The 477691-nt window shown below is 46.2% G+C and overlaps 1 protein-coding gene and 1 non-coding gene across 8 annotated transcripts; one reads left to right on the top strand and one right to left on the bottom strand.

Moving 5' to 3' along the window:
* Nucleotides 1-7864: 7864 nt before the first annotated feature.
* LOC100084468 (transforming acidic coiled-coil-containing protein 2) lies at nt 7865-306205 on the top strand. Of its 7 annotated transcripts, XM_029080506.2 has the most exons (26): nt 7865-8133; nt 30709-30805; nt 40856-40938; nt 42827-42886; nt 62725-62891; nt 93800-99181; nt 99718-99828; nt 133737-133859; nt 164188-164328; nt 228399-228538; nt 240462-241782; nt 244168-244203; nt 247697-247757; nt 257806-258007; nt 267900-267961; nt 275157-275272; nt 279060-279231; nt 280291-280431; nt 281260-281349; nt 292227-292370; nt 292669-292745; nt 294214-294257; nt 298001-298161; nt 299486-299592; nt 304686-304806; nt 305658-306205. In XM_029080506.2, the coding sequence occupies exons 3-26, from the start codon at nt 40906-40908 to the stop codon at nt 305721-305723; spliced, it is 9078 nt and encodes a 3025-aa protein (XP_028936339.1). In that variant the 5' UTR covers nt 7865-8133; nt 30709-30805; nt 40856-40905; the 3' UTR covers nt 305724-306205. The 7 variants fall into 7 exon arrangements, with proteins under 7 accessions (XP_028936339.1, XP_028936341.1, XP_028936343.1 ...); XM_029080508.2 differs by lacking the exon at nt 281260-281349 and having other exon boundaries at nt 7868-8133; XM_029080507.2 differs by lacking the exon at nt 244168-244203 and having other exon boundaries at nt 7869-8133.
* On the bottom strand, nt 230189-230326 carry LOC114817558. The gene has a single exon (XR_003765421.1). It is a non-coding gene; the product is annotated as a small nucleolar RNA SNORA7 (small nucleolar RNA).
* Nucleotides 306206-477691: the final 171486 nt, after the last annotated feature.

The raw sequence follows: 477691 nt of genomic DNA, 5'->3' as shown, positions 1-477691 counted from the left end.
TACTACCCTTCCTTTCCAAGCTCCTAGAACAAGTCGTCTACACTCACTGCTTAGAATTCCTTAACTCCCATTCTCTCCTGGACCCCCTCCAATCTGGCTTCCGTCCCCTCCACTCTACCGAGACTTCTCTCCCTAAGGTCACCCGTAACCTCCTTCTTGCCAAATCCAATGGCTCCTACTCTATTCTAATCCTCCTTGACCCCTCAGCTGCCTTTGACACTGTCGACCATCCCCTTCTCCTCCACACCTTATCTCAACTTGGCTTAGCGGACTCCGTCCTCTCCTGATTCTCCTCTTATCTCTCTGACTGGTCATTCTCGGTCTCCTTCGCAGGCCCCTCCTCTCCCTCCCATCCTCTAACTGTTGGAGTTCCTCAAGGGTCAGTTCTTGGCCCAAGGGTCAGTTCTTGGCCCTCTTCTGTTCTCCATGTATTCTCACTCCCTCGGTAAACTCATCCGCTCTCGGCTTCAACTATCATCTCTATGCAGATGACACACAGATCTACATCTCTACCCCTGTCATTTCCCCCTCTCTTCAGGCTCATATCTCCTCCTGCCTCCAAGACGTCTCTACCCGGATGTTTGCCTGCCACCTAAAACTCAACATGTCCAAAACTGAGATCTTTATCTTCCCTCCCAAGCCCCGTCCTCTCCCAGACTTCCCTATCACCATGGATGGTACGACCATCCTTCCCATCTCTCAGGCCCATGACCTCGGTGTCATCTTTGACTTGGCTCTCTCATTCAACCCACACATCCGATCCATTACCAAAACCTGCCGGTCTCACCTTTATATTGCCAAGATCTGCCCTTTCCTCTCCACTCAAACGGCTATCTTACTGCTACAGGCTCTCGTAATATCCCGGCTAGAATACTGTGTCAGCCTGCTCTCTTATCTCATTCAATAATATTTATTGAGCGCTTACTATGTGCAGAGCACTGTACTAAGTGCTTGGAATGTACAAGTCAGCAACAGATAGAGACAGTCCCTGCCCTTTGACGGGCTTACAGTCTAATTGGGGGAGGCAGGCAGACAAGAACAATGGCAATAAATAGAGTAAAGGGGATGAACATCTCATAAAAACAATGGCAACTAAATAGAATCAGGGTGATGTACATCTCATTAAACAAAATAAACAAAATAAATAGGGTGATAAAGATATATACAATTGAGCGGATGAGTACAGTGCTGAGGAGGTGGGACAGGAGAGGGAAAGGGGGGAGAAGAGGGTTTAGCTGAGGAGAGGTGAAGGTGGGATAGAGGGAGCAGAGGGAAAAAGGGGGGAGCTCAGTCTGGGAAGGCCTCTTGGAGGAGGTGAGCTTTAAGTAGGGATTTGAAGAGGGGAAGAGAATTAGATTGACAGAGGTGAGGAAGGAGGGCATTCCAGGACCGCGGGAGGATGTGGCCCAGGGGTCGACGGTGGGATAGGCGAGATCAAGGGACAGTGAGGAGGTTCTTCCTCTCTCTCCCCACTCCAGTCTATTCTTCACTCCGCTGCCTGGCTCATCTTCCTGCAGAAACGCTCTGGGCATGTCACTCCCCTTCTTAAACAACTCCAGTGGTTGCCTATCGACCTCCGCACGAAACAAAATCTTCTCACTCTAGGCTTCAAGGCTCTCCATCACCTTGCCCCTTCCTACCTCTCCTCCCTTCTCTCTTTCTACCGCCCACCCTGCATGCTCCGCTCCCCTGCCGCCCACCTCCTCACCGTCCCCCGTTTCGCCTATCCCACCGTCAGCCCCTGGGCCACGTCCTCCTGCGGTCCTGGAATGCCCTCCCTCCTCACCTCCGCCAAACTAATTCTCTGCCCCTCTTTAAAACCCTACTTAAAGCTCACCTCCTCCAAGAGGCCTTCCCAGACAGAGCTCCCCTTTTCCCTCTGCTCCCTCTACCCCCCCTTCACCTCCCCGCAGGTAAGCCCTCTTTTCCCCCCTTTCCCTCTGCTCCTCCCCTTCTCCTTTCCCCTCCCCTCAGCACTGTGCTCACCCGCTCAATTGTATATATTTTATTACCCTATTTATTTTGTTAATGCGATGTACATCACCTTGATTCTATTTATTTGCTATTGTTTTAATGAGATGTTCTTCCCCTTGATTCTATTTATTGCCATTGTTCTTGTCTGTCTGTCTCCCCCAGTTAGACTCTAAGCCCGTCAAAAGGCAGGGACTGTCTCTATCTGTTACCTATTTGTACATTCCAAGTGCTTAGTACAGTGCTCTGCACATAGTAAGCATTCAATAAATACTATTGAATGAATGAATGAATGAATCTCTTCTGGAGATACTCCTGGGAAGGATGGGCAAGTTGAAGAGGGGGCCAGAAGGGGAAGGGACTGAGGAGGAGGGGCAGGGGTGATTTTAGGGAGCTGCATCTGATGATTTTCATTTTCTTAATAAAGTAGGTCACTGGGGCAAGGAATGAGGGAAGCGGGGGCACAGGGGGGCTGAGGAGGGACAACCTGATTACCTGACAACTCCAGCACTTAGAACAGTGCTTGACACATATAGTAAGCACTTAAGAAATACCATTATTATTATTATTATTAACCAGGTTTTTATCTCTCGCTAGGTCCCAGCTGGGTCTTGAACTGGAGCCCTGGTCCCCAAAACAAGCCCTTTTCGGTTGGTTGGAGTGAACGGAGGGAGTGATCTTCAGGAGAGAGGGCAGGAAACTGGGTAGCCACGGTGGGAGAGGTCCTGGCCCCGAGCTCTCTCTCCGGGCCCACCCATTTCCTCTCCGTGACAGCCAGTCTGCAGAGGAAAGCTGCTGCCTCCCTCCATCACGGCGCACATGTTGAACCTGAGACCGGACTATGAGGTGCAGGTTCTCCCGAGATCCTCGATTCCCAGCCCTGGGCCCCAGATGGAGCAGCGAGGCCCTGGCCTGAGCAGGCCTTTGACTTTTCATTCGTTTCACGGGTTGGTCGACATTTACCTGGAGCCTGCACCTGGACAGATTCAGAGGAACGTGGACTTCTGCTGACACATAAATAAATTGAATTCCGCCCCCACCCCACCCCACCCCTCCTTCTCTGTCTCTCCAGAACTACTTTCCCCTCGTTTGACCGGGCCCAGAGCACCCATTCTTTCAGGCGACCTTGCTTCGCCTGAGAACCCCACAGATACTTCTACAGGGGAAAATGCCTCAGCAGCGAGAGTCCCTCAGATGGACACTGAGGGACAGGTGCAGGTTCACGTTCTCCCTAAGGCAGAATTGGGAGTTTTCACCGAGTTCTTCCATTTGGCATGGGCAGCAGGAAAGACATCTCCGCCAGACTCAGCATCCATAATGAAACATTCCGGGGGACCCACGGAGATATATTATACCCATTTGTTATCCACTGGAAAGTGCTCACCTGTTCTACAGCTTCTCAAATTATCTGCTCTATCACCACAGTGAAGGTACTGATTGATTACCAACTCTTCCTGCCAATTGCCAATCAAGCTATCAATGGTATATATTGAACACTTACTTTAATAATTATAATTATGGTATTTGTTGAACACTTACTGTGTGCCAAGCACTGTTCTAATCCCTGGGGTAGATACCAGGTAATCAGGTTGTCCCACGTGGATTTCAGGTCTTAATCCCCATTTTACAGATGAGATAACAGGCATAGAGAAATTAATAATAATAATAATAATAATGTTGGTATTTGTTAAGCACTTACTATGCGCAGAGTCCTGTTCTAAATGCTGGGGTAGATACAGTGTAATCAGGTTGTCCCACCTGAGGCTTACAGTTAATCCCCATTTTACAGATGAAATAACAGGTCCAGAGAAGTTAAGTGACTTGCCCACAGTCACATAGTTGACCCACAGTCACAGAGCTGACAAGTGGCAGAGCCAGGATTTGAACCCATGACCTCTGACTCCAAAGCCCAGGCTCTTTCCACTGAGCCACGCTACTTTTCTAAGCTAAGTGGCTTGCCCAAGGGCACACAGCAGACAAGTGGCAGAGTCAGGATTAGGAGTCAGTCAGTGCTCTTTCCACTAAGCCACACTGCTTCTCTACTTTGTGCAGAACATTGTAAACCTGGGAGGGTACACTACAGTTAATAGATATGGTCCTTGCCCACAAGTAGCTTACCATTCAGCAGGGTAGACAGACGTAAAATTAAATTATAGGTAAGGGAAACAGCCAAATATACAAATTTGTAAATAACTGCTGTGAGCTTGGGGTTGGCATGAGTACCTAGTTGCTTAGGGGGTGGGACTAAGAGCATGGATGAGACGGGAGGGAAAAGAGGGGGGATATCTTAGTGAGGGAAGTCTTCCTGAAGGAGGTAGTAGGGCTTTGAAGATGGGGAGTATGCTGGCCTGACAGCTATGAAGAGGAGGGAACTCCAGGCCAGAGGCTCACTATTAGCTTTAAAGCTCTCCATCACCTTACCCCTTCCTACCTCACCTCCCTTCTCTCCTTCTACATCCCAACCCACACGTTTCACTCCTTGCCGCTCACCTCCTCAGTGTGCCTCGTTCTCGCCTGTCCCGCTGTCGATCCCTGGCCCACGTCCTACCTCTGGCCTGAAATGCCCTCCCTCCTCACATCTGCCAAACTAGCTCACTTCCCCCCTTCAAAGCCCTACTGAAGGCTCACCTCTTTCAGGAGGCCTTCCAGTCTGCACCCCCCCCCCTTTTCCTCTGCTCCTCCTTCCCTCCCCATCACCCCTATTCCTACCTCTGCTCTACCCTGCTCCCCGCCCTATAGCACTTGTGTATATATGTACATATTTATTATTCTATTTATTTTATTAATGATGTGTATATATCTATAACTCCATTTATTTACATTGATGCTATTGATGTCCATCCACTTACTTTGTTTTGTTTTGTTGTCTGTCTCCCCGATTCTAGACTGTGAGCCCACTGGGTAGAGATTGTCTCTATTTGTTCCCAAATTGTACTTCCCAAGTGCTTAGTACAATGCTCTGCAAAGAATAAGCGCTCAATAAATACAATTGAATGAATGAATTGTCTCACTTTATTGCTGTATTATAATTTCCAAGCACTTAGTAGAGTGCTATGCACACAGTAAGTGCTCAATAAATATGATTAAATGAATGAATGGTCTCTATTGCTGTATTACACTTTCCAAGCACTTAGTAGGGTGCTATGCACACAGTAATCCCTCAATAAATATGAATGAATGAATGAATGAATGAATGAATGAATGAATAGATGGTAGGTGAGAAAAGAGTGAGGGACGGTACATAGATTGGTCACCAGAGGATTCCATTGACAACTAGCAAGAGAACCAACATGTTGTAGTGAAAAGAGCACAGACCTGAGGCTAGGGGACCTGGGTTCTAATTCTGACTCCACCATTTGCCTTCCATGTGACCCTGGGCAAGTCGTTTAACTTCCCTGAGCCTATTTCCTCATCTGTAAAATGGGGATTGAAGCACTTTTCTCCTTCATACTTAGACCATGAGCCTATATGGGATGGGAACTGGATCTGACTGGATGACCTTGTATATTGCTTGGCACATGGTAAGCAACAAATATCTCCTCAGTTTTAAGGAAAAACCACATTTTCCAGGAAGCAAAGGGGCTTACTAACCTGTTTAGATAGAGGGTCATTCTGGGTGGAACCAAATTCTTGCTTGGTCTTAATAAAATTGAAGTTCTACGCTCTCCCAGTCTGCCTGTCTGTCTCTCTCTCTCTGTGTCTTTCTCTCTCTTTCTTCCTGACATGGGATGAGGGAGGAAACTCTTCAGATCTGGCCCAGATGAGTGAGCCCCTATATCCCACCTAGCAAAGCTTGGTTTCCCTGCTAGGAGACTGACTTGATTGTTCATGATCCTGACTTGCCCTCTGAGGCATAAGTGATGCTGATGAAACCGCTCAAGGAGCAGAGTGAGATATCTGTATGGGGGCCAGGTCTCCCTGCCCAAGAGAAGGGTGGACTGATAACACTTCCTTCCAGTTTGGTCTGGAACCTATTGCCTATTGATCAGAGCGCCGTCTCCCCCGCACCTCCACTCTCCTCAGGGGATGGGCTGCCCAACTTAAAAAAAAAATTGTTAAGCACTTACTATCTGGGGTAGATACAAGATTATCAGGCTGGACACAGTCTCTCTCCCACATGGGGCTCACTCCCCACAGTAGGAGGGAGTAGGATTTAATCCACATTTGACAATTGAGAAAACTGAGGCACAGAAATGTTGAGTGACTTCCCCAAGGTCACACAGCAAGCAATTGGCAGAGCAGGATTAGAACCCAGACCTTCTCACTCCCAGGCCGGTGCTCTGCCCGCTAAGCCACACTGCTTCTCTCGATTTGATTTTCTCTTTCTCTGTCAGCGTAAGCAAGGCCACTTAGGACATAACATCAAAATAAAAGCAGAATATGGTCCAGGCTTATGATTTGTGCAAGTGACCACTGAAAGCCCACTATTGGCAGGAAATGAATCTAGCAACTCTGAGGTATTGTACTTTCCCAAGCACTTAGTACTCTGCTCTGAACACCATAAGTGCTCAATAAATACCATTAACGATGATAAGAAGCAGTGTGACCTAGTGGATAGAGCACGGGCCTGGGAGTCAGAAGGACCGGGTTCTACTCCCATCTCCATGACTTTGCTATGTGATCTTGGGCAAATCACTTCACTTCTCAGTGCCTCAGTTACCTCATCTGTAAAGTGGGGATTAAGACCGTGAGACATGCACATAGTAAGCACTTCATATATATGATTGAATGAATGATTGTGTCCAACCCGATTTGCTTGTATCCACCTCAGTGCTTAATACAGTGCCTGACACATAGTAAGCACTAAACAAATACCATAAATTATTATTATTACAGTGATGATTATGATGACCTTTTCAGTCATGAGCTTTTCAGTCATAGGCTTCAGTTGTTCCATTTTGAGAACCTTCCTTTGATTTGCTGCCATGTCGGCCTCCTGGGGAGTGTGTGAGTATTCCGCACTGCTTTCATATTTTTCAAATTTTGTTCGGCTCAGTATTTTCATAGCCATTAAAGATCTTGACTTACAACTTGAAATAGACCCAAAGTGGATGATAATTATATATAATGATATGATGCCAGTTGGAACACAGTGAGAAAAATAAACTTAACAAGGATCACAAATTTCGAGAGTTGTCCAAAACATTTTGAATGCTCCATTCTAGTTGGTCATCAGGCACATTGCATTCCACTAGTCATTATAAGGTGGGATCATGCAACCAAATAAGCTCCTTGTGGGCAGGGAATGTGTCTGTTTATTGTCATATTGTACTCTCCCAAGCTCTTAGTACAGTACACACAGTAAGCACTCAGTAAATATGACTGAATGAACGAAAGTTCTTTTCCTCCCGAATGTCAGGCTTTGTCAGGATGACATGTTTTTTCAAAATGACACTTCGAATCAGGCCTTCTTTCAAGCCGGGCTCCTCTGGGCAGGGAACGTGTTTACCAACTCTGTTGTATTGTACTCTCCCAAGGGCCAAGGTCAGTGTTCTGCGCCCAGCTCAGTGCTCTGCACCCAGTAAGTGCTCAATAAGTATCCTTGATTGATGGATCAACTGGGCTATCACCCCAGCTTTACAAACTCTGAGGGTTTTAGGAAATTCTCCCCACGAAGACAACTGCTGTGGTTGAACAGCTCGCCCCTTGGATGGGGGCCAGAGCTCGTTGGAGTGGTCCTAGTTTCACAGCTTTTTAAAATCTTTGTTGTGCAGCCAAAACACACCATTCCTTCAGCCAAACGAGCCTGCCTAAATAAGGTGCCGCCAAGGCAGCTGATCCTCCCGGAGGCAGACAGAGCTTCCCACCCGGGTGGACCGGATTGCCCCCGATGTACAGTCGAGGGCAATGAGCAGCCCGCAGCCGATCCCACCTCCGAGCCCCCCGTCTACCAGTTTTCCCTGCAGGCGGGACAGAATATTCCTGCCGAGACCTGACGTGGCCCAGCGGCAGAGCTCTGGGGGTCAGATTCCTTGCACCTCCCTGGCCTCGAGCATCGTGTTCTCAACCTTAAGCCAGCTCACATTTATAGCACACTTTCATGTGATCCTGGGGGACAGACGGCCTCCAAGTTGATAAAGAGGAAAGCGGGGCCCGGAGAGCGACCGAGCCGTGAGGAGGACGGCCCCGCCGTTTCAGGGTTTCCTGCTAGAAGGATCCTGGGTAAGTAAACCACGGATTGTGTTGTCTTAGTCCTTGGAGGCTGTGAACTGCTTTGGACTGGCTTGGCAGCAGGCACAAGAAGTTTAAGGGCAAAGGGAGAGGTTGGGGGACAGTATGATTTTTCTCAAATAATGAAATGGCAGGTTCATTGGAACTTCTATTTTGGAACTTCCATTTTCTCTAACAAACATACAACTTTCTGTTTCTAATAAACAGTTGATTCTTTTAAAGGTGAAATAGTAGAACTGTTCTAAGGCAGGTGCTGAGATTTGAAAACTTCGCAATAAACACTCCTCTTTACAAATGTTTTAGTTCAAAGTCATATGTACTGGCCCCGGGGGTGGTTTGTTTTCTCTGGACTTCCACAGACTATGCTCGAGGATGAGGGTTTATTTATTCCCGCTGTTATGGTGTCAGCTCTGAAAAGCGCCCGTTTCCCAGGCTGGGTTTTGCTATGGTTGCTTAGCTGCACCCCCGAGGAGAACTAACCATAAATGGAGTCTGAGCCCAGATGTGACTTTTGGAAGGATTGTACACATTCTTCCCACTACAGCACTGAGGTCCTCTGATACTCAACCAGCCCCATAGAAATTACATAAATATTCCTATATTCGACTATTTCCCCAATCCCTAATCTATTTTATTGTCTATCTGCCTCGGTAGAATTTAAGCTCTTGGTGGTCAGGAATCATGTCTAACAATTCTATTGTATTGTTATTTCCCAAATACTTAGTACCATGCTCTGTACACAGTAAGTGCTCAATCAGTGCCATTGGCTGATCGATTGATTACTGAGCCCCTAATAATACTAATAATTATGGTACTTGTGAAGCACTTACTATGTGCCAAGCATTGTTCTATGCACTGGAGTAGATCAAAGGCAATCAGGTTGGACACAATCCCTATCCCACATGGGTTCACAGTCTCAATTCCCATTTTACAGATGAAGTAACTGAGGTCCAGAGAAGTGAAGTGACTTGCTCAAGGTCACACAGCAGACATGTGGCAGAGTTGAGTTTAGAGCTGCATCTATTCAATAAGACATGCTGCTTCTCTATGAACATAACCCCTATGAACATAACACTGTGCTAACCACTTAGGAAACTACAGTTAAGTTAGAAGATATGATCCCTGCCATCTACTTGATATGCATCCTACTTTCATCTCCACAGCGCTCATAGGGACAGCCATAATCATTTATATTGATGTCCGTCTCCCCCTTGAGACTGTAAACTCCTTGTGGGTAGGGAAAGGTCTACCAACTCTGTTGTGTTGTATGCTCCCAAGCACATAGTATAGGGCTCTACACCCAGGAAGTGCTCAATAAATACCATTGATTATTGATTGACTTTACAATTTAATAGGGGAGAGAGTTATAAAATAAGAGAAATGAAGAAGAGAATGGGGGAGGGGCTTAACTAATAAAGTATGTCAATTGATCTGTACAGAAGGTTTACGGGTGGGTGTGTAATCCATCAATCAATCATCATGTTTGTTGACTGTTTACCGTGTGCAGAGCACTGAATGAAGTGCTTGGAAAAGTACAATACAACAAAGTGGGTAGACAGATTCTCTACCAATAATGAGTTCACAGTCTATAGGGGGAGACAGACATTAATATAAATAAATAAATAAATAAATTACAGCTTTGTACGTAAGTGGTGTGGGGCGGAGGGAGGGGTGAATAATGAGAGCTAATCAGGGAGGCACAGGAGGAAGTTGGGAAAGAGAAGATGAGGTCTTGGTCAGGGAAGGCCTCTCAGAGGGATGTGCCTTCAAAAAGACAATAAAAGTGAGAACAACTGTCTGTCAGAGATGTATAGTGCGCAGTATGTAGTTGTTATGGAACTGTTGAGGTGGGAGTTGGAAGAACATGACCTAAGGAGAAGAAGACTTAATGGTGGAACTATCTCCCTCTTCAAATCTGCCAGATAACAGCTTTTCTCACCCCACCCAAGTTCCACAGCACTTTAAATATCCATAATGTATTTATTTATATTAATATCTGTCTCCCCCTCTAGACTGTAAGCTCCTTTTATTTTTAATGGTGTCTGTTAAGTGCTTACTATGTGTTGGGCACTAGATACTAAGCGCTGGAGTGGATACACGATAATGGGCTTGGACACAGTCCATGTCCCAAATGCGGCTTGCCATAGAAGCAGCCTGGCAGGGTGGATAGAGCACGGGCCTGGGAGTCAGAAAGTCATGGGTTCTAGTCCCGGCTCCACTAGTTGTCTGACGTGTGACCTTGGGTAAGTCACTTCGCTTCCCTGTGCCTCAGTCATCTCATCTGTAAAATGGGGATTGAGACTCTGAGCCCCTCATGGGACAAGAGACTGTGTCCAACCCGCTTTGCTTGTATCCCCCCAGGGTTTAGGTGGGTGCCAGCCACATAGAAAGTGCTTAACAAATTCCTTAATTATTATTATTATCTTAACCACCAGTTCATAGATGAGGTAACTGAGGCACTCTGATTTGCCCAAGGTCTCACAGCAGACAACTGGATAGAGCATGTTTGGAGCATGGACCTGGGAGTCAGAAGGACCTGGGTACTAATCCCAGCTCTGCCACTTGACTGTGTGACCTTGGGCAAGTCATTTCACTTCTCTATACCCCAGTTACCTCATCTGTAAACTGGAGATTAATACTGAGAGCACCATGTGGGACACAGATTGTGTCCGATCTGATTAGCTTGTCTCTACCCCAGCGCTTAGAACCATGTCTGGCACACAGTAGGCCCTTAACAAATACCATTAAAAAAACAAAACAGAACTGGGATTAGAAGCCAGCTCCTCTGACTCCCGGGCCTAAGCTCTTTTTATTAAGCCATGCTGCTCTCTGTGGGCAGCATGTCTACCAATATGTCTACCAATTCTGTTATATTGTACTCTCCCAGTGCTTAGTACATTTTATTCATTCATTCAATCATATTTATTGAGTGCTTACTGTGTGCACAGCCCTGTACTAAGCACTTGGGAGAGTACAATACAGTAATAAACGGACACATTCCCCAACTATAATGCCCTGCACAAGGTAGGTGCTCAGTTCATTTATGTAGTTGTATTTATTAAGAACTTACTGGGTGCAGAGCTCTGTACTAAGCAGTTGCAGAAGTACAATAAATGTGACTGATTGGTTGATTCCAAGAGTAGATGAGTTGAGAAAAAGGTACAGTTAGAAGATGAGGGTGGACAGAACAAAGACTGTGATCTCAACAGGAGTGAGAGAAGAGGGGATAGGTAAGAGGGACAGTGCTTTAAAGCCAATGGTCAGGATTTCTGCCTAATACAGAGAACAATGGGCAACAGTTGAAGATTTTTGAGGAGTGGGGAGTTGTGTGCAGAATGATATTGTAGAAAAATGATCTGGGTATCAGAGTGAAGTAGGTGTGGGGATGGGAGAGAATGGAGGCTGAGAGGTCAGAGAGGTGGATGAAGGAAGGCTAATGGGCATATGACAAGTGCCTAGACCGAGGTGGAGAGGAAGAAGCAGTCCAGGAAATGGACGATATAGCAGCAGACTGAAACTAAGAGTTAAAAGAGAGCCAGAGGTCAAGTATAATACCAAGAGTGTGGACTTTAATAATAATAATAATGTTGGTATTTGTTAAGCGCTTACTATGTGCTGAGCACTGTTCTAAGCGCTGGGGTAGACACAAGGGAATCAGGTTGTCCCCACGTGGGGCTCACAGTCTTAATCCCCATTTTACAGATGAGGTAACTGAGGCACCGAGACTTGCCCAAGTCACAAGTGACTTGCCCAAAGTCACACAGCTGACAAATGGCCGAGCCGGGATTTGAACCCATGACCTCTGACTCCAAAGCCCTTGCTCTTTCCACTGAGCCACACTGCTTCTCTAGAGGATTTTGATATTGTCAAGTGTTGAAAAGCAGCACGACCTAATGGATAGAGAATGGGCCTGGGAGTCAGATGGACTTACGTTCTAATTCTGGCACTGCCACTTGTTTGTTGTGTGAACTTGGGCAAGTCATTTCACTTCTCTATGCTTCAGTTAACTCATCTGTAAAATGGAGAATGAGACCGTGAGCCCCACATGGGACATGGACCGTATCCATTGTGACTAGCTTGTATCTACTCCGGGGCTTAGAATAGTGCCCAGTCTGTAGTAAGCTCTTAAAAAACACCATTAAAACAAAAAAGAGAAAACTGTGATGGAAAATTTCAGAGAAGAAGTATATTTGGGAGGGAACATGATTTAGATCTATTGAGCTAAGGGGCTATATGGGAAAATCCATGTGGAGATGCTTTGTTAGGTAATTCTCTGTTCAGAAGCAGTGTAGTTTAGTGGAAAGAGCACAGGTCTTGGGAGTCAGGAGACCTGGCTCTGCCACTTGCCTGCTGTGTGACCTTGGCTTAATTTCTCTGTCCCTCAGTTGTCTCATCTGTAAAAATGGGGATGAAGACTCTGTTCTCCCTCCCCTTTGACCTTGAGCCTTATGGGACTGTTTCTGGACTGCTTATATCTATTGCAGCACATACAGTTGCTTAGCAAATATGAATATTATTATTACTGTTTTCATCGATTACATCCTGGAAGCAAGAGAAAAGGTACAAATGTAGAGGAAGTGAAAGGTAGGAGCTAGGAAGATAGATTTCAGAGTCATCCACTTAGAGGGGGTCGTTGAAGCCATGGGAGCAGATGGGCTCCCAAAGGGAGTGGATGTTAAATGAGAAAAGAAGGGGGAACAAGACAGAGTCTTGAGGGATGCCCACAATTAGGCAGAAGAGTAGACAATGAAAAAGTCTGAAAAGGAGTAGCCAGAGTGGTAAGAGAGATCCACTTCTTAGTGTATCTTCTTATATATTTTAATCCTTAACTTGAACTCTCGAAAGTAACAGTGGAGAAAGTCATCCTCATCTGGTCCCATCTGTGGGCTAAGAGCTGAATTAGTTAAGCCTTTGGCCTCCCTTACAACCCTGTGATTCTGAATCTTTAGCTAAGAAATTAAAAGCTTCTGATATTTTTCTGCAGCACCTTTCTAAAGCAATCAGATATTTTGGGAAAAATGTCCAATTTCATATTAAAGCAAAAATATGTCTCTCAGTGGACACAGGCTGACAGTGATATTTTGGTTCCATACCGGATAACAATCTCCTAAGGGTCTCCAAAAATCCATTCCTTAATCTGAAAATTCTTAATCGCTTAATGACTCCATTCTGTATTCCCAGAAATGCACTCATATACACAGACACACACACACTGGTTACAGTCATCGTCATCTTCATCATCAGTGGAATTTATTGAACACTTACCGTGTGTGCAGAGCACTTTATTAAGTACCTGGGAGAGTATACTCCAACAGAGTTAGTAGAAACATTCCCTGCCCACAGTAAGCTTATAGTCTAGAGGGCGGTGGGCCTAGAGGGTTGCGGAAGTTTTCGGCTTCTGTGTTGACTCTAGCCTCTGGAGGAGGAGGCTACTAGAGAAGCAGCATAGCATAGTGGCAAGAGAACGGGCTTGGGAGTCAGAGGTCGTGGGTTCTAATCCCAGCTCTGCCACTTGTCTGTGGTGTGACCTTGGGCAAGTCACTTCATTTTTCTGTGCCTCAGTGACCTCATCTGTAAAATGGGGATTGAGACTGTGAGCCCCACATGGGACAACCTGATTACCTTGTATCTACCCCAGCGCTTAGAACAGTGAGCGCTTAACAAATACCATATAATAGTTATTAATTATCTGTGAGGCCTGTCCTTGGCCAGAGTGGGCCGGAGCTGACCCGAAGAAAGACAGGCCAACTGCCCATGGCATTAGGCAAGGAGAAGCTTGTTTGACAAACAAGAGGAAGCTGAGCCTCCTCTGTAATTGTAACTGTAATTTCTCCTTAGTGTGAAAGGAAGAAAGGCAGCCCTTAGAGCCCACGATGTTGGTAGCTTTTTGACCTGGCTCCCTACTCTCCACCCCCTGCTCAAAGATGTGGAAGCCAGGGGGCTCTTGGGCTGGACTGTAGTAGGAGATCAGTGAGGTGAGGTAAGATGGGGAGAGAGGATTGAGTGCTTTAAAGTCAATGGTAAAGAGTTTCTGTTTAATGTGGACAGACAACCACTGGAGGTTCTTGAGGAGTAGGGAGACATGGAGTGTACGTTATTGTTTAAAAATGATCCATACAATAGAGTGAAGTATGGAATGGAGTGGGGAGAGACAGGAGGTCAGTGAGGAGGCAGATGCAGTAATCAAGGCGGAATAATTGATTTGATCAGCATGGGAGTAGTTTGGATGAAGAGGAAAGGGTGGATTTTAGCAATGTTGTGAAAGTAAAACAGACAGGATTTGGTGACAGATTGAATATGTGGATGGAATGAGAGAAATGAGTCGAGGACAACGCCGAGGTTACGGGCTTGTGAGGTAGGGAGGATAGTGGTGTTGTCTACAGTAATGGGTAAGGCAGGGGGAGATAGGGTTTGGGTGGGAAGATAAGGAGTTCAGTTTTGAACATGTTTAATTTGACTTGTTGGCACGGCATCCAGAGAGAGATGTCCTGAGGGCAGGAGGAAATACAAGATTGCAGGGAAGGAGAGAGGTCAGGGCTGGAGATATAGACTTGGGAATCATCTGCCTAGAGATGGTAATTGAAGCCATGGGAGCAAATGAGTTCTCCAAGGAAGTGGGTGTAGATGGAGAATAGAAGGGGACCCTGAACTGATCCTTGAGGGACCCTCACTGTCAGAGGATAGGAAGCAGAGGAGGAGCCAGCAAAAGAGACTGAGAAGGAGTGGTCAGAGTGATAGGAGGAGAACCAAGAGAGGACAATGTCAATGAAGCCGAGGTTGGATATAGTTGCAAGGAGAAGGGGGTGATCCATAGCGTCAAAGACAGATGGGAGGTCAAGGAAAAGGGTTAGGATAGAGTAGAGGCCGTCAGATTTGGGAAGAAGAAGGTCGTTGTTTACCTCAGAGAGGGCTGTTTCTGTGAAGTGATGGGGTGGAAGCCAGATTGGAGGGGATCTAGGAAAAAATTGGAGGAGAGGAATTTACAGTGGGTGTAAACAACTCTCTCAAGAAGAAGTTTGGAGAGAAATGGTAGGAGGGAGATGGGGTGAGGGAGAGCGGAGGGAGTCGTCAGAATGTTTTTTAGGATGGGAAGATATAACCATGTTTGAAAGCAGGGGGAAGATGATGTTGGAAAGTGAACAGTTGAAGATGGCAATAAAGGAGGGAAGATGGGAGGAGGCAAGTGTTTTAAATAGATATGAAGGAAAGGGATCAGCGGCACAGGTGGAGGGGGTAGATTTAAGAAAGAGGCGAGAGTCACTGCAGGGATCATAGGGAGAGTCAAAGAAGGGTGGAGGAGGAGCCAGGGATTGAAGAGGAGCAGGGGAGATTTTAGGGAGATACTAATGTTGGTATTTGTTAAGCGCTTACTATGTGCAGAGCACTGTTCTAAGCGCTGGGGTAGATACAGGGTAATCAGGTTGTCCCACGTGAGGCTCACAGTTAATTTCCATTTTACAGATGAGGTAACTGAGGCACAGAGAAGTGAAGTCACTTGCCCACATTCACCCAGCTTACAAGTGGCAGAGCCGAGATTCGAACCTGATGGTTTCAATTTTGTTGATAAAGTATGTAGCCAGCTTGTTAGGGGAAAGAAATGGTGGGGGTGGGGGACAGGATGTTTGAGGAGGGATTTAAATGCCCAGAACAGCTGCTGGGGGCACAGGGTATGGGAGTGAATTAGGAAGGAGAAGTATTGTTGTGGGCCAGTGGAGAGGGCCAAAGTAAAGCAGATAAAAATGAAGTTTAGATGAACAAGGTCAGAGAAATGTCTAGATTTCCTTCAACAGTGCTCCGCAGGTCAGGCACAGGAGCAGAAGAAGTGTACTCTAGAGGTGATCCAGGGTTGTGGGTTAGTAGTACAAGACTGGGGGAGGGACAGGTGAGAAAAGGAGTTCAGTTGAATGTAGAGGGTGATGTTGAGTGTGTTGATTTGTGTGTCAAGGGGAAGGGAGTTTGGGTATGGAGACTCTAGATTATAATCACATTATGGGGCGGCTAATTTTGTTGTATTGTACTCTCCCAAGCGTTTAGTACAGTGTTCCATACATAGTGACAAATACCTTTGATTGATTGACTGTTATCAGTGAAAGTCTTTGGTCCAGGCTAAGAGACAATCACAATCTTCCTCAGGTTTTTTGGCAGTCCACAGAGCTATGCTGACTGCCTAGTGGTCATCGACAACTCCTCAGGGGATTTCAATAATGGGAGGCAGGATGGCCTACTGGAAACCTGGGTTCTTGTCCTGGCTGGGTGACCATGGGCAAATGTCACTTAACTTTTCTGTGCCTCAGTTTCTTCAAATGTAAAATTGGGATTAAAATACTTATACACCCTTCCTTGTAGAATGAGAGTCACATAAAGGGCAAGTACTGTGTCCAATTTATTTATCTTATATCTACCCAGAACTTAGCACATTGTTTTGGACCACAGTATATGCTTAGTTAATACCACTGCATATGTTTATACTGTTTTGATTTTGTTGATCATTAGTAAGAATGGTTAAGGACCCACAACCCGCACTTGTGTCTCTCCCCCTCTCCTCGGCCCCCCTCTGATTTGGGGCATCTCCAAGATCAGAGGCAGGAGCCAGTGTTTTCCAATTTGCCCCTGGCTCTTCCCACACTTGGGTCTCTACTCTGAATTGGGCAGTCCTTAAACAGGATAAATATGAAGGCTAATTTTCAATTCTAACCTTTTAGAGATGAGTTTGAACTTCCATTTCAGTTCTCGTTAAATATCAAGGAGAGCAATTGGAGATTAGTTTCCCCAGACATCAATTGCTCTAATAGCAGAGTTACTCCTAGAGTAGGGGCAATGAGAGTATTTGTTAAGCACTTAATGTGTGCAGAGCACTGTACTAAGCACTGGGAAAAAATACACAGGTGGGAATTAAACACAGTCCCTGACCACCAGTGGGGCGACGGGGTGAGGGGCTCACAATCTGAGAGTTTTCCTTAAAACCCCAGCGTCGACTTTGTAAGCTCCTTTTGGGCTGGGATCGTGTCTCTCTACTCTACTGTACTGTATTCTCCCAAATGTTTAGTACAGTGCTCTGCGCACAATAAGAATTCAATAAATATCATTAACTGATTGATTAATCATGATACTTGAAATTGATCCAGGGCACACTATGTGATTAGTTCCCTCTGTGTGTAACCCCAAAAGAGGAAAGATCTCCACCTCAGATTCAAGTCAGGGCGTTGCACTTAGAAATCTGGGCCAGGATTTGTTCCAGTGAATTTCAACTACAAATGAAATACGACATTATGCAATATAGTTGTAAATCAGCTCCAAGAGAAAGGCAGCACTCCGCAGTCAAACAGCTAACATCTGTTTGCAATTGGACACTAATGAAAATAGATTGTTTCAAGCACTCAAGGCACGGATGAAGTAGCCAATTCCAGAATGGCTGCTACCCCAAATATAGGTTTTTTGTTTGTTTTGAATGGTATTTGTTAAGCTCTTACTACGTGTCGGGCACTGTTCTAAGAGCCGGGAGAGATACAAGGTTTATCAGGTTGGACAACGTCCATGTTCCACATGGGGCTCACAGTCTTAATCCCCATTCATTCAGTCATATTTATTGAGCACTTATTGTGTGCAGAGCACTCTACTAAGCTCTTGGGAGAGTACATATAACAATAAACAGATAAATCCCCTGCTCTTAAAGGGTGCAGAGAGCATGCTTCACATGTATTAAGCCCCAGGTTCGATCCCGGTACCTCCACCTACTTTTTGTAGAAGCAGCATGGTGTAGTGGATGGAGCATGGGCCTGGGAGTCAGAAGGTCATGAGTTCTAATCTTGGCTTTGCCACTTATCTGCTGTGTGACCTTGGACAAGTCATTTTACTTCTCTGTGCCTCAGTTACCTCATCTGTAAAATGGGGAATGCGACTGTGAGCCCCACATGGGACAGGGGAACTCGATTTGCTTTTATCTATCTCAGTCCTTAGTACAGTGCCTGGCACATAGTAAGCACTTAACAAATACCTTAATTATTACTATTATTATTATTATTACAGTTTAGAGGAGGAGAGACCCATTAATACAGATATATAAATTACATGTATATGTACTTAAGCATTTATATGGACATAAATGCTGTGGGGCTGGGAGGGGCGAATGAATGTAGGGAGCCAGTCTTGGCATCAAGGGAGAAGGAGAAAAGGAAAGAAGGGCTTAGTCAGGGAAGGCCCCATTTTACAGATGAGAGAACTGAGGCACAGGAAAGTGAAATGGCTTGCCCCGGTAACACAGCAGACAGACGGAAGAGCCAGAATTAGAATCCATGATCTATCCACTAGGCCACTGCCTGACCCATGATCTATCCACTAGGCCACACTGAAGTTTCTGGGAGAATGCAGTTCTGGTTTCCTCCAGAAACATTTGACTGTGTACTCCGCTTTATAGAGAAAAATTCTTAATCTGGATGTTTTTTCCTGGGAGTCATCAGTTCTAAGAGTAGCAGAGCTTTTCAGAACATGTCTTAATTTTCTATGCAAATACAACTTTCAGTCAACCAGGATTTAAAAGAGAACGTAAAAAGCCTGGGGCCATCTGCTAGTTCTATGACATTTGATAAACTAAACACGTGAACCCATTTTCCTAAAATTTATCCTAAAGCTCAAGTTAGAACCTGACAAAGTGATTGCTCATCTCAGGTTTCTTAGCAACCGGCTGGAACAACTCACCCTTTGAATTCTAGGCCAGTCACAAGATCATCGTCTCAGATTTTCCAATTCCTTGAAAAGTATTTAGTGATATTAGAATTCGCATGACCGAAAGCCAATAACAAAATAACCACCAAATTTGGAACTGACTAGACTCTTCCCTCCAGGACCCTAAATTGCTTTTCAAACTGTTTCATCCTCAGTTCTCACAGATGGGGAAAACTCTGGTTGAAATAACTTGGCTAGTGTCGGATGGCAAAGTGCTGGCTAGCAGCAACTGGTATATGGGACACTGGGATCCCAAGACTGTATCTAAGTGAGAAACTAAGGGGCTCATCTAGAAAATTCAGGTCCCAAGCTTCAGGTCTTGAGAGTTTTACCTTTGTTCTGTACATATCAAGGGCACAGATGCTGCCATTTGCCCCAGGTGGTACAGAAGTGCTGAATTGGCAGTAGGAAAGATGAGAAATGAAGTGGGGAGGACTTGCAGTAGGGTATGTGATTTCCAAAGGGTATTGAAAATGGACTATTGATCCTTTTTCTATGGTATTTCTTAAGCACTTACAATGTGCCAGGTACTGTACTAAGCCGAGGAGTAGATACAAGTTAATCAGGTTGGACACAGTCCATGTCCCACATTGTACAGATGAAGTAACTGAGGCACAGAGAAGTGAAATGACTTGCCCAGCTCACACAGCAGACAAGTGCCAGAGCTGGAATTAGAAACCAGGACCTTCTAACTCCCGGGCCTGTGTTCTGTCCACTAGGCCATGCTGCTTCTCTATCAAAACTGAAGTGGGAGGGAATTCCAGCCAGGGGTGAGGGTGTGAACAAGAAGTCAGCATTTGGAGAGGTAAGAATGCAGCACAATAAGTAGGTTGGCTTGAGAGGAACAAAGAGTGTAAGCTGGGCTGTGGTGGGAGAGGAGAGAGGATAAGTAGGGCGTGCAGAGATCTGAATGAATGCCTTAAAGCCTATGCTCCGGGGTTTTTGTTTGCTGCAAAGAGGAATGGGAAACCACTGGAGGTTTCTGATGAGTAGAGAGGTGTGTGCAGAATGGGGTTTCAGAAAAATAATCTGGGCAAAATCATGAAGTATAGACTGGAGAAAGGAGAGACTGGAGGCAAAAATGGGTACTGATGAAAAGTCAAACAGGGTGGAACCAGTTCTTGGACCACTTGTTGGCTGTTTGGGTGGAAGGAAGGGGCAGATCCTGGAAACGTTGTGGAGGAAGAGCCAATGGGGTTTGGCAACAGATCGAATCTGATCCCGGACATTAGCAAAGATACCCAAATGGCTGATGGATGATGAGCCCAAAAGGGGCAGGAGAGACATGCAAACTGGGAGGAGAGACCACACCCTAGAGACTCACAGTGGGTGCTGTGCTGTACCAAAAGATGCTGGGAGAAAACAACAGCAAGCAGATCAGCTGGCTTGTAGAAGTCAGGGATGGGGTTGCCTTCCTGAGGTAAGAAATAGCACCAGGTCCTGAAAGTGGCAAATGCATCTGCGTAGCAAAGGCCATGTTTCTGAGCCCATGGGGCAGGAGTTTCATGTGCCATTGCCATCCACGTCTTTGCAGCCCCAACAGCGTAAGTTGGCAGGCTCTCCCCAGGAATTGCTGCATTTTTAAAGCAGATGGCTCCACCATGGCCCAGAAGCTCTGGGGAAAGGAGATTGATCCCTGCCGGTCTAGATCAGTCCCCTCTGGACTGGCCACCGAGGTCCTGAGGTCCAGCGCAGGTGGCTGGGGCAGAATTAGGAATGGGGCTGAAGAGTTTTGGTCTCCTCGAGCACAACCCCAATCCCGGAATCCCCCAGCCCCCACGGTTCTGCCCGACCACAGTTCTCCTACTACACCCACTGGTGCCTGAGAGAATGAAGCCCTCGGAAAGTTGAGAAGCCACATGGCCTTGGAGAAAGGGTATGGTTCTAGGAGTCAAGGAACCTCGGTTCTAGTCTCAATTCTGCCATTGCCTGTTGTGTGATCATGAACAAGTCCCTTAACTTCGGTGTACCTCGGTTTTCTCATCTATAAAATGGGGATAAAATACCTGTTCTTCCTTCTCCTTGACTGTGGGACAGGGACCGTGTCTGACCTCAATCAGTCAGTGGTATTTGTTGAGCATTTACTCTGTGCAGAGCACTGAATTAAGTGCTTGGGAGAGTACAACAAAATAAGCAGACATTTTCTACCCACAAAGAGTTTACAGCCTAGAGGGGGAGATAGACATTAATATAAATACATGAATTAGTACTTCTGGAAGAGGGGCTGTTATGAGCATGAAACTAGGAGAGTGATAAAGAATAGGCAGACCTGAAGCCCATGGCTCAGTGGAAAAGAGCCTGGGCTTCGGAGTCAAAGGTCATGAGTTCGACTCCCGGCTCTGCCACTTGTCAGATGTGTGACTGTGGGCAAGTCACTTCACTTCTCTGTGCCTCAGTTACCTCATCTGTAAAATGGGGATTAACTGTGAGCCTCACGTGGGACAACCTGATTACCCTGTGCTTGGCACGTAGAACATTGTTTAGAACACTTACTTAGAACAGTGCTCAGCACGTAGTAAGCGCTTAACAAATACCAACATTATTATTATATTCTTGTAGAGTGCTAAATACAAAGCCAACCAACCAGTCCTTAACCCAAACAAGTCCACATCAGCTACTACTGCTGTGGTGAGCTGTGGGAGACGAGTTTCTCCAGCCAGCTAGCAAATTAATTCATTCATTTGTATTTACTGAGTGCTGAGTGCAGAGCACTGCATGTTTGGAAACTACAATACAGCAAATGTTAGATGGGCACCCATTACAATCAATCAAGCACTGGCTGCCTAAAAAGGACTCTCTTCTAGTCCACTGGTTTCATTTTTATTTTTGTTTATGATGTACCATGAGGGGAGAGAGAGAGATACGCACACAGACAGGCAGACAGACGGGCAGATGAGAGAGAATTCCTCCCAGCCCTGCCCAATCTCATCCTGCGCCTTGGCCTTGGGAATTCCATCTGACATAGGCTCTAATGGATTCATAGGCTCTAATGGATTTCTAATGGGCAGAAATGGAGCAGCCTGGTGCAGAGTCAGAGTGGGAGGAAGCCTTAGGGATGGGGAGCCAGGTTTGAGGTTGTGGGGATGGGCCATGGGGAAGGCTGGTGACCAGGGATGGGAGGTAGGCAGAGGACAAAGGGTGAGTCCCACTAGACCATAACCTCCTTGAGGGCCGGAGTCATGCCTACCAAATCTGTTATACTGTACTCTTCCCAAGTGCTTAATACAGTGCTCTGCACACGGTAAATGCTCAGTAAGTACTTGATCAATAAATAGACTGAGTAGAAAAATATAAATTACAGTCAATCAAAGGGTGGGGAAGAAATGTGGAAAATAAACTAGGAGGTGCCATCAGAACAGTTGAAGACATCAGGCTGCATAGAAATCTGAGCTCCGATGGGCAGCTTGTGTGGGAATCGGTGCTCAATCTTCGCTCTGATGTGGCTATCGCTTCAGCTTCTTTCATGTTTTTCCCTGTCATCATTTTGTACGGGGTTATACACCATATGCCACAAGACCAAAAAAATGCTGTATTGCACTGTATCTCTACTATGATAGTATGAGGAAATGAAAGTCAATATTTCATCTTCCTAGTGATATACATCCATTCATTCAGTGGCATTTATTGAGAATGTACTGTGTGCAGAGCATTGTATTAAGTGTTTGGGAGAGTACAATACAATATTATCATCCTCATCAATGGTATTTATGGAGCACTTACTATTTTCAGTACTATATTAAGTGCTTGGGAGAGGTTGCTACAACAAAGTTGGCAGATACTTCCCTTCCCACAGTGAACTTAAAGGTTATATGAGTGCACTTGTGTATATATGTACATATTCATAATTATAATTCTATTTATTTTTAGTAATGGTGTGTATGTATCTATAATTCTATTTATTTATATTGGTGTTACTGATGCCTGTTTATTTGTTTTGATGTCTTTCTCCCCCCTTCTAGACTGTGAGCCAGTTGTGGGCAGGGATTGTCTCTATTTGTTGCTGAATTGTACTTCTCAAGCGCTTGGTAAATGATCTGCACACAGTAAGCACTCAGTAAATACGATCGAATGAATGAGTATATATGACATTTATTAGATCACAGCTTAACGTTTGTTTGTAGCTCATTGTGGACAGGGAATGTGTCCACCAACTCTGCTTATTGTACTCTCTCAAGTGCTTCATATAGTGCTCTGCACACAGTAAGCACTCACTAAATACCACTGAATGATTTGTCTGTTTTAAAGGCAAATTTCAGATGAAGCATGGCAAAGCTTAGATCTAGAAAAGAGCCCACTTACTGCCTGCAAATGAGTAGTTTGTTACTGAATTGACTGATTGAACATTTCCTGGGTTGTTGTGCTCAAGATTATGGCAGAGGACAGGATGTTCTGGAGAAAGTATGTCCATGGAGTCGTTATGAATCGGAAGTGACTCGATGGCACTTAATAGTACTGTACTTTCCCAAGCGCTTAGTACAGTGCTCTGTACTCAGAAAGCCCTCAATAAATAGGATTGACTGAGTGATTGACTGAGCGTGTACTCTAGGCAGAGCATTTAGGAGAGTACAATGGAGTTGGTAGACTAATGAAGTAGCGTTTTACTTCCTATACTCACAGTTCACAGTGATAATGAAGAAACTGTTTATTACCTTAATCACTTTTCCACACACTTGAGACTAAAATCAGTGTTTAGTGGTAAAAAACATGTCTATGTTGTGTCTTGTCCTGTGCAGCCAGGGGTAGGGCCTTTTTAACACAGTTTTGACTAGAAAACTCAGTATCTACAAGGCTGATGATAAATACGATCCCAGCTGTATATTCATTTACTGTAACAGGAAACAGTGAAAGCGTATATTGATTTGAACTAAAAAGCCTCTTTCTTTGCTGATAGAACAAATTCTTGGAGAAACTCTCAAACATAAATTTCCTGTTACTCACAGTTTCCATGAAGCCTATAACTACTGTCTGAGGATTAGAAGAAACCAGGACTCTTTATGAAAACAAGCTGCTGAAACCCACAAAAATCTAGGCATTTATGCTGAACCCAAAAACACTGAACTGTGTTGATGTATCTGAATCAAACAACATCAACATTTTTTTTTGATCAGGAGAGGAGCAGGATTTTTTTATGTGTAATTTACAATCCTAACAAGAGAAAAGAGAGTGTGTGTGTGTGTGTGTGCGTGCGTATGTGTGTGTTTTAAGGAGGTAAGAGGTGACCAGAGGCATTATGCCTGAGCAAATAGGCTTGAAAACCCTACACAGTGGGCCCATTTAAGGTATAATTAACAAGCCTTCGAGTGCATTTTGACCACAGGAAATCTAATTTTTTCTCATGCAAAAGAAGATGCAAATGAATTTAGAAACTCTTTTCTCCTGAGACATTATCCTTTAATATATCTTGGCTATAGCATTCCCTCCAAGGGACCAGGAAGCATACAAGTTTAGTATTTTAGTCTGGATTTCAATAGTCTCCCTTCTGTACTGAGTTTTGAAGGAAGGAGCCCATTCACAAATGTCTCTTGTGCACATTATTATTATTATATGCTGTCAATTCATTTCCGATTCATAGTGACTTCATGGATATACTTTCTCCAGAAGGTCCTATTCTCTGCCATAATCTTGAGCACAGCAACCTACCTCACCTTGATAACTCTCCTTCTACAACCCAGCCCACACACTTGGCTCCTGTAATGCCAGCCCTCTCACTGTGCCTCGATCTCACCTATCTCTGAGCTGACCCTTACCCCACATCCTGCCTCTGGTCTGGAACACCCTTCGTCTTCAAATGTGACAATCGCTTTTCCCCCCTTCAAAGCCATATTGAGGGCCCCTCTCCTCCAGACTAAGCCCTTCCTTTCCTCTTCTCCCACTCCCTTCTGCATCACCCTGACTTGCTCCTTTTTGTCTTCCCCTCTCCCAGCCCCACAGCACTAATGTACATGTCTGTAATTTATTTATTTGTATTGATGTCTGTCTCCCCCATCTAGACTGTAAGCTTGTGTGGCCAGCGAATGTGGTTTATTGTTGTCCTCTCCCAAGCACTAAGTATGGTGCTCTGAACACAGGAAACACTCAATAACTCTCTTCCCCTCTTCAAAGCCCTACTGAGAGCTCTCCTCCTCCAAGAGGCCTTCCCAGACTGAGCTTCCCCCCTTCTCCCTCTGCTCCCCCTCCACCCTCTGCTCCTCCCCCTTCCCCCTCCACCTCCCTTCAGTTGAGCCCCCTTCCCCTCTGCTCCCCTTCCCCTTCCCACCCCACCCTCTGCTCCTCCCCCTCCCCTCTTCCCCTCCCCTCAGCACTGTCCTCATTTGTATATATTATTTATTACCCTATTTATTCTGTTAGTGAGATGTACATCCCCTTGATTATATTCATTGTGATAGTGTTGTCTTGTTGTTGTTTTGTTCTGTTTTGCTCTGCTGTCTGTCTCCCCGATTAGACTGTGAGTCCATCACTGGGCAGGGATTGTCTCTTTCTATTGTTGAATTGTACATTCCAAGTGCTTAGTACAGTGCTCTGCACATAGTAAGCGCTCAATAAATACTATTGAATGAATGAATGAATGAATAAATACGATTGAGCAAGTGAATGAATGAATGCTAGGGTAATGACATTTATTGAGCCACTCCTGAGTAAAGTGCACAGTTTTAAGCACTTAGGAGTGACAACAGAAACCCAAACCATTTCCTACTAATCAATCAATTGTATTTATTGAGTGCTTACTGTGTGCAGAGCTCTGTATTAAGTGCTTGGGAGAGTACAACATAACAAAATACCAGGCACATTCCCTGCCCACAATGAGCTTACAGTCTAGAGGGGAAGATGCATGTGAATATAAATAAATAGATTACACATACATGCATAAGTACTGTGGGGCTATATGGGAATGGTGAATGAGGGTAGCAAGTCATGGCTAAGTAGAAGGAAGTGGGAGAAGAAGAAAGGAGAAGGCCTCTTGGAGGAGATGTGCCTTCAGTAAGGCTTTGAAGGTGGGGAGAATAATTGTCTGTCGGATATAAAAAGGGAGGTAGTTTCAGGCCACAAGAGGCTTATGCTCTTAGAGAAGTGGTGTGGCTCAGTGGAAAGAACATGGGCTTGATAGTCAGAGGGCGTGGGTTCTATTCCCGGCTCCGCCACTTGTCTGCTGTGTGGCTTTGGGTAAGTCACTTTTCTTCTCGGTGCCTCAGTTGCCTCATCTGTAAAATGGGGATTGAGACTCTGAGCCCCATGTGTGACAACCTTGTCTCTACTCCAGCTCTTAGAACAGTTCTAGGCACATAGTGAGCACTTAACAGATACATTATTATTGTTACACTCTAATGGTAGAGACATAGAGAAATGTCTAATATGCATGCATATGCAATTGCTGAACATAGACATAAATACAGGCATAAGTAATTAAATGCTTATGTGCAAGAGATGGCCGAAGGTGATAAGAGCACTAAACTGGCATACCCATGCTGTGAGCGTGCTCACAAGTCCTTTTTCCTACATCATGTTGCACTGTGTTGTCAGAAGAACCTTCCCTAATTCCTTAGCAATCTAATAGCCAATATTTGAAAACCTATTTGGTGACAAACCCTGTGTGTACGTTACTGTCTGCTATTTGGTGAAATCAGTCCCGCTAAATTGCCCAGGGGCTTAAAGTACTATTAATACCTGGAACCCATGAAGCCGGGGACCTATTCCCTGGCCTTTCTTCCTCTTCTGATTGAAAGCTAGGATCCCACCTGCTTTAAATGCTGCCCATCCAAACCTCTGATCTGTGTCCCTCCTGAACAGGGAAAGATCCCATGCATAAACGCCAAACATGATTCTATACATGCAGGTGGCAGGTGGTTTGGGAGCCAACTGTGGAGGTTCTGATGGATAAGCAGACAACTTTTGGTGAACCTAACTTAACTTACTCAGTTGGCCAGGCTGCTTAAATGTGTTGAACATATTTTTAAAAGGGGAATTCTTTTGGAAAACTCTTTGTCACCTTATATTGATTAGCAACATTTTTTTAGTAACACTCCCAGATTCTTTATGAACTAAACTGAAAGGGTCATTATCCCACTTGAAAAAGGAGAAAGAGAGGCCCAGAGAAGTTAGATAACTTTCCCAAGGTCACACAACAAGTCGAGAAAAAGGAAGGAGTCAGATTCAGCAGTCCTGATTTCCAGGTTAGTGGGTGGAATATTTAGGTGTGCTAGTTTTTTGTTTTTTGTTTTATAAAGGTATCTGTTAAGACTTACTATGAGCCAAGCACTGTACTAAGCACTGGGGTAGATATAAATTAATCAGGTTGGACAGTCCAGGTCCCACACAGGCTTAATACCCATTTTACAGATGAGGTAATTGAGGCATAGAGAAGTGAAGTAACTTGGTCAAGGTCAACCAGCAGACAAGTGGTGGAGCCGGGATTAGAGACCAGGTCCTTCTGACTCCCAGGCCTGTGCTCTATCCATTAGGCCATGTTGCTTCCCGAAACTAAATAGTATTCTATTTAGAATTACTGTTTAAACTCGATTCACCCAAATCTTTCATCCCTGAGTTAGTTATATGTGGGAACAATGGAAATAAATGATGTGTGGAAAATATTGCGCACACGTTTTCTGGATCAGGTCAAGTAAGACGAGGCAATGAAAGGAGCGGCAAGGGAGGAAGCATTTCTCCCCCAAAACAGAGTGGAAACACTGATGATCCCAGGCCCGGTGTATTTCTCTCAGACCAAGTGGAAAAGTACATCTTTAAATAAAACGAGCTTCTGAAATCTGACACGCTCTAATTGCACAATCATTTGTTTATATTTTTGGGGACAGGATAACAGGCCTATAAATACCCTATCCCAGCTGCCCAAGGTAATGCCCTTAATTCTGGCTTTAGGAGACACCAATTCATCGGTGTCTTATCTGAAGCACGAGGCTTGGCATCCTCTGTTTCAGAGCAGTGCCCGACTTTGGGAACTTTCTCTTGGACAGCCGGTCTCAGCAGCTGTCATGTCCTGGAATAACTAAAACCATCCTTAATCAATCAATCAATCAATCATAGTTATTGAGAGCTTACTGTGTGCAGAGCACTGTACTAAGCATTTGGGAGACTATGGAATAACAGAGTTAGAAGACAGGTTCCCTGCCCATAGGGAGATTCGTCCAGAGAGGAGCTTACTGTCTCGATGCTAGGGCCAACTCACCTTACACAGCTGGCAACCCAAGATGCAGTGTTTTGCCCTGGTAGATCAGTGTGGTGGGCAGGGCAGAGGTGCCATCTTTTGGATTGCCCATTGGCAATCACTGATGAGCCTCAGACCTGGGACTCCAGGACCCCAATCTGCGCGGAGGAAATGACGAGATCACGAGGGGTTTGCGGAACACCCTCGTAGTCTCTCATCCCTGCATTTCCTGGCCTGCTGAAGCACAGGGAGTCCAACAAGCTAATGACCGGGCAGAGGGGCAGCTTGTTGTAAGGTGAATGTGCTGGCTTTACCCACATTAGCCAGCTAGAGGGAGCACCAATCAACAAATGAATCGTATTTACTGAGTACTTGTGTGTGGAACACTGTACTAAGTGCCTGGGAGAGTGCAATCCATCCGAATTGGTATGGAGCACTGGAATTTGAACCCAGGCCTTCAACTTCCAGAGTGGTGCTCTTTCCACTGGGCTCAAAACAAAACTGGTGCTAGAGGCACAGTTAATCTTGCAGTTTGGTGAAAATTCACCAAGGCGCTTTCCTCGGTGACTGGGAAGACTAGGTCTTCAAATCGCTTCAATCCGATAGAGATCACCATCTTCCATTTTTCCTCAAGAGATACAAACAGTGCTTCTTTCCAATCGCCCAGACTTCTCGATGATCTGTGCTTACGGGGAGGAGTCATTCAGTCACCTTATCTGTCAGGTCTCCTTGAGAAGCTGCTTAAAAAACATTACCTGAGAAACTCCCTTGGCTTCCTTGAAAGATTCCGAGCTGCTTCTAAAGGGGATTTCATGAATCCAGAGAACCCCATTTTACAGATGAGGTAACTGAGGCACAGAGATATTAAGTGACTTGTCCAAGGTCACACAGCAGGCAAGTGGCAGAGCCAGGATTAGACCTCCGGTCATCTGACTTCCAGGTCTATGCTCTTTCCACTAGACTGTCCTGCTTCTCTAGAGTTCATTGTAGAGTTTATTGTTATTATTCCGGCTACTTGCCCCACTACATGGGGTATGGGCTAGGTCTAATCTGTTTACTCCATTACCCACTATGCATTTAGCCCAGTGCTTTGCAAAGAAATATCTATACTCATCAATCAGTGGTATTTATGGAATGCTCATTATGTGCAGAGCTCTGTACTAAGCACTTGAGAGTGTTGGTTGTTGTACCCCACCCACAAGGAATTTACAGTCTAGGTGGGGAGGCAGACATTAAGATAAATTACCGATCTGCACATGAGTGGTGTGGGGCTGAGCATGGGGTGAATATCAAATGCTTAAAGGGTTCAAATGCAAGTACGAGGGTGACACAGAAGACAGAGGAAGTAGGAGAAAAGTGGCTTAGTAGGGGGAGACCCCTAGGAGAAGTTGTGATTTTAATAAAACTTTAAAGGAGGGGAGAGTGGAGGTAGGAGAGTACTGGTGTGATATACATGGAGGGGGAGAGAGTTCTAGGCCAGAGGGTGGACATGAGCAAGGGGTCATGGGTGGAATTGATGAGACTGAGGAATGAGAGTAGGTTGGCATTAGAGGAGTGGAATGTATGGAATGGGTTGAAGTAGGACATCAGTGAGGTAAGGGAGAAGGGCGAGAGCTGATTGCCAACTCTTTTGTATTGTGCTTTCCCAAGCCCTAGTAATAATAATAATAATGATGGTATTTGTTAAGTGCTTACTATATACCAAGCACTGTTCTAAGCACTGGGGTAGATACAAGGTAATCAGGTTATCCCACATGGGGCTCGTGAGGTAAGTGAGGCACAGAGAAACCCAAGGTCACACAGCAGACAAGTGGCGGAGCTGGGATTAGAATCCATGCCCTCTGACTTCTAAGCCCGTGCTCTTTCCACTTTCCACTAAGCCACACTGTTACTTTCCCAGGGCTAGTGCAGTGTTCAGCACACAGTAAGTGCAAAATAAAACACCACTGATTGATTGATTGAGCTGCAAGTGAAACATCACTTTCCTGTTTTCTGCCTTGTCCCTCTCATGCCAACCCAGGCATTTCATACTGCCCCTGTCATTCCCCTGCCTCTGCTCGGGTCCAGAGGCTCCTTGGGGCATTGGAGAGTAGGCACTGTTGGCCCTGAAGTTGGGGCAGAGAAGGAACCGAATGAGAAACGCAGAAAAACCCAGATCTGCAGGAAGAGTAGCAGCTCCTGTAAAGCCACCAGGATTACTTTTGAATTATTTTAAATCTACCACTTTCCAGCTCCAGGGGGTGACCCTCATCCTCACGTTGTGAGATTTGATGGACAACAATTCCAGGCTTGTCCTGTCCACATTTCTAAATGTTCTTAAAGTAGCAATCCTGTCCCCATACAGTCTTCATCTTTCCAGGCAAAAGCATCTCAGTCTCTTCTCAAAGCTCAGCCACTGACCTGGTCATTATGGTGGACCTCTTCAATCAAGCAATCCGTCAGTGGTATTTATTGAGTGCTTACTGTGGGCAGATCACTGTGTATAGCTCTTGGGAGAGTACAATACAACAGAATTGGTAGGCATGATTTCAACCTGCTATAATGCCCTTCTTAAATTATAGGGCCAAGAGCAGCAGGCCATATTCCAGGTATGGGAATAACATGGTTTGACACACTTTACCTTTACTTGCTTTCTGTCGTCCTTCTGAGTGCTGCCTGTGTTGACATCTCACCTTATCACTCTCTAGGTCACACGGGACCCTTCCTGCTCAGAGACAATTATCTTGCATCGAGAAAGAGGAGTCCAGCCCGTCAGGAGTCTGTACTCTTGGAATCCATGCAAGTGTAAGAGAAACCTACAAATTATGTCCCAGTGATTGTTTCATTTACAGCCTCCACTTATCAATCAATCGTTTTTATTGAGCACTTATTAGGTGCAGAGCACCGTACTAAGATCTTGGGAGAGCCCAACACAACAAAATTAGCAGTCACGTTCTCTGCCCACAACAAGCTTTCAGTCTGGTTGGGAAGACAGACATTAATATGAATAACTTGGTATCAAATGTGAAGACAAGATCCTGAACAATGAAGTTCTCGAACATCCTCAGTCTCCTAGTGTCAAAGCTATGCTTGCCACAACACAGCAACGCTGGGTGGAAAGTGTGAGGAGAATGAGGGACAGCAGGATACTCAAGCAAGTTACTTTCTTTCAGCAGAAACTTCGTAGGAAAAGAGACCTAATGCTACAAACCTTAACATGTCCATACAGCAAAGGGCAGCCTTCTTGTGTGCACCATATACTGTGAGCCCGTTGTTGGGCAGGGATTGTCTCTATCTGTTGCCAAATTGTACATTCCAAGCACTTAGTACAGTGCTCTGCACATAGTAAGTGCTCAATAAATACGATTGAATGAATGAATAAAGCTGGAACTGGTTCTCAGCCACACACACAATCACAAACCATCTTGGGAAGCAGCATGGCCTAATGGCAAGAGCAAGGGATTGGGAGTCAGACATCATGGGTTCTAATCCCAGCTCTGCCACTTGTCTGCCATGTGACCTGGGGCAAATCATTTCACTTCTCTGTGCCTCAGTTACCTCAAGTATAAAATGAGAATGAAGAGTGTGAACCTCATGAGGGACAGAGACTATAGTCCAACTTGATTATCTTGTACCTATCCCAGGGCTTAGAGCAGTGCTAGACACATAGTAAGTGCTTAACAATAATAATAATAATGGTATTTGTTAAGCACTTACTATGTGCCAAGCACTATTCTGAGCGCTAGAATAATGATGGTATTTGCTAAGCGTTTACTATGTGCCAAGCACTGTTCTAAGTGCTGGGGTAGATACAAGATAATCAGGTTGTCCCACGTGGGGCTCATAGTCTTAATCCCCATTTTCCAGATGAGGTAACTGAGGCACAGACAAGGTAAGTGATTTGCTCAAAGTCACACAGTAGACAAGTGACAGGGCCGGGATTAGAACCCACAACCTCTGTCTCCCAAGCCCGTGCTCTTCCCACAAAGCCATGCTATTAACAAATATCATTATTATTATTATTATTATCTATACCATCAGCACAGCTTCTTTGAATACAAAGGACAGTTCAACATACACACACTCACACACACATGTACACAAATTGTATTCTAAGGGGAAAACATATATATATATACACACACACACACACATATGTATGTAATGCAAAGTAGAGAGGAATTGTCATGTAGGAAGACAGTAGACTGTCGACCATCTATTTCTCCTCCACATTTTATCTCACCTCGGCTTCACGAACTCCATCATCTCCTGGTTCTCCTCTTACATTTCTGGCCGTTCATTCTCGGTCTCCTTCACGGGCTCCTCCTCTCCCTCCCATCCACTAACTGTAGGGGTTCTTCAGAGGTCAATTCTTGACCCTCTTCTGTTCTCCATCTATACTCACTCCCTTGGTGAAGTCATTTGCTCCCACGGCTTCAACTATCATCTCTACGCAGATGACACCCAAATCTACATCTTCTCCCCTATTCTCTCCTTCTACCTCCAGGCTCATATCTCCTCCTGCCTCCAGGACGTCTCCACTTGGATGTCTGCCAGCCACCTAAAGCTCAACATGTCCAAAAATGAGCTCCTTATCTTCCCTCCCAAGCCCTGTCCTCTCCCTGGCTTCCCCGTCACTTTGGACGTCACTACCATCCTTCCCATCCCACAGGTCCGCAACCTTGGTGTCGCCTTGAATCAGCTCTCTCATTCATCCCACACATCCAACCCATCACCAACACCTGCCGGTCTCACTTTCACAATATCGCCAAGATCCACCCTTTCCTCTCCATTGAAACTGCTATTGTGCTGGTACGAGCTCTCATAATATCCCAAATGGATTACTGTGTCAGCCTCCTCTCTGATCTCCCTTCCTCCTGTCTCCTCACACTCCAGTCTATTCTTCATTCCACTGCCCGGCTCATCTTCCTACAGAAACGCTCTGGGCATGTCACTCCCCTTCTCAAAAACCTCCAGTGATTGCCTATCAACCTCTGCACAAAACAAAAACTCCTCATTCTTGGCTTCAAAGCTCTCCATCACTTTGCCCCCTCCTACCTTACTTCCCTTCTCTCTTTCTACTGCCCACCCCATACACTCCACTCCTCTGCCACTCACCTCCTCACGATCCCCTGTTCATGCCTATCCCGCCATCGACCCCTGGCCCACGTCCTACCGCTGTCCTGGAATGCCCTCCAGCTTCACATCCACCAAACTCTCTTCCCCTCTTCAAAGCCCTACTGAGAGCTCACCTCCCCCAGGGGGCCTTCCCAGACTGAGCCCTCCTTTTCCCTCTGCTCTTCCTTCCCTTCCCCCATCCCACTCTCTGTTCTTCCCCCTTCCCTTCCCCTCAGCACTGTGCCCATTTGTACATATTATTTATTACCTTATTTATTTTGTTAATGAGGTGTGTATTTCTTTGATGCTATTTATCTTGATGATGTTGTTTTGTTTTGTTCTGTTTTGCTTTACTGTCTGTCTCCCCCATTTAGACTGTGAGACCATCACTGGGCAGGGATTGTCTCCATCTGATACCAAATTGTACATTCCAAGCGCTTAGTACAGTGCTTTTCACATAGTAAGCACTCAATAAATACTATTGAATGAAAGTAGACTGTAAGCTCCTTGTGGGAAAGGATTGCATCTACCAACTCTGTTAGATTGTACTTTACCAAGCACTTAGTAGTGCACTGTACTCAGTAAGCGTTCAATAAATACCAATGAATGATTGATTAGGAAAAGTGAGATAATCAAACCAATTCTCAGAAATAAAAACAAGAGGAGCCATGCCACAGATCCTTAGTTGGAAGCTGCAGAGAGTGCTTGTTTTCTCTACCCATAGCTTTTTCTCTACGCATTGCATCTCACCATGAACACTTTCCTGGGCACTGGCCATATTGCCCCAGGGTAAGTAGGTGCTTTTCAGCCTTTGACTTTATTACAAAAGTGGTATTGTCTTAATAATGGCTGCCAGTGTTTTCTGCAAGGACACTGTGAGTTCCCTCACTGTTTGTGAGTTCCCATATTGGAACTGAAGCCAGGCCTTAGCAATAGTAATCACTGCTGACATGATCATCACCTTTCAGACTGTTCATGATCTGTCCCCATCTCTTTTACCAGTGTGGGCAGTGAACATTGCAGTTGTCTTTCCCACTCTTTCCAAAAATAAAAATCTGCCCATTTGCTGCTCTAATGTCAGAAAGACAAAGGAAGAATTAATTGTATTCCAAAATTTTCCAGTGTGGAACCTAACTCACCTACGTTGCTAAGGTGTTTTCCTTGTAGTGTCTTTATTAAAATGAATAGCACTATTGCAATAATTGGGGAAATAATTGCTTCTGAAATGCTCATTCCATCTAAATCCGCAACGCTTATTTATGCAGATTGAATCCACTCTTAAGAGGTATGAGGTATAGCTGGTTCTTGTCTGTACTGAGGGTGGAGACAACTGGTTTGTCTGCCTAACTGGTTAAACTTCAATTTCACACAATTCTGAAAGGAGACAGAGGAAGAAGCACTTAGTGCACGATATACAGCTGGAAATCCACAGGTCTGGTTCAGGAGAGTGAGCAGGACTTCCAAAGCCACAAAGCTGGGTCCCACAGTGTAAGTAGAAACAAAGTTCTATTTACTTTTATTACTGGAGAGGGAACAGGGAATCTTAGTTTAATGTCAGCAAGAAGCCTTCAAAGTAAAAGCTGATATTTAGTTAAGATTTGTCTTCTTAAATCCTGCGGCTAGTCTTTCTTGACTATCGATCTGTTGAGAACTATTTTTCAGGTGCAGTGTTTTTTTAAACATCATCCTTAGTTACATTTAATTTATGAGCATATGTCATTCACCTGTGCACATAGCTTGAAGGGAGTTGTGAAAGTGAAATCTTTTGTACCTCGAGTTGTATTTTGAAGAGAAGAAATACTTAGGCCCCTCATTAGACGTCAATGAATTGTAATTACTGATGGAGTACTGTGTGCAGTCACCGTATTATTCACTTGGGAGAGTATAATATAACGGAGTTGGTACACATACCCTACCTACAATAAGCTTACAGTCTAGAGGGGGAGACAGACATTCATTTAAATAAATAAATTACAGATATGTACATATGAGTGGTGGGACTGAGAAAGGGGTGAATAAAGTGTACAAATCCAAGTGCCAGAGTGACGCAGAAGGGAGTGGGAGAAGAAAAAATGAGGGCTTAGGCATGGAAAGCCTCTTTGGAGGATACATTCCTTCAATAAAGTTTTGAAGGTGAGGAGAGTGATTGCCTGTCAATTATGAAGCAGTGAGTATTGTAGGCCTGTGGGAGAGGGGTCAGTGGCGAGATGGATGAGATTGAAGTATAGCGAGTATGTTGGCATTAGAAGAGCAAAGCAGAAGGAAATCAGGAAGATAAGATAGTTGAGTGATGGAGTACTTTCAAGTCAACGTTATGGAGTTTCTGTTTGATGTGGAGATAGATGGGCAACTCACCAGAGGTTCTTGAGGAGTGGGGAAGCATGACTGAATGCTTTTGTAGAAAAATGATCCTAGCAGCAGGGTGAAGTATGGACTGGAGCAGCGAGAGACAGGAGGCAGGGAGGTCAGCATGGAGGCTGATGCAGTAATCAAGGAGGGGTAGGATAAATGCTTGGATTAACATGGTAGCCATTTGGATGGAGAGGAAAGGGCAGATTTTAGCAGTGTTGTGAAGAATGAACTGAAAGTACTTAGTAAGAGATTGAATATGTGTGTTGAATGAGAGAGATGAGTCAAGGATAATGCCAAGATTAGGGACTTGTGTGACAGGGAGGATGGTGGTCCTGTCTACAGTGATGGGGAAGTCAGGGGGAGAACAAGGTTTGGGCGGAAAGATGAGATGTTCTGTTTCGGCCATGTTAAGTTTGAGGTGTCTGTGGGACATAGAAGTAGATATGATCTGAAGGCAGGAGGAAATGTGAAACTGCAGAAGAGGGAGGTCAGGGCTTAAGTTGTAAATTTAGGAATCATCCACACAGAGATGGTAGTTCAAGTCAGAGAGAGTAGTTGAAGCTTTTTTATGTGTTTCTTCACGCATTATGAAATGTATATAAGCTCATTTTCTTTTGATTCCTTAATAATGGTGACTTTCCAGAAAAATAATGAAGAGCTAAAAACTGCTTTCAGAGTAAGTTAGAATAAGAAGATCATGGCTTTGAGAACCATCAGCATTTTAATGATAACAGGGCAAACTTTAATTCCTTAACCCAAGTGCATTTAATACAAAGTGCCACAGTCTAATAGAGCTTGCCTCTTCCGTTCCTTGGATATGGATTAACCCTTCCTGCTGTGCCCCAACAGAAAATACTCTGAGGAAGTGTTGTGGGCTAGGGACATGTCAACCGATTCTGATATATTGTAGTCTAAGTGCTTAACACAGTGCTCTGCACATAGTAAGTGTTCAATGAATCCCATTGATGGCGGTAGCGATGTGGGGTTTGGATATACAATATCTACCTTGAATAGAATATTAAAGGGAGAGTGCAAAATAATTGGTGGACATGTTCTCTACCATCAGAGAGCTTTCAGTTTAGCCAGGGAGACCAAGAGATAGGAGGAAGTAATAGACTATATAGTAATAATAATAATAATAATAATAATAATAATGATAATGTTGGTATATGTTAAGTGCTTACTCTGTGCAGAGCACTGTTCTAAGCGCTGGGGTAGATACAGGGTAATCAGGTTGTCCCACGTGAGGGTCACAGTCAATCCCCATTTTACAGATGAGGTAACTGAGGCCCAGAGAAGTTAAGTGACTTGCCCACAGTCACACAGCTGACAAGTGGCAGAGCTGGGATTCGAACCCATGACCTCTGATTCCCAAGCCCGTGCTCTTTCCACTTAGCCACACTGCTTCTCTATGGATATGTTCATAAGTGCTATGAGAATTTGTTAGTACATATATGCTTAGGTGTTACAGAAGTGTTCAAGTAACAACTGAGCGACAATAAAACAGCATGGCCTAGTGGAAAGAGCATGAGTGTGGTCCCAGCTTTACCACTTGCTTGCTGTGTGACCTTGGGAAAGTCACCTAATTTCTCCATACCTCAGTTACCTCATCTGTAAAAATGGAGATTGAGACTGTGAGCCCAGTGTATGTGTGTATGTGCATATGTGTCCAAGCTGATTATCTTGTGTCTACCCCAGCACTTAGCACAGTGTCTGGCACATAGTAAGCACTTAACAAATGTCATTAAATAATAGTAATGGCAAGGGTTAGAAGTTAATTGGTAAAGGCCTTCAGGAGGAGGTGTGATTTCAGAAGGGAGAGGAGATGGAGGTAGGGAGAGGAGCTGGATGTGAAGGGCCAGGAAGTTCCAGGCAGGAAGGAGGATGTGAGTAAGAGGTTGGTGGTAGGGGAGATGAGAATGAAGCACAGTGAATGTTAGCTTGAAAAGAATGAAGTGTGTAAGCTCTGGTGTAGTGGGAGAATAGAGTGGACAAGTAGAAGGGAGGGAGATAATTGAGTATGGCTAGTTTCTGCTTGTTACAGGAAGAATGGGCAACCATTGGAAGTTTCTAAGGAATGGGGAGATATGGGCAAAATGGCATTGTAGAAAAATGATCCAGGCAACAGAGTAAGATATGGGCCTGAGAAAGAAGAGTCAGGAAGAAGGGAAATCAAGGAGGTGACTGTTGGCGGAGTCGAGCCAAGGTATGATTGCCAGGTTTCCATATTGTGTGAGCCACCTTGCTGAAGTGCCTTGGACGGGAAGCCAAAGAAGCCCTTCACTAATCCAGGTATTTAGAAGGAATAAAGGAGATGTGAAATCTAGCCCAAAACCAATAGGGAAGTCTGCCTGAACCTTTTGAAAAACCATAAAACTTTGATTACACTAATCTCCTAACAAATCATATTTTAATCAGAGATAAAATTAAAAAGGATCCAAGAAACTAAATTGAAAGAGAAATTTAAAAACATAAATTTTTAAACCAGAAAACCACAAAACATATCACCAGCCTTCATTCTCTAGCCTACCATTCCATCAGCATAATTAGATGATAGGGTCTTCTTTCCAGGAGGAACCTGTTTCCGAGAACGGAAGGAAGAAGCCTGCACACTTAACTCCTCTAACACCAACCTACTGCCTGTGCCTTACCCTAATCTCTCTCTCCCTGTGACACCCTGCTCATGACCTCCACCTGACCTTACTTAAAAATCACCTCCTCCAAGAGGCCTTCCCAGACTGAGCTCCTCTTCCCCCTCTACTCCCTCTGCCATCCCCCCTTTACCTCTCCACAGCTAAAGCCTCATTTTCCCCTTTTCCCTCTGCTCCTCCACCTCTCCCTTCCCATCCCCACAGCACTGTACTCGTCCGCTCAACTGTATATATTTTCGTTACCCTATTTATTTTGTTAATGAATTGTACATCGCCTTGATTCTATTTAGTTGCCATTGTTTTTACGAGATGTTCTTCCCCTTGACGCTGTTTAGTGCCATTGTTCTTGTCTGTCCGTCTCCCCCGATTAGACTGTAAGCCCGTCAAACGGCAGGGACTGTCTCTATCTGTTGCCGACTTGTTCATCCCAAGCGCTTAGTACAGTGCTCTGCACATAGTAAGCGCTCAATAAATACTATTGAATGAATGAATGAATAGAACTCTCTCCCCATTCACATTCAACAGACCACCACCCTCCCCATCTTCCAACCCCTCCTAAAATCATATCTCCTCCAGGAAGCCTACCCTGACTAAGGTCTCATCACCCAGCTTTTTGTTCCCTCCCTCCTGCATCATCTCAGCCCTTGAGTATATATCCCCTTAGCACTTAGGTACTCACCCCAATCCCACTCACAGAATTTGTGTACATATCCTTATGCTTTTTTGCTTCTGTTACCTGTAATTGATTTTAATATCTGTGTCCTCTACTAGATTATAAGCTCTATAATGGCAGGGATCATTTCTACTTACTCTATTATACTGAACCACTTGCTTAGTACAGCACCGAGCACACAGTGAGTGATTGATTTTTGCTTTCCATTTCCTGTAATTTATTTTAGTGTCTGTCTCCCCTGCTAGATGGAGGGCAGGGTTCAGTTCTACCAAATCTGTTGTACTGTACTCTCCCAAGCACAATGGAGAGTACAATGTTGTATTGTACTCTCCCAAGAGAGTACAGTTCTCTGCACACAGTAAGTGAAATACCACAGATCCCCCAACTATCATCATCATCAGTCATCATCAATAATATTCACTCAGTGCTTTCTGTGTGTAGAGCACTGTACTGAATCTTGGGAGAGTACAGTACAACAGATATGATAGACATGTTCCCTACCCACAGTGAGCTTACAGTCTAGAGAGGAGTTTGTGGCCTAGAGGGAGCTTACTGTCTAGAGCTACTCAGAATGGCTCAGAATTCAGACTGTAATAACATTTTTGTGTAATTTTCTGACCCATAGAAATAATTTACAGTGAAAATGATGCAACATCAAGGAGTTGTGAAATTTCACTTGATTGTTCCCTTTTATGAGAAAACAAACAGATGAAGACATAGACATAAGTGAAAGTGGGAGATTGAATAAATGTGATGTGATTTATTATTATAAAGTATTACGCTGGTGGGGAGGGGTTGGAAGTGGTCTTTCTGACTTTATTCGAAAAAAAGAGAAAAAACACAAATAAAAATCGCCTCAAAGAACAACAAAAATTAGTTATTTAATTTTAATGGTATTTATTAAGTAATTACTATGTGCAAGACACTGTACTAAACACTGGGGTAGATACAAGGTAATCAGGTTGGCACAGTTCCTTCCCCACAAAGGGCTTACAGTCTTAATCTCTGTTTTACAGACGAAGTAACTGAAACCAAGAGAAGTTATGTGACTTCTCACTCAGCTGACTAGTGACAGAGCCAGGATTATTTTTCTTGTATTTGACTCTCTCTCTCTCTCTCTCTCAAATCTGTTTTATCTTTCTTATCTCTTTCCTTATTCTGGCCTCTTCTCTCTAGTTTCGTTGACTCTGCCCATATGGAGTCCCTTCCTCTAACTCTGATTCCGAAAGGCATTAATATAGTCCTAGTCTCCAATTTCATTACCATGTGCTATTCAGTTTATCCAACAGAGTACCACTCTCCCGGCTTCAAAGTCCTTCTGAAGTCATCTCTCCTCCATGAGGCCTTCCTTGGCTAATGCCTCCTTTCCCTTCCCCTTTCACCCTCTCTTCTGTCACTTATGCATTTGGATCTGTACCCACTTAACACTTTGACACTTATCCCATCCCTATCTGTAATTTATTTTAATGTCTATCTCCTCCACTAGATTATAAACTCCTTGAGGGGAGGGATCATGTCTACCATCTCTATTGCATTGTACTTTCCCAATATACAATGCTCTACATTGAATACCTAATAGATACTAGTGATTGTTTGAAGAAGCAGGGTTTAGGGAAAAGAGCACAGATCTGGGATTCAGAGGATATAACTTCTAATCCCAGCTCTGCCACTTGTCTGCTGTGTAACCTTGGGAAAATAACTTAACTTCTCAGTTTCCCCATCTGTATAATTGGGATTCAATACCTGCTGTCGTTTCTCTTTAAATTGTGACCCCTTCTGGGGATCAGGACAATTATTACTGATTCAATAACAGTGTCTAAAACCCAACTCCCTGTCTTCCCTCCTAAAGCCACTCACTCTCATAAAGTTCCTATTTCTGTCAATAACATTACCCTTCTCCCCATCACAAAGATCTCCCATCTTAGGGTTATCTTTGATGCCTCACTCTCTTTTAACATTCCATTTTAATATGGAAGGAAAATTTGAAGAGATGAGAGAAGATAGAGTAGGTATCTGATTTCTGTTACTTATAGTGCTTTTTCATCCATTTTTTTCTTCCAGTTGCCCCTCTTCATTTCATTATCAAGTGAAACTAGGTCTCATCTGTCATTATGGGCAATGAAAACAGCACCACCCAAAACCAGGTAAGTGCCATCAAATGGTTTTCCTTTCTTTACCCTTTTCTGCTAATCAGGTGAGCTTTCATTTTCTATGATCCACTTATTTCTACAGTTCAAATAGGAAGTGCTACTGTAAGCTGCTTTTGTCCAGAAATATATTTTGCATACTTCATTTCAGTTACAGGTAATTCATTATTTTCTGGAGCATGGCAACTGTTTTTCTTCTTTCAGTCTGAAAATGTAAAATAATATGATAAACAAAGAGGCTTCATATATCCGACATTAAACTGCATCTATTTGTAGTGGAGAGACTTTTCCTGACTAAAAGTTAGAGTCTTTGGAGGTACTTAATTAAATGGAAATATGCTCATCAAGGTGGTATTGTTCTCATGAACAATAGTGCTTTGTAGTGTCATTATCCCAGGAAATGCTTCAAATTGAAGCTGAATTAGACCATACCCTTGGGATGCCTCATTTTCACTTACAAGCTATGGTTTCCAGTTTTAATTCTATGATATTCATTCAGTCGTATTTATTTAGCCCTTGCTGTATGCAGAGCACTGTACTAAGCACTTGGAAAGTGCAATTCAGCAACAAATAGGGACAATTCCTGCCCACAATGGACTCACAGTCTAGAAAAGGGGAGACAGACATCAAACCAAGTAAAGAGGCATCAATAGTATCAATATAAATAAATAGAATTGTAGATATATAGACATCATTAATATAAATGAATATAATTATAAATATATACAAATAAGTGCTGTGTATATTGATATATACACATCATTAATATAAATGAATAGAATTATAAATATGTATTATATATATACACAAGTGCTGTGGGGCCGAGAGGGGATTAAAGCAAAGGGAGAGAGTCAGGGAGATGGAGAGGGGGAGCAGAGGAAAAGGGGGGCCTAGTCTGGGAAGGCCTCCTGGAGGAGGTGAGCCTTCAGTAGGGCTTTGAAGGGGAGAAGTGTGATTGGCGGATTTGAGGCCAGAGGGAGGACAAGTGTTCTGGTTTCCTGATCAAAGGAGAGATTTTCATTTGACTGGTTCATAGAGGAAGTTTAATGCAGATTTTAAGAAAGGAATATACTATTGAGTTTCTCCAATGAAAAAGATGCTTCGAGGACACCTGCTTCTCCTTTATATTAGGATAAATCACTTGTAATAAGAAGTGCAATTTTTTAAAAGGGTCTGATTCTTTCTGAATTTAGATCAGATAAAAATCACCCTGGCTCTAACTGCAGGCTATATATAGGAGCAGGTGGATGGGTCCTTTTGGAGAGAGGAAGTTTAGAAGTCAGTAGATAACTTCATGGTACAGGACTACCGAAGTATTTCACATTAATTGGACCAGAGCATGGACTGAAAAAGCTGACAATCCTCACAGTCCCTAGTTATTCTCAGCTCACACTCACCGAATGCTCAATATTTTCCATCTGGAATGGTCTTTACTTTGGTAGAGAGGATTGTGACATCTTTGGATGCCTAGAGGGAAGTTGGCAGATGGTTGTGGAAAAAAAAAAGTAGAGAGGAAAAGATATGAGAAAGAGAAACCAGAATTCAACTGGAGTAGGGAGGAGATGATTGTCAGGAGTGATTAATAGCCCTCAGACTGTAACAATCTGTCGCTGCATGAGGTCACTGAGAGAAACGATGATTCAGTAGACGTTTTCCAGTGAAGCAGAGCCACTGCCTGCCCTGACTGGTTTTGGTGAAGGCAGGGGAAGGTGTTAGAGAATCTTTTACAGGCCTGTGAGTCTCAGGATGAACTCCCGCTCCTAGTTAGAACTAAACTGTCTTTGGGTAAACAAGCCTTTTTTATTCCATTTGTTGCCTGATGAGGATAACGCTTGGTCAGTTCATATATTGCACACGTTAATCATTAAACTGCATTTGCTTCTAGTCAGAAGGTGCTGGTCCACCTAACATCATCCTGTTGCCTCCAAATCCGGAAACCCCACAGGTACTGGAGAGTGCAAATGATTTGCATGGTTTTGTGTTGCAGGCTTTTGAGCGACTCTGTGGACTGTCTTAGGTGTTTTGTTGGGTAGGGGAATTTGGAGCTTTTTCTAATTCAGAGTGCAGATGGGGAAATGGCTTTTCCTCCAGCAAGTCCTAAAACTGAATCATTCATTCATTTATTCAATAGTATTTATTGAGCGCTTACTATGTGCGGAGCACTCTACTAAGCGCTTGGAATGTACAAGTCGGTAACAGAGACAGTCCCTGCCCTTTGACGGGCTTACGGTCTAATCGGAGAACAAGAACAATAGCAATAAACAATAGCAAATAAATAGAATCAAGTTGATGTACATCTCATTAACAAAATAAATAGGGTAATGAAAATATATACAGTTGAGCCGACGAGTACATAATCAGAATCTGCCCTCTCCTAAATAGAAGGTTACAGTTTCGATAGTGTTATCTGTGCATCCACAAGAAGGTGCTTTATTAATATGAAGCTAGATCCCAGAGGTGATAATATGGTCCCTAGGCCCAAGCATTCACTCTAAGTTTATGCAAATTCCTAATATTTTCTTCCCACTGATTCTTTTCCGAAGAAGTATTGCCACAGTTCCAAACCTTGGTTATGTCTAGATCAAAGATTGTAAGTTCCTTGAGGGCAGGGTTCATATCTATTACTCTATTGTACTCTCCCAAGTGCTTAATACAGTCCTCTGCACACAGTAAACATTCCATAAATACCACTGATTGATTGATCAGCAGCAGCAGGATAAACAATCAAATGCACAAACACTGAATTCCAAATTAGATATCAATTCTATTTTGCAGCATCTAAGCAACTGGAAAAGTACTACTACTACTACTAATAATAATGATAATAATTATGGTATTTGTTAAGCTCTTACTATGTGCAGAGCACTGTTCTAAGTGCTGGGGTAGATACAGGGTAATCAGATTGTCCCACGTGGGGCTCACATTTTTTTAAACCCCATTTTTACAGATGAGGTAACTGAGGCACAGAGAAGTTAAGTAACTTGCCCAAGGTCACACAGCAGACAAGTGACAGATCCGGCATTAGAACCCATGACCCCTGACTCCCAAGTCCGTGCTCTTTCCACTAAGCCACGCTGCTTCTCTACGCATAATGCGAAAAAACGGGAATTATTCCAAGGATTGGCTGACAAGTTTGCATCAGCTTTGTAAATTCAAAAAACCGAAAACAGAATTGTTTCAGTATTTTGACCATGGACTCCACTATGCACTTCATGGGGCACGGCAGAGGGCAAGGTAGAGGGATTTTGAAGAGGGAAGGACACACTAAATCCAAGTCATTAACCGCATACACATAATCACTATCCAGAGTTAGCTTATACACAAGCTCCGAATTGCGGCATTTCAGCTTCTGTCCACACTATGTAGGTGACATGCTCTGCTCTCATGACCTTTCATTAGTACTGTTCTCCCTGCATGTAATTGCACCTAGAAAGGCGGGCAGTGTGTCCCAACTTCTGTGCTGCACAACTACCATGGGCAAACTATGGCCGGGTTTCCGATTCGGTGGCTCCCTGGTGATCCTGTTGCTCTTTGTGGCTCTTGCCCCTTCCCCCTCCCAACCAGTTGAAAGCAGCCAAGTCTGTCTCTGATAACTAGGAAGAGGCCAAGGGGCCAGAAGGGGAATGCTACGGTGGTGTCACGAAGTCGTGGCTTCAGGATGTGATGTGCTCTCCATGCTGGAAAGTGACCCTGCCCTGGGGCTGGGGATGCAGGACTGCCAATGTGGAAACCAGGCCAGTAGAGGGGCTGAGTTCTAGGATTTTAATATTGGTATGATCCTGTTTTGACATTTATCATGGCTCAGGGGTGATGCTCATGCATAGTTTTCAAAAATCCATAAAGGCATGGAAGGAAGCCTTGCAGCAGCAAAAAAAAGGTCTGGAGAAGATGGTCACATTTATGCTATGCTTCTCTGTCATTCTCTCCTCAGATGGGTTGGGTTTCTTGATTTGGTTTCCTATTTTTTTGGTTAGGGAATTGGTGGATGGGAAGCTCATGGGTACTGGCTGTCAGATGAATATCTGAATATGTATTTAGGAATTCCTGGTTGAATGTAGGGTTTCCGTAAGCATATGATGTTGACTATCAGCCAAATTGTTAGGCTGAATGCTGAATAGTCCTCCATAGCCTCGGTATTCAAATATTTCCAGGTGATATATTGAAATCCCTAGATCTCAAAGATTTAAGCCCTGTGGTCTTTTGAATGGGACCAGTTTAATGGTGAACTAACCTTTGGACCCCTAAAGTGTTCTTTGTTTAGATTGAAGTTGTATACACCCATTCAAATGCTGCCAAATTAAAATAAAGAATTAACCTCAAGAACTCAGACTCCTGGGTTTTCAAGCCAGTTAAACCATACCTTCCTTCCTGCAACCTTGAAAACACTTGAAGAAGTTATGTTCAGAGAAGCAGAGTGGCCTAGTTCAAATTCCAGCTCCCCTACTTGCCTGCCATGTGACGTTGGGCAAGTTACTCAACTTCTCTGTGTCAGTTTCCTCATCTGTAAAATGGTGGTTCACTGCCCGTTGTCCCTCCTACTTAGATTGACAGGGGGACAAGAGGACTGTGTCTGATCTGATTAACTTGTATCTACCCCAGCACTTAGAACAGTCCTTGACACATAGTAAGCTCTTAAAAAATATCTCTACTACTAATAATAATAAGAATAACAACAACAATTCATTGCTGCAGAGGAATTACTCAGAAGACTTATTTTCAAGCAGTTTGAGTAGCTGACAATGGAGTTCAGTGTGGAAAACATCCTCTGTTTCTCAGTCCTAATCTCATCATTGTCTGATAAGAGCATGTAGGAACTAGGGCCTTGTATGGGGGCCAGCTAATTAATGTACCCTAAGGTCAACCAGAGTCACTTGGAGTTCAGCAGCATCTTGGTCACCCTAATCAAGGCAGATATATTCAAATATCGGATTGGGTCAGATTGAGCCAGGCTGAGCCCTGGGTTTCTCACCTGGTCAGACCCTGAGGGCCAGAATTGTTAGGGATGCTTCCTAAACAACTTTCTTCACTTGAGGCTTATTGTGTAAGACAGTGTCCAACCTGATTAACTTGTATCTAACCCAGCATTAGAACAGTGCTTGACACATGGTAAGTGCTTAGTAATAATAATAATAATAAGACTGTAAGCTTGTTGTGGTCAAGGTACACACCTATCAAATCTGTTGTATTGGACTCTCCCAAGCACTTAGTACAGTGCTCTGCCCACAGTAAGTGGTCAATAAATACCATTGATTGATTTATTGATTAGATGAAATTCAAAGGAAGTTAATATGCTGCTCTCATGAACAAACTTGGTTAGGAGTGGGGACAGGGGAAGAGAAATTCCAAACATATGTATATATCTAGCATACATAAGTACATACTAAGCAAACTAATCACAATGACTAGTATTGGACATTTTTTCCAAGTTTCCTTCTCGACTTTCCAAGTCCTCTCCCTCAGGGCTGAGCCACAGTTTCATTTCTCCTAAAAACAGCTTCTTTTAGGTTTAGGGAGACATCTGCTTAGATGTCCTGCCAGCACCTCAAATTAAACATGTCCAAAACTGAACTCCTATCTTCCCATCCAAACTCTGTCCTTCCCATCACTTGGGACAACACCACTATCCTCCCTACCTCACAAGTCTGTAACCTTGGCGTTGTCCTTGACTCATCTCTCTCATTCCACTCACATATTCAATCCATCACTAAATCCTGTTGGTCCCCACCTTCACAACATTTCAACCTGTCATCAAACCCTGTCAGTTCTTCCTTCACAACATTGCTAAAATCCACCCTTTCTTCTGCATCCAAACTGCTATCATGCTGATCTAAGCATTTATCTTATCCTGCCTTGACTAAAACATCTGTCTCTTTGCTGATCTACCAGTCTTCTATCTCATCCCAATTCAATTCTTACTTTACTCTGTTTCACAAATCCTTTATCAACAAAAACATTCAGTTCATGTCCCCTCACTCCTCAGAACCTCCAATGAATGCCCATCCAGCTCTTCATCAGACAGAAACTCCTCACCCTTGGGGCAATCAGTTTGCCCCACCAACCTCACTCACTAATCTCCTACTACAGACCAGGCCACACATTCCACTCCTCTAGTGCCAATTAACTCACTCTGCCCCAATCTCACCACCAACCCCTTTCGCACATCATCCCCCGCCTTGAACTCCCTCCCCCTCAATATATGGCAGATCACCACCCTCTCTCCACCTTTAAAGCATTACTAAGGTCACATCTCCTCCAAGAAGTCTTCCCTGATTAAGCCCAGGTTTCCCCATCTCGTTCTCCCTTCTGCATCATCTGTGCACCTCTATCTGTGACCTTTGGACACTTGATATTCTCTGCACCCTCAACTGCACAGCACTTACATATATATCTTTAAATTATATATTATACAGAATTTATTTATTCATAATAATGTCTATCTCCCCCTTTAGACTTAAGCCTGTTATGGGCAGGGAACGTGTTTGCTAATTCTGTTGCATTGTACAGAACTTAGTACAGGGCTCTGCACATAGTAAGCACTTAATAAATATGACTGATTGATCCCTAGCAAGGTTGATACCTCTACATCTGAGTTCTCTAGTCAATCAGTCAATCAGTGATATTTATTGAGCATTTACTACATGCAGAGCAGTGTCCTAAGCGTTTGGGAAAGTACAGTACAATAGAATTGGTAGACATTATCCCTGCCCTCAAGGAGTCCACAGTTTAATGGGGAAGGCAGACATAATGAATTACAGATAGAGGAAGCATCAAAGTGTAAGGATATGTACATAAGTGCTTTGGGGCTGAGGAGAGGTGAATATCAAAGTGCTTAAGGAGAACAGGCACAAGTACTTGGGTGATACAGAAGGAAGGGTGAATAGGGTGGAGAGAAGAGAGGTTAATCAGGGAAGGCTTCTTGGAGGAGGTATGATTTTAGTAGGGCTTCGAAGATGGGGATTGTGGTGATCTGTCAGATATAAATGGGAAGGGAGTTCCAAGTCATAAGGAGTAAGTGAGCAAGCAGTGGATGGGGAGACAAAATTGAGGCACAGTGAGTAGGTTGTTGTTAGATGGATTAGCATGGCCTAATGGATAGAGCAAGGGCCTAGGAGTCAGAGGAGTTGGGTTCTAATCTTGGCTCCACTACTTGTCTGCTTTGTGATCTTAGGTAAGTCATATCACTTCTCTGTGCCTCAGTTTCCTCATCTACAAAATGGGGATTAAGACTGTGAGCCTATGTGGGGGTTGGACACAGTCCATGTCTCTCATAGGGCTCACAGACTTAATCCCAATTAATTTGTATCTACTCCAACGCTTGGTAGAATGAAGAGAAGAGTGTATAGTGAAGTATTTAGCAAATATGGTTCTCCTGCAAAGTTCATCAAGATTTTGAGACTATGGTGGCTAGGCTGACCGGACCGCAGCTGAGCATGCCCTATCTGATCCACTCTTCTGTGGATATGGAATGGGAAAGGTCCTATTGGATTAATTCTATGCAGCCATGCTGGAAGAGGCAACAAGAAATCTAGATGTAGACATTGGAATATGCTTCCTCACCTCTAGAAAATGCAGCCAACTCAACAATCTTTGAACACCATCCAAAAAAATCTAGAAACAGTCATTCAAGAATGGACGAATGCACCCTAGAGGCACACCCTGAAAAAGAGGAGCCAATGTTTGTCAACCACTTCATGGAATCAGCCAGTTGTTATGGGCTGAATAGAAGTCTAAAGAAAACTGAGATCATGTACCAGCCCACACAAGGGAAGTCACACACATATTTACAATGCAGGACTAAATGCTTTCAAAGAATTCTGCTCTCTGGGAAGAGTGCTGTCCATAGTATAATGATAGAGAAGTAGGAAAACCAAATCAAAAAGGCTGGCACATCTTTCGAAAGACTTAATGGATAGAGGGGGCAACTCGGTTTCAGGGTGCAGAGCAAACTAAAGATCTACAAAGCTATGGGGATGCCCGACCTTCTCCATGGCTATGAGATCTAGACCGCACACAAATGCCACAGTTGAGTCCTGGAGCAGTTTCACCAACATCATTTGTGGTCTGCATTAAAAGTCAAATGGGAAGACAGGATTACAACTGATGAAGTTCTAGTCCGAAGTCAGTCTCCTAGCTTTGAAGCTATGCTCACCTCTGGCAGTTGCTCTGGGTGGAACACTTAAAATAGATGAATGACAACAGGACACAGTCCTCTAGACTGTAAGCTCCTTGTGGGCAAGGAAATTTCTACCAACTCTTGTATTGTACTCTCCCAAGCACTTAATACAATGCTTGATAAATACCACTGATTGATTGATACAAAGGAACTGCTGAATGATGAGTTGAAAATAGAAAATCGAAAGCCAGAAGGGTAGAGGAAAACTGCAAAGGATGCCAGACAATGCAGCCCTAGAGAACGCTGCATCCCAGCTGAAAACTAGGTTACTAATGCCATAGACAGACCAGCATCTAACACTGCTGTCAAGGAAGACATGGCTTTTGTTTGAGCAGAAACTTGTAAGGACCGAGGATCAAGAAGGCCAAAGAGAAAATAGTGCCAAGTTCTACAAGCATCAACCATGACAGGACTACAGCTGCTTGGTATTCATAATATGGCAACATTATGCAACCGTTGATAAATTTAACTATCAGTGGCCTCTTCTGTAAGTACAAAGGGCAACTAAATGTATTACAAAGCCATGTCACCGCAAGCCTCCATTTTCCCTCTTCCCTCTCTGGGATGTTGTGGGGCTAAGGTGAGCTAAACGACGTGAAAATATTTTGAGAAAACAAGGACACTTTAAAAATTCAGGATCATATTTTTTTCTCCTGGCCTCTATGCTTTCTGTTTCTTCCATTCTGCTTACATTCAGCTAAATTGGTTATTTTCCTTAAATACTGATTGTTACCAGGGAGGACATCGCACCAGAATCATGGCCCATAATGGATCTTTTTAAAAAAGTGTTCCACTGGCCCCACCTGCCAGGGAGCCCCATTCCAGACTCGCACCTTTTCAGCCATGACTTGAGCCTTTCGTATCCTGAGAAACACCCAAACTTCCAAATGCCTCCCAAACTCCTTGCCTTAGTTTCCAATTCATCACATAATCCGGTGTGATGAATAGGTTCTCTTTCTTTGGATGATGGTATTCGAGAGACCCTTTTCACAGCAAATCCTCTTTAGCTGAGATAACAGTATTAGTTCCTCCTTCTTTAGACAATGGTAGAGAGGAGCCCTTGTGTTGAGAGTTCCTTGTTTGGATGATGGTATGTGGGAAGCCTCGAGAGGAAGCTTCTCTTGTTGGTGATGAGAAGAGTTAGTTTCCAGGGGTCCTGCTTCCAGGAATGAGCAAATCCTCACCTGACCAAAGTGTCCGTCCTGAGCTAATGCAGGCTCACTGGCCTTCCTTGCTGTTCTTATATAATTTTGCAGCTGATATACTGTGTGCTCCCTGGACCACTGGACCACTGTCAGAATCAGAGGACACAGATTCTAATCCCAGTTCCACCACGTGCCTGCTGTGTGACCTTGGGCAAGCCACTTAACTTCTCTCTGCCACAGTTACCTCATCTGTAAAATGTGAATGAAGACTGTGAGCCCATGAGGTACATGGACTGTGTCCAACCTGATTAGCTTGCATCTACTCCAAACTTACCACAGTGCCTGGCACTTAGTAAGGGCTTAAGAAATACCATAAAATAAATTCATTCAGAGTACTGCTTTACCAACACTGACTCCCAATCTCATCTTACATCAACCTCCAGACTTTTATAGTAGGCTGACCTCCTTTTCTGTTATTCTTTTCTATTTCATATCCTTAGCTCTACCTCTGCTTAACCACCCCATTTCCACAGTCAACTCTGGACTTCATGCCATCACTCCCAGGAGTACATCTCCTCTTCTTCTCTGCCAAAGCCTTGCCTTCCTTTGGTCAAACGATAAATTAATCAGGGTTATTTATTGAGCACTTACTGTGTAGTGCCCTAAGTGCTTGGGAGAGTACAGTACAACAGAGTTGGCAGAAACAGTATCTGCCACATTGAACTTACAGTTTAGAGGGGGATATGAACATTTAAATAAATTGCAGATGGGAGAAACGGGAGAGTATAAGGATATGTACATAATTCTGTAGGGCTGGCTGTGGCTTGAACATCAAGTGCCTAAGGAGTAATAAAACCTTACTCCCAGCCTGATGCTTTTCCTGCTTAACCCTCTACTGTCTTGGCTACTCCACATTCTGCAGCTCCCTGAACACTTGTCCAAAACTTACATACGGAATACTTCTGTTTTGTTTGTGTCTGGTTTCTTCTGGTCTCCCTATATCAGACTAAACCATTTCGAAGGCAGGGCCCTTGTCCTGTGTAAAGCATTTTTCCTACATTTCCACGAAGCATCCAATAGAATGAACTCCACTCCTTGGCTTTCTGGCCTTGGCCTTGGTGTGGCCTGGGGGTTGGGAGAGGAGAGGGGAAAGAGTAGAGGGGGATAGCCTGGAAATGCTATACCTGCCCAATGAAGATAGGGATAAGAAGTTTAGTCTTCCAGGCCCCCACCCCATTCCCACAGCTTTGATTCACCATCCTGAGAACTGGGCCTGGAAAGATGCCAGTCAGAGGTAATGGTGAGTCAAGGTGGCCTACTCTTTTAGAAATAAGGAGGTTAATTTTCCACCACTATTTCTCCTTTTAATAAATGTGCTTAATTTTGTTACATTAATGTATATTAGTACATGATACATTATATACACTAGACTGTAAACTGTAAGTTTTATATACACTAGACTGTAAACTGTAAGTTTTACACTGTAAGCTTATTGAGGGCAGAGAATGTGTCTACCAACTCGGGTGAGTTGTACTCTTCTAAACACTTAGTACAAAGCTCAGCACACAGGAAGTGCTCAAAAAGTACCATTGATTGACTTAGACTGTTAACTCCTTGTGGGCAGAGAACATTTCTAACAACTTTGTTATACTGTACACTCCCAAGCACTTAGTACAGTGCTCTGCCTATGATAAATGTTCAATAAATACCATTGATCAATTGATTTATATAGTGTCCTGCCATTTCAATCCTCTGGCTTTAAGGAATGGGCTTACTTGAGTTATGAAAAAAAAGCATCTAATTTAGGACATTCTAGGGCTTGGTATGAAAAAGTTTTTTTCTGAAGCAGTTTGGGATGGGATGGAGAAGCAGTGCTTGAGCTTTATGGAGTTACATCACCGGCTGCCTTCCTGAGTTCATGCTTCATGCATCTCACTTGATAACTGCTTGCTAAGTCACACATGTGTGAGGCATTTGTCTCCCCTTTCCAGAAATGATGTGTGGCCTGCTGTTTCTAACAGCTAACATATGGTCTCCCTCCATATATGGTCAGCTTGGCAGTTGTTTCTGAAATCTGATTCCTAATGGCATGGGGATGACCTTTGGTCTACTTCTCAGTGTTCACCTGCAATCAGATTCCTGGCTGGAAGTTCCTTAAAAAGGAGGTGGCTGGCTTGGAGAGAATGAACTAATCATTTGAACAGACTGGACCATTCCCCTTAATATTAAAAATCAGATTTCTAAGTTTCAGTTCACAAATTGCTGGGGAGGATGTAGAGAAAATGAAAGGTAAGATTGTTGGGGTTTGGGGATGAGACTTGCTTTCTCACTCAACTTTTTCTGTTTTAAATAGAGTTATTAGGATTGGAAACTTGGCCCAACTTCGAGGATTGCTTTTGACTGGAGTCAGAGCTGTGCAGTGTTTCAAATACTTAAACTGCTTGGGTGTCTGATCAGGCAAGGCAGCTGAAAAGACAGAGCTTACAAAAAAAGTTTCAAAATAAGTCGGTCATTTCTGTGGGACCTTTAAAGATGGTGATCTGCTTTTCTGAGGTACAGATGATAGCTTTTGTACTTCAGTCATGCCTAATGGGAGTGGTGTGTTTTGAAACATCAGACTTTATGGCATCTGGTAATCTGAACTGGGGCGGGGGAGTGGATTAGTACATAGTGAAATTTGTTGCAAGACAGAACTGCTATTGTATGAAAGTTTTCCTCCGAGTTGTAGAATTGCCTAAAGGTTCAATTGAAAGTTCACAGAACCAGCTGAAATCATTTTTAGATCATCAGAACTCTTCCTAGAACCTGTTTTTTGAAAAGTAAAAAAGAGATTGTTTTCTCTCCAGGAGTGCCAAGAGAAATTTGATGACTGTTCTGTTCTTGGCAAAGGCCATTTTTGTCTTTATTTCAGGTTTTAGTGCATTTCCTTTACTTGAGAAATTCATTTTGTTCAAAGTTATCTGAAAAGAAAAACAACATTATCTCTTAAACCGTCTGTTGTTTGTATGCATGTAAGATGCAGTGAATATATAAAAATCATTTTAGAATTATTTTCAAGCAAACCAAATTTTAGAGTGCAACTCAAATTCACTTAATGATGTTTATTTGCTCTCACTATATTTTTTTCTTGGTATTTGTTAAGCGCTTACTATGTGCCGAGCACTGTTCTAAGCGCTGGGGTAGACACAGGGGAATTAGGTTGTCCCACGTGGGGTTCACAGTCTTAATCCCCATTTTACAGATGAGGGAACTGAGGCACAGAAAAGTTAAGTGACTTGCCCACAGTCACACAGCCGACAAGTGGCAGAGCTGGGATTCGAACTCATGAGCCCTGACTCCAAAGCCCATGCTCTTTCCACTGAGCCACGCTGTATATTTTCTAACTTTATGATGGGACAGTCTAGGTGGAATACATCGAAAAAGCCATAGTGATAGCTTTATGTTTGGACAGTGATGCTGGTAGCAGATAAAGACTGGGTCTTCTCAGCAAAGTTGGTGTACCTAGGATATCAGGTTATGTTCTAAAATTTAAAAGAGAATGAAAAAACCTTAATATTTTATGTTTATGTGTAAAATTTTTAAATTAGAGTATGATTTTATATCTGGCTATTATGCATATTTTACACTTATAAATCCATCTTTCCATTCTCTTTGTACTCTAATAAGGGTATCTCTAATAAGGGATGAGTAGCTTTCGTAAGGATGGTTTCCTCCCCGCTAGATTTTTAATTCTGTGCATACAAGGGATTGTGTTTTCTCCCAAACACTTAAAACAGTGTTATATCCCAAGTACTCAATAAATACTATTGGTTGATTGATTGATTGATTGGCTTAAATAGTATGCTTTAAAGGAGGGGCCTTGTTCTCAGGCACTATGAACAGCAAGCACACAGTACAGAGCTTTGACCCAGTAGTGCTCAGTATAGCATTCAATATAGCACTCTGCACATAGTAGACACCAAGTCCAGTTCTTTATACCTAAGAGGTGCCCAGTACATTCCCAGGTACCACAAATACCAAATGCCTCAGCGTAGCAAGGATGATACAGTGTGTCACTGCTGCTGAGTATAGAATAGAGCATCACTGCCCTACTTTCTTTCAGCCATACCCAGGCACATGGTCCCAAGCACAGAGACTAGTGATGTGTGATTTTCAGATGTGAAGAGCTTGCTTACCTTGAAATCCGAACCCTGATAGTTAACTTAAAACAAAGAGGAACATAAGCAGTCACATGAAGACATGTTTATCTAGGTATTTTAAGTCCTTTTCAGTGGCTAAAATAAGAGGAACAGAGAGGTGCTGGTCTTTTTAGATAACTGTCTCAATCTGCAGTTATTCAGAGACTGTGGAGTCAGTGACTAAGTTATCTGTATACCTAACAGACTTAAGTGTCTGCAAGAGACCAATAGTGGGCTGGCCATTTGGAAACTTGTGACCACAGAGCTAGTTTCTGGGGATACTTTCAGTCACTGACTGGAGTGAAGGGCAGGGGGACCACAGTCCAGCTTTGAGAAACGCACAGAACACTGTAGACTTTGCTCTTCTCAACAATATTACACGGAACTCTCCCAAGCACGTGCTGGGCACTCATTAAGCTTCCAATAAATACCACTGATTGAGGGATTATACTGGGATTAGGGGAGGAAAAAGTAAGTTAGTTGAATTGTTTCAAAGACAGATTTTTATGTGTTTCAAACTCCTAGAGTGAAAGCTCCTTCTGGGCAGGGACTGTCTTCAATTTATAACTGTTTTGGCTTCGCAGAGTGCAGTGCTCTGCACTAAGTAAGAGCTCAACAAATACTAGTAGGGGTAGTATAGCAGTAATAGTATTTATTAACCCCTTACTGTATACAGACCACTGTAATGATAATGTTGGTATTTGTTAAGCGCTTACTATGTGCCGAGCACTGTTCTAAGCCCTGGGGTAGATACAGGGTAATCAGGTTGTCCCACGTGAGGCTCACAGTTAATCCCCATTTTACAGATGAGGTAACTGAGGCACAGAGAAGTTAAGTGACTTGCCCACAGTCACACAGCTGACAAGTGGCAGAGCCTGGATTCTAACTCATGACCTCTGACTCCCAAGCCCGTGCTCTTTCCACTGAGCCATGCTGCTTCACTTCACTGTACTAAATGCTCAGGTGGGAATTAGGCTTAGTCCCTGTCCCTCAGGAGACTCACAATCTAAGATATTCACTAGTAAAAATCACAATCTAGTGGCACAGTAATAATAATAATATTTGTGATGGCAATGACCATGACAATCATGTACTCCCATTACCGTTAATAATCTACTCATCCCTTATTTTCAGACAATACCTTATCTAACCCTCTGAGGAATACAGATGTCCTTTTTATCCATGGAAGAAAGCCTCCCATCCTCAGCCCCTCCCACGTGACACCTCCTGTCCAGGTTATCCATCTCCTATCTCCTAATTAGTCACAGAGTTCAAACAGATCCTGCACTTCATGGCAGGAAAGGTGTGTGGATAATAGTGCTTCTCCCAGGAACAGAAGAGGTGACTAAACTCTGTTATTGACCTGGACTACCCTCTCAGCCTTCTGGCATCTTCTATTTTTGAAGTTCCTCAAGGAAGGAGTTCCCCCAGCTTCCTTTTACAATCTGTTCTATGGTTCACTGATCCTGTGTGAGAGAAACAATGATTACCTAGGCTTCCCTTTTCACATTCAATCACATCCTGCTTCATGACTTCATTTCCTTTAATAACCATGTTTCACCCAGGTCCTTGGTGCTTGGGGAATGATAATAATTGGGGCAATTGTTAAGTGCTTACTCTGTGTCAAGCACTGTTCTAGGATATAATAGATTCAAGTTAATCAGGAGGCACACAGTCTGTCCCCATATGGGGCTTACAGTCTAAGTAGAAGGGAGAGCAGATATTGAATTCCCCTTTTTACAGATGAGGAAACTGAGGCAGAGAGCAATTAAGTGACTTGCCCAAGGTCATGCAGCAGGCAAGTGGAGGTAGTGGGATTAGAACCCAAGTCCACTAACTCCCAGGGCAGTGTTCTTTCCACTCGGCCAGGCTACTTTCATAAATTGCTATTTCAACTCGAAGTATGAAGATAAGTTACCATAATGTATGAACAGTACAATCAGGTTGAAGTTAACCTTGACCAGAGTAAGGGCCAGAGAGTGAATTTTTCTTTCTTTGCCTGGTCAGGAACTGTATTTCTCTGCATTGGTCAGTTGTTGTGGGCAGGGAATGTGTCTACCAACCCTGTTGTATTGTATTCTCCCAAGCACTTAGTACAGTGCTTTGCACACAGTAAGTGCTCAATAAATGTGATTGATGGATTGCTATGGAATTTGTAATTAAACACGAAGCTTTGTTTTTCCACTGGTTGAAATGCACTAGTTGAGATAAGTAGGAAACAGTTGAGTTGCCATTTTCTTTGGGATTTGGACCTGTGGAGAGTTTGGGGTCTTCTTGGCAAGATTGACCTTTACAGAAACTATGCCTTTGAGTCCCTTGAATGTCTCCAGACTCTAGAGGATGTGAACCCAGCACTCTCCAAACCCAGCATGCTCTGAATCAAACACTCTGGTTCCAGCACTTTGGGCCCAGCATGTTCCTCCCTAAGCAGCCACAAATTCCAGCAAAGCAGCTTAGTATGGTCTTTCTTAAGCTGGCAGAGTGTGGTACTAACATGGCATTGGGATTCAGATGAAATTGAATAGAAACAGGAAATGATCAGACCTAACCAACTTTATAATCAATTGATCAATTGCATTTTATTGAGTGCTCACTGTGAGCAGAGACAGACATTACAAAAATTACAGAGAGCGGACATAGTAGGGAATAAGGATATGTACCTAAGTGCTGTGGGACCGGAGCGAGTATCAAAATGCTTAGGGGATATGTATATGAGTTAGTGATGATAGGATATGTCAGATATTCACATACGTGCTACAGAATACGTGAATTCATAAGAGCTGTGGAAGTACAGAAGTCCTGAAGGACAATTGTGGGGCCTGGAATATAACCTGGAGAAAACATAGACATGCTTCAAAGCTTTGAGATCCATCTTTTGGAGCAGTTTCACCAATTCCACTCACGTGCAGTATATTGCATCAAAAGGCAAGTCAAGTTCACGGACAGTGAGGTTCTGGAACACAACCAGTCTATTGGCATCTTGCAGGGCTAATCATATCACACTTTCACTGGGAGGGCCTATGAGAAGAAGGGGCAACAACAGGACAACTGAACAGCTGCTTTCTAGTGGGCTTAAATTGGGAAACCAACAACAGGGTGGGTGGAAGAAATATTTTAAAGATGCAGTGAAACAAAAATCTCATATGACAGTCACAGAAGACAGGTCAGCTGGGCATGCAGCACTTAGAAGTGCTTAGAAGAGAAGCAGCGTGACTCAGTGGAAAGAGCACAGGCTTAGGAGTCAGAGGTCAAGGGTTCTAATCCCAGCTCTGCCACTTGGCAGCTGTGTGACTTTAGGTAAGTCACTTGACTTCTCTGTGCCTCAGTTTCCTCATCTGTAAAATGGGGTTTAAGACTGTGAATCCGACTTGGGACAACCTGATCACCTTGTACCCACGCCCACCCCCAGTGCTTAGAACAGTGCTTTGCACATAGTGAGCGCTTAACAAATGTCATCATTATTAGAAATGGGAAGACTGTCTTGGAGCAAAGGCTTGAGAAAGCTCTTGACACCAAGAGGGAGTATTAAGCTTCGGGGTCTGTGGGTAACATAGGCAGTAATTCAGTAATTGGTACCTTTCTGGCCCCAATGTGGAATGATTTAAATTAGATTCATACCTGTGTACCTATTTTCATCTTTGAAAAGGAAGGATATACATATATTCACATGTATGTCAATTAGTCATATTCATGGAGCCCTGACTGTGTGCAGTGCATTGTATTAAGCACTTGGGAGAGTGCAGCATAACCGAGTTGATGGACATGTTCCCTGCCCACAAGGAGCTAATACATACAAATACTAATCAATCACTCAGTGGTATGTATTGAGTGCTTACAGTGTGTAGAGCACTGTGCTAAGTGCTTAGGAGAGTAATGATGATGATGATGATGATGATGATGTTGGTATTTGTTAAGCGCTTACTATGTGCCGAGCACTGTTCTAAGCACTGGGGTAGGCACAGGGGAATCAGGTTGTCCCACGTGGGGCTCACAGTCTTCATCCCCATTTTACAGATGAGGGAACTGAGGCACAGAGAAGTGAAGTGACTTGCCGACAGTCACACAGCCGACAAGTGGCAGAGCTGGGATTCGAACTCATGAGCCCTGACTCCAAAGCCCGTGCTCTTTCCACAGAGCCACGCTGCTTCTCCAGTACAGGAGAGTACAGTGCAATGGAGTTGGTAGATATATCTCCTAGCCATAAGGCGCTTACTGCCTACAGGAGGAGACACACATAAAATAAATTATAGCTTTGAATGACCATGGAGCTGAGGGTGGGGTGAATATCCAGTGCTTAAAGGCTAAAGATCCAAGTGTCTAGGTGACACAGAAGGGAGAAGGAGTAAGGTAAAATGAGTGTTTAGTAGTTGGGGAAGCCTTCTTGTAGGAGATGTGCTTTTAATGAAGTTTTGAAGAATAATATTTATGGTACTTGTAAGCACTTACCACTTTTTCTAAGCAGGGTAGATACAAGTTAATCTTACCTCTCTGGCCGGTCATTCTCGGTCTCCTTCGCTGGCGCCTCCTCCCCCTCCCATCCTTTAACTGTTGGAGTTCCTCAAGGGTCAGTTCTTGGCCCTCTTCTGTTCTCCATTTACACTCATTCCCTCGGTGAACTCATTAGCTCTCACGGCTTTGACTACCATCTCTACGCAGATGACACGCAGATCTACATCTCCGCCCCTGTCCTCTCCCCCTCCCTTCAGGCTCACATCTCCTCCTGCCTCCGGGACGTCTCCACCTGGATGTCGGCCCGCCACCTAAAACTCAACATGAGCAAGACTGAGCTCCTCATCTTCCCTCCCAAACCCGGTCCTCTCCCAGACTTCTCTATCACCGTGGATGGCACGACCATCCTTCCCGTCTCTCAGGCCTGCAATCTCGGTGTCATCCTTGACTCATCTCTCTCGTTCACCCCACACATCCTATCCGTTACCAAGACCTGCCGGTTTCACCTCTACAATATCGCCAAGATCCGCCCTTTCCTCTCCACCCAAATGGCTACCTTACTGCTACAGGCTCTCGTTATATCCCGGCTAGACTACTGTGTCAGCCTTCTCTCTGACCTCCCTTCCTCCTCTCTCGCCCCGCTCCAGTCTATTATTCACTCCGCTGCCCGGCTCATCTTCCTGCAGAAACGATCTGGGCATGTCACTCCCCTTCTTAAACAACTCCAGTGGTTGCCTATCGACCTCCGCTCCAAACAAAAACTCCTCACTCTAGGCTTCAAGGCTCTACATCACCTTGCCCCTTCCTACCTCTCCTCCCTTCTCTCTTTCTACCACCCACCCCGCATGCTCCGCTCCTCTGCCGCCCACCTCCTCACCGTCCCTCGGTCTCGGCTATCCCGCCGTCGACCCCTGGGCCATGTCCTCCCGCGGTCCTGGAACGCCCTCCCTCCTCACCTCCGCCAAACTGATTCTCTTCCCCTCTTCAAAACCCTACTTAAAACTCACCTCCTCCAAGAGGCCTTCCCAGACTGAGCTCCTCTTCTCCCTCTACTCCCTCTGCCACCCCCCTTTACCTCTCCGCAGCTAAACCCTCTTTTTCCCCTTTTCCCTCTGCTCCTCCACCTCTCCCTTCCCATCCCCACAGCACTGTACTCGTCCGCTCAACTGTATATATTTCCATTACCCTATTTGTTTTGTTAATGAATTGTACATCGCCTTGATTCTATTTAGTTGCCATTGTTTTTACGAGATGTTCTTCCCCTCGACTCTATTTATTGCCATTGTTCTTATCTGTCCGTCTCCCCTGATTAGACTGTAAGCCCGTCAAACGGCAGGGACTGTCTCTATCTGTTGCCGACTTGTTCATCCCAAGCGCTTAGTACAGTGCTCTGCAGATAGTAAGCGCTCAATAAATACTATTGAATGAATGAATGAATAATCAGGTTGGACGCAGTCCCAATCCCACATGGGGCTCACAGTCTCAATCCCCATTTTACAGACGAGAGAACTGAGGCACAGAGAAGTGAAGTGACTTGCCCAAGGGCACACAATAGAGAAGTGGCAGAGCCAGGGTTAGAACCCATTACTTTCTGATTCCCAGGCCTGTGTTCTATCCACTATACCATACTGCTTCTCTCAAACCATCATTTTCCACTGAAGATGAGGAGAGGGATGATCTGTCACTTATGAAGGGGGAGCGAGTTCTAGGCCAGAGGGAAGATACAGAAAAAGAATTGGTGGTGATATAGATGAGATTTGAGGTGCAGGGAATAAATTGGCATTAGAAGAGCGAAGTGTACAGTTTGGATTGGGAGATAAGGTAAGAGAGCATCAATTGATTTGATGGTTTAAAGCCAATGGTAAGGTGTTTCTGTTTGATGCAGAAGTGGATGGCTAACCACTAGAGGTTCTTGAGGAGAGGGGAAACGTGACTGAATGATTTTGTAGAAAAGTGATTCAGGCAGCGGAGTGAGGTACAAACTGGAGTTGGGAGAGACAGGAGGCGCGGAGGTCAGCAAGGAGGCTGATGCAGTAATCAAGGGGGGATAGTGCTTGGATTAATATGGTAGCACTTTGGAAGAAGAGGAAAGAGTGGATTTTAGCGATGTTGTGAAAGTTGAACCAACAGGATTTTGTGAAAGATTGAATATATGGTTTGAAAGAGAGAGATGAGTCAAGGGTAACACCAGGGTTATGGGACTTTGAGAAAATTACAGTGATAGGAAAATTAGGGGGAGGACAGGATTTGGATGTGAAGATAAGATCTGTTTTGGACAAGTTAAGTTTGAGGTGTCAGCAGGACATCCAAGTAGAAATGTCTTAAAGGCAGGAAGTAATGTGAGATTGCAGAGAAAGAGAGAGATCAGAGCTGGAGATGTAGATTTGGAAGTTGACATTTTTTTGGGAAAAGACAGGCAGCAGAGTGAAGTAAGGACTGGAGTAGGGAGAGGCAGAGGAAAGGGTGGATTTTAGTGATGTGAAGGAAGAAATGGCAGGTTTGGTGACGGTTTGAATACATGGGTGGAAGGGGAGAGCCTTGAAGCAGGGAGGATAGTGGTTTTGTCCTCAGTGATAGGAAAGACATGGGGAGGACAGGATTTGAGTGGGAAGATGAGTATATATAAATATATATACACATGTATATGCATATAGTGTAGGTGTGTGTATAAAACTATTTATATATATATATATGTGTGCATGAGTGTGTCTGTCCACTTATAGCAGTCCCTCATATTGGACGATCACTATGCTAACAGTGAGATCTAGTAGCCCACAGTATAAGACACATCTTGGAGCAGTGATCTCTGAGTCGACGTTGGTCGCATCTATCCCCTCCAGTTTCACAGCCACTTTTAAGGGACCTGCTTGGGGTCGCTGTAGTTGGAGGGGAAAATCCTGTCTCACAGTTTGAAAATAATCCTGGGTAAATTAGTGATGTCCAAAAAACCACCAGCTCCCCTGCTCTCTCCCCACCTATAGTAAAAACACAAAAGACTCACCCAAAACAAGACCAGATGGAAAATACTACTAATAATAATAATGTTGGTATTTGTTAAGTGCTTACTATGTGCCGAGCACTGTTCTAAGCACTGGGGTAGACACAGGGGAATCAGGTTGTCCCACATGGGGCTCACAGTCTTAATCCCCATTTTACAGATGAGGGAACTGAGGCACCGAGAAGTTAAGTGACTTGCCCAAAGTCACACAGCTGACAAGTGGCCGAGCCAGGATTTGAACCCATGACCTCTGACTCCAAAGCCCGCGCTCTTTCCACTGAGCCACGCTGCTTAAATACCGCACAACCCCCATAGCCTGATAATAAATCTAGAAGTCAGGATTCAGAAGCCTTGTTGTTTTGATGTACCTCTCCCCGTTCATTAGTTCTGTGACTGAATTCTGCATGGTGCAGTTCAGTGTGAAGAAGTAGAGCAGTATCTTTCATTAGGAGCTTTCCCTGAGAAGTTGAACCGTGTTAGCCTCCAGAAAACGTGTACTGGGGAATCAACTAATAAGTGGTATTAATTGACTGGTTTCTGCGTTCAGAGCCTGGTACTAAGCACTTGGAAGAGCACAATACAATAGTGTTGGTTCACGCGTCATGCCCAGAAGGAGCTTACAGTTTAGAGGGGGAGACAGATCTTTAAATTAGTTATAGATGTGTACATAAGTGCTAAGATCTGAAGGTGGAGTGAATATCAGTTGCTTAGTAAACGTTACAGATCTAAGTGCATTGACAACTCACTGAGGAAGACATCCTAACTCTAAGCCTCTGATGCTCTTCCTTCCTTCCGAAACTCTTGTCTAATTTCTGCTTGATTTTCTCCTCTCTATCCCAGGCGACAGCGCCAGAATTAGGACAGACACCCAGAAATGCTGCAGACGTACCAAGGAAACAGGGGAAGAAGACCGAAAATATTTGTGGAGGGGATTCAAGAAGCATCTCACCAGGTGCTGCCAGAACACTTGCTGAAAATACCTTCCCATTGCCCCTTCCAACTGACAGGTAAGAGACTTTCTTTTTAAGGTTTGCGGGGCCGGACACCCACTACCTTGGTGGGCACTGCCTCCTCCTGCCCAGTAGCATTTATGTACATGTCTTCAAACTTTGTTGCTTCTGTCATTTGTTTGTCTGTCTTGTCGGCAAGATTGAAAGAGCCTTGAAGGGAGAGTTTGTGTCGACTTACTCTCTTGTACTTTCACAAGTGCTTGGAACAGGACTTAGCACAGAATAAGTGCTCAAGAATTACTATTACCTGGTTAATTATCCAGGAAGTCATTCTCTCTGGGATTTCCTGATGACCTTCTAGGCTCTGTGTCATTTTAAAGTCTTCCGTCACTAATAATAATAATAATGTTGGTATTTGTTAAGCACTTACTATGTGCAGAGCACTGTTCTAAGTGCTGGGGTAGATACAGAGTAATCAGGTTGTCCCACATGAGGCTCACAGCCTTAATCCCCATTTGACAGATGAGGTAACTGAGGCACAGAGAAGTTAAGTGACTTGCCCACAGTCACACAGCTGACAAGTGGCAGAGCTGGAATTCGAACCCATGACTTCTGACTCCCAAGCCCGGGCTCTTTCCACTGAGCCAGAGGCAGAACCTGAAGCAGTGGAGAAAGTCAGTGATTTGGGGCTTCACTATAGTTGTCTCAGAGAGGAACTAGAAAATTGATACCATCCTCTACTTTTAAATTTTGAACTAGTCTTCTCCTTTATGGTTCTGACTCTTAAGTTCTTGAATGAAGTAGTTCAGGGAAAGATTAGCCAGGGTGCCAGGCCTTTCTGTGCTGTCTTATTCCAAGCCAACCCAGGGCAGCCTCGAGGGATCATTCGTCATGGTTTGGAGCCCATCTGCAGGTCTCAGGCCCATCAGTCGAGAAGTGGTATTTATAGGAGAGGTCCTGCACTCTGGGGTTGGAACATGGAACAGGAACACTGTGCATTTGAACATCTCCGAAGAAACTCCATCTCTAAGTTTGCGGGGTGTCTGCATATCTGGAGTTTTGGGTCATTCCGCTGGCCAATCACCCTCCTATTGCCAGTGTTAGCCCACAAGTGAGAGAGCCCAGACCTGACCTTCTTAATCCACGAGAAGACATTCGTAAAGCACAATGTGGGCTGGTTGTACATATGATCGCTATCCAGCTATACCCTAGACAAAAGCCACATTGAACTATGAAATGATGAACAGCAAAGGGGAAACTCAAAATGATTCCAAACTTGGGCCCATAAAGACTCTAAGAGAATTCTGAAAATAGACCAGTATGATGTGCCCCTCCTTCAATTCCTTATTGAAGACACATCTCCTCCAAGAAGCCTTCCCTGACTAAGCTCTCCTTTCCTTTTCTCCCATTCCCTCTGCATCGCCTTGACTTACTCCCTTTATTCATCCCCCCCCCTAGTCCCACAGCATTTATGTACATGTCTGTAATGCTATTTATTTATATTAATATATGTCTCCCCTTCTAGACTGTGAGCTTGTTTTGGGCAGAGAATGTGTCTGTTATATTGTACTCTCCCAAGCTCTTAGTACAACACTCTACACACAGTAAGTGCTCAGTAGATATGATTGTCTAGCTGACTGACTTTGGGCCCATGACTAAGTTTCTCTGTGCCTCAGTTTCCTCCTTTGTAAAATGGAGATTCAATACCTGTTTTCCCTCCTACTTAGACTGTGAGCCCCAAATAGGACAGGGACTGTGTCTGACCCAGTTAATTTGTATCTACCCTAATGCTTAAGACAGTGCATGACATGAGAAGCAGCGTGGCGCAGTGGAAAGAGCACGGGCTTTGGAGTCAGGGCTCATGAGTTCGAATCCCAGCTCTGCCACTTGTCAGCTGTGTGACTGTGGGCAAGTCACTTAACTTCTCTGTGCCTCAGTTCCCTCATCTGTAAAATGGGGATTAAGACTGTGAGCCCCACGTGGGACAACCTGATTCCCCTGTGTTTACCCCAGCGCTTAGAACAGTGCTCTGCACATAGTAAGCGCTTAACAAATACCAACATTATTATTAACTATAATAATAATTATATTTATACTTAGATCTGTAATAATTAATAATAATTATGGTACTTAAGAGCTTGCTATGTGCCAAGCACTGATCTAAGTGCTGGGGCAGATACAAGTAAATCAGGTTGGACAGTCTCTTTCCCACAGGGGGCTCACACCCTTAATCCCCAGTTTTTACAGATGAGGTGACAGAGGCACAGAGAAGTTGAGTGACTTGCCCAAGGTCACACAGCATATACAAGGCAGAGTGGGGATTAGAATTCAGGTTCTTCTGACTCCCAGGTCCATGCTCTGTCCACTAAGCCATGCTGTTTCTCAGTCTGTACCCTTTATTCACCCTATCCTCAGCCCCACAGGACTTATATACATATCTTCTCGATTGTAAGCTCATTATGGGCAGGGAACATGTCTACCAACTCAGTTGTAGTATACTCTCCTAAGTGCTTAGAACGGTGCTCTGCATACAGTAAGCACTCAATCAATACCATTGATTGATTGATTGATTAATTAATATGCCTGGAGCAGGGACCCCAGCAGAGTGCCTAGAGGCAGGGAAACTGACAGAGAGTTTTGAGACAGGCAAATTGGCAGTCATTAGGGCAGGGAGACAGTGAGGCTGTGCGGAGTCAGAGAAATTGCCATGATTAAACCCTCTTTTCTTCTACTCTCTCTCCCTTCTGCATCACCTTTACATTTACAATTGGATCTGTACCCTTTAAGCAGTTGATAACCACCCCATCTTCTGCCCCACAGCACTTAAGTGTACATATCCTCATAACACTATACCTCTAATTTGTTTATATCTGTTTCCCCCTCTAGGCAGTAAACTCCTTGTGGGTATCTATCAAGTAACTCTATTGTTTTGACCCTCCCAAGTACAAGTTCATACAAATATTGTATTGACCCTCCCAAGTACAAGTGCTTAACAAATACCAAGTACAAGTTCAGCACATGTACTTAATAAATAATAATAGTAATAATAATGGTATTTGTTAAGCACTTACTATGTGCCAAGCCCTGTTCTAAGCACTGGAGGAGATAAAAGATAATCAGGTTACCCCATGTGGGGCTCAAAGTCTCAATCCCCATTTTACAGATGAGGTAACTGAGGCACAGAGAAGTGGTAGTTACACATCAGACAAGTGGCGGAGCTCAGATTAGAACCCACATCCTCTGACTCCCAAGCCTGTGTTCTTTCCACTAAGACATGTTGCAAAACCTTGATTGATTGTTGAATTGACTGTTTTCACACACTAGAAGTAAACACACCAGAGAAGCAGTGTGGCTTAGCGGAAAGAGCACGGGCTTAAGAGTCAGAGGTCGTGGGTTCTGATTCTGGCTCCTCCACTAATCAGTTTTGTGACTTTGGGCAAGTCACTTGACTTCTCTGTGCCTCACTTACCTCATCTGCCAAATGGGGCTTAAGACTGTGAGCCCCACGTGGGACAACCTGATTACCTTGTATCTACCCCAGAGCTTAGAACAGTGCTCGGCACATAGTAAGCACATAATAAATGCCATCATAACACATAGTAAGCGCTTAACAAATACCATTATTATTATTATTATTAATAATAACCTCCCAAACCACTCGGCCATAGCTAATCCACGCACACTGTACCTGCTCCTTTTGAATTTTTGTGAAGTAGCGTCAAAAAGGAGTAAACAAATCTGTGTATGGCTGTGTAATTACAAAAATACAGTCATTCTGCATCTTCTAGATTTTTCAATACACTCGTTGTGGGGGAAAGGGGAGGTGAATAAAGGGAGCAAGGCAGGGCAATACAGATGAGAGTAGGAGAAGAAGAAAGTGGGAATTTAGGGAAGGCCTCTTGGAGGAGATGTGCCTTCAATAAGGCTTTGAAGGGGGAGGGGGGAGAGTAGTTGTGTGTCAGATTTAAGGAGGGAGGGCGTTCCAGGCCAGAGGGAGGATGTGGGCAAGGGGTTGGCTGAAACATAGATGAGATCGAAGTACAGTGAGATAGTAAGCACTAGCATTAGAGGAGCAAAGTGTGAGGGCTGAGTTGAAGTAGGAGAATAAAGAGGTGAGGTAGGAGAGGACAAGGTGATTGAGTGTTTTAAAGCTAATGATGAGGAGTTTTGTTTGATTCAGAGGTGGATGGGCAACCACTGGAGTTTCTTGAGTAGTGGGGAAACGTGTCCTGAACTTTTCTGTAGAAAAATAATCCGGGCAACAGAGTGAAGTACAGACTGGAGTGGGGAGAGACAGAAGGCTGGGGAGTCAGCAAGGAAACTGATACAGTAATCAAAATGGGATAGGATGAGTGATTGTCTTAACGTGGTAGCAGTTTGGATGGAGAGGATGGGCAGATGTAAGTGATGTGAAGGTGGAACTGATAGGATTTAGTGATGGATTTAATATGTGGGTTGAATGAGAGAGAGGAGTCAAGGATAATGCCAAGGTTGAGGGCATTTGAGAAAGGAAGGATGATGGTGCCATCTATAGTGATGAGAAAGTCACAAGGCAGACAGGGTTTGGGAGGGAAGATAAGGAGTTCTGTTCTGGACATGCTAAGCTTGAGGTGATGGGAGGACCTCCAAGGAGAGATGTCTTGAAGGCAGGAGGAAATGAAAGACTGCAGAGAGGGAAAGATCAGAACTGGAGTTGTAGAGTTGGGTGTCATCTGCATAGAGGTGGTGGTTGAAGCCATGGGAGTGGATGAGTTCTCCAAGAGAGTGGTTGTAGATGGAGAATAGAAGAAGTTGGGTGGAGATGGAGAATACAACTTGGTTGCACTGTACTCTTCCAAGAACTTAATACACTGTTCTGCACACAGTAAGTGCTCAATGAATACCACTGATGGACTGATTGAGTGATACAGAAGTGTGAGAGATTTGGCTTTGGGGAAGTTGGTATTAGTGCTTGAAGTGGAAACGAACCATTTTTGAGAAAAGCGGAGGAGGGGACATAGTGTGTTGAGCAGGGCAATGGGAGGTTGTCTGAGCAGATTACTATGATAAAAGGGGAAATGGGGATGGAAGTTCAATCAACCAGTGCTATTTACTGAGCACTTACTGTGTCCAGGGCATGTATTCATGTTTGGGAGAGTGCAATACTAAAGAGCTGGTAAGCACATTAAAAAATGTCAAAGTGGAATACTGGATTTAGGAGGTAAATTTAAACACAATTTAATTTAGACCAAATGAAGAAAAACTCAGGAGTAAGAGAGGATTTGAATGATGGGAAAAAAAATAACCCTTCTAGCATGTCAGGAAATTGAGCACAGATAAAAAATTACTGAGAAACTGGCACTTTAAATTCCCAAAGCATTAGTAGTTAAAGAGAATGTCATTGGCAGCGCAGTCAGTAATTCTATCTGTAATGGTTGCCCATTCCAAGGGTACATATTTGTCACTGAGCCTAGTTCCAGCCTCGGCTATTTTTGAGAGGTCACTTAACTAACCTAGTTTGGAGTGGAGAGAAGGCTCCATTTCCTTTCTCTGAGCACGGGGGCCAGGATAAGAATCCGACCAGATTGAGTAGTCCCGGTAAGAGACTTGAGAGGGAATGAGGTGGTGGGATCAGGGTTGAGGGTTTATTTGGATTATTATTATTATCCTAGCTATATTTCTCAAACACTTAAGCACTATTCTAGGCACATAAGAATATTCGAAAGAGATAATTTGAAGGCGGATCCTGCCCCTTGAAATTTTACAATCTAAGGGAGAAAACAGAGAAATAGCCAATTCTGAAATAGCCAAACAGGTCACAACCTTCCCTCCCCTGTCCCCGGTTGAGCACAGCAGAGGTCCTAGAGCATATAAAGGCTTAGTCCCTGCTTCACCCACGCTGTGCTCCTGTGGGTCAGGGGCTGCATGTGGGTATCATCATGGAAGCATGGGGTTATTGGAGTCACAATCCCTGGACAGGAGAGGGAAGCATTTCACCTCCAAATGGCAGTCTGGTTCAACTCGGCAGAGAAAGAATCAATCAATCAATCAGTGGTATTTATTGAGTGCTTACTATGTGCAGAGCACTGTTCTAAGGGCTTGGGAGAGTACACTACAACAGATTTAGTAGATGCGTTCCCTGCCCATAATGAATTTACAGGCTAGAAGATATGGACATACATTCTATGGGGCTGAGCGTGAGGTGAATATCAAGTGCTTAAAGGGTAATAATAATAATAATAACAGTACTTGAAAAGTGCTTATTATGTGCCAAGCACTGTTCTAAACACAGAGGTAAGTACAGGTTAATTAGATGTACACAGTCCCTGTCCCACATGGGGTTCGCACTCCTAATCCCCATTTTACAGATGAGGTAACTGAGACCCAGAGAAGTTAAGTGACTTGTCCAAGGTCACAGAGCATGCTGAACCAGGATTAGAACCCAGATCCTCCTGATTCCCAGGCCTGTGCTCTCTCCACTAAACCAAGCTGCTTTCCAAGTGCATAGGTGACACAGAAGGGAGAAGCAGTAAGGGAAATGAGGGCTTAGCTGGGGAAGCCCTCTTGGAAGAGATATGATTTTAATAAGATTCTGAAGGTGGGGAGTGTGGTGGTCTGTTGTGCATGAGGAAAGGGGGAGGGGAAGAATTCCAGGCTAGGGGAGATCATGGGTAAGGGGTCAGCAATAAGATATACACAAGTTAAGGTACAGTGACTAGGTTGGCTTTAGAAGAATGAAGTGTGCAGGCTAGGTTGTAGTAGGAAATCAGTGAAGTAAGGCAGGAGCAGGGGAGCTGACTGCGTGCTTTAAAGCCTATGGTAAGGAGTTTCAGTTTGATGTGAAGGAAGATGCACAATCACTGGAGGTTTTTGAAGAGTGGGGAGACATGGACTGAACTTTTTTTAGGAAAGTGATCTGGGCAGGAGAGTGAGGTATGGACTAGAGTGGAGGGAGAAAGAGGACAGGGAAGTCAACGAGGAGTCTGATGCAGAAATCAAGGCAGGATATAAGTGCTTGGATAAGCATAGTAGCAGTTTGGGTGAAGAGGAAAGGATGGATTTTAGCAATGTTGTGGAGGTAGACTCTCCTATGAATCAACACCTTATTGAGGCAGGAAAATCTGTGTACGCTGATGAAGCTTAGAGCTACGCCATATAGGGCTATCCATAATGGAAAGTTCTAAGCAGAAGTGTCAGACAAAGTCATTTCACCTGTGCTGGGCGGCTGTGGCATGGGAAAGAGTCAAAGGCAGATGATCAAGTGATCAGAACGTTGATCAAAGACAACAGCAGAGACTCAAGTGTTTACTACATGGAAAAAGGCAATGGTAAACGATTGTTCTGCACACAGTAAGCACTCAATAAGTACAATTGAATGAATAAACCACTTCCATATCTTTACCAAGAAACCTCCCTGGATACACATACCAGAGCAACTTTATGACAGAAGATGGAATGTTCTAAAGAAGATGTGTCAGACAATGGGTCAGAAATGACTCTACGGCATTTGAAGAAGAAGGTAGAACCAACGGGATTTGGTGACATATTCAATATGTGAGTTGAAGGAGAGAGATAATGCTAAGGTTACAGATTTGGGAGACTGGGAGGATATGGTATTGTCTACAGTGGTGAGAAAGTAAATGAAAGGACAGTGTTTCTGCTTTGGACTTGCTAAATTTGAGGTGTCAGTGGAACATCTAAGTAGAGGTGTCCCGAGGCAGGAAGAAATGTGAGACTGCAGAGAGGGAGAGAGATCAGGGCAGTTGCTGATTCTGCTGATATCTGTTGCCGATTTGAACATTCCAAGCACTTAGTACAGTGCTCTGCACATAGTAAGCGCCCACCTCCTCACCGTCCCTCGGTCTCGCCTATCCCGCCGTCGACCCCTGGGCCATGTCCTCCCGCGGTCCTGGAACGCCCTCCCTCCTCACCTCCGCCAAACTGATTCTCTTCCCCTCTTCAAAACCCTACTTAAAACTCACCTTCTCCAAGAGGCCTTCCCAGACTGAGCTCCTCTTCTCCCTCTACTCCCTCTACCACCCCCCCTTCACCTCTCCGCAGCTTAACCCTCTTTTCCCCCCATTTCCCTCTGCTCCTCCTCCTCTCCCTTCCCATCCCCACAGCACTGTACTCGTCTGCTCAACTGTATATATTTATTACCCTATTTATTCTGTTAATGAAATGTACATCGCCTTGATTCTATTTAGTTGCCATTGTTTTTACGAGATGTTCTTCCCCTTGACTCTATTTATTGCCATTGTTCTTGTCTGTCCGTCTCCCCCGATTAGACTGTAAGCCCGTCAAACGGCAGGGACTGTCTCTATCTGTTGCCGACTTGTTCATTCCAAGCGCTTAGTACAGTGCTCTGCAGATAGTAAGCGCTCAATAAATACTATTGAATGAATGAATGAATGAATGAGACGTAGATTTTGGAATCATCCACATGGAGGTGGTAGTTGAAGCCATGTGAATGAATGAATTCTCCAAAGGAGTGGGTGAAGCTGGAAAATGGAAAGGAACCCGGAACTGAACCTTAAGGGACTCCCACCATTAGAGAGTGGGAGGCATAGGAAGAGCCCGTGAAAGAGATTAAGAATGAGCACCTAGAGAGATAGGAGGAGAACCAGGAGAGGGCAGTGTCAGTCCAGTTAAGGTTAGATAATGTTTTAGAAGAAGGGGTGGTCCACAGGGTTGAAAGCAGGTGAGGAGTGAGGAGACAGATTAAGGTTGAGTAGAGGCCATTGGATTTGGCAAGGAGAAGGTCGTTGGTGATTTTAGAGAAGGCAGTTTCTGTGAAGAGTTGGGAGTGGAAGCCAGATTGGAGAGGGTGGAGGGGAGAATTGAAGAAGAAGAAGTAGAAACAGTAGTTGTAAACAATTCACTCCAGGAGTTTGGAGAGGAATGTTAGGAGGGAGATGGGTTGATAAATGAAGGAAGCCATTGGATCAAAAGAGTGTTTTTGTAGAATAGAGAGGTAATACATGAGCATATTTGAAAGCAGTGGAGGAGAAATCATTTGAAAGCGAACCCTTGAAAATGGTGGTCAGGGAGGGAAGAAGGGAAGGGTAAGTGTTGATAAGGTGTGAAGGGATGAGGTAGATTTTCAAAGGAGGTGAGAGATGTCTTGAGCATCTGCTGGGAAAGATGGGAGATTTGGTGAGGGGAGAGGTGCTAGGGCAATTTTAGGAAGATCACACCTGATGGTTTCAGTTTTATCAATCAGTCAATCTTATTTATTAAAGTATGTGGCCACATCACTAGGGACAAGAGATGATAGAGGCAGGAAGAAAGGGGGTTTGTGGAGGGAGTTCAATGTCTGAAACAGCTGTCGCTTTCTTCTGACACCCTGGATCCAAACAGGTTTGTGCTTTGGGGCTAGTATTCCTTAATTCCCTAATGAAATGTGTAGTGGAGACACGTTATGGTAGAATTGAGTGTACTTATGGCCTTTCCTTTAAATGGCCAGCACATGGATGTTCTTTCATTGCTTTTGCTTGCAAGATCGACTCAAATAGGTAGAAGCAATTCCCACTTTTCCGCTTAACTTATTTTTAACTCTCCCACCCATGGTGCTTCTTTAATCACAATTTCCCACTAAACTTAAGAAGGAAAGTCAAACAATACTTCGCAAAGCCTTTTAACATGAACAGACATGAACACCCTGACTGTCATTCCACATCAGGTCTGCACAAAAGTCAATGAATAAAGTAGAAAAGGATGGCCATTTTTTCCTTGCAAGAACCACCCTGCTAAGGAAGTTCACACACTAGATCTTGAATCTCGATTTCTTTTTACAGCAGTGAATATCATCTTAGTATCAATCTTCCCTGCCATTCACTGGAGTGACTGCATTGGGGCTGAGGAATGGACCCAACTAAATCTTTATAGCTGGGACATTTAGTCAGTGCCATTTTCCAATTTGAGTTTGATTTCAGTTTTAAGCTAGGCATTTTGTTTATGCCCAGTATGTCACGATTTTGAATTTCCTATTATGAAATTCCTATATACTGATGAATATGCTTTGAAAGCATCCACATGCAAACACCAGGAAAATACATGTACACACATACACACACTAGGAAGATAAAAGGAAGGTTCTGAACAAGTTCTGAGATCAGTAAAGATTGAGAGTAATAATAATAATAATGATGGCATTTGTTAAGCGCTATGTACCAAGCACTTATCTAAGCACTGAGCACTGTTGATAAGATTGATGACTGGATTAAGGTGGAGTTGTATACCAGTCTGTCCCAGAAAACTCTCTGTATAGTCAAGATTGGACATGAGTGGCACAGATGCTTCTTTTGGTCCTAAATTCTAGAAGCTTTGATGATCTTTTCCACTTCGTGTGTCAGAAAATATGATCAATATTAGCTTAACAGGTATAGGGGACAGAAGAACTGTATCAAGTACAGAATGAAGCAGGGATATCTATGTATCTACAAGATAGATATGCATACAATACTACTAATAATAATGATGCTATTTGTTAAGTGCTTACTGTGTGCCAAGCACTGTTCTAAGCACTAGGGCAGATACAAGATAATCAGGTTGTCGCATTTTACAGATGAGGAACTGAGGCACAGCGAAGTTAAGTGATTTGCCCAAAGTCAAACAGCAGAATAATGGCAAAGTCAGGATATCTAAGCAAAACCTTAGATGGTGTGGTTTGCTGGATTAGGTAGGAGGTGGAGGAGAAGATAGGTCAGCCTCGTGAGCCACAATTAGAATGAAATGACGCTTAAAACAGAGGCTCTGAATAGAACTGTGACGCTGAGAGCCTGAAACAAAAATGACACAGGTCCCTGAGGGTAGCAAAGTGCCTCAGAACAGCCAGGGCCAACTTTTACACTCTCATGTGATAGAGACGTTTGCAGCCTCAGCTTGGGTTTTTAGACCCTCCCCTTCCTCTCCATACTAACTCCGAGAATCAAAAGTCATTTCAGCTGGTCTCACTTATCCATAACACTCTGAAAGGAGAACAGTGGTCTGTGTTTTTGTAAAGTATTCCTAAATGGGAATCTACATTATATATCCACATCTTTTTTTTATCGTTTCTCATTCATTTCCTTAGAGGAGCACTGCATGTCTTCCTGACACAATCTAATACAGTTTGACAGTGACACTTTAAGCTATGTGGTTTTGAGAGTTTCATGAAATGTTTTATTCATCAGACACTTTGAGTAACCTGCTGAATTGTATCACTGATGCAGTAACAAGTGAAATGGATGCTGTGAATTCTTCTAAACTTAACTTCCCCTCGGAATGCTATCAGTTTGGTAGTTCCTTAAACTGGGACAATAGTGCTAAGGTTAATAATTGTGATTTTGTTAGGCATTTAGCACATAGAGGAGCAGCTTGGCCTAGCGAAAATAGTTCAGGCCTGGGAGTTATAGGACCAAGGTCTGCCACTTGCCTGCTGTATATGCTTGGGCCAGTCACAACTTCTGTGTGCCTCAGTTACCTCATTTATAAAATGGGCATTAAGATTTTAAGCCTTATGTGGGATGTGGACTGTGTCCAACCTGATAATTTTGTATCTAACCCAGCACTTAGTACAGTGTCTGGCACATCAATCAATCTGTCCTATTTACTGAGCTCTGTTTGCAGATCATTGTACTAAGTATGTGCTTAACACATACCGTAAAAAAATGCAGCACTATGCACTAGGCAGATACAAGATAATCAAATTGGTCACAGTTCCTGACCCACAGAGGGGGCTCACAGTGTAAGGGGAAGAGGCAGTAAAACAGAACCTCCCAGAACATGGTTCCAGGAAAAAAATGAGCCAGAATAACTGTTTCCATGTAAATTAGGAAGCTCTTCTCTCCCTCGTTCCTGCTCTCTCATCTGACTGCCTACCACCTTTTCTCTCCCTCTTTCCCTCTCTGCTTCTTGTTCTTCTGTCCATCTATTCTACTACTGATATGCTTGCTGTGGGAGCAGAGCAGGGAGAAGGCATTTACAGAGATCCTTGAGGGAAGAAGGTGAGAGGAGGAGGGAATGGGTTCTGAGACCCTTCTGGTTGACAATTAGAGCCCCCAACCTCAGAGAGATGGAGGCAGGCTTTTAATTCAAGTGGGACGCTGTAGGCAAAGACCTGTTCTGGGGCCAGCAGCAGGAAAGGTGGAGAGAGATAGGGGTTTCTGTCCCCTGCCTGACAGATTGGAGGCAGGGGAGAGGCTGAGACCCCTGGCCTCTGCCTTCCATGGCACCTCTCTTCATTTTTAGTTTTGCCCTCTTATTCATCTGGCCCAGTCTGTGAAATCACATTGTATGCCCTGCATAATGTGTATGATGTCATGAGGTCAAGGCAAGACTTATTTAAAGCTTTCACCCTATTACCTTAATAGCAGAGGGTTTTTTTGAGTGGAATGATTTAAAGAAGGTAGTTACTTCTTTTGTAAAGTTAGAATGAGTCACTATTTAGCTCATTCTTCCATCAGGGACTGGGAAAATGAGATTGAAGCTTAATATTCTTTGTAGAGAGGAAATCAGTTTATATCATTTGGAACTGGGGAAGAAGAATGTGAACTTCATCAGCACCTAAAAAGGAAGGAATTGGACATGTCCTTAGTGACACCCTGCTGTCCAACCATTTTTGAAGGATGGATTTTTTGTTTGTTTATTATTTAAGGCAGGAACTGTGATATAGTCAATCTGCGCTTAATAATTTAGGGATTTGTCATCAGCCTATAGTACCTGACTAGTTTGGTAAAGAGGCTTACAATCATTTTACATTATTTTTGAGCCCCAGGATGCAGCCTTCTGTTTATAGCCATTCTTGAATGACTGTTTCTAGGACTATGAATGATGAATGAAGTCTGTTGGGTTGGAAGAGTTTCTCAGATGAGTGGAAGCGTATTTGAACACCTCCATCTAATACAGCTGGGTTATAGAAGGAACCCAGTACACTTAGCTCCTCTAACGCCAACCTCTTCACTTTACCTCATTCTCACTTTTCTCATTGCTGGCCCTTCACCCACCTCCTGTCTCTGGCCTGAAACTCCCTCCCACTTCATATTGGAGAAGCAGTGTGCCTTAGTGGCAAGAGCACAGACTTGGGAGTCAGAGGACATGGGCTCTAATCCCAGCTCCACCACTTGTCTGCTGTATGACCTTGGACAGACCACTTAGCTTCTCTGTGCCTGAGTTACCTCTTCTGTAAAATGGGGATTAAGACTGTAAGCCCCACATGGGACAACCTAATTACCTTGTATCTACCCCAGTGTTTAGAACAGTGTTAGGCACATAATAATCCCTTAACAAATACCATATCATCATTATTATTGTTATTATATAATAATAATAATAATGTTGGTATTTGTTAAGCGCTTACTATGTGCCAAGCACTGTTCTAAGCACTGGGGTAGACACAGGGGAATCAGGTTGTCCCACTTGGGGCTCACAATCTTAATCCCCATTTTACAGATGAGGTAACTGAGGCACCGAGAAGTTAAGTGACTTGCCCAAAGTCACACAGCTGACAAGTGGCCGAGCCGGGATTCGAACCCATGACCTCTGACTCCAAAGCCCGTGCTCTTTCCACTGAGCCATGCTGCTTCTCTATATCTGACAGATAACCACTCTCCCCACCTTATTAAAATTATATCTCCTCAAAGAGGGCTTCCCCATTTAAGTCCTCATTTCCCCTACTCCCTCTCCCTTCTGTATCATGTTTGCAGTTGAATTTGTTCCCTGTATTCACCTCTCCTCAGCCCCACAGCCCTTAGGTACGTATAGGTAATTAATTTTATTCTCTGTCTCCCCCTCAAGACTGTAAACTCCTTGTGGGCAGGAAATGTGTACTAACTCTGTTTTAGTCTACTCTCCCAAACACTTAGTACTGCACTCTGCATGCAGTAAGAACTCAATTAATATGATTGATTGATTGATTGTTTAGAAAAAATTGAACTGGTTCCATTGGCTAGAAAAATGGATTGTACTGGGCTCCTCTGACTCTAATATGGCCCACCATATTGTCATGGGATATTTTCAGAATAGTAATGGATTTTCAGGGAAGCCAAATTCACCCAGCAATTTCCAGAGACCAGATAAACTGATACTGTCAAATACTGTCAACAGTCTGTGAAAATGACTTAGAGATCCTAATGAGGCTCTTGCACTTTTCCTATATCTGACAGGCTGCAGGAAGATCTTGGACTCTTTCTCACCCGGTGATCTGAAGTTGCACTGAGACTCTAGAAACAAATTAGTTCAGTAATTAGTACTTTTAAACAGTAGGGAAATCCAGGGGTCTGGATAGGGTCTTGCTGGTAATTGAGAAGAATGCGGGGCATAATATTAGCTGGACTCTGGTTTTTTTTCTCCCTTTCTTCTTAAAGATGGTGATGATGGAAGCAGCTTTGAAATCCTACCTGTGTGTGCACACTGTAATTCATTCATTCATTCATTCATTCATTCATTCGTATTTATTGAGTGCTTACTATGTGCAGAGCACTGTACTAAGCGCTTGGAATATACAATTCAGCAACAGATAGAGACAATCCCTGCCCACTGACAGGCTTATAGTCTAATCAGGGGAGACAGACGGACAAAAACAAGACAACTTAATCGCAATAAATAGAATCAAGGGGTGTACACCTCATTAACAAAATAAATAGGGTAATAAAAATATATACAAATGAGCACAGTGCTGAGGGGAGGGGAAGGGAGGGAAGAGGAGCAGATGGAAAGGGGAGAAAGGGGGCTTAGCTGAGGGGAGGTGAAGGGGGAGCAAGGAGGGAGCAGAGGGAAAAGGGGAAGCTCAGTCTGGGAAGGCCTCTTAGAGGAGGTGAGCTCTCAGTAGGGCTTTGAAGAGGGGAAGAGAGTTAGTTTGGCCGATGTGGGGAGGGAGGGCATTCCAGGACAGCGGGAAGATGTGGGCCAGGAGTCGACGGCAGGATAGACGTGAACGGGGGGACGGTGAGGTGGTGAGCAGCAGAGGAGTGGAGCGTGCAGGATGGGCAGTAGAAAGAGAGAAGGGAGGAGAGATAAGAGGGGGCAAGGTGATGGAGAGCCTTGAAGCCCAGAGTAAGAAGTTTTTGTTTCATGTGGAGGTTGATAGGCAACCACTGGAGGATTTTAAGGAGAGGAGTAACATGCCCAGAGCGTTTCTGCAGGAAGATGATCTGGGCAACGGAATGAAGAATAGACTGGAGCGGGGAGAGACAGGAGGAAGGGAGATCAGAGAGAAGGCTGACACAATAATACATCTGGGATATTATGAGACCCTGTACCAATAAGATAGCTGTTTGGATGGAGAGGAAAGGGCGGATCTTGGCGATATTGTAAAGGTGAGACCGGCAGCCATTGGTGATGGATTGGATGTGTGGGGTGAATGAGAGAACTGAGTCAAGGATGACACCAAGGTTGAGGGCTTGAGAGAGAGATGGGAAGGATGCTCATACCATCCACAGTGAGAGGGAAGACAGGAAGAGGACAGAGCTTGGGAGGGAAGATAAGGAGCTCAGTTTTGGACCTGTTGAGTTTTAGGAGGCGGGCAGACATCCAGGTGGAGACATCCTGAAGGCAGGAAGAGATATGAGACTGAAGGGAGGGGGAGAGAACAGGGGCAGAGATGTAGATTTGTGTGTCATCTGCATAGAGATGATAGTTGAAGCCGTGGGAACGAATGAGTTCACCAAGAGAGTGAGTGTAGATGGAGAACAGAAGACTGAGGGTTCTGCATTGGCCTTTAGCATCACACATTCACCCACAGATGAATTTCACAGTCAGTGGTGGCTTCTTTGCATAAGTAGGACAGCTGTCACTGATAATAATTATTCTGGGATGGAGTACTTAATCTGTAGATTATCTAGTCCTCCCTTCTTCTTCTTGGATCATTTCAATGCCAACAGTATGATGACAAAGACATTTATCATCATCATCATCATCCTCAACAATGGTATTTATTGAGCACTTATTGCGTTATTGAGCACTTATTGAGCACTTATCTAACTGTACTAAGCAGTTAGAAGAGGAGCAGCATGGCTTAGTGGAAAGAGCACAGGTTTAGGAGTCACAGGACATGGGTTCTAATTGCCGCTCCACTCCCCGCTCCACCACTTGTCTGATGTGTGACCTTGAGCAAGTTGCTTAACTTCTCAGTGCCTCAGTTACCTCATCTCTAAAATGGGGATTAAGACTGTGAGGCCCACGTGGGACAACCTGATTCCCTGGTATCTATCCCAGAGCTTAAAACAGTGCTTGGCATATAGTAAGAGCTTAACAAATAGCATAATTATTACTACTATTAATATAATACAACAGAGTTGGTAGACGCAAGCTTTTCAGTCTACAGGGGGAGACAGACATTAATATAAATTCAAAGCAAGGAAAATTTCATTTTAATGTATGTTAGAAATTGTGGTAAAAGATGCAAGAACAGAAAAAGAAACTATTGTTGAAATGATGATTTAATATAATATGAGGATTATCCTCCAAGAGGCCTTCCCTAACTAAGCCATCCTTTCCTCTCCTCCCACTCCCTTTGGCATCACCTTGACTTTCTCCCTTTATTCATCCCCCTTCCCAGCCCCAGGGCACTTATGTACATATGTGTAATTTATTTATTCATACTAATGTCTGTCTCCCCCTGTAGATTGTAAACTCGTTGTGGGCAGGGAATGTGCCTGTTTATTCTTATATTGTACTCTCCCAAGCACTTCATACAGTGTTTTGCAAACAGTAGGTGCTCAATATATATGATTGAATGAATTAATTTTTAATTTCCTTGTCACACTATTTCCCCAGCTAATGATGATGATGATGGAGCCCTTAGGTAATTCTGGATTGATGACTGGGTTTAATCATCCACCCGATTCCTATTTTGGCAGTATTTAAAGTGACAGAGAAAGAGGCATACCGGCACACCACTTTGATTCCAAAGAAACTGAAACATCTCCCTACTTTGCAGGGGTTAAATCTCTGTAGCATTGGAGCACTTCAAGTAAACTCTGGAAGTTTATCTGAGAGGGGGAGGGCAGGAGGGGATTCCAGCGAGGATATAGGACACATGGCCAAATAAGGGACAAACCCTGGTAATACCTAAAAATATTCTATCCTCAACTCTTAGCTCCAAGGAAGCTGATCCATAAAATTCTGTCATGCTTATATAGTAGGCAACTCATGCTGCATCCATTTTCAGCCATACAGTACTTATTTGTCTGATTTGTCTGTCTGATTTGTTTGTCTCAATAAATACGATTGACTTGATTCTTTTTAAAAAGTGAAGCAGCGGGGCCTAGAGGAAAGAGCATGGGCCTGGTAGTCAGGCAGTTTGGGTTCGTATCCCAGCCCTGCCCACTTATCTTCTGTGCGGCCTCGGCAAGTCACTTCACTTCTCTGTGCCTCAATTTTCTCATCTGTAAAATGGGGATGAAATAGCTGTTCTCTCTCTTCTTTAGACTGGAAGCCCCATGTGGGACAGGGACTATGTCTGATCTGATTGTGCTGTATCTACCTCAACACTTAGTTCAGTGCTTAATATGTAGTAAACACTTAAAAATACCATAAGTAGTATCAAGCTAGTGAACCTTGGATCTGTTACCCCTGGAGGAAGTCCATTTCTTGGGTTAATTCAGATCCCAAACTGGCAGTTCAACTCTTGGTTTTGCAGTGGAGCCATCTTTGATGGGGTGGAATTCCACCTCTGATTGCAATTTGAACACAAATCGCCCTTCCTGAGGGTGTGGATATCACTGTGCATATTATTTGTGACTCCAGGATGGGAAGATGGTCAGCATGACTCAGTCCTTACATAGATAAAACTCAAGATCCAAAAGGTAAAAGTCTGTAAGGAGAGCAGAGCCATTTATAAAAACCCTCCTATGACACTGTATACTGGGCTGCACTAGTTATCCACTTTCTGTGTAAAATTATTTGAACTACTGTTTGGCTCTTCATCTTTTGATGCACTCTTTTCTAATGTCTCTCTTCTGCTACCCCACCAGGTCAGACTCTTTGAACCTCCAAACCATGCTAATTAAGAAGTAGTGAGGCCTTGTGGAAAAAGCATGGGCCTGAGAGTCAGAGGACCTGGGTTCTCTCTAATCCCGGTTTTGGCACTTGTCTGCTGTGTGACCTAGGGCAAGTCACTTACCTTCTCTGCACCTCAGTTTCCTCCTCTGTTAAATACGGATTCAAATACCTAGTCTCCTTCCTACTTGAACTATGAGGCCCTTGTAGCACAAGGACTGCATCCGATCTGACTTACTTGTATGTATGTAATACTGAAATGAATGAGCTATTCCAAAAATGCCTATTATCTTCCCCATTAAATGATGAGCTTCTTGAGGGCAGAGTCGTGTGTTTTAATTCTTTTGGATGACCCCAAAAGTCAAGTCCAGTTCTTGTTAAGCTCTGCTGTCTATTGATCCAGTGGATAGAGCACTGCTCTCGAGGTCAGGAGATCTGGGTCGTAGTTTTCAACCTGTCTGCTGGGCTATGCCATCAGTGGTGAAGATTTCTAATCCAAAAATCCCATAGCACATTCTCCGAGTGGCTGAGCCCAGTCAGAATATTCTGAAAAACAGATTTACGTGGGCGGCAAAGAGTGCAGCCATTCCCAAGACTACTTAGATTACTACAGCAACTTAGACTGTGAGCCCCACGTGGGATAGGGAATGTGTTCAACCTGATTATCTTGGATCCATCCTAGGGCCTAGAACAGTGTTTGGCACAGAGTAAGTGCTTAACAAGTACCATAATTAATTAACCATCTGCAGGGTCATTGGGGCTAGAGCATAGCATCAACTCTATAAAATCCATCAATCCATGGTATTTATTGAGCACTTATTGGGAGGAGAGCACTGTACTAAGCACTTGGGGAAGTACTTGTCTGTTGTGTGACCTCGGGCAAGTCAAATAACTTCTCTGTGCCTCAGTTACCTCATCTGTAAAATGGGGATTAAAATTATGAGCCCCACGTTGGACAAGCTGATTACCCTGTATCCACCCCAGTGCTTAAAAGAGTGCAGCGTGGCTCAGTGGAAAGAGCATGGGCTTTGGAGTCAGGGCTCATGAGTTTGAATCCCAGCTCTGCCACTTGTCGGCTGTGTGACTGTGGGCAAGTCACTTAACTTCTCTGTGCCTCAGTTCCCTCATCTGTAAAATGGGGATTAAGACTGTGAGCCCCATGTGGGACAACCTGATTCCCTTATGTCTACCCCAGTGCTTAGAACAGTGCTCGGCACATAGTAAGCACTTAACAAATACCAACATTATTATTATTATTATTATTGCTTGGCACATAATAAGTGCTTAACAAATACCACAATTATTATTATTATTATTATTATTATTACAATAAATAGACAAAAACCTTGCCCACAGAGGAGCTTACAGTCTGGTGGAGGAGGTGAACATTTAAATGAATTACAGGTAGGGGTTACAAACAAGTATAAGGATTTAGGATGTGGTATGGTCTAGTGAAAAGGGCATGAGCTCCTGTATTCTAAACCTGGCTCCACCCCTTGCCTACTGTTTAATTTTGGGCATGTCACTTAATTTCTCTGTGTCTCTGTTTCCTCACGTGTATAATGGAATACAAAACCAGTTCTTCCTCCTATTTAGACAGTGAGCCCTATGTGGGGTAGGGACTGTGTCAGACCTGAATATCGTGTATCTGCCCCAGTGCTTAGTACAGGGTGTCAGTCAGTCAGTCATTTATAATAATAATAATGATGGTATTTGTTAAGTGCTTACTATATATCAAGCACTGTTCTAAGCGCTGGGGTAGATACAGGTTGTCCCACATGGGGCTCACAGTCTTAATCCCCATTTTACAGATGAGGAAACTGAGGCACAGAGAAATTAAGTGATTTGCCCAAAGTTATATAGCTGACGAGTGGCGGAGCTGGGATTAGAACCCACAACCTCTGACTCGCAAGCCCATGCTCTTTCCACTAAGCCACACTGCTTCTGAGCAGTTTATTGAGCAGTTACTGTGTGCAGAGCACTGTACTAATTCTTTGAGGAGAGTATAATATAATAATAATCAGACATATTCCTTGCCCACAGTAAGCTTACACTCTAGAGGGGGAGACCAACATTAATATGTAATGAATAAATTGCAGATATGTACATAAGTGCCCTGGGGCTGGAAGAGGCTTAACAAAGTGCAATACAACAATAGACACATTCCTTGCCCACTGTGGGCTCACAGTCTAGAAGTGGGGAGACAAATAAATTACAGGTATGTACATAAGTGCTGTGGGGCTGGGAGAGGGGAAGAACAAAGGGAGTGAGTCAAGGCAAAACAGAAGGGAGTGGGAGAAGAGGAAAGGGGAAGCCTAGTCTGGGAAGGCCTCAGGGAGGAGAAGTGCCTTCAATAAGGCTTTGAAGGAGGGAAGAGTCTGTCAGATTTGAGGAGGGAGGGCATTCCAGGCCCAAGGGAGGATGTGATGAGGTTGTTGGCTGTGAGATAAACGAGATCAAGGTACAGTGAGAAGGTTAGCGCTAGAGGAGCGAAGCGTGTGGGCTGGGCTGTAGAAGGAGAGTAGTGAGGTGAGGTAGGAGGGACAAGGTGGTGGAGTGCTGAAAAGCAAGTGGTGAGGAGTTTTTCTTTGATGAGGAGGTAGATGGGAGGAGCAGGGAGACAAAATGATCCAGGCAGCAGAGTGAAGTATGGACTAAAGAGAGGGGAGGCAAGAGGCTGGGAGGTCAGCAAGGAGGCTGATGCAGTAATCAGGTGGGATAGAATAAGTGATTGTATTCACATGATAGCAGTTTGAATGGAGAGGAAAGGGTGGATATTAGGAATGCTGGGAAGGTGGGACCGACAGGATTTAATGATAGAATGAATATGTGGGTTGAATGAGAGAGAGGAGGATAACGTCAAGGTTGAGATCTCGTGAGATAGGAAGGATAGTGATGTCGTCTCCAAATGATGGAAAAGTCAGGGGGAGAACAGGGTTTGGGTGGGAAGATAAAGGTCTAGACACGTTAAACTGGAGATGAAAGGTTTGGAGATGAAAGATGTAAAGATATCTTGAAGGCAAGAGGAAATGTGAGACTGCAGAAAGGGAGAGAGATCAGGACTGAAGATGGAGATTTGGGTATCAACTGCTTAGAAGTGGTAGTTGAAGCCATCAGAGTGAATGAGTTCTCCAAGGGAGTGGGTGTGGATGGAGAATAGAAGGGGACCCAGAACTGAACCTTGAGAGACCCCCCCCACAGTTAGGGGATGGGAGGCAGAAGAGGAGCCCGTGAAGGAGACTAAGAATGAATAAGCCAGAAAGATATGAGGAGAACCAGGAGAGGACAGAATCAGTGAAGCCAAGGTTGTACAAGTTTTCTAGGAGAAGGAGATAGTCCACAGTAGCAAAGGCAGCTGAGAGGTCAAGGAGGATTAGGATGGAGTAGAGGCCAGTGGATTTGGCAAGAATGAGATCATTGTTGACCTTTGAGGGGGTGGTTTCTGTAGAGTTATGGGGATGGAAGCCAGATCGGAGGGAGTTAAGGAGAGAATTAGAGGAGAGGAGTTTGAAACACCAAGTGTAGACAAATACAATAATAATTATTATTATGGTCATAAGTGCAGTGGATAGGAGTCATAAAACTTCAGCTATTACAAGGTCCTTTGCATAAAGAACTTTTATTTAAACTTTGTAGTGTGTCACTCCCTCCCACTGTATTCACATTGCAATCCATATCCTAGAGGAAACAGTTGAGAATGCAACATGGTCTAGCAGAAACAACACAGTCCTGGGAGCCAGAGGACCTGGGTTCTAATCCTGACTCTGACACTTGTGTGCCATGTGACCTTAGGCAAGTTACTTCACTTTGTCTCCATTCCCTCATCTGAAAAATGTGGATTAAGATTCTAAACTCCATGTGGGACACGGACCGCGACCAACCTGATCATCATGTATCAGTACTTAATACAGAGCTTGGCACATAGTAAGCGCTTAAGAAAAACCATATAAAAAATGTAAGTGGTTCTGTGCCAACTAATAGCACAATAATCGTTTTGCCACTGCAGGTTCTCAGTTCTGAAATCTCAGCAGCAGGGTTTGTCCAGCAAGAATCCATCAGTACACTCAGCACCTGGAAAGTGTCCGGTATAACACTCTGAAACCAATAAGTGCTTCGTAAACATGGTCAACACTATTCGTAACAGTACCCCATTCCAATGTTATTATTATTATTATCATCCTCTTGGGCAAGTATTTCAGTCAGTAGGTTGAGAGTTTCAACAAAAGGTCTTGAATCATTCATACTCTTGATGAGAATGAAAACTAAGTAGATTCAGCTCCTAATTGCTGTTGGCTGTGGTCTGGAAGCACACGCACAAGAAAACATGCAGATGATTATGAAACACTTCACTGAATCAACACAGCACTATAGATCTACAATTAATCTGAAGAAGATTGAGGTTATGTTCCAGCCTGCACCTGGCAAAGCCTAAATAATGCAAAGGAATAACATCAGTTTCAGAGCTGAATGACATCACTCAATTTTGTTACTTAGGCAGTCACCATGCTGTGATTCAAGGACAGACAGAGGTGAAATTTTGAATTCAAAAGATCGGTATGTGTTTAGAGAGATAGAATGAAATATTAACATGGCATCAAGATTTATGCCAAATTCAGAATCTGGAAGTGGTAATAATTATCAATCATCAGTGGCATTTACTAAGTCCTTAGTCTGTGCAAAGTATTACACTGAACCCTTGAGGAAGTACAGTCCAATAGAGTAGGTCGATATGATCCCTGCTTAAAGGGTGTTTACAGATTAGAGGGGGAAAGAGACACCACAATAAATTACAGATAGATATGGGCATAACTGTTGTGGGGCTGAGGGTGAAATGAATATCAGAGCACTTACAGGGGTAGAGACAATACAGCAGACAGGGCAAAGAAGGGGAAGTGAGGATATAGGGAAAACATCTGGAAGAGATGTGACTTTAGGACTGCTTTGAAGACTGGGGGAGAGGTGGTCTGTTGCACATGAAGGGGGAGGGAGTTCCAGGCCTGAGAGAGGAGAAGGGCAAGCAGTCTGACTTCCAAGCCTATGTTTTTCCCACTAGACCATGCTGCTTCCCTATAAAATGGCACACTCCCTGTCCACAAGGAGTTTACATTCTTATGGGGGAGACGAACATAAAAATATTTACAACTATAATCACCAAAATAAACAGATTTACATGCATGAATGCTAAGGAGAATATAAGTCCCTAAGTGCTAGAGTTGGCTGAAGGTTATGATATAGCTCACTGGGGAAAGTTGGTTGGAAGAGGTGGAGTTTTAGATTTGAATGGGGGGAGAGCTGTGGTCTGTCTAATGTGGGAAGAAGAAAGGGAGTTCCAAGTCAGAGGAAAAACACGAGTGAGGGAACAGAGGCAAGGAAGATACCCTTGTGTGGAATGAAAACAGCGAGTTGGGGAATAGCGGGAGAAAAGAACAGGAAGGTAACATGGGGCCAGAATGTGGAGGTACTCAAAGCCGACTGTGAGAGCTTTTGTTGGACAAGGATCATGTCTGCTAATTCCACTGTATTGTACTTTCCCAAGTGTTTAGTGCAGTTCTCTGCACATAGTAAGCACTCGATAAATATCATTGTTTGATTGGATGAAAAGGAAAGTAAGGAGTCAGAAGAAGATTATGAGGAGAGGAGAGATGTGGGCTGAGTAGCAAGGAGGCAGTAGTCTACCAGAGAAAGATGAGAGCTTGTACCAGGGTGGTAGCAGTTTGGGTGGAGAGGAATGGGCAAGACCAGGTGATGTTAGTAGGACATAATGGCAGGATTTGATAGTTGACTGAGTGTGACAGTTGAAGGACAGCAAAGAGTTGAAGATGACACTAAGGTTATAGACTTCTGGCACTGAAAGATGGTGGTGCTGGTAGTAACAGCAGCAGTGGAAATAACAGATCTTCTAGACTGTAAGATCATTATGGGCAGGGAGCATGTCCATTAATTCTATTGTACTCCCCCAAGCAATTAATTCTGTGCTCTGCATATTGTAAGCACTCAATAAATACCATTGATTGACTGACTGATTAGTAGCTTTTACTGAGTGCGTGTTTGGTGTGGTACACCGTACTACTAATGTACACTACTGTCCCTTGACCCCACAGCCCTCTCCAGTTATCATCCCATATCCCTCTTACCCTTACTCTCCAAACTCCTTAAGCTAGTATACACTCGGTGCCTCCAATTCCTCTCCTCCAACTCTCTCCTGGATACCTTCCAATCTGGCTTCCTTCCCCTTCCCTCCACTGAAACCTCCTTCTCAAAGGTCATCCATGACATCCTTCTTGCCAAATCCAAAGGCTCCTACTCCATCCTAATCCTCCTCAACCTCTTAGCTGCCTTTGAAACTGTCAACCATCCCCTTCTCCTCAATATGTTATCTAATCCTGACTTCACTGATTCTGCCCTTTCCTGGTTCTCCTCTTATCTCTCTGGCCATTCATTCTCAGTCTCCTTTGTGGGCTTCTCCTCTCCCTCCCATCCCCTAAGTGTAAGGGTTCCTCAAGGTTCAATTCTTCGTCCCCTTCCATTCTCCATCTACACTCACTCCCTTGGAGAACTCATTCACTCCCATGGCTTCAACTATCATCTTTATGTGGATGACACCCAAATCTATATCTCCTCCCCTGTTCTCTCTCTCTCCTTCCATGCTCACATCTCCTCTTGCCTCCAGGACATCTCTACATGGATGTCTTCCCACCAGCTCAAACTCAACATGTCCAGCACAGAGCTTCTTATCTTCCCTTCTAAACCCTGTCCTCTTCCAAACTTTCCCATCACCGTAGACGATGCAACCATCCTTCCCATCTCACAAGCCCATAACCTTGGTGTCATCATTGACGCCGTTCTATCATTCACCGCACATATCCAATCCATCACCAAATCCTGTTGGTCTCACCTTCATAACATCACCAAGATCTGCCTTTTCCTCTCGATCCAAACCTCTACCATGTTAGTACAGTCACTCAATCTAATCGGGCTGGATTACTGGTTCAGCCTCCTCACTGACTTCCCAACCTCCTGCCTCTCCCCACTTCAGTCCATACATCACTCCACTGCCCGGATTATCTTTACGGAAATATTCAGGGCATGTCACCTCCCTCCTCAAAAATCTCCAGTAGTTGTCTAGCAACCTCTGTATCAAACAAAAATTCCTCACTATTGGCTTTAAAGTTCTCCATCACCTTGCCCCTTCCAACTCACCTCCCTTCTCTCCTTCTACATCCCAGCCCACATACCCCACTTCTCTGGTGCCGCTAACCTCACTGTGCCTCGATCTCACCTCTCTCGCCACCAACCCCTGGCTCACATCCTATCTCTCGCCTGGAATGCCCTCCCTCCTCAGATCAGTCCATCACTCTTCTCTCCTTCAAAGCCTACTGAAGGCGTACCTCCTACAAGAGGCTTTCCCAGACTAAGCTCCCTTTTCCTCAGCTCACCCTCCCTTCCACGTCACCTCAACTCGCTCCCTTTGTTCTTCCCTCATCTTCCCACTCCACACCAATTATGTACATATGTATATATATCTATAATTCTTTTTATTTATTTTAATGCCTGTTTACTTGTTTTGATGGCTGTCTCCCTCCCCCTAAACTGTAAGCCCGTGGTGTACGGGGTTGTCTCTATTGCTGTATTGCACTGCCCAAAGTACAGGGCTTTGCACACAGAGCACAGGCTTTGGAGTCAGAGTGTAAGCCCCATGTGGGACCTGACTATCCTGTATGTACCCCAGTGCTTAGTGAAGTGCTTGGCACATAGTAAGCACCTAAATGCCACAATTATTATTATGCTTAGTGTGACCCATAGCACAGCTTGTGTTAATGGAAATGCTCTAAAAATTAGATCTAGCCTTTTTTGGGCCCCAGGTCTCCCAGTCATAAAGGGGACAGACACAACCTTTGCCTCACCACCATCCCAAGTACCTATTCATTCATTCAATCATATTTATAATAATAATAATAATAATGGCATTTGTTAAGCGCTTGCTATGTTCCAAGCACTGTTCTAAGCACTGGGGTAGGATACAACATAATCAGGTTGACCTATGTGGGGCTCATGGTCTTAGTCTCCATTTTCCAGATGAGGTAACTGAGGCAAAGAGAAGTTAAGTGACTTGCCCAAAATCACACAGCTGATAAGTGGCAGAGCTGAGATTAGAACCCAGTTCAGCTGACTCCTGGGCCCTTCCTCTTTCGACTACACCAAGCTACTCCTCAACTAAGCAGGGTTTGCTTCAGTGTGTCCTTAAACTGCCCCATTTGACCATCCTGTTTATTTTTTTTCCATTCCAGTTCAGTGAAGTTCAGTACATATCTGTTCTCTCTCCTACAGCCTCTGAGACCCATAAGGGACAGGGACTGCGTCCAGTGTGATTAACTTGTATCTACCCCAGTGCTTAGAACAGTCTTTGATACATACTAAGAGCTTGACAAATACCATTATTATCATTCTTATTAGTTACAGATAGTTGTGAAACAGAAGTAGAAAGCAGACCAGCCTGACATAAAGCATGTAGAAATAGGGCAGTACAGGCTTTGGGAAGATTATTACGTGGAGGGAAAAGCAAAAATGGTGCCAGGCAGTGTGGGTGACAAATGCAACAGGGAAGCAAGGGAAGATCTCTTCACACTAACACACACATACAAACACATGCACACAAACACACACCACTTGCACAGCATGGAAGAGATTGTCAGTCACCCATCAGTCACAGCATTCTCACTTACATATTGCAAAAACTCAGCTGTCAGTTGCATCATCACTGAAACCAATATAAAGCTTTATGTAAGTGTGCATGCCTTCTACTAACTTTTTTGCTCAAATAACTATTATGTACTCATTAAACTGTAATTTCATGGTCATGGGTTTGAATCCTGTCTCTGCCACTTGTCAGCTGTGTGACTGTAGGCAAGTCACTTAACTTCTCTGTGCCTCAGTTACCTCATCTGTAAAATGGGGATTAAGACAGTGAGCCTCATGTGGGACAATCTGATTACCCTGTATCTACCCCAGTTCTTAGAACAGTGCTCTGCACATAGTAAGTGCTTAACAAATACCAGCATTATTATTATTTAATTTATCCAACCTCTTGAAACTACTGATACTGTCTGCCTTATATTTTCACACTTTTTGGTGGGGTTAAGGAGCCTATGACAAGAATATTCAAAGAGTTCTAGGTATTTCAGAACAAATCCTCATATTAATATTTCTTGTCTGGAATGTTGTGTGGTTCTATTTCCATGAGGGCGGTTATTGTTTCTACCAACCATGTCATACTCTCCCAATTGCTTAGTACAATGCTTTACATCAAGTAAAAGCTCAGTAAATGTTACTGATTGATCAAATATTCATTCATTCATTCAATCATATTTATTGAGCACTTACCTTTTGCAGATCACTGTACTAAGCGCTTGGGAAATATCTCAATCCCCTCCAAAATCCCGTGACTTCAGGCCATGGGTTTGAGACAAAAGGTGATGGAAGCAATATGGGTGCAGGGAATTAGGGTGTGCTTGCCCAGGATCCCCAAACCTGCCTGTCTCAGGAGGGTAATGGGGATCCAGCTGCTGCCAGAGGTTCGTGGGGAGATATTTTGGCTGAGATTTGGGGCTGAGACATACCCCCACCCGGTAATGTCATGTTAGTTGTCCTTCATGTTTTAAGAAACAAAAATGCTGACATTGAAATTCACTTTTGGGAGTGTGTGTGACTGAAAAACTCTTTGGAGGATCCTCAGTCTTGGACACAGCATGCACCCAGAAAGACTGTCCCTTATTGGGTTATGCTTAATGTTTGCAGTGATGGGTGCCGTTCTCTCTTTCCTCTCTCCTTTTTTAATGGTACAAGTGTTGGGGTAGATACAAACTGATCAGATTGGACAAGTCTGAGTCCCACATGGGGCTTACAATTTTTAACCTCACTTTCCAAATGAGGAAATTGAATCACATTCAATCTCATTCTTTAAGGAGCTTGTGCTCAAAAAGAGCACTCCTTTCTTGATATTCTGCTAAAGAATCATTAAGCAAGTAGTTTTCATGTAAATGGGGTTCCAGCCAACTGTCTTTGGCCATCCAGCCAACTGTCTTTGGCTGCTTTGAGAAGCAGCATGGCTCAGTGGAAAGAGCACGGGCTTTGGAGTCAGAGGTCACGGGTTCAAATCCCGGCTCGGTCATTTGTCAGCTGTGTGACTATGGGCAAGTCACTTAACTTCTCGGTGCCTCAGTTACCTCATCTGTAAAATGGGGATTAAGACTGTGAGCCCCACGTGGGACAACCTGATTCCCCTGTGTCTACCCCAGCGCTTAGAACAGTGCTCGGCACATAGTAAGCACTTAACAAATACCAACATTATTATTATTATTATTATCCCATAAATAGCCATTGACTTGCATCCATGCTTTGGCTGAAATAGTAGCTTTTCCTGGTCCACTTTTTCCTCAGGAATTGCCCCAGGACTAGGAGGAGTTAATTCATTCATTCATTCAATAGTATTTATTGAGCGCTTACTATGTGCAGAGCACTGTACTAAGCGCTTGGGATGAACAAGTCGGCAACAGATAGAGACAGTCCCTGCCGTTTGACGGGCTTACAGTCTAATCGGGGGGAGATGGACAGACAAGAACAATGGCAATAAATAGAGTCAAGGGGAAGAACATCTCGTAAAAACAATGGCAACTAAATAGAATCAAGGCGATGTACAATTCATTAACAAAATAAATAGGGTAATGGAAATATATACAGTTGAGCGGATGCCGTGGGGAGGGGAAGGGAGAGGTGGAGGAGCAGAGGGAAAGGGGGAAAAGAGGGTTTAGCTGCGGTTAAGCCATTTTGGTACCTAATTAATTGTTGTATTTAATAATGTTGATATTTGTTAAGGACTTACTACATGCAGAGCACTGTTCTAAGCGCTGGGGTAGATACAGGGAAATGAGGTTGTCCCACGTGAGGCTCACAGTCTTCATCCCCATTTTACAGATGAGGGAACTGAGGCCCAGAGAAGTGAAGCGACTTACCCACAGTCACACAGCTGACAAGTGGCAGATCCAGGATTCGAACCCATGACCTCTGACTCCCAAGCCTGGGCTCTTTCCACTGAGCCACGCTGCTTCTCTATTTGTTAAGTGCTTACTATGTGCCAGGCACTATACTAAGTGCTGGGGTGGACACAAGTAAATCCAGCTGGACACAGTCCCTGTCCCACATGGGGCTCACAGTTTCAATCCCCATTTTATAGATGAGGGAACTGAGGCCCAGAGAAGTTAAGTGATTTCCCAAGGTGACATAGCAGACAAGTGGCAGAGCTGGGATTAGAACTCATGACCTTCTGACTCCCAAGCCCAGACTCTCTCCACTACACAAAGTGCGCCTCATGTTGTCACAGCGATGTCCCCCCTTGGCTAGTAGAAAGGTATTTTGAAGGTTTTAGTTTAATAATTATGGTACTTGTTAAGTGCTTACTATATGCTGCACACTGTACTAAGTTCTGGGGTACACACAAGTATATACATGTCTAAATCGAAGGGAGTAGGATTTAATCCCCATTTTACAGATGAGGAAACTGAGGGACAGAGAAGTTAAATGACTTGTCCAGAGTCACACAACAGGAAAATGGCAGAGTCACTGTTAGAATCCAGGTCCTCTGACTCCCAGGCTTGTGTTCTTTCCTCTAGGCCATGCTGCTTCCCATCATCAAATCCTACTAGGTTAGTCAATTCTGATTCAGGGATTGTGTCTCTTGTACTCTCTTAAGCACTTAACATGATGCTCTGCACATAGAAAGTGCTCAATAAATACCATTAATTGATTGATTTCACATCTGAATGATTTATTTTTTACACCAAAAAAATAACCAATATTGAGGAGATAGTTAACATGAACAGTTTTCCAAATTGAAAGGAACACTTACAAAACTGAAAGAATTGTATTGTGGGAGAGTATGTCATGTTATGTAAACTATATCAGAAGGATGACCGAATGGTATTTATACCCACTAGATTGCAAGATTGAGGGTAAGGATGGTGTCTGCTAACACTATCATATTAACCCAAAGACTTAGTCCAGTGTTCCACAGGGAGTAAATGCTCAGTGAATACTATCGACTGATTGATCCTGCCTGCTTCTAGTGCATAGGCGAATCATCTTAATGTATACCTGCAATTGTTTTTTCTATACAGTACACTACTATGTGTCAGCATCTATTAAAGCAGTACTATGACTTCAAAAATGCTTGCGTTGACTCTGTAAACCTACATGTGAGGCCACTGGGAATTCAGTGGAGGTGACTGCTGCCTACCTCCTGTTCCCCATTGAAACAAGAGTTGGCAAAGCTGACTTTTGTCATAGTACACTCACTCAAGAGCCCACCTGGAGGTAGGGCAGTGGCCAGAGGAAAAGGCACCCCAAGGGAGCGAATCAATCAGCGTATGATATTTATAAAGCACTTACTCTGTGCAGAGCACTGTACTATGCACATGGGAGAATACTACAATAGAGTTAGTTGGCACGATCCCTGCCCACAAGCTTACAGTTAGAGGGGGAGACAGGCATTAAAATAAATTACAGATGGAGGAAATGACAGTTTGACTACTTAGGCCCATTACCCTGCACCTGTCTATTCTGGTCTTGACTGAATTTTTTTCTCCACTGCCCAACACTGCTCAGATCAGACACCCTCCAGTTCTGTGCACCCTGAATGGTTCCCATGTTACCTTTCCTGAATGATGGCCCTTATTGGTAGACATGGGGAAAGGTGTAGGCATAGGGATAGATTACCGGAAAAGCCACTCACAAATTGGACAGTAATATGTCCAGCTTTCTGATACTATCTTAGTGAGAGGAAGAGAGGCTCATATTACACAGTTTGACAAGTGGACCCCCCACATTGAGTCTGATGGGTTTTATGTGAAGCATGGCTTTGGCGAGTGGGGTAGTCTTGGTTTTGTTTTCCTCTGCTTCTCTTGCCCTTTGTGATAATAAACCAATGAAACATTAAATATTTCCATTGTTGGCAGCATCTGGGGCCACGCTGCTGAAGATCCAGCCAGCACTAACCCCGCCAAGGGGCCTCCAGACCTGACAATTCAAGGACACGTGACAGAGGAATGCAGAGGACTGTTTCGCACTGATTGCCTCTCCCAGGCTGGAGAAGTAAATGAGCACCACATGCCTGCCTCCCTGCCTTTTGAGGAATTAGTTCAGGGCGACATCCACGCAAGTCAAAAAGCTGACGATGGAGAGTGGCTGCCTCCCCACAGAAATGTAGAGGAGTTTCTATCAGAAGCCCAAGAGAACAAGGAAGCAAAGTTGACTGCAGCTGGGGATTCAGACCACACTACTGTTGTAGTCTTGCCTGTCACCGGGGACCAGAGGGAGGCAAGCATGGATACTGGTTCTTCAGAGTGCCCTTCCTTGATGCAAGAAATGTTGCCAGCATGTTCAAGTGAACCAGAAATTATGCAACTTAGCAAACAGCTGAGTGAGAAGAGTGATCCAAATCCTTGCTTGGTCTCCCAGGGGAAAGAGGCCGGAGATGATTTTACCCCATCAGAATCCCCAAAGGATTCAGGGTTTCCTCAAGCAATCCATAAGGAACCAGCTGCAACCCAGATCAGTAAGGGGGACCCAGATGGCGAAGATGGACTCACAGTGAAACATGAAACCCTAATCCCAAATGATTTTGCCTCAGGAGGCTGCAACAGAGAGGAATGCAGAGCAAATGGGGAGGCTCAGAATTTGATCGATAACTCTGAAGCCAGTGATCCCAGGGATATCAGAGAAGCCAATCCAAATGTAATTCCACAGACAAAAGGCCAAGAGCATGCTGACACTCAGCTTCTAGTGTTGGATTCACCTTTTGTTGCCCAGAGCCTTTCCTCAACTCTTTCACCCAAAGGCCCTTCGAAGGAACCCCTGTCCCCAGGAGACTATTCTGGATCCATTCAAAGCACAGTGCAAGAAGCGCCCTCTGAAAAATGCATCCATGTTGATAAAACAGGCCACATTAAAGAGGATTTGTTTGTCTACATCAAGCCTTTGTGCGAGCATGGGCTTTCCCAGACAGAGAAAATGCATCCAACTTCAAGTTTTCCTTCGGAAAACACTCAAGCTCCAGGCGCTGTTTCTGATATAGAATCCAGTTGTTTGGCTGGAGAGTCTATTCTTGCCTCTGCTACTGAATGTATTTCAACCCTGGACAAGAGACAGCCCATTGCAGATGGAAAGTCAGTCCTGGAAAAGTGTTCACTGGATTCTGCTGGTGAAAGTAAGCTTTCAGAAATAAGCCCAAAGTGCCTAAAGCTTGTTCAGGTGTCTGAGGGAGATACAGAGGTTCTCATGGGTGAGGAGACAGTGGATTTAACACAAGTTCCTGTGCCTAACACACCTTTAGGTGAGTTAAATGAAAGAGCCGGAAGTTTACTGGACCCAATTGAGGAAAACAAACGGCATATCAACCTTGAAATTCAAAGTGATGTCAAAAGAGAAAATGAGTTAAATGGACATCTAGAAAAAGAATGTGCCACAAAGGACATTAACTCAGCAAATCATGTGAATTTCTCTGAAGAAGCTCCATGTGAATTCAGCTACAGAAGTGAACAGGAAATGAGTGAAGAGACAGCCACAGACAGCCCTGATTTGGGGTTTAAATTAGTTCAGCCTGAAGACACGGTACAGTGCCCCCAGGAGAGCTTCTGGAACTTAGATGAGCCTGATCCTAACTCCAAAGACTCAGTTCTGTGCTCCCCAGCTACTGAAATGCCCCAGGAAAGCTGCATTGGGGTCTTGCATGAATCACTGCATGGGCAATGGGAAGAGACCGAGATTCAGCCAGTGAAACAGGATGGAGATTTGTCCCCCAGTGTACCTAGAGAAACTAGTTTGGAGATGGAACAACTCAATCCTGCCCTCCCAGAAACCGTCCTGAGTGGAAAGGGTTTGGAAAGAGCTGAGTCTGCTTCTGTTGGTGAGAAGGAGAAACCCCATTTAAGGGGATCCCAAAGAACTGACAAAAAAATCCAGGAGGCTGAAAGTATTTCTGATAATGACGGGAAGAGGCAGCAAATGAAAGTGTTTGATAGTGGTGATTTGGAGGACGGGGCTATAACCGGTGAGGGACAAAATGCCTCTCTGGAGACTGCCATTGAGGAGGTCTTAAACTCAGACCTGGACAGTCAGGTGGCCGGAGAAGCCTTGGGGTTAGAAGGTGGAGTCCAAACTCTTATTTTGCTGCAGGCTCCACAGCAAGGGGTTCACTCTCCAAGTCCCACTCTCTTAATAGGTTCTGTAGGGCCCAATCTCTTGGAATCCCAACCCAGTACCAAAGTAGCAGTCTCAAATAACTTTGAAGAGAGTGCCCAGTCAACCGAGAGGGGAGAAGGGATTGCTTCATTTGACTCTTCACAGGCGTGTGTTCCCAGTCCAGGGGTGGAAAGCAAGCTGCACGAAAGTAATCTGAATCCCATCACCTCTTCTGCTGCAGCCAATCCTAGAGGGTTAACTCCAGGCTATCCTCCGCTGGAGCCATCTGGGCAAATGGTGGAGCCACTAGGTTTCACAGGAGAGAATTTGCAGAAAGTGGCTGGCCTCAAGCAAGAGACTATGTGCAAAGATGTTCACCTTATGAATCTTCCAGCCCAAAATGAGATTCCCTTGCAGAGCTGTAATAAACCCAGCATAAGAGCTAAAGAATATGGTTGTCCTGAACAAATGCTTAACAAGCCCAAACAAGTGCAGCATGATTTGTTGATCTCTGACATTCAGCATGAAGGAGCATGTCAAATTAATGTATTTCCTAAAGAAACTGACACAAATCAACAACCCATCAGCCACTCTAAGTCAGAGGAGGATATAAACAGTCATAGTGAGCCAGCTCTGTTCCAGAGCCCAGGTTCAGGGTCTTCTGCCAGTTCTTGCCACAGCCTCACAGCCCAGCACCCCGATGACCCAGGGAAAAGGGTGCTTGATGCGACGACGGGTGGCGGCCCATCCCTGATCCTGGCCCCAGGCCCAGGAGTGCAGGAGGAGGCAGAGCAGTTGGCCGCCTGCTCATGTCAGGAGTCTTCCAACAACATAGGCACCCAAATGGAGCGTGATGAAGACAGCTTTTGGAGCTTCTCCCCCACCCTGGAAAGGAGTGGTTTGAAGACAGATGACAAGATGCTGAAAGAGCCTGGGAAGGCAGCTGAGAACATTGCTTTTGATGAAACAGGATCCACAGGTAGTGCAGATGACGCTGGGCAGTGTTCTGGGATCAGGGAGAGAGAACTGCCCAGTCCAGTCGGGTCCAACTTGGCATTGGATCACCCTGACCACTCCTGGCAGCAGTCAACCTCCTCCAAGACTGAAGCATGGCAGTCCAGAACAGAGCCTGGAATCATCACTGGCCTCATGTCACTGCCAGGGGGCCCAACGGTTTCAGTGGCTCAGCCTAATTTGCAGACTACTGCTCTGGGGGTGCATGGCCAGGTGGGCAAGGAGCCACCTGTAAGTGAAAGCCTCAGACTGAAGAGCATGGAGATAACAGCAATGACAAGCAGAACACCGGAGCTAGCTTCGGCCACAGAGACTGGGCCTGGAAGTATAGGCAATGATCCCAAAGCAGAGAATGTGCCAACCCTGGAGGCATCATCTGCTGTGCTATTGCCCGAGGACAGCCTTTTGTCACTGATCCCTGAAATTGCCAGGGAGGAAACCACTACAACCGAATCCCAAGGCTCCCTGAACAAAGAAAACAGCAGCAGAGAACAACCCAGTATCTTTGCCATCCAACCCGTCCCCTGCCTTGGTCAGACGTCGCTTTCATCCAAGAGCCAGCAGGAGATGTTTGATGAGAAAAAAGTGGCAGCAAATCTCTGCCTAGAGGACAAGCCTGATTGTAATGTGCTCGGCCCCGCATGTCCAGAGAATGTTGGGCATGTTCCAACAGAGGATGCAGAAAGCAGCAATGAGAAGAAAACTGATGTTTCCCACAAGCCCATGGAAGTCCCAGGATGTGTTGAGCAGGGTCCGAGGCAGGCTTGCATCACTACTGGATTGCCTGATTTCAGGGAGCATATCAACAAGATTATTGAGAAGTCATTATGGAGCACTTTGAATATAGAACATCCCCAGCTTTCTTTGGAAGAAAGAAAAGAAAAGGTTTTGGTCTTGAGTCGAGAAGATGAGCCCTCCTTCTGGCACACCTCCCCTCCAGGACAAAAAGCGGAGCCAAAAAGAGATGGAGAAGAAGTGGCTTTGACTCCTGAGGTTTCTTGCAGAGTTCCTGAGGACATGTTGTCTCCTCAAGGGAATACCACCACTGAGAAACAGCTGGGCGGGATGATGGGCCTGCCCAGTACCCAGGCAAATGATGTTTCCGCATCCGAAGATGGCCCGTCTCTCTTTCCCCAGACAGCTGATCAGATGGAGAGATCGGAGGCAGTGGGGGTGAGGGTAGAACAGAAGGTGGGTGCCAGTGTTGAAGATAACACGTGCCTGAAAAGAGGAGAGCTGGACCGTACTTCATGTCTCCCGTCGGACCCACCCAGACAGCAGCCTCCTCTGGAAAACCACGAAGACTTCAAAGGGGAGGACTATTATCTAACTGCCCAGGAAAATTCAGGGGCAACTTTCTCTAACATGGATCTAATCCACCCCAGCAACCAGAGCTGGGAGGTGGTACCAAATGAAAAGAAGCAGAGAGAAGGCAGTCCCTCTAGCATGATAGATGTTGAAGGCACCAGCCACCAGTCAGGACCACGGTGTGCTCCAGGAAACTCTCCTCCTTTGGGAGATGTTGAATCATTAGCAGGAGACGGCTATGAGAAATTTGGCATCAGCAACCTTGGGAATGAAAGCAAGCCTCAGGGTACTGGTGGGCTGGAAGAGTTAGAAACCACAGGCCGCCTTCCCACAGGAACTGCCCCAAAGTCCCTGGAGAAACAGGAGCCCCTGAGTGAAACAGTGGAGGAGAGCTTGAAAAAGGGCCAGAACTTTAAGGAGTCCCAAAATGACTTGGAAACAACAGTTGGGGAAGCAGAATGTGATATAATTTTGAGCAAGATAGAGACTGAGGCACGTGCTTGCTGTGATAAACCATGCAGAAACAGTCCTGAAACAGGTACTACGAGAGCATTATTCACTCCTACCAGTGACTCAGCTCTGCAAGCAAACTGCCAAGATCAGGGAACTGAGACACTGTATGGCTCCTTGAAGACGACTGTAGAGATGGAGAAGGATGCTGCTGCTGCTGAATATTTTGTGAGCATGGATATTGATGTGCCTCTTGCAGAGCCAGAATGTGAAATTTCTCCTCATATGATTGGCAGGAAGTCGTCTCTCGCCTCATCTCCTGAGCCTGGGAAACTTCAAGTTCATAACCCTCAAGCCCTGGTTTCAGAAGAATTTCCTTCTAAAAGGTACTTTAAAGAAATGCTTCTAGGGAAATTTAGTTGTCACGAATCAGACTCATTTGAGCCCCTAAATTCTGATTAGAAAAGCTGAGGTCCAATGTACAGATTTTTAGGTAGCTGTGACTGACATATTCAATGGATTGATTTTAGTTAGTTTCTGAATTTGCTCTAAAGAAAGGATAGATAGGTAAAGTTTAAAAACTGGAAGAAAAAAATTCAGAAATTAGCAACATATTGATTGTCATTCTCTGCTTCCTTATCTTTAGTTCTTCATCAATGTTTTATTGCTTTTCAAGAGAGGAGATTATTTATTTTTTGTTCCATATATCACCACATCAAGGATTTACAAAGTAAAGTCTATTTTGTCTCTTGAGTTTGGAGTTCAGATCTGTCTGCTTTTTCAATTGGAGTTTAGTTTTTAATGTACATTATGCCATCATGCACATACAGTTCTAGTGTGGAAAATGAGCACCGAAGAATGTGGAAATTAGAATCACTTTCTAACTACCCATGATGTTGTTTTTTCCTCTTCACATTTTCAGAAACTTTTCTGAATCCTGTCATCCTCCTCTCCAATCTTCACGAGAGGACGCTGTAGCTGAAATAGGTCAGACCACTTCGGATGAAGTGAGAGATGATGTCAGCGTAGCAAGGTCAGTGAAATCTGGACTTCCTTAGAGGACAGTATATGCTCATGAAATACAGTCACTCTAGAGACCATTTTAAACAAAAAAAACCCAGATAATATAAGATAGGATTTAAACTGTGTTTAACCATTCCCTAATCTCTTAAATTTTTCTTGGCTCCTGTTCAAAGGAGTATTGTTTTGTCTTTTTCTAAATGAAATGATATCTATTCCTGCTTCAAATTTCAGCGTGATAGAGTCTCTCTGTGATTTTTTTTAGAGTGAAGGAAAGGTTTTCGTGGGATAGCACTCAAAGTGAAACATAATGTGAACAAGCTCTAAAGCACTCAAAGGCTTTAGTTTTGTTGTGGTTGAGTATGACTTTATAACTGGGGCTGTACCCAGCTCTAAATTGGTAGCTGTGGCAGGCAAAATGGGTGTGCTAAACAGCTGTAGGCATTTAATAAATTAGTTGATTAATATTTGCACATGGTGAAAGAATGTATGACCACCTGTTTTTCAAGTCTGAGCACTTATACCAAGAAGCAGCTAAGGCTGTTGCTAACTACAATAGCAACTTTGTGTACAGATGAATGGCAACATAATTCAAGCATATAGAATAGGGCTGCCTTTCTGCTACTAATTGGATTCATTTGGATTCCTCTTTTATCTGAGATTATTCCAATTTTCTATTTTCTTACATACAGGTGCCTGACAATAGTTTCCCAATAAGGAAAGAAAAGTTCATCTCTCTCTGCATGCAAAATACCGAATTGCCCCTTTCCTGAGATATTTGATTTTCTTTCTATATCAAATTTACACAACTTCAGTTATCTTAATTTGTCAAAATAGGCATTTTGCCAGGTTTAGATAACTGAGAGAACAGTAGGGCTGGAAGTTTCTGAATGGACACAATGTAAATAAAAGTTGCAAGAGCCTTTACTCTGTGTGCAGCTTCAAAGAGATCAAATCACATCTACAGTTGTAAAACAGGCTCTTTGGACTCGCTTGACATTGTTTCCTTTGTTTCACTATATTTCAACGAATTAATCCATCAATCAATCATATTTTTGGAGCATTTCCTGTGTGCAGAGCATTGTACTAAGAGCTTGGGAAAGTAGAATACAACATATACCCTGCCCACAGGAGATTATAATCTAGAGGGGTAGACAGGCAATAAAATAAATTATGGTTATGTACATAAGTGCCGAGGGGCTGACAATGGGGTGAATAAAGGGTACAAATTCAAATTTGCAATACTAAGAGTAATGCAGAATGGAGAGGGAGTAGGGAAATTGTGGGTTTAGTTAGGAAGGCCTCTCGGAGGAGAAGTGATTTGAATAATACTTTGAAGGTAGGGACAGTGGTGTTCTGTCATGTATGGAGGCTGGAGGGAGTTCCAAGCCAGAGGCAGGACATGATCAAGGGGTAGCCAGCTAGATAGGTGAGATAGAGGTACAGTGAGTAAGTTGGCATTAGAGGAGTAAAGTGTGGGGACTGAGTTGTAGTAGGAAATCAGGGAGGTAAGGTAGGAGGGACCAAGATGATTGATTGCTTTAAAGCCAATGGTAAGGAGTTTCTGTATTTCTATCAGACCACAATTATTGCCGGGTTTCTCAGATTCTTCGGGAAGTTCTTGAGTATTAGCATTTCAAATACCTGTTCTGGAAGTTCAGTACTTTCCTTGTTTTTCTGCAGTTTATCTGGTCGTAGCTGTTATGCCTCTTTTGGCTCTCATGTACATGAATTTACTTCAGCTTCATTTTATTGCAGACATCTTTTATTAGCCTCCAGAAATTTTTTCTGAGATTTTATGTCATCATATTCCACAAAACCTGCTCTGCGCTCTCAGGTTTACATATTTTGGGGGGTTTATACTACTGAATTCTTTGGCTTATTGCTAAATAATTTCTTTTAGATGTCAGTTTTTGTTGATTGCTTGAATTGCTGCTCAAGATAGATTTCATTGTCTCCATTAGGTCTGGCAAGAAGCATCCTCTCTAAGAGATTAATGAAGTGATGGGAGAGAGAGAGAGAGAGTGATCTGTGTGTGTGATCTGAGTTTAGGGCTCTAAAATGAAGTTTCTGACTCAGAATTTAGCCATTTTTATGGGAGAAATGGTGCTGAAAAGACTGATATGGGACTGATGATACCTTTCTCAGAATGTATGTGACAAGAGTAGCTTTCTGTTGTAGCCTTCAGTAGGTATTGCCTTTCTGAGTATGTCAGTATCTACTATCGTTAGATAATGAACTCCATGTGGGACAGGGACTGTGTCTGTTCTGATTGTACTGTAACTTTCCCGGTACTTAGCACTTAGCAAATACCACCATTATCAACCAGTGGTATTTACTGAGTGCTTACTGTGTGCAAAATGTTTCTTTTAATTTGACTGATTGGTTGTAATACAACCTGATTGCCATTAGAGAAGTAGTAACACCTTGATAGGTACCCCAGTCCTTGATAAGTACCCCAGTACCACAAAAATGAATTAATCAATAGTATTTATTTTTTAACGGTATTTGTGAAGTGCTTACTAAGTGTCAAACACTGTTATAGGTGCTGGGGTAGACAAATTAGATTGGACGCAGTCCTTGTCCTGCATGGAGTTTACAGTCTAAATAGGAGGGAGAACGGGAAAACTGAGGTACAGAGAAGTTAAGTGACTTGCCCAAGGTCACACAGCAAGCAATTGGCAGAGCTGGGATTAGAATCCAGGTCCTCTGATTCCCAGGCCCTTACTCTTTCCACTAGGCTATGGTACATCTCTATTATGCATTCATGTATTATGTATTTATTATAAATAAATAATTTATAATTATGTTGGGTGCTTATCATTTACCAAGCACTGTTCTAAGTGCTGGGGTAGATTTAAGTCATTCAGGTTGGACACAGTCCCTGTCCTACATGAGGCTCACCCTCTTAATCCCCATTTTACAGATGAGGTAACTGAGGCCCAGAGAATAATCATAATAGTAATTATGATATTTGATAAGCACTTACTATGTGCCAGGAACAGTTCTAAGTACTGGGGAAGATACAAGGTAATCAGGTTGTCCCACATGGGGCTCATAATCTTAATTCTCATTTTACAGACGAGGTACCTTAAGCACAAAGTTGAAGTGACTTGCCCACGGTCACACAGCAGACATGTGGTGGAGCCGGAAGTAGAACCCGCATCCTTCTGACTTCCAGGCCCATGCTCTATCCACTAAGCCATACCGCTGCAGAACACTGTACTAAATGCTTGGGGGAGTACAATATAGTAGAGTTGGTAGATATGTTCCGGGCATCAACAATCTATTCTTACATTCTATTTCCTCAATCCCTAATCTAATTTAATATCTGTCTCTCCCTATAGGTAGTAAGCTCCCTGTGAGTAGGAATCATGTCAACCAACTCTGTTGAATTGTACTTTCCCAAGTGCTTAGTACAGAGCTCTGCACACAATAAGCACTCAATAAATATTGTTTGGTTGCAGAGCACTGTACCAAGTGAAGATTCTGTACACCTATTAAAGCTGAAAAAAGGTAATAGCAGAGGCTTCCTAGTTGTATTTAGCAGAGATAAAATGCTCATTAAGGATAATGGCTTCCTGTCCAGCCAGACTCCCATTGTCTTCAAAGGGGGCTGAATGTTTGCATATGTATCCACCCCAGAGCTTAGAACAGTGCCTGGCACATAGTAAGCGATTAACAAATACCATACTCATTTGCATTTGGCAAGGGTTATTTAATCCAATAACGTCCATCTGGAATATTGAAGGACTTGTGTTTGGCCTTGTTGACTTTCATAGCCAAAGTGAATTTGTCTTCCAGCACATGTGCAAACAGCAAACTCTTAGATGGTAGTGGAATTTTTAAACTTCAAAGTAACTTGAGTGAACTCAAGTGTTAATGTCACTGAAACGTCGGCCTGGATAAGATTCCAAATGTGGGCAAAGGCAGAAGAGGTTGGTACAATAGTAATGTGTATTTACCTTGTTTATAGTCTGGTTTGGACTCTGAAAACACATCTCTTAACTTCTCTCTCATTTTCTCTTTTTCTTTTTCTCTCTCTCCCTCTTCTCCATCATGTTTGAAAGATTGAAAATAAAGTTTCAGGATATGGTCACTGTCATGTAGATGAAAAGAATATACTTGAAATCCAGTACATTCAATAGAGAAATCCAAGAAGCTAGAACCCCTCCACCTGTGCCTCTGATCCTATTCCTTCTCACTTTATCAAAACAATTCCCCCCTCCCTTCTTCCCTCTCTGATCACCATCTTCAGTTGCTCACTTTCCAATGGCTCCTTCCCCACTGCTTTCAAGTATGTCAAAGTATCCTCTATCCTAAAAAAAAAACAAGCTTCCTTGATCTCATGGCTCCCTCCAGTTGTGGTCCCATCTCCCTTTTATAATTCCGTGTCCAATTTTGTGAATGGGCTGTCTACACTTGCTGCCTCCACTTCTCCTCCAACTCTCATCTCAAACCTCTCCAATCTGGTTTCTAGCCCCTTCACTCCACAGAAACTACTCTCCCTAAGGTCACTAATGAAAAGCATGAGAAGCAGCATGGCCTAGTGAATAGAGCATGGTCCTGGGTGTCAGAAGGATCTGGGTTCTAATCCCAGCTCTGCCACTTGTCTGGTGTGTGAACTTGGGCAAATCAATTCTCTTCTCTGTGCCTCAGTTCCCTCATCTGTAAAATAAGAATTAAGACAGTGAGCCCCATATGGGACATGGATTGCCTCCAACCTGATTAGCTTGTACATATCCCAACATTTAGTACAATGCTTGGTAGAGAAGCAGCATGGCTCAGTGGAAAGACCATGGGCTTGGGAGTCAGAGGTCATGAGTTTGATTCCCAGCTCTGCCACTTGTCAGCTGTGTGATTGTGGGCAAGTCACTTCACTTCTCTGTGCCTCAGTTACCTCATCTGTAAAATGGGGATTAAGACTGTGAGCCTCATGTGGGACAACCTGATTACCCTGTATCTCCCCCAGTGCTTAGAACAGTGATCTGCACATAGTAAGCACTTAACAAATACCAACATAGTAAGCCCTTAACAATTACCATAAAAAAAAAACCCTACTCCATCTTAATCCTTCTTGACCTCTCAACTCCCTTCTTCTGGAAACATTATCCAACCTCGGCTTCACTAACACTGTCCCTTCCTGGTTCTCCTAGCTCTCTGGCCTCCCCTTCTTGATCTCTTTCATAAGTTCCTCCTCTGCTTCCTACCCTCTAACTGTGCAAATCCCTCGAGGTTCAGTTCTAGATCCACTTCTATTCCCCATCTACACCCATTCCCTCAGCTAATTTATCCCATGGCTTTTACACAGATTATTCCCAAATCTACCTCTCCAGCCCTGACCTCTCTTCTTCTCTTCAGTTTCACAATTCCACCTGCCTTCAGGATATCTCTCCTTGGCCTCAAACTTAACATGGCCAAAACAGAACCTCTCATCTTCCCACCAAACCCTGCCCTTCCCATGACTTTCCTAACACTGTAGGATAGGATAGGATCACCATCCTCTGTCTCAAAAGCTCATTATCCCATTATACCCTCTACTCATCTCTCTCTTTCAACCCACACACTCACTCTCTCATAAAATCCTGTCAGTTCTACCTTCAGAACATCTCTAGAATCTGACCTTTTCTCTCCATCCAAACTGCTACAATGTTGATCCAAGCACTCATCATTTCTCTTCTTTTTTGTGTGGTATTTGTTAAGTGCTTACTATGCACCCAGACACTGTACTAAGTGCTGGGGTGGATACAAGCTACTTCTTGACTACTGCTTCAGCCTCCTGCTGACTTACCTGTCTCTTGTTTCTCCCTTTTCCAGTCCATACTTCATTCTACTGCCTGGTTCATTTTTCTGGAATAAAGTTCAATCCACCTGCCTTTCCGTCATCTTCCATAACATGGGTGTCACCACCTCCCTTCACAACTGCCCTCTCCTCATCTCTAGGCCCAAGCACTATGGGGGAACTGAGACTGTTAAAGGAGACCCTGTCCATGTATCCCTCCTTGTGCAGTGGGACTTTCAATCCATTCAGTTGAGGGCAGTGCTGCAAGTGAAATGCATATGACTCCAGCAGTACAACTAGGCAAATATATGCCCAGTCCTCAAAAACCTCTTATGGTTGCCCATCCACCAAGAAGACTCTCCTAACATAAGCTTTAAGGCACTAAGTCATCTCTCCTACATTAACTGGCTGATCTACTGCGATCCAACTTGCATACTCTGCTCCTCTTACACCATCCATTTTTGTACCTTGATCTCATCTATCCTGCCACTGCCCCCTTGCCCACATTCTTCCTTGGGCCTGGTACTCCCTCTTCTTTGATATCTGACAGTCCACCGCTCTCCCATCCTTCAAAACTCACCTAAAATCACATCTCTTCTGAGAGAAGGCTTCCCAGACAATGCCTTTTATTTCCTCCATCTTCCTTCCTCTCTTGTCCACTCTGCACTTGGCTGTGTACCCTTAAAACACTTTAATACTCACCCTAGCCCCACAGCACTTACATACATATCCTTAGACTTTATTTCCCCTATCCCTGATCTTCAGACTATCCCGAATCTATTTTAATGTCTATCTCCCCCATACTACTAAGCTACTTATGGGCAGGGATTGTGTCTATAAATAAATAAATAAATAAAACTTTGTTTTATTGTACTTTCCCAAGCACTTAGTACAGTGCTCTGCAATCAGCAAGTACTCAGTCAATACCGTTGGTTGGCTGATTGATTGATTATTCCTTTAGAGTCTTGTGCCATTTAGGGAAGCACTTACTTTTCACCAAGTACTGGCCTAAATGTTGGGATAGATACGAGATAATCAGGTTGGACCCAGTCCCTGTCCTGTATGGGGCTCACAGTTGAAGTAAGAGTGAGAATGAGGTTTGAATTGCCATTTTAGAGAGGAGGAAACTAGTATAGAAAGAAATTATGTGAATTCCCAGTGTCACACAGAAGGAAAGTGGCAGAGCCAGGGCTAGAACTCTGGTCCTCTGACTTCCAGTTCCATGCTCTTTCCACTAGGCTACTCTGTTTCTTCTCTCTGTTTCAATTTTAAGGTGGAATTCATTTATCAAGTTATCTTCTGAGTAGATATGGGAGGCGACAGGTATTTTCCAGGATAGAGGTATTTTCCTCCCACAAAATCTACTTGTATACATGGACCCTGGCCGGGGGTCGGGGTTTGGGGGGGAGGATTTAACAATTTTAGGCCTAGTACTAGGCTAATTACTGCTTTTAATCAATCAATCAGTCATACGGATTAAGTGTTTACTGTGAACAGAGCACTGTACTAAACACTTGAGAGAATACAGCAGAATTGGAAAGAACGTTCCCTGTCTGCAGTGAATTTACAATCTAAAAAACTACAGTCTAGGTTTTTTTATTATAAATTTTAAGTTGTTACTTATTATTCAGTGATTGTTATATAATGGATTTACATTGTAAGATAACCTGCCCAGTCCCTTTCAGCAAAGGAATTATTGCTGTTGTAGGAAACCAGTGTCAGGAATTCAGTGACAGCATTTCTCTCTCTGCTGTTGACTTTACATTACTTCATACTGAGCTCCATTCAACCTTCCCCTCCCTACCATTAGTATAATAAAAAAGATTCTGTGTTACATATGTGCCTGGGCCACTCCTTAGAGGAACTCAATGTGGTTAGATTTGGAACATTAGTTATTTGGAACATTAGTGATTGATACAGAGTAACATTAGTTACTCTGTGTCAATAAAGCCATATTGTCTATAGGGTGCCAGGAGCAATTGAAAAACAAAAAATGGACAGAGACCTTGAAGTAGTAATGGAAAAGTTTTTAATTAATAGCATTTTTTAAGGAATAATTCTCCTTCCCCTCCCGATTGCAAAATTGGCCTGTTTCTGTGGGATTTACACAATCTGTAGTCTGCAGGAAACAATGCCATTCACTGTCACCACACTACTGCTCTCTGCTCTCGTCACCCAGAGGAGCCCCTTTGCTCTCTGCTCCCCACCCCCTCACCCCAGAGGAGCTCCTCTGCTCTCTGCTCCCCACCTCACCCCAGAGGAGCTCCTCACCTCTCAGCTCTCTGCTTCCCCACCTCTCACGGAGGTCTTGAACGATAGAAATTTGCTGTGCCTGTTGGAAAGAAGGAGTTGGACCCAGTTTTATGGTCTCAAAATTAGGGACTAGGAAGGAATATCTAAGAGCGAATGCCTTGTGGCCAATGAAAAGTCTGAGAATCTTAGAGAAGTGGTATCCTGGAGACCCTTAATGACTCAAGCATGCTTGGATACTGGAACATCTGAATTAGAAATAGGCTTATTTCACAGCTACAAGATTTTGGGAAATTAAATAATAATTTATGATATATGAGAGAAATGGGCCTGGGAGTCAGAAGGACTTAAAGTTCCAAGTGCAGTTCTGCCACTTGTCTGCTGTGTGACATTGGGCAAGTCACTTAACTTCTCTGTGCCTTAGTTCCCTCACCTGTAAAATGGGGATTAATACTGTGAGTCCCATATAGGACATGGACTGTGTCCAAACTGATTGGCTTATGTCTGTATTTAGTACAGTGCCTGACACATAGTAAACACTTAACAAATACTATTAATAAAATGGGTTCTTATTTAGCAGTGAGGCTGTTTTTGTTTTTGGAGATGATGCCAGTGACAGTGAGAACTTATCCTGTTGTACTTCTATGGTGAAAATCAGCCTTTCAACCAGTATTTGTTTATTGAACCTGTACTGTGAGGGAGAAAAACACAGAAGCAAAAGACCCAATCTTCTTCCTCAAGGAACCCTCTTATTTAGAATGTGAGCCCTATGTAACAATGTTGGTATTTGTTAAGTGCTTACTATGTGCGAGCAGTGCTTGGTAAATAGTAAGCATATAACAACTACCCCAATATTATTATTGTTGTTATTATTATTAATTGCTATTATTTTATTAATTATTAATAAAACCCACAGTTGTTCATTACCATATAGTCATCATCACTGGAAAACTGGTTTTCCAGTCATAGACATACTTGGTCTTAAAGTTGGACATATTTCTGTAACCTCAAGAGACAAAATATCATCAATGGAGTGATTTGCAGTGAAAGCACTAGTTCTGAATGTCACCTCCGAGCTGTGCTCACACCTTGCTTGAGTGGGGGTTGCGCTTCACAAATAAATGTCCACTGCAAATTTTATGGTTTTGAAAATGTTATGATTGTGCACTACTTTGCACTGAGAAACAAGGAGAGAAGGAGCTTATACAAGCATTTATGTGAGAAGTTCAGAAATGCTCTAAAACGACAGGGTTGTTGTTTTCCTTTGTTGAATGCAGTAAATTATACAGCATTGAATATTTTAAGAGGTTTGCTGACTCAGGTGTAGATTTCAGTTCTTCTCCTATTCTAGGTGTGACACTGGAGCAGCCTCTGTGTACTGTTACTTAGGGCTTTATTAGCTCTTTTCCATTTGAAAAGGTTGAATTTAGAGAAAACAAACTTCCTGTTTGGACAGGATAGCTCATCTATCGCCATGTAAAATAATAATAAGCACATATAAAGAAATCAGTGGCAGACTGACCACAGAGCTGCAGAATCAAAATCCTTTAAGAAGTGAACAAGAAAAATTAAATGAGAAGCAGTGGGGTTATCCCCCATCGTGCAGGGTCGGGTTTGAGGATCATCGCAGCAAGAGTGAGAGACCAGGGTCAGAAAGGCTGAGCTGTGCAAGATTTATTATGTATGGCTAACCAAACTTCCCTTTTGGTAGAAATATATTTATTAATTACTCGCAGTTAGTGAAGCACTTAGCTCCAGCCCCATGAATGCTTCCCACTCTAGAGGAATACACTTATGTGACCAGCAAGGTCTTTTCCTTCTTCCCATGGGCTGCTATCTGCCAGGTGGCAAACACTTCCACCAAGTTAGGTGAGTCGCTCCAATGTCAGTTGACCCAGTTGTTGGAGCCTCACCTAAGTGAGTCCCACCCCTGGTCCTTCAGGAAAAGAGTCAGGGTATCCATTCCAGTTGCCTCCAATCCCACTTCTGACAGTTTATGTCACCAGGCAGAACCAGCCGCCGGGTAACTCGTAAGCTCGTGGATTGGGGGGGGCTGGAATCCATTTCACAGAATTGAGAGTTATGGGTAATAGAAGCAGATTTTATTAAGATTATAGGACAAGGAATTTCAAGGGGTAATCTGTGGAGGTCCAAGCTATTCCTAGACTAATGAGTACAATGGTCAGCATGGTACCGACTTCTAGCAGCTGGTAAAACTGAGAAGCTGGTAAAAATAGAGAAGCAGTGTGGCTCAGTGGAAAGAGCACGGGCTTTGGAGTCAGGGCTCATGAGTTCGAATCCCAGCTCTGCCACTTGGCTGTGTGACTGTGGGCAAGTCACTTAACTTCTCTGTGCCTCAGTTCCCTCATCTGTAAAATGGGGATTAAGACTGTGAGCCCCACGTGGGATAACCTGATTCCCCTATGTCTACCCCAGCGCTTAGAACAGTGCTCGGCACATAGTAAGCGCTTAACAAATACCAACATTATTATTAAAACCTGGAAGGAGTCACCGGTTGTCTCCTTGGGCTATTTTTCAAACCACCCCAAATGGGCTTCCTATCAAATAACCCCTAATGAACTACCTTTCAAGTAATCCTAAAGGGCTGTCTTTCACAATCACCCAGGAGTCAAGTTTCCAAGGAGGGATACCCACTTCTCCTAGCATCACACAAAGCCTGACAGAGTGGGCGTTCCTGACTCTGGATAGAGGCGATTTGCCACATCAGTGTGACAAGTTCCAACCTACTGCCAAGAGTTCGTGGACACCCTTCCCCAGATAGACCTTGCTACTTCCCAATCCTCTTCCTTTCCCTTGGCTGTATTTGGGGCAGAAAAGGATTGTGTGACAAGACCCTTTGCAATTTTCTCATTCCAGGTCTAATTGTTCGGCCTTATTGCCCACCGAGCCTCTCTGGGGTTGGTAGTGTTGGGAGATATGGGAAACATTAATGCTATTTATCTCTCAGTGCCAGCCCCACCGGTGCTGATAAGCTAAACTTGTTAGCTTGGCCAAGATTTGACCAGTCACAGCAGTCTAGTGGAAAGAGCACGGGCCTAGGAGTAAGAAGGACCCGAGTTCTAATCCTAGTTCTGCCACTTGTCTGCTGGGTGATCTTGAGCAAAGTCACTGAACTTCTTTGTGCCTCAGTGGTCTGTAAAATGGGGGTTAAGCCTGTGGATCCCATGTGGAACATGGACTGTGTCCAACCTGATTAGCTTGTATCTACCCCAGCGCTTAATACAGTGCTTGACACATAGTAAGTGCTTCACAAATACCTTTTATAAAAATGGTATCATAGTAAAACCAGGGTTGGGGAAAAGGACTTTGTGAAAGAATGTTTTCTGTATTGTACTCTCCCAGGCACTTAGCACAGTGCTATGTGCACAGTAAGTGCTCATTAAATACCATTGATTGATTGCAGAGAGACCCCTCAACTCCATATATAGAGCTCTTAAATTGTCCAAAGCTTCTTCTCCTCCCAGAGATTATTCAGCAGGCAATTTGTATCTCGTTGTCTGGGCCAGTCTAATTCCAATCATGTGAAGCAAAGTCTGTTTGTCTCCACCCTAAATTGCCTGTAGTCTGTAACAAGCCACTCCTCCCACCAACCATGATGTCTGACACTTTGGCTTTTGGGAAGCGATGTCATTCTTGTTACAAGTACAGTCCTGTTACTGAGGACTGGTGCTCTTTTCCACTTAACCATCATCATCATCATCAATCATATTTATTGAGCACTTACTCGGCACAGAACACTGCACTAAGCACTTAGGATAATACAATGGAACAGAGTTATAATCAGGATATTATAATTATATTATATTATAGTATTATATTATCTTGTAATTATAATTAGGATATAATTGTGATTAGGATAAAAGTTATCCTAATCCTCCTCGACCTCTCAGGTGCCTTTGACACTTTCGACCATCCTTGGGCCCCTTCTCTTCTCCATCTTTATTCACTCCCTTGGTGAACTCATTCACTTGCATGGCTTCAACTATCATCTCTACTCAGATGATACCCAACTCTACAACTCCTCCCCTGTTCTCTCTCCCTCCTTTCAGGCTGGTATCTCCTCCTACCTTCAGGACATCTCCATCTGGATATCCTCCTGCCACCTAAAACTCAACATGTCTAAGACTGAGCTCCTTATCTTCTCTCCCAAACCCTGTCCTCTCCCTGATTTTTCTATCACTGCGGGCAGCACTAGCACCCTCCCTGTCCTGTCTCACAAGCCCACAACCTTGGTATCATCCTTTACCCCACTCTCTCATGCACCCCATATATCCAATCTGTCACCGAAACTCGCCAGCCTCACCTTCATAACATCACCAAGATCACCCTTTCCTCTCCATCCAAACCGCTACCTTGTTGGTACAATCTCACATCATATCCTAACTGGATTACTGCATCAACATCCTTGATGATCTCCCAACCTCCTGTCTCTCCCCACTTCAGTCTCTATTTCACTCTGCTGCCTGGATTATCTTTCTACAGAAACACTTTGGTCATGCCACCCCTCTCCTCAAAAATCTCCAGTGGTTGCCTGTCAACCTTTGTATGAAGGAAAAACTTCTCACTATTGGCTTCAAAGCTCTCCATCACATTGCCCCTCCTACCTCACCTCCCTTCTCTCCTTCTACAGTCCAGCCTATACACTCTGGTCCTTGGCTACTAACCTCCTCACTCTCATTCTCACGTCCTACCTCTGGCCTGGAATGCCCTCCCCCTTCACATCTGTCAAACTAGCTCACTTTCACCCTTCAAAGTCCTATTGAAAGCTCACCTCCTCCAGGAGGCCTTCCCAGGCTGAACCCCCTCTTTTCCTCTGCTCCTCTTCCCTTCTCCATTGCCCCTACTCCCTCCCTCATCTCTACCCTCCTCCCTGTCCCACAGCACTTGTGTATATACGTACATATTTGCTATTCTATTTATTTTATTAATGATGTGTATATATCTATAATTCCACCTCTTTATTTTGATGCTACTGATGCCTGTCTACTTGTTTTCTTGTCTTTCTCCCCCTTCTAGACTGTTAGCCCGTTGTTAGGTAGGGATTGTCTCTATCTGTTGCTGAATTGTACTTTCCAAGTTCTTAGTACAGCGTCTGCACAAGTAAGCACTCAGTAAATACGATTGAATGAATGAATGAATCAATGAATGAATGAGTTAGCAGACAGATTTCCCTGTCCACAAGAGCTTACAGTCTAGATGGAGGCAACTCATTCTTCTAGATCAGGAAAGACATTATATTTTAGTTTAGATCTTAAATGGTTGTTGGTGAAATGTAAAAGCCTGATTTGTGGTGTGGGAGAGAGCAAAAAGTGTTTTACAGCTAATTTATCTGGTTACCTTGAGCCACAAGCTCTAATTCCATTTTCCTGACCGAACTACTAGCTCCTACAGGAGAGCAGTGTCCTGAAGTCTATCACTACTTTGAAACATCCTGACAACGAATGTTAAACTACAAAGGGGAGAGAGCATGAACAATGCATCTACATGAAGCCAAGGTTGGATAATGTGTTGAGGAGAAGGGGATGGTCGACAGTGTCAAAGGCAGCTGAGAGGTTGAGGAGATTTAGGATAGCTCTGTTATCCTAATTATAATTATATCCTAATTACCAATGGTAATTAGGATATAATTATAACACCTGATTATAACTGTTATATTGTACATGTTACTTTTCAAAAGTAAGAGAAAGATTTTGAGGAAGAGATCTGCCTAGGAAAATAACCAAGTGACTGCAGGTTAAGCAAGCCTCACCTTGGGCTTCAAAGCACTCATTCACCTTTCTCCTCCTATCTCATCTCACTGCTCTTCCACTACAACCCAGTCTGCACACTTCGGTCCTCTAATGCTAACCTTCTCACTGTACTTCAACCTTGTCTTTGTCACCGATGACCTCTTGCCCACATCCTGCTTCTGGCCTGGATCGCTCTCCCTCTTCAAGTCTGACAGACAACTAATCTCTCTGCCTTCAAAGCCTTATTGAAGGCACAATTCCTCCAAGAAGCCTTCCCTGACTAAGCCCTCCTTCTTTCCTTTTCTCCCACTCTCTTCTGTGTCGCCTTGATATTCTCCCTGTATTCATCCTCCCTCCCAGCCTCACAGCACTTTTGTACATATCTGTAATTTATTTATTTCTATTAATGTCTGTCTTCCCCTCTATACTGAAAGTTCATTGTGGGCAGGGAATTTGTCTGCTTATTGTTATAGTTTACTCTCCCAAGCACTTAGTACAGTGCTCTGCAAACAGTAAGTACTCTATAAATACCACTGAGTGAATGAATGAATGATTGTCAGAAAGATGAGATTTTCCAAAAGGGGGTCAAATTAGGATTGAACCTGCCAGTTCTCTAACTATAGTCATGTGCTACCTCTAAAGGATTGATAATCTCTATGGGATGCTCATATTTTGTACAACCCTCCCCATCCCCACCACCAATACTAATTGCTCATTGAAGTCTGGGTGTGTATATTGAATCCTTCCCTTTTGATCAATCAATCAATCATATTTATTGAGCATTTACATGTATAGATCACTGTACTAACTGCTTAGGAGAATACAATATAACAGAGTTGGTAGAAAAATTTCCTGCCTAAAGGGGCTTGCAGTCTAGTCAGGGAGACAGACATTAAAATAAATTACTAATTGGCTCTGGCGCTGAGGGTGGGGTGAAAAAAGGGTAAAGATCCAGTGCAAGGCAATTCAGAAGAGAGAGGGAGTAAGAAAATGAGGGCTTAGTTTGGGAAGGCCTCTTGGAGGAAATGTGATTTTGATAATGTGATCCTGGGTTTCTTCCTACTACACTGGTGGCATGGCAAGCAGTCAGCAGGATTATAGAATGTCAGCAATGCTTTCCATGAGTCAAAAATCATTTTGTCACTGCTAGTGCCTGATGGGCTGCTGATATCTAAATGGAAGCTCCTCGAGCTTGTGGGAAATTAAGTCAACCCTCCATAGTCTGTGCAGGATTTGTAACGCTATGTTTCCATAAAAGCCTGGACCTGGATCTCCCAAGGCCCTCAGTTTCAGGGTCTATTTTTGTGGGTAGGGCACTAATGAGGGGACTGAAATGCACTTGGGTGGTTGGAAAAGAAGGCAACTCCTTTGCTAAGCACTGAAGTCCCGCTCTGTTCGAATCAACAGACAGATTAGTCCTTCTGATTTTAAGGTGATTGTAGTCTTGATTAAATTCCTTCATTCAATAGTGTATATTGAATAGCTGCTCTCTGTCTTCCACTGAGCAAGGTATGAACTTCCCTGACCAAGGAAAATGGGTTAGATTGTAAAGGTTTCTGAAACTTATTTAGAGCCATGTCCTCATCAGTAGAGGGCCAGTAAATCTTTTTCATTCCTATTTGGAATTGTATTATTTAAATCTCATCAGTGGCATGTTTCCAGTGGGGAAGGATGAGAAGCTGAGATGCAGCATGGCCTACTGGAAAGAGCACAGGACTGGAAGTCAGAGAACCTGGGTTTTTGTCCCACTTGTCCTCTGCTTGTCTGTTGTAAGACCTTGGGCAAGTCACTTGACTTCCCTGGGCCTCAGTTTCCTGATCTGTAAAATGGGGATTCAATACCTGTTATCCTTCCTGCATAGACTGTGAGCCCCGTTTCGGTAAGGGACTGAATTCAACTTGATTATCTTAAGCGTGTCTCAGTGGGAAGCAGTGTGGCTCAGTGGAAAGAGCGCAGGCTTGGGAGTAAGAGGTCATGGGTTCGAATCCCAGCTCTGCCACTTGTCAGCTGTGTGACTGGGGGCAAGTCACTTAACTTCTCTGTGCCTCAGTTCCCTCATCTGTAAAATGGGGATGAAGACTGTGAGCCTCAAATGGGACAACCTGATTACCCTGTATCTAACCCAGCGCTTAGAACAGTGCTCTGCACATAGTAAGCGCTTAACAAATACAAACATTATTATTTATCCCAGTGCTTAATATAGTGCTTGGCACAAAGTAAGAGCTTAACAAGTACCATAAAAAAGCATGACTGTAAAGACACTCAAAAGTTTAATATAGAGATGTCCATCATGCTTGAAGTTGCCACCGATGACGAAATTCTCCATTGGCTAAAAGGCCAATGTAAGACGCACAGTTATGATTCGTCTGTGCACCTACAAAGATTGTCCTTGGCTGTGCTGTTGTGTTTATTGTTTGCAGCACGTGGGATTGTTTTCACTTCTACCTCCTTGTCTCACAATTCTCATGAAGCTTCTGCTCAAAAAGACCCAATTCTCTCTCGAGTGCAGTGTGACATACTGGTCCAAATGGGCAGTTTTGAGGCTTCATTAACTGATATTATTGGCTGATTGATATGTTGTCTGTAAAGATATTTTTAGGAAAAAAAAAGATTTTTCCTCATGAAAAAATTTTCACTATGGGCAAATCTGAAGCTCACACCTCAAGAGTGGATTTGTGAGAAAATTTACTAGATACATATGTGGACTTACCTTCTACATTCTCATCTCTGGGCAAAGACAATTTTATCCAGTAGGACACAAGAAGTAGCATGGCCTAGTGGTTTTAGCACGGGCCTGGGAGTCAGAAGGACCTGGGTTTTAGTTCCTGCTCCACCACTTGTCTGGGCTGTGTGACCTTGGTCAAGTCACTCAACTTCTCTGTGCTTCGGTTATCTCATCTGTAAAATGGGGATTAAGACTGTAAGCCCCATATGTAACATGGACTGGGTCCTACCTGATTAGTTTGTATCTACCCCAGTGTTTAGGACAGTGACTGGCACATAGTAAGAACTTAACAAACACTAAAAAAAATGGAAAAATCAGGTTGATGCCTTACAAAGACACAATTTAAAAGGCATTAAAGTCAAGTCCAGCGCGAGATGGAGGCTAATCATTCTCTTACACCTCCCTGGAGATTATTCTGTTAGACTGTGTAAACACATTCCCTCACCCAGTCACCATGTGGGCAGTAGAATACGGATCAGATATTTGGGTACTCTTTCGCAAACCCTCCCACAGCCTTTCCAGACCTGTACTTCCTACTGTGTGTGTGTGTGTGTGTGTGTGTGGCTGGGGGCGGGAATAGCAACCTAGCTAATGTTACAAAGTGTCTTTGTCCTTCTTCATTCTTCACTGACCAAAAAACTCCCAAAAAACTTAAGTGCAATTTAGGCTGTTCCCAGAGGGATGGATATGCACAGTTGGCCTGTCCCTTTAAAAGCTCCAGGCTCATTCCTTTGCTGGGCTGGAAAATCTGGGCGTGGCCAAATATGAAGAGCTGCTGCACATTTTTCAGCATGTAATTTCTGCCCACACTGAATGCGAATTCTGGCCCTGGAAAGGATGATGATTTCATTTTTAGAGGAGTCTTGACGGTTGCTTTTGAATTATTTCATCCAAGTACAATAGGATCTGTTCCTTCGAGTGAGACCATCCTGGAAGGGCCAGAAGCCGGGGCTTCTCCGACAGTCAGGGACTGTCTCTTCCAGCTTCTTTGTGGGGGTACACGTTACAGGTGTCAATTACTGAAGGTACGTTTGATTAGATTACATGTGTTTCTGGGTGCCTGTAGCTGTCTGTCCTCTACCCACTTGAAAGGACTGATTCATAACACCCTACTGAATAAAGCCTTCTGATTGGCTCCTGCAGACAGGATCTGATTGATTGGAAAAGTTGCAAATCTTTGGACTCAATGAAACCAGAGTTGGCCATAGAGGCCGAGAGAGAGGCAGCGAGAATGTTTCTGAAGAATTAAAACCAGTATCTTCTCCAGGCAGCCTAATAATGCCATGTCTGGCTCCTTGGGGTGGGGGGGGGGGGTCGCGCCCACTGCTGCGCTCATGAATGACTTCTTCTGTGGGGGTGATGCCCATCACTACCCTGGAAAGGGAGGATGTGGAAGAAAAGCTGAAGTGGCTCTGTCCTAGCTCCTCGGGAGGGTCATGCCCACCTGGGTCATTCCCCTCCATTACTCCCAACCCCCATGGCTGCTGCCTCGCTAGGGAACAGAGAGAAGGCAGAGGACGGCTCCAAAAGGGGTGGTATCTCGCCTGTCCCACTGTCGACCCCTCGCCCACATCCTACCTCTGGCCTGGAATGCCCTCCCTCCTCAAATCAGCAAATCACTCTTTCTCCCTTCAAAGCTCTACTAAAGGCTCACCTCCTCCAAGAGACCTTCCCAAACTAAGCCCTCCTTTTCTTCAGCTCCCCCTCCCTTCCGTCTCACCTTGACTCACTCCCTTTGCTCTTCCCCACCCTCCCTGCCCTGCAGCAATTATGTATATATGTATATTTATAATTCTGTTTATTTGTATTGATGCCTGTTTACTTCTTTGATGTCTGTCTCCCCCCTTCTAGACTAAGCTTGTTGGCAGGGAATGTGTCTTTATTGTTATATCGTACTTTCCCAAGTGCTTAGTATAGTGTTTTGCACACAGTAAGCACTCAGTAAATACGAATGATTGAATGAATGAACAATGGATGAGGTGGCGAGAAACTACGAGTTGTCTTATCCAATCATCTTGAAGAGTTTTGCCAGATCAACAGGTCATAGTTCAAAATGACCCTAATCCTTTGTGGAACAGCTGAACCAGGAGCCATTGTTTCTGGAACTGACTGGGGTCTGCTCTGGCTTGACTTCTTGGTTGGAAGAGGGAAGCAGGGGGTGCCTATAGGATACTGGGCATGCAAGATTGCCCCAATTCAACGCACCCATGGGCTGACCCTGCCTGCTACCAAGTATCTTTTCCATTCCCTAATAATAACAATAACAATTATAATAAATATGGTATTTGTTAAGCGCTTACTACGTGCCAAGCACTGTTCTAAATGCTGGGGTAACTACAAGGCAATCAGGTTGTCCCACATGGGACTCACTGTCTTAATCCCCATTTTACAGATGAGGTAACAGGCACAGAGAAGTGAAGTGACTTGTCAAAGGTCACTCAGCAGACAAGTGGTGGAGCCAGGATTAGAACGCAGGTCCTCTGACTCCCTGGTCCATGGCCACAGGGCGTCTCCCTGTGGCTGGATGGATGAATTCAGAGCTTCTGCTGGGTAGCATAGGACTTGGAAAACAGTTATCCTAAATGGTTGTGGATCGAGGCTAAGAATGGGGGAATGAATCCAATATGGAAGACTAATTGACTTGTAAGACTATTTTTTATAGAGATGCTGTAAAAATAGGTGTTTAGGAGACTTACTTCTATCCACAATATAGATAAATGTGATGCAGATAATCTAGAAGTCAGGTTCAGTTCTCTTCCATCACCTTCTGTAAATCCATCAGTCAATCAATCAAATTTATTGAGTGCTTACTATGAGCAGAACACTGTACTAAGTGCTTAGGAGAGTACAATATAACAAAGTTGGCAGACATATTCTCTGCCCTCCATGAGTTTACAGTCTAGAGGGGTAGACATATTAATAGAAATAAATAAATTAAATTATGGATTTGTATATAAGTGCTCTAGGGCTGAGGGAGGGGTGAATATTGCATGCAAATCGTAGTGTAAGCGCAATGCAGAAGGGAGTGAAAGAAGAGGTAATGAGGATTTAGCCAGAAAAGGCCTCTTGGAGGAGATGGGTTTTTAAATAAGGCTTTGAAGGTGGAGAGAGTTATTAAAGTTGAACTTTCCTCCCAGAGAGGGTCTTTAAAATCAAGAAAGGACCTATCAGTGTGGTGGGCTTAGGAGTTGTCCAGCCTAAATACAGAGGGTGACCTTTGGGGGGAGTCCCTTCAGTCCCCAAGAGTCCATGAAAGCTGTTGTTTGGGGCCGTGTGGGGTGAGATGTTTTTGTGGAGAAGCATGTTTTAGGGTAAAGTCTTCCAGTGATCCAGTGAACTGGAGAACGATGAATGCTTGACACTGACAAAGCATTAATGGAGAGAGGTCAGTGCAGCCAGGATTATAACTATGGAGCCAGGTCCTGGCCCTGAGCCCCAATTTACCATCTGATTTACCGACATTTCAGACCATTCTAGGCCCTGGGTCTCCTCTCCCGGACTGCTGCATTCTGATGAGCCTCTGGGCAGCCTCTAGGGAGGTAAACTGGCATGAGAAGGGGGAGCAACCCAGAGTGCCCAGGACCTTTAGGCATTTCCCATTAATCAAAGACTCTTGGACAGACTACGAAGTGTTAACATGGTTGGTCACACCACTGGTAGTTTTGCTGCTCACGTGTATCCAGGCTATTCATGGAATAGTACACCAAAGTGCGCTGCTCCACACCCCTTTAATCAAGCCTGAAATGGGAAGTGAACCTAGTTATTCCTTTCAACCTTGTGGGTTTTACTACCCTTTGAAAGAAATACTCTTTTTCTCTGATTTTGGCCAATTTTGTAGATTGGGAGCTATTCTTTCTACAGGTGGAAAGAATATAGAAGCAGTTCCTAAGAACACTATTTTAGCCAAGGGCTGGAGACTTTGAGTGCTGATTGGCTGCAAGAGGGCCTTTTTTAAACTATGTTGCTTGTACCTTGCTAGTAATAATAGCAACAGTATTTATTAAGAGCTTATTTTGTATAGATGATTGTACAAAGACCAGGGAAAGAGTGGGAATTGTGGGGCAGGTAGTAACATGGCCCTGTCCCATGAGGGGCTTACAGTCTATGACTTGTTTAGCTCTCCCTTTCTTTTGCATAGCTCTGTCAGCTCATCTGTTTGCAAGATAAACCCGGGCAACCTTTCTAAATTCAGTTTTCTGTTTTTACTATCTTTTTTCCACTCTAGTAAGGTTTCTTTCTGTCCTTGGTGGGCACCCACCTTTTATTTGATCCAGTACCCTCCCAACAAATCTCTTGGTTTAAAGACCTTTTTTAAAAAATGTTATTCATTAAATGCTTACCATGTGTCAGGCACTCCACTAAGCACTGGGATATTCATTCATTCATTCATTCGTATTTATTGAGCACTTACTGTGTGCAGAGCACTGTACAAAGCACTTGGAATGTACAATTGGGCAATAGATAGAGACAATCCCTGCCCAACAGTGGGCTTACAGTCTAAATGAAAATAGATAGGAGCTAATCAGTTTGGACATAATCCATGTCCCATATGGGGCTCACAATCTTAATTCCCATTTTACCGATGGCCAAGGTCACGCAGCAGACAAGTGGAGGAGCTGGGACTAGAACCTGGGACCTTGGGACTGCCGGGCCCATGCTCTATCCACGAGGCCATGCTGCTTCTCAAAGCAGTGGCAGTTTCAATATAACACATTTTCAGTTTAGCACAACAAATTTGGGGTTCCCTGAGGTTCATTGAATCATATTAATTCTACTGCCTCCCTGGAAGATCACTCCCAATGGAAGTGGGATGACCTTTTCCTTAATTTAATTTTGTTCGTCAGTCTTCGCCTTCTTCAGTTAAGAGCATATAGTTACTGGTGTCTTTTAATTTCTACTTTTAATCACCACCAAATCCCTTCAATATCATCAACTATCATTAGCATTATACTGAATCCCCACTGGGTGGAGAGCCCTATATCGGCTTTTGCGAACATATGAGAGAAGTAAATTACATGATCCCAGATCTAAAGGAGTTCACGGTCTAATAAGGGAGAGAAGCAGATGTAAATTGCACACTGTAATAGCTGCAAGAGCCTGAGCACAGACACAAATAATGGCATCTGAGAGGGAGGGGTCTGGGATGGAGTTAGCAGAAAACCAGGAGGGGGTATTAAAGGTATTTGGAAAGTTCTGTCTCTAGAAAAGGAGCAACTAATGTGACGATGACTTTTCAGGATTAAACTGCTGAATAAACAAATTAAATTCAGTATTTACATCATTTATCCAGACTTGCCAGAAAAGTTCCAATGCCGTAAATCCACCTCCTTCAGACTATAGAGGGCAGCATAACCTAATACATTCAATTGTATTTATTGAGTGCTTACTATGTGCAGAGCACTGTACTAAGCGCTTGGAAGAGCACAGGACTAGGAGTCAGGAGACCTGGGTTCTAGTTCCGTCCCCTCCACTTGTCTGCTGCATGACTTTGGGTAAGTCATTTTACTTCTCTGTGCCTTAGTTTCCTTGATGGTAAAATGGGGATAAACCACCTGTTCTTCCTTTCTCTTAGACTGTGAGATTGGATGAGACATTCTCATTATCTTGTATCTACTTTATTGCTAAGCTTGGCACGTAGTCAGCACTTAATGTTATCATCATCATCATCACCTGTGCCTCACCCCCTCCCTGCAACCCCAGAAGTGGCTGGAGGGTGGGGCCCAGGCCTGGGATGCCACACCATAATGCTCAATAGAAAAGGATGTGTGTGGATGCAGTTATGGGCCAACCAGATTTGGCATTTCCATGGGGCCCAGCACAACCAGGGACAGGCAGGCTGAAGCACAGATACTAAATGGCAGAGGCAGGGAGCTCCTCCCGCTTCCAGGCAGAGTTGCCTCTCTGGAAGAATCCCTGAAGCTTCTGTTCTCCAGGGTGGCTTGCTCTGAGCCAGCTGTGATTTCGCTCTTGTCTGCTGGGGCCGCTGCCCTAATTTACCTTCGAGTGTCAGCTCCTTTGTAAACTTTAAAGAAATGGAAGCGGGCTCAGGCACTTGGCATACCTCACCTTTAAACAGTCATTGCCTCCTGACTAGTCATTTATTCATTTCTCTAGCTTAGGACCCTTGACTCACATCCTCGCTTTGGCCTGGGACTTCCTCCCCATTTCTATCCTACACACCACCACTCTTCTGATTTTCACACTTCTGTTAGATTTCTTAATAATAATAATAATAATAATGATGATGGCATTTGTTAAGTGCTTACTATGTGCCCAGCACTGTTCTAAGTGATGGGGAAGATACAAGGTAATCAAGCTGTCCCACGTGGGGCTCACAGTCTTAATCCCCATTTTACAGATGAGGTAACAGGCAAATGGAGAAGTTAAGTGGCTTGCCCAACATCACACAGCAGACAAGTGGTGGAGCTGGGATTAGAACACACATCCTCTCCCAAGCCTGTGCTCTTTCCACTAAGCCACGTGTTTCTAGCTATCTTCACACTTTCAAAATGCTCAGGGTGGACCAGTTAATAATCAAAAATGTGTCATTGAATAAGCACACGTGCCAATCAGTGTACTAAGTGCAGGGATAGATACTAGATAATCAGATTGGACACAATCTTTGTTTCACATGTTGGGCTCACAGGCTAAGTAGGAGGGAGGAGGAATATTGACTTTATTTTACAGAGGAGGAAATTGAAGCACAGAGAAGTCAGTTGACTTAGCCAAAGTAACACAGCAGTTAAGTGGCAGAGTTAGGATTAGAACTCAAGTCCTCTGACACCCAGGCCTGTGCTCTTTTCACTAGGCCAGAGTTCTTCTCCATTTGGGGCAGCAACCCTGACCTCTGTTCCTCCTGCCTGAGTGGAAGTGGACCACCAAGAAGTGGTAACCTGGCCATTCCAGCAGTTCTGGCCTATCTTGGTCATTTGGAAATGGATATCTACAGTTGGGCCAGACAGCCCCATCATACATCAGCCTCAGGATGAACCAGAACTGCCATGATGACAGTGGAGAAACAGTGTGGTCTAATGGGAAGAGCCCCAGCCCCAGAATCAGTGTTCTAATTCCAGCTCCATAACTTGTCTCCCAGATGATCTTAGTCAAGTTTTTTAGCTTATCTGGGCCTCTATTTCCTCACCTATAAAATGGGGATCAGATTCCTGCTCTCCCTCCTCACCAGACTGTGAGCCCCATGTCGGGCAGGGCCCGTGTCTGACCTGATTATATTCTATCTACTCAGGTTTTAGTTTACTGCTTGGTATATACTAAGTGTTTAACAAATACTACAATTATTTATTACTAGTTTTACAGTGGTGGCCTGCTGCCATACTCTTGACTGATTTAACACAGTTGTGGTTCATGGGTTTCTCTCTCTCCATTCCAACTAACTCTGGGACCCTAACATGTCCTTTCCAGGGTTTGGGGTGGCTGTTTCCAATGTCCTGACCTTCCCACTTGGTGCAGAACACCACCCTTGGTGAGGTGCTGGGCGGGTCAGGAACCTATACAAAGGTGGATTCTTTATTACTATTATCATCATTATGATTAATGTGTCCGTGGAAAGCAGGACAACTCCTTGTTTGACATCAGAGAGAATGAGTGTAGGGAAACTTTTCAGCTTGTGCTCTCCCAAGCGCTGACAGCACGGTATAAGAGCCTTAACTAATATTGTGCTGAGGGCCTGTTGCTTTAATGGGAAGACTAAAAGTTTACTCATCGAGAAGCAGCGTGGCTTAGTGGAAAGAGCATGGGCTTTGGAGTCAGGGCTCATGAGTTCGAATCCCAGCTCTGCCACTTGTCGGCTGTGTGACTGTGGGCAAGTCACTTAACTTCTCTTAACTTCTCTGTGCCTCAGTTCCCTCATCTGTAAAATGGGGATTAAGACTGTGAGCCCCACGTGGGACAACCTAATTCCCCTATGTCTACCCCAGCGCTTAGAACAGTGCTCGGCACATAGTAAGTGCTTAACAAATACCAACATTATTATTATTGATCCCTCTTTGCTCCTATGCCTCAAAATTAAATGGAAACAGGGATACTGTATATCTACAGGGCCTTGTGGATATTTTGCTGTTCGTTTAGCTCCCTGAAAAAAAATGTTTAAAATGCTTATTAGTCATGGTGGATGGAAATCCTTTGTCTAGGAGGCATGGATAGGGTTAATCAGGTGGTACGGAAACATTCCTAAGCTCCCCTCCCCCCTTTTTTTTCTGCTGGAGGACTGCTTCAGTTCATTGTTTTGGAAGTGGGGAATTTAATAGTGTGGGAATGTTTAATAGTGTGAGAAAGAAAAGGCCGGATATCATTTTACGCGAGTAAACAAGTACGGTAGTTCTTCCCTCTCTTCAGAGCACATTGTTTGTTAAAGCTGGGCTGAACTCTCCCCTGAACAAATGGGAAGGTTCCCACTCCGCAGTTTTCCAGATCACCCCGGCCCCCTCCTTGAATCATTTTGTACGCCTGGGTCTTCCCGGCCATGTGCAGGGGAGATTTCGGTGGAAAAAAACAGACCAGCCATGACTCAGAAAATCTTGGAAGAAAGTCGGCAAAACACTCCGGAGGAGAAGAATGAGAACCACGTGGCTCCCTAGTTGGCAAACACACTGACACACAAACCCTCTATTCCTATGGATCGTGTGTGTGTTCATTTGGTTAGAAGGAGTTGCACCCCGACTGGGAACTTCTGGAGTTTCGGTCCGTGGCATTGGTGTCCAAATGCAGCCGGGGATCGGACCCTGCCGGAGAGACTGTCTCAGGACTAGAGCAGGCCTTTTCCTCCGGGAGTCCCAGGGGAGGAGCCTCCCGCCAGACGGCTGCAGTTTTAAAGCCATTAGCCTTTTGTGTGTTTTCCACTCTCTCCAGCAGCCCCGACACTTGGGAGGGAGCAGAGTTCCCAAACAGAGCCCAGCGGAGCTTGTCCGCTGCTCCGGGAAGAGTTTTTTCCTCGCAGTGGGATCAGCAGGGACCAGGAGGCTTCCCTGTGGCTCTTTGACTTGGACGTCCCAATGGAAACGGTGGATGTTTAAGAAATTACTCCCCTAAAGGAATGTGGGCTGGATTTTTATGATTATTATGATCGCCTTCGGAGCGTGTGGCCTTTAAAGCCGGTGATGATCCCAAACTTCAACGCTGGGTATTATCGTTTCTTGATGTTGGTGAGTACACTGAACTGGAGACAGGGAAGTTGCATTAAGTAGATGGTGGTATTTGTTAAGCGCTTACTATGTGCAAAGCACTGTTCTAAGAGCTGGGGTATACAAGGTGATCAGGTTGTCCCACGTGGGGCTCACAGTTTTAATCCCCATTTGACAGATGAGGTAACTGAGGCACAGAAAAGTTAAGTGACTTGCCCAAAGTCACACAGCTGGCAAGTGGCGGAGCCGTGATTCGAACCCATGAACTCTTACTCTCAAGCCCAGGCTCTTTCCACTGTGCCACAGTGCTTCTCTAAGTATTAAGTAAATAGCCCCCCTGAAAATTTGGAAAAAGATAACCACTTGGACTTGGCGCGGTGGGTGGGGGGAGTAGGGGAAGAAAAACAAAATGCTGATTTTGTTTGGCCTGTAAACTAAGGTCACTTTATCTCTCCCAAGCAAGTGACACTTTTTTCAGCCTAAACTGAACTGAAAGTGTTAATTTAAGAGGAGCATGTTCAATGGAAATCTGTCTTTGCTCAGTGTTTTTCAGGGAGTCTTTCATCAGCTGCAGATTCCCCAGATTTAGTTACAATTAGCTGGAAAGGTTTACATTTTTACTAGAAGGGAATGAAGTCTCTCAGTAGCTCCGCCACCTTCAAAATATATTGTGTGCTGACAGCCGCTTGGTAGAGTTAACTCTAACATTTTCAAATGGATGGCCTGGGTGTTTGAAACTTTAAAATTAGGTAAATTCTTTTCCGAGGCAGTGGAGGACACTTGGTAACTTTGTGGGACAAAACAGCAATGTGATCTACTGTAGCTTTCTTGATAAAGTCAAACGCTGTCAGTGTTAATATCTGAACCTGTGAGTTGATAAGTTGATTTGAAACATTAATGAAAGTGATAAGTATCAACTGTTTTAATTTGCAAAAAAGAGTAAGGCCTTGGTTGGAGGAAAATTTGCTCCTATTCTGGATCTTCATTTTGTCGTTTTAACATCCTCATCTTCACTGGTTTTCATAAATTTTAGCTCTCATTTCTGTCCAGGATTTTATTCTCCATTAGGGATTAGAATTAGGATTGTTAGAATGAGAAATGATAACCCTAAAATGGCAAGTAGGGGACAAAAGACCATTTGTCAGGTTTTTCTTCTTCTTCTTTTATTTTTTTAATGGTATTTAAGCGCTTACTCTGTGCGAGGCTGGGGTAGATATAAGATAATCAGGTTGCACCCAGTGCATGTCCCACATGGGGCTCACAGTCTTATCCCCATTTTTCAGATGAGATAACAGAGGCACAGAGAAATTTAGTGACTTGTCCAAAATCACACAGCAGGCAAGTAGCAGAGTCAGAATTAGAACGCAGGTCCTCTGACTCCCAGACTGTCTCCACTGGGCCTTGCTGTTTCTGTTATTTATTAAAGGTTTACTGTGCTAAATGCTGGATCAGCTACAAATTGATCACATTGGATACAGTCCCTTCCCACATAAAACTCACACTCTAGGAGGTAATAATGATAATAATGTTGGTATTTGTTAAGCGCTTACTATGTGCAGAGCACTGTTCTAAGCGCTGGGGTAGATACAGGGGAATGTGGTTGTCCCACGTGAGGCTCACAGTCTTCATCCCCATTTTACAGATGAGGGAACTGAGGCCCAGAGAAGTGAAGTGACTTGCCCACAGTCACACAGCTGACAAGGGGCAGAGCTGGGATTCGAACCCATGACCTCTGACTCCCAAGCCCAGGCTCTTTCCACTGAGCCACGCTGTAGGCAGTGCAGGTTTCTCCTCCATTTTACAGGTGAGGAAACTGAGGTCCAGACAGGATAAATGATTTGCTTAAGGTCACACAGCAAGACAGTGAAAGGGCTGGGACTGAAAGTCTATGTCCTCTGGCTCTCAATCCCATGGTCTAACCACTAGGTCACACTGTCTTCCTCTTACTAATTTCTGGTTTCTACCATTTCCAAGACCCCCTCTGGGCATCTTGAGGGTCAGACACCACTTGTGGAAGACCCTTTCTCTGCCTGTCACTGGGTTCTTCTCTTTCATGTCTGGGGTGGGCGTGGGGTGGAGGGGGCCCTGCAGAAGGTTACAATATGTCACCCGCACTACCGGACCATTCAAGTGTGTTTACGCCTTGGGGCTTACTTACCTGATGTTTGCAGACTAAATTGAATTTTTCGCTATGTTAGCATGAAGAGAGGATTGCTATTTTGGTGGATCTCTAATCAAAATATTGATCCCTTGAGGCAATTAAAAATGTATGCATACTCTGTGTAGAAATTGTTCTGTTTGTAAGCCATCATTTTTGGCTTCGTTTTCTCCCTTTCCTCAATGCCATGATTTTCTTCCATCAGCTCAATAGGGATGAATATGAGGCCAAATTAATCAGCGGGTTTCCAAGGACTAATATCTACCACATGTTTGACCAGGGTCTGCTAGTCTGTCCTCTGACTATCCTCTTTTACTGTTGGAGAAGCTGAGGTTGCCAGCTGGAGTGAAGCCACTTACCCTAAGGCCTGCAAGAGAGTCACTGACCCAGGATTTGATCTCACAAGCCTAATGTGACCAGCAGCTTCCCCCTAATAATGGACTTAAACTTGACTTTGGGCAAGTTACTTAACTTCTGTGCCTCAGTATCCTCATCTATAAAATGGGGAGTAAATCATGCCCCCTCCTAGCAGTCAGACTCTGCAGGACAGGGAATGTGTCCAACCTGATTAACCTTGTATCTACCCCACATCTTAGAACTTGTTGGCACATAGTAAATGCTGGCACATAGTAAATGCTTAACAAATGCCATAAAAAAAGAATTGTGTCTTCTAACTCTTTAGTGCTCTCCCAAACAGTACGGTGCTCAACACATAGTAAGATGCTCCGTCAATACTACTGATTGATCATTCTACCCTCCCCAGCTTTTTGTTTAAAGTACTTTAAAATTGTTAATCTATTGCCACTGGGCCGAAAAGAATTAAACTCATAAAGTATTCATGGCATAATATCTTGTTTTTATATCATCACACTCATTTCTGCCTGAGAACTGAGGACCATTTTGCATATTTATAGTTTTATCTTCCCTGTGAAGTGGGGAGGGACAGATAACCCTATGCCGATTTTAAAGAAAGGGAAACTTGAGGAACAGAGCAGTGAAATGGCTTGCCCCAGATCACATTCAGCGCCTTCCACCCCAGTATGTGCTTTGCCCTCCCCCTCCTCCCCCCCCCCCCCACCATGTGTGTGCTTCCCCTAAGGCAGGCTATGTGTCCATATTTAGTTCTGTCTCATCGTGGAGACACTTAGAATCTTTTTCTGCAGATGGGGAAGTTTCAAGTCCTGGGAGAATTGATAGATTGGGAGATTTGCCTGAGGTTGGAGGACAAATTAAGGCAGATGTTGACAGAGATCAACTGTAAAGTACTCCCCTTCCCACCCCAGCCTTTTCTCCTAAACAGGAATCGTAGATTGCTCACACTCTATCTGCTCCTGAGAGACTCTGGTGAAGCCAGAATCAGTCCTTTCTATTTGTGGCCATAGTCCTGTGTTTATAATGCCAAGAAACATTTCCAGAGCAACTGATTATGACACAAAACATCCCGGGGATTATGAAATCTAATAGAGGAGTTGGTTGAAAAATAAAGTTTTCAGGGAAATACTCTTCCAAATAAAAAGTGCAGGAAGATAACTGCAGGTATGATTTGAAATCTAAAAATTATTGTTTTAAGTGGAAATTTTATTTTAATTACTGTATCAGGTAGATCTCTTTCCTTAAAGCACAGAGTGACATGGTTTTATGCTGTCTTCCATTTCAATGTATACTTCATTTTGATTTGATTTCACATAGGTGAACTGCAAATGAAAATGAATAGAGTATTAGACAGCCGATGATACCATGCTGTACCCTTGCCTTTTCCACTCAAGGCGGCCACTTTTTGAAAGATAACTTCAAGGAGTGTCCACTAGCCCTCAGACCCAACTCCACTTCTTGACAAGCAAATCAACTCCTAATAATTCAGGGGCTCATCATTTGTCAGTCAATTGTATTTATTGAGCACTTACTTTATGCAGAGCACTGTACTAAGTGCTTGGGGGAGTGTGATACAACAATAAACATTCAAACTCCTTGCCCACAATGAGCTTACAGTCTAGAACATTCTTTGTTTTTTCCTCCTTTTGCTGCCTGAGTTTCAGACTTTTGACTGCGCTTTCATTCATTCATTCAATAGTATTTTTTGAGCGCTTACTATGTGCAGAGCACTGTACTAAGCGCTTGGCATGAGCAAGTCGGCAACAGATAAACTCAATAAATACTCAAAAACTCTGCGCTCAATAAATGCTTCTAGACTGATGTAAAAGCAGATGAAATAGGTCCATTTTGCTGGTTGGCCAAGCTCTGATAAGGTTGTTGAGAAAGCGGGTGGTGGGATTTTACTTGTTTCCTTCCATCACAGAAAATGGGGATTTGGCAGAACCAGTCAATCAACCAGTCATATTTATTGAGCACTTACTGTGTGCAGAGCACTGTACTAAGCACTAGGGAGAATACAGTATAACAGAGTTGGTGTAGACGTGTTTCCTGCATACAGAGGAGTTTACAGTCTAGAACCAATAACGTTTGCTTTCAGGTCATGAAATCATCCAATTTGCCCAACTGCACACGAGGTAATCAAAATATGGGTTCTTCTGCTAAAATCTCCAATGCACAAATCATAGAATAATAATAATAATAGCGGCATTTGTTAAGCACTTACTATGTGCCAAGTACTGTTCTAAGCGCTGGGGTAGATACAAGATAATCAAGTTGTCCCATGTGGGGCTCACAGTCTTCATCCCCATTTGACAGATGAGGTAACTGAGGCACAGAGAAGTTAGCGGAGCCAGGATTAGAACGCATGACCTCTGACTCCCAAGCCCATGCTCTTTCCATTGGGCTATGCTGCTTCTCTGTCAAATATGTATAGCATGAAAGCCTCATGTGTTTTATGAGTGTTGCTTACCACTGAAGATGGGGAATCTCAAAGGTACCAACCAAGTTTCTGTCCACTTCGAGGATGGAAAAAGACAAGGTCATAGGGTTGGAAGAGTACAATCTTTGATTATTGGGGAGGAGGATGGGTCTGGAGGAGCCCCAATCTGTTGCCACCTTCCTGAAATTCATTAAAAAAAGAACTCAATGAAGTCTACTCTAGAAGTGTAACTACAGGGATAACTTGGCCATGTTGACCCAGATTACAGAGTGACTGGCTGGAAATTAGGAGGCTCAGGTATCGTCATGAGGCTCCCCAGGCCAGACTGACGTGGGTTTAGTAGGTCCATGTTTTGCTTTTCTGGGCAGTGGTAATGGCAATTGATAATGGCATTTGTGGTATTTGTTTAGCACTTACTATGTCCCAGGCACTGTTCAAAGTACTGGGGTGGATACTAGCAAATCGGGTTAGATGCAGTCCCTGTCCCACATGGGGCTCACAGTCTTATTCCCCACTTTGCAGATGAGGTAACTGAGGCCCATAGAAGTGAAGTGATTTGCCCAAAGTCACAGAGCAGACACATGGTTGATCCGGGATTAGAACCCAGTTGCTTCTGACTCCCAGGCCCATGCTCTGTCCACCAGATGATGCTGCTTCACTAGGCACTAGGTAGTGCTGTGTCTCCAGAGGTTGACTGGGCCCATGAGTATTTCTGACAATAATAATAATAATGATTATGGTATTAAGTGCTTACTATATGCCAAGCACTGTTCTAAGTGCTGGGGTAGATACAAGGTAATCAGATTGTCTTACGTGGGGCTCACAGTCTTAGTCCCCATTTTACAAATGAGGTAACTGAGGCACAGAGAAGTTAAGTGACTTGCCCAAAGTCACACAGCTGATAAGTGGAGGAGCCGGGATTAGAACCCATAACCTCAGACTTCAAAGCCCGTGCTCTTTCCACTAAGCCACACTGCTTCTCTATCTTTCCACAGAAAAGTCACTCAGAAATGCATTTGAATATGTGGATTCAACCAATCTGTTCATTTGTTCTTTTTTGTTCTTAAAAAAAGGTATTTGTTTATACTTTTCTGTTTTCATTCACTCATTCTATTATTTATTTAGCATTTACTGTGTGAAGAGCGCTTGGGAAAGTATAATACCACAATAACAGTGATATTCCTGAAAAGAGGTCCTCATCTCAGAAATAAAATACAAACTTGAGAGGAGTGGAGACCTCTTACGAGTCCCCCTGAAGGTGTGGACAGTTTAGCCGAGCCAGTTGGATCAGAGCCATTTCCCCACTGGCATTTGTGAGACGAGACTGAGACCCCCGATGGAATACCGGTTGAACTTTTCCTTCAAGCTAGTCTGAAAGTGTCTGGCCAAATGTTGCTGTATTGGACTTTCCAAGCGCTTAGTACAGTGTTCTAAACACAGTAAGCACTCAATAAATACAATTGAATGAATGAATGAATGTTATACCTCACATTTCCAATCGTGGGGTCTTTAAAGAAGATGCTTAGAGTCTTTCTCAGAGATCAGTCAATCAATCATTAGTATTAATTGAACATTTACTGGGTGTAGACTACTCTGTACGAAGCACTCAGGAGAGTACAGAGTTGGTAGATAAATTCCCTGCCCACAAGGAGCTTACAGTGTAAAGGGGCAGTCATTAATTATGAACAAATAAATTAATGATATGTACATAAGTGCTGTGGGGCTGAGGGTGGGGTGAATATTAAATGCTCAAAAAGTATTATTTAAGGAGCTTTTGGATTTTTCTTCTTTCTTCATCATTTTCCATCAAATTCAGACTGAGCCCATATCAGGAACTGCAAACGACTTACAAAGATGTGTGATGCGACACAGAACATCTCCATTTGTTTAATGGATTTGAACAGATATTTCCAGACTCAATAGTTGAAACTTCTCTACCTCACAGTAAACCAACAAACATTTCTCTTTAAAGAGCCCTGTGAAATAAATGCTAGTGCCTCAGGACAAGAGGAACCCTGTGAAATAAATGCTAGTGCCTCAGGCTGCAGGCTACACATTTGCTGAAGACAGTTTTTCCCCAGGAACATTCCAAGACCAAATATCAGGCTCACCCTTTGCTCATTTGACTAAACTTATAGTATGCTGCCTGCAGCTGTTAGGCAGCAGCTGGTGGCTAAACTCTGCATGATTTTTTTGATAGATGACTTCTAAGTATCTGATATTTTTGCAGTCCCACTACCCTGCCTAATGTGAGAGTAGTGGCATGAGCACGGGCTTGGGACTCAGAGGACCTGGGTTCTAATCCTGGCAGTGCCACATTCCTGCTCTGAGGCCTTAGGCAAGTCACTTAACTTCTCTGTGCCTCAGCTCATTTGTAAAATGTTCTGCCTTCTACTTAGACTGTGAGCCCTATATGTGAAACAGGGATTGTGTCTAACCTGTTTATCTTGAGTCTTTCCCAGCACTTAAAACAGTGATTGACACATAATTAGCACTTGATAAATACCACAATTATTATTGTTATGTGAATGCCTTCAGTTGGACCACTAGGAATGGAAAACAGTTTACTTTTTTCAGGCATCAAATACAAGTAAACAGGGCTTGTGCCATGAGGAATATGGATACCTTTTCCCCTCAAATGTTATGCAAAAATTTCTTTGTTTAGCATGCTTAAATTATCCCAAATGTTTCTGATATCTTATTAACAGTAATAATAATAACAACGATGGTATTTGTTAAGTGCTTACTTTGTGCCAAGCACTGTACTAAGCACTGGGGTAGATACAAGGTAATCAGGTTATGCAACGTGGGGCTCATAGTCTTAATCCCCATTTTACAGATGAAGTAACAGAGGCACAGAGAAGTTAAGTGATTTGCCCAAAGTCACACATCTGATAAATGGCAGCATCCTCGACCTCTGACTACGAAGCCCTTGCTCTTTCTACTAAGCCATGATGCTTCTCTGTTTATCTTAGAAGAGTAGATTGGGATTTTTCTCATAAGTATGAGATTAGTCTTCTCCCTTCTCCCCACTAGCTTGTAAACTCCTCGAGGGCAGGGATTGCGTCTGCTTACTCTAGAAGTATTCTCCCAAGCATTCTGCACTCAGTAAGCACTAAATAAATACCACGGATTGGTCATTGGGGAAGGGAGGTGTTGGCCCACAGAGTCTGGGATTCTCCTGGAGGAGATCAGTATGGTCCTGGGGTAAAGTATTCATGTAAAAAATATCTGTTCGAGCAACATTATGCCTAGATGGTTCCTAATCAATAGCTAATCATTGCTATTATTCTATCTTCTTTTCCAGTTGTCCTGTAGCAGTGGATGCCACTCAGTTGGCTTCTGCAGATTTAGATAACCGGTCCTCAGATGCTCCTCCTCTTTGCGGTGACACTGTTGTCCAGAACTCCTCGGGGCTGATCACTCCTGGGTAAGTCAGGTTCTTATTTATTGAGTTCTTACTGTGTGCAGAGCACTTGGAAAAGTACACTACAGCAATAAAGAGAGACAATAGCCCATACTGAGCTCACAGATTTGATTAGGTAGTGGATATTTTTTAAATGGTACTTGTTAAGTGCCTATTATATATCAGGCACTGTTCTAAGCATTGATGTAGATACAAGTTAATCAGGCCGATTCAATCCATGGCCCACATGGGGCTCACAATCAAATAGGAGGGAGAATAGGTATTGACTCCTTATTTTGCAGTAGAGGAAATTGAGGAACGGAGAAGTGAAGTGATTTGCCCAAGGTCACACAGCAGTAAGATGGTGAAGGTTGAATTAGAACCCAGGTGCCTGGCTCCCAGGTCCATGTTTTATTCATTCATTCATTCATTCAATCGTATTTATTGAGTGCTTACTGTGTGCAAAGCACTAAACCAAGCTCTTGGAAAGTACAGTTTGGCAGCAGATAGAGACAATCCCTACCCAACATCGGCTCACAGTCTAGAAGGGGGAGACAAACAACAAAACAAAGCAAGTAGACAGGCATCAATACAGTCAAAATAGATAAATAGAATCATAGATATATACACATCATTAATAAAAAGAGTAATAAATATATACAAATATACACAAGAGCTGTGGGGAGGGGAAAAGGTTAGAGCAGAGGGAGGGAGTAGGGGTGATGGGGAGGGGAGGAGGAGCAGAGGAGAAGGGGGAGCTCAGTCAGGGAAGGTCTCCTGGAGGTGGTGAACTTTCAGTAGGGCTTTGAAGAGGGCAAGAGAGCTAGTTTGGTGGATGTGAGGAGAGCGGTCATTCCAGGCCAGAGATAGGGGTCGACGACGGACAGGCGAGACCGAGGCACACTGAGGAGGTTAGCGGCAGAGGAGCAGAGTGTGCGGGCTGAGCTGTAGAAGGAGAAGGGGGAGGTGAGGTAGGAGGGGGCAAGGTGATGGAGAGCTTTGAAGCCAATAGTGAGGAATTTTTGCTTCATGTGAAGGTTGACAGGTAACCACTGGAGATTTTTGAGGAGGGGAGTGACATGCCCAGAGCATTTCTGTAGAAAGATAATCCGGGCAGCAGAGGGAAGTATGGAGTGAAGTGAGGAGAGACAGGTGAATGTGAGAACAGAAAGGATGCTGATGCAGTAATCCAGTTGGGGTATGATGAGAGATTGTACCAACAAGGTAGCGGTTTAAATGGAGAGGAAAGGGCGGATCTTGGCGATGTTGTGAAGGTGAGACCGGCAGGTTTTGGTGACGGATTGGATGCGTGGAGTGAATGTGACAGCGGAGTCGAGGATGACACTAAGGTTGCAGGCTTGTGAGACGGGAAGGATGGTAGTGCCGTCCACAGTGATGGGAAAGTCCGGGAGAGGACAGGGTTTGGGAGGGAAGTTAAGGAGCTCAGTCTTAGACATGTTGAGTTTTAGGTGGCAGGCGGACATCCAAGTGGAGATGTCCTTAAAGCAGGAGGAGTTACAAGTAGGCCACACTACTTCCTTTTCCTGAGCTACCTTAGCTCACTGTGATTTTTCTTTCAATTTTCAATCCTCCAAAATCTATTGTCTCCCACATACACTGCTTTAGAGACATGATCATGTCCCAAACCCCAGGCTCAACTGAACAAGGTCCTAGCCCTGCCTGGCTGAAGCAGAGCCCCAGTCATTCAATAGTATTTATTGATCACTTACTATGTGCAGAGCACTGTACTAACTGCTTGGAATGCAATTCAGCAGCAGATAGAGACAATCCCTGCCCATTGACGGGTTTACTGCCTTACAATAAGTGGCTCATGAGTCCATTGGCTCAAACCAGGAGTAGCCTAGGTCTCACACTGAGAGGAGTGGGAAAAAAGATCCTACTTTGCATGCTCAGGTGAGAAGCAGTGTGGCCTAGGGGAAAGAGCTTGGTCCAAGAGTCAGAGGACCTGGGTTCTAATCCCAGTTTCGTCACTTGCCTGGTGTGTGACCTTGGGCAAGTTACTTAGCTTTCTTCTACCTCAGTTTCCTCATCTGTAAAATGGGGATTCAATTCCTGTTCTCCCTCCTACTTAGGATGTGAGCACCGTGTGGGACAGGGACAGTGTATCTTCCCCAGTGCTTAGTACAGTGCTCTGCACATAGTAAGCACTCAATAAATACTATTGAATGAATAGCGCTTAATAAATACTATTTTCATTATTAGTTGTAGGTTTTTGGCAGTTACATTTTCAGCTCACTGAGGTGAGCTCCGCATGTCGGAAACCCTGACTCATGAGGATCAGCTCCCTCCAGAAACAAAGTCTGCACCATTTCCAATTCAGCCTTGTCAGGATGTGCAGTGGTCTTCCTTAGCCCAGAAGAGTCTGAAAAAAGGGTGGAGAGGGCATTGGAGGGAGAATCTGAACCTCCCTGAAATGTCCAATTTGACTTGGTGCCAGTTTTATTACAACTCCTAGGACCCCTCAGGGGGCCCTGTATAAGACTATAAATTGTTGTCATAAAAAAAAATCAATGAAGCTCTAAGCACTCATTTTGCAGGTGATTTGCTTAATGCTAAAGAATGGACCAAGTCACTTCATTGCAGGAAACAAAAATAATCACAACAATCCAGAGAACACTATCATTATTCTGAATGCTTTTTTTTATATCATTCAGAAATGGTGAAACTATTGAGTTCAAGTCTTTCCCCATTTTAGAGGGCATGGGAGTCTAACTCTGCATGATTGCATGGGACGGCTATCCTGAACCCAGAAAACCCCATTATGTACTCCTAGTACATGACACCTTTGCCTCACGCAAAGGTCTTCCTCGTGAGTACTGTGGAAGGAGAATCTACCTCAGGGATTACTAAAAGGGAAACTATTAGTTAATAATGGAGACTTGGACCATTCTCAAAACATTCAGAAGACTCCTGGCAAAATCTGTGCTGCCGCATCTGTGGATAGCCTTGCTTCTCTTCCTAGTGATACTGTGGTATTGACTAAGTGCTTATTATGTGCTGAACACTGAGCTGAGACCTGGAGTAGATACAGGATGATCAGGCTAGATACAGTCCCTTTTCCACATGGGGCTCACAGTCTAAGGGAGGGAGGAAAGGGAGGGAGAACACTTATTTACAGATGGCAGAGCTGAGGCACAGAGCAGTAAAGTGTCTTGCCCAAATTCTCACAGCAGACAAGTTGCAGAGCTGCTACTAGAATCCATGTCTCCTGACTTGAAGCCTGGAGCTTTTCCACTAGCCTTGCATTCCCTCACCCATTGGTCACGTGTCTGTCCACTCAGAAAAGAGCGGCTTCTCCAATGTGAGGGTGAAACACGGCTGTAGCCAAATGACCCTTCAATAAATCAATTTCCAGAATTATAGTTGCCTTTTCATTAGAAAGTTTTAATTCCCCTTGAATGGAAAAACAGATTAATAGAATGTTTGCCCACAGCCAATCTCCAACGAAGCCCCGATGGAATTACATTGGTTGAAGTGGTTTGTAAACACTTACTCACTAATCTGTTAGACCTGCCCACATGTTTGGAAATGACAAAAGCATTAAATAACCGAGTTCCAGGTTCACCAAGCATTCTTAAGAGTTTCTACATATTCAGAATGGTAAGGCAATATTGAGGAAGTGCTTTCTATGTGCTGAGCGTGGAGCTAAGCCCTGGAGTAGACACAGGGTGATCAGGGACAAATAGGTATCAAACTGGGGCAAAGGGAGAGGGTGGATTTCACAAGATCCTAGATCCCAGCTGTGCATTTTAGGGTCAAGTATTTTTTAATGTTGAAAAACAGAAATGGGAATGCTCCTGACTCACATTTATAGAGGAATCATGGCTGACAATCTCTGCTGGCTCTGGGTCAGATTCAATCAGTCAATCCATCAGTCAGTAGTATTTATTGAGCACTTACTGTGTGCAGAGCACTGAAGTGAGCACTTGGGAGACTACAAAACAATAGAGTAAGTAGACACAATCCCTGTCCACAAGGAGCTTACAAAAGACAGTCGAACCACAAGGTAAGACACAAAAGTTGGAAAGAAGCAAATAATCCCCAGGCCCCCACCCTGGTTGCCCCAAACAGCAAAGCCAATTCTAGGAGGAATATTTGTTTTACTAAAATACAAAAGCAGAAAAGGTTTCAAGAAGTTATTTAGTTGGGTCAAAATTGAGTGAACACTATTAATTGTTGGGAAATACACAGTTTGTTTTGTCCTTTTTTCACTCTTAAGAGGTCTTAAGTCTTTTTCTGCTTTTATCTATAGCAAGCGTTTAGTACCATGCTCTGCAATTAATAATCATGATTGATTATTGAAGGAAATATAGGTTAGATTGAAGATCAAAGGAAGAAAATTAGTAAAAGTCAGTGGATGAAAAAGAAAAATTGGTGTTTAGGACTAATATATTTGAGACTTCATGTAAAATTTGCTTCACGTTGTGAGTTTGAGTGAGCGCACCCTGTTTTGGGTTTTTGAGTCTTGGCCTCTGTTTTGGTTCTTAGAGCACCATTGGCAATGAGAGTGAAAATGGAGTGAATCCAAAGTTCTGTGTGGAAGGGTAAGCACCAAGGGGTGTTGCTTCCTTACAGAGTAGAGGAGAGGAGAGAATATGCCTGCTCCACCCAGAAAAGGCATTTCCCAAGTAAACACAGGCCAGTAGCATAAATGTTGTCCTTGTAGCAGAGGAACTGAGTAAGACAATGCTCTCTTCCAGAGGGGAAGTACAAAAATCTCAATATGCTGCTCCCTTAAGGAGGACGGCCAACTACCTGTTCCTTGGTTAGTCACTTTCAAGAATAATTGCTAATAAAGTATTAGCTAGCAATCTCAAATGTTCCCAGGAAATTCCCCAGAATAACAGCATGAAAAATCCAAGTTCTTCCACTTTATGCATTTTCTTTTTTCTATTTAACTGCAATGAAATAGATTGAACAGCCATTTTCCATTTCCTCCTCCTCCTCCTGCCAGGTCCTCCTTAACAACTTTCAAATGTTGCCAAGCATAAGATTCTGAATAGAATATATTTCTCTGATTGTAACTTCTGATCTGAAGTCTTGATCAGTAGTTGACTCTAAGCAGTCTGGAGATTGCTGCCATGTTCACAGAACTTTGCCAAAAAGCACATGCAAAGAACATCCTGTAGATTACAGTATTTAATGACTCTTTACCCAAACCCAGACTGCTGAAGCTTGCATCTCTTTGAAGCCTAGCTGATTTCTGATTTAATTTTTATGTGTTTGCTCATTACTGGACCTGATTCCGAGACTCAGATGATTTTGTTATTCTGTTTTCTTAAACTGATTTTCTCAGGCCAATAAATCTTTGGTACTCTCTCACACAGTATGGCTCTCCAATCACACACATACACAGATGCGCAAACACACACTTCATATAAACCCCTGGAGTTTTGTTTAGCAACTGGAACTTGATTAGTTTACCTAGGAATTTTCCTGTCCCTGCTTTGTAGAATTTTGAATCATTTATCCCCGATAGCTCTGATTTTTTTTTTAAATTTCTCAAATACAATTACATTGCTGTGCCCCTTGCACTAGGAGCACCCTCTAATTGAAGGCAAGTCTAGTTTGCTTTTCCAGACCCCGTTAGATAATAAAATCCCAGATGTTTTAGGGCCCTGCCATGAATGGGGACAGCAGTATATTTGAAAAGAGGCAAAGAGGGCAAGCCCAGGGGAACTGCAGGAAAACTGAGGGAGTTTCCCTCTGTGATAGTAACATTTTCCAAACCATCTTTCCTCTCTGAAGTTCCTGGGCTGACTCTCTCCTCAGCCTTTCCGCTGTTCATTGAGAAGATCTGCTGGCCGGATGTTGATTTGTCAGAAACTCCTGGCGCCTGGGAAGACATTTCTGATAACTGACCGGCATCCTGGTTGCAAAGTAGAGTGGATGGCAGATTGCAAAGAACTGTATTGCCTCATTTAGCAAATCGTCTTTAAACTTGGTGGATGTTTTGGGCCCTAATGGTTGCCCTGTTGCAGACCTGGGCGGTCTTTGAAGGCAAAGCCCAAAAACAACAGTGAAGAGGAAAGATTCTATGTTCTAATTATCCTCCAGATGGGGATGCTTAATAGGAGAGAAGGCAATACCACTCCATCTGTACAGTCAAGAAATGATACCTTCTGTTTGCCCCTTGTGGGGACCATTATCTCCTGCTTGACAATAGTATGATGCTTGGCATTGAGGTTGCTGAGTGGTGTGTTCTCTGATGTAGATTTAACTGGGCAAGTCCAGCCTGTAAATACAATTAACTCTTACTTTACCAGGAGATCAGCCAAGATGCAAGAGCCAAGGTTAGTGCAGGCAAAGAGGACAACAGTTGCAAAAAGTGTAGAATGATAGCCGAGCTAGTGCTGTTTCCAGAGTTACCCCCAAAATGATCTTAGGCCACTTTTCTCCAAAGGTAACCTGACAGTTTAGATTTGGGATTTGGGACTCTAGCTGATGCTAGTTCATTCATTCATTCAGTCATATTTTTTAAGTGCTTACTATGTGTACTAAGTACTTGAAAAAGTTCAGTACAACAATAAACAGTGGCATTCCCTGCCCACAATGAGCTCACAGGCTAGAGTAGGGTAGAGCAGATATCAATACCCAATAAATAAAATTACAAATATATATACATAAGTGCTATGGGGCTGGGGCAGGGGGAGGGGGAGAACAAAGGGAGCAAGTCAGGGAGGGGGTAGGAGACGAGGAAAAGTGGGGCTTAGTCTGGGAAGGCCTCTTGGAGGAGATGTTCCTTCAATAAGGCTTTGAAGCAGGGGAGAGTAATTGTCTTTCGATTTGAGGTGGGAGGGCGTTCCAGGCCAGAGGCAGGGCGTGGGCCAGGGGTTGGTGAGACAGGTGAGATCGAGGCATGGTGAGAAGGTTAGCACTAGAGGAACAAAGTATGCGGTCTGGGTTGTAGAAGGCGGTCTGGGTTGTAGAAGGAGAGACAAAGTGAGGTAGGAGGGGGCAAGGTGATGGAGTGGTTTAAAGCCAATGGCAAGAAGTTTTTGTTTGATATGGAGGTGGATAGACAACCACTGAGATTTTTGAGGAGGGGGGTGACATGTCCTGAACATTTTTGTAGAAAGATGAACTGAGCAGCAGAGTGAAGTAAAGATTGGAGTGGGGATAGATAAGAGGTTGGGAGGTCAGCAAGGAGGCTGATGCACTAACCTAGCGGGATAGGATAACATGGTAGCAGTTTGGACGGAGAGGAAAAAGGGCGGATTTTAGTGACATAGTGAAGGTGAGTCCAACAAGGTTTGGTGACAGATTGAATATGTGGGTTGAATGAAAGAGAGGAGTCTAGGGTAATGCCAAGGTTATGGGCTTGGGAAACAGGAAGGATGGTGTCATATACAGCAATGGGAAAGTCAGGGGGAGGACAGGGTTTGGGTGGCAAGATAAGGAGCTCTGTTTAGGACATGTTAAGCTTGAGGTGATGGGAGGACATCCAAGTAGAGATGTCTTGAAGGCAGGAGAGATGCGATCCTGGAGAGAGATCTGGGGAGGACATGTAGATTTGGGTATCATCTGCATGGAGATGGTAGTTGAAGTAATGGAAGGGAATGATTTCACCAAGGGAGTGAGTGTAAATGGAAAATAGAAGGGGACCCAGAACTGAACCTTGAGGGACCCCCACAGTTAGGGGCTGGGAGGAAGAGGAGGGGCCTGTGAAGGAATCGGAGAATGAATGGTCAGTGAGATGATAGGAGAACCAGGAGAGGACATAGCCAGTGAAACCAAGGTTGGATAACGTTTCCAGAAGAATTCATTCATTCAATAGTATTTATTGAGTGCTTACTATGTACTATTTATTGAGCACTGTACTAAGCGCTTGGAATGAACAAGTCGGCAACAGATAGAGACAGTCCCTGCCGTTTGACAGGCTTACAGTCTAATCAGGGGAGACAGACAGACAAGAACAATGGCAATAAATAGAGTCAAGGGGAAGAATATCTCATAAAACAATGGCAACTAAATAGAATCAAGGCGATGTACATTTCATTAACAAAATTAACAAAATAAATAGGGTAAGGAAAATATATACAGTTGAGCAGACGAGTACAGTGCTGAGGGGATGGCAAGGGATAGGGGGAGGAGCAGAGGGAAATGGGGGGAAAAGAGGGTTAAGCTGCGGAGAGGTGAAGGGGGGGCTGTAGAGGGAGTAGAGGGAGAAGGGGAGCTCAGTCTGGGAAGGCCTCTTGGAGGAGGTGAGCTTTAAGAAGGGTTTTGAAGATGGGAAGAGAATTAGTTCTCTTGCCCCTTCCTACCTCTCCTCCCTTCTCTCTTTCTACCGCCCACCCCGCACGCTCCGCTCCTCTGCCGCCCACCTCCTCACCGTCCCTCGGTCTCGCCTATCCCGCCGTCGACCCCTGGGTCACGTCCTCCCGCGGTCCTGGAACGCCCTCCCTCCTCACCTCCGCCAAACTGATTCTCTTTCCCTCTTCAAAACCTTACTTAAAAATCACCTCCTCCAAGAGGCCTTCCCAGATTGAGCTCCTCTTCCCCCTCTACTCCCTCTGCCATCCCCCCTTTACCTCTCCGCAGCTAAAGCCTCATTTTCCCCTTTTCCCTCTGCTCCTCCACCTCTCCCTTCCCATCCCCACAGCACTGTACTCGTCCGCTCAACTGTATATATTTTCGTTACCCTATTTATTTTGTTAATGAATTGTACATCGCCTCGATTCTATTTAGTTGCCATTGTTTTTACGAGATGTTCTTCCCCTTGACGCTGTTTAGTGCCATTGTTCTCGTCTGTCCGTCTCCCCCGATTAGACTGTAAGCCCGTCAAACGGCAGGGACTGTCTCTATCTGTTGCCGACCTGTTCATCCCAAGCGCTTAGTACAGTGCTCTGCACATAGTAAGCGCTCAATAAATACTATTGAATGAATGAATGAATGAATTAGTTTGGCGGAGGTGAGGAGGGAGGGCGTTCCAGGACCGCGGGAGGACGTGGCCCAGGGGTCGACGGCGGGATAGGCGAGACCAAGGGACGGTGAGGAGGTGGGCGGCAGAGGAGCGGAGCGTGCGGGGTGGGCAGTAGATAGAGAGAAGGGAGGAGAGGTAGGAAGGGGCAAGGTGATGGAGAGCCTTGAAGCCTAGATTAAGAAGTTTTTGTTTTGTGCGGAGGTTGATAGGCAACAACTGGAGGTTTTTAAGAAGGGGAGTGACATGCCCAGAGCATTTCTGCAGGAAGATGAGCCGGGCAGCGGAAAAAAGAATAGACTGGAGCGGGGAGAGAGAGGATGAAGGGAGATCAGAGAGAAGGCTGACACAGTAATCTAGCCGGGATATTACTAGAGCCTGTAGCAGTAAGGTAACCGTTTGGGTGGAGAGGAAAGGGTGGTTCTTGGAGATATTATAAAGGTGAGACCGGCAGGTTTTGGTGACGGATTGGATGTGTGGGGTGAACGAGAGAGACAAGTCAAAGATGACACCGAGTTTGCGGGCCTGAGAGATGGGAAGGATGGTCGTGTCATCCACGGTGATAGGGAAGTCTGGGAGAGGACCGGGTTTGGGAGGGAAGATGAAGAGCTCAGTCTTACTCATGTTGAGTTTTAGGTGGCAGGCCGACATCCAGGTGGAGACATCCTGGAGGCAGGAGGAGATGCGAGCCTGAAGGGAGGGGGAGAGGACAGGGGCGGAGTTGTAGATCTGCGTGTCATCTGCGTAGAGATGGTAGTCAAAGCCGTGAGAGCGAATGAGTTCACCAAGGGAGTGAATGTAAATGGAGAACAGAAGAGGGCCAAGAACTGACCCTTGAGGAACTCCAACAGTTAAAGGATGGGAGGGGGAGGAGGCGCCAGCGAAGGAGACCGAGAAGGACCGGCCAGAGAGATAAGAGGAGAACCAGGAGAGGACGGAGTCCGTGAAGCCAAGGTGAGATAAGGTATGGAGGAGGAGGGGATGGTCAACAGTGTCAAAGGCAGCAGAGAGGTCAAGGAGGATTAGAATGGAGTAGGAGCCATTGGATTTGGCAAGAAGGAGGTCACGGGTGACCTTAGAGAGAGCACTCTTGGTAGAGTGGAGGGGATGGAAGCCAGATTGGAGGGGGTCCAGGAGAGAATGGGAGTTAAGGAATTCTAAGCAGCGATTGTAGACGACTCGTTCTAGGATTTTGGAAAGGAAGGGTAGAAGGGAGATAGGGCGATAACTGGAGGGGGAAGTGAGGTTGAGAGCGGGTTTTTTTAGGATGGGGGAGACGTGGGCATGTTTGAAGGCAGAGGGGAAGGAGCCATTGGAGATTGAGTGGTTAAAAATAGAAGTTAAGGAAGGGAGGAGGGCAGGGGCGATGGTTTTAATAAGGTGAGAGGGGATGGAGTCCGAGGCGCAGGTGGAGGGGATGGCACTTGCGAGGAGGGAGGAGATCTCCTCTGAGGATACTGCAGGGAAGGATGGAAAAGTAGGGGAGAGGGTTGGTGGGGGGGAGGGAGAGGCGGAGGGGTGACTTTGGGGAGCTCAGACATGATTGTGTTGATTTTTGTGATGAAATAGATGGCCAGTTCATTGGGGGTGAGAGATGGGGGAGGAGGAGGAACAGGGGGCCTAAGGAGAGAGTTAAAGGTCCGGAACAATTGGCGGGGGTGACGGGCATGGGTGTCGATGAGGGAGGAGAAGAAGTTTTGCCTGGCGGAGGAGAGGGCAGAGTTAAGGCAGGAAAGGATAAATTTTAAGTGTGTGAGGTCGGCTTGGTGCTTGGAGTTTCACCAGGAGCGCTCAGCAGCTCGAGCATAGGAGCGTAGGAGGCGGACGGAGGAGGTGATCCAGGGCTGTGGGTTAGTGGAGCGAGAGCGGCGGAAGGAAAGGGGGGCGAGAGAGTTGAGATGAGTAGAGAGGGTGGAGTTGAGAGCGGAGACCTGATCATCGAGAGTGGGAAGTGAGGACAGGGCGGCAAGGTGAGGAGAGATGCTTTTGGAAAGACGGATGGGATCAAGAGAGCGGAGGTCTCTGTGGGGCAGAAGCGAAGGTTTGCAGGGGGAGGGAGTGTGAGAGATGAGGCAGGTGAGAAGGTTATGGTCAGAGAGAGGGATTTCAGAGTTGGTGAGGGGGGTGGCCCACAGTGTTGAAGGCAGTTGAGAGGTCAAGGAGGATTAGGATGGAGTAGGGGCAATTGGATTTGTCAAGAAGGAGATCATTGGTGACCTTTGAGCCCCGACATTTTGGAAGTTTCAGGCAAACATGAGGTTAAAATTGGAGCTCTGACATTCAGATGGCCTTTTGAACCCTTCTTCCGTCAACACACACTTGCTTTGTGTTCTATACTAGTACAAAGAGTGAATCATTCTTTTAGACAGTCCATCTGTGATTTACTCACCCAAATGATGACCCATACGTAAATATCCATGATCCATTGCAGTCTTCCAGCACTGGGGACATAAAATGATGGCTCTGGACTCATGGATGCGGACATCTAACCATGTGCTCAGGGTGGGGTATTTTAGAGACTTTTCATGCTCGAGAACAGATACTTACAGGCCCAACTCCTCCTGCCAAAGGCTGCCCGATACAGATCTTAGTTTTCCCATATTCTGGGAGTGAGAAAAGTCAACCCAGTGGGGTGGCATGGGACAACCACCCTGCCTATTCCAACACGGAGACATATATCCCATTTTTCCGGGAGGGAAGAAGGTAGACGTGGGGTGAATTTTTTGCACAAAGATTTCAGAGGGAGATCTCATGAGAAGCAGACAAGTATGTGGGATGGGCCAACTGAAGAGATGGGAGGAACCCGCAGCAGGTTTCCAAGAATATGAGCCATGGATGAGGGGATTAAAGTCAGAGGATGCTCACAGGGAAATCCCAGCCGTTGTCCACATAATGAGCCCTGTCCTGTTGCAGAAAACCCAAGTGATGGCCAACAAAAGATTTACCTGCATTTACCTAGCAGCTCCTCCAGAGTAGGACTGTATTTTCTACCTCTAGCATGTAATGCAGGACTTTGCTCAAAGTAGGCACTGGGCACAGGGCTCTGCACATAGTGGTCACAGGGCTCTGCACCTATTAGGCACTGAGTGCAGGGCTTTGTCCACAAGGAGTATTCAGCTCAGTGCTTGACATATAGTCACTCTGTACAATGCTTTTCACATCATAGGTGCTAGTGAATACTGATGATGATGACTTTAGTTGCCCTGTTCTTGGATAGAATGCCATCACCAATTACCAGGGATCATGTCAGCCCCCAAGTACTGCAAAGTTTTGAACCGCAGGCCACATGAGGGAAGTGGTGGCTGTCAGGAATTGTTCTAGAAAATTAACATGTCTAAAACAGAACTGCTTATCCTCCCACCCAAATCCTGTCATTCCCCTGACTTTCCCATCATTGTAGACTGCACCACCATCCTTCCTGTCTCAGTATCCTTGACTCATCTTTCTCATTAAACCCACATATTGAATCCATCACTAAATCCTGTTGATTTGACATTTACAACATGGCAAAAGTCATCCCTTACCTCTATATCTAGACTGCTCACACGTTAATCTAATCACTTATCCTATCCTGCCTTGATTACTATATCAGCTCCTTTCTGACCTTCCTGCCTCCTGTCTCTCCGCACTTCAGTCTATACTTCGTTCTGCTGGCTGGATCATTTTTCTACAAAAACATTCAAGCCATGGTTCCCCACTCTTCAAGGACCTCCAGTGATTGCCCATCCAATTCCGCATCAAACAGAAACTCCTTACTATCAGCTTTAAAGCACTCAATCACCTTGCAACTACTTACCTCACCTCGCTATTCCCCTACTGCAACCCAGCCCATCCACTTCTCTCCTCTAATGCCAGCCTTGTCACTGAACCTCTATCTTGTCTATCTCACCGCTAACCTCATGTCCACATCCTGCCTCTGGCCATATCCACCACCTTCCCTGCTTTAAAGCCTTATTAAAGGCACATCCCCTCCAAGATGCCTTCCCTGACTAAACTCTCTTTTCCTTTTCTTCCACTCTCTTTTGCGTTACCCTGACTTGTTCCCTTTATTCATCTCTCCTGCAGCCCCACAGCACTTATGTACATATCTGTAATTTATTTATATTAACATCTGTCTTCCACTCTAGACTGTAAACTCATTGTGGGTAATGTTGGTATTTGTTAAGCGCTTACTATGTGAAGAGCACTGTTCTAAATGCTGGGGTAGATACAGGGTAATCAGGTTGTCCCTTGTGAGGCTCACAGTTAATCCCCATTTTACAGATGAGGTAACTGAGGCACAGAGAAGTTAAGTGACTTGCCCATAGTCACACAGCTGCCAAGTGGCAGAGCCGGGATTTGAACCCAAGACCTCTGACTCCCAAGCCCGGGCTCTTTCCACTGAGCCACGCTGCTTCTCTAAAGAATGTGTCTGTTATATTGCTATATAGTACTCTCTGAAGCACTTAGTACACTGCTCTGCACAAAGTAAGCACTCAACAAATACAATTGACCAACTGACTGACTAGAACTGATGGTGGTGACAAGGTTTTCAGTGAGTCATAAACCTAAATGGAGGAGCTGGGAAGTTTGGTCTAAGGTATTTCTGCTTAAAGAATTGTACTGACTGTGTGTTTCATAAGCTCTTGGTGACCTTTGGTTTGATTGCGTTCTACGGTTTCCATCAGGAGGGAGGATTGAGAATTTGTGAACCTGACTCGAGCCTTTTTTCAGTGTTTGAGATAATGTTACACAGACTGGGCAGGAAGGGTGTGGTGGTGAGGAGTTACATGAAGAACAGATGGGAAAGAGAAGGCAAGACAGCCTCATGGGAGAGATAATGGGATCTTAGAAAAATGGTAGGGATTCTCCCAAGGAAGGAAGCAGGAGCAGAGGAGATAATGAGTGAAGAGTTGGTAAGGAACTAAATTTGTGTTACAGCACCATGCCCTGGCGGATAGGCTGGCTGTCTCTGGGGGCGAAGCTGGGAAGCGGAGCTGAGCCATTTTTATCCCTGACTATACTGCTATAGACGTGCTTGTCTTTTAAGCTGAGGCTTTTGTAAGCTTCTGAAATACTTTAGGATTTTTCATTTGGCAAAACCTAAGAGATTAACCTACAGTCATGTTTTAAAATAATGATGGCATGTGTTAAGCACTTTTTAAATGGCATTTGTTAAGCATTTACTATGTGCCAGTCACCATTCTAAGCTCAGGTAATCAGATAATTTAAGGTAATCAGGTTAGACACAGTCCATGTCCCTTATGGGGCTCACGGTCTTAATCCCCATTTTACAGATGAGGTAACTGAGGCACAGAGAAGTTGTGACTTGCCCAAGGTCACACAGCAAACGGGTGAAACAGCCAGGAATAGAACCCAGGTCGTTCTGTCTCCCTGGCCTGTTTTCTATCCAGTAGGTCATGCTTCTTCAATTCATTCAACATAGCACTTCACAAGGTTTCATAGTGCTTCAACTGAATTCAACTAGCGCTTACTTTGGGCGAAGCAGTGTGTTAAGCGATGGGGTGGATACAAGATAGATCAGATACAGACTCTCTCCTCCACAGGGCTCCTCTGCAGTGTTGTAGGCTTGAGCAATCACTGCTCAATACAGGTGACTTGCCCCTTCCCCTGCAGTATTTCAAAGCAAAGAAAAAGCATTTGTCTGGTATTAGTTGGCTTTAACTGGGTGAGCCTTTACACCAAACCAAATTGTTTATTTCTGCTGGACCTTTTACAAATCGACTTTGAATTTGAACTTGTTTGATCTGAAAATGGTTTCTTTGATTAGTGCTGATTTCACAGATGTTCTGTTTCCCCCCAAACCCAACCTGGGGGAGTAGGGGACTGAACTTCCTGGCCACATAATTAAGGATGGAATTCATCTCTGGGCTTCTTCAGGAAATTGTCCTGTCAGTGTCTCTTTCCAAATTGATAGTATTTCTGCCAGAAAGCTGTAGTGGAAGCCTCTGAGTTGTTGATTTCCTCCAACTTCAATTTGTAAGTGTTAGAATTTCAGCCATTGTTTTCAGTGTGGCAGCTTCACCTGGGAGAAAAAAGCACTTCCATTTTTTTTAACAATTAAGACTTCCTTAAGCTCTTACAATGTGCCAAGCCCTGGGGTGGATATAAAGGTAAGTGACCAGAGACACCCTCCCTGTCCCACACTGGAGCTCACAATTTATTTTATCCCCATTTTACAGATGAGGAAACTGAGGCCCAGAGAGAATAAGTTCCTTTCCCTAGATCACTAGCAGAACAATGATGGAACTGAGATCCAAATGCAACATCTTCATGAGAACTGAGGAGGGTAGAAACAGTAATAATAAAAATAAAAATAGTTGTATTTAAGGTCTCACTATGTGCAAAGCACCGTACCGAGTGCTGAGGAGATAAAAAAATAATCTGGTTGAACACAGACCCTATCCCACAGGGGGAACTGAGGTCTCAGAGGATAAGTGATTTGCCCAAGCTCATACAGCAGGTTAGTGGAATTGGAACTGAGGTCTCCTAAGTCATCTTTCTGTACTCTTTCCTCTAGACCATGCTGCCTACCTCTAGATCACTTAAAACCAATCCTTGGTCCCTGCAAAGCATTTGCCATAGTAATGATTTTAAGTCCTGAGTATTGAGTTGAGTACTGGGTGCACTGTACTGCCTTATGGGTTTGGGAAGGCATAACAGAAAGAAGATAGGTGTTCTCTGTTCACAAGAGGTTTGTACTTAATGGTGGAGGTGGACATAAAAATATTTACTAATAATCGGAAAAATTAATTGATCATGCAGTTGAATAAGTGTATACACACAGGTGCTGAGGATGGTTGGTTGGAATGACTTAAGGTGTTGGTAGGTATTTAGGAAAGGCTTGTTGGAGGAAGTGGAATTTTAGGAGGGCTTTAAATATGGGGAAAGTTGTGGTCTGTTATATTTGGAGAGGGAGGAGACTCTGGACTGGAACAGCTTGAGTGAAGGGATGGAGGTGGGAGAGTCAAGAGCAAGGTACAGTTAGATTGGGAGGAACTAAGAGAGGAAGCTGGGGAGTAGGGGGAGAAGAGAGCAATTATTAATAAGGGGAGAGTTGGTGGGCAATCATGAAGAGTTTTTGCTTGATGCTGAAATAAATAGGAAGCCAGTGGAAGGTTTTGAGGAGTGGAGAGATATGAGCCACGTGATGTTTCACAGTCACCTGTTGACTATTTATATCCTGGGATGATTAACCTGGCTGGCTTCTTTCCTTCCTATCCTATACACAAGTCACAGTGGAATTTGCCCCTTAGGAATTGGAAAACACAGACTCCATTATACTATACTCTCCTAATGCTCTGCACACAGTAAGTGCTCAATAAATACCATTGATTGATTATTTGATTGGAAGCATGGTGAGAGAAGCATCATGGCCCCATGGAAAGAGCATGGGCCTGGGAGTTAGAGGTCCTGGGTGCTAATCCTGGTTCCACCACTTGTCTCTGTGTTACCTTGGGCAAGTCATTTAACTTAATTGGGGCTCAGTTATGTCATCTGTAAAATGGGGTTAAAACTGTAAGCCCCATGAAGGGACAAGAACTTTGATTATCTTGTACCTACCCTACACTTAATTCAGTGCCTGACACAGAGTAGTTTATTAAAAAATACCATTAAAAAGAAGCAAACAAACAAAAATACATGGTGGCAGTGTTTGAAGATAGACTAAAGTCCACAAGATGGCATGGTGCATTTTAGAGGTGATTCCTCTATTTCAGGGTACAGAGGGCTCAATCTCAATTTCATTGGTAAGGAAACTAGGTTATTATCACCCTGTAGGACAGTGCAATCTTCACGTTTAAGGGATGTTTTATGTGCAAAGCAGTCTACAAGTTTTCTGCTAAACAGGTACTTGAATGTTTGCAATCAAATTTTAAAATGCCTGTTATGAAGTTATAAAAAGGTACCTTAATATAGATTATATATACTTTAGATGCCAAAATCATTCTTGTGCTGTAATATAATTTTGTCCTTTGCACTGAAAGATGACACTACTGATGACAGTATCTAATTCAGGTGTGCAGGTGAGCCTGAAAATACCTGTAATCTGTTATACACCAGGTGCCCAGAAATATGACAATTGCTTAACCCATGAAGCATCTGATGCTGTTGTTGAATCTCCCTCCTAGTACCTGATCTTCCCCAAATCTGCACTTATGAAAAGCAGGCCCTCAGTGCCACATACCAGGCTGGTCTGCCTGCCTGCAGGGGTACACGACAGGGCTGTGATTTGCATAAGAGGTGGTGGGTTAGAGTTTTCTGGGCATCCTGTTGATGACCAAATAAATGCTCTCAACTCCATCAACTCAACTCACTCGCTCCCCTATCCCTTAGTCGCTCTCACACCACTAACCCACAGCCCTGGATCACCTCCACTGTCTGTCTCCTTTGTGCCTATGCTTGAGCCGCTGAACACTGCTGGTGGAAATTTAAGCACCAGGCCAAACTAATTCACTGTAAGTTTGTTCTTTCCTGCCTTAACTCGGCCCTCTCCTCTGTCGGGCAAAGCTATTTTTTCTTTCTTATTGACACCCAGGCCCATCACCCCCATCAGCTGCTCTAGACATTTAACTCCCTTCTCAGGCCTCCATCCCTCCCCCTCCTCCATCCCTCACCCTCAACGATCTGGCCACCTACTTATTAGGAAAATTAACATCATCAGGTCTGAGCTCCCCAAAGTCACCCCTCCCCCTTCTCCACCCCACCTCCCCCACTCTGTACCTCCTCCTCTACTTTCCCATCCTTGGCAGCAGTATCTTCAGAGGAAATCTCTTCCCTTCTCTCTGGTGCCACACCCTCCATCTGTGCTTCGGACCCCATTCCCTCTCACCTTGTAAAAACTCTCACACCTTCCCTTCTCCCCTCCTTAACTTCCATCTTCAACTGCTCACTCTCCAATGGCTTCTTCCCCTCTACCTTCAAACATGCCCACATCTCCCCATCCTAAAAAAAACCCTCCCTTGACCCCACAGCCCCCTACAGTTATCATCCCATCTCCCTCCTACCCATCCTTTCCAAACTCCTACAACCAGTCTATACTCGCTGCCTCCAATTCCTCTCTTCCAATTCTCTCCTGGACACCCTCCAATCTGGCTTCTTCCCCCTTCCCCCCACTGAAACTGCCCTCTCAAAGGTCACCAATGACCTCCCTTTTTGCCAGATCCAAAGACTCCTACTCCATCCTAATCCTCCTCGACCTCTCCGCTGCCTGTCGACCATCCCCTTTCCACAATACGTTATCCAACCATGGCTTCACTGACTCAGTTCTATCCTGGTTCTCCTTGTATTTCTCTGGCTGTTTATTCTCAGTCTCCTTTGCGAGCTCCTCCTCCCCCTGCTATCCCCTAACTGTAGGGGTCCCTCAAGAGTCAGTTCTTGGTCCCCTTCTATTCTCCATCTACACTCACTCCCTTAATAATAATAATAATAATAATGATGATGTTGGTATTTGTTAAGCGCTTACTATGTGCCGAGCACTGTTCTAAGCACTGGGGTAGACATAGAGGAATCAGACGTGGGGCTCACAGTCTTAATCCCCATTTTACAGATGAGGGAACTGAGGCACAGAGAAGTTAAGTGACTTGCCCACAGTCACACAGCCGACAAGTGGCAGAGCTGGGATTCAAACTCATGAGCCCTGACTCCAAAGCCCATGCTCTTTCCACTGAGCCACGCTGCTTCCCTTGGTGAACTCATTCACACCCAAGGCTTCAACTATCGCCCCCCCCCCCCCCCCCCCCCCCCCCCCCCCCCCCCCCCCCCCGCTCTTTTCTTTTCTCTGGGGTCAGCCCCAGGAAGAGGTCTCATAGCAGGATGCATGCCCCCTGGCCCACTCCCTAGCCCCATGACCCCACACATCCTCAGGCAGATCCTGCCCCTCTGCCCTGCCGTGGGTTCAGCTCCCAAGGAAAGCCCCACCTCCATTTTCCCCAACGCAGCCCACTGGTCATAAGATAGGGCACTTCATTCATTCGATTGTATTTATGGAGTGCTTACTGTGTGCAAAGCACTGTACTAAGCACTTGGGAGAGTATAATATAACTACAGACACATTCCCTGCCCACAACAGTAATTTAAACTCTGAATACAATACATCAGGAACCTGTATAAACTGTTTTTTGATGGGCTCATTTTGAAGGATTTTGCCCAATTTAGCATGTCATTGCACAAAATGGGCCAACTAGTCATGGACCCTGCCACAGCACTCTTCCAGTGGGTTATTGCAAGATCATACATTGTTCAAGACTGTGTTTTATTGCATCTTTAATGTCTTTGTTGTACTCTTCCTGGTTGCATCACCCCCTTTCACTTCATTATGCAGCTGTGCTTCAGTATGGTACTGTATTATCTGTGGCCTAGTAGAAAGTGTGTGGGCCTGGAAATCAGGGGACCTGGGTTCTAAACCTGACTGTATGACCTTGGACAAGTCATTAACTTCCCTGAGCCTTGGTGTCCTGTAAAATGGGTATGAAATACCAGTTCTCCCTCCCCCTTAGACTGGAATCTCCTTGTGGGACAGGAATGTATCTGACTTGATTACCTTGTATCTTCTCCAGTGCTTACTTAGTACAATGCTTGGCACATAGTAAGCACTTAACAAATATTACATTTATTTATTACTATTATTATTATTATTATCATTGTTTTATGTTTATCCAGTGAAGCTAGGAGATGAACATTGCCACAGAGTTTCAGAATTCTGCGTATTATTGGAACTGCTCAAGGAACTGAAAGTACCTTTTTATGTATGTCCAGGGCTAGCTCTAAGCAGTAACACAGCCTAGTAGACCTTTAGGGTGGTAGGATGTGTCTGCTAATTCTGTTGTAGTTCATTCATTCAATAGTATTTATTGAGCGCTTACTATGTGCAGAGCACTGTACTAAGTGCTTGGAATGTACAAATTGGTAACAGATACAGTCCCTGCCCTTTGACAGGCTTACAGTCTAAGCGGAGGAGAGGGACAGACAAGAACAATAGCAATAAATAAAATCAAGGGAATGAACATCTCATTAAAACTATAGCAAATAAATGGAATCAAGGCGATGTACATTTCATTAACAAAATTAATAGGGTAATGAAAATATATACAGTTGAGTGGAGGAGTATAGTGTTGAGGGGATGGGAAGGGAGAGGGGGAGGAGCAGAGGGAAATGGGGAGAAAAGAGGGTTTAGCTTCAGAGAGGTGAAGGGGGAGCGTAGAGGGAGTAGAGGGAAAAGGGGAGCTCAGTCTGGGAAGGCCTCTTGGAGGAGGTGAGCTTTAAGTAGGGTTTTGAAGAGGGGAAGAGAATTAGTTTGGCAGAGGTGAGGAGGGAGGGCATTCCAGGACCGTGGGAGGACATGGCCCAGGGGTCGATGGCGGGATAGGCGAGAACGGGGGACGGTGAGGAGGTGGGCGGCAGAGGAGCAGAGCATGCTGGGTGGGCAGTGGAAAGAGATAAGGGAGGAGAGGTAGGAGGGGGCAAGGTGATGGAGAGCCTTGAAGCCTAGAGTGACAAGTTTTTGTTTCGTGCAAAGGTCAATAGGCAACCACTGGAGGTTTTTAAGAAGGGGAGTGACATGCCCAGAGCGTTTCTGCAGGAAGATGAGCCAGACAGCGGAGTGAACAATAGACTGGAGTGGGGAGAGAGAGGAGGAAGGGAGATCAGAGAGCAGGCTGACACAGAAATCTAGCCAGGATATTACAAGAGCCTTTAACAGTAAGATAGCCGTTTGGGTGGAGAGGAAAGGGCAAATCTTGGCTATATTATAAAGGTGAGACCGGCAGGTTTTGGTGACAGATCGGATGTGTGGGGTGAACGAGAGAGCTGAGTCAAAGATGACACCGAGATTTCCGAGCCTGAGAGAGGAGAAGGATGGTCGTACTGTCCACAGTGATAGGGAAGACAGGGAGAGGACAGAGCTTGGGAGGGAAGATGAGGAGCTCAGTGTTGGTCATGTAGTGTACTCTCCCAAGTGCTTAGGACAGTGCTTTGCCGTAGTAAGCACTCAGTAAATACCATTGATTTATTTGGGATATTTCATACTTCATTGACTCAACACCACCCATTAATCTCAAAATGGACATACTGGTTTTCTTGATTCATTTTTCTCCATCTCTAGCTAGCCATATAACTTTGGCTTGTGAATTGCCTAGGTAGCTAAATTTGGTGTTATCATTCATCTCTGAGTTACCTGTGAGCACCTTTGGTTGTTTAATGAGTTGGTTCATCATCTGTACCATTGGTCATCACTGTCAGCCTATCCCCCTGAGTAATTTTCTCAAAAACTAGAGATGGTGTTTCCCAGTCTCCTGAATTGGAAGAGTGTCCAAGTGTTTTGGAGGTGCTTTCTGAAACCAGCTTCCAGGTCCCTCATTGACTCCCTGAGCACATAGAAGCAACTTGGCTAAATGGAAAGAGCCTGGGCTTGGGAGTCAGCTGTCGTGGGTTCTAATCCTGGCTCCACCACTTGGCAGCTGGGTGACTTTGGGCAAGTCGCTTAACTTCTCTGTGCCTCAGTGACCTCATCTGTAAAATGGGGATTAAGGCTGCGAGCCTCACGTAGGACAACTGATTACTTGGTACCTACCTCAGTGCTTAGAACAGTGTTTGGCATAGCAAGCGCTCAATAAATACTATTGAATTAATGAATTAATCATTTTTACTGGGAGACTCTATCACTGTGTGCAGAGTGCTATGTGGGGTTCCTGCTATGTACAAAAGCAGCATGACTTAGCAGAAGGAGCATGGGTTTGGAAACCAAGAGACCAGGGTTCTAATCCCAGCTCTGCCATTTGCCTGCTGTGTGAACTTGGGCAAGTCACTATTCATTCATTCATTCATTCATTCATTCATTCATTCATTCAGTAGTATTTATTGAGCACTTACTGGGTGCAGAGAACTGTACAAAGCGCTTCAAAAGTACAATTCAGAAGCAGCATGGCATAGTGGATAGAGCATGGGCCTGGAAGTTGGAAGGTCATGAGTTCTAATCCCAGCTCCACCACTTGTCTGCTGTGTGACCTTGGGCAAGTCACTTCACTTCTCTGGGCCTCAGTTTACATTATTTGTAAAATGGGGATTGAGACTGTGAGTCCCATGTGGGACAGGGACTGTGTCCAACCTGATCTGCTTGTATCCACCCCAGTGTTTAGTACAGTGCCTGGCATATAGTTAAGCGCTTAACAAACACCATAATTATTATTGTTATTATTAAATAGAGACAACCCCTGCCCACACCAGGCTTAAGGTCTAGAAGCTGGGAGACAGACATCAAAACAAGTAAACAGGCACTAACTTCTCTGACCCTCAGTTTCCTTATTTATAAAATGGGGATAAGAAAACTGTTCTCCCTCCCAGGAACTGTGTCCCATATGCTTATCTTGTATCTACCCCAGAGCTTTGAATAGGGCTTTATCCACAGGGAGTGCTAACAAACAATATTATCATAATTATCATTAACTCTGTATTAGATTCTTGGGAACATGTTAGAGAAGGAAAGACACTGTAGCTGTTCTTGAGGAACTTTCAGTCCAGTGAACACAAATTGCCAAATGTATAATAGAGGAGTAGGAGAACAGATATGAATGATAATACATTGAAGGATGCAATTAAATTAATAAGTACCAAATACTAACAGAGTGAGTGCTCAGGGGAATTCAGGGTCCCCCCAGGACCTCAGTAATGGGAAGTTGATTAGTTTGTACCTGACTTTGCTGTTTAGAGAGCACAGCATACTTGCCCCTGGCTAGCCAACAGAGGTTGTTTTTGGAGGGCAGGTAGGTGAGACATGTGGAAAGTGGGATTGATGGCCGGGAAACTGAACCTGCCCTGCTGCTAACCTTGCACTATCTTGAACTACCTGAGGGGAGGACAAGAGGCCTTCTCCAATTAAGCTCTTACTTTTTCTCTTAACCCTCCTCTCTGCATCATCACCTGTGTCCCTAGGTCTGTACCCCTTAAACACTTTGACTTTCACCCCACCCCCACTGCACTTGTGGAGTGTGTCAGTTATTTTAACCCTTTAGTCTGTAAGCTGCTGTGTGCAAAGATTTTGCCTACCTACTTCAATGTGTTTTACTCTCCTAAGCACTTAGTACGGTGTTCTGCAGAAAGAATTCACACAATAGATTCCATTGATTTAAGACAATGAGTTTATCCTCGCCAGGGGGTCAGCCCAAGTCCTGCTCCTTGACTGATTTGCCCAGGAATCTACATGAGAGGAAGGCAGTGAGCTCTTCCCCTGTCTCCTGCTGCCCCTGCCCGGGTCAGGGTTCAGCTCAGGATCAAGGGTTTTTTCTCCTCGGCTGCAGCCCCAAAGAGCATGCATTACAAGCACCCAATATTTAGGTTTTAGACCCCTCCCCACTCTGTGTGTGTTCGTCTTCTGGTTTGCATGTTGTGCCGTACTCTTTGCTGAGTCTAGGTAACTTCTTGCAGGTGGCAATAGGGACGAACTTTGTCCTAATTTCCTCATTGAGTTTTCTGTAGCTTGCACAAGTGTCTCTTAGTACGCATGGGTTCCCTCTGTATTTTCTTTAATTTAGCCTTGCCGCCTCCCCTACCCCCACACCTGTTCTTGAAGTTTTCTTCTAGTCTAAATATCTTGTCTTTGTTTTGCCATAAATGACCTTCTCCCCGACTCCTCCCCACTTTGCCATGGACTCTGCTTTCTTGCTTCTCCCGCCTCCCCGCAGGGCTGTGTTACCCTGACTTGTGAAAAGCAATCAGCATCTTTGGCATTTGATGACTGAGGCAATTTTGTAATGCTTAAGCAAAGGAGGAGGAGAAGAAGCTTTACTTAAGGAGAAGCTGTTGGTCCCCTGGGCCCTCCAGCTGGTGGAAAAATGACAGGATTGTAAGAATAATCTTATTTAGTAAGTGCTGAATGTATGCCACATACTTGGGCAGATGATAATCACATCAGACACATCCCCTGCCCCACATGGGATTCACAGTCCAATCAATCAGCAGTATTTATTGTGTGTGCAGAGCACTGTACTAAAGACTTGGGGAAAGTGCAGTACAAAAGAGTTGATAAACGTATGTCCTGCCCTCAAGGAATTATAGTTTAGATGGGAAACAAACATTAAAATAAACTACGGATATGGACATAAGTGCTGTGGGACTGAGTTTAGGGTGAATATGAAGTGCTTACAGGGTTCAGATCCAAGTGGATAGACAACGCAGAAGGGAGAGGGAATGGGGGAATGAGAGCTTAGTTGGGGAGAGCCTCTTGGAGTAGACATGATTTTATTAGGGCTTTGAAGTTGGGGAGAGAGGTGGTCTGTCGTCTCTGAAGGGGAAGGAAGTTCCAGGCTAGAGGGAGGATCCGAGCAAGGGTTCATCAGCAAAAGAAGATGAGTTAGAGATAAAGTGAATAGTTTGGCATTAGAGGAGTGAAGTGGGTGGACTGACTGGATTGTAATAGGAAATCAATGAGGTAAAGTAGGATGCAGCAAGCTGATTGAGTGCTTGAAAGCCAGTGGTAAGGAGTTTCTGTTTGAAGAGGTGGGTGGGCAACCACTGGAGGTTTTTGAGGAGTAAGGAAATATAAACTAAACATTCATTTTAGAAAAATGATCTGGGCAGTGGAGTGAAGTAAGAGCTGGAGTGGGGCAAGACAGGAGGCAGGGAGGTCAGCAAGGCCGGGTGTCTTCTACTCTATGCTAGATCTCTCAGTTGCCTTCAACACTGTAGACCACCCCCTTCTACTTGAAATTTTATCCAACCTTGGCTTCACTAATGCAGTCCTCTCTTGCTTCTCCTCATATATCTCTGACTGCTCCTTCTCACTTCCCTTTGCTGGTTTCTCCTCTGCCTCCCATCCTCTGACAGAAGGTCTTTCAAAGCTCAGTTCTAGGTCCCTTTCTACTCTCCACATACATCAACTCCCTTGGAGAATTAATTTGCTCCCATGGCTTCAACTGCCATCTCTCTGCAGATAATTCCCAAATCTACATCTCCAGACCTGACCTCTCTTCTTCCCTGCAATCTCGCATTCCATCCCGCCTTCAAGACCTATCTTCCTAGATGTCCCACCGATAACTCAAACTAAACATGTCTAAAACTGAACTCTTTATCTTCCCACCCAACCCTACTTTTCTTGTCTTTCCCATCACTGTAGACAATACCACTATCCTCCCTGTCTCACAAGCCCTTAACTTTGGCATCATCCTCAACTCATCACTCTCCTTCCACCCATATATTCTGTCTGTCACCAAATCATGTCAGTTCTACCTTTACAACATTGCTAAAATCCACCCTTTTCACTCCTCCAAACTGCTTCCACACTGATCTGAGCACTTACCCTAGCCTGCCTTGACTACTGCAACTGCTTCCTCGTTGACCTCCCAGCCTCCTGTCTCTCCCCACTCCAGTCTATACTTCACTCTGCCTCACAGATCATTTTTCAACAAAAATGTTCAGTCTGTCTTCCCACTCCTCGAGAACCTCCAATGGCTGCCCATCTACCTACTCACCAAACAGAAACTCCTTACCAGTGATTTTACCTTCCTCAAGACTGTAAGCTCGTTTTGGGCAGAGAATCCTAAACTGTTAATACAGTGGTCTGTACACAGTTCGCACTCAATAAATACAATTGAATGACTGACTTTTAAGCACTCATTCAGCTCACTCATTCTACCTCAACTCACTGATCTCTTACTATAACCCAAACCATGTACACTCCACTCCTCTAGGGCCAGCTTACCCACTATGCCTTGATCTCATATATTTCACTGACAACCCCTTTCCTAAGTCCTTCCCCTAGACTGGAACTTCCTTCCCCTCCATATATGGCAGACCCCCATACTTTCCACCTTCAAAGCATTATTAGGATCACATCTCCTCCAAGAGGCCTTCCCCGAGTAAGCCACTTTTCCCCAGCTCACTCTCCCTTCTGCATCATCTGTGCACTTGGATTTGTGACATTTGGACATCTGATATTCACCCCCCCCACCCCAGTCCTTATGTATATATCTTTAAATGATATATTATAAATTGCTTATTTATATTAATGTCTAACTCCTATTCTATACTCTAAGCTCATTATGGGCAGGGTATGTGTCCACTTATATTGTTTGTATTGTATTTTCCTAAACTTGGATGGCTGATTGTTTGAGACTGATGCAGTAGACAAGGCAGGATTTATTCATTCATTCCTTCAGTCATATTTATTGAGTCCTTACTGTGTGCAGAGCACTGTAGTAAGCAGTTGGAAAAGTGCACTTTGGCACTGGATAGAGGCACTCCCTACCCAACAACTGACTCTAGAAGGGGGAGACAGACAACAAAACAAAATGATAGACATCAATAGCATCAAAATAGATAAATAGAATTATATATATATATACATCATTAATAAAATAAAGTAATATGTACAAAAATACACAAGTGCTCAGGGGACAGGGGAAGGGGGTAGAGCAGAGGGAAGGAGTAGGAGCGTTGGTGGGGGAGGAGCAGAAGAAAAGGGGGAGCTCAGTCTGTGAAGGCCTCCTGAAGGACGTGACCTCTCAATAGGGCTTTGAAGGGGGAAAGAAAGCTAATTTGGCAGATGTGAGGAGGGAGGGCATTCCAGGACAGACCTAGGATGTGGGCCAGGGGTTGACAGTGTGACAGGTGAGAACGAGGCAGAATGAGGAGGTTAGTGTGCGGGCTAGGCTGTAGAAGGAGAGAAGGGAGGTGAAGTAGGAGGGGGCAAGGTGATGGAGAGCTTTGAAGCCAGAAGTGAGAAGTTTTTGCTTCATGCGAAGGTTGATAGGTAACCACTGGAGACTTCTGGGGTGGGGGGGCATGCCCAGAGAGTTTCTGTAGATAGATAATCTGGGCAGCAGAGTGAAGTATAGACTGAAGTGAGGAGAAACAGGAGGTTGGGAGATCAGCAAGGATGCTGATGCAGTAATCCAGTTGGGATATGATAAGAGATTGTACTAACAAGGTAGCTGTTTGGATGGAGAGGAAAGGGTGGATCTTGATGATGTGAAGGTGAGACCGGCAGGTTTTGGTGACAGATTGGATGTGTGGGGTGAATGAGAGAGCCGAGCCAAGGATGACACCTAGGTTGTAGGCTTGTGAGCCAGGAAGGATGGTAGTGCCATCCACAGTGACGGGAAAGTCAAGGAGAGGCCAGGGTTTGGGAGGGAAGATAAGGAGCTCAGTCTTAGACATGTTGAGTTTTAGGTGGTGGATGGACATTGCATCAGCACAGTAACAGTTTAAATGTAGAGGAAAGGGGAGATTTTATTGATGTGGTGAAGATAGAATTGCCAGGTTGAATATGTGGGTTAAATGAGAGAGATGAGATGAAGGTAATGCATAGGCTTCTAAGGGAGGGAGTATAGGGATGGGAAAGATAGGGAGAAGATAGGGTTTGGGTGGGAATTTGAGAAATTTGGTTTTGGATATGTTAGGTTTGAGCTGTCAGTGGGACACCCTAGTAGAATACACTGAAGGAAATGTGAGGTTGCAGGAAGGAGAGAGGTCAGGGTTGGAGAGGAAGACTTGGGAATCATCTGCATAGTGATGGTAGTTGAAGCTCTGGGAATGAATGAGCTATCTGAGGGAGTTGGTGTAGATGTAGAATAGAAAGGAACCCAGGAGTGAGCCTTGACGGACTCCCACAGTTAGAGGAATCTGTAAAAGAGGCTGAGAATGTTATCCATAACATTTTAGGAGAAGGTGTGGTCCACATTGTTGAAGGCAGCTGAGGGGTTGGGGAGGATTTGGATGGATTTGGATTTGGCAAGAAGAAGGTCTTCAGTGATCTTAGAAGGGACAGTTTCTTTGGAGTGAAGAAGCGAGAAGCCAGATTGGAGGGAGTCAAAAAGAGAGTTGGAGGCTAGGAGGTGTAGGCAGTATGTAGACAATTCACTCAAGGAGTTTGGAGAGGAATGGTAGGAGGGAGTCATGGGATCAAGGAGGGGTTTTTTAAGGTAGGAGATACATGAGCATGTTGGAAAGCAATAGGAAGGAGCCATTGCAAATCGAACAGTTGAAAGTCAAGATCATGGAGGGAATGATAGAGGGGGTAAGTGTTTTGATAAGGTGCAAAGGGGTGAGGTCAGAATTGGAGGTGGTAGATTTCAAGAGGAGGCAGGAGATCTCGTGATATACTGCTGGAAAAGATGGGAGATTCAAAGAAAGGGTAGGACGAGGGAGGGATTGGAACGGAGCAGGGGAAATTTTTAGGGAGCTCATGGGTGATCTTTCAATTTTATCAATAAAGTATGTGGTCAGGTCATTAGAGGGCAAGAGATTGGGGAGGGGTTGTGGGAGACAAGGGTTTTGAGGAGGGATTTATATGTCTGAACAGCTGGTGCAGGTAATGGGTATGGGAGTCAATAAGAATGGATAAATAATACTGTCAGGTGGAGTTTGTCCTCTAGCCTGTAAGCTCATTATGAGCAGGGAACGTGTCTGCTCATTCTGTTGTATTGCATTTTCTTAAGTGCTTAGTATAGTGCTCTGCATATAGTAACCACTCAATAAATACAATTGATTGATTGAGAGTGCAGAGTTACAGCAGGTAAGGATGAATTTAAAATGGATGAGGTCAGCCCGGTGTCCGGCTTTCCACCAGGAGTGCTCTGCAGCTTAAACACAGAAGCGGAGATGATACAGGGTTGCAGGCTGGTGGTATGAGATGTGCAGAGGGACAGGGGAGTGAAGGAGTTGAGGGAAGGAGTAAAGCGATTTCACCCCCATTTAAAAGATGAGGAAATTTAGGCGCAGAGAAGTTAAGCGACTAACCCTAGGTCCCAGAACAGGTAAATGGAAGAGGCAGGTTTAGAACCTAAGTCCCCTGACTCCCAAGCCCGTGCTAGTTTGACTGGACCATCCTGCTTCTCAGAATTTTAATGACTGCACCGCTGAGCTCTAAAAATCTTGTCTTCAGGATCTCTGTGAGGGTCTGTATCCCCCACTGGGCTTTGAATCTTCACTCCGTGGGGAGGGTTCTGTAGGTATTGAACCCTGGATTTGGTTTGAGAAAATCAACCCCACATTGACTCGCTCTCAGCTGAAAACTGCCTATGGGTTTTTAAATTTCTCCTGTACACACCTGCCGGTCATGTTTTTGTGAATTGAGAAAAACAAACTTATTTTCTGTTGCAAGATAACACTCGTGGCCTTAGGTTGTAGGTGCTGGCTCCTTATATAGCTGGCTTATTTTTTTTTACCGATCAGGAGCAAAACAATTTTGAGCGCAGTGATCAGTGGTAACTAATAGTACTCCCCCAAATATTGATTTGCAGATCTGTACCCACAGTAGGTGCTCAGCAAATACTACTGATAGATGGATTTTAGGGCTTTGTAGAGATGTAACCCTATGCATTTTTGCTAGAAGTCTGTTATTGTGACTGTCCAGGAGAAGACACTCTTTCACCAAAACATTCTGTCATCAAGGTCAGTGCAAGTAAGGCTTCTTTTTCATCCTGTATCGCTAGAAGGATGCGTCATTGGCCCAAACCTTCTTAGTCACATTTCTTTTTATCACATATTGGAACATATCCAGAACTTTCTCAAATGTAATTCCTCTGAGCATATCTATTAAATTTCAAGGACACACTTTTAAATAGATTCTAACATTTTGTTTCAGTGAAAGAAAGCTCAATTTTTGCTGCATGCTGTTTGTAATATTTTCTGCAATGTAAGTATTACTAACGGTGTGCAGCAAAAATTGAGCTTTTTTTCTAAATCAGTTGGGAAACCGGTTTGTGAAAACATTCAAGCTTTTATAGGAGGTGGAATTGAAGTTAAGGACTGAAGTGAAAGTAGGAAATAGAAGTGTGAGGCCTATATTTCCTATAATTATCTGGGAACGAGAGCCAATCACAACTGGACTGCCTTTACATTTATAAGAGGGAAGTCTTGTTTTCTCTCTTCCTGTTTTCTGGATAAGCTATAATAGCTTTGTTAACTCTGTGTCCTGAGTTGGGAGTATAAATGCTTATATATCTACATGGTGGATAGTACTTAGATATCTAGATATTTGAATATCTATATAACTATATGGATATGTAGATAGATATCTCAGGAAGTTCGCTTGTCTGCAGTAGTTTGGTAGTGTATGTCAAAGCCCACGTACCCAGTGGTATGTAAACATTCAAAACTGTTTTCTAAGCTTTCTAAGATCTGAGTTGTTTGAGAAATGTCTAGTGGTACCATGACTTTTCCTTTTGTTTCTCTCCCACCAGTCTTAATAAATCAGCATTTTCTGAAAACTGCAAAGTCTTGTGGCTTGCTCCCATGATCTGAGGTGTCTTAAAGAACTCCAAAAAGTTCAGTATAACTGTTCCAAAAAAGAGGTTTTCTAAGCATAATGACAGTGTCGTTCATTTAGAGGGCTATTGTCAAATGGTTTGGATCGATTTTATTATTATTGCTGTTTATGAGCAAAATCTTATTGCAAATAATTATTCTACTATTTTTCAGCATTGATCAGGCTACTAAAGTACTGGAGAGTAAAGACATTGTTCACCCAGTTTCTGAGCATTTATATTTGGCTTCTGTCTCAACTAACGATGAAGAAACACCCTCTTCCCAAAGCACAGCCCTGACGCAGGATTTCCGAAGGTACTGTGTAAATTGCTTGCCTCCTGGGATATTCCAGTTGATTGGGTTGAGAGTGGTCCAAGGTTTGGGCAGCAGTCAAGCATTTGCCATATTCAGGGTGGAAAAACCCTCATGTGGATTGGATTAGGGCTCTCTGTTGGAGGGCTTAGCAGTTCTCAGACCTTCCCCTTTACTCTTTCGGTAGCCTGTGGAGGCTGACTGGCCATCATCAGTATATTAATATCAGCTCTCCTGCTTCCCTCTGCCCCGTCCCAGTCTCCACTTAGAGCCGCACATGTAGTGACCACAACCTTCCTCCTGCTCTGAGTGAGATGTAGGCCAGTGGTCAGCCCGCTGGACCTGTATCTCTGGGCCTTGGACCTTGCCACCACTTCACATCCTCACTGGCCATGTTTGAAAATCCTTGAGGCAGCTTTGAGTGCCAGCTTCAGACAGTGAGTTCCAAAGAGAGGTAGCTTGGGAAGTATAACATAACCAAGTGATATGTTTCCTGCTTACAAGGAGCTGACTTTCTAATGGGGAGACAAACATATTTATTGCTATGGTGGTCAAAATAAATGCAATGGTTTTGTTGTTTTTCTGCTGGGGCATTATAAGTTCCCTGCCAGTTTTAGAAAGAGCTGGCTAGAAAATCAGTTTATATCACTGATGAGAATTATTCACTGGGACTCAAGTTCTTAGGACAGTACTCTGCACATAGCACTCAATAAATACTACTGATTGATGATGAAGAGTAGGGGAAGAGCCCTCCTGTATCCTGCAACTAGTGGCAGGTTTCCAAATGATTTATATTTAATGAATTCAGCTCCATGACAGAATTTTCTCTTTTGAAGGCCAAGCTCTGTGTTTTCAACTTTGTAATGCTGCTCTCACCAGTTGGGCTCCAGTAGCTTGGTGTTCCTACCAGTGTTTTACTACAGCTTCCTACAAAATGTTCAGATGTATGTTTCTCTCAGCTGTGCAGGGCAACATCATCCAGTCTGAGTAATCCGGGCACCTGGTGGATCTAATGTCTGTGGCAAAAATTACGTCATTTCACAAATTGAGCCCAAATCACTCTTGTCCAGGCATTTTCATGATCCCACCCTCCCCCACTGACTACAGGTATTCCTCAGATTCTGCTGGTTAGGTGTTTTAGACAAACCAGATGTGGCTAAGGAAAAAGAAGAGGATGGAACTAGAATTTTAGTGTCTGAGCTTCAAAACCCATTGTTCTCAAGTCTGGTGTCTGCAAAGATCATTTATTCAGTCGTATTTATCCAGCGTTTTCTGTGTGGAAAGCACTGTATTAAATGCTTAAGAGAATACAATATCACAATAAACAGATGCAATTCCTGCCCATAGTGAGCTTACAAACTAGAGTTGGGGAAAGACATTAATATGAATACATAAATAAATTACAGGTAAATTGTAGATATGTACATAAATGTTGTGGCTATGTACATTAGTGCTGTGATCACTGGGGAATCAGATAATTCACCCAAACACTTAGTACAGTGCTTTGCACACAGTAAGTGCTCAGTAAATACTATCTATTGATTGATTGATTTACCCCTGAAAATGACTGGTAACAATAATGGCAAGGACCAGGTCACTTGAGGGAATAGTAGAGGATTAGAATCGGGAATGGTACAATCTGGCAGCCCTTTCTGTTATAGGAAGGGCAGAAGTCAATTAAAGAGTTGCTGCTTGGGAATATAACCTACAAATTGTCTTGTCTGCTTATGGCAGGCAAATGTCAGACAGTGACTCTGTGGGGAAGAAGAACTTTAATAAAAAAAGCATGAAATTCTCTTTCGCTCTCTCTCTTCCTTCCCCCCAACATTCACTCCTGGTGTAATGGAGGGACAGAAGTGATATGCTGACAAGAATTTAACGTGGTCAGGATTCTTGGAGGAACTCTGGCCAAAGGGAGCATACAATAAATATTAGCCTTCAGGCGCAAAATCTTGTAAGATGAGGAGAGACAGGCCTGGTGAGAAATTCTATGGGAGATTGACTGGGGATCCTGGGTTCTGTTTGAGGCAGGGAAATGGACTAAAAGATCATCTGGCTCAATGCCACTATATTAAATCACACAGAATTTTTGGCTCTAATATTTCATCTGAGATCATCCCACAGATCTGGATTCCTTTGTTTCTGTAGGGATGTAGAGTTAGAAAATGAGTTTGAATGCAACATTTGGCCTGATCCTTCAGGTTTTATGAAAAGCTGCATTTGAAAAGCAAGGCATCTTTAATCATACTTTTCTTCTTTATCAGTCTCCAGATCAGATTAGAGAAGCAGCATGGCCTAGTGGAAAGAGCATTGGTTTGGGAGTCAGAAGGACCTGTGTTCTAATCCTGGCTCTGCCACTTGTCTGCTGTGTGACCCTGGGCAAGTCACTTTGCTTCTCTGTGCCTCAGTTACCTCATCTGTAAAGTGGGGATTAAGCAGGAACTGTTTCCAACCTTACTTCCACCCAGTGCTTAGAACTATGCCAGGCACATAGTAAATGCCTAACAAATAAGAGCAGCAGCGTGGCTTAGTGGTAAGAGCCCGGGCTTGGGAGTCAGAGGTCATGGGCCAGCTCCCTCACGTGTCAGTTGTGTGACTTTGGGCAAGTCACTTAACTTCTCTGTGCCTCAGTTCCCTCATCTGTAAAATGAGATTAAGACTGTGAGCCCCACGTGGGACAACCTGATTACCTTGTATCTACCCCAGTGCTTAGAACAGTGCTTGGCACATAGTAAGTGCTTAACAAATACCAACATTATTATTATTAAATACCACAATTATTATTATTAGAAGCAAGCAATGCAGTGTGGTGCTAAGCAGCTTTCAGGGTTTTTTATTCATCAAGCACTCATATTTATTGAGTGGTTACTGTTTGCAGAGCACTCTACTAAGGTTGTTTTGATTCTGTTCCTTAATTTTGCAAGATATGTGGTATCATTGGTTCTGTATGGGGAGGGTAGTCCTTGTGTTGAGCCATTGGAAAGAGCGTCAGGGACCCACATTCCAGTCCTGCTGGAAGCTGGTTTACATGGATGAAGATGGCACATGCCTTTCACAAAGTGTTACCCTCATGAACCCCTGCTGGACTGCCTACTTTCTTGCTATACTTTGTTCCCCAGCAGGGAGGAAAGTGGGTGAGTTGAGCCATATGACTACTAAGAAAAAATATTTTGATCAGGGTTTAGGACTGAGCCTCAGCCATTGTTCTTGATGGGCGATTCCATGATTGGGAGTGTTTACTAGGAGCCCATGCAATTGTTATCAAGGGCACTGATGATCTCAGACCATCTGCCTAGCTCAGACATTTACTTTTGGGGTACTATGGTGAGGAGCAGGAGGGACTATTTTTCCACTTTCTTGGAAGAAAGGAATGGGAGACTCTTCGGGTCCCATGTCATCTTTTGTGAAGTTTTTGGAAGCAGCCTGGCATAGAGGAAAGAGCACGGGACTGGGCGTCGGAGGACATGGATTCGTTCCAGTCCTGGCTCTGCCACCTACCTGGTGTGTTACTTTGGGCAAGTCACTTAATGTCTCTGTGCCTCAGTTTCCTCATCTGTAAAATGGGGATTCAGTGTCTTAGTACAGTTCTTGGCACATAGTAAGCATTTAACAAATACCAAAATTATTATTTTTAATTATAATTATAAAATGCAGTGTAATTGACTCATTTAACTTGTTTATTCCAAAATTCCAAATTTAATGTAAGAAAAGCTATAGTAAGAATACAATTCAGCAAAAAGACATTCCCTCTCTGTCTCTCTCTCTCCTTTGTTAATGGTATTTGTTAAACTAAGCTCTGTTCTCACCGCTGGGGTAGATGCAAGTTAGTCAGGATTTACAGAGTACCTGTCCCAAATGGGGCTCACAATCTTATCTTATCCCCATTTTACAGATGAGATAACTGAGGCACAGAGAAGTTAAGTGCCTTGCTCAAGGGCATTCAGCAGGCAAGTGGCAGGGCTGAGATTAGAATCCAGATCCTTTAACTCCTAGGCCCATACTCTTTCCACTATTCCCCGTTTGATATGTCATTCTGGTCACTCATAACATACAATGATTAGTAGGGTCAACAGCTCCTTGAGATTATATATAGGATTTTATTTTGTATTGTATTCAGCTTCTATGACATTCTTGTCATGATCACCAGCTTGGGGTAATAGAAAAAGTGTTTTCTTATGCACTGAGCTCTGTGAGGTTAACTTGTCTTAACAAAGTCAAGCTGGGTCCTTTTCATGCTAATGTCTCCCTGGCCTAAAATCACCACTGGAGAAACTCCAGAATCAATCGTTACTTCTCATGCCTTTCTGGTTTGAATTTACAGGATCAGGAGCAGTCAGGAGAACATGGCTTGAATATTTTCATGAGGAGGTGAATCCCACTATTTTGCATGACAGGATCAGTTTTTAAAATACAAGTTTGAGGTTAATGCTTAAAGATAAGAAGGCCCAGTCCACCAATGTATCCTGAAGCCCTAATTGGCTGATAGCTTCTTATATCGCACTCAAGTTCAAGGGGTTCGGAAAGGATACCCCTAGCTCATAACCACACACCCCATCTACACTCCTCACTTAAACAGGATTTTTTGTAAACTAGGGTTGTGTACAGCTCCTGCTCAAGTCATATATTATCCTCGATTTATCTTTCAAGTCACACCAATTGTCACCAAATCCTCAGTACAACCTTCAAAACATCTCTAAGGTCTGCTCTTTTCTCTCTGTCCAAACTGCTACCATATTAAGCCAAGCATTTACCCTGTCCTGCCTTGATTACTGACTGCATCAACCTCCTTGCCTACCTCTTGCCTCCTGTCTCCCCACTTCAGTCCATATTTCACTCTACTGCCCAGATCATTTTTCTAAAAAAAGTTCTATCCATGTTTGCCTTTTTAAAATGTATTTGTTAAGCACTTACATTGTGTCAGGCTGTGTTCCCTGACCACAAGGAGTTACAGCCTAAAGGGAGAGATAGGCATTAATATAAAAAAATTATGGATATGTACACAGTCTATGTACATATCAACAGTACAGAACAACATTAAATATGGGCTCACAGTCTTAATCCCCATTTTGCAGTTGAGGTAACTGAAGTCCTGAGAAGTGAAGTGATTTGCCCAAGGTCACACAGCAGACAAGTGACACAGTGGGATTGAATCCAGGTCCTTTGACTCCCAGACCTGTGCTCGTTTCCCTAGGCCAAGTTGCTTCTCCTCCTCGAGAACTTCTAGTAGTTGTCTATCCATCTCTGCATCAAAGAGAAACTCCTTACCATAGACTTTAAAGCACTCAGCCATTTTGCCCTCTCTCTGATTTTCTACCAGATCCCACTCCACTCACTTCACTTCTCTAATGCCGACATTTCACGGGTACCTCAGTCTCACCTATGTTGCCGCCAAATCCTCATATATGTCCTCCTTCTGGCCTGGAACTCCCTACCCCTTCTTATCCGACAGATGATCACTCTCCTCACCTTCAAAATCTTATTAAAGTCACATCTCCAAGAGGCCTTCCCAACTAAGGCCTCCTTTCGTCTCTTCCCATTCCCTTCCCAGTTGCTTTTGCACTTGGATTTGATCCTTTTATTCATTCATTCAGTCATATTTATTGAGCACTTACTGTGTGCAGAACACTGTACGAAGCGCTTGGAAAGTACAATTCAGCAACAAATAGAGACAGTCCTTACCCAACAACGGGTTATTTATCTCACCCTCGGCCCCACAGCACTTATGTACGTATCCATAATTTATTTATTTATATTAATGCCCATCTCCCACAATAGGCTGTAAGCTCCTTGGGGTTAGGGAACATGTCTGCCAACTCTAATGTACTTTCCCAAGTGCTTAGTACAGTGCTCTGCACACAATAATAGCTAATTGATCATTTATTGCGCACTCAATAAATATGATGGATTGATTGGTGAATTGATATTCCACCACTGTTGTTTCCAGCAGAACAGTGCCTGGCATGTGGTAGCACTTTACCCTTAAAAGAGGAAAAAAAGAAAAAGAAAAGGGACAGGCCAATATTCATTCAATAGTATTTCATTCAATAGTATTTACTGAGCGCTTACTATGTGCAGAGCACTGTACTAAGCGCTTGGAACGAACAAGTCGGCAACAGATAAAGACAGTCCCTGCCGTTTGACGGGCTTACAGTCTAATCGGGAGAGACAGGCCAATATTAGAAGACCTCAAGTGTAAGTGCTGATCCCACCTCTTCATTCCAAGTAGTGATGAGCCAGTCTGACCTGGGCACTTTGTTTTTTGTAAGAAGCTGCCTGTCTGCTTTTGTTGCCATGGAGTCCAGGCATGGCATTAGCATAGAGGCATTTCTAACTTCATAAAGAGCTAAGAAGAAGCTATGATAGGAAACCACAATTGCCTTACCCACTGCAGCACAAAATTGGGGCAGGAAAGAAAGGGTAGTTTGGCTGCAATTAATGAAAGGAACCAGGTGAGGGGGAGCAGCCTTTAGTAGCCCAGAATTTAGGGCAGGAGAGGAGAGATTTCGGCCCTTTCTATTCCCACCCATCAGTGCAACCTCACTCCAAAGCCCCTGCATAATTGGGTATCCTATCTGCAAATGATTGGTTGTGTCAGAAGGCAAATTCCCTCCCCACCTCTTCCTCCCTTCATCTCTCCTTCCCTGCAGCAATTGGATGAAGCACCAGGCACAGTTTACAGATCTTGGGCTTCGGAGGAATTAATGCGTCACATAATAATAATAATAGTTCTGGTATTTGTTAAGCACTTACTTTGTACCAGACGCTGAACTAAGCGCTTGAGTGGATACAAGTGAATTGGTTAGACAAAGTCCTTCTCCCATTTGGGGCTCATAGTCTCAATCCCCATTAGTCTCAATCCCCATTTTACAGACGAGGTAACTGAAGCACAGAGAAATGAAGGGACTTGTCCAAGGTCACACAGCAGACAAGTGGCAGAGATGGGATAAGAACCCACAACCTTCTTACTCCCAAGCCCATACTTACACTATGCCATCTATGCCATTCTTCTTAGTTCTGCATTTTATGTAGTGTGGTGGTTCAGAACCAAGAGTAAAGCTGTATTATCAAAAGAAAATCAGTTCATAAAGATTGTTTTACTTCGTAACTTGCAGTAAATACACCTTTGAATCCCAAGAATTCTTACCTTTATTCTTAAAATCCTTGGAGAATTAATATTTCTGGAGGTCAGCTCTGCACATTTATTTGGCTACAGAAAGAGTCCAGCTCTGCACACTGCGTACAAGTCCTCCCATTGATAGGTGGAAACCAGTTTAAGAGCAGAACACCATCAACCTGCAGTGACCGAAATAAATCTGTCCAGCTTAACTGAAGATGTGAGGGCACCACATCTGTCCATCAGTGTTCCCAGTCTATGACATCTTACAGTGGGAAGTCGTGAGTTTAAGTTTGCAGATGACTGTTGATGAGTCATTTAATGATTGTCCTCTAACGAGGTAAAATCATAAGAAATTATATTTCTGACGATGGAGCTTACCGATTTGGTTTTTCAACTGGAAAGGTGGGGCTCAGATCATTCAGTGGAGAGCAGCCCTCCACAAATCAACGTTTTGAGCTGACCCAAAGATTTAGTGCCTAAAGTCAGCTTTGCCTGCATTGTCAATTATGAGACTGTGTTTCCTGAATACCGTTTCCTCACCATCAGCAACAAGTTCATAAATTCCATGTTGATTTTGCCTGAACATTTGTGGCTCTGGTTTGTAGGGTCCGGTGGAAGGAGGTGGTGGTAGGGTATAAAAGGGAAAGGAAAAAACCTGAGAGGCACAACCAGACTTGGAGAACACAGCCATAGGTACTGCTGGGCTCAGAAAACAGAGACACTGCCCAGAGATGTTGCTTGGAGAGAGAGTCTGCTCAGAGACACGACTCAGGGATGCTGTCTAGAGACCCTGTCTAGAGCTACAGTTCAGAGATAGAGATACAGCTTGGGGCTAGAGCTCAGGGACTCAGTTCAGACTTTCATTCAACAGTATTTATTGAGCACTTACTATGTACAGAGCACTGTACTAAGCGCTTAGAATGTACAAATTGGCAACAGATAGAGACAGTCCCTGCCCTTTGATGGGCTTACAGTCTAATCGACTTATATTTGGACACTCGCCTCAGAGAGATAGCAGGAACCCAGGGCACCAGGCATTTAAAAGTAGCAGCTTGGGTGAGTGGGAATTGCCCAGAGAGATCCGGGTGGCAAATGAGAACCTCAAGGGGACTGTGGGCGGGGGTCAGTGAGAGCTGCTCCTGGTTGCCCTGCAGGTAGCCACCTCTTTCCTAGACAGTCTCACATTTCTAGTGGAACAGGGACCCTCTCTGGTCAGTCACTTCCTCTCCCCACTGCCCAAACACGGTTGTCATCACCCAGTGGGGATTGAGGTGGGATGCAGCAAGGGGCAAAGTGAATGTGGGGACAAGTTGCAAACAAATTTTCCTGATGCCCCTGTTAATAATAATGATAGTAATGTTGGTATTTAAGGGCTTACTATGTACCAAGCACTGTTCTAAGCGCTGGGGTAGATACAGGGTAATCAGGTTGTCCCATATAGGGCTCACAGTCTAAATCACCATTTTACAGATGAGGGAACTGAGGCACCGAGAAGTTAAATGACTTGCCCAAAGTCACACAGCTGACAGGCAGCGGAGCCGGGATTAGAACCCACAACCTCTGACTTCTAAACTCGTACTCTTTCCACTAAGCCACACTGCTTCCCTATTATAAAGCCTATCATCATTATCATCATCATCTGGTACTTACTGAGTACCTACTACGTGCAGAGCACTTATTAAAGCGCTTGGGTGAATTCAGAGTTAAAAGACTCAACCCTTGCCTTCAAGGATTTACAGTCCTGGGGGAGAGATTATCACTTCAGTAGATGAACAGAAATGGAGCATTAGAATAAAGAGAGATGAGCATCAATGCAACGGGGGCTGTGCTAACTTAAGAGAAACACCAAGTGGAAAGAGCATGGGCCTGGGAGTCAGAGGACTTGGGGTCTAATCCCAGCTCTTCCACTTGGCTTCTATGTGACCTTGGGCAAGTCACTTCACTTCTCTGGGCCTCAGTTTCCTCATCTGAAAAATGGGGATTAAGATTGTGAGTCCCGATTATCCTGTAGCTACCCCAGCACTTAGTAAAGTGCCTGGCACAGAGAAAGTGCTCAACAAATACCACTATTATTATCATTCTTGTTTCAGGGGCATGGAAGGGCTGATGTGGCAGTCAGGGGCTACAGGTGGGAAGATCAGTCAGAGATTAGTCAGAGAAGGCCTGGAAAAAATGTGATCTCAGAAGGGCTTTGAAGATGGGGAGAGCTGTTCTCTGCTGGATATCAAGTGGGAGGGAATTCCAGGCAGGGGTTGGATCAAGAGGTCCTCAGTGGGAGAGATGAAAACGAGTTACAGTCAGTAGGTTGGTTTGAAAGGAACAAAGATGGGCAGCTGGGTTTTAGTGGGAGGGAAGAATGGATGATTAGGAAGAAGAGAGCTGATTGAGTACTTTAATGTCAGGAGTTTCTGCTTGGCACCAAAAGAATGAGTGACCATTGGAGGTTTTTAGGAGTGGGGAGATACTTTAGTAAAAAGATCTGGGCAGCAGAGTGAAGTTTGAGGAGAGATTGGAGGCAGGGAGGTTGGTGAAGAGACTGACAGATGTTTAGGACAGATGTCTGGACCAGTGTGGTGGCAGTTTGAATAGAGATGAAGGGACAGATTTTGGTAGGGAAGAGTGGGTGCATGTGTTTTAAAAAGGTGCAAAGGTATGGAGTCAGAAACATGAGTAAAAAGGGTAGGTTTTGCAAGTAGGCAGAGATCTGCTCCTCAAACTCCTCACCATTGGCTTTAAACCGCTTTACCCCCTTGTCCCTTCCTACCTCATCACACTGTCTCCTGCTACAACCCAGCCCTGCACACTTCATTCTTCTGGTGCTAACCTTTTCATTCATTCATTCAATAGTATTTATTGAGCGCTTACTATGTGCAGAGCACTGTACTAAGCACTTGGAATGAACAAGTCGGCAACAGATAGAGACAGTCCCTGCCGTTTGACGGGCTTACAGTCTAATCGGGGGAGATGGACAGATGAGAACAATGGCAATAAATAGAGTCAAGGGGAAGGACATCTCGTAAAAACCATGGCAACTAAATAGAATCAAGGCGATGTACATTTCATTAACAAAATAAATAGGGTAATGGAAATATATATAGTTGAGCGGTCGAGTACAGTGCTGAGGGGATGGGAAGGGAGAGGGGGAGGAGCAGAGGGAAAGGGGGAAAAGAGGGTTTAGCTGCGGAGAGGTGAAGGGGGGTGGTAGAGGGAGTAGAGGGAGAAGAGGAGCTCAGTCTGGGAAGGCCTCTTGGAGGAGGTGAGTTTTAAGTAGGGTTTTGAAGAGAGGAAAGGAATCAGTTTGGCGGAGGTGAGGAGGGAGGGAGTTCCAGGACCGCGGGAGGACATGGCCCAGGGGTCGACGGCGAAATAGGCGAGACCGAGGGATGGTGAGGAGGTGGGCGGCAGAGGAGTGGAGCGTGCGGGGTGGGCGGTACAAAGAGAGAAGGGAGGAGAGGTAGGACGGGGCAAGGTGATGTAGGGCCTTGAAGCCTAGAGTGAGGAGTTTTTGTTTGGAGCGGAGGTTGATAGGCAACCACTGGAGTTGTTTAAGAAGGGGAGTGACATGCCCAGATCGTTTCTGCAGGAAGATGAGCCGAGCAGCGGAGTGAAGAATAGACCGGAGCGGGGCGAGAGAGAAGGAAGGGAGGTCAGAGAGAAGGCTGACACAGTAGTCTAGCCGGGATATAACGAGAGCCCGTAGCAGTAAGGTAGCCGTTTGGGTGGAGAGGAAAGGGCGGATCTTGGCGATATTGTAAAGGTGAAACCGGCAGGTCTTGGTAACGGATAGGATGTGTGGGGTGAACGAGAGAGACGAGTCAAGGGTGACACCGAGATTGCGGGCCCGAGAGACGGGAAGGATGGTCGTGCCATCCACGGTGATAGAGAAGTCTGGGACTGTACCATGATCGCATCTATCTCGCCACTGACCTTTCACCACAACATACCTCTGGCCTGTAATGCCTTCCCTCCTCATATCAGACAGATAAGTGCTCTCCCCCAATTCAAAACCTATTGAAGGCACATCTCCTCCAGGAAGCCTTCTATGACTGAACCTCTTCTCCTATTCTTGTCTGCGCTGCTCATACTTGCTCCTTCATTCATCCTCCCTCCCTTTCCCAGAGCACATATGTATCTCTCTCTATATATCTGTAATTTATTTATGTATGTATGTATGTATGTATGTATGTATGTATGTATTTATTTATTTATTTATTTATTTATTTATTTATTTATATTAATATTTATCTTCCCCTCTAGACTCTGAGCTTGTTGTGGGCAGGGAATGTGACATTGTACTCTCCCAAGTGCTTTGCACACAGTAAGTGCACAGTAAATGCAATTATCAATAATTATACTAATAATAAGAAGAATGAGAGAGTGGATGATGAGGTGGGAGGGAGCTGTGGAGTTGGGGAGATTTGGGGTTGCTTACCCTGATGGCTTCAATTTTCTCAATAAAGGAGTTGGCAAAGTCATTACGATTGGGGCAAGGCCTGGTTTCTTCTCAACTTACTTGAAAATAAGGGAAAATCACATGGGACTCCTTTCCCTTCTGTGGACTCCCCACGCTTTGGTCATTTGGAAGAGATCGCAAACAGCTCATCCAGCAGAGCTGCAGATCCTCAAGTGCAAGCACTTGGAATGTGTCTGTTTATTGTTACATTGTACTCTCCCAAGCTGTTAGTATAGTGCTCTGCTCACATTAAGTGCTCAATAAATACAATTAGATGAATAGTACGTATTGAGCGCTTTCCTGTGCAGAGTACTGTATTAATAGTTTGGAGGAGAATATAATATAGTAGAGATGGTAGACACAATCCCTGCCCATGGGGAGTCTACAGTGTAGTGGGGGAGACTGACATTTACATAAATTACAGATTAGGGGAAGAGGCAGAGTAGAGGGATATGGACATAAATGCTGGGGGGGAGCCTTGCAACTCCTTTTCAAAGGCTTCAGCATTGGTCACAGCATCAGGGCAGTGAGAAGCTCATAAAGCATGCATTGCTCTCGTGCTGAATGCACAGTCTGGTCTTGAAATTTCAGAGCTCCAGTTTTTGCAGTGAACCATATGCAGATACCCATTTCTCCAGCCCTTCCTGCTCAGAGCACCACTGGGGAGGGGTTACATATATGGAAAAGATTCCTTTAAAGAATTTCTAATCCAGATAGATGACTGTACTATGCATTTGGGAAAGTACAGTGTCTTAGAGTTGGTAGACACCATCCCTGCCCACAAGGAGCTCACAGTCTAAAGGGGTTTTCCAACCTGAAAAGACAGAACCGACTTGAGATCTTCTCTGGGAAAGCAGAAGTAATTACTCAGACATTTTTGACAACAGACAAATAAGCAAGATCTCATAGCAGCATGGCTCACCCAGGTGAAACTGAGTGACAACCACCGGGTAATGTAATTTCCAGGAGAAAGCCTCTCAGTTTTAACCACTGATAGTTACTTCTCCAGGCAAGATTGACATATTCACCAGTTTTGCATTAATGTGAAAGTCAATGCCCACATTACTCCCAGGAAATTTTATATGGTTACATTGTGGGGAACGTTTTGATTTGCTGTGTTTCTATTGACACCACCATTAGATCTTTGCAAACCATGCAAACCCACTGGGAAGGGGTTACATATATGGAAAAGATTCCTTTAAAGAATTTCTAATCCAGATAGATGACTGTACTATGCATTTGGGAAAGTACAGTGTCTTAGAGTTGGTAGACACCATCCCTGCCCACAAGGAGCTCACAGTCTAAAGTCCTTTTTGGACTTAAAAAACATAAATATGCATGACTTTCAAAGGGTCCTATTTGAATGACCTTATTCTATTTTTAAAAACTTAGGAAAACAAATATCTTGGAGTCATTGCTTTGGGCATTGCATATTTATGTTTTTTAATAAAACAAAAGATTAAGAAATCATTTGAAAAATCTTTATCTTGATTTAAATTAGGTAAATAAGAAGTTTAATCAAGTAAGGTTATAATTGACATTTCCCATATATTTTTGAAAGTGCTTCTTTGCCAATATAGCTGGTAGCATAGTTGAAGATGTTTATGGTCACATACATTTTTGGTATATTCGAGCACTCATAATGCTTGAGGAGAAGTTATTAGTTGGCTAAATATACTGTTTTATTAGGGATAATGCTTTCTGTCCTTTCCAATCCCCAAACTTTCAGGTTGGAGACCATGACCAGATGAATTCTTAGAAAATGGCAAGTTTTTGAGTCCAAAAAGGACAAATATTAAGAATTTGGGAAGAAATGTTTCTTTCTCCATGGGGATTTTAATCTATCATGTTCTTACTGATGCAGCTTCATTCCTGGGTGATATCTCAACTGGCCTTTCCTAATCTACTGGGTGAGCCCTCCAAAAAGCTAGGTCACTAAAAGGGTAGCAGGTTACAGGATCTGAGCGGTTAACAGTAACAGTATCTCCAAATCAAACTGCTTCCCGTACACTCGCCGATTGGCTTGCTGTGTTGGCTGCCATGCCATTCTTCCGATTTGTCATCCGAGAGAGATTCCATTGTTTTTCCGATAGGGATGGGCAGCTCCAGACACCATCACGGCCATTTGAATTTGTGTCCAATCATCCTGGTTGGTTTTCAGCATGGAACAATCATTGTGTTTGCTGATGAAAAGAGATGCACCCAGGAGCCGGTCCCCAAATCAATTTGCATTTTGATTTGCACTGACAATGCATGCTTGAAAGGAGGTTTTGCAGCTTTACCTCCTCAGCCTTGCTGGCATCAGAAGCCAGGGGCCCAGCTTTTTGTAGCGGGGCTTACCGTCTGAACAGCTGGTTTGAGCATGGTGCATTCGGGGCTGGTGACGTCACCGTGCCTTGCACAGGAGCTGGGATTTTTAAAGAAAAGAATATTCTCCTAGACCACACACGCACACAAACACACACACACACACACACACACACACACACATCCTGGCTCCAGTTCAGAAGCGAGGAGCTGCTCCTCCAGTGTTTCGGCTTCAGCTGCCATTGATGCAAGCAGCTGTTTCCCTCTGCAGTGCAGTATCACAACCCGAGCAGGCAGCTCTCCCAGGTCCCCTCGCTGGTGGATTTAACAAGAAAGCTGGCCTTGCTTTCAGCTAGCTTCGACTCCAGGGCAAGCTGAGGATGGGCGGGTCGCAGTCTCTTCAGCAGGCACCGACCAGCAGTCTGAACTGGGAACCTTCGGAGGCGATGTAAGTGCAGAATGTCTTTGCTCCCTGTAACCATCCGTTCCACCCCACAGGCTGCCTGCCGAAACTGGACAGGGAGCCTGCGTGCGGCGTCTTTGTCCATGTTGGTACCGTTCAGGTAAAGATGCAATGTTGATCTTGCTGAGGGATGGCAGGAAGAGATGTGTTTTACTTCTCCTGGCATTCTTCTACTTTTCGTTTGCTCCTGCTTAACACCAAAGCTGCTTCATTTTATTCTGGGCTATCTATATCCCATCTAGTACCTTGACAGCAGGGTAGTAGCTGAAAAAAATCATCCTGAGTTCCCAGTTTTTCATTCAGGGCTTGTCTGAATCCGGGCATTTTGTGGGATTTTCACTTCTGTTGTTCTTCATCAGAAAAAACAGCACAGATGACACTGCTGTTTTGGAGGAAAATTGTGAATGACAGATTTGCTCTTTAGATAAAAGGCCATCCATAATAGTCATTCTTGAGGCTTTGACGAGTTGGTTCCAGTGGAGCCCAACTTACATACAGTTTGCATTGGGATAATTGTCCCTTAGCAACACACTGAATACAATCTTAAATCACAAGATATTTTATCAGTGATAAGCTGCATGGGTCAGTTTTGTCCTTTATTGTGACAGGATCTAGCAGTTCACTAACCTAGCAGCTTGATCTTTCTTCTAAACTCTGAGGCAATGCCTTACCGAGCGGCCTTTATCTTGAATAGATTCTGTTCGGCTGGTCATTTTTATTAGCATCAAGTCAGACATGCCCACAGTCATATTTGGAAGATGATACTTGTTAAGTCAGGATTGGTTATTGGGTTTCTGGAAAACAAACCGGCATCCGAAGAGGCCTCAGTGTTACGATCTTGGTTGATTCTTTCTGGTTTGAATAATTTGTTTTTTCCACTGGAAATGCGTGATTCTGCAAAGAGTATTTTCATGATCAGACCCATTTATCTGCAGATTTAAAGAAACATTGGGCTTAGTCAGTGCATTGTAGTGGAGAGAGCAGATTGAGGATAGTGGCCCACTAATGATCTGTGGTCCTGAGGCATTACAGAGGATTCTACAGTGGGATGATGTAATGTTAGCCCACGCCTCCACTTTCAGAATAGGGTCTTTTCTGGGCTCAGAGCTTCATGTTTAATATCAGTCAAAGCTGAATGACACACTGCATTGAGCTCCTTCTTCATTCTCGTAGGTCCATAATTCATTATTGTCAAGCCAAGAAGGACATTGATTTTTTTTTATTATGAAAGGTGGAAACCCACTATTCTCTCATGTGTATTAATGTCTGTGTGCTGTTGAGCTATTAAATATAACAAAAGGTTTAGCATTGATTTGAGCATATTTCTGAAAGCCTAGCTATTTTAATATTTTAATATCTCTTTTCCCAGTGGTGCAAGACACTGATGGTAGTGTTGAAGCACAAGTTAATGACAGGAATAATGTGATAGAAAAGTCTTTATGACTTGGTTTTGGAAAAATAGACCGTGGAAATCAGGGGAATGTCAGCTTTTTTTCCCTCCATTCTTCCTCTCTCCTTCTCATCATCATTATCATCACAAAGACGCATTGAGCACTTACACTCTGTGAAAGACTGTACTAAGCACTGGAGGAATTCTAGACACCCTCATTTAAACACATTCCTGACCTGCAGTGGGAAGGGAGGGAAGCAGGGAGACATTCAATGGGAAGGGACAACCATTAGAGAGATTATGAGCTAAGGAGCAACAGGTGAAATTCAGTAATAGGAAAATATCCAAAGCAAAAATGGGACAAGACATTGGACAACTCTGGAGTAGTTCTGGGACCAGGTGTAGAGATGCCTTCAACTTCCAGCTGTCCTGGATGCCGGGCCGGTGGGAAGGAAGTGGCTGAGGTGACATTTGGTAGCCTCTGAGGTTTCTTGGATCTGAGTGGGGGTGGGCTCAAGACTTCAGATCATCAGACTTTCGCTTGCCCCCTCCGCTTGTGAAGAATGGAGTGGGCCACCTGAGAGATCTGCAGTTCTCTTCTTGGAACCATTTAGCTGAATGAAGGACCAGGTCCTACTGCCTGAGGCCAGGTTTAAAAGAGTGTTTGAGGTTGGAAACTTCACTTTCCTCTTGGAGGAGAATACACACACACAGACACACACACACACACACACACACACACACACACATGCACACATGTGTGTATGTACACACATGTACACCCAGTTCTTTCATATCTCAAGAGTTGGATCTCCCTTTAAGTAAAAATTCACTCTGAAATACACACCTATTCTGACACCACACAAGCCTATGCTGTCCATGCACTTATGTGCTCAGGTAGTTTCTTTAATAACACAGCACACCAAGACCACACAAACTTGCATTATCAGAAGAATGTTCCCTAATTTGCTTACAATAATAAAAATAATAACGGTAGTAGTGTTTATTAAGCACTTACAATGTGCCAAGCACTGTATTAAGCACTGGGCTAGATGCAAGATAACCAGGTCAGACATAGTTCCTGCCCCACACAAGTCTTGAACAGACCTTCAACCCCCATTTTACAAATGAAGAAAAAGAAACACAGAGAAGTGAAGTAACTTATCTGAGGTCACCTAGCAGACAAGTGGCAAGACATGAAATGTATGCATATGTTAGAGCAGAATGTGTGTTCGGGTGTATGAGCCCTCAGCCCTCTTAGGTGTTAGTGTGATTCTCAACATGTCCTAGTTCACTGGGCACAGTTGGGGAAGTCCTACCAATTCTCATATGGAACTTTCAAATCCAATCCTACAGCAATCTGTACAACCACCTGAGTCCAGATCTTCTCCCGGCTTAACTTCATCCCTGCTTCACTGCTCCATATTGGTAGTAGGAGGAGTAAATACTGCAGGGCATTGTCCTAAGTACTGGGAAAGAATACACTGGTAGGAGGTAAACATGGTCCCTGGCCTTCAGGAGTCTCTCAGTCTAAGAATAAAAGTGGAGATAGAGGGGACTGGGGACAGAAACATCACTAAAACAGTGAAAGAGCTTAAAACACAAGGACAAATATGCAACGTACCCCAAATAAAACCCAACACCTGTAGAATGCTGCAACTAGAGAAGAAGAATTTCAGGCCCTTTGAGGCTCAGTCCCAGACACAGCTTAGCAGATACCAGTCTCCCCTGGATTTTGTGGTGACCTCCTGCTGGGAGCAGTTTTCTTTCCCACTGGGGGAATGGAGGGCAGGACAAGATGGAGTCTCCTTGATAGTGTAGAGGAGAGGAGTCATTGCGGTTGGCAGCCCAGAACCAGCTAGCAGATACCAGTAGAAGTATCTATTAAGCACCTACCATGTTCAGAGTACTGTACTAAGTGCTGCAAAAAAAATACACAGGTACGCATTCAATACAGCCTGTAGCCCCCGGGGCTCACAGTCTAAAAGAACATGGGACAGGGTTTGGTGACAGACACAGTGAGAAAGATGAAATAATATAAATGCCAGCAACATAGAAGCAAAATTCAGAGTCCAACAAGCCCAGTGGTAAAGAGAATCAGGAGGGGCCTCAGGGGGCTGCCATCCAGTTCACTCCTAAGTTTCCCAAAGTTCTATCACTTGAGTCTGCGCACTGCTGCTGCATGATTCCCCCATGACCCTGTGTGCATGGCTGGCATCCAAGAGGAGACACTGGGTGTCATGAAAGGATGGTGGCAAGGGTTACTGGTGGTTTTGCTCAGTTGTTTCACTCTGCCAACTGGTGAGAAGAGACACCTTGGGGCCACATGTGCCTGCAGGCATTTCCAGAGCTGCATTAGAAAAAAATGTTCTCTCCTGGAGTTTCAGGTCCTTTCCAAGGATACCTACTGCTCCCTGGAAATAGCTATCAATTATTGACTGCTTACTCTGTGCAGAGAAATGTACTAAGTACTCGGAAAATGCATTACAGTAGTCAGGAGACACATCTGCCAACTCTGCTGTATTTTTCTCTCCCAAGTGCTTAGTACCATATTCCACACACAGTAAGTGCTCAGTAAATAATATGCAATTGATTGATTGATAGACCTGTTCCCCGCCCACCAAGAGTTTATAGTTTAGAGGGAATATCTTGTCCACTGAGAAAATCAGTCTCCCTAGGTAATGGTAGTACCTGTTCCTGAAATCTACCTTCTCTGTTATCAAACTGAACCCAATTTTTTTTTTTTTTTAAAAAATCAAACTTATTTCCTAGCATTACTTGCTGTGATCATTCTAGGACCCTGCTAGGCAGTGCAGAGAGAAAGCATGGCTTTCAGCATAATGTATCCCAGAAGTGACTAATGATAAATAACTCAATTATCTAGCTCAATCCTTGCTTATAGAATAAAAACAGATTGGTTTGAAATGACACCTATAAATCTATAAGACTGTAAACTCCTTGAGGGCAGAGATAGTCTTTTACCTCCTTACATTCACCCAAGTATTTAGAAACAGAAGGCCCTCCAAGTGTAATTTTCTGAAACATCATAGCAACATCAGCTTTTTTCCCACTTTTTAGTAATACGTTATGGAGCCCTGAGTGATGGGGAATCTAAGGCTCGACTTGAGCTCCGTAACTGTAACTTCGAGGTCTAACCTTGGGATGGAAGAGTGTCATGGGGCTCCTGCATCGTGTGATGCTGTTTACCCTTGGAGTGGTGCTCCTGTTAGCTTCTGAAAACTGGAGTTCTGATTATGCCTGGGAGCCACAGTCTTGTGGGACTGATACATGCACATGTGGCTGAGCTCCAGCTGTGGGCCTTAGGCTTAGAGGTCCCGAAATGGAGGTAAGGGTAGGAAGTGGCACTGAAGTGTGAGTATAGGAAAGTCCTGTCCAAACCCAGCACTCTCTTTTTTGTTGGATTGGGAGGAACAAGGAGGAATTTTATTTTTTTTTCCCCTTCTGGAGCCAGGTTAATTACTAGCTTTATCTTTTTGTTAGGCCTTCTCCAAACCTAATCTCTCTTTGACCGTTATTCTAAGCCTAGGGGAAAGAACACAAGCCCAGGAGTCAGAAGATATGAGCTCTAATCCCACCTCTGCCACTTATCTGCTGCTTGTCTGCTGTGTGACCTTGGGCAAGTCACCTACCTTCTCTGGGCCTCACTTCCCTCACCTGTAAAATGGGGATTAAGACTGTGAGCCCCAGGTGGGACATTGACTGGGCCCAACCTGTTTAGCTTATATCTAACCCAAAGTGTAGTATCAATCCATCAATCATATTTTTTAAATCAGTGGTATTCATTGAGTTCTAAATGCTTGAGAGAGTTCAGTATAACAAGAGTTAGTAGACACATTCCCTGCCCACAGCAAGTTTACAGTTTACAGTACCCGGCCCATAATAAATGCTTAACAAATACCATTTTTTAAAAAAAGAGAAGTGAATAAATCTACATTCAGTTTGGCTTCTAATACATGACAGGAGTCCTGCTATCCTCCCTCTCTTATGCTGGGCTATGACTTCATACTCTAATGCCTTCAAGAACAAGCAGCTGAGAGTAGGACATCGATCAAGTAGAGTGCGTTGAGAGTGTTACAATGGGACCGATGACTACACTGGATTTTCTTTCTCTTTTGCATTTCCTTCCTCCGTGGGGTAGCCTGTCTCTGTGGCTGGGCTTTGGTTGCCTAGGAAACCACTTGAGACTGAAATATGATTGGTTGGGCTCTTCAAAATGCATACCAGAGCTGAGACAATGCCCTGAGTTGTGTGGTGGTTTAATTTTTTAGTCCGGTGGGGAATGCATTTACCATGAAATAATATTTTAAAGGACTGATTCAGTCAGAATTGTTTATATAAACGTATCCAATATTGGAACTGGTAGCATGTGTTCATCTTTTTTGTCCACTGCTGAAACATGCTTGCAGCATTTTAATCAACCGACTAGTGTTTGAAAGGCCAAGACTGTGTTGGATTCTTTGCAATTAAACCCAGAAATCACAGATTTTTGCATGTTTTTTTTAAAAAAGGCTAAATGCTCAAGAACTTGAAGATATTCTGCCTCTGCCTGAAAAATGATTGCTAAATCTGCATCTGATCTTTCCTCTAATTAAAATAACATTCATGACTCACATTGAAGGGGATGCAGTTGGCTAGACTCTTGAAAGAGTAATATTGTCTTGATGTCTTTCTATCATCCATATCATCCATGAAGGGTATGTGCTTCGATAACACACAGATGATATGACCCATAAAGGAAATTGGTACTCTGTTGCCTTACTTGATGGCCCATTTTCAAAGTATTTTGTTTATTGTTATTGCCATGGGAGTTTAAAAAAAAAAAAAGCTTTGACATGCCCACACATGGAGCCTTGGAGTAACAAATGACAGTGCCCAAGGGCTGACTAAAGAATTGCTTTTATCTATTTAGATGCTCTTGTACCTTTTGTTCTATCACTGCCGCCTTCTACGTTCTCTCTTTCTCTCTTGTATTCTCTTCTATCTCTGCTATACTCCATAGCAGTGCTCTTTTCCTTGGACTGATCTTCAGTCATCAGTCTGAATGCTGACCGCTTGCCCACATCCTCCTTCTGGCTTGGCACTCCCTCCCCCTTCATATTTGACAGACCACCACTCTCGCTACCTTCACAGCCTTATTAAAATTATATCTCCTCCAAGGGTCCTTCTCTAAGCGCTCATTTCTCCCCTTCTCCCTCTCTCTTCCTTGTCGCCCTTGTGACATGCTTTTGTCTGTTATAATAATAATGACATTCGGTAGCACTTACTATGTACCAAGCAGTGTAACACTGAAGCACTGTGGTAGGTACAAGTTAATCAGGTCGGATGCAGACCCTGTCCCATAAAGGGTTCACAGTCAAGGGGAGCACTGGATATTATTATTAATCATTTGATTTTCACCCCACCTCAGTCCCACATCGCTTATGTACTTAATCATAATTCATTTTAATTTTTATCTCCCCCTCTAAACTGTAAGTTCTTTATGGGCAAGGAGTATATCTACCAACTTACTTGAACTCTCCCAAGCATTGTGTACACTGTAAGCACTCAGTAAATACCATTGATTGATTGATTGATTCTGGTGGATTCACCGTGTCCACTCCCCACCTCAGCGTCCATCAGCTTCTGCACCCAGCCCCGGCTTAATGTCTCTACATGGTCCCCTGTTCTCCTTTAGGCATTTCTTCTGAAATAGCCTTGAATATTTGCTTAGAACAGTGTTCTCTAATAAACCCTTTCATTGAGAACGTGACATATTGTTGTTCATGTTGATTTCCTTTGTTTCCATGGTGCTGAACCTTGAAAGGAATGGGAATTCTGCATGAAAGAAATCACTGGAGCTTGGGCAAAAAAGGAGCTGCAAAAGCTGTGACAGTCCCCTAGATTATGCCAATTCTCCATACTGATAGTGCTCACTCCTTATTAGTCTACTTTTAGCCCCAAACTACTATAGTGGCTATTTTTTTTCTCCCTAGATCCCTCAATCCTTGAGTTATCTAGCAATGTGTCTGGTCAACCCAAGGCGGGTAACCTGCTCTGAGTTCAGTAAAGCAATATTGATGCATTAGACTTGGTCACACCCACTACATGCTGAGGAGGGGCATAACCTAGCATGTGAATTTATTATGGGCAGAGAACTTGTCTTTTAATTCTGTTGTATTGTACTCTCACAAACACTTAGTACAGTGCTCTTCACATGGTAAGTGCTCAATAAATACCATTGATTGATTGATTGAAAGAGCATGGACCTGGGAGTCAGAGAATCTGGGTTCTAATCCCAGTTGCGTGACCACGTACCTGCTGTGAGTTGCTTAACTTCTCTTTTTCTCAGTTTTTTCTTTATTAAAATGGGGATTCTCTACCTGATGGGGATTTAAAACATGTTCCCCCTTCCTGAATAAGATGGTGAGCTTATAGGATCTGGTTATAGTGTATTTACCCTAGCAATTACTACAATGCTTTGCATGCAGTAAGTACTTAACAAATACTATTATTATTATGGTGATGAAGATGATAATTACTACAGTTGGCATCCAGCATGTTGGCAAATATACCTTCATGTACTACAGGCCACTTGGGATGTTACTTCAACTTTGGTTTACAGAGTCAGAATGTTGCCAAGAGTTGACTGTGTGTTCATTCATTCATTCAATAGTATTTATTGAGCGCTTACTATGTGCAGAGCACTGTACTAAGCACTTGGAATGTACAATTTGGCAACAGATAGAGACAATCCCTGCCCATTGACGGGTTCCTGATGTCTGCCTTCACTGAAAATCCACCAGGAAATGCACATTACCCAAATGAGACTCATTACCCCCAAATTCCCCTCATTTCCATCCTTGGGGCCCCTGAATGGTAGTGATATATTGGGGTCTTTAGTGTTATAATGTTGCAATCTCCTCACTTACCCCTACAAAACTGCCTGTGGTGCAGTCCATTTCCCCACCCTCCCCATCCCTCTCATCCCTCACCTCCCCACTCTGTCTTCAGCATATCAACACTGTCATTTTCCAGGCACATAATTAGGATTCATTTCTGCAACTCTCTTGGTCCCCCAGCATAAACTCACCAGTCTAATGCATCTCAGTGCCCAGACCTTAGGGTAATGGTTTAAGAATAAACCCGATTCCTGCCTTCAAGGAATTTACAGTCCAATAGATTGAGAACCAGAGTCAATCTGGCCTGCTCTATAACTGTTGGGTAGATAAGTGGTGAGAGGAGATCTGGTGAATTGGGCTTTTCTGGTGGCCATTATTCAGTATTCACTCAGCTGTTTTAGTTGAGCATTGTGCAGGAATAAGCACATTTCAGAATGTGAACTCTGGAGATTTTCTTTCAAGGTGGTTATAATATGCTGAAATTATTTTTGGGAAAAAACTCATTCATCTACACTGGCCACAAGACATGAATGTGTCTACCAACTGTGTTACATTGTACCCACCCAAATGTACAGTACTCCACACACAGTAAGTGCTCGATAAGTGTGATAGATGAAAAGATGATCCAAATCTTCAACAGAAATATATCCAGGAATTTGCCTCAAAGGCCACCAGGTTATGATTGGACCTGGATTATTCAGTCAATTTGCTTGTGCCCACCTGCTCTGTATCTCTCACCAAAGGTCCTTTGTGAGTCTCTAACTGCTCGTGTCTACTCAGCAGTTTTTGGTAGCAGAAATTAGAAGAAGTGGAACAGTGAAGAGTCCACACTTGTCAACTGTAAGCTTATTGTGGGTAAGGCACTTATCTACCAACTCTGTTATATTGACCTCTCCCAACCACGTAGTACAGTGTGTTTTGTACACAGTAAGTGCTCAATAAATAGCATTAATTGATGGAATGATTGATGACTGTCTCTTCCAAGCAAGACAAAAAAGCCAAGGAAAAATTTCAGGAGGAAGTACATTCTTCTAGGATGAGTGAGTTGAGGAGACAGTGAGGAACACTGGATAGGAATGCAGAAAGACCCCCTCACACACCAGGGATTTTCCAGCCCTATAGGATGATGAATGAAAACCAGACTAAAATTGAATTTGATAAGCAGAATTAAACTGCATCACTTTCTAGAGGGCCTATCAGTTTAGGGAAAAGTGAGAGATATTAATGGTTGCTTTGGATTTTATGTTTCCATACTGACCTTTTGTTTTGATCATGTCGTTTGTTGAGGACAAAATATAATCTTTGAAAAGCAGTACAGGCTGCCTCCTTTGGGAATGTTGCCACCCAAATATGGACAAATATTACAATTCGAGCACAGTTCTATTTGCCGCATTCCCCTCAGTAAAGGGGTTGTCTGTTTTCAGAAAGCAAAGTGGTGTTATCTGCATAAAAAGGAAATCCAGCTTCCTCCCCTCACTCTTGGGTTTTATTTGAAGTTCAGAAGTAGCTGAGAATAAAGGGAATTTTGCCATGGGCATTTCCTCCTCTTCAGCATCCTCTGAAGTCCCGACTGACTGGGTGGAATCAGGGGTGCTGGCAGAGGTTGGAGCATGGCCAGATTGGGTCTCGAGGCCTGGACTAGATTCTGGAGGTGCCTGAAGGAGAAATTCCATAACCTTTGCCACCTCCCCCAGCCCACCCCATTCTGCTGTCAATCTAATTGGCTCAGAGCCAAACAAATGAAGCAGTCCAGTTGATGTAAGGAAGGTTCGCAAACGCCCCAGCCAGAGATGAGTGAAGAAATCCATATGGGGGGAATCGAGCCACTATATCCCCATGGAAAGATGGAATCCCAGGGGCCACTGCTGGCTTAAATCCACCTGGTAATTAGTTCTATCAGTTGTTCCTTGTCTGACCTAAACTAAACCAAAGCAAACGCTGACAGCTCTTCCTCCCAGGAAAGGAGCAGTTTACCAGACCCTTCTTTTGGAGAAAACAAACCTGTTTAGGCAAAATGTGCAATCTCCATGGTCACTGGAGCAAAGGAGGGGTCCCAGATGGCCGCCAGTCTGGGTGACAGACATCACCCTGGTGGGAATCAGGAAGATCATCTAATCTGTGATGACCCAGGTTCTAATCCTGGTTCCACCACTTGCCTGCTGTGTGACCGTGGGCAAGTTACTTAAATGCTCTATGGGTCAGTTTCCTCAACTGTAAAATGGGGATTCAATACCCTTTCTCCTTCATACTGAGACTATAGTCCCATGTGGGGTAGGTATTGTGTCTGACCTGATTAACTTGTATCCTCCTCAGTCCTTAGAACAGTGCTCGACACATAGTAAGTAAGCAGTTACTACAGTCCAGCCCGCATATTCACTCCTTTAATGCTAACCTTCTCACTGTGTCTCAATCTCACCTATCTTGCTGTCGGCCTCTTGCCCACACCTTGCCTTTGGAATGCCCTCCCTCCTTAAATCCGACAGGGAGTTACTCTCCTCCACGTCAAAGCATTATTGAAGGCACATTTCCTCCAAGAGGCCTTCCCTGACTAAGCCCCTGCTTTCCTCTTCTCCCAATCCCTTTTGCATCACTCTGACTTGCTCCCTCTGTTCTTCCCCCCTCCCAGCCCCACAGCACTTCTGTACATATCTGTAATTTTTATTTATATATTAATGTCTGTCTCCCCCTCTCTAGACTGTAAGCTCATTGTGGGCAGGTAATGTGTCTATTGTCATATTATACTCTCCCAAGTGCTTAGTAGAGTGTTCTAAGCACAGTAAGCGCTCATGAACAAATGCCAGTCATTATCAAGATCATTATTATCATCTGGAGGAGGATTTCATAAGGGAAGTCCAGAAAATACATTAAGGGGAGTGCATTGCAGGCATTTCTTGGTTGGGAGAGGCAGGAGTGCTAGCAACAACGTAAAGACCTTGCCTTCCAGAGGATTCAGTGCAACAGACATTATTTTTTGAATGATTGCTCCATCCGAGGCAGCTTTTCTGGCCTTGCTGGGGAGGGGAGCCACCATCCTAACTTCTTAACTGTGCAACCAATCTTTCCTCCCTCACAAATTCACCACTCAGATTTTCTCAATCAAAAAAATGGTTTAATATTAATCACTAATGATCAAGCACATTGGATCATTTATTCAATCATTGAGCCAATATATCACTGTTGTTGACTGAGTGCTTACTCTGTGCAGGGCACTGCTCTATGGTGTTTGAGAGAGTTTGGCACCTTAAGAAACTTACAGCCTTGAGGGGGAGACACTGCACTGGGGCACTGTACTGGACACCTTCTATGTGCAGAACATTGTACTAGGTGCCTGCTGTGTGGAGAACACTGCATTAGGTTCATACTAGGAGCAGAACACTGCACTGGACACCTGCTTTGTGCAGAGCACTCTGCTAGGAGCAAAATATGTGGTGAGCAATAGTGGGCAGTAAAATAAATGTAGGAGCTTACAAGCAAACATACTTATTTACTTACTAAGAGTACAGGGGCTCTTGGCTAAATTTCCACACTGCTTCTGAGCGATCGTCTGTTGGGTATGAAGAGGGAGAGTGTTCCACCCCAGAAGCAGGTTGTAGGCCAGAAGTGGATGAGGAGATAGACGAGATCAGGATACAGTCAGTAGGCTGATATTAGATTAAGGAGCTCAGTATGTGGGCTGGGTTGTAATAGGAGCACAGTGAGGTAAGTAGGAAGGGGCAAGATAACTGAGTGCTTTAAATCTGATGGTAAGAAGTTTCTGTTTGTTGCGAAGGTGGATAGACAATCACTGGAGGTCCTTGAGGAGTGGGGAAACATGGAATGAACATTTTTATAGATCCAGGCAGCAGAGGGAAGTATGGACTGGAGTGGGGAGAGTCAGGGGGCAGGGAGATCAGTGAGGAAGCTGATGCAGTAATGAAGATGGGATAAAAGTAAGTGCTTTGATTGATGTGCTAGCACATTTGGTTGGAGAGGAAGGAGCAAATTTTAGCCATGTTGTGAAGGTTGATTGAATATGTGGGTTGGATGAGAGAAGAGTGCAGGATAAGACCAAGAGGCTAGAGAGACAGATAAATTCACAGTGCTGTCTACAGTGTTGGGAAAGTCAAGGGGAGGATGGGGTTTGGGTGGGAAGATGAGTTCTGTTTTGGACTTGTTGGCAGGACATCCAAGTAGAGATGTCCTGAAGGCAGAAGGAAAGGTGAGAATGCAGAGAAGGGGTAAGATAAGGACTGGAGATGTAGATTTGAGAATCATCCTCATAGAGGAGGTAGATGAAGCCATAGGAATGAGTGGGTTCTGCAAAGGAGTGGGTATAGATGGAGCTCCTTGTGGGCTTGGAATGTGTCTGTTATATTATTGTGTTGTACTCTCCCAAGTGCTTAGTACAGTGCTCTTCACACAGTAAATGCTTAAAAATATCAGTGATTGGTAGATTAAGAAGTGAAGCGGTCCTAGAAGTGAGCCTTGAGAGACTCCCACACTTAGGGGATGGGAGACAGAGAGGAGGAGCCCACAAAAGAGACTGAGAATGAGTGGCTAGAGAGATAGAAGAACTAGGAGTGAACAATGCCAATGAAGCCAAGCTTGGTTTATGTATATAATCTGCTTTCTCAATTGTATCTTCAATTATTATTTTACCTATTCTGTTTATAAAATACTTTTAGGTCTGTCTCCCAATCAATCAACTAGTGTTATATATCATTATTTTTGAGGACTTCTTGTGTGCAGAACACTGCATTAAGCACTTGGGAAGCAAGGGGAATGAGGGGAAGCAGTGTGGTTTAATGGAAAGAGCATGGGCTTGGGAGTCAGAAGTGAAGGGTTCTAATCCTGGCTTTGCTACTTATCAGCCATGAGACGTGGGGCAAATCACTTAACTTTTCTGTGCCTCAGATACCTCATCTGTAGAATGGAGATTAAGACTGTGAGCCCCATCGTGGGACAACCTCATTAGCGTGTATCTACCCAGTGCTTAGAACAGTACTTGGCACATAGTAAGAGCTTAACAAATAACACAATAATTACTATTATTATTATTATTACAGTATAACAGAGTCTGTAGATACGTTCCTTGCCCCAAGAGTTTACAGTCTAGAGGGGAAGACATACATTATAATAAATTAGGTATATATGTAAGTGCTGTGGAACTGAGGGCAGGGTGAGATTTGGGTGAATATCAAGTGAACCTACTTAGAATGTAACCACCTCTAGAGCAGGAAACATGTCACTTCTTGTTTGGACTTTTAATGCTTTTAGCATCGTGTAGTGTATTTATCGGGTGCCCAGTCAATCCCATTAATACTGCAACTACTATTATTAGTTTACTACCAATCAATCAATCATATTTATTGAGCAGTTACTGTGTGCAGAACACTGAACTAAGTGCTTGGGAGAGTACAGTATAACAATATAACTGAGTTGATAAGCATGATCCCTGCCCACACTGAGTTTACAATCTAGAGGGAGATTGTAATCTACTACTACTAGAGAATTTCCTTTCTCTGTAGAAGCTGTCTGATGAATGGGCTATCACCATAGATATTCCCAACTCCCCTCCAAGCCACTCTGCCTCCTGATTGCCCCTCAACTCCTTCCCTCCCTCTAATAGTAAGCAAAAGCCTTTTGCCCTGGAAACATCACTTCCAGGAATTAGGAAACAGTTTCTTGCTCCAAGAAATCCACAGGGACACTAGCCTCTCTAGCTCTTAACTCAGAGATGTGTCCATATTTAATGGCTTAGTTTCGTGACCTAAGTCATGGTCACTGCACTGAGAGTCAACCTGACGGCAGCCAGTGAATCCTGGACAAAATGTCAATTAAAGCAGCTAAACGAGGCATGCGGCATACGCTAAACATATGAAGAGTTTCTCTTGTTAAATAGACAGACAGACACACACACACACACATATTATGTGGGAGGTGTACTGAAAGAGAAGAAAAAAATAAACTCTTGTTCAATTACATCAAGCTCTCTTCCTTCCTTTGACCCTTGAATTTCCTGATTTCTATTCATGGCTTCACGTGATCTGTCAGTGATGAACTGGAGGCCGTTCACTCACTTTACTCTTATATTGATTGTTGTTCCTGGAAGTCAGAACATCCCTTCCACTTGCAGGTTTGTTTTTTTGCAGAATTGCAGGTTCAAAAACCTTCCCTGAGATCTTGACCAGCCTGCAACATTAAGACTTGAGAAACTCTGTTTCGTACCCACAGGCTTGTTTTTCCAGTATCGGGTGAACAAGTTTTAATTTAAAAAATGCATGTAGCTTTGTTTTTCCAGAGGAAAAATCCAAGTTCTGCATTTCACCTCTGTTCCCTGAACAATTGAATATTTGACATGGAAGTGTTCACTTCTTTACAAGAAGAGAAGATGCAAATGAATTGCTAAAAATATTACATATCTTGCTTGTGTAGGCAAAATAAGTCTTTAATTTTCCCCTAAAGTTATGGGCATCCAGCCTTGTAGATAGTAATGCAGATAGACTTAGTGAAAAGGATCTGAGATGTCCATATATAGAAATGATTACTATGTGACTAATCACAGAACCAACAGAAGGGAAAGCAAGATCTCAAAAGCACATCATCCTTCTTATCTGGAGCAGGAAAGTGAGAGTGAATTTATGAGAATGAGGGAGAAGCAGTGTGGCCTTGTAGATAGAACATGGGCCTGGGAGTCAGAAGAACCTGGATTCTAATCCCAGCTCTACCATGTCTGCTATGTGACGCTGTGAGTCAGTTCACTTCTCTGGGCCTTAGTTATTTCATCTGTAAAATGGAGAGCTTTAAAGACAATAATGAGGAGTTTTTGTTTGATACGGAGGTGGATAGGCAACTGCTGGAGATTCTTGAGGAAGGGGGTGACATACCCTCAAAGTTTTTGTAGAAATATAATCCAGGTAGGGGAGTGAAGTGTGGACTGAAGTGGGGAGAGGCTCGCTCTCCCTTCTGCATTGTCTATGCACTTCAGTCTGTGACCTTTGAACATTTACTGTTTGCCCCATGCCCAATCCCACAGCACTTATGTATATATCTTTAAATTATACATTACAAATGAGCTATATATTCATATTAATGTCCGTCGCCCCCTCTAGACTATAATCTTAAGGGCAGGGAACTTGTCTGCTAAGTCTCTTGTATTCTACTCTCCCAAGCACTTAGTACATTACTCTGCACATAGTGCTCAATAAATAGGATTGAGAGTTGGTATTTGTTAAGCGCTTACTATGTGCAGAGCACTGTTCTAAGCACTGGGGTAGACACAGGGGAATCAGGTTGTCCCACATGGGGCTCACAGTCTTAATCCCCATTTTACAGATGAGGTAACTGGGGCACAGAGAAGTTAAGTGACTTGCCCACAGTCACACAGCTGACAAGTGGCAGAGCTGGGATTTGAACTCATGACCTCTGACTCCAAAGCCCTTGCTCTTTCCACTGTACCACACTGCTTCTCTGATTGACTGATTGAAGAGATTCATTCATTCATTTAATATTTATTGAGTGCTTACTATGTACAGAGCACTGTACTAAGATATGGTTGACTGACTGTTGGTTAGGAGAAGCAGTGTGGCTCAGTGGAGAGAAGCAGCATGGCTCAGTGGAAAGAGCATGGGCTTTGGAGTCAGAGATCATGGGTTCGAATCCTGGCTCTTCCACTTGTCAGCTGTGTGACTTTGGGCAAGTCACTTAACTTCTCGGTGCCTCAGTTACCGCATCTGTAAAATGAGGATTAAGACTGTGAGCCCCACGTGGGACAGCCTGATTCCCTTGTGTCTACCCCAGCACTTAGAACTTAGAACAGTGCTCTGCACATAGTAAGCGCTTAACAAATACCAACATTATTATTATTATTATTAGGAGTTTCTTCTTGAAGCAGAGAGGAATAGGCAATGGAAAGATATGTACAGTGTGATGCTTTAGGAAAGTGATCTGAGCAGTCAAGTGAAATGTGAATTGAAAAGGGGAGAAACTGGAGGCAGGGAGACCCATGAGAAGGCTAATGCACTAATCAAGCTAGATATTACAGCTGCCTAAACCAGCATAGCGACCATTTGGTTGGAGAAGAAGGGGTGGGTGCAGAATAGGTTATGGAGGAAAAAGCCAACAGAATTGTCAATGTACTGCATATTGGGTGTTGAAAGGGATGTGGAAGAGTCAAGAATAAGTTAAAGTGGTGAGCTTCTTAGTAGGGAGGGTGGTAGCTTTGTCAGTTTTTTAGGAAAGGTAGTTCAGGGAGAGGATTTAGGAAGGTGAGTTTTGGTTTTGGACATGAACTTGAGCTGCTGGAAGGACACTCATGTAAGAGAGTTCCACGAAGTAGAAGGAAATGCAGGATTGCAGAGAAGAGAGAGGTTTGGGCCAGTGAGATAGATTTGGGAGTCATCAGCATAGAGGGGGAAGTGTTGGGAGCAGTTGAGCTCCCCAAGACAGTGAGTGTAGAGTGAGAAGAGTAGGGAATCTAGAACAGAGCCTTGAGGGTTGGCCACAGTTTTGGGGCAAGAGGAAGAGGAAAAGGCTGAAAGAGACTGAGGAGTGGACAGATATTTGGAGGAAAACCAGGAGAGACCTGTCAGAAAAAATGACATTTGGTAGTGTTTTCAAAAGGAAAGAAAGAGTCTGCAGAGTCAAAGCCAGCCAAGAAGTCAAGGAGGATTAGGACAGAATAGAGTCTGTTATGTTTCACTGGTGACTTTGGAGAGAGTGATCTCAGTGGAGTGAAGGGAGCAGAAACTGGACCATTCAGGATCAAGGAGAGTTGGATGAGAGGAAATGGAGGCAGCAGATGTATACAACCTGTTCAAGAAGTTTGTAAAACAATGGGAGGAGGTAGTAGAGACAATAGCAAGTTGGTTTAGCAGGATCCAGGCAAGGTTATTTTACAGTAAGGTGGGGCATGAGCATGTTGAGGAGAGTCAGTCAATCAGTCAGTATTATTTATTAAGTGCTGACTGTGTGCAGGGCACAATACTAAGTGCTTGGGAGAGTATAATGTAACAATAAACAAACACATTCCCTGCCCAACACGAGTTTACATTCTAGAGGTGCAGCATGATGTAATGGATAGAGCAAGGGCCTGGAAGCCAGAAGGTCATTGGTTCTAATCCCAGATCTTTCACTTGTCTGCTGTGTGACCTAGGGTAAGTCACTTCACTTCTCTGTGCCTCAGTTAACTCATCTGTAAAATGGGGATTGAGTGTGAGTTCCCTGAGAAACAGGGACTGTATCCAACCCGATTTGCTTGTTTCACCCCAGCGCTTAGTACGGTGCCTGCCACAAAGTAAGTGCTTAACTAATACCACAATTATTATTATTTCTATTAGATGGGAAACAACCAATATAAATTACAGATATGTACATAGTGCTGTGGGGCTGGGAGGGAGGATGAATAAAAGGAGCAAGTCAGGGTTATGGAGAAGGGAATGGGAGAAGAAGAAAGGAGAGCTTAGTAAGGGAAGGCCTCCTGGAGGAAATGTGCCTTCAATCAGTCTTTGAAGGAGGGGAGAGTAATTGTCTGTAAAATAGAAGGGAGGGCGTTCCAGGCCAGAGGCAGGATGTGGGTGAGAGTTCATGAGATTGAGGTAGTAATAATGATAATTGTGGTATTTGTTAAGCACTTACTATGTGCCAGGCACTGTACTAAGTGCTGGGATGGATACAAGTAAATTGGGTAGGACACAGTCCCTGTCCCAGTTGGGGCTCACAGTCTCAATCCCCATTTTACAGATGAGGTAACTGAGGCAAAGAGAAGTGAAGTGACTTGCCCAAGGTCACACAGCAGACAAGTGGCATAACCAGGATTAGAACCCATGACCTTTGACTTCCAGGCCCATGCTCGAGAAGCAGCGTGGCTCAGTGGAAAGAGCACGGGCTTTGGAGTCAGGGCTCATGAGTTCGAATCCCAGCTCTGCCACTTGTCGGCTGTGTGACTGTGGGCAAGTCACTTCACTTCTCTGCGCCTCAGTGCCAGATACTGTTCTAAGCACTGGGGTAGATACAAGTCAGTCAGATTGGACACAGTCGCTGACCCAAATAGGACTCACACTCTTAATCCCCATTTTACAGACGAGTGAACTGAGGGCTCAAGAAGTTAAGTGACTTGCCTAAGATCACACAGCAGACATGTGGTAGAGCCAGGATTAGAATCCAGGTCCTACTGACTCCTGGGCCTGTGTTCTATCCATTGAGCAACACCGTTACTCTATGTGCAGAGCACACTAAGTGCTTGGGAGAGTACACTACAACAGAGTAGGTAGACACATTCTCTGCCCACAAGGAGCTTAGAGTCTAAAGGGAGAGATTCAATCATAGTCAATTTCAGCTCTGCCACTTTCTTAGAGAAGCAGTGTGGCTTAGTGGAAAGAGCACGGGCTTAGGAGTCAGAGGTCATGGGTTCTAATCCTGGATCTGCCACCTGTCAGCTGTGTGACTTTGGGCAAGTCACTTAACTTCTCTGTGCCTCTGTTATCTCATCTGTAAAATGGGGATTAAGACTGTGAGCCTCACGTGGAATAACCTGATTACCCTGTATCTACCCCAGTGCTTAGAACAGTGCTTGGCACATAGTAAGCGCTTAACAAATACCAACATTATTATTATTGTTTTGTTTTTTCTGATGGCATTTGTTAATTCTTACTATGGGTCAGACACTGTTCTAAGCATTGGAGTAGATCTAAGCTAATCAGGTTGGACACAGTTCATGTCCCACATGGGGTTCACAATCTTAATCCCCATTTTACAGAATAGGTAACTGAGGCACAGGGAAGTTAAGTGGCTAGCCCAAGATCACACAGCAGACAAGTGGCAAAACCAGGTCCTTCTATATCTCGTCCAAGAATAGGCAGGAATAGACACAGTCCTTGCCTGATAAGAATTTAGTCTCTGAACCAAGGCAAGACAAATAAATGATGGTAATGGTAATCATTTTGATATTAGCTAAGACCTTACTGTGTGCAGGGCCCTGAACTGAGGGCTGGGGAGAAGTAAAGTTATCAAATCAGACACAGACCTTTCTCATGGAGGGCTAGCAATCAAACTCAATTATATAAATGTACTGACTAAGCACAGTGCTTAGTCAATAGTAAACACTTAACAAGTACCTCAAGAGGGAAAGGGCAAATCTGGAAATAAGTAGAAATGGACAGTTTCTAGGCAGAGACTTTTTTGGTCAGGAAAACATGCCACAGTATAGATGGTGGAGATGAGAGGGCATGAAGGGCCCGAATCTAAGTCTTCTACATAGGCCATTCCAGAAACTCAGCTCTTGACCTCAAAAGCTTACCTTTCCCCGCTGCAGAAGTTTTCCACAGGGACTCAGAACTCGACTGAATCCAGGGATGTCTCAGGACAGTCTCAGTTTCACCCAGTCCAAACTGTATGAAGATTTACATCTTGTTTGTTACATCTTGTTTGTACCATTCCTCTCCAAACTCCTCGAGCTTGTCTATACTCGCTGCCTTCAGTTCTTGACCCCCTCCAGTTCTCTCCTTGACTCCTCCCCCGCTCACTCCACCAAAACTGCCCTCCCAGAAGTCATCAATGACCTTCTTGCTAAATCCAACGGCTTCTACTCATCTTAATCCTCTTTGACCTCTCAGCTGCCTTCAACTTTGTCTAACAACCCCTTCTCCTGGAAACATTCTCCAACCTTGGCTTCACTGACACTATCCTCTTCAGGTTCTCCACCTATCTCTCTGGCCACACATGCCCTGTCTCTTTCATGGGCTCCTCCTCTTCCTTCCATCCCCTAACTGTGGAAGTCCCTCAAGGCTCACTACTGGGTCCCCTTCTATTCTCCATCTACACCCACTCCCTTGGAAAACCCATTCGCTCCCATGGCTTCAACTTTCACCTCCATGTGGATGATTCCAAAATCTATATCTTCAGCCCTGATCTTGCTCCTTCTTTGCAGTCTCACATTTCCTCCTGCCTTCAGGACACCTCTACTTGGATATGAACATTATGAACATATCCATAATTCATTTATTTATATTAATGTCTCTTTCCCCCTCTAGACTGTAAGCACGCTGTGCATAGGGAATGGGTCAGTTATATTGTTACTGTATACTCTCCCAAGTGCTTAGTACAGTAGTCTGCTCACAGTAAGCATTCAATAAATATCATTGACTGACATCTCAAATTTAACATGTCAAAACAGAACTCCTTGTCTTCCCACCCAAACCCTCTGACTTCCCTATCAATGTAGATAGCACTATCGTTCTTCCTGTCTCACAAGCCTGTAACCTTGGCATTATCTTTGATTCATCTCTCTTATTGAACACATATATTCAGTGTCACCAAATCCTGTTAGTTGAGTCTTCACTACATTGCTAAAATACTCCCTTTTGTCTCCACCTAAACTGCTACCAAATTAATCCAAGTACTTATCCTATCCTGCCTTGATTACTGCATCTAATGCAACTGCATTAGACAAGCAGAATGCCCTAGTGGGTAGAGCACAGGCCTGAGAGTCAGAAGGACCTGGGTTCAATCACAGCTCCACCACATCAGCTGTGTGACCTCAGGCAAGTCACTTTACTTATCTGTGCCTCAGTTACCTCATCTGTAAAATTGGGATTAAAACTGTGAGCCCCATGTGGGACATGAACTGTGTTCAATCTGGCTAGCGTGCTTGTACTCCAGCACTTAGTCAAGTACCTGGCACATATTAAGCACTTAACAAATGTCATTAATAAAAAAATAAACTAAAATAAAACCAGCCTCCTTGTTGACCTCCCTACCTCCTGCTCTCCTCTTTCCAGGCTATCCTTCACTCTGCTGCCCAGATCATTTTTCTACTAAAATGTTCAGTCCATGTTTCCCCACTCCTCAAGAACCTCCAGTGGTTGCCCATCCACCTCTTCATCAAACAGAAATTCCTACTATTGGTTTTAAAGCACTCAAGCACCTTTTCCTTTCCTACCTTTCCTCATGGATTTCCTACTACAACCCAGGCCACACCTTTTACTCTTCTAATGCTGATCTGCTCATTGTTCCTCAATCTCATGTATCTTGCCACTGCCCTCTTATCCACATCCTTCACTGGCCTGGAGCACCCTCCCTCTCCATGTCCGACCAGTGATCATCCTCTCCACCTTCAAAGCCTTATTAAAAGCATATCTCTTCTAAGAAGACTTCCCTGACTAAGCCGTCATTTCCACTTTGCCCACTCCTTTCTGTGTGGCCCTTGCACTAGGATTTGCACTTTTTACTCACTCCTCCCTCAGCCCCACAGCACTTATATAAACATCTGTAATTTTATTTATTTATATTTAATGTCTGTCTTCCCATCTAGATTGTAAGCTCATAGTGAGCAGGGAACAAGTCTACCAACTCTGTTGTAGTGTACTCTCCGACACACTTATTTCAGTGCTCTCCACACTGTAAGTGCTCAATAAATATGATTGATTTTATGATAAGGTGGATGAACATTAGACTACAAAGTTCACTTCATTTCAGATAGTCTTTCAAGGGATGGAGGGAGATTGAAAAATAAAATGGTTTTCTGGGATTCAGTAACAAGCATTATCAGCTTGCATCCCTGGGTGAGAAATAATGTGATAGACACCGAAGTTAAATGTACTGCTTTGTCTGTATTCTACATGCTCATCTGTGTTAGTGGTCTGTGTTTTAGGAGGAGTGGGGAGAGTAGGTGTTAATGAGTCCTTCAAATGACCAGAGAGAAACTCATGAGTCCTTTCAGAGAGTCTGGAGATCCTAGCAGTTCTAGGGTCTTCTTTTCTTTTTTCATCTCTCCTGCCTGTGGAGGACCTCCTGACAAATATTAAGTTAATTGATTAAATTTATTTTTCAATTACAGCCTGCTTTAGGGAGAGGAGGGAAAGAGTAATAGTATATTTTCTGTTGGAGAATCACAAGTCTATTCCTAATGAAAATATTGCCTGAAAATATTATGGCTAAAAAAAAAACCCCAAACAATGATTTGTCTAAAAATTATTTTTGACCCTGAATCATCAGTGGACTGTATACAGAGATTGAAAAACCACACATATATTGGAATAGTAAATGGCTGCCACACTAGCAAAGGAAGTTGCAGTAGAAACCATTTATCTTTTCGCTATTAAATATTTCAACAGTATGGTAAATATGTAAGCAGCTTTCATATCATTCACATTGTTTTATCCAATCAATCAATTAATTAATTAATTGTATTTATTGAGCACTTACTATGTGCAGAGCACTGTACTAAGCACTTGGGAGAATACAATACACCACTTCTTTGTGTCTCAGTTACCACATCTGTTAAGTGGCAATTGGGACTGTGAGCCTCACATGGGACAGAGGCTGTATCTAACCTGATTTTCTTGTATCCACCCCAGTGCTTAGTAGTTCCTGGCACACAGTAAGTGCTTAACAAACACCACAGTTATTATTATTACTAGTAGTACAGTGTTCCATAAAAAATAGTCAATAAAAAGGAGTGATTGATTGATTGATCCTTGTCATAGTCTTGAGGTAGGAAAAGAAGCAGTCTTTCTTCTTTCAGTGTCCTGAAGGCAGGAGGAAATGTGAGACTGCAAAGAAGGAGCAAGATCAGGGCTGAAGATATAGATTTTGGAATCATCCACATGGAGGTGAAAGTTGAAGCCATGGGAGCGAATGTGTTTTCCAAGGGAGTGGGTGTAGATGGAGAATAGAAGGGGACCCAGTAGTGAGCCTTGAGGGACTTAGGGATAGTACTTAGGTTGTTAGACAAAGTTGAAGGCAGCTGAGAGGTCAAAGAGGATTAAGATGAGTAGAAGCCGTTGGATTTAGCAAGAAGGTCATTGATGACTTCTGGGAGGGCAGTTTTGGTGGAGTGAGCGGGGGAGGAGTCAAGGAGAGAACTGGAGGGGGTCAAGAACTGAAGGCAGCGAGTATAGACAAGCTCGAGGAGTTTGGAGAGGAATGGTACAAACAAGATGTAACAAACAAGATGTAAATCTTCATACAGTTTGGATGAAGTACTAGTATTTCAGTACTAATTGTACAAGCACTGAAATAAGTGTGTCGGAGAGTATACTACAACAGAGTTGGTAGACTTGTTCCCTGCTCACTATGAGCTTACAATCTAGATGGGAAGACAGACATTAAATATAAATAAATAAAATTACAGATGTTTATATAAGTGCTGTGGGGCTGAGGGAGGAGTGAGTAAAAAGTGCAAATCCTAGTGCAAGGGCCACACAGAAAGGAGTGGGCAAAGTGGAAATGACGGCTTAGTCAGGGAAGTCTTCTTAGAAGAGATATGCTTTTAATAAGGCTTTGAAGGTGGAGAGGATGATCACTGGTCGGACATGGAGAGGGAGGGTGCTCCAGGCCCTCTTTCTTTCCTAGTGGAAAGAGCATGGGGCTTAGGAGTCAGAGGACCTGGGTTCTAATTCCATTTCTGCCACCTGTCTGCTGTTTGACCTTGGGTTAGTCACCTAACTTTTCTTTACCTCAGTTACCTCATCTGGAAAATGTGAGCCCCTTGTGGGACTGTTTCCAACCTGATTAACTTGAATCTTCCCCAGTGCTTAAAACAGTGCTTGGTACACAGAAAGTGCTTAACAAGTACCATATTATTAGTATTATAGAAAGCTTATTTTAATTTTACAGATGAGGATACTCAGATCCGAAGAGTTTAAGTGACTTGCTTGAGGTCACAAAGCAAGCATTATTGGCAGTCTGAGGATGGCCTGCTTCCCCCATCTCAGTCCCTGGTGCCCTTTCTGTCCCAAAAGTGAAGCCTTCAGCCTGGCATAAGGGAGCAGTCTCTAGCTGGAACTTTGCCCCTGTCCTTTGCTTGCTCTGAGTCACTAGCCCCTGGACCTCTCCCGGCCAGAGCCCCACCCTGGCTTAAGTCAGAATGCCACTTGTGGAGCCCATTGCCTCAGTCACCATCACCCCACACTCCTTTTATCCAAATGGACCAGCCCCTCAATCCTCTAGGCCTAGTTCTTGTACTTGTACTATGCCTCCTCTTCCCCCGACCCTTCTTCCTCCTCTCCCCCCGAACCTTCTTCTCCTCCTGAAACCATTGTTGATCTCTCCTTCCCAGAAGCCCATCTGGCTCCATAATAATAATAATGATGACACCAGTAATAATATAATAATAATCATTGTGTTATTTAAGTGCTTACTATGTCCCAGACACTGTACTAAGCGCTGGAGTAGATATGTTAATTGGGTTGGACACAGTACCTGTCCCACATAGGGCGCACACTCTTAATTCCCATTTTACAGATGAGGTAACTAAGACACAGAGACGTTAAATGACTATCCCTGCTCTGCCACTTATCTGCTGTGTGACCTTGGTCAAATGACTTTACTTCTCTGTGCCTCAGTTACCTCATCGGTAAAATGGGGATTGCGACTGTGAGCCCCTCGTGGGACAGGGACTGTGTCCAACTCGATTTGCTTGTATTCAGTGCTTAAAACAGTGCCTGGCACAGAGTAAACACTTAACAAATATCACAATTATTATTATTATTAAGGTCACACAGCAGACTAGTGGTGGAGCTGGTATTAGAATGCTGGTCCTTCTGACTCTCAGGCCCATTGTCTATCCACCCAGAGGGGAAGGAGAGCAGTCTATACCTCTGAGTGGCAATTCTCAGACTGTGAGCTGGGGATGGAGGCCAGGCTTGGGAGGGCTGTTTTCAGGGGTGGACCGAGGGACTCGAACAGAAACAATGACCAGAAATACACACCACCTGCCACTTAGAGGAGCACAGTCCAGGCAGTCATTACTGTGGCAGCTGACACCATGTCCTGATCAGTCCCCAGATGGAAATTACACATGTTGTCCGGGCAATAGAGGGGGGTTGTAGAGAGGATTGACCCTCAGGAACTTCCACTATTCCATTCATATGCCTGCTGACATCCAAATAATCCAGCCAGATGGTGCCTATCCACTTTTTAAGCATCTCTAGAAAGGAAGAAAGATATTTAGCCCATTTCAGTGTCCTTATTCTTGAAGTAGTTTAATCCCATCACATATCCTTGTTGCATTCATTTCAATTGTACTGTCAATAGATCTTCATTTTAATGAAATTGTTGAGATTTCCTTGAGAAGAACCAGCTAAAATTGCAGCCATCAATGGAAAGAAGGCAGCTAAACACAGATCGTTCATATCAGTGGGCCAAAGAGAGGAAAGATTAAAATCCAGCCTAATTTGTTTCCTCTTTTATTTTCTCTTGAGATGTCTTCCAGAGCTGGCTAAAAGACATAGGCATTCTGAAATGCAATAAGTTGTTTTGTTAGAAGCCAGGAGCTGATTCAATTTACTTATGGCTTCCTCAAACCATCAATGTTACGTAGTACAGCTGCACTTCCTATAGGGCTGCAGTCAGGCTAAAATGGACTCATCTTATCATCACAATCATAATTTTGGCATTCCTTAAGCAGTTACTCTGGGAGAGTCTCTGCTTTATATGGGGCTCACAATACAATGGGGAGGAAAAACAGGTATTTATAACTGCATGACTCTCAGCCTCCTTGCTGACTTCCCAGCCTCCTGTCTCTCCCCACTCCAGTTCATACTTCACTCTGATACCCAGATCACTTTTGTACAAAAACGTTCTGCAAATATTTCCCCATTCCTCAAGAAACTCCAGTAGTTGCCTGTCCACCTCCACATCAAACAAAAACTCCTCACCATTGGCTTTAAAGCACTCAATCACCTTGCCCCCTCTTACCTCACCTTGCTACTCTCCTACTACAACCCAGCCCGCACACTTCGCTCCTCTAATGCTACCCTTACTCTTCCTTGATCTCATCTATCTTGCCGCTGACCTCTTGCCAATGTCCTCCCTCTGGCCTGAAATGTCCTCCCTCCTCAAATTCATTCATTCATTCATTCAATCATATTTATTAAGCACCTACTGTGTGCAGAACACTGTACAAGCAGCATGGCTCACTGGAAAGAGCACGGGCTTGGGAGTCAGAGGTTATGGGTTCTAATCTAGGGTCCTCCACTTGTCAGCTGTGTGACTTTGGGCAAGTCACTTAACTTCTCTCTGCCTCAGTTGCCTCATCTGAAAAATGGGGATTAAGACTGTGAGCCCAACGTGGGACAACATGATTACCTTGTATCCCCCCCCCCAGTGCTTAGAACAGTGCTTGGCACATAGTAAGTGCTTAACAAATACCATTATTATTATTACAATACAACAGTAAACAGACACATTCCCTGCCCACAAGTGTAAATCCTATAGACAATTACTCTCCCCGACTTCAAAGCCTTATTGAAGGCACATCTCCAAGTGTTCTTCCCTGACTAAGCCCTCCTTTCCTCTTCTTCCACAACCTTCTGTCACCTTGACTTGCTCCCTTTATTCATCCCCCGTTCCAGCCCCACAGCACTTATGTACACACCTGTAATTTATTTATATTAATGCCTGTCTCCCCCTCTAGACTGTAAGTTCATTGTGGGCAGGGAATGTGTTTGATTACTGGCATATTGTACTCTTCCAAGGGGTTAATACAGTGCTCTGCACACAGTAGAAGCAGCATGGTATAGTGGATAGAGAATGGGCCTGGGAGTCAGATGGTCATGGGTTCTAATCCCAGCTTTGCCGTTTGTCTGCTATATAACCTTGGGCAAGTCACTTTACTTCTCTGGGCCTCAGTTACCTCATCTGTAAAATGGGGATTGAGATTGTGAGCCCCATGTGGTGAGCCCTGTCCATTAGACTATAATGCCTATGTACGATTTGCTTGAATCCACCCCAGCACTTAGTACAATGCCTGGCACATAGTAAGTGCTTAACAAATGCTATAATTATTATTGTTAATATTATTTTATTATTACAGTAAGCACTCAATAAATATGATTGAATGAATGAATGAATTCATCCCCATTTTGCAGATGAAAAAACTGAGGCATAGAGAAGTTAAGTGACCTACCCAAGGTCTCAAGGCTACAAAACAAGCAAGTGGGGGATCCAGTTCTGTGCTCTTTCTAATGGGCCATGTTACCGCCCATGCTCCTCCTATCACCTGGATACAAAAAATTAATTTCTCCTAAAGTTATCTCCAGTCCTCTAAATTTCCAGGGCTCCTGTGAACCTCCATGCCTCCTTCCCTTTACACCCTTCTTCCCCTACCCCAAGACCCAGTGTTACAGTGCTGCAGTTTTCCAAGCACATTTCATGACTAGGTGAAGTATTTTCATCTGGGTCTCGCTGTCTTTAAATATGTGTCTGTGCATATGGTTTTGGGTACCCTACCCAGCCTCTTTTAATTAGGAAAGAAAGCCTCCTCTATGTTGAATTTTCTCTGGCCTGAGCCTACTCCAGAAAACATTCAGCTTCTTGAACAACTTCATCACATCATTGCTGAGCCAAACTCAACACCAAATGGCAGGGTGAGAATTACCAATGACGAGATCCTGAAACACTGTCAGTTCACTAACATTGAAGCAGTGCTCACAGCCACAAAGCTACACTCTGTGGGAATCGTAAGAAAAGGAGATGATAATATGACTCCCAAGAAGCTGCCCTGTGGGAAACTGAAACCGGGCACAGGTAAACCAGGATGGCCAAGCACACAATTTAAATGTACAGTGGAGTGCCATCTCAAACAACATGGTTTAGCAACAGTCTGTTGGAAGAAAACTGTAGCCAGCAAATTAGCCTGATGTGCAGCAATCTGGAGAGGGATTAATGTCTTGAAGAAGATTATTTGGGAAGATGGTGAAGCTGAGGCAGATTCAAAACTGGTGACAGAGATTGGAAACAGAAAATGCATCTGCACAGTAGGGAACAGTCTTTTCGTAAACATAGCAGAAAATGGAGTGTCAGCATTACGTCCCACAATTAGGGATGGGGCGGTTTGTGACGGCTTTACTGACAGAATAAACCACGATATTCAGCATCACAGTAAGAAAATACTTATTAACATACAGATTCACCCCACATATCCAATCCGTCACCAAAACCTGCCGGTCTCACCTTCACAACATCACCAAGATCCGCCCTTTCCTCTCCATCCAGACCACTATCACCTTAGTATAATCACTCATCCTATCCTGACTGAATTACTGAATCAGCTTCTTTTCTGACCTCCCAACCTCCTGTCTCTCCCCATTTCAGTCCATACTTCACTGGGTTATCTTTCTACAGAAATATTCTGGCATGTTACCTCTCTCCTCAAAAATCTGCAGTGTTTGCCTATCAACCTCCATATTAAGCAAAAACTCCTCACTTTTGGCTTCAAAGCTCTCCATCCGCTTGTCCCTTCTTTCCTCATCTCCCTTCTCTCCTTCTACATCTCAGCCTGCACACTTCGCTCCTCTGGTTCTAACCTTCTCACTGGGCCTTATTCTTGCCTGTCCTGCTGTTGACCCCTGGCCCATGTCCTACCTCTGTCCTGGAACGTCCTCCCTCCTCAAATCAGCCAATCACTCTTCCGCCAACCCCCCATCAAAGCCCTACTGAAGGCTCACCTCTAATTCCATTTATTTATATTGATGCCTGTTTACTTGTTTTGATGTCTGTCTCCCCCTTCTAGACTGTGAGTCCGGTGTGGGCAGGGATTTTCTCTCTTTATTGCTGAATTGTACTTTCTAAGCACTTAGAACAGTGCCCTGCACACAGTAAGTGCTCAATAAATACAGTTGAATGAATGAATGAAAGAAAACATTAATAGTAATGGATCCTGCATCTGTTAAGCCTCCAACCCAGGGGTGATGAGATCTCTGACACCATTTAAGACCTACTACCCAGGGTCGTTGAAAATTTCTTCCCTCAGGATGATTAATCTCCATCGGCATTCAGTCCAAGTATGATCCAAGACTAACGTGGGCATTCGTGGAGAAATGGTTTCCTCCAGCTCAGGCTGTCTTTGCCATCCCTTCAGATAACAGTGAGCAGCAGCGATATTCATTTTCCCCCACCCTTTATGCTTGTTGATAGTTACACCGAACTTCTTCCACATAATGGCGCTAAACGACCAATTACAGTTCCATTGTCTTCTGCTCTTAGAAGACATCTCACCTAACCCCCTGTGGGTGTGTCAACATTTGGTCTTGGCTTGGAGCCTATTTATCTGGCTAACCTGTGATCACAGGAAGTGATATGCCAAAGGACATTAAATTTAACCCGTAGTTTAGGAGGTGCAAACTGCACACTTAAGTCAGTCACATGTAAACCTTTTCTACCACTCCCACTCATAATAATAATAATAATAATAATTGTGGCATTTGTGAAGTGCTAGCTATGAGTCAAGCCCTGTGATAGATGCAGTATATTTAAGTCAGATACAGTCCCTGTCCCACCCGAGACTGAGAGTCTAATGGGGAAGGAGAAGGTATTTAATTCTCACTCACAAGTGAAGTTGAAGCACAGAGAAGCAAGTGACTTGCCCAAAGTCACACAGTAGGCAAGTGCCAGGGCTGAGATTAGAACACAGGTCCTCTGATTCCCGGACCTGTGCTCTTTCTACGAGGCCACACTACTTCCATGATCCATTCTTGAGGCTCATTGCCCGTAGTTTCATCTTCTGTATGAAAGGGAACTACATACTGCACAAACATGTTATTCAGTTTTCAATTGCTTGTGATAGAATTGAAAGCACTTAACAAATACCATTATTATCAGAATTATTAGGCAGAAGTATCTTTTTGTGAATCTAGCCAGATGCCATGCACTTGAAGGGACATAAGAAATCTCAAATGCAGTGCAATCTGCTCCACATTGAAGCAAATCTGGGAACACTGATTCCTGGGAAATTATTCACCATGAAGTCTTGTTTCTCTGCTAGGAGAAATTCAGTAGTCTGGTTCATCAGGTTATTTTGATGGCTACAGTTTTCTTCCAACAGCCTGCTGTTAAACTGCCTTGTTTGAGATGGCACTCCACTGTCTCTTTAAATTGTGTGCTCGGCCATCCTGGCTTACCTGTGCCTGGTTTCAGTTGCCCGTAGAGCAGCTTCTTGGAAATCTCCGTCATCTCCTCTTCCTACAAGTCCTACCCAATAAAGCTGTATGGCTGTGAGTATAACTTCAATTCAGTAGCTGGGAGAATTTCAGAAGAAATCTCTCTGATCTCCTGCCTCTTCTCAAAATCCACCCACTCTAACCCCATCTGACCCCATTCCTTCACACCTTATCAAAACACTTGCCCCCTTTCTTCTTCCTCCCTAACAACCGTTTTCAACTGTTTACTCTCCAGTGATTTCAAACATGCCCATGTCTCACCTATCCTAAAAAAACCCTTCCTTTGACTCCACAGCTCCCTCCAGTTACTGCCCCAATCTCCCTCCTACCTTCCTCTCCAAACTCCTTGAGTGAGTTGTCTACATCCACTGTTTCAAATTCTTGTCCTCCAATTCTTTCCTTGACCCCCACAGAAACTGCCCTCTAAAAGGTCAACAATGATCTCCTTCCTGCCAAATCCAGTGGCACCTACTCTATCCTAAGCCCCTTCAACCTCTCAACTGCTTTCAGCACTGTCGACCACCACCTTTCATTCATTCATTCAACAGTATTTATTGAGCGCTTACTATGTGCAGAGCACTGTACTAAGCGCTAGGAATGCACAAATCGGTAACAGATAGAGACAGTCCCTACCCTTTGATGGGCTTACAGTCTAATCGGGGGAGACAGACAAGAATAATGGCAATAAATAGAATTGAGGGGAAGAGCATCTCATTAAAACAATAGCAAATAAATAGAATCAGGGTGATGTACATCTCATTAACAAATAAATAGGGTAATGAAGATATATACAGTTGAGCGGACGAGTACAGTGCTGAGGGGATGGGAAGGGAGAGGGAGAGGAGCAGAGGGAAATGGGGGGAAAAGAGGGTTTAGCTGCAGAGAGGTGAAGGGGGGGTAGAGGGAACTGAGGGAAAAGGGGAGCTCAGTCTGGGAAGGCCTCTTGGAGGAGGTGAGCTTTAAGTAGGGTTTTGAAGAGGGGAAGATAATTAGTTTGGCGGAGGTGAGGAGGGAGGGTGTTCCAGGACCGCGGGAGGACGTGGCCCAGGAGTCGACAGCGTGATAGGCGAGAACAGGGGACGGTGAAGAGGTGGGCGGCAGAGGAGTGGAGGGTGCAGGGTGGGCAGTAGAAAGAGAGAAGGGAGGAGAGGTAGGAAGGGGCAAGGTGATGGAGAGCCTTGAAGCCTAGATTAAGAAGTTTTTGTTTTGTGCGGAGGTTGATAGGCAACCACTGGAGGTTTTTAAGAAGGGGAGTGACATGCCCAGAGCGTTTCTGCAGGAAGATGAGCCGGGCAGCGGAGAGAAGAATAGACTGGAGCGGGGAGAGAGAGGATGAAGGGAGATCAGAGAGAAGGCTGACACAGTAATCTAGCCGGGATATTACTAGAGCCTGTAGCAGTAAGGTAACTGTTTGGGTGAAGAGGAAAGGGTGGTTCTTGGAGATATTATAAATGTGAGACCGGCAGGTTTTGGTGACGGATTGGATGTGTGGAGTGAACGAGAGAGCCAAGTCAAAGATGACACCGAGTTTGCGGGCCTGAGAGATGGGAAGGATGGTTGTACCATCCACAGTGATAGATAGGGAAGTCAGGGAGAGGACCGGGCTTGGGAGGGAAGATGAGGAGCTCAGTTCTGGTCATGTTGAGTTTTATGTGGCGGGCAGACATCCAGGTAAAGACGTCCTGGAGGCAGGAGGAGATACAAGCCTGAAGGGAGGGGGAGAGGACAGGGGCAGAGATGTAGATCTGCGTGTCATCTGCATAGAGATGATAGTTGAAGCCGTGAGAGCGGAAGAGTTCACCGAGGGAGTGAGAGTATATGGAGAACAGAAGAGGGCCAAGAACTGATCCTTGAGGAACTCCAACAGTTAGAGGATGGGAGGGGGAGGAGGAGCCTGCGAAGGAGACCAAGAATGACCCGCCAGAGAGATAAGAGGAGAACCAGGAGGTCTGTGAAGCCAAGGTGAGATAAGGTGTGGAGGAGAAGGGGATGATCGACAGTGTCAAAGGCAGCTGAGAGGTCAAGGAGGATTAGAATAGAATAGGAGCCATTGGATTTGGCAAGAAGGAGGTCACCGGTGACCTCAGAGAGAGCAGTCTTGGTAGAGTGGAGGGGACGGAAGCCAGATTCGGGGGGTCCAGGAGAGAATGGGAGTTAAGGAATTCTAAGCAGCGAGTACAGACGACTCGTTCTAGGATCTTGGAAAAGAAGGATAGTAGGGAGATAGGGCGATAACTGGAAGGGGAAGTGGGGTCGAGAGGGTTTTTTTATGATGGTGGAGACATGGACATTTTTGAAGGCAGAGGGGAAGAAGCCACTGGAGAGTGAGCAGTTAAAGACAGAAGTTAAGGAGGGGAGGAGGACGGGGCAATGGTTTTTATAAGATGAGCGAGAATGGGGTCCGAGGCACAGGTGGAGGCGGTGGCACTTGCGAGAAGGGAGGAGATCTCCTCTGAGGATTATCCGACCTTGGCTTCACTGACACTATCCTCTCCTGGTTCTTCCTAGGCCTTCTCTCTGGCCGCTCATTCTCAATCTCCTTTGCAGGCTCCTCCTCTGCCTCCCACCTCCTACCTTTGGGTGTCCCTCAGCGTTCAATAGATCCCTGCTATTCTCCATTTAGAATCACTCTCTTGGAGAACTCATTCGCTTCAATGGCTTCAACTACCACCTCTTTGCAGATGATACCAAAATCTACATCTCCAGCCCTGATCTCTCCCTCTCTGCAGTCTCGCATTTCCTCCTGCCTTCAAGACATCTCTATTTGGCTGTCCTCCTGTCACCTCAAGCTTAACATGTCCCAAGCAGAACCCTTATCTTCCCACCCAAACCTTGTCCGTCCCCTGACTCTCATCACTGTGGACAGCACCACCATCCTTTCTGTCTCACAAGTGTTATCCTTGACTCCTCTCTCTCATTCATCCCATATATTCAATCCATCACTAAATCCTGTCCGTCCCACCTTCACAACATCGCTAAAATTTGCCCTTGCCTCGCCATCCAAACTACTACTACGTTAATACTCGCTCATCCTATCCCACCTGGATTACTGCATCAGCCTCCTTGTTGACCTCCCAGCCTCCTGGGAGGCTGACCTCTCCCCACTCCAGTCCATGCTTCACTCTGCCGCCCAGATCATTTTTCTACAAAAAACACTTAGGATATGTTTCCAATTACTAAAGATTCTCCAGTGGTTGTCCATCCATCTCCACATCAAACAAAAACTCCTCACCATTGGCTTTAAAGCACTCAATCACCTTGCCCCCTCCTAACTCACCTCGCTACTCTCCTACAACCCAGCCTGCACACTTTTCTTCTTTAATCCTAACCTTCTCATTGTGCCTCCATCTCATCTATCTCTCTGCTGACCCCTCACCCACATCCTGCCTCTGGCTTCTAATGCCCTTCCTCCTCAGGTCTGACAGACAATTACTCTCCCCCTCTTGGAAGGCATATCTCCTCCAGGAGACTTTCCCTTCTGTATCACCTGACTCTCTTTGTTAGTCTCCCCTCCCAGCCCCACAGCACTTATGTACATATCTGTAATTTATTTTTATTGATGTCTGTCTACCCCCACTAGACTCTAAGAAGCAGTGTTGCTCAGTGGAACGAGCCCGGGCTTAGGAGTCAGAGGTCATGAGTTCAAATCCCGGCTCTGCCACTTGTCAGCTGTGTGACTCTGGGCAAGTCACTTAACTTCTCTGTGCCTCAGTTCCCTCATCTGTAAAATGGGGATTAAGACTGTGAGCCTCACATGGGACATCCTGATTACCCTGTATCTACCCCAGCGCTTAGAACAGTGCTCTGCACATAGCAAGCGCTTAACAAATACCAACATTATTATTATTATTATTAAGCTCAATGTGGGTAGGGAAAGTGTCTGTTTAGTCTTACTCTCCCAGGTGCTTAATACAGTGTTCTGCTCACAGTAAGCACTCAATAAGTATAATTGAATGAATTAATAAATAATAAATGAACTGTTCAAGACTCATTTCTCTCATTCAATGGATAAGCGGCGTGGCTTAATGGAAAGAGCATGGGCTTGGGAGTCAGAGGATGTGGGTTCCAATCCTGTCTCCACCACTTGTCTGCTGTGTGACCTTGGGCAAGGCACTTAACTTCTCTCTGCCTCACTTACCTCATCTGTAAAATGGGGATTAAGACTGTGACTCCCACATGAGACAACCTGATTACCTTGTATCTATCCCAGTGCTTCAGAACAGTGCTTGGCACATAGTAAATGCTTAACACTTAGAGAACAGCATGGTTTAGTGGAAAGATCATGGGCTTGGGAGTCAGAGGTCATGGGTTCTAATCCCTGCTCCACCACTTATCAGTTGTGTGCCTTTGGGCAAGTCACTTAACTTCTCTGTGCCTCAGTTACCTCATCTGTAAAATGGGGATTAAGACTGTGAGCCCCATGTGGGACAGGGACTGTGTCCAACCTGATTTGCTTGTATCCACCCCAGCGCTTAGTACAGTGCATAGCTCATAGTTAAACACTTAATAAATACCATAATTATTATTATTATTAACAAATGCCATTATTATTATTATATTCAATTTGTCACCAAATCCTATTGGTTCTACCTTTTCAACATCTCTAGAATCCTCAACTTTCCCACCTCCCCCATTGCTAGCATGCTGATCCAAGCACTTTTCATATCCCGCCTTGACTAGTGCATCAGCATCCTTGCTGACCTCCCTTCCTCCTGTCTCTCCTTTCTCCAGCCCATACTCCATTCTGCTACATGGTTCATTTTTCTAAACCTCTCAGTTCACATCTCTCCACTCCTCAGAAACCTTCAGTGGTTGCCCATCCATCCCTGCATCAAACAGAAACTCCTTACCATTTGCTTAAGGCACTCAATCAACTCTCTCCTCTTACCTTACCTTGCTGATCTACTACTACCCATCCCAACTCACTTTGTTCCTCTAATGCCAACCTACTCACTGTTCCTCATTCTCATCTATCTTGCCTCTGACCACTTGCTGCTTAACTTGATGCTCTTTAAACTTGTCATCCATCAGTCAGTCATTCCTGATTGAATTAGAGAAGTGGGATGATAAGCATTTGCATGGATGCTTGGATATGTGCCTCTAGAATGCGGTCATCTCTGTGTGTATTGTGGTTCTTTGGGGAAGCATTCTGGCCAAGTGGATGGAATATAGGCCTGGGAGTCAGAGTACCTGAGTTCTAATTCCAACTTTGCCACTTACCTGTTGGGTGGCCTTGGGCAAGTCACTTAACTGCTCTGTGGTTCAGTTTCCTTATTTGTAAAATGGGAATTCAGTACCTGTTCTCCCTCCCATTTAGACCATGCTCCCCACTGTGGGACAGGGACTGTGTCTGATCTAATTACATCTACTCCTGCTCATAGTACCATGCTTAGCACATAGGAGGTGCTAAACAAATATTACTCTTATTATTATTACTATTATTTTGAATGACTATAGTACTTTGGATGGGCTTGAAGCCTGTTGAATAAAAAGGATATCCCATAGAGACAAAGTCTCATTCTAGGTATCTGCAAACAGGACTCCTGTTGCTGACTTCATCGTAGCTGTCCAGAATAGGTTAAGCAGTACTGGGCCCCTTAACCCCCTAGCTTTACCCTACTGGAGTGAAGTTGATCTAGCTGTGACTTAGCCAGCCATGAACCCAGTCTAGAATCTAAATGAATTTTTAGGTGAAGCCAAATTCACAGATTTCATTGCCAGAGTTTAGATCTATTGATGGCATCATATGCCTTCATAAAGTCTAATGATAATAATAATAATGTTGGTATTTGTTAAGCACTTACTATGTACAGAGCATTGTTCTAAGCGCTGGGGTAGATACAGGGTAATCAGGTTGTCCCAAGTGAGGCTCACAGTTAATCCCCATTTTACAGATGAGGTAACTGAGGCACAGAGAAGTTAAGTGACTTGCCCAGAGTCACACAGCTGACAAGTGGCAGAGCTGGGATTCGAACCCATGACCTCTGACTCCCAAGCCCAGGCTCTTTCCACTGAGCCACGCTGCTTCTTGGTACTACACTAACTGCACTTTTCCTGTACCTGATGTGCTACAAAGGTTGTTTCTCGGGTGGCAGCCAGTGATTGATTTGAAGCAATATGGTGATTCCAGGAACATTCAGGCAACAAAATTCTCAATTAGTCTCAGTAAACTCTGGTGAGCCTTTTGCTGGCAATGGGTAAAGAAGAGATGCCTTGATAATTGCCCCAATTTCATCTTTCACCTTTTTCCTTATAGATGGTGGTATCTTTGATATCCTGTGGCATCTGCTCTGTTCCATATTTCGAGGCAGAGCTTGTGTAAGTGTTTAACAAGGGTGCCCCCCTTAATGTTTATAAATCTCAGTGGCTATGTCCTGTAGATACATATTTAAAGTTGGAAATATGTAGTTAAAGAGCTTTTTTGAGCTCCATGTATTGAGAGATCCAATCATCAGCAGGACTTGTGCAAGAATTGGTTTTCTTTATTTTTGACAATTTGTGTTAAACTGTCCAGCCTCTTTTATTCAATCTCCCATAGTCAACAAGACATGATGTTAGGGTACAGCCACAGTCCATGGCCCTGTGACAGATTATCCCTGTCCACTTTTTCAGCACCAGCAGCAGCCCCTGCTGTGCCCTCATCTGGTGTGGACACTGTTGTTGAGTGAGGCACTGACATCCCCTGTGCCAATCATTGAGGGATCATACTTGGCTGTGACTAGGTACCATCTCAGCAACTGACCCTGCTGTGTTCCCAACTGGACTGTACTAAGACCAGGAAGCCATCCTGCTTCCCAAGGCTCCAGACATTCTTCCTCCTTGTGGCCTCAGGCACTCTCAATTTCCCAGGGGTAGGGAGTAGCTGGGTTGGGCTAGCTGCATTGTGTTGAGGTGAAACCTCTTGACATTCATAGGCAAAGGGGAGTCTGCTTTCACAGACACATGCAACATTCCATGCAGCAGCCCAATTGTACTTTCCAAGCGCTTAGTACAGTGCTCTGCACACAGTAAGTGCTCAATAAATAGGATTGAATGAATTAATTTTTTGTTTTGTTTTTTAATGGTATTTGTTAAGCGCTTACTATGGGCCAGGCACTAGACTAAGTGCTAGTGTAGATACAAGCTTATCAGGTTTGACACAGTTCATGTCCTACATGGGGCTCAAAGTCTTAATCCCCATTTTACATATGAGGTAACTGAGGCCCAGGGGAATTAAGTGACTTGGCCAAGGTCACACAGCAGGCAAGTGGCTGAGTCAGGATTGCAACTCAGGTCCTAAGACTCCCAGGCCCAGACTCTTTCCAATAGGCCATGGAGTTCCACCCCAATGTTCAAAATAAAAAACTTGACATCCACCCCACCCCCCGGCCCCGGCCCCAGACATTCCAGTCCTATATCAGAAAGGAACCTAATTATGGGGAATCCGCCCCTCTATGTTCCATGTTACCCCGGAAACTAAGGGCAGGGGACTAACCTTCCCCAAGAGCCTCCCTTTCATGGGCCAAGCCAGCGGAAAGGACATGGAGATCAGCGTGGCTCCGTGGAAGGAGCACGGACTTAGGAGTCAGAGGTCATGGGTTCTAATCCCAACTCCGTCACTTGTCAGTTGTGTGACTTTGGGTAAGTCACTTAACTTCTCGGTGCCTCAGTTACCTCATCTGTAAAATGGAGATTAAAACTGTGAGCCCCACATGGGACAACCTGATTCCCTTGTATCTCCCCCAGCACTTAGAACAGTGCTCGGCACATAGTAAGCGCTTAACAAATATCAACATTAAGATCAAAGAAAACACACAAACATAAAGACAGACATGACTTTCCTTGCTCGCTGCCCATCCTCAGCCTGGATCTTGGTGTGGTCCCAAGAAGGACTTTCTGTCACTTTTGTATCCAGGCCCACCTTCAAATCCCACCTTGCCCTCCCAGATGAGAACCAGCTGGAACTAGCTGACCATCCCAGTGTGCACATGAAGATACTTGGGAACCTACTGTGGGTAAAAGAACAGAGGACCCTTTGGATCAGAGGCTCTGGGTTCTAATTCCTGCTCTGCCTCTTGTATGCTGTGTGACTTTGGGCAAGTCATTCATTCATTCAATCGTATTTATTTATTGAGTACTTACCATGTGCAAAACCCTGTAGTAAGCGCCTGGGAGAGTACAGTACAACAACAAATAGACACATTCCCTGCCTACAGCGAGCTCACATTTAACTTCTCTGTGCATCAGTTCCCTTATTTGTAAAATGAGGATTAAATCTCTGTTTTCCCTCCCCTTTAGACTTAGAGTCCCTTATGGGACAGAGACTGTTCAACCTGATTGTCTTTGTATCAGCCCTAGGCTTAGTACAGTGTTTGGCACATAGAAAGCACTTAACAAATATTATTATTATTTTATTTTTTCTGTTGTGTTGTTGTTGTTATTGTTATTAGTTTCTTGGGAACCCATAACAAAAGTGGAAGTCCTCTGCCCTGTCCTCAAAGAGCTTTCCCATCAGCGTGATGTAGTGGATAGAGCATGGGCCTGAGAGTCAGAAGGTCATGTGTTCTAAACCTGATTCCACCGCTTGTCAAATGTATGACCTTAGACAAGTCACTTCACTTCTGTGCCTCAGCTACCTCATTTGTAAAAAGGAAGACTGAGACTGTGAGCCTCATGTGGGACAAGGACTGTGTGCAATCCATGGGAAGCAGCATAGTGTAGTGGATAGAGCATGGCCCTGGGAGTCAGAAGGATGTGGGTTCTAATCCCTGCTCTGTCACTTGTCTGCAGTGTGACTTTGGGCAAGTCACTTCACTTCTATGAACCTCATTTACCTCAACTGTAAAATGAGGATTGAGACTGTGAGCCCCATGTGAAGCAGCGTGGCTCAGTGCAACAAGCATGGGCTTGGGAGTCAGAGGTCATGGGTTCTAATACCAACTCCGCCACTTGTCAGCTGTGTGACTTTGGGCAAGTCACTTAACTTCTCTGTGTCTCAGTTACCTCATCTGTAAAATGGGGATTAAGGCTGTGAGCCCCACGTGGGACAACCTGATCACCTTGTATCCTCCCCAGCGCTTAGAACAGTGCTTTGCATATAGTAAGTGCTTAACAAATACCATCATCATTATTATTATTATTATTATTATTATTTTTATGTGGGATAGGGACTGTGCCCAACCCAATTTGCTTGTATCTACCCCAACACTTAATAGACTGCCTGACACTTAGTAAGTGGTTAACATATACCACGGTTATTATTATTAATTAGTACACAAATTGACAAGCATACAATAATAATAACGATGGTATTTGTTAAGTGCTTACTATGTGCCAAGCACTGTTCTAAGCTCTGGGGTAGATACAAGGTAATCAGGTTGTCCCATGTGGGGCTCACAGTCTTCATTCCCATTTTACAGATGAGGTAACTGAGACACAGAGAAGTTAAGTGACTTGCCCAAAGTCACACAACTGACGAGTGGCGGAGTTGGGATTAGAACCCATGACCTCTTATTTCCAGGCCCGTGCTCTTTCCACTAAGCCACGCTCCTTCTGTAATAATAGTAATGATGATATTTGTTAAGCGTTTACTATATGCCAAACACTGTTCTAAGCACTGGGGGGGGGGGGGTACAAGGTAATCAGCTTGTCCCACGTGGGGCTCACAGTCTTAATACCATTTTATAGATGAGGTAATTGAGGCACAGAGAAGTTAAGTGGTTTGCCAAAAGTCACGCAGCTAACAAGTGGCAGACCTGGGATTAGAACCCATGACCTCTGACTGCTAAGCCCGTGCTCTATATTTAAGTAAGAAAACCATACACAGAAATGATAAAAAAGGGAAGGAATGAAACAAATAAATTAACAGATGAACACATAAGTGCTGATAGGGTTGCATAACTGGAAACTGGGAATTAGGAAATGCTCCATGTTATCAAATTTGTCCTAGCCATGAGGCATTCCAGGAATTATTCATATTGCTGTTGATTGGCTTTCAGCCACACCTTCCAGATTCAATATCTTTTTAAGTTCCTTTTTCCTTACATTCTTATCTATTGCCTCAGCCACCACCCTCCACAAGAATAATAGATTGTGTGTTCCCTGTTCTACAGGCTGGACACTGCATCCATTCTGCTGCCATAAATTCTCTTTGACCGAGCAATCAGCTAAACTCAATTTGCACTAAGCAACTCCGCTAATCAGGAGAACAGAGTTCAAAAATGGAAGATGGCTGTTTGGAGCTGATTCCTATTTGAATACCATGGGGCATCATTTTGGCAATATCCATTCTTCTCCGCAAATAGGATCCTCCAACAGAATATTTGCTACAAGATAGAAATATTAGTTTAAATGTTTATTCTGTCATCAGCTTTGTACATACTTAGATTGTAGCCACATAATTTAGGTGGGTTTTTTTATTGGCATTTGTTAAGCACTTACTCTGTGCCAGGCACTGTACTATGTGCTGGGGTGGATTCAAGGTAATAGGTTGAACAAAGTCCATGTTCCACATGGGCTCACAGTATTAATCCCCATTTTACAGATGAGGTAACCGAGTCCCAGAGAAGTGAATTGTCTTGCCTGAGGTCACATAGCAAGCAAGTGGTGGAGTCAGGATTAGAACCCAGCTTCTCAGTTTTGCAAAATCTATCAAACCTTCAAAATAATCACCTGCCCCATGTCATCATTTAGACATTTTGTGTCTCTTCACCCACTGCACCCCAGCATGCTCCCTTCGCTCCTCTCTTAACTGAACTTTTAAATGTACCTTGCTCTCTCCTCTCCCTCCTTCTCCTCTTGTTTCTCCTGTTCTGTCTGGCCTAGAACTCCCTCCCTCCCAAATCTGACGGATTGCAGAACTCTCTACATTCATTGCCCTCCTAAAATTTCACCTCCTGCAACAAGCCTTCCCCGCTCAGTCCCCAGCACCGCAGCTGATACGCCAATAATCTCCAACACTAAAGCATTTTGAGTACATTGGTATACTTCTGCCGATTATACATTAAATTACTATTTGTCAATATTTTTATATCCATCTACTCCATTATAGTGTGTGCTCTTCATGGGTAAGGAATGAGTCATGTTTATGTTTTGTACTTCCCAAACTACTTCTAGACTACATTTAGACTATGAGCCCGTCACTGGGCAGAGATTGTCTCTATCTGTTGCCGAATTGTACATTCCAAGCGCTTAGTACATAGTATTGAATGAATGAATGAATACCTCTACAATTACAGCTATGGCATAAATCCCAGGTGAGCAGATAAAATGAGACTATTAATAGTATCCTTATAAGCATACATATATCCTTATATGTATGTTTATAAATATAACATATAATAATAATAATTAATAATGACTGTGGTATTTGTTAAGTGTTTACTATGTGTCAAGCACTGTACTAAGTGCTGGGGTAAATACAAGATAATCACATCCAACGTGGGGCTCTGAGTCTAAGTAGGAGGGATAACAGGTATTGAATCCCCATTCTGCAGATAAAGGGAAAGAGGCAGAGAGAAGTTAAATGACTTACCCAAGATCACCAGCAGATAGTGGCAAAACACTAGTGCACAGAACTACTGGTAAAAGAAGAACCACCTAGGTAGTCCTGCCAGGTGGGCAGACCTAGCAGGAATCCCAAAAGTAGTTGGCAGACATTTGGAGGGGTTGTAAGGAGGGGAGATGAAGATCATGGAAGTATGGGCTCATGTCATTTTGGCACAGCTTCAGTTCTGTGTTGTATCACCTGGCTGTAAATCGATCTGTAAATAGAGAAGCAGTGTGGCCTAGTGGAAAGGGTCTAGGAACTGGGTTCTAATCCCGACTCCACCACTTGTCTGCTGTGTGACCTTGGGCAAGCTGCCTAACTTCTCTGGGCCTCAGTGACCTCATCTGAAAAGTGGAGATTGAGACTGTGTGCCCCATTTGGGATATGGACTCTGTCAAACCTGATTAGCATCTATGAAGCCCGGTGCTCAGTACAGTGCCTGGTACATAGTAAGCACTTAAATAGCATAAAAAAATTTCACAGTATAAAACTCTGGCATGGTCTTGGCTGTGTGCTGCTCCCCTTCACCCCCATGCACCCTCCTGTGTCCCTGGCAGGGAGCAGAGTAAAAGTTTTGCAGTGCAAGCCAATAGTGCCATCGTCAGGTCCTCGGCAGAGTTGTGACTACACTAAGGCTAATTCAGCATTTAGAATGGGAGATACCATCATCATCAGTGACTGTGTGCTTGCTAAGTACAAATCAGTTTTCCTCTTTGTTATAATTTGAAAAATTATTGCAGGATCTTGGGGATTGTCTGTTTGCCACTTGCAGTGGAGGTGACAAATGAAATCAGTGTTCCAGTTGCAAATAACATTGAACCACTAGAGAATACAGTCACTAAATTGTATTTTTTCTAAGAACAAAGGGAATATTATTTTACCCTTGGATTGCCACTGCATTTTAATTTGCAAAATCTCTAGAGGTTGAATGAAGAGATTCCAAAGCTCCGAGTTTTTTGAGCAGAGGCTCAAAAAATTCTGAAAGACTTCCTATTAAAAAACTGCCAGTTATTTCCACTAAATAACATTTTTTGCTATGTAAAGAGTGTACTGCAAAATCCATGCCTTCTCCTTCTCCTCCTCCCCCTTTTCCTCCTCTTGCCTTTTTGAGTATTCCTTTTGAGAAAGAGAAGGTAGAGAAAGTAAAGGCATACTTTCTTCTCACTTTTCTCCTCCTCCTCTTCTTCTTTCTCCTCTTTCTTCTTTCTTCCTTCATTCATTAATCATATTTATTGAACACTTACTTTGTGCAGAGCACTATACTAAGTGCTTGGGAGAGTACAGTACAGCAGTAAACAGACAAATTCCCTGCCCACAACAAGCTTACCGTTTAGACAAACATTAATATGAATAAATAACAGATATGTGCATAAATGCTATGGGGATGGGAGTGGGGAAGAACAAAGGGAGAGAGGGTGATGCAAAAGGGAGTGGAAGATGAGGAAAAGTGGGGTTTAATCATGGAAGGCCTCTAGGGGGAGATGTGTCTTCAATAAGGTTTTGAAAGAGGGGAAAGTAATTGTTGGATTTGAGGAGGAATGGCATTCCAGGCCAGAGGCAGGATGTGGGCAAGGGGTCTGTGGTGAGATAGATGAGATGGAGGAACAGTGAGAAGGTTAGCATTAGAGGAGTGAAGTGTATGGGATGGGTTGCAGTAGGAGGGTAGTAAGGTGAGGTAGACGGGCCAAGATGACTGAGTGCTTTAAAGCCAAAGGTGAGGAGTTTTTGTTTAAAATGGAGGTGGATGGGCAGCCACTGGAGTTTTTTGAGGAGAGGGGAGTCATGTCCTGAAGGATTTTTATAGAAAAATGATCCATGCAGTAAAGTGAAGTATGGACTGGAGTTGGGGGAGACAGGAGGCTGGGAATTCAATAAGGAGGCTGATGCAGTAATCCAGGCAGAATAGAATGAGTGATTGTATTAGCATGGTAGTAGTTTGGATGGAGAAGAATGTTGTGAATGTTGCAATGTTGTGAAGGTGAGACCGATTGGATTTAGTGATGGATTGAATATGTGAGGTGAATGAGAGAGAGGAGTCAAGGATAATCCAGGGTTATAGGCTTGTGAGACAGGAAGGATGGTGGTGCTGTCTACAGTGATGGGAAAGTCAGGGGAGGACTGGGTTTGGGTGGGAAGATAAGGAGTTCTGTTTTGAATTAAGCTTGACGTGACAGGATGACATCCAAGGAGAGATGTCTTGAAGGTAGAAGGAAATGTGAGACTGCAGAGAGAGACAGATTGGGACTGGAGATGTAGATTTGGGTAACAGATGCATAGAGTAGTAGTTGAAGTCATGGGAGTGAATGAGTTCTCCAAGGGAGTGGTCGTAGATGGAGAATAGAAGGAGACCTAGAATTGTACCTTGAGAGACATCCCCACCCCACAGTTAGGGGGTGAGAGGTAGAGGAGGAGTCCATGAAGGAGAATGAGAATGAATGGCCAGGGAGATAAGGGGGGAACCAGGAGAGGGCAGTGTCAGTGAAGCCAAGGTTGGTTAATATTTTCAGGAGAAGGGGGTGGTCGACAGTGTTGAAGGCAGCTGAGAGGTAGAGGAGGATTAGGATGGAATTGAGATGGTTGGATTTGGAAGGAAGGAGATCATTGTTGACCTTTGGGAGTGCAGTTTCTGTGGAGTAAAGAGGACACAAGCCAGGTTGGAGGGGGTCAAGAAGAAAATTGGAGTAGAGGAACTGGAGACAGTGAGTGTAGACAACTCCCTGAAGGAATTTGGAGAGGAATGGTAGGAGGGATATGGCACAATAACTGGAGAGAGCCATGGGGTAAAAGGAGGATTTTTTTTTTAGGATAGGGGAAACATAGGAATGTTTGAAAGCAGTGGAGAAGAAGCCACTGGAGAGCATTCATTCAATAGTATTTATTGAGTGCTTACTATGTGCAGAGCACTGTACTAAGCGCTTGGAATGTACAAATCGGCAACAGATAGAGACAGTCCCTGCCCTTTGACAGGCTTACAGTCTAATAAATGGTTGAAGATGGCTGTTAGGGAGGGAAGAAGGAAGTGGGTGTTTTGATAAGATGTGAAGGAATGGGGTCAGATGTGCAGTGGAGCTAGTGGATTTTGAAAGAAGGTAGGGGATCTTCTCTAGAGATACTGCTGGGAAAGATGGGAGGCTTGAAGAGGGGGCTGGAGGGGAGAGGTACTGAGGAGGGGCAAGGGATATTTTAGGGAGATCACGCCTGATACTGTCAATTTTCTTAATAAAGTAGGTGGCTATGTCATTGGGGGCAAAGGATGAGGGATGTGTTGGGACAAGGAGCCTGAGGGAAAAATGGCTAGGGTAATGGGAAAGGGTGTCAATAACAATTGAGAAATAATACACTTGAAGTGGGCTAAATCGGCCTGATATTTAGATTTCTGCTAGAAGAGCTCTGCGGCTCATGCATGAGAGCATAGGAAGCAGACTTTGTAGGAGATCCCAGGCCATGGGTTAGTGGTACAAGAGTGATGAAAGGATAGGGGAGTGAGAGAGTTGAGTTCAGTAGAGTGGGTGAAGTTGAGAGTGTCAATTTGGTCATCAAGGGAAAGTAGTTTGGATATGGAGGCTAAGTGGGGCATTATGATTTGAAAAAATTGGATGAGGTCAAAAGATCAAGGTCTCTGTGGGGAAATAGTACAAATTTACCATCAGGGCAAGTGGCAGCGTCTAGGCGAATGTGGGAGCCCAAATCTCATTGGAATTTAGCAGCATTAGTGCAGAAAATCCAGCCCCACAAACAACTTGCATCCCTCAAGCAAAGTGTGGGTGACTGGGGTCACACATTGCTGACAGTAACTTTCCACACAACAGATGTAAGTGAATGAAGTAGATTTCAACTTTGGTGTTCATACTTTGGCTAAAACATTGTGGGTGGGAAATGTGTCTGTTATATTGTTAAATTGTTCTCTCCCAAGTGCTTAGTAGAGTGCTCTGCACACATAAGTGCTCAATAAATTTGATTGATTAATTGATTGAAACCAACAGCAAACCTTACGAAACACAGGGTATATGTAGCTTTGTAGTACAGAGTTGACAGGTTCTTCATTTACCGGTCAGTGCTATTCATCGAATAGTTTTTCTTAGGTTAACCTATTTGAGTCTGGAGACTGGAGAGAGGAAGTTTGTGGGGGGCATTTTCATCAGGCAAAATCGCTTTTCTGTTGTGGCAGATTTTGACCCCAAGGAGAGGACATGCTGCATGTGAAAAGCATTGATGAGCAGCAGAAGTTAGAGCCTCCTAGAAATGAAAGGTCTTCTAGGAAGGGACCAGCTAGCTCTATTTTTTCAACCCTTGTTCGATAGTACTAGTCAGGCAGAAAATGGATTTGGCCCCAGGAATGTCTGTTCCAAAGAACAAGAGCCTGTCTCATAATGAGAAGCAGCATGACCCAGTGGATAAAGAATGGGCCTGGGAGTCAGAAGATCATGGGTTTTAGTCCTGGCTCTGCCACTTGTCTGCTGTGTAATCTTGGGCAAATCACTGCACTTCTCTGTGCCTCAGTTATTTCATCTGTAAAATGAGGATTAAGACTATGAGCCTGATAGGGGACAGGGCACAGGGCACATAATAAGCACTAAACAAGTACCACTATCATTATTATTATTATTATTATTATTGTTAACATTATCACCATCACTTTTCTCTGACTTGTTTTACTATTTCTTGAGACCCTTTCCTACTAATATAGTGGAGAGGCTTGTTCACTGGATGCCAGCATCCTTCCTGACTCTCAAACTCATAACTTAGATTAAGGAAGCAGTGTGGCTTTGTGGAAAGAGCCTGGATTTGGGAGTCAGAGGTTGTGGGTTCTAATCCCAGCTTTGCCACTTATCTGTGTGACTTTGAGCAAGTCTCTTAGCTTCTCTGTGCCTCAGTTATCTCATCTGCAAATGGGGATTAAGACTGTGAGTCCCACATAGGACAACCTAATTATCTTGTATCTAAGCGCTTAGAATAGTGCTTGGCACATAGTAAGCGCTTAACAAATACTGTCATCATCATCATCATCATCATTTCATCATTGACTCCTCCCCTCTGCTGCACCCCACATATTCAGCCTGTGGCCAAATCCCCTCAATTCGTCCCCTACCTAATTTCTAGAATTCACCTCTTCCTCTTCATTCAAACTGCTACCTTGCTGATCAGGTGCTTATCATTGGATTACTTATCTACTGCATTAGCCTCCTCACAGATTTCCCTGCCTCCAGGGAATATTTCAGTCTGCTGACCAAATCATTTTTCTAAAACATCACTCTGCACATGTCTCCCTATGCCTCAAAAACCTCCAGTGGTTGTCCATCCTTCTCTGAATCAAACAGAAACTCCTAATTCCTGGTGTTAAAGAACTAAATCAACTTTCTCCCCAGATTCATCCTCACCCTTCTCTCCACTGCACCTCACCTTGTATGCTTTATTCTTACTCACTGTGTCTCATTCTTGCCTTTTTCCACCACCAACCTATTGATCATGCCCTGCCTTCCATCTGAAATTCCCTCCCCCATTCAAATCTGGCACTCTACTGCTCTCCCCATCTTCCAAGCCCTTCTGACATACATCACCTCCAAGAGGCCTTTCCTAATTAAAACTCTCATCTCCCCATTCTATATCCCCTTTTCCCCATCTTCCTCTTCATCACTCCACATCACCTAAGCACTTGGGCATTCTCACCCCCTCCTCCACCCCTGGAGCCGTTATGTACATATTATTACCTGTAGTGTATTTAACATCTATCTCTCCAGTTAAATCGTTCACTTCTTGAAGACAGGAATCATATCTATTAATTTTCTTGCATTCTCCGAAGTGCTTAGAGTAGTGCTCTGTACATAACAGCTACTCAGTAAATACTGTTGATTACTTGGGATTGGTGCATCGCCAGTGTGGAGTCCTGTTGCTTCTGAGGAGAGGGCAATGCTTTCCTCCATGCTCATGTCCATATCACATAAATGGAGTGTAAAGTTGGGAAAGGTGAGTCTTGTAGACCTATGGACAGCACAAGGGCAAAATCTAAAAAGAAAAGGTTCCCAGCACTCTCAACATAATGGGGGCCGATGATGGCAATTTTCAGGAAATTCAGGAAGTTCAGGAAAAATGATCTAGTCTATGTTGTTCCATTTGATAACAAGATAAAAAGATCATAAAATACAGTTTTTCCCTTTCTGCTTCCTCCCCTGCCCCATTGCCTATAACAGGCTATTAACAGGTTCTCAAGTAGAAAACAGAGTTGTTTCGATAGGGGTTACAGTGATGGTTGATGTTTAACAGATTATCCCTCATTTAATGAGGTGAGGCAGTAAGGGTGGGGTTGCAGAAGGGAGGGCATATTATTGGGTTCCTGTCCCTACACCTTTGAACTGGAAGCAGGAAACCAGCATGTATCTAACTGACTGCTTAGCCAGAGGAGCATTTTCTAACACTTGTACCTCTGTGTCTCTATCTGTATCATGGGAATATTGGTGATGATCGTGCCCCTGTGATTTTTGACTACACTTCAATGAAACATGTGTTTGCTGGAAACGATCATCACCTCCTCAGTGCTTTTGCTGGAGATGTGGCCCTATCCTGAAAACAGTGCCTAGTGTCTGACTCTCACAGAGAAGGATAGGAATCAACCAATCAATGGTATTCACTGAGCACTTACTGCATGCAGGGCATTGTACTACACACTAGGGATAGTACAAAGCAACAGAAGCAAAGAAAGTGTTCCTTGTCTCTCATTGCCCATAGATGTCCTTTGTAAAATGAAAGGCTTTGAAATCCAGTTCAGTAACAATAGTAATATATATTTTTTTAATAACAGCACTTGATATTCACCCCATAACCTCACAGCTCTTATGTGCAGATCCACAATTTATTTTGATGTCTATCTCCCCCTCTAGCCCAACTGTAAGCCCGTCAAACGGCAGGGACTGTATCTGTTGCCGACTTGTTCATTCCAAGTGCTTAGTACAGTTCTCTGCACATAGTAAGCGCTCAATAAATACTATTGAATGAATAAACTCTTTATGGGCAGGGAATGTGTCTACTAACTCTGTTGTATTGTACTCTCACAAGCATTTAGTACAGAGCTCTGCACACAGTAAGCATTCAGTAAATATCAATGATTGATAATATCATACCATGTCCTGAGCTTTGAATTAAGTGCTAGGATAGGTATAGAATATTCAGACTTGACACAGTCCCTGTCTACAAGGGACTCAAAGTCAAGGAGGGGGCAGGAGGAGCAGGTTCCTTATCCTCATTTATAAATGAGGAAACTGAGGCACAGAGAAGTTCCCAAAGTGACAAAAGCAGGCAAATGGCAGAGCTGGGATTACAACCCAGGTCTCCTGACTCTCACTTCTGCGCTTTTCCCACTAGGTCAGACTGCTTCTGTCACTCCTACACACTCCAAAGAGATTTCAGGTTTAGTTGTTCGGTAATAGCTTACCTGGAGTGAAGGGATAAGTGAAATTTACTGCAAGCAAGTTAGCAGCACTGCATACATGTCAGTTGTTGGTGTTTAAGAGTGGTCTCCTTTTGAACCTCAGTTGTGATATACTCTCTTGTATTTGTTGGATTCTCTGCTGTGGGCCATTTTCAAATCCTAGCAACTGAAAAGTGCCCCAGGGTGTTCCTGAACACTCCTCCGAGTTGCTCAGTATGGTTGAATAACTCCTGCCAAGAAACATTTCCAAAGTTCAGAAAAAGATCCACTTGTGTTGTTTTTCATGCTAAACCCAGAAGCCCACGTTTCAAGCAGCAGTGAGTTAAAGGGTGTGTTCACTTTTGTGTATATAAAACTGGGAGCAGTGATATTCTGCCTGAGTAATCCTGCTGTGGTGAATCCATTCAGTCTGCCATGGGGTCATTAAACATCTTCCCAGGGCCCGGCTTCACAAGGATTTTCCTTTTTCCTCAAGTGGAGTTTGGAAGTATAAGGGGTCTTTCCTCCTGAAAACAGAAATGCTGCTCTCTGTACTGAGCTGGTTCCTTACACGGCCTTTATTCTCTATTTTCATCAGGAGTTCCGACTCGGAAGAAGCATTCGAAACGCCGGAATCAACCACTCCTGTTAAGGCTTCTCCAGTGCCAGTCCCGCCTCCACCTCCAGAAATTGTAGCAGAACAGGAAATCAGCCCCCAGCAGCCCCCAGAAGATCCAGGTAATGAAAGGGAGTGTTTATGTGTTTGGGGAGTGGGAGGGAGGGAGGGGATGCAGAAGTGCATCCCTCAGGAGGCAGGTATTAGTTTTACTCATTCCATTGTCCCCCAGAGCTCTTCTACAGCTCTAGTGGCCTGAATTGAATCTCAGTTCCTTTTTAGAACATGGAAAATCCAGGCCTTTTGGGGAATTATTATATGTGAGCGATGGGAAATAATAATAATAATGTTGGTATTTGTTAAGCGCTCACTATGTGCAGAGCACTGTTCTAAGCGCTGGGGTAGATACAGGGTCATCAGGTTGTCCCACGTGAGGCTCACAGTTAATCCCTATTTTACAGATGAGGGAACTGAGGCCCAGAGAAGTGAAGTGACTTGCCCACAGTCACACAGCTGACAAGTGGCAGAGCCGGGATTCGAACCCATGACCTCTGGCTCCCAAGCCCATGCTCTTTCAACTGAGCCACAATGAAATGAAGGCATTAATGTGTTTTTCAGAGAATCAAGTGACTAACTAAATGAAAACACTGAATTTTTTCTCTAATGGCTGCAGAAGCTAAGGATTTGGGGCCCTGACAAACTGCTGCACTACTAATAATTATGATAGTGGTATTTGTTAAGTGCATATTATGTGCCAAGCACTGGACTAAACCTAGAGTAGATACAAGATAATTCTGGTCAGGCGCAGTCCCTGTCCCTCTTGGGGCTCAAAATCTAAGTAACAGGGAAGATCAGATATTGAATCCCCATTTTACAGGTAAGGAAATGGAGTCTCAGCAAAGTTGTAACTTTCTCAAGGTCCTAGGCTGGTGTCTCTGCCCAACCTGATTCTTGCTCCTCACTTCTGCAGTGGCAGAGGTGGAGTTAGCATTTTTCCTTCCCTTTCAGTTATTCAGAGGATTGACACTAATTATATACCTAGCACCTAGCTTCCTCTTCTTTCCTTTCAGCAAGAGAATTGCTGATGTTGTAGGAGACCGGTGGTGATTCTTTCACAACACTTCACTCAGTTGCAGTTGAGCTGGGTTTCCTGTTGAGCTCTGCTCATCCTGGTCCTCCCGTCCCTCACTATTAAAATGTAAAAACTTGTGTTCTGCCCTGGGCCCAAGCTGCTCATGTGGTGATGATCTTTGGTGACTGTAGTTGAGTAGGGAACCTTTCGACACTCTTCACCATGTGATAGTGTACTCAGATAGTTGTGGGGGCCAACTGCAATTGGAAAGTACTTGAGTAGCAAGAGAAAAGACTTCCATTTTTAATTTTTATTCTGGTCAACTAACACCCCTAAATTTCCCGTTCTAAACCGGGGTCCCACGGCCTATTGGGAAATCTGCCTCTGAAGGCCTCTTCTAAGGTAGGCAGGTCAGTCATCAGTCAATCAGTGGCATTTATTGAGCCCTTAGTGGGTGTAGAACACTATACCAAGAGTTTTGTCTTACTGTCGAGTCATCTCTGACCTATCGTGACACCATGGACACCTCTTTCCCAGAACACCCCACCTCCATCTGCCATTGTTCTTTTAGTGTATCCATATAATTTCCTTGGTTTACCATGCGGAAGTGGTTTACCATTGCCTCCTTCCGTGCAGTAAACCTAAGTCTCCGCCCTTGACTCTCTCCCGAGCCACTGCTGCCCAGCACAGGGGAGTCTTGACTTGGAGCATATTGTCTTACACTTGCTAGCCACTGGCCAAGCTAGGAATGGAATGGGTATGCCTCTGCATGACTTTCCCTCCTGTAGTCGAGACTGGTAAAGTACTGGAAACTCTCCAGGTATGACCCTGAGAGGGTACCAAGAGCTTTAGAAGAATACAGTACAATAGAGTTGGGAGACATAATTGGTGCCCGCAAGGAATTTACTGTCTAGAAGGGGTTATAGGACATTAAAATAAATTACAGATAGGAAAAATGGGAGGATATAAGGATAAGTGCACAAGTACTGAGATGGGGTGATGGGGTGAATATCAAGTGCTTAAGGGTTACAGACCCAAGAGCGTAGGAAACATAGAAGGGTAAGGGAGTAAGGGAAATGAGGGTTTAGTTGGGAAAGGCCTCTTGGAGAAGATTTGAGTTCAATAAGGCTTTGAAGGTGGAAGAGTCATCTATGAAGGGAGAGGGAGTTTCAAGCCAGAGGGAGAATGAGGGCAAGGAGCTGGCGATGAGACAGCCAAGATCAGGATACAGTGAGTAGGCTGGCATTACAGGAGCAAAGTGGGTGGGCTGGGTTGTAGGAGGAAATCTTCTCTACTCCACGGATACAGCCATCTCTAAGGTAACCAATGACCTTATGACCAAATCTGACAGTCTCTATCCTCCTAGACATTTCCACTGCCATCAACACTGTATACCACCCCCTTTTCCTTGAAACTTTATCCAACCTTGTTTTCCTGACACTGCCCTCTCTTAGTCCTCCTCCTATCTCTGTGACCGCTCCTTCTCAGTTTATTTTACTGGCTTTTCTGCCTCCCATCCTCTGAAAGTAGGGGTCTCTCAAGGATCAGTTCTACTTCCATTTGTATCCTACCTCTGCACCCACTCCCTTTGAGAACTTGTTCACTCCGATGGCTTCAACTGCCACCTCTATGCAGATGATTCCCAAATCTACATCTTCAGCTCTGACCTCTTACCTTCCCTGAAGTCTCACATTTCTTCCTATCTTCAAGCCAATATCTACTTGCATGTGCTGCTGACACTTAAAAATTGAACATGTCCAAAACTGTACTGTTCATCTTCCCACCCAAACTCTGTCCCTACTCTGTCTTTCCCATCACTGTAGGCAACACCACTATCCTCCCTACCTTACAAGCCATAACCTTGGTGTTGTCCTTGGCTCATCTCTCTCATTCCACCCACATCACCAAATCCTGTCAGTTTTACCTTCACAGCATTGCTAAAATCTGCCCTTTCCTTACCAACCAAACTGCTACTCTGATGATCCAAGCACTTATCCTATCCTTCCTTGACTACCACATCTGCCTCCTTGCTGACCTCCCCAACTCCATCCCCTCCCCATTCCAATCTATACTTCACTATGCTGCCCGAATCGTTTATCAACAAAAACTTTCAGTTCATATCTCCCCACTTCTCAAGAACCTCCAGTGGCTGCCCACCCAGCTCTGCATCAGACAAAAATTCCTTACTATTGTCTTTGAAGCACTTGATCAGTTGCCCCATCCTACTCACCCCATTAATCTCCTAATATAGCCAAGCCTGCCCAGTCTGCTCCTCTAGTGCCAGCTTTTTCATCTTAATTTTTGCCCCATTTTCATCTATCTTGCCACCAACCCCTTTCCCGCATCCTCCCCCTACCTTGGGACTCCTTCCCCCTCCATATATGCCAGACCACCACTCTCCCAACCTTCAAGGCATTAAGGTCTCATCTCCTCCCAGAGTCCTTCCCCAATTGAGTCCTCTTTTTCCCAGCTTGCTCACCCTTTTGCATCATCTATGCACTTGAATCTGTAACCTTTCAACATTTCATATTCGCTCCAGCCCCACAGAACTTATGTACTTATTTTTGTATTATATATTATTAATTACTTATTTATTCACATTAATGTCTGTCTCCCCCTCTAGACTGTAAACTTGTTTTGGGCAGGGAATACGTCTGTTACTTCTGTTGAATTGTGCTCTCCCAAGCACTTATTACAGTACTCTGCACATAGTAAGTGCTCATTAAATACAATTGATTGATTGATTAACAGCTGAAAGGTTCCAGTTCAGAGAACCTAAACTGGGCAGAGCCACACTGGAGGAGTTTTTCTGGAGAAAAGGAAAGGAAAGAGAAGCCCAAATTACCAAATGAGAAGTAGCAGGACCTAGTGAAAAGAGCACAGGTCAGTGGGAGTCAAAGGACCTGATTCCAATACTAATTCTGCCACTTGTTTGCTTTGTGATCTTGGGCAAGTCATTTCATGGTAAGCCACTTAACTGCTGTGGGCCTCAGTTTCCTCAACTGTAAAAATGGGGATTCAATGCCTGTTCTCCCTCCCTTAAACTGAGAGCTCCATGTGGGACAAGGGCTGTGTCTGATCTGATTAACTTGTTACTAATCCAGTGCTTAGAGCAGTGCTTGACATGTAGTAAGTGCTTAGCAAATATGATAATAATAAATCAGATGAGTGAAGGTGATGTGACCCAGAGGAGAAGATGATGTGTTGTAGGTGGTGTTAAGGGGAAGAACTAAGCTCAATTTCACATTCCCTTCTCCAGGATAAAGTTTATTTCCCATGATAACAGAGTCACAGAGTTACTTCCTAAGCAAGTAGACACCCCTGTAATGGCAAGAGGAAATGGAAATAATTTGCTGGAGAAAAGTCATTCACCAGTTTCACAAAAAGGGTACAGGGAAGGGGTAAAGTGGAACAAACACAATTTTAATACTCTTGTCTGCAGTTCCTGTTGAACAGCATTAATCAAACCTAATTTTCCAAATATACTGAACAAATTGCAGGCTGTCATGCTCAAGCTAAAAAGAAGAGAGATTCTTATTTTTAATTTATGTGGTGTAAACATTGCAAGGGAACTTTTAAGTCCTCCAGATCAGTGTTTCTTCTTTATTTAGTTTTTATTTCCTATATTTCTATCATATAGAGCAAAAAGACCAAAGAAAAATGATAATTAAAGAGATTGTATGTCAGCATGTTTACATGCTAAGCACTTGAATTCTCCAATCAAAGATGTGATAAAAATGTGCGTCCTACATCATGTTTTGAGAACACAGTCATTCATTAATGGTAACATGAATGATTATGAAAAGAGGTTGAACAGCTCTAGTGCATTTGGGATGTGCTAAATTCTAGGAAGAAACAGTTTTCTTAGGACTTGCTTCTTCATTTCTTCATGCATGCTAGCCTTTCTGGAAAGCATCCTGAAATATGTCTGATTTGTGCTTTTATGCATCTGTTTCTCCAGACCCTCTCCTTATTTCTTTTCCTCTCCTTATCATTGCCTAGTTTCTTTTTGAGTTCCTAAAAAATAATCTGAAGCCTTTAAAAATAGCAGAACACTCTTTACATGACCTGATTTCCAAAGAATAGGGAAACCTAGGAGACCAGCCAGATATGTGCTGAATGGAACAGAAGTGAGAAAGTTTACAGAAGTCACGTTCATAGTATCCAGGCAAATTTCTCCTCTTTCTCTTTTGTTTCCCCATAGCTAGAACCTGAATATTCAAGAAAGTAGATGGGAGGGCAGCTATGCCATTTTTACCTTCCTGGCCTGAACCAGCACAAGGAAAGAGAATTGTAGGAAATTCTGTTTCAGGAAAACTGTCTGCCAAGGACAACTTCTAGCTCCAACAAGCCAACAATACATAGAATGTGACTTATAGACAAAGGAAGTGGAGAAGGTTTTACATTAAGAATGATGTGAGTAAAAGGTCAGGAGAGCAAAATCTGTTTTTGGATTTTTCAAGGATCTGAGGCCAATGCTGAATGTTGATTGCTGAATGCTTCTGAATCAGCAATTCATTCTTCACCTTTTGGCTCTGAGGGTTGGGCGGTGGGATCTCAATCAGTGGTAATATTGAGAAAAGCATTGTGCAGAGCATTGTACTAAGCACATGGGAGACTATACTACAGCAGAATTTAGACACATTCCCTGCACACAAAGAGCTTACAGTCTAGAGGGGAAACAAACACAATATTGAATAAATAAATTGTGGATGTGTACATAAGTGCTGTGGGGCTGACTGTGGGGAGACTATCAAGTACTTGATGGCATAGGTCTTACCAACAGTCAGTCATGTCAGTCTTTGGCGAACAGACCTCAGATGCACTGACGCAGGATTATCTCCTTCATGGCTTCCGGGGGAGAGGAGAAATGCTATGGGTCTGTCAACCTGGACACTGTAGAAAAACATGGCCTGGACTCTGAAAGAAAGGGATCTGTGGGCATTCACCAAGCAACACTACAAGTTAAACCAGTTTGATCTCAATAATCAATCTATCAGTGGCATTGAGCCCCTGTACTAAGCACTTAGGAGAATACAATTCAACAGAATTAGCAGACATGTTCCCATGGTAATATTGGGAAGAAGAGGTTATTCTGAAAGTCAAGGGCCTTTTATCTTTTCCTGAAGCAGATGGAAGAGAGTTCAGGGCTGTTGTTGCTAGGTAAGTAGGTCAGTATACCCTCAGTTGTACAAAGACAGTTAGGGCAGCTGCTGACTGTTTCCTTAGATGGTTGTAATTATTTCACATGAAGGCACAAAGAACAAGGCTGATACCCCACTGTTAGTTAATTAAGGTAAAAACTCTAATCACAGGAATGTCAAAATAAGTTGAATGCCAGGGAAGAAAGATGCCATTCATTTGTTAATTCCAGGAGGCTGTTGCTAGAAATGCCCACACATTTAGAATTGGAGGAGAACATATCTAGGCTTTGGGGTAGGTGTGGTGATGAGTGGCAAGCATTTCAGCATTCTAGGGACAGAGAGTCTGCCACATTTCTATAGGGAGACTTTCTTTGGCAAGCTGCTGTGCTTCTGAATCTTGTATTTTGGAAGAGGAGCCTCAGGGCAGGGCAGTGTTGATGTTGGTCCAGGCCAGAATCTGCTGGGGTTGGTTTATGCCCCTAGAATCACCATCCGTCTCTGTTCCATGCTGACAGCAGCAGTGCACAGCTCTAGCTTGATGGCAGTCTGTACATTCAGAAAGGAACCTAACTGTTTTTAACCATGGACCACTGTCTGGGGGCTGGGATTCCCAGCCCTGCTTATCACCCGCAGGTCCAGAAATTCAGGCCTGCTGAGTGGGGAAATAGAGATGCATAGCATTGCTATAGCCCCTCATCCCCAGGGGCAAGCAGAATTTTGGGAGGTTCAGACTCAGCAGCATAGCTTGACAGAGAAGCTGCCCGCTGTCCCCAGGTCACTTGTTATTGGGTTAAAAATGAAAAAGGATTGTCAAAATAGACCCTTTTAAAGGATAGTGGTGATGTCTCAGCATCTTCTCCAACACATGAGCTTGGTTCAGCATATTGCCCTTAGAGGGCAGGAAGGGACTGGATTGTGAACATGATACGAAAACAAGCCAACATTAACAGGCATGAATGAACTCATAGTTGCAAGCAAATGAGTCCTGTGGACAGAGTAATGTCTCAGTTGGGTCTGATTAATCAGCTGTGAGCTTAAGCATTTTCCAATGTGAAGTTCTCATTCATCTTATTCTACTCCATTCTAAAACCTTCTATGTAGGAAAATATTTCCCTGGAGAGAAACCTAATCCTGAACACATTTAGATTTTTAAGTCAGAGTGTTAGTCATACAGTTTCCTACCTATTATATAACTGCCACCCTCCTCCCTCCCTCCCTCCCTCCCACCGGGTATCCTTGCTCTCAGCTGCTTCCTATTTGCCAGTAAGAACTTTTGAAAGTGAGACACTTTTACCCTTTGAAAAATCATTCTTGATAGCTAGCCATTTTGATCCCAGAAGTAGGGCGGGGACAATGCTGGGTGGGAAACTATTCTTCCACACTCTGTCTAGACTAAATTATCATTTATAAATTATGTATTATAAATTATTTATATTTAAATTTCAGTCTCTCTAGACTGTAAGCTCATTGTGGACAAGGAACCATGTCTACCAACTCTGTTGTACTCTCCCAAGCACTTAGTACAGTGCTCTGCACTTAAATGCTCAGTAAATGTCATTGATGATGATAATGACTAAATATCAATGAGACATTATTGATCAAGTGAACTCTCTGAGAAAGAAACGATGCTGTGTAACTAGATGCACAATAAAAATATCTTCTAGTTTCTAATATGATGTTTGAACTGATGAATATCAGGGTTAGGCAGCAATAGCAGCCTGCTGTTATTCAAGTTTGGGTAGAAAAGAACAGGTGGTTAAGCATAATATCTGCTGAGCGATACATGACTCATAGTAGTGAAAATTAACTGGGACTGAATGCTTTTTAATATAAAAAAACCCTATCTCCCTTGTACTTCCTAACCTGCTCTTCAGTCCTCCTGTTTTAATGGCCTAAACCAAATCCAGTTGGAATTGGAATACGAATTCCCTTCTTTATCATTCCTGTACCATAATCAGGTTAATACTAGCTACATCTGCAGCACTTAAACCCACTTATGAAGACTTGATCTTGTTCTGATCCTTTGAGAATCCTTTTCTTTTTCTAGTGTCAATTTTATTTTGCTACAAGTTTACGTCAGTATTGGTGTGCCAGTCTATGTATATATAGCTGCCCTTCAGTTTTTAAGATGATAGTAATGGCAAGGTTCCCCCATTTCACACTCCTAGGAAAAGGAGAGGTTCTTGTTGCTGAGAGTAATCCCCGGGGTAGGGGGGTGGCAAGGGGGATCAGTCTAGATTGGGAACCATTCTAGCTGAAATTATTTGAACATCAGTGCTTTATTTTTTCTTTGCTTTGAAAAGTTTGCATCAAATATATCAATAATCTTTTTAATGACTGCCTACTATGTGCTGTGCACTATTATATATGTACACATGCACACACACACACACACACACAAAGCTGTCTCCCCCATTTGATGTAAACTCTTCAAAAGTAGAGCCTGTAACCATTATTCTTATTTCAGCAACAGTTGTAGTAATCGTATTCATTAAGTGTTTACTGTGTGCAGATCATTCATTCATTCATACTTACTGGAACAACAGTGAGTCTTGGGACCAAGGGCCTGTGCAGAGGAAATGAATATATTTTATATATACAATATATGCCCTCTAATACATAGCTATCTCCTTTCCCCTTCCTCAATGTTCCTCCCTTTCCTCCTCGTGACGTCCCTCGGCAGCAGGTTCCCAGGTTTCAGGCAGCTGAGTGATGCGCCAGTTCACCATCCTGCTTTCTCCTAGTGAATTTGTTCATCTTTGAGAATTTGAACTTTCCCAGTATTCACAACATTTCTATTCATAAAAGGGAATGTTACAAGATATTCAAACATAGGCACAACTGAAAATAGCAAAAAAGAAAAAATATGACTAAAAATGGAATAAATAAATCACATTCCCCTGTATAACGCTATTCTTTTAGCACCCTGACAAATTGCACTGTTGAATTTTAATTCAGGGGGCATTTCCATTAGGGTTACGTCCCTTGAGAGAGAGCCACTTTGACTTTGAAATGAGCACCTCTCTTCCTCTCGCCCTCACTCTTTGAAGCATTTTGTTTGACTGGAATAGAGTGTTTCAATCATTTGCATTTAGCATAAGATAATGGCAGCTTTATTTAGCTAGAAAGTAACAGATCTGTACTAGAAGGTGTCTTTTTGCTGTGTAGGCTATGAAAAATAGCACTTTGAAAACAAAATATTTACATTTGTACTAATACAAATCTAAATATTACTGGTACATATGTACATGGCTATTTTGTAGGTTTTATTACTTTTTAGATAAGCGTGGCTCAGTGGAAAGAGTCCGGGCTTGGGAGTCAGAGTTCATGGGTTCGAATCCTGGCTCTGCCACTTGTCGGCTGCTTGACTGTGGACAAGTCACTTAACTTCTCTGTGCCTCAGTTCCCTCATCTGTAAAATGGGGATTAACTATGAGCCTCACGTGGGACAACCTGATCACCCTGTATCTACCCCAGTGCTTAGAACAGTGCTCTGCACATAGTAAGCACTTGCAACCATCTCCTCTGTGTTCTTGTGGAGATTTTTCAGTCAGCCTTTAGTAATGTTTTCCCGTCCTTTTAGATCTTTGTGTGTACTCCATCTATTTTGGGAACTGCCATTTTTTTTTTTTGTCTCTGAAGGGTGCAGGCTTCCTCAAAATTGGGAATAAGAGCTATGTCTACTGCATGGTATTGACAGAATCCCTTTACTTTGTTTATTTCAACTTTGATAGTAGAAGATATGGTTAGAAGATTTTTGTAGTGTAATTTCTATTTCCACAGGAGGCCCTCCTTTTCTGGCAGAGGGGTGAGGCACTATTCGTACTTCAGTGGTACAGGAGAGAAGTGCTTGTAGCCATGCAGCTTCCTCGAAGATATAAAGTGATGAGTGTGATGATCTATATTGCCTTCAATTCCTTCAGCATCCTACTATATATTCCTTAATTTGATATGCATGTCACAGCACAGGCATCCATATCCTGCCTTTTGTCTGGACCATGAGAGACTGCTGAGTCTTGATGCATTGGTTGATCTGCTGCAAGTAATTTCTTAATCTTTGAGTTATTTTTGCCCAGCATCTTGAAGCATTGACAGACGAGCCTTTCCAGTTGGAAAAACAGATCAAAGGAACTTGGCCATTTGCTTTCCTTTTGGATTTGCAGACTGGGCTCCTTGTTCTCAAAGGGATAATGGGATGTTGCTGCAGAACCCCTTGTTGTTATGTTCTTTCTCCAGAACTCTGACACTGTGCCGTTTTGGTACTTGGTAATGTGGAAATCACTTTTTGAAATGCCAGTGGTAGTAAGGAGCCTATCAAACAACACTCAATGCAGCACTCATTCACTGCTGCAGTGACCATCCTTTGAATCCCCTAAAGGAAGGCCCCTCCATCATGTCTTCTTACTTGGTAGAAGAAAAATAATGAGCTGATGTTTCACACAGTCACTTAGTGAAAATAAATAATTACTCCCATGTGGTTTGATGACTCTCTTCCCTATCTCAACTTTCACACCTCCATTCTGAGCACTGACATCCCATGAAAATCAAATTATCAGGTGTTGAAGTGGCTATGGTGAGAGAAATAGAAAGATAAAGAGATATTTTTATGGTAAGATTTTTGCCAAACCCTTGAGTACTCTGTGTTATACATTTCCATTATTGATAGAAATAATTGAAAAGGGATTGTATGCTTATGTCACATTCACTCAATTTATGTAAACATTTAGAGAGATATTGTTTTTTGTTTGTACTTATTGTACAGTACAAATTCAGTGTGCATCCATCCACAGTTCTCTTATATAATTAATGTTCTCAGAGTTCAACATATGCAGTATTTTCTTATTTTCTTTCTGTATTCTCCTTAAACAGTGTTTTTTCTATAGACAATAAAAGCTGGAAGGTTTTCTCACATTTTTCAGGAATTTTGCTATTTTCATGGTTGTAAAAAGAGGTCACTCACTGTGTGTTGGGAAGCAGTGTTACCTAGTGGAAAGAAACCTGTTCCTGGTTGTCAGTGGACCTGGGTTCTAATCCCAGCACCCCACGTGCCTCCTGTGTGACCTTGGTCAAGTCACGTCACTTCTCTGGGCCTCAGTTCCCTCATCTGCAAAATGGGGACTGAGACTGAGCCCCATGGGAGACAGGGACTGTGTCCAACCCGGTTGCACTTAACAAACACCATTATTATTGTTAAGAAAAGAAAACATGCAGAACACTGGAGAAAAGGCCAAGGATCTAACGTGTTATCTGAGGGTAGCCATGTGCATTTCTCTTTGAAAATAAACTTAAAATGCACGAGTGGAGATTCTTACTTAATTGAGAAATCACTGTGGTTCCAAAGTGGTCCCCAGAAGACTGCTTGAGACATGAATGACTGTTTCAGAGGCATTCAGTTCTTTCTACTTCCCTTTCATAGTGGGATCCTGTGCAGTTTTATGCCTTGCTAATCATATCACAGGACTTGCTGCTTTTTAATGGGTGTTTTGATCACTATCCATCTCTAGGACTTTTTAATAAGCCTATTAAAGACCTCCAAAGATGTCAAAATCTTTGAATAATTAGTAGCAGAGACACATAGAGATCAAACCAGCTCCTGAACCAAAGCCACTTTGATTCTTTTGCCTCTTTATGGAAAACACTTGTGTTTCCCTCATTCCTCATCTTCTCTCCTCCTCCCTTTTCCTCCCTCTCTCTCAGCTTTCTTTCTCACTCCTCCCCACCCCCCAACCCACCCCCACTTTCAAGACTTAGAATTCTGGGTAAAGGAAAGAATAGAATGGTCAGAATTCTCTGACTTCTCTACTGACTTTCCGGTTTCTCTTCCCACAGGATTTGGTTCTGAGGCTATTTTCATCCCAGATGTACCACAAAATGAATCATTGGAAGGAAGTCCGTTCCGTCCTCCCTCACACTCATTTTCCACTGTCTTTGATGAAGATAAGCCAATAGCCAGCAGTGGGACTTACAACTTGGACTTTGACAACATTGAGTTGATAGATACTTTTCAGACTTTGGAACCTAGTTCCCCTGACGCCAAGAATTGGGAACCCAAAGTGAATGTGCGAAGGAAATCTACGGATTCTGTCCCCGTTTCCAGATCAACACTATCCCGCTCCCTCAGTTTGCAAGCGAGTGACTTTGATGGGGTTTCCTATCTGGGGAACAACGAGACCGTGACTCTAACAGCAGATACTTACAGCACTGGATCAAGTAGTGCCTCAAGTACCCTGAAGAGATCCAAAAAGCCCAGGCCTCCATCTTTAAAGAAGAAGCCAGCCACAAAGAAACCCCCAGAAGCACCTCAAGTGAAAGAACCTCAGCCAGAACCAACTCTCGGGACCCCAGAACCTCCTGATCCCAGTGAGGAGAAATTAGAGTCAGAGACCAAGGACGAGTCACCTAAGGCAGAAAGTTCTGGACCACCAGAAGTTCCCAAGGACAGGCCAGATCCCACAGTGGGGCCTGGGACAGCAAACCCATTAGAGCCTGCTAGTGTGGAAAGGGCCAGACCCTTAGATATCGGGGAAAGCAAAGTGCAGAACTCCCCTCCGGTTGGGAAGAAGACGGCCCCTCTGTCTACGGCTCCTGAAGCTGTGGAGGTGACCCCACCTGATACAGGAGGGCAGGAACGGTCTCCACCTAAAGGTATTGCAGTGAGGTTGGAGTTTGATTATTCGGAAGACAAAGATAATTGTGAAGGGTCACAGGAAAGCCCTCCTCCTCCCAAAAAGATTGGTAAAAAGCCAGTTGCCAAAATGCCTCTGAGGAGGCCAAAGCCTAAAAAAATAGTGGAAAAGCTGGACAACACTCCTAACTCTCCCACAAAATCCCCTGCAGAACCCAATGATATCCCTGTCTCCAAAGGCTCCTACACCTTTGATATTGACAAATGGGATGATCCCAATTTCAACCCTTTCTCTTCCACGACAAAAATGCAAGAGTCTCCCAAGTTGCCCCAACAAACGTACAGTTTCGATCCCAACACCTGTGATGACTCTATTGACCCATTCAAGTCTTCTTCTAAGATACCTAGCTCACCTTCTAAATCCCCAGCTTCTTTCGAGATCTCAGCTAATGCCACTGAAACAAATGGAATGGAAGGGGACAATCTAAACAAGCCAGCAAAGAAAAAGAAGACTCCCCTAAAGACGTAAGTTAAAGACTAAAGTCAATTTTGGATTCTGAGGCAGATGTTGAACCTGGAACCTCCCTGAGAAAAATACTAGATTAGTAAATGTGTCATTATTCAGGCAAGAAGTTTTTTTCCCTTTTGTTGCAAGGGCACAATTAGGATCCCAAACTAAGGCTCACTTAACAGGAGATGGCTTTCAGCTTACATTTTCAAAAGTATTGCTTTAGGAGGTCACTGTCTCAAAATTCTATGTCTTTTCTGTCAAAACCTGAAGGCTCAAGTACCAAATGTTGGATATGTATAGATCGTAAACTCCCGTAGCTCCTGCAAAAAAGTGCATGTCACACTGGAATCTAGAATGGCTTTCTGCATTTCAACTGCTTTCTATGAAAATTCAGTTTTTGAATGGTTTAGACAACAGTACATATGGTGTTTAATGGTTCTTTAAAATATTATTCATTATTTTACAGCAATTCCTTTCTATTTTATAGGTAGGTAGAGCTTGTCTTGGGAATTGTACATAGATAAGAGCAAAAGATGAGTCATTTTATCTTCCTCTAGGGTGGTGTGCCAGAGGCAGACCCTGCATTCTGGGAAACTCTAATTCACCCACCACCCTCTTTTGATTATTGTGACCACAGTGTTTCTCTCCAGTTCACCTCTTCTGTTGGCCTAGTGGAAAGAGCCCTGACCTTATAACCAGAAGACCTGGGTTCTAGTTTCAGTTTTGTGTCTTGCTAGCTAATGTAGACAAAGACCATGTGTGCACTCCACAATGGGTCATACCCCTGCCTAATAATAATTATTATGATATTTGTTAAGTGCTTTGTGACATCAACTGTACTAAAAGCACTGAGGTAGGTACAAGATAATCATGTTGGATGCAATGCCTGTCCCACACAAGGGTCTGCAGTCTATGAAGGTGGGTGAACAGGTGAATCCCCATTTTACAGATGAGGAAACTGAGGTACAGAGAAGTTAAAGTGACTTGCCCAAGATCATACACAGCAGGCAAGTATCAGAGCTGAAATTAGAACCCATTTCCTCTGTCTTCCAGGCCCAAGGTTTTACCATTAGGTCATGCTACTTCTTTGCCTTCCTGCTCATTTGTGATCCCTTGTGCCCTAGTGATAGCGTGACTGGCAGGAATGAGACAGTGCCAGCGGTGCCATGCAAGTCACTAACACTAGAGTCAGTTTCTCTGCAGGATCAAGACGCGTCAATTGTTCTTGATCAGACAAGAGTTCTGAGGGAGAAAACCCTCCAGAGGAGGAAAGATGTTATAATCCCTCCAAACAATATAGGACCTTTAAAAAAAATTACATGTCCTCCTTAAATAATCACATGGCCGATGGACTGTCTGCTTTAGTTTTGAATTGAGTTTTGAGTTCTGGAAGGAATGAGGGGAACCTCTGAGAGGTGCTGGGTAATCCGGGAGCAAAGGTTTTAACTTGGATGGCACATTAGTAGAATCCTAGACAAAAACCTACCATTATTTTCCAACTGAAGGCTTTTTCCTCTCTTCAGCCTCGCTTTCATGAATTGACCAAATTGACTAATCATCCCTGATCTGAAACCAGGAGCTGCCCTCTCAATGTTTAATTACAAATAGGCAAAGGTTGGCCTGTTCAAATCTCAAAGCTCCTCCCCTCCCCTAAGACATTTAGTACTTAGGAGCTAGCCAAACTGTCATGGAGGACTGAACTCAGCAATACCAGGGATACATTTCAGAATCATTCAATGAGAGCAAGGGGGAGTGAGAGCAGAAGAGAGAGCCAGAAACAGGAAGTGATATTTTCTAAATCTAATCTTTCCCTGAAACAATCATTTGAAATTAGCATCAGGATAATCCTTTGAAACACTGTCAAATGAATTCATTTGAAATTTGAAATGAGTCCAAATAGAAAGGAAGGCATTAAAGTAACTTAAAAGTGCAACTCATCCAACAGCATTTTTCATTCCCAGAAATAATGACCAATAGTTTCTAATCAAGGGCCTAACCTGTAACCATCATTTTTTATGCAGCAGATTTTGTTTCACATTGCTCTTTAGTAACCCCATGATACACTTCAACAGTTCAACTATATGAAGCAGAGTGGGTTTGGCTGTCAGGCTCAAGTATATTAACCATGGAATTGGAGAGTCCTGGCTTGGGAAACGTTACTGTGGAATGAAGATTTTCAAGATGATTTTTGGCAAAACTTAGCATGGAGTCAAATGAAATGGCTTTGCCAATTACCAGACGGCCCTCACTTCTCACTGAGGGCTTTGAAAAGACTTTCAGTAGGGTCCATAGAGTGCAGTTATTTTAACCGGCACACTGATAACCAGTTGTCTGTAGATTTATCTTTTTTGTCAGTTCCTTCTGTCTGTCTCTCTTTTTCTTTGTCTTCTTTGTCTTAGGATGGTAGAAGATGTGATGTCTGTCTGTTCTTTGTTGTAAGTAAAATTTATGAATTTGCCTTTTGTGCTAAAACTTGTCCTATAGGAATGTGGGTTCGGGGGTTCAAGCTTTCATCCTCTTTTTATTTCATAAGACTGCTGCAATGTTTGCATTTCTGTGGCATGTTTGGGAATCTTGGGGTACATAGCAAAGGTCATTTTTTAGTTATTTCTGGTGATAATTGTAAAGTGAAACTGCCTGGTTATGTAAACAATTATTCAATGCCTGACTGCCTGTCGAGAGTGAAAGTCTTTTTTTAATCCTTACGTAAGGCATCCCCATTTGAAGTAACTCATTTTATTTTCACTTTTGTTTTCATTTCATAGTTAATTTATATTTATTTATGTATTATTTATTCATTATTTATAAATTGAAGGGGAGGTGACCTTCTTTAGCACCATGTCTTTTAAAATGAACATAAATTAAGTAACGATTAGTCTTTGTCTAGCAAAAAGATCTGACTATTATAGAGCATTACAACTATAACAATTATAAATCTACACCAAATTTATAGTTGAGGAACACAAAGTTGAAAGAACTGGGTTCCTGTTAATGTGAAGTACATGGATGTTAAAGTAATTAGCCTCACTCATCTCCCCCACCTGCTCCAAAATGCTTGTTTCTTCCATTATTATAATCCTTTGATTTGGGTTGTTCATTGAAATGCTTCATTGTAAAAAAAACAACCAAAATACAAACTGCTGCTTTGTCAGTCATGAGCAAGGCAGAGTTTACCAACTCTTAACCTTCCTGCTATTCTGTATCCTAGCCAAAAGAACACCAATGAAAGCTGCAGATGTGGTAAAACTGCAGGCAGTTTCTCCATCTCCTCTTTCTTATAATGTAAACCTAAGTGGTTGAGACCAAGCATCTGGCAGTTCTGCCCAGCACTAGCATAGCTGGCATAGAGTGGTGGATCTATCTGGATCTCTTTTACATAGGGATTTTGGATATGTTTATTATACAAATCAATAATGTTTAGGCAGGATATATTTATGTATATACATACACATACATATATACATATACACACACATATATGGAGGTTTTATTTACTATTTGGAAAAATGTCTTTGTTATTCAGATTAATATGTTGTATTCTGCCTTAGAATAGGAAATTTCAAAGTTGTATACCTGTTTTTACATTCTTGTGAAGCCTGATGGGCAATAGGCTCAGCCTTCAGGTAGACTTCTATCTAGCCCATTTCCTACAGTCAAGAGTCTTCTTCTGGAGAGGCAGAGTCTGTGACTGCCCCCAGGAAGGAAATGTAACTGCCAATTCCAGTTATTCAGTGAGACATCCTGGCCATTTTTGCATGGGTGACCCTACTCCTGGAAGGGGGAAACCACGTTCTAAAATCTGTAACTTTTAGTGGCTTCAAGAAACCTGCCTCACTTGGCACCTTATAGTAGTGAGAATTATTTTGATCGAACTGCAGCATCTCAACACTGATAAATAGACTCAAGCCAGGCAAATGGAGATTTTTCATATAAAATTGGTTCTTCTCTAACTCACTTGAGTGCCTGAGAATTTCCCTGAAAGCAGCTGCTGCCTGGTGCCCTGAAGGTTTTGAGCTCTCCCCTCAATCCTTTCATTCATTCAATAGTATTCATTGAGCGCTTACTATGTGCAGAGCACTGTACTAAGCGCTTGGGATGAACAAGTCGGCAACAGATAGAGACAGTCCCTGCCGTTTGACGGGCTTACAGTCTAATCAGGGGAGACGGACAGACAAGAACCTAAAACCTAATCCTAAAACCACCAGCCCACCAGGTTCTGAGAACTGGCTTCTCTGAGCTTTCCAGAGAAGCAGCACAGTGGAGGGACAGGTTCAGGGGCTGGAAATGCCTAAAATATTCCCTGCCAATTAATGAGTGTCCTGAAAGTCGGCTATGGTGGAGGCTGGAAGACTAGTAGTGTATGGATATTCACTGTGACCGAGAGTTCCACCCCTTCCACTTTGGGTTTCTCCAGGCAGATTTGGGTTCTAAAGACAGTTCCACTAGAAGGTTCATTCAGAAACAGCCAGGTCTGAGCTGGCGTGACCTAGAATAGGTGTTGCTGGCATTTTATTCAGGTACATTGAGCCCCAGCCTGTCCCTCTGGAATCCCTGACCTCCAGAACATCTAATTGAAGTGAATAACAATAATAATAATAATAACATTCATTAAGTGCTTACTATGTGCCAGGCACTGTACTAAGTGTTGGTATTTGTTAAGCACTTACTATGTGCAGAACACTGTTCTAAGTGCTGGGGTAGATATAGGATAATCAGGTTGTCCCACGTGAGGCTCACAGTCTTCATCCCCATTTTACAGATGAGGGAACTGAGGCACAGAGAAGTTAAGTGACTTGCCCACAGTCACACAGCTGACAAGTGGCAGAGCCAGGATTCGAACCCATGACATCTGACTCCCAAGCCCGGGCTCTTTCCACTGAGCCACGCTGCTTCTCTGGGGTACTGGGGTGGATATAGGCAAATCATGTTGGACACAGTTCCTGTCCCACATAGGGCTCACAGTCTTAATATCCATTTTACAGATGAGATCATTGAGGCACAGAAAAGTGAAGTGACTTGTCCAAGATCACACAGCAGACAAGTGGCAGAGCTGGGATTAGACCCCAAGATCTTTCTGAGTCCCAGACCTGTGCTCTATCCACTAGATCACACTGCTTCTCAGTAAATTAATCAATGGCATTTACTGAGTGTTTACTGTGTGCAGAGCACTGTAGAAGCAGCATGGTGTAGTGGATAGAGCATGGGCCTGGGGGTCAGAAGGTCATCGGTTTTAATCCTGGCTTTGCCACACTTGTCTGCTGTGTGATCTTGGACAAGTCACTTCACTTCTTCAGTTCCCTAACCTGTAAAATGGGGATTGAGACTGTGAGCCCCACATGGGACAGGGACTGCATCCAACTTGATTTGTTTGTATCCACCAAAATGCTTAGTGTGGTGCCTGGCAAATAGTAAGTGGTTAACAAATACCATCATTATTATTATTATGATTATTATTCAATGCTTGGGAGAGTTCAGTGTAACAGAGTTGGTTGACATGTTCCCTGTCCACAAGGAACTTACAGTCTAGAGGGAAGCCAATTTTAAAGAAAATAGAGGACCTTTGCCAGAATAAATTAAGCATATTTTGTCAGATAGATTAATTTGATGTCAAAATATTAGTTTTGTACATCATGTCATTCATTTAGATCAATTGGATATCAGCACATTATTAGGGATAAAAGGGATATCAGAAAGATTGGGCCCTTTGATGGATTTTGCTCTCTTTGCAAACCACGTAAAAATACAGCCTAAAAGCCAGATTGTTTGGAATTAGCATCAATTTCATTGCTGCTGGTATAAATTAAAGGGTCTCAAAACAAGTTAGCAGAGATGGTGATCTTTTCTTTTGCTCTGAATGCTAAACTAATAGTACTGCTGATTATGGTACCTCTTTGTATGTTGTATTTACATTTTCAATTTTGTTTCCAGTGATACATTTAGGGTGAAAAAATCTCCAAAACGGTCTCCTCTCTCTGACCCGCCTTCACAGGTACACCACTGTTTTGATACTATCATGCTGTTGCTCACCTGGGAGGGAGCTGAAATGAGTCTCACTGTTTTAAGCCATCCACTGGAAATCATGCTTACGTTCTCCTTTAAAAAATATCTAGGGGTCCTGAAATTTGCTCAAACTCTCACCTGAAAATTGGTTTGGGTGTGGTCCAATTAAAGAAAATTCAGGCTTTCCTTTGGAAGTAAGAGCCAGGTGGGAATGTCTGTGCTATTTTAAAACAAGCCATAAGAAGTAGCCTTCTGGGCCAGGCTGTCTATCTTCAGCCTTTGGCTCTCTCTCTCTCAAAGTGGCACCAAGGATGTGTGGAGGAGCTTATATTTCAATTCATTCATCACGGATATTTATTGAGCTCTTTCTGTGTGCAGAGCACTGTTCTAAGCAGTTGGGAGAATATAATGCAGTTGGTAGGCATGGGCCCAGCTCTCAAGTGGTTTACAGTCTAGTGGGGGAGATAGACACTGAAATAATTACAGATGGGAGGCAATAGTATTGCTTTGAGGGTGAGGATAGGCTGAGAATATCAGAGAACTTATTGGGTATTGACTGATGGACCCAAGTACACAGATGACCCAGAGGAGAAGGAGAATAGGGTGCAAAGGGATAGTTTGGTCTGGAAACTGATATGATTTAATCAATCCATGGTGTTTACTGAGGACTTACTATTATTATTAAATACCAACATTATTATTAGTCATACCATGTGTAAAGCTCTGTACTAAGCACTTGGGAGAGTACAATATAACATCAAACACATTCCCTGCCCACAACGAGCTCACAGACTAGAAGGGGAGACAGACATTAATATAAGTAAATAAATAGAAAAATAAATGTTAAAGATATATATGTATATAAGTGCCATGGGGAAGAGAGACGATGAATGAAGGAGCAATTATGAGCAGCGCAGAAGGGAGTGGGAGAAGAGGAGAGGAGGGCTCAGTCAGGGAAAGGAATGCTCAGTCTGCGCAGAGCACTGAACTTGGGAAAGGAAAATACAATAGGGTAGGTAGATACAACCCCTGCCAACCAGCAGTTTACAGTCTTCAGGAGAAGAGAGAAGTCTAGTGCATAGGTGACAAATAAGAGGGAGCGGCTAGGGAAAATGAGGGTTTAGGGAAGGCTGCTTGGAGGAAATGTGATTTTAGGAAGATTCTGAAGGTGTGGAGAGCAATGGACTGTCAGATAGGGAGAAGGAAGGAATTCCAGACCACAGGAAAGGACATGAGCAAGAGGTCAGCAGCAAGATAGATGAGATCGAAGTACAGCGAACAGGTTGCTGTTAGAAGTGTGTGGATTAGGTTGTAGTGGGAGATCGGTGAGGTAAGGTAGGAGGGAGAGAACCAGTTGAGTGTCTTAAAGCCAATGGTAAGGAGTTTCTGTTTGGTACAGAGGTGGACTGGCAACAGTTGGGGGTTCTTGAGGAGTGAGGAGATGTGGAATGAATGGTTTCTCAGAAAAATAATCTAAACAGCAAAGTGAAGTATGGACTGTGGACTATAGACTGTAAGATTGCTATAGGCAGGGAATGTTCATTCATTCATTCAATCATATTTATTGAGCACTTACTGTGTGCAGAGCACTCTACTAAGTGCTTGGAAAGTACAATTCATCAACCAAATTACTTTGCTAAATTGTATTCTCCTATGTGCTTAGAAAGTGTTCTGTACACAGTAAGTGCTCAGTAAATTCACTTGACTGACTGGAATGGGGGAGGCAGGAAATAAGGTCAGTGAGGAGGGTGATGCAGTGGTCAAGGTGGGAAATTGTAAGTGCTTAGATCAGTGTTGTACCAGTTTGGACTCAGAGGAAAGAATGGATTCTAGAGATATTGTTAAGGTAGAACGGACAGGATTTCATGATAGGTTGAATGTGTGAATTGAATGAAAGAGATGTCAAAAATAATGCCAAGGTTACAGGCTTGTGCGACAGGGAGAATGGTGTTTTTTGTCTCCAGGGTCACCCTGGGGGACATGTTCAAATGAAAAGATTAATTCTAAGTAGGACTTTTTTTACTTGCTGTATGTGAAGATAGAGGGAGTTCCAAATAGGAGAGATAATGTGGGCAAGGGGTCAACAGCAAGAGAAACAAGATTGAGGCAAAATAAGTAACTTGGTGTTAGAATAAATTAATCAGTGGTATTTATTGAGTGCTTCCCACATGTAGAGCACTGTACTAAGCGTTTGGGAGAGTACAATACAACAAAGTTGGGGAACATGTTCCCTGCCCACAGCCTAGAGAAGTTAAAAGAGCTGGAGATGGATCCACACTAACTAGGGTGCCACAATTGAGGGTAGGTCTCTGGCCCTCTTCACCAACAGCAGAGACAATCAGTGTGAAACTGAATTGATCCTGAAAACAGTGATTCTGAGGATTCAATCTGTGGGGTAAGGGCATTTTAAGGAAAAACTGTGCGGGTAAACAGTAACACTCTTTAAACCATTCCCCAGCCCCTGTCTGTCAGCCTCTCAACAGGTAATTGGCACTGAGCCTCACACCCCTCACAGTCTTCATTCTTCTTATACTCCCCTCACACCCCTCAAACCCCTCACAATCCTCCCACTCCCCTCACTCCCCTAAAAACCATCACATTCCTCACTTGCCTCACTCCTCTCACATCCCTCATATCCCTCAGTGCCCTCACACCCCTCACACCCCTCTCAGCCCTCTCACTCCCTTCTCACTCCCCTCATAGCCCTCTCACATCCCTCACTTCCTTCACTCTTCTGTCTCTCCCCTCACTCCCCTCACTTCTCTCGAACCTCTCCCCTAAACCCCTTCACCCCCACTACACCCTCTCACTCCCTCTCTCCCCTCACACTCCTCACACCCTTCAAACTCCTTACTCCCCTTCCTCTCTTCACTCCTTTCTCTCCCCTCACACCAGTCACTTCCATCTTTCCCCTCTCTCCCCCTCTCCCTTCATGGCTCACATCCCTCATGCCCCTCCCTCCTCTCATACCGTCACTCCAACTCCCCTCACTGCCTTCACTCCTCCCATCCTCTCACTGCATTCACTCCTCTCACTTTCCTCACTCCCTTCACTCTCCTTTCATTCATTCATTCAATTGTATTTATTGAGCATTTACTGTGTGCAGAACACTGTACTAAGCACTTGGAATGTACAATTCAGCAGCAGAGACAATCCCTGTCCAACAACAGGCTCACGGTCTAAAAGGGGAAGACAGCCAGTAAAACACTCTTCCCACTCTTTTCACTCTCTCATCCTCCTTTCATCCATCAGGGTTGACTAGAATCTACCTTCCCTAGTTCCTGATTTTTCCCTCTACTATTATGTTATGAATGTCTTGTCCATGGATTTATCCAAATCTTTCTCCAACCCTTTGATACTTTCTGCTTGCCCAAACTCCTGTGGTAATGGATTCTTACCTGGTACAAATCACACGTGGAGTACTTTAAAATCCCAACATTTATTATATCAATTAAGAATAACAAAACTAAGCAAATCGATAAGAAACGGACTCATTAAACTGGTGCTGGAGCTTGGAGGCAGTGAATTCCATCTTAGTAAGAATCCCTTACTAATTAATATGATATACTTTAAAACACCAAAGTTCATTAAGTCGATTTAAATAAATGAAACTAAGCAAACGAACAAGAGTGATATGCCAATGAGAAAAGGACTCATAAACTGGTGCTGGAGTTCACAGGCAGTGGTTCCATCCTAGTAACAATCCCTTACTAAGTAATATAATTTAAAGCACCAAAGTTCACCAGGTCAATGTAGATAAATGAAACTAAGCAAACGAATAAGAGTGATATGCCAATGAGAAAAGGACTCATTAAAGTGGTGCTGAAGTTCACAGCAAGTGTAGATTGGTACAGCTAGCACAATCATCATGAGCCACCTCCAAGGACAGGTTTACATTGATGGAAAGGCTAAGAAAAACTGAACTGCTGTGGGTAAGAATGAAGCTCTTTTGTCTTTGAAATTTTGGAATCCTATTTTATCATTCTACCTGAATACCTACTCCTCTGAGTCCCTCTGTTAAACCCACTGAGGGGGGCAAAGACTGACTCTAGCAGGGGGCAAAGAGTCAGAGGAGGGAAATGGGGTGCTCACAGAACTCTGATTTTGAGTTCTGCCCCATTTAGTTTCCATACCCAAACTACCTTCCCTTGACAACCATACTGACACTCTCAACACCACCCTCCCTAATTCTCTCCTGGACCCCCTCCAATCTGGCTTCCGTCCCCTCCACTCTACTGAGACTGCTCTCTCAAAGGTCACCCATGACCTCCTTCTTGCCAAATCCAATGCTCCTACTCGATCCTAATCCTCCTCGACCTCTCAGCTGCCTTTGACACTGTAGACCATCCCCTTCTCCTCCACACCTTATCTCACCTTGGCTTCATGGACTCCGTCCTCTCCTGGTTCTCCTCTTATCTTTCTGGCCGTTCATTCTCGGTCTCCTTCGCAGGCTCCTCCTCCCCCTCCCATCCTTTAACTTGAGGAAGGGTCAGTTCTTGGCCCTCTTCTGTTCTCCATCTACACACACTCCCTTGGTGAACTCTTTCACTCCAACTTTCACTTCAACTATCATCTCTATGCAGATGACACACAAATCTACATCTCTACCCCTGTTTTCTCCACCTCCCTTCAGGCTCGTATCTCCACCTGCCTCCAGGATGTCTCCACCTGGATGTCTATCCACCATCTAAAACTCAACATGTCCAAAATTGAGCTCCTTATCTTCCCTTCCAAGCCCTGTCCTCTTCCTGACTTCCCTATCACTGTGGATGATATGACCATCCTTCCCGTCTCTCAAGCCCGCAACACTGGGGTCATCTTTGACTCAGCTCTCTCATTCACTGCACACATCCAATCCGTCACCAAGGCCTGCCGGTCTCACCTTTGTATCACCAAGATCCGCCCTTTTCTCTTGACCCAAACGGCTATCTTACTGGTCCGGGCTCTCATAATATCCCAGCTGGATTATTGTGTCTGCCTTCTCTCTGATCTCCCTTCCTCCTGTCTCTCCCTGCTCCAGTCTATTCTTCATTCTGCTGCCCAGCTCATCTTCCTGCAGAAATGCTCTGGGCATGACACTCCTCTTCTTAAAAACCTCTAGTGGTTGCCTATCAACCTCCGCACAAAACAAAAACTTCTCACTCTAGGCTTCAAGGCTCTCCATCACCTTGCCCCCTCCTACCTCTCCTCCCTTCTCTCTTTCTACTGCCCACCCTGAACGCTCTGCTCCTCTGCTGCCCACCTCCTCACTGTCCCCTGGTCTCGCCTCTCCCGCCATCAGCCCCTGGGCCACGTCCTCCCGCGGTCCTGGAATGCCCTCCCTCCTCACCTCTGCCAAACTAACTTTCTTCCCCTCTTCAAAACCCTACTGAGAGCTCACCTCCTCCAAGAGTCCTTTCCAGACTGAGCTTCCCCTTTTCCCTTTGCTCCTTCTGCTCCCTCTGCTGCCTCTCTGCCCCCCCCCCCCCACTTCACCTCCCCTCAACTAAGCCTCCTTTCCCCCCTTTCCCTCTGCTCCTCCCCCTTTCCCTTCCCCTCCCCCAGCACTGAATTCATTTGCTCATTTGTATATATTTTGATTACCCTATTTATTTTGTTAATGAGATGTACATCCCCTTGATTCTATTTATTGCTATTGTCTTTGTCTTCCCCGATTAGACTGTAAGCCCGTCAGTGGGCAGGGATTGTCTCTATCTGTTGCTGAATTGTACATTCCAAGTGCTTAGTACAGTGCTCTGCACATAGTAAGCACTCAATAAATACTATGGAATTAATGAATGAATGAAGTCAACTCATTTGTTTCCCTGTTCCTTCATAGATCTTGTACTACTAACACACAGACCTGGATCACCTCTTCACCTCCATTTTCTTTGCTTCTGTGCATGAGCGGCAGAATGCAGCTTGTGGATACCCAGCTATCAGGCCAACCTCATCCACTGTCTGTTCATCCTTGCCTGCTTTATTCATCCTTGCCTGCTTTACTCTGCCCTGTCCTCTGCTGGCTGCATTATTTTTCAAAGGCATATTGACTCCTTTGCCCATTGCCCCGTCCCATTGCTTTAGACGTTTAACTTGCTCCTTAAACTATCTGCCCCCACACCACCTCATCTCTTGCCCCAAAAGTCCTGACCATGTACTTTATTGAGAAAATTGAAATCATCAAGAGTAATTTCCCTAGAACCTCCCATGCTCGTCCCCAACCCCTCCTTAATAATAATAATAATGTTGGTATTTGTTAAGCGCGTACTATGTGCTGAGCACTGTTCTAAGCGCTGGGGTAGACACAAGGGAATCAGGTTGTCCCACGTGGGGCTCACAGTCTTAATCCCCATTTTACAGATGAGGTAACTGAGGCTCCTTCCTCCTGCTCCTTCTTCAACTCTCCCATCTTTCCCAGCAGAATCTCAAAAGGAGATCTCTTGCCTTCTCTCCAAAATCTGCCCCCCTACTTGCACATCTGACCCCATTGCTTTGTATTGTATCAAAGCACCTGCCCTCTCCCTGCTTTTAAACATGCTCATGTCTCCCTTAACCTAAAAAAAAACACCCTTTACCCATAGCCCCTTCCAGTTTTCACCCCATATCCCTCTTACCATCCCTTTCAAACATCTTGAGAGCTTTATTTACATCTGCTGCATCCATTTCCTCTCCTCCAACTCTCTATTCGACATCCTGGATTCTGGCTTCCATCCTTTCCACTTCCTCTCCAAGTACATTAGTGACCTCCTTCTCATTAAATCCAATGACTTCTTCTCCGTCCTAATCATCCTCCACCTCTCAACTGCCTTCCTTTGACACTATGGACCACCCCCTTCTCCTGGAAAAACTATCTAACTTCTAGCTTCACTGACACTGTCCTTCCCTGGTTCTCCTCCTATCTTTCGGGCCACTCATTCTCAGTCTCCGAAATGAGCTCCTCCTCTGCCTCCCACCACCTAACTGTGGGAATACCCAAGGCTCATCTCTGGGTCCCCTTATATTGTACATCTACACCCACACCCTTGGAGAACCCATTCACTCCCATGGCTTCAGCTACCACCTCTATGCAGATGGTACCTAAATCTACATCGCCACTGTTTCTCTCCTCTCTGCAGTCTCTCATTTGCTCCTGCCTTCAGGACATCTCTACTTGGATGTCCTGCCAACACCTCAAACTTAGCATCCAAAATTGAACTCCTTATTTTCCCAACCAAACTCTTTCCTCCTTCTGATTTTCCTGTCACTATAGACAGCAACACCATCCTCCCTGCCTCACAAACCCATAACCTTGGTGTTATCCTCAACTCATCTCTTTCATTCAACACACATATTGGATCTGTCACCAAATCCTGTTGCTTCAACCTACACAGCATTTCTAAAATCTGTCCTTTCCTCTCCATCAAAGTGCTACCATGTTAATCCAAATACTTATCCTGTCCCACCTTGATTACTGCATCAGCCTCCTTGCTGAACTCCCTGCCTCCTGACACTCTCCACTCCAGTCCATATTTCATTCTGCTACCCAGATCTTTTTTTATAAAAATTTTCATTCCATTTTTCACCATTCCTCAAGTTGCCTATCCACTTCTGCATCAAACAGAAACTCCTTACCATCCACTTTAAAGCACTTTGTTAGCTTGCCTTCCAAGCTTATCTCACTGCTTTGCTACTACCACCCACCCCATCCACTTCACTCCGCTAATGCCAACCGACTCACTGTACTTCATTCTCATCTATCTCATCACCAACCTCTTACCCACATCCTATCTCTGGCCTGGAATGCCCTCTGCCTTCATAACCAACAGATGATCACTCTCCCCACCTTCAAAGCCTTATTAAAAGCACATCTCCTCCAAGAAGCATTCCCTGACTAGGCCTTCATTTCCTCTTCTCCCATTCCCTTCTGTGCCACCTTTGCATTTAGATTGGTACCCTTTACTCACCCCTCCAGCTGTTCCATAGCACTTATATCATACCTGTAATTTATATATTTATATTAATGTCTGCCTCCCCCACTAGACTGTAAGTTTGTTGTGGACAGGGAACTTATTGACCACCTCTGTTATATTATACTGTTCCAAGGGCTTAGTATAGTGCTCTACAAACAGTAAGTGCTCAATAACTATGACTGATAATGAGGCTTGATCCCATATCAATGTTATTTATTGAACAACTCTGATTGATATGGGTTCAAACCTCATTAACAGTGAATAATATTTATTGAACACTTACTGTATATAGAACACTGTACTAAGAACTAAGAGATGTAATTTCAGATACGCTTTGAATATAGAGAGAGTTGATATCTGTCCAATTTGAAGAGAGAGGGAGTTCCAGGCAGGGAGGAGCACATGAAGAAAAGGTCAGTAATAATGTTGGTATTTGTTAAGCGCTTACTATGTGCAGAGCACTGTTCTAAGCACTGGGGTAAATACAGGGTAATCAGGTTGTCCCACGTGAGGCTCACAGTTTATCCCCATTTTACAGATGAGGGAACTGAGGCACAGAGAAGTGAAGTGACTTGCCCACAGTCACACAGCTGACAAGTGGCAGAGCCGGAAATCGAACTCATGACTTCTGACTCCCAAGTCCAGGCTCTTTTCCACTGAGCCACGCACAGGAGCTGTTGCTGCATGAAGCAGACTTCTCCTTTGGCACTTCATAGATTTTTCTCTTCAGGTCTTTGAAGACCAAAGGTAGAAAAATGATGAAGTGAGTTTTTCTCGGAGGCAGATTTTTCCTTCTTTAACCCTACATGCTACTCTTTCTGGCCCTTAGGGAGAGAAACAAAAGCAGGAGATAGTTGGAAACCAAAGTGGGACCTGACTTACAGGAAGTGAATGTCTTCCTTTCAAACTCAAATCTTCTCTTTTCAGGCCTCGAAGAATTTAGGTAGAGAAATAAAATGATAGGAAATTGTTTGCGTGAAGCAAATATCGCCTCTTCCGCCTTAAATAGTCTCTGTTCAGGGCTTTAGGGAGAGAGATGAAAGCAGGAGCTCATTTTCTTGACACAAATTTCTCCTTTTAAGCCATAAATTTTTGCATTTGAGGTCTTGAAGACCTGAGGTAGAGAAATAAAAGTAGGAGATTGTTTGCATGAAGCAAATTTCTCCTTTTGAGGTCTCAGGTATTCTTTTTCCATGCCTTGCAGACCTTGGGTGGACACATGAAAGCATGACATGGTTTTCATAAGGTCAGTTCCTCCTTTTGAGCCTCAAATCTTTGCTTTGGCAGAAGAGACATGAGTGGATTGGCTTCAGAGCAAGAAAGCCGCCAGCTGGGGTGATGTAGCGGGAGAGGAGTGAGGACAAGAGGGAGCAAGCTAACTGAGTGACTTAAAGCCAATAGTCAGGAGTTTCTGCTTGATGAAAAGAAGAATGGACAACATTGGAGACTATGATGAGTGGGGTGATGTGGGCAGAGGAGCAACGAACAGCAAGTCCTATTGAGAAGAGCATGGGCCTGGGCATCAGAAGGACCTGGGTTCTAATCCCAGATCTGCCAATTGCTTGATGTGTTACCTTGAGCAAGTCACTTAGCTTCTGTGTGCCTTAGTTACTTCAATGTAAAATGGGAATTAAAGCTTCCTCCCTCTAATTTAGTCCAGGAACCACTGTGCCCAACCTGATAAACTTATATCTATCCCAGTGCTTAGGAAAGTGCTTGACAAATACCACAAAAAAACTTTTAAAAAATGGATCAGGGCAGCAGACTGAAGTAAAGACTGGAGAAGAGGGAAATTGGTGGCAGGTAGACCGGGGGGAGGGGGGGGCAGTTGGAAAACCGAACAAGGCACCTCCACAAACATCAAAAATGATGACAAGGTGAATATACCTGCTTTACTTGGATCTCAGTTTTGCTACAAAACATCAGTCAGAAAAAGAATATGATAAATGAAATACTGGCAATGTAAAAATGTTTCAACAATGCTTTATTTCTCGCAAGGGCATCAGTGGAGAAGTGAGAATGGCTAATGGGGCAAACACAGCAGAGTATGGGTGGATTCCTCTTAGGGGATCAGAAATAGCAGTAAGTGAAGATGTTTGTGCATTTCAGGATCCCACCCCACTGCCAACTCCAGAAACACCACCAGTCATCACCACTGTGGCTCACGCGACTGATGAGGAAAAACTTGCGGTGACCAATCAGAAGTGGACCTGCATGGCTGTGGATCTTGAGGCAGATAAGCAGGACTACCCACAGCCATCTGACTTGTCAACATTTGTAAATGAGACCAAATTTGATTCCCCCACAGATGGTAAGCAAAACAATGGCCCTGCAGACCCCCATCCTTTTGCGGGGCAAATTGTCTTAAACAAGCAAGAAGCAAAGAAGGACCATAAAGAAAACCATCAGACAGGTAATTGAGGTGTGGTTTTGCATGCAGTCACATGGCACCTGCAGCTGAGGATGAATTTTGGGTTGCTTTCTAGCATAACAGTAATAATAATAATAGTAGTATTTGTTAAGTACTTACTATGTGCCAAGAGCTGTATCAAGTGCTGAGGTAGATACAAGATAATCAGGTTCCACATGGTGCTCACAATCTAAGAAGGAGGGAGAATCAGTATTGAATCCCCATTTTGCTGATGAGGGAACTGAGGCACAGAGAAGTTACGTGACTTGTCCAGGTTCACACAGCAGGTATGTGGTGGAGCCAAAATTAGAACCCAGCTTCTCTGACTCCTAGACCCATGCTCTTTCCATTAGCCCACTGGGCCATCCTGCATCTTCCTGAGCTGAGCACGGTGCACAGGAATATTGTATCCCAGGTGCTCTATCCCTGTCTGTGCTGTGTCCTGTGCTCATCCAAGTAGAGATGTGCTGAAGGTAGGTGCAAATGAGAGACCACAGAGGTAGTGCCAGATACTGGCAGGGGAGAGGTAACCCTGGGCCAAGGCTCAAAGCAGCAGAGATGAACGACAGGCCTGCAGGGCACGTGAGGTGAAGATGATGAGTAAACTCTCCATACAGACTCACAAAGCCTCCCAGATAACTGGCAGTTCTGGCTATGTCACAGAAAAAGGATTCAGACCAGGAAGCATTCATTGTGATCTTTTCAGGGAGAGGGGGCGTCAATAGTTCTGTTTGGAGTGCACTCAGATAACGATAATAATAATAATAATAATAATAATAATAATAATATTTGTTAACGGCTTACTGAAGTAACTATGCTTCTCCATACTTACTATGGAGAAGTAGCATGGGGTACTGGATATAGCACGGGCCTGGGAGTCAGAAGGTCATGAGTTCTAATCCCAACTCTGCCACTTGTCTGCTCTGTGACCTTGGGCAAGTCACTTCACTTTTCTGTGCTTCAGGTACCTCATGTGTAAAATGGGAATTGAGACTGTGAGCCCTACATGGAATAGGGACTGTGTCCAACTTGATTTGATTGTATCTACCCCAGCACTTAGTACAGTGCCTGGCAGATAGTAAGCACTTAACAAATACCATCATCATTATTATTATGTGCCAGGCACTGTATTAAGAACTACAGTAGATACAAAATAATCAAATCAGACACAATACCTATTCCACCTGAGGCTCTCAGTCTAAGTAGGAGAGCAAATTGAATTATTTTGCAATTGAGGAAACTGAGGCACAGAGCAGTTGAGACTTGCTGAATGTGACACAGCAGTCAAGTGGTGGAGCTGGGATTAGAACCTTGGTCCCCTGACTTCACAGGCCTATGTTCTTTTCTCTAGACCATGTTGTTTCTGGGCCCTTCTGTTCGTTCACCAGAATGTTCTCTGCGATTCAGGACAACCCAGGCAAAGAAGCCTGTCCTGACTCTTACTCAGTATTGGTAGTTATTTTGTGCCTACTATATATCAAGAATTATGCTAAGCACTGTTCAGATCAAAGTAATCAGATCAGGCAAAGCCTCTCTTCCCTTCAAGGCTCACCATCTAAAGACTAGGGAGAGCAGGAGTCATACCCATTTTGCAAATGAGTAAATTGAGGCATAGAGAGTGATTTCCAGAAGGTTAAACTGCAGGTCAGGGACAGAGCTGGTTTTGGAACCTGAGGCTCCTGATGCCCATGCTCTCTTTCTTAGGTCATATTGCCTCCTCTTACTCTCCAAGAAGCCCCAGGAGTGATCCTTGTTTTTAGCAGCAGTAATAATGCCTGCAACTCACTGTTTATTGCACTGCTTACCTGAGTGAGATGAAAACATGGCTCCACTGCTTGGATAAAATACCTGGAAATTGCTGAGCATCAGGATGAAGCACTTATCATTGTGATGGGTTGGAGCAATGGTAGCTGCTGCTCCTGAATAAGAGGAGGGGCCGGAAAAGGAAGGGGAAAGGCCAAGAGGATTTGGCGAAGGAGAAGGAGGAGGAGGAGGGGAGGAACCGTGCAGCTACTGGGTTCTCCCTCAACCTGCTACTGCCCTGCCACAACCCTGTCACCGTGGAGGAGGGTTGCTCTCTCATCATCGGCATGGCCAAATGCCTGTAATTACATCGCTGGTCCATAAGAACAAGCTAAAACTGCTCATGTCTGTAGAGCCCATAGCAATATCTGGTGCCTGTAAGTGGGGGTAGCTGCCCCACCTGGGTCGGGGCAGGAGGAATCCTTGGGGTATCACTGCCATTGCCACTTCCCTGTCCCTCCTCATTTCAAATGGTGGGTTTCTGAGAGCATTCAAAATGCAAAGTGCAAACAAGGGTCATGGAAGAATTGAGTTTAATTGAATGTCAGGATACACTAGACATCTTGGCTTGATCGCCGAGGCACATATTTTAACCCTCCTTTGATAACAGCAACTGTGGTATTTGTTAAGCATTTACCCTGTGCCATGCACTGGACTAAGCACTGGGGTAAGTACAAAATAATCAGGTTGGATTCAGTCCCTGTCCCTCATAATGCTTGCAGTCTAAATATCAATCAATCATATTTATGAAAATCTGTGCACAGTGAACTGTACTAAGCTCTTGGGAGAGTACAACCCAACAATACAACAATACAATACAATACAACAATAGTTGTAGTATTTGTTAAGTGCTTACTGTGTGCCAAGGACTATACTAAGTGCTGGAGTGGATACAAGCAAATCAGGTTAGACACAGTCCCTGTCACAGCTGGGCCTCACAATCTCAATCCCCATTTTACAGATGAGGTAATTGAGACATAGAGAAGTGAAGTGACTTGCCCAAGGTCACCCAGCAGACAAGAGGCAGAGCCAGAATTAGAACCCATGACCTTCTGATTCCCAGGCCCGTGCTCCTTCCACTACGCCATGCCACTTCTCTAATAGACACATTCCCTTCTCACAATGAACTTACAGTCTAGTCGGGGAGACAGACATTAATATAAATCAATTATGGATATGGACATAAGTGCGCTGGGACTGGGGAGGTGGATGAATAAAGGGAGCAAATCAGGGTGACGCAGAAGGGAGTGGGAAAAGAGGAAATGGGGGCTTGGTCAAGGAAGCCCTTTTGGAGATGTGCCTTCAAAAAGGCTTTGAAGCTGAGGAGAGTATTTTCTGACAGAGAGGGAGGAAGGGTATTTCAGGCCAGAGGCATGTTGTGGGTGAGAGGTTGATGTTGATATAGATGAGGTTGAGGTACACTGAGTAGGTTGGCATTAAAGGACCAAAGTGTGCAGTTGGGTTGCAGTAGGAGAATAGTGAGGTGAGGTAGGAGTGGGCAAGGTGATTGAGTGCTTCAAAGCTGTTGGTGAGGAGTTTCTATTTGATGCAGAGGTGGATGGGCAACCATTGCAGGTTCTTGAGGAATGGGGACACACGGACTGAATGTTTTGTAAAAAAAATGATATGGGCAGTAAAGTGTGCCCTGGAGTGGGGAGAGACAGGAGATAGAGGGGTCAGCAAGGAGGCTCAATGTCTAGAAGGCAGGAGGAAATGTGAGACTGCAGAGATCAGGGCTGGAGATGTAGATTTGGGTATCAACGTCATAGAGATGGTAGTTGAAGCCATGGGAGCGAATGAGATCTCCAAGGGAGTGGGCGAAGATGGAGAATAGAAGGGGACCCTGAGGGGCATCTGGTTAGCTGGTGGGAGGCAGAGAAGGAGCCCACAGAAGATAATGGGAGTGTGTGTGGCTAGAGAACTAGGAGGAAAACCAGGAGAGGACAGTGTCAGTGAAGCTGAGGTTGGATAATGTTTCCAGGACATGGGAGAGGTCAGCAGTGTCAAAGCAGCTGAGAGGTTTAGGAGGATTAGGATGGAGTAGAAAACATTGATTTGGCAAGATCATTTGTGACCTTTGAGAGGGCAGTTTCTGTAGAGTGAAGGGGATGGAAGCCAGATTGGAGGGGGTCAAGGAGAGAATTGTAGGAGAGTAACTTGAGATAGTGGGTTTGGACAACTCACTTGGAGTTCAGAGAGGAATGGATGAAAGGAGATAGGGAAATAACTGGAAGGAGCCATGGAGTCAAGTGAGGGCTTTTTTAGGATAGGGGAGACATGAGCATGTTTGAAAGCAGTGGGGAAGAAGCCATTGAAGAGTGAACAGTTGAAGATGGCCGTCAGGGAGGGAAGGAAAGGGGCAAGTGTTTTAATCAGGTGTGAAGGAATAGGTTCAGATGCGCAGGTGGAGGGGCTGGATTTTGAGAGAAGGCAGGAGATATGCTCCTGAGATAATACTGGGAAAGATGGGAGAGTTGAAGTAAGGGCAGGAGGAAGAAGGGACTGGAGAGGAGCAGGGGAGATTTTAGGGAGATCTCACCTGATAATTTCAATTTTCTCAATAAAGTAAGTAGCCAGATCATTAAGGGCAAGGGATAGAGGAGGCTGGGGGACAGAGGGTTTGAGAAAGGAATTAAATGTCTGGAACAACTGGTGAGGACAATGGGGATAGATGTCAATATAATAGCAGGGAGAACAGGTAATGAATCCTTAGTTTACATATAAGGAAACCGAGGCACAGAGAAAGTAAGTGATTTGCCCAAGGTCACACAGCAGCCAAATGGCAGAGCTGGTATTGGAAGCCAGGTTCTCTGACTCTCAGGCCTCGGCTCTTTCCACTAGGCCACGCACTTCTCTTTCAGGGGTTGGGTTCTGTGGGCAAAGCCCTATCTGCTTCATGCACACTCATTCATACCCACCAATTTCAGTGCATTGTAAGAGTCCTGTCAGAGCCAAGCCTGCGCCAAACACTTCCAGAGCTCTAGAGGAAGAAATTGAGAAGACTTGGCAAAGAGATGTTTGGCATGTTTGATTTTAAATGCTAATGAACACAAATAGCCTTATTCCCTTAGAGTCACAGAGGAACTCGACAACTTTTAGTAATAGAATACTGTTTATCTCATGGCCAATTGAGCAAGGTTCTTGTTAGGCATTGAACAAATGACTCCTTGCTTTCTTTGAGCCAGGACCATTGGACATATGCCAGATAAGTAACATGGAGGAAAAGCTGTTCCCATTTGTCTTTACATCCCATTAGTGTAAGGTTGTTATCAAATTTCTAAATAAAAACGTCAGAGATTTTGATATTTGAGGCAAGCACCAGGGAAGGTCATGGTGCCTTCTTAGGCCTTGGAGTTGCCTGATGCCATATCCAGAATGAATGGTCTCATATAAAATAGGGTTCTGAAAGCTTAAGGAAACACATGATGGATGCTTCCACTGATTATGGAGTCCTGGCTCCTGGCTTTTGTGCAATCCAGTGTTTCCCATGAGGAGAGGAACTGGTTTATCTGGCAAATAGAGAGGACTATTCTTTTAAGGAGAAAAAACATAGCCATGAGTTGAGTTGAGTGATCTGAGACTCTTTTTTGAGTCAACCCTGAGGAATGTAAGACTTCAGATGGAGGGTTTCTCTGAAGCTCTCTAGCAACCAACTCTGGTTTCCCAAATTTGGGGAACCTCTGTTGTTTTTCTTCTTCCAAGCATCATCTGCTCTCTCAGCAGTTCTTTTGTCTACATATCACCTCCTAGTTCCCTTCTCAGTGAAAGTTTAGGTTTATCAGATGAGCTGGCTGATTCTTCTGAATAATTAACGGACTAGCAACTCCAGGCCAATAGTAAGTTATAGTGGTAACGCTGGGGGAGGGGAAAAGCTGATTCATTAATAACATTGAGTGACATCCTAAAAAGTCTTATGCTACTGGGCTTTTGGCATTAGACTGACACTGGTATTCCTCAACAAAACCAGCATGTGGTTTTTATTCCAATCCATTTCTTCTCTCTCCCCCTCAAAGTGACAAACTAATGAAACACAAATGGGTTAGATTTAAAGCCTTCATGAAGGATGTCTGTAGAGTTGTTGCCTTTGGTCGGAACCAACTATGGAGTAACTCATGAGTTTGTGGATCAGAGGGTTGGAAATGGACTCACCAACTAGGGGTTTAATGAGTAACAGAAGTAGGTTTATTGAGATGATAACACAAAGAACCTGCAGTAAGTAACCCTCACTAGCAAAGCTATTCCTAGGCTAATAAGTAATAAATAGACTGGCTAGCATGGTCCTCAACTTCTAGCAGCTGGTGGAACTGGGAAGGAGACACTGGTTGTCTCCAGGGGCTACCTTTCAATTCATCCCAGCATAGGCTACTTTTCAAATCACCCAGCAATCAAGTTACCAAAGGGTAATACTCACTTCTCCTAGCACCAGTGAGAAGGTCCGATGGTCACTCAGCCTCACACAGGATCCTACAGAGTGGGCCTCCTCAACTCTGGGTAGAGGCGACTCTCCACAGCAGTGTGCCAGAGTTCCAACCTACTACAAAGAGTTCATGTATATATCTTGCTACTTCCCGATCCTCTTCCCTTTCATTGGCCATATTTCATTCATCAATAGTATTTATTGAGCGCTTACTATGTGCAGAGCACTGTACTAAGCGCTTGGAATGTACAAATCGGTAACAGATAGAGACAGTCCCTGCCCTTTGATGGGCTTACAGTCTAATCGGGGGAGATGGACAGACAAGAACAATAGCAATAAATAGAATGAAGGGGATGAACATCTCATTAAAACAGTAGCAAATAAATAGAATCAAGGCAATGTACATCTCGTTAACAAAATAAATAGGGTAATGAAAATATATACAGTTGAGCGGATGAGTACAGTGCTGAGGGGATGGGAAGGGAGAGGGGGAGGAGCAGAGGGAAATGGGGGGAAAAGAGGATTTAGCTGTGGAAAGGTGAAGGGAGGGTAGAGGAAGCAGAGGGAAAAGGGGAGCTTAGTCTGGGAAGGCCTCTTGGAGGAGGTGAGCTTTAAGTAGGGTTTTGAAGAGGGGAAGAGAATTAGTTTGGCAGAGGTGAGGAGGGAGGGCATTCCAGGACCACGGGAGGACGTGGCCCAGGCGTTGGCAGCGGGATAGGCGAGAACGGGGAATGGTGAGGAGGTGGGCGGCAGAGGAGCAGAACGTGTGGGGTGGGCAGTGGAAAGAGATAAGGGAGGAGAGGTGCGGGGGGCAAGGTGATGGAGAGCCTTGAAGCCTAGAGTGAGAAGTTTTTATTTTGTTTTGTAATTTTTGGGGTCAGGATCATGTTACAAAACTCAGTGGAATTGACTCATTCCAGTCTAGTCATTCGGTCTTAATGCTCACCCAGCCCTTCCGGGATCATTAGTACCAAAAAGTATGGGGTCTGTTTAGCTAACTGCTTCCTATTGCTCCCAACCAGTCCTCCGGCATGAGTAAGCTTAAGCTTGTTAGCCTGGCCACTCCACCCCTTGGGTTTTGTCCACCTATCCATATCTTGAGGAAACTGTGCTTTTCCGAATTTGATCCCCATCACACCAGCCTTCTAGCAGGAGGAAAGCCATGCCACAGTGATTCGTCCTAACCCTCAGGCGTGAGTTTGGTGAGTGGGTTAGCCAGAGTAGTAACGGATCAGGGTTGTGCGTAACAACCACAGACCAGAGTTGTGGCACATCGCTCTCCATTTTCTGGAGACCTTGCATTTGGTATCGTAATAAAACACCCTTACCTTTTCTTGGAGCTCTCCACTCACTAAAGAACATGCACAGTTTAAGCTTATAGGTCGTAAGTGTGAGTCCCAACAGGCAGAAGGGCATAATAACATAATAACATCTGGTAAGCATCCAGATCTAATGGTACATACAGTAACATAACAGTAAGTGTGGCTTAGTGGAAAGAGCACGGGCTTGGGAGTCAGAGGACATGGGTTCTAATCCCAACCCTGCCACTTGTCAGCTATGTGACCTTGGGCAAGCCACTTAACTTCTCTGTGCCTCAGTTACCTCATCTGTAAAATGGGGATTAGACTGTGAGCCCCACGTGGGACAACCTGATTACCTTGCATCTACACAGTGCTTAGAACAGTGCTTGATACATAGTAAGCTCTTAACAAATATCATAATTATTACACTGAGCAGAACACTGCACTAAGAACTTGGAAGAGTACAATAAAACAGAGTTGGTATATATGTTCCCTGCCCACAAGGAGCTTACAATCTAGTTGGGGAGATAGGCACTAAAATGCATCACAGGCAGGAGGAGTATAAAGATATCAATCAATCAGTGATATTTATTGAGTCCTTACTAGGTGTAGAGGTCTGTATTACGTGCTTGGGAGAGTTCAATGCAATGGAGTTGGCAGACGCATTCCATATTTATTTAAGTGCTTGAGAGGAGGATGTGTGAGTACCCCAAGTCATGGGGAAGTCACATTTTTGAGGCTAAGCGCATAAGGAAAAATGATGGCATTACTCGCCTACTATGTGCCAAGCATTGTACTAAACACTGGGTAGGTACAAGTTAATCAGGTGGGACATAGTCCCTGTCTACAGTCTACGTAGGCTCACGGTCTACGTAGGAGGGAGGACAGGTCTTAGTGGTGGTTGTAGTAATAGCAGGAACAATAAAAAAAAATAGTATTTGTTTAGCGCTTACTATGTGCAAAGCACTGTTCTAGGCGCTGGGGGGATACAAGGTGATCAGGTTGTCCCATGTGGGGCTCACAGTTTTAATTCCCATTTTACAGATGGGGTAAATGAGGCCGAGAGAAGTTAAGTGACTTGCCCAAAGTCACACAGCTGGCAAGCGGCGGAGCCGAGATTAGAACCCACGACCACTTACTCCCAAGCACAGCCTCTTTCCACTGAGCCACACTGCTTCTCTTAGTAGTATTAGTATTTAGAAAGTGCTTCCTGTGTTGAAAGCACTGTACCACCATCCCCTGGGAGACACTATAGAGGTGGGAATTAGATATGGGCCCTGCCCCTCAAGGGGGCTCACAATCTAAGAAATTCTCTGTGCTTCAGTTACCTCCATCTGTAAAATGGGGATGAAGACTGAGCCCTATGTGGGACCTCCTGATTACCTTGTATCTACCCCAGCATTTAGAACAGTGCTTGGCACATAGTAAGCGTTTAACAAATACCATCATTATTATTATTATTATTAGAAATTCAAAGATTTTAAAATGAAGACTGAATAAAGAAACACATTTTTCTTCATCTTAGCATGGATTCCCCTAAAGTTTTAAAGTGGTTTCCCCACCTCAGGGATTGAGCAGACTCAACCTTGAATACATTTGAAGGAAAATTTTAGAAAGGGCGACCAGATGAGGAGAGGGAACTGCTGCTCCATGTCTGATTTTTTAAGGTTAATTGGATGTATGTTTGTAAGATTTTCCTCATGGATCCTCCCCTCTTCTTCCTTCCAGCCTTCTACCCATTCTTAAGCCACCTTCTCAGCTCCTACCCTGACTTATTAAACTCATCCATATTCAGACAGGTTTCAGTTGCCCAGACAGGTAATAGATCCCTGCATGGCAGTTTATGATGGATCATTTCTTCCTCTTCCTCTCACTTCTCTTACTCTCGGCCTCTTCTCCTTTCTTTTTTTTCTTCTTGTGTATTCATTTGATAATAATTTATCAAAAGGAGAACCCCCCCAATCAAAAAGCAGTATTTTAATAAAGTTATTTTAGGAAAGCTTATTCAGACTGGTTATTCTCAAACTGCTGATTGATTTTTCCAAGTAGTTGACGCCCTTGATCTGCCTGCATTTTTTTTGTGTGTCTTTCAGCCATAATTAGAATTGAGGAACTCTGCTTTTTGCTAGTTGTCACTGCAAAAGTTGAAGGGTTTATAGGACATGCTAAAAGTGTGATACCTGTTAGTATTTAAATTTATATAACAAATGCTGCATTTCCAATGTGTGTATCATGTTGTTAGCTAATGTTCCTTTCTTTGTTTCACTTCCAGAGTTGGATTACAGCAACTCCTATGAAATAGAATATATGGAGAAAATTGGCTCCTCCTTACCCGTAAGTTGCTTTGGCCTTTGGGTTTATATTGGCAAATTATTGTTGCTGGTGTCTTTTTTTTAGTGACTCTGGGGAGGTCTCCCACAAGAAGAGCAGAATGTTCATTTGGTCATTGCAGGGGTATTTTCTCATCCTATTAGAAGAGGAGACTATTTGCTGGTAAACTGGTGGTTTCAGGATTTGCAGAGACTCGTATTATGACTCAGTTTGATTCAATTCAATTCAGTTCATAATAATCAAATCAATACAATATTTCAAGATTCCCACAGTGGAATTCAATACCAGACTCCTCTACAGAGTTACTCCTTTTCCTGATGGAACGTTCAACTCCAGACTAGAGCTCTCCTCCTCCTCCTCCTCTTCTTATCTACCCCTCCTCCTCTTTCTATTAAATAATAGTAGAATACTATTATGCACTTACAAAGTGCCAAGGACTTATTAAGTGCTGGTAGATAGAAGCTAATCAGATCAGAGAAGCAGCTTGGCTCAGTGGAAAGAGCATGGGCTTGGGATTCAGAGGTCATGTGTTCTAATCCCGGCTCCGCCACTTGTCAGCTGTGTGACTTGGGGCAAGTCACCTCATTTCTCTGTGCCTCAGTTACCTCATCTGTAAAGTGGCGATTAAGACTGTGAGCCCCATGTGGGACAACCTGATCACCTTGTATCCCCCCAGCACTTAGAACAGTGCTTCACACATAGTAAGCACTTAACAAATACCGTCATCATCATCATCATCAGACACAGTTAATTCCTCCCCCACACAGGGCTCACAGTCTAGGAGGAAAGGGACATTTTCTTAAAGATAGGATGCTTCATTTGAATGTTTTGAGAGCTAAGTATTTTTTCAGGCCTAGTAGATACATTGTTGTCTGATTCAAAGGTAGGAGTGATATCTCAGTAGCTCAGTTTTCTATTAATGCTAAAAAGAAACTTTAATATTAATGTGGAACACTTAAATCAAAATCAAAGCTTGATTTGATACACTGGAGTGCCCCAGGGTGGGTGAGACCTTGTGGAGTCCCCTGCGGAGCCCCCTTCTTTGCTCCCTAAGCATAAGATCTTCCATTTTAGGCCAGATCTCCTACTTTTATTTGTCCCGCCTCTCATGGTAAGGAGAAAAAGTCCTTGAAACCCTTTCCCAAAGAAAATCACTCAATCGATGGTATTTAATTGAGTGTGTACTGTGTACTGGGTAAGAGATTGGGAAAGTACCGTACCATAGAGTTGGTAGGCACGATCCCTACCTACAGGAACTTAGAGTCTATAGGGAGTATCTCCCAGTAATGGAGGTAGCATTCATTCGGCACCTGCTGTGTGTAGAGCTACATTGATGAGAATGAGCCCACTTTATGGGCACATTGTCTCAAGTCCGGATGTCCCATAATGAGAACCATTTCTCTCAATGGGCCTCATCAGCTTTTTGAGCAGACAGTAATAGAGTCCATCTTCAAGGGTCTAACACAACAGTCTGAAGTGAGAAATTCCTCAACAGAAGAATGTACTCAGATGGGAACATTTTGTTTCTCATTTGGTCTGACAATTGTATGGATTAAGTGGTCAATAAATCAATCAGTAGTGTTTATTGAGTGTCTATGCAGAACATTGTTCTAAGTGCATAATAAAAATAATAACAACATTTGTGATATTTGTTAAGTGCTTACCCTGTGTCAAGCTCTGAACTAAGTGTTGGGGTAGGTACAAGATAATCAGGTCAACACAGTTTATAAGCACCCAAGCACCAAGTAGGACAAAGAAAAACAGAATTAGCAGGCAAGCAAGGAGAACTCATGCATCAAAGTTCCCCAGGAGTGAGGACATCCATTTCCAGGGATGCCAAGTGATGGCATGCACGAGGGCCCAAGCTATGGATGGTTATGTGAGGTGTTGGGAATAACCACTGTCTGCATCGTTGCCATTTCCAGATTAACTTCTGCTCCACCCCAGCCGAAACAGGGCCAATCACATCCCCCTGGCCGCAGCTGTGACTTTATCCAGGAGCTTTGCTAAATGGTGGAACCGGTAGTATAGAAAGCCATCACAACAATTCTAGAGAACAAGGACAAAGAACAGTAATAGTACAGCATGCATTAAAACATTCATTCATTACAACATGGCCTAATGGCCAAGCTCACCTAGCTTATCTAATATGCTAGCACTGAAAATATCATGCATGACTATATTGTGTCTATCCACCCAAGGCTACTTAAAGCCTCATCCAGCAGCAACAGGCAGCATGGAGACCCCAGTCAAAGTAAGGTTTACAGACATACAAACAACGACCAACCAGGTGTCCCTTCTCCCTGGCAGTGCCAACACTGAGAAGGCATCCTACACTCTGGGTAGGGGAGAGTGCAGAGGTCTCATCCCACTACAAAAAGCTGTTCCTTAGTGCCAATTTATATAGGGGTTTCTGGCTGGACCCAGTTATTTTCCACACGGGATAGTTTCTCAGCCCTGTCTTGTTCTCATTAGCTCAGGGGCGTGGGTGAATACCACTTCCGCAGACCCTCGGGATCAGCAGGTGCAATCAAGGATGTCAACAACATCTACTCACCCAGGAAAAGTGGCGCACGTGCTGTGCCCACTTTGAGCTAATGGCTTCTTGGCCAAACAAAATGGAGTCCAGGCCTTAGGTCTGTCACCTTCCGCCCCTCGGTATTGAGCCACCCTTTGGATTGTAATGACCAATGGGCTGCCACATCTAGCAAGCGGCACCCCACACCTTTTGCCTGATCCAGTAGAGTCCCTGCCGAGGAGATGGATGACAATGGTTGTGTGTCATTTGATAGGAGTAGCCTAGATATATGCAAGCATGCTTTGGAGGTGGTTTGCAGTGCCACATCACTTAAAACTGTTAAACAAGTGCCCTGCTTTACAAAAGGGTATATACCCTTGCGTTAGCATCTGTACCCTGTGGTGTGTCCAACAGTAAAGCAACCAACAGTAAAGCAACTACAGGGTAACTCAATCTCCTGCAGCAACAATAAAATGACAGTGAGATACAGGGCTCACTTTAATCTTGTCTTTTGCCACCAATTGTCCTTGGCTCTCCTATTTGTCTGAGCTACAGTAAACCAATAAGGAGGGCCAAGGGAAGGATCTGAGGAGAACTCTTGCATCTCCACAGAAACAACAACATGTGGGGTTCTTCAGATTCACATATTGCTTCTATTACCCACTAGGTGTTCCACTGCTCTATGTTTATAATTATCAATAAACAACATCCCAAAAGTTATATAAAGCAATCCATCAAAGACAAATGTTCTCATAGTCTTGAAGTCCCCATCTTTACCAGATGCTGGTGCCCAAATTCTGTGGACCAGTGGTCTGGTGGGAGCATGTCCCCTTTCCTGATATTTTCACATTACAGCCCAGGTTGAAGACAGGCTCTCTGGGAGGCAGTTGAGCAGTGATCCTTTTGCTGGAGCTGTCTGGAAGCCAATGTGTCTTATTGGACTAAAACCTAGGAAGATACAATCTTAGACATAGAATTATTAAATAAGTACCCAGGAGCATCATGTAGCCAGACACAATTGATAAAGTTTGAAGTAACAGCTCTTTCCCAACAATATTTAACAATAGCACATATTTCCAATTATTATCTTTCTGTTACTTTCCAAATACCTGGGATCTGATTTCTTAAAATTTCCACCAATCCTTTAAAAGGAAACACAATTTCAAGGACAAAGATAAACAAACATCCAGACCTTTTCTTTTACGTATGAGCATACTACTCAAAGTGACAAACTTTATCTGCTCCTAGCCCCGATCACCAGGCTCTGGTAGAAATAGCATGCAGGACTTTCATTTGTTTTAACTCTTAATGTAATAGACAGTTTATGTTAAAGATGATTTGAACCGAAAAACCAATGTAACAAGAATACACTTAATTTGTAATGCTCAGCAATTAAATCTCTCCCTTGTGTGGAGCTGCCTCCCCTATCACAAATTATTTAATATTAATGGCTGGCAAAGTTTCTTAGCCTAATTCTATTCCAGTTAACCCTCAATAGTCAGTTTGAGAGCTGGGATTTTATGTGAACCTAAAATCCCTAGTCAAGTAGGAAAATGACCCACTCTCGGGTCCTTTTCCCAAGAAATTGGTGTAACCCGGTAGGGCTCCTGGTATCTAACACAGATTGCTTAGGTCCTCCTTTAATTTCCTGTTCACAAAGAATCCAGATTCAATTATCATTCCAAATTCTCTCTTCTGATCTGTAGTATAATCCTTTCATTCAGAATGACATTTATTTGCACCAAATTTCCATATTCCAATTTACCCAAAATCATATAAGAAAGGAATGCATATATTGTCTTTACATTACCTTTTTTTTCATCACACATTGTTAATTCCATAGTGAAAATATCAAGGGAAGTTCCTTCATTCAGACCATAACATTTATACCTGACTGATATAAAAATGACAGTCTGTGTTGGACTTGCTCGCAAACCTCTTTTATTAGTCATTAGTCAAATTAGTCATTGACTCCTCATCCCTACAGGCATTCCTAGTGTGAAAGAACAATTGCAAATTCTCTTCTCCCAATTTCCTCCTTTGCATTTTCACACTTAACCAATTGAGAACTAACTTTTCCAACAATGAGATCCACACTTCACAATAATGAAAAATACTCATGTGCTTGAGGTAGGGACTTACCTCAAATGGATTTTCCCTTTTGATCGTCTAAGGTGATAGCTCCAGCCCCTCAGACTTTTCCTCATTACCTTCAACTTGTGGAGCTACCCAAATTCCCTTAAGGATTTCTCCCAGCAATGCAGAATACATACTTTCACCACATTGGTCAATTCATTTAAACACAACTTATTCTACACACACACTCTTACACAGGCAAAAGGGTCATCCTCTCCAAAAAACCAAATGCCTAAATCCTTATTCAACATTCTCATTCCTTTCTGCTATATAAAGATTCCCTCTCTATCCAAATTCACTCCCTCACTATCTCCTTAGAGATGATTCCAAGCTTTTCACATTTTTCCCATGTTTACTGGTGCAAATGACATTTTCCTCCTTCCTACCCCATACCCATCCATATGCTCATAATCTCTCTATAGCTGTCTTCTCACATTTCCACTCCTTGGGCACATGCACACACATACATACACACACACACAAACACGAGACAGGGGAACCTCAATCCAAACACATTAATACTGTCCATCCAGGTCCTTAAAATAGAACTCAGGTGTTTCCCATCACCATCAGTGACTTCTCTTCATTCAGCAGAGGCTAAGGGGCCTCTAAACTCTTCTTCCAGGGACCTCAATATCAGGTTACAGCACAAGCTGTCTCTTTCAGACAAACATTGAATCTTCATGAGACACTGGTTTGGTGCCTACAACTTAAACTTAGTTAATACTGATATGAACATATACTTCATGAATGGAACTTCCCTTCTGGGAGAACTACACTTATTTAGCTATTCGCTTGTGGTGAATGGAACTTCTGTCTCTAGAGGAATACACTTAGCTCCATGGTGATTTCACCATTAATCCCAAGAGCTCTGTCTCTTGCCTTTTTCAGTACCCCACAGCTACCTGCAGTGTAGCCGCGAGGGGTCCAAGAAAGGCAGGCTTCTAGTTCTTCCTGTTCCCCTTCTACTCTCCGATGTTTCCCCTGGGTCATCTAGAGCACAGAGAGAGGTGAGCAGCAACCAACTCTAGGTAGCCTGCAAGTCTCCTACTCAAACTTCCCTTTGGCTTCAAGTTGGAGCCAGTCCATCAAATCCACTAACCTCTGCGGGGTGAGGCCCATTGCCAACTCTAACTCCAGCAAGGCAGTGGAAACCATCAAGCCAGCCAACCATTGCCTTTCCAGTACTCACTTATGCGTATCCAACCATCCTGGTATGCAACCTGTCTCCCCAAGATCCTTCATCTCCCCAAAAATCAGCATCGTAGTATTGGTACCTGGCTCACTGAACCAAATGTAAGTGCAAGGATAGGTTCATAGAGGTATCAATAATACAAGGCACTTGAAAACCATTAGGTTTAAACAACTTTAATGTGGAAGCATACTCACACCCCAGTCAGTGCAGAGAGATGCCAGGACAGCAGCTGCACAGGGTAACCGCCAGGAGTACAACAGACCACCCTTGGTACCATTCATAGTGATATCTCAATAGCAAGAGGGAAGCAGCACATTTTTATAAGCTTGCTGGTTTCATGCCTGACAGCAGAGGGAGGAGGCTCTGGGTGCATTATCACCTTAAGAAGTATCCTTCCAACCAAGTCTAGCATTTTCCCACAGTCCAGACTTTGTTTGCTCTATTAGATAAGGACTACATTACTGGAGTTAAGTCATTTTGCACCAGTTGCAGGGATGCACTTATTCTTTATCAGGGGCCTTCCTCCCAGGAATGTGAATCAAGGGGCCCACAGACCTTGGGTTGGCACCGGTACATACATCTTGTGTTCCTTCAGGCCTCACATGCTAGATTGGTTAAATGCCACTAAAACTCCTCCTCTTTATTCTTCCATGTATCCCCTTTACAGCAAATCAGTTCACTCTCTGTGCCTCAACTACCTCAGCTGTGAAATGGGGATTAAGACTGTGAACCCCACGTGGGCCGGGGACTGTGTCCAACCTGATTTACTCATAACCATCCCAGCACTTAGTACAGTGCCTGACACATAGTAAATGTTTAATAAATGCCACAATTATTATTATTATTTAATCTCCATTTTACAGATGAGGAAACTGAGGCACAGAGCGGTCAGTTACCCAAGGTCACACAGCAGGCAAGTGATGATGAAGCAAGGAGTAGAATGAGGTCCTGGGACTCTCAGGCCTGTGCTCTTCCCACCAAATCAAGGGATGGGGAAATTAGGTGGAGGAGAGGACTAGAAAGGGAAGATGATGAGTTCAGTTTTACACATAGAGTTTAAGATGTCTGTGAGACAGCCAGATGGAAATGTCTTTTAGATAAGAGGATGTGAATCTACCTATGTGAACATTTGATTAGCCCCCAAAATGCAGCATTTCTGCTACAGGGTTTATGCATTCAAAACCCATTATTTATTTGGCTACAGATTACTGGGAGAGGTCAATGGTTAATTTTGGGAGTATGTCTGATAGCCATCCTCACCTTGTGAAATCTCTTTCCTGGTCAGCCTAAGTCACATCTCACATGAACTAATGAGTAGCAATTAAATAATGTTCTTTTTCTTCCTAAAGCGTGATGACGGCACTCCAAAGAAGCAGTCTTTGTACCTTATGTTTGAGGCTCCTCAGGACACATTGCTCCAGTCTCCTCCAGTCAGATTATCAGACTCTCCTACACCATGTTCAGGGTATGTTACTGACAAAAGAGATGGTAAAGCTACAGATTTCCCATTTTGAAAAAAACATTCAAACTAGTCCAACATCAAACACTGGGACACAGTGTCACTACACAGAGTCCCAGTCCCATTTCATTTTTCTCTAACACCAGAGCAGCCTGACTTTATACACAACACTGGTTCCAGGCACAAGAGGAATGTTTTAGCTTAGCCTCTTCGGAGACTGAAAATCCTAGGGGGCATAGTGGGGCACTGTGAGCATAGTTATATGAAACTGACGGATTAGATTTGATATACTATACTGAACTGTATGTGGTTAAGGGATAAGACTGCACTTTCCAAGTTGCTTTCAGGGGTCAATTTTTTACATTTTTCAATAATGTTCATATTTAGAAAAGACACAAAAGAGTTGTACTTGACTTCAAAAACTGCAGTCTGACATACAATTGAAGAAGATTTTGTAAAATCATGCCACCTGCAACTGTGAGTCAGTCAGTTATATTTAATGAGCACTTTCTGTATGCAGAGGATTGTACTAAGCACTTGAGAGAGTACAATATAGCAATATGACAGATACATGCCTTGCCCATAATGAATTTACAGTCTAGAGAGGGAGACAGACAATAATATACATAATAAAATTTCAGCTATGTAGGTAAGTGCTGTGGGGCTGGGAAGGGGGATGAATAAAGGTAGCAAGTCAGGGTGACACATAAGGAAGTTGAAGAAGAGGGAAAGAGGACTTATAGAAGGCCTCTTGGAGGAGATGGGCTATCAAAACTAGGAAGTGGGGGAGAGTAATTTTCAGTCAGATATGAGAACGGAGGGAGTTCCAGACCAGAGGTTGATGGTGAGATAACGTGATCGAAATGAAGGTTAGCAATAGAGGGGAGAAGTGTGCAGGCTGGGTTGTTGTAGGAGGGGGTAAGGTGATTGAGTACTTTAAAGCCAGTGGTGAGGAGTTTCTATTTGATGCAGAGTTGGATGGGCAACCACTGAAGCTTCTTAAGGATTGGGGAAACATGGCCTGAACATTTTTGTAGAAAAATGATCTGGTCAGCAGAATGAAGTATGGACTAGAGTGGGGAGAAACAGGAACCTGGGTGGTGAGCAAGGAGGCTGATACGTAATTAAGGGGGGATAGGATAAGTGATTGGGTTAATGTGGCAGCAATTTTGATGGAGAGGAAAGAACAGATTTTTAGCGATGTTGTGAAGGTCAAACTGACAGGATTTAGTGATGGATTGAATATGTGGGTTGAATGAAAGAGAGAAGTCAAAGATAATGCCAAGGTTATGGGCTTGACAGGAAGGATGGCAGTGGTGTGTACAGTGATGGGAAAGTCAGAGGGAGTACAGGGTTTGGATGGGAAGATAAGGATCTCTAATTTGGACATGTTAAGTTTGAGGTGATGACAGTACATCCAAGGAGGGATGTCCTGAAGGCAGAAGGAAATGTGAGACTGCCGAAAGGAAGAGAGATCAGGGCTGGAGTTGTAGATTGGAGTATCATCTGCATAGAGTTAGTGGTAGTCATGTGAGTGAATGAGTTTGCCAAGGGAGTCGGTGTAGATGGAGAATAGAAAACAACCCAGAACTGAACCTTGAGGGACACCTACAGTTAGAGGGTGGGAGACAGGGGAGGAGCCCACGAAAGGTACTGAGAATGTGTGGCTAGAGAGATGGGAGAAAACCCGGAGAGGTCAGTGTAAGTAAAGCTGAGACTGGATAATGTTTCCAGGCAAGGGGATGGTCAACAGTGTCAGTGGCAGCTGAGCAATCAAGGAGGAATACCCACTGTTGGATATGGTAAGAAGGAGATCATTTGTGACATTTGAGAGAGCAGTTTCAGTGGAGTGAAGGGGACAAAAGCCAGATTGGAGGGGGTCAAGGAGATAATTGGAGGAGAGGAACTAAAGACAGAGGGTGTAGACAACTTGCTCAGGGAATCTGGAGAAGAATGGTTGGAGGGAAGTGGGATGATAACTGGAGGGAGTCATGGGGTCAAGGGGAGAAACGGACATATTTGAAAGCAGTGGGGAAGAAGCCATTGGAGAGTGAGTATTTGAAGATGACAGGAAGGGAAGAAAGGAGGGGACAAGTGTTTTGATAAGGTGTGAAGGATTGGAGTCAGATGTGCAGTTGGAACGGGGGGATTTTGAGAAAAGGCAGGAGATCTCCTCTTGAGATACTTCTAGGAAAGATGGAAGAGTTGAAGAGGGGGCAGGACTGAGGGAGGTACTGGAGATGGGCAGGGGAGATTTTAGGGAGATCTCTCTTGATAGTGTCAGTTTTCTCAGTAAAGTAGGAACCCAGGTCCCAGGTCATTAGGAACAAGGGATGGGGGAAACAGGTGGACAGGGTGTTTGAGGAGGAATCCCCCTTTGCCTCCCACTCCCTATCTGTGGGAGTCCCTCAAGGTTCAGTTTTGGGTCCCTTTCTATTCTCCATCTACATCCACTTCTTTAGAGAACTCATTTGCTCCCATGGCTTCAACTCCCATCTCTATTCAGAAGATCCCTAAATCTACATCTCCAGTCCTTATCTATCTCCTCTGCAGTCTTTCATTTCTTCCTGTCTTCAAGACATTTCTACTTAGATGGCCTGCTGTCACCTCAAATTTTAAATGTCCAAAATAAAACCCCTTATCTTCCCACCCAAACCCTGTCTTCCCACCGAGTTTCCTCTCGCTGTAGGCAGCACCATCATTCATTCATTCAATAGTATTTGTTGAGCGCTTACTATGTGCAGAGCACTGAACTAAGCACTTGGAATGTACAATTTGGGAACAGATAGAGACAATCCCTGCCCAATGACAGGCTTACAGTCTAATTGACGGGCTTACAGTCTAATCGATCCATCCTGTCTCATAAACGCATAACCTAGGTATTGTCCTCCACTCATCTTTCTCTTTCAACCCACATATTCAATCTGTCACTAAATCCTGTCGTTCAACCTTCACAACATCGCTAAAATCCACCCTTTCCTTCTCCCTGAAACTCCTACCACATGGATTAAGCACTTACCCTATTCTGCCTTTATTATTTAATCAGCCTCCTTGCTGACCTCCCTGCCTCCTGTTTCTCCCCATGCCAGTCCATACTTCACTCTGTTGCCTGGATTATCTTTTTACAAAAACATTCATGTTTCTCCTCTCTTCAAGAGCTTTCAGTGGTTGCCTATTCACCTCCACATCAAGCAGAATCTCTTTACCATTGGCTTTAACAGCTCTCAATCACCTTGCCCCCTCCTACCTTACCTCCCTGCTTTCCTACTTCAACTCAGCCCAAATATTTTGCTTCCCTAATACCAAACTACTCACTCTACTTCAATCTTGTTTATCTAGCCTCCAGTCCCTTGCCTCCATCCTGCCTCTGGCCTGGAAAGCTACCCCTCTTCCTATCTTAGTTCCTAATGACAAACGATCACTCTCCCCACCTTCAAAGCCGTATTGAAGACACATCTCTTCCAAGAGGCCTTTCCTAAGTCCTCATTTCCTCTTCTCCTGCATCACTTTCTTACTTGGATTTGCAGCCTTTACCCCTCCCTCAGCCCTGCAGCACATGCGCACATATCCATAATTTATTTATCTTAATGTCTGTCTCCCCTTCGAGACTGTAAGCTCATTGTAGGCAGGAAACGTCTATCAATTCTGTTACATTGTACTCTTCCAAGTCCTTTAGTACAGTGCTCTGCACACACTAAGTGCTCAATAAATATGATCGATTGATCGATTGACTGACTTATGGGGCATTTCTAAATGACTGCTTTAGGAGAGGTGTCTTTTTTTTTGTCTTCAGGTCAAGTTTTGAAGAGACCGAAGCCCAGATGAATGCTGGGGTGAAAATACACCATCCGACCGCCCGAATGCTTGCTCCTAATCAAGAAACAAGCTCACAGGCTCCTGAGAAATCAAAGCAGAAAGAGTTGGAGTCCATAGCCTTAGGAACAGCTTCAGATGCCATTGAGCTAGTAAGTAATTTATAATAATCCAGAGAATATGGGACATCAAGATCAAATTGAACTAGATCCTGAACTACAGGCTTATGGGCTACATTGAAACCAGCATTCTGGACTGGACCCAAAGTGGACCTTTTGACTGTATAATTTATAGCACATTACACCTGTGTTTTATATGGGCTTTATAGAGCACAAGTGTACCCAAGCAATGTACTTCTTCAGTAGATGTCCCAAAAGTCAAGTCACATGGCCTCTAGATTTAGAATACACTTCAGTGAGAGATCCTGACCTGAAAAAGTCAACCCTCTTGTTCATATCAGGTCAATCCTGGTAATATATTTTTATAAGCATACCGCAACGGATTATGTGTGATGTACATGCCCGGTAATATCTTCTACCACCCACTAGCTGAAGTAAAATAGTTCTTCTATTTTGGGGTTAAACTACATGTTACTTCAATGGGGAAGAATCGGGACCATTCTTCTGACGACACATATCTGCCTGGATAGAACAAAGTGCACTGTCAGGAGAAATGGCAACCTACTCACACACACATACACTCACACACACAACATCCAATAAGGTGTAGGTTTCCTTAGTGCATGTTTTTTCAAGAATGTAACTCTTCTGTATTATCAACAAACTTACTCTATCTGAGTTTATTATGTTGACATCTATATGCATGTTAGTACAGGCTGTAGTACTGTCCCTTATTTTGAATTCCACTGTCCTGGTCTACTAGCATTTTTCATTTGTGACCGCTTAGAGTATTTTATAATGGCTCCTCTAAAGTGTATGGTCCCTCATTTCGGTGCTATCTTTTTAGTTTTTCAAAACATTTCCAAATGGATCCTCTTATCTATCCATTACTTTAGTTAAATAACATCTTATTTCATCCTAGGGTCTGAGAATTCCTGACACTGACATGAAATTTAATCCCTAGAAATAAAGCTTGGACACTACTTGACAGCCCCTTTGGCATTTAGTAAAGCTGATAGAGAAAAGACTGGATCTAGATAAAGCATTACCACGACTTTTGCATATTGTTTGTTCTGTATTCCTCCCATTCAGACTGCTGTGGAGGATTCCTTTGTCTCTGCAGAAGCTCTCCTCAATAGGATATCTCATCCAACATCACTATGCGATCCACTTGAATATCTAGAGCCTGATTTAGCAGAAAAGAACCCCCCAATATTTGCTCAGAAACTACAGGTTTGTAGCACAATTGTGAAATATCAGTGTTCCTTTCTAGATTGTCAGAGTATCAGTAGACCATGAATCCCCCTCAGAAAGACCAAAATCAAATCAAGATTTAATGAAGGGTTTCCCAAGATGCTCCTTGATAAAATGTCATCAATAATTGTGCTGAGATTGCTTCATGGTATGCAGTGCTTGGTTGGAATCAAAGCAAACCCTCTGCTTTGAAAGCCAAAAATGGAATTTAGGAGTTATTCATCTGTCAGAGGTCATTGCTATCCCCAAAGGTATTTCTAGAGATTTACGCACTGAGCAGAATCTGTTACATCACCAGAAAGAAAGTTTTATTTATAGGCACCTGGATGTCTTAACCACCCTGTTGTGATAACATCTGGACCCAGTGCGATATTTGGAAACCAAAAAATTAACTTCTATCATCTTTAATTTTGACAAATGGATCAAAGTATGTTAAAGGAGTGGGAGCTCCAGATGGAGCAAGCCAAAATGTCTTTTGAAGCCACATTAGCATTGCAACTCTAGTGTACATTAAAAAAAAAGGTCAGAAAATGTGGCCATAATAATCAGACCCAGGAAAGTCACTTGGTTATTCATAAATGTGCAGTACTTATGATTATCTGGTAAATGATTTGAAACCAGTTTTTAATTAAACTATTTAATTTCGTGATCTGCTGAGCTCTTAATTATGGAAGGAACACTAAATGTGTGTGTTATTCAGGAGTTATCATCATGTGTACAGCAATCATTATTTAGACATTAAAAACATTTGCATGATATTGTGATGCATTTTTTTCCATGGATTACTCAAACCCAACCACTTGACAGGAGGAATTAGAGTTTGCGGCCATGAGGATAGAAGCACTGAAGCTAGCCAGACAGATTACCCTGTCTTCTCTGGGCTCACTTAATACTAAGGTATCAGTTTTATGCCTGCAGTGGTCTGCTACATGAGTATGTTTTGTGAAACAGGTAGCAGAGAACTGCTTTTTTAACAATCTGACCTTGTGATCTAGATGATACGCAAAGCAGCATGCAGATTGCTTAACTGCACCCTTGAGAAGTGCTTAGATGATGTCTTTACACCACTATTCATCAGACAGGAGTCAAGTTGGCCTTGGGGTGTAAAAGCACAGTTGGAGTTGATCAAGCTGAAGACCCAGAGACTGTGTTTTGATAAATGGGCCTCTGCACCCTTCTCTTCTGGGGACCTTCCTGAGTATTCTAAAGAAATAATTGTGTACAAAGAGTCCATTGGCAGTATTGATCTTGCAGAGGATGAAAGGATTGTCTCTTTAGGAGACTGCAAAATGTGCATTCTGCATTGGTTGAGGGTAGCATGGTTTTACTTATTGGTTGCCATTTAGGCAAGAAAACTAACTTTTCATTTGAAAGCTGGAAAAATTGAAGGTTTTATTCTCCCACCACCCCCAGATGAGAGAAAAATGTGATTCCAAGTGCTTTGGACAACCCCAAGGTGCTATTTTTCCCTTACCAACATCTTTCAATCTCTCCATTTTAACCAGTTAAAAAGATGCTGTGCCTCCTGAGGAAATTTTAGTTAATCTGGGCTCATCTTTTTATGGGGACTGGGGAGATGAAATTAGGAAAATCATTTCAAGCAGATTTCAACATTCTCATAACAGTGGATTACTTTTCAATTTATGGATAAAAGGAGCATGAACCTTTGAGAGGAATTGTCTTTCTGTGGACATGATTATTCCAAGACCCTGACAATGAGTAGCTTTGCTAAGCCATGAAGGCACATTTTAAATTAAAGTTAAGAGAATCAAGAGGCCTTGAATAGTTGTTGAGATATGGAGATTGGGGAGGGGGAGGGCTCTGGGCTCTGAGGGGCCCTGAGGGGCCCTGAAGTACCCTCTGACCCCTTCTCTTCCTCCTGGCCAGATCAAGGAGATGTGTGTACCCCACTCCTCTTCCATTGGGAAGCCGTCAGCCAGTATGTTGACCCCAGGAGATTACCGTCTGTTTCTCTCTCTAGTTATCTCTTTTTCTGGGAAAGATAAGAAAGAAAGAGTCAGAGATGTAGAAGAGTGAAGTGGAGGTGCAGGAACAGCTGGAAGGAGGAGAGGGGCTGAGATGGAGAACAGAAAGGTAGCAACTGGCAACCTTCACATTAACTATCTCCTCCATCGCTTTTGATGGTCCCTCTCCCTCCTCCATCAGAGGAGACTAACCAGAGGGAGTGACATCATTGACATTAGGGACCCATTAGAGAAGTGTGTATGACAGGAACTCAACAAGCAGATTAGACCTCCAATTAGATCCGGCTTGGGAGAACCAATCAGAGGATGGGGTGGAGGGCGCAAATTGCAAACCAGTGTTTGGTTTTGGTGGAATCCAAATAGCTAAAGGTGAATGAAAAAAGGAGGTGCTCCATTACAATCATCAGTCATATTTATTTAAGCGCTTTAAGCATATTTAAGTTAAGCGCTTATCGTGTGTCAGGCACTGTACTAAGCTCTGGGGTGGATACAAGCGAATCAGGTTGGACACAGTCCCTGTCCCAGATGGGGCTTACAGTTTCATTCCCCATTTTACAGATGAAGTAACTGAAGCACAAGGAAGTGAAGTGACTTGCCCAAGGCCACACAACAGATAAGTGGCAGAGCTGGGACTAAAACCCATGACCTTCTTACTCCCAGGCCCATGTTCTATCCATTAACTATGCTGCTGCTTTTTTGAATGCTTACTGTGTGCAGAGTACTATATAAAGTACTTGGAAGAGTATAATACCCCAGAGTAGGTAGACATGTTTCTTGCCCACAAAGAGCTTATAGTGTAAAGACAGAAAGTGGTAGCTTGTCCTAAACTTGCTGCCCATGTCTCCCCTACCTTTAAAAAACCCTCCCTTGACCCCACAGCTCCCTCCAGTTTCACCCCATCTCCCTCCTATACCATTCCTCTTCAAAATCCTTGAGCAAGTTGTCTACACTCGCTGTCTCAAATTCCTCTCCTCCAATTATCTTCTTGACCCCCTTCATTCTGGCTTCCATATCCTTCACTCCACAGAAACTGCCCTCTTAAAGGTCAACAATGATCTTCTTGCCAAATCCAGTGGCCTCTACTCCATCGCAATCCTCCTTGACCTCTCAGCTGCCTTCGACACTGTGGACTATCCCCTTCTCCTGGAAATGCCACCCCCTTCTCCTGGAAATGCCACCCCCTTCTCCTGCCACCCCCTTCTTCTCGTTATATCCCGGCTAGACTACTGTGTCAGCCTTCTCTCTGACCTCCCTTCCTCCTCTCTCGCCCCGCTCCGGTCTATTCTTCACTCCGCTGCCCGGCTCATCTTCCTGCAGAAATGATCTGGGCATGTCATTCCCCTTCTTAAACAACTCCAGTGGTTGCCTATCAACCTCCGCTCCAAACAAAAACTCCTCACTCTAGGCTTTGAGGCTCTCCATCACCTTGCCCCTTCCTACCTCTCCTCCCTTCTCTCTTTCTACCACCCACCCCTCACGCTCCACTCCTCTGCCGCCCACCTCCTCACTGTCCCTCGGTCTCGCCTATCCCGCCGTCGACCCGTGGGCCACGTCCTCCCGCGGTCCTGGAACGCCCTCCCTCCTCACCTCCGCCAAACTGATTCTCTTTCCCTCTTCAAAACCCTACTTAAAACTCACCTCCTCCAAGAGGCCTTCCCAGACTGAGCTCCTCTTCTCCCTCTACTCCCTCTGCCACCCCCCCTTTACCTCTCCGCAGCTAAACCCTCTTTTTCCCCTTTTCCCTCTGCTCCTCCACCTCTCCCTTCCCATCCCCACAACACTGTACTCATCCGCTCAACTGTATATATTTTCATTACCCTATTTATTTTGTTAATGAATTGTACATCGCCTTGATTCTATTTAGTTGCCATTGTTTTTACGAGATGTTCTTCCCCTTGACGCTGTTTATTGCCATTGTTCTCGTCAGTCCGTCTCCCCCGATTAGACTGTAAGCCCGTCAAACGGCAGGGACTGTCTCTATCTGTTGCCGACTTGTTCATCCCAAGCACTTAGTACAGTGCTCTGCACATAGTAAGCGCTCAATAAATACTATTGAATGAATGAATGAATGAAACGATATCCAACTTTGGCTTCACTGAGTCTGTCTTCCCCTGGTTCTCCTCTTAGCCTTCTGGCTGTTCATTCTCAGTCTCCTTCGCAGGCTCCTCCTCTGCCTCACACCACCTACCTGTGGGGGTTCCTCAAGGTTCAGTTCTGGGTCCCCTTCTATTCTCTATTTATACCCACTCCCTCGGGGAACTCATTTGCTCCCATGACTTAAACTACAACTTCTATGCAGATAACACCCTAATCTACATCTCCAGCCCTGATCTCTCTTCCCCCTCCAGTCTCACATCTTCTTCCTTCAAGACATATCTAGTTGGATGACCTCCTGTCTCCTCAAACCTAATATGTCCAAAACAGAGCTCCTTATCTTCACACCCAAACCCTATCCTCCCCCTGACTTTCCCATCTCTGTAGACAGCACCACCATCATTTATGTCTCTTAAGCCCATAACTTTGGTCTCAACCTTGACTCCTCTCCCTCATTTATCCCTCATATTCAATTCATCACTAAATCCTATTGGTGCCACCTTCACAACATCACTAAAATTTGCCATTTTCTCTCCATCCATATCGCTACCTCGTTAATTCAATCACTCATCCTATCCTGAATTACTGCATCAGCCTCCTTACTGACCTCCCAACCTCCTGTCTCTCCCCACTCCAGCCCATATTTCACCCTGATCATTTTTCTACAAAGACATTCTGGACACATCACCCTACTCCTCAAAAACTCCAGTGGTTGCTCATCCACCTTGGTATCAAACATAAACCCCTCTCCATTGGCTTTAAAGCTCTCCATCACCTTACCCCCTCCTACATCACCTCACTACTCTCCTAATCTAGCTCAACCCACACACTTTGCTCCTCCAATGCTAGCCTTTTAACTGTACCTCAGTCTTGTCTACCTCTACACCTGGAGAAAAACAATAAAAATTAAAGTGATGGTGGAGTAGGATGATGAAAGCTCTAAGGGGTTGTCAAGAGGAGTGGAAAGAGCACAGACCTGGGAGTCAAGAGGACTCCTTACCATCAGCTGTAAAACATTCACCTTGTCCCCTCCTACCTCACCTTGCTACTCTCCTACTATAACCAAGCCCACACAATTCACTCCTCTAATGCAAACCTTCTCACTGTACCTCGATCTCATCTATCTCACCACTGACTTCTAGTTCACATCCTACCTCTGGCCTGGTACGCCCTTTGCCTTCATATCTGACAGACAATTACTCTTCTCACCTTCAAATCCTTATTGAAAGCACATCTCCTTCAAGAGGTCTTCCCTGACAAGTCTTCCTTTCCTTTTCTCCCACTCCCTTCTGCATTGACCTGACTTGCTCTCTTTCTTCATCCCTCCTGCCAGCGCACAGCACATATCTGTAATTTTATTGATTTATAGTAATGTCTGCCTCCCCCACTAGACAGTAAACTCATTGTGGGCAGGGACTGTGTTTGTTATACTGTACTCTCCCAAGTGCTTAGTATGAATGAATGAATGAATGAATGGCATTTGATAAGCGTTTACTATGTGCCAAGCATTGTTCTAAGTGCTGGGGGGTGGGATACAAGGTAATCAGGTTGTCCACGTGGGGCTCACAGTCTTAATGCCCATTTTACAGATGAAGTAACTGAGGCACAAAGAAGTTAAGTGACTTGCCCAAAGTCACATAACTGACAAGTGGCAGGGCTGGGATTAGAACCTATGACCTCTTTCCACTAAGCCGCACAGCTTCTCAGTACAGTGCTCTGCACAGAGTAAATGCTAAATAAATATGATTGACTGACTGATTGACCTGGTTCTAATTCTGGCTTCTCCACTTTTCTGACATGTAACCTTGGGGAAGTCACTTAACTTTTCTATGACTCAGTTTCCTCATCTGTAAAATGGGGGTCACTGTCTATTCTCCCTCCTGCTTAAACCATGAGCTCAATATGTGACAGGGACTGTGTCCAACCTGATTAACTCCAGTGCTTAGAACAGTGCTTGACACATAGTAAGCGCTTAATAATATAAAAATAATAATTGTTGAAGCACTATGAGTCCCATTTTTCTTGACTCAGGGATATAAAAAGATGGAACTGCCCATTTTCTAATTTTCAGGTCAAACAATTTTCTTGTGGAAATGGAACTTAATTTTTCCCTTTGTTGTGATCTGTCAAGGTAGGCCCATAATTGTTGATGACTTTAAAAAAGATTTTAAAAAGATGTTTTAGTGTTATTGGATACCCCCAGAAGTTCTGGATGGGTTGTAAGGTTTGAAATAAAAGATTGTCTCATTACAAAGCCTAGGCTTCATAGCTGGCATTTCATTCCATGAGATCTTCTTCATCTTGAATTTTTTTTCACTCAGTGTTGTGATATCAGCTTGATCTCTATCTAACTCATGTCCTCATTGTCATCAACATCATCATCATCATCATCAATATATATGGGGTGCCTTCTGTGTGAAGAGCACTGAAGTGGTCACTGGGGAACATACAGTAGAAGTAGAAGGAACAGTTTCTACCCTCGTTCATGGCTGAGAAAAACAAAAGGAGGCAATTCATCAGATAGAAAATAAAATCAATAAACCAATATGCACCTAAGGGAATGATCTGACCAGGGAAAATGGGAAATAGTTGGGGAAGCTTCCTAGGAGAGCTTGAAGGTAGGCAGAGATGTTATTTAGTAGATTTGAAGGGGCAGTTCATTCCATATAGAGAGAAAGGAGATCATAGAATGTAGAATAGAATGTAGAAGGAAAATAAGAACATTAACTTGAGTGAGCTAAGAGTGTAAGTTGAGGTGTTGCAAGAGAAGAGAGCAGATGTGTAAGATGGAAGGTAGTGGAGACCCTTGGAACTAGTGGTCAGGAGTTCGATGTGGAGAGAAATGTGTAGTAATTACAGTGCCTGCAATGCACTGTCCTGAGTGCTTGGGAAATATAAAACTAAACAAGTGACATATTCCTGCCCACAAAGAGTTTACACTCCAATAGGGAACGCAGCGACAAAAAAGCATTTCAAACCAACAAATTAAACGTTTGATTGAATAAATGTATATACATAAGTGCTGAGGATGGGTAAAGTAAGTATATTTGATGGTATTTTTTAAGTGCTTATTGTGTGCCAGGCATTGTACTAAGTACTGGGGTAGATACAAGCTAATCAGGTTGGAAACAGTTCCTATCCCACATAGGACTCACAATCTTAATCAAGCATTTATGTAAGTGCTAGAGGCAGCTGATGGCTTTGAAGACTGGGAATTAATTGGGAAAGGTGTGTTGGAGGAGGTCGGCTTTCAGAAGGACTTTGAATATCGGGAAGGTTGTGGTTTGTTGGAATTGAAGAGGGAGTTCCAAGCAAGTCATTGGATGGGGGCAGGAAAATCAAGAGCAGTTGGCTTGGGAGGCATAATGAACCCGTTATTGGGCAGGGATTGTCTCTATCTGTTGCTGAATTGTACATTCCAAGCACTTAGCAGAGTGATCTGCACACAATAAGTGCTCAATAAATACAATTGAATGAATGACTAATGAGAGCAGGTTGGGGAGCAGCAAATGAAGACTGCAGATGGGTAAGGTAGAATGAGTGTGTGGAGAGCTTTGAAGCCAATTGTGAGAGTTGGAGAAGCAGCATGGCTCAGTGGAAAGAGCACGGGCTTTGGAGTCAGGGCTCATGAGTTCGAATCCCAGCTCTGCCACTTGTCGGCTGTGTGACTATGGGCAAGTCACTTAACTTCTCTGTGCCTCAGTTCCCTCATCTGTAAAATGGGGATTAAGACTGTGAGCCCCACGTGGGACAACCTGATTCCCCTATGTCTACCCCAGCGCTTAGAACAGTGCTCGGCACATAGTAAGCGCTTAACAAATACCAACATTATTATTATTATTATTAAGTTTCTACTTGATGCTAAGGACATGGGGAGCCTAGAAAAGGCTTTGAGGGGCATAGGGATGGGTGCTGATGATGCTTCAGGAAGATGATCCATGCAGAAGTGTAGTCGATTGGAGAGGGGAGGGGCTGGAGGAAGAAGACCATCAAGAAGGCCTATACAAAGGCCAAGAAGTCTAGCCATGTTATAAACTATGACGGTACCAGGGCGATTGCTGTTTGAGTAGAGAGGAAGAGGCAGATCTGGAAGATGTGTAAGAAAGGTTATCAGGATCTGGCAATAGAATTTAATTATTTTATTTTTGTTTGATCAGTTTTTATTTGCTTTTGTTTCTACTTGACAAGTTTAAACCCCTTTAGATAATGTAACGGGACATCTACCATGTAAGGAAATGAAAAGATGTGATTAGAGACATGTGGAGCAGATTTTTTATATGCCTCTACAAGGTTTAGTGAATAAATTTATAGCTCTTGGAGGGCAAGGTCATTTGGGGATAATACATTAATTTATGATCTATGGGTTTAAAGCTTTTCTTCCTTCAAAAACAATAGGCTAGGTATTATAAGATTAAGGAAGAGTGAGACTTTTATTTGCAGTGTTTCCATTTGAGATTGAGCATTTACTATGTGCAGAGTGCTGTACTTAATGCTTGGAAAAGAACAATATAATGGAGTTGGTAGATATGATTCTTGCCTATAAGGAGCTTACAATCTAGAAGAAGAGCTTCAGTCTGGAAGATGATAAATGAAGCCCTAACTTTAATGAAATTGATTTTCTCGTAGTAAGGAAAAAAGAATTTTCCAGTCACTAGTACCCATAGGTTATAAGAGTATTTATCCTTTTAATGGAAAAACCAGTTAGAATGAGAAGTGGAAGGAAAGCAGTATATCTTGTAGTCATAATAATGATGATGAGGATGAGGATGATGATTGTGGTTTTTGCTAAGTGCTTACTATGTACCATTCATTCTTTCATTCAATAGTATTTATTGAGCACTTACTATGTGCAAAGCACTATATTAAGTGCTTGGAATGAACAAGTCGGCACTGTACCAAGCACTGTAGCTAGCACTGAGGGAGATTCAAGATTATCAGGTCCCATATAGGACTTGTAGTCTAATTAGTAGTGAAAACACATATTGATTTCCCATTTTGCAGAGAAGGGAAGTGAGGCCCAGGGAAGTTAAGTGACTTGCCCAAGATCACACAGCAGGTATGTGACAGCATTGTCAATCAGAATCAGTCTCCTCTCACTTCCAGGAACATGCTCTTTCTACTAGGGCACACTGCTTCTGTTAGTAGTTGCAAAACTTATATCTGTTTAATTTAATTGTTGGTTTTAATTGGATACATTTCTATATATCCAAAGGATTCGGTTTATTCAGGGTCACTATTTTGCATCCAACACCATAGAACCTACTTAGGAAGTTTCTGCTGGTAGACTTTCTTTTGTGATTCATTGGGATCTTAGATCCCTTCTCGATGTATAGGGCTTTTGATATGACTTTTAAACATGTTTCCCTGTCTACTAATTTTCATATCTAATCAGTGCACCAACATTTCATTCTGAAGAAGATTAGGTTTCGACTTTGAGGAGGCAGTGGACTTTTAGGGGAAGTAAAAGAGAAGAGGAGAAAGAGGGAGAGGAAAAGAAGGAGGAGAATGGAAAGGAAGGAAGAGGAGAATGATAATTAGAATAATAATATTATTTATTAAGTGCTTACTATCTACCAAGCTTGTGCTACAAGATACTCATATCAGACACAGTCCCCGTCCTAAATGAGAGAGAGGGAGAGCAGGTATTTAATTCCCATTTTATAGGTAAGGAAACCTAGGCATGGAGAAGTCAGTTGACATGTTCAAGGTCACATAGCAGGCAAGTAGCAGAGCTGGGATTGGAATCTGGGTCTCCTACTCCTGTGCCTTTCTGCCAGGTCATACTGCCTCTGAAGGATACGTGCAATCATTAGAACTCCCAGCTGAAAGCTGCCCTATTGCCTACTTCAGTGCCAGGTGTTCACAGCCAACCAGTGACAGTAAAATCAAAACCAGAAGTTCAAGCCAGAGCCCTTTTTCTCAGAGGATTTCCCCGTTTGATTTAACATGCATGTGTACTACTAACTGAACTTGATAGTTATATCCAAGCCTCCAATCCTATACATTGAACCTGCATTTGTCTATGATCTTGAACTGGAGAAAAGTAGTTTTCCAGCTGGTAGAGGTGCCTTTAGCAGTGTGCCATTTGGGGGAAAAAATTCTGATCTAATTTTTTCAAAGAATATCCCACTTCCTCCTCCTTCCCTTTCTCCTTCTAACTTAAAATCTTCTATTACCTGATTGTATATTCTGTCAAGCCTTTTGGTTCTGAGGTATCTTTCCTAGTTACTCATTAGACCCTGTTTTCCAGTTCTAGGAGTTTTACAATCACTGAATATTTCTTATTTTGGCGAAACCCACACCTTAATCGAGTCTTTAATTAACCCAAAATGTTCATTTGTTAAGATTTATTGAGCAATCTAACTGTGTGTAGATGTGCAGAACACTGTACTGCTGGCCTATTGCCTATAGGGTAGCACTATTTGGGTAGCTTGGAAGAGTACAGTAAAATTAGGAGACACACAGTCCCTGCCCTCAAAGAGTTTACAATCTAATGGGGAAGTTTAATTGAAAGTTACTTGTTTTGCTTTCAGGGTAGTTACTACTGTGTGCTTTTTTCTTAATACCTCTAAAAATTAATGCATGGGATGGAGACCATGGTTGTTTTTTGTGTTGTGGGGAGAAAAGTGCACTTAATCAGGTAACTTATCTTAAAGAATCGTGATGTTTATAGCAATTCTGCCTGCATCGTTACTGTACATTGTACCCCAGTTCTCTAATGGAATCAAGGACAGTCCAGCTTGAAAGGGTTGTTGGGAGTCGAGTTATAATAGCTGTTCACAATTAGTATGACGCTTCAGTCAGCAATGTCTTTCTCCCAAACCACTGTACGAAGTCAAGCTCCTCTGTCCTTAAAAGAGTATAACTGGCTCATTAAAATGAAAATGGATGAATGACAGAATCTCAAAAGTATTTATTCTAGTTGAGGGGAAAGGTTAACTCCTGTAATAATTGCATACCCTGAAGTAAGCTTCTCAGGATGCAGAGAATAAGATTGCATACTATCTTATAGAATCCAGCAGAGAGCAGCCCCCCTCAATATTCTGGAATTTTCAGAGTGTATCAGTCACTTTAACATTTTCAGGAAGAAGAGTTCTACTGGCTAGTGACTGTCTCTAGTAATAGTCCTTTTTCTTACTGCTCCTGATTAAGTGCTTCTAACTAGTCTAATGATTGGATAAATAAAAGGAAGAGGCTCAGGGTTGACTTCATTGTTGCCTGCCCCAATGCAAAGCCAAAGATTTTCACGGATTGGGTCTGACATTTTCCAATTCATTGTTCTTTGTGTTATTCCTCACAGAGACAACAAACCCCTTCATGAACCTGATGGGTGAGGGACTAAGGGTTTTTTGGTTTGTTTTTATGTTTGCTGTTTTTTTATGATATTTGTTAAGCTCTTACTATGTCCAGGCCCTGTACTAAACCCTGGGGTAGATACAAGGCTAACCAGGTTTCCACAGTCCATGTCTCACATGAGGCTCACAGTATTAATCCTCATTTTGCAGATGAGGTAACTGAGGCACAGAGAAATTGAGTGACTTGCCCAGGGTTATACAGTAGTCATATGGCAGAGCTGTGATTAGAACCCAGGTCCTCCTGACTCCTGAACCCATGCTCTATCCACTAGGTCACGCGGCTTCTTGGTTGTTCGATTATTAACATTACCTTTTCTTTTAATTAAAAACAACTCCACAGATCGAAGCCACTGTCCCTGCAGATGCCTCCATCTCCAAAACTGCCTTGTACTCCAGGATTGGTACCTCAGAGCCAGAAAAAAAAACAGGGTTTCTTTACCAGCAGACAGATTTAAATTCTGCACTACAGATCGCCAGAGCAGAGGTATTCATTTGGGATGGAGGGGGAAGAGTGTGAATCCACTTTCAAAAGCCCAGTAAAAGGTTTGGTGACTTTCGTCATTGATCAGAGACATCATAAAATGCAAACCTGTAGTTAGAGTCTCTCCCCTAAAAATACTCTCACTGAAATTGCTGTTAGCTCTCAATTGTTCCTGAGAAAGACACTGGTAACACAGTAACACGTAGGCCCTAGCTAGACAAATATCTCATCCAGGGGATTGCTTGGCTCTGGACTTGTTGTTTTGAATGCTAACTACTTTTCTTCTCTCCTGACCTATCAGATTGTAACGAAAGAAAGAGAAGTCTCAGAATGGAAAGACAAATATGAAGAAAGTAGAGGAGAAGTGATGGAAATGAGGTTAGTTGCTAGACCGTGGTCCCTTTGAAAGTTTCCATATGAAGCCTAATGTAAATATAGTGAAATAATGCAGGACTGGTGTTTTCTTGGTCTCCTCCCAGTGGGGGTTCTGCACTGGCTAAATCTCAGCCAGCTGGCAGGGCAATTTACTAGTCTGGGAGCCACTAATGGGACATGGAACTGTCATGGAAGCCCAATTCTAAGGCAAATTGCCCCAGCAGGATTGGGGCCAGTCTGGGCACAGTTCCTTTCATGGGAATTGAGTAGTTACAGACTACACCCATGGTTCATATGGTTTTGGTGGATGGAGAGGGGAGATAAAGATGAAGGACTCCAGATGAATCTGAACTAACATTGGAACTGTTGAAAGGGTACCATTCTGTGAGGTATTTCCATGAGAAAGTTCCTTTCAAAAATACATACCTAGTCCTATGCCTGTTCAGCCAATGAGTTAATGATGCTGTAAATTCCTAGTGTTCTTTTCTTTACCTCTTCACTTTCTCAACTAAAGGTGGTGTCTTAGCAATATTCCTTGTTATTTTAAAAACTGGAGATAAGTGATGCAAATACTAATTGTGAAAGTGAAAAATCCTGGGTCGAGGTTTTTAATGCACTTTAATGTCAAACTGTGTTTCTCTCAGTAGTATTTCCCACATGGATCTTCTTGTGTTTGAACCTTTGATACACTGGTGAAATTGAACTTCAGTCCACCCCCCTGTAATTTTAAAAAGAAACATTTCCAAATCTCAGTCATCTGAGATAATAATTATTATTATTAGAAAAAGTAATAATAATAATAATCATGACATTTGTTAAATGCTTTCTATGAACCAAACTGTGCTAACCACAGGGTAGATACAAAATAATCAATTCAGACACAGTCCCTGTCCCTCATGAGGTTCACAAGCTAATCAGGAGGAAGAACAAATATTTAATTCAAATTTTTACAGGCAAGGAGAGTGAGGTCAAGAAAAACTAAGCAGCTTGGCCAAGGTCACACAGCAGGCAAGCAGTGGAGCTGTGATTAGAGCCCAGGTCTACTGATTCCCAATCCTGTGCTCTTTCCACTGGACCAATGGGTACAGGGATCTGAGCATTTGGATGATCTTGTTTTTCTTAAAATAGTTTTCAGAACTTGAAATCAAGACAGAGGAAGAAATGAGTTTCAATTAATTTACAGGAAAGGCTTTAGCTCATATTAACCTATTTTCAAAGAAAAAATAGTGTGTTTGATGAAAATGTAGTCTGAGAGTATTATTTCCAAAGCGTTGGATCACAGAATTACTGTCTTTTGTGGGCTCAGATTTTGGTAACCAGATAAAGTATTGAATTTCATTATATGATTGGTTTATGTTCTACCTGAAAGTGGACTTGGTTGGTGACTTTTTGGCTGAAAATTATAGTAATGAAGAATGGGCATTGCTATTCCATGTACCATACACTCAATTTTGTTTCCATTCTGTTATAGGAAGATAGTTGCAGAGTATGAGAAGACCATCGCTCAAATGATAGGTAGGTCTTTTCCTGTGATGTTCTACACCCTGACCTGTAAATGATCTTTGGAAATATATTTTATTTGGCATTAGAGGTATGAAACCTCTCTGCTCCCTCCAACCTTTCACTGATACACCAAACCTCTATCTTAGAAAAAACTGCTTAACAAATATTTGCTAGGACTATTAGACATAGCTCTAGGACATGCTAGGACACGAGGTCCTTAAAATATATCACATCCAGTTCTGCCCCCCCAGGATTGCAGTTACAATCAATATAAAAATTGGTCAATTAGGGTTAGGCAAGTAGGCCCCCGAGAGCACTGCTCATAGTTGCTTTGGCCATTCTCAAACCAATCAATCCATCAATCAGTCATATTTATTGAGCACTCACTCTGTGCATTTATTTATTTATTTATTTATAAGAATAATAAGTACAAATCTGAATATTTATTTGTATTAATGTCTGTCTCCCCCTCTAGACTCTAAGCTACTTTCAATCATATTTATTGAGCACTTACTATGTTCAGAGTGCTTACTATGTACTGTACTATACTAAGCCCTGAAGAGACTACAGTATAACAGAGTTGGTAGAAACATTCCCTGCCCCCAAGTTTCACATTAATGTCTGTTTCCCCTTCTAGACTGTAAACTCATTATGGGCATTCATTCATTCAGTTGTATTTATTGAGCACTTACTGTGTACAGAGCACTGTCCTAAGCATTTGAGCACTGTATGAAGGGCAGGGAACAGATCTGCTAATTCTGTTGTATTGTACTCTCCCAAGCATTTAGTACAGTGCTCTGAACATAGTAAGTGCTCAATAAATACGATTGATTGAAAAGAGCTTAGAGTCTAGAGGGGGAGACAGATGTTGATATAAATAAGTTATGGATGTGTACATAAGTGCTATGAGGCTAGAGTTAGGGTAGACAAAGGATACAAATTAGTACAGAAATCTTAGGCACAGACATTTAAAGGGAGAGAAAGAGGAGGAAAGAAAAAATTTACATTGCCTTGATTATACAGTTTTCCTTAAATCCATCAAAATCCATAAATACATAGGCAGACTTGCACAAATTAAATGGAGCTCAATAATTCACAGCTTTCTTTGGTCTGACTATGTAAATTCACCAGGGTGGGATTAAGCACTGGATCAATAGAGGCTTCTTCTTTGGGTCTACATTTCCTTGATCCCCTGGTGGACAGTTGCTAGCTTGCCCCTGGATTGCACCTGAGTAGCTCAAACCAAGCACCTCAAGTTCCTTTCCATTGATCCCTTTTCTGCTCAATTACCTCCTGAACCTTCTATCAATCAATGGTAATAGCAATAATAATTGTGGTATTTGTTAAGCACTTACTCTGTGCCAGGTACTGTACTAAGCACTTGAGTGGTCACAAGCAAATCAGGTTGGACACAATCTCTAACCCACACAGGACTTACAGTCTTAATCCTATTTGACAGATGAGGCAACTGAGGCACAGAGAAGTGAAGTGACTTGCCCAAGGTCACACAGCAGACAGTGGTAGATCTGGGATTAGAACACAGGTCCTTCTGAATCCCAGGCCCATGCCTTATCCACTAGGCAATACTGTTAAATTCAGGGCACACTGTACTATAAGCTTGGAAGAAAACAGTATAACAGGTTGGTAGACATGCTCCCTGCCCACAAAGAGTTTCTAGAGAGGGAAACATCCAGTAATATAAGTAATTTCTAATATATAATTAATAGATTTGTACATAATTGCTTTAGGGTTGAGGGTGGGGCAAATTTCAAGTGCCCAAAGGTCACAAATCCAAATATATGTTAGCTATGCCATGCATTTTCCCCTTACACTGGAAGTTTTAAAAATGTATCGATGTTTTGTAAGCTTATAGATGGAATACTGCAGTTTGCAAAGATGTCCGTGCTTTTCTGCAATATATGTTGTTGCGATGATTTTTTTCTGCTTTCCTAACAACTTCCCTGATTTTTCTATTTTGCTTCCATTTTTGTTGCTTCTTGCTATTTGCTTGCAAAACACAAAGGCAAGCCGGGTAAGTAACGCTTCTCACCCAATTTGACTCTGCATATTGCAGCCTTTATCCCTCTTTTCAGTTTGTTTTCTTTGCTTTTATTCTTTGTATTTGCTGCAACTCACCTTTAATCCTGTTTCTGAAGAAATAAGTAAGACAACTGTTTGGTGGTATGTTTTGACTGTTCGTCCTCTAGTATAAATTGCAGGGCTGAATCCTTTTGCTTAAAATGGAGTTTTATTTCAATAAAGAGAAGGATTTGAATCACCAATTCCCTCTGTACTCCAACTCTGTGTGGCAATCTGTTTGGGAGGGAAGAAGGAGAAGAATTGACCCAGGGACTGAGATGGGAGCAAAATGGTTTGGTCCGAGGGATACCCAATAAAGTTCATTTGTTGTTTAATGTACAAAGAGAAATGCTGTTTAAAGTTGGATTCAGAAAACAATTGAGGTCATATGTATGTATATGCTCCAAAGAGTGACTCTTCAGGGGCCCGAGGAGAAAGAATGTAAAACTCTCTTGCCAGCAACAGTTGCATATAGTCTTTATCCTTTGGACCCAGTGAAAGTTTTTTCATATGAACAGATCCCAAGTCTTTTCTGGTATTGTTACATATATTTAATATATATATATATATATATATATATATCCAGGAGTGGACATTCAAATGAGTCCAGTAAAATGGGAATAATAATAATAGTATTAATATTGGTATTTGTTAAGCGCTTACTATGTGCTAAGCACTGTTCTAAGCACTGGGGTAGATACAACATCATCAGGTTGTCCCACGTGGGGCTCGTAGTCTTAATCCCCATTTTTCAGATGAGGGAACTGAGGCACAGAGAAGTGACTTGCCCAAAGTCACATAGCTGACATGTGAGGGAGCTGGGATTAGAACCCATGACCTCCGACTCCCAAACCCGGGCTCTTACCACTAAGTCACGCCACATGGGGCCAACCCCATGGCTCAATTTGAACCTCTTTTAGCATTACCCCTTTTCCCAGCTCAAGTGGTAACCATTTCCCATTTTGTTTTCATTAGGGCAGAGTAGAATAAGAATAAATATTGGAGTACAGGGGCAGAAAAGAATGACTTTGACTTCCTATCCTCCATTTGTATGGGCAGAGGGGTTGGTGGGATTATCCCAGAGGAGCAGACTGGACTTTGACCAGCCTCTCTTTTCCCAAACTAAGCCAGGCTAGGGAGGAAGGTTGCGAGAAGGTTGGTACTAGTGGAACCTGGCTTATTTGGCTAGTTTTCTGACTTCGATCCCTACTAGAAATAGCCAATCACAGCTCAAAAATTGGAACCCCACATTGCTGGTCATAGAGAAACCTTGCCCCAATACTCTCCTCAGGTCATGGATGTTCAGTCCCACCCAGAAGGTGGTGTTCCCCCATTATCCAAGGAGGCCTGGGAGTCATGTGATTAGACCTGGGCTAGGAATTATGTTCACTGGCTACACATCAGAAGCAGCTACATGGAGTTCTCATCGCAGTAATACAGGAGAGGAGGAGAATGTCTTTTCTTTTTCATTCACTGCCTTCCCCTGGAAAAAGAAAGAGCCTCTGTCCTACACCATATCTGGGCACACATTGTTTCATCCAAAAGAACCTTTTTAAGACAGCACAAAGCAGCATACGTTTGGGTAGCAAGTGATTCATTCCGGGGCTTATAGCTTTATCACTAATTTTCCACTTTGATATGCTTCTTAATAATAGTCTTGCAATTTTCTGATACAGAGGATGAACAAAGAGAGAAGTCTGTCTCCCATCACACTGTCCAACAGTTGATCGTAGAGAAGGAGCAAGCCTTAGCCGACCTGAATTCGGTGGAGAAATCCTTGGCAGATCTCTTCAGGAGATATGAGAAGATGAAAGAAGTTCTTGAGGGGTTTCGAAAGGTGTGTGGATCCCCCATTCTCCATCTCAACCTGAGACAGTATTACCGTGAAACATTTCTAAACCAAGATCCAACTTCTCTGCTGATTTTATCAATATTGTTGGTCCCTTGATTGTCCCTTGATTTATTGAAAGGTTACTGACTGCAGGGGCCTCCACTAGATAAAACTGGAATTAAATATTTGCTAGTCTCAGTTTGTTGATTTTATCAGCCTGCTGCTTGTCAAGGCTATATAGTTTGTAATTAGCAGGTGCTGTAATTCACAGTAAATGAATTCAGCCCTAATTACTCTCTGATAGACCCTCTATCTGGTAGACTATCAAGGAAGCCATGCAGCCTTAGGAGTAGCACAGAGAGGTCTAAAGGCATCAATGAATCAGTCCATTCATGGCATTTGTTGAGCCCCTACTATAATTGCTAGGCATTGTATTAAGCCCTCAGAAGAATACAACAGTAGCAAAACATGCGTTCCCTGCTCTCGGGAATAATTAAAATTTAATGGAAGAAATGGACAAAAATTATTTTCAGAGAGGGAAACTGGAGGAAGAATAAGTCTTAAGTGGGAAGCTATACAAATACATCAGGCTGAAACAGCTTAATAAGTAACTGAAGAAGGAACAGATAAATATATGAATACCATGTTAATAAATGAAAATATACATATGAGCAAAAATGCTTAGGATCAGATGAAAATATACAGGTACTGAAAGTGTGTGTTGCTCTGATGCCATCAGATGTCATGAATTAATGAGGGAAGGCTTCGTGTAGGAGGTGGGAGTTTTAGAAAAGCTGTAAAGATGAGGATGTCTGTGGCTTGGTGGATTTGGATGTGAAAAGAGTTCCAGGCCACGATAAGAGTGTGAAACAAGGCTTGGAGATGAGAGATAGAAAAGCGAGGTACAATTAAGTGAGCTTGTGGTAAAGAATGAAGAGTATGAGCTGGGAAATAATGGGTGAAGAGAGCCGATAGATAAAATGGAGAGAGTTATTGGATAGACTTAAAGCCAATGGTAAAGAGTTTCTGCTTGACGCAGAAATATGGGCTATCTTCAGAGATTTTTGAGGAGTGGAGAGATGTGTATTGAATGCTAATACCAGAAAATGATCTGTGCAGCGGAATAGAGATGTACTGAAGTGGAGAGAGCCTGAAGGTAGGGAGACCAGGGAGGAGGCTGGTGCAGAAGTCTAATTATGACATGACCAGAACTTAGACCAGGGTGGTAGCTATTTGGGAGGACAGGAAGGGACCCTTCCAGGAGATGATTGCTCACAAAGTCAGCTTTCAAGGACTTAGGTTATCATAAATCTACTATTTTCTGTGGCAGAATGAAGAAGTGCTGAAGAAATGTGCCCAAGAATATTTGTCCCGTGTGAAGAAGGAAGAGCAAAGATACCAGGCACTCAAAATCCATGCTGAGGAAAAACTGGACAGGTAATTCCTCCTCATTTCTATTTTTAAAGTTGCCAGTCAGGCATACAGTCAGGAGTGAGAGGACTTTATATATGTGCAGGAATGAAACATTTAGAGTATCAAATGAAATATTTTCACAGGGCAGGTGCTTTTCTTAAAAAGCAAACATGAAAAATCTCCAGCAATGCTACTATATTAAATCAGCTGCAAATCTATTCATAAGAGCAGAAAAAACTCCAAGAAAAGCTATGAAAGTTATAACATTGTGCTACTAGTAAGGGGTTGAGAATCCTAAACAACTTTTGTTAAAGTATCCTGAGGCCAATAAATATCTGAAACTTTTTGCCCAGCTCATGGAAGGAACTGTCTTTAGAAAATGTTTTATTAGATTTTTTCATGTATTCCTAATCTTTGTCTATTGTGTTTGTACATCATTATGGGTTTGGGATTAGAAACATGCAAATTGCAGAGTTGATAGCATTTTATTGTATCAGAAAGTAATACTTTCAATAGAAATTTAATTTTCATTTATATATCTTACTCTGAGCAAATACTCTAGGGTCTTTTGAAATCCCAGATCTTGTAAGACGTTCTTTGGATTGTTAACTGTGGTAGTCTATTGTTCATTTAAAATGATTAAGAATTAGCAGAGTGCTGGCATTATAGTAGTGAACCCATGACTGCCAAGTGATTAAAAGCATTAATAGTACAATCTATCATTATATAAAAATGGGGTCAACATTCACTTTGCTTGTGCATAGGAGTGTTGTTTTCAGTAGTCACAGTAACCACATTCCATTTATGATCTTGGTCTTTCCCAGAGACAAGGACTGAGAATTGAGTGATAGTCTGCCACATGTTTGTGGGGAGATTCTTGAACTGAAGTTTTGAGGGCATGATAATAATAATAATGTTGGTATTTGTTAAGCGCTTACTCTGTGCAGAGCACTGTTCTAAGCGCTGGGGTAGACATAGGGGAATCAGGTTGTCCCACATGGGGCTCACAGTCTTAATCCCCATTTTACAGATGAGGTAACTGAGGCCCAGAGAAGTGAAGTGACTTGCCCACAGTCACACAGCTGACAAGTGGCAGACTGGGATTCGAACTCATGACCTCTGACTCCAAAGCCCGTGCTTTTTCCACTGAGCCACGCTACTTCTCTAACTGCTGCTGCACGCTGCTGCATGATTGACATGAGAAGCAGTGTTGCCTAATGGAAAGAGCATGGGCCTATGAGCCAGAACACCTGGGTTCTAATCCCGGTTCCACCATTTGACTGCTCTGTGAACTTGAGCAAATCACTTAATTTCTCTGTTTCTCAATGATCTTATCTGTAAAATGGGGATTAAGACTGTGAGGCCCACAGGGGACATGGATTATATCCAACCTGATAGCTTGTATATCAGAGCTTGGTAAATCCCCCAGTAATTCCTAATCCTGTCAGTTTCGCCCATGCTAAAATCCACTTTTTTATCTCCATCCAAACTACTACCACATTAATAATAATAATGATGATAATAATGATAGTGTTTGTTCAGCATTTACTATGTGCCAAGCACGGTTCTAAGCACTGGGATAGATACAAGGTAATCAGGTTGTTCCATGTGGGGCTCTCAATCTTAATTCCCTTTTTACAGATGAGGTAACTGAGGCTCAGAGAAGTTAAGTGACTTGCCTAAAGTCACACAGTTGACAAGTGGCAGAGTCGGGATTAGAACCCACAACCGTTAGACCATTACACCAACCACTTGTCCTATCCCATTTTGTTTCCTGTATCAGCCTTCTTGCTGACCTTCCTACTTCCTATCTCCCCCCACTCCAGTCCATACTTCACTCTGCTGCCTGGATCATTTTTTCTACAAAAATATTCAGGCCATGTTTCCCCATTCCTCAAGTACCTCCGGTGGTTGCCCATCCACCTCTGCATCACAAAGAAACTACTTACCATTGGCTTTAAAACACTCAATCACCTTTGCCCCCTCCTACCTCATCTGCTACTCTTGTACACTTCATTCCTCTAGTGATAACCTTCTCACCATACTTCAATCTCATCTATCTCACTCCTGACCTCTCGCCCACATCTGGCCTGTGGCCTTAAATACCCTCCCTCTTCATATCCCCCTCTTGTCCCTCATCCCAGTCCTCCCTGACTCTCTCCTCTTCTGGTTCTCCTCATCTCTCTGTCCATTCATTCTCAGTCTCCGTTGGGGTCTCCTTCTCTACCTCCCTCTAATTGTGGGGGTCCCTCAAAGTTCAGGTCTGTGTCCCTTCTATTCTCCATCTACACCCTCTCCCTTGGAGAACTCATTCACTCCCACGGCTTCAACTATCACCTCTGTGCTGAGTCCTGCTCTCTCTTGCTGTCTGCAGTCTCGCATTTCCTCTTGCCTTCAAGACATCTCTACTTGGATGTCCTCCCATCACATCAAGCTTACCATGGCCAAAACAGAACTTCTTTTTTTCACATCCAAACCCTGTCCTCCCCCTGACCTTCCCATCACTGTAGGTGGCACCATCATCCTTCCATAACCCGTAACCTTGGCTTTATCCTTGACTCCTCTCTGTCATTCATCCCACATATCCAATTCATCACTAAATCCTGTCGGTCCCATTTTTACATCGCTAAAATCCATCCTTTGCTCTCCATCTAAATTGCTACCACATTAATACAATCACTCATCCTATCCCGCCTGGATTACTGCATCAGCTTCTTCGCTGACCTCCCAGCCTCCAGTCTCTCCCCACTCCCCCCATGTTGTCTGTCTCTCCCATTTAGACTGTGAGCCCATTGTTGGGCAGGAATTATCTCTATTGCCGCATTGTACATTCCAAGTGCTTAGTACAGTGCTGTGCACACAGTAAACCCTCAATAAATACGATTGAATGAATGAATGAATACTTCACTCTGCTCCCTGGATCATTTTTCTACAGAAATATTCAAGACATGTCACTCCACTCTTCAGAGAACTCCAGTGGGTGCCCATTCACCTCCACATCAAAGAAAAACTCCTCACCATTGGCTTTAAAGTACACCACCTTGCCCCATCCTACCTCACCTTCCTCGATTAGACTGTAAGCCCGTCAAATGGCAGGGACTGTCTCTATCTGTTGCCAACTTGTTCATTCCAAGTGCTTAGTACAGTGCTCTGCATATAGTAAGCGCTCAATAAATACTATTGAATGAATACTCTCCTTCTACAACCCAGCCCACACACATTGCTCCTCTAATGCTAACTTTCTCAGTATGCCTCGATCTTGCCTATATCATTCATTTCATTCATTCATTCAATAGTATCTATTGAGCGCTCACTATGTGCAAAGCACTGAACTAAGTACTTGGAATGTACAATTCGGCAACAGATAGAGACAATCCCTGCCCAATGACGGGCTTACAGTCTAATCGGGGGCGGGGGAGAGAGACAGACAAAAACAATAAAACATAATCACGATAAATAGATTCAAGGGGATGAACACTTCATTAACAAAATAAATAGGGTAATAAAAATATACAAATGAGCACAGTGCTGAGGGGAGGGGAGGGAGAGGGGGAGGAGCAGAGGGAAAGGGGACTTAGCTGAGGGGAGGTGAAGGGGGAGGGAGCAGAGGGAGGAGGGGGAGCAGAGAGAGCAGAGGGAGCAGAGGGAAAAGGGGAAGCTCAGTCTAGGAAGGCCTCTTGGAGGTGGTGAGCTCTCAGTAGGGCTTTGAAGAGGGGAAGAGAGTTAGTTTGGTGGAGGTGAGGAGGGAGGACATTCCAGGACAGCGGTAGTACGTGGGCCAGAGGTCGACAGCGGGATAGGTGTGACCGGGGGACGGTGAGGAGGTGAGCGGCAGAGGAATGGAGCGTGCGGGGTGGGCAGTAGAAAGAGAGAAGGGAGGTGAGGTAGGAGGGGGCAAGGTGATGGAGAGCCTTGAAGCCCAGCCCCTTGCCCATGTCCTGCCTCTGGCCTGGAATGCCTTCCCCCCTCAAATCTGACAGAGTCTCCCACCCCCTCAAAGGATTATTGAAGGCACATCTCCTCCAAGAGGCCTTCCCAGACTAAACACCCATTTCCCTTTCTCTCACTACTTTCTGCATCACCGTGACTTGTTCCCTTTGTTCTTCCTCCCTCCCAGCCCCACAGCACTTATATACATATTTGTTGCCAAATTGTACATTCCAAGCACTTAGTACAGTGCTCTGCACATAGTAAGTGCTCAATAAATGCTATTGAATGAATATTTGTAATGTATTTATTTGTACTGGTGTCTGTATCCCCCCTTCTAGACTGTAAGCTCACTGTGGGCAGGAAATGCATCTGTTTATTGTTATATTGAACTCTCCCAAGAGCTTAGTACAATCCTCTGCTCACAGTAAGCGCTTAATAAATGTAATTGAATGAATGAATGGATATCCAAGAAACAATTTCTCTCCCCAACTTCAAAGCTTCATTGAAGACAAATCTCCTCCAAGAGGCATTTCCTGACTAAGCTCTCCTTTCCCCTTTTCCAACTCCCTTTGGTGACACCCTGACTTTCTCCCTTTATTCTTCCCCCTGCCAGCCCCACAGCACTTAGGTACAGATCTTTAATTTTTTTATTTATATTACTCCCTGTCTTCCTCTCTAGACTTGTTGTGGACAGAGAATGTCTGTTTTATTGTCATATTATACTCTCCCAAACACTTAGTACAGTACATAGTAAGCAGGCAATAAATATGATTGACCGACTGACCGACTGACTAGTAAAGTGTCTGGCACATAGTAAGAGCTTAACAAATGCCACTGTCCCCTCAATCAGTCGATAGTATTTATTGAACACTTACTCTGTGCAGAGAACTGTATTACAGGTTTGGATAATACAAGTGTCAATAGACATGATCCCAACCCTTATGTAGTTTTCAATCTAGTGAAAGAGATAAACACTAAAATGGCAGGTCTGGGAAACAATAGAGTGTGAAGATATGTGCATAAATGCAGCAAGACACCTGGGTGTGAGGGATAGTAAGAACCCAAGGGTAAGGTGAAAGGGCTGAATGGACAGGAAGGGGAGAGTCCCATGCACCTTCCTTCTTACTCCCCCATTTACCCCTCTCACACACACTTTGTTTGTTGTGTTTTTCCTTGTGTTTTTCCAGAGCCAATGCTGAAATTGCACAAGTCAGAGGAAAGGCACAGCAGGAACAGGCTGCATACCAGGCCAGCCTCCGCAAAGAGCAACTCAAAGTAGATGCTCTAGAAAGAACACTGGAACAGAAGGTAACCCACCCATCATGTCAAATAATAGAAAGAGGTTAGGGAAAGTCTGTTGTCCAAGTCAGTTGCAGCGGTCTATGGAATTGTCCTTTGGAGAAAGTCCATAGTGTTGATGTGGGAATGTGTCTGTTTATTGTTATATTGTATTCTCCCAAGGGCTTAATACAGTGCTTTGCACACAGTAAGTGCTCAATAAATATGAATAAATGAATGATTGAAATAGTGTAGCTCATTGATGCTCCAAGGTTCTGTTCTAAGTTGCTGCTTTTCTCCTCTGGAAGACTGACAAAAGTTAGAAATACCATTTAGGATTCAGCTAAGTACAAACTCTATATTTCCTGAATTCCAACTAAGGTCAGGTTTATACTAAAGAAACAGACATGGGATTCACCCTAAGAGGATCTATCTTAATGTCCCCCCCAATAATGAAGCAGCGTGGCCCTGTAGAAGGAGCATGGGCTTGGGAGTCAGAGGATCTGGGTTCTTGAGTGACCTTGGCCAAGTCATTTAACTTCTCTGTGCCTCAGTTACTTTATCTATAAAATGGGGATTAAGACTGTGACTACGGACTATGTCTGACCTGAATATCTTGTATCTATGAGACGTAGTAACTGGCACATAGTAAGCGCATAACAAATACCATTTTAAAAAAAATGATCTGGATTAGGTCAGCATATATAAGATTTCTGTTTCTTAGATGGGCTAATGAATAGCTCACAGATGCTAAAGATTAATTTTAGACATTTGAGACAAATGAATAATTTCAAGAACCAGAAGTCTACTTGACCAGATGAATTCCCTAAAGCCATGTCTTTCCAAGAATATAATTTTTTTTTCCTTTGCTTGGTTTGCAGAATAAAGAAATAGAAGAACTTACCAAGATTTGTGATGAACTGATTGCCAAAATGGGAAAAAGCTAACTTTTAATCAAATTTCTTGACTTCACTGTTGAGTGCAATATGACCATTAGCACACTTATGTCCATTCATTTCTATGGACAGGTTCTCTTTTCACTTTTTCGTATGCACTACTGTATTTTCTTTTTAAACAAAGTTGATTTAATTGTATGCAGTAATAAGGAGACTATCAAAATTTCTTGCTATTGTTTGCATTTTCTTAGTATAAATTCATAGCAAGTTGATCTCAAGTTCCTGTATCAGGGAGATTGTCAAATTCTCTACTAAAATGACAAATTGCTGATCCTAACCTTGCCCTTTAAACATGAGTTCCCATGATGGTTGTTTTGGGGATTTAATATAAACATGTATTACTGCACGGGGACTCTTGCCTTAAGGAGTGTAAACTTGACCTGCATTTGCTGATTTGTAAGAAAAAAAAAAAATGCATGTCTCAAATCAAATTCTCTATTGTAAATAAAGTTTTTTTCGTTGAAACTTGGAAATCAGTGTGGCCATACTTATTTTGTGGGAATCTGGGGAGTTTTGGTGTTTTTAAATAACAGACTGGGACTTGAAGAAGTTACATCTTTTATTTACCCCACAGTCATTTCCCTTTCCCCTCTGATGGGTATACTTGATGAATAAAACTTTTTTGATAGATTTTTATCAAAAACCATTTTTTTGGTGACAAAAACATGGTCCACAGTACACTCATTTCTCCCCAAATCTTGGGGTTCCTGTGGAAACCCCAAATTTGAGGAAAATTTGCATTATACTAGACAAAGTTTAACCAGTTTAACCAGTGCTGTTGACATGTGCATCATAGTTTCTTCCAACATCACATCATGTTCTATCCAGATGGATGCATGATGTAGGAAAAACATTCCCGAATTCTCTATAATATGCAGTAAAAATACACTGTATGATAAAAAAGCAGCATGGCTTATTGGAAAGAGCAAAGGCCTGAGTGTTAGAGGACCTGGGTTCTAATCCCAGCTCTGCCACTGGTCTGCTGTGCGATTTAGGGCAAGTCACTTAATTTCTCTGTGTCTCAGTTTCCTCATCTGTAAAAGGGGAATTCGCTCTTACTCCTTCCTTCTCAGAATGTGAACCCTGCAAAGTACAGGTCCTGTGTACAACCTGATTATCTTGTATCTACCCCAGAGTTTCATACATTGCTTGGCACATAGTAAGTGCTTAGTAAGTATCCTTCTTAAAAAGTTCATCTAATGAGCAAGAGGTTCAGGAAGCCATTTTCTATTCCCTTTATAAAGGACTAGGAAAGGCCTTCCCAGTGGCCTGTTGGGAACCTCCATTTAGCCATCTGTGAGATTAAGTAGTCAGGTGTTTGCCACTACTACCCTTCTTTTATCCTAGCAAAGGGAAGCAGATCAGGGAGCAAGAAGGCAAATACAAATATAAAAATACAACTAAGAATGTCAGCCAGAAATGGTTGGTCATGAGACTCAACTCAGCCATGATTTTCACTTTTGCCCTTTCCTCTCCATCCAAACCACTACCTTGTTTGTCACTCATCATATCCCAACTGGATTACTGCATCAGCATACTTTCTGATCTCCCAACTTCCTGTCTCTCCCCACTTCAGTCTATACTTTACTCGGCTGCCCAGATTATCTTCCTACAAAGCACTCTAGGCATGTCACCCTCCTGCTCAAAAATCTCCAGTGGTTGCCTATCAATCTTCGTATCAAGCAAAAGCTCCTCACTCTTGGCTTCAAAGCTCTCCATCACCTTACCCCCTCTTACTTCACCTCCTTTCACTCCTTCTACAGCTCAACCCGCACACTCTGCTCCTCTGCTGCTAACCTCCTCACCTTGCCTTGTTCTCACATGTTCCGCCGTCGACCCCTGACCCACATCCTACCTCTAGCCTGGGAATGCCCTCCCTTCTCATATCCACCAAACTAGCACACTTCCCCCCTTCAAAGCCCACTGAAAGCTCACCTCCTCCAGGAGGCCTTCCCAGACTGAGCCCCCCATTTCCTCTGCTCCTCCTCCCCTCCCCATTGCCCCTATTCCCTCCCTCTGTTCTACCCTGCTCCTCACCCCACAGCACTTGTGTATATTTGTACATATTTATTACTCTTATTTTATTAATGATGTGTATACATCTATAATTCTATTTATTTTGATGATATTGATGCCTGTCTACTTGTTTTGTTATGTTTTGCTGTCTGTCTCCCCCCTTCTATACTGTGAGCCCATTGTTGGGTAGGGATTTGTCTCTATTGCCTAATTGTACTTTCCAAGCGCTTAATACAGTGCTCTGCACACAGTATGCGCTCAATAAATATGATTGAATAAATGAATGAATGAATGAATACTTGGGACATGCTTGATCCCAAATCAGACCTCTTTCCTCCCTCTGGGACAGGTTATTTGCCCCTGTGATGCCTAGAATGGCAAGCCACCCTTCTCTAATGGTGGCTTTCTGTTGGCAAATAAAGTTAGGAAGCTTAGCAAATACCAGAAAGTCCATGATGGTGTCAACTTAGCCCAGACTGATTGTCAGAAAAACACACCCAATAGAAAGAAGCTTCTTTGGCTGCATTGTCTGACTCATTTCCTCAACTTGTTTTGCACAAACAAGTTGTCTTATGCAGGCAAGTCATCTCCCACACATAGCAACGCCATGAAAGCCCCATCTACATCTGCAATCGTTCTGGTGTTGGATCCATAGATTTTTCTTGGTAAAAATACAGAAGTCGTTCTGTATTACTTCCTCCTTCCACGCAGTAAGCAAACGAGTTGCACATCTCTAAACACTCCTCAGTAGAAGATTTAGGACATAAAACTCATAAGTATGTGTCCTTTAACAACAGCAAGCCATTTCCCTTCCTTTCTGGATCTCCATAATGAGGGCAGCCTGCTTGTTGATTCTTCTCTGCTCTCTCTGCATCATAAAAAGAAAATATAGGTATTTTGTTCTCTAAACTATTGCTTTATTCTCCAGGCTCGGAGGTGTCAGCCACTCTGCCAGTAGTTTTCTGGCCCAGCTCAACTCTTGTTTTAGACTGCGATAAAAATATCCTCTTGCTCATTTAACTGGAATGCTATCAAGTAGTATTTTAAAGAGACCGATTGCAAGGGAAAGATCTGAATGGATTTTACTGTTTGATTACTGATTTCATGCATGTCCTCTGAAGAACTTAGGGGCGCCATCTATAGTCCTACAAATTCTCACTGAGAAGTCAAAGAGGACATTTGCTACTCCTAACTTTTATAATGCTAAATTATAATTACTTGGTGAAGACAGGCAAGAGATCTAGTTTGCTGATGCTGAGATTTATTACACAATTTAATGAAGCTGATTAGAAGTTAGATCTCTGCTGCACATCTTTTTATGGTATTTGTTAAGTGCTTACTCTTTGCCAGACTTTGTACTAAGTACTGGGTAGATACAAGGTTAGAAACAGTCCCTGTCCCACATAGGGCTGACAGTCTAACTCCCCATTTTAGATGAGGTAGTTGAGAAGTTAAAATGCCCAAGGTCACACAGCAGACAAGTAGCAGAACCTGGGAGATTTATTACACAATTTAATACAGCTGATTAGAGTTTCAGATCTCTCTGCTGCTCATTTTTTATGGTATTTGTTAAGCTCTTTCCACTAGGCCATGTTACTTCTCAATATTTGAATAGATAATAACAATAAAAAACAATAGCATTAATAATAATATTTGTTATATCAGGTTGGACACAGTATCTCTCTCTTAAAGGGCTCACAGTCTGAATAGGAATTGAATCTCCATTTTAGAGATGAGGAAACTGAGGCCCAGAGAAAGTTAAATAATCTTACCCGGGATCACATATTAGGCAATAGAGAAGCAGCATAACCTAGGGGAAAGGGCCCGTGCCTGGGAGTCAAAGGACCTGGGTTCTAATCTTGGCTCTGTCACTTGTCAGCTGTGTGACTTGGGAAAATCACTTTAACTTTTCTATGTCTCAGTTACCTCACCTGTAAAATGGAGATTAAGACTGAAAGCCCTGTATGGGATAAGGACTATGTTCAACCTGATTATCTTGTATCTTAGAGCACTTTGTATAGTGCCTGGCAGGTGGTAAGCATTTAACCAATACCATGAAAAAAATTGGTGAAATGTAATGAGAACTCAGATCCTCTGACTCCTAGGCCCATGTTCTTTCCACTAGGCAACACTGCTTTTCATGCAATGGCAGAGGAAAAGAGGCGTAATGGCCATCTCAGTACTTGAATCCAGATGGTACTGATAATTATTACTGTTATTAATAATGATGATAATAATAATAATAATGTATTTGTTAAGAGCTTTCTAAGTGCCAGGTGCTATTCTAAGCACTGAGATAGACACAAGGTAATCAAGTTGGAGACAGTCCCTGTCCCACACGGGTCTTACAGTTTTAATCCCCATTTTACAGATGAGGTAACTGAGGCATGGAGAAGAAAAGTGACTTGCCCAAGGTCACACAGCAGACAAGTAGCAGAGCTTTGATTACAATCCACGTCTTCTGACTCCAAAGCCCAGGCTCTTACCACTAGGCCATGCACGGTTACTGTGGGATCATCTAGTCAAGTCTTCTCTAAGTATCTATCTGGACTTTAGCAGGCCAACCAACATCAGAAAACAAAAACACCATTCATCCAGCCAACATATAAAATCACCCTCCTCTCTAGAACCCACCTCCAGATTTGATTCTGAGAAAGAAAACACTGTTGTACTTGGCAGTGTGGCTTAGTGTAAAGAGCACAATCTTGGGAGTCAGAGGATGTGGGTTCTAATCCCAGATCCACCACTTGTCAGCTGTGTGATCTTGGGCAAGTTATTTAACTTCTCTGTGCCTCAATTACCTCATCTGTAAAATGGGGATTAAAAGTGTGAGCCCACATGGGACAGCTTGATTACCCTGTATCTATCGCAGCACTTGGAACAGTGCTTGGCACATAGTAAGTGCTTAACAAATACCATAATAATAATAATTATTATTATTGGCAGAATCACCAACTCCTTAAACTGACTAAATTCCATGAGATTTCTAAGTGGAATGGCACTATGATATTAGGGGAAATATGGACTGAATGGTTTTGTAGAAAAACGAGCAGCAGCAGAGTGACGACTTCAGAGTTAAGTAGGGAGAGACAGGATGCAGGGAGGTCAGCAAGGAAGCTGATGCAGTAATCAAGGTGAGCCAGGATAAATGCTTGGATTAGTGTGGGAGCAGTTTGGATGGAGAGGAAAGGGCAGATTTTAGCCATGTTGTGAAGGTTAGACTGACAGGTTTTGGTGGCCAGTTGAATATGTGGGTTGAATGAAAGAGATGAGTCAGTGAGGATATGGGCCAGCATCTCACTACCTGAAGGAGGTACTGGAAAATGGTTCAGCATCTTACCACCTGGGAGGAGAACCCTGGCCATCTAGGTCATTACCCTAGCCCCTAAAGGAGGGTCTTGTGAAATTACTCAGGACCCTAGCATCTAGGAGGTGAACTCTGGGACCTTGGTCGTTATTCTAGCAGCTATGGGAAGGGTCAACTGCATAGAATGCATGGTAAGATCCCAAATCAGTAATCAGCAACCCGACAAATGTAGGGTGGAACCTGGAATTTGGGTCATCTCTGTGACATGGAGGGGGAGAGCCCCAGGACTGGAGTCAATATCCCAGTATCTACAGGGTGGTTCCCAGGATTTGGGTCAGCACCACAGCACTGGGGAAAACTCTGAAAAATAGATCTGCATCCCAGTTTCTAAGTTGATGCTCTGTGATTCTTGGTAATATTCTAGATGAGGGATTTATCATTGTGCTTTCTTGGAATGGTTTATTTTCTAGCTGCCTATTGACCTCTACCAGAGCCTTTGAGTGTTCTTTCTTCTGGTTCTGCCTTACTATCATTATTATTATTATGTGCCATCAAGTCTTTTCAAATTAATAGTGACTCCATGGATATATTTTCTCTAGAAAGTCCTGTCCTCTGCCATAATCCACAACCTATTTAACAGTTCTTTTATTATCATTGTTATGGTCTCTATCCATCTAGCTGCTGGTCTGCCTCTTCCACATTTTCCCTGGATTTTTCCTAGCATTAGTGTTTTCTCCAGAGAATTAGTCCTCCTGATAATGTGTTCAAAATAGGCTAATCTAAGTCGAGTTATTTGGCCTTCCAAAGACCACTGTAGCTTAATTTGCTCCCAAATCCATTTGTTTGCTTTTCAGGAAGTCCATGGTATTCACAAAGGCCTTCTCCAATGCCATACTTCAAAAGAATAGTTGTTCTTTCTAGCCTGTTTTGTCCAGCTTTCAGATCTATACGATATCACTGGAAACACCATAGAATTGACAATTTGTATTTTTGTGCCAATTGTTACAACAGCACATTTCATGACTTTTTCCAGGCTCTCCTAGCAAATCATACTAGATGATAATTAAGGTGAGGTTCAGGATTGTGGATGGAGGAGTATGAGAGTTTAGGTTTATAGTTTGGGTTAGTGTTAGTTTTAAGATTAGGTTTAAAATTAAGATTAGGTTAGGGTTAAAATTAGCTTTATTATTTAGTTTAGGATTTAGACTATTGTTGGGGTCTGAGTTGGATTTAGGCATAGAATTAGGGTTAGGTAATTATTCTAGTTTCTATTTTTCAGTGCATATTCTAATCTAGGGTTCTATCTAATAGTAATGATGCCATTTGTTAAGCGCTTACCATGTGTGAAGCACTGTTCTAAGCTTTGGGCACAGTTCTAATTCTACCTCCTGCTCATCTAAGGATTAATGTCATAGAAACTCTACCAGGGATTTGGGGATTCATTCCTCAGGATTTTGCCTGTGCCTAGTCTCTTTTTCCATTCTTATCAATGGCCGTAGGTAATTATTCTGCATTAGGTATTTACCTTTGTTAGTAAGGAGTAATGTTAGGGATAGATTTTAGGGTAATGGTTTTTTTTTGGAGTTGGGGTCAAGGTTGGAATTGGGTTGGGTTATGTTAATTAGTCATTCATTCATTCATTCAAATGTATTTTTGAGTGCTTACTGTGTGCAGAGCAATGTACTAAGCACTTGGAAAGTACAATTCAGCAACAAAGACAAACCCTGCCCATAATGGGCTCACAGTCTAGAAGGGCGGAGGCAGACATCAAAACAGGTAAACAGGCATCAATAGCATCAATATAAATAAATACAATTATAGATATATATATATATACACATCAAAACAAGTAAACAGGCATTAATATAAATCAATATAGTTATAGATATGTACATATATACACAAGTACTGTTGGGTGGAGGAGTAGAGCAAGGGAGCAAGTCAGGATGATGGAAAGAAGGAGGAGCTGAGAAAAAGGGGGGCTTATTCTAGGAAGACCTTCTGGAGGAGGTGAGCCTTCAGTAGGGCTTTGAAGGAGGAAAGTGGGATTGTTTGGTGGATTTGAGGAAGGAGGGCATTCCAGGCCAGAGGTAGAACATGGGCCATGGGTCAACAGCAGGATAGGTGAGAACGAGGCATAGTGAGAAGGTTAGCACCAGAAAAGCAGAGTGTGCAGGCTGGGATGTAGAAGGAGAGAAGGGAGGTGAGGTAAGAGGGGGCTAGGTGATGGAGAGATTGGAACCAGTGGAGATTTTTGAGGAGGGGTAAAATGCTCAGAGCAATTCTGCAGAAAGATAATCCAGGCAGCGGAGTGAGGTACAGACTGAAGCTAGGAGAGACAGGAGGATGGAAGATCAGAAAGGAAGCTGATGCAGTAGTCCAGTTGGGATATTATGAGAGATTGTACCAGCAAGTTTGGGTGGAGAGGAAAGGGTGATCTTGGTGATGTTGTGAAGGTGAGACTGGCAGGCTTTGGTGATGGATTAGATATATGGGGTGAATGAGAGAGCGGAGTCAAGGATGACACCAAGGTTGTGGGCCTGTGAGACAAGAAGGGTGGTAGTGCAGTCCACAGTGATGGGAAAGTCAGGGAGAGGACAGGGTTTGGGAGAGAAGATAAGGAGCTCAGTCTTGGACATGTTGAGCTTTAGGTGGCAGGAGGACATCCAGGAGGAGATGTCCTGAAGGCAGGAGGAGATGCGAGCCTGGAGGGAGGGAGAGAGAACAGGGGAAGAGAGATAGATTTCGGTATCATGTTGAGAGGTTGATGGATGAAGATTTAGATTAGTTTTAGGGTTAGTTTTTTAATTAGGATTAAGTTTTGGTTTATGTAAACCTAGGATTAAGGTGAGATTATTGTCAGAGCATTTTAGAGAATACAAAGTCAGAAATCTCTTAAATAGTTTAAGGTAGATCCTTGTGGTGGAACCCAAGGTCGAGTCCATACCTAGAACCAGTATCTAGAAATACAAAGTTGACAAGGCAAAAATAGAACAATCTGGTGGACAATTCTATTCAAGGTCACAGACATAACCCTTAGAATTGACAGAATACACTGTTGGAGCACTAAATTAAAAATCTCCTATAAATCCTAAAATAGAACCTTTGTCTGAGTCCAATTTAGAAACTGTATCAGCAACTTGGGAAACAGTGTGGCTTAGTGGATAGAGCACAGGCCTGGGGGTCAGAGGACCTAGGTTACAATCTAAGCTCCACCACTTGCCTGCTGTGTGACCTTGGGCAAGTCACTTACCTTCTCTAAACCTCAGTTTTCTCAACTGTAAAGTGGGGATGAAATGCCTGTTTTCTCTCCTATTTAGACTGTGAGCTAAATGTGGGACAGAGACTATGTCTGACATGATTAACTTTTATCTATTCCAGCACTTAGTACAGTGTTTGACACATAGTTAGGTCCTCTCAGCTGGGGCTGAGGCATGAGGTAGGGTTGAGAAGGGCCTAGGGTTTGGGCTGGAGCTAGGACTGGAAGTGGGACTGGAGTTGAAGCTTGGCCCAGAACTGAAGCTGGGGCTGGTTCTGGACCTGATAGCTGGGAGAGAATAGTTCTCCCAGGTCTGTATGCCCAGTGGGTCACTCCATGCTGCAGCATGAACCTTGGAAGGAGGAGCTGCTGCTCGATGTGGCAGCAGCTGGGCTGCTGAGCTGAAGAGGGAGAGGAGTCCATGGAAAACAGCAGCACCATCACACTAATAATAATATCTGTAGTATTTGTTATGAGATTACTATGGGTCAGAAATGGTCCTTGTTCCATATGGGGCTCACAGTCTAAGTGGGAGGGTGAATATGTATTGAATCCCAATTTTACTGAGGAAACTGAGGCACAGAGAAGTTAAGTGACGTGCCCAACATCACACAGCAAGAAATTGGCAAAGCTGAGATTAGTACCAAATCATCTGACTCCTAGGCCCGTGCTCTTTACACTTAGGCCATGCTGCTTCTTGTGTGTGGTTTGTGTGTATTGGTTGGGAAGGGAGCATAGCTCTCACTCAATCAATAGAAAACTGGATAGAATGATGGACAGCTGAACACAGGTCATTTGTCCTTTCTGGACCCAAGCCTGGACAGGCAACCGGATTGGCACATCCCCTCCAAGAAGCCTTCCCTGACTAAGCCCTCCTCACTTCTTCTCCCATTCCCTTCTGTGCCTCCCTGACTTGCTCCTTCATTCATCCTCCCTCCCATCCCCACAGCACATATATATTTCTTTATTCAACTATTTGTTTATTTATTTATTCATTCATTCATTCATTCAATAGTATTTATTGAGCACTTACTATGTGCAGAGCACTGTACTAAGCGCTTGGAATGTACAATTCGGCAACAGATAGAGAAAATCCCTGCCCAATGACGGGCTTACAGTCTAATCGGGGAGACAGACGGACAAAAAACAAGTCAACTTAATCACAATAAATAGAATCAAAGGGATGTACACCTCATTAACAAAATAAATAGGGTAATAAAAATATATACAAATGAGCACAGTGCTGAGGGGAGGGGAAGGGAGAGGGGGAGGAGCAGAGGGATGGGGGAAAGAGGGCCTAGCTGAAGGGAGGTGAAGGGGGAGCAGAGAGGGAGCAGAGGGAAAAAGGGAAGCTCAGTCTGGGAAGGCCTCTTGGAGGAGGTGAGCTCTCAGTAGGGCTTTGAAGAGAGGAAGAGAGTTAGTTTGGCGGAGGTGAGGAGAGAGGGTATTCCAAGACAGCAGTAGGACTTGGCCAAAGGTCGACGGTGGGATAAGTGTGAACGGGGGATAGTGAGGAGGTGAGTGGCAGAGGAGCGGAGCGTGCGGGGTGGGCAGTTGAAAGAAAGAAGGGAGGAGAGGTAGGAAGGGGCAAGGTGATGGAGAGCCTTGAAGCCCAGACTGAGAAGCTTTTGTTTTGTGTGGAGGTTGATAGGCAACCACTGAAGACTTTTGAAGAGGGGAATGACATTCCCAGAGCGTTTCTGCAGGAAGATGATCCGGGCAGCAGAATGAAGAATAGACTGCAGTCGGGAGAGACAGGAGGAAGGGAGATCAGAGAGAAGGCTGACACAATAATGCAGCCAGGAAATTATGAGAGCCTGTCGCCGTTTGGATGGAGAGGAAAGGACGGATCTTGGCGATATTGTAAAGGTGAGACAGGCAGGCATTGGTGACGGATTGGATGTGTGGGGTAAATGAGAGAGCTGAGTCAAGGATGACACCAAGGTTGCGGGCTTGAGAGACGGGAAGGATGATCATACCATCCACAGTGACAGGGAAGTCAGGAAGAGGTTAGGGATTGGGAGGGAAGATAAGGAGCTCAGTTTTGGACATGTTGAGTTTTAGGTGGCGTGCAGACATCCAGGTGGAGATGTCCTGGAGGCAGGAGGAGATACGAGCCTGAAGGGAGGGGGGAGAGAACAGGGGAGGAGATTTATATTATTGTCTGTCTCCCTCTCTAGACTGCAAGCTCATTGTGGGCAGGAATGTGTCCGTTTGTTGTTATATTGTACTCTCTCAAGTGCTTAGTACAGTGATTTGCACACAGTAAATGCTCAATAAATAAAATTGAATTGAATTGAGCTGGCGCTGAAGCCGAGGCTGGATGTGGGGCTGGAGTTGGGGTTGGGAATGGAGCTCTGGCTGAGGTTGTGCATGGGGATGGGGCTGAGGCTGTGGCTTGGGATGGGGCTGAGGTTGGAGCTGGAACTGGGACTGGAGCTGAGGCTGGATATGAGGCTGGGATTGAGGCTAGGAATGGAGCTGAAGCTGTTGCTGGGGATGGGGTTGAGGCTGTGGCTTGGGCTGGGCCTGAGATTGGGGCTGGGGCTGGATTTGGGGCAGAAGCTGAAGATATGTCTGAGACTGGATCTGGGGCTGGGGTTGGGGATGGGATTTGTGCTTGTGCTGGAGCCGAGGGTGGAGCTGGGGCTGAGGTTGGATTTTCAGTTGAAGCAGGCGTTGGGGCTGGGGTCGGGGTTAGGGCTGAAACTCGAGATGTCCTGAAGTTGGGATTGCAACTCAGGCCGGGGCTGAACGTGGAACTGGAGGCCTGCATCTGGGGCGGAGGCTGGAGAAGGGACTGCATCTGGAGCTGAGGCTGGACTGGTGCTGAAAGTAGAGTGGGGGTATGGCCTGAGCTAGGGCTGAGGTAGGAGCTGAGGCTGATAATAGACCTGGGGCTTAGGCTGGAACTTGGTCTGGGACAGGGGCAGGGGCTGGGACTGGGGCGAAAGCTGGGGCTGGAGTTGGGACTGAGACAGTAGCTGGTCTGAAACAAGAGCTCAGTTGGGGCTAAAGCTGGAACTAAGGCTGAGGCTAGGCCAGGGACCATGTTGTCTAGGGCCCTCTGATACTTCCAACTACATATGTCCAAAACAGTCCTTCTTCTCTTCCAGTTCGAACCCTGTCCCAGCACCTACTTTTTTATTGGTCTCTCTGTTTTTTCTTCTACTGTTATTTCTTCATAAGCACTTGCTATGTGTCAGGTACTGTCCTAGGTGCTGGGGTAATTCAAGATAATCTGGTTGGACACACCCCTTACCTCAAGGGACTCAGTCTTCACCCTTCCTTTAGCAGATGAGGTACCTGAGGGCCCGATAATTCATTCATTTATTCTTTCATTCTTTCATTCACTCATTCATTCATTCATTCATTCATTCAATCGCATTGATTGAGTGCTCACTGTATGTAAAGCAGTGTCCTCAGAGCTTGGGAGAGTATTCTATAACAATAAATGGAAACAATCCCTGCCCACAGTGAGCTCACAGTATAGAGGCGGAGACAGAGGTTAATGTACCCAAATAGATGAAGAAAGAAAGAAAAAAATGAATCAAAAAGTCAATTGCAGAGAGGCGACTTGCCCACAGGGTGACATAGTCAAGAGCAGGAATTACAGCTCTCTCCACCAGATCCAGCTGCTTTCTTTTCGCATCATTGTAGATTGTCCGACTTTTCTTCCTGTCTTACAAGTCTGAATTTTGGTATTGTGTTTGACTCAATCAATCGATGGATTGGTCGATCAATCGTGTTCATTGAGTGCATTCTGTGTGTTGAGCACTGTATTCGGCTTTTGCAAGGTGCAGGATTACAACCCAACAATAAAGGAGACACATTCCTTGGCCTCAACGAGCTTTCAGTCTCCACTGGGGGACAGACACCAAAAGGAATCAATTCATTTTGGCTATGGACTGAAATGCCAGGGGGCTGGGGGTTGCGGGGCCTCACCGCTGTGAAAAGCCGCCCTTTGCCAGGTTGAATATCAGCTACCCGCGTCTTCTGCCAGTCCCCCATCAGCAACAAGACAGGTCGTGGGGCTACGACGGGGGTGGGAGTTAGGGAGGCTGAGGTGACTGCTGTCCAAAGAAAGCATAAGACTTCTATTCCCAGAGGTCTTGTATTTGTATATTGTAAATTTGTATATATTACAAATTTATATGTGTACAAATATTGTATATTTGTATATATTATTTATTACCGTATTTATTTTACTAATGATGTGTATATCTCCATGATTCTATTTATCTTGATGTTGTTGTTTTGTTTTGTTCTGTTTAGCTTCGCTGTCTGTCTCCCCCTTCTCGACTATGAGCCCGTTATTGGACAGGGATTGTCTCTATATGTTGCTGAACTGTACATTCCAAGCGCTTAGTCCAGTGCTCTGAACCTAGTAAGCGCTCAATAAATACTACTGAATGACATGAATGAATGAATGAAAGGTCTTTGGGCCTCGAGCCTCCACAGAACCCTCCCGACAGGGTCTGAATGGGTCTGTGCCAGGGCTAGGCTCTACGGTGATCCGACAGAGAGCCCGGGGTACTAATGAGGGCTCACTTGCGTGGGAGCATCTTGGGGAGAGCCAAGGGCAGCCATCTGGCCTGCGGGGAGCGGGCTCATGCCAATCAAAGGATTTGTGGAAACCCCTCCCCATTTAAGATTCCAGCCTTCAGTATATGGAGCCTTGACGCTTGGTTATGTTGTAAATTCTCCCGCTCTGGACCGAGTTTGGGGTCTCTGTGATCTCGGTGCCGTACCTCACTGGGAGTGGAAGCAAGTACTTAAAAAATATCATAATTACAATCAATCCCAATCGGAAAACGTTCTAAATCCCGGTGGCCCACGCCATCGGCGCCCTGGGCCCTGGCCTCGGGCCCCGCCGCGGGGCAAGATGGGACTGGTAGTTCAGGGGGCAGACAGGAACGCTGGTCAAGAGTGAGCATCACACTACGACTCCCAGAAGCCTTTGTGCTCCGATCAACCAGGCCACGCTCCTTCCCAGTAGATGAAACTCCCACACTGGCTAGGTGGGGGACCGGGCTGGCCCTTGTCGCCTCTGCTTTCTCTCAGTGCTGTTGGATCATTCATTCATTCAATAGTATTTATTGAGCGCTTATTATGTGTAGAGTACTATACTAAGTGCTTGGAATGTACAATTTGGCAACAGATAGAGACAATCCCTGCCCATTGACGGGCTTACATTCCTCTTGGCAAAACCCAGCGGAAGGGACTGGCCAACCAGAGCAGAGGTAGCCTGCTTCCCGCATTGGGGCTCGCAGCCTGTGGACGAGGGTTAACATATTGTTCATCCTCAAATTCACAGGTGTGGCAGCTGAAGCACACAGATTCCAAAGTGTCTTGGCCAAGGTCACACTGCACAAAAATGTCGCAACTGAGCTTTAGTCCCAGGTCTGCCATATTCCTGCCCTGCGCCCTTCCCAACTCATTTCGCCACTTCTCGAAGGTGGTGCGAGGTCACTTTGACAGCGGGGGTGCTCTGGGAACCCAGAGGAGCAGGCCGGGGACAGATGAAGCCGGGCAGCTGCCCTGTTGTGGCAACTTTTATTATCCTATTTATTTTGTTAATGAAATATACATCCCCTTGATTCTATTTATTGCTATTGTTTTTGTCTGTCTGTCTCCCCCGATTAGACTATAAGCCCTTCAATGGGCAGGGATTGTCTCTGTTGCCGAATTGTACATTCCAAGCGCTTAGTACAGTGCTCTGCAAATAGTAAGCTCTCAATAAATACTATTGAATTAATGAATGAATTGAATGAACTCAGGAGTATTATATCAGCGCTCAACCAGTCCTTCAGTCCTTTTGTATTTCGTCATCCTCTATTCATTCATTCATTCATCCATTCATTCATTCGTATTTATTGAGCACGTACTCTGTGCAGAGCACTGTACTAAGCGTTTGGAATATACATTTCGGCAACAGATAGAGACAATCCCTGCCCATTGACGGGTTTACATTCTAATCGGGAGAGACAGATGAACAAAAACAAGACAAGGTAATCACGATAAATAGAATCAAGGGGATGTACACCTCATTAACAAAATAGATAGCAAATAAATAATTTAATAAATTATTTATAATAAATAAATAATTAACAAAATAAAATCCTTCTGGAATATATATTTTTGTCCCTCCTCCCATCTAAGTTGTCCAGTTCCTTGGGCCAAGGACCATGTGTACTAGGGCCCTCTGACTCCTCCAACTACACATGTCCAAAAGAATTATTCTTCTCTTCCAATTTGAACCTTTCCCAGAACCTGCTTATTTATTTATCTTTCTGTTTTTTTGTTCTACTGGTATTTCTTCATAAGGGCTTGCTATGTGCCAGGTACTGTTCTCAGTGCTGGGGTGGGCGTGGCTCAGTGGAAAGAGCCCGGGCTTAGTAGTCAGAGGTTATGAGTTCGAATCCTGACTCTGCCACCTGTCAGCTGTGTGACTTTGGGCAAGTCACTTAACTTCTCAGTGTCTCAGTTACCTCATCTGTAAAATGGGGATTAAGACTGTGAGACTCACGTGGGACAACCTGATTACCCTGTATCTACCCCAGCGCTTGGAACATTGCTCAGCACATAGTAAGTGTTTAAAAAATACCAACAGTATTATTATGATTATTATTGTGTTTTATTTCTATTTTATTCTGTTGGGATCTAAAAAGGTACATAGGTTAAAAAAAGAATGTGTTGAATAGTTTAGGCCTTTATCTCAAAACATTTGTATGTGTTCCAGTAAGTTTATGCCAATCATGTGTGGACTTATGAGTTCTCTATACTTTGCTTAAAGAACACCATGCAGTTTGAGTCAAAACTCCAGTCACCATTCTCTGGCAAGTCTGTGCATGGAAAGATGTTGGGCACGAAATGCCAAAAATCACTTTATGAAATTCCAAATTCTCACTTCCCAGTACAATAGTAATACAGTCAAAGAAGACAGCTACATTGATCCTTACCCTGCAGAGTACACCCTTGAGACATGTAGAGTTCTGCAGGTGTCATTTTTCATCTTTCCTGCTAAGTGACATATGTGTTTCTTGCCAATCTTGCAAAGTCACATGTGTTGAAACACCTCTGCCACGAAAATGCCAAATGGGCCCTTCTTGAAATTTTAAGTGTTCAGTTCCATGCAGAAAGTAACTATAGTAAGAGACGATATCTCTACACAGATCCTTGCTTTGCAAGTGTACAGCCTTTCTGGAATCGAGCTTTCTGCATGGGCCATTTTTCTTCTATCCTGTATCCTGCTAAGTAGGCAAGTTGAATAAATGTATGATTCTGTCACTCATAACCTTTAACCCCAATGCAAACTCTAAAAGTAAACCTAATGTTAAGCCTATCTCTACCCCAAGACCTAATCCTAAACCTAGAGTTGACCCTAACAGTCACACTAAAGCTCATCGTAACCCAAAGACCAACCTCTACCCTGAGACCTACCACTAGGCCAATCCCTAACCCTGACCCTAACCCAAACCCAAACCCTATAACTAACCCTGGCCAAGCCCTAGGCTTAGCCCTAACCCTAGCTGTACCCTAGTCCTACCTTTAGCCTTCAGTCTACAATTAACCGTAACACCGAACCTGGACCCTCACCTCACAATAACCCTAACCCTATCTCTACATTAACCTTAGTCCTTAGGCTTAGCCCTAACCCTAACCATAACACTAGTCCTAGGCCCAGCCTAAACTCTGCCAACCTTAATGTTATCTCTAACCCAACCCCAACCCTAGGCCCAAACCTAGACTTAAGCATTAGCTAACTCTATCCTTAACGAAGAACTAACCCTAGCCCTAGACCTAGCCTTAGTGTTAACCCTAACCATAATATTAAACTTCAACTAACCCAAACACCAACCTATCTGGAAGATGAGCCCTGAGCACAGACTTCAGGCTGCAACTAACCATAATGCTAACATTAAACCTAAGCCTAACTCTAACCACAACCCCCAATTCAGCGCTACCATTAACCCTAACCCTAAGGCTGGACCTAGCTTCAAGCTAACTTGAAATCTAACACCAATACTTAACCCATCCTTAACTCTTGACCTAACCCGAACTATAATCCTAACCTTAGATCAAGTCTTTACCATATCCCTAGGCTTTATCCTTAACCCTAGACAAAACCCTAACTCTAACCTTATCCTGAGGCCTAAACATAACACCAAACACCTAACCCCAAACTTCATCCCAAGTTTAAACCTAACCCTAACACTAACTGACTCTAATTTAATCCTAACCTTAAAACTAACTCCAAATCCTCAGGGCTGCATGCCTGGAGGCCTGTAGAGGGGGGATCTCTCAGCCCCAAGAATGGTGCTCAACCTTTAACTCTTCTTTAGGGTGACAAATTGCAATGATGCTAACCCTGGCTCTAAACCTAATGCCAACTCTAACGCTACCCCTACACCTAAGACTAAACCAAACCTTCACACTAATCCTCAATCAAAACATAATACTAACCATAACCTAAACACTAATCCTAAACCCGACTGAAACCATAGCCTTAGCCCTAACCCTAACTTAACTCTAAATGTTAACCACAACCCTAGAACTAAGCCTAATGCTAACGTTAACCCTAGGTTTAGGCCTGACCCTAAATCTAACCCTAACCCTAACCTTAACCTTAATACTAACCTTAGCCTTCACTGTGAACGTAGCCCTGGGACTGGCCTGAACCCTACCCCAAACCCTAACTTTAACCCTAGCCCACACTCTAACCTCAACCCATGTTTCCCTATCCCTAACTCTAACCCTAAACCAAACCCTAATGGTAACAATAATACTCATCTTGTGTCTAATCCTAACCCTAAGCACTAACCACAGCTGTAAACCTAGCCCCAATTCTAACCATAGCATTAACCTTAAACTTGACCCTATCCGCAACCATAACCTCAACCATAACCATAATCATCCTAACCCTACTCTCAGCCCGAGCCCTTAACCCTTAACTTAATCAAAACCCAAACCCTAACCCTATCCCTAATCCTATTCCAAGGCCTATCCCTAATCCTAACTCTAAAATTATCACTAAGTTTAGTAGTAAATCTAATGGTAACCCTCACCCAAACCTAACTCTAGCTCCAACCTTAACCCTAACCCAAAATTTAGTGCTAGGGGTAAGAGCAGGATTAAGTTTAGCGTTAGGGTTAGCACTAACTCTAGATTGGCTTTAGCGCTTATGCTAATCGTACCCCTAACACAAATCCTAACCATCACCCTAAATTTAGCCATAATCCTAACGCTAACTCTAGCCTAAGACATTGTCCTAGCTCTTATTATGACTAAGCCCAATTCTAACACCAACCCTAACCCCAAACTAATCATTCATTCATTCAATTGTATTTATTGAGTGCTTACTGTGTGCAGAGCACTGTACTAAGCACTTGGAATGTACAATTCAGCAACAGAGATAATCCCTGTCCAACATCAGTCTCACAGTCTAAAACGGGGAGACAGATAGCAAAATAGGTAGTCAGGCATCAATACCTTCAAAATAGATAAAGAGACTCATCAATAAAATAGAGTAATAGAGTAAATAGAGTAATAAATAATATACAAATATAAACAAATGCTGTGGGGAGGGAAAGGGAGTAGAGCAGAGGGAGGTATTAAGGGGAATGGGGAGGGGAGGAAGGGCAGAGGGAAAGGGAGGGCTCCGTTTGGGAAGGCCTCTAGGAGGAAGTGAGCTCTCAGCAGGGCTTTGAAGAGGGAAAGAGAGTTAGTTTGGCGGATGTGAGGAGGGAGAGCATTCCAAGTCAGTGGTAGGATGTGGGCCAGGGGTCGATAGCAGGATAGGCGAGAACGAGGCACAGAAGGACATATTCCAGTACCCGGGCTCTTGGGACAGGTCACGGAATGTGACTTGGTCCAAGTATCCCTGACACTGCCTGGAGGAGATGTCTGAAGGATACTAGTAGTCGGGTGGATTTCTTTGCTTGAAATGGACATCCTTGCACAGACCCAGCTGAACCCCAATGATGGGGTATGGACTCTGGCCTTTACCATGGGGAAAGACAGAGACAGAGCTGACTCGGAGGGAGTAGGGTGTTACTACTGGAGAGAACACCATTACTGCCACCCTCCACGACCGCAGATATCTGCCAGTACCAAATTCCCCCAGTGGCTAGCGCTGCTATAACCAAACGGTTGAAGGATTTGTTGGCCGAGGGCTAGTGCAATCAGCAAACACTAATTTCAATTCATTGGTCTGGCCAGCACAGAAGCCAGATGGGGCCTGGTGGCTGACGGTGGACTTTCAGTCCCTGAACACCCAGACTGGACCGTTGCATGCTGCTGTCCCTTCCAAGGACGAAATTCTCAGGCAGGTGAAAATCCTATCCCCAACATGGATGGCAGCCATCGATGTGAAAAACATGTTCTTCATGGTTCCACTCCAGGACCAGGACCAGGTTAGGTTTGCCTTTACTTGGGAGAGGTAACAATTCCCCTTTATATACTTGCCCCAGGGATTCAAGCACAGCCCTACCATCACGCATGAGGCACTGGCCCAAGAGCTGGATTGAGTCCACCTGTCAGTTGGCGTTATCATTCACCAGTACACAGATGTTATCATGGCCTGGGAACATGAACAGGAACCAGTGGCAACAACCCTGAAAGCAATCATCAAACACTTGGAGGACTTGCACATACCCCCATAGTTCCTGGGCCTATCTTGAGAAAGGAGCCAGGAGTAGTACCAGAAACCAATATGACTATCCTAGCAACAGTACCAAGCCCCGCTTGTAAGGACGACCACCCGTCAGCCCTGGGAATGGTGGGATTTTGGAGGCACAGATTCACGATTCACGATTTGGGTCCAGCCTTTGTTCTCCCTGCTCAAGAAAGGTGCCCAGTGGGAATAGAGGGGAATGCATGAGGAAGCCCTGCATGAGATCATCCAAGCCATGCATCAATATGGAGCCCTCAGACCCCTCGATAGAGAAAGACCACTTGTCTTACACATCGGGGTCAGAACCGCTGGTGGGCAGTATAGCCCATGGCAAGGGAATCCCCCATAGATCCAAATCCTGATCATGTTCAGATTCATGGAATGCAAAAGAGCTCAGCATCACTATTCCCCTTGGGAGAAGACGATCACTGCCACATATGGGACCCTTTGGGCTACTGAAGCCGTCACGGGGGAATAGGAAATTGAGCTGCACTTTTTCCCACCCTATCTTGAAGCAGGTTTGGAAGGCCACTCCAGAACACCTGGGAATCGCCAACAACTCGGCCATCCAGAGGATAGTCATGTATGTGACCCAAAGAGACTGGACAAAGGTCAGGCCTACGCTGCAAGGATGCCTCACCAAGATGGCTGTACTGTACACCAGAGGGCCACCTGTCATTTTCCTGGGTCCAGAGATCCAGAAGGTACCACAGTCACGCAGCTTCAAGATACCAAGACATGGAACCAAATTTGGTTTACTGAAGCCAGTGCTTACTGGGAAAATGGCCAGTGGATGGCACGAGCAGCAACCCTGTGCCCATCCATGGCACAGGGGATCACTGAGGAAGTCGAAGGATCCATCTACATGGCAGAGTTATTGACCAGAGGTGCTGCTTATTCACGTGTATCCATGGCCCTCTTTTAAAAGTGCATCCATGTGGGCCACTGCCTGGGAGGCCCACAACGGAAGAGTCCAAGGTTGGAAAGTCTGAGGAAAGGAGCTGTGGTGAGAGTGGCTGGAAATTGCGTTTGCATGTCAAACACATTGGATGTACATGGTAGGGGCTCTGATCTTACAGCAACTCACTGGAACAAGCAAGTGGATTATCTGGCCCAAATTTGGGGGTCCAACCAAAAACTGTTGGACTAGGTCAACCAAGAGATGGGGGAATGCAGGGCTTGGTGGGTCAGATGGCTGGTCACATGGAAGCAAGAATATTCATTCATTCAGTCATATTCCTTGAGTGCTTACTATATGAAGAGCCAGAGGACTGTACTAAGCACTTGGGAAAGTATAATACAACAGCAAATGGTGACATTTCCTGCCCACAATGAGCTCACAGTCACAGTGGGGAAGACAGATGTCAATACAAATAAATAAAATTACAACTATGTATGCATTCATTCATTCAATAGTATTTATTGAGCACTTGCTATGTGCAAAATACTTTACTAAGCGCTTGGAATGTACAATTTGACAACAGATAGGGACAATCCCTGCCCACTAACGGGCTTACCGTCTAATCGGGGGAGACAGACAGACAAAAACAATAGCAATAAATAGAATCAAGGGGATGTATGTCTCATTAACAAAATAAATAAGGTAAAAATATATACAAATGAGTGGACGAGCACAGTGCTCAGGGGAGGGGAAGGGAGAGGGGGAGGAGCAGAAGGAAAGAGGGAGAAAAGGGGGCTTAGCTGAGGGGAGGTGAAGGGGGTGGGCAGAGAGGCAGCAGAAGGAGCAGAGGGAAAAGGGGAAGCTCAGTCTGGGAAGGCCTTTTGAAGGAGGTGAGCTCTCAGTAGGGCTTTGAAGAGGGGAAGAGAGTTAGTTTGGCGGAGGTGAGGAGGGAGGGCATTCCAGGACAGCAGGAGGACGTAGGCCAGGGGTTGACGGTGGGATAGACAAGAACAGGGGACGGTGAGGAGGTGGGTGGCAGAGGAGCAGAGCGTACGGGGTGGGCGATAGAGAGAGAGAAGGGAGGAGAGGCAGGAGAGGGTAAGGTGATGGAGAGCCTTGAAGTAAGGTGATGGAGAGCCTTGAAGCTTAGAGTGAGAAGTTTTTGCTTTGTGCAGAGGTTGATAGGCAACCACTGGAGGTTTTTAAGAAAGGGAGTGACTTGCCCAGAGCGTTTCTGCAGGAAGATGAGCCAGGCAGTGGAATGAAGAATAGACTGGAGCAGAGAGAGACAGGAGGAAGGGAGATCAGAGAGAAAGCTGACACAATAATCCAGCCGGGATATTATGAGAGCCTGTACCAGTAAAATAGCCATTTGGGTGGAGAGGAAAGGGCGGATCTTGGCGATACTGTAAAGGTGAGACTGGCAGGTCTTGGTGATGGATTGGATGTGTGGGGTGAATGAGAGAGCCGAGTCAAAGATGACACCAAGGTTGTGGGCTTGAGAGACGGGAAGGATGGTCGTACCATCCTCAGTGATAGGGAAGTCAGGGAGCAGACTGGGCTTGGGACGGAAGATAAGGAGCTCAGTTTTGGACATGTTGAGTTTTAGGTGGCAGGCAGACATCCAGGTAGAGACGTCCTGGAGGCAGGAGGAGATACGAACCTGAAGGGAGGGGGAGAGGACAGGGGCAGAGATGCAGATTTGTGTGTCATCTGCATAGACATGATAGTTGAAGCTGTGAGAGCGAATGAGTTCACCAAGGGAGTGAGTGTAGATGGAGAACAGAAGAGGGCCAAGAACTGCCCCTTGAGGAACCCCAACAGTTAGAGGATGGGATCGGGAGGAGGAGCTTGCAAAGGAGACTGAGAATGAATGGCCAGAAAGATAAGAGGAGAACTAGGAGAGGATGGAGTCCGTGAAGCCAAGGTGAGATAAGGTGTGGAGGAGAAGGGGATGGTCTACAGTGTCAAAGGCAGCTGAGAGGTCAAAGAGGATTAGGATCGAGTAGGAGCTATTGGATTTGGCAAGAAGGAGGTCATGGGTGACCTTTGAGAAAGCAGTCTCGGTAGAGTGGAGGGGACGGAAGCCAGATTGGAGGGGGTCCAGGAGAGAATTGGAGTTAAAGAATTCTAGGCAGTGAGTGTAGACGACTTGTTCTAGGAGCTTGGAAAGGAAGGGTAGTAGGGAGATGGGGGATAACTGGAAGGGGAAGTGGGGTCGAGAGAGGGTATTATTAGGATGGGGGAGACATGGGCATGTTTGAAGGCAGAGGGTATAAGCCACTGGAGAGTGAGTGCTTAAAAATAGAAGTTAAGGAGGGGAGGAGGGAAGGGCCAATGGTTTTTATAAGGTGAGCGGGTATGGAGTCCGAAGCACAGGTGGAGGGGGTGGCACTTGCGAGGAGGGAGATCACCTCTGAGGATACTGCAGGGAACGATAGGAAAGTAGGGGAGAGGGTTGGGGGAGCAGAAGGGGGAGGGGTGACTTTGGGGAGCTCAGACCTGATTGTGTTCATTTTCTTGATGAAGTAGGTGGCCAGATCGTGGGGGGTGAGGGTTCGGGGAAGGGGAGGAACAGGGGGCCTGAGGAGAGAATTAAAAGTCTGAAACAATTGGCGGGGGTGACGGGCATGGGTGTCAATGAGGGAAGAAAAGAAGTTTTGCCTGGCAGAGGAGAGGGCAGAGTTAAGGCAGGAAAGGATAAATTTGCAATGCATAAAGTTGGCTTGGTGCTTGGACCTTCACCAGCAGCACTCAGCAGCTCGAGCATAAGAGCGTAGGAGGCGGACAGAGGCAGTGACCCAGGGCTGTGGGTTAGTGGAGCGAGAGCGGTGGAGGGAAAGGGGGGGCGAGAGAGTTGAGATGAGTAGAGAGGGTGGAGTCGACAGCGGTAACCTGATCACCGAGAGTGGAAAGAGAGGACGGGGGGCAAGGTGGGGAGAGATGTTTTCGGAGAGATGGATGGGATCAAGAAAGCGGAGGTCTCTGTGGAGGACTAGTACAGATTTGCAGGGGAAAGAGTGTGAGAGAGGAGGCAGGTGAGAAGATTATGGTTTTAGAGAGGGATTTCAGAGTTGGTGAGAGAGGAGATAGTGCAGCGGTAGGAGATGACGAGATCGAGGGTGTGACCAAGTTGGTGAGTGGGCGAGGTGTGGTGGAGCAAGAGGTTGGCAGAGTCGAGGAGCGATAGCAGGCAGGCGGCAGAGGAGTCACTGGGTGCATCCATGTGGATGTTGAAGTCTCTAAGGATCAGAGTGGGCAGAGAGAAGGAGAGAAGGAAGGTGAGAAAGGCGTCAAGGTGGTTAAAGAAGTCGGTGGTGGGACCAGGAGGGCGGTAGATGACGGCTACAAGTATCTGGAGGGGGTGGTAGAGGCGAATGATGCAGGCTTCAAAGGAGGGGAAGGAGAGGGAAGGAGGAGGAGGGATAGTGTGGAAACGGCATCGGGATGAGAGAAGGAAGCTGACACCTCCTCCCTCTCCGGTAAGTCTGGGGGAGTGGGAGAAGGAGAAGCCTCCGCTAGAGAGACCAGCTGTGGAGACCGTGTCTTCAGAAGTGAGCCAGGTCTCCGTAAGGGTGAGGGGGAGGAGAGAGCGGGAAAGGAAAAGGTCAAGGATGAAAGGTAGTTTACCTCTAATGGAGCGGGGGTTCCAGAGGCCACACTTGAAATTAGCTGGGGGTGGGGGTGGGTGGGGGGAGGAGGGGAGGGTTTGGATGGGAACGAGGTGGCGGGGCCCTGGATGGGGAGAGAGGGAAGAGGGGTGGCGGTGGGACAGGAGGACTGGGATGGGGTGGGGAAGAGGGAAGGGGGGAGGGTGGGAGGAGGGGGTTTGGTGGGGAGGAGCGCAGGGAGGGGAGAAGAGGAGTGGCGCTGGTAAAGTGGGATTCTAGGACAGGGGAGAGGAGGAAGGGAGGAGGCAGAGGAGAGAGCGGGAAAGAGCTGGGCGAGAGAGGGGAAGGGGAAGGAGAGGATTAGGAGGGGCAGATGGGAGGAGGGGGTGTGGAAGGACAAGGTGAGGCCAGAGAGATAGGTGGCAGCATTGAGAACAATTAACAATAACATGTGAAAGAAGTAATATAGTAACATGATACAATAAAATATTATTAATAAGCAGGTGATGACCATGATCGGGTGTTGACTAAGGGTCGACCTGATCAAAATCAAAGTCAAAAGACTAGCGGCAAGGAGAATTCTGGGGCTCATGGTCCAAATGACTCTGAGGCGGCAGTGGGAGCCCTGAGGATGTCCCGCGTGGGTTGCGGGCGTAGGTGGCGGCTAAAGTAAGGTAACACAGTGAGAACAAGGACGTCTTTGCCCGGGGCCGGGGAAATCAATCACCTCATGGGGGAGGAGGGAGTGAGGGCTTCCCCAAATGGCTGCTTCCAGCAGAGTAGGGGGAGGGTGTTTGGGAAGCACAATGTCCCAAAGCCCGGGGTGGGAGGAGCAGGGGAGCACAATGTCCCGAAGCCTAAGCAGGGGAGCACAATGTCCCAAGACTCTGGGGGGGCGGGATGCTGGGGAGAATAGAGTCCTGTGGCTAGGGTTTGCAACCAGGATGGGCTACAAGGGTCAGGGAAAGTTGTGGGGAAGTCTGGGAGCTATTTGTGGATCTGGTGGCTGCGGGATCTGCAATAGCATGGGTGGGGTGGGGGGATCCTCAATGTCGGAGTCCTTGGGGGTGGGTGCAGAAGTCCAGGTTGGAGAGCTGACTATATGCCCAGGCACAGGTCATCGAGGACTGATAGCGTGGCTCCAAGGAAGCGGAGGTCCCAAGTTGACGTGGCGGCGATGACTGGAGGAGAAAGGTTCAGCGCTTTGGGGCTGAGAAGGGGGAAGAGCAAAGAGACCCGATCAAGGTGACGCAGAATAATAATGTTGGTATTTGTTAAGCTCTTACTATGTGCCGAGCACTGTTCTAAGCGCTGGGGTAGACATAGGGGAATCAGGTTGTCCCACGTGGGGCTCACAGTCTTAATCCCCATTTTACAGATGAGGGAACTGAGGCACAGAGAAGTTAAGTGACTTGCCCACAGTCACACAGCCGACAAGTGGCAGAGCTGGGATTCGAACTCATGAGCCCTGACTCCAAAGCCCAAGCTCTTTCCACTGAGCCACGTTAGATGAGGAAAAGTGGGGCTTAGTCTGGGAAGGCCTCTTGGAGGAGATGTGGTAGGGATAGAGTTGGGATTAGGTTTAGGGCCAGGGTTAGCCTCAGGGCAATTTGTCACCCTTAACAAGAGTTACAGGTTGAGCACCATTCTTGGGGCTGAAAATTCCCCTCTCCAAAGACAGCCAAACATGCAGCCCTGAGGATTTAGACTTAGTTTCAAGGTTAGGGCTGAGGTTAGAGTCAGTTAATGTTAGGATTAGGTTTAAAGTTGGGGTGAAGTTTAGGGTTAGGGGTTGGGTGAAATTTGGTGTTAGGTTTAGGCCCAAGGGTAAAGTTAGGTTAATTTTTTGTCCTGGAAGAATTACAATTTCAGAGACATACTTGGGACTGAAAATTTCCATGGACACAGGGCCATAGACCCATTTCTGGGAGTTAGGGTTAGAGTCAAGATTAGGGTTAGGGCTAGGACTAGGATCAGGTTGATGCTTAGCATTAGTTTTGTTTGATGCTTAACGTTAGTTTTGGGGTTAGGTTTAAGGTTCTGGTTAAGGTCAGCACTTGGCCTAGGGCCAGGATTTAGGGCTGTAGGATTAGAGTTAAGGTTACTGTTCTTGTTAGCATTGGATCAGACGAACTTTCGGGTTGTGGTCCTGTTGAGGATCAGGGCAATTTTTGGCCCTGGGACATTTTGAGATTGAATGATATTCTTGGAAGGGTCCACCCACACGCACCTCCAGACATGCTTCCAGAGGCCAGAGAATTAGGGTTAGGGTTAGACTCAAGTGTAGGTTTAGGGCTAGGGTTAGGTTGAGAATTGGGGTTAGGGTTAGGGTTGTGCCTAGGGTCAGGGCAAGCATTATGGATAGGGTTAGGGTTTGGTTTAGGGCTAGGGTAAGGTTTAGGTTTTAGGTTAGTGCTAAGGTTAGTAATTAGTGTTCTTCGTTAGTGTGAATGTTAGCTTTAAAGTTAGGGCTAAGGGGACGGCCAGGGCTAATGTCAAAGTCAGGTCTAGTTAGGAGTAGGAGTAGGGTTATTTTTAAATTAGAGGGTTATTGTTCGATTTATGCCTAGAATTATTCATTCATTCAATCATATTTAGTGAGCGCTTACTGTGTGCAGAGCACTGTACTAAGTGCTTGGAAAGCACAATTTGGCAACAGAGACAATTCCTACCCAACAATGGGCTCACAGTCTAGAAGGGGGAGACAGACAACCAAATAAAGCAAGTAGACAGGCAACACTACCGTCAAAATAGAGCAATATATACAGAGAAATATATTCAAATGCTGTGGGGAGGAGAAGGGCATAGAGCAGAGGGAGGGAGTAGGGGTAATGGGGAGAGGAAGAGGGCAGAGAGCTGATTAGGGTTAGGGTTAGGGTTAGAGTTAGGGCAAAGCTTAGGCCTAAATGTAGGGTTACAGTCAATATTGCAGTTAGGTTTTGGAATAAGGTCTGGGTCAGAGGTTATGGCTAGAGCTGGGATTAAGGTTAAGATTGGGGTTACGACTAGGGTTGGAGATAAATTTCAGGTTTGGTTTAGGGTTAGCAGTAGGGCTAGGGCTAATTTGAAGAGAAGGGTTAGGCTTAGGGTTAAGGTTAGTGTAAAGGGTTAAGGCTCAGTGTAGGGGTAGGGTTAGTGGTAGAGATATCATGCCACATGACCACTCTGATTTTGGTTAAATCACTTAACTTCTCCGTGCCTCAATTACCTCATCTGTAATATGGGGATCAAGACAGTGATCCCTAAGTGAGACATTGACTGTGTTCAACCTGATGCCCTCAAATTAACTTCAGCGCTTCAGCCAGTGCTTGGCCCAAAGTAAACACTTAACAAATGCTACAGTTTTTTTATTGTTATTCATATGATGTTGAATAAATAGGGTTAGTGTTAGTGGGAGGCTTAAGGCTAGGCCTAGAGCTAGGGTTAGGGTGAGAGTTTCCTTTAAGGTTAAGGTTCTGTGAAGGATAATGTTAGGGCTAGAGGTAGGGTTAGGTTTAAGTTTAGGGTCAGAGTTCTGGTTGGGATTATAGCTAGGATTGGGTTTAGGATTATGGTTAGGGCCAGGATCAGGTTAGACCTATGCTGCAACGATACAAGGATAAGCTTATGTTTGGATTTAGAGTGAGGTTAGGGTTAAGGTTAGGGTTTGTGTGAGAGCTATGGTTAATTGTAGATTGAGGCTGGGCCTAGGGCTAGGGTTATGGTTAGGTTTAGGGCTAAACCTAGGGCTAAGATTGGGTGTAGAGATAGGGTTAGGCTTGGGGTTAATTTATGGTAAGGATCCAGGGTTGATTTTACAGTTAGTTGTAGACTGTAGCCTAAGGGTCGGGCTAGAGTATGGCTAGAGTTAGGGCTAGGCCTAGGGCTTGGCTAAGGTTACGTATAGAGTTTGGGTTTAGGTTAGGGATAAATTTAGGGTAAGGAGTTGGCCTAGGGCTAGGTTTCATGGTAGGGTCTGGTTTTTGGGTCAGGTTGAGGTTTAGTGTTATGGTTAGTGTTAACTCTAGGGCTAGGGTTAGGATTAGTTTGGGGTTAGGGTTGGGGTTAGAATTGGGGTTAGTTATAAGGGCTAGGACTATGTCTAGGGCTAGAGTTAGGGTTAGGGTTATGGCTAGGTTTAGGGTGATGGTTAGGATTTGTATTAGGGATATGATTAGTATTAGGTCTAGGGCCAATCTAGGGTTAGGGCTAGGGCTATGAGTCAGATTAAGGTTAGGGTTAGCTGGGCTAAGTTTAGGGTTAGGGTTGAGGAGGGAGCTAGAGTTAGGGTTGGTTGAGGGTTAACTTTAAATTTACTGCTAGGCTTAGTGCTAATTTCAGAATTATTGTTAGGTACAGGTGTTAGGGTTAGGGTTAGGGCTGGAGGTTAGGGTTAGGGTTGGGGCTAGGCCTAGGGTTATGCTAAGAGTATATGTTAGGGTTATAGTGAGGTGTTGGGTTAGTATTAGTGATACAGTTAGGGTTAAGGACCAGAGTTTAGGTTTCGGGTTCTGGTTAGAAATAGGTTTAGGAATAGATTCGGGTTGTGGATTGGGTTAAGGCCAAGGGAAGAGGTAGGTTTAGGACTACAATGGGGTTTGGGGTTTAGGGTTAGTGCTTGTTGTATAGTGTTAGGGCTAAGGTAAGTGTTAGGTGTAGTGTTTGGTTTAGCACAGTTTGTTGCCCTTGAGAGAGTTGCTGTGTGAAAAGCATTTCAGGGCTGGAACAGGCCACTCACACAGCCTCCAGACAGGCTTCTGTAACCCCTGTGGAATTTAGCGTCAGGGTGAGGATTGGGGTTAGGGATAGATTTAAGGTGAAGGGTAGAGTTAGGGTTGGTCTTAGGGTAAGGGGTAGGATTAGGATTAGGATTAGGTTCATTATTCATAATAATAATAATGATAACATTTGTTAAGCAGTTACCATGTAAACCCCCCCTCAGGCATCCCCAGACACACTTCAGGAACACAGGGAGTTAGGGCTAGGATTATGGTTAGGGCTAGGGATAGGAATAGGGCTGGGGTTAGGTTTAAGGTTATGGCTAGGGTCACAACAAGCATTATGGATAAAGTTAGGTTTTGTTTAGGGCTAGGACAAAATTTAGGTTTGATTTGTTTAGGGCTAGGGTTGGTATTTAGAGTTCGTTGTTAGTCTAAATATTAACTTTAGTGTTAGGATTCAGGGGATGGCTAGGGGTAAGGTCAAAGTCAGGTCTAATTAAGGATGGCATTAGGGTTATAGTTAAAATTAAGGTTTCTGGTCAATTTATGGCTAAGATTAGAGCTGGTTAGGGTTAGGGTTAGAGTTTGAGTTTGGGCAAAGCCTAGGCCTATGTCTAAGATTACAATCAGTGTTGAGATTAGGTTTTGGGTTAAGGTTTAGGGTAAGGGGTTATTGCTAGAGCTCGTATCAAGGTTACGATTGGGGTTACGACTAGGGTTGGAGCTAAATTTCAGGTTTGGTTTAGGGTTAGCAGAAGGGATAGGGCTAATTTGAAGGGAAGGATTAGGTTTAGGGTTAAGGTTAGTGTAAAGGGTTAAGGCTCAGTGTAGGGGTAGGGTTCATAGTAGAGATATCTTGCCACATGTCCATTCTGTGATTTTGGTCAAATCACTTAACTTCTCCATGTCTCAATTACCTCATCTGTAATATGGGGCTCAAGACAGTGATCCCTACATGAGACACTGACTCTGTCCAACATAATGCCATTGTATCTACTCCAGCACTTCGAACATTGCTTGGCCCAGAGTAAGCGCTTTAAAAAATGCCACAGTTTTGTATTCATTATTCATTATTCATTATTCATCATTATTCTTTCTGTGATGATGAATAGATAGGGTTAGGGTTAGTGGGAGGCTTAAGGCTAGGCCTAGGGCTAGGGTTAAGGTTCGCTAAAGGATAATGTTAGAGCTAGAATTAGGGTTAGGTTTAGGTTTAGGGTCAGGGTTGGGGTTAGGATTATGTTTAGGATTGGATTTAGGTTTGGGTTTATGGTTAGGGCCAAGAGCAGGTTAGACCTAGGCAACAAGGATTCAGGGATAGACTTATGTTTGGATTTAGAGTGGGATTAAGTTTAGAGTTCACGTTAGGGATTGGGTTGGTGTTATGATCAGTTTTAGACTTGAGGCTGAGCCTAAGGCTAGGGTTACAATTAGGTTTACGGCTAAACCTAGGGCTAAGATTGGGTGTAGAGATAGGGTTAGGCTTGGAGTTTAGGTTGTGGTGAGGGTCCAGGGTTGATGTTATGGTTAGTTGTCAACTGAAGGTTAAGGGTAGGGCTAAGGTATGGTGAGGGTTTAGGCTAGGCCTAGGGCTTGGCTAAGGTGAGGTATAGGGTTTGTGTTAGGGTTAGTGTCAGGAGTCAGGCTAGGGCTAGGTTTCGTGGTAGGGTTTGGTTTTTGGGTTAGGTTGAAGTTTAGTGTTACTATTAGTGTTAATTCTAGGGTTAGGTTTAAGATTAATTGGGGATTAGAGCTGGGGCTAGAATTAGGGTTAGTTTTAAGAGCTAGGACTACGTCTAGGGCTAGAGTTAGGGTTAGGGTAATGGCTAGATTTAGGATGATGGCTAGGATTTGTGTTAGGGGTATAATTAGTATTAGGTCTAGGGCCAATCTAGGGTGAAGGCTAGGGCTAAGAGTAGGGTTAGGATGAGGGTTAGGGTTCGCACTAGGGCTATGTTTAGTGTTAGGGTTAAATTTGGAACTAGAGTTAGGGTTGATTTATTAGATTTACTACTAGGCTTAGTGTTAATTTTAGGATTAGGCCTTGGAATGGGATTAAGGATGGGGGTAGGTCTCCAGATAGGCTGTTTTACGGTTCAGGTTTTGGTTAAACTAAGGATTTAGGGCTCGGGCTGAGGGGTTAGGATTAGGGTTAGGATGAGGCTTATGGTTGAGGTTACAGTTAGGTATAAAGCCAAGTTTAGGTTTAATGCTATGGTTGGGGTTGGGGCTAGGGTTACAGTTAGGGTTAGTGCTTAGGGTTAGTATTAGACTCAGGCTGAGGATTAATTTTACCTTTATGGTTAGGGTTAAGGTAAATTGGGTTAGGGGTTAGAGTTCAGGCGAGGGTTAAAGTTAGGGTGAGGGCTAGGACTCGGGCTAGGCCCGGGGCTAGGTTCAAGGTGAAGTTTAGAGTTAAGATTAGGATTAAAGTTAGGGTTCAAGCTAAACCTAGGGTTAATGATAGCATTAGGCCTAGTGCTAGAGTTGCGTTAACCTCAGGTCTAGAGTTAGGTTAGGGTTAGTGTTAGGTTTAGATTTAGGATTATGATGAAGGTTTGATTTTGGGATAGGGGTAGAGGTAGGGGTAGAGCTGGGATTGGGTTTAGGGCCAGGGTTAGCATCAGGGCACTCTTTCGCTCTGAACAAAATTTACAGGTTGAGCACCAATCTTGGGGCTGAAAGTTCACCCCTCCACAGGCCCCCAGACTGGCAGCCCTGAGGATTTGGATTTAGATTTAGGATTAGGACTAAGATTAGATTCAGTTAGTGTTAGGGTTAGGTTTAAAGTTGGGATGAATGCTAGGTTTAGGGGTTAAGTGTAGTTTGGTGTTAGGTTTAGGCCCAAAGGTAAAGTTAGGTTAATTTTTTGCCCTGGAAGAGTTACTGTTTGAGACACATACTTGTAGCTGAAAAATTCCACAGGGCCACAGACTCATTTCTGGGAGTCAAGATTAGGGTTAAGGTTAGGGCTAGGGCTTGGGTCAGGTTGACATGCAAGATAAATTTTAGGGTTAGGTTGAAAGTTCTGGTTAAGGCCAGCCCGAGCCAGGGTTTAGGGCTTTAGGGTTAGAGTTAGGGTTACTGTTATTGTTATAGGTGGTTCAGGTTAACTTTAGGGTTGTGGTTCTGTTTAGGGTCCAGGCAATTTCTTACCCTGGGAGAGTTTAAAAATGAATTCATTCATTCAATAGTATTTATTGAGTACTTACTATGTGCACAGCACTGTACTAAGCACTTGGAACAAACAGAGAGAGACAATCCCTGCCCAATAACGGGCTCACAGTCTAAATGGGGGAGACAGACAAAACAAAACAGAACAAAACAAAACAATATCATCAAGATAAATAGAATCATAGAGATATACATATCATTAACAAAATAAATAGGGCAATAAATAATATATACAAATATGCACAGTGCTGAGGGGAGGGGAAGGAGGAAGAGCATAAGGTGGGAGAGGGGGGAATGCAGAGGGGAGGAGGAGGGAAGGAGGAGCAGAAGGAAAGAAGGGGCTCAGTTTGGGAAGGTCTCCTGGAGGACATGAGCTTTCAGTAGGGCTTTGAAGAGAGGAAGAGAGTTAGTTTGGTGGATGTGAGGAGGGAGGGCATTTCAGGACAGTGGTAGGACGTGGGCCAGAGATCGACAGTGGGACAGATGCGAATGGGAGACCATGAGGAGATGAGCGGCAGAGAAGCGGAGTATACGGGGTGGGCAGTAGAAAGAGAGAAGGGAGGTGAGGTAGGGGGGCAAGGTGATGGAGAGCTTTGAAGCCAAGAGTGAGGAGTTTTTGTTTTGTGCGAAGGTAGATAGGCAACCACTGGAGGTTTTTGAGGAGAGGAGTGACATGCCCAGACCTGGCCTTGATCTTCTGTGGGAAGATCATCCGGGCAGTGGAATAAAGAATAGATTGGAGTAGGGACAGACAGGAGGAAGGGAGATCAGAGAGGAGGCTAACACAATCATTCAATCGGGATATTATGAGAGCTTGTACCAGCATGGTAGAAGTTTGGATGGAAAGGAAAGGGCGGATCTTGGCAATATTGTGAAAGTGAGACCAGCAGGGTTAGATGATGGATTGAATGTGTGGGATGAATGACTGGGGCTCAGAACTGGAAAGAGAAGTGTTTGTGGCCAGGCCTGGAAGGCAAATGTCTTGGGGGCCAAAACTGGAATGAGAAGAGTACAGGGCCAGGCTTGGAAGGCAAAGGCTGGGGGGCCAAAACTGGAAAGAGAAGGGTTTGGGGCCAGGCTTGGAAGGCAAAGGTTGGGGGTGCAAAACTGGAACAAGAAGTGTTCAGGGTCAGGTCTGGAAGGCTAAGATCTTGATGTCAAAACTGGATAAAGAAGGGTTCGGGGCAAGGATTGGAAGGCAAAGTCTTGTGGGGCAAAACTGGAACTAAAAGCATTCGGGGCCTGGCCTGGAAGGCAAAAGCTGGGGTGCCATAACTGAAATGAAAAGGGTTCAGGGCCAGGACTGGAAGGCAGTGGTTGGGGAGCCAAAACTGGAACGAGAAGTGTTCGGTACCAGGCCTGTAAGGCAGAGGCTGGGGTGCCAAAACTGGAAAGAGAATAGTTCGGAGCCAGCCTTGGAAGGAAAAGGCTGGGGAGTCAGGCCTGGAAGGCAAAGGCTGGGGGGCCAGGCCTGGAAGGCAAAGGCTGGGTGGCCAAAACTGGAATGAGAATGGTACGTCGCCAGGCATGGGAGGCAAAGGCGGGGTGGCCAGGTCTGAAACGAAAAGTGTTTGGGGCCAGGCCTGGAAGGCAAAAGCTCAGGTGCCAAAACTGGAAAGAGAAGGGTTCGGGGCCTGGCCTACAAGGCATAGGCTGTGGGGGCCAAATAGAACGAAAAGGGTTCGGGGCCAGGCCTGGAAGGTAAAGGATGGGTAGCCAGCCCTGGAGGGCAAAGGCTGGGAGGCCAAAACTGGAACGAGAAGAGTTCAGGGTCAGACCTGGAAGGAAAAGCCTGGGGGGCTAGGCCTGGAATGAGAAGGGTTCAGGGCCAAGCCTGGAAGGAAGGAGGAGTTTCCTTCCAGGAAAACTCCTGGAAGGAGTTTTGGGGAGCCAGAACTGGAAGGAGCAGCGTTTGGGGCCAGGTCAGGAAGACAAAGGCTGGGGTGGGCAGAACTGGAACGAGAAGGGTTTGGGGCCAGGCCTGTAATGAGAAGGGTTCAGGACCAGGATTGAAAGGCAAAGGCTTGGGAGACAAAACTGGAAATAGAAGAATTCTTGGCCAAGTCTGTAAGGCAAATCCTTAGGGGGCAAAACTGGAATGAAAAGCGTTTGGACTAGGCCTGGAAGGCAAAAGCTAGGGGGCCAGAATTGGAAAAAGAAGGGTTTGGGCCAGCCCTGGAAGTCAAAGGCTGGGGGTCACTCCTGGAAGGCAAAGAATGGGGGGCCAAAACTGGAACTAGAAGGCTTAGGGGCCAGGACTGGATGGCAAAGGCTGGGGAGCCAAAACTGGAAAGAGAAGGGTTTGGGACTTGGCCTAGGATGTAAAGGCTGGGGGGGCAGGCCTGGAAGGCAAACTCTGGGGGTCCAAAACTGAAATGAGAAGGGTTCAGGGCCAGGCCTGGAAGGCAAAGGCTGGTGGGCCTAAACTGGAACGGCAAGGTTTCAGGGCCAGGCCTGGAAGGCAAAGGCTGGGGGGCCAGGACTGGAAGTCAAAGTCTGGTGGGCTCAAACTGGTAGGGGAAGGTTTGGGGGCCAGACTTGGAAGGCAAAGGCTGTGGGGGAAAACCTGGAAAGAGTAGGGTTCGGGGCCAGGCCTGGAAGGCAAAGGCTACGGGGCCAAATCTGTAATGAGAAGGGTTTGGGCTCAAGGCCTGGAAGACAAGGGCTGGGGGGCCAAATCTGTAATGATAGGGCTTCACGCCCAGTCCTGGAAGGCAAAGCTTTGGGGGGCAAAACTGGAAAGAGAAGGATTCGGGACCAGGCCCAGAAACAAAAGCTGGGGGGCCAAAACTGGAACAAGAAGGGTTTGGGACCATGCCTGTCAGGCAAAGGCTGGGGGGCCAATACTTGAAGGAAAAAGGTTCGAGGCTAGGCCTGGAAGGCACAGGCTGGGAGACCAAAACTGGATTGGGCAGGGTAATGGGACACGTCAGGAAGGCAAAGCCTGGGGGGTGAAATTTGGAACTAGAAAGTTTTGAGGCCAGGCCTGGAAGGCAAAGCCTGGTGGGCAAGGCCTGAAACGAGAAGGGTTTGGGTCCAGGAGGCCTGGATGGCAAAGGCTGGGTGACCAGACATATAAGGCAAAGGCTGGTAGCCCTAAACTGGAACGAGAAGCACTCACTGCCAGGACCTGAAGGCAAAGGCTGGGGGAACAAAATTGAAACGATAAGTGTTTGGGGCCAGGCTGGGCAGGTAATCGCTTGGGGGCCTTAACTGGAACGAGAAGGGTTCAGGGCCAGGTCTGGAAGTCAAATCCTGGGGGGCCAAAACTGGAATGAGAAGAGTTCGGTCCCAGGCCTGGAAGGCAAAGGTTGGGAGGCCAAAACTGGAAAGAGAAGGGTTCGGGCCAGGCCCGGAAGGCAAAGACTCGGGGGGCAAAGCTAGAATGAGAAGAGATAGTGGGCAAGCCTGGAAGGCAAAGGCTGGGGGACCAATACTGGGAAAAAATGGGTTTGGGGCCAGGCCAGGAAGGCAAAGGCTGGGGGAGGCCAGAATTGGAATGAGAAGAGTTTGGGCCCAGGCCAGGAAGGCAAAGTCTTGGACGGAAAGCTGTAATGAGAAGTGTTCGGGGCCAGGCCTGCAGGGCAAAGGCTGAGGGGCCAAAACTGGAAAGAGAGGGTTCAGGGCCAGGGCCAGGCCTGGAAGGCAAAGGCTGGGGGCCCAGAACTGGAATGAGAAGTGTTCGGGGCCAGGCCTGGAAGGCAAAAGCTGAGGGGGCAAAACTGAACACGAAGGTTTCAGGGACAGATCTGTAAAGCAAAGGTGGGTGGGTTTAAATTGGAATGAGAAGTGTTCGGGACCAAGACTGGAAGGCAAAGGCTGAGGAGCCAAAACCGGAACGAGAAGAATTTGGGGCCACGCCTGGAAGGCAAAGGCTGGGGGGACAAAACTGGACAGAGAAGAGTTTATGACCAGGCCTGGAAGGTGAAGGCTGGGGGCAAGAACTGGAAGGCAAAGGCTGGGGGACCTAATTGGAATGAGATGGGTTAGGTGCCAGGCCAGGGAGGCAAAGGCCGGGTGGCCAAAACTGGAATGAGAAGCATTCGGGTCCAGGCCTAGAAGGCAAAGGATGGGGGACCAGACCTGTAACGCAAAGGCTGGTGGACTTAAACTGGAACGAGATGCGTTTGGGACCAGGGCTGGAAGTCAAAGCCTCAGGGGCCAAAATTGGAACGAGAAAGAGTTCGGACCAGGCCTGGAAAGCAAAGGCTGGGCGGCCAAAACTGGAACGAGAAGGGTTTGGGGCCAGGCCTGGAAAGCAAGGCCTGAGGGGGCCAGGCCTGGAAAGCAAGGCCTGGGGGGCCAGGCCTGGGAGGTAAAAGCTGGGGGGCCCACACTGGAAAGAGAAGAGTTCAGTGCCAGGCCGGAAAGGCAAAGCCTGGGGAACCAAAACTGGAACGAAAAGTGTTCGGGCCCAGTCCAGGAAGAAATAGACTCTGGGGCCAAAACTGGAACGATAAGTGTTCGGAGCCAGGCCTGGAAGGCAAATGCCGGTGGGCCAAAACTAGAAAGAGAAGAGTGCGGGGCCAGGTCTGGAAGACAATGGCTGCGGGGCCAAAACTGCAAAGAGAAGCATTCGGGGCCAGAACTGGAATGCAAAGGGTGGGCAGCCAGATCTGGAAACAAAGGCTGGGGGGGGCCTAAACTGCAACGAGAAGCATTCGGGGCCAGAACTGGAAAGCAAAAGCTGGGGTGCCAAAACTGGAACAAGAAAGGTTCGAAGCCAGGCCTGGACGGCAAAGGCTGGGGGGTCAAAACTGGGAAGAGAAGGGTTCGGGTTCAGGCATGGAAGGCAAAGGCTGCAGGGCAAGACCTGGAAGGCAAAGGTTGGGGGCCCAAAATTGGAATGAGAAGGGTTCAGGGCCATACCAGGAAGGAATAGACTAGGGGTGCCAAAACTGGAACGAGAAGTGTTCAGGGCCAGGCCTGGAAGTCAAAGGCTGGTGGGCCAAAACTGGAACGAGAGGGGTTCAGGGCCAGGCCTGGAAAGCAAAGGCTGGGGAAACGGACCAGGAAGGCAAAAGCTGGAGGGACATGCTCCCTTCCTGCATCATCCCCTCCCAGCCCCACAGCACTTAAGTCCATAGCTGTATATTATGTATTTATATTAATGTCTGTCTCCTCTCTAAGACTCTAAGTTCTCAGTGGGTAGGGAATGTGTCAGTTTATTATCATATTGTACCTTCCCAAGTGTAAAGTACAGTGCTCTACACACAGTATCTGCTCAATATATGTGACTGAATGAACGAATGAATACCTCTGTGAAGCCAGGCCTGCCTGCACCCTCATCCAGTGAGATCTCCCTGCTGATCACACCCGAAGTCAAGAGTACTCGTCCAGACAAGTATCTTTTGAGCATTACCCAAGGGCCCCTAGGAGTCGTGGAACAGCTGCTCTGTCAATCAGTCAAATGAATTTATTCAGCATTTAATATGCTTCAGAGCAGTGCAATAGTACTAGCCCTTGGGACAGTGCAATATAACAGAATTAGCAGACATGTTCCCTGCCCTTAAAAAGCTTCATTTTTAGAGGGGAACCTACTATTACTATTACTGCTATTGGGAACTAATGTCCCAACAGTAGTTCATTTCCTGGTCCCCTGGATTTCTAGAGAGTAGAGACTCCTTTTCTCTTTCAGAGGTCGAGCTGCTTATTTCAGGGGAGTGAAGCCAATTTACAGCTTTCTTTTTCTTTTTTTGGTATTTGCTAAGCTATTACCATGTGCCAGACTCTGTACTAAGCCCTAGAGTAGATACAAGCTATTCAGGCTGGACAAAGTCCTTGTCCCACACGGGGTTCACAGTCTTAATTCCCATTAACAGAGGCCCAGAGAAGTGAAATGACTAGCCGAAAGTCACAGGGCAGGCAAGTGATGGAGCCGGGATTACAACCTAGGGCCTTCTGACTTCCAGGTCTGGGCTCTATCCTCTAGGCCATGCCGCTTCCACTCCAGACATTGAGATGAAGGGAACACAACTAGAGCCCTGCCCCCTCAGCAGCTGTCAGGTTGGCCAGTTGCGGGAAGGGGGTGCTCTCTGGGTGAACCCCGTCACAGTTCTGCCCCCCATCATGGTTCTGCCCTTCTCTTCCAAACCTTCTGGAATGTGGAATTCACTGAAAATGTCCCATATCTGCTCCTCTGATAGACCGTATTCATCAGTAGGATTTACTGAGCACTCGCTATGTGCAGAGCACTGTAATAATAATAATGATAGTGGTATCTGTTAAGCACTTACTCTGTGATGGGCACTGTACTAAGCACTGGGGTTAGAAAAAGCCCCTGTCCCAAAGGTGACTCACAGTCTCAATCACCATTTTACAGATGAGGTAAGTGTGGCACAGAGAAGGGAAGTGACTTGCCCAAGATCACACCGCAGACAAGTTGCAGAGCTGGGCTTGGGAGAGTTCAATGCAACAGAGCCAGTAGACCTGTTCCTTGCCTACAACAAGCAAGAATTAGGTGCGGGAAATGAATAGAACCTAGGTTCTACTCCCAGCTCTGCCACTCATCTGCTGTGTGATCTTGGGCAAATCACTTAATTTCTTTGTGCCTTGGTTACCTCATGTGTGTAATGGAGATTAAAACTGTAAGCCCAATGTGGGACAGGAACTATTTCCAACCCAGTTACCTTGTATTTATCCCAGCACTTAGTAGAGTGCCTAGAACATAGTAAGCACTTAACGAATACCACAATTGTTATCATTATTGCAGTCATCTTGTTGTTCAGTCGTAGGCTGCTGGAGGGTGGAAGCCATGTAGTCAAGATGGGTTGTATGGTCCCAAGGGTTTGGCCGACACCCAGTCGATGAAGCTGATTATCTCGAGGGCTTGCGTGGTGAGCGATATAGCGTTTGTGTTGTAGGCTTTGGGTTTGAATTCTTCGTCTGATACTAGCCCTGCCATATGATCTCGATCAAGTCACTTCACCTCTCTGGGCCTCATTTTCCTCCTCTGTAAAATGGGGCCAAGATAGATCTGCTCCCTTCCCCTTAGAATGTAAGTCTCACATGAAACAGGGACTGTGCCCAATGGGATTATCCTACCCCAGCGCTCAACACAGTGCCTGACAATAATAAACTCCAAGTCAATGACCTCGGGCGTTATTTGGTGACGAGCCCTCATTTCAAGGGATGTGGCCTAGGGCTGATGGATGTGTAGTGTCTGTAGCTGTGGTTGGCTATTGGCAAGGCCGATGGAACGGCCGGATGCTTCAGAGATTTGTATCAGCCAGCAAAAGACCCATATAGACATGGGGCGGGCTGAATACTGGAACTCTTAGAACGGGAGTGACTGCTTTGGGCCCTGCATCACTCTAAAGCCCACTGGGGAAGTGGCAAAAGTAAGCTCATTGTTGGCAGGGAATTTGTCTGTTTATTGTTGTACTGTACTCTTCCAAGCACATAGTAAAGTGCTCTGTCCACGGTATAGACTCGACAAATAGGATTGACTGACTGACTGAAGTACATCTCAGTCATAGGCCGGGGAAAATGTAGGGGTTGTGTGAGGAGGGGGGCATCTCCCTAGGAAGAGATGGTGGGAAAGAGACAATTCCCATCCACCAGAGGAGTCACCTGGCTTGTTTTGAGCCCATTCCCATTGCCATTGTCCCATTTGGCTTTCTCGAAGAACCAATCTTTCTAGTTATGGAGCCTTGCAACAGGAGGGGGCAGTGTTGGTTCGCCAATGTTCAGGCGAATGGGGTTAAATACTAGGAAGAAATGAATGTCTCCCTCATCTGCTATTTAATTAGTGTCTTTTGAAAAGGGAAAACACTCATTACTTGTTGATGGGGATTTAGTTTGGGCCTTTTAAGATGCTCCTCTGGACTGTGAGCTTCTTCATCAAACATCAGTGGTATTTACTGAGTGCTTACTGTGTACAGACCACTGTATTAAGGGCTTTTGTATGGTATTTACGCGCTTTCCATGTGCCTGGAACTGTACTGAGAGCTGGGGTAGGCACAAGCACTTATTGGCAGGAATTATACTTACTGACAGAGTTGTACTGTATCTTCCCAAGATCTCAATAAAGTGCTGTGCGTACAGTAAGCATTCAATAGTTTTTTAAATGGCGTGTGCGTGTGCGCGTGCACATGCGTGTGTATATGCATGTGTACTCACAAAAGTTGGTGGTGGGAGGCGGCTAGCTAGATAGGTGTGTAAAACAGTGGTTATCCTTGTGGACACAGAAGCTGGTCCTGGAAATAGAGTTTGGGTGTCTGCAAAGGGCGCTGGTTCTTTTTGACTTGATGGTGGGACTGAAGACTCAGGGCCCTTAATTCTCTCGACAGGTCAAAATATTGCCTTGAGAGTCCCCCTGCATGTCCTCATTCCCCAAAGAAGGGACTCTTCTGTGTCTGACAATGGCTTCTGGGGAAGCCATTTAGGTGATGCTTGTCAGGAATAAGGCAGAGTTTGCCACTGTCTACTTCATCCTCTGCTGAGAAATTGTTATGGGGATTTTAGTAGGAGATTCATTCATTCATTCCTTCAATCGTATTTGCTGAGCACTTACTGTGTGCAGAGCACTGTACTAAGTGCTTGGAAAGTACAATTCAGCAAAAATATTGAGACAGTCCCTGCCCACAACAGGTATACTATCTAGAAGAGGGGAGACAGACATCAAAAGAAATAAACAGGCATCAATAGCATCAATATAAATATATAGAATTATAGATATATACAGATCATTAATAAAAATAAATAGAATTATGAACATATATATGAATATATACACAACTGCTGTGAGGTGGGGGGGGTAGAGCAGAGTGAGGGGATGAGGGCAATGGGGAGGGGAGAAGGAGTAGAGGAAAAGGGGGGCTCAGTCTGGGAAGGCCTCCCGGAGGAGGTGAACTTTCAATAGGTTTTGAATGGGGGGACATGTGATTATTTGGTAGATTTGAGGAGGGAGGGCATTCCAGGCCAGAGGTAGGATGTGAGCCAGGGGTCAATGGCAGGACAAGTGAGAATGAGGCACAGTGAGAAGGTTAGTTAGCACCAGAGGAGCAGAGTGCACAGATTGGGATGTAGAAGGAGAGAAGGGAGGTGAGGTCAAAGAGGGCAAGGTGATGGAGAGCTTTGAAGCCAATAGTGAGGAGTTTTTCCTTGATATGGAGGCTGATAGGCAACCATTGGAGATTCGTTTCTGGCCAGCAGAGTGAAGTATTGACTGAAGTGGGAAGAGACAGGAGGTTGGGACATCAGCAAGGATGCTGATGCAGTAATCCAGTTGGGATATGATGAGTGATTGTACGAACATGGTAGCACTTTGGATGGAGAGGAAAAGGCAGATCTTGGCGACGTTGTGAAGGTGAGATTGGCAGGTTTTGGTGACAGATTGGATATGTGGGGTGAATGAGAGAGCGGAGTCAAAGATGACACCAAGCTTGCGGGCTTGGTAGACGGGAAGGATGGTAGTGCTGTCCGCAGTGACAGGAAAGTCAGGGAAGATAAGGAACTCAGTCTTGGACATGATGAGTTTTAGGTGGTGGGAGGAATCCAATTGGAGATATACTGAAGGCAGAAGGAAAAGCAAGCCTAGAGGGAGGGAGAGAAAACAGGAGAGGAAATGTAGATTTGGATACCATCAATGTAGAGATGATAGTTGAAGCTGTGGGAATGAATGAGTTCACAATGAGAGTGAGTGTTGATGGAGAACAGAAGGGGACCAAGAACTGACCCTTGAGGGACCCCTAAAGTTAGGGGATGGGAGATGGATTTCAGTGGTAAGAGGCACAGTGAGGCACAGTAGATAAATTGCATTGACAGACAAGCATTCAAACTGGTCCCTGTAGATGCAGGCACTGTACTAGAAGCTGACATCTGGCCAATGTTCAAAGGTGCTGCGTATCTCTGGACTTAGGAATACCAACACTTCGGGCCCGATATTTGCAGTGGGGAATAGAGGGAGGAAGGGGTCTCAGGTGGGGAGAGGGCTCTGGTGTGAAGAATAGGGTAAAGCATCATAAAGAAAAGTCCTCTCATTGGAACTGCCTTGCATAGCTTTAGCTCCCACAGAAGGGACCTGTCCATTTATGCTAGGGCACGCTCCCAGGGGATTGGGAGGTCAGTGACAAGACTGACTCTGTGTGTGTGTGTGTGTATGTGTGTGAGTGAGAGAGATGAGGCCATCTCTTCACTCCCTGACTCTCTTGCCCCACCTCTGGGTAGGATGACCTAAGGGAAAATCTGACCAGCTATTACTTTCTAAGTAGAGGCTGCTCAACACTTCATCCTGGACTTGAGAACCATCTTTCTGCAGTGTGGATACAGGCAAATCAGTTCTCAGATTTGCCCCACCACTGAGCCATGGAGCAGTGGATCACATTGCCCCCACAAAGAAGGTGGTGTGTGTGATGGGGTCCTCCTCTCTGTCACCCAGTCCCTCACCCTCCAACCCCTCCCTCCCCCACATCTCTCTCCCCCTTTCTCCCTCCCCTGTCTTGGGGGATCATTTGAGGGAAAATCTGACCAGATATTACTTTCTAAACAGAAGGTGCTCAAAACTTCATCTTGGACTTGAGGACCCCCTCAATCGTTCAAAAATAGAGCTCCACTCCTTTGAGACTATAGATTGCCCGGTACCCCCTCCTCCTGCTCCCCTTCCTCTGCCTGCTCCTCCTCCTTATAACAACAATAACAATAAAGATGGGATTTAAGCACTTACTGTCTGTAAAGCACCGATCTAAGTGCTGGAGTAGACACAAGCTGATTAGGTTGGAGACAGTTCCTTTCCAACATGAGACTCAAACTCATCTCCATTTTATAGATGAGGCAACTGAGGCGCAGAGAAGTGAAATGATTTGCCCAAGATCACATAGCCGACAAGTGGAGGAGTTGGGGTTGGAACCCAGGTCCTTCTAACTCCCAGGTCCATGCTCTGTCCACTAGGCCATGCTGCTTCCTCCCTCCTTCTCCTCCCCAAATCTGTCAGGATGCTCTTCTGTCCTGTCTTTCAGCTGATTCTCTCACTGTGGACCACCCTGTTCACCCATTAAGGTCAGGTGCCCAAAGACATGACTAGGTCAAGACCGACCACCCATCGGCCGTTCCGCTGGGCGCAGTCTGCTCGGAGTCACCACAGCCACGGGGACCTTCATGGTGCAGTGTGGATCTCCTTCACCTCTGCAACCTCCTTCGTCTCTGGAGTCTCCCATGCCTCAATATACCTCAAACAGAACTCTTTATCTTTTCACCCAAACCCTATACATATCTGTTATTTATTTTTTATTAATTCATTATAATGTCTGCCTCCCCCCCCAGCATTAAGTTCACTGTGGGAAAGCAAAGTGTGTCATGATAGTTCATGTCCAAAACTGAACTCCTTATCTTCCCTCCCAAGCCCTGTCCTCTTCCTGACTTTCCCATCACTATGGATGGTACAGCCATCCTTCCTGTCTCTCAAGCCCGCAACCTCAGTGTCATCTTTGACTCGGCTCTCTCGTTTACCCCACACATCCAGTCCGTCACCAAAACCTGCCGGTCTCACCTTTACAATATCGCCAAGATCTGCCCTTTCCTCTCCACCCAAATGGCTATCTTACTGTTATGGGCTCTCATAATATCCCAGATGGATTACTGTGTCAGCCTTCTCTCTGATCTTCTGATCTCCCTTCCTTCTGTCTCCCTCTGCTCCTGTCTATTCTTCATTCCGCTGGCCGGCTCATTTTCCTGCAGAAACGCTCTGGGCATGTCACTCCCCTTCTTAAAAACCTCCAGTGCCTGCCTATCAACCTCCACACAAAACAAAAACTTCTCACTCTAGGCTTCAAGGCTCTCCATCACCTTGCCTCCTCCTACCTCTCCTCCCTTCTCTCTTTCTATTGCCCATCCTGCACTCTCCGCTCCTCTACCGCCCACCTCCTCACCAACCCCGTTCTCGCCTATCCCTCCGTTGACCCCTGGGCCACGTCCTCCCACGGTCCTGGAATGCCCTCCCTCCTTACCTCCGCCAAACTAATTATTTTCCCCTCTTCAAAACCCTACTTAGAGCTCACCTCCCCCAAGAGGCCTTCCCAGACTGAGCTTCCCTTTTTCCCTCTGTTCCCTATGCTCCCTCTCTTCTTCCCCTTCACCTCCCCTCAGCTAAGCCCTCTCTTCCCCCCTTTCCATCTCCCCCTCCCCCTTTCCCTTCCCCTCCCCTCAGCACTGTGCTCATTCGCTCAACTGTATATATTTTCATTACCCTATTTATTTTGTTAATGAGATGTACAGCTCCTTGATTCTATTTATTGCCATTGTTTTAATGAGATGTTCATCCCCTTGATTCTATTTATTGCTACTATTTTTGTCTGTCTGTCTCCCCCAATTAGACTGTAAGCCCGTCAAAGGGCAGGGACTGTCTCTATCTGTTACCGATTTGTACATTCCAAGCACTTAGAACACTGCTCTACACATAGTAAGCACTCAATAAATACCATTGACTGACTGACTGACTGAATGAATGAATGAATGAATGAATGAATTCAATCATTCAATCGATTGTATTTGTTATGCACTTACTATGTGCAGAGCATTGTACTAAGACCTCGGAAAGTACAATTCAGCCATGAAGAGAGACCATCCCTATCCGCACTGGGCTTACAGTCTAGAAGCCTGTTATGCTGTACTCTCCCTACTGCTTTGTTCAGTGCTCTGCACACAGTAAGCATTGAATAAAAGTGATGTGTTGGCCCAAAGACCAATGGTGAGTATTGATTGCTGGCTCATGGGACCACAAGTGGGTCACTGGGACCCCTGGGGACTTCATTGGGTAATTATGCCCCCTGGGAGCTTAAATAGGTTGTTTTACCACCTGGAGCTTCAAGTGATTTATTATGCCCCACGGGGGTGGGGGGAGTGGGTCTTTGGGACCCTCAGGGGCTGAGGAGAGTCACTGAGGTACCTGAGACACCCAGATGTGTTGTGCCACCTGTGGTGGTGGTGTGGTGGGGGAGAGCTGGGGTATTGGAGCTCTTAGTATTGAGGCCACTGGGCACCAAAGTGGGGTATTGGGGCCTCCAAGGGCTCAAGTGAGTTACTGGGATGCCTGTAGGCTCCAGTGGGTTATTTGGGCCCCCGAGAGGCTGTGTGTTATCGGGGGCCCCAGGGCCCCAGATAGCCTACTGGGCACCCAATGGGTTATTGGGACTCCTGGGAGCCCATGTGGGCAATTGGGACCCCTCTGAGACAAAAGGGATTGGTAGGACTCTCAGGATGCCAAGTGGTTTTTAGCCCCCCACGAGCAAGCAGGTTAATTCTCCTCCCTGGCGGCCACCAGGGGGCAATAGGGAAGCGCAGTTATCCAGACCGACGCCTACTGCCACGAAGAAGTTACAGTGAAGCACAGCTTCAAACAAGCCTACTGTAGTACCATACTATCCTGCCACCAGGCGGTGATAGAGAGGCGCAGCCTCCCAGTATAATGAGGGGTGCCGCCAGGGGGCGAGAGAGAGGCGCAGCTCCACTCGAAGAATACCTATTACCACCAGGGAGACTGCTGTCCCTAGGGGGCGATAGAGAGAAGCAGCTGCCCAGAATTCTTATTAGTGCCACAAGGGGGCAGGCTGCTGCTCTCAGACCCAAGCTGGGGGGTCTGGGTCCAGGGGCCAGGGGCATCTCTCCAGAGGAGCTGCAGCGCAGTGCTTCTCCTTGGCCTCGAGGAGCATCTCTCTGACACTGTAAGAAGAGTCACCGCCCAGATTTTCCCCATTACTGAGGGTCTGTATTGCTAGCTCAAAGAGAAAGGTATGTGTGTGTGTGAGTGGGTGAATAATGGGGGGAAGAAGAGCTATATGAGGCAGTTACCACTCATGGGAGAACAAGGACCTGGGCTCTGTGAAGGAAACTAACTCTGACTTGTCTGACAGTGCAGAGCACTGCACTGACGATGCAGAAGGGCGAAGGAGCAGGAATGGGAAAAGATCCAGGCTCCTTAATTCTAAAGACAGGTCAAGTCTCCCTGGAACTCTAGTTCTGATTTCAGGGTCACTGCAAAGCCTCAGTCCCCAGAGAAGGGACCCGTCTGGGCTCAACACACAAGCTTGTGGGATCCAATATCAGGAGGATGGGGTATCTATGTGTCTCTACCCTATTTCTCTCTGAGAAGCAAAGTTGTGCAGACTCCTGCCTGAGCTCAAGTCATCAGAAGTGTGGGCTGGGAGGACAGAAGGCAGGTATTAGAGTAGAAATTGAATTCTATCCAGCATGTAGTTCTGCAACTTCAATCAATCAATCGGACTGATGGAGCGCTTACTGTTTGCACAGTACTTGAGAGACTTCAATAGGACAGACACATTCCCTGCACACGACAGTATGGCCTAGTGGCAAAAACATGGGCATGGGAATCAGAGGACGTGGGTTCTAATTCTGGCTCCACTACTTGTCTGCTGTGTGACCTTGGGCAAGTCACTTAACTTCTCTGTGCTTCAGTTACTTCATCTGTAAAATAAGGATTAAGAATGTGAACCCCATGGGGGTCAATCTGATTCTCTCACGTCCCCCTCAGTGCTTAGAACGGTGCTTGGCACATAGTAAGTGCTTAACAAATACTGTAGTAATAACTGAGTATTGTACTCCCCCAGCATGTTCCACCATGCTTTGCGCACAGTAAATGCTCAAAACTTACCAGTATATTTTCACCACCTTCTCTCTTTAGTGCATAGAGCATGGGCCTGGGAATCAGAAGGTAATAGGTTCTAATCCTGTCTCTGCCATTTGTTTGCTGTGTGGCCTTGAGTCAGTAGTTTCACTCCTCTGTGCCTAGTTACCTAATCTTTATAATGGGGATTGAGACTGTGAGGGCCACATGGATCAAGGACTGTGTCCAACCCGATTTTCGTATATCTATCCCAACGCTTAGTCCAGTGCTTGGCATATTTTAAATGCTAAAGAAATACCACAATCATTATTATAAGCATTATTATTATTAACTACCCCTTCTCTGTGCACATAACCACTGAATTTCTGTACAAAAAGTGTATAGTTTACAGATAGGCATAGAAATGCTGCAGGGAAAATAGCACATGTCCAAAGATCACAAGATGCAAGGGTGTAGACGATGCTGAAGGGCGAAGGAGTGGGAATGAGGAAAGAGGGCTTAATCGGAGAAGGTCTCTTGGCGTCGTTGTCACCTTAATAATCTTTTGAAGACGGGGAGAGTGGCAGGCTGGCCATTGAGGAGCGAGGAGGGAGTTCCAGCCCAGGGGGAGGCCTGGGGAAAGGAGTCAGAGGCAACAGAGACGAGGTGGAGGCCCAGGGAGTAAAGCCGGCGCTGTTGGAGCAAAGTGCCACCAGGTGGCGATAGAGAGGCGCGGCCGCCCAGAATCAGCATCTGGAAGAGAAGCAGCGCCGCCTAATGGCTACAGCCCAGCCCTGCGCATCAGAAGGATCGGGCTCCTAATTCAGCCTCCACCTCTTGTCTGCTGGGTGACGTTGGGCAAACCACCTCGTTTCTCTGAGCCTCAGTTACCTCATTTCTACAATGGGAAGTAAGAATTGTGAGTCCTATGTGGGAAGTGGACTCTGTCATACTGATGAGCTTCTCTCTTTCCCAGCGCTTAGTACAGTGCCTGGCACAGAGTACATACTTCACCAACACCATGAAAAAGAAATCAGTGCCACCGGGGCGTGATAGAGAGGTGAAGCCTCACAGAACCGTAGCTAGTACCACCATGGGGCTATTGAGAAGGGCAGCCTCCTAGGCCAACGCTTGTTGCCACTAGGCGGCGATAGAGAGGTGCAGCTGCCCCGAATACCTATTAATAATAATAATAATAATAATGTTGGTATTTGTTAAGCGCTTACTATGTGCCGAGCACTGTTCTAAGCGCTGGGGTAGACACAAGGGAGTCAGGTTGTCCCACGTGGGGCTCACAGTCTTAATCCCCATTTTACAGATGAGGTAACTGAGGCACCGAGAAGTTAAGTGACTTGCCCAAAGTCACACAGCTGACAAATGGCCGAGCAGGGATTTGAACCCATGACCTCTGACTCCAAAGCCCGTGCTCTTTCCACTAAGCCACGCTGCTTCTCTATTAGTGCCACAAGGGGGCAGGCTGCTGCTCTCAGACCTAGGGTGGCTCTGGGTCCAGGGGCCAGGAGCATCTCTCCAGAGCAGGTGTGCAGTGTTTCTCCTTGGCCTCGAGGCTCATCTCTCTTAATCATAATAATGATGGTATTTGTTAAGCACTTATGTGTCAAGCACTATTCTAAGCACTGGGAGAGATACCAGGTTATCAGGTTGTCCCACGTGGGTCTCACAGTCTTTATCCCCATTTTACGGCTGAGGTAACTGAGGCACAGAGAAGTTAAATGACCTGCCCAAAGCCCCACAGCTGACAAGTGGTGGAGCTGGGATTAGAACCCACCACCGCTGACTCCCAAGCCCATGCTCTTTCTACTAAGCCATGATGCTTCTCTTACGATGTGGGCAGGGTCAACTCCCAGATTTTCCCCCAACTGAGTGGGCTGCATTGCTACCCCAAAGAGAAGCATATGTGAGTGTGTGTGTGTGTGTGTGAAAAATAAGGGAAAAGAAGAGTGATGGGACAGCTCATGGGGGAACAGGGGCCTGGGCTCAGTGCAGGAAGCTAGTTCTGTCTTCCTGGGACTGAGAAGACCCAAGGCCCTTAATTCCATAGACGGATCAAGCCTCCCTGGGACTCTTCTCCTGTCTGCAGGGCCCCTTTTGAGGGTTCCTGTTCCCCCAAAGTGAGGAAGCTTGTGGGGTCTAATGTCAGGAGGAGGTAAGACTGTCTATCATTGTCTCTACCCTATTTCTCTCTGAATGCAGAGTTGTGCAGACTCCTGCCTGAGAAATATTCAACAGGGTTATGGGCTGTGAGGACAGAAGACAGGTATGGTACCAGAAACTAAATTCTACCCAGTGTGCATGCAGTTCTGTACCTTTCGTCAATCAATTGGATTGATGGAATGCCTCCTGTGTGCAGAGTCCTGTACTAAGGCCTTGGGATAGTAATAAGCTTACAGCCTAGAGGGGACTGGAGTTCCTGGGGTAATAGAATTGGGGGTCTGGGGGTGAAGGGGATCTTGGGCAAGTCTTAGGGCATTGCAGGAGTCAGCTACTACAACTGTCTTTCTACATCCTCTCTTGGCATTAGGGTCAGTGTTTTAGAGGATAGGGAAACTACTGTTCACTCCAAACTAGCCTGTCTAAACCCCCAACCCGTCTCTTTCCTTCTCTGATACTGATGGTTTCTTCCTCCCAGCCCTGAGACTGCAATGCCTGGAAACAATCACAATTCTCAGGTTGTTCCAGAGGGCACGATGGGAGACCCAGGACCTGGGGATCAGTAAGCATGCCATCTCTCCACATCAGTTCCAAAACTGTAGATGAGGATTACTGGAGAAGATGGTGGTGAGTCATGAGTCCTTCTTTCTTCCCTCTCATCCCCCAGCAGTGCACAAGATGACCAAGCTTAGACTGTCCAACTATTACTCTCTCCACAGACACTCTTCAGTGTATCTCCCTGGCATGGAGTACTGTCTCAGTGAAGTGTGGGTTCATGGAGGTCCCAGACTAGCCCCACTATTTAGAAGTCCTTGCTTCCCCTGCAAAGGAAATGTCGTGTTTGTGTGAGAGACTTTTGGGTGGGGTAAAGAATAATGAGGAGGAGGCTGCCACTAGCACAGAGGTCAGTTTTGGGAACAGGGGCTGGGGCTCTCTGCCGGGGATTGGTCCTGTCTGACTCGGCTGTGGGTCTGAGAAGATCCAGGGCCCTACTATAGCTGGGTCAAGCCTCCATGTGCCCACAGTCCCCCAGAGAATGATCCCTTCTGTGACTGACAGTGGCAGCTTCTGGGCATCTAGGTCAGGAGAAGGACCAGCTGTCAATTAATGTGTCCATCCTATTCCTCACTGAGAAATTGCATTTTGTAGGTGCCTAGCTGAGATCAAGTCAGCAGATGTGAGGACAAAGCGAGTTTTTTTTTTTTTACTAGAAACTGAATTCTATATAGTGTGTCGTTCTGGACCTTCAATGTCTGGAGAGCAAGCCCTTTCTGGGAATCTGAGGAGGGGATGGGCAAGTATTAGTAGGGCAGAGTGTGGCAATCAAATTAGCAGCACTTGTCTGGGTGTCTCTCTAAACATGTTGGGCAGTGGGGGAAGAGTGGTAAAAAAGTTTTGGCAAAACAAGGTTATCTTGTGCTTCTCCCATCCACCCACGCACCTAGCTCTGAACACTGGTTTTCCTTCCAAAAGATGTGGTCCCGGTTGGAGCCTCAGGATTTTGTGATGAAGTAGGCCTCTCCAGTGGAGACCTCTCCTTCTCCCACTCCCCCAGACTCACCAGTAAGGGAGGAGGCGTCGGCTTCCTCCTTTCACCCCGTTGCCGCTTCCGCACTATCCCTCCTCCCCCCTCCCTCTCCTTCCCCTCCTTCGAAGCCCATAGCATTCACCTCTACCACCCCCTCCAGATATTTGTCGCTGTCATCTACCGCCCTCCTGGTCCCACCTCTGACTTCTTCAACCACCTAGACCCCTTTCTCACCTTCCTTCTCTCCTTCTCTCTGCCCACTCTGATCCTCAGAGACTTCAACATCCATATGGATGTACCCGATGACTCCTCTGCCGCCCGCCTGCTATCGCTCCTCGACTCTGCTGACCTCCTGCTCCACCATACCACACCCACTCACCGACTCGGTCACATCCTCGATCTCGTCATCTCCTACCGCTGCACTATCTCCTCCCTCACCGACTCTGAAATCCCTCTCTCTGACCATAACCTTCTCACCTGCCTCATCTCTCACACTCCCTCCCCCTGCAAATCTTCGCTACTGCCCCACAGAGACCTCTGCTCTCTTGATCCCCTCCGTCTTTCCAAAAGCATCTCTCCTCACCTGGCTGCCTTGTCCTCACTTCCCACTCTCAATGATCAGGTCTCCGCTCTCAACTCCACCCTCTCTACTCATCTCAACTCTCTCGCCCCCCTTTCCCTCCGCCGCTCTCGCCCCACTAACCCACAGCCCCGGATCACCTCCTCTGTCCGCCTCCTACGCTGCTATGCTCGAGCTGCTGAGTGCTGCTGGCGAAAGTCCAAGCACCAAGCCGACCTCACACACTTCAAATTTATCCTTTCCTGCCTTAACTCTGCCCTCTCCTCCGCCAGGCAAAACTTCTTCTCCTCCCTCATCGACACCCCTGCCCCTCACCCCCGCCAATTGTTCCGGACCTTTAACTCTCTCCTTAGGCCCCCGTTCCTCCCCCTCCCCCATCTCTCACCCCCAATGATCTGACCACCTACTTCATCACAAAAATCAACACAATCAGGTCTGAGCTCCCCAAAGTCACCCCTCCCCCTCTCCCCTCCCCCCCACTACTTTTCCATCCTTCCCTGCAGTATCCTCAGAGGAGATCTCCTCCTTCCTCGCAAGTGCCACCCCCTCCACCTGCGCCTCGGACCCCATTCCTTCTCACCTTATTAAAAACATCGCCCCTGCCCTCCTCCCTTCCTTAACTTCTATTTTTAACCACTCAATCTCCAATGGCTCCTTCCCCTCTGCCTTCAAACATGCCCACGTCTCCCCCATCCTAAAAAAACCCGCTCTTGACCCCACTTCCCCTTCCAGTTATCGCCCTATCTCCCTACTACCCTTCCTTTCCAAAATCCTAGAACGAGTCGTCTACAATCGCTGCTTAGAATTCCTTAACTCCCATTCTCTCCTGGACCCCCTCCGATCTGGCTTCCGTCCCCTCCGCTCTACCGAGACTGCTCTCTCTAAGGTCTCCCGTGACCTCCTTCTTGCCAAATCCAATGGCTCCTACTCCATTCTAATCCTCCTTGACCTCTCTGCTGCCTTTGACACTGTCGACCATCCCCTCCTCCTCCATACCTTATCTCACCTTGGCTTCACGGACTCCGTCCTCTCCTGGTTCTCCTCTTATCTCTCTGGCCGGTCCTTCTCGGTCTCCTTCGCAGGCGCCTCCTCCCCTTTCCATCTTTTAACTGTTGGAGTTCCTCAAGGGTCAGTTCTTGGCCCTCTTCTGTTCTCCATTTACACTCACTCCCTTGGTGAACTCATTCGCTCTCACGGCTTTGACTACCATCTCTACGCAGATGACACGCAGATCTACATCTCTGCCCCTGTCTTCTCCCCCTCCCTTCAGGCTCGCATCTCCTCCCGCCTCCAGGATGTCTCCACCTGGATGTCGGCCCGCCACCTAAAACTCAACATGAGCAAGACTGAGCTCCCAAGCCCAGTCCTCTCCCAAACTTCCCTATCAGCGTGGATGGCACGACCATCCTTCCCTCAGGCCCGCAATCCCGGTGTCATCCTTGACTCGTCTCTCTCGTTGACCCCACACATCCTATCCGTTACCAAGACCTGCCGGTTTCACCTTTACAATATCGCCAAGATCCACCCTTTCCTATCCACCCAAACGGCTACCTTACTGCTACGGGCTCTCGTTATATCCCGGCTATACTACTGTGTCAGCCTTCTCTCTGATCTCCCTTCCTCCTCTCTTGCCCTGCTCCAGTCTATTCTTCATTCCGCTGCCCGGCTCATCTTCCTGCAGAAACGATCTGGGCATGTCACTCCCCTTCTTAAACACCTCCAGTGGTTGCCTATCAACCTCCGCCCAAAACAAAAACTTCTTAATCTAGGCTTCAAGGCTCTACATCACCTTGCCCCTTCCCACCCCGCACGCTCCGCTCCTCTGCTGCCCACCTCCTCACCGTCCCTCGGTCTTGCCTATCCCGCCGCCGACCCCTGGGCCACGTCCTCCCGCGGTCCTGGAATGGCCTCCCTCCTCACCTCCGCCAAACTAATTCTCTTCCCCTTTTCAAAACCCTACTTAAAACTCTCGTCCTCCAAGAGGCCTTCCCAGACTGAGCTCCCCTTCTCCCTCTACTCCCTCTACAGCCCCCCCTTCACGTCTCCGCAGCTTAACCCTCTTTTCCCCCCATTTCCCTCTGGTCCTCCCCCTCTCCCTTCCCATCCCCTCAGCACTGTATTCGTCTGCTCAACTGTATATATTTTCATTACCTTATTTATTTTGTTAATGAAATGTACATCGCTTTGATTCTATTTAGTTGCCATTGTTTTTACGAGATGTTCTTCCCCTTGACTCTATTTATCTGTTCTTGTCTGTCTTCCCCGATTAGACTGTAAGCCCGTCAAAGGGCAGGGACTGTCTCTATCTGTTGCCGACTTGTTCATTCCAAGCGCTTAGTACAGTGCTCTGCACATAGTAAGCGCTCAATAAATACTATTGAATGAATGAATGATTGTGAATGTCGGTGCCTCAAGACCAGGGTCCACAGCTCTACATGTTAATCGGCTGGGACTGGAGAAAAAGCTTCAGTGCCACCATAGTCCCTTGAGACCAAAGTTCTTGTGCCCATCCCCGGAGGAGGCCTGGGTGAATTCTGAGGACCGATTCCCCACCTCCACCTCCCCACTCCCCCATTGCATGTCCAGTCTCCTCAAAGTCCTACAGCCACGATCCCCAAGCAGCAGCCAGCTCAGGGAAGGATGGCCAAGGGGAGAATCTAACTGACTAATACTCCTTCTGAAGAAAATGCTCAAAGTATCTCTCCAGCCCTGAGGCCCATCTCTCTAATGTTTGACAGAGGTCACTGCTCAGACGTGCCCTGCTGTCAAGAAGGAGCCATGGGTATCACAGTCCTCCAAAGGGGAAGGTTACTGAGTGTGTGTATGTGTGTGGCTGTGAACTAATTGTTCGGAAGGAATCTTTGCACACAGTAATAGCTCAATAAATACCATTGAATGTGTGCGTGTATGATAGAGTTAGCTCAATGGGGGGAATAGTGAGGAAGGCGCTTCCACAACCAGCACAAGGGATGGGGCTCTGAGCAGGGCACAGGTACTGTCTGACTTGACTGTGAGACCTTAATTCTGTAGATGGGTCCAACCTCTCTAGGCCCCATCCCGTCTGCAGGGCCACCATGAGTAGCCTCAGCCCCACAGAGGAATGAACTTTTGCCAGACAAGGAGGCATTGTGATAGACAGTCGTGGCTTCTGGGCATCTATGTGGGGAAGGACACGGTGTTGGTTACTGTTTCCACTCCATTTGTATTGGAGATGCAGAGTCGTGTGTGCTCCTGAGACCAAGTCACCAGGGGTGCAGATGGGAGAGCAGAAGTTAGGTATTGTACTAGCAACAGCTCGATTCAGTCAGCCGTTCTGGACTTGCAGTCCCTGTAAATGAACCTCTCCTGGGGATTTAAGGAGTGGGGTTTGGGTCTGTGCTATTAGGCAGAGTGAAGCAATCAGCTTAGCTGCTGTTATCTGGGTTTCCACCTAACCTCTAATAGTCTAAAACTAGACTATTTTTAACTCACTATCTCTCCCTTTATTTCAAATGGTTTTCCTGGATACCAGAGTGTCTGACAGATGTGATTTATAGCTGCTGACAGAGGGCAGGATGGTGAGACTTGCACATCCACAGTCACTCATCCAGGAGTATCTTCTGGGGCCAATTCTCACAATAGCAGGTGTGTGTCAGCCAGAATGGCCTGAGAAGCTTCTGCGCTGCTCCACTCTCGCTGGCCGCCCCATCTGAATCCCCGAGTTCCATGTCTGACTAGCTCCAAGACCTCAGAGGAAGCACCATGGCCTTCAGTCCCTTGGCTGGATGAGAAAGAGGCAAATCTGACCATCCCTTCCTTTCTTGAAAGGCCACTTGATGCATCACTCTGCCGAAGGACTCTTTCCCTGCAGTGAGGGCTCAGTGAGGTCCATCCCCAGACTTGCCCTGCTGTTGACAGATGGAGCCTCAGGCTCTTCTGCCATGTGAAATGGGAGGTAATGTCTGGGTCTACTTGCGTGAACGATGGGATTACCCTAAGGGGGAGAACAGTGAGGAAGGGGATACTACTCTTGGCAAGGAAGCCTGTTCTGGAAACAGGGGCTGGGCTCTGTGCAGGGAACTGGTTCTATCTAAAGTGATTGTGGGACTGAAAAGCCCTGGGGCCCTTAATTCTATAAATGGGTCAAACCTCCTGGCACACACAACCCTGACCACACATCTTTTGTCCTCTTGTCTCTCCTCACTCCCGTCCATACCTCACTCTGCTACCCAGTTCATTTTTCTACAGAAACGTTCAGGCCATATTTCCCCACTCTTCTAGAAACTCCAGGGATTGCCCATCCACCTCTGCATCAAACAGAAAGTCCTCACCATGGGCTTTAAAACACTCAATCACCCTGCCCCCTCCTACATCACCTTACTACTCTCCTATTACACCCCAACCCCCATAGTTCATGTCTCTAAAACCAAACTTCTCACTTTACCTCGATCTAATCCATCATGCTGCCACCCTCTCACCTACACCCTTCCTCTGGCCTGGAATGACCTCCCTCATCAAATCCGACAGACAGTGACTTTACCCGCCCCCTTACTGAAGGCACATCTTCTCCAAGAGGCCTTCCCTGACAAAACCCTCCTTTCCTCTTCTCACACTCCCTTCTGTGATGCCCTGACTTGCTCCCTTTATTCCTCCCACCTCCCAGCCCCTCCATAGTCATGTACATATCTGTAATTTATTGATTTATATTAATATCTGTTTCCCCCTCTAGACTGTAAGCTCGTTGTAGGAAGGGAATGTGTCTGTTTATTGTTGGATTGTCCTCTCCAAGTGCTTAGTGTCTTGAACACAGTAAGCTCTCAATACATACAGTTGACTGACTGTCTGGAGAAGGGACCTTTCTCTGTCTGACACTGGCTTCCCCTTCATTCAGTCTTATGTATTGATCTCTTACTGTGTGCAGGGTACTGTACTAAGCGCTTGGGAAAGTACATTATAGCAACAGACACATTCCCTCCCCACAACGAGCTCATAGTCTAGAGGAGGAGGCAGACATTAATTAAAATAAGTAAAGAAATAATGAATAAGGGCAGATTGTTGCAGTCATTTTAGTGAGGTGGTCTATCTGTATGCCTCACCTCTCCAGATGATAGGTTTAATGTTTGGTGGAGGAGAAGGAAAATGGTGTCTGCCACAGAAGCCTATGTTGTCTGCAATCTCCTACCCCTCCTTCTCTAGCTATGAGACAGCAGAATCCGCGGAAGACTGAAGGGTTTGGCCGCAGAAGCAGAGGACAGGGCAAAGGGCAGGGTGAGAGAACCTGACCCCTCACTAATCCACATGTGTCTCTTAAGGTCAGGTTCCACAACTCCAGATGTGTCTCAGTCAGGACTGGTGGAGAAGCTGCAGTGACATTTTGCTTCCATTAGATCAAACTATACTGCCTCCTACCCAGAGGAGAGCTCTGCAGTGAGTCCTGTGTTTTGGAGGGAGCAAGAGGTGGGTGTGGGGGAGAAGGGGAGCACGAGTCTGTCCTGTTGGCTTAGACATAGAAATAGTGTTTGCCCACCAACCTCCTCAAAAAACTAGGTTGTCTGCAATCTTCTATGCCTCCTTCTCCAGCTCTGCGAAAGACTAGACAGACAAGTTAAGAGCAATGAAACATTAAAACACAACACACATGTACAAAATAAAACCCAAATCAGCTCTTTTCCTCTTCTCTCACTCCCTTCTGTGTCATAAAGCAGAAATGTGGGCTTAGTTGGGGAAGACTTCTTGGGGGAGATGTGATTTTAGGAAGGTTCTGAAGGTGGGGAGATAGATGGTTTTTCTGCTTTACAGGGCCAGACTGCTCTAACTACTCCTGAGGTCCAGTGTCAGCAGGTTGGATGTGGGGACTGTGTGGAGGGAACTCAAACAGGAAAGAAAGGTGGGATGGGGGTCAGGCTAGAAATGAGACCACCCCTGGAGAGCTGTTTAGAATTTGTGTTTCCCTGGACAAATCCTTTCAGGCTAGAAATTCAATTCAATCCAATCCCTTATCCCCTATCATATCCTACCCTATCTTTCCCAAAGCCATCCCCTCTTCCAGTGAGCTACTAGGGCTTGCTCCCAGAACACCTGATCTCTAACCCAGCTGTTTCCAATCAGGTGGATTACTGACTTCAGTCTGCCCCACTCCTCCCACCTCCCCTGCCCTATATAACCCTCCAGATCCTGAACTTATTTAGAGTTGAGTGTGTTGGTTTTAATTTGAGGAGTTGAGGAGGATAACTGGAACGTTTTGGGGTTGAAGGAGGTGTGGAGTTTTTTGGGGTACCTTTGAATCTGCTTTCTGGCTTGCTTACTAGGGGCCCTTCTGGGCCAGGTAATTTCCTTAAAGGTGTCCTTGGCAGGCTATGTGGAGGTATAATCTTTCCTCTTTCCTGACCTTATTCCTGCCTGTGAAGGAAGTGGAGAGGGGGTGAAGGGCCTAACACTCCATTTCAGAAGGCTTCTTGGCCACTCAAACCACCTCTTTGTTCTCCAGCCCTTCTCTGGGGCTGTGGAAATTCCCAGAAACACTTCCTTCCTGCAATTAATCAGTGGTGTTTACTGAGTGCTTACTATGTGTAGAGCACTGTACTGCATGGGTAGGAGAGTGCAATACAACAGTACAACAGAATTGCGAGACATGTTCACTGCAGCCCTGACTCACCACCTAAACAGACCTGTCCCCACTTTTCTGCTCCCCTTCCCTTACACTTTCAAGATATGCTTGTCTCCCACATACTACCAGAGTTCCCTTTCAATCTTATAGGTTCAGCATCAGTTGAATGGGGAGGACCCAATTAATACAGTGCAGAAAAGGTAAGGATCTAAGTGGAAGGATATACACCTAATTGTTGTGGGGTGTATAGTTCAGTGCTTGGTGAGTGTGACTAAGTGCGTGGGTGAGTTGAAAGGGTAAATAAAGTGTGTGTGTGCCTGTGTGTGTGGGGGGGCGGTGCTGGGCATGGGGAAGATGTGCGTTTTAGTCAGGGAAGACTTACTGAAGAAGAAACAATTTCAGTAGGGCACTTAAAGTTTTGGGAGATCACTGCTATTTCCACTATGTAGGTCGGAGGTTGTGTGGGGATGTCTTGGAATGGATGTGGTCCACATGAGACACAATGAGTAGGCTGGATCTTGCAGGCACTTCCTAAACTCAATTTAGAGCCATCTGGAGGTGGATGTCTAAGGGGTCGTGGTGATGGGAAGAGAGGGACCAGCCACTTTGCCTACCAGAAGCTTCTTATACTACCTTGCTGTGAATACTGTTCTTCCTTCAGGGAGGGTGCAGAGGAGCTGAGTTTCCATCTCTAAGGGAAGGTGATGGGGGCATGTGTGGATAATTGAAGGTTATGGCAGGAGAGGAAGGAGGTGGTGAGCAGAGGGACCTATCACTCTCAGCACTGAAGGTGGTTTTACAATCTGGGGCTAAGTCTCTGCGGAGGGAACTGATTCTGTCAGGCTTGACTGTAGGGCTGAGAAGATCCAGGACCCTTAATTCTATCTATGGGTTAATCCTCCCTGAACCCACAGTCCTGTCCACAGGGTCACCATGAACATCCCTAGTCCCTCCAGAGCTGGAACTCCTCAGTGGCTGTCTCTGAGGGAATTGGGCAGGTGCAGGGGTTGGAGGGCAGTCTAGGGCTAAGAGTGAAGCTGGCTAGGTGCTTTCTGGCTTCCTAGCTGGGAGAGCTTCTAGGTCAGGTAATTTCCATAATGACATTGCTGCAAGACTGTTCTGTTTGGGGCGGGAGTGGGGGGGTATCATCCCTCACCTATCCTGACCTCATACCCTTACTGTGGGTGGGAAGATGCGTAGGGTCACTTAATGGAAAGAACACGGACTTGGGAGTCAGAGGAGATGGGTTCTAATCTCGGTCCTGCCACTCGTCTGCTGTGTGACCTTGGACAAGTCATGTAACTTCCCTGGGCTTCAGTTACCTCATCTGTAAAATGGGGATTAAGACTATGAGCCCTGCATTGGACAACATGAGTACATTGTGTCTATCCCAGTGCCTACAACAGTGTTTGACACATAGAAAGGGCTTAAAAAATAACATCATAATTATCATCATTATTGGGGTGAAGGGTCTATCTCAGATGGCTCCCTTACCACCCAAGCTACCTCTTTCTGTAGCTGTGGAAGTTCTCAGAGACACTACGCACTTGCAGTCAATCAATGGTATTTATTGAGTGCTTAGTATGTGCAGAGGATTGTACTAAGTGTTTGGGAGAGTACAATGCAACAGAATTAGCAGACACAATCCCTGCAGCTCTGACTCACCACCTCAGTATACCTGTCCCCACTTTTCTGCTCTCGTTATGCTGTCTCTCTTCCTAATACCTTCAAATGTGCTTGTCTTCTCCATGCTCCAAGAATCCCCTTTCAATCTTAGAAGTCCACCATCAGTTTTATGGGGTGGACCCAGATGATACAGTACAGGTAAGGGAAGGATCTGAGTATAAGGGCACGTACCTAATTGCTGTGATGCAAATATTACAGTCTTTAGTGGGTTGGACTATGTGCATGGGTGAGCTGGAAGGGAAAATAAAGTGAGTGCGTATGTGTAGGTCACTCTTTCCATTCGCTCTTCCCAGGGAAGAAACCCTGTTGTGAGTGCTGGTGACTTCTGGCAATAGAGTGCTAGGCAGAGGATACTGCCCATCATTGTGTCTGTCCACCCCATTCTTCTCTGAGAAGAGTTGAGTGGGCTCCATGTGACTCACTAGGGGTAAGGGTGGGGAGGACAAAGTAGCCACTGTATTAGAAAGTGAACTATCCCTTACAAAGCTGCTGGACATCCAGTCCCTTGAGGAAAAGTCATCATCATCATTTAACAAATGCCATCATTATTATCATTAAATAGAGGAAATAGGGGTTTTAGCTGGGGAAGATCTCTTGGAGATGTGATTTTAGGAGAACTCTGAAGGTTGGGAGAGTTTTGGTCTGTCTGCTTTGAAGAGCCATCGCCCCTGCCCTCCTCTCTTCCTTAACTTCTATCTTTAACCACTCAATCTCCAATGGCTCCTTCCCCTCTGCCTTCAAACATGACCACGTCTCCCCCATCCTAAAAAAACCCTCTCTCGACCCCACTTCCCCTTCCAGTTATCGCCCTATCTCTCTACTACCCTTGCTTTACAAAATCCTAGAACGAGTTGTCTACACTCGCTGCTTAGAATTCCTTAACTCCCATTCTCTCCTGGACCCACTCCAATCTGGCTTCCGTCCCCTCCACTCTACCGAGACTGCTCTCTCTAAGGTCACCCGTGACCTCCTTCTTGCCAAATCCAATGGCTCCTACTCCATTCTAATCCTCCTTGACCTCTCAGCTGCCTTTGACACCATCTCCTTTGACCATCTCCTCCTCCTCCACACCTTATCTCACCTTGGTTTCACAGACTCTGTCCTCTCCTGGTTCTCCTCTTACCTCTCTGGCCGGTCATTCTAGGTCTCATTCGCAGGCGCCTCCTCCCCCTCCCATCCTTTAACTGTTGGAGTTCCTCAAGGGTCAGTTCTTGGCCCTCTTCTGTTCTCCATTTACACTCACTCCCTTGGTGAACTCATTCGCTCTCATGGCTTTGACTTCCATCTCTACGCAGATGACATGCAGATCTACATCTCTGCCCCTGGCTTCTCCCCCTCCCTTCAGGCTCGCATCTCCTCCTGCCTCCAGGATGTCTCCACCTGGATGTCTGCCCGCCACCTAAAACTCAACATGAGCAAAACTGAGCTCCTCATCTTCCCTCCCAAGCCCGGTCCTCTTCCAGACTTCACTATCACTGTGGATGGTCCGACCATCCTTCCCATCTCTCAGGCCTGCAATCTCGGTGTCATCTTTGACTCGTCTCCCTCGTTCACCCCACACATCCAATCCGTTACCAAGACCTGCCGGTCTCACCTTTACAATATTGCCAAGATCCACCCTTTCCTCTCCAATGAAACGGCTACCTTACTGCTACAGGCTCTCGTTATATACCGGCTAGACTACTGTGTCAGCCTTCTCTCTGATCTCCCTTCCTCCTCTCTCGCCCCGCTCCAGACTATTCTTCACTCCATTGCCCGGCTCATCTTCCTCCAGAAACGATCTGGGCATGTCACTCCCCTTCTTAAACACCTCCAGTGGTTGCCTATCAACCTCTGCTCAAAACAAAAACTCCTCACTCTAGGCTTCAAGGCTCTCCATCACCTTGCCCCTTCCTACCTCTCCTCCCTTCTCTCTTTCTACCGCCCACCCCACACGCTCCACTCCTCTGCCGCCCACCTCCTCACTGTCCCTCGGTCTCGCCTATCCCGCCGTCGACCCGTGGGCCACGTCCTCCTGCGGTCCTGGAATGCCCTCCCACCTCACCTCCATCAGTCTAATTCTCTTCCCCTCTTCAAATCCCTACTTAAAGCTCACCTCCTCCAAGAGGCCTTCCCAGCCTGAGCTCCCCCCTTTTTTCCCTCTTCTCCCTCTACCCCCCTTCACCTCTCTGCAGCTAAACCCTCTTCTCCCCCCTTTCCCTCTCCTCCTCCCCCTCTCCCATCCCACCCCCTCAGCACTGTACTCGTCCACTCAACTGTATATATCTTCATCACCCTATTCATTTTGTTTAATGAGATGTACATCACCCTGATTCTATTTATTTGCCATTGTTTTTATGAGATGTTCTTCCCCTTGACTCTATTTATTGCCATTGTTCTTGTCTGCCTGTCTCGCCCGATCAGACTGTAAGCCCGTCAAAGGGCAGGGACTGTCTCTATCTGTTGCCGATTTGTACATTCCGAGCGCTTAGTACAGTGCTCTGCACATAGTAAACGCTCAATAAATATGAATGAATGAATGAATGAATGAATGAATGAATAGTCAGGTTGCTCTGACTGTTCCTTGGGTTCAATGTCAGCCTGCTTGCAGTAGGGGCTGGAAGGAGGGAACTGAGACAAGATGGGAAGGTAAGGTGGGGATCAAGACAGAGATGAGACCCACTGGAAAGCTGTTTGGAATTTGTGTTTCTATGTGTAGGTCAGTGCTATATTAAGCAGTGAGTGGACATAAGCCAATTGGGTTGGACACAGTCCCTGATCGAACTGGGCTCACAGTCTCAATCCCCATTTTAAAGATGAGGTAACTGAGTCACAGAGAAGTGAAGTGCCCAGGGTTACATAGCAGATAAAAGGGCAGAGCTGGGACCAAAACAGACCTTCGTGCTAGAGATGCTTTCCCCTAAGCTTTCCCCCTAACCTAACCTTTGCCATTCTCCTAATCTTTTCCACTCACCTAGGCATTTCACATAGCATATCCTTTTCCCCTGGCTTAACCTTCTCCCCTGGCTTAACCTTTTCCCCTGGCCTAACCTTTCTCCTTAGGCTAACAGATTCCCCTAGCCAAACCATTTCCCGTAACCTAACCTTTTCTCCTAGCCTATCCTTTTTTGCTCCCTTAAACCTCTTTCTCCCTTGCATAACTTTCTCCCTGGCCTATCCTTTCCCCTGCCCTAAACTTTTCCTAGGCCTAACCTTTTCCCTTAGCCTAACCTTTTCCCCTAGCCTAACCTTTTCCCTGAACATAACCTTTTCCTTAGCCTACCCTTTTCCCCTGGCCTAACCTTTTCCCTGAACCTAACCTTTTCCCTAGACTAACCTATTGCCCTGGCCTAACCATTTCCCATAGACTAACCTTTTCCCCTAGCCTTACCTTTTCCCCTTGCCCAACTTTTTCCCTTAGCCTAACCTATTCCCTTAGCTTTACCTATTCCCCTGACCTAACCTATTCCCCTGGTCTAATCTTTTCCCGTAGCCTAAACTTTTCCCCTCGCCTAAACTTTTTCCCTGGCCTTACCTTTTTCATTTGCCTAACGTCTTCCCCTAGCTTAACCATTTCCCCTAGCCTAACCTCTTCACTTAGCCTAACTTTTTCAGCTAGCCTAACCTTCTCCCTGGCCTAACCTTTTCCCCTAGCCTACCCTTTTCCCCTGGCCTAACCTTTGCCCCTGGCCCAACCTTTTCCCTTAGCCTAGCATTTTCTCCTAGCCTAACATTTTCCCATAGCCTAACCTCCTCTCCTGGCCTAACCTTTTCCCATAGCCTAACCTGACCCCTAACCTAACCTTTTCCCTGACCTAACCTTTTCCCACAGCCTTACCTCTTCTCCTGTCCTAACCTAATCCCCTGGCCTATCCTGACCCTTAACCTAAACTTTATCCTAGCCTAACCTTTTCCCTTGGCCTAACCTTTTCCCATGGCATAACCTTCTTCCTGGCATAATCTTTCCCCTTAGCCTAACGCTTTCCTTTTGCCTAAGATTTTCAATTAGCCTAACATTTTCCCCTAGCCTATCCTTTCCCATATACTACTCTTTCCCCTAGCCTAACCTCCTTACCTAGCCTAACATTTTCTACTACCCTAAACTTCACCCTGCCCTAAACTTTTCCCCTCACTTTACTTTTTCCCCTGGCCTGACCTATTCCCCTGGCATTGCGTTTTCCCCTAGCTTAACCTTTAGCCTAGCCTAAATTTTCCTCTGGCTTATCCTTTTCCCCTAGTCTAACCTTTTCCCTAGCCTAATGTTTTTGCCTAGCCTAAACTTTTACCTTGCCTTGTCCTTTTCCCTGACCTAACCCTTTAACCCAGCCTTTTTCCCCTGGCCTCACCTTTTTCCCTGGCCTCACCTTTTCCCCTGGCCTAACCTTTTCTGTGAGCTTAACCTTTTCCTCCGCCTAATCTTTTCCACTGGCCTTACCTTTTCCCCTAACCTTACCTTTGCCCTATTCTAACCTTTTTCCCTGGCCTATCCTTTTCCCTGACCTAACCTTTTCCCCTGGCCTAACCTTTTTCCCTGGCCTAACCTTTTTCCCTGGCCTAACCTTTTCCCCTGGCCTAACATTTTCCCCTAGCCTAACATTTTCCCCTAGCCTAACATTTTTCCCTCTCCTAATCTTTTCCCTTAGCCCAAACATTTCCCCTAGCCAACCTCTTCCTCTGGCCTAACCTTTTCCAATGGCCTAACCTGACCCCTAGCCTAATCTTTCCCAGAGTCTAACGTTTTTTCCTAGACTAAACTTTTCCCTTGGCCTATCCTTTTCCCTGGCCTAACCTTTTCTCCTGGCCTCAGCTGTTCCCCAGCCTAACCTTTCTCCTGACCTCACCTGTTCCCCAGCCTAACCTTTTCCCCCAGCGTAACCTTTCCCCCTAGCCTTAACCTTTCCCCTCACCTAAACATTTCCCCTCACCTAACATTTTCCCCTGGCCTAACCTGACCCCTAGCCTAACCTTTATTCTGGCCTAACCTTTTCCCCTAACCTAAACTTTTCCCTTGGCCTATCTGTTCCGCTGACCTAAACTTTTCCCCTGACCTAACCTTCTCCCTGGCCTAACCTTTTCCCCTAGCCTAACGTTTTCCCCTCGCATAAACCTATCACCTAGCCTAACATTATCCCCTCGCATAAATTTTCCCCTCTCCTGACATTTTCCTCTAGCCTAAAATTTTCTACTTGCTTAAACTTTTCCCATGGAATAACCTGACCCCTATCATAACCTTTATCTTATCCTAACCACTTCCCTAGCCTAACCTTTTCCCTTGGCCTACCCTTTCCACTGACCTAACCTTTTCCGCTGGATTAACCTTCTCCCTGGCCTAACATTGTCCCTAGCCTAACCTTTCCCCTATCCTTACCTAATCCCCGGCCTAACCTTTACTCTGTGCCTAACCTTTTCCCCGTGCCTAAACCTTTCCCCTGGCCTCACCTTTCTACCTGGCCCAAATTTCCCCAGCCTAATGTTTTCCCCTACCCTAACGTTTTTGCTTAGCCTAACCTTTTCCCTTGGCCTAACCTTTACCCCTAGCCTTACCTTCGCACTAGCCTAACGTTTTTACCTAGTCTAACATTTTCCCTTGGCCTATCCCTTTCCTTGGCCTAACCTTTCCCCCTGTCTAACCTTTTCCCCCAGCCTAACCTTTTCCCCCAGCCTACCCTTTTCCCTTAGCCTAACCTCTTCCCCTGGACTAACCTTTTTCCATAGTGTAAACTGACCCCTAGCCCAACCTTTCCCCTAGCCTAACGTTTTTGCCAGGCCTAACTTTTTCCCTTGGCCTAACCTTTTCCCCTAGACTTACCTTCACACTAGTCTCACGTTTTTACCTAGCCTAACCTTTTCCCTTGGCCTATCCCTTTCCCTAGCCTAACCTTTTCCCCTGACCTAACCTTTTCCCAAGGCCTAACCGTTTCCCCTGGCCTAAACTTTTCAATGAGCCTCAACGTTTCCCCGAGCCTAAACCTTTCCTTTGGCGTATCCCTTTCCCTGGCCTAAGATTTTCCCAAGGCCTAACCTTTCCCTGACCCAGCCTTTTGTCAGGGCCTAACCTTTTACCCTAGGCTAATCTATACTCCTGGCCTAACGTTTTGCCCTATCCTAAACTCTTCACCTAGCCTATGCCTTTCCCTTTGCCTAACCTTTTCCCCTGGCTTAACCTCTTCCCCTGGCCTAACCTTTTCCCTTAGCTTAACCATTTCTCATACCCTAACATCCTTACCTAGCCTAACAATTTCCCCTGGCCTACCCTTTTCTCCCAGCCTAGCGTTTTCCCCTGGCCTAACCTTTTCCCTGACCTAACCTCTTCCCCTGGACTAAACTTTTCCCCTAACCTAAACTTTTCACCTGGCCTAACCCTTTCCCCTAGTTTATCCATTTTCCATAGCCTAACCTCTTCCCTGGTCTAACCTTTTCCCCTAGCCTAAATATTTCCCCAAGACTAACCTTTTTCCATGGCCTAACTTTTTCCTCTTGCCTAACCTTTTCCCCTAGTCTAACATTTTCTAATGGCCTATCCTTCTCCCCTGGCCTAACATTTTCCCTTAGCCTAATCTTTTTGGCTAATCTTTTCCCCTAACTTAAACTTTATACTTTGCTAAAACCTATCCCGTAGCCTAACCTTTCCGATGATCTAAGCTTTTCCCTGGCCTAAACTTTTCTCCAGCCTAACCTTTTCTCCAGCCTAACCTTTTCTCAGGCCTAACCTTTTCCCCAAGCCTAACCTTTTCCCCAAGCCTAATCTTTTCCCATAGCCTAACTTTTTATCCTAGCCTAGCCTTATCCCCTAGCCTAAGTTTTTCCCTGAACCTAAACTTTACACCCAACTGAGCCTGCTTTTCCCCTATCTTAACCTTTACACCTAGCCTAACTTTTTCGCGAAGGCTTACCTTTCCCCTGGCCTAACATTTCCCCCCTGGCCTAACTTTTCCCCGAGCATAACCTATTCCCTGACTTAAACTTTTCCCATGGCCTAAACTTTTCCCCTGGCTTATCCCTTTCCCTAACCTTACCTATTCCTTATCCTAAACTTTACATCATCACTAACCTATGTCTCCCTGGCCGGGTCCTGAGGTCTTTGCTTTCCAGGTTTGGTCCACCCGCCTTTGCCTTGCAGGTTGGACCACTCCCTGCCTTTGCCTCCCTACGTTTGAGGTTTGGCCCTCCCTACATTTGACTTCTCGGCCTGGCCCCGAAATCTTCACGTTCCAGGTTTGCCTTCCCAGCCTGGCCCCGAAGCCTTTGCATTCCAGGTTTGCACCCCCAGCCTTGGCCTTCCAAGTTGGATACCCTGATCCTTTTCCTTCCAGACCTGGCCCCGAACCCTTATCATTCCAGTTTGGGCCCCCCTCCTATGCCTTCCTGACCTGGCCCCAAACACTTGTCATTCCAGTTTGGGCCCCCCCAGACTTTGCCTTCCCGGCCTGGCCCAAAACCCTTCTCGTTCCAGGTTTGGTCCCCCTGCCTATGCCATCCAGGCCTGGTCCTGAACCCTTCTCTTACCAGGTTGGGTCCTGCTACCTTTGCCTTCCAGCTTTGCCCCCACACCGCCTTTGCCTTCCAGTTTGGACTCCCCCACCTTTGTCTTCCAGGCCTAGCTACAAACCCTTCTTGTTCCAGGTTTGTACCTCCTGCTTTTGCCTTCCAGACCTGACCCCCTGCCTTTGCCTCCCAGGCCTGCCCCCAAACCTTTCTCGTTAGAGGTTGGGCCTCCCCACGCTTGCATTGGAGGTTGGGCCACCCTGCCTTGGCTTTCCAGGTTGGGCCTCCCTGCCGTGGCCTTCCAGTCCTGGCCCCAAACACTTCTCGTTCCAGGTTGGGCCCCATGCCTTTGCCTTCACGGCCTGGCCCAGAACCTTTCTCTTTCCAGGTTGGGCCCCCAGACCTTTGCCTTTCAGGCCTGCCCCTGAAGCCTTTGCGTTCCAGGTTGGGCCCCCTGCCTTTGCCTTCCCAGCCTGGTCCCAAACCATTTCGTTCCAGGTTGAGTTCATCCGCCTTTGCCTTCCAGGTTTGGCCTCAAACCCTTCTCGTTCCAGGTTGGACCACTCCCCACCATTGCCTCCCAGGCCTGGCCCCGAACCCTTCTCGTTCCAGGTTGGGCCCCCCTGCCTTTGCCTTACAGTTCTGGTCCCGAAGACTTCTCCTTCTAGGTTTGCCCGCCCCCTCCCCCCCGCCTTTGCCTTTCCAGCCTGGTACCGAACCCTAATCATTCCACTTTGGGCCCCCCAGCCTTCACCTTCGAGGCCTGTCCCCGAACCGTTCTCGGTCCAGGTTGGGCGCCCCCACCTTTGCCTTCCAGGCCTGGTCCTGAACCCTTCTAGTTCCAGGTTTGCCCCCCACGCCTTTGCCTTCCCGTCTTTGCCACTCCCCCTGCCTTTGCCTTCTAGGCCTGGCTCTGAACCTTTCTTGCTCCAGATTGGGCCCCCCAGCCTTTGCTTTTTAGGCCTGACCAGGAGCCTTTCTCATTCCAGGTTTGGTCCCCCCGCCTTTTCCCTCCAGGCCTGGCCCCGAAGTCTTCTCATTCCAGGTTTGCACCCCCCCCCCATCCTTTGCCATCCCCGCCTGGCCCCAAAGCTTTTGTGTTCCAGATTTGCGTCCCCCCACCCCGCCCCTGCCACCTTTGCCTTCCTTGGCCTGGCCCTGAAGCCTTTGCGTTCTAACTTTGGCGTCCCCGCCGTTGTCTTCCTGGCCAGACCCCGAACCCTTCGCTTTCAAGGTGTGGCCCCCTACCCTTTTCCTTCCAGGCCTGGACCAGAAGTCTTCTCATTCCAGGTTTTGCCCCCCCCCCCCCGCCCCAGCCTTCCCGGTTGGACCCCCACCCCTTTACCTTCCCAGACTGACCCTGAAGCCTTCTCATTCCAGGTTTGGCACCGCCACCTTTGCCTTCCCTGGCCTGGCCATGAACTTTTCTCGTTCCAGGTTGCCCCCCGCCCCGCCCCCCGCCCCCTCCTCGCCTTTGCCTTCCAGGCCTGGCCCCGAAGCCTTCTTGTTCGAGGTTTACACCCCGACCTTTGTCTTCCCCGGCCTGGCACCGAATCCTTCTCTTTCCAGGTTTGGACTTTGCCTTCCAGGTTTGGATCTGAACCCTTCTATTTCCAGGTTTGGCCCCCCAGCTTTTGACTTCCAGGTTGGACCCCCCAACCTTTTCCTTCCAGGCCTGGCCCTGAACCCTTCTCATTCCAGTTTTGGTGCCCCCGCCTTTGCCATCCTTGTTGGACTCCCACACCTTTTACATCCCGGCCTGGCCCCGGACCCTTCTTGTCCCAGGTTGTGCCCCCCTGCCTTTGCCTTCCTGGCCTGAACCCATCTCATTCCAGGTCGGGCCCCCTGCCTATCTCCTCCAGGTTGGGCCCCCACGCCCTTGCCTTCCAGGCCTGTCCCCGAATCCTTCTCGTTCCAGGTTTCCCCTGCCTAACCTTTCCCTCTACCCTCTAATTTTTGCCAGGCTTAACCTTTCCCCAGCCTAACGTTTTAGCTAGCCTAACCTTTTCCCTTAGCCTAATTTTTCCTCCAGCATACCCTTTTTCCGTAGCTTATCCTCTGCCCCTGGCCTAAGTTCTATCCATAGCCTAATCTGACCCGTAGCCTAACCTTTTCCCTAGCCTAACGTTTTTGCATAGACTAAACTTTTCCTTGGCCTATCTGTTTCCCTAACCTAAGCCTTTCCCGTTGCGTAACCTTTTCCCCTGGCCTAACCTTTTCCCCCAGACTAACCTTTTCCTCTAGCCTTAAGCTTTCCAGTAGCCTAACCTTTTCTCCTCACCTTACCTTTTCCCCTGGCCTAACCATTTCCCCTGGCCTAACCTTCTCCCCTAGCCTAACATTTTCCCCTAGCCTAACCTCTTCCTCTGGCCTAACCTTTTCCCATAGCCTAACCTGACCCGTAGCCTAATTTAACCTTATCCCCTGACCTAACCTTTTCCCCCTGCCCCAAACTTCTCCCTGTCCTACCCTTTTCCTCTAGCCTAAGGTTTTCCCCTCGTCTAAACTTTTCACCTAGCCTATTGTTATCCCCTAGCCTAATCTTTCCCCTAGCCTATTCTTTCCCCATGCTACTCTTTCACCTAGCTTAACCTCTTCACCTAGCCTAAGCTTTTCTGCTAGCCTACACTTCACCTTGGCCTAAACTGTTCTGTTAGCCTTAACCTCCCCCTAGCCTTAACTTTTCCCCTCATCTAACGTTTTCCCCTAGCCTAACCTATTCCCTTAACCTAACCTCTTCCTCGGGTCTAACCTCTTCCCGTGGCCTCACCTTTACCCATGGCCTAACCTTTTCTCCTAGCCTAACCTTTTCCCCTAGCCTCACCTTTTCCCTTGGCCTGTTTCCCATAACGTAACTGTTTCTCCTGGCCTAAACATCTTCCTGTCCTAACTTTTTCCCCTAGCCTAAAAGTTTCCCCTAGCCTAACCTTTTCCCACTCCTATTCCCACTTCTCCAACATTCTCCCTTAGCCTAATATTATCCCCTAACCTAACATTTCCCATAGCCTAATTTTTACCCTAGCCTAACTTTTTCCCCTAGCTTGACTTATTTCCCTCACCTAACCCTTTTCCCTAGCCTAACCTTTCCCCTCCCCAACCTCTTCTCCTAGCATTAACTTTTACCCTAGCCTAAACCTTTCCACTGGCCTAATCTGTTCCTGTAGAATAACCTGACCCTTAGTCTCACCTTTATTTAAGCCCAACCTTTTCCCCTAGCCTAAACCTTTCCCTTGACGTATCCTTTCCCTAACCTAACCTTCTCCCTGGCCTAACCTTTCCCCCTGGCCTAACCTTTTCCCTTAGCGTATTCTTTCCCCTAGACTAACCTTTACCCCTAGCCTAATCTTTTCCCCGTGCCTAAACATTTCCCCTTGCCTAAACCTTTCCCCTAGGCTAACATTTTTGCCTGGCCTAACCTTTTCCCCTAGCCTAACCATTCCCCAGCCTAAGGTTTTTGCCTAGCCTAAACTTTTCTCTTGGCTTAACATTTACTCCTAGACTAACCGTTTCCCCTAGACTAAACTGTTCCCTGGCCAAACCTTTTCCTACAAAATAGCCTGACCCCTAGCCTAAACTTTATCCTAGCCCAATCATTTCCCTAGCCAAACCTTTGTCCCCTTGCCTAACCCTTTCCCCTACCCCAACATTCTCCCCATGCCTAACCCTTTCCCCTAAACTGACGTTTACCCTAGCCTAATCTTTCCCCTAGCTTAACCTTTACCCCTAGCCTAACCTTTTTTCCCTCGCCTAATCTTTTCCCTTTACCTTAACTTTTTCCCTAACCTAACCTTTTCCCCTGGTCTAATGTTTTCCCTCGCCTAACCTTTCCCCTTAGCCTAACCTTTTCCCTTGGCTTAACCTTTTCCCCTAGCCTAACCTTTCACCTAGCCTAACGTTTTTGCCTAGCCTAACCTTTTCCCTTGGCCTATGCATTTCCCTGACCTAACCTTTTCCCCTGGTCTAACCTTTTCCCATAACCTAACCTTTACCCCTAGCCTAACTTTTTTCCATAGTCTAACCTTTTACTCTAGCCTAACCCTTTCTCCTAGCCCAAGCTTTCCCCCTAACCTAACTTTTACACTTAGCTTAACCTGCTTTTCCCATAACTTAATCTTTACAATCAGCCTAATCTTTTCCCCCTGCCCTAACCTTTCCCCCGGTCTAACCATTTCCCCTAACATAACCTATTCCCCAACAAACTTTTCCCATGATCTAAACTTTTCCCCTGACCTATCCTTTTCCCTAGCCTAATCTTTTTCATGACCTACGCTTTTCCCTGGCCTAACCTTTTCTCCAGCCCAACCTTTTCCACTAGCCTAACCTTTTACCCTAGCCTAAGCCTTTCCCTGAACCTATCCTTTACACCTAGCCTAACCTGCTTTTCCCCTAACCTACCCTTTACACCTAGCCTAACCTTTTCCCAAAGGCTTACCTTTCCCCTGGCCTAATCTTTCCTTCTGGCCTAACCTTTCCCACTGGCCTAACCTATTCCCCGACTTAAACTTTTCCCATGGCCTAACCTTTACCCCGGCCTATCCTTTTCCCTAGCCTAACATTTCCCCTAAACTAAACTTTACCTCTTGCTTAACGTATGTCTTCCTGGCCTGGCACAGAGGCCTTTGCATTCCATGTTTGGCCCACCCGCCTTTGCCTTGCAGGTTGGACCCCTCTCTGCCTTTGCCTTCCACCCTAGGCCCTGAGCCCTTCTTGTTCCAGGTTTGGCCTCCCTGCCTTTGACTTTCTGAAGCCTTCACGTTCCAGGTTTGCCCCCCCCGACCCCCTACACCAGCCTTTGCCTTCCCAGCCTGGTTCTGAAGCCTTTGTGTTCCAGGTTTGGCCTGCCAGCCTTTGCCTTCCAAGTTGGACGCCCCCCTCATTTTCCTTCCAGGCCTGTCCCTGAACCCTTCTCATTCCAGGTTTGCCCCCCTGCCTTTGCCTTCCTGACCTGGCCCTGAGTCCTTCTCATTTCAGGTTGGGCCCCCGCGCCTTTGATTTCCAGGCCTGGCCCCGAACCCTTCTGGTTCCAGGTTTGGTCCATCTGCCTTTGCCTTCTAGGCCTAGCCCTGAAGCTTTCTTGTTCCAGGCTGGGCCCCCTCTGCCTTTGCCTTCCAAGCCTGGTCCTGAACCCTTCTCGTACCAGGTTGGGCCCCTCCGCCTTTTACCTTCCAGTTTGGACCCCCCAACTTTGCCTTCCAGGTCTAGCCCTGATCACTTCTTGTTCCAGGTTGCCATCCCCCGACCCCGCTTTTGCCTTGCTGGCCTGGTTCCCCACCTTTGCATTCCAGGCCTGGTCCCAAACTCTTCTTGTTCAAGGTTGGGCTCCCCCGCCACCTTTGCCTTCCTGGCCTGGCCCCTAGCACTTGTCGTTCCAGGTTTGGCCCCTGTGCCTTTGCCTTCCAGGTTTGGCTCCAAACCCTTCGTGTTCCAGTTTTGGCTCCCCCACCTTTGCCATCCCGGCCTGGCCTCGAAGCTGTCGCGATGCAGGTGTGTCCCCCTCCACCGCTTCTGCCTTACCAGCCTGGCCCGAAGCCTTCTTGTTCCATGTTTGGCACCACCACCTTTGCCTTCCAGGTCTGGTCCCGAAGGCTTTGCATTCCAGATTGGTCCCCCAGCCTTGGCCTTCCAGGCCTGGCTTTGAACCCTTCTCGTTCCAGCTTGGGCCTCCCTACCTTTCCCTTCCCGGCCTGGCCCCGAACCCTTATTGTTCCAGGTTGGGGCCCTGTGCCTTTGCCTAAGAAGCGTGACCCCGAACCCTTCTCGCTCCAGGTTTGGCACTGTTGCCTTTACCTTCCAGGCCTGGCCCCGAAGCCTTCACATTGCTGGTGTGTCCCCCTCCCTGCCCAACCGCCTTTGCCTTGTCAGCCTGGCCCTGAAGCCTTCTCGTTCCAGGTTTGGCCTCCCAGCCTTCACCTTCGAGGCCTTTCCCCAAAGACATCTCGTTTCAAGTGGCGCCCCCCCCGCCCCGCCACGCATTTGCCTTCCAGGCCTGGCCCTGAACCCTCCTCATTCCAAGTTGGGCTTCCCTGCCTTTGCCTTCCAGGTTTTGCCCCCCTGCCTTTGCCTTCCAGTTTGGGCACTCCCAACTTTGCCTCCCAGGCCTAGCCTCGAACCCTTTTCATTGCAGGTTTCCCCCCTGCTCCTGCTTTTGCCTTCCCAGCCTGGCCCCTGGCCCCAAATCCTTCTCATTTGAGGTTGGAGCCCCTGCCTTTGCCTTCCAGACTTGCCCCCCCCCCCCCCCAACTCCAGCCTTCACCTTGCAGGCCTGTTCCTGACCACTTTTTGTTCCAGTTTGGGTCCCCTAGTTTCTGCCTTCCAATTTTGCACTCATAGGCTGTCTTGCAGGTTTGGCCCAACAACGCTTATTTTTCCAGTTTTGTCACCCAGACTTTGCCTTGCAGGTTTGGCCCCAAACCCATTTCATTCCAGTTTGGGCCGCTCAACCTATGCCTTGTAGATTTGGGCCCGAACCCTTTTAGTTCCAGTTTTGACCCACCAGCCTTTGACTTGCAGGTTTGGCCCCAAACATTTTTTGTTCAAGTTATGCCTCCCCAGCTTTTACCTTGCAGGTTTGGCCCCAAACCCTTTTCGTTCCTGTTTGGGCCCTGCAGCTTTTGCCTTGCGGGTTTGGCTCCGAAACCTTTTTGTTCCAGTTTGGGCCCTGTGCTCTTTGCCTTTCAAGTTTGGCCCTGAGCCCTTTTCATTCCAACTGGAACCCTGCAGCTTTTGCCTTGCAGGTTTGGCCCCGAATCTTTTTCGTTCCAATTTTAGGCTCTGCAGCTTTTACCTTGAAGGTTTGCCCCCCCAGCCTTTGTCTTGCAGGTTGTGCCCAGAACCCTTTTCATTCCAGTTTGGGCCCCCCAGACTTTGCATTGCAGGTTTGGCGCCGAACACTTTTCATTCTAGTTTGGGCTCCGGAGGCTTTGCCCTCCAGATTTGCCCACCCAGCCTTTGCCTTGCGGGTTTTGTGCCCAATACTTTTTGTTCCAGTTTGGGTCCCCCAGTTTTTGCCTTCCAGTTTTCCCGCCCCCCCTTCCCTTGCAGGTTTGGCCCCAAACCATTTTCGTTCCAGTTTGGGCCCTGAAATCTTTGCCTTGCAGTTTGCCCCAGAACCATTTTCGTTCCAGTTTGGGCCCTCCCCAGCTTTTGCCTTGTAGGTTTGGCCCCAAACCCTTTTCGTTCCCGATTGGGCCCCCCTGCTCTTGCCTTGCAGGTTTGGTCCCAAATGCTTTCAGTTTGGACCCCGCCGCCTTTGCCTTGCAGGTTTGCCCCCTCAGCCTTCACTTTGCAGGTTTGGCCCCGAACCCTTCTGGTTCTAGTTTGGGCTCCACAGCTTTTGCCTTGCAGGTTGGGCCCCGAACCCTTTTGTTTCCAGTTTGGGCACCCTAGAGTTTGCCTTGCAGGTTTGCCCCCGATCCCTTTTCGTTCGGGTTTTGTTTCCATGGCCTTTGCATTGCAGGTTTGGCCCCAAACCCTTTCCATTTCAATTTGGGCCCCGCAGTCTTTGTCTTGCAGGTTGGGCCCCGAACCCCTTCTGTTTCAATTTGGGCCCTGCACTCTTTCGCTTGCAGGTTGGGCCCTAAACATTTTGGTTCCAGTTTGGGCCCTGCAGGTTTTGCTTTACAGTTATGACCCCCAACCACTTTTGTTCCAGTTTGGCCCCCTAGAATTTGCCTTCCAGGTTTGGCCCCGAGCCTATTTTGTTTCAATTTGGGTCCCGCAGCATTAATCTTGCAGGTTTGACCCAAAACACTTTTCGTTCATGTTTGGGTCCCACAGCCTTTGCCTTGCAGCTTTGGCTCTGAAACCTTTTGGTTCCAGTTTGGTCCTCTCAGCCTTTGCCTTGCTGGTTTGGCCCTGAACCCTTTTGGTTTCAGTATGGGCCCCCCTATAGTTTGCCTTGCAGCTTTGGCCCCGAACCCTTTTCGGTGAGGTTTGGGCCCCACAGACGTTGCCTTGCAGGTTTGGCCCCCAACCTTTTTTGTTCCAGGTTGGTCCCCCCAGGGTTTGCCTTGCAGGTTGGGCCCCAACCCATTTCGTTTCACTTTGGGTCTCCCAGCCTTTGCCTTGCAGGTTGGCCCAGAACACTTCTGCTACCTGTTTAGCTGCCCTAGAGTTTGCCTTGCAGGTTTGGCCCCAAACCCTTTTGGCTCCACTTTGGGCCCCGAAGCCTTGCTGTGGTGCCTAAACTGGAACCAAAAGTGTTCGGGGTCAAACCTGCAAGGTAAAGGCCCCGGGCCCCAAGCTGGAACGAAAAGGGTTCATGGCCAAACCTGCAAGGCAAAGGCTGTGGGCCCCAAACTGGAATGAGAAGGGTTCGGGACTCAAACAACAAGGCAAAAGCTGTGGTGCCCAAACCTGAAAGAAAAGTTTTCAGGGCCAAACTTGTTAGGCAAACACTAGGGGGCACAAACTGGAACCAAAAGGGCTCAGGGCAAAACCTGCAAGGCAAAGACTGCGGGGCCCAAATAGGAACCAAAAGCATTTGGAGCCCAAACTGCAAGGCTATGTCTGCTGGGGCCAAACCCAAATGGAAATGATTCTGGGAAAAACCTGGGGGACAAAGGATGCGGGCCCCTAACTGGAAAAGGAAGCGTTCGGGCCCAAGCTGCAAGTCAAAGGCTGCAGTACCCAAACTGGAACAAAAAGGGTTCGGGGCCAAACCTGCAAGGCCAATTCTGAGGGCCCAAACTGGAACGAAAATATTTGGGGCCAAATCTGCAAGACAAAACTGGGGGAGCCAAACCAGAACAAAACGGGTGCAGGGCCAAACCTGCCAGGCAAAGGCTGCAGGACCCAAACTGAAACGGAAAGGGTTTGGGCGCCAAACTGCCAGGCAAACTCTGTGGGGGGCTAAACTGGAACCAAAAGGGTTTGGGGGCCAAACCGGCAAAGCAAAGGGTGGGGGGGACCCAAACTGGAACCAAAAGCATTCGGAGCCAAACCTGCAATGCAATCCCTGGGAGGGCCAAACTAGAACAAAAAAGGTTGAAGACCAAACCTGTAAGGCAAAGGATGCAGGGCCTAAACTGGAACCAAAAGAGTTCTGGGCCAAACCTGCAAGGCAAATTCTGTGGGGGCCAAACTGGATCCAAATGGTTTTGGGGGCAATCCTCTCTAAGGCAAAGGCTGTGGGGCTCAAATCTGAATGGAAAGGATTCAGAGCCAATCCTGCAAGACAAACCCTAGGGGCCACCAGTTGGAATGAGAAGGGTTAAGGTAAAGGCTGTGGGGCTCAAACCTGAATGAAAAGGATTCAAAGCCAATCCTGCAATACAAACTCTAAGGGGCCCAAATTGGAATGAGAAGGGTTCGGGGCCCAACCAGTAAGGCAAAGTCTGGGGGACAAAATTGGAAGGAAAAGGGTTCGAGGCTAAACCTGCAAGGTAAAGGCTGCAGGATGCCAAGCGGAATGAAAATGGTTCAGAGCCAAAGCTGCAAAATAAAGGCTGGGGGTTAGCCTGCAAGGTAAAGGCTGTGGGGCCCAAACTGGAACCAAAAGCGCTCAGGGCCATACCTGCAAGGTAAATTCAGGGGTGTGTGAGGGGGTGTCAAACCTGAACAAAAAGTGTTCGGGGCCAAACCTGCGAGACAAAGGCTGCAGGGCCCCAACTGTAACCAAAAGGGTTCAGGGCCAAAGCTGCAAGGCAAAGGCTGTGGAGCCCAAACCTGAACGGAAAGGGTTCAGGGCCAAACAAGCAAGGCAAAGGTAGGCTGGGAAACCCAAACCTTAACGAAAAGAGTTGAGGGCCAAACATGCAAGGCAAAAGGCTGGGGGGACAAACTTGCAAGGCAAGGACTGCGGGGAGCAAACTGGAACCCAAAGCGTCCGGGGCCAACCAGATAAGGTAAAGGCTGCCTGGCCCAAACTGGAACAAAAAGGGTTTGGGCCCAACCTGAAAAGCAAAGGCTGCAGGGCCCAAACCAGACTGAAAAGTGATCTGGGCCAAACCTACAAAGCAAAGGCTGGGGGGCTAAACCTGCAAGGCAAAGGTTGCCTGGCCCAAACTGAAACTAAAAGGGTTTGACACCAAACCTGCAAAGCAAAGGTTGGGCAGTCCGGGCGGGGGCGGGGGGCGGCAAACAAAAATGAAAATGGCTTGTGGCCAGCAAGCAAGGGCTGGGGGTTTCAAACCTGCAAGACAAAGGCTAGGGGACCCAAACTGGAACGAAAAGGGTGAGGGGCCCGACCTGCACGGCTCAAACAGGAACAAAAATGGTTTGGGGCCCAACCTGCAAGGCGAAGTCTGTGGGGCCCAAACTGGAACGAAGACAGTATGTGGATCAACCTGCAAGGCAAAGGCTGAGGGGCCAAAACCTGAAAGAAAAACCTTCAGGACCAAACCTGTAAGGCAAATTCTAGGGAGCCCAAATTGGAAACAAAAGAGTTCGGGCCACACCTGCAAGCCAATCTCTGTGGGGAGGGCAAACTGGTACCAAAGGTGTTCAGGGCCAAACCTGCAAGGCAAAGGCTGCAATGCCCAAACCTGAACGAAAAAGGTTCGGGGCCAAACAAACAAGGCAAAGGCTCGGGGGCCAAACTGGAAACAATAGGTTTAGGGGCCAAACCTGTCAGGCAAAAGGCTCGAGGGACAGACTTGCAAGGCAAAGGCTGCGGGGTCCAAACTGGAACCAAAAGTGTCCAGGGCCATCCAAGCAAGGCAAAGGCTGCCTGGCCCAAACTGGAACCAAAAGGATTCGGGGACAAACCTGCTAAGCAAAGCCTGGGGGGTGGGGAAGTGGTCAACCTGCAAGGCTATGGCTGTGGGGCCCAAACTGGAACCAAGAGGCTTTGGGGCCAAACCTGCAAGGCAAACTCTAGGGGGCCCAGGTACGAATAGGGGTCGGAGCCCATCCTGCAAGGCAAAACTGGGGAATCCATACTGGAACCAAACGGGTTTAGTGCCAAACTGCCAGACCCAAACTACAACGTAAAGGGTTCAGGGCCAAACCTGCAAGGCAAACTCTCGGGGAGCCAAACTGGAAGCAAAAGGGTTCTGGGACAACCCTGCAAGGCAAAGGCTGTGGTATCCAAACTGTAACAAATAGGGTTTGGGGCCAAACCTGCAATGCAAACTCTGGGGGGTCCAAACCAGAACAAAATGCGTTGGGGGCCAAACGTGCAAGGCAAAGGCTGTGGGGCCCAAACTGAAACAAAAGGGTCAGGGGCCAAACCTGCAACACAGTGGTTGTGGGGCCCAAACTGCAATGGAAAGGGTTCGGGGCCACAGCTGCAAGACAAACACGGGGGGGTGGCGGGGCTTAAACTGGAACAAAAAGGATTCGGGGCCAAACCTGCAAGGCAAAGTCTGAGGGGCCCGGACTGGAACGAAAAGAGTTCAGGATCAAACCTGCAAGGCAAAGCCTGCAGGGCCCAAACCTGAACGAAAAGTGTTTGGGGCCAAACCTGAAACGCAAAGGCTGCAGGGGACAAACTCGAAAGCAAAGGGTATGGGGTCAAACATGCATGGCAAAGGCTGCGGGGCCCCAACTGGAACGAAAAGTATTCGGGGCCAAACCTGTGAGGAAAAAGCAGGGGGTCCCAAACTGGATGAAAAGAGTCAGGGCCAAACCTGCAAAGCAAAGGCTGGGAGTCCCAAACTGGAATGAAAAGGGTTTGGGGCCCAGTCTGCAATGCAAAGGTTACTGGACCCAAAATGGAACGAGAAGGGTTTGGAGCCAAATCTACAAGACAAAAGCTAGGGGTCCCAAAATGAAATGAAAAGGGTTCAGGGCCAAACCTGCAAGTCAAAGGCTGGGGGGGCAAAAGTGGAACAAAAAGGCTTCAGAGCCAGGCCTGTAATGCAAAGGCTCAGGGGAAAATCGGGAAGGCAAAGGTTAGGTGTCCCAAAATGGAAAGAGAAGGGTTCAAGTCCAGGCCCGGAAGGTAAAAGCAGGGGGCCCCAGACCTGATCGAAAGGGTTCGGGCGAAACCTGAAAAGTAAGGCTGGGGGGCCCAAACTGGAATGAAAAGGGTTTGGAGCTAAACCTGCAAGGCAAAACGGGGGGGGTGGGGGGGGAGGGGAATATAGAAGGCAAAGGCTCAGGGTCCCAAAATGGAACGAGAAGGGTTTGGGGCCTGCCCGGGAAGGCAAAAGCGGGGAGGCCCAACCTGGAATGAGAAAGGTTCAGGGCCAGGCCTGGAACCAAAGGCGGTGGGGGTCCAACCTGGAATGAGAAGGCTTTGGGGCCATGTCAGGAAGGCAATGGCAGGAGGGCTTAACCAGGAATGAGAAGGCTTCAGTGCTAGGCTTGGAAGGAAACAGCAGGGAGTCCAACCTGGAAGGCAAAGGCGGGTGGGGCCAACCTGGAACAAGAAGGGTTTGGGGCCAAACCTGGAAGGCAAAGTTGGGGGGGCCAGCGCAGGGGGGAGTCCAACCTGCCAGGAGAAGGTTTGAGGCCAGGCCTGGAAGGCAAATGCAGGGGGGCCAAACCTAGAATGCTGAGGCCAGGTGGCTCAACCTGAAAGGCAAAGGGGGCGAAGCCCAACCTGGAAGGAAAGGGTTCAGGGCCAGGCCTAGAAAGAAAATACGGGGGGACCAAACCTGGAACGAGAAGGTTTAGGGGCCAGGCCCGGAAGGCAAAGGTGGAGAAGACAAGCCTGGAAAATGAAGGCTTTGGACCCAGGCACGGAAGGCAATGGTGGGAGGCATGGGGAGCAACCTGGAACGTGAAGGGTTAGGGGCCAGGCTTGGAAGGCAAAGGTGGAGGTTTGGGCCTGGAATTCAAAGATGGAGGGGCCCAACCGGGACCAGGTCTGGATAGCAAAGGTGGGGTGGCCCACCTGCAAGGCAAAGGCGGCAGAGGCCCAACCCTGAATGAGAATGGTTCAGGCCCAGGCCAGGAAAGCAAAGTCAGGGGGGCCCAACCTGGAACAAGAAGGGTTTGGGACCAGGCCTGGAAGGCAAAGGTGGAGGCCAGGCTGGGAAGGCACAAGCGGTGGGTGGGGTTGGGGGCAATCCTGGAACGAGAAGGGTTCGGGGCTAGGCCTGGAAGGCAATGGTTGGGGGGCCCAACCTCTAATGAGAAGGGTTAGGGGCCATCCCAGGAAGGCAAAGGTAGGAGGGGCCAGGCCGGGAACTCAAAGGTGCAAGGACCCAATCTGGAACAAGAAGAGCTCGGGGCCAGGCCTGGAAGGCCAAGGCAGGGCAGTGGGGCCCAACCTGGAAAGCAAAGGCAGGGTGCCCAACCTGCAAGGCAAAGGAGGGGAGGCCCAACCTGGAACTAGAAACGTTCAGACCCAGGCCAGGAAGGCAAAGGCGGGGAGGGCCAACCTCGAACGATTAGGGTTCGGGGCCAGGTCTGAAAGTCAAAGGCGGAGGGTCAGTCCGGGAAGGCAAAATGTGGGGACTGGGGGGAGGGGAGGAGGCGCAAACCTGGAATGAGAAGGGCTTGGGGCCAAACCTGGAAAGCAAAGACGGTGGGGCCAAACCTGGAAGACAAAGGGGCGTGGCGCAGTGGAAAGAGCACGGGCTTTGGAGTCAGGGCTCATGAGTTCGAATCCCAGCTCTGCCACTTGTCAGCTGTGTGACTGTGGGCAAGTCACTTAACTTCTCTGTGCCTCAGTTCCCTCATCTGTAAAATGGGGATTAAGACTGTGAGCCCCACGTGGGATAACCTGATTCCCCTGTGTTTACCCCAGCGCTTAGAACAGTGCTCTGCACATAGTAAGCGCTTAACAAATACGAACATTATTATTATTATTATTAAAGGGAGGAGAGCCTAACTTGGTACGAGAGGGGTTTGGGACCAGGCCTGGAAGACAATGGCAGGATGGGTCCAACCTGGAACACGAAGGCTTCGGGACCAGGCCGGGAAGGCAAATGCCTGGCCAGGGTGGGCAGGGGGCAAACCTAGAATGTGAATGCTTCAGAGCCAGGCCGGGAAGGCAAAGGTTGGGGGAGCCAAACCAGCAAGGCAAAGGTTGTGGGTTCAACCTGGAAGTAGAAGCGTTCAGGACCAGGCCTGGAAGGCAAAGGTGGGGAAACCAAACCAGGAACGAGAAGGGTTGGAGAAAAACAGGTTAGGCTAGGTGTAAAGAATAGGTTCAGGGAAAAGTTTAGGCTAGGGTATAGGGTTAGGCTGGGGGAAAGGTTAGGCTACGGTAAAAGGTTAGGCCAGAGAGAAGGTTAGGCTAGGGAAAAAGGTTAGGATAGAGGAAAAGGTTAGGCCGGGGAAAGGGTAGGCCGGGAAAATGGATGGTCTGGGGAAAAAGGGTATGTCAGGGAAAGGTTTAGGCTATGGTAAAATGTTAGACTAGGGGAAAAGGTTACACTAGGGGAAAAGGTTAGGCCAGGGGGAAAGGTCAAGCCAGGGGGAACGGTTAGGCCAGGGGAAAGGTTTGGCTAGGAGTAAAGATTAGGTTCAGGGACTAGGGGATAGGGTTAGGCTGGGGAAAAGGTTAGGATAGGGGAAATGGTTGGGCCGGAGAGAAGGTTAGGCTAGGGAAAACTAGGATAGGATAGGTTAGGATAGAAGAAAAAGATAGAAGAAAAGGTTAGGCCGGGGAAAGGGTAGGCCGGGAAAATTGATGGTCTGGGGAAAAAGGGTATGTCAGGGAAAAGTTTAGGCTATGGTAAAATGTTAGACTAGGGGAAAAGGTTAGGCCAGGGAGAAAGTTAGGCTAGGGGAAAAATGTTAAGCTAGGATAAAGGCTGGGCTAGGGGTCAGGTTATTGTATGGGAAAAGGTTAGGCAAGGGGAAAAATTTAGGCTAGGGGAAAAGGTTAGGCGAGGGGAAAGATTAAGCTAGGGGAAAATGTTAGGTGAGGGGAAAAGGTCAGGCTAGGGAAAGGTTAGAGTAGGGGAAATATTAGGCATGGGGAAACAAGTTAGGTGAAAATATTAGGCTAAGGGAGAAAGTTGGGGAAGGGGAAATGGTTAGGAGGGGGGAAAGGTTAGGCTAGGGGAAAAGGTTAGGTCGTGGGAAATGATAGGCCAAGGGAAAAGGGTAGGCTAGGATAAAGGTTAGGCTATGTGTCAGGTAAGGCCATAGAAAATGGTGAGGCCAAGGGAAGAGGTTTGGCCAAGGGAAGAGGTTAGGGTAGGGGAATGGGTTAGGCTAGGGGAATAGGTTAGGCCGGGGGAAAAGGTTAGGCAAGAGGAATTTGCTATTGTTTTAATGAGTTGTTCTTCCCCTTGATTCTATTTATTGCTATTGTTCTTGTCTGTCTGTCTCCCCCAATTAGACTGTAAGCCCATCAAAGGGCAGGGTCTGTCTCTATCTATTACCGATTTGTACATTCCAAGTGCTTGGTACAGTGCTCTGCACATAGTAAGCGCTCAGTAAATACTATTGAATGAATGAATGGGAAAGGTTAGGCTAGGAGAAAGGTTAGGCTACAGAAAAAATTAGGCAAGGTGTAAAGTTTATGTTAGGGGAAAGATTAGGCTAGGGAAAAGGATAGTCCAGAGGGAAAGGTTAGGCCAGGGGGAAAGGTAAGCCTTTGGGAAAAGGTTAGGCTATGTGTAAAGCTTAGGAGAGGGAAAAGCAGGTTAGGCTAGGTGTAAAGATTAGGGAGGGGAAAAGCTTGGGCTAGAGGAAAGTGTTAGGCTAGGGCAAAAGGTTAGGCTGTGGGAAAAAGTTAGGCCAGGGTAAAGGTTTACACCTTGGGAAATGGTTAGACTAAGGGAAAAGGTTAGGCCAGGGGAAAAGCTTAGACCAGGGGGATAGGTAAGCCTTCAGGAAAAAAAACCACCTCCTCACTCTTGGCTTCAAAGTTCTCCATCACCTTGTCCCCTCCAACCTCATTTCCCTTCTCTCTTTCAACTGCCCACCCCCATACACTCTGATCCTCTACTGCTCACCTCATCACTGTCCCCTGTTCACGCCCAACCCACCGTCGACCCCTGGCCCACATCCTACCGCTGTCCTGGAATGCCCTCCCTCCTCACATCCCTCACCTAACTCTCTTCCCCTCTTCAAAGCCCTATGGAGAGCTCGCCTTCTCCAAGAGGCCTTCCCAGTCTCATCTCCCCCACTTCTCCCTCCCCACCCCACCCTCTGCTCATCCCCCTCCCCCCTTCCTCTCACCTCAGCACTATCCTCATTTGTATACATTACTTAATACCCTATTTATTCTGTTAATGAGATGTATAGCCCGTTGATTCTATTTATAGTGATAGTTATCTTTTCTTTTGTTTTATTGTTTTGCTTTGCTGTCTGTCTCCCCCAGTTAGACTGTGAGCCCATCAATGGGCAGGGATTGTCTCTATCTGTTGCCAAATTGTACATTCCAAGCACTTAGTACAGTGCTCTGCACATAGTAAGCGTTCAATAAAGACTATTGAATGAAAAATTTAGGCTAGGTGTATAGTTTAGGTTAGGAGAAAAGCAATTAGGCTAGGTGTAAAGGTTAGGTTCAGGGAAAAGCTTAGGCCAGGGGATAGGGTTAGGCTAGGGGAAAAGGTTAGGCTGGGGAAAAGCTTAGGTCTTGGAAAGGGTTAGGCTAGGGGAAATGGTTAGGCCGGGGAAGCTTAGCCTATGGAAAATGGTAGGTCTGGGGAAAAATGTTAGGTCAGGGAAAAGGTTAGGCTATGGTAAATTGTTAGGCTAAAGGAAAAGTTACACTAGGGGAAAATGTTAAGCCAGGGAGAAAGTTAAACTAGGGGAAAAAATTAGTTTCGGGGAAATATTTAAGCTAGGGAAGAAGGTTAGGCCAGCTGAAAGGGTTAGGGCAGGGGAAATGTTTAGGGCAGGGGAAACGTTTAGGATAAGAGAAAATGTTCTATCAGGGATAATGTTAGGCTAGGGCAAAAGGTTAGGCGAGGGGAAATGTTAGACTAGGGGAAAGGTTGGGCAAGGGGGAAAGGTTGGGCAAGGGGAAAGGTTTGGGCAAGGAGGAAAGGCTAGGTGAGGGGAAAGGTTAGGTGAGGGGAAAGGTTAGGCTAGGGGAAAGGTTAGGCTACAGGTGGAGATTAAGCAAAGTGTAAATTTTATGTTAAGGAAAAGGTTAGGCTAGGGAAAAAGATAGGCCACGGGAAATGGTTAGGCCATGAGAAAAGTTTAAAACGGGAAATAGGTTTTGCTAGGGGAGAAGGTTAGGCCAGGGGGAAAGGTAAGCCTATGGGTATAGGTTAGGCTAGGTGCAAAGGTTAGGTTAGGGGAAAAGCAGGATAGGCTAGGTGTAAATGTTAGGAGAATAGTTTGGGCTAGGGGAAAGGGTTAGTCTAGGGGAAAAGATTAGACTAGGGGAAAAGGTTACATCAGGGAAAATGTTAGGCTAGGGCAAAAGGTTAGGCAAGGGGAAAGGTCAGGAGAGGGGGAAGGTTAGGCCACAGGAAAAGATTATGCAAGGTGCAAAGTTTATGTTAGGGGAATGGTTAGGCTAGGGAATAGGATAGGCCAGGGAAAAGGTTAGGACATGGGAGAAGTTTAAGTCACGGAATAGGTTAGGCCAGGGGGCAAGGTTAGGCCAGGGAGCAAGGTTAGGCCAGGGGAAAGGTAAGCCTTTGGGAAAAGGTTAGGCTAGGTGTAAAGGGCAGGTTAGGGGAAAAGCAGGTTAGGCAAGATGCAAAGGTTAGGGCAGGGGAAAAGGTTAGGCCAGGGAAAAGGTTAGGCTAAGGGAAAAGGTTAGTCTCGGGGAAATGTTTAGGCTAGGGGAAAGGTTTAGGCAATGGAAAAGGTTAGGCAATGGGAAAGTTTAAGCTAGGGGACAAGGTTAGCCTAGGGGAAAGGATAGGCCAAGGGATAAGGTTAGGCTAAGTGAAAGGATAGACCGGGGAAAAGGTTAGTCTAGGGAAAAAGGTTAGGCTAGGTATAAAGGTTTGGTTAGGAGAAAAGTTAAAGCTAAGGAAAAAGGTTAGGGTAGGCGAAAAGGTTAAGCTAGGGAAAAGGATTATGCCATGGGATAGGTTTAAGCTAGGAAAACGGTTATGTTAGGGGAAAAGGATAGCCTAGCGGAAACATCAGGACAGGGGATAGGTTGGGCTCGGTGTAAAGGTTAGCTAAGGTGAAACCTTAGGCTAGGGGAAAGGGTTAGGCTCGAGGAAAAGGTGAGGCTAAAGGAAAAGGTCAGGCTAAGGAAATAGGTTAGGCTAGGTGAAAAGGCCGGGGAAACGCTAAGGCCAGGGGAAATGGTAAGACCAGAGGAAAAGGTCAGGCAAGGGGAAAAAGTAAGCCTAGGGAGAAAGTTAGGCCAGGGAGAAGGTTAGGCTAGGGGATAGGTTTAGGCAAGGTGTAAAGTTTACATTAGGGGACAAGATTCGGCTAATGGAAAATGTTAGGCCAGGAAAAGGGATAGGCCATCGGAAAAGGTTAGGCAAGGGGAAAGATTTGGCTAGGGGTAAAGATTAAGCTAGGGGAAAAGGTTAGGCTAAAAGAAAAGGTTAGGCTAGGGGAAAAGCTTAACCTAGGGAAAAGGCTTAGGCTAGGGGAAAAGGTTAGGCCAGGGAAGGGCTTAGGCTATGGAAAATGGATAAGCCAAGGGAATGGGTTAGATCAGGGGAAAGATTAGGTAAGGGAAAGGTTAGGCTAGGGGGGAAAGGTACTGCTAGGAGAAAAGGTCAGTCTTGGAAAAAGATTAGGCCAGGGGAAAAGGTTAGGCTAGGGAGAATGTTGGGCTAGGGAGAAGGTTAGGCTTTGAGAAAAGGTATGGCCAAGTGAAAAGGTTAGGCTAGGGAAAGATGGAAGGCAAAGAGAAATGTTTAGGCTAGGTGAAAAGGTTAGGATAGAGGACAGGGTCAGGCCAGGGTAAAATGTTAGGCCATGGGAAATGCATAGGCTATGGGAAATGGTTAAGCAACGGGATAAGGTTAGGCTGGGGAAACAGTTAGGCCTGGGGAAAAGGTTAGGCTACAGGAAAATGTTAGGATACAGAATAAATTTAGGCCGGGGTAAAGGAAGAAGAAGCAGCGTGGCTCAGTGGAAAGAACCCGGGCTTTGGAGTCAGAGGTCATGAGTTTGAATCCCAGCTCTGCCACTTGTCAGCTGTGTGACTGTGGGCAAGTCACTTAACTTCTCTGTGCCTCAGTTACCTCATCTGTAAAATGGGGATCAGGACTGTGAGCCCCATGTGGGACATCCTGATTCCCTTGTGTCTACCCCAGCGCTTAGAACAGAGCTCAGCACATAGTAAGCGCTTAACAAATACCAACATTATTAAAGCTTAGGCCAGGGGAAAAGATTAGGCCAGGTGAAAAGGTTAGGTTAGGGGAAAATGTTAGGATAGGGGAAAAGGTTAGACAAGGTCAAAATTCTAGGTTAGGGGAAAAGGATTGGCTGGGCTAAAGGGTTAGGCTAGGGTAAAAGGTTAGGATATAGGAAATGATTATGTCAGGGGAAAGGTTAGGTTCGGGGAGGGGGTTGGGCTAGGGTAAAAGGCTAGAATAGGGGAAAGGTTAAGGCTAGGGGAAAAGGATAGGCCAGGAGAAAAGTTTAAGCCTGGTAAAAAGAGTTATGCTAGGGGAAAAAGGTTAGGCTAGTGGAAAAGGTTAAGTCAGGGGAGAGATTAGGCAAGAGAAGCGCTAGGCTAGGGGAAAACATGGCTAAGGTAAAATGTTAGGCTAGGGTAAAAGGTTAGGCAAGGGAAAAGGCTTAGGCTAGGTGAAGGAGTTAGGAAAGGGGAAAACAGGTTACAGGTTAGGTTAGGTTAGGCCTAGGAGTACAGGTTACTCTAGGGGACAAAGTTAGGCCCTGAGAAAAGGTTAGACCAGGGGAAGTGGTTAGGCCTTGGGAAAATTTTAGGCCAGTGAAAAAGATAGGCCAAGGGAAAAGGTTAAGCTCAGGGAAAAGGTAGGGTCAGGGGAAAAGGTTAGGCTAGGATCAAAGGTTAGGGTCGGGGCAAAGGTTAGGCTCAGGGCAAATTTAGGCTAGGGGCAAAGGTTAGGCCAGGAGAAAAGGTTAGGCCAGGGGAAAAGGTTAGGTCAGGAATATATGTTAGACCAATGGAAAAGTTTAGGCTAGGGGATAAGATTAGGTTAGGGGAAAAAGTTAGGCTAGGGGAAAAGGATGTGCTAGGGGAAAGGTCTGGGCTAAGGGAAAGATCTGGGCTAGGGGAAAAGGTTGGGCTAGGGAAAAAGGTTAGGCTAGGGAAAATGATAAGCCAAGGTAAAAGGTTAGGCAAGGGAGAAGGTTAGGCCAGGGGAAAAGGTAAGACTGTGGGAAATGGATAAGCTAGGGAGAAAGGTTAGGGTTTGGGGCCATACCTGCAAGGCAAAGGCTGGCTGGCCCAAACTAGAACGAAAAGGGTTCGGGGCCAAACCTGAAGGCAAAGGCTGCCTTGCCTGAACTGGAATGAAATGGGTTCGGGGCCCCACCTGAAAGGCAAAGACTGCGGGACCCAAACTGGAACGAAAAGGTTTTGGTGTCAAACCTGCAAGGGAAATGCTGCGGGGCCGAAACCTGAACCAACAGGGTTCTGGGCCAAACTTGCAAGGCCACCTTGCAAGGGGGCCAGCTTCACTCTTAACCTAGACTGCCCCCACTCCCCTGCACCCACCCAACTCCCCCAGAGACAGCCATGACGAGTTCCTGCTCTGGAGGGACTAAAGATGTTCAAGGTGACCCCGTGGAAAGGACTGTGGGTTCAGGGAGGATTAACCCATCTATAGAATTAAGGATCCTGGATCTTCTCAGCCCCACAGTCAAGCCCGGGAAACCCAGTTCCCTCCATAGAGCCTTATCCCCAGATTGTAATACCAGCCTCAGTGCTGAGAGTGATAGGCCCCTCTGCTCATGACCTCCTTCCTCTCCTGCCATAACCTTTAATCATAGATACATGCCCCCATCACCTTCCTTTGGGAGTTGGAAATATATCTCTTCTGCACTTTCCTATTCCTAAAATAAGAACAGTCTTCACAGCCAGGTGTTATAAGAAGCTTCTGGTAGGCAAAGTGGGCTGGTCCCTCTCTTCCCATCACTAGGACACCTTAGACATCCACCTCCAGAGGCTCTAAATTGAGTTTAGGACGCTCCTGCAAGATCCAGCCTGCTCATAGTGTCTTATGTGGACCACATCCATCCCAACCCATCTCAATAAGCCTCCCACCCACATAGTGTACATACCAGTTGTCTCCCAGAACTTTAAGAGCCCTACTGAAATTGTTTCTTCTTCAGTAAGCCTTCCCTCACTAAAGCTCACATCCTCCCTACACCAAGCTCAATCACCTACACACACGCACACACTTGAGTTACTCTTTCAACTCACCCATGCACTTAGGCACACCCACCGAGCACTGAACTATACACCCCACAACAATTAGGTATATATCCTTCCACTTAGAACCTTACATTAAAGCCAACACACCCAGCTCCAAATAGCCTCAGGATCTGGAGGCCTATATACGGCAGCAGGGGGCGGGGTGGGGCGGGGCGGGCCCGGCCTGATGTGAATAATCCACTTGATTGGACACAGCTGGGTTAGAGATTAGTTGTCCCGGGAGGAAGCTCTACTAGCTCATTGGAAGAGAGGATGGCTTTGGGAAAGATAGGGTACAATGGGATAGGGGTTTAAGGGATAGGATTGCATTGAATATCATGAAAGGATTTGTCCAGGGAATCACAAATTACAAACAGCTCTCTGGTGGGGTTTCATCTCTGGCCTGACCCCCACCCTACCTTTCTTTCCTGTCTGAGTTCTCTCCTCCCAGCCCCCACATCCGACCTGCTGACACTGGACCCCAGGAGTAGTCAGAGCCGTCTGGCCCTGTAAAGCAGAAAAACCATCACTCTCCTCCCCACCTTCAGAGCCCTCCTAAAATCACATCTCCTCCAAAAGGTCTTCCCCAACTGAGTCCTCATTTCTGCTATTTGACACAGAAGGGAGTGAGAGAAGAGGAAAAGACCCGATTTTGGTTTTATTTTGCACACGTGTGTTGTGTTTTCATGTTTTATTGCTCTTAACGTGTCTGTCTCTAGTCTTTCTCAGAGCTGGAGAAGGAGGCATAGAAGATTGCAGACAACATAGTTTTTTGGGGGGTTGGGGAGCAAACACAGTTTCTATGTCTGAGCCAACAGGACAGACTCGTGCTCTCCTTCTCCCCCACCTCCAGCTCCTGCTCCCTCCAAAACGCAGGACTCACTGCAGAACTCTCCTCTGGGTAAGAGGCAGTATAGTTAGGGTCTAATGGACGCAAAGTGTCACTACACCTTCTCCACCAGTCCTGACTGAAACACATCTGGAGTTGTAGAACCTGACCTTAAGAGACACATGTGGATTAGTGAGGGGCCAGGTTCCCTCACCCTGCCCTTTGCCCTGCCCTCTGCTTCTGTGGCCAAACCCTTCAGTCTTCCACAGATTCTGCTGTTTCACGTCTGGAGAAGGAAGGGTAGGAGATTGAAGACAACACAGGTTTTTTTGGCCGGCACCATTTTCCCTCTCCTCCACCACATATTAAACCTATCATCTGGAGAGTTGAGGCATATAGGCAGACCACCTCACTAAGATGACTGCAACAATCTGCCCTCATTTATCTACTTACTTATGTATTTAAATTAATGTCTACCTCCCCTTCTAGACTGTTAGCTTGTTAAGGGCAGGGAATGTATCTGTCTCAAGGGTCCTCTCCCAAGCGCTTAGTACAGTACTCTGCACACAGGAGGCATTCCATCAATCCAATTTATTGACTGAAGGTGCAGAACTGCATGCACACTGGATAGAATTCAGTTTCTGGTACAATACCTGTCTTCTCTCCTCCCAGCCCACACTGCTATGAACTCAATTTCAGGCAGGAATCTGCACACCTCTGCTTTTCAGAGAGAAACAGGGGAGACACCTTGATCTCCTCCTCATATTAGAAACCACAAACTTCCATAATAATAATGTTGGTATTTGTTAAGCGCTTACTATGTGCAGAGCGCTGTTCTAAGCGCTGGGGTAGATACAGGGTAATCAGGTTGTCCCACTTGAGGCTCACAGTTAATCCCCATTTTACAGATGAGGTGACTGAGGCACAGAGAAGTTAAGTGACTTGCCCACGGTCACACAGCTGACGAGTTGCAGAGCCCGGGATTCGAACCCATGACCTCTGGCTCCCTGGCTCCCTAATGAGCCCTAAAGGTTCCCTTCTCCGGAGAGTGAGGCTGTGTAGTAACTCTGTAGTCAGGACCATAGTCTAGTCCCAGAGAGGCTTGCCCCATCGATAGAATTGAGGGCCCGGGGTCTTCTCAGTCCCAGGCAAATCAGACAGAACTAGCTACCTGCACAGAGGCCAGGCTCCTGTTCTCCCATGAGTGGCATCAGCCTCCTCACTCTTCTTCCCCCCATTATTCACACACACACAAACACCTCCCACTCCACCACCCTCCTTCTCTTTGGGGATGTGGAGAGAAGCAGTGTGACTCAGTGGAAAGGGCACAGGCTTGGGGGTCAGAGGTCATGGGTTCAAATCGCAGCTCTGCCAGGTGTCAGCTGGGTAACTGTGGGCAAGTCACTTGACTTCTCTGTGCCTCAGTTACCTCATCTGTAAAATGGCGATTAAAACTGTGAGCCTCACGTGGGACAACCTGATTACCCTGTATCTACTCCAGTGCTTAAAACAGTGCTCTGCACATATGAAGTGCTTAACAAATAACAATATTATTATTATTATTATTATTTGGGGTAGCAATGCAGTCCATTCAGTAAGTCGGAAAAAGCTTCGGGGCAAACCTGCAAGGCAAAGGGAACGGGGCCTAAACATGAACGAAAACGGGTTGGTGCCAGACCTGCAAGGCCTGGGGTCATCAGATGATAGGGGTCCCATACTGGGACCCAAGGGGTTTGGGGCATTACCTGCAAGGCAACCTTTGGCAGTGGGCAAGCTGGTACCTTCAAGGCAAAGTGTCTCGACTGAAATGGAACGAGAGGCATTCGGGGCCCAACCTGCATGGCACAGGCTGCGGGCCCAACCTGAAACAAAAAGGGTCCAGAACAAACCTGCAAGGCAAAAGCTGTGGGGCCCAAACCTGAACGAAAATTATTTGGGGCCAAACCTGCAAGGCGACCTTGAGAGTGCCCAAACTGGAACCAAAGGGTTCGGGGTCAAACCTGCAAAGAAAAATTGGGGGGGTGCCAAACTGGTACTCAAAGTGTTTGGGCCCAAACCTGTAAGGCAAAGACTGGTGGGGCAGAGGGAGGTAAACCTCCAAGGCAAAGGCTGTGGGGCCCAAACTGGAACCAAAGGTGTTCGGGGCCAAACCTGCCAGGCAAACTCTAGGGTGCCCCAACTGAAACAAGAAGGGTTACGGGCCTAATCTGCAAGGCAAAGTACGGGGTGCCCAACCTGGGAAAAAAAAGGGTTGGGGCCAAACATGCAAGGCAAAGATTAGGCAGGGGGCAAACCTCCAAGGCAAAGGCTGCTGGGCCCAAACTAGAACCAAAAAGGTTCGGGGCCAAACCTGCAAGCAAAGGCTGCAGGGCTCAAAGTGGAAACAAAAGCATTCTGGTCTCAACCTGCACAGCAAAGTCTGCAGGACCCAAACTGGAACAAAAGTGTCTTGGAGCCAAATCTGCAAGTCAGGGTCTGCGGGGCCCATACCGGAATGAGAGTGGTTCAGAGCCACACTAGCAAGCCAAAGGCTATGGGTCCCAAACCTGAACGAAAAGGGTTCGGGGACAAACCTGCAAAGCAAAGCCTGGGCGGGGCAAACCTGCATGGCAAAGACTGTGGGGCCCAAACTGGAAACAAAAGGATCCATGGCCAAACATGCAAGGCAAAGGCTGCGGGGCCCAAACTGAAATGAAAACTGTTCGGACCCAAACCTGCAAAGCAAAGGCTGTGGGGGGCAAACCTGCAAGACAAAGTCTGGGGGGCTAAACTGGTATCAAAAGTTTTCAGGGCCAAACCTGCAAAGCAAAGTCTGCGGGGCCAAAACTGGAAGCATAAGGGTTCAGGGCCAAAGCTGCAAGGTAAAGGCTGAGGGGCCCAAACCTGAACAAAAAGGGTTAGGGGCTAAAACTGCAAGGCAAAGGCTGTGGGACCCAAACTGAAATGAAATGGGATGGGGGCCAATCCTGCAAGGCAAATTCTAAGTGGGCCACACTGCAACAAAAACGGCTGAGGGCTATACCTACAGGCAAACTCTAAGGGTCCCAAGCTGGAAACAGAAGGATTCGGGGCCAAACCTGCAAGACAGAGGATGGTGGCGGCGGGCAAACCTGCAATGCACTCTTGGGGCCCAAACTGCAAACAAAAGGGTTCGGGGCCAAACCTGAAAGGCTAACCCTGTGGGGGGCTAAACTGGTACCAAAAGTGTTTGGGATCAAACCTGTAAGGTAAACCCTTGGGGACCCAAACTGGAATGAAAAGCATCTGGGGCCAAATCTGCAAGTCAAAGCCTGCAGAAGCCAAACTAGAATGAAAAGTGTTTGGGGCCAAACCTTCAAGGCAAAGCCTGCAAGACACAAACTGGAACAAAAAGGGTTTGAAGCCAAACCTGCAACACAAAGGCTGCAAGGCCCAAAGAGGAGTGAAAAGGTATTGGGGCCAGGCCTGCAAGGGAAAGGCTGGGTGGGGAAATCTGGAAGGCTAAGGCAGGGGGGCCCATACTGGAAAAAAAAGGGTTTGAGGCTAAAAGGCAAGGCAAAGGCTGTGGGGACAACCGTCAAGGCAAAGGAGGCAGGGCCTAAACTGGAACGAAAAGTGTTCGGGGCCAAACCTGCAAGGGAAAGTCTGTGGGTTGCAAACTGGAACCAAAAGCGTTCATGTCCAAACCTGCAAGGCAAAGGCTGCGGGGCCCAAACTGGAACCAAAGGGGTTCAGGGCCCAATCTGCAAGGCAAAGGCTGTGGGGCCCAAACCTGAAAGAAAGGGGTTCGGGGCCAAACCTGTAAGACACACTCTGGGAGGGCAAAACTGGAACCAAAAGGGTTCGGGCCAAAACTGCAAGGCAAAGGCTGTGGGGCCCAACTGAAAACAAAAGGGTTCAGGGCCTAACCTGAAGGCAAAGGTTGAGGGGAAAACCTGCAAGGCAAGACTGCGGGTCCCAAACCAGATTGAAAAAGGTTCAGTGCCAAACCCGCAGGCAAACTCTAGGGTGCCCAAACTGGAACCAAATGGTTTTGGGGTCAAACATGCAAGGCAAAGGCTGTGAGTCCCCAAGTGGGACTAAACAGGTTCGGGCCAAACCTGCAAGGAAAAGGCAGTGCGGGGGCAACCCTGCAAGGCAAAGACTGCAGAGCCCAAACTGGAACCAAAAGGGTTCAGGGCCAAACCTGCAAGGTAAAGCCTGTACAGCCCAAACTGGAACCAAAAGGGTTCAGGGAGAAACCTCCAAGGCAAACTTTGGGGGGGGTGGGCAAACTGGAACCAAAAGCATTCAGGGCAGAACCTGCAAGGCAAAAGCTGTGGGGCCCAAACTGGGACTAAAATGGTTCGGGGCCAGAGCTACAAGCCAGATTCTGATGTGGCAAATCTGCAAGGCAAAGTCTATGTGGACCAAACTGGAACCAAAAGAGTTCAGGGCCCAATCAGAAAGGAAAAGGTTACAGGGCCCAAACCTGAATGATAAGGGTTTGGAGCCAAACCTGCAAGGCAAACTCTACGAGGCCCAAACTGGAACCAAAGGAGTTTGGGACCAAACCTGCATTATGAAGTCTGCGGGGTCCAAAACTGGAACAAAATGGATTGAGGCCCAACCTGCAAGGGAAAGGCTGCCTGGCCCAAACTGGAATGAAAAGTGTTCAGGGCCCAACCTGCGAGACAAAGCTAGTGGGGGCAAACCTGCAAGGCAAATGCTGCAGAACCAAAACTGAAACGAAACAGTTTTGGGCCAAACCTGCAAGGCAAAGACTGCGGGGCCCAAACTGTACCCCAAAAGGTTCAGGGCCCAACCTGCAAGGCAAAGGCTGGCGGGCCCAAATTGGAACTAAAAGGGTTTGGGGCCAAACCTGCAAGGCAAAGGATGGGGGCGGGGCAAGCCTGCCAGGCAAACTCTAGGGGGACCAAACTGTAAGCAAAAGAAGTTCAGGGCCGAACCTGGAAGGCAAAGGCTGTGGGACCCAAACTCGAGTCAAAAGTGTTCGGGCCCAACCTGCAAGGCATCGGCTGTGGGGCCAAAACTGGATAGAAAAGGGTCTGGGACCAACCTCTAAGTCAAAGACTGCCCAGACTAAATAGGAACGAGAAGCGTCAGGGCCGAACCTGAAAGGCAAAGGCTGCAGGGGACAAACTAAAATGAAAAGTGTTCGGGGGCAAAACCAGAAATCAAAGGCTGCGGGGCCCAAACTGGAAGCAAAAGGTTTTGGGGCCAAACCTGCAAAGCAAAGGCTGGCGGGGGCAAACATGCAAGGCAAAGGCCAAAGGGCTCAAACTGGAACGAAAAGGGTTCTGGGCCCAACCTGCCAAGAAAAAGGCTGGGAGGGGGTAAACCTGCAAGGCAAAGCTGCGGAGCCTAAAATTGGAACAAAAAGCATTCGGGTCCAAACTTGCAAGGCAAAGATCGCGGGGCCCAAGCTGGAACTAAAATGGTTCAGGGCAAACCTGCAAGGGCAAAAGCTGTGGGGCACAAACAGGAACAAAAAGGGTTCGGGGCCAAACCTGCAAGACAATGCGTGGGTCGACAAATCTGGAAGGCAAATGCTGGGGGGCCAAAATGGAATGAGAAGGGTTCTGGGCCAAACCTGCAAGGCAAAGGCTTAGAGGCGAATAACTGGAACTAAAAATGATTGTGCCAAACCTGCAAGACAAAGGCTGGTGGGTCAAAACTGGAACAATAAGGGTTCGGGGCCAAACCTACAAGGCATAGGCTGGGGGGCCCAAACTGGAATGAAAGCATTTGGGGCCAACCTGCAAGGCAAACTCTTGGGGGGCAAAACTGGAATGATAAGGTTTGGGAGCCAAACCTGAAAGACACAGGCTCGTGCTGGGGGGTGGGAGACGTGGGGGGGAGGACAGAAATTGGAAGGCAAAAATTGGGGGACCCAAACTGGAACAAAAATTGTTTGGGAACAGGCCTGCAATGTGGAAGGCTGGGTCGGGGGGGACAGTCTGGAAGGCAAAGTGGGGGGCTTGCAACCTGAATGAGAAGGATTTGGAGGCCAAGCCGGGAAGACAAAGGCTGGGGGCCAGGCCGGGGAGGCAAACGCGGGGTGGGGAGGGCAAACCTGGAACGAGAAGCGTTCAGGGCTAGGACTGGAAGGCAAAGGAGTGGGGTGGGGGTGGGGGTGGGTTAGTGGCAAAACTGGAAGCAAAGGCAGGGGTCCAAACGTGGAAGACAAAGGCAGCGTGGCCCAATCTGGTATGAGAAGTGTTCGGGACCAGTGCTGGAAAGCAAAGGCAGGGGGTGTCCAACCTGGAACCAAGAAGGGTTCAGGGCGAGGCCTGGAAGGCCAAAGGTGGAAGGCAATTTGGAACAAGAAGGCTTCGGGGACTGGCCTCGAAGATGAAGGCGCGGGAGCCCAAACTGGAGCATTTAGGGTTTGGGGACAGGCCTGGAAGGCAAAGGCTTGGGGAGAGGGGCAAACCTGGAAGGAGAAGACTTCGGGGCCAGGCTGGGAAGGCAAAGGTGGTTGGGGAGGGGACACACCTGCAATGTGAAGGTTTCGGGCCAGCCCTGGAATGGCAAAGTCGGGGGGGCCAAACCTGGAACGAGAAGGGTTCAGAGCCACACCTGGAAGGCAAAGGCTGGGAGCCCAATCTGGAACGCGAAGTCTTCGGGGCCATGCCTGGAAGGCAAAGGCGATGGTGACAATCCTGGAACCAATAGGGTTCGGGGCCAAATTTGCAAGGCAAAGGCTGAGTGGCCCAAACCAGAACAAAAAGGGTTTGGGGCCACAACTGCAAGGCAAACTCTAAGAGTTGCAAACTGAAAACCCAATGGGTTCAGGGCACTACCTGCAAGGCAAACTCTTCCGGGGGTCGGGGCAAGCTGGTATCAAAAGGGATAGGGTCCAGACCTTCAAGGCAAAGGCTGCAGGAACCAAAACTGGAACAAAACGGGTTCGGGGCCAAACCAGCAAGGCAAAGGCTGTGGGACCTAAACTGGAATGCGAAGGGTGTGGGGCCCAACCTGCAAGGCAAACTTGAGATGGCTCAAACTGGAACCAAAGGGTTAGGGTCCAAACCTGCAAGGCAAACCTGGGGGGCCAAACTGTAACAAAAAGGGTTCAGAGCCAAGCCTGCAAGGCAAAGACTGCAGGGCCCAACTGGAATGAAAAGGTTTAGGGCCTAACCTGCAAGGCAAAGGCTGCCCGGCCCAGACAGGACCATAAAGCGTTCAGGGCCAAATCTGCAAGGCAAGCCTGTGGGGCCCAAACTGGAACCAAATGGTTTTGGGGCCAAACCTGCAAGGCAAACACTAGGGGACCCAAACTGAAACCAAAAGGGTTCAGGGGCCCAACCTGCAAGGCAAAGGCTGCCTGGCCCAAACTGGAACGAGAGGGGTTCAGGGCCCCAACCTGCAAGGCAAACTTGAGGTGGCCCAAAACTGGAACCAAAAGGGTTAGGGGTCAAACCTGTAAGGCCAAACTGGTACCAAAGGAGTTCAAGGCCAAACCTGCAAGGCAAAGATTGGGGGGGGAGGGAGCAAACCTGCAAGGCAAATAATGCGGGGCCCAAACTGGAACCAAAATGGTTCAGGGCCAAACATGTGAAGGCAAAGGCTGCAGGGCACAAACTGGAACCAAAAGGGTTCAGGGCAAAGCTGCAAGGAAAATATGGTGGGGGCACAAAACTGCAAGGCAAATGCTATGGAGCCCAAACTGTAAACAAAATGGTTTGGGCCAAACCAGCAAGGCAAAGACTGCGGGACCGAATCTGGAACCAAATGGGTTGGGGGCCAAACCTGCAAGGCAAAATATGTGGGATCCAGACCTGAAAGAAAAGGGTTCAGGACCAAACCTAAGAGGCAAAGGCTGTGGGGCCTAAACCAAGTAAAAGAGTTCAGGGCCAAACCTGCAAAGCAATGTCTGAGCAGACAAACCTGAACGAAAAGGGTTCGGGGCCAACCCGCAAGGCAAAGGCTGCAGGTCCCAAACTGTAACCAAAGGTGTTCAGGGCCAAACTTGCAAGACAAAGTCTCTGGGGTCAAATCTAGAACCAAAAGGGTTTGGGGTCGATCCTGCCAGGCAAACTCTGGTGGGGCCAAACTGGAACGAAAAGGGTTGGGGGGCCAAACCTGCAAGGCAAACTCTAGGGGGCCCAAACCAAAACCAAATGGGTTAGGGACAAAAACTGCAAGGTTGTGAGGCCAAACTGGGACCAAAACGGTTCGGGGCCAGAGCTGCAAGGCAAAGTCTGATGTGGCAAACCTGCAAGGCAAAGGCTGCGGGCCCAAAGTGGAACCATAAAGGTTCGGGGCCAAACCCGCAAGACAAAGCTGCGGGACCCAAACCTGAATGAAAAGGGTCCAGGGCCAAACCTGCAAGGCAAACTCTAGGAGTCCCATGCTGGAACTCAAAGGGTTCGGGGCATTACCTGCAACGCAAACTCTGGCGGGGGCAAGCTGGTATCAAAGGTGTTCGGGTCCAGACCTTCAAGGCAAAGGCTGCAGGACGCAAACTGAAACGAAACAGGTTGGGGGCTGACCCTGCAAGGCAAAGGCTGTGGGGCCCAAATGTAATGAAAAGGGTTCAGGGCCAAACCTGCTAGACAAAGGCTGCGGTGCTCAAACCTGAATGAATGAAAGGAGTTTGGGGCCAAGCCTGCAAGCCAAACTCTGGAGAGGGCAAACTGGAACAAAAAGTGTTGGGGGCCATACCTGACAGGCAAAGGCTGAAGGGCCTGAAGTGACACCAAAAAGTGTTCGGGCCAAAGCTGCAAATCAAAGGATGGGGGTGGGGGGCGGGCAAACCTGCTAGGCAAACTCTAGGCAAACTGTAAACAAAATTTCGGGGCCAAACCTGCCAGGTGAAGTCTGTGGGACCCAAAGTGGAACTAAAAGGGTCCTGGACCCAACCTGCAACGTAAAGGCTGCGGGGACCCAAACTGGAACCAAACGGGTTCGGGGCCAAACCTGCAAGGCAAAGGCTGTGGGACCCAAATTCCTTCATTCATTCAATAGTATTTGAGTGCTTAATATGTGCAGAGCACTGTACTAAGCGCTTGGAATGTATAATTCGCCAACAGATAGAGACAATCCCTGCCCTTTGACGGGTTTACAGGTTTCAGGGACACACCTGAAAGGCATACTCGGGGGGGACACACTGGAACTAAAAGGGTTGGGGGCCACACCTGCAAGGCAAAGACTGCAGGGCCCAAACTAAAATCGAAAGGGTTCGGGGCTATAAACCTGCAAGGCAAACGCTGCAGGGCCCAAACCTGAAAGAAAAGGGTCGGGGTCAAACCTGAAAGAAAAGGGTCGGGGTCAAACCTGCAAAGCAAAATCTAGGTTTCCCATACTGGAACTCAAAGGGTTCGGGGCATTACCTGCAACGCAAATCCTGGGCGGGCCAAGCTCGTACCAAAAGTGTTTGGGTCCAGACCTTCATGGCAAAGGCTGCAGGATGCAAACTGAAACAAAAACGGGTTGGGGGCCAAACCTGCAAGGCATAGGCTGTGGGTCCAAACTGGAAGCAAAAGGGTTCAGGCCAAACTGCAAGATAAATGTTGCTGGTCCAAACCTGAATGAAAAGGGCTCAGGGCCAAACTTGCAAGCAAACTCTGAGGGGCACAACTGGAAAAAAATGGGTTGGGGGCCAAAGCGTCAAAGTAAATGCTGCAGGGCCTGAAAGATGAACGAAAAGCGTTTGGGGACAAACCTGCCAGGCAAACCCTAGGGGACCCAAACTGCAAACAAAAGGGTTCGGGGCCAAACATGCAAGGCAAAGGCTGTGGGGACTAAACTGGAACCAAAAGGGTTGGGGGCCAAAGCTGCAAGGCAAAGGCTGCGGGCCCAAATCTGAACGAGAAGGGTCTGGGACCAAACCTGTAAGGCAAACTCTAGGGGTCCCAAACTGGAACCCAAAGTGTTCAGGACATTACCTGCAAGGCAAACTCTGAGGGGCCAAGCTGATACGAAAAGTGTTCGGGTCCAGACCTTCAAGACAAAGGCTGCAGGACATAAACGGAAAAGAAACGGGTTCAGGGCCAAACCAGCAAGGCAAAGGCTGTGGGGCCCAAACAGGAATGAAAAGGGTGTGGGGCCAAACCTGCAAGGCAAAGCCTGTGGGTCCTAAACAGGAACGAAAATGGTTCAGGGCCAAATCTGCAAGACAAAGGCTGGTGGGTCAAAACTGGAAAGAAAAGGGTTTGGGGCCAATCCTGCAAGGCATAATGTGGGGGGCCCAAAGTGAAACTGAAAGGGTTTGGGGCCAAACCTGCAAGGCAACAGCTGGGAGGCAAAACTGGCACGAAAAGTGTTCGGGCCAAACCTGCAAGACACAGGCTGGGGGGGCAAAACTGGAAGACAAAAACTGGGGGAGCCAAACTGGAACAAAAAGTGTTTGGGACAGGCCTGCAAGGCAAAGGTTTGGGGGGGAATCTGGAAGGCAAAGGCGGGGGCCCCAAAACTGGAACGAGAAGGGTTCAGGGCCAGGTCTGCAGTGTAAGGCTAGTGGGCTCAAAATGGAACGAGAAGGGTACAGGAACAAGAATGGAAAGCAAAAGCAGCGTTTCCTAAAATGGATCGAGAAGGGTTCAGGACAAGGCAAAAGATGGGGGGGTGGTGGCAAATTGGAACGAAAAGGTTTGGGGCCAAACGTGAAAGGCAATGGTGAGGGGGCCAAACCTGGAAAGGGAAGTGTTCGGGGCCAAGTCTGGAAGGCAAAGGGTGGGGGGCCAATCTGGAACGAGAAAGGTTAACGGCCAGGCCTGGAAGGGCAAAGGCAGGGGGCCCAGGCTGGGAACTCAAAGGTGGAAGGACCCAACCTGGAACGAGAAGGCTTCGGGGCAAGGCCTGGAAGGCCAAGGCGGGGAGGCCCAACCTGGAAAGCAAAGGCGGGGTGGCCCAACCTGCAAGGCAAAGGCAGGAGGGTCCATCTTGGAATGAGAAGGGCTTGGGCGCAGTCCGGGAAGGCAAAGGCAGGAGGGCCCAACCTGGAACGAGAAGGGTTCGGGGCCAGGCGTGGAAGCCAATGGCAGGGAGGGCCAACCTGGAACAAGAAAAGTTCGGGCCAGGCCTGGTATCAAAGGCGGGGGGTCCAACCTGGAAGGAGAAGGCTTCAGGGCCAGGCAGAAGACAAAGGTGGGGGGGGGCTAATCCTGGAAGGCAAAGGCAGGGGGGCCCAACCTGGTACAAGAAGGTTCGGGACCAGGCCTGGAAGGCATAGGCAGGAGGACCAAACCTGTTATGAGAAGGGTTCGGGGCCAGGACTGGAAATCAAAGGCTGGGGCCCAACCTGGAACGAGAGGTGTTTGGGACCTAGTTGGGAAGGCAGAGCCTGGGGACCCAACCTGGAATGAGAAGGGTTTGGGGCCAGGCCTGGAAGGAAACAGTGGAGGTGTCCAACCTCAAAGGCAAAGACGGCAGGAAGGGTGGGGGGTAGGGGCGGGGTGGCAAACCTGAAATGAGAAGGCCTCGGGACCAGGCCTGGAAGGCAAAAGAGGGGGAGTCCAACCTGGAAGGCAAAGCTGGAGGGGCCCAACCTGGATGGGAAGGCTTCGGGGACAGGCCTCGAAGGCAAAGGTGTGGGGACCCAACCTGGAACGATAAGGGTTTGGGGCCAGGCTGGAAAGGCAAAGGCTGGGGGGTCCAACCTGGAATGAGAAGGGTTCGGGCCAGGCCTGGAAGGAAAAGACAGTGGTGCAAACAAGGAAGGAGAGGATTTGGGGCCAGCAGTGGAAGGCAATGTCTGGGGGCCCCAACATGGAATGAGAAGGCATTGGGGCCAGGTCTGGAAGGAAATGGTCGGGGGGGCCAACCTAGAACAAGAAGGGTTTGGGCCCAGGCCTGGAAGGCAAAGACGAGCGGCCAGGAGGAGACGGCAAAAGTAGGGGGTGGGCAAACCTGGAACAAGAAGTGTTCAGGCTAGGCATGGAAGGAAAAGATGGGTGGGGCGGTCCCAAACTGGAAGGCAAAGGTGGGGGGGGCAAGCTGGAAGGCAAAGGTTGGGGGGGCAGAAGCTTGGAACGAAAAAGGGGTTTGGGTCCAGGCCTAGAAGGCAAAGGATGGGGAGCCAAACTGGAAGGCGAAATAGGGAGGGGCCCAACTGGAACGAAAGGTTTTGGGCCAGGCCGGGAAAGGCAAACGGCAGAGGTGCCAAACTAGAACAAGAAGGGGTCAGGCAGGCCTGGAAGGCAAAGCCTGGGGGGGCCCAACCATGGAACGACAAGGCTCTGGGCCCAAGCCAGGGAAAAAGTCGGGACTCGGAATTAGGGTCGGGAGTCGGGGGAAAAGGTTTGGGCTTGGGGAAAGGCTTGGGCTGGGGAAAGGCTTGGGCTCGGGGAAAAAGGCTTGGGGGCTTGGGAAACGTTTGGATTGGGAAATAGTTTGGGCCTGGGGAAATAGTTTGGACTCGGGGGGAAAAAGATTCAGGCCTGCGGTGAAAAAGGTTTGGGGTTTCAGGGTAAGAGTTGGGACTCGGGGAAAAGTTCTGGACTCGGGGAAAAGGTCGGGCCTCAGGCAAAAGGTCGGGCCTTGGGGAAAAGGTCGGGCCTCGGGGAAAAGAGCAGGCCTCGGGGAAAATGGTGGGCCTCGGGGAAAAGTTTTGGGTTTGGGGAAAAGTCTTGGGTTCGGGGAAAAGGCTTGAGCTCGGGGAAAAGGCTTGCGCTCGGGGAAAAGGTTTGGCTTGGGGAAAAGGATTGGTCTTGGGGAAAAGGATTGGGCTCTGGGAAAAGACTTGGGCTTGGGCAAAAGGCTTGGACTCGGGCAAAAGGCTTGGGCTCAAGCAAAAGGCTTGGGCTCGGGGAAAAGGCTTGGGCTTGGGGAAAAAACTTGGTCTCGGTGAAAAGGTTTAGGCTCGGGTAAAAGGTTTGGGATCGGGAAAATGTTTTGGCTCGGGGAAAAGATTTGGGCTCGGGGAAAGGCTGTGTCTCAGTTGAAAAAGTTTAGGCTCGGGTAAAAGTTTTCTGATCGGGGAAATGTTTTGGGCTTGGGGAATAGGATTGGACTCGGATTAAAGGTTTGGGCTCGGCAAAAAGGTCGGTACTCGGGGAAAGGTTGGGCTGGGGAATATATTAGGCCAGGGAAGAGGTTAGGCCAGGAAAAGGTGTTAGGCCAGGAAAAAGGTTAGGCCGGGAAAAAGGTTAGGCCATGGAGGAGGTTAGGCCAGGGTGGAGGTTAGGCCGGGAGGAGGTTAGGCCGGGGAGGAGGTTAGGCCGGGGAGGAGGTTAGGCCGGGAAGAGGTTAGGCCAGGGAAGAGGTTAAGCCTGGGAGGAGGTTAGGCCGGGGTGGAGGTTAGGCTGGGGTGGAGGTTAGGCCGGGATGGAGGTTAGGCCGGGTGGCAGTTAGGCCGGGTAGATGTTAGTCCAGCAGAAATGGATAAACTGGGGGAAAAGTTTAGACCAGGGAGAAAGTCAGGCCAGAGAGAGGTTTAGGCTAAGGAAAACATTAGGTTAGGGGAAAATGCTAGGCCAGGGAAACGGTCAGGCCAGTCGAAAATGTCAGGCCAGTGGAAATGGTCAGGGCTGCGGAACATGTTAGGCCAGCGGAAAAGGCTAAGTAGCGGAAAAGGCTAAGTAGCGGAAAAGGCTAAGATAGCGGAAAAGCCTGGGACACCTGAAAAGACTAGGCCAGCGGAAAAGGCTAGGCCAGCAAGAAAAGGTAGGCCAGGGGAAATAGTTAGGCTAGGTAAAAAGTTGAGGCCGGGGAAAAGTTTTGGGCTCGGGGAAAATTTAGGGCTTGGGGAAAATATTTGGGCTTGGGGAAGAGATTTGGGCTCGGGGAAAATGTCGGAACGCAGGGAAAAAGTCGGGACTCGGGGAAAAGGCTTGGGCTTGGGGAAAAGGCTTGGGCCCAGGGAAAAGGCTTGGGCTCGGGGAAAAGGTTTGGGCTTGGGAAATGCTTGGTCTTGGTGAAAAGGTTTAGGCTCGGTTAAAAGCTTTGGGATAGGGGAAATGTTCTGGGCTCGGGGAAAAGGTTTGGGCTCGTGGATAAGGTTTGAGCTCAGGGAAAGGCTGGGTCTCGGTGAAAAGGTTTAGTCTCGGGTAAAGGATTTGGGATTAGGGAACTGTTTTGGGCTCTGGGAATAGGATTGGACTCGGGTTAAAGGTTTGGGCTCAGCTAAAAGTTTGGTACTCAGGGAAAGGTTAGGCCAGGGAAAGGGTTAGGCCTGGGAAGAAGTCAGGCCAGGAAAAGATGTTAGGCCAGGAAATTGGTTAGGCCGTCGAGCAGGTTAGGCCGGGGAGGAGGTTAGGCCGGGGAAGAGGTTAGGCCGGGGAAGAGGTTAGGCTGGAGAAGAGGTTATGCTGGGGAAGAGGTTAGACTGAGGAAGAGAAAGGCCGGGGAAGAGGATAGGCTGGGGAAGAGGATAGGCCGGGGAAGAGGTTAGGTCGTGGAATAGGTGAGGCCGGGGAGGAGGTTAGGCCAGGGAGGAGGTTAGGCCAGGGAAGAGGTTAGTCCAGCAGAAATGGACAGGCTGGGGAAAAGTTTAGACCAGGGAGAAAGTCAGGCCAGAGAGAAGTTTAGGCTAAGGAAAACGTTCAGTTTGGGGAAAATGTTAGGCCAGGGAAAAAGGTCAGGCCAGTGGAAAAGGTAGGCCAGTGGAAATGGTCAGACCTGAGGAAAAGGTCAGGCCAGCGGAAAAGGTAAGCCAGCGGAAAATGCTAGGTAGCAGAAAAGGCTGGGACACCTGAAAAGACTAGGACAGCAGAACAGGCTAGGCCAGCGAGAAAAGGTAGGCCAGAGGAAATGGTTGGCTAGGAAATATGTTTAGGCCGAGGAAAAGTTTTGGGCTCGGGAAATGTAGGGCTTGGGGAAAATGTTTGGGCTCTGGCAAAAGCTTGGCTTCGGGGAAAAGGCTTGGCCTCGGGAAAAGGCTTGGCCTTGGGGAAAAGCTTGGGCTCGGTGAAAAGGTTTGGGCTCAGGAAAAAGTTCGGTATTTGGGGAAAGGTTAGGCCGGGAAGAGATTAGGCCAGGGAAGAGGTTAGGCCAGGAAAAAATGTTAGGCCGGGAAAAAGGATAGGCCTCGAGGAGGTTAGGCCTGGGAGGAGGTTAGGCCGGGGAGGAAGTTAGGCTGGGGAAGAGGTTAGGCCGGGGAAGAGGATAGGTCGGGGAAGAGGTTAGGTCATGGAAGAGGTGAGGCCGGGGAGGAGGTGAGGCCGGGGAGGAGGTGAGGCCAGGGAGGAGGTTAGGCCGGGGAAGAGGTTTGGCCGGGAAGAGGTTAGGCCGGGGAAGAGGTTCGGCCGGGGAAGAGGATAGGCCGGGGAGGAGGTTAGTCCAGCAGAAATGGTTAAGCTGGGGAAAAGTTTAGACCGGGGAGAAACTCAGGCCAGAGAGAAGTTTAGGCTAAGGAAAAAGTTAGGTTAGTGGAAAATGTTAGGCCAGGGAAAAGGTCAGGCCAGTGGACAAGGTCAGGTCAGTGGAAATGGTCGGGGCTGCGGAAAAGTTCTGGCCAGCAGAAAAGGGTAAGCAGCAGAAACGGCTAGGATAGCGGAAAAGGCTGGGACACTTGAAAAGACTAGGCCAACGGAAAGGCTAGGCTGGTGAGAAAAGGTAGGCCATGGGAAATGGTTAGGCTAGGAAATAAGTTTAGGCCGGGTAAAGTTTTGAGCTTGGGGAAAATACAGGGCTTGGGGAAAATGTTTGCCCTCTGGGAAAAAGCTTTGCCTCGGGAAAAGACTTGGCCTCATGGAAAAGGCTTGTCCTCAGGGAAAAGGCTTGGTCTCGGGAAAAAGGCTTGGCTTCGGGGAAAAGTTTGGGCTGGGGGATAGGCTTGGGCTGGGAGAAAAGGCTTGGGCTCGGGGAAAAGGCTTGGGCTCGGGGAAAGGGTTGAGCTTGGGAAATGCTTGGTCTCGGTGAAAAGGTTTGGGCTCGGGTAAAAGGTTTGGGATCGGGGAAATGTTTTTGGGCTTGGCAAAAAGGTTTGGGCTCGGGGAAAAGTTTTGAGCTCAGGGAAAGGCTGGGTCTCGGTGAAAAGGTTTAGGCTCGGGTTACAGGTTTCTATCGGGGAAATTTTTGGGCTCGGGAATAGGATTCGACTCGGGTTAATGTTTGGGGCTCGGCGAAAGGTCGGTACTTGGGGGAAGGGTTAGGCCGGTGAAGAGGTTAGGCCGGAGAGGAAGTTAGGCCGGGAAAAGATGTTAGGCGAGAAAAAGGTTAGGCCGTGGAGGAGGTATCAGGCCAGGAAGGAGGTTAGGGCCCGGGAGAGGTTAGGCTGGGGAAGAGGACAGGCGGGGAAGAGGACAGGCCGGGGAAGAGGACAGGCCGGGGGAAGGAGGTTAGACCGGGGAGAGGGATAGGTCGGGGAAGAGATAGGCCGGGGAAGGAGGTTAGGCCGTGGAAGAGTTGAGATCGGGGAGGAGGTGAGGCCGGGGAGGAGCTTAGACCAGGAGAGAGTTAGGCCGGGGAGGAGGTTAGGCTGGGGAAGAGTTAGTCCAGCAGCAATGGATAAGCTGGGGGAAAAGTTTAGACCAGGGAGAAAGTCAGGCCAGAGAGAATTTTAGGCTAAGGAAAATAAGGTTTGGGGAGAATGTTAGGCGGGTAAAGGTCAGGCCAGTGGAAAAGTTCATGTCAGTGGAAAAGGCTAGGCCTGCGGAAAAGCCTAGGCCAGCGGAAAATGCTAGGTCAGCGAGAAAAAGGTAGGCCAGGGGAAATGGTTAAGCTAGGAAAAAAGTTTAGCACGGGGAAAATTTGGGCTCGGGCAAAAGGTTTGGGCTCGGGGAAAGGCCAGGGTTTGGGGAAAAGGCCAGGGTTCGGGGAAAAGTCTAGGGCTCGGGGAAAGGCCCGATGGACTAACATTTACCCCGGCCTAACCTTTTCTCTGGCCTAACCTTTACACCTAACTCAAACCTTTTCCCCGAGCCCAAACCTTTTCCCCGAGCCCATACCTTTTCCCAAGCCCAAAACCTTTCCTGCAGCCAAAATGTTTGCCCCGAGCCGAAACATTTTCCATGAGCCCAAGCCTTTTCCCCAAGCCCAAGCCTTTTTCCCAAGCCAAGCTTTTCCCCCGAGCCAAGCCTTTCCCCTGAACCCAAATTCTTCCCGAGCCCAAATTGTTTCCCCGAACCCAAGCCTTTTCCCAAACCCAAGCCTTTTGCCCGAGCCCAAACCTTTTCCCCAAGCCCAAACATTTTCCCCGAGCGCAAATCTTTTCCGCTAACCCAAATATTTTCCCTGAGCCGACAAACCTTTTCCCCAAACCCAAAACTTTTCCCCGAACTCAAACCTTTTCCCGAGCCCCAACCTTTTCCCCGAGCCCGGACCTTTTCCCGAGCCCCGGGCCCTTTCCCCGAGCCGGACATTTTCCCTGAGCCCAAGCCTTTCCCGAGCCCAAGCCTTTCTCCAGGCTCAGATTTTCCTGAGCCCAACTTTTTCCCAGAGCCCAAGCTTTTTCCCGAGCCCAAGCCTTTTTCCCCCGAGGGCCAGACCTTTTCCCCCGAGCCAAGGCTTTTCCCTGAACCCAAGCCTTTTCTCCCGAACCCAAGCCTTTTCCCCCGAACCCTAGCCTTTTCCCCGAGCCCAAATCTCTTCCCCGAGCCCAAGCCTTTTCCCCGAGCCCAAGCCTTTTTCCCAAGCCCAAAACCTTTCCCAGAGACCAAACCTTTTCCCCGGCCTCACCATTTTTCCTAGCCTAACCATTTCCCCTGGCCCACCTTTTTCTCGCTGGCCTAGCCTTTGCTGCTATCCTAGCCTTTTCCGCTGGCTTCCCCTTTTCCTCTGGCCTGACCTTTACTGCTGGCCTCACCTTTTAGGCTGTCCTGATCTTTTCGGCTTGCCTAACCTTTGCCCTGACCTAATATTTTCCCCTAACAAACTTTTCCCCTAGATTAACATTTTCTTTTGCCTAAACCTCTTTCTGGCCTTTCTCCCTGGTCTAAACTTTTCCCCTAGCCTAAACTTTTCCGCTGCCCTAATCTTTTCCCCTGGCCTAACCTTTTCCACTGGCCTAACCTTTTCACCGACCTAACCTCTTCCCTGGCCAGCCTTTTCCCCAGCCTAACGTTTACCGCAGGCTAACGTTTAACTCAGCCTAACCTTTTCCCCGGCCTAAACTTTTCGCCAAGCCTAAACATTTTCCCTGAGCCCAAACATTTTCCCCGAGCCCAAACATTTTCCCCGAGCCCAAACATTTTCCCCGAGCCCAAACCATTTCCCCGAGCCCAAACCATTTCCCCGAGCCCAAACCATTTCCCCAAGCCCAAAGTATTTCCCCTAGAACAAACCTTTTCCTCGAGCACAAACCTTTTCCCCGAGCTCAAGCCTGTTCTCCGAGCCCAAGCCTGTTCTCCGAGCCCAAACCCGTTTCACGAGCCCAAACCCATTCCCTGAGACCGAACCCGTTCCCTGAGCCCGAACCCGTTCCCTGAGCACAAACCCGTTCCCCGGGCCCAAACCTGTACCCCGGGCCCAAACCTTTACCCCGGGCCCAAACCTTTACCCCGGGCCCAAACCTTTACCCCGAGCCCCGACCTTTTCCCCAAGTCCCGACCTTTTCCCCCAGTCGCGACCTTCTTCCCGAGTCCCGACCTTTTCACCGAGTCCCGACCTTTCCCCAGCGTTCCGACCTTTTCCCCGAGCCCAAATATTTGCCTCGAGCCCAAGCCTTTTCGACCGAGCCCAAGCCTTTTCGACCAAGCCCAAGCCTTTCCCCACTGAGGCCAAGCCTTTTGCTCTGAGCCCAAGCCTTTTGCTCCCAGCCCAAGCCTTTTCCCCCGAGGCCAAGCCTTTTCCCCCGAGCCCAAGACTTTTCCGCGAGCCCAAACATTTTCCCCAAGCCCAAGCCTTTTCTGGGGCCAAGACTATTCCTCGATCCAAGCCTTTTCCCCTAGTCCAAGCTTTTTTCCCCTAGAACAAACATTTCCCCTGAGTCCAAACTTTTTCTCTGAGCCCAAACTTTATCCCCAAATCCAAACATTTGTCCCGAGTCCAAGCTTTTTCCTCAAGTTCAAGCTTTTTCCCCTATCCCAAGCCTTTTCCCCTAGCCTAAACCTTTTCCACGAGCCCTACATTTTCCACGAGCCCAAACCTTTTCCCTGGCTTAATCCTTTCTCCTAGGGTAACCATTTCCCCAGACTACCTTTTTCTCGCTAGCTTAGCGTTTTCTGTTGGTCTAGTATTTTCCGCTGTCCCAGCCTTTTCTCCTGTCCTAGCCTATTCCGCTGGCTAACCCTTTCCCGCTGACCTGACCTTTTCCGCTGACCTGACCTTTTCCGCTGGTCTGACCTTTTCCACTTGCCTGACCTTTGCCCCGTCCTAATCTTTTCCCCTAACCTAAACTTTTCCCCAAGCCTAAGGTTTTCTTTAGCCTAAGCTTCCATCTGGCCTGACTTTCTCCCTGGCCTAACCTTTTCCGGTGGCCTAACCTTTTCTGCTGGACTAACCTATTCCCGGGCCTAATCATTTCCCCGGCCTAACCTTTACACCAGCCTAACCTTTACCCCGGTCTAACCTTTTCCCGGGTCTAACCTTTTCCCCGGCCTAAAATTTTCACCTAGCCCAAAGCTCTTCCCCAAGCCCAAAACCTTCCGGGAGTCCAAAACTTTTCCCCAAGTCCCGACTCCTTCCCTGAACCCAAACCTTTTCTCTGAGGCCCGACCTTTTCCCCGAGCCCACATTATTTTCCCCGAGTCCACATCTTTTCCCCGAGTCCAAACCTTTATCCCCGAGTCCAAATCTTTTCCCCTGAGTCCAAACCTTTTTTCCTCTACCCCAAATCTTTTCCCTGAGTCCAAGCATTTTCCCCGAATGCAAACCTTTTTCCCCAAGCCCAAACCTTTTCCCTGGCCTAAACTTTTTTCCTAGCCTAACCATTTCCCCTGGCCTACCTTTTCCTCCCTGGGTAATCTTTACGGTTGGCCTAATCTTTTCCCCAGCCTAACCTTTTCCCCAGCCTAACCTTTTCCCCGGCCTAAAGTTTACCCCGGCCTAACCTTTTCCCCGGCCTAACCTTTACACCGAACTCAAACCTTTTCCCCAAGCCCAAACCTTTTCCCCAAGCCCAAGCCTTTTCCCGAGCCCAAACCCTTTCCCGGAGCCAAAATGCTTTCCCCGAGCCAAAAACTTTTCCCCGAGTCCAAGCCTTTTCGACCGAGGCCAAGCCTTTCTCCCCCTAGCCCAAGCCTTTCCCCCCCAAGCCCAAGCCCTTTACCCCGAGCCCAAGCCTTTTCCCCCTGCCCAAGCCTTTTCCCCCGAGCCCAAGACTTTTCCGTGAGCCCAGACATTTTCCCCAAGCCCAAGCCTTTTCCAAGGCCAAGACTATTCCTCGAGCCAAGTCCTTTGCCCTAGCCCAACCGGTTTCCCCCTAGAACAAACATTTCCCATGAGTCCAAATTTTTTCTCCTAGCCCAACCTTTATCGCCGAGTCCAAACTTTTTCCCCAAGTCCAAGCTTTTGCCTCGAGTTCAAGCTTTTCCCCCTATCCCAAGCCTTTTCCCCTAGCCCAAACCTTTTCCATGAGCCCTACATTTTCCCCGAGCCCAAACCTTTTCCCCGGCCTAAACTTTTTTCCTAGGGTAACCATTTCCCCAGCCTACCTTTTCCTCGCTGGCCTAGCATTTTCTGCTGGCCTAGTATTTTCCGCTGTCCCAGCCTTTTCTCCTGTCCTAGCCTTTTCCGCTGGCTAACCCTTTCCCGCTGACCTGACCTTTTCCCCTGACCTGACCTTTTCCACTGGCCTAACCTTTTCCGCGGCCTAACCTTTTCCCCGGCCTAAGCTTTTCCCCGGCCAGCCTTTTGCCTGGTCTAACGTTTACCCCGGACTAACGTTTACCCCAGCCTATTCTTTACCCAGCCTAAACTTTACTCGAGGCCAAAACTTTTCCCCGAGCCCAATTCTTTTGCCTGAGTCTCGACCTCTTCCCCGAGGCCCGTCCTTTTCCCCGAGGGCCCGTTTCTTTCCCAAGGCAATACCTTTTCCCCGAGGCCAACCTTTTCTCTGAGGCCCGACATTTTCCCCGAGGCCGACCTTTTCCCCGAGCCCATATCCTTTTCCATGAGCCCAAACCTTTTTCCCCGAGTTCCGACCGTTTCCCCGAGCCCAAGCCTTTTCCCAGAGCCCAAACGTTTTCCCCAAGCCCAAGCGTTTTCCCCCTAGCCCAAGCGTTTTCCCCATTCCCAAGCGTTTTCCCCAAGCCCAAGCGTTTTCCCCGAGCCCAAGCCTTTTCCCTGAGCCCAAGCCTTTTCCAGGAGCCCAAGCCTTTTCCCGGAGCCCAAGCCTTTTCCCCCGATCCCAAGTCTTTTCCTCCGAGCCCAAGCCTTTTCTTCTGAGCCCAAGCCTTTTCCTCCGAGCCCAAGCCTTTTCCCCCAAGCCCAAGCCTTTTCCCGAGGCCCAGGCCTGTTCCCGCGAGCCCAAGACTTTTTTCACGAGCCCAAACATTTCCAAACCTTTTCCGGGGCCAATACTATTCCTCGCGCCCAAGCCTTTTCCCCTAGTTCAAGCCTTTTTCCCCTAGAACAAACATTTCCCTGAGTCCAAACGTTTTCTCCGAGCCCTAATTTTATCCCCAAGATCCAAACATTTTCCCCGAGTCCAAGCTTTTTCCTCGAGTTAAAGGTTTTTCCCCGATCCCAAGCCTTATCCGCTAGCCCAAGCCTTTTCAACCAGCCCTACATTTTCCCCGAGCCCAAACTTTTTCCCCGCCTAAATTTTTTCCTAGAGTAACCATTTCCCGACTACCTTTTCCTTGCTGGCCTAGTGTTTCTGCTGGGCCTCGTATTTTCCGCCTGTCCCAGCCTTTCTCCTGCTGGCTAACCCTTTCCCACTGACCTGACCTTTCTGTTGACCTGACCTTTTCCGCTGACCTGACCTTTTCGCTTGCCTGACACTTTGCCCCGCTCCTAACCTTTTCACCTAACCTAAACTTTTCCCCAGCCTAAGGTTTCTTTAGCCTAAACTCTCTCTGGGCCTGACTTTCTCTCCTGGCCTAACCTTTTCCGGTGGCCTAGCCTTTTCCGCTGGACTAACTTTTTCCGCTGGACTAACCTTTTCTGGCCTAATCATTTCCCCGGCCTAACCTTTACACCAGCCTAACCTTTACCCCGGTCTAACCTTTTCCCAGGTCTAACCTTTTCCCCGGCCTAAAATTTTCACCTAGCCCAAACCTCTTCCCCGAGCCCAAACCTTTTCCCCGAGCCCAAAGCTTGTCCCCAAGCCCAAAACCTTCCGGGAGTCCAAAACTTTTCCCCGAGTCCCGACTCCTTCCCTGAACCCAAACCTTTTCTCCGAGGCCCGACCTTTTCCCCTGAGCCCCAAATTTTTTTCCCCAAGTCCACATCTTTTCCCCAAGTCCAAACCTTTATCCCCGAGTCCAAATCTTTTCCCCCGAGTCCAATCATTTTCCCCAACCCCAAATCTTTTTCCCCAAGCCCAAATCTTTTCCCCGAGCCCAAGCCTTTTCCCCCGAGCCCAAGCATTTTCCTCAAGGCCAAGCCTTTTCATTGAGCCCAAGCCTTTTCCCCTGAGCCCAAGCATTTTCCTCAAGGCCAAGCCTTTTCATTGAGCCCAAGCCTTTTCCCCGAGACCAAGCCTTTTCCCCGAGCCCACACCTTTTCCCCCGAGTCTAAGCCTTTTCCCGAGCCCTAACCTTTTCCTGGAGCCGAGACGTTTACCCCTGAGCCGAAACGTTTTCCCCGAGACCAAGCCTTTTTCGACCGAAAATCTTTTCGGTCAAAATCTTTCCCCCCCGAGTCCAAGCCATTTACCCTGAGCCCGAGCTTTTTCCCCCTGCCCAAGCCTTTTCCCCCAAGCCCACGACTTTTCCGCGAGCCCAAACATTTTCCCTAACCCCAAGCCTTTTCCAGGGCCAAGACTATTACCTCGAGCCAAGCCTTTTTCCCAGCCCAACTGGTTTCCCCAGAACAAAAATTTCCCGAGTCCAAACATTTTTCTCCTAGCCCAAACTTTATCCCCGAGTCCAAACATTTTCCCCGAGGTCCAAGCCTTTGCCTCGAGTTTCAGGCTTTTTCCCTGATCCCAAGCCTTTTTCCTAGCCCAAGCCGTTTCCACTAGCCCAAACCTTTTTCAACCAGCCCTACATTTTCCCCTAGCCCAAACATTTTCCCTGGCCTAAACCTTTTACCTATCCTAACCATTTCCCCGGCCTACCTTTTCCTCGCTGGTCTAGCGTTTTCTGCTGGCCTAGTATTTTCCACTGTCCCAGCCTTTTCTCCTGTCCTAGCCTTTTCTGCTGGCTAACCCTTTCCTGCTGACCTGATCTTTTCCCCTGACCTGACCTTTTCCGCTGGCCTAACTTTTTCCCCGGCCTAACCTTTTACCCGACCTAATCTTTTCCCAGCCAGCCTTTTCCCCGGTCTAACATTACCCCGTCCTACAGTTTACCCTGACCTAACGTTTACCCCGGCCTAAACCTTTCCCCGGCCTAAACTTTACCCTGAGCTCAAAAATTTTCCCCCGAGCCCAAAACTTTTCCCCCGAGCCCAATCCTTTTCCCCGAGTCCCGTTCTTCCCCGAGGCCCGACTATTTCCCCCAGGCCCGACCTTTTCTCCGAGGCCCGACCTTTTCCCCGAGGCCCGACCATTTCCCCAAAGCCCGACCTTTTCCCCGAGGCCCGACCTCTTCCCGAGCCCAAACGTTTTTCCCCGAGCCCAAACCTTTTTCCCCGAGCCCAAACTTTTCCCTGAGCCCAAACCTATTCCGCGAGACCAAACCTTTTCCCCAAACCCAAGCCTTTTCCCTGAGCCCAAGCATTTTCCCAGAGCCCAAGCGTTTTCCCTGAGCCCAAGCGTTTTCCCCGAGCCCAAGCCTTTTCCCCGAGCCCAAGCCTTTTCCAGGAGCCCAAGCCTTTTCCCGGAGCCCAAGCCTTTTCCCGGAGCCCACGCGTTTTCCCATGCCCGAACCTCATCCCCATTCTAAACGTTTTTCCTAGCCTTTTCCCGGAGTCCCGACCTTTTCCCCGAGTCCCGACCTTTTCCCTGAGCCCAAGCCTTTTCCCCGAGCCCAAACCTTTTCCCTAAACCCAAGCCTTTTCCGGGGCCAAGACTATTCCTCGAGCCAAGACTTTTCCCCTAGCCCAAGCGTTTTCCCCATACAACAAACATTTCCCCCGAGTCCAAACTTTTTCCCCGAGCCCAAACTTTATCCCCGAGTCCAAACCTTTTCCCCGCGTCCAAGCTTTTGGCCTCGAGCTCAAGCTTTTTCCCCTATCCAAGCCTTTTCCCTTAGCCCAAACCTTTTCCGCGAGCCCTACATTTTCCCCAAGCCCAAACCTTTTCCCCGGCCTAAATCTTTTTCCTAGGGTAACCATTTCCCCGGCCTATTCCTTTTTCTCGCTGGCCTAGTGTTTTTTGCTGTGCCAGCCTTTTCTTCTGTCCTAGCCTTTTCCGGTGGCTAACCCTTTACTGCTGACCTGACCTTTTTTCCTGACCTGACCTTTTTCCAACTGGCCTGACCTTTTCCGCTTACCTGACCTTTACCCCGACCTAACCTTTTCCCCTAACCTAAACCTTTCCCCTAGCCTAAGATTTTCCTTAGCCTAAACTTCTCTCTGGCCTGACTTTCTCCCTGGACTAACCTGTTCTGGTGGCCTAATCTTTTCCGCTGGACTAACTTTTTCCGCTGGACTAACCTTTCCCCGGCCTCACCATTTCCCCTGCCTAACCTTACATCAGCCTAACCTTACCCCGGCCTAACATTTTCCAGGGCCTAACCTTTTCCCCGGCCTAAAATTTTCACCTAGCCCAAACCTTTTTCCCGAGCCCAAAGCTTGTCCCCAAGCCCCAAACCTTCCGAGAGCCCAAAACATTTCCCCGAGCCCCGACTCCTTGCCCGAACCCAAACCATTTCTCCAAGGCCCGACCTTTTCCCCGAGTTCAAACCTTTTCCCCGAGCCCAAAACCTTTCCCCAAGGCCCAAAACTTTCCTGAGCCCAAAACCTTTTCCCTGAGCCCGAAACATTTCCCCAAGTCCAAGGCATTTTTCCCCGAGTCCAGACCATTTTCCCCGAGTCCAAACCTTTTTCCCCGAGCCCAAACTTTTTCCCCAAGGCCAAGGCCTTTTCCCCGAGCCCAAGCCTTTTAAGGCCAAGCCTTTTCCCCATGAGCCCAAGGCCTTTTTCCCCCGAGCCCAAGCCTTTTTCCTTCAAGGCCAAGGCCTTTTTCCAGCTAGCCCCAAGACCTTTTCCCCCGAGCCCAGCCTTTTCCCCCGATCCCAAGCCTTTTTTCCTCCAAGCCCAACGCCTTTTCCGCCCCAGACCCAAACCATTTTCCCCTAAGCCCAAAGCCGTTTTCCGGGGCCAAGACTATTCCTCGAGGCTAAGCCTTTTCCCCTAGCCCAAGCGTTTTTCCCCGAGAACAAACATTTCCCCAGAGTCCAAACGTTTTCCCTAAGCCCAAATTTTTATCCACGAGTCCAAACCTTTTCCCCCGTGTCCAAGTTTTTTCCTTGATTTCAAGCTTCTTCCCGATCCCAAGCCTTTTCCCCAGGCTCAAGCGTTTTTCCCCTAGACCAAACCTTTTTCCACAAGCCCTACATTTCCCCGAGCCCAAACCTTTTCCCCAACCTAAAATTTTCACCTAGCCCAAACCTTTTCCCCAAGCCCAAACCTTTTCCCCAAGCCCAAAGCTTGTCCCCAAGCCCAAAACCTTCCCAGAGCCCAAAACGTTTCCCCGATTCCATCTCCTTCCCTGAACCCAAACCTTTTCTCCGAGGCCCGACCTTTTCCCCAAGTCCAAACTTTTCCCAAGACCAAATCTTTTCTCCGAGCCCAAACCTTTCTCCCTGAGTCCAAACCTTTTTCCCTGAGTCCAAACCTTTTTCCCTGAGTCCAAGCCTTTTTCCCCGAGCCCAAATCCTTTCACCAAGCCCAAGTCTTTTCGCCGAGCCCAAGCCTTTTCCCCGAGCCCAAGCCTTTACCCCGAGGTCAAGCCTTTTCCCCGAGGCCAAGGCTTTTCCCCGAGGCCAAGCCCTTTCCCCAAGGCCAAGCTTTTTCCCCGAGCCCAAACCTTTCCCCTGAGCCCAAGCTTTTTCCCCAACTTAACCTTTTTCCTAACCTAACCATTTCTCCTGGCCTAACTTTTCCTCCCTGGCCTAGCCTTTGCTGCTGTCCTAGCCTTTTCCGCTGGCTTACCCTTTTCTGCTTGCCTGACCTTTACCTCTGGCCTGACCTTTTGGGCTGTCCTGATCTTTTCGGCTTGCCTAACCTTTTCACTGGTCTAACATTTTCCCCTAACTTAAGCTTTTCCCCTAGACTAATGTTTTCCTTTGCCTAAACTTCTCTCTGGCCTGACTTTCTCCCTGGTTCTAAACTTTTCCCATAGCCTAACCTTTTCTGCTGGCCTAACCTTTTCCCTGGCCTAACCTTTCCCCCGGCCTAACCTTATCCTGACCTAAACTTTTCCCCAGCCTAACCTTTATCACAAACCCAAACCTTTTCCCCGAGCCCAAATCTTTTCCCCAAGCCAAAGCCTTTTCCCGGGGCCAAGCTCTTTCCCCATGCCAGGCCTTTCCCCGAGCCCCGGCTTTTTCCCCCGAGCCCAAGCCTTTTCCTGCGAGCCCAAGTCTTTTCCCCCAAGTCCAAGCTCTTTCCCTGGGTGCAGGCCTTTTCCCCGAGCCCAGGCTTTTCTCCCGAGCCCAAGCCTTTTCCCCCGAGCCCAGGCCCTTTCCCCCGAGCCCAAGGATCTCGCTGGTCTAGCATTTTCCGCTGCCTAGCCTTTTCTCTGGCCTAGCCTTTTTCGCTGGTCTGACTTTTCCTGGGCCTAACCTTTTCCCCTAACCTAAACTTGTCCCCTAGACTAATGTTTTCCTTAGCCTAAACTTCTGTCTGGCCTGACTTTCTCCCCAGCCTAACCTTTACCACAGCTTAACCTTTTCCAGGGGCTAAACCTTTCCCCTAGCCTAAACATTTTTCCTGAGCCCAAACATTTCCCTAGACCCAAAACATTTCCCCGGAGCCCAAACCATTTCCCCAAGCCCAACCATTTCCCCGGGCCCAAGCCTGTTCCCCAGGCCCAAACCCGTTCCCTGGCCTAAACCCCTACCCCGGGCCCAAACCTTTACCCCGGGCCCAAACCTTTACCCCGAGTCCCCACCTTTTCCCCAAGTCCTGAACTTTTCCCCGAGTCCCGACTTTTTCCCTGCATTCCGACCTTTTCCCCGAGTCTCAACTTTTTCCCTGCGTCCCGACCTTTTCCCCAAGCCCAAATCTCTTCCCTGAGCCCAAATCTTTTTCCCGAGCCCACACATTTTCCCCGAGCCCAAGCCTTTTCCCCCGAGCCCAAGGCTTTGTCCCGAGCCAAATCCTTGTCCCGGGCCCAAGATTTTCCCCGGGCCCATGCCTTTTCCCCGAGCCCTAGACTTTTCCCCGAACCCTGGCCTTTTCCCCAAACCCTGGCCTTTTCCCCGAGCCCAAACCTTTTGCCCGAGCCCAAACATTTTCCCCGTGTTAAACTTTTTTCCTAGCTTAACCATTTCCCCTGGCCTACCTTTTTCTCGCTGACCTAGCATTTTCCGCTGGCCTAGGCTTTTCCACAGGCCTAGCCTTTTCCACTGGCCTGACCTTTTCCTGGGCCTAACCTTTTCCCCTAAGCTAAACCTTTCGCCTAGCCTAACGTTTATCTTAGCCTAAACTTCTCTCTGGCCTGACTTTCTCCCTGGTCTAACCTATTCCCCTAGACTAACATTTTCCACTGGCCTAACCTCTTCTCCGGTCTCTCTTCTTCCCTAGCCTCTCCTCTTCCTCTTCCTCAGCGTAACCTCTTCCCCAGCCTACCCTCTTCCCCGGCCTACCTTCTTCCCTGGCCTACCCTCTTCCCCGGCCTAACCTCTTCCCCAGCTCACCTCCTACCCGGCCTAACCTCTTCAAAGCCTAACCTCCACCCCGGCCTAACCTCCACCCCAGCCTAACCACCTCGCAGGCTTAAACTCTTCCCCGGCCTAACCTCTTCCCTGGTCTAACCTCTTCCCCGGCCTAACCTCCTCCCTGGCCTAACCTCTTCCCCGGCCTAACCTCTTCCCCGCCCTTACCTCCTCCCCATCCTAACCTCCTCCCCAGCCAAATCTCCTCCCCGGCCTAACCTCCACCCTGGCCTACCCTCCTCCCTGGCCTAACCTCTTCCCCGGGCTCACCTCCTCCCTGGCCTAACCTCTTCCCCGGCCTAACCTCCTCCCCATGCTAACCTCCTCCCCGGCCTAACCGGTCGGGGAATAGTCTTGGGCTCAGGGGAAAAGGCTTTTGCCCACTGGAAATGGCTTGGGCTCTGGGGAAAATGCTTGGGGTCGGGGGGAAAGGCTTGGGCTTTGGGGAAAAGGTTTGGGCTCTGGGGAAAAGGCTTGGGCTCGGGGGAAAAGGCTTGGGCTTGGGGAAAAAGGTCGTGATTCAGGGAAAAGGCTGGGACTCGGGGAAAACGTCGGGACTCTGGGCAAAGGCCAGGACTCGGGGAAACGGTCAGGACTCGGGGAAAAGGTCGGGACTCGGGGTAAAGGTTTGGGCTCAGGGTAAAGGTTTGGGCTCGGGGTACAGGTTTGGGTTCGGGGTACAGGTTTGGGCTCGGGGAACGGGTTTGGGCTCGGGGAACGGGTTTGGGCTTGGGGAACGGGTTTGAGCTCGGGGAAAAGGTTTGGGCTTGGGAAAATACTTGGGTTCAGGGAAAATGTTTGAGCTCAGGGAAAATGTTTAGGCTAGGGGAAAAGTTTAGGCCAGGGAAAAGGTTAGGGTGGGGAGAAGGTCAGGCCAGAGATAGGCTTAGGCTAAGGAAAACGTTAGTCTAGAGGACAAGTTTAGGTTAGGGGAAAAGGTTAGGCCAGGGAAAAGGTCAGGCCAATGGGAAAGGTTAGGCCAGCGGAAAAGATTAGTCCAGCGGAAAAGATTAGGCCAGCGGAAAAGTTTAGGTTAGGCGTAAAGTTTAGACCAGGGAGAAAGTCAGGCCAGAGAGAAGTTTAGGCAAAGGAAAACGATGGTCTAGGGGAAAGGTTTATATTAGGGCAAGATGTTAGGCCAGGGAGAAGGTTAGGCAAGCTGAATAGATCACGGCAGCCTAAAAGGTCAGGCCAGCGGAAAAGGGGAAGCCAGCAGAAAAGGCTAGGATAGCAGCAAAGGCTAGGCCAGCGAGAAAAAGGTGGGCCAGGGGAGATGGTTAGCCTAGGAAAAATGGTTAGGCCCGGGAAATGGTATGGGCTCTGGGGAAAGTTTTGGCCTTGGGGAAAAGGATTGGACTCGGGGAAAGGGATTGGGCTCGGGGAAAAGGATTAGCTTCGGGGAAAAGGCTTGGTCTCAGGGAAAAAGCATGGGCTCGGGGATAAAGGTTGCGCTTGGGGAAAAGGCTTGGGCTCGGGGAAAGAGCATGGGCTTGGGCAAAAGGCTTAGGCTCGGGGAAAAGGTTTGGGCTCAGGGTAAAGATTTGGGCTCGGGGAAAAGGTTTGGGCTCGGGGAAAAGGTTTGGGCTTGGGGAAAAGTTTAGGCCGGGGAAAATGTGAGGCCGGGAAAAGGGTGAGGCCGGGGAAAAGGTTAGGCCGTGGAAAAGGTTAGGCTGGGGAAAAGGTTAGGCCAACGGAAAAGGTTAGGCCAGCGGAAAAGGTTAGGCTATGGGAAAAGTTTAGACCAGGGAGAAAGTCAGGCCAGAGAGAAGTTTAGGCAAAGGAAAACGTTAGGCTAGGGGAAAAGTTTAAGTTAGGGGAAAATGTTAGACCAGTGAAAAGGTTCGGCAAACCGAAAAGATCGTGACAGCCCAAAAGGTCAGGCAAGTGGTAAAGGTCAGGCCAGCAGAAAAGGGTAAGCCAGCAGAAAAGGCAAGGATAGCGGAAAAGGCTAGAACAGCAGCAACGGCTAGGCCAGCGAGAAAAAGGTAGGGCAGGGGAAATGGTTAGGCTAGGAAAAAAGTTTAGGCCGGAGAAAGGTTTGGGCTCGGGGAAAAGGCTTGGGCTCAGGGAAAAGGCTTGGCCTTGTGGAACAGGCTTGGACTCGGGGAAAAGGCTTGGCCTAGGGTGAAAGGCTTGGCCTCGAGGAAAAGGCTTGGGCTCCGGGAAAAGGCTTGGGCTCCGGGAAAAGGCTTGGGCTCGGTGAAAAGATTCGGGCTCGGGGAAAAATGTTTGGACTCGAGGAAAAAGGTTTGGACTTGGGGAAAAAGGTTTGGACTCGGGGAAAAAGGTTTGGATTCGGGGAAAGGATTTGGGCTTGGAGAAAGGTTTTGGGCTCAGGGAAGATGTTTGGACTCCTACTCCATTCTAATCCTCCTTGACCTCTCTGCTGCCTTTGACACTGTCGACCAACCCCTCCTCCTCCACACCTTATCTCACCTTGGCTTCACGGACTCCATCCTCTCCTGGTTCTCCTCTTATCTCTCTGGCCGGTCATTCTCGGTCTCCTTCACAGGCGCCTCCTCCGCCTCCCATCCTTTAACTGTTGGAGTTCCTCAAGGATCAGTTCTTGGCCCTCTTCCGTTCTCCATTTACACTCACTCCCTCAGTGAACTAATTCACTCTCACGGCTTTGACTACCATCTCTACGCAGATGACACGCAGATCTACATCACTGTCCCTGTCCTCTCCCCCTCCCTTCAGGCTCACATCTCCTCCTGCCTCCAGGACATTTCCACCTGGATGTCGGCCCGCCACCTAAAACTCAACATGAGCAAGACTGAGCTCCTCATCTTCCCTCCCAAGCCCGGTCCTCTCCCAGACTTCCCTATCACCGTGGATGGCACAACCATCCTTCCTGTCTCTCAGGCCCGCAATCTCGGTGTCATCTTTGACTCGTCTCTCTTGTTCACCCCACACATCCTATCCGTTACCAAGACCTGCCGGTTTCACTTTTACAATATCGCCAAGATCTGCCCTTTCCTCTCCACCCAAACGGCTACCTTATTGCTACAGGCTCTTGTTATATCCCGGCTAGACTACTGTGTCAGCCTTCTCTCTGATCTCCCTTCCTCCTCTTTCGCCCCGCTCCAGTCTATTCTTCACTCCGCTGCCCGGCTCATCTTCCTGCAGAAACGATCTGAGCACGCCACTCCCCTTCTTAAACACCTCCAGTGATTACCTATCAACCTTCTATCAACCTCCCCTCCAAACAAAAACTCCTCACTCCAGGCTTCAAGGCTCTCCATCACCTTGCCCCTTCCTACCTCTCCTCCCTTCTCTCTTTCTACTGCCCACCCCGCACACTCCGCTCCACTGCCGCCCACTTCCTCACCATCCCTCGGTCTCGCCTATCCCGCCATTGACCCTCGGGCCACGACCTCCCGCGGTCCTGGAATGCCCTCCCTCCTCACCTCAGACAATCTAATTCTCTTCCCCTCTTCAAATCCCTACTTAAAACTCACCTCCTCCAAGAGGCCTTCCCAGACTCAGCTCCCCCCTTTTTCCGTCTGCTCCCTCTGCCCCCCCTTCACCTCTCCGCAGCTAAACCCTCTTCTCCCCCTTTCCCTCTCCTCCTCCCCCTCTCCCATCCCACCCCCTCGGCACTGTACTCATCCGCTCGACTGTATATATCTTTACCACCCTATTTATTTTGTTTATTTTGTTTAATGAGATGTACATCACCTTCATTCTATTTAGTTGCCATTGTTTTTGTGAGATGTCTTCCCCTTGACTCTATTTATTACCACTGTTCTTGTCTGCCTGTCTCCTCCAGTTAGACTGTAAGCCGTCAAATGTCAGGGACTCTCTCTATCTGTTGCCGACTTGTTCATTCCAAGCGGTTAGTACAGTGCTCTGCACATAGTAAGCGCTCAATAAATACTATTGAATTGAATTGAATTAAATTGAATTGACTCGGGGAAGTGGTCGGGCCTCGGGGAAAACATTTGGGTTCAGGGAAGGAGTTGGGACTCGGGGAAACGTTTTGGGCTCTGGGAATGTTTTGGGCTTGGGGACAAGCTGTGGGCTTGGGGAAAAGGTTTGGGCTCGGGGAAAAGTTTTGGGTTAGGTGAAAATTTTAGGCCAGGGAAAGGTTTAGGCCCGGGAAAAGGTTAGTCCAACGGAAAAAGTTAGTCCAGCGGAAAAGGTTAGGCCACTGGAACAGGTTAGGCCAGGGAGAAAGGCCAGAGAGAAGTTTAGGCTAAGGATAACCTTAGGCTAGGGGAAAACTTTAGGACATGGTAAAGGTCAGGCAAGCGCTAAAGGACAGACCAGCAGAAAAGGTTAGGTCAGTGGAAAAGGTTAGTTCAGGGGAGAAGGCTAGGTCGGCGAAAAGGTTAGGCCAATGGAAAAGGTTAGGCTAGGGGAAAAGTTGAGTCCAAGGAGAAAGTCAGGCCAGAGAGAAGTTTAGGCAAAGGAAAACGTTAGTCTAGGGGAAAAGTTAAGTTAGGGGAAAATGTTAGGCCAGTGAAAAGGTTAGGCAAGCCGAAAAGATCAGGACAGCCTAAAAGGTGAAGCCAGCAGTAAAGGTCAGGCCAGAGGAAAAGGGGAAGCCAGCGGAAAAGGCTAGGATAGCAGCAAAGGCTAGGCCAGCGAGAAAAAGGTGGGCCGGGGAAATGGTTAGGATGGGAAAAATGGTGAGGCCGGGGAAAGGTTTTGGGCTCGGCGAAAAGGATTGGGCTCGGGGAAAAGGATTGGGCTCAGGGAAAAGGCTTGGGCTCAGGGAAAAGGCTTGGGCTCCGGCAAAAGTCTTGGCCTTGGGGAAGAAGCTTGGGTTCGGGGAAAAGGCTTGGGCTTGGGCAAAAGGCTTGGGTTTGGGGAAAAGGCTTGGGTTTGGGGAAAAAGTTTGGACTTGGGAAAAATCTGGGTTCAGGGGAAAAGGCTTGTGCTTGGGGAAAAGGCTTGGGCTCGGGGAAAAGACTTGGGCTTGGGGAAGAGGCTTGGGCTCGGGGAAAAGGTTTGGGTTCGGGGAAAACGTTTCGGCTCGGGGAAAACGTTTCAGCTCGGGGGAAAATGTTTCGGCTCCGGGAAAAGTTTTGGTCTCTAAGAAAAGGTTTGGGCTTGGGGAAATGGTTTGAGTTTGGTGTAAAGCTTAGGCCGGGGAAAAGGTTAGGCCGGGGTAAACGTTAGGCCGGGGAAAAGGTTAGGCCAACGGAAAAGGTTAGGCCAGCGAGAAAAAGGTAGGCCAGGGGAAATGGTTAGGCTAGGAAAAAAGTTTAGGCCGGGGAAAGGTTTTGGGCTTGGGGAAAAGGCTTGGTTTTGGGGAAAAGGTTTGGGCTTGGGGAAAAGGTTTGGGCTCAAGGAAAAGGTTTGAGCTCGGGGAAAAGGTTGGGTTTCGGTTTCAGTTTGGGCCCCCCCAGCCTTTGCCTTGCTGGTTTGGCCCCGAACCCATTTTGTCACGGTTTGGTTCCTGCAGCTTTTGCCTTGAAGGTCTGGACCCTATCCCTTTTGGTACCAGCTTGCCCCCCCTGCAACAGTTTGCCTTGCATGTAGTGCCCCGAACCCACTGGATTTCAGTTTGCAACTCTTAGAGTTTGCCATGCAGGTGTGGCCCAGAACCCTTTTCGTTCTGGTTTGGGCCACTCAGCCTTTGCCTTGCAAATTGCCTTGCCCAAGCCCTGATGGTTCCAGGATTGTCACCATTGCCTTTGCCTTCCAGGCGTGGCCCCAAAGACTTCGCCTTCCAGATTGGGCTCCCAGCTTTTGCCTTCCAGATCTGGCTCCGAACCCTTCTCGTTCCAGGTTTGGCTCCTCCAACCTTTGCCATTCAAGGGCTGGCCCGAAACCTTCACACTGCAGGTGTGTCCCCTCCCCAACCACCTTTGCCTTTCCAGCCTGGCCCCAAAGTCTTCTCCTTCCAGGTTTGCCCCTCTCCCCAAGCCTTTGCCTTCCAGGCCTGGCCCCGAACCCTGAATGCTCCAGTTTGGGCTCCCGCACCTTCATCTTCGAGGCCAGTCCCCGAAGCCTTCTTGTTCCAAATTGCCTTCCACCTTTGCCTTCCAGGCCTCGCCCTGAGCCCTTCTTGTTCCAGGTTGGGCACCCCCTGCCTTTGCCTTCCAACACTGGTCCCAAACACTTCTCATACCAGGTTGGGCCGCCCTGCCTTTGTCTTCCACGTTTGGACCCCTGCCTTTGCCTTCCAGTTTGCCACTAACCCCCCCTCCCCCCCCCCACACCTTTGCCTTCCATTCCTAGCTCTGAACGCTTCTTGTTCCAGGTTTGCCCTCCCCACCCCCTTTTGCCTCCCTGGCCTGGCCCCCAGCCTTTGCCTTCCCGGCTTGGCTCCAAATCCTTTTCATTCAAGGTTGCGGCCCCCACCTTTGCCTTCCAGATTCCCCCCACCCCCAGCCTTTGCCTGGCAGGCCTGTTCCCAAACACTTTTTGTTCCAGTTTGGGTCCCCTAGTTTTTGCCTTCCAATTTCCAACCTCCCCTCCTCCACCCCCCGTCCCCCCGCCCCAGCCTGTGTCTTTCAGGTTTGGCTCCCAAACCTTATCGTTCCAGTTTTGTCCCCCAAGTCTTTGCCTTGGAGGTTTGGCCCCAAACCCTTTTCATTCCAGTTTGGGCCCCCCTCAGCCTATGCCTTGTAGGTATGGCCCCAAAACCTTATCGTTCCAGTTTTGACCCACCAGCCTTTGTCTTGCAGGTTTGGCCCCGAACATTTTTAGTTCCAGTTATGTGCCTCTAGCCTTTGCCTTGCAGGTTTGGCCCAGAACCCTTCTCGTTCCATTTTGGGCCCCCCAGCATTTGCCTTCCAGATTTGTCCACCCACGCATTGTCTTGCAGGTTTGGCCCCGAACCCTTTTTGTTCCTGTTTGTGTCCCACAGCTTTTGCCTTGCACGTTTGGCCCCAAACCATTTTAGTTCCAGTTTGGGCCCCGCGATCTTTGCCTTGCAAGTTTGGACCTGAATCCTTTTTGGTTCCAGTTTGGACCCCGCAGCCTTTGCCTTGGAGGTTTGCCCCGCGCCCAATCTTTGCCTTGCACGTTTGGTCCCAAACCTTTTTTTTCCCCAGGTTGGGCACCCCAGACTTTGCCTTGCAGATTGGGCCCGTAACCCTTCTTGTTCCAGTTTGGGCACCCTAGAGTTTGCCTGGCAGGTTTGGCCCCGATTGCTTTTGGTTCTAGTTTGGGCCCTGCAGCCTTTGCCTTGTATATTTGTCCCTGAACCTTTTTGGTTCCAGTTAGGGCCCCACAGCCATTGACTTGGAGGTTTGCCTCCCCCCACCCCACCAGTCTTTGCCTTACAGGTTTGGCCCCAAACACTTTGGGTACCAGTTTGGCCCCCTCAAATTTTTCTTTGCAGGTTTGACCCCGAACTCTTTTGGTTCCAGTTTGGGCCCCCTCAAGGTCGCCTTGCATGTTTGGCCCCAAATGCTTTTTGTTCAAGTTTGGGCCCCGCAGCTTTTGCTTTGCAGGTTTGTTCCGGACCCTTTTTGTTTCAGGTTGCGCCCCCAGACTGTGCCATGCAGGTTGGGCCCCAAATCCCTCTCGTTCAATTTCAGTCCAGACACTTCATCTTGAAGGTACCAGCTTGCCCCCGGCCAATGTCTGCCTTGCAGGTAATGCCCCAAACCTTTTGAGTTCCAGTATGGGACTCCTATCATCTGATGACCCCAAGCCTTGCAGGTCTGGCCCCAAACGCTTTTCGTTCATGTTTGGGTCCCGTTCTCTTTGCCTTGCAAGTTTGCCCCGAAGCTTTTTCCGACTTACTGAATGGACTGCATTGCTACCCCAAACAATAATAATAATATTGCTATTTGTTAAGCACTTCATATGTGCAGAGCACTGTTCTAAGGACTGGGGTAGATACAGGATAATCAGGTTCTCCCACGTGAGGCTCACAGTCTTAATCCCCAATTTACAGATGAGGTAACTGAGGTACAGAGAAGTTAAGTGACTTGCCCACAGTTACCCAGCTGACACCTGGCAGAGCTGAGATTCGAACCCATGACCTCTGACCCCCAGGTCCGTGCTCTTTCCACTGAGCAACACTGCTTCTTTCCATATCCCAAAGAGAAGGAGAGGTGTGGAGTGGGAGGTGTTTGTGTGTGTGTGAGTGTGTGTTTGTGTGTGTGTGAACAATGTGGGGAAGAAGAGTGAGGAGGCCAATGCCACTCATGGGAGAACAGGAGCCTGGCCTCTGTGCAAGTAGCTAGTTCTGGCTGATTTGCCTGGGACTGAGAAGACCCAGGGCCCTTAATTCTATTGATGGGGGAAGTCTCTCTGGGACTGGACTACGGTCCTGACTACAGGGTCACTGCACAGCCTCATTCTCTGGAGAAGGGAACCTTTAGGGCTCTTTATGGAAGTTTGTGGTTTCTAATATCAGGAGGAGATCAGGGTGTCTCCCCTGTTTCTCTATGAGAAGCAGAGGTGTGCAGATTCCTGCCTGAAATTGAGTTCATAGCAGTATGGGCTGGGAGGATAGAAGGCAGGTATTGTACCAGAAACTGAATTCTATCCAGTGTGCGTGCAGTTCTGCACCTTCAGTCACTAAATTGGATTGATGGAATGACTCCTGTGTGCAGAGCACTGTACTAAGCGCATGGGAGAGAACCCATAGAAAAGATACATTTCCTGCCCATAACAAGCTAAAAGTCTAGAAGGGGAGGTAGACATTAAATACTTAAGTAAGTAGATAAATGAGGGCAGATTGTTGCAGTCATCTTAGTGAGGTGGTCTGCCTATACGCCTCAACTCTCCAGATGATAGGTTTAATATTTGGTGGAGGAGAGGGAAAATGGTGTCTAGCAAAGAAACCTGTGTTGTCTGCAATCTCCTACCCCTCCTTCTCCAGACATGAAACAGCAGAATCTGTGGAAGACTGAAGGGTTTGGCTGCAGAAGGAGAGGGCAGGGCAAAGGGCAGGGTGAGGGTACCTGGCCCCTCACTAATCCACATGTGTCTCTTAAGGTCAGGTTCTACAACTCCAGATGTGTGTCAGTCAGGACTGGTGGAGAAGGTGTAGTGACACTTTGCTTCCATTAGACCCTAAGTATACTGCTTCTTACCCAGAGGAGAGTTCCGCAGTGAGTCCTGCATTTTGGAGGGAGCAGGAGCTGGAAGTCGGGGAGAAGGGGGGTACGAGTCTGTCCTGTTGGCTCAGACATAGAAACTGTGTTTGCCCCCAAACCCCTCCAAAAACTATGTTGTCTGCAATCTTCCATGCCTCCTTCTCCAGCTCTGAGAAAGACTAGAGACAGACACGTTAAGAGCAATAAAACATGAAAACACAACACACATGTGCAAAATAAAACCAAAATAAGGTCTTTTCCTCTTCTCTCATTCCCTTCTGTGTCAAATAGCAGAAATGAGGGCTTAGTTGGGGAAGACCTCTTGGAGGTGATTTGATTTTAGGAGGGCTCTGAAGGTGGGGAGGAGAGTGATGGTTTTTCTGCTTTACAGGCCCAGACTGCTCTGACTACTCCTGGGGCCCAGTGTCAGCAGGTCGGATGTAGGGGCTGTGAGGAGAGAACTCAGACAGGAAAGAAAGGTAGGGTGGGGGTCAGGCCAGAGATGAAACCCCACCGGAGAGCTGTTTGTAATTTGTGATTCCCTGGACAAATCCTTTCATGATATTCAATGCAATCCTATCCCTTAAACCCCTATCCCATTGTACCCTATCTTTCCCAAAGCCATCCTCTCTTCCAGTGAGCTACTAGACCTGCCTCCCATATATAGGCCTACAGAGACTGAGGCTACTTGGAGCTGGGTGTGCTGGCTTTAATGTGAGGAGCTGTGGAGTTAAAGCGGTTAGAAGACCGTTTTGGGGATGAAGGAGGTGTGGAATTTGGGGTAACTTGGAATCTGCTTTCTGGCTTGCTTACTAGTGGCTCTTCTGGGCCAGGTAAATTCCTTAAAGACAGGCTATGTGGAGATATAATCTTTCCCCTTTCCCGACCTTATTTGTGCCTGTGAGGGAACTGGGTAGTGGGGTGAAGTGCCTAACATGCCATTTCAGAAGTCTTCTTGGCCACTCAAACTGCCTTTTTGTTCTCCAGCCTTTTTCTATGGCTGTGGAAATTCCAAGAGACACTTCCTTCCTGCAATTAATCAGTGGTGTTTACTGAGTGCTTACTATGTGTAGAGCACTGTACTATATGGCTAAGAAAGGTGCAGTACAACAAAACTAACAGACATGTTCACTGCAGCCCTGACTCACCACCTTAACAGACCTGTCTCCACTTTTCTGCTCTCCTTCCCTTACCCCTTCAAGATAAGCTTGTCTCCCACATACTAGGAGAGTTCTCTTTCAGTCTTATAGGTCCAACATCAGTTGAATGGAGAGGACCCGATTAGTACAATACTGGTAAGGTAAGGATCTAAGTGGAAGGATTTATACCTAATTGTTATGGGGTGTATAGTTCAGTGCTTGGTGGGTGTGCCTAAGTGCATGGGTGAATTGAAAGGGTAAATCAAGTGTGTGTGTGTGTGTGTGTGTGTGTGTGTGTGTGGTTGGGCTTGGTGTGGGGAGGATGTGAGTTTTAGTGAGGGAAGACTTACTGAAGAAGAAACAATTTCAGTAGGGCTCTTAATGTTCTGACCACTGCTATGTACACTATGTGGGTGGGAGGCTTATTGGAGATGAGGTGGGATGGATGTGGTCCACCTGAGACACTATGAGCAGGTTGGTCCTTGCAGGAGCTTTCTAAACTTAACTCAGAGCCATCTGGAGGTGGATGTCTCAGGGGTCCTGGTGATGGGAAGAGAGGGACCAGCCCACTTTGCCTACCAGAAGCTTCTTATAATACCTGGCTGTAAAGACTGTTCTTATTTTAGGAAGAGGAAAGTGCAGAAGAGATAAGTTTCCATCTCCCAAAGGAAGGTGATGGGGGCATGTATCTATGATTAAAGGTTATGGCAGGAGAGGAAGGAGGTCATGAGCAGAGGGGCCTATCACTCTCAGCACTGAGGCTGGTATTACATCTAGGGATAAGGCTCTATGGAGGGAACTGGGTTTGCCAGGCTTGACTGTGAGGCTGAGAAGATCCAGGATCCTTAATTCTATAGATGGGTTAATCTTCCCTGAACCCACAGTGCTTTCCACGGGGTCACCTTGAACATCTTTAGTCCCTCCAGAGCAGGAACTCCTCATGGCTGTCTCTGGGGGAGTTGGGCGGGTGCAGGGGAGTGGGGGCAGTCTAGGGTTAAGAGTGAAGCTGGCCCCCTTGCAAGGTGGCCTTGCAAGTTTGGCCCAGAACCCTGTTGGTTCAGGTTTTGGCCCCACAACAATTCCCTTGCAGGTTTGACACCAAAACCTTTTCGTTCCAGTTTGGGCCCCGCAGGCTTTGCCTTTCAGATGGGGCCCTGAACACATTTCATTCCAGTTCAGGCAAGGCAGCCTTTGCCTTCAGGTTTGGCCCCGAACCCTTTTAGTCTAGTTTGGACCAGCCAGCCTTTGCGTTGCAGCTATGGCCCCAAACCCTAACATTTTTCCCTAGCTTATCCATTTCCCACAGTCTAACATTTTCCCCTGGCCTAACCTTCTCCCTTGCCTAACCTTTCACCTTGCCTTATCCTTTTTCGCTAGCTTAACCTTTTTCCCTAGCCCAACCTTTTCCCCTAGCCCAGACATTTCCCCTATCCCAACTTTTTCCCCTAGCCTTTTTCCCCTAGCTTATCCATTTCCCATAGTCTAAAGTTTTCCCTGGCCCAACATTTTCCCCTAGCCTAATCTTTTCCCCTAGCCTAAACTTTTTCATTGGCCTAACATATATCCCTGACCTAACCCTTTCCCCTGGCCTAACCTTTTCCCTTGGCCTAACCTTTTCCCCTGGCTTAACTTTTTCCTCTGGCCTAATCTTTGCCCCTAGCCTAAATTTGCCCTGAGCCTAACCTTTGCCCCGAGCCTAACCTTTGCCCCAAGCCTAACCTTTTCCCCTAGTCTAACCTTTTCCCCTGACCCAACCTTTTCCCTGAACTTAACCTTTTCCCTTGGCCTATCTTTTTCACTGGCCTAAAAATTTCCCAAGGCCTAACCACTTCCCCTGGCCTAACCTTTTCTCAGGGCCTAACTTTTTCCCCTAGGCTAACCTATACTCCTTGGCTAAGGTTTTCCCCTTTCCTAACTCCTTCACCTAGCCTAAGCCTTTTTCCTTGCCTAACCTTTTACCCTAGCCTAACGTTTTACCTTAGCCATGTTTTCCCCTAGTCTAGCGCTTCCCTGGCCTAAGCTCTCCTCTAGCTTAACCTTTTCCCCTGACCTAACCTTTTCCCCTAGCATAACTTTTTTACCTAGCTTAAACCTTTCTCCTGGCTTATCCTTTTCCCCTAGCCTTAACCTTTCCCCTATTCTAGCCTTTTACCCTAGCCCAACCCCCTCCCCGAACCTAACCTTTCCCCTGACATAGTCATTTCCTATATACTGAGCTTTTACCATAGCCTAACCCTTTAGCCTAGCCAATCTTTTCCCCCTAATCTAGACCTTTGACCTTGTCTAACCTTTTCCCGTAGCCTAACCTTTTCCCCGGGCCTAACCTTTTCCCCTATCCTAACATTTTCCCCTAGCCTAACCTTTTCACCTGGCCTAAACTTTTCCCCTGGCCTAAGCTTTACCCCGGTCTAAACTTATTCTGTATCCTAACCTTTTCCCTTAGCCTAACCTTTTCCCCGGGCCTAACTGTTTCCCCAGCCTAACCTTATCCCATTGCTTAACCATTTCCCATAGCCTAAGCATTTCCCGTGGCCTAAGATTTTACCCTGGCCTAAACCTGTCCTCTATCCTAAACTTTTCACCTAGCCTAAACATTTCTCTTTGCCTTCCATCTTTCCCTAGCCTAACATTCTCCCTAGCCTAACCTTTTCCCCTGGCCTAACCTTTTCCCCTTAGCCTAAACTTTCCCTTACCTAATCTTTCCCCTGGTCTAACCAATTCCCTTGGCTTATCCATTTTCCATAGCCTAAGCTCTTCCCTGGCCTAACCTTTTCCCCTAGACTAAGCCTTTCCCCTAGGCTAAGCTTTTCCCCTAGCCTAACCTTTTCCCTTAGCCTAACCTTTTCCTCTAGCTTAATCTTTACCCCTAGCCAAATCTTTCCCCTTGCCTAACCTTTTCCAATGGCCTATCCCTTTTCCAGGCCTAATATTTTCCATTAGCTGAATCTTGTCCCCTAATGTAAACTTTACACCTTGCCTAAACTTATTCTGTGGCCTAAGCTTTCCCCTAGCCTAACCTTCTCCCTGGCCTAACTTTCTCCCTAGGCTTACCTTTTCCCCTTGCCTGACCTTTTCCTTTCGTCTAACCATTTCCCCTGGCCTTAGCGTTTCCCCGGCCTTTTCACCTAGCCTAACCTATTTCCTTAGCCTGACCTTTTCCTTTAGCCTAACCTTTTCCCCTAGCCTAACCTATTTCCTTAGCCTGACCTTTTCCTTTAGCCTAACCTTTTCCCCTAGCCTAACCCTTTCCCCTAGCCTAAGGTTTTCACCTTAGCTAACCTTTACACCGAGGCCAACCTATCCCCTTTCCTGATGTTTCCCCTAGGCTATCCTTTTCCCCTAACATAACCATTTTCCCGGCTTAAACTTATCCCATGGCCTAATCTTTTCCCCTAGCTTAACCTTTTCACCTACCCTAACCTTTTTCCTTAGCTTTAGCTTTTCCCTTAACCAAACCTTTAAACCTAGCCTAACCTTTTCCCCTAGACTAACCTTTTCCCCTGGTCTATCCTTTCACTTAGCCTAACCTTATCCCTTGGCCTATCCTTTCCCCTAAGCTAACCTTTTCCCCTAGCTTAAACTTTCCCATTGCCTAACCTTTCCCATTGCCTAAACCTTTCCCCTAGCCTAAACATTTCCCTGAGACTAACCTTTACCTTAGCCTAACTTTTTCCCTTAGCCTAACATTTTCCCCTGGCCTAATCTTTTCCCCTGCCCTAACCTTTGCATCTAGTCTAACCTGCTTTGCCATAACCTTCCCTTTACACCTAGCCTAACCTTTTCCCAAAGGCTTACCTTTCGCCTGGCCTAACCTTGCCCCCTGGCCTAACCTCGCCCCCTGGCTTAACCTATTCTGTGACTTAAACTTTTCCCATACCCTAACCCTTTCCCTGGCCTATCATTTTCCCTAGCCTAACCATTCCCCTAACATAAACTTTATACCTTGCATAATCTTTTCCTATGGCCTAACCTTCCCCCTCTCCTGACCTTTCCCATTGCCTAACCTTTTGCCCTAGCCTAACATTTTCCCTGATGTAACCTTTTCCCCTAGCCTAATATTTTCCCTAGCCTAACCCTTTCCCCTAGCCCAAACTATTCTCCTAACCTAACATTTACACCTAGCCTATCCTGCTTTTCCCTTAACCTAACCTTTGCACCTAGCCTAACCTTTACTTATAGGCTTACCTTTCCCCCTGGCCTTTTTCCCCTAGCAAAACCTATTCCCCGTTTTAAACTTTTCTCATGGCCTAACCATTTCCCCTGGCCTATCCTTTTCCCTAGCCTAACCTTTGCCTTAACATAAACTTTACACTTTGCTTAATCTCCTCCTGTAGCCTAAACTGTCCCCTTACCTAAAATTTTACCTTCACCTAACCTTTCCCCTCGCCTAAACTTTCCCCTCACCTAACCTTTCCCCTCGCCTAACCTTTCCCCTTGCCTAACCTTTCCCCTCACCAAACCTTTCCCCCTTGCCCAACCTTTCCCTTTGCCCAACCTTTCCCCCTTGCCCAACCTTTCCCCTCGCCTAACCTTTTGTCCTAATCTAACATTATCCCTGATAGAACATTTTCTCTTACCCTAAACATTTCCCCTGCCCTAACCCTTTCGTCTGGCCTAACATTCTTCCCTAGCCTAAACATTTCCCCGAAACTAACCTTTTCCCCTAGCCTAACTTTCTCCCTGGCCTAACTTTCTCCCTGGCTTAACCTTTTCCCCTAGCCTAACCTTTCCCCTAGTGTAACCTTTTCCTTTAGCCGAACAATTTACCGTAGACTAACCTTTTCCCTGACCTAACATTTTCCCCCAGACCCACCATTTTCCATAGCCTAAGCTTCCCCGGCCTAACCTTTTCCCCTAGCCTAACCCTTTCCATGACCTAAGCTTTTTCCCCAGCCTAACCTTTTCCCCAGCCTAACCCTATCCCCTAGCCTAAGTTTTTCCCTGAACCTAACCTTTACACCTAGCCTAACTGCTTTCTCTCTAACCTAAACTTTACACCTAGCCTAAACTTTTCATTCCATAGTATTTATTGAGCACTTACTATGTGCAGAACACTTTACTAAGTGCTTGGAATGTACAATTTGGCAACAGATAGAGACAATCCCTGCCCATTGATGGGCTCACAGTCTAATCGGGGGATTAGACAGCAAAGCGAAACAGAACAAAATATAAAAAAGATAACATTATCAGTATAAATAGAATCAAGGGAATGTACATCTCATTAACAGGATAAATAGGGTAATAAATAATGTATACAAATGAGGGCAGTGCTGAAGTGAGGGGAAGGGGGGAGGGGGATGAGCAGAGGGTGGGGTGGAGAGGGAGAAGTGTGGGAGGTCAGACTGGGAAGGCCTCTTGGAGAAGGCGAGCTCTCCATAGGGCTTTGAAGAGGGGAAGAGAGTTAGTTTGGGGGATGTGAGGAAGGAGGGCATTCCAGGACAGCGGTAGGATGTGGGCCAGGGGTCAAGGGTGGGATGGGGGTGAACAGGGGACAGTGAGGAGGTGAGCGGTAGAGGAGCAGAGTGTATGGAGTGGGCAGTTGAAAGAGAGAAGGGAGGTGAGGTAGGAGGGGGCCAAGGTAATGGAGAGCTTTGAAGCCAAGAGTGAGAAGGTTTTTTTTTTTCCTGAAGGCTTACCTATCCCCCTGGTCTAAGCTTTTCCCTTGGCCTAACCTCTTCCCTTAGCGTAACCATTTCCCAAGGCGCAAACCTTTACCCTGGCCTAACTTTTTCCCATAGCTTAACCTTTGTCCCTAGCCTAACCCTTTCCTCTAGCCCAAGCTTTTCCTCTACCTAATCTTTACACCTAAGCCTAACCCTGCTTTTCCCTCTTCTAAGCTTTACACATAGCCTAACCTTTTCCCAAAGGCTTACCTTTCCCCCTGGCCTAACCTTTCCCTCTAGACTGTCCTTTTCCCTAGCCTAACCTTTCCGCCAACATAAACTTTACACCTTGCCTAAGTTTTTGCCATAGCCTAACCTTTCCCATTCATTCATTCAGTAGTATTTATTGAGCGCTTCCTATGTGCAGAGCACTGTACTAAGAGCTTGGAATTTACAAATCGGTAAGAGATAGAGACAGACCCTGCCCTTTGACGGGCTTACAGTCTAATCGGGTAGACAGACAGACAAGAACAATAGCAATAAATAGAATCAAGGGGAAGAACATCTCATTAAAACAATAGCAAATTCACCTCGCCTAACCTTTTCCCATGGCCTAACCTATTCCCCTAGCCTAACCTATTCCCCTAGCCTAACCTCTTCCCTTGGCCAAACCTCTTCCCCTGGCCTCACCATTTCCTATGGACAAGTAGCCTAACCTTTATCCTAGCCTACCCTTTTTCCTTGGTCTATCATTTCCCATGACCTCCTAACCTTTTCCCCTAGCCTAACCTTTTCCCCCTCCTAACCATTTCCCCTTCCCCAACTTTCTCCCTTAGCCTAATATTTTCCCCTAACCGGTTTCCCCTAGCCTAATATTTCCCCTAGCCTAATATTTCCCCTAGCCTAACTTTTCCCCCTAGCCTGACCTTTTTCCCTCACCTAACATTTTCCCCTAGCCTAACCTTTCCCCTCGCCTAACCTTTTCCCTTAGCCTAAATTTTTCCCCTTGCCTAACCTTTTCCCATACAATAACCTGACCCCTAGCCCAACCTTTATCCTAGCTTAACCTTTTTCCCCTAGCCTAACCTTCTCCCTGGCCTAACCTTTTCCCCTAGCCTAAATTTTTCCTCTTGCCTAACTTTTTCCCATATAATAACCTGACCCCTAGCCCAGCCTTTATCCTAGCTTAACCTTTTTCCCCTAGCCTAACCTTCTCCCTGGCCTAACCTTTTCTCCTAGCCTAAACATCTCCCAAAAGACTAAGCTTTTCCCCTAGACTAACTTTTTCCCTGGCCTAACCTTTTCCCGTAGTGTAACCTTTTCCCCTAGTCAAACAATTCACCATAGCCTAAACTTTTCCCTGACATACCCTTTTTCCCCAGACCATCCATTTTCCCGGCCTACCCTTTCCTGGGTAGGCCTTTCCTGGATAGGCCTTTTCCCCTAGCCTAACCTTTCCCCCAGCCTAACCCTATCCCCTAGTCTAAACTTTTCCCTGAACCTAATCTTTACACCTAGACTAACCTGTTTTTCTCCAACCTAAAGTTTACACCTAACCTAACCTTTCCCACTGGCCTAACCTTTCCCCTTGGCCTAACCTTTTCCCCTAGCCTAATTTATTCCCCGACTTAAGCTTTCCCCATGGCCTAAGCTTTCCCCTGGCCTATCCCTTTCCGTAGCGTAACATATCCTCTAACCTAAACTTTTCATCTTGCCTAACCAATGTCATTCTGGCCTGGCGCCAAGGCCTTTGCGGTCCAGGTTGGGCCCAACTGCCTTTGCCTTTCAGTTTGGACTCCTCCCTGCCTTTGACTTCCTGGCCTGACCCTGAAGACTTCGTGTTCCAGGTTTGCCACCCCCAGCCTTTACCTTCCTGACCTAGCCCTGAAGCCTTCTCGTTCCAGGTTGGGTCTCCCAGTCTTTGCCTTCCAAGCCTGTCCCCGAAGCCTTCTCATTCCAGGTTGGGTCTCCCAGCCTTTGCCTTCCAGGCCTGTCCCTGAAGCCCTCTCGCTGCGGGTTTGGTCCCTCCCCCTTTGCCTTCCAGGCCTGCTCCTGAATGCTTCTTCTTCCAAGTTGGCCCCCGTGGCCGCTGCCTTCCAAGTCTGGCCCCGAACCCTTCTCGTTCCAGGTTTGGTCGCCCCGCCTTTGCCTTCGAGGTTGGACACCCCTGCCATTTGTTTCCAGACCTGGCCCCAAACCCTTCTCGTTCCAGGTTGGGCCCCCCCACCTTTACCTTCCTGACCTGGTCCCAAAGTCTTCTCATTCCAGGATGCTCCCACCACTTTGATTCCAGGCCTGGCCCTGAACATTTCTCATTCCAGGTGTCCCCTCCCACCCCACCCCGCCATTGCCTTCCATGCCTGGCCATGAACCCTTCTTGTTCCTGGTTTGGTTTCCCCACCTTTGCCTTCCAGGCCTGGTCCTGAACGGTTCTACCTCCAGGTTGAACCTACAACCTTTGCCTTGCTGGTTTGGTTCCCCCAGTCTCTGCCTTCCCGGCCTGGCTCTGAAGCATTCGCATTCTAGGTTTGCCCCCTGCCCACCCCGGCCAGGCATTTGCCTTCCCAGCCTGGCCCCGAGGCCTTCTTGTTCCAGGTTGGACCCATCCTGCCATTGTCTTCCAGGCCTGGCCCCGAACACTTATCGTTCCAGGTTTGGTCACTCTGCCTTTGCCTTCCAGGCGTGGTCCCAAACCCCTCTCGTACCAAGTTAGGCTCTCTTCCCTTTGTCTCCCAGGTTTGGCGCCACTATCTTTGCTTTCCAGGTTTGGCCCCAAGCCCTTCTCATTCCAGGTTTGCATCCCCTCCCCTCCCCTCCTCCTAGCCCCCAGCTTTTGCCTTCCTGGCCTGGTCCTCCGCCTTTGACTTTCAGACCTGGCCCCAAACCCTAATCATTCGAGGTTGGCCGTCCCGCCTTTGCCTTCCCCGCCTGGGCCCCAACGTTTCTAGTTTCAGGTCTGGCCGCCCCCCCTCCTCTCGCTTTGCCTTGCAGGTTGGGCACCCTGCCTTTGCTTTCCAGGTTGGGCCCCGCTCCCCTGCCTTGGCCTTGCAGGCCTGGCCTCGAGCTCTTCTTGTTCCAGATTGGGTCCTTGCGCCTTTGAGTTCCCGGCCTGCCCCGGCCCCCTCGCATCTTTGCCTTCCAGGGATGGCTCCTAACCCTTCTTGTTACAGGTTGGGCCCCCCAACCTTTGCCTTCCAGGCCTAGGCCCATACCCTTCTCTTTCCAGGATTGCCCCCCCCCGCTACCCACCCACCGCTTGTGCCTTCCCAGCCTGGCCCCCACCTTTGCCTTCCAGGCCTGGCCCCAAACCCTTCTTGTTCCATGTTGGGCCCCCCTGACTTTGCTTTCCTATCCTGGGCCTGAACCATTCTCATTCAGGGTTGGGCCTCCACCGCCTTTGCCTTGCAGGTGGGCCACCCCACCTTTGCTATCCAGACCTGGCCCTGAACCCTTCTTGTTCCAGGTTGGACCCCTCCGTCTTTAGGTTCCAGGCCTGAAACCCACTTTTGCCTTCCAGGCCTGGCCCCTAACCCTTCTCGTTCCAGGTTGCTCCCCATGCCTCCCACCATTGCCTTCTGTGCCTGGCTCCAAAGCCTTTGGTTTCCAGGTTTGTCTTCTCCACCTTTGCCTTCCAGGCCTGGCCCCTAACCCTTCTCGTTCCAGGTTTGGTCCCCCTGTATTTTCTTCTAGGCCTGGCCCTGAACCCTTTCGTTCCAGGTTGGGCCTCGCCCCCTTTGCCTTTCAGGTTGGGCCACCTGGTCTTGCCTTACTAGGTTTGGCCCCCCGCCTTTGCCTTCCAGGCCTGGCCCCAAACCTTCTCGTTGCAGGTTGGACTCCCCCCTGCCCCACCCCCGAACTTTGCCTTCCAGGTTTGGCCCCGAACCCATCTTGTTCCAGGTTGGGCCCACCCTCCTTTGCCTTCCAGGTTAGACTCCCCCGCTGTTTCCTTCCAGGCCTAGCACTGTACCCTTCTCATTCCAGGTTAGGCGCCACCCTGCCATTGCCTTCCTGACATGGTCCCAAAGCCTTCTCATTCCAAGTTGGGCCCCCACTGCCTTTGGTTCCAGGCCTGGCCCCAAACCTTTCTCGTTTCAGGTTGGGCCTCCCCACCTTTGCCTTCCCGAGCAGGGCCCAAACCCTTCTCGTTCCATTTTGGGACCCTGAGCCTTTGCCTTCCATATTCCCCTCTCCCCCACCCCGTTTTGCCTTTCAGGTTTGGCTCCAAACCCTTTTCATTCCAGTTTGGGCCCCCCAGCCTTACTTTTCAGGTTTGGCCCGAACCCTTTTCGTTCGCGTTTGGGGCCCCCTGCTTTTACTTTCCGGGCCTGGATTGGAACCCTTTTTGTTCCATTTTGGGACACCTAACCTGCCTAACCTTCCAGATTTTCCCCTGAGACTTTGCATTACAGGCCTGGCTCTAAAGCCTTTTTGTTCCACTTTTGCCCGCCCCCCCCCAGCCTTTCACTTGCAGGTTTTGCCCCGATCCCTTTTTGTTCAAAGTTTGCCTCCCTAGCCTTTGCCTTGCAGGTTTGACCCTGAACCCTTTTCATTTCATTTTGGGACCCCTAGCTTTTATCTTGTAGATTTGGCTCCAAACCCTTCTCGTTCCATTTTGGGTGCAGTAACCTTTGCATTGCAGACCAGGCCCCAAACCCTTTTCATTCCAGTTTGGGACTCCCAGCCTTTGCTTTGCAGGTTTGGCCCCCCAGCCTTGGCCTTGAAGGTTTGGCCTTGACTCTTTTCGTTGCAGTTTGGGGCCCCCTGCCTTTTCCTCACAGGTTTGGCCCCGAATACTTTTCATTCCAGTTTGGGCCCTGCCGCCTTTGCCTCGTGGGTTTGCCCCAAAACACTTTGCGTTCCATTTTGGGCCCCGCAGCCTTTGCCTTGCATGTTTGACCCCATACCCTTTGCTTTCGAGTTTGTGCCCCGCAGTCTTTGCTTTGCAGGCTTGGCCCCAAACACTTTTCGTTCAGGTTTGGGCCCTGCAGGCTTTGCCTTGCAGGTTTGATCCCGAATCCTTTTCGTTCCAGTTTAAGCTCCCCCGTCTTTGTCTTGCAGCTGTGGTCCCGAACCCTTTCCATTGCAGTTTGGGCCCCACAACCATTGTGTTGCAGGTTTGACCCCTAACTGTTTTGTTTCAGTTTGGGCCCCGCAGCCTTTGCCTTGCATGTTTGGCCCCCAACCCATTTTGTTCCGGTTTGGACCCTCCAGAGTTTGCATTGCAGGTTTGGCCCCAAACCCTATTTGTTACAGTTTGGGTACCACAGCCTTTGCCTTGCAGGGTTGTCCTAGAACGCTTTTGCTTCCAGTTTGGCTCCCCGAGAGTTTGCCTTGCAGGTTTGGCCCCGAACCCTTTATGTTGCAGTTTGGGTCTGGCAGCCTTTGCCTTGCATGTTTGGCACTGAACCGTTTGGTACTGGTATGGATCCCCCAGTTTTGACTTGGAGGATGGGCTCCGACCCCTATTCATTCCTGAGCCCCCTACAGTTTGCCTTGCAGATTTGGCCCCGAAGCCTCTTGGTTCCAGTTTGGGCCCCGCAGCCTTTGCCTTACAGGTTTGGCCCCCCCAGCCATTGCCTTGAAGGTTTGGTCCTGAAGACCTTTGTTTCCAGTTTGGGCCAGGCAACCTTTGCCTTGAATGGTTTGCCCTGACGCTTTTTGTTCTAATTTGGGCCCCGCAGCCTTTGCCTTGCAAATTTGTCCCCCAGTTTTTGGTGTTGCAGGTTTGGTCCTGAACCATTTTCACTGATGTTTGGGCCCCGCAGCCCATGACTTGCATGTTTGGGCCCAAACCCTTTTTGTTCCAGTTTAGGCCCTGCAGCTTTTGCCTTGCTGGCTTGGTCCCGAACACTTTTTGTACCAGTTTGGCCTCCCAGAGTTTGCCCTGCAGGTTTGGCCCCAAACCATTTTAATTTCAGTTTCGGCCCCACAGCCATTGCCTTGCAGGTTTACCACTTCCCCGTCCCCCAGGCTTTGCTTAGCAGGTTTGTCCCCGAATCCTTTTGGTTCCAGTTTGGACCCTGCAGCCTTTGCCTTGCAAGTCTGTCCCTCCAGCCTCTGGCCTGGCAGGTTTGGCCCCCAAACCTATTGTTTCCAGTTTGGCCCCCCAGCCTTTGCCTTGTTTGTTTGGCCCCGAACCCTTTTCGTTCAGGTTTGGGTACCGCAGCCTTTGCCTTGCAGGTTTGGCCCAGAAGACTTTTGGCTCCAATTTGGGCCCCACAGCCTTTCCCTTGCAGGTTTGGCCCCCCAACCTTTGCTTTGTAGGTTTGGCCAAGATCACTTTTCGGTCTCGTTTGGGCCCCGCAGCCTTTGCCTTTCAGGTTGGGCCCAAACCCTTTTCGTTCCAGCTTGGGCCAGGCAGCCTTTGCCTTGTCTGGTTGGCCCCGAACGCTTTGGGTTCCAGTTTGCTCCCCGCAGCCTTTGCCTTGCAAGTTTGTCCCCCCCAGCCTTTTGCCTTGCAGGTTTGGCCCCGAACACTTTTCGTTAAGGTTTGGGTCCCACAGCCTACCTTTGCCTTGCATGTTTGGCCCTGAACCCTTTTCGTTCAGGTTTGGGCTCCACAGCCTTTGCCTTGCAGCTTTGGCCCTGAACCCTTTTGGTTACAGTTTGGGCCCTGCAGCCTTTGTCTTGCAGTTTTGGCCCCGAACACCTTTTGTTAGGTTTGACACCCCCCCCACACACCCCAGAATTTACCTTGCATGTATAGCCCTGAACACTTTTGGTTCCAGTTTGTGCCCCCTAAAGTTTGCCTAACCAGTTTGGCCCTGAAAACATTTCTTTCAGGTTTGGTCACCGCAGCTTTTGCCTTGCTGTTTGGGTCCTGAGCCCTTCTCATTCCAGGTTGGGGCCCACAGCCTTTGCCTTGCAGGTTTGGCCCCAAACCCTTTTTGTTCCAGCTTGGGGCCCGGGCCTTAACCTTGCGTGTTTGGCCCCAGACACTTTTAGTTCCAGTTTGGGCCCTCACCCTTTGCTTTGCATGTTTGGCCCCAAACCCTTTGCGTTCCAGTTTAGGCGCCACAGCAAGGTTGTGGGGCCCAAAGTGGAGCCAAAAGGGTTTGGGGCCAAACCTGTAAGGCAAATTCTAGGGCAGCTAAACAGGTACCAGAAGTGTTCCGGGCCAACCTGCAAGGCAAAGGCTGCGAGACCCAAAGTGAAACGAAACGGGTTGGGGCCCAACCTGCAAGGCAAACCCTGGGGGGACCAACCTGGAACAAAACGTGTTGGGGGCCAAACCTGCAAGGTAAAGTCTGCGGGGCCCAAACCTCAACGAAAAGGGTTCAGGGCCAAACCTGCAAGGCAAATTATAGGGGGCCCACACTGAAATCAAAAGGGTTCAGGGCCAAACCAGCAAGGCAAAGGCTGAGAGGCCCAAACTGGAACCAAAAGGTTTCAGGGCCAAAGCTGCAAGGCAAAGACTGCGGGGCCAAATTGAAGTGGAAAGGGTTTGGGGCCAAACCTGCAATGCAAAGGACATGGAAACAAAACTTGAACGAAAAAGGATCGGGGGCAAACCTGCAAGGCAAACTCTAGGGTGCCCAAACTGGAAACAAAAGGGTTTGGGGCCCAACCTGCAGGGCAAAGGCTGTGGAGCCCAAACTAGAACCAGAAGGGTTCAGGGCCAAACCTGCAAAGCAAAGGCTGAGGGGGCAAACCTGCAAGGCTAAGGCTGTGGGGTCCAAACTGAAACGAAATGGGTTCAGGGCCAAACCTACAAGGCAAAGGCTGGGGGACCCAAACTAGAACCAAAAGCGTTTGGGGCCCAATCTGCAAGGCAAAGGCTGTGGGACCAAAACTGGTACCAACGGCGTTCCAGGCTCAACCTGCATGGCAAAGTCTGCAGGACACAAACTGGAATGAGAAGAGTTAGGGGCCAAAGCTGCAAGGCAAAGGATGGTTGGGGGACAAACCTGCAAGAGAAAAGCAGGGCGGCCAAACTGGAATGAAAAGTGTAAAAGGCCAAAGCTGCAAGGCAATTGCAGGGAGTCCAAATTGGAAGGAAAAGCATTTGGGACCAAACCTGCAAGGCAAGAGCAGGGGGGCCCAATCGGGAACGAAAAGGGTTTGGGGCCAAACCTACAAGGCAAAAGCTGGGGGGGCCCTAACTAGAACAAACATGGTTCTGGGGCAAACCTGCAAAGCAAAGATTTTGGGGCCCAAACTGGAATGAAAATGGTTTGGGACCAAACCTGCAAGGGAAAGTGTGTGTGTGTGGGGGGGTGCAAACTGGAAGGCAAAAACTGGGGGACCAAACTGGAACAAAAAGAGTTGGGGGCAAAGCCCACAAGGCAAAGGCTGGCTGGGCAAATCTGGAGGGCAAAGGCTCCGGAGCCCAAACTAGAATGAAAAGTGTTCGGCGCCAAACCTGCAATGTGAAGTCTGGGGGGCCCAAACTGGAATGAAAAGGGTTCTGGGCACAACCTGCAAGACAAAGGCTGCGGGGGCAAACCTTCAAGGCAAAAGATGTGGAGCCTAAAATGGGAACGAAAAGGATTTGGGGCCAAACCTGCAAGGCAAAAGCTGCAGGGTTCCAGTTGGAATGAAAAGGGCTCAGGGCCAAACTTGAAAGGCAAAGATCACGGGGCCCAAACTGGAACAAAAAGATTTCGGGGCCAAACCTGCAAGGTAAAAGCTGCAGGGACCAAACAAGAGTGAAAAGTGTTTGGGGCCAAACCTGCAAGGCAAAGACTGGGGAGGCATAACCGGAACAAAAAATGTTTGGGGCCAAACCTGCAAGACAAAGGCTGGTGGGTCAAAACTGGAACTAAAAGGGTTTGGGCCCAAACCTACAAGGCATAAGCTGAGCGCCCCAAACTGGAATGAAAAGGGTTTGGGGCCAAACCTGCAAGGCAAAGTCTGGGCGATAAAACTGGAAAAATAAACGTTGTTGGGCCAAACCTGCAAGACACAGCCTAGGGGTGCAAAATTGGAAGGCAAAAACTAGGGGACCCAAACTGGAACAAAAGGTGCTCTGGAACAGGCCTGCATGGCGAAGGCTGGGGTTGGGGGCATGGCAAGTCTGGAAGGCAAAGGCAGGGGCTCCAACCTCAAACGAGAAGGATTTGGGCCCAGAGGCCAGGCTGGGAAGGCAAAAGCAGGAGCAGGGGGGAAACCTGTAATGAAAAGTGTTCGGGGCTAGACCTGGGAGGCCAGGTTGGGAGTGCCCAAAGTGGAAGGCAAAGGCAGGGGGCAAAACCTGAAAGGCAAAGGCGGGGGGCGCCCAAACTGGAATGAGAAGGGTTCAGGGTCAGGCCTGGAAGGCAAATGCGGGGGTGGGGAGGGGGGCAACCTGAAACGAGAAGTCTTTGGGGACAGGCCTTGAAGGTGAAGGCTGGGAGGCCAAACCTGGAACGAGAAGGCTTCAGGCCAGACTGGAAGGGCAAAGGCGGTTGGGCAGGGAGGGGGTACACACCAGCAATGCGAAGGCTTCGGGGCCAGGCCTGGAAGGTAAAGGCAACAGTGCCAAACCTGGAGCGAGAAGGGTTCGGGGACACGCCTGGAAGGCAAAGGCACAGGGCCCCAACCTGGAACAATAAGGGTTCGGGGCCAGGCCGGGAAGGGAAAGGTGGGGGCGCCCAAGCTGGAATGAGAAGGGTTCAAAGCCAGGCCTGGAAAACAAAGGCTGGGGGCCCAATTTGGAACGCAAAGCCTCGGAGCCAGGCCTGGAAGGCAAAGGCTGCGGTGCCAAACATGGAACAAGAAGGCTTCGGGCCAGGCTGGGAAGGCAGAAGTAGTGGCAGGGGACACCCTGCATCGTGACAGCTTCGAGGCCAGGCTGGGATGGCAAAGGTTGGGGAGTCAAAACTGGAACACGAAGGGTTTGGAGCCAAAGGCACAGGGGCCAAACCTGGAATGAGAAGTGTTTGCCAGGAAGGCAAAGGTTGGGGGGCCCCAACCTCGAACAAGAAGGGTTTTGGACCAGGCCTGAAAGGCAAAGGCGGGGAACTAGGCCAGCAAGGCAAAAGCGGGGTGGGCAGGTGGCAACCTGGAACAAGAGGTGATCAGGGCTAGACCTGGAAAGCAAAGTTGGGGGTCCAACCTGGAAGGTAAAGTGGGGGGCCCAACCTGGACAAGAAGGGTTCAGACCAGGCCGGGAAGTCAAAGCAGGGGGGCCAAACCTGAAACTAGAAGGGCTCGGGGCCTAGGGTGGAAGGCAAAGGCAGGGAGGGTCCAACCTGCAAGCAAAGCGGTGGGCCAAACATGGAATGCAAAGCCTCTATGCCAGGCCAGGAAGGATACGTAAGAAAGATGTAAAGTTTATTTAGGGATATGTTAGGCTAGGGGAAAAGGAAGCAGGGAAAAGGTTAGGCCATGGAAAAGTTTAATCCTGAATAGGTTAGGCCGAGGGGGAAAGGTTAGCCAGGGGAAAGGTAAGCCTTTGAGAAAAGTTTGGCTAGGTGTCAAGGGTAGGTTAGGGGAAAGGCTTAGGCTAGGGGAAAAGGTTAGGCTAGGGGAAAAGGTTAGGCTAGTGGAAAAGGTTGGGCTGGAGAAAAGGTTAGGCCAGGGAAAAGCTTAGGTCATGCAAAAGTTTTGCTTAGGGAAAAGGTTAGAGTAGGGAAAGTGTTAGGTTAGGGGAAAAGCTTAGTCCAGGAGAAATGTTTAGCCCAGGGAAAAAGAAAGGCCGGGGGAAAGCTCAGGCTAGGGTAAAAGGTTAGGAGAGGGGAAAATGTTATACTATGGCAAAGGGTTAGGCTATGGAAAATGATTGGTCTGGGGAAAAAGATTAGGTCAGGGAAAAGGTTGGTCTATGGTAAATTGTTAGGCTGGGGGAAAAGTTACACTAGGGGAAAAGGTGAGGCTAGGTGAAAAGGTTAGGCCAGGGAGAAAGTTAGGCTAGGGGAAAAGGTTATTCTTGGGGAAATGTTTCGGCTGGAGAACAAGTTAGATATGGGAAATGGATAAGCAAGGTGAAAAGCTTAGTCCAGGGGAACGATTAGGCAAGGATCAGGTTAGGGTAGGGGAAATATTTAGACTAGGGGAAAAGGTTAGGTCAAGGAAAAGGATAGGCTATGGTAAATGTTTAGGCTAGGTGAAAAGGTTACGTTAGGGGAAAAGGTTATGCTACTTGAAAAGCTTAGTCCAGGGAGCAGGTTAGGCTAGGGGAAAACTTTAGGCTAGGGGAAAAACTTGGGCCAGCGGGAAAGTTAGGACAAGGGAAAAGTTTAGTGCAGGGGAAAATGTTACATCAGGGAAAATATTAGGCTAGGGCAAAAGGTTAGGCAAAGGGAAAGGTTAGGCTAGGGGCAAAGTTAGGCTAGGGCAAAAGGTTGGATGAGGCGAAAGGTTAGGCTTCGGGAAAAGGATAGGTCAGGGGAAAAGTTTAGACCATAGGAAAAGTTTGTCAGGGAATAGGTTATGTTAGGGGAAATGGGTAGACCGGGGAAAGGTTAGGGCAGGGGGAAAAATTAGGCTGGGTGTAAAGGTTAGGTTATGGGAAAAGCAGGTTAGGCTAAGTGTAAAGGTTAGGTTAGGGGAAAAGCAGATTAGGCTAAGTGTAAAGGTTAGGTTAGGGGAAAAGCTTGGGCTAGGAGAAAGGGTTAGGCTAGAGTGAAAGGTTAGGCTATGGAAAAAAATTAGGCTTGGGGAAAAGGTTAGGCCAGGGGAAAGGTTAGGCTATGGGAAAAGGTTAGACCAGGGGAAAAGGTTAGGTCAGAGAAATGCATAGGCCAAGGGACAAGGTTAGGCTAGGCAAAAACGTTAGCCTAGGTGAAAGGTTAGGCTAGGGGAAAATATTAGGCTAGGGGTAAAGGTTAAGCCAAGGGAAAAGGTTAGGCTAAGGGAAAAGATTAGGCGAGGGAAAAACGGTTAGGCTAGGGGTAAAGGTTAAGCTAGAGGAAAATGTTAAGCTGCGGGAAAGATTAGGCTAGGGGAAACATCAGTTTAGGGGAAAATGGGGAGAATGTTGGGGTGGGGAAAAGGCTAGGCAAAGGGAAAAAGGTTTGGCTAGGGAAATAATTAGTCCAGGATAAAGGTTAAGCTAGGGGTCTGGCTATTCTGTGGGAAAGGTTTGGCCAGGGGAACAGTTTAGTCTAGGGGAAAAGGTTAGTCTAGGAGAAAATGTTAAGCCAAGAGAAAAGTTTAGGCTAGGCAAAAACGTTAGGCTGGAGAATGGTTAGGCTAGGGGAAAAGGTTAGGCGAGGCAGAAAAGTTAGGCTAGGGGAAAAGTTTAGGCAAGGGGAAATGTTTAGGCACGGGGAGAAGGTTAGGCTAGGGCTAAAGGTTAGGTCAGGGGAAAAGGTAAGGCTGGGGGAAAAAGTTAGGCTAGAGGAAAGGATAGGCTAAGGGAACCGTTTAGCCCAGGGGAAAAGGTTAGGCCAGGGGAAAAGGTTAGGCCAGGGAGAAGGTTAGGTCAGTGAAAGGATAGGCTAAGGGAAAGGTTTAGGCTAGGGGAAAAGGTTAGGCTAGGATCAAGGTAAGACTAGGGGTCAGGTTATTCTACAGGAACAGGTTAGGCCAGTGGAAAAGGTTAGGCTAGGGTAAAAGTTAATGCTAGGGGAAGAGGTTAGGTGGGGGAAAGGTTAGGCTAGGGAAAAAGGTTAGGCGAGGGAAATCAGTCAGGCTAGGGGAAAAAGTTAGGCTAGGGTAAAAATTAGGCTATGGGAAATGTTAGGTTAGGGGATAATATTAGGCTAAGGGAGAATGTTGGAGAGGGGGAATAGGAGTGGGACAAGGTTAGGCTAGGGGAAACCTTTAGGCTAGGGGAAAAGGTTAGGAGAGGGAGAGGTTTAGGCCAAGGGAAACAGTTACATTATGGGAAGCAGGCCAAGGGAAAAGGTGAGGCTAGGGGAAAAGGTTAGGCTAGGAGAAAAGGTGAGGCCAGGGGAAGAGGTTAGACCCGGGGAAGAGGTTAGGCTAGGGGAAAACGTTAGATGAGGGGAAAGGTTAAGGCTAGGGGGGAGTTAAGGCTAACAAAACAGTTTAGGCCAGGGTGAAGTGTAGGCTAGCAGGAAAGCTTAGGCTAGGTGAAGAGGTTAAGCTAAGTGAAAGAGTAGCATGGGGAAAGAGTAGGCTAGGGGAAAGGTTAGGGTAGGGGATAACAATAGGCTAGGTGAAAAGCTTAGGTGAGGGGAAAACCTTAGGCTAGAGGAAAAGGGAAGGACAGGGAGAGGTTTAGGGCAGGGGGAAAAGGTTAGGTCAAGGGCTAGGGGAAAGGTTTAAGCTAGGATGAATATTAGGCTAAGGGTCAGGTTAGGCTATAGGAAAAGGTTAGGCCAGAGGAAGAGGTTAGGCTAGGGGAAAACGTTAGGCTAAGGGAAAAGGTTAGGCCAGGGGAAATGATTAGGCCAGGGGAAAAGGTAAGGTGTGGAGAAAAGGTTAGGCTACTGGAAAACTTAAGACTAGTGGAAAAAGTTAGGCTGGGGAAAAGGTTAGGCCAGGGGAAAAGGTTAGGCAACGGGAAAAGCTTAGGTTAGAGAAAAGGATAGGCCAAGGAAAAGTTTAGTCTACGCAAAAACCTTAGGCTAGGGAAAAGGTTAGGCTAGCAGTCAGGTTAGGCTATGGGTAAAACCTAGGCCGGGGCAGAGGATAAGCTACGGAAAAAGGGTATACTGGAGGAAAAAATTAGGCTAAGGGAAAAAAAAGGTTAGGCTAAGCTAAAATGTTAGGCTGGGGAAAGGTTAGGCCTGGCAAAAATTACAGGGTAGAGGGAAAGGTTAAGCAGGGGAAACCTGGAACGAGAAGGATTCGGGGACAGGCCTGGAAGGCAAGGGCGTGGGGGCCCAACCTGGAGGAGAAAGGCAGGGGGGCCCAAACTGGAATGAGATGGATTCGGCCCATGCCTCGAAAGCTAAGGCGGAGTGGGTCCAAATAAGATAGAGAGGGATCCAAGCCTGGAAGGAAAATGCGTGGGGACCAAACCTGGAATGAGAAGGGTTCGTGGCCAGGCCTGGAAGGCAAAGGCGAGGGGGCCCAACCTGAAACGAGATAGGTTCGCTGCCAGGCCTGGGAGGCAAAGGCAGGGGTAGCAAAACTAGAACAAGAATGGTTTGGGGCCAAGCCTGTAAGGCAAAGGTGGGAGGGGGAGCAACCTGGAAGGGTCAGTTCTTGGCCCTCTTCTGTTCTCCATTTACACTCACTCCCTTGGTGAACTCACTCGCTCTCACGGCTTTGACTACCATCTCTACGCAGATGACACGCAGATCTACATCTCTGCCCCTCTCCTCTCCCCCTCCCTTCAGGCTCGCATCTCCTCCTGCCTCCAGGATGTCTCCACCTGGATGTCGGCCCACCACCTAAAACTCAACACGAGCAAGACTGAGCTCCTCATCTTCCCTCCCAAACCTGGTCCTCTCCCAGACTTCCCTATCAGCGTGGATGGCACGACCATCCTTCCCGTCTCTCAGGCCCGCAATCTCGGTGTCATCTTTGACTCGTCTCTCTCGTTCACCCCACACATCCTATCCGTTACCAAGACCTGCCAGTTTCACCTTTACAATATCGCCAAGATCTGCCCTTTCCTCTCCACCCAAATGGCTACCTTACTGCTACAGGCTCTTGTTCTATCCCAGCTAGACTACTGTGTCAGCCTTCTCTCTGATCTCCCTTCCTCCTAACTCGCCCCGCCCAGTCTATTCTTCACTCCGCTGCCCGGCTCATCTTCCTGCAGAAACGATCTGGGCATGTCACTCCCCTTCTTAAACACCTCCAGTGGTTACCTATCAACCTCCGCTCCAAATAAAAACTCACTCTAGGCTTCAAGGCTCTCCATCACCTTGCCTACCTCTCCTCCCTTCTCTCTTAATACTGCCCACCCCGCACGCTTTGCTCCTCTGCTGCCCACTTCCTCACCGTCCCTCAGTCTCCCTATCCCGCCGTCGACCCCTGGGCCACGTCCTCCCGCGGTCCTGGAATGCCCTCCCTCCTCACCTCAGACAATCTAATTCTCTTCCCCTCTTCAAATCCCTACTTAAAACTCACCTCCCCCAAGAGGCCTTCTCAGACTGAGCTCCCCCTTTTTCCCTCTGCTCCCTCTACCCCTTCACCTCTCCACAGCTAAACCCTCTTCTCCCCCCTTTCCCTCTCTTCCTCCCCCTCTCCCATCCCATCCCCTCAGCACTGTACTTGTCTGCTCGACTATATATATTTTATCACTCTATTTATTTTGTGTACTTTGTTTATTTTGTTTAATGAGATGTACATCACCCTGATTCTATTTAGTTGCCTTTGTTTTTATGAGATGTTCTTCCCCTTGACTCTATTTATTGCCATTGTTCTTGTCTGCCTGTTTCCCCCGATTAGACTGTAAGCCCGTCAAACGGCAGGGACTGTCTCTAACTGTTGCCGACTTGTTCATTCCAATCGCTTAGTACAGTGCTCTGCACATAGTAAATGCTCAATAAATACTATTGAATGAATGAATGTAAGGCAAAGGCAGGGGATTTAAACCTAGAAGGCAAAGGCGGTGGGGGCGGGCCCAACCTCGAATGAGAAGGGTTAGGGGCCAGGCCTGGAAGGCAAAGGCGGGGAGGCTCAACCTGGAACAAGAATGGTCCAGGCCAGGAAGGAAAAGGCAGGGGGGCACAACGTGGAACGAGAAGGGTTCGGGGGGAAGCCAGGAAGGCAAAGGCGGGGGGGGCCCAACCCGGAACGAGAAGGGTCAGGGCCAGGACAGGAAGGCAAATGCGGGTGGACCAATCTGGCACGGGAAGGATTCAGGGCCAGACCTGGAAAGCAAAGGCAGGGGGGCCCAACTTGGAATGAGAAGGGTTCAGGACCAGGCCTGAAAGGCAAAGGCGGGGGGCCCAACCTGGAAAGCAAAGGCTTCAGGGTCACGCCTGAAAGGCAAAGGTCTGGGAGCCCAACCTGGAACGAGAAGGGTTCAGGGCCAGGCCTGGAAGGCCAAGGCAGGGAGGCCCAACCTGGAAAGCCAAGGCAGGGTGGCCCAACCTCTAACGAGAAGGGTTTGGGGCCAGACCTGAAAGGCAAAGGCGGGGGGTCAGGTCTGGAAGGCAAAAGCAGGGGTGCCAAACCTGGAGCGAGAAGGGTTTGGGGCTAGGCCTGGAAAACAAAGGTGGGGGTGTCCAAACTGGAAGGCAAAGGTGGTGGTGGGGCAAACCTGGAAGGCAAAGGTAGCAGGGCCCAACCTGGTAAGAGAAGGGCTCAGGACCAAGCCTGGATGGCATAGGCAGGGTGACCAAACCTGGAACGAGAAGGGTTCTGGGCCATGCCCGGAAGGCAAAGTCTGGGGGGCCTAAACTGGAATGACAATTGTTTGGGGCCAGGTCAGGAAGGCATAGGAGGGGGGCCCAAACTGGAATGATAAGGGTTTGGTGCCAGGTCTGGAAGGAAAAGGAGCAGGGCGTCCAACCTGGAAGGCATAGGCTGGGGAGGGGGGGGCAAACCTGGAATGCAAAGGCTTCGGGGCCAGGCCGAGAAGTCATATGTAGGGAGGGCCAAACCTCAAATGTAGGGAAGCAAAGGCCAGGAGGGGTCCAACCTGCAAGGCAAAGGTGGGTGGGCCAAACCTGGAAAGCAAAGACCTCAGGGCCAGGCCAGGAAAGCATAGGTTAGGCATGATGTAAAGTTTAGGATAAGGGATATGTTAGGTTAGGGAAAGGGATAGTCCAGGGGAAATGTTTAGGCCATGGGAAAAGTTTAAGTCAGGGAATAGGTTATGCTAGGGGAAAAGTTAGGCTGGGGGAAACGTTAGGCCAGGGGAAAGGTAAGCCTTTGCGAAAAGATTAGGCTAGGTGTAAAGGTTAGGATAGGGGGAAAGCAGGTTTGGCTAGGTGTAAAGTTTAAGTTCAGGGAAAAGCTTAGGCTAGGGGATAGGGTTAGGCTAGGGTAAAAGGTTAGGCTATGGGAAAAGACTAGACTCGGGGAAAAGGTTAGGCCAGAGAAAAGGTTAGGCCAGAAAAAAGGCTAAACCGGAGAAAAGTTTAGGCCAGGGAAAAGCTTAGGTCATGGGAAAAGTTAGGCTACGGGATAGGTTTTGGCAAGGTATAAAGTTTAAGTTAGGGGAAAAGATTAGCCAAAAAGATTTGGCTAAGGGAAAATGTTAGGCCAGGGGAGAAGGATAGGCCATTAAAAAAGGTTAGACTAGGGAAAAGGTTAGGCAAGGGGAAAAAGTTAGGCCATGGAAAAAGGTTAGTGTTGGGGAAATATTTAGGCTGGGGAAAAGGTTAGACCAGGGAAGAGGTTAGGCTATGGAAAATGCATAAGCTAGGGGAAAGGATTAGGCCAGGTGAAAAGTTTAGGTTATAGGAAAAGTTGAGTCCAGGGGAAAAGGTTAGGTCAGGGAAAAGGTTAGGCCAGGGGAAAACGCTAGGCCGGGGGAAAAGGGTAGGCTGGGGGAAAACGTTCGGCTAGGTGAGGATGTTAGGGTATGGTAAATGGTTAAGCTAAGGGAAAAGGTTAGGCCAGGAGAAGAGGTTAAGCCAGGGGAGAAGGTTAGGCCAGGGGAAAAGGTGAGGCAAAGGGAAAGGCATAGGCTAGGTGAAGGGTTTAGGATAAGGCAAAACGTTAGGCTAGGAGTATACATTCGCCGAGGGTAAAAGGTTAAGCCCTGAGAAAAGGTTAGGGTCAGGGAAAGGTTAGGCCTTGAAAAAGCTTAGGCCAGGGAAAGGGATACGCAAGGGAAAGGTTTAGGCTCAGGGAAAAGTTTAGGCTCATTGAAAAGTTTAGGCCAGGGGAAACGGTTAGGCCTTGGGAAAAGGTTAGGTCAGGGGAAAAGGTTAGGCTAGGGGAAATGTTTAGGCCAGGGGAAAAGGTTAGGCCATGTGAAAAGGTTAATCCAGGGGAAATGGTTAGGCCAGGGAAAGGGATAGGCCAAGGGAAAAGTTTAGGCTAGGTAAAAATGTGAGGCTAGTGTGAAGGTAAGTCTAGGGGAAAAGGTTAGGCCAAGGATAAAGTTTAGGCTAAGCAAAAACGTGAAGCTAGTGTGAAGATAAGTCTAGGGAAAAAGGTTAGGCCAAGGGAAAAGGTTAGGCTAAGCAAAAACGTGAAGCTAGTGTGAAGGTAAGTCTAGGGGAAAAGGTTAAGCCAAGGGAAAAGGTTAGGCTAAGCAAAAACGTTAGGCTGGTGATAGGTTAGTCTAGAGGAAAAGGTTAGGCCTGGCAAAAACGTTAGGCTAGGGGAAAGGTTGGGCTAGGGGTCAGTTTAAGCTATGGGAAAAGGTTAGTCCAGGGGAAGAGGTTAGGCTATGGGAAAAGGGTAGACTGGGGAAAAGGTTAGGCCAGGGGAAAAGGTTAGGCCAGGGGAAAAGGTTAGGCCAAGGAAAGGGATAGGCCAAGGCAAAAGGTTAGGCTAGGTAAAAACGTTAGGCTAGTGAGAAGGTAAGGCTGGGGAAAAGGTTAGGCCAAGGGAAAAGATTAGGCTAAGCAAAAACGTTAGGCTAGGGGAAAACGTTAGGCTAGGGGAAAACGTTAGGCTGGGGAAAATTTGGGTCAGGTAGAAAGGTGAGGCCAGGGGAAATGTTAGGCACGGGGTAAAGGTTAGGCTGGGGAATAGGTAAGGATAGGGGAAAGGTTAGGCTAGGGGAAAACGTTAGGACAGGGAGAAGGTTAGGTCACAGGAAATGTTTAGGTCAGGGGAACAGATAGGCCAAGGGAAAAGGTTAGGTTAGGGGAAAAGGTTAGGCCAGATTAAAGGTTAGGCTAGGGGTCAAGTTAAGCCAGGGGAAAATGTTCGGTGAGGAGAAATGTTTATGTGAGGGAAAAGGTTAAGGCTAGGGGGAAAGGTTAGGCTGGGGGAAAAGGTGAGGCTGGGGAACAGGTGAGGCCAGGAGAAAAGGTTAAGGCCAGGGAAAAGGATAGACCAAGGAAAAAGGTTATTCTAGGAAAAAACGTTAGACTCTGGGTAAGGTTAGGCTAGGGGTCAGATTAGGCCATTGGAAAAGGTTAGGCCAGGGGAAGAGGTAGGCTAGGGGAAATGTTTGGGCTAAGGGAAAAGGTTAAGAGAGGGAAAAATGTTAGGCATGGGGAAAATGTTAGGCCAGGGGAAAAGGTTAGGCCAGGGAAAAAGTTTAGGCCAGAGGAAAAGGTTAGGTCTGGGAAAAGAATAGGCCAGGGGAAAAAGTTAGGGTAGGACCAAGGTAAGGTTAGGGGAAAGGTTAGGCCAGTGGAAAAGATTAGGCATAAGGAAAAGGTTAAGCTCACAGAAAAGTTTAGGCAAGGGGAAAAAGTGAGGCCAGGGGAAAAGGTGAGGCCAGGGGAAAAGGTTAGGCTGAGTCAAAGGGTTAGGTCAGGGGAAAGGACAAGGCAAGGAAAAATTTTAGGCTAGGCAAAAACATTAGGCTAGGAGAAAGGCTAGGCTAGGGGAAAAGGATGAGCCAGAGCAAAATTTAGCGATAGTGGAAAAGGTTAGGCTAGGGAAAAACGTTATACCAGGGGAATAGGTTAGACCAGGGGAAAAGGTAAGGTGAGGGGAAATGTTTAGGCCAGGGTGAAGTTTAGGGTAGTAGAAAATGTCAGGCTAGATGAAGAGGTTAGGCTAGGGGAAAGAGTAGTATACGGGAAAGGATAGGCTAGGGGAAAACCTTAGGCTAATTGAAAATCTTAGGTGAATGGAAAGTGTTAGGCTAGGGGAAAAGATTATGCCAGAAAGGTTAGACCATGGGAAAAGGTTAGGCCGAGGGAAAAGGTTAGGCTAGGATAAAGGTTAGGTTAGGGGTCAGGTTAGGCCAGGGGATTAGGTTAGGACAGGGGAAGAGGTAAGGCTGTGGGAAAAGGTTAGGTCAGGGAAAATGTTAGGATTGGGGTCAGGTTAGCCTATGGGAAAAGGTTAGGCCAGGAAAGGAGGTTAGGCTATGGGAAAATGTTAGGCTAGGGGAAAACGCTAGGCTAAGGGAAAAGGTTGGGCCAGGGGCAAAGGTTAGGCCAGGGAAAAAGGTTAGGCCAGGAGAAAAGGTTAGGCCAGGGGAAAAGGGTAGGCTAGGGGAAAAGGTTAGGCCAGGGAGAAGGTTAGGCTAACCGAAAAAGTTAGGCTAGGTGAAGAGGTTAGGCTAGGGGAAATGGTTAGGCTAGGGGAAGACGTTAGACAAATGAAAAAGGTAAGGCCAGGGAAAAGGTTTAGGCGAGGGGAAATGTTTAGGCTGGGGAAAAGATTAGACCAGGGGAATAGGTTAGGCCAGGGGAATAGGTAAAGCTAAGGGAATCGGTTAGGCTAAGGGAAAAGTTGGGCAAGGAGAAAAGGTAAGGGTAGGGGAAGAGGTGAGTCTGTGGGAAATGGTTAGGCCAGGGCAATAGGTGAGTCTAGGGAAAAGGTCAGGTTCAGGGAAAAGGTTAGGCCAGGGGAAAAGGGTAGGCTAAGGAAAAGGTTATGTTCAGGGAAAAGGTTAGGCCTTGGAAAAGTTTAGGGCAGGGGAAAGGATAGGCCAGGGAGAAAGTTATGCCAGGGAGAAGTTTAGGGGAGCAAAAAAGGATAGGCTAGGTGAAAAGGTTAGGCTATGGGAAATGGTTGGCTAGGGGAATCTGTTGGGCTAAGGAAAAAGGTTAAGCCAGGGGAGAAGGTTAAGCCAGGGGAGAAGGTTAAGCCAGGGAAAAGGATACGCTATGTGAAAAGGCTAGGTGAGTGGAAAAGGTTAGGAGAACGGCAAAGGTTAGCTTAGGGGCAAAGCTTAGGGGGAAAGCATCTCTAGCACGCAGGTCTGTTGTGGTCCCAGCTCTGCCCTTTTATCTGCTATGTAACCCTGGGCACTTCACTTCTCTGTGACTCAGTTACCTCATCTTTAAAATGGGGATTGAGACTGTGAGCCCAGTTCGATCAGGGACTGTGTCCAACCCAATTGTCTTATGTCCACTCACTGCTTAATATAGCACCGCCTGACAGAAAGTAAGCACTTAAAAAATACCATCGTTATTATTATGAAAGGGTTTGTCCATAGAAACACAAATTCCGAACAGCTTTCCAGTGGGTTTCATCTCTGTCTTGACCCCCACCTTACCTTCCCATCTTGTCTCAGTTCCCTCCTCCCAGCCCCTACTGCCAGCAGGCTGACATTGGACCCAAGGAAAAGTCAGGGCAACCTGGCTCTTCAAAGCAGACAGACCAGAACTCTCCCAACCTTCAGAGACCTCCTAAAATCACATCTTCTCCAAGAGATCTTCCCCAGCTAAGACCCCTATTTCCTCTATTTAATGATAATAATGATAATAATGATGGCATTTGTTAAGTGATGATGATGAATTTTCCTCAACGGACTGGATGTCCAGCAGCTATGTAAGGGATAGTTCACTTTCTAATACAATGGCTACTTTGTCCTCCCCACCCCCACCCCTCATGAGTCACATGGAGCCCACTCAACTCTTCTCAGAGAAGAATGGGATGGACAGACACAATGATGGGCAGTATCTTTTTCCTAGCCCTCTATTGCCTGAAGTCACCAGCACTCACAACAGGGTTCCTTCCCTGGGAAGAGCGAATGGAAAGAGTGACCCACACATACGCACTCACTTTATTTTCCCTTCCAGCTCACCCATGCACATAGTCCAATCCACTAAGGATTGTAATATTCGCATCACAGCAATTAGGTAAGTACCCTTATACTCAGATCCTTCCCTTATCTGTATTGTATCATCTGGGCCCACCCCATAAAACTGATGGTGGACTTCTAAGACTGAAAGGGGATTCTTGGAGCATGGAGAAGACAAGCACATCTGAAGGTATTAGGAAGGGAGACACCATAACAAGAGCAGAAAAGTGGGAACAGCTATACTGGGGTGGTGGGTCAGAGCTGCAGGGACTGTGTCTGCTAATTCTGTGGCATTGTACTCTCCCAAGCACTTAGTACAGTCCTCTGCACATACTAAGCACTCAATAAATACCATTGATTGACTGCAAGAGCGTAGTGTCTCTGAGAACTTCCACAGCTGCAGAAAGAGGCAGTTTGGGTGGTAAGGGAGCCATCTGAGATAGACCCTTCACCCCAATAATGATGATAATAATTATGATGTTATTTTTTAAGCCCTTTCTATGTGTCAAACACTGTTCTAGGCACTGGGATAGACACAATGTACTCAGGTTGTCCAATGTAGGGCTCATAGTCTTAATCCCCATTTTACAGATGAGGTAACTGAGGCCCAGGGTAGTTACCTGACTTGTCCAAGGTCACATAGCAGACGAGTGGCAGGACGGAGATTAGAATCCATCTCCTCTGACTCCCAAGTCCGTGTTCTTTCCATTAAGTGACCCTATGCATCTTCCCACCTACAATAAGGGCATGAGGTCAGGATAGGTGAGGGATGATACTCCCCCCCATCCCCGTCCCAAACAGAACAGTCCTGCAGCGATGTCATTATGGAAATTACCTGACCTAGAAGCTCTCCCAGCTAGCAAGCCAGAAAGCACCCAGCCAGTTTCACTCTTAACCCTCGACTGCCCTCCACCCCCCTGCACCTGCCCAACTCCCTCAGAGACAGCCACTAAGGAGTTCCAGGTCTGGAGGGACTAAGGATGTTCATGGTGACCCTGTGGACAGGACTGTGGGTTCAGGGAGGATTAACCCATAGATAGAATTAAGGGTCCTGGATCTTCTCAGCCCCACAGTCAAGCCTGACAGAATCGGTTCCCTCCACAGAGACTTAGCCCCAGATTGTAGAACCACCTTCAGTGCTGAGAGTGATAGGTCCCTCTGCTCACCACCTCCTTCCTCTCCTGCCATAACCTTTAATTATCCACACATGCCCCCATTATCCACACTTCCCTTAGAGATGGAAACTCAGCTCCTCTGCACCCTCCCTAAAGGATGAACAGTATTCACAGCAAGGTAGTATGAGAAGCTTCTGGTAGGCAAAGTGGCTGGTCCCTCTCTTCCCATCACCACGACCCTTTAGACATCCACCACCAGATGGCTCTAAATTGAGTTTAGGAAGACCCTGCAAGATCCAGCCTGCTCATTGTGTCTCATGTGGACCACATCCATCCTAAGCCATCCCCACACAGCTTCCCACCTACATAGTGGAGATACCAGTGACTCCCAAAAGTGCTCTACTGAAATTGTTTTTTCTTCAGTAAGCCTTCCCTGACTAAAATGCACATCCTCCCCACGCCCAGCACCGCCCCCCTTCACACACACAGGCACACACACGCTTTATTTACCCTTTCAACTCACCCCTGCACTTAGGCACACCCACCAAGCACTGAATTATACACCCCACAACAATTAGGTATATATCCTTCCACTTAGATCCTTACCTTACCTACATTGTATTAATTGGGTCCTCCCCATTCAACTGATGCTGGACCTATAAGATTGTAAGGGAACTCTGGTAGCATGTAGGAGACTAGCATATCTTGAAGGTGCAAGGGAAGGAGAGCAGAAAAGTGGGGACAGGTCTGCTAAGGTGGTGAGTCATGGCTACAGTGAATATGTCTCTTAATTCTGTTGTACTGTACTCTCCTAACCGTGTAGTACAGTGCTCTACACATAGTAAGCACTAAGCAAACTTCATTGATTAATTGCAGGAAGGAAGTGTCTCTTGGAACTTCCACAGCCACAGAGAAAGGCTGGAGAATCAAGAGGCAGTTTGAGTGGCCAAGAAGACTTCTGAAATGGAGTGTTAGGCCCTTCACCCCACTACCCACTTCCCTCACAGGCACGAATAAGGTCGGGAAAGGGGAAAGATTATACCTCCACATAGCCTGCCAATGACACCTGGCCCAGAAGAGCTCCTAGTAAGCAAGCTAGAAAGCAGAGTCAAAGTTACCCCCCAAAAACCCACACCTCTATCACCCCCAAAACGTTCCTCTTATCCTCCTAAACTCCACAATGCCTCACATTAAAACCAACACACTCAACTCCAAATAGCGTCAGGCTCTGGAGGCTTATAGAGGGCAGGGAGAGGAGGGTAGGGGTGGGGCCCGGCCTGACTTCAGTAATCAACTTGATTGGAAGCAGCTGGGTTAGAGATCCGGTATCGTGGGAGGAAGCCCTAGCAGCTTCACTGGAAGAGGGGATGGCTTTGGGAAAGATAGGATAAGATGGGGTAGGGGATAAGGGATAGGATTGGACTGACTCTCTAGCATGAAAGGATTGGTCCAGGGAAGCACATGTTCAGCTCTCCAGGGGTCTCATCTCTGGCGTTACCCCCACCCCACCTTTCTTTCATGTCTGAGTTTGCTCCTCACAGCCCCCACATCCGACCTGTTGACACTAGACCCCAGCAATAGTCAGAACAGTCTGGCCCTGTAAAATAGAATAAACATCACTCTCCACTTGAAAAGAGTTCAGGGCCAAACCTGCAAGACAAAGACTGTGGGGCCTAAACCAATAGGGTTCGGGGCCCAATGTTCAAATCAAAGGCTGCCTGGCCCTAATGGGAATGTAAAGGGTTCGGGGTCAAACCTGCAAGGCAAAGGCTGTGGGATCCAAATTTAAACGAGAATGGTTCAGGGACAATCCTGTAAAGCAAACTCTTGGGGGACTAACTGGAACAAAAAATGGTTGGGAACCAAACCTGCAAGGTAAAGGCTGAAGGGCCCAAATCAGAATGAAAAGGGATCGAGGCCAAACATACAAGGCAAACTCTACGGGTCCCAAATTGGAAACTAAATGGTTCGGGCTAAATCTGCAAGACGAAGGCTGTGGGGCCTAAACTGGAACCAAGAGTGTTTGGGGCCAAACCTGCAAGGCAAAGGTTGCAGGCCCAAGCATGAATGAAAAGGGTTAGGGGCCAAACATGCAGTGCAAAGGCTGCAGGGCCCAAACCTGAACAAAAAAGATTCGGGGCCAAACCTGCAAGGCAAACTCTCGGGGACCAAAACGGGAAACAAATGGTTTCGGGCCAAACTTGCAAGGCAAATTCTAGGGGGGCCAAACTGGTACCAAAGGTGTTCAGGGATAAACCTGCCAGACAAAAGTTGTGAGACTCAAATTGAAACGAATAGGGTTTGGGGCTACACCTGCAAGACAAACTCTAAGATGGCCAAACTGGAACCAAAAGGATTCGGTGCCAAAGATCCAAGGCAAACTCTTTGGGGCCCAAACTGGAACGAGAAGTGTTCGGGGCCAAAACTGAAATGAAATGGATTCGGGGACAATCCTGGAAGGCAAACTCTAGACAGGCCAAACTGGAACAAAAAGGGTTGGGGGCCATACCTTCACGACAAAGGTTGCAGGGCCCAAACCTGAATGAAGAGAGTTCGGAGCCAAACCTGCAAGGCAAAAGTCTGGGGGACAAACTTGGAAGGCAAAGGCTGCGGGGCCCAAACTGGAACCAAAAGCATTCAGGGCCAACCATGCAAGGCAAAGGCTGCCTGGCCCAAATTGGAACGAAAAGGGCTCGGGGCCAAACCTGCAAGGCAAAGGCTGCAGGGCCCAAACCTGAACGAAAAGAGTTCGGAGTCAAAGCTGCAAGGCAAAAGGGCTCGGGGCCAAAACTGCAAGGCAAAGGCTGCAGGGCCCAAACTGGAACCAAAAGGCTTCGGGGCCAAACCTGCAAGTCAAACTCTAGGGGGCCCAGACTGAAACGAAAAGGGTTCGGGGCCAAACCTACAAGGCAAAACTGGGGGAGCCAAATTGGAACCAAACGGGTTTAAGGCCAAATGTGCCAGGCAAAGGCTGCTGGCCCCAAACTGAAATGATAAGGATTTGGGGCCAAATCTGCAAGGCAAACTCTGCGGGGGCCAAACTGGAAGCAAAAGCGTTTGGGGACAAACCTGCAAGGCAAAGGCTGCGGTACACAAACTGAAACAAAAAGGGTCCGGGGCCAAACCTGCAAGGCAAACTTTGGGGGCCCAAACTGGAACAAAATGGGTTGGGGCAAGGCAAAGGCTGCAGGGCCCAAACTGAAATGATAAGGGTTCAGGTCCAAACCTGCCACGCATAGGCTGCAGGGCCCAAACTGCAACTGAAAGGGTTTGGGGCCACTGCCGCAAGACAAAAGCCGGGGGTCCCAAACTGGAATGAAAATGATTTGGGGCCAAACCTGAAAGGCAAAGGTTGAGGGGTCTGGACTGGACCGAAAAGGGTTCAGGGCCAAACATGCAAGGCAAAGGCTCGGGAGGCCAACCTGCAACGCAAAGGCTGTGGGGCATGAACTGGAAAGAAAAGGGTATGGGGTCAAATATGCATGGAAAAGACTGCGGGGCCCAAAGTGGAACGAAAAGTGTTCGGGGCCAAACCTCTGAGGAAAAAGCAGGGGGGCCCAAACTGGAACAAAAGGGTTCGAGGCCAAACCTGCAAGCCAAAATTGGGGGGGGAGGGGCTCAAACTGGAACGAAAAGGGTTTGGGGCCAAACCTTCACGGCAAAGGCTGGGGGGTCAAACCTGCAAGACAAAGGCTGCGGAGCCCAAACTGGAACCAAATGGGTTTGGGGCCAAACCTGCAATGCATAGGCTGCCTGGCCCAAACTGAAAGCAGAAGTGTTTGGGGCCAAACCTGTAAAGCAAAGGCTGGGGGTCCCAAAATGAAATGAAGAAGGGTTCAGGGCCAAACCTGCAAAGCAAAGGCTGGGGGGACCAAACCTGCAAGGCATATGGTGGGGGGCGCAAACTGCAATGGAAAGGGTTTGGGGCCTGGCTTGCAATGCAAAGGCTAGTGGACCCAAAATGGTATGAGAATAGTTCGGAGCCAAACTTGCAAGGCAAAGTCTAGGGGTCCAAAAATGATACGAAAAGGGTTTGATGCCAAACCTGCAAGGGAAAGGCTAGTAGGAACCTTGAACGAAAAGTGTTCGGGGTCAAACCTGCAAGTCAAAGACTAGGGGAGCAAAAGTGGAACGAAAAGTGTTCGGTGACCAGGCATGCAATGTAAAGGCTCAGGAGAAAATCTGGAAGGCAAAGGTTAGGGGTCCCAAAATGGAAAGAGAAGGGTTCAAGTCCAGGCCTGGAAGGTAAAAGCAAGGGGCCCCAAACTGGTACAAAAAGGGTTCACGGCCAAACCTGCAAGACAAGGCTGGGGGGCCCAACCTGGAACAAAAGCTTTGGGGCCAAACCTCCAAAACCAAAACCGGGGCAGGGGGTGGGGGTGGGGGTGGTGAACAGGAATGACAAGGCTTTGGGGCCAAACCTGCAAGGCAAAGGCTTCGATGGAGGTCGGCGGTAAAAACGGGAAGGAAAAGGTTCAGGGTCAGGCCTATAGGCAAAGGGTGCGGGGGCAAATTTGGAAGGCAAAGGCTGGGGGTCTCAAAATGGAACGAGAAGGGTTCAGGGCCAGGCCTGGAAGGCAAAAGCAGGGGGCCCCAAACTGGAACGAAAAGGGTTTGGCCAAACCTGAAAAGTAAGGCTGGGGGGCCCAAACTGGAACTAAAAGGGTTTGGAGCCAAACCTGCAAGGCAAAGCCTGGGGGTGGAAAACTGGAAAGAAAAGGATTTGGAGCTAAACCTGAAAGGCAAAGCCTTGGGGGGGGGGGGGAAATATGGAAGGCAAAGGTTAGGGGTCCCAAATTGGAACAAGAACTGTTGGAGGCCCAGGCTGGGAAGTCAAAGGTGGTGGGGGGGGGGGGGGGCAACCCGGAACGAGAAGGGTTTGTTCCCAGGCCTGGAATTAAAGGTGGGGGGGCCTAACCTGGAACGAGAAGGCTATGGGACCAGGCCTGGAAGGAAACAACAGAGGAGTTCAAATTGGAAAGCAAAGGTGGGCAGGCCCAACCTGGAACAAGAAGGGTTCACAGCCAAATCTAGAAGGCAAAGTCGAGGGAGGTCCAACCTGGAACGAGAGGTTTCGGGGTCAGGCCTGGAAGTCAAAGGCAGGGGGGCCAAACCTGACAAGCCAAGGCCAGGTGGCCTAAGCTAGAGAAAAAATATGTGGGGACCAAACCTGGATCGAGAAGGGTTCGTGGCTAGGTCTGGAAGGCAAGAATGGCGGTGGGGGGGGGGAGGCGGCGGCAACCTGGAACGAGTAGTGTTCGGAGCCAGGCCTGGAAGACAAAAGCTGGGGGGCCCAACCTGGAAATAGAAGGTTTTGGGGCCAGGCATGGAAAGCAATGGTGGGAGGTAGGGGGGCCCAACCTGGAACGAGAAGGGTTTAGGGCCAGGACTGGAAGGCAAAGGTGGGGGGCCAGACTGGGAAGGCCCAAGCTGAAGGGGAGGGGACAAACCTGGAACAAGAAGCGTTTGGGGCTAGGCCTAGAAGGCAAAGGTGGAGGGCGCCAAACCTGGAAGGAGAAGTGTTCAGGGCCAGTCCTGGAAGGCAAAGGTGGGGGGACACTACCTGGAACAACAATGGTTCAGGGCCAGGCGTGGAAGGCAAAGGCAGGGTGGGCCCAACCTGGAACATGAAGGCTTCGGGGCCAGGCCAGGAAGGCAAAGATGAAGGGTCCAAAGCAGGAATGAGAAGCGATCATGGGCCAGGCATGGAAGGCAAAGGCGGGGGAGGACCCAACCTGGAATAAGAAAGGTTCAGGGCCAGGCCTGGAAGGAAACAGTGGGAGTGTCCAACCTCGAAGGCAAAGATGAGGGGGCCAAACCTGGAGTGAGAAGGGTTCGGGGCCAGGCCTGCAAGACAAAGGCAGGTGGACCCAATCTGAAACAAGAAGGCTTTGGGGCCAGGCATCAAAGGCAAAGGTGCTGGGTTCCAACTTGGTAGGAGAAGGGTTCAGGGCCAGGCCTGGAAGGCAAAGGTGGGGAAGGGTCCAACCTGCAAGGCGAAGTTGGGTAGGCCCAACCTGGAACACAAAGGCCTCGGGTCCAGGCCAGGTTGGTATAGGTTAGCCAAGATGTAAAGTTTAGGTTAGGGGATAGGTTAAGCTAGGGAAAGTGATGGGCCGGGGAAAAGGTTAGGCCATGGGAAAAGTTTAAGTTGGGGAATAAGTTATGCTAGGAGAAAAGGTTAGGCCAGGGGCAAGGTAAGCCTTTGGGAAAAGGTTAGGCTATGTGTAAAGTTTAGGTTAGGGGAAAAGCAGGTTAGGCTAGGTGTAAAGGTTAGGTTCAGGGAAAAGCTTAGGCTAGGGATAGGGTTAGGTTTGGGGAAACGATTAGGCTAGGGGAAAAGGTTAGGCAGGGAAAGCTTAGGTCAGGGAAAAGGGTAGGGTAGGGTAAAAGCTTAGGCCAGGAGAAAAGGTTAGGCCAGGGAAAAGGAAAGGTCAGGGGAAAAGCTTAGGCTAGGGGATAAAGCTTAGGCTAGGGGAAAAGTTTAGGCTAGGGAAAGGTTTAGATCAGGGGAAAGGTTTAGACCAGGGCAAAAGGTAAGGGCAGGGAGAAGGTTAGGCCAGGGGAAAAGGTTAGGTCGCGGAAAGGATAAGCCAAGGGAAAAGGCTGGGCTAGGGGAAAGGTTTAGGCTACGATAAAGGTTAGGCTAGGGTCAGGTTAGGCTATGTGTAAAGGTGAAGCCATGGGAAGAGGTTAGGCCAGGGCAAAGAGGTTAGCCTAGGGGAATAGGTTAGGCTAGGGGAAAAGATTAGGCTAGGGGAATAGGTTAGGACAGGGGAAAAGGTTAGGCCAAGGAAAATGTTTAGGCCAGGGGAAAAGCCAAGGCTAGGGGACAAGGTTAGGCCCGAGTGAAGTTTAGGTTAGTGGAAAAAGTTAACCTAGGGGAAAAGGTTAGGCCAGCATGAAGGTTAGGCCAAGGGAAAAGGTTAGGCTAAGGGAAAAGGTTAGTCTAGTGGAAACGTTAAGGCAGGGGGAAAAGGTTAGGCCAGGGGAAACAGGTCAGGAGAAAAGGTTAACTGTTAGGCTAGGGGAAAGGATAGGATAGGTGCCAGGTTAGGCTTTGGGAAAAGGTTAGGCCAGGGGAAAAAGTTAGGCTAGAAGAAAAGGTTAGTCTAACGGAAAAGGTTAGGCCAGGGGAAGTGGTTAGGCCTGGGGAAATGGTTAGGTCAGGGAAATGGATAGACCAAGGGTAAAGGTTAAGCTGGGGAAAAGGTTAAGCAAGGGGAAAAGGTTAGACAAGGAGAAACGTTAGGCTAAAGGAAAAGGTTAGGTTAGAGAAAGAGTTAAGTCTAGGGGAAAAGGTTAGTCGAGGGAAAACGGTTAGACTAGGGAAAAAGGTTAGGCTAGGGGAAGGTTTAGGCTAGGGGAAAGATTAGGCTAGGGAAAATGTTATTTTAGGGGACAATATTAGGCTCAGGGAGAAAGTTGGGGAAGGGGAAATGGTTAGGAGGGGGAAAAGGTTAGGCTAGGGGAAACGATATGTCTTGGGAAACGATGGGCCAAGAGAAAAGTGTAGGCTAGGATAAAGGTTAGGCTAAGGGTGAGGTAAGGCCATGGGAAATGGTGAGGGCAGGGGAAGAGTTTTGGCCGGGGGAGAGAATAGACTAGGGGAAAAGGTTAGGCTAGAGGAAAGCGTTAGGCTAGGGGAATAGGTTAGGCCAGATGAAAATGTTAGGCCACAGGAAAAGGTTAGGCTACGGGGAAAAGGCTAGAGGAAAAGGTTAGGCTATGGGAAAAGGTTAGGCTAGGACAAAAGTTTAGGCAAGGGCAAAAGTTAGGCTAGGGGCAAGGTTTGGCTAGGGAAAAGGATAGGACAGGGGAAAAGGTTAGACCATGGGAAAAGTTCAAGTCAGGGAATAGGTTATGCTAGGGGAAAAGGTTGGGCCGGGGGGAACGTTTAGGCCACGGGGAAATGTTAGGCTAGTGGGAAAGCTTAGGCTAGGGGAAACGGTTAGGCCACGGGGAAAGGTAAGGAGGACTTTGGGAAAAGGTTAGGCTATGTGTAAAAGTTAGGTGAGGGGAAAAGCAGTTTAGGCTAGGTGAAAAGTTTAGGCAAGGGGAAGAGCTTGGGCTAGGGGAAAGGGTTAGCCTAGGGTAAAAGGTTTGGCTATGGGAAAAGGTTAGGCCAGGGCAAACGTTTACACCTTGGGAAATGTTTAGGCCCAGGGAAAAGATTTGGCCACGGGCAAAGGTAAGCCTTCAGGAAAAGGTTAGGCTAGGTGTAAAGTTTAGGTTAGGGGAAAGGCAATTAGGCTAGGTTTAAAGGTTAGGTTCAGGGAAAAACCTAGGCTAGGAGATAGGATTAGGCTAAGGTAAAAGTTTAGGGTAGGGGAAAAGCTTAGGCCAGAGAAAAAAGGCTGCGGTAAAGCTTAGGTCATGGAAAAGATTACGCCGAGGGAAAAGGTCAGGCCAGGGAAGGTTAGGGTATGGAAAATGGTTGGTCTGGGAAAAAATGTTAGGTCAGGGAAAAAGTTAGGCTATGGTAAATTCTTAGGCTTGGGGAAACGTTGACACTAAGGGCAGGGAGAAAGTTAGGCCAGGGGAAAAGGTTTGCCAGGGAAATGTTTAGGCTAAGGGAAAAGGTTAGGCTAGGGAAAGGGTTAGACTATGGGAAATGGATAAACAAGGGGAAACGGTTAGGTCAGGGGTAAGATTATGCAAGGGAAAGGTTAGGCTAGGGGAAATGTTTAGGCTGGGGAAAAGGTTAAATCAGGGAAAAGGTTAGGCTATGGTAAATGGTTAGGCTAAGGGAAAAGGTTAGACTAGAGGAACGGTTAGGCCAGGGAGAAGGTTAGGCTGGGCGAAAACTTTAGGCTAGGGGAAAAGCTTAGGCCGGGAAATAGCTTAGGTCAGTGGAAAAGTTAGGGCAGGGGAAAGGTTTAGGGCAGGGGAAAATGTTATATCAGGGAAAATGTTAGACTAGGGCAAAAGGTTAAGCGAGGGGAAAGGTTAGGTGAGGGGAAAGTTTAAGCTACGGGAAAAGGTTAGGCTACAGGAAAAGGTTAGGCTACAGGAAAAGGTTAGGCTAGGGCAAAGGTTTAGGTGAGGGGAAAGGTTAGGCTAGGGAAAAGGATAGGCCAGGAGAAAAGGTTAGGCCATGGGAAACATTTAAGTCGGGGAATAGGTTATGCTAGGGGAAAAGGTTAGGCCAGGGAGAAATGAAACATTTGGGAAGTGGTTAGGCTAGGTGTAAAGGTTAGATTAGGGGACAGGCAGATTAGGCTAGATGTAAATGTTAAGTAAGGGGAAAAGCTTGGGCTAGGGGAAAAGGTTAGGCTAGGATAAAAGGTTAACTAGGGGAAAAGATTCTGCTAGGGGAAAAGATTAGGCTAGGGGAAAAGCTTAGGACAGAGAAAAGGTTAGGGCAGGGGAAAATGTAACACCAGGGAAAATGTTAGTCTAGGGCAAAATGTTAGGCAAGGGGAAAGGACAGGCGAGGGGAGAAGGTTAGGCTACAAGAAAAGATTATGCAAGGTGAAAAGTTTATGTTAGGGGAAAGGTTAGGCTACGGAAAAGGAGAGGCCAGGGAAAAGGTTAGGAAATGGGAAATGTTTAAGTCGGGGAATAGGTTATGCTAGGGGAAAAGGTTAGGCCGGGGGAAAGGAAGGTCTTTGGGAAAAGGGTAGGCTAGGTGTAAAGGTTTGGTTAGGGGAAAAGCAGGTTAGGCCAGGGTAAAAGGTTAGGCCCGGGAAAAGCTTAGGCCAGGAGAAAAGGTTAGGCCTGGGGAAAAGCTTAGGTCAGGGGAAAAGGTTAGTCCAGAGGAAAAGGTCAGGCAAGGAGAAAAGGTTAGGCTAAGGAGAATGTTAGGCCAGGGAGAAGCTTAGGCTAGGGGAAAGGTTAGGCCACGGGATAAGTGTAGGCAAGGTGTAAAGTTTAAGTTAGGGGAAAAGATTAGGCTAAGGGAAAGGATAAAGGTTAGATTAGGATAAAGGTTAGGCTAGGGGAAAAGGTTGGGCTAGGGGAAAAGGTTGGGCTAGGGGAAAGGTTTGGGTTAGCCCCGGAAAACGGTTTGGCTAGGGGAAAAGCTTAGGTAAGGGAAAAGGTTAGGCTAAGGGAAAAGGTTAGGTCAGAGAAACGGTTAGGCTAGGGGAAACGATTAGGTCAGAGAAAAGGTTAAACTAGGGAAAAAGGTTAGACCAGGGGAAAGGGTAAGCCAGGGGAAAAGATTAGGCAAGGGAGAAGGTTAGGCCAGAGGAAAAGGTTAGACTGTGGGAAATGGATAAGCTAAGGAAAAGGTTAGGGTTTGGGGCCATACTTGTAGGCAAAGTTTGCCTGGCCCAAACTGGAACGAAAAGGTTTCAGCTCAGCTCCTCTGCACCCTCCCTAAAGGAAGAACAGTTTTCACATCCAGGTAGTATAAGAAGCTTCTGGTAGGCAAAGTGGCTGGTCCCTCTCTTCCCATCACCAGGACCCCTTAGACATCCACCTCCAGATGGCTCTGAGTTGGGTTTAGGAAGTTCCTGCAAGATCCAGACTACTCACTGTGTCTCATGTGGACCAAATCCATCCCAACCCATCCCCACACAGACTGCCACCTACATAGTGGACATACCAGTGGTCTCCCAAAACTTTAAGAGCCCTACTGAAAATGCTTCTTCTTCAGAAAGCCTTCCCTGACTAAAGCTCACATCCTCCCCACACTCAATCCCACCGCATACACTTTATTTACCCTTGCAACTCACCCATGCACTTAGGCACACCCACCAAGCACTGAACTATACACCCCAAAACAACTAGGTGTATATCCTTCCACTTAGATCCTTACCTTTTCTGTATTGTATTAATTGGGTCCTCCCCATTCAACTGATGCTGGAACTATAAGATTGAAAGGGAACTCTGGTATTATGTGGGAGACAAGCATATCTTGAAGGTGTAAGAGAAGGGGAGCAGGTCTGTTTAGGTGGTGAGTCAGGGCTGCAGTGAACACGTCTGGTAATTCTGTTGTACTGTTGTACTGCACTCTCCTAACCATGCAGTACAGTGCTCTACACATAGTAAGCACTCAGGAAACACCACTGATTAATTGCAGGAAAGAAGTGTCTCTGGGAATTTCCACAGCCCCAGAGAAAGGCTGGAGAACAAAGAGGCAGTTTGAGTGGCCAAGAAGCCTTCTGAAATGGAATGGTAGGCCCTTCACCCACTATCCACCTCCCTCACAGGCATGAATAAGGTCAGGAAAGGGGAAAGATTATACCTCCACATAACAGCCTGCCAAGGACATCTTTAAGGAAATTACCTGGCCCAGAAGGGCCCCTAGTAAGCACGTCAGAAAGCAGATTCAAAGTTACCCCAAAAAGCTCCACGCCTCCTTCACCCCCAAAACGTTCCACTTAACCTCCTAAACACCTCAGCCCCTCACATTAAAGCCAACACACTCAACTCTAAAGAGGTTCAGGATCTGGAGGCTTATATAGGGCGGATGAGGGGAGAGGAGCAGGGCCCATCCTGAAGTCAGTAATCCACCTGATTGGAAACAGCTGGGATAGAGATCAGGTGTCGCAGGAAGAAGCCCTAGTAGCTCATTGGAAGAGGGGATGGCTTTGGGAAAGATAGGGTAGGATGTGATAGGGGATAAGGGATTAAATTGGATTGAATTTCTAGCCTGAAAGGATTTGTCCAGGGAAACATAAATTCCAAACAGCTTTCCGGGGGGGGTCTCATAACATGCCTGACCCCCACCCCACCTTTCTTTCCTGTATGAGTTCCCTGTGCACAGTCCCCACATCCGACCTGCTGACACTGGACCCCAGGAGTAGTCAGAGCAGTCTGGCCCTGTAAAGCAGAGAAACCATCACTCCCCCCACCGTCAGAGCCCTCCTAAAATCACATCTCCCCCAAACAGTCTTCCCCAACTAAGCCCTCATTTATGCTATATGACACAGAAGGTAGTGAGAGAAGAGGAGAAGAGCCTATTTTGGTTTTATTTTCTGCATGTGTGTTGGGTTTTAATGTTTCATTGCTCTTAACTTGTCTGTCTCTAGTCTTTCTCAGAGCTGGAGAAGGAGGTATAGAAGATAGCAGACAACCTAGTTTTTTTGAGGGGGTTGGGAGGCAAACACTGTTTCTATGTCTGAACCTACAGGACAGACTCGTGCTCCCCTTCTCCCCTCACCCACCTCCTGCACCCTCCAAAACACAGGTCTCACTGCAGAGCTCTCCTCTGGGTAGGAGGCAGTATACCTTGGGTCTAATGGAAGCAAAATGTCACTGCAGCTGCTCCCCCAGTCCTGACTGAGACACATCTGGAGTTTTGGAACCTGTCCTTAAGAGACACATGAGGATTAGTGAGGGGCCAGGTTACCTCGCCCTGCCCTTTGCCCTGCCCTCTGTTTCTGCGGCCAAACCCTTCAGTCTTCCGCAGATTCTGCTGTCTCATAGCTGGAGAAGGGGTGGGTAGGAGATTGCAGACAAGATAGGTTTCTTTGGCACACACCATTTTCCCTCTCGTCCACAAAACATTAAACCTATCATCTGGAGAGGTGAAGCATATAGGCAGACCACTCACTAAGATGACTGCAACAATCTGACCTCATTTACTTACTCATTTATGTATTTAAATTAATGTCTGCCTCCCCTTCTAGACTGTAAGCTTGTTATGGGCAGGGAATGTGTCTGTCCTATGGGTACTCTCCCAAGAGCTTAGTACAGTGCTTTGCACACAGCAGGGACTCCATCAATCCAATTGATTGACTGAAGGTGCAGAACTGCATGCACACTGCATAGAATTTAGTTTCTGGTACAATACCTGACTTCTATCCTACCAGCCCACACTGCCATGAATTCGATTTCAGGTAGGAATCTGCACAACTCTGCTTCTCAGAGAGAAATAGTGGAGACACCCTGATCTCCTCCTGATATTAGAAACCACAAACTTCAACAAAGAGCCCCAAAGGGTCCCTTCTCCAGAGAATGAAGCTGTGCAGTGACCCTGCAGTCAGGACTGGAGTCCCAGAGAGGCTTGACCCATCCATAGAATTAAGGGCCCTGGGTCTTCTCAGTCCCTGGCAAATCAGACAGAACTAGCTTCCTGCACAGAGCCCAGGTCCCTCTTCTCCCATGAGTGACATCTGCCTTGTCACCCTTTGGGGTAATAATGCAGTCCATTCAGGGAAAAGGGTTTGGGGAAACCTGCAAGGCAAAGGGAGCAGAGCCCAAACATGAACAAAAGGGCTTGGGGCCAAAATTGCAAGGCAAACTATAGGGGCCCCAAACTGGAACCCAAAGGGCATTAACTGCAAGGCAAACTCTGAGGGGGCCAAGCTGGTACCAAAGGTTTTCGGGTCCTTCAAGGCAAAGTACCTGGCCGAAATGTAAAGAGAGGAATTAGGGGCCCAACCTGCATGACAAAATCTGAAGGGGCCAAACCGGAACAAAAAGGGTTGGGGGCCAAACCTGCAAGGCAAAGGCTGTGGGGGCCAAGCCTGCAAGGCAAACTCTAGGTTGCCCAAACTGGAATCAGAAGGTTTAGGGGCCCAATCTGGAAGGCAAATTCTGGGGGACCCAAACTGGAACAAAAAAGGTTTGGGGCCAAACATGCAAGGCAAAGATTGAGGGGGCAAACCTACAAGGCAAAGGCTGCAGAGCCCAAACTGGAACCAAAAGGGTTCGGGGGCAAAACTGCAAGGCAAAGTCTGGGAAGGCAAACCTGCAAGGCAAAGGTTGCGGGGCCCAAACCTGAACGAAAAGAGTCCAGGGCCAAACCTGCAAGGCAAATGTTAGGGTGGCCAAACTGGAACCAAAAGGCTTCAGGGCCCAACATGCCAGGCAAAGGCTATGGGTGCCAAACCTGAACGAAAAGCGTTCGGGGCCAAACCGGCAAGGCAAAGGCTGTGGGGCTCAAACCTGAACGAAAATGGTCCGAGGCCAAATGTGCAAGATAAACTCTAGGAGGTCCAAACTGGTACCTAAAGGGTTTGGGGCCTAAACTGCAAGGCAAAGGCTGTGGGACACAAACTGAAAAGAAACGGGTTGGGGGTCAAACCTCCAAGGCAAATTCTGTGGGGGCCGAACTGGAACAAAATGGGTTGGGGACCAAACTTGCACAGCAAAGGCAGCGGGACCCTAACCTGAACGAATAAGGTTCAGGGCCAAACCTCCAAGGCAAACTATGTGGGGCCCAAAATGGAACCAAAAGGGTGTGGGGCCTAACCTGCAAGGTAAAGGCTATGGGGCCCAAAGTGGTATGAAAAGCATTCAGGTCCAAAGCTGCAAGACAATGGATGGGGGGTGGGGCGCAGGTAAACTTGCATGGCAAAGGCTCCGGGGCCCAAACTGGAACGAAATAGGTTTCGGGGCCAACAGGCCAAACAGGCCAAACAGGCAAGGCAAAGACTGCAGACCCAAATTGAAGCAAAAAGAGTTCGGGGCCAACCTGCAATGCAAATCTATGGGGCCCAAACCTGAACGAAAAGGGTTCGGGGCCAAACCTGCAAGGCAAAGGCTGCCTGGCCCAAACTGGAACTTAAAGGGTTTGGGGACAAACCTGCAAGCAAAGGCTGTGGGACCTGTACTGAAACGAAATGGGTTCTGGGCCAATCCTAAAAGGCAAACACTGGGGGTGGGTAGGGGGGACAGACAGTGGAACAAAAAGGGTTGGGGGGCGATACCTGCAAGGCAAAATGTGCGGGGCCCTAACTGGAAGCAAAAGGGTTCGGAGCCAAACCTGCAAGGCAAAGGCAGCAGTACCCAAACTGAAACCAACAGTGTTCGGGGCCAAACCTTCAAGGGAAACTCTAGGGGGCCCACACTGGAATGAGAAGTGTTCGGGGCCCAACCAGCAAGGCAAAGTCTGGGGGACCCAGACTGGAACAAAAAGGGATCGGGGCCAGACCTGCAAGGCAAACTCTTGGGAGGCTAAACTGGAACCAAAAGGGTTCCAGGTCAAACCTGCAAGGCAAAAGCTGAAGTACCCAAACTGAAACAAACAGGGTTCAGGGCCAAACCTGCAAGGCAAAGGCTGCGGGGCCCAAACCTGAACGAAAGGGGATCGGGGCCAAAACTGCATGGCAAAGGCTGCGGTGCCCAAACTGGAATCAAAGGGTTCAGGGCCAAACCTGCAAGGCAAACTCTAGGGGACCCAAACTGGAAACCAAAGGGTTCGGGCCCAACCTGCAAGGCAATGGCTGTGGAGCCCAACTGGGACTGTGAAGATTGGGGGCCAAACCTGTAAAGGCTGCGGGACCCAAATCTCAACGAAAAGCTTTCAGGACCAAACCTGCAAGGTAAAGCTAGGGGGCCCCTACTGGAATCTCAAGCATTCGGGGCTAAAGCTGCAAGGCAAAGGCTGTGGGGTCAAAACCTCAACAAAAAGTGTTACTGGCCAAACCCACAAGGCAAACTCCAGGGGGTCCAAACTGGAACCCAAAAGATTCAGGACCAAAGCTGCATCGCAAAGGCTGCGGGGCCCAAACTGGGATGAAAAGGGTTGGAGGCCAAACCTGCAAGGCAAAGGCTAGGGGGACAAACCTGAATGGCACAGGCTGCGGGGCCCAAACTGAAACAAAAGGGTTGGGGGCCAAATCTGCAAGGCAAAGGCTAGGGGGACAAACTGCAAGGCAAAGCCTTTGGGGCCCAAACCAGAACAAAAAACATTCGAGGATAAACATGCAAGGCAAAGGCTGAGGGGCCCAAACTGGAAAGAAAAGATTTTGGGGCCTAACCTGTGAGGCACAGGCTGGGGCCCAAACTGGAACCAAAAGGATTAGGGGCCAAACATGCAAAGCAAAGGCTGCAGGGGGTAAACCTGCAAGGCAGAGGCTGCAGGACCCATACTGGAACCAAAAGGGTTCAGGGCCATACCTACAAAGACTGGCGAGGACTAACCTGCAAGGCAAAGACTGCACGGCCCAAACTGGAACGAAAAAGATTCGGGGCCAATTCTGCAAGGCAAGCTCTGGGGGCGGGGGGACACACTGGAACAAAAAGGGTTGGGGGACATACCTGCAAGACAAAGGCTGAGGGTTTGAAACCAGAACAAAACAGGTTCGGGACCAAACCTGCAAGGCAAACTCTATGGTGCCCAAACTGGAACCAAAAGGATTCAGGGCCAAAGCTGCCAGGCAAAGGTTGCAGGGCCCAAACTGGAACCAAAAGTGTTCGGGGCCAAACATGCAAGGCAAAGGCTGCGGGGCCCAAACTGCAATGAAAAGGGTTCGGGGCCACAGCTGCAAGACAAAAGCGGGGGACCCAAACTGGAATGAAACGGATTCAGGGCCAAAGCTGCAAGGCAAAGTCTGAGGGGCCTAGACTGGAATGAAAAGGGTTTGGGATCAAACCTGCAAGGCAAGGCCTGCAGGGCCCACCCTGAATGAAAAGTGCTTGAGGCCAAACCTGCAACGCAAAAGCTGCGGGGCACAAACTTGAAAGAAAAGGGTATGGGGTCAAACATGCAAGGCAAAGGCGGTGGGTCCAAACTGGAACGAAAAATGTTCAGGGTCAAACCAGTGAGGAAAAAGCAGGGGGCCACACACTGGAAAGAAAAGGGTTCGGGGCCAGACCTGAAGGCAAAGGCTGGGGGGCGCCAAACCTGCAGAGCAAAGGCTGGGGGGCCCAAATTGGAATGAAAAGGGTTTGGAGCCAAACCTGCAAGGCAAAGGCTGGAGGGGGAAAGTGGAACGAAAAGTGTTCAGGGCCAAACCTGCAAGGCAAAGATGGGGGAAAAATTTGAAGGCAAAGGCTAGGGTTCCCAAAATGGAAAGAGAAGGGTTTGGGGCCAGCCCAGGAAGGCAAAGGCGGGAGGAGGGCCCAACCTGGAATGAGAAGGCTTCGGGACCAGGCCTGGAAGTAAATGGCCGGGGAGTCCAACCTGGAAGGCAAAGGCGGTGGGCCCAAACTGGAACCAGAAGGGTTCAAGGCCAAACCTGGAGGGCAGAGTTGGGGGGCGGTGGTGGTCCAACCTGGAACGAGAAGGTTTGGGGCCAGGCCTGGAAGGCAAAGGCAGGGGAGCCAAACCTGTAAAGCCAAGGCCAGGTGGTTCAACCTGACAGGCAAAGCGGGGGGGGAGGGGCCCAACCTCGACGAAAGGGTTCAGGGCCAAGTCTAGAAAGAGAATATGGGGGGAACAAACCTGGAATGAGAAGGGGTCATGGTCAGGCCAGGAAGGCAACGGCAGGGGGGACAGGCTGGGAACTTCAAGGCAGAAGGTCTCAACCTGGTACGAGAAGGGTTTGGGACTAGGACAGGAAGGTAAAGGCTGGGGGCCCAAAAATGGAACGCAAAGGCTTCTGGGCCAGGCATGGAAGGCAATGGTGAGAGGCGAGGAGGCCCAACCTAGAACAAGAAGGGTTAGGGGCCAGGTCTGGAAGGCAAAGGTGGTGGTGCCAAACCTGGATTGAGAAGGGTTCGGGGCCGGGCTTGGAGGGCAAAAGCTGGGGAGCCCAATCTGGAAGGAGAAGGCTTCGGTGCCAGGGCTTGAAGGCAAAAGCTGGGGGGCCAAATCTGGAACGAGAAGCCTGCGGGGTCAGGCATGGAAGGAAATGTTGGGAGGCGGGGGGCCCAATCTGGAAGGAGAAGGGTTAGGGGCCAGGCCTGGAAGGCAAAAGCGGGGGTTGAGGCTGGGAACTCAAAGGCGGAGGGGTCCAACCTGGAACGAGAAGGGTTCAGGGCCAGGTCTGGGTAGCAAAGGTGGGGTGGCCTACCTCCAAAACAAAGGTGGCGGGGGCCCAACCCTGAATGAGAAGGGTTCGAGCCCAGGCCAGGAAAGCAAAGTTGGGGGGCCCAACCTGGAAGGCGAAGGGTTAGGGGCCAGGCCTGGAAGGCAAAGGTTAAGGGG

The sequence above is a fragment of the Ornithorhynchus anatinus genome, chromosome 16 (assembly GCF_004115215.2).
Source record: "Ornithorhynchus anatinus isolate Pmale09 chromosome 16, mOrnAna1.pri.v4, whole genome shotgun sequence".
Classification (NCBI taxonomy): domain Eukaryota; kingdom Metazoa; phylum Chordata; class Mammalia; order Monotremata; family Ornithorhynchidae; genus Ornithorhynchus; species Ornithorhynchus anatinus.
This window is presented reverse-complemented; position numbering and strand designations above follow the sequence as displayed.

Bases quoted from the DNA above. Each gene is read 5' to 3' on its own strand.
- LOC100084468 (XM_029080506.2), top strand. From the start codon at position 40,906: ATGGGCAATGAAAACAGCACCACCCAAAACCAG. The intron at 164,329-228,398 runs GTACTGTGTAAA...TATTTTCATCAG, and splicing joins CTGACGCAGGATTTCCGAAG to GAGTTCCGACTCGGAAGAAG. The intron at 244,204-247,696 runs GTAAGTAAAATT...TTTTGTTTCCAG, and splicing joins ATGTCTGTCTGTTCTTTGTT to TGATACATTTAGGGTGAAAA.